The following is a 554,189-nucleotide window of genomic DNA, read 5'->3' as shown; positions in this document are numbered from 1 at the left end:
CTTCAGGTCCAACTTGAGACAGATTGAATTGAGCATTAGTTAGGTTGGGTCTTACAGTAGTACATTGCTACAAATTATACCTTTATTCATGCCTAAATGGCCTTAATGAAGTCTTTAATGTTATTTAAATGCAAATGTAGAATTCCGTCATTCTTCTCTTAAATGGACATGTTTCGGTCCTTAATGTAGAGTGCATAGGTTTCGGCGCTGTTCTCTTGTCCTAGATTATGCAGGTCATCAGGCTAGCGAGACCCTGAATCCAGGGGGTACAGAGAGGAAAAGGTGGGTGAAGAGTGTGGTACTTGCCTTGCATGGGGTGGAGTCACTGTTTTATTTCTCGCGTTGTGGCTCTCGCAGCCATACTGTGCTGTCACAGACCTTTTCTTTAATAGTGGTGAGTGGCAAAGCCAACATTGGAAGGTGTCTTAGACATTTTTAATTGTGAACGCTATAGCCAGAAAGGAAAACAAAGAAAAAAAAAGAGGTGCTAGAAACTCTGGGAGGTTCATTAGGCTACAATTCGTTTCCCCTGATAATGGTTAATAACTTCCTATGATGTTAGTGAAGAAATTGCATATATCACTTCAAGTGGAATGTGTTCCCTCTGTCTACATGACTTATTTTATTTTCTTTATTATTAATTAATATTGGTTGAAAAAATAAAGTTTTGATTACTACTATCTTAGTTTTTTTTTCTTTAGGAAGAGTGGTAGCAAGGTAAAATCAGGCTGTTAAAAACACAATTAGAAAGCAAAGTATCCACCATATCCTGCCTGGATTCTGTAGGCAGAGGTTGGCCCTAGGGCTTTTCTATGACTGCTGCCTCTAGGAACTCTTTATGAAGTTGCTGAACTGCTTGAATAGATAGCATGCTTTGGCCAGGCTTGTTTGACATTTCCTCCTGGCTATGCTTGGGCATGAGGGTGAGATCTGAAGTTCAGACAAGTTTATAACTATTCATAGTGCCTGCAGTGCCACCATGCAGGGGCCAGAGGAGATCCTGGAACAGGGCCTCGTATTTGTGATAGACTTCTTTTGGTAGCTGGAGACATTGCGCGCTTGGTGATCCCTGTAGTCAACAATTTTGATTAAAATTATGTCGGTCTCTTTTGGAACAGGAAACTACAGGCATCAAGAGTTTTAGGAATGCTGATGTGGGAAAAGTGCCCTAATTCACTAGCTCTCCTGCCTTCTGGGAAAAACAGCTGGCCATAGCCTCCAGAAGAGGTAGCCAGAGCTTTTTTGCCTTCTTCCCCCATCATTTTGGGAGTCTTGTGATGCTTGTGGGAAGAGAGCAGCTGATACTATAAGAGATAAGAGGTTCCAGATCTGTAAGAGAGACTCAATAGCATGGGAAAACTCTGCTTTTTCTTTCTCTTTTATGAAAGACAGACTTGCTCTTTTTCAACTTCTTATCCAGTATAAGTCCTCCAGGCTTCGTTGAATTATCCATTTACTTTGTCCTGCGAAGAACTGTACCTTTAAAGAAGCTGAGATATATACAAGTTATCAATACAGAGAAGCTAATTGTTAAAAAGTGCTGCTCAATTAGATTTTGGATAGTGAATGAAGGAGGAGACTATCAGAGTCTTGGCTCCAGATGACTACTACAAAACACAGGGCCAAAGGAAGAGGAAAGAAAATAGTACATGGAAAGCAAAAGCATCCTGGAAGGTTGTGTGGCTACAGTGGTTTGGGAGGCTGGAATAGATGTGAAGGCTTTGAAAGCCATAAAACTAGTGCTGGCCATGTAAATCTCAAATCTAAAGTTATATCATTCACTGTAAACTTGCAATGCTATCACACATACATTGGATATGTTTCCATAGTGAGAATTAGGAGAGAGCTCAAAATCAGTACTTCAAAATATCCTGTTTTTTTAAGCCCGTTGGGTGTAATTTGAATCCTGATTGACAAAGCCAGAATCTTCCATCACACTGTTTCATGTGTGATTTTTCTGGGGTGGGGAAGTCTTGAAAATTGCATCATCGTAACTGGCAGTAACCACTTTCTATACTGTTAGTAGTGATTTCATCTATTAAATAATACCAACTTACAGAAAAGCCTTTGTAAGGCTTTGAAGGCCATAGGACTATACATGTGCATTTCTCTATAGTGGGGTGGTGACTAAGTCCAGCACAATGCCAGCCAGCGCAGGCTGTGAATGGCAAGGAAAGTAATTTTTTTAGGAGGGTGCTATGTTCCTAGTTGAAATCCCTAGACAGACCTTATTCTTAGTTGAAGATTATCTGAAGTAATGAATCCCTTTTCTTCAAAACTACCATACTGTCTTTGTCTTTCTCTCTTATTTCTTTTGATGCATAAAAATTTACATTACAGAGTGAAAGTGCCATCTGTGAGATATTTTCAAAAACATCTACAGAATGTCCCTTCATGTTCACACCTTTCTCTCATTTTGATCACATATCTTATGTAGCGCACTGCACAACATAAATACACAGCCTTTTCCAGAAATGCACATGTACACCATATTAATATAATGCCATATTGCACTTCTTAATTGTGTTAGTTAGAATTTAGCCTATTTAATGAATTAATGTGTTGCTTAATTTCTCAGCGCTTCTTGACAAGCACGTTTACAAGGTAACTCTTGTGATAAGAAATTCTGCAGAGGATGTTTCTGAGACACCATTGCGGTGTAAGTAAAGGGTTAGGGTTTCTTTAGATCTATCACAATATCCCTAAAATAAGGGGGAAGAGGTCAATTCATCTAGAATCCACTGTCATTGTGAAGTGACTGCTTATTGTCAGAAGTCCAACATATGTTAATCCTATACATATGTCTGTGTAAAGTAGCATTGTCATACTGTATCCTTTCATGCATGTTTATATGAAACACAACAAAGAGTCTATGAAGGAGCTTCATAACAGTGTGTGAATATTTCTCAAGTTCATGACTAAAGACCCCATGCCACTTGAGACTTAATGATTTGTACTGGGTTTAGCCAAGCATGGAAATAATTATTAACTGCCCATTTGGCAAGTCTCACTCTTAAACATGGCGAAGTGAACTTTAATATCTCCAGAGCAGGAGCTGAATCAATGGGATGGGTTAAATGTAGTAATAAGGAGGGAGCTGAACCTGAGTAACTGATGAAGGGTTGGTCTGAACCGTAAAATAAAGAAGGGGCGCTTGGTGCTGGATTTCCTTTCATGAAGGCTAGCTAATGATGTTGACGGTGCATGAGAAGCAGGGTCCAACGGCCAGGCAGAATGAGCCAGTATTAGCTAAATTTGCAGGAGAAAAAGCTGCCAACAACAGGTGGATGTGCAGGTGTTACTGGTCATTTCTGTTGAGCTCTCTTTTTGTAAACCTTTGTGAACTGTGCCATTTACTTTGTATTCAAAGGCTTCCACGAGGAAAGGGGGGTCTTTGCTTAAGCCCTGTGGGTCAGTTGGCATTGGTGACATAAAGGAACAGTGGATGATACTTCTGGGGGGACCTTGGGTAGACAGCACAATGGGGAGCGCACCTAAACACACCAAGTACAGAGAAAACTTTTGAGAGGTGAGAGAACCTTGTTAAAAAAAACGCCACCATCCATATCTCCTTAGATACAATATGTAATTTGTGTGGATGGAGCCTCTGATAAATGAAACTCCACCATCAACAGCTGCCGAGGTAGAGGACACAAGACAGATTCTTCTGTTCTCCTTGCAGCTAAATTTTTTTGTTGTGGGGGACAAGGCTGCCACAGGGAACTATAACACGTATCTCCCTGTTCCTGTGTCAGCAAGGTGGCTTCTCGGCCTCCTGTCACGGCTCAGGACTGCATCTTTTCTCTGGATGTTCACTGTGCAACTGTGCCACGGGTTTGAGTGTAGCAGGTCACAGGCAACAGCCTCCGGGGTGCCAACAGCTGCTAGAGTGATTAGAAACCTCTTCTTTGGAATGGAGCCGTAACACCAGTGGGATTGATTTTGGCCATTCCTGTCCTTGAATAAGACACAGGAAATACGCTCTACATTCTCTGGACTGCCTTTGTTCAGCTGCGGGGAAAATAATTATAGCTTGCAATTTATGCAAGGCATCCGGGGACAATTTCAACTAACAGCAGAAAAACTGTTAAGAACAAATGTCATGTTGTATACAGCGAGTTTGTGGTAAAAATGTCTGTGTATGGCACCTATGGACACTATGAAGATTTTGAGCCCAATTCTCAATTATTCCTATCATACGTTTAGCGTGTAACAAAATGAAAAGATGAATAGTGCTCTCTTTTGCCTTTTTTGTGGTATGTGGCAAACTTAGCTTGGCTATTTAGACGTTGTCAGGATACAGTACCATAACATTTACAATGACATTAAAGAATGAACAGTTTTGAAATATGTGACTTAAAAAAACCTTAAAATGTAAAAATCCTATTACTTTAATCAAGAAGCAATATTAATATTGATTTCATTAAACTTATTAATCATATCATTCTACATTATATATATAATATAATGCAATGTCATTATTAATTATAGCTATCATTAGTACTGACATTTAATATCTTAATATTTATTAACTGAAATAATACCAGTTTAAATATTATAAAAAATCAAATATTTAATCCAGCTCGATGCCACATTTTTTTTCTTATTGTTCTTATGTTGTGCACGAAACAACCATTAATCCAGGATTTGATTTCCTCAGATTCAAACAGATATGCGAGGATAAGGCACGCTAACATGCACTGCAAAAGGGAGCAGAGTGGGATAGTTGCAGGTTTTCAAACCTTGTACATGCTGACGGGTTGCTGAAAGCTGGTACCAGAAAAAGTGTCTATTTTTATTTTAGAGAGGAAATTAAAAAAAGTGACTCCGCATTACACTTTGGCACTCTGCCTGTCTCAGCATTGATGGAGCGGCAGGCACCCTGCAGTCTTCCTGAAGCAGCAGCAGGGCTCCAAAGTGGGGGACATGAACCTACATGGAAAAGAGCTGCTGCAATTCTGCTGGGGCTTGTTTTAGTCTTACTCCCTCCTCTCCCTATCCCATCCAGAATGGGAGTTTTGTGTCAGAATGAAAAAAAAAATTGTTTCGGGAGGTGCTGATTGGACACCCCAAATGGCTGGCTGTGAGGCCTGGGCTCTGTACTCCTAGCTTCCTTCCAGCATCGATTATCTCATCTTCTTTGAATTGTCGACTTACTGGTGCAGGTCTGTCCACCTCAGCTCTTGAGGTTATACGGTGCACCACTTAGGGTTGTCAGAGGACAAAACCTAGGGATTGTATTGTAACATAATATGCCATATAATAGCATTTTATCTTAATCACTCTGTTACTCCAATGAAAGAACAGGGTTAAGTGTGCACATCATTGCCCCAGTTGCTTCTTAATTGACTGAAAGAATTGATTTCCATTCGTCACATGACATTTCTTTTTTACACCTCATTGATTATATCATGCGCAGCATTTTGATCTCTTTCTGTTTTAAAATGACGTATTTTACTTGGTGCTTTGTAGCTTCAGCAATATGGTTATTTACAAGTAATGTAACTGGTACTCTGACTTACGCCCAGGTCTAAGAATAGAGCTTACAAAACCTTGTGCTTTGTTAACTCAGTGCTCTATGCTGTATTCAGGTAGCGTATGTTCATCTTCAGTATATTGCCATTCTGTCACTCTCTGATATGGTATGTTAAAAAATAGCAATTATGCTGAAGCAAACTATGTGAGTGCGTGAGACCCAGCAAGAAACGTTCAGCCTGGCTGACTACAGAATCTACTAGATACACATGCAAAATTTAGAATCCGCATTTAAAATTACGTGATTAGCTGATTTTTTTTTTTTTTTTTTGGTTATGGATTAGCCAGTTTAGTTTGAGTTTCATTTCATGCTCACATAAATCCAACATCAGTTTCCTGACGACAGTCTTCTGCGTAGGCTAGTTACAAGGCTGTGAGAGTTTCTTGGTAATACCCATGTGATTTAAAAGTAGTCTTTGACTTCCACCATCTGCCTTGAGAGACTTCAACAATGTGATGGAGGATGTAAGCAGCAAAAGAGTGGGAAACTAAGCAGGAAGAATATTGGAGGAGTGGACTGGGAGCTGTTATTATTAAAGAACAAGTGGGGAGAAGTAATTACATAGATGTATTGTGCCTAGTGGTATCACTCAAGCAACAGGATTAAACTGTACTCCCAAATAAAAGTCATCGTGTACTTATTCGCTGGATCAACTTCATCCATCCAAATCGTCAATATTAATATGCCATGAATGTTACATGTCTTTGAGGGTGCCCAAATATAGAGAAGGTAAAAAAAAGATCTCAGTACACTTGCAGTAAAAGCACATTCAACCTTTTCCCTTTGTGGATTTAGGAAAAATATTTGGTATTGGACTGTAGGTGAGTTACTAGATTTTTTAATTATGAAAGTGACCACAAGTCAACTTTACATTATATTTTGAATGCGTATGAGAATGCCCCAGTTTTTAGAGTTGATAAAAACATTCAGATTTCTCCCACGTATTACGAATATAAAATGGTATCTAACTCTGTATCTGGGTTTGGGCTGATACTTCAGGTGCAAAACATTTTGATCCTAATTTTCCTGCTTACACGGATGAAAATACATCAGTAACTACATCAACTGAAATTATCAGAGATACAGAAGGTTTAAAACAATTGAGATCAAAACTGGAGAAACCTACAGTCGCTAGCTAAATTAAAATGCACACAAGTAGGATGATCAAGTTTTATTAAAAATAGCCCAACAACATTCAGTTGATGGCTACATCAGCTTCTTCTTAGAAGAAAGCCAATGACTTTCTTTGATTCATCGAATTTTCTCTCTTGTAACTTGCCTCAGCAGTCTAGTTAATCTAGAGAAACCTTAGTATTTTTCTTTTTTATTCCCAGTGTTAAAAGAGATAAGGTCCCTTTCTTAGGAAGTTTGCAGACAAGTTTTCTGGCATCTATAGGAAGAAAGTGGGAAAAAAGTGATCATGAAATTTGACATTTAATAGCAATAATAATAATAATGATGATGATGATGATGATGATTACTCCAGCAACATATTTTTTTATTATTTCAAAATATTTATGGTCAATTTTTTGTGAAATGACACTTGATATTGGGGACTTTGGGCTCAGCACGATTTTTTCATGTGGGACACCAAAAGAGGCAAGAAATCAAGATTTCTCTTATAAATGATAGCATAGCTTTAGCTATCATTATCCAATATAAAAATATTACTTCCAAAATAGTCAGCCCTTTCTGTTACTCTCGTGAAATCGCAAAAAGCTTCATGAATATTTTTCTTTTCATGTTCAAATAACACCTTTGTGGTTCCGATTGTTGTTTCTCCAATATCTTTACATAGGTCATTTGCTAATGGACCTTAGAGATATATAGAAAAATGTAGGGAGAGAAACCATTTTCTGTGCAATTGGTCTCTGAAGACAGAGAATATCTTTGATCTGGAAAGGGAATAAAGGTTTATGAGAAAGAAATTTTGTTTTAAACTTCTGAGTGGGAAATTTAAAAAATGGGAAACAAGTACTAAGAAATAACTACTCCAAGTATTTGTTAGCAAAACAGTAAGGTAAAAAGGCGTTGGTTCACCTTACCGTGTTGGTAAGCCAAAAACCCCAGAAACTCCTGAATTGGAAAGTTACATGTCTTGGCCCTTTTATAGCAGAAGGTGGCAATGTTGGCCTTAGAAAGAGAACTTTTCTCTTGCCTGTCCATCTGACTAAATGACGAATGCCATACCTAATGCTAGAAGCAACGCTGAATTCATAGAGAGCAAAGAATTGCTATTTCATAGAGCTTCTTCACAGGAGAGGTGACTTCTGATCAATTTACCTAACTAAAGTTGTGAGACTATCAGATGGTGTATAATGAATTTTTGATGCTGATTCCAACCCAGGGAAATTTCTTATTTTCGATACAAATGTCATAGCTTCTATAAACTTCACAATCATATTAGAAATATGAAGTGGTCTAGGAAGAGATTTTTGAGCTTTATAGCAGCTATTGGGTCACACTTTTTATGTGTTATAGTTTATATTTCAATCCAGGATTCAATGCGATATAAACGTTTCCTCCATGCATTGCTAGCGTTCCTGCTAAGAAACAACAACAGCAACAACACCACCTTCATTTTTTCCTTTTTTTCCACACTGTTATGCATGTATAGCAGACATTTGGACCAAATCAATACAACCATTTCATATAAAACCCCCTATATTTGACTATATTCAAAGACTGCCACGCCAGCTCTCAAGAAACATGTTATTTCCATGATTTGGATGGACTCAAATCAACATAGTGGTACCAAGCTGATAGAAAATAGATGAGAAAATAAAAATGTGAAAATAAATAAAATATAATAATACATAAATAAAAAATAAAGAATAAAACTAAATAGCAGAGAAAAAAAAATTGTGTTTGTTATACTTATTTTGCACTACAAAAATTACAAAAAAGAGGCAGGGCTTACCAAAACCTACTGAGATTAATAGACAAAAATATTTTTCTCTTTTCTTATTACTTAATGTGTGTTAAGCTAAGGATGCTATCCTGTAGCAGTGCACGTTATTAAAACAAAGCTTGATTGGTGAGTAGAAATAAGTTTTATGTTGTAATTATAATTTCAAAAATGGAAGTATACTCTTGTACTTCAGCTATGAGAATTTTTAGTCTGACAATATTCTGAATAATGTGTAAAAAATTCACTGCTGTGAAAATAATGACTACCGTAGATGAGCAGTTAATGGAATTATTTTCTGCAATAGAAGTATGGTATCCTCCACATGTAATGAAAAAGATTTATTCAATTATCTAATTTCTGGATTAATTTGACATATTCATACATACTTCCTGAAAACAGAGAGAGATGGAGTGTCATTGCTGTATCATTGGGAACATTCAATACTGTTTTAAAATCAAATGCTTTGTTTTTCTTAAAGTTTCATTGATTGAATAAGTCTTATTTATTAAATGATTTGAAAACCTCGACAGCCCCTCAGCCAGTTTTACAGCTGCGTGCTCTGTGCCAGTGACTCACACAGAGCAAAGAAAAGGAAGAGGAGGGAGAAGTAGTCGTGCCTTCCTCTAGCTCTTGGCACTGGCCCAACATAAAAGCTGCTAAAAACCGATTCTCTTGAAAGAGGAGATGATACAAAAATTCAGTGAGACAGTGCATGGGTGTGAGGAATCCAAAGGGAACTAATCCCAAGAGGAACCCCCAGTGCTGTGTAGAGAGGGTGAAGGAGGTTGCCAGTTCACCTGTGGAGGAAAGAAAACTCGGGAAGAGGGAGCGCAGAGGGGTCAGCATTAGGAAGGGCTGGTAGGGAAGCAAGATAAAAGAAAGGAATAAGCGGAATTACAGGAAATGGAAAACTGAGCTTATTTGATTGATTTTTTTATTGTTAAGCTGCACTGTTGACAGTGAGATCTGGATGTTCTCTCAATGTGGTATCCTGTTGAGATCCTCATGTGGTATAATATTATGAGGACAGGGAAGGAACCATCTGTGATTTTTGTCATTTACTGTGAGCAGAAAACCTCAATGTTAGCCTAATATGTTTTGAAGCTTCTGTTTTATAATATTACTATAAAAAGAACCCAGAATATACCAAGGTGAAGACAAATCACCGTGAGGCATGGTGGTCCTCTTCCCTAGAAAACTATAAACTCCTTTTTTTTTTCTTTTTTTCAGTCCTCGAGTTTGCTGCCTCCTCCTTTCCCTTGAAGAAAGGGCTGCCACCTCAGCTCTTTGGAAGTGCTGGGAGGGTGATTCATGCGGCCGGCAGCTGTCTTCTCTTTGAGCCCACCACAGCTCTGCAGTGAGCAGCGTGCTGCCGTGGGAGGTGCTGTGTGTGGGAAGATGTATTAAAACCAAGGTCTCACAACTTCTGACAAACAATTCCATGGCTCTTTTCATGGCACTGGGTAATAACTCCATAAACTGGCCAAATACATATTTGAATAATTATACTCTGCCTTCTGCAGAACACGTTCCAGGTAGTTTGAATTGGAAAATATTTTTCTGTTTTGTTTTATTCAATTGTGGTTTCTAAAACAGCCTTGTAAAAAATGATTGTAAAAAATCTGTTCTAGCTCAGTTCCATTCACATTTCAGTGATGGGTAAATGACCAGTCTCAGCTCTCTTTTATACCATTATTGGAATGCTTTTGATGAAAATGTGTTTAATTCTAGTTTTCCTTATGCTCCTCAAATGTGTCACATCAGAAATTCCTAAATTATAGTTTCTGGGCGATATTGAATCGGTCAAAATCAAAGCTAGAAAATGCAATTAACATTAAAAATGCATTCAAATATATAATCTGCAAGAAAACTGAGAACAAGTCAATTTTTATATTATAAAATTACTGTACCACAACACATAAGGGAAGCCGGTGGAAATTTTGCTTGAGCAGAGGCTTCAGGATTCGACCTCTTTTTAGTATTTTCAACAGCATTGTCAAGGTATCTTGCACTTTTCATACAAAAAAATATGTCTTTGTCTCTTGGAGCTAAACCAATTTTATTTTAACATGACCACTATTATATCTCAGGATATGCCTGAAATAAGTTATAGTAATTTCTGGAAACAAAATACCACCTACATAAGCCTCTCAGGGTTTTCTAGTTCTAAAACAATTTGCAAATTGTGTCCACATGTTCTTTGAATGGAGATAACATTTTAAAAAGGTGTGTGTAATAGAGTAAGGTTAAGTCTGCAGTGTCTTTTGATGGCATATTTAAGGCTGAGGACAAGGCTTATAAAAAAACCAATCTGCAGACTATCTGTACTACTTATCTGTTGGGGTATCTCTTAGCAAGCCGGGTAGTTCGCTTAGGGGAAAAGTCTCCAGCACATCTGCACTTCGCTTGGGCTAGATTCCTTGCAGTCTGGATGAGCTCTGGCTTTCCACGCCTGGTGAGCTGTTGTCTTGTGTGGCTTTGCGCTGGTGTCTGACAGCACTAGAAGACTGACATCAGGTAGACAAGCGGTCCAGCACCGTTTCTTGAAGGGCCGTAGTGTTGTCTTCAGGGAGGAAAATAGACACCCTGCGAGCAGATTGAGCCAGGCTGGCTACAGGGCAAATAAGAACTTCGGAGCAGGGTTTTGGGAATGCTGCTTTTTAGGTCCCTCCTGGCAGCTACCAGAGTAAGTTGAGTATAGATGTAGACTGGGAAGTTTTAATGCAGCTTTCACAAGAACTAGGATTTTTGCCCACACTTTGAAGATTTTTCTCACTGTACCACAGAAGTCTCTTGGGAAGTAATGCATTTAATACTGTTTTCTATTTCCACTTGTCATTCTCTTAAACACTGGAAAATATACAGCATTTGCTTGTTGATGCAGTGGTGGTTTGACTTTCAAATAAATAAACAGTTACAGCCAGCTCAGAAGGCATTGTCTAGTCTAGCTTTTTGCATGTTACAGCTTCTGGGAATTTAGTCACAGTTGTTTTTGTAATCTTCCCAAAAATATGACTAGACCACTTCCTCAGTCCCTTAAACTTGAACTTTTAGAAGCTGGGTGAGCCTCAGAAAGTCTAATAAAAAATGACTTTATGTTGCCCTTTAAAAATATAATTTTAGCCATTGTATGGTCTACACCTGTGCATATCTGCTAACGAAATCCTGAATTACTTTTTGGCAATATGTACATGCTCTCTTCTAAAAGGATTGGCTTCTTCAACTGAAAGTAATTAGTAAAATAGTAAAACTGAAATTTTACTTTTAAAAAAATATTATTTTTGCTTAAAACATGCATGGGACAAAATTGCATCATGCCCTTACTGCTTAACAAAGAACAAAAAGGAGAAAGATATTAAATTAAGAAGAATTTTAGGAAATTAGTTTGAATGTGAAGTCTAAATAATTGGCATGGTTTGTCAGAAACATGGGACAGTTATAAAAATATTTTATAAATGTACGTGATTAATTTGCATATTTAAATACAAGAATTCCCTTTAGCAGGAGGATTTAAAATTGATATTCAGGTCTGCTATGCCTACCTGTCAAGGACTGTTCTTTTATTATGTGCCAGTGTACAAATGGCAGCTGATTTGAGGCTTCAGTTGATGGTCAGTAGTGCATAAAACTAGTCATGCAACTCCTGGTAGCTGTGGCAAAAAGAAATAGGGATAGAGTTGATAGGTGCTATAATAGAGAGGATAGTACATCAGCAGGTATCTGAGATGGCATATTTAAGTGGGTGTGTATTGGGTTTACAATTGGGTTAGCCAAGGCATGTTTTGGACCACAGCAGCCCCAGTTTTTGGAAGCAGCAGTCCTCCCTGGTGAATGGAGGAGGATGCGGTAGTCTCTGAAGCTAGTCTCCTCACTTCAATCTCTGCGCAGCAGCCGGAGGCACACCAGTCCCCGAGAGCTGCGGGCAGGAGTCACACAGGAGGGGATGGGTAGCACCTGGCATCTCTGCTCTCATTTGAAACAGGATAGGTGCCAGGGATGTAACTGCTGTTTGCAACTTAATTCCCAAGCATAGGTATCCTATGCTTATGAACGGGTCTTCAAAATCTTGTGAGCCTTGTATTTTTCTTGCTCTGTAACTTCACCTGTGTAACACACTCTGACATTGTGAGTTTTTGTGAAAAACAAAGGCCCTCCATTTGAGGAACGTTAATAAGTCCTTATCTCTTTCTTGCCCTCTGTCAATACACTATGCTATACTCAGGAGAAGGTGTATTATCACCCGAAGCTTCCCCCCGCTCCCAGCCTGTTGAAAACAACTTTTGCCAAGCAATCTTTTGTGGGCAACGCTATCACAACCATGGGTTAAAGGGCTAAGAAATAAGCTTTATATTATTTCTTTTTAGCTCCTTGTACATGCACAGCACAAGTGGCCTGCAGATGTGTAGTAAATCTGATGCTCCAGCGATGTGTTAGACTTAGCGTTCATGCTCAGGCAGCGTGAGTGCAGTAAGCCCAGTGCTTCCAAGAGAGTGCGCGGTGTGCAGTTATGTTGTAACTCTGAGGTTTCCTGAACAAATTGCATTTATGGAGTCTGTGCAGTATAACACCAGGCATGCCAGAATGTATGGTAACAGGTAGGAGTTACTGGGCTTACCTACTGATCCGATTAGGCTATGACATGTAAGGAAGTCCTTGACAAATGCAGAAAACATTAAGAACCTCCTAGATAAAATTTACGAGGTTCCATTCAAGAAAATAACCCAAGAAAATCCCCTGCAAAGACTATGCTGAGAATCATCATGGATCTTTTAGTACTTTCTGTTTCATGCTCAAAACATTTTGCAATTAACAAAACCTAAGATATCATACACTGATTAAAAGAAATCCACCCTAGTTATTTGTTTTGGAATAAGAAAAGGAAAGTAACATGAACTTCCTTGTCGTGTCCCGTGTTGCGCTTTTGGAAGGAGCACTGCTATAACTGTCATAGGTGTCGGATGTGAGATGGAGTAGAGCACAAGTCTACTTAGCAAAGAGTTGAAACATTGCATTCATGCATGTGTATGCATTAATGAGGATGTAAAATAACCTTGAAAATCGTAGTATGAAACAGGAGGAGAGGATATGCAAAGATTTTTTTTTTTATTCTGATGTAACTCTGGTCTTGCTTGCCTTTTTGGGAGCTCTGAATCTCTGCAAAGCCATCACGGTTTGCATGGACTTAGTTCTAAACAAAGCTCCTTCCCAGCAGCTGAGAGAAGGAAGAAGGTCCTTTCCTTCAAATTCCATTTTAGGATGTATTTCTTCCATCAGCACTCTTTATCTGTTTCTGCACTTCCTTCCTCAGCTGCAGCTGTCTTGAAACAAGCTTTGTATTAACTCATGATTTGAAAAGTACCAAAGGAGGCCCTTTGTTTACTACCAAGGCACGTGTGAATCTGTATGCTGACAGTCTTTTATGCAGAGACTCAAAAGGGTGTCCCACAGGCAGATTTTGAACTTGACTCTCTCCTTCTTTGCCACTAACTGATATGTCACATGCAAAATGTACAGGTTATGATGATTTATTTGGCATTTATATTGCAGTTGTACCAAGGGTCATTGATTAGATCAAGAGTCACTAGTGTAGTACAAAGATGCAATGAAAGATAGTTATGTCCCCAAAAAGCATGTACGGGCACTAAAATAATCCCAAGTTGTTCCTGAGGAAGCATGGCAACCCTTTATTTTAGCAAATGGACTTAGCTGGATTCTGGGAGCACGCATGTGTGTTATACATGCTTAATGCATAACTTAATGCACCTCTGGTGTGTGAGCATTTCTTCTCTCTCTGTGCCCAGTGGGACAGTGTTTTGCAGCACTGTGTTGAAATAGTTTCAAATGCATCATTGTCACTGGTCTTCTTTCCATTTTGCTTTTTTTCCATAAGTTTTTTGAGCTTATTATCCTTAAATCCATTACTGCCACCAGAGGAGTGGGACTTGGCAGTGCTGAAGCATGCAGTGCCAATTGAAATTCGCCAGCGTGATATAGGAGGATGACAAACTGGCTCAGCAAACGCAAGTGCTCTGCCTGCATGTCAAAAGCCAATATCCACTAGACACAAAACCATTAAGTTGGTTAGGAAATATTGTCAAACTGAATAGTTTCTGGGTTTGCTTTAACCCTGATTGCTTTAACATTGCCTGTGGAATCTTTTGCAGTCTACTGAGGTTGTCTCAAACTAGTTGAAGAGGAAGTTTTAACCACATTGCTTTAATTTCTTTTACTTTGACTTTTTAGGCTAACATTTGCAAATGTGCTTTTGGAATCTTCACACATACACTTGGGAGATCACGTTTCCTAGGAAAATCTTTAGGGTCAAATGAATTTTCCGTATGGGGATTCTAGCCACTAGAACCATCCCAAGAAATAAGAACTATCAAGTTAAAGAGGCTGTGGACATTTAAAATAATCTTTTTCTCACTTAAGTAGTGAACAAGTGCTACTTCCCAACAGTGTCTTGCATGTTGAAGATATTATGCTGTGTTTGTCGTTAATTCTGTTAAATTAAATCAGTTGAGCAGTTTCTGGTACAGAAAGGTTTGGTTTCAAGCTTCCTTGAAGTTGGTGATAAAGTTTGCTATAAAAGTCATGATAAAATCTTAGCTGTAGTGACAAAGACAGTATGTCTGGAACTGCAGCAAGAAAAACCAATTTCTGAGATTTGTGGAAGCCAGCCCTCAGTCACTTGTTTTCAGCTTTCTCTTACACCCCAACACAGAAGTGGCACAATGTACTTCCAAGTTCAATATTATCTTAATGGGTAAAATGACAATAATATGTACTCTTTTCCAACGGTAAAAGTGGATACACTGATAAAAGATGGAAACAGACCCCATATAAGGAAGTACTTTTGTCTCTATTTAGCTTTCCTGAATTTTGGTGTGGTGTCCTGAGAACGGTGAGACAGACAGAAAGAGGGAAAGACAGACAGGCAGAAAGTCCTCCCATTTCAGTCCTTAGATCCTTGCAGTGCTGGCTGTGTATCGAATGTACATTTCTATGCTCTAGACAACATCTGATCTACTTGCCTGGACTCTTTGCAAACAAAAGAAAGGTATAATAGTTTCGAGGGGGACAATTGTCTTACACAAACACTCAAACTAACCAGATAAATCTTGTTCTAGAATTTCGTATTTCTCTTCATTGACGATGAAACTAGACAACTAGTTGAGAAGGAAGTGTTTATACTACAGATGTTTAAAGTTAGGTGCAATGAAGTCTCATTCTAGGAATTGCAGTAGGATTATAGGAATTAATATACTAACAAACACTGACGTTTTCTGGTAAACATGTAAACATTATCAAGGCAGGGACTGCAAAACTATAATATAGACGTAAGTTTTGGTGGTGACCATAACAGAATTTGTTTTTTGCTTTTCCTCATTTGTCCTACCAGAAGATTTCTAAAAAAGTAATTATTTTGATGAAAAGAACCTACTAGTCTTTATTTTAAATATTTTCATGGATGGTTTATTATCCACTTTCTCTTGGACCAAACTGTTCTTTGTCATAATACCTTCTCCCTTGTATTTAACATCCTTCCCACAAGCTTTGTCTTTTTCTGTTTACTGTCAGCCTTCATTTTTACAGACTAAATGAACTAGACTCTTTTTGTAGTTGCTGTTCTGGTATACTGCAATCCCTAATTTCCCTAATGAGCCTTTCTGCATTCAAACAGCTATCCTGAGGTTCGATACTGAGTGGATCCAGTGGATCTTCCTTTACTGTGTTTTTTCCAGGCGATGAGATCTTCTTTCATAACACAAATGTTTGTAGTTTTTTACTAAATTTTGTTGGATTTCTATAACTTGATTTCTCAGACCTGTATTTTTCTCTCATTTTGCAGTCCTGCCCTATGTTTTCACTGAATCTTAACTTTCTCATGAGTGAATTTAACTAGCTATTTTATATTTGTGGGCCAGAATGATTACTGCAAATGTGAAATAGCCAGCTCAAGAAGGCCATTGGTAATGTCCTCCCATTTTAATAGGTTTTGCTTTCAGCAGAGTTCATTACTCTTTTCCCTTGAATTAGTTTCAAATGCATCCCAAGTGCTATTAACTCTTACCTTTTCTATTGGTTGCTAGCTGTCCATGTAGAACCAAATTTTCTCTGCCTTAATAAGTACAGTTATCACACTAGTTTTACAGCTATAGTTCACTCTATTTTCCTTTTTTTCTTATTTTTATTGCATTTCTCTTCTGTATACATATTATGTCCCACTAGCAGGCCTGCAGTTGGAATGATACCATCGTTCCTTTTTTTCTCAGCAGAGACAGTACATTTACGTGAATATTTTAATTCCTTCTTGAGACCTTCGTGGTTCTTAGGAGGATGATAGCTTGTAGCATTATCATGAGATTACTAACCTGCAAAGATGGAAAATTAAGGGAGAGAAGCAAAAGATTACTTGTGAAGCTGCTTGTTGATCAGGGTCAATGAATCAGCTCCTTGAAAAACCCATTTGTATGAAAAGAAACTCTTTCGTTAGTGTGTTTGTATTCCAGTTTCTTTCAATTATTTGTCAGAAAGCTCTCCAAGACAGGTTCATACCATGAATGTATGGAGGGATTTTTTTTTTAAATGGGTATGATTGTTTGGGTTTACTATCTAGTTAAAGCTGTTGTTCATCCATCTTGGAGGCTGTGCCATTATCTAATATACAAAAATGTCATTTTTACTATCGATGAAAGCACCTGGTGTGGTGTAAAGTGGTGCGAGACTGTTAAATGCAGCTTTACAACATAGTGTCGTATTTATGAACAAGCCAAATTATTCTCCACAGAATTTTACTGCAGAACAATTATATTTATACGGTATAAAAATATGTATCACTGCAGCCTGGCTTTTGCTTCCAATTCTCAAAAATGAAATTGCATCATATGTCGGAAAGAGCTAGACTTTTTTCTTTCTGCCTTCAGTCACTTTCTCCAATGAGTTGGATGAGTACCCTGTAACTGGAATCTTTTGGCTTCTTTTACTACTGAACTAAAGCCAGATCTATGAATTAATTCAGCTTTTGCCTCTTTTAAAATGGATGAAATCCCAATGAAAGTCCCTTAGCATAAAATTATTTCATAAATAGCAGATTTAGAGGCAATATAAATACAATTATTTGGATGATTACATCTCTTCTTGGTAAAGGAAAAGAAAATACTTTAAAAAGTGAATCACTAGCTGCCCTTTACAGTTTTCTGTGTAGAGACCATTGTTAATAGTCAGTGACCCTTGGAAAGACAGCAGAGTTGGATAAAAATCATAGCAATAAAATATAAAAGCTATTTGAGTAGACTTGTCATTCATCGGTTAAAACCAATTAGAAAACAACAAAAATACCTGCCAGTAATAATGCTTGACCTAATCATTAATGTGGTAGTCTTTGATTAACAAAACCCATGCAATAAGACCATTCATGAGATTCACATATGTACTTAAAATACAATGGAATAAAGTAGATTGGAATGGAATAAATTTTTAAATTGCTTTCAAGGACTGGCGCCCTCACAATTAAAGCTATTTGGAAGATATACTAAACCAAAGGATATGGTGCATATAACTCCTTCATTAACTTGTGAGCATGTGGAGATACAAACAGATGAATGAAGCAGCTCTACCTACATCACTTTGATACTTTATGTAATTCAGATGAAATTTGCTTGTAGTGCCATAACTTATTCATTCTGCACTGGAGTACTGTATCACCTATGATCTGATCACTATGTTTTTGGTTTTGTTTTTTTTTTTTTTTTTGAATGGAGGGCAACTAAGCATGAAAACTAATGTAAAAACAAGTTCACTGTAACTTGACTTACCACTCAGGATGTAATTAGTTGTATTCTGACTTGTTCTGTAGTCAGCATTGGAGCCTTGCTGAGTCGCTGTGATGAATTTTAGCTAACACTGTTTTCGCTGCTATTGTTTCATACTGAGTGTTGGATTGTTATTTGAATAGTCAATTCACTGATAGTGATTTCAAAAATAATATGTGTATTTTTTAGGAAGGACGCTTGGCTTCAAGCTAGCATTGGAAGTTATTTAAAAGCCCATCAGCCATAGCCATAAGGGCTTAATTTAAAACTTCCAGTAGGTAGGTACCTGATAAAAATACAAATATAGACCCCCTTTTTTTTTTTTCAATCTAATTAAACAATAAGTTAAACAAATGATGTTATGCTGCTGAAAGTGATAGCTGCAGGGTACTGCTTAACCATTGATACACTTCTCAGCACAGTGTTTTCAAAATCTTACTGAAAAAGATGTTTCATACTAATTTAAATTTCTGTCTAGACCAATAAGAACAATGTGCATGGCCCAGAAAGGAAGGGATAGTCTACCCACAGTCCTTGGTCTAGTAATGGGTGCTTCAGTCTGCAGTCCTAGAGCATCAGGCAGGGAAGGTGTTAAATCTGCCTCCTGAAGTTCTTTTCTTCCATGTGCGCTGCCTTCTGCTACCCTGGACATGGCTTTCCTAGCCTGCAGATAGTCTTCCTATGCCGAGACTACTCAGACAGGATACGAAGTTGATGTCTCAGCCCTCTCCTCAGTAGCTACTGTTTCCTTGATGCTGCAAGGTTGTTCTCTTCATTTCAACTGCTTTGTCCAGGACAAATTTAGAAGTTCAGTGGATAGGATGCCAGTGTTGCCCTTGGGGGGCTGTTTCACACCTTTGGACAGCTTGTCAAGAGATTGACCCCAGTTTTTCTCCATCCTGATTTCTAATCATTCTTATACCTCACAGAATAAATTATTCTCCTTGAAGACAGTCATTATTCTTTTTACATCTTAGTAATTTACACTTAGATGACCTAATTGCATCTTTTTTCATTTCCTTGCTCTTTTTTAGTCATACTACATAAATTTTTCTACTTGATTTTTTTTCATATGTTAAACAACTCTATCCTTCCATCACCTTTTCAAAATTTCTCTAATTCTGCCCAATTTTCTAGTGTTTTTCTAGTTAAGAGCCATTTAAATCTGAAAATTATTTACCAGAGTCAGAGAGAGAGTGAGAGAGAGGCACAAAGAGTAAATGTGTAGATCACAAGAAGCCTCTATACAGAACAGGCTGAACTAATTTTCTGTTACCTTATTTCATCACAAATTCGTGTCTAATTTACTAATTTGTTGACTCTTCTAAAATTGTTTTGTAGATTTTTTTAATTTTCTTTTTTTCATTGAATACCTTTGTTTCAGGTAAGATTATTTTTCCCTGAAAATGTTACATATATATATATATATACACACACACACATACACTTGTTTGCATGTTAAAATTTTTCTTTGCTTGTTCCACCCCCACGCCTGCAAAATTTATATGGACTCCACGTCTCTTATGTACTTCAAGGAAACAAAGACCAGAAAGTTCTAACTATAAGCCAATGGTAACTCCTTAAAACACGCACGAGAAGACAGAAAGACCTCTGGTTCTGTTTAAAATGAGGCGGAGATAATCTGGATCTCAAACAGGAACAGTCTCCAGTCGGAGGGTCACCAAAATGAAAACCTGGTTACTGGCCAACTTAAACACAAAGGAGGGTTTCATAAGACATAAGTAGCACAAACAACTTCTAGCAGGACATAAAAAAGGAAATTTAAGGAGTTTTTCCATTGATTTGAGTTCAAACAGGATTAAGTCCTCAAATTATTGTGTCTCATTTCAGGTCCTTCCTTTGCCGTTTGCTGTTTTGTGAGTTGGGAACTACTTAAATGGTGCTATACTGGACTTGAAAGTTCATATAGTCTTTCCTTTGTTGGCCCCATCTTGTACTGTCCTAGGTGAAATCACTCATGTTTCACACAAAACCAGCAATTTTTGTTCCCTCTTCAGAAGAGAGGGAATATTTCACAAAATAGTTGATCCATACAGGGCAAAAATGCATTTTCTTTATAATGTCATTTTAAGTTTGACTTATCCCTGCAGCAATGAGAGGGTTCATTTTACATGCATATTGGCTTTGAGAAACTATGTAATTTGGATCCCATTCATTCTGAATATATTTTTTAACTGGTTGTAGAGCTTTGGGTTTGGGATTTAGAGTGGACTGAGCCTCAATTGGATGATATAACTTTAATAAAGAGAAATACAGCCAAGCTACATGAGAGCATCATTAACACATCCATTATGTTCCTGAGACTTGAAAAAGAACACCCAGGAGACTTCACAAGTTAGGAACATAGCTAACTTATTTAAAAGTTCCTTGCCTGTTTAACTATCCTTGCTTAACTATAGTATTGAGATCTGGACTGTGTGAAAAGAGTGTTTTTTGTCCTTGTAAGTCTAAAAATAACAGTAAGCCTAAAAATAACAGTAAGTATGAGTGAAAAGTTAGCTTTCTTTAAAGCTTCTTTCTTTAGTCATCAATAAACCTAATTCCCTTTCCTCCCTCTTCCAGGCTGAGCAATGAAGAAAGTTATTATCTCTTGGGCTAGTGAGATTTACATGAAGTAAAATATCATGGAGAGTGGCTTGGCAGCTACCTCAGCCAATTCCCTCAGGACTCTGGGATGCATCTTGTCAGGTCCCATAGACTTATGTATGTTCAGGTTCCTCAGGTGGTCACGAACCTCATCTTCTCTTACAGTGGGAGGGACTTTGCGCCCCCAGTCCCTGTCTTCTGGTCCATCTGCTCGAGAGGTGTGGGAAGAAAGGTTGCCAGTGAAGACTAACGCAAAAAAAGTTGTTGAGTACCTCCGCCTTCTCCTCATCCATTGTTACCAGTTTGCCAGTCATGTTCACCTGGGGGGTATGCTTTCTTTGACCTTCCTTTTCTGGCTGACATACCTGTAGAAGCCCTTCTTATTATTCTTTGCATCCCTTGCCAAGTTCAGCTCCAGCTGTGCCTTGGCCTTCCTGACCCCATCCCTACGCAACTGGGCAGCTTCCTGATACTCTTCCCAGGATACCTGTCCCTGCTTCCACTGCCTGTGCATTTCCTTCTTGCCCTTTAGTTTGACAAGCAGGTCTCAACTCAGCCATGCCAGTCTCTTCCCTTCCTTTCCTGATTTCTTACACCTGGGGATTGAGAGCTCTTGCATTCTATGGAAAGCGTCCTTAAAGATCTGCCAGCTCTGTTCTGCTCCCTTGTCCCTGAGGGCAGTTTCCCAGGAGGTCCTATTGACTAACTCTTTGAAGAGCTGGAATTTTGCTTTCCTAAAATTCAGGGTCCTGACTTTACTCTTTGCCTGACCCATATCCCTCAGGACTGCAAACTCCACCAGTACATGATCAGCGCAGCCCAGGCTGCCTTCAATCTTGGCGTCACTGATTAACTCACTTGTGTTGGTGACCAACAGGTCCAGTATCACATCCCCTCTGGTAGGGCTATCTATTACCTGGCTTAAGAAGTTATCCTCAATGCACACCAGGAGTCTCTGTGCTACTTTTCCAGCAGATGTCAGGGTGGTTGAAGTCCCCCTGCAGGACGAGAGCCTGTGAGTGCGATGCGTCCTGTAGCTGGCGTAAAAAGGCTTTGTCAATAGGCTTCCCTGTTCTGGTGGCCTGTAGTAGACACCAGCCACAAGGTTCCCTTTGTTGGCTCTGTCTCTAATTCTTACCCATTAGCTTTCAACTTGCTCGTGGCTATTCTTCAGAGGCAGCTCTTCACACTCTGTCCATTTCTTGATGTAGAGGGCAATGTTGCCGCCCCTCCTTCCTTGCTTGTTTCTTCTGAACAGCTTGTAGCCATCGATAGCTGCACTCCAGTCATGGGATTCATCCCACCAAGTTTCAATAATGGCAACTAGGTCATAGCTTTCTAGCAACATGGAGGCTTCCAACTCCTCCTGTTTGTTGCCCATGCTGTGTGCACTGGTATAGAGGCACTTCAGCTGATCTGTTGGCCGTGTCACCTTCTTTGAGGAACACCCCTTAATTCCTTTGAGGTATTTCACTGGTGTTTCCCTGTTGGCTTCCTCAGGAGCCCCTGGCTCATCTCTGTAAGATGTCAGGGAGTGTAGTGATAGGACAAGGGGTAATGACTTTAAACTGAAAGAGGGTAGATTTAGATTAGATATTAGGAAGAAATTTTTCACTGTGAGGGTGGTGAGGCACTGGAACAGGTTGCCCAGAGAAGTTGTGGATGCCCCCTCCCTGAAAGTGTTCAAGGCCAGGCTGGATGAGGCTTTGAGCAACTTGGTCTAGTGGAAGATATCTCTGCCCATGGCAGGGGGGTTAGAACCAGATGATCTTTAAGGTCCCTTCCAACCCAGACCATTCTGTGATTCTATGATTCTATGAACTCACTGGATAACCTCTCCTGTTCCCTTTCAAGCTCAATTTTCTATGATTCTTAAATTTTATTACTATCTGGATGTTTTTATGCTTTTTAGAACAATTATACAGATTTTCAGTTGTTCTTGATTCAGCTTATTTTATGAAATACCTCTCTAGTTCCACCAAAAATTTGCTTCCAGATGACATTCCTCTTTCCTATAACTAAATCTTTTGGTCTCAGAATGCATCTTCAAAAGTCTTTAAACTTGAATAACTATAAAATAAATTATTGCCTCATCTTTCTTGCTGTGGATATTAATCTCTTCCCAGAAGATGTGGTGTAAGTTAAACATTCATGGATAAGCAGTTCCCCCAATACATTTTAGATTGCTTTAAATACTCTTACAGTGCAAAATTATTATGGAATGATTTTATATAGGCCTGCACTTCAATATATCAACATCTTGAAGGAGGCTTCAGCCATTTTGGAAATTTGTAGCGTAAAAGTACTTAGGAAGAGAGTCTTTATAAAGTAGATAATTTTAAAAAGGACAGCTTCAGAATAAGTTATGGGGTATAAAATGAAAGATTTTCCCTTGAAATGGTAAATGACAAGGATCACTTATGACTTGGTGAATGTCCTAGAATCTCAGTGAATGCTAACATCCTAACATCACCGTTTTGTAATACATAGTCTAATTAATAGACAATATCTTTGTATTATTCTGCATAAATTGAACTCTTTCTAAAATGTAAAACAAATGTCTTACATTTTTTCCTTGTGAAAAAATTTCTTGTCTCATGCAAGCTGAAGGATCTTTCATCTCTGACATCATGATTTGTTGTTTTTTCCTCTTTTGACTAAATGGATTTTGTCACATATACGTGTAGCTTATCCCTTATTAGTCATTTAGTAATTTAACAAGCTCCGACTAAAGGCTTGTATCAGACATTCTGTGTGAAGCACAAAAACCAGTTACTAATGTTTTGCATATATCTGTATATCTTGTTCAAAAGCACAATACAAAACAAAACAGAGTAGAATGCTAAAATTAAATTAAAAAAAAGCTTAAAAGTTTAATCACAGAATATGAATAAAATCTCCTAAAGCAGTGAAAATATTTTTATTGTTAAGTAGATGAACTCCTCTTCCATAACTAAGATCTCTAATGGACTTATCAAATCAGAGATTTCCTGGTAGCTTTTTTCAGTTCGGATTAATTTTTCCTGTAATTTGATATAAAATACATAAATATGTGAACAATAATATTATTTTTCTTTTTTTTCCCCTCCAAATGATGAATACAAATTCAAGGCTTTAAAATATAAATTAGATGGAATTTTTATGTATGAAGACTGATCAGCTTCCTGGGCCCATGCTTACTCTTCTGTAGAACCTGCAACTAAAGCAGCAGCAATCACTGATGGGGCTTGTTCAAACAGGGAGTTTATTTTTCTCCTGTAAACTATGGTTCGCAAATGATTTCTAACCAGATGCAAATGCCATAATGGACCAGGTTCTATGAAGTAATAGCCTACTCATGTCCATGGAACAATAAAGTACTTCCATTTTATGCTACAAGCCTGGTTCAGTGCTTTGGGAAGAACTTGAAGGATGATTTCAATCTTTCTCTTCTGGAGAAAAGAGACTGAAAAAAAATATGTTGTATTCCATAAACCTATATATTATTCATATATATTATGTAGATATATTTTTAATATCATTTGGATAGTATTTTACTACTGTATAATTTCACAGACGTTATTTAGATAAACGCAGACCTTAACGATCTCTGAGAAATTTCAAGGGGGATTAGCCAGTTGCCTCGAGTCATGCTCTCCTTGCTGCTATTAAACAACAACATCTGCTGTGAGGTTTGTTTCTTGTGAGTCCTTTCAGAGCACCTTTGGGAAAACAGTGGGGCAAGTGAGTTTGCCATCTTTTAGTGTTAAACTTATTTTTTTACTGAGCTCATGAGAAAAGAATCCATCTATAAAATTTCTGAGATCTTGATTTGTTAGAGCTGGCAGCCAAAGATGATCAAAATTGTTTGTTCTTGCTCAGTATTTCTTTACATTAAGCTTCTAATGAATGGAACAGTCAGCTATCAGAAAGTATATTATTTATTAACTATACTCAACACATTGGGAAACCAAAATAAAAAGATCTTTTTGTACTTTATGGCATAGTGGAGCACATTATGCTACTATGCAGTTCAAATCTGAAGAAATACCTCATAGCTATTTGCACTCGTATTATAAATGTGAAATCAACCTCTCTACTGTCTTTGGAGAGCAACAGAGCAGAGGAAACCAATGTCTCTACCAAGAATCTTAATGTATAGCCAAATGTAAAATAGCTTTGCAATTTGAACATTTTCACCAACAGTGGCAGTGTCTCCTAAACAAAGCTGAATCAATGCCTGCCAGGCAACCCGGAGACCAATACTGCGCTGTTGCTCATTCTGTACCTGTTCTAGCAATAACATGGGAATTTACTTCCCAAATGTATCAGCTAGTACCGCATTAACTAGTCAGCAAATAAAGACAAAGACTGAGACAAATTCAATCTGTAGGAGCTATGTTATGTTTTTAACTGTTTCCACGATAATTCAAGAAGAATAATAAAAATCATTGCTTATTTGGTAACAGATGTTTTGTACCAGCTTCTCATCTAGTTATTGCTTGATTTGGATTATTCCCTTTTTCTGTGTTTTGAGGCCTCGTGACTTCAAAAGAAGTCATGTTTGTCTCTTTTCTAAGACAATTCTTACATAGATACATCAGACTTCAGTGGGGAGATTATAGAGGACCCTCGATTGTATCACAGCTACCTAGCAACTGGCTTCAGCATATATTTCTTGGCTAAAGATAGGATGTTAAATATCTTCCATACCATGGAATCAAGCAAAAAGACTAGTAGTTTTCCTAAGCTTTCCAGAATACCATGTATGTGTTAAGGCTAACCAAAGGCAACCTACCTAACTGTAAATCTGCCTATTTTTCTGCTGATGGTATATTTTTAGATATTTAAATATTAATGTCCTTTGGCAAGTGCATTAGGACTCAAGTGATAAATCTAAAACATATAGTTGCTTATCTCAAACATTAAAGTTAGGCTGATGGTCTCCTGAGTATTGGGGATTGACCATATATACATTATTCATCCAAGATGGTTACATGTCATTAAGCCCAGACTCATTTTCATTTTACTTCCTCATGTGCTGTAGGCAGCAAGACTAGGTATATATTGACATTTGCAAAGTATATTGCAGATCAATGTGATACACTTTAAGGTAATTGTCCATATAGAAAGTAGTCACAAACTTGTGAGAAAAAGCTACCTTTCATGAAGTAGGAGGTTAGTTTTAGCATTTTACCTACATATATACTCTGAATTCTGCCCTTTCTGTTGTAAAATAAGCTACTCTCATTGCAAGGCTGTCTGTTCTGAAAGAACGGATGAAACACTGTTTCTTTATTTCTCAAATGTTTCCTTTGCTGTGCATGGTAGCCCCTGTGGGCTTTCTGAAAGTGCTTTGCTTACAGAAATCAGATTGTGCTTCTTTGGTGCAACTCACCAGTTTGTTATGGCATCAGTCTGCATATCTATTGCATGCTCCACCAACTGCACCTGCTGGAGCAGGAGGAGATCAGGGTGTGCTTTGCATTCACTTTCTGGTTCTAGTCTTTAATGTAACATTTAGCACTAAGTTCAGTGTGGTGCCTTCTGTAAGAGGAGCAAATAAACACAGCTGCTACCTCTCTCATGTAATGCAACCCACACAAGAACATTGATCTCATCTTTGGGTGTGACTGCATTGAACGGAAGGTTGCTGGGGTGCAGTACGTGATTATCGGGGACATTGCCTCAGAGCCTCACGTGTCTCGAATGACTGGCTACAATACTACTGAAAGAGACTACAATGCTAAGAACTACAACTACTACAATATTAAGACCAGAATGACTGTTCTTGCTGCACGGTTATACTAAATGCAAAGCAGATGTCACATCACCTGTTTGACTCTTCCTTTCTTATTTTGAGGTGGAGGACAGAAGAATCAGAAAGTACTACATGAACAAAATTTTGCAAGAATGCATCAGGTGTTTTAGGTTTCGCTGTGTCATTGACCTGCCATAAAGGGAACCTGCCAGGCTAGAAAGTCTGGCACAGAATGGTTCATAAAGTTCCTTGGCTTATATCCCGGTGCTTTCACGTCCTTGTTTTCTTTAGAAAATGACTGCACACTGGGTGTCTCAGAGCATGTAAACATACTTTACCTGCAGCTGAAACAGAAAGGAAACCTAAGCTTATTTATATGCTTGCATGTTTGAACTATGACTAAGGACTACAAAGTTATGTTTCTTTGCATTTCAGATATTTTTTAAAACTATGTATTTTTTTAAGCTGATACAAGAAAAATTGCCATCATATATGATATGAAAATTCTGCCAGGCAATTCCTCCCTCCTTGGAAACTAGGGATCCCTTATGTGACTACAACGATCATATGCAGCATGTCGTGATCTTAGCATTTTGTCTGTAAAAGAAATACAGGACCTAGATCTGCTCTCAGAGAAGTTAGCAGGTGATAGACTTGCTATCAACATGTGGGGGAGGAGGACTGGGTTGAAATTCTCATAACAGAAAATATATAAGATCTCCTCCTTTGTATTTCTGGCAGGTATTCAAGACATACATTTTTTGGTGTGTTAGATACAGAATGCTTTTATTTATAAGATTAGCAATGCCAAGACCATTTCCTAGCAAAATGTTCTGATTTTATTATTTATGATTTGCCTTATAGTTTCTGCTGGAAGCCTATATAAAGATCTGGAGCCATGAATCCATATTAACAGTTCCAGCTCCACAGAATTAAAAATCTAATTAGACAACACAGATGGTGGATGTAGAGAACCAAACAGTGAGAGATTAAGGTGTTTTTTCACTGCAGTCTTCCACTTGATTAATAATGGTGGGGATGGAACCCAAAAGTCCAGTCCTGCCACCTTGGAGCAGCAGAACCCCAGCGAATCCTGCCACTGGTCCCTCTCAGAGTCTTGATTCATTCAGTTCAAATGCCCGAACTTTACAGGAACCATTTTTGTTTCTGTGCTAACAGCCCTTCAAGAGAAAGGCTATCTGTATTGATTACTTCTGCAGAACAAGTTCTGGCTCTCCCTACCGGGGAGTTCACCCATGTGGCAAAGGTTCTTACCTGTAGCACATCTTTGTAAGAGTCATCCAAGTGCCAAAGTGCAGGGGATAATGAAGGAATTGTTTTAGAAATAGTTTTTTTTAAAAAAAAAAAAAACACAAATTTTCTAATTTTCTTCCAGTTATAACTCACGCTATGTTACTGAAGAGCCTCAGCTGAAAAATGTGTAGCAGTTACATTCATAGAAAAAGCTCCATGATTTTTTGACTATTTTTATTTAGAACTAGTGGAAAAACAGACTGCCTGGCTTTAGCAGGAGGCTTTTAGAATGGACCCCTGAAGATATGTCCTATATCGAAGTCAGTTAGTTTGCCCAGTCTTCAAAGGGAAATGATGAATAAGTATGATTTAATAATCATAACAACATTAGGTGGGACACTCATGAACACTGATAAATAAATGCGTAGGGGACAGAATTAGATGACTGAACATGTAATGAGCATCTCAGATCTCTAAGTTCTTCTGATTATATCATATTGAGATTATGCACTAGGCTATGGACCATTTTGGGGGGTAAAAGGTTCATTGGCCTTCAGGCCATAAGCTATGACTGCTTCTTCTAAGCAGCTACAGTCCATTATGTCGTAATATGCATGGGACTCTTATCATGTGAATAATATTGTAGTTAAATATAATATAAATCATTTTTTTAAAAGTCCCTGAACACCAATTTACATGACATATTGTAAAGGCTCCAAAAGAGCCTCTTTCTGAATCGTTACAGTCAATTGGACTCTTAACTGGTGTAGTAAGGAGTTGAGAATCTGAGAATTAAACTGCTCCCAATTAGGCTGTAAAAGTATTTTATACATGAGAAACACGCTAGTGATTTGAAGCCAACTTAGAAACAAAGCACTACTGTTTCATGTACAGGACTGACATGGGAGGATAAAGGGCAATTTCAAGAACAGCAGCTTTATACTTTGTATGCTTCTATGTCCAAATAAGCCATTATGTTATTTAAAATAGACTATAATGATTGTATTTCAATAGGGTAGGACCATGACAACCCACTTCGTCTGCAAATGACCAAATAAACCCAGCACGTGGCTTCTTACTGAAAAACTACATCCAAACTTTGCCTTTCTCAGGGCCGCCCTCTTATTTCCATCTCTAGTGATGCAGCTGACCCTCTGGCTCAGAGCTGATGACTGGGTCCATGGCGACAAACAAAGCATGGAAAAGATACAGCTTAACTAAAATAAGATTATGTCCTGTGGCCTGCCCTTCACTTAGCAGCGGGAATGCATTTTCTGTGCTCCTGAATGCGTCTTCCTGCTTAGTTTTAGCCTAAAAGAAACTATTTTGTGTGCTCCAGGATGGGCCTGTAACATGATCCAAGGGTTTGTCTTCTTTTGAAAACTTCTTTCCCCATCATGTCTTGTTGTCACTGATCATTTACTTGATAGAGCCAAGAAACTCCTGACCCAGCATTATGCTTTGTTACAGGGCTCCTACGTACTTAACACTACAGATGATAAATGGTCTTATTCAGAAAAATAAACAAAATAAGAGCTGCAGAAATGTTTACATCTCCATAAAAAAATTAAAAGATCTGCAATTTCCTGTACTGCATATTAAACAGCGTAGATATCTGAAAACTTTCCTTCTGTCTTCTACTACCTTTGACATTCTGTATTACCACTTAAATATTCATAACCTCATTCTAGCAGCAGATAGGCATATTACCATCTTACTGATGCTCTTGTCCAGGTTGAACCATTTCTTCGGCCCTTGCGATGGATTTAATTTCTCTGTGTTCAAGGCCAAACTGGGGCCAAACATCTATTTACAAGGACTGTCTCTTGCAGCAGCCACCATGAAATGCATTATCCGGACTCTTATTTCTGACTGAAGATGTTCTGCATCTTCTGTTTGTGTTTCCTGAGTGCTTCAGGAGAATGAGAAGTCGTTGGCTTTGATAGTCTCAGCCCTACTCTATAGCTCCTATCCATGTGAACTCTCACAAGCAGTACAGCTTCCTACAATGGCCAGTGCTGCAGGTCTTGGGATGTTCTCAAACTGAGAGCCAGGAGGTCACAGAGGAAATAGGCACCAGCTGGAACTAAAGGGCATATGAGGATACTTCATTTGCCTTCATAGTGCTTTTGGACAGTTTTATGACCCAGAGTATCACATTGAAAAGTACAGTTAACAAGATGGTCACTTAAGTGTGGCTACAGCAAAGGTGTGCTAGAAATTATGAGCGTTAGCGTAGTTCCCCTGCCCTCTGAAATTTGGAAATTGCTGACCTCCATAACTGTGACCAGATTTAAGACTAATTTTCAATGTTACAGAGATGTTTTCCTTGAGTCTGTTCTTTAATGCTTGATGTGGTTTGAGATCAGCTATGACCAAGTACTTCTCAAATGTCTACAATTTAAAATGAAGCAATCATTATTATCTGCTTTCGGCATCTATGGCTTATTTTCATTTATTAACGATAGTGTGCAAAGATCATAAAACCACATCACCAGAAAACACGGGTGACTATGGATGAGGACTTAAAAAATACTTGCATTCTTAGCTGGAAAAAATTAAAATGTGGATATTGGCAGAGTTGCCTACTGGCATAATACAATTTAATGGTTATCATTTTCAATATTTTTTAAATAGAGTGGCTGTTTTCAATTTTTAAATTATTACAGATTTACACAGGCAAAATTTTTAATAAGGTGTCTGTGTCTGATTTCTTTTACTTTTGAAAATTGGGGCTGAGAAATATTTTTTCCAGCAGCAGTAGAGATGGTTATTATTTATTAAAATATTCAAATAATGAATAAACCTGTTTTTTTTCGCATTGAGCTTGGGAATACTGCTAAGAAGAATAGAAACTGAAAATAAAAAGGCTGAATTTTCTACAGAACTTTGAAAAACACAACAGGTTCCCAGATTTGGAGTAGTGGAAAACAGAATTTCCCAAAACATTAATACTTTTCTGTTTTACAGTACAGTAGATTAGATTCTGATTAGGCTGTAGCGATTTAAGCAATTTAGATCATAAATACAAATGCTTTGCTGCCACAGAGAGAGGTGCATTAGTAATACCTCTTTATAACTCTGTTGGTTCAGTAGCAGTCTCTGGACTATTGACATCTTGTTGGCAAGACCAGTGCTAATGCAATATATTGCAAAACCCAAACCTTTTTCTGACTCTTCTGCGTCAAAGGCAAGCTGAAAGAGGTACCTGTTCACAATAGAGGAAATATAAGGACACGTAATGACCTTGACATCATTTTCAAGTCTTCTGGTGGAACCAGCCACTTTATGGAGGTTTGCCTAGAAATTGTGTGCTTAAAACTGGCTCTGTGGCCCCGCAGGAAAGTCCGTGGTGACATGTGTCCACCAGTGCGACTGTCTACCTTAACAGCAACTTCTTGTTCCCTAAGAGCGGGTTGGGGTGAATCAAGGGGACAGAAAAGACCATTGTGCTGCCACCGTTTTAGCTCTTTCTAGTCTGTGGCCATTAGAGGACGACAGCCTCGTGTTAGTGCAGAGTCTTTCACTGGCATAGCACAAAATGCAATCAATTCTGAATGTTTACATTAAATACATCTAGACGTTCTCTTGCAGAGAATGTAGAAATCAGTTTGGGGTATGATAGTCACATGTGAAAGGTTGTGGCTCTTTGGGGAGTTACACATGAAATGTTCAACCAGTAATATAACCAGTCAAAAGAAATATCAATACTTTTCAGCTAATAGAAATATTTATTAAACTCTTGCCTGCATACAGCTATCGTAATAAGAGAGCACACTGAGTGTGAATCAAAGTGCATTCTGCAGTGAAAGCATTAACCAAATTATGTTCTTATTTTCTTGCATTTGTTGACCAGAGAATTCCCTACGCTGGAAATCTTTTTTTCTGCGTTGGGGGAACTCTGTGATTCTCTGTCTGAAGTGATCACACTGTACAAACCTAAGGAGAAGAGACTAAACTGATGTTTTGCAACCATCCCGCTATCTGATCTGGGGCATAGATGAATTGCCTCCTGCTCAAGGGTTTAGTGCAACTCAAGAGCTGCTCTATGTTAAGCAAGAAGAATGGGCCCTGGGAGGCAACCTACCAGCCAAAGCTGTGAGATGGCACTGCTCTCTGACTGGCTTTTGGGGTTTTGTCTTCTCATTGGGACGATGAACTTTTTGAAACTAAATTCAAACAAGCTTTTCTCTAACCCCAAATGCAGGTAAACTGAGGAAAGAAATCTTAATTTCTTCCCCCCAAATGGGAACAAGTCTTGGAGGACAAGAGTCTTCATTTCACTAAACTTTGAGATTAATCTGAAGTGACCTTTCAGTTTCTCTGTCCAACTGAATAAATTAGTTATTCACACAACTTTACTTAAAAGATTAAATTTGTGGGCCTAGAACATTTTTGCTCTTTTTTCTGTTTTGTTTTCCTCTTACTTCAAATTTCCAAAACTACATTCTATTTACATATAAATGCACTACACGTGTATATATGGGTGTGCGTATATATGTATATATATAGCAATGAGTATGTATAAAAACAATTGAGCTTTACTTCTAAATATTTTCTTTTAAAAGAAACCTATTTCTGAATCATACACAGTGGTTTTTATGGTGCTGTACTTGGGATCTACTTGGATGTAAAATATTTACTCATGAATCCAGTTGAAAGTGATTGGCAATCTATATGAGCTGCCATTTACAAAAAGACTCTGCTTCTACTGAATTTGTCACTGGCTTACAGCAATGCGCTAATACCCCAAGAAGGACTCAGACATTTCTGTTAAACAAAAAGATGAGGCGGGTGCTTTTGACCCCACTGTTTTTTTTTTTATTTTTTCAGCTGGTCTAAGATTTGTCCCAGAAATTGTGCAGGAAATACTTGAGGGCATCTTTTTATATAGGCCTTACTACTATAGATTATGATCCATAACAGAAATGTTTCACTTGGAGCAGGGAGAATTTTCTGGGACATTATCCCTGTGGTTTCTCCTACTTTCTCTGTGGCATTTTTTTTAAAGTTGAACCTCTAGTTATGACAACTGAATGATTAAAACTACCCTAACTAAGAAAACATAAACCCTAACTGATACAACAGAATTGTACCACTTAGCTTTTCATTATAAGTTAATTTGCATTTTATCTATGAATTGAAATAGCTGAAAGTATACTAAGTTAACTGAAAGTAATAAGATTAACATAAAATCCTTATGATAAAATAGAATAATGGAAATATTTTTTTAAAATTATTATTTATTAAAAGACAAATAACAATGTTAGAAACTGTTATTGAAATAATCTTTTTCCATATCTTTGAAATCAGATGTTATTATTTCCATATTAGACATTCGATATTTTGTTTCCTTTTGACTTTAAAATAAAGGCACACTTCAAATAAAAGTAGTTTTAAATGGAGATGTATTAGAAAAGCATATGTTAAATTTCATTTATTGATCCATTTCCTTAAAATTTGTTGTTTGTCTGTCTAGCCAGTCAGTGTATGACAGCTAAAGATAAGGATGAGGATCAGATAAATCTATTTAATAACTGTTGAGCTTTTCACTGAAATGTTTTTTGTGATTATGAAAATGGATTTTTCACTCTAAAACATTTGGGAGTGAGAAGGAGTATCGGTTAAGATTAAATCTTTCAAAAAGATGCCTCTCCATCATTTTATGGAAACACCTTGTCTCTCAGCAGACCTAACCAGTAGCTATTTCAAAGCTGCTTGAGCTCATCAGCAGGCACCTTCATTGCTTTTCCCAGGGCCCCGCGGGCTGGGCTGGGCTGGGCTCCAAACATCTGTCCAGCTGAGGAGCTGGGCAGGGGGATGCCTGGGGGAGCAGGATCGCCTGCGGGGCCCCTGCTGAGCACCACAAGAGGGTGCGAGTGCCCTGCGCGGCCACGCCACCGCGAGGAACATTTGTTTTTGTGAATGACGCTAGCAGAGAAAGACTTTTCTGTAATATCGACGAGAGCAGAGTGACCGCAGAGGTCCAAGGAAATGAATGAAATCAGCGGGTCAAAGCCTCAGCTCGTTCCCCTGCTGTTGATGAGGCGAGGTCGGTCAGCAACAGCCGCGGGCTGTTCCTGCATGGGTGAATGGGTCCCCAAGGGAGAAGGTCTATTTCTGGATTTTGTAACCCTGCCCATTATAAGGAGGCAGCGGGAAAACCACTGAAGCTTTGCAAGTCCCTGGGAATAGGAAAAATGAACTGAATCCCTTTCTAGGACACTCTCATACTGGAGGAAGTACCTAGCGGGTGTGTAAACACATCTAGGAAGCAAATTTCGCAGTAGAAAAGGAGAGCTATCCTAGAGCCAAACAGCTAAAGGTAACGCTGATGGGAACAGTATTTCCTACTCAAGAGTTCAACAGTATCTCAGTTATTCCTCAGTTGTTTCTCAGTTTCTTGATTATTTCACAGCAGTAGTTAGAAGTTGCATCCAAGCCGAGAGGCGTTATTTAAACATAACTGCGTGCTCTGCAGCTGCTTGCTCTTCAGGGCAGCCGCCTTTAGGGGCTACTGCAGTACTTGCCACACAGTGGGAAATTCAGATCTGCTTTTCTGATGTTACAGGAAACTAACACAGAAATATATTTTATACACTCCTCATTTTTTAAGTATTTGGGGTTTTTGTGTTTGGTGTTTAATTTTTTTTTTTTTTTTTAAATTGGGGATAGTTTTTCTACTTTATAAGCACTTTGCTTTCTCATGCCACCTTTCAGTTCTAATTTTTTTATGAGGTAAATTTCAAAGTTTGTGTTCCTGTTGGTTTTAGGGTTGATAAAGCCAGGAGTAAATCAAGCTGGAAGTCTCAAATTAACTTCAGGAATAGGCAGGGATTAACTATGAGCTAGGGAACAATATCTAACCTAGGCAATAGCTCTCATGTGCCACATTCTCAAAGCCTCTTCTCCTGAAAAGGAGAGCCAATATTCCTTCCCAGATTTTAATACATCATATTTATTTACACATTTATACAGATGTCACAGAGAAGTTGCTTCATATCTGGTGTGTGGAAAGGGTTTTTCTCTATCCATTCTTAAATACCCTGGGAAAATGTTTTGTAAAAGTTTCTGGAATTTAGTAATTCAATATTGGAATCTGATTATTTAAATTATTTTCTGTAAAAATAGCATAACTCATAAAATATGATGATGAATGAAGAGCAAAACCAAAATAAATACAAAAGTCCTCTGAAGTACTGATAAATCAGTAAGTGAGAAATGTAGCTCTAATGAAATATTGTTAGTCTGTGAATCTGAAACCCATAGTATTTGCAAGCACTTAATGTGGCATGCTTGGGAGGTACAAATTTTAATCCAGGCAGAAAACCAACTATTTAAGTGCTCTGATTTTAGTTAGAGTGGAGTGATTAAAATGTTTCTGAAGAGAACAAAAGGAGAAGTTAATAATTTCTAGAGCTTTGGGAAGTGTCTGAAGATGGCTACAGCGGTTCTACCTGCAGCTGACATTTTATCTGATGAGAAATCCTGCTGCTTAGTTTAGTCAGTAAATACACGGAAGGAAGGATTTTCCTTGTTGCTGCAAGAAAAACAAAGAAACTATAATGCAGATTCAGAAACTGGTAGTATTTCCTTTTAAACAAACTGAACAGTTAATTTCAGTGTTGAAGTTTCTACATTAAACAAATATTGAATCCGTTAAAGACTTGATCGTGGTCACTTGACTAGCCACAAAAACAGAAACATTACAACTATTGTGGCAAAATTCCATCCTGATCATCATAATGCTGTTACATACCTTCCATGGGCATTTTCATGTGACTGTAATATTATCAATTTTCGGTTTTTTTTTGAGCTAAGAAGATCCCACAAAACAAAATGTTACCTAAAGCCAAGGCCTGTGTGTAAGTAGATGAGCAATCAGTTTTTCAGAATTCGGAGGTTTTATAAATAACTGTAAATATACTTTTAAAAATTTCAGGCATCTTTTGTCCCAAACATTGCATTTGCATCACTTTTAGTGCATATCTACCAGCACTAGCTGTTGATTTTTTATATGATACTTTGCTTGGATTACTTTGATTGAGACTTTATTTTATTAATAGACCCTTTGTGATACTCTAGAATACCCTCAGGGCTTGCAAAGTGATGAGATTCTCCATATTGACAAATGCAGACCTCACTATATGCTTTCCATTAAATTACTCATAATATTAAACATCTGGAAAATATTTACTGGTTGAAGAAGTGTGGGGTAAGACTACACGCATAACCACCAAAAATGCACTGTGTGGAAATAAAGACAATGATGATATAGTTCCTTTTCCAAACATATTTTAGGTATATGGCATAATTTTACTGCCCATTAAAAGACAAAAAATTATATGACATAATGACTGCTTATTCAGAATTCTCTAAAGAAATAATTATATTCACCACAGAGGTTTTACTTAGTTGAAGTCAGTCAGACCTCTCACGTAGTCCAGTCTTGGATGAATGTGTGGCTGTGTATATGTACACCGAAGTATTGAACATGCATGTACTTTACTGCTTCATCTTGTCATTACACTATCGACAGAAGAAAAAGGCTATTTTGGGATGCATTTGGAAAAGTTAAGCATCTATGCAGATTCATAGCAAACCTGTGCATAGATATGTAATGTGTAGTTGGATGAATTTTCAGTCCTTCTGTGTATCCTGGCTATATGTGTACACTAGCATCAAACCACACATCTGCATCTAAGTTGTTTAACATCTGTAGGAATATGGTAACTTCATGCACCTGTGTAGTTATATCCTTCATTTCCATTTATCTGAGAATGTAACTTCCTAACATATGTTCTTCCTCCTTTTAACATGCTCTTCCTCCTTGTAACTTGGCTTGTCTGTCACTTTGGGATAATTTCTCCAATTGTTTTAAGATATGCTTCTGTTCTTCTTTTTAACATTTTCCAGCTTTTTTACTTCCTTCTTCTAGGTGACTCAATGCTTTTGTCTTATTTTTATTAGTGCTCTACCACTCTCCACCCCTATCATTTATAGCCTAAATTTCCAATAATGCTTTTTTAAAGCCATTGAAACAGTGGGAAGTTAAAAGCAGCCGCCACTTTGTGAAAAGAAAGATCTATTATAAAGATGTTTATAAATCAGTTACTTTTCTGTTAACATTTCAAAATGCACATGAATTGGCACATTCCTGTTTTACGTACCAGGAATCCTGGTGGATTATTTTTTAATTCTGTGACATCCTTGTCCTGATGGGAATTTGTATACTGGGAGAAAATACTCTGGCAACCAGGCATACAATTTCTTACCGATAAACTTGAAAAAAATAAAAGAAAGGCTGAGAGTGGAAGAGAAATCACTTGGATCACAGAATTTAGAGAAGTCAGACATCTAGAAAGAGGATTTCTGGCTTATGTACAGACAGAAATGGAAGAAAGATGGAAGTGGTGGTAAGAGCGGGACCAAAAAAATGGGGCTTGTGGTGAGTAATCGGCTTCTGGAGCACTGCAGTGGAGAAAGGATTAATGTAGTCTTTCTTTAGAAGCATAGGCAGGTAAATAAGGTACCAGTCGGGAAACTTACATTTGGCTTTTACCATAGCATAACTGGCATTCCGTCTCCGGTTTTGATATCCACATTCAAAGAAGGCCATTGGTAAATAAGGAAAACCGTAAGAATTATTAAAGAACTGGAAAACATGCTTTATAATACCAAGTATAAGATGAGTCTTACTATCAAGCTGTTCTTTCTTACTGAAAGAAAAAAAATTAAAAAGGACAGATATAAAGGGAAGATTTTGGAAGGTATATGGGGAATAGGAATTTAACCACGGTCTCTTCAGTCTAGCAGGCCAAACTGCAACAAGATCCAGCAGCTTGAAGATGGAAATAAATCTTATACATACAGAATAGTTAAAACCACTTGAAGTGCCCCACACTTTGGTTGCTTGTACAAGGCAAAATTTTATAGTCAGTATACCACCAACGTATTCAACAGTACTACAGTTTTCTACAGGGCCCCAGAGTTTTGAAGAGCACTGGGGCATGCCCAGAATACTCCTAGAAGCTCACTCCACTGCCCCTTGAACTGGTGGTGACTGCAGTTGCTTATGGTCCTTTGGAGCAGCCGGTGTTTGGCAATCTTCCCTTATTCCAACTTCATTCGTATCAGTGAAGTTGACAGCTTCTCAGAGGTGGCCACTCTGAGATGACAGCTTGATAAAATTATTAAGAAAGACCTGCCTCCTGTTTTAAAATTAACACGTGCTCTCTCTCTGTTTCTTTGGACTTCATTTACTAGCTTTGTAATTTCTCAGGCTTTCTGAAAAGTAAAAATACTTTATTCAAGAAATGATTAATTTGGAAAAGGAAATAAACTCGCAGACATTTTCCATGTAATTCAGAACATTTGCTAAAATTTAAAACCTGCTTTGAATGAAATAAGGACTTTATACTAGCTCCTCAACAGTTATTTGGCACAGAGATACAGCTCAGGAGACAGTTCATATATGTGTTATGATTGAGAGAATAAGCTTTTGGGAGTCTCAAAAGGCAGAAACAGGCTGATTAAACAAGTGGAAATCGAATTCAGAAATAAGCAAACAAAAAATGAAGAAATGCATCATGAAAAATTTTACTTTCTGATCTCCTATGTAAAAAAACCCCTAAAATCTGTACCCTGCAGTCTGATCTGTATGGGCATGACTTCACCCAGTATTTAAATGGCTATAGATGACAGCCCCCATTTTATGTAATTTTGCACAATGAAATGGCAAGATCCACAAAAGTTAAATTCTTCTCTGTCTAGCTATGACAAAACCATGGATGAAAGCAGTGGCAGTTTCATAGGAGCAAGGCAAATAATTTAGGTTCTGAAAAGCTTCAGGACTTTTAATTTAGGGATTGTTCTCAAAAGACTCCAGCCTCCATTGAGGCTTATAAGAACTTAGAGCACTTATCAATTTGTTGTAGGTTCTCCGCAGTAGGCAAATCACTACAGTGCTTTACACAGCAAGAAATACTAAGTTTTTTTTGAGAACAGTGAAATAAAACACCATCTTCTGAAATCTTTCAAAATTTTAACAGACAAGTGCGGTATGAGAGAATGTGGTACAATTCACTGTGAAATACTATTGTCCTACCTTTAAGGAAGGATAGTAACAAAGCATGCAAAAAAGACCTACGTTATACATACTTGTTGGTATTCTTTGCATTTAGTACATTTGAACATTCACTGAGGATATTCAATATTTTGACCATGAGGATGCTTCCTTAGGAAACATCTGGTGCTAACTACAACTGGAAACAGCTTTCTAGAACAGATGGATCAGTGGTCTAGTACAATGATGTCTTTGTTCTCAGTGAGTAAATTTAGGCAGATGAAGAGGAAGGAAAGAGTACACACAGAGTGAGGTCAGAAAGCAGCATGTCTCAGAAAAGCGTCCACTCGATGAACAGAAAATTGCTGTTGCAAGATATGAATCAAAGATAAATGAAAAGAAGTAGAGGAGAAACAGCGTCCAGTTTTGTACTAACATATGTGTGAACAAAAGGATTCCCATGCTGTTTTTGTGGATCCCCATCATCTGCTTTGCAGGGGATGATGCAAAGTTCTGTCCTTAGTTCTCTTCCCGACACAAAATCTAGTCCCATCTGCAACCACATGTGCAACTACCATCTCTTTGTGGAAAACCTTTGGCCTCACCTCTGTGCTGCAGCCTTGTCATCGTCAATCTTGATGTATTTCTCCACCGTTTCCATTGGTAGTTTGGCTGTCAGTCTGAGATCAGCATGACTAAAGTAGGGCTCTCAGTCTTACCCTAGACATATCTAATACACTTGTAAGGTCCTTGTCATCTCAGTTGCGGTCACGGTTTCATCCTGTCAGGCCTTGGCTAAGGAATTGTGCAGCATTCTTTCTTACTCATTTGTGGTATTGCAGCCTTAGACAGATCTTGAGCTTTATGTCAACTTGGGCAGGCTATCAGTCTGGGCCAACTTACAGCTTATGGGGAGATTCAGGGAGCTGTTTTAGGCATTGGAACAGGCTGCCCAGGGAAGTGGTATGACCACAGTCCCTGGAAGTATTCAAAAAACATGTGGATGTGGTGCTTAGGGACATGGTGTAGAGCTGGACCAGGCAGTTAGGTTAACAGGTTGGACTCGATGATCTCAGAGGTCCTTTCCAATCGTAATGATTCTATGATTCTATGATTCCATAAAACAGAATCTACTGTGAACCCGTTCAATTTGCTTTTAACAAAAATGTATGTATGTAATTCTTGAAGAGTTTTGAAAGGTGTTGCAGGTTGAAAAATTGTTGATTGAACTGTGTTCTGCTGTCAAAGGGGGTTCAAAAGACAGTTGTGAGACATGCCTATTTTTTTCTGGAGCCTCTGCTATAAACAGTGTTCTTAGGTAGTGACTAATGAAAAATCTAGATCTGAGCTTAGAGCTACTAGAGACCTTTAGTATATTAACATACTGAGTAAGCATCAGAGAAAAGAGCTTCTACAAGAGGAGAGAGGCCGTTGTATTTAAATGCATGTGCTAGTCTGAGCTTGTGTTCAGCATGTCTAAGATTTCCACTTTCAAAAGGCCAATTCCTGTTGCTTTACGTTTTCTTTTTGAAAAGTGCAATATTGCAATATTTCTCACTCAGTCTCCTTTATCACTTGGATCTCAAAATACCTTCAGGGCTTACTCTCTACACTGTTCTCCTTGGTCTTTTCTCTCCTGCTGTCTAATCCACTGGCTCATCTGTGGCTTGCCTTTTTTCTGACGTTTTAGGCAAAGAAAAAAGACACATATCTTTTTCATTCTTTTGTGGGAGAGGTTGCTGTGCCTCCCACTCTGTGTACTAAACTGCGTTTCTTTAATTTAAGGAGCAAGGAACAACTTCATAAGAAATTATCACTTTTGGGGGCCAATCTGCAATGATATAGATGTAGTTTATATGGAAAAACTTTAGCTCAAGTGATTTTTTTCTTACAATGTATGTTCTATTCAATCATTTCTTATAAAAAGGGATTTGGGAAAAATTTTCGATACTTCTGTTTTTATCACCAGTGACCATATAATCAAATAGTCTCATTCTAAGATTTACACTAAACATTTTAGAAAAAATAGTGCAGTGACAAAGATCTTGATTTCTTAGCTGTTTAACTGTCCATTCAGCAGTTTAGCACCAACCTGAGCCTGCATATTCAGCAACTGTATTCTCTAATAATTCTGCTGCTAGTTAGTGAGAATAATAATTCAGAACCTGTTTGTAATTTTCCCAGCATATAGACGTGGAATTTATGCCATAGTTGGACCAAAGATCTGACACAGATAGATTACATTATAAAATCTTCTGTTTGGCATTTTCTGTTTCTTTGAGCATATTTATGTGTACAATATCTTGCTCTGATCTTTGTTCTACCTGTGTGGGTTTCTGTCCTTATACAAAATACACTCAGTGACATTTAAGGCGGGATTCAGTTCTGCTAACATTATACTGTACATGTCTAGCTCTGAGACTGTCCTCTAGATTTCCAAGATTAAATGGAAGAAATGGTCTTAATTCATGTAACCATTTAAAATATCTACTTTAAGACAAGGTAGTATGTCTAGAAGTACCTGTATTTTGAGATGCCTACTTTTGAGCAGATTAATCTTACACTGAATGTCAGACATTTTCAGCAGCAGAAAAGGTATTTTGTGAAACAACTACATACCTTATATTTTGGGGGATTTTTTCTTTACATTCAACTTGTGAGGAGGAACAATTTCTTCACTATATGCTTTGAGTTTTACCTGGCTATATTCAACTAGATATTTCTTCAAACTTGCTATTGTATCTTCAAGTGTCACATAGATCATGCATAAGTGACCAACTTCTGGGTTATTTTTGTTCAAGCTAATATTCCAGTCACTGGATGTAGCTGTCACTGTGTAGTGCCTGTGAATAATAAAATCTTCTTAGTGTTTGATCATCTGTGTGCAAAGTGCTGTATAGTAATTTTCATTGTACAGAACGCCTATCTTTTTCCCCCCTTTTAAGTACAACCTGTTTTTTTCTGCAGGTTTTTGCAGAAAGATTTTGCACTGTTGAAGTATAGTAGCTGTGTCCCAAGTCAGGACACTGCTTGTACTTTCATGAGTGTAAAACCCTCCAGTGCTGGTTCCTCCTAGGTTTTGTTTACAGAATACTCTATAGAGCTTTCAGTTTTATCTGTTCCCGCATCTGTACTTTTTTGTCCTAAGTGCATAAAAAAGTATTTTATTTTGCCTCGAAATACTTCAGACTGATGTAGTTATGTTCTAAAGTCTGGCAATTTTTAGTCATGTTTCTTAAATGTGAATTATTGTCTCTTTAAGCATTTATTTCTTCAGCAAAGGTTTTCTGATGTCCATTACAATCTTGTCTTGAATGACAGATTCTAAAGTTCCTCCAAAACTGCATGTCACACTCAGCAGTCTCAGATCTGTTATAATCATCTCAAAAGTATCTCCTTGCTGGATGCTCATATAAAATTGACATGGCTCAGAAGTATCACTCTTTCTAACTGTGCAATATTCCTGATACTTTTTGGCCCATTAATGTAACCTGCTTTTCTTTTTCACTTAGCCATACATTAGTAAACAAATATGGTAGTGCCGTATTAAAAAGCCTCACTCCTGTTCCTTGTTTTGTTCAGAAGAGCTCTGCTTACTCTGCAAATAAATCAGGTAGATAGATTGGTTTTGGAACATTTTGCATTTCTCTGGTACTTATCTAGAGAGTTCTAGTTGCAGCAGTAGCCTTAGCTGTATTTCACTCTTTGCATTTTCTTGGTTCTTGGTTTCTGTACACATTTATTTTTTTTGGTTTTTTTCCACTGACTTCTCGCTCATGTAGGATTCCCTGATGCCAACTAATGAGAAATCTCACATGTTACTTCTGAGAATATAGAGCCTTAATATTCTACCAGGTAGGCTAACAAACAGAGACAAGAACTTGAGAAGGAGCGGTAGTGATCTTTCCTGTGTAATGATACTAAATGGAACAATAACTGGTTTGAACCAGAGTATTTCAGCAGGTGACACATTTCACCCTGGTAGGTACTGGCTACCCAGCCAGTAGCTTTTAGAAGTGATACAATGTCCTTCAAGGGACAGACTGTGAAAAAACATTTTAAAATGCCCCTAAAAGATGTAATGGACATTTGGAACAGAATTGGGGGACATTGAGATTTTGATACATAACTAGGCTCCAGCTCAGCCGCTGCATTCCAATGGGTCCCGGTACTCTCCTGCTTAGGCAGTATTTAGGTGCCTAGATACATTTGGAAAACTGACCCACTGCCACTAAATTCTCACCTGCAGAAAGATCTGAGTGGGCGAAACCTGAAATTTCATAGGGGAGATAGATAGGTAGGAGAGCCTGTGCTGCCACAGGGCAGTACAGCTATTTGTCTGGTCTAATTTGCGATTTTAATGGTAATTTCTAATTCTGTCAAATCCTCTGCAAATTCAAGAGGCTACAGGATGGCATCACAACTGGAGTGGGAAACAGAGAGGTCAGAACTTCTTCACAGTCCTTTACATAGCAAGACTTATTTTCATTCCATTGCCAGGAATTGAAGCTGGGAGAAAGAAAGGAAGGCAAGTGTTACAGTAATGGGAAAAAATAGACACTGGTATTATAAATGAAGAGAAAAGAGTGTTCCTAAATCTTTTATACTTCTGTACATACAAAGGAAAAGTCTTCAGCAACAAAACATCCTTTTGCAAATAATTTTAATGTAGATATTTTAACAATCATCTTGCATAGTTTTGCAAAGAACATCACCATTTTCTAGTGACTGTCATTGGCTTTCATGCCATGAAATTCAGACCGATTACTCAAAAATGGTAGTACAATACATCAGAAACAAGTGTATCATCGTTTGAATATATGGAGTACAAAATCTTCAGGAGCCATTGCGTGCTTGGGTGATACAGCCTTGCGAAGGGCCTGCCAGAGCTGAGGAGCCTACTGATGAATAGTGACGATTGCCTGGGAAGGGGCCTCCACTGTGTTTCTTGCATCAGGCCCCTTTTCAACCATTGTTCACGAAAGTGCTGCAGATAATGTTCTGTCTTCACACTGGAACTTCATAAATATTTAAAGGAAAATTTAAATGTCATTGTGTAAGGTTACTCTTTGTTGGTGACAAGAAGCTTTCAACTGATATTTAATCAATTGTCGGACTCCCAGATTTCAGGTACTACGTGAAACTCGTTTTGCAGGAGTTATTCCGAGTATTGCATTGCTGAAGTCACTGTGAGTTGCAGTTTCTTGTGCAAGAGTTAAGTTTGGACTTTCTGTCATCTTATATTTGTAACGTTTTTCATTTACTCGTGTTATTTTTATGTATATTATCAGATTACCTAAGAAATAATGCACATTCCAATACCAGTCCCAGAATTACATGGTCTAATTTTGAAGCCATAAAATTTACTGTCTGAGTGATTCCATTAGGCACAGCTGCCATTAAGGAATGAAGACTCATCATGCCAAAATTTGTTTAAATGAACATAAATGCTAGTGATAATAAATAACTTGTCCTGAAAGTCACTCTGTTCACCAGCCATATTCCCTTCTTGCCACAACAAACTGGAGTAGATCAGAGCACTTGATCTTTAATAATGCTGAGCAAGACGGAGTTACCGTTACAGTGTTCAATAAGACGGGAAATATGTTCAGTATTTTGTTACTGTTATCACCTTTTCTGATCTATTATATTGCATACCTTGATTAGATCATATTGGCATTTTTAGCTCACATAATCTTATTATTAGAGGTATGGAAATGATGGTCTATTGATGATCTTGCATTTTAGAAGGCACTTTGTTGCTATCAAAACAATCCAGGAAAGAGTTTATATAGTAAACTTTAAATGTAGCAGAGGAAGGAAAGATTAAAACATAAGGATGGTTACCAGTCCCACATATCTGTTAATAATTTGCTTCTTAATTAGCTGTTAATATAAAACATAAGGATGGTTACCAATCTCACATATCCATTAATAATTTGCTTCTTAATTAGCTGCTAATATCAAGATACTTTTCTGTTTATGCTTTTAACTTGTGGGATTTCCTCCATTCCCAGGATGGTTGCTGACTTCTGCACGATATATGGAAGGCAGCTGTGAGTCTTTGGCTATGCTGTGTCTTTCCAACTAAGTATATTTCTTAGACTAAGAAAACTTCCCATGGTAGTCAAAGAAAGACCTCTGGTTAGACCATGACTGAAAATCAGGTTTCTTCCTAGAGTAGATAGCGTGCAATTTAGTAACCTTGCAGGATGTCAGAACCACTGCTTTTACCTTGACTGTATATTGTGTGTTAAAGAATTGGAAAATACCCAGGTACATCTCTTTAACACACTTTTATCTATCTATCTTTTACGTTCCTGTTGTGCAGGTTAACTCATGGAGTTTACATTATGCATATGTAGTTCTCAACTTCCAGCTTCATCAGATGCCTAATAGTACCTGAACTCAAGGCTTCATGGTGATTAGCAGCGTTGATTAGTATAGCTCCTATAAAACCAGAGGTCTTTGGACAAGATGCAAGACTCTCAAAACGAGCTTAGCTGTTCCAAGGGCGCAGTCAGCAGAACATGATTTTTAGATTTCACATGCATGATATTCAAAGCTAAAGCGAAGGAAATTGTGTACTAAAAATAGCTCCATGGCTAATATTGCAGCTGTATTAGTGCTGCGCTGTCTGACAAACCTGATCTACTATTTCAAGAAATTCCCTATTACATGGCTTTTGCAGGCAGGAATAGGAAAGAAAGAAATATGTTCACTGAAGTGGGAATTAATATAGGGTATCTTTTCTTGTTAGTTTTATTAGATGTATTATTGAAAAAACCTCTAGGGGTCACCTGAAGTGGAATTTTCAGTTCCTTAATATCCTGCTGCAGGGTCCCTGGGCTCTGGCAGGAAAAGGCTTGTCATAGGAGGGACATGTTCATTAGAATTTCATATTTTATTGTACTGAAGGAGCTGGAGACTTTTTTCCCTTTAAGCAAGATCCCTTCATTGCTTCATTGTTATGGGGACCAATACTACTTAATATCTTCATTAACGACATAGACAGTGGGATTGAGTGCACCCTCAGCAAGTTTGCAGATAATACCAAAGGGAGAGGTGCTGTTGATTCACTTGAGGGAAGGGATGATATCCAGAGGGATCTTGAAAGACTTGAGGAGTGGGCCCATGCGAACCTCATGAAGTTCAACAAGGCCAAGTGCAAGGTCCAGCACTTGGGTTGGGGCAATCCCCAATATCAATGCAGACTGGGGGATGAGTGGATTGAGAGCAGCCCTGCGGAGAAGGACTTGGGGGTACTGGTGGGTGAAAAACTGGACATGAGCTGGCAATGTGTGCTCACAGCCCAGAAAGCCAGTTGCATCCTGGGCTGCTGGCCACGCTTCTTTTGATGCAGCCCAGAGGTGGATGCAGTACTCCTGGTGGGGTCTATCCAGAGCAGAGTAGAGGGGCAGCTCTGGGGACCCCCAGCTCTGGGGTCCTCAGCATAAGAAAGACATGGACCTGTTAGAGCAGGTGCACAGGAGGGCCACAAATATGGTCAGAGGGCTGGAACACCTCTCCTGTGAAGAAAGGCTGAGAGAATTGGGGTTGTTCAGCCTAGAGAAGAGAAGGCTCCATGGACACCTTATTGCAGCCTTTCAGTGTATAAAGGGGGATTATAAGAAAGACAGAGAAAGACTCTTTACCAGGACCTGTAGTGAGAGGACAAGGAGCAATGATTTTAAACTGCAAGAGGGTAGATTTAGACTGGACATAAGAAAGAATTTTTTACATTGAGGGTGGTGAACAGGTTGCCCAGAGAAGTTGTGGCTGCTCCCTCCCTGGAAGTGCCCAAGGCCAGGTTGCATGGGGCTTTGAGCAACCTGGTCTAATGGAAGATGTCCCTGCCCATGGCAGGGGGGTTGGACTAGGTGACCTTTAAAGGTCCCTTCCAACCCAAACCATTCCGTGATTCTGTGATTCTATGATCAAGGCAGGTGACCATCAGCTTCCACTCTAATTTTCTGTATAATCAGAATGAATGGGTTAGAAGAAGTCTAAGGACAAATCCTGCATGAACACAAGAACAGATGAGAGACAAAGATAGCAATGTCCTTTTCTGTGAATGGCAATGCAAAACGCTTTTTGCTCTTATACTTCTTGTTTCCTTCACCTTCTCAGCACTGAGTGCTCCTGCCTGTGGGAATGGGTCTGGCTATCCAAAGAAAAGTTTTTGGGCTTCTATGGAGGGGAAACATGTAGATGGGCATGTTTGGAGAGTAGAAGCTAGGAACAATGAATGCCTCCCACCTTTCTTGTGTCCACAGTCAAGTTCTCTTTACCTGTTTCCTTTCTGCATTCCCTTTGTGGAGTGTTGACATCTTGCTTCTGCACAAGAACAGAGCAGAGCTCTTAAAGGGCTTGAAGAGCTCAACCTTCTTCACCTGTTTTTTCAGCTTACTTTATCTTCTTCTTGGGGATTTGACAAATTTCCGGACCTCTCTGTCCCCAGCATCCTCATGCTCCTCTGCTAATGCCTCCTCTCATCCCATCAGCTCAGCCAACAATAGCAAAGAAACAAGGAGCAGAGAAAGTGAGGAATAAGCTTAAACTCATGGCACAAGAACAGGAACCAGTGCCACACAGAGGAAAGCTGCTTGTGAAGCTTGTAAAGTAGGGAAGAACTACTGAATTGCCTAGGTAATGGGGAAGGGCAAAATAATTACTTGGTATTTATTTGTTGAATTTTTAGATACATTCACAAATATTTAGGCATAGCTAGCAAAGAGAATTGAGGAGGGAAGGAAATAGAAACGAAAGGTAATAATTTTTTCCTTCTTCCTCCATTCCTTTAATGTATCTCCCCTAAACCTGCTTGATATTTGCGAAAATTTTTATCCTTCACTCACTTCTTCCCTGCCCTGATCAATCTCCTTTTTTTGTGCGGTAGGTTATACGGCAGAGCAGTGTCTTTCAAATGTTTGAAAAGAAGTTCTTTTCCTTAAGTCTTGCTGCCAGTATCTTGAGTATGAGACCCCTGGACTTAAATCCACACTGCACATGTTTCTTTTTTAAAACTTCTCTGCAATTAAAAAAAATGTTGATTTACAATTAGTAACTTTACTGTTAGCATGCAGCTTGAATTCCCATTCTCCATCTAAAAAAGTCAATTAAGCTGTCAGTTACCACTTCTCAGACAAAATGGCAGCAGTTCAATTTCTTCAGGTCTGGGGAATATGCAATAGCTGTAATTACTGTCTACAAGTGTTTACATCAGCCAAAGAACTATTAGCCTCCTTTAATTGCTGGTAGCAACTCAGTTTCCCCATCTCAGACAATTAATACAGTCTGTTCTCACCCCACAGCAGTCTGTGATGACCCGCTTTGAACTTTTTCATGGGCCCTTAGGGGCCATGTTTGTGAAACGCAGAGACTGAAAGAAGTCAAAGTGGTATTATGGAACAGAAAAGAAAACGGCTCTACAGTGTGCTCTGTCAAGGAAAGAGGTATCCCAAACTGCTGCAACACTTGCCTCGTTTTCACTAACTAGAATTAGGACAGTCCAAATAAGAGCTTCAAAATCTTCGCCTTAGGTGTGGGTAGAGGACCCAGGACCATGTGTGATGTGCCAGAACTTCTTTTTTCTCAGGTCTCACCTAACACCACCAAAGGCTGTATTTTTATGATATTCTGTGGTGAAATACATCGCTGCTTCTTTTTTTTTTAATCTTTCTTCTTTTTTTCTTTTCTTGACTATGTTGTCTTTATATTATAAGTCATTATAATTCACAAGCTTTAAGAAAACTTTAATTATGGAAGTTTTAATTTCAGGATGAGGAAGGACCTGCTTTGCAAATTGTGATGTAATTCAATAATGAATGGGTAGCCAGTGGTGACAGGATGATGCAAGTGAAAGTTTTGGTCTCATCAACACATATTTGACTTGTGTGAATATGCTGGCAGAGGGAGGGTGAAATCAAACTGGCTTTAATGTTGTTTTCTTCAGTCAGTTAGCTGCTGTCTGTCAATATGCTGTCCTCTGTAACACCTCGGCATCAGCAACATGCTAAGCTCCACCTCTTCTCTTCCAAACTATGAAGTACTTTTGTTCAGACTATATGGATGGCATTTCTATCTGGAGTAGGGCACAAACTAAAATTTTTCATTTACGATCCATTTGTTCTAAGAGCTGATATTGTACTGTGATTATTTCTTGCTCTTTGATGCCATTTTGGGGGGCAATGGAGGTAATGGGAATATACCGCGGGGTATTTTAATGGCAGTTTGGTGAATAGCTTCTAATTCCCAGTCCCTTTTTGAATTAGCTTTACTTTGCTGGGGCCTGTTTAAAAGTAATGGATATAAATGTAAAACAACAATATCCATGTTCCTCTGTATCTTATCCTCTCAGAGGCAGAAATCAATCTCTGCTCCTTAGTTCAAATGTTTGATAGTAATGCAAGATAGACATAAAAGTGGCTTGATCTCTTATTGCTTTCCTGTCTCTGTCTAGCTTTCCATCTGGAAAAATATTTAATAATCAATTTTCAAAACAGTTGTTGAAAGGCTCCCTTGATTCCCTTCTACAGGTGAGAGAACATAGAGATGACCTTGTCAGACTGAAGTATCCTGGTGCTGCCATCAAAAAAACTCATCTGATGCAGCAAAGTGCCAAAGTGTTTTGGCTATGCATAGGGAGAAGCTTTTGTTTTTCTTATGACTGTATAAGGGATTATTGGCCCAGGCTTGAGAACCTGGCAGGGAGAATTTCTATATTCTGGATAAATGTCAAAATATAAGCAAATCCCCACACAACATACTGTAGATTCCTGGTTACTGTTGCTGGCTGCTACTGAAGTTCATTTTATTTCACTATGACCTAGAAATGATTCCAGCAATAATCTGATACCGCCTCCCCCACCACACATATCCACCCTGGAACTCAAAGCAAACTATTTGCTTTCTACGACAGTACATAAAGACCATTTCCCATAGGCTTGAACTGTTATATACCCTTTTATGTAATGGTCTATGGTACATGAATCAGATTCTGACTGGGAGAAATCTCCAATGCGAATGAATTTCAAAATGAACATTTATATTCAGTTGTGAAATTCCTGCTTAATGTTTATGTACTGGAGTTGCTGTATTGTGATTTAGTTGCAGAAATACACTCAAACTTCTGAGGAAAAACTCATGATATAGCTAGTGCTGCCATGGATGGATCTTTTGTGAACTTTCCCATCCCTCTTGTTGAAGTAGAAGGAAGTAACCAGACTTTTCTCTTCCAGGGCAGGTCCTTCCTCATCCTGAAATTAAAACTTCCATAATCAAAGTTTTCTTAAAGCTTGTGAATTATAATGACTTATAAGATTCTTTGCTGCTTTGAAATCAAAAAATCTATGTATGTGATGAACAAAAAAGCCTTCCTTTAATTCCAAAGTTTATATTCAATTTTATGGACCCTTGCTTTTTCCAAAAAAGCAACCAAGACTTATCAGAGGAATGAAAACTCTTCTGAGACACTTAGAGGATGGGCAATGGTGGGATGGAAGGCGGAATCGGGGCAACAGCAACATACTGGTGGGGTTCCTGGGAACCGCTCAGCCTCCAGTTTGGGCACCAGGATATTGTTCTGAGCATTAATTTAAAGGCTATAAGGCCAAGATATTGAGCACTGTGGAAGCTTTCAAGTAGCAACAGTGAGGTGGAAATGGGTATAATGCTTTATCATGTGGAATGGGAAAGATCAGCTAAGTTTTTAGAAGTTTCCCCATATAAAAGCCTGCAAAGAAATAAAGCATCTCTTAGGATACTAAGAGGCTAGAAGCATTTTCTCCAGCCTTAAACTGCCAGTCATGAAAGCACAGCACAGTTCAAACATAAACCCTGAACTAAAACTAAAAAGCTCATGAGTAACACTGAGCTGGGTTTCAAGACCCTACACGTGTTGCCCAGTAGTGTTGCTGCTAGTAACAGTCTACAGGCTTAATAGTAATTGTGCAAAGACCCCCTCCTGGCCTGTTGCGTTCATTATCAACTTCTTACATGGACTTGCTCTGTGAGCCAGAGCTTGATACTAACTGTCTGTCATTATGATGTGGTGTATAAATGTGGGATAATAGTAAAGGTCTAGAAAATATGAGCTGAGGTTGGAAACGGGTCTCAGGAGTACAAGCAACTCACTGGTACTCAAGTACTGGACACTGAAGAGTATCATTAAGAGCTACGAGAAACTGCTTTAGGGATAACAAAGAAAATAAGCAGCAGTGAAGCAAGAAAACATAGCTGAGCAATAGGATAAGGCACCTAATGCAGCCTGGGAAGGCAACACCCTCAAGCATCAGGCAGCACATAGATGAGGGATGGAAGTGCCTAGAAGCTCAAACGCCTTATGAAGGGACAAGACATCAAATGTGGGTGGGAGGTGGGGGAAATGACTCTGCTTAGACTGTCTAGAGCTGTCGATGGGGTGGGCTGCCTACTCTCTCTGCCTGCTTCTAGGGCCCTGGGTCTCCTTCTGTCTGCCTGCCCACCACAAGAACCCTGACTCTTCAAGGACCATTTTGACTTGCCAGCTGATCATTTGGGACTGTGTACAATCGCATGATGGTACATCTGCATGTGTGTTGTTTCTCACAGATTCTGCTCTGTAATGCTCTAACCCCTCAATAGAGCATTACTGCATATAAACTTTATTTTGCTAGTTACTATTAACTATGGTTTGGGACTGAACATTAAGTTCATACAAGGGAAATGACAATGGTGGTAGTATGTGTATAGTATTGTTCAAAGATATACATACTGTACATTTTCTCCTTTTGTTTTAATAAACCCCGAGGGTGAGTCTGCCACTATGAAAGTGGGAAATTTAAGAGGTTGGTTCTTTCTTACTCACCCAGTCTATGCCAGCAGGTCTGCAAGCTTTACCCTGAACATTCATTTGGTTAGGAGTCTGAAAAAGATCAGCATTGACAAGAAAGACAGTACTACTGAACATATTTACCCAAAGCTTGTCTAATTTTCAGTAGGGATACTCGGGTTTTCTTCTTTTGTCTTCACTCCCTTTTGATATGTTGTGTAGAAAAATGCAGGACCTACTTATATTAGACTACTTTAGATGTCTCCATATGAATATTTGGAACGCAAATTGAAAATAATTTGAGCCATCTTTTCTGGGCATACTACTCACTTATATTTTTGATTCATTTTTTAATACTGTGAAAGATCATTGCTCATTTTTGCTTGGTGTTTTTTGTTTTTTGCTTTTTTGTGTGTGTGCGTGTGTGTTTTGTTTTACTTGTGCCACTACCCAGCAGTATCTAATAAAAACCAATGCTTACATAGGAAAAGTATCTCTGATTCCCCTAAAAGGAATTCTGTGTTCTGAGACACCAGACAGTTTTGGAACCACAAGTTTTTATGCAAAATGAGATTTGAAAATAAGTCATTTTTACAAATGAGACAAAACCTTCAAGTTTGAGAAATCAGTTTCATAAGAAAGCGTTTTAGAATAAATTGTTAAAACTAATACATTCTTCCAAAACTTTCGTAAAAATGGAAACAGTGTGGATGGCTGCAATGCAAATAATTAAGATTAATATCTGACTACTTCTTCAGTGGCTGTGAACAGTGGACATTTTTCCAGGTGGACAATATAGCAGATTTGGCATGTTTCTAATAAAAGGAAGTAATGAATAAATCTGAACAGCAGTTGTGGTACAAGTCTAAAGAGCAGGAAGGATAAGTTTATTAATAGTTTCAGTGCACAGTTAAAAACCTTTGTAAATTGGACAAAGGATTTGCTTTCCAATAATGTCCTATGTGCTAACGGTGATCATCTCTGTTCATATTTAAAAAAAAAAATGCCAAGAGGAAAGAGGAACTTCAAAGTTATTGCACACCTTTTTGTCAGTAACAGGTTCTATTATTTTATTAGAAAAAAAGACTTCTTTACCTCCCTTAGGCTCCTGTCTGGATAAGATTTGGATCAGACAGATGAGTAATCCTGATTTGTAGCAGTCTTGGTGTTGTGATTATAAAGGCATAACTAAAAGTGCTCCACCATTCAATAGCAGACAAAAAAATGATTTATGTAGATCTTCTAGTTCTGTAATGTGTCAGTTCAAAAGGGAATCTATTGTTCCGTTCCTGCTGGAAAACCTTTATGTAGGTGATAACACTACATAAAGAAATTGGGTTTAGCTTCCAGAGTTAGTTCCTTGGCTGCTAATGAAAGACACATGTAAATAATGAAGATTATTTTTTGCTTTAAGAAGTTAACATGACATTTGTGTCATATATAATATGCTTTGTACCTAATTGTTTTGAATTTCATTCAGCCATTCTCATGCTATGTGGCTTGTTGGCAGAGAGCTTAAGCAATGTGGTAAAACAATCATGTTCAATACCTAGGTACCAAAATTGGAGAAGTGCAGTCCAAATTTCTTATGTTCAAAGATGGAAAAATTGTGTGGCATTATATACTAGGGTGTCTTCTAGCAAGATTGTGGTTTGGCTTCTACTTTCTCTCTGTTGCTGGCTCAGTCTTCTGATTTTAAGATTTTATTTAAAAATAGTTTTTACTATATTTTAATTAGGTTGTTTAAAGATGTTTTTACTTTGTGCTTGAACTTTTAGGTGGGCTTGTTTTATAATAATTTTACATTTTAGTTTCTTAGTATTTATTTTAGCTTGCGTACTATTAAGAACGCCAGTTTCCAGCAGCCAGGCCAAGTTTCCAGAAGTGTTCAATAGTTTCATGTGACACAATTTTTGGGTGACCTATCTGAGATACTTTGTTCTCAGAAACATCTAGACCCTTAGCTGCTATTGAAACCAAGTATTAAGGAAGTGTGTTAGACGCAAGTGTGTCAGCTCACTCTGGATGTCAGAGGGGTTCCTTTAATCTGTTGCTGAACACTAACCTACCCCAATTCCTGCTCCTGACTGGGTGAAATTGATTCCAAAATCATGATAATATTTGACTACTTATGCAGCTCCCAAGGGTTTGGTCATGCGTCAATAGATCATATCAGCAAATACAGAAGACTCACTGGTTTGTTCCTCATCCTTTTATTTTTTTTGTTTCATGTGGGCACATACTCACACCTGCATGCATATCTATTAGAGATCAGTAGACACTGGACTATTAACTGTTACTTAGATTATGGAACAGTCACTTGCTTTTAAAATTCATTGCCAGTAGAAGTAAGGAATGTGCCAACATTGGGGACTTTTAAATCTAAATTTAGAAGCTACTTATTTCATTCACCATTTTTAAAATATTTGTTTTGGGTCTAGCCTGTGGCTTGGCAGTTGTACGTGGCATGCTTCGGTGTGAGGAAATCAACTTTCAGAAAGACTAAAATTTACTGGGTCTCCAGAATTCAGTTTGAGAACTGAACTTGGGTTCTAATTTAGGATCCCCAGCTTGCTCTTTTCTTGGATTGCATTGAGCCCATGCAAGCCTGGTGTCTGGGGACAGCCCCAGAGCGTGGGTTCTCTAGGGAGAACCTTTCTCCCCTAAAGTAAGCAGTGCATTTCCAGAGTGTGCTAATCTTCACCTGTGGTCATTTTTTTTAATAGCACATTGAATATGCAGCTTGCTCTTGGGTAACTTGGATTGAATATGCAAAAGAAGGGGGAGGGAGAAGGAAAAAAAACCCTACCTTTTAGCTAGTTCAGAAACAACTGAACCTTCATACATCAACCAACCAGCCTTTATTGTCAGCAGCTGCTCTGTTAGGAAAAGTGATGTGGAAAAGGGACACTGTAAAACTAAATACGAAGGCTATGTTAATAAGCTATTAGAGGACACACAATTATGATCACAAAAAGGCAAGATATTTAATAGTTAAATGTTTTTGAGTAACACTAAACCAGCAGTACTCAACCTCCTGCCTATTTATTTATATATACTTAATGCTATAAATAGTAATATGTATGTATGTAACTTTAAAGCCGGGTAACATGCAATGTTTCTGAATTATTATTACTATTAAATATTGAAATTTTAATACAATCCTAACTGGCATAGTCTCTGTTCTTCTTCCACTGACTTTCCTTTTAATCTCTTTCTCTCCTAGCCTTTTAGAAGTCGGTTCAATATACTGGGTTATATGCCCTGTCTGAGGCTTTCCTGAGCAGTTGCAATAAGGTGGTGTGATAGCTCTTTGAATGCCATCGTCAGTCCCTAGTATATTTAGCTGTCTACTGAAGATAAGTTAGCGATCATGGGTGAGTAGCACAATGGTGTCCCTATGTCATGGCAGAAGCCAAAATAGCCTGACAAATAGCAGAACCTTTCAGAGTTTCAAAATGGGCAGCTTTTGTAATGTTTAGCATGTGTTCTGTGATCGGCTGCATCCACATCAGAGTGTGTCATTGGCTAGGAGGAAGCATGGGCTTGTTTTCATTAGGCTTTGAAATGGTTTATTACCAGTATACTGTCAGGTTTTAATACAATGAAAAAGTAGTAGTCAGCTCTCCTGAGACACACTGATCTCGGGTGAAAACAGGACATCTGGAGGGAGAATATCTGAGCAAGTGGCAGGTGCTATTTAGCTGATGCAGCAAGATTTTGCTAGTCAATATTAGCCTTGACACGCTTCCCTCCTGGGCTGTTGGGCTACAGCCTTGCTGCCGGATACCACCAGATAACATCACTCTTGGCTCTAGCTGGAGATAAGAGTAAGAAATCTGTCTGATAAAATCCAGGAGGAACTGGGTGCATGAGGGGGAGGGGAAGTTATGACCAACCAGGTTACATTAACAACAATCCTTTAAAAAGAAAAAAAAAAAGATCTTTGTGGAGGAAAGCACGATTAACACTTGCTTAGATTCACAGTGTGTGAATCTATAATATTCAAAGGCATGGAATTAATTGCTTGATATTTTTCACTGAGGACATGTTCGTGTACTCCTGGAATTACGATTATTATTTTTCTTTTAAAAACCCCACTCTTTAATAGCTGTGGTTTTCTAAAGAGAGTCATATTGAAAATTGAATTGACAGGTCTTCATTCTCTTCCTGAAGTCATCACCCATATTCCAGAGGGAATTTCTACAGTTTGGCCAAACATTAGACATTAAATATTTAATGCAGAAGAGAAGCAATTCAGAAATACTTGGAAACAGTCTTGTACCTTATAGCAATTACGATCTCCCTGAGCTACCCTTAAACAAAGAGCTTTGTTCTTTTAAAGCAATTACCAGAAGTTTTTAAAAAAACAAAACCAAGAGAAAAAACAATGCAACACACAGAGCAAACCTTCTAATGCCAGTAAACTTTAAAAGGGCACACTTTCCTCCAGAAAGTGGTTTCTGTCATAGGCACTATACGAATAGCTGGTTATCCTACATGTGATTCACATTACAAAAGGAATAGCCCTTACTCAAGCAGTTTTCTTGAACTTACAAAAAATATTTCAGTCTTGCATTTGCAGTAGTAACACAGGAAAAATAAAACAATACTCATGCATCATTTGTTTGCTCTGAAATGGAAAACATTTTAGGTGTTGTCCACTGGATGCATATCCTGTACCTTGTTTAAATGCTGTGACTTGAACAGTGTTTGTTATGTCCACATATGCAAAAAGCTGAGACAGTTTTACAGACACGGACAGCTTAGGTTTTCTTTCTTATTTTCTGTTCCTCCTATTCCGTGTGCTATAGACTAAATTTTTGAGCCTGTAGATTTTTAGAGTTTGACAACATTGACCAGAATAAACGTACTTTAGTCTCAAGCCTTTCTTTAAATGCCAATAACTTTCAAGGATAGATAAGCGCTAAGGCATGCGATTAACTCCCTACGAGTTTCTTTACACTCCAAAGTTAACACAGAAGAAGGTTCTGTGCTGAGTTGGCTGCAGTTTAGTAGGGCGTTGGCCGTAAGGCAGTTGCAGGCAGTATATCTAGTTAGTCGGTGTAGTCGTCCCATGAAGCTGAATGGTAGTGTACTCCTGGGCATTCGTATAACGTATTTCCTCAAGCTAGGACAAGCATCAGGCACCCTACTGAAGTATGAGCTGTTCAACCATATGGAATGTCAGGCTCATAGGCCTATGATTGTAGACAAATTGGGTTATCGCCTGCTGCTCTACAGATATTTAGACTCATTTTCTCGTCAGGTAATAACTTCACCAATGCTCTCTCAGGTGGACCATGATCTTAATTTCCGAATGACACAAACACTGCTGGTTATTTTTTAAAGCACTAATTTTCTTTGCATGTTAAAATGTTTAGTGCTCATATTCTGCCAGCACATATCACCCTTTGGATCTGTCTTTGTTTCCCAGGAACTTGTTTCTCACCTCTTGTTTTGGAATCTTCTGGGAGAAATCTAGGAGTGTCAAGTATCCCCTGCATCCAGTCATGAATACCATCTTGACTTCTCTCTTGACACCCATTTCTTCAAGAAGGAACATACGTTCGTGCTGTTCTGTCAGCTCCATTCTCAGCTTTCTTCCCTTTGGCGCTGATTTCATCTGTCACTCAAAAACCCTGTGTGCCTTCTACCCTTGTTACACAAGGAAATCAGCACACAAGTTTGCTAGACCTTCAGAATATACAGGGCAAGCTTAGACTTTTTCCCACTATCAGTGGATCCAGGAGGCCAGGCCACGTCCAGGGCAGGAAACTGTTCTTCATGTACGTACTGTGCAATATAGAACAAAAATAGAAGCCTGGCCTGAAACATTTACGAGCTAAGACTAAAGTAAGAGTCACCTGATGTTTAGAGACATGGAAAGGTGGAAAGAGGGAGCACAGAATAAGCCAGCCACAAGATACTACTAATCACTCTGAACAGCAGTGGTAGCAACAGACGTGTTTTGTGCCCCTTTACAAAGTGTTGACAGCATTGCAGGGAGAGACAGCTTTTGGGAGGAACATCTTTAGGGAGAGACCTGAAAGGCAATTAGTGAATGTTTATATGGTGTTCCCCTGACATGAAGGTGATAGCTCTGAAAAACAGCTCCATGGACAGTTATCTACTTTTGGTACTGAATGAGAGATGAAGAAGGAACAGGCTGTAAATCTACCTAGGGTGAAATCACCGACAGCCAAAGCAGCAGAAAAGGAGTGTGTCAGTGGAGAGAAGCAACAGGAGAGCTGAAACAGCTAATGCTAAGAAAGCGATCATTGCAGCTGTCGTCTGAATAGCCATGAGGTTTTGCATTTGGTCAGGAAAGACGGAGCTGAAGAAGGGATCTGGGAGTCAAGTACAGTTAAATCTCTACTTGAATGTGTGGATGTAAATCTTTGCAAGATCAGGACCTTAACGGTTTCTATATGAAACAGATGATTGTTAATCTTGCTCAAATTACACATCTGATCACTGAAGTTCCATTGGAAAATTAAAATTATTCCATTTGGCTAATGTTGTTAGACTTAGGGGTATATATTTTTTTTATCCAAACCTTGATGTTTCTAAAGTTATGTTCTAGCAACATTTCATATTTGTCCAAAATGTGTTATTGGGAAGTAAAAAGATCAGCTCTACTTTTTGCAGGGGTGGGTGGGTTATTATTCAGGTTTACTAAATAGTCTTCTTCACTCTGTTTCCATGGTATATAAGTTATTTGTTTTTGAATGTTTTGGATCATGTTTGTCTGTATAATCAAGCATAATTCATTATGTAGAAGCATTAACTTTTCCAGTGTCGACAGTGCAACTCTGAATTCACACCTTACATGGCAACATCATCTCCATGTTATTAGCATTCTCTCATGTTTTCTAACCTGCTTAGCACTCCCTCTCATTTATTTGAAGATGAGGTAGCTATCCTACAATTAAAGTTAGATGTCAGGCATGCTGATAGGAGATATGCAGAATCATATAGAGAATAGAAGAAAAAACACGGACAGGAGTGAGGGAAAGCCAGTGATAAAATGAAGGAAATTTTGTGAGACCATGCAACTGATTGCAGGGGAAACCTGTCTTGTCCTTTACCATTATGACCTCTTGGCCTGGATTTTGTAGAATGGCTCAGTGGACTAAATCTAAACTGACTTTTCTTCTTTGAGAGCAGGGAAGAAAATTTGACTGGAGCAGTGGCCTTTACCTGCGGGATAGACTCGGCTCCCTTCTGGGGATTTAGTAAAGGGATACTGTATTGATTATGACATTTACAGTCAGAACTCGGTAAGGCTTTAACACTGACAGTTTACCTGTAAGTGGCTACCAAAGTATGATCAGCTTAAAATCGCCAGGAGGACAGCAGTAGTATTACTGAGCATACCTCCCTCCATCAGAACCAAGGGCTCACCTTATCATTGCAAGGTGAGCTGGAGACAGACTGTGAACTTCAAAAGTAATAGGTATTCCTGAGCAATACCCTTTTTAGATGAACCCCATGAAATATTACACTATTCATGTTGCAAAAAAATGTGGTAACTTTTGTTATGTTAAAACATAAAATGTGGAACAGCCAAGCTGCGGCAAAATTGCTCTCGCACTAATTAAATGTGGGACTATACAAGTTGTGTATGAACCCAAAAGGGAGACAGTCAATCCAAATTAAGAAAACAGCAACAAATCAACAGTTTTGCAGCAAGCATTTCAGTGATATTCACAGAGAACTTTTCCCAGAAATGCTGGCTTGTAAATCACTGCTGTGAAGGAACAATAGTAACTTCCAATAGCACGTTGCTGGCACAGCTTTAATATATCCTGATCTTGTAATGATATGTACAGTACCTTACATCTTCATTTTGAAAACCCATTATGCCCGCTGGGGGAGGGGGTCAGGAGACTAGCGAAGAATGAGATATTAGTGATTTTTCCATTGTACCTGTAGGTATGCTTTGAAACAAAGTACTTGAAAACTTTCATCGCTTTCTTGTAATAAAAATAAAAACATTTCTACTTTAAACTTGCCAGAAAAAATGTGGAGAGCAAGTGCTCTCGTCAGTACCAAAACCTGAAGTGTCTACATTTGTGACATGCCTCAGTGCTAGTGGCAAGAAATGTGGGACCGAGGCACTGACCTATAAAAGCAATAGTTAACTTTCTCAGGTAGAAGAGAATGGATTTCCTGAAGTGGGTAAGGTTAACAACTAGAAAGGTACTTGTTCTGGGTCTGACTGGGATGGAGAACGTTTTCTTCATAGCAGCACATATGGTGCTGTGTTTTGGATCTGTGGCCAAAACAGCGTTGATAACACACCAGTGTTTTGGCTATTGCTGAGCATTACACAGCGTCACGGCTTTTTCTTTTTCCCACTCTGCTCCTCTAGGGAGTAGGCTGGGGGTGGGAAAGAAGTTGGGTGAGGACGCAGCGGGGACAGCTGACCCGAACTGACCGAAGGGCTATTCCATGCCATGTAACATCGTGCTCAGCAATAAAAACTCAGGGGGGGAGGCTTTGGGGGAGGTAGCCATTGCTTTGAGACTGGCTGAACATTGGTCTGCTTGTGGGAGGCGGTGAGTGATTGCCTTTGCACCATTTTTTCCCTTTCTTTTTCTTTCACTTATTAAACTGCCCTTATCTCGTCTCATGAGTTTCCTTGCTTTGCTGTGGCTATTCTCTCCCCCTGCCTGCTGGGTAACTGAACTATTGCCTAAAAGCAGCTGTGCTACCTATATGATCTTAAATGTCCTGAGTGCAAAAAGGAGCCTTCCAGGAGACAACACTACCCCTTGTAGCATTTTTGTCTTTATGCAAAACATGAAATTTGTCAGGATCATCATATACCTGAACTGCCAGTTACTGAACTGAGTAAGACCTTCCAGGTATGGGTAGGCCGTATGCCTTCCAGAAATGAGTTTTAACAGGTAGTTTCCCTACTACCTTGCTAGTTCTCACTTGCAAATTTAAACTTGTCCAACTGTGTTCAAGACACATTCCATTTACACATGCTCTGGAGCCCTCTTTGTAACTGGGATATCAGCACAGATTCCCAGGGTGGGTTACTGAATGCCCGTCATGTGTTTTTAATGGTCTCACTTTCCCACAGGCCAGAAGTGGGTGCAGCACAGTGCTTTGTTTTGCCACGCGTAAAATGTCAGCATACTTCAGGATATAGGCCATGCCCAGCTCTGTACTCGCTTCGCATACACTCAGTATATTATTCAGATTGTCCAAATGCCTAAGACAATGAGCTGTAGGAAAAGCCTGTCTCAAATAAACCAGGGGAGGCAATGTTATATGAATTATTGTAAAAGTCATATGCAACCTGTTAAGATTCTGTTCTGCTGGCTTATTTTCGAACTAAAGCCAATTAAATCAAATTTTTTTTAATGTGGAGTTACTGGACCTGTCATGACAACTTTAACCCTGAATTTGTTAATGCTTTATGGTTAAATTCTCAGCATTAGATTTAATTTCTTTATGACTTTAACATCACATCTAATCACAGTTCTGTCATGTTTTGGACCACTGAACCTCGGGCTTCTGATTCTGTTCTATTGCAAACTGCGCAGGCAATCCTCACTACACTACTGTTTTTTCAAAAAAAAAGACTTTTAACACAGCCATTAAAAAAGTGAACTACTTTTATGGAAAAAGCTATCAAACAGTTTATATGTTATAAAGAAACAGAAATATTACATGGTGCCTGCATGTTCCATATGTAATAATCCGGCTCTTTAAAAAAAAACCACACAGGCACCAAATTTTTTTATGTTTAAATTACTATGTCCTGTGAATACTAGAAATAATACGTTTTCTAATAACCTTTTTACTACTACATTTTGACCCAGCCATGGTGAGCTTTAATACTTTCGCTATATCTTAGAATCAGAAAATCAAACAAAAACCTTATTTAAATTGCATTTTGTCACCAGGTCCCAATTCTGGCAAGCACATTAACTTACATTCTGCTCCATGCCTGTCATCAGAGTACTTATCTTTTGTCTGTTAACTCAGTTCTAGTCACAAGGTTTTTGTAGATTATCTTATCAATACAAGATAACAGAATCCTTGAAAATAATTACTTGGGTATGGAACTGAATGAATGGATTTTGTACAGAAGGAAAAACAAATGCAATAAAAATAAACATAAAGTAATAATTTGTTGTCCAATGTTTGAGGCATTCTGGGAACATTAATACTATTTCATATTTGCAAAGTGCAAATATAATTCAGCAGGCCAGCAGAGTGCCCAGGATGTCAGAGTTCTTCATTCACCCCTTGATACGGTATGTAGCAGTAAGACAATTACAGCCTCAAAACCAGAAATGAACTTGGGTTTGAGCTTCAAATTCTAATTTTCCAGTCTTCAGTGTGATTTTGGATAGAAAGCTACATGCTGACTGACAGAACCTTCTCCTCTATGAAAACAGGTGGCTGAGGTGCAGCTATGCCTCCTCCTATCACACCCTGCTCCTCCCCGAGGAGCTGTCATGACTAGCCTTGATCAATGCGTCTAACGCTCCCCGATGCAACAGGCTAGAAACAAACTTTCACTGTAGTGCTTTCTCTTTGCACACTTCCCATGGCAAAATGTCAATCCTGTCCTGAAACAAATCTTATCCTTTTGAACATTCTTCAGTGAGATTTTCTTTTCTATTTACACCTGAAGGCTACCAGACAATGACATGCCTTGCCTTCTTCTGCATTATATCTAGGAATGGTCAGTTAGTCTTTGGCCAAGAACTATTCCAAGTAGTTCATGTTCCACCACAAACTCTGGAGCTATGCTTTTGGTCTTCAAATTTAATGTTCTTCAATTTAACACAAAAGTAGTATTGTATTAACATATTCTTTATGAGGTCTGCCTCTGAAATGGCTGCTGTCTGTGGGAAAAGCCCAGTTGCTCAACATGTTGCCCCGGTCCTTTCAGCAGCATGACTGAAATTGATTTTTTTCTACTCTTGTAGAGCCTCAGAAACAAGATGTGTTACTCTGAGAACATTCAGTAACATCCAGTTTCCTCTTGTGCCTGTGACTCTGTACCTTGTGACAAAGGCCTGTTTCTGCATTCTGAATAGTTTCAAAACTTAAATATAAATATTCTTTGTTAGGAAGAAATTAAGGTCATGATAGTCTAAATAGTGCAAGCAATATGTGAAGATAATTATAGTGAATGTCTGCATGTATAAAATATACACCAACAATGTAAACATCTCCTGAATTCATACAAAAATTTGTTCCTTTTTTCTAACATTAGGATTTCAGTCCTCTTATTTTTAGCAAATTTAATGTCCATTTGTCCTTTGAAAGAACTTCCTTTAACATCCTTTAAAACTGTCCATTATTTAACATTTGAATCCAAACTAAGCTTTGTGATTGTGCTCGTTGCTTTGCTTATGGAACCTCAACAGGTAGAATTTCAAGACCTTGGCAAGGATAAGGAGAATGGTGGGTGTTAGTACAAAAAGCTAGCTCTCCTTGAAGCCGATGGTAGAACAGGAGATGCCAATCAAGACAACTGAGTTATGGGAAACAAGTTTGGAAGGATCTCTTTGACTGACTGAGACAGTTTATATGCTTGTGTTAATACGCACTGGTGAGAAGAACTTGCAAGTCTATTCGCCCTGTCATATTTTATATGGGCTCATATTATGTTGGAACATCCCTTAATCTTAGTTTAGTGAAATGGTTTTCCTGTGATAATTGTGCCTCATGATCATGCTAACCAGTCATGCTTGATGAGCTTTGAAGAATTTTAAGGATTCAGCATTGTCCACCTATCAGGGGCTGGAAGCATTTTCTGGAGCAGCAGAATTTTTACAGAAATATTTCATATAATCCTTAGTCATCTTTTTTCAAAGCTGAAGTCCTCATCTCATTTTGGGTGAAAGCTGTCCTATTCACATCATTCTTCACCAAACTTTCTCTCTATTTCTATTATCCATTATGTGCTTCCTTAGAGCAATTGTGACTGGTATTCAAGAAGTGGGTACACTTGTTTTCTTAGTGGCATAAAGAGGTTTTCTGTTTCCTTTTCTAATAGTTTCTTAAATGTTCTTGACCACTGCTGAGCAGGCAGATGCAGTTTTCAGTTTACTCCAAAGTTTCTATTCCTGAGTCATAGTACTAATTTAGAACCCATCATCTTTATCTATTTAGAAATACTTTTCTCGTGTGCAATACTTTTCACTTGTCAACACTGAATTCCACCTGCCTTTTTATCTCCAGGCCACTCAGTACAATAAGAGCCTCTGCAACTCCTTGCAGTCAGTTTTTGACTATCCTGAATAAGTTTGTATCAATCAGCAGGAAACCGTGTCACTTTTCTATTAATCTTCTTGTTCAGGGCATTCAGCAAAACTGAATCCTCAATATAGGAAAACGCACTTAGTAATTGAACACTGAACTATTTTTGGTCAAGAGCATTTACTGTTGAATCTACAACTTATTGGAAGTCAGCCGTTTTTGGAATACAGAGATACAGTAAGTATCACGGAGTATACTCAGATCCTTTCCCTTCCTGGATCTTTTGGACTATGGGAGCAGAACTGGAACAGACTATGTCTGCTGATCGGGAAATGCACTGAGATTTCTCTTACAGGCTTAGATTTTAATTTCATTTCTAATTTGGAATGGCTCCCAGTGCTCTGCAAGGCCTGTCTAAATGACCAGAAGGTAAGTCTTTAAAATAATAAACCAAATTAGAGATTTAATAGTCTAAGATGTTAACTTTGAAATGACAGCTATGATTTTTCCTTAGAGGCATTGCATGGAATATTGTCTGCATCACAGTGAAAAGGAAATTGCTAAGGTAACTCACTGCATTCCTGGAAGCTTTAATGAATACTTAGCCAATTTTACCTTCAAAGTGTGGACCAAAGCAGTCTTTGCAGCAGCCCCTTGACCCAGATAATAATGATTTGTGGCTGTGGTTGGAATAGACTGAATACGTTTCATAGCTGAGGAAGGCCACAAAGGTGTCTGTTCTCAGATGGGGATTTTTTTGTTCCCGCAGCATCCTGATCCCAGGCAAGTGGCTTTTTTTTTTTTTTCCTCCTGTAGGCAAGTCTCCTCTTTCCCTAAGGGATAATTTGCATGCCAAGCAAGCCCAAGTCTGATGGTGTGTTCAAGCCAATCTGCATAATCATGTATGCTGTAGGTAAGCATGCCCTCCTGATCTGAATCTGTCCCACGGACGGATCAATGATGCCTCAGCGATCAGAACTCCCAAGTTCCCAGCTCTCAGCCGCATGCTTGCATTGCTCAGCCAGTCATCAAATTGTACAAGAAGATCAGGAACTCAATGTTTTCTGTATGACACGGTGATGAATTTGTGAGTCAGAAAGGGGATCTACATTAGGACTTTTGTAGGATAAGCGTGGTTTTGAGGCAAAGAGCAAGACTGGCCCCTTTACGATGTTACGGTTTGCACTGTGGAGTGATCTCAAAGCAACCAGCTGGATTGCTTTTGAATGAAGCTAAACTAGAAGGTATGTTTCAGGAGTGAATTTAATGTCTTCCAGCTCTTAATAATTGTTTAGTTGTTTAGAGCTAGTCTGATGTAAAATCCCTGAATTATGTATAGAGTAGATGTTGGGTACCTATCACCAGCTATTTCAGCTTACAGATCTGCTTCTGTTACGCTGCACTACTTGCTCATATAGACATACTCCTACTGCTCAAAAGTTTAAAGGAGCTGTTATGTAACTGGTCTATTGTACAAGTCCCCTTCTGGGTTTTGGAGTAGTTGTGAAGAGAACAGAGAGAAGTTAGGTCTGACTTTAACACAAATGAATCATCTAGATAGACTGCTTTCTCAACGAAAGGGACTGCTTCTAGATACTTACTATAAATATGTGCTAAAAACCCTCTTCAGAGTACATAAGGACACTGCAGCTACTATTCAAAATGTCAATGAGTTAAGTTTGGAATATAATGGAAGGTCAGTGAAAATCACCTCTCTGGTCAGTGACACCCTGTATTGTATCTCTTTCCTGCTTTCCTCCCACTTTCTTCTTATTTACTTTTTGAAATACATTCAAAACCTATTTTCCAATTTAGCTTGGAAGGACTGTGAGATATGAGTTTGGTAGTTGGCTCAGCCAGGTGTTTCCTCTGTGATTTGGTCATTCATCTGTGAAATGAGAATGTTACTTTATAAAGGTGTCATGAAGATAAATTTAGTTAATTTATTGTGAAGCTCTCAGATGTAGAGCTCCTGGCTAGGTTGTTCCACTCATCTTCTACTTCTCCGCTAGCAGATTCACTTCTTCTGTTGTTTTCCCCTCTACTAATATTAGACAGCTACCTTTTCTGTTTCTAATAATGTAGCTTACCCTAAATCAAATAATGTAAAATATTGTTTATTTGTTTATCTTGTTTATTCCTTTGTCAGATGGCCTTGTTTGTCTTGTACCATTTCATTCTATGTGGATATTGCTTTAATAAGTTTCTGTTGTATCTGCCGTCTGCCTGAATTGCTTTTACAAAATGACATATCTGACATACCTGATGCATTGTCCTTGACTGATCAATGAATTTGAGGACTAGAGATCATTATATAGTGTGTTAAGAACTGCATTTTCAAGCTGAGGTCCTCACTTCGCATCCAAGTTTTTTTTCTGAACGCTTCACGTACTTTAAACTACACAGGTACAGACTTTTCCTAGTCTTGCTTTTTACTGGGCTCACTGATCTGGTTAGAGTCTACTTTGCAGATAGCTGAACCAGCAAAACTGGAAGTGCAGCACACTGCATAGATCTTGAGCTAGTTTTGCCACCAGAGAAATCATAAAGTGCTATTGTGTCTCCTGTCAGATTGGTAGTTTTAAATCTGCATTCAGACTATTTTAGGGCTCACACTGGTGTGTATGCTAGCTTGCCTCCCTTCAACAGTCCAAAAGAAACTGCAGATTGTCTTTGTGTAAAACAAAAGCAAGAAAATACCATAAGCTGTTTCTGTAGGAAGATTCTGTGTAACCAATAGAAAAGTGACAGTCAAAGGGCAAGGTAGAGTGTAAAGCAATTTCAAACAGATAACTTAGCACCCTTATTGGGGTACCTGCCCTGCTGTATCAGGACACTGTGTCAAAGGAGAAGTCTGTGGGGATTGAGCATAGAATAAAACCACCTCCTTCCCTCTCAAATGAGAAGCAGAAACAAAACCAATACTTCCTGTATTTCATGTTTAAGGCCTCTCTCAATGTTTATTTGGTGACTTAATTTTATTTTTCACACCTATTTTTAACACCTATTAAGTCCCACTTAATCCCTTGGCATTAACAAGGTATGTTGCAAATAAGCAAGATGTTTACTAATAGGATTCCAAATTGATCATTGTGTTTGTTAAGTCTCACATTTTCATACTAAGTTAAATACTCCAATGAAGAAAATGAATTTTTTTTAGTCTCTAAAACTAAGAACTTTTTTAAAGAAAAAAAATCTTAAATGGAAGAGATACTTACATAGTTGAAAATATTTCGTATATTTAGAGCCATATATATTTGCAGAGTTCTAACTCTACACTTCTCTCATAGCTTTTTTGGAACATTTTATGGTTGCATATCTGCCTCCTACAATAGATGTTTGGGACTTCAGTTGTCCTCTAGAATGACTTATGCAAGCATTTATGCAACAGCTTCCCTTGATGTGCGGTGGATAGTACAACAATGAATCACTCAACAGTGTATACTTCAGCAGTCTGAAGGCTCAAAACCATAAATCAGATCCTAGAAGCTCTGAGGTTGGCCCAGATTTTTTAAAAGAAAGATTATACTGTACTCTGTTGTCTTTTCAGTGACTTCTGTCTCTCAAACTTTATGTGTCTGAGCACAGAGCTGTATTTTACTGCTGGGATTGCCCTGTTGCCTACTGGGGTTGCTGTATTTTTTCTGATATCCTGAAAATGAAAAGCCTCATTTTCCAGGTGCGCCCTCTGTCAGCCTGGGACATCTTGCAGAGCATTGGTGGCTGCTGGCAGGGTCCCAGTTCTCCAAGAGGGGACCACATTCTGGGCTGATAAAGCCAAGAACATACATTAGAGCATAACAAGAGGGAGTCTTGCAGTGAATGTCACCCTCCTCATTGTTTCTGTCTTTTTTTCGTGTCTCTGGTAAACTGTGCCCTATGTGTGTGTTAGGATTGTCTCCTAGTTGCTTCAATAAATGTAGTTCTCCTACATTTACATTTTCCCTGTCAACCTTCCAGTTAGCCAGCCGTGACCTGTTATGTGAGCTCTCAGACCACGCCTCAGTCCAATTTCTTGTATTTTTGGAATATGGTCTACAAGGGTTTAGAGGAATGAAGCAGCCCTATGGGATCCTGCCTCCTAATCTAGGCTGGGATAAACCTGCCCAGAAGCTCCTATTTTGGAGGCAGGCTGGATGTTAAAGGAAGAACTCCAGACTTATCTAATTCCTAAAAGAAAAGGAGAGGCCAAGGAGGGAGAGAAGCTTCCCATAACTGCTTGTCTCTTTCTGTGCCTCATTTACTGAAGAAGTGTGGGGATGCTCAGATGTGAAGGTGGGGGAGCTCATGACTTCTTCTGGTGGCCCTGGCTTTTTGGTTTCTTTCTCTCTCAGATGTGAGTGAGCATGACAGGTATTTGGGGGGGGCGGATTTTGTAAGAGGCTGTTGCAAATCTGGCTCCAGATCTAACCAAACTTGGGTCACATTCCAGCAGAGATCTCAAGAGCTGGCAACACTCAACATACGTTAAGCCTTTGGCAGAGGTTTTCAGAAAAAGGACTGCCTCTCCTGCTGCTGGGAAGGCAAACTATGTTCTGATAAATAAATGTCACAAAAGATAAGCATCTGCAAGCAAGGGGGTTTTATCCTTCATCTTCTAAAGGGAAATAAAGTCTTACAGAAGATAAATCATCGCTATATCAAAATCTTCTCACAGCACACTCATAATTTTCATTTGTGTGAGGGTACAGACATGTCTTCCAGTTGTGTACCTCCCTCTTCTGTGTTTTAACAGGTTCAGAAAAATACTTGGTGGCTACTGGGACTGTGGAAAAATGGTGGCCTGAAGTAAAAATCTCTATATGGCAGGGAATTGAAACTGTGAGATGATAAGACTCCATTTGTGATGGCCAGCTAGACCGACTCAGAGTATGGAGCTTTGCTTGTATAAATTAAATGGGAAAGAACACCTATGGCGTTTCATAACAAACAGGGTTATGTTAAAAGTATATTTAAGTTCTGTAGTCTGACATGCAAACATCACAAAACGCTAACTGCAAAGTGCTATTCAAAAACTTAGCTCTATTGTGTGGTATTTTTTTTATTTCAGTTAATCACGCTGTAACAAGAGTAAGCTTTACTTCCAGAAGACTGTAGTAGAGAGGATCTCTGAAACAGAATATCCTATGTCTAGTAAAATTGCAGTTTGTTGTAACTCTCATGTAATACTAGTGACTGAGAATATGCCCATGGTAAGAGAACTTGGCTGCAATAATTCACTTTGTATATTCTGAAGTGGCTTGTGCTTTTCTGGTATTAAATCAGAAATTTCAAATAGATTTTTTAATGATACGAAAGCGTAAAAAAGTTGCTGGGCTAGCCAGGAAGAAGCTGTATTCTCAGAGCATGCTTAGCTTTCTATATAGGACAAATCTCTATTTATCTTGTCCTCTAGAATGTGAGATATGATGAGTTTTCCCAAAGAGATAGAAAGGTAGAAATAGAAGAAGGGAATAAAGCAAAGAATATTGTGCATTGATTACTTTGTGTTTACTTCTGTTTTCAGCCATGCTCAGACAGCGTTGACTGTAAAAGTCATAAACAGATACTTGAAAAATCCCACTGTTACATATGAAAACAAAACAAAGAGCTCTTTCACTTATAGTGTTTTCAAATGCATTTTAAAAGCAATAGGGCTTTTCAGTATCGACGTTATGAGTTTTGTTTTCAAAGCAGAGTCCCAAAAGAATTGTGAAACTCTCACAGTAGCTTACCTTCCATAAAGCTTTAAATGTTTTTTTCTCAGGCGTATACTTTCTACTGGCAAGTTCTCGTGGTTTAGCAGAGGCATAGTCAGGCCTGTGAAGTTTTTTGGTTTTTCTTAGCCATGCTTTTAAAGACATAGAGAATTTACTCTATTCCACTGCTCACACTTCTGCTCTATGAAGGAACCATCCCTCTGAAACACAGTAATGTCTACTGTCATCTCCTTCATCTCATTGTTCCCTAAGAGAAAGATGACATCCATCATGAACACATTTTAGCTTTAATAATGGATACTTCAGATCCACAAAGATTCTGTACTAAAACACTGGTTTACATGAAACAGTAAATTGAGTATAATCCCTAGAGCGAAGATATGTGAAGATGCACATAAAAGTGTTAGGACTTAAAGGGTTTTGTGTGTTAATAAAATATTCAGTGGTTAATATTTTCCTCTTAGTACATGGGAAGTTTTTTCAAAGCATATCTTCTATTTCTTCTCAGCTCTTTTCATTCCTAGTTTCTCCAGTGATGGACTGGTATTTCAGCAGGACCAAAGAGGTTATGCACTGGGAAAATTTAGTGATGTACATATGCAAATAGTTTTACATAATCTTTGTTGAAGTCCTTTGTTTCCAGCTTTTAAAGCCATTTTATTTTCAGAATAAGACAAAACCTCATCCACTTAAAAATTTCCTTAAAACCTACCAGAGTTTTGGACAACAATGATAATGGTTGTTTCTGCTACAATTTCAGCTGGGATTAACTGAGCTCCCTCATTATTCCCTGCCCAGTATGTGTAGGCATTATTCTTGGTTGTCATCTAAAAACTATGTAATATTGCTGATATACAATTCTGTTTTGTATACTCACACATTATTTCCTGTTGGATCAGATAACACACATAAAAGTGGATGGTTGCATTACAGATATTTGCTGTAAGCAAAATCTTTTTTTAGAATCAGAGTTGGGAAGAATTACCTTCTCTTTCCTCACCAGTTACTCAGTTTCACCTTTACGTACTTTAGGCAGAAAATGTGTGTAAAAACAGGAATTAAGAAATTTTGTATGTGCTCAAGGAAACCCAACACAAAATATATTCCATTCTAGAGACAGCTAATTTTCTACAATGAGGAAGTTAATGCTGTACAGCATTACAGTGTAAAACAGCTCTCAGGCCAACTGTACAGTTAATGCCGTACAGCAGGGTACCCTTTCAGGTAAGACATGCTGCATGAATATTTAATGCAGAATAAACAATGCAGGAAGAATGGAGCGTGTTTACTCACTCCTGATTGTGGAAGGCACAACAAATTCCATTAAAATAAATAGAGAAGAGATTATTGGATTATTTGGAGTCCTGAGGGTTACTGTAGAGAGATAATATTTAAAGTGTATTTTCATAGCTGATTATCCTGTCTATATGTTTCCTTTCCAAGATACTTGAACTCCTACTGACATAGGAATTTCTAGTATCATTAATTTTTGTGGAGAGGGCTCAAGAAGTAGTATTCAAGAAGCAGAATATAAAATCAATAGGAAATAACAGCAGGATTGCATGGTTCACAGATCACATAGCTATGATAAATACCTGAAGGTTTTTGTTATTATTTACTAAAGTTTAAATTCTGCAACCTAGCATTTGTATTCCTATACTCTCAACAACTTCCATGAAGGCAAATCACCCATAGAGCTGTATCAAAACTTTGTGTTTTGTGAAGCCACAACACTCTTCGACCATGGCTGGCAGGTTAGATATCTTTGCTCCTCTCTAGTCCCCATTAATTACCCATCTTGCAGTTCTTAAGCCTTGTGTCTACAACTGTCTAGACAACAGGCTTATTCTGTGGAGGGGCGAAGTTTTTGGTTACAAGGTGAAATTAATTTTTATTAATACTTTCTGGTTTGGGTATCTGAATAAGACTATTTCAAATCTTCTTGGGGAAAACAAAAAAAAAATTTTTTTTTTTTCCAGTTTTATGATTTCAGCTGACATGAAAATTTTGCTTGGGAATGCTGGATATGTTCAAAAGAAATTTGGGCCGTTCTAGAGTGAACAGTGGAAATATAATAGTTTAAAAAAAAGGTTTGAAAAAAGAGCTAGGAAGCATTTCAATCTTTCTGCAAATAACCTCATCACCTCAATTTTCTTGGTTAAATAGTTGCTGCATTCAATCTACACTTGTAAACAAAGCCACTCCAGCAAATTTGCACTTTGAAATGCATGAAGAATCAAGAGACAAAAATCCTTTGCCCCTCATTTACCTTTGCACTTCCTTTATACCAATCACTGTTGTCCTTTAACTTTCAGGAGCTGTCCTTTAACTTCTAGGAGTAACTGCAGTGCTGCAAGAGGCTGTCTGGTCAAAGCGTTCTTTAATTTTAATGGAAACAGAGCGGTTTGTAGGAGGAGGATTTTTTAAAACTGTTAAATGTTTACAAGTCAGTAGCCCTTCAACTGTATGGGAGCCATGTGTGTCTTTGGTGGATGTCAGTCTCATTCCCACTAAGCATTTATTTGACGTCTGTCATTGCCTCTGGCAGAAAGTGTCATCTTAACTGAATACAGTCTCTTTTTCTGTTTTTCCCGATGTTGGCTAAATAATTAAATGGTACACGCTCCTAGGCTGAAAGCTTGTAATGTGGTGTGTGTTCATTATTCACAGCTGCAGCATTTTCTTCTACCTTCATTCAAATGTTTCTTCAGAGTTATCTTTTCTAAAATCATTGTCTTCCAAACTTACCCTACAGGCTTAACCGTAAAACTAATATGAGTAGTAAATGTTCAAGCTGCTGAGACTGAAGAAGGTAAAACAAGCTTAAACCCCATCTCCAGATTGTGTTCTGAGTTATAGCCCCACAAACAGCTGCAGGCCTGCGCAGGGTGTTCATTTCTGTAGCATTTGGCAGTCTTGCTGTGAAAAAACACACTTTGTTATCACTCCCCATTTCAGACTTTTCAACACTGAACAGTGAATGATTTTACATTATTTTTGCAGTGTATTGGAGATTAGACTGAATAATTAATGAATCTCATATTGCATGCTGCTGGGCTGATGAGACTAGCTTGAGCTCTGTGATTTATGATTTGATTTGCACAATTCATGCTCACACTTTATATTGTATTGGTAAAACAAACATTTGTTTCTTCTACATTACCATTATGCACTTAAATATCGAGGCATTATTGAATGCTTTCAGGTTTCCCCTCAGTGGCCCGGCAAATCGAAAGTCTGATAGCGTAATGATTCAAAACATTTGTATATACCTCTTAATGCAGTTTAAAATGTCCATGGTAAAATACAATGAAAGGAATTATATTTTTAAACCCTTTTGGGCCCCAGGGCGTACGGCTGGGCCATGCAGGCCCACTGGCAGTGGCAGCCATGTAGCTGCGCTCTGCAGCTGGTGTCCTTCCACCGGGTCACTCTCCCTAGCCCAGAGCTTTCACCCACAGCTTACGCTCAAGGATTTTTCAGATTTTTTCCCGCTTTCTTAGTTTCTAATTGCACAATTAGATGTGCACATACAAGGTGCGGTGTGTAAAATATCCACTAACCATTTCAAAGAACTGTAAGGAGAGAGCAGTAAATGAAGGGGTGAGCTCTGACTGTCCCCCGCCCCGGCCGCAGGGGAGTCTGCTCGGGTGCCAGGAGCACCTCGTCTCCCTCCTCCTCCTCTGCCCTTGGTGTCTGAAGGGCTGTTTCTCACACTTTTTTCCCTTATTCATCACTCCCAGGCAGTGTTTTGCCCTTTCTTTAAGTGTGTTTTCCAGAGGCCACCATCTTGGCTGAGGGGCTCAGCTGTGGCCCGCAGTGGGTCCATTGGAACCAGCTGGAGCCGGCTGGAACCGGCACAGGGCAGCCCCGGCCTCTCCTCACAGAGGCTGCCCCTGCAGCGCCCTGCTGCCAACACCTGTGCACCTGTGCCCAGTTTAAAAAAGGACAATAAACTGGTGAACAAAGATGCCACCACTGTGACCTGTAAGTGATATGACAGAAAAATTGTGTTGCTGAGCTGTCCTGACAGCCTGAGCAGGCGGGAGGGACTGACCCCAGTGATCTTCTGTGGTCTCACTGGCAGTGGGTTCACTCTGACAGTTGGGTGCCACTGATATTAATGAACCAACAGTCTCGTTAGCTTCAATGAGAAAGAAAAAATAAGTTTGCTCCATTTGAGTTAACAGACCCTGGGTTTTTTTTGGTACTGTTGTTTTGTTCAGCATCATGATTAAAAAAAACCCCGAAACTGAAGTATGTGGTTTTAGCAGTAAAAGCTCTACAGTAAATGTGCTTTACAATGATAAAGGCCCTTTAAAACACTGCAAGATTTCCCCTTCCTGTACAGGAATGAATACTGTCTTTTTATACTGATGGGTCTTGTACATCCAAAACCAGGACCTTGCACAAAACTATTAGTTTGCTTTTGTCTGGAATGAGGCCTGAACCGTACTGGTACAGGGGATAGTGACATGTTCTCTGCTGGAATATAGGGTTGGTTTTTTTGCCAACATTGGTATCTGACTATTTAGCAGACCCTGTTTAGCTTGTTCCTCCAGCAGGTCAGGAACAAGGACAGCAAATGGACAGCATGTCCAGGTAGTCTACAATGATAAGCTTAAAAAGAACTAGGAAAAGGTGAAATGTTATTACTATAACTATGCCCAAAATATTCACGTATTGTGCTCATTGGTGCAGAAATGATTGCAAGAAATGTGGAATGCGCTCAACAGTGGCTGGCACTGTTATATCATTCCTGTAATTTTAAATCATCATTCCTGATGCTGTAATATTTAGGGATGGTTGAGCTGGTTAAGACCACATAAGCATCTAACCTAAACATTTGAGGTTTGAAATCGTTTGATTAGCTTCCCAGCTCCACTCCCAGTTTTCATATGCTCCAGCACTTCCCTGTTGGGATAAATCCAGAAGGGGAAATATCAAAATACCATGAGAGAGGCTGTTCTCTGAAAGTTGGTGGCTCCATGCCAGTGACCTGTTAACCTAGCAGCCAGATGAGCTATGGTCATAGGTAATGCATCGGCACAATCCACAATGCACACCTTGTTTTATGGCTCTGCCTGGTTTTTCTACAGTGTGCAACTGTTGGGACTTAGAAATGGGGTTTTACTTAGAAAATATTCCTGAAAACTCAAATAGCAAAATGTGTACTTTAAAGTAATAGGTGTGATATTGATTATTACAGAAAAATCCAGAGTTGAAAACTAGAGAGAATGAAAGTTATCACTCAGAAAGCAAATACGTCTATGTCAGAGGCATATACTTGATGTACCAAGGCATTCTTCAAAATGAATCACTTTTTATTAAAGACACATGAAAATTCAAGCATTTTCTTAGCTGCTTTGGGGAGCAGGACCACAGATAGAACAAACCAAGATGAATTAGAGACCTTTGTCTAATAATTCCTGATAAAATAAATTAATAAATTAGCATTGGAACAAAGAGCATTCTCAGAAGAATAGTTTATTTTATAGGTTAAAAAGCAGAATTTAGAAAAAGTAAGTTAGAATAAACAGTATTCATAACTGAGTACTTTCTCACAAGTCATCTATATATTTGTGTCTCTATCTCTGTATACATACTTACATGGAAACATGGAGAACATCAGCTGCTCAGGAAAATTTTATATGATTAAAGAACAAGTGGTGAACTTATCACAGCTTTGGTTCTCTTGGGACATCAGGTAGTGCTTTGTTGCTGCTTTGCTTTTTTTTTTTTTCTCTTTTTTTAATAGACATCATTTCCCACTGTGTAGTAAAAGGTTGTTCCACTGAAATCTTGCCTAAGGACAGATCTGATCTTAAACCCAATGAATTCCTTTGCTGTTGTCTTCAGGACTGTGAAAGTTTTGGGTGTTTTTCTCAGTAGAAAGTCTCTAGATCTTCTGGTAAACCTATGCATCTTTGCATGCCTGATTTTGTGTGTGATATTGCTGTTAATCAATTAGGTTGGGTATAAAAAAAGGTCTGGGTAACTCTTGTAACATCCACATCTCAAAGCAACATCTCCAATTTCCTAACAGAGATGAAGGTGAGAAACTGTAGGATCTTATACGACCCTCATTAACTAAGAGCTGGAGAAGTTCCCACAGCACTTAAGAGACGTGACTCACACTTGTCACTTGTGGTAGTTATTTCTCTCATTCATGTCTCTAGGCTTGTTTGTTTTGTTAGAACTTCTCTTTTATTTGTTCTAAAATGTATGCATTGCTTTGCTAGAGAAGGCATATGTTTATTAAGATCATACCTTGCATGTGGATGAAAGGTTTGTGATGATCCTCAGTTCGGTAATCAAAATACTAGTAGCTATTGCTGCTCTATAGCAATGCAGGATCATCAATGATCGCACCTCAGTTCTCCAGGGAATAGGGTAGGAGCTGGGAGCAGAGTGTGACTCCACATGGAGTGATGAATGGGAGAGGAAAAATGGAGAAGATGACGAATGCACTGTAGACAAGCACCCTTGTCTTCAGTATACCTCAGGGCAGAAAAGAGTGCTTTTTAAATGTCAGAGGCTTAAAAACTGAAAAGCATTCTGGTGTTTTCATTGAATATACAAAGCAGAACTGAGAAATCCTGATGCTATTTATCATATGGTCCAAGGCTGGTATTTTCTAACCACACATGCCTAAAATTAAGCATCTAAATGCATGAATAAGTAACAGATTTAAATTGAAGCTGGAAGTACTCGTCACTTGCAAAAGTCAGTCCTTTTGGAAAGAACATAAACGGAAGATGTAGATACTCAGTGTGTAGAAAAAAAGTGATTCTGAACAGGTCTAACTTGGGTCCAAATTCCGTCCTTGTTTTTTCACCCTGTCCTCACAAGAAAGTCTGGTATCCTAGAGGTGGGGATGGTTGTGATTACTTTCTACGTTTTTCTGAATCTTCTTTCATAACTAAGAACTCATTATGTCTGGACACTTCTGTTTATACTTTCTTGTCTCTCTGAAACTAAATAACCAACTGGAGGTGAAAGCCAAAACGCAAACTGTCTTAATACTTGTTTATGTTTTCTTTTCCTTTTATCTGTTCCCTCTGCCTCCATCTACTGAACTGAAGTTTACAAATCCTTCTATGAGGTCATCTGTCAATTGTTATCCTTGTTCCCATTCTATAGGCCTCACGTTTGATCTAAAGTCATTGCTCAGTTCATGAAAAACCTTGTTGTTTGCTGTGAGAAAAAATAAATATTGAGGCTGTGGTTATAGGATTTTCATTACTTTCCGGGGGTGCATATTGGGAACAGATGTGAATGGGCAGTCAGCCAGGTCTTGTCATCTGAGACATGGCACATGGGCACCTTTTGGTATAAACTCTTTTAAATGTAAAATCACCCTGGCAGCAAACCAGATTGACCCATGTTACAAAATGACTTTTTAAAAAGACTCTTGTCCATTACAAAACTATACCATTGTTGTGGGTTAATCCCGGTAGGCAGCTAAGCACCACACAGCCACTTACTCGTTTCCCTCCTCCTCCCAGTAGGGTGAGGGAAGAGGAAAGGCAGAGCAAAAGCAAGAAAACTCATGGGTTGAGATAAAAATTGTTTAATAAGCAAGGGAGAAGTGGAAGAAGAGAGAAAGAAAACAAAACAAGGGATACAAAGGCAATCACCCACCAACTCCCACGCATAGACTGTTGCCCAGCCAGTTCCCGTACAAAAGATGGCTAACCTACCTAAATCGCACTCCGCTCCATTTTATTGCTGAGCATGATGTCATCAGTTTGGGTCAGCTCTCCCAGCTGTGTTCCCCCCCCAGCCTCTTGGGCATCCCCAGCCTGCTTGCTGATGCGGCAGTGTGAGAAACAGAGAAGGCCTTGGCACTGTCCAGAAACAGCCAAAACACTGGTGTGTTATCAACAAAGTTTTGATCACAAATCCAAAGGACAGCACCCTATTAGCTACTATGAAGCAAATTAACTCCATCCCAGCAAGACCCAGGACAGTTGTTTTGCACATCCCTATCATTAGACCTACAAGTATTTTCTTTGCTATTTACCTGAGAAACATGGAGTATGGAGCCATTTCAAGCCACTGCCCTTTTAATAGCATTTATAACCTTTACTGATTTTAAAAGCTGGTATTTTCATTTTTCTGCCCCTGGGTAAAATTGTATGTGGTTTATAAATGTCTTGCTTATTTGCTGACTTTTTTTTTCAGAAAAGTGCTATGCTTCTACCGAAATAAAAAGATTCACCGTATTATAATGTCTAACATACTTTGCATTGTTAATAAGGGTTAAAAGATCTCTCTCAGGCAGTGGTGTGCAACCAATGTTTAATAATGGGTTCCCATAGTGAATATATCATTAATTGAGGCAGGATGTCTATGTACTAGTGATTTATGTGCCACAGGGAAGGTGGATGATAGATTTTAAAAAAAAAAAAGCTGTTGATTTTCTTTACAGCTTTCCCAATGTTTTCTCTTAATTTTGATAAAAATATAGGGGACTTTTATCTGGTTTCCTCAGCGTAAATGAATTCTTTATACTTGATAAAAGAGAATTTTGAAAAACATATCTTGCTGGAAACTATAATTCTTCATTTCCAAAATGTCCGACCCTCTGACTTCTTGTTCAAAACCCAGTTCAATATACAACTTCTCTTGTTACAGAATAATAGGGGATAGCCCAAAATGGGATATTGAAATATATCTCAAGACTGCTTTGGAATGATGGGTTCCTGTTCTTTATATTCCAGTATTCACTTATATATGGTATTTTCTTTCTTAAATACTGTCAGTAGAATTTACTTCACAAAAATCCCCCCAAAATAAGGACCCCTCAAAAACCCTGCAAAATCTTTTTGTGCTTTAAACTTCATCTCTTTTTTATTTAAGATATTGTAAGCTGTAGTCCTGTATATTTGGTTATTATATGCCAAAATATGTGTCAGCAGTACTGCTTTATTTCAATATTGTTGTCCTTAACATTCAGTTTGTAGTACTAGACATTTTAACATATGTATGTTTTACCTTCCGTTCATTTTTGTGAGCACTTACTTATATTATCTTATTTTCCAATGCCAATGTGTAATTTAGAATTTTTTCAGTTATCCATATTTTCTCTTTATTGCACTGTAACATAAAATGAACAAGGAATCTGATTTTTAAAAATTGATTTTGTGCATCTGCACAGGTACATTTCACAGAGATAGAGATAGATTTGAAAGATTTTTGTTGATTCCACATTTGGTCTCAATTTAGATTTTGTTTTGTTTTTTAAAAAAAACATAAAATCCAACAAAAAACTCCTATGGTAAAATCATAAGACTGACAGAAGTATTTACATTCCTTGGTATAAGAATTCCAATAAAGAGGGTTTTGCTAAGTAAACATGGCAGTGCTGAGAGCTCTGCCAGGCAGTATGGACAGCCAGGAAGTAAAACCGAGTGCATACTAAGGGGAACATTTTCATTATTCAAATTTTGGGAAACGTCAAGAGTAAGCAAACAATAGAAGAAATTGTAAGTATACTGAAAGTTTAAGCCTGGACTTTTAAGTTCCCTTAACTCTCTTTCATTAGCTAAACAGATAGGACATTAATTGTTTTGATGACTGTGTGTATTAGTGAGCCCCCATCTTCCTATATGATTGTACTCGCAGTGTATAAAGAAACTCAGTCCTGAGACCTTTAAGTTTCTTTAATTTTGAATATTTTTAAGTAAGACTTTCAAGAATGCAATTTCCAATTATTCATTAAGCTAATTTACTGGGAACATTCTCAATATTTTCATTTAAATTCTTCCGTCAGCTCATAAGCCTCCTACAGTACATTTGCTGGAGTTTTATCTATCTATCTAACCTACTTTTCTCATCCAAAAGGAGGAGACTGACTCTCCAATTAATTCACCCTCATTCAACCACACTTTTCTTTTTAATCATACCTTCTCATCGTGCCTTTGTGTCTGCTTAATAATTGTACTACTCTGTTTCCTTGGTATTGCATTGCTTCTTTTCTTAAACAAGTCATGAAAAGGGAGGTATCTTCAGTATTTTCTTCTTTCTTTTTGTACCCTTACCTGTTGCACCCGTCAAAATCACTGTTCACAGTTCATGATGTAGTTGTCTTCACTGTTCACCACCAGATCTTAACTTTTTATATTTTCATAGCACTAAACTATTTTTCCTTCTACTCCCACCCTTCCTTGAGGTACATGTTCTTGAACATCTAAACAGAGATATGTCTTCCTCTCTTTTTCCTCACATTTGTATGGGACTTAGCCCATCTGCCATTAATTGCAATGGGGATTGCGTGACTGAAAGTGCTGTAGAAATGCTGGGGTTAAATGGCAATTGGGCTATGAGAAGATGCCTCTAGCCAAGCATGACATTACAAAAGTCCAAGTTCCCCTTATGTAGCATTGTGAATAAGTGTTAACACAAACCAAACTTGTTTAAATCAGTTTAGCAACTGGAAAAACTTAGCACTTGGCAAATCAGCAGTGTTTGTCTCAGCACTCCAGTGCCAGGGCACTTGCACGCCCGGGCCCCTCCCTACTCAGATGGCAGGCAACCCCCCACCTAATCTTGGGGACCTCGTCTCCCTTCAGTGTGGTCCTGTTGGCACCAAGGGCCTGCAGAGATTAATGAGAGTGGATCTGTTCAGCTAGAAGAGACTAGAACCCTCTGACTTTGCCCTTTCCTGGTTGTATTTTTTTTTTCTTTGCCTTTTTCATGGTAGTCTGCAGCCTGGATGCCAGCCAACTTGTACTTTAAATAAAAAGTTGACTTAAAAGTGCTGCCTGCCATAAATGCTATAGAGGTTTGCTGAAAACAACAAAGAAAAATAAACACAAGGGCCTACTGCATTACCTAATTCACAGTAAATACCAATTTGTATGCAAGTTTATGTGGAAGAAGACATAACTTATAGTATGAGGTTATAAGGCATTTTGCCTTAAAATTAGAAAAGAAGGAGGCATGATCTTGCTAACTGCTTGACTAAAGATATTTTCCTTAAAAGTACAATTCCTTAATTAATAGTATTTAAATGCCATTGTGATGTAGGGTTGTACAGGCTTGTAGACCAAACAAAACCTTGATGATCAACTCAACTAAATTTTAGATGTCATATGGTGAAGTGATAGTTTGCTCCGCGCGATGATAATGCTGCTGCTGCTGCCAAGATTTATGGTACATACGACTATATTAGAATATCTGTTTTTGTCATACAAATTAAATAGGAGATAAAATGAGTGCTAAATTTTGGCAATAAAAACAAAACATTCATAGCACAGGAAAGCTTTCATTTGACTGGACCAGAGGCAATGGGCACACACTGGAAACACAAGAGGTTCCATCTGAACATCAGGAAACACTTCTTCACTCTGAGGGTGACCGAGCACTGGCACGGATTGTCCAGGGAGGCTGTGGAGTCTCCATCCTTGGAGATATTCAAAAGCTGTCTGGACATGGCCCTGGGCCACCAGCTGTGGGTGGCCCTGCTTGAGAAGGGGGGGCTGGACAGGATGACCTCCGGAGGTCCCTTCCAACCTTGACCATTCTGTGGTCTTGTGATAAGGAATACATAGCTAATGGCAGCAGCACAGCCTACTATGCATCTGGTACATATAGTCCTGGTGTGGTATATTGATGCATCCTTATTGCAAAGCATGACCTCTTCTTTTGCTGAGCAATAAAGAATTATTTAATCACATAGAGCAAATGCTAGTTTATCTTTTAGACAAGATATCCACACTGGTTTTATGTATCTATTTCTGAATACATTTTCATTTTTGGAAGCCTTTTCAGCTTTTCATATATTTTAGTGGAGAGTAACTATGTGATGGTTCAAGAGAAGAAATGCTTGAGAGACTAAAATTTAACACAGAATGCCATTGAGATATTCAGTTCATTATTGTGTAAATTAGATGTAACACTGGAATTTGGATCCCCCTTGTATTACCCTTGTCATGGTGACCTTTACTGCTAACACCGTAGTACCTTACACCACAGGACGCTCCACTTGTCCTGTGCTTGTTGTGGATTATTATGACCTTTGAGAGTGTCACAGGATCAAGGACTGTTTGGCTTCTCCCCTGAATTGGAAAGCACAAGATCTGCTGAGTTAAGTGACACGGATATTTTGTGTCTGAATTCGCATTTTCTGCTGCTGTTATAGTTTTTGCCTACACTTAAACAGACATTGCAGGCACTGGGCAGGACACTGTGGATATGCTAGTTATTTAAAAATACTTAAAGAGTTAGCACACTGTTACAAAGTCATTGATGTTATCTGGCTTCTGTCCTTCCACTAATTGCTTTGCACACAGATGTCTGACTGAGTTCAAAGGATCAGTTATCCTTTGTGGAAGGGGACAGTATGGATGGCAAACAGCAAACTTTCTTCATAATTGTTGGAGTATTAACATTCATGGTCATATTCATGAAAATGGTCATTTTCAGTTCTTTCAGAATAGGTCATTAAAATGTACTCAGTATGGATTTTGGGGCACAGATTAGACAGTTCATGAAGCAGCCAGTGAGTAGTGGTCAGGTCAAAAACCAGATTCAAGGCAGAATAGGAAATACTGTTTATAAACAGGAAGCAGAGAAAGTTCACGAGTTTGCTATTCTCAGAAGAGTGACCCCACTCTAGAGTCGCCTCCAGAGGTTGGTTAAGAGGAGAAGCCCAGTCTGTATGCTTTAAGTCAGCCTTTGGAAGAGCTTCTCTTTGCCAATGGATTACAGGAGAAATCCAGGGAAAAAAACACCCTGTGCCATTACACTGTAAGTTGTAGTGTAGCACCTGACACCAATGTACTTTACATTTAGTCTTTATAAGGTATTTCCTGTAGGACATGTCATTATTTTATTTTACTTTTTTCTGAAGGATTAATTTAAATGCAGAGAATAATGCTGCCATTTTGCTCCCACACAGGCAACAAAGACCCTGGACTTTGAATTAAAATCTAATATTGTGTCATGTCCCAGATACGCATTAGGAAAAGTATTTTGGTATTTATCACACTTGCTAATCCCCTTGTCTTATTCTGTGTGCTACTATAGAGGATGTTTAACTAACAGAATTCCTGGTTTGAGCATTTATCTACTTTCTATTCATTTTGTAGAAATGCTAAATCAGTGTTTGAGTATGCCTTAGTCAGAGACCTAACAGTCCTGCCAGGGTAAATATGATGTCAGTATCATTTTGAGTCGATGTGCAGGAGAAAGGGGCTTAGATGGGTTAGTGTAAATCTAGACTATTTCAAATACCCTCATTGCTGACCTGCCAGTAATCTTTTTGTTTGTTTGCATTGTGCTATAGCACTTTCTAAAGCAATCTAATTGCCAAATTCCCTCTCGCTTTCCTTTAGTGACTCCACCAGGGTGTGCAGGTTGCTTATTCCTGACTTCATTATCACTGGCTATTTGAACTCTGTCAGCAATCCAGTCGTCTGCTAATTAGAGGATCTAGAGTTTCAGTTGCAACAAACATAAGGTATTTTCATTTATTAGGTACTCGCAAATCACATTACAACTCAACGTATACAGTGGATTCCCTTCAGTCTGTGTCTGGATGAAAAAATGCTTGAACTTGTGAGACCACCTAGAATAGAAAATGGCTCTGTCAGCTGGTCGTCACATATGCAATGTAAACACACACAGTGAGGCAGATTCCTTCATAAAATGTAAGAGTTATCAAGCTCTGCCTAGACACCAGCCAGACTATGACCAAAGTTTAAAGCAATACATCTTTTATCGTTCTTTTGGGTGAAGTATTTCAGCAGGTTTGTGCCCCAAGCCAAAAAAGATTTTGTAGGGTAGTCCCACCTGCTATTCACTGGGAAAACTTATTTTTAAACTGTTTCCATGAAGTATGCCTGGTATGGGATCAGACTTTACAAGCTGAATGAGGGTTCTGCTGGATACATATGCAGTACAGTGCCTCAGTGTATGCACCGGAAAAGGTTCAATGCTGGACTCTCTCCCTCCACACCTCATTTTTAAACTGTTAACTATAAGCTCTCATGGTAGCAATGCTACATCTGTACCTCAGGGGCCACTTTCAGGTGCCAGTAACCTCCTAAAAAGTACCCTTTGTGTACGTTCCTCATACAGAAGTTCTCAGGCCAGAAGTGAAATGTCATGGAAGGTTCTTGATACTGTTCTTCTAGATTGCCTGCACTATGAAAGTGTTAAAAATATCATGGGGACATTTTATAGAAAGTAAAATCCTTCTTTTTTGCGATCAGATTGCTTAACAGCGATGTTTTAAAGATTTCCAACTTGTCTCTGACTTATTTGTCAATAAAGATAAGTGTCTTTTGACTTGACAAATTGATGTAGTTTAAAAATCTACTACAACACAGCATGTGATCCTTTACAGAGAACAGGCTTTCTAAATTATGAACTGAATCAGAAAAGAATTGTGAAAAGAACATATATTTTTATTCTTGGAAAAATACTTATTTATAGGGTGTCAGTGTGATTTGCATAAAGGTTTCACCAATGGTTTCAGAAAAGTAAACATCCCTGCTATCTTTCTACTTGTTTGACACCTTCACAATAAGGTGATGGACTAAAAAACGAAATGTATAAATGGATCTTACATTTTTATCTTTGGTAACATTATTTCCACTATTTTTTGCTGCTGCAGTTCTGTACTGTTCGGTAGAAAATAAACTTTTCCTGATACAAATAAGCTATTTTGCAGAACGGTAGGGAATCTTCCCTGTATTCTGTTTATTTTACACTCCTTTTTTGCCTTTGATTTTCAGGGTGTGTTCCATGCCACTATTTACATGTTTCATATTGGGAAAATAATATGCTAAGTGAATAAATATGTGAAATAATCTCTAGAACTGTAATCTAAATTGTGTAGGGTTCTTGTCTGCACTTTATAGAAAACAGCACACCCCTTTCTTTTTTTACAGTTTTATTAAGCAGTTTTGTATTTGCAGTTTGTATTGTGGCTATTAATGCTATAGCCCACATCTCAAAGAGTACAGTAATGCTAATGGTGTCTGAAAAGCAGGCTATGAAGTGAATGGTGTGGTTTATGTTTTCAAGTTTATTGCTTTATGCTTTTAATGTCTTTTGCATTTTTGTTAATGAGAGCTGCTACTTAATGCTGGGGGCTGTGAAATCTATCCTACTGTGACTGGACTTACAGAAGAAATTAATTTTTTTTTGTTTAAAAATCAGCAGAAATTTTCAGTCCAGTGCATTTCTGTATGTATCACTGGCAGTTTTTTTAACATTCCTTCATTATTATGCCTGCAAGCAGACATTGCCTGTTTGCAAAAAATATGAATTTCTTCTGGAGCTGCTATTTTTTAGTATAGTTTGAAGTTATTGTAAGCTCTAAAACTTCACAGTTATATCATACTGCTGAAAGAATGGTATTATTCAAGTGCTGAACCTGTAGCTTAAATTCGTACAGTCTGAAAGCCTCCTCTCATTCCAGGCAAAACATGGAGGTGGTATCACAGCAGTTCAAACTTGGGTGGCCCTTAGGATTTCAGATTGTATTGTTTGGGCAAGTGCTCAGTGTACTGGGGCATATTCCAGAGGGCTCTGTGGCATAAAATTCTAAGTGTTATAAAAATGTAATGGAAAATTGTAATGTAATAAGGTGCTCATATGTATATCTGGAGTTCTGCATGTATACATCTGGAACTCTGCTCTCTGGAATAAACACAGCTGCATTTATTTGAATGTGTGAAACAGATTTATATACACAGGGGAATAAATCTTGTATTGCACACTCAAATACACTAGGGTACAAAATTTTATTTGGCTGTGTATCACTGTCGTGAACTTTCTGTTTTTCTGTCTTGTTTTTTAGCTGCATGAGAATTACTTCAAAATTTGTCCTCTGATTTCAAGTTCAGAATTTAAACAATCAAAATCCAGGTAATTTAGCTATATACCTCTCCAAACAATTGTTCCAGGCCACAGTGAACAGCGCAGTCTTTATAAGATCCCAGCGGCTAATGACACTTATTCATAGGTTTAGCCACTGCTGTGTATGTGAGGGAAAATATTGCAATGAGAAGGATCAACTTGGGATCTAGATTTAAATAAACATAATGTTGTCAATTTGCTGTGGTATGAATTTTAATCTTATATGATTAGAACTGAGTTGCAGATGATATATCTGCCTCTGTGCCCTCCTTACTCATCTTACAACTGTATTTCCAAGTATAAACATTTGTCTGTTTGCTGTTACTTTTGAAAGAAGAGTGCAGTGGCAGGATTAGTTCTGATTAGGAGTGAGTATTAGATGCCGTGGATGAGTTTTATCTGCACTTCCTCCAGCTCGGAACTCTTTGTTCTGAGGTCAGCCAGGAAGGCAAAGGACGGGTGCCCCTCTTTCCTCCCAGAGAGAAACATGGAGACAGGATGAGTATCCCCACAGGGACAGAGTGCAGATGTGGGTCTGCTGTCACTGCAGAGGAAGTAGCTGGTGACAGTAGTTCTGTCAAGAACTACTTAACAAGAAGAAGCAGTTCTTGTTAAAACTCTTTGAAAACATTTCATTTAACGAGGCACATGGAGAGGGAATGCAAAGCAAAGACACCAGAGAACCCAAACTACCCATTGATTTTCTAGGAGACAAACAGCCTGAATCACGACATTTCTTAAGTGTGGCTGTGGATCCACAATAAAAGACGAATAAATCAACGTCGTCCTTTAAATAGATGATTAACACTTCCTATACAAAACCCCATGCTGTGTCCTGCCTGAAAAGAGACGCACGTGCATTAGAACAGCGTATCACTGACTTGTGTAGCGGATATAACAGAAGTATACTTTTTTCCCAAGACCACTTCCTTTCCTTTCTTGGACAATTCATTTTCAATGTAACAGCCCATATGCAGGAAGGTGACTAAAAAAAGCCTGTCTGTGCCCAGGTAGACCTGCCTTCCATGAGAGGGCAGAAAATCACGGATCTTTCTGAGACAACCCAGCAATGTTTCCCAGCTTTCCACTCTGCTGGTGTTTTTTCTCACAACACTGGGAAAGTGCATTATATGTTCCAGCCCTCCCTTATTTCACTGGCTTCTAGGCAGCCCCTAAGATATTGCTCCACAGCCTCCTACACTAGAGTAAACCTTTCTTCTGAAAGAGAGGAGAGCTACCTTTCTCAGTGACTCTGCTATTCCACACATCATTTTTAAGTTACTCTTGCTTCAGACTCCCCAAAAGGCTCCCCAAAAGGCATGCCAGTTGCCTTTAGTATCCCCTATCCAAAGCAGCCTCAGACACCTCGTTGCAGATCCAGGAGGCTTGTTAGCACTGCCACTTTATGCAAGTCTGCAGGCGTCCAGCTCTCACAGGCCCAGGCAGTCAGAGGATACAGCTACTACTGATGCCACACATTTATAGTAGTTATGAAGTGGTGGAGCCTAGCCGTACCTAGACTGACTCACTCGCTTTGAGATGAGTCAGTCAGATATCGAGGTCAGACAATAACCTGAAGAGCACCTTGCATACATCCGCGTGATTTCAGCTTCAGTAGAAAATTACAGATGTAGGCGTGATGTTAGCAGAAGCAATCCATCTTAAGGCTGCTCTAGAGAAAATGTTATGGGAAAATGGAAATGCAGGATGCTGCCCAACACTAGCAGGGGTACTCTGCTCAGGCTAGTGGATGAAAGGCCCAAGTAATACAGTTACAGTAACTGTAGTCCACAGTGGACAGATAGATAAACATATAATTTGGTATGAGGATTCAGAATTTGTTTATAACTGAACTGCAAGGATCCGAAAAACTCCAGCTCAGAACTGATGTTTCTAGGTAGCAACATAAGTGATTTGCTCAAAGGTAGCCTGTTTAATCTGAGGGAAGGGAAAGAACTGGGAAAAAAAATTTTGGTATCAAGCGTGCATTTTATTAAAAAAAATGTATATGAGTGTGGTAGCTTGACTCTTTTGCTCAGGAGCTGTTCCTTTCCCACATTAAAAGAAATGGGATATATATGTACATCTGTGCGACAGAAATAGGAGGGGAGGTAAAATGCTCCAAAGAACTGAAACTTCTGAAGTAAGGAGAGAGACCATTCACAGAAAGAAGTAAGGTGGAGTTTTTGGCTTTAAAGAACAACATAATGTTTTCTCTTGGACAGGCTGTCCTCCCATAAAGCTAGTATTAGCTCTCTGGGACTTATTGGAAGCGCTCAGATACCTTATGTGCCATCAGGTCTGAGTTAATAGGGAGGAGATTCTGCAGCAGAGCATACAGAACCAGTGAGCAACATGTTTACTGGATCATGACTAATTGAAAAAAAAAAAAAAAAAGTCAGATGTTCCAAATCCATATTTATTGCAATTACTGGATGACTAAACTGGTATTCCACAGTCCATAGAGAAGGAAATTCCTCCATCCATTAGGGAGTGTCTGTGTCTTATCCAGCCTCATTTTTTTCTGGTCCAAACATCTTTATGTGACTGGAATAAAACCACTTCCTTGCTGTACTTGTCAGAGCAAAGCACTTCAGCTTCTCAGGCTTCTCTTTTAGAGAAGTAGTTTGTAAGCTGCTGAGATGATGATCCCTAGTTTTTTAGGCTGCCCAGACTCTTACAGACCAGCTCGTAAATGACTGTAGCAAAAATCTAAAAGACCTTTCTAATATTCATTTACTCATTGCTGTCATGCTGAGGTAGACTTTTCCTGGGGAGCCCCTGTGTTGTTCTGCTGCCTGTGAGCAATAGTCTGTGCTAGTGGAGTTCTGAAGCTACTCAGTAATTAAAATCACATCTGCCAATCTATTTCTCCCGTACTTATGGTGCCATATTATCATGGTATTTGAGGATGTCTAAGAACAGATTTTCAGCAGAATGTCTGATATAAACGAAGTGAAAAGATGATTATATTAGAATCTCTAAAAACCATCGTTGACTAGGTCTGGAATTAATTATTAGAGCACTTTTTTTTTTTTTTTTTTTTAAATTTGTTTTCCTCTTTTCCCATCAGGGATACCTATAGCACTACAAATTTTTCTGCATATGTTGATTTAGAAATAAAGTTTGCTTTTTTGTGTACTTGCGTCTCTCTTGGACTTGCTACTTCAGGAAGTTCTGGAGAACGGGTAGTTGGCAGGAAAGCTGCCACCTCAGATTACTTTATTGTGCCCTGTTACTGTTAATTTAAGCTGTATACTCAAAATGTAGTCTGCTGGTTTCAACAACAAGAAAGAAATCTATAAACTATCTTAGTACTAGTCACATTTATGTTCCAGTTATAAATGATGGCAAATGAGCCAAAATATCTGTGTTTAGGGCACCATTTTGCCTCATATATGCACCAGAATGAACAAATAATCTCTCTCCTCCCCATTAACAACCGGCATTTCCTGGCTTTATAGACAATATCTTTTTTGCTCCTTTGGTTATGTTCTTCTGTGGCCCACAGTCTGGGAAAGAACAGATTAGCCACAGCTTTTTTCATGCTCAGTGGGCAAGATCTATGGCTGATTTTAATTAGTGACATATACATTTTCATTCCTGAATATCTGGCCCATTGTGTGATGCTCAGGAAAAAAAAAAAATCTTCTTGGAGGCATTAGGGGAGGTTTCTTAGCTGGAAATATAGGAAATGTTGCAGAAAGATCAGTCTTGTCAGTTCATATGCTATCATAGAATCATAGAATGGTCTGGGTTGGAAGGGACCTTAAAGATCATCTGGTTCCAATCCCCCTGCGTTGGGCAGGGACATCTTCCACTAGACCAGGTTGCCCAAAGCCCCATCCAACCTGGCCTTGGGCACTTCCAGGCAGGGGACATCCACAACTTCTCTGGGCAACCTGTTCCAGTGCCTCACCACCCTCACAATAAAGAATTTCTTCCTAATATCTAATCTAAACCTACGATCTTTCAGTTTACAACTGTTACCCCTTGTCCTATCACTACACTCCCTGATAAAGAATCCCTCCCCATCTTTCCTGTAGGCCCCCTTTAAGTACTGGAAGGCCACTATAAGGTCTCCCTGCAGCCTTCTCTTCTCTAGGCTAAACAATCCTCTCTCTCTCAGCCTGTCCTCATAAGGGAGGTGCTCCAGCCCCATGATCAACTTTGTGGCCCTCCTCTGGACCCACTCGAGCAGGTCCATGTCCTTCTTATGCTGAGGACCCCCGAGCTAGATGCAGTACTCCTGGTGGGGTCTCACAAGACCCAAGTAGAGCGGCGGAGTCACCTCCCTTGACCTGCTGGCCACGCTTCTTTTGGTGCAGCCCAGGATGCGATTGGCTTTCTGGGCTGCGAGCACACCTTGCTGGCTCATGTCCAGCTTTTCATCCACCAGTATCCCCAAGTCCTTCTCCGCAGGGCTGCTCTCAATCCACTCATTGCCCAGCCTGTATCCATGTTTGGGATTGCCCTGACCCAGGTGCAGGACCTTGCACTTGGCCTTGTTGAACTTCATGAGGTTTGCATGGGCCCACTCCTCAAGCTTCTCAAGGTCCTTCTGGATGGCATCCCTTCCCTCTAGAGTATCAGCCATACCACTCAGCTTGGTGTCATCCACAGTCTTGCTGCACTCAATCCCACTGTCCATGTCCCTGACAAAGATGTTAAATAATACTGGTCCCAATACAGACCCCTTAGAGATACCACTTGTCACTGGTCTCCACCCAGACATTGAGCCATTGACTGCAACTCTTTGAGTGCAACCAATGCTAGTTGTAAAGCTGCTCCAAATGAAGATATCTTCTATCCTTTCTAGTTTGAATTTGTAGGACACACAAAACCTGCATGTGTTTATCACTCCTTGATCCTTAAGGTGATAAAGAAAATGAGTTTCATGATGATGGACAGAGAAATGTAGTATAATTGATGAGATGCTTTACAGTGCTCAGTGAGAGCAAGAGTAGGTCTTACGTATTTGGTTGTTGTGCAGGCTGGAAAGGTTGAAAGGTCTAACCACTATTTTTCCTGTGCTTTTTCAGTCTCTCCACCTGACAAAACAGAGGAATGTATAATGCTGTGAGTCCCCAGGGGTGCAAAATGCATTGGCAGTGGATGAAGGCTGTATAGGTCGGCTAGGTGTATGGAAGCAAGCACTTTGCAATTTCTCAGGGGATGGTGGAAAGCATCCCAGTCCATCAGACAGCTTGACACAAGTGTGTACAACCTCCCCTCAAGCTCTTTTTACAATAGCATAACTGTATGCTGCTTCTTACGTGCTGCATGCAGCAATTTAGATCTAAAAACATTATATAGCAAATCAACACCACAAATTTTAGAGTACGTGAAAGCCATCAAACCATTTTAACTAGGTCCTCTTTTTGTAATAGACTAAATGGTGTGCTGATAAATTTCAACTGCTTTGTCTGTAGGTAGCACTATCTACCGATGTATTGCTAATGTTATTTCCTAGATACCAGAAGTAGCTTAATACAAGATTATCATGTATAATAAAGCTAACTCTGGCACTTGATGACACTTCACATTTAATAATAAAACATGATGAAAGACAAAAGATATTGAAAAAATCACCTGTTGAATTTTTGTATTTGTTTTGACAGGTGTTTTTTGGGTGAGAAGCTATTTATGACTGTCAAAACAATACGCTTTGCATATGAACAGCAAGTAGCTGGTCCTCATGCGCTCTGAGTAGCTTCTTAGTTCTCCACAATATTTAATGATAACATGCTCTCTAGAAGTCTTAAAAATAGGAATTTAAAAATTTGAATTTGGCTTCTGTTACTGAACTTACATTGACAAACAGGGCAAATAATAAGATTTCCTTTGACTCATGAATTAACTGAAGTTTACAGTGTTTTGATTTGAATAATTTGTAATACCTTGATTTTTTGCTTGTAATGAAAAATATAATTTGTTGGAGTGGATTTTTTTTTAATGACTAAACTGACCTGGTAAATGCATTTTTGTGTTAATAGTTCTTTGAAACAGCAAGAGCCACAGGTATTCAAGTATAGCAGTCATACAAAGCATTGCAACTTTGAAGAGAATGCAGAGATTGCAAATGATTACTCTCCTGGTTAGTTAGGCCTTTATAATCTAGGTTTTATTTGAACAAATTACTTACTCTATGGTAATTTTTTTCTTTTTTAATACCAAAAGCAGTTTTTATTAGAGAATAAGCAATATTCCTCAAAGGCATTTCTTAGATGCGTAAAGAAAATGCCAGTTTTAAAAAAAAGTTCTCATTTGCTTTGCATTGTTCCTATAAACTATTTTATTAATCTGAAGCAATAGAAACAAGTGTATTTTGTATCTATGCATGCACTAGGAAAGCAGATCTGAGTGTTGAAAATTTTAGAATATATAAAAATTGTCTAAAAGTTCAATTAGAAAAATATTTCAAACTTCATTGTTTGAATATCAATAATATCACAAACTTGATTCTCTCAAAGTATGATTTTAAATTCATACCATAGGTGGATACAAGAGACTCCTTTTATCAACAAGCTGTGTTTTCTAAAAATAGCTAGCACTTTATAATTAATAAATGATATACAAGCCTCGTCCAAAAGATGGAACAGTATGGCCTCTCTCGTCCAAAACATGCTATTATTTTGCCTCAAAACCTGGCTGATTTCCTTGTGTGACTGCATCGGAGGAAAATAAGTGAGCTTTCTACCACAGCCTTGTTCACGGCTTTTTAAGTATCTGAAATTAACATGACTGGAAGACTGATGAATGTGAGTAATGAGGAGAACAGAAGAGGTGAACAGGAGAATAGCCTAGCAGACTCAACCATAAGTATGTTAGGCATGGAAAGTTACTTTACCTTATGATTAATGTTGTGTATACGTGTTTACATGGTACGTGAAATGGGAGAGGGAACTTTCACTGCCACCTTGATAGTCTGACATAAACCAGTGAACATATATCTGAGCTAAAGAGGCAAGAATTACCTATGGGACTCAAAACTGTACTGCATACAGAGCTGAAGGGAAGCTGATGGCAGTGGCAGTGAAGTGCCTGTAGATACAGAAATTTACCTATTGGTAAAACGTGTTCTAGGTTGTGAGTCCTTTCTGTCCTCTTTCCATCAGGTGGAGAGTAAAGGGGCTGGCTGGAGGAAGACTGTATAAATGAAGGAACTTTCCCTGTGTTTTTTATACAAAGAAAATAAGACTGGACAGTGTGCATTACAGCAGAGCTTCACGTAGCTTAACAGCTCCAGAGCTTTAAAATATTTTAATACCTGAAGACTATTTTTAAAGACTATTTCTTAAGACTGTGTTTGCAGTGTTAGTTAGGGTGCATTTCTCCTTGCAACACAGCTTATCAAACCCTGTTATTCTCTCTGTTCATTTTGCCCTATTGGGCACATAATGTCATGTCATGGCTTCTTGAAAGTGAGAAGCTTGACAGTTGTTTTAAATCTGTATTAAGGAAATGAGGTGTAATTCTGATTCTTACTTTTTAATCAAAATGGGTTATCAGCTTTTCAGATCTCTTGAGTTTTAGGGATGCCAGGCAGTGGAAGATTCAAAGTGCTCCAAACATGAACATAGCTCCAGATAAGTGGGAGGCAGGGTAGGAAGAAGGAGGAGAGGGGAGGTTATTTCAGCTAAAAAGCTCTGTTCTTTAAATGACTTACCCAAAGACATGCTAGAAATCAGCAGCAGATCTAGAAACAGAGTACAGTTATATTGCTTTCCAGTCTGAATGCTGTCCTTACTCCAGTCACTTGAAAACATGTAAATGGTTGCGTTCATACAATGGAGTAATTTTGCTTTTGCAATGTTATTTCTGTTCTATTTGGTATTTTGAATGTAGGCTATTTCGATCACATTTTATCCAAATCTTAGTTGTTCATAGTGTGGTGTGATTCTGAATAGGATTAGAATAAATGATATTTTATCAATGCACACATTTTTGTAGCATGAATTGTGAGATAAACAGAGAATAATTACTCTGCCTTGGCTATGTCTCTGTTTAAAATGATGAGAGAGAAAAAAACAGTCATTTTCTACCCCATTTCCTTTCCCTTTTTCTATCCTGCTGAACCTGTTCCACTTATTAACATTGGCAATATGCAGACATTTTGTGCATATAACTGGAAACTGGTAGCTATTATACATTGGCTAATGCTGTTACAAAACTGTATTGAGAGCAACAGCTTAACAGGAATCTGTGAATCCACCCCAGAAAAGGAATGATTAGTGACAGCTGGTGAACTCAGTTAGCCAACATAGTTGCATTTGGAGGAAGGCAACTAATTTAACAGACCCACCTGCTGGAAGAGCTCAGCTGAGCTACAAGTCTGACTAGAAAAAGCATGTGTAGGTCAGCAACCTAGGTCTAATAGGATTAAAGCCAGGACTTCTTTTTACTCTGTTACAAGAAAAAACAGAATTATGAAAGGAGAAGAAAGTTATGCCCACAAAAAGTTCAAGTTGAATTTTCATATTTTTCTGACTGCGTGGAGAAGGCTCCTGTGGAGAAATCCTTGGTCACGGGGCACTGAAAGAAGAAATATCTTGGCAGAGAGGTTCAGATGTCACACTGAGAAACAACGCTTAGCATGGTAGTGTTTTAGACTGTGTGGTTTGGCCTCTGGTGAACAATTCTCACTGTAAAATGGGAAGTGCTAAATGAGTTGTGCGCAGGGCGCTGGCTTGCAGAAGAGCTGGACTGAAGCTGACAGCAGCACTCGTTGATGTCAGCCCTCTGTTGTCCTGCTCTTAACCCAAGGAACCGTACCACTGAGGCAGCTGTTATGGACGTGCTTTGTGTTCCATGGCCAGCCTCTGTAGACTAATGGCATATATAACAATAGTTATGGGTTAAGAGTATAAGCCAGGTTGTAGATAACGGTATAGAGCTGGAAGAAACTTATTTTTGGGGATGGTCTTCCAATATTGTGTCCTGTGGAGTTTGTTACTGCTTTCTCTCAAATGTCTGGTACAGGTCATAGCTGGAGGGCAGTACTGGAGCAGGCTATTGTTCTGATCCAGTTTAGTGGTTCTCTAGTCCTACTGACAATAAGCTGATGCACTATGAGCAACTTACTTACTCTAATGTAGTTTTTATATTATTCTTAACTTCATAACATAATCCATTGCACTTTAAACACTGATCTTTCTAGTACCACTGTTCAAATAAAGCCCAACTAAAAATATACAGGGGCTCAACAGCATTATGAACAGAGCCTGTCATATATTAGGGAGTTCAGTCAGATTCTTAAATTCTTAAACTGTATTGATTGACTTTATGGCATGTATTAATCCTCTGTGCTCCTGAAAACTAACTCTGTCTGGAAAGGAAGTTCTGTGTAGTGATAGGAATTCTTCAATACTGCAGCATAATTAGCACTGTTTCTACTGTAATACCTTTCCGACTTCCCAAAACAGATTTGTCTCTTCAAATGATGCAACCTTTTCTTGATGGCTATGCATGCATCTCTCTTCTGCTGATGGCCCATTTTTCTGTTGTCCCTCGTGCTGCCGTCACATTGGTTATCATCTAACCCCATGCATTTGCGCTCTATTCTGGCTCCAGGTTTTTTCCAGCCTTAGCTGTTACGTCAAAACCCAGGAACTGGCATGGAGGTCTTGTGGGAATTGCAAACTAAGGATTAAGGAGTATATTCCACTTCTGAAAAGGTTTTTAGGGTAGTGAATATCACCCCTTTGTAGCTGGAAGTTCCAGTATTCACCTGTTGGTTGGGCCTAAAGGCCTCCAAGTCTGTTCTGCATGCGGTTGGGGAGACTAGGGGGGTTGAGGTGAGGGAGAGAAGAGAGAGACAGTGCAGGTTTCTTTCTGAATCTCAGTAAGAAAGGCCCCAAACCAAATGTCTTAATAACAGCTTTAATGAGACAGAATAAGAAAAGGAATATAGATAGCAAGTAAATCTTACATCCCTTCAGATTTTGGGAACTCCGTGTTTGCGTGGCATCAGATGGAGCCCAGATGGATTTTCCCCTGGTGCGTTGCACAGAGCAGATCTGACCCTGTCTGTGGAGAGAACCTCTCCCCTTTGGTCCTTTGAGCTAATATGTAATTTCCTTACAAGAAAACAACTCTATTCCTAAAGGATGTTATCATGAGAACTTCTTGCCGCACTTTCAGAGAAGGCAAGGCCACCCAGGTAGTGTAATTGCTGGTATCGAGTGGGAGCTACCTGCAGGTTCCCCTGTTACAATTAGCTGGGTGAGTTTATCCTGAGCCAAGGAATTTCTGCAGCGCAGCACAGACCCGACAGCCACGCTGTACGTGCAGCACAGCATAGTCCTACACCCACTCAGGTTAACTGTTCTGTGGATTGCTAACTCCTAAACGTGCAACAGTTTCTCAGTCAGGGTCAATACAAAGACCAAGAGTGAGAATCAAAGAAAGAGACGTTACATCATGAATTCTGCTTTTTGGTTGCTCAGTTGCTCAATACTGAGCACATCACTTCTCTGTGACAGCTCCCATATCAGTAAATTATCAGCGCCAGCTTGTGTGCTGAAACTGGCAGGTGAGAGCACTGATGCCCAGTCTTTCACAGGCCGAGACCCTCAGGTGACTTTCCTGTCTCTGGGCTGCAATGTCATCTCCACAATTTCTGAGTATCCCATACTTCTGTCTTCTGATAACTGTGCAGGAGGATTTGTCTCTGTTGCTCCCCTTTCAGTTTTCCCTGTATTTCCTTTCCTGGTGCTTCAGGAGGCTCTGAGCAGATTCTTACCTTTATCTCAGTCTTAAAATTTCTGTGGAAAACCACTGCAGGGGAAGCTCTTTGTTTCAATGTCTTGTTCCATGTTTCAAGGAACCAAGACTTTTCTCAACAGACCAAGAAAATCATGGTCAAACATATTCCTTGGAACATCATGGCAACAGGCTTGTCACACCAGGAATCTGATATTGCCTGTACCTGCCAAGAGTGTGTAATGGGTCGAGAGGGAGTGCACAGACATCTCAGATGTATCTGCCTCTCCTGCTGTCCTATGCCTCAGTTCTGGTGGAGTCACTTCTGCCAAATGGTTACCACTTGTTTGCTAAAAACAAGCAGGGAGAAATATGGGTCAAACTGGGAGTTCTCAGTGTGTACCTGGAAGGGTAACCATGGAGGAGTAACTTTACTTGTAAGTGAATGCGGAACGTGAGGTTACATCAACTGAGAGTAATCTTTAAGACTGCTCCTTTCCAGACAGTTAAGTTTAGTTCCTGAAAGCACAGGGTGACAGAAAGGGCCCAGCTTTATTTGTAGATGAAGAAAAGGGTATCTGCAAGCATTTTGGATAAGGCGAGATCACTTATTTTCAGTAACTCGGATAAGTTCAGGACTATCAAAGTATCATTCTGCCTGGCAAGGGCTACACATTCTTATATTATTGAAGAGACAGTCATGTGACTGCGTCTTATGAGTCTTGACTGAAAATGCCTTTAAATAGCAAATATGTCTGTGTTTAATGTGGTTTTGCATTGTTCGATTCGACATACAAACAATGAAATGAGAGGAGTGTTAAATATAACTCAGTATTTGGAATGCCATGCTTATGCAAGAAACCACACCAAACTGTGAAGGAAACAAGGAGAAAAAAAAAAAAAATCACAAGTATTAGTGGGAAACAAATGTGCTTTGGGGTTGCCAGCCAAAGCATACAGGGGTAATAAAACAGAAGGGATTTTGGAGAGGGAAAAAAGGCAGAGCTGAAACTAGGAGTCTATTCTCTTGTTTCCCTCACCTCTCATTGTAGGTGTAGAACAATGTAACATTCACGTCTGAAATGCCTCACAGATGTTCTGCTGGTGGAATGGGACGGGCATGTGTCAAGAGCAAAGTCCACATCCTGTTTATGCTCTGACTGCTGTCTGTTTTAAAGGCTTTCTGGGGGCCTTAAGACAGCAACAAGACTCAACTCCAAGTTGAGTTCTTTCTAAAATGCCTGTATTAGCACATTGATGCTTAATTAGGAGTGGAAGTGCCCTAAATGTGCTGGTTTCACTACAGCATGTACAACCCATCACAAATGTTTACCAATGTATTGGGTATTTTAAGAAGATCTCTTTCTATCTCTTCCCTCTGCTGTGTACTTAGAAGTTGTAACTTTCCCTTTTTATAGAAAATGTGGTGATACTCTAGGTTTCGTCATCCTGAGTTTTCACCTCTGCAATTAAGGTCCTTCTAAACAGGGGCAGCCCTTTCCCTGGGAATAATGGGAACCACTCACACCAGGGATCTATAAGCCATGATAAAATGTTATTGAAAGTCATTTCCCTCTTGTGCTACACAAAGCCTACCACCATGACACACAGAAAACACAGGAAAAGGCAGTATGCTGTACCTGTGCAGTAGCCCTCAGTGGGTATTTTCCCAGCTGTTCCCAAAGCTGTGGAGCTGCACAAGGATAAGTGTGAGAAGTGACACATGGGAGAAGGTTACATAGTCCTAGCTGTCCTGGATTTTGTTCAAGTGGTGATAATTTATTGTATAGTCCTGTGTTTCAGTCTTCCATTTTAAAATGATGTTGAGCAAAGATGTTCTTGCATTACAGAGTCCTCATGCATTTGTATATTGGCACAGAAAAGTTCAGTGGACTTTCACGGGCTACATGCAGCAACTCAGGCAAAGGGTGAAAGGGGACAAGGGGACACGCAGGAGAAAGATGCAAAGTAATGGCCATTTATCCTGTTTTCCACTACGTAAACAGCTAGTATTCCTGCCTCATTAGTACTATCATCTTGATAATGAATAACCTATACCCTTCTGGCTTTAAGGTGTTTTTCTCAAATTTCCATTGTTTTGTATGTGTGCAGACAGGAACACACATGTACTGTAAAGTTTTTGAGGAGATATCCACCAGCTGCAAAGCATTATAGCCACCACTGCTTTTAACTATTTATTTGGCAGCATTTAATTGGTAGAAAACAATTTCTCTGATTGCACTTAACAATAATGAAACACTTACTGGATTCCATCTAATAACATTCTAAGTAAGGAAAAAACACTGCCCACACATCTTCTAGTAAGGAACATTCACTGAGTTTAATTAAATCACATAAATGAGAGTCCTATTGTTATCCTACACAGCCTCTGCCTTCTTAAGCACCAGGAGAAGAGCTCAGTTTTAAAGAATCTCTTGCAAATTAATAGATCCAGGCTGTGATGAGTGGGAGTCAAGAAAAGTGTCAGAGACTTTCAGAGAAACTGTCCTGACAGTAAATTCTTTTCCTTAGATTCAAGTGGCTGCATAACATGATGCATGATGAACTCATTTGGCTGCAGTCAATGAATGGTGCCAGAAGCAGCCACAAATAATATTGAGGGTGAAGGTTGTTTTGTCTTTTTATTTCATTCCATTTGTTTTACATTATGCTGTGACTTCTGAGGAGGGGGGATGTAATACCCCCTCTGTCCCCTGCCACAGATGGGGTATGGAGAAATTCATGAAGGAAACAGCTAGACTGCCATTGCACATGGGTAGTGGGAATCTGTTTTATTTTTTTCCCATGCTTCTGTAATGTTGGGAGAGAAATAATAAGGAATTTGTTTCCTTTGAGTGGTATGTATTGGAGAGAAGGTGAAATGACATATGAGGTTTTAATGGTTTCTGGAAGGCAACTGCTATGTGAAGAAGAATAAAAGGGTTAGAGACACCCCCAGGATATGAAGTACTACTCCAGAGCTTCACTTTTGTGCCTTTGCAGACATGGAATAGATTATTTTCCAGAAAAGGGGGCACAGTTAGATCCTTATTTTTAGGTATCACGTGTTCTGGTTGAGGCCTATCCTTTCTGGCAGAATTTAGAGACATCTTTCCCTCTGTGACCTTTTATCTGCGCTGAGTGGGAGCCATGGCCATGCACTGATGGATGCTAGTTGGGAGAGAAATTTTGCCATTGGTCTTCGTATTTTTCCTTTTCTATGAGTTCTCCTGTTTTTTACTCATGAGTTTAACTTTCTGAGCCAAGTAATGATCTATGCAGCTCTGTTACTAAAGAAATGTCCAAAGCAGACCTTACCGTGTAAGGTACATAAAGTATGCAGAGCTGACAGGTATGCACACAATTTTAGTGCTTCTCTACTATGACCAGAAATGGTAAGCACCTGTACCTTGAGATAATAAAATATTACTTTTCTTCCAATTTCATCCTTGTAAAGAAGAATTTTTGGGGATGGAAGAAACACATCTAGTGCAACACACCTGCTCCAATTAGAGTAGGTTGCTTGGGGCCTTCTCCGGTTGTGTTTTGATTATCTCCAAGGATGGAAGCTCTATAACCTCTCTAGGTAACCCATTCCAGTCATCAACCACCCTTGCTGTAAAAAATGTTCTTTCATGTTTAAGTATAATTTCCTGGATTTCAATTTGTGCCCATTGCCTCTTGTCCTGTTACTGGGCCCCACGGAGAAGAGTCTAGCTCTGTCTTCTTTACTCTCTCCCATCAGGTATTTAGACACATTCATAAGATCCCCCCTGAGCCTTCTGCTTTCCAGGCTAAGCAGTATGTCAGACCCTCCAAGTCCCTTAACCACCTTCATGACCCTTTGCTGGACTTACTCCAGTATGCTCATCTCTCTCTCTTGTACTGGGGAGCCCAGAACTGGACCCAGCACTCCAGATGCGGTCTCACCAAGGGCTAAGTAGAGGGAGAGGATCACCTCGCTCAGCCTTCTGGTAATGCTCTTCCTAATGCAGCCCAGGATGCCATTGGGCTTCTTTGCTGCAACAGGGCACTTTGCAGGCTTGTTGGCCACCAGGACTCACAGGTCCTTTTCTGCAAAGCTGGTCTCCATCCAGTCAGCCCCCAGCTTGTACTGGTGCATGGTGTTATATCTCCGAAGGTGCAGGACTTCTTTGTACTTTGTGGAACTTCAAGAGATTCCTGTTGGCCCATTTGTCCAGCCTGTCAAGGACCCTCTGAATGGCAGCACAGCCTTCTAATGTATCAGACACTCCTCCCAGTATTGTATCATCTGCAAATTTGCTGAGAATGCACTCTGTCCCATTGTCTAAGACATTAATGAAGAGGTTAAACAGTACTGGCCCCAGTACTGATCCCTGGGGTGCACCACTTGTGACTGGACTCCTGCTGGACCTCATGTTACCAGTCACAACCCTGTAAGTCTGGCAGTTCAGCCAGTTTTCAGTCCATGTCACTGTCCACTTATCAGTTTATCTATCTATGAAGATGTTATGGGAGACTGTCAAAAGTCTTTCTAAAGTCAAGGTAAGAAACGTCCACTGCTCTCCCCTCATCTACGAAACTACTCATCACATTGTAGAAGACTATCAGTTTGCTCAAGCATGATTTACCTTTCATAAATCCATGCTGACTAGTCTCAATTGCCTTCTTGTCCTTAGCATATTTTGAAGTTGTTTCCAGGATTACTTGTTCCATCAGCTTTCTGGGCACTGAGGTGAGGCTGGCCAGCCTATAGCTCCTCACATCCTGCTGCTTGCCATTCTTGAACGTAGCAATGATGGTTGCTTTCTGCCAGTCCTCAGGAACCTTCCCCAGTTGCCATGACCTTCCAAAGATAATCGAGAGTGGTCTTGATAAGGCAGGAAGTATGAAAATTAATCTAGCTGCTATGGTTATGTGTAGTCTATCATCTGCCTGCTTGCCTTGAACTTAAGTCAGCCATTTCAAACATAATCACTTAGATTTTAAAGAGATACAGCTTTTGTATGCAGTTTTCAAGATATGTTATTCACTTGTGCTAAAAAGTGAAGTGGTAGAATTTGACTCTGCCTCTAAGACCAGATTCTCGCTGGTGCTGATCAGTATTGTCTTCAATGGCATTATACAAATGAGAACATGATATAGGGGACAGCATTTATGTGATTATAACTGTTCACTGTAGATGTTTTTGATTCTCTGGCAACATGCAAAACCAATCATCTGTTTCTTTCTGTGCAGTTACATCAACACTGAACATCTTGACCATTCTTTGTGAGAAGAGTGATGTCATGAAAATACCCATCTGTGGTATTGATGCTCAGCAGCTGTGATCTTTTTGTGCATAAATAAAAATTCATGTGCCCATCCATGATTTCTGTGATATTTCTGATACCTGGTTCTTTCAATAAGACTGTATCATGGGAATCTATTTAAGAAACTCAGTTGCTGCCCAGCCTCAACAAGACATTATATTTACAACTTTAAATGACTGCTATTTTCCCTTAACAACCCTGCCTCCTCCCGTCTGGGCAGTTAAATAATTAAAAAAGAATGCACAAGAGTTCTGTATTTAGTTCTCATATAAGCTTTTAAGCCTATTATACTTAAATACAAACTTATAAATTGCTTTTGAGAGTGTTAAGCATCTACAACTTCAGATAACATTGAGATGAACATGCCTTTAAATTAGGCCTGAATATCTCTGATTTGATAGCAAGCTGAAATATTTTAAATTAGTGGTCTTTCAGCAGCTTTTTATTTAAACTTTATTGTGTCTCAGTTCCTAAGCTGTGGACTTCACCTAGCAATGCTTTATTCATTAAGAAGTATCTTGCAGACCTTCAGAAAGGTCAGTTTACAAGGTGAAGCAAACGGCTAGTGTCTAAGTATCAAACAGCAGAAAAGGAGATTGTTTTCTGGAAAGAGAAAATTTGTCTTTTTCTACCTTAATAGTCTCTACAATATTATCCCTTTTGAAGATTAATTTGTATTTATATAAAAAGCATGAAGAAATTCATATGATATGTTGCATTTGTTTTCTCTAGGACTAGGTTACATGACTGGTTGATGTGAGCAGGGATAACAAGTTGTTTCTGAAAGAGCAAAGTTTAATTAAAAAAATGCCTGAGGTTTTATATACAATGCATATATTTGGTGTAAATATATATTTATATAGTCAGTATAGAGTTTGATACTGCATCAGGATGGTAGTCTTAGATTAGTCAGAACTGATTGAAATCACTGATGAAACTTAATAAAATTTAATCAAAAAGTGCTTAATGCTTGAGAGGAAATTAACGTCTATATTAATAGCACCACCAATGTTAATGGTGAGGTAATAAAAACAACAGAAACAGGCAATAAGCCTCCCCCTCTTTTGCATTAAAGATCATAAACCAACATTTTTTCATAAGTTCTATCCATGCTGTAGGAGGTATCATGATTAACTGCATGAATGGGCACCTTTGATCCTTATGGAAAAGGGATTGACTGAAAAGCTAAATATAATTTCTACAAACTTAAATTGGTTGTTTGACTACATAATCAACAGTAGACAGAAGGACCCAGGTAGAAAGTTACTTAGGTATTTCAGTCTTTTAATTCTACTCTCGCAAATGGTGCAACAATTTCAGAAGGAGATATTGGCCTAGTTGACCAATGAGAAAGCGATACAGTGATGCATACATCCTCTGTGTGGTAGATTAAGTAAGTGACAGTAATTCACCTTTCTATAGGCAGAAAATCGTGGAACCAGAAGCACATTACTGTGTTGATAAGGTGAATCGGACTTTATGATTCTAAAACTGCAGTAGAGATTGAATTTTGGGTGGTTTTAAAAGCAGTGGCAGTTAGAGTAGACAGGGTAATAGCTCTGTTTTCTGATGATTCTTTAGTAATGTTGTTCTTAGTTTGACAGTTATAATTTTTCAGGATCTTGAGGTTTTGCTTTTGTGGCAGTTTAACCCGTCAGGCAGCTAAACACCACACAGCCATTCGCTCGCTCCCCGCAGTGGGATGGGAGAATCGGAAAAAAGGTAAAACTCGTGGGTTGAGATAAAGACAATTTAATAGGACAGAAAATGAAGGGAAAATAATAATAATGATAAAAGAATATACAAAACAAGTGATGTGCTCACCACCTGCTGACTGATGCCCAGCCGGTTCCTGAGTAGTGGCCGTGCCCCCGCCCCAGGCCAACGCCCCCCATTTTTTTGTCCAGCATGATGTCATATGGTATGGAATAGCCCTTTGGCCAGTTTGGGTCAACTGTCCTGGCTGTGTCCCCTCCCAGCTTCTTGTGTGCCTCCTGCCTCCTCACTGGCAGGGCAGTATGAGAAGCTGAAAAGTCCAGTGTAAGCACTGCTCAGCAACAACTAAAACATCAGTGTGTTACATTATTCTCATCCTAAATCCAAAACACAGCACTATACCAGCTACTAGGAAGAAAATTAACTCTATCCCAGCCGAAACCAGGGCAGCTTTGTAGTCCTCAGAAAGAAGCTGTATGCAACACACTTGTTGTCACGTGCCCAGTCTCTTCGGAAGAAGTATGTATGTTGGATGTCACAACATTTAAAGTAAATCTCAACAGCAATAAAATTTCCCAACCTCAGACCCCATGCTTTAGCTGTCTGTGTTTTGCAAAATTACTTCTCTATCTCTCAACTACCATTAAAATCTGAACATGCTGCTCACTTTCCACTTTGGCCAAAATATTTTTTTTCCTCATCATTTTGTACAAAGGACAGCTATGGGGTATACTGCTGTGTCTTGGATCAAACATAAAAAATATTTGCATAACTTTTCTTGATTTCAGTTGTCTCATATCCCTTAGAGTTATCTTTTGGATTTTTTTTTTTTATTTGAATTTCTGTAAACAACCAAGCTAAAGAAAGAATCCTTCTACCTGCTGTCCTTCTCTACCACCAAACCCAACCCTCTCAGAATCAGTTCCAAACCAATCTGAAGAGGCTTAAGGGTTTCAAATTAATTACATTTTTACAAATTTCACTAAAAGTGGATATCTAGATGAACAGCACAGATTTTTATCAATGTTCCTACAGAGGGAGAAGCTGCAGCAGGTTCATGCTATTTATTGACTGTCAGAGTGTCCAGAAAGAAGAAAGACTTCTGGAGTTTTCTAACCACCAGACAACGTCATTTGGACTGCTCATTTGTTTGGATGTCAAAGTCAGCTTCAGAAAACCAAATTCTTTTGTTCTGGTTTTATTTTTTAGCTTTTTAAGAAGAACAATTATATATTAGTTTCCTATTGTGGGTATTTATCTGGAGGTTTTATTAGAGCTTCTGGTATCATCCAGTATGAGGCTTTTCAGAAAATTCATCAAGTTATTTTCTGAGTCCAAACAGTGATATGAATATCTTAAAAATGGTTCATACTGTGAAAACTCTAAATTACAGTAGGTGGGATTTCTTTTATGCACAGGCTTTTAGCTATTAGGCTTTGAACCTGCTCCAATATATATTTTCAAGGAGCTGTAGTTTCAAGTGTTTGAATCACCTTTGAACATAAGCAAATATTCACAAACATTTTTGTCAAACACATGTTGCCTGCATAGTGGTCAGGCTGGTCAAGCTCTGCTAACGGTCAAATGAATATAATCAAATGAAATAAACTTTTAGCTGCCTCCTGAGATCTCATGTGCAAGTAAGGTACATTCAAGACATGAACTACTGAAGCAAAGTGATGAACCATGGGGTATACAAACCTGAAGTTTAAGCCGAAGCTGTAGTCTGGATGATCGGGTTTTGCCAAATCTTCTGGACTTGCTACAGCAAAGAAGAATGGATGGATGAATTTGAGGATAACAATAAAGTAACTGCATTAGTGGGATGAAAACTATGAGGAGCAAGCTAGAAGAAAGCATAAGGACCTGTTTAAGTAAAATGAATATGAAGGATGCTGGAGTCATGGTCTAGGCAGTTGGAGGTTTGTTGATTTAGGATGGAGTGTGGTAGGTAGGGAGCCAATAAACTGCCTCTGGTAGCATGCAGTGAGGAAAGCCAGAATGTGTGTTGCCAGCTGCCTATTTCCCTTCTTTGTCAGACTGGTTCAAAAACTGGTGACTTGTTGCAAAGGGCGGGGTTTTGTTTTTTGTTATTTGTACACTTCTTGATGAATACAAGTGAGGCATTTGGCCCTGCTTGAGCAGGGTGGGGGGTGTGGACAAGACAAGCTCCAGAGGTCCCTTCCAACCTAAACCATCCTGTGGTTCTGTGAACAATGGATTTTGCAAGGTCGGAAAAAAAGATGTTGCAGTAAGAACTCCAAATGTGAGTCTACTGAAGGATTACAGCTTTACCTGGGTGCAAAATTGCATTTTCAGATGCGGTGTGGGAAAAAGTGTCTATGATGTCTCAAAAATTGTATCCACATGTCTCCAAGATGACACCACAGTTAATGACCACCAGTTAGTGGCAAGATGGCGGTGCTTCTCTTTCTCAGTCAAAATAGATGTGACAGAGACAGGAACTGATGGTATAGCAACACTGTGCAGAAAGTACTGAGACTAAGTGGTTAATGTGTTGTTGGTAAACTATCTAGGATAATGCTCAGGGCATCAGATTACATTATTAATGCTACACTGAAAGGGATATCAAGGGGCTTTTGTGGTTTATGAAGTAAACTGTTTTCGCTTGGTAGTAAGTACAAGACGATGATGCAGGCAAATAGTAATCATGAAACCACAGCGAAGAAGCTTTAAAAATGCCAATGCATACACAATGAAATTAGAGGGAAAATTACTCATTTTCAGAATCCTTTATTTTCTTTTTCATACAAAATAAAGCTTTGATCGGAGGTGTGTCTGGCTATGAGATAAGTAGACTATTGCCCCAAACTCTCAGTCACTTGTGGCTTTCTGTATTGGGAGAACCAACCCTTTCAGAATGATGTCACTTGCAGAAATGAATAGGTAAATTGCAGCTGTTTTAGTCTCTGCCCACATGGGACAAAGGGCATACTTTTCCCCAGGAAATGAGACCTAGCACTTACTCCTTATGATAGCTAATCAAAACCCTTTTAAGCAAAGAAAAGGAGCATAAAACAAAGACACATACATTTTCTATCCTGCTCCTGTGGTCTAGGTAAGAACTTGATAGTACTCCAAATGCTTTCTGTGAGAAGGATTTGATGATAGAAGTTCATCTGCTCTGATTTTCTATTTCCATGTTGGAAGATTCAAAAGAAAACTGCTTTTCCTGGTTTCGTAAGACTTTTTTTCTAGAAATAAAAAGCAATTACCTTCGTAGTAGAGAGATCTATCCTTTTATCCCTAAACCCTTGGTGCTGGCGTTTGCATGTATTGAAGTCAAAGGATTTCTTGGAACACATTCAGACTTGCTCCTTGTAGTGTCTTTGGTGTCCTATGCACAATTTTTTTCCTCTCAAGTGATAGGATCATCTTGATTTGGGAGGAAACCACTTTAAAGTTGACCATGTCTTTACCATTCTGCTAATTTTTTTAAAAAAGTCAAAAATTATAAAAAATATTAAGAATAATAAACTCCTTGACTTCATTCAACCTTGAAACTCAAAACTTGACTAAAAAGACAAACTATCATCACTTTGCTTACCTTGGAGGCCATTCCTGCAAGATACTTTTATTTGTTAGGGAAAAACCTGATACTTCGACTCTGCAGCTCTGGAAGCTTCCACATTTTGCTACTTAATGTCTAAACTTCTGAATGAGGTTTCTAAGATGTATAAAAACTTTGGAATGCACTTTAAGAATGAGTCATGGGAAGTTTTTAAAATATGCTTATCATTTAGATTAAGTGACTAACTTGTAAGAATCATTCCTTACTAAGGTGTTATGCTTTTCCATGTATTTTATGTAGACCATATATGTTACATACTTTCTCTGATTAGTCACAGCGATCTCTTAGTTTCTTCTCGTATTTTTTTCCCATGTTAACTCAAAATCCTCATCTTTCTTGCTGCAGAAATGATAGCCAGTTCATAGGTCTTGTTTTACTTGAAAGTATTCCAGAACAAGCTTTTAGAATGATATTCCTGTGGATACACAAAGTTCTGCAGCTCACTGGACTAGACAGCCTTTGACATTCTCCCTGCCACTCCACACAGCACAGCTCTTCATTTGTATCAAGCTGCCAATCTTCCTTATGCACCTACTATCCTAGGATCACCTTGTCTGCATACTTATTCAAAAGCTCTCAACTACTCATACACCATTTTGTATCTCTCTTTGTACCACATTCTGGGTATGCTAGTTATTAGCTCCATTCAGTGCTGTTTGTGAGTCTAGTCATATGGCACGTCTTGGATTTTTTTGCCCTGCGGGAAGGTAGTCCTTCCTGCACAGCAGTTAAGACCTATGAACAACTATCATAGCAAATAGTAGCAGAATGTGAGTTAGAGCAAAACCGAAGCTCTTCAGTCAAGTTATAGTTGGGTAACTACAAGCAGTGCTCCTGCTGTATGTACTGAGAAAAGGTGACTCTAACTCTGCAAGAGATGGTGCCACCCAGTTCTGTCACAGAGGTTTGCACTGATGGCGGCAGGACCTTGAATCAATTAACTTGCCTTCCTCTGCCAGTGCCTGCCTTCTGAGAAGGCACAGATCTACTGGACATCAGACTCTTGTCTGGCACATTACACCTCGAAGGAGGGACCCATGTTTTCTAGGTTCTAGAAATCCAGGTACAGACTGCTGTGCAGCAGTCCTGCTGGAAGATGTAAGAGAAACTGCAATAAAATCCAGCAGGTGCATTTAATAAGCTAGTTCCAAATGATGGCCAAACACTTCTCTTTCTGGTGTGTTCATCTATATGCCTCTTTATGCGCATAGTTTCTTACCAATGCCAAATGCTTAATGTTTTCTTATTAAAACTAGAAAATCAACTTATGTAACTGACCAAGTATGCTGCTCATTCCTCTTCTTGTTGGAAGGCTTAATTTTCTCTGTTTGGCTGACTGCTTACCCCCCGATGGAGGTAACCATCAGTATTAGATGCAATGAATGGCATTGTTGCTTGATTTCTAGAACTGCTTTTACAACAGACAAGAAAGCAAGGGAGGAAAAGTACTTTGGTACTCAGTTTGATCAATGTTTTTAGCTCTGAGTTATACTGTATGCTTAATTTTGGCAGTTTGCCTTGAGACTGTGAATAAAACTCTCTGCATCTTGAAAGGTAAAAATAGCCATTAATTTTGTTTAATAAACAAGAGTCCTATGATAAAAAGATAAGGCAAGATGTCCAGTACCTCTTGTCTGCTTCCCTTTTTGTCTACTATTCTCACTTTCCTATTGGGTGTGGTCACACAGAGTGAGGGTAAAGCAACTTGTGGCATAGCTGTTTCTTCTGATTAACAGCTACATGATATTTCTTACTGTCCAAGTACTCGTGACCCTTGGGCATGCTGGTGTAACAGCAAAACAGCTGATTTTTATATATTTGGAAACTTTGTTCCATTGGAAGAATAGTGTTTTCTTAGGTTAAAAGAATGGTGAGAGATCTTCCCTTATCCTGAAACAGCCAACAGTCCAGAGGACTTGCCTTGTACCCAGAGCAGAGTGGCCCAAGGTGGTACCTTTTACACCAGGTATGCCCTTTAACAATGGACTCTTCTATGACGAGGGGACTGTTTCTGGATTTTCATGACGCTTCACAACATCTCAGATTTCTCCTGATAGAGTGGGGGAAAGAGAAAAAGGCAAAATAACGTCTTGTTAGATTAAACTTGTTCTCTCTCTAATTTATAAGCTCTGGGTGGCAGCTTAATTTTATAATTAAGCAAAAGAACAAACTTTTATTAGAGCATTTTGTCAGTGTGCTCAGAAAGCAGAAGAAGGGGTAGAAGAAGGGCTCCTGGAAAAGGCAGAGAGCTTTCAGGAGAGGGATGGTAATTTGAACTGACATGGAATGCAGCAACTCTGCTTGTGAACCCTGAGATACTATTTACGTGTTCTCCATAGCACATGAGGAGATATAATACCAGCTGTCCCTTTTTCCCCCTCTCCTGAATGGTTAGCTGATCCTGCTGTAAAATGCCTCCTCTGGAACAGGAAGAGTCTCCTAAGGCTTTCTCAATACACTGTTTGTGAACACAGTGACTTGGGTACGTCACTGTCATGTGCTAAGTACATATGTGTACTCAGCTTGTTGGCCTTCTTCAGTTTCATGTGTTTAAAGTCTGTCCTGTGGTGTTGAATCTGAGGTTCAGCTCATCCACACAAGAGCCCAAACCAGCAATGACTAATAAATATTTACACAAATACAGTTAATTTCCTTCTTTGCAAAATGCTTTCTGTCTTCTTACAGCCAGCATTTAGAGTGGGAGAACACCTTCTCATCAGTTTGGGAGACTTTCAGATGCATCATTTTAATGTGACTGGTATGTCTATAAAGCTTCTTTCTTTCCTGGTTGTTGGAGAAGCTTTTTCACTCACTCGTAAAGAGTTTGTGCAAAGTGGAACCTATGCTTCTTCAAGCAGGTACTGGCTTTCTCTAGTGGGAGCTCCACATTCCCTCCTGAACCCACAGGTCAATTTTCAGCTAGTTTGGTTAGGTTTTGGATAAACTTGCCTTTCTTATCTGTCATCTAGGAAAACGCAGAGTATGCTAAGCCTCTTGGAATGACAGAAGTACCTCCACCATCCTTACTGAACACTGTGGATGTGGGAGCAAAATGCTCTTCCATTGCCATCAAGCAGTCCTGTCATTATTCATTACACTTACCATTCAGGAACTATTAATTATGCTTACTATTCAGGAACTTTCCACAGCTGTGGGCCTTAAAACAACCAGAAACACCCTGTAGGATTTGTGACTTGGTGCAAGAGAAAGATTAGGTGCTAGATGCATCAGATATTTTGTTTAAATGTAATTCCGATAATCAAAGTTCAGAGACTGAGTTCCCTATACAGTTCATGGAGAGAGGTAAGTCTCTGAAAAAGAAGGGAAGCAATTCTGAACTCCTTTAATGTATACCTGAAGCAGACAGTCTGAGTAGTACTGCTAATGCAGCTTAGTATCACTACGTGCTGCCTGCCTCCAGGAGAATAGCTTGAAGGTTGTTCTAGCACACTAAATTGGCTAGCTGTCAATTAGTGGAGGCTGTGATAGTGAACTTCCAAATTGTAATGGCCACTTTCTTCACCCTGCTAAGGAAACTGTTGATGTTTGTCTTCAGCTTCTGTTGCTCAGAGTGAGTTTGCACTGGTTTCTAGAAAAATGACTTTGTCATCACATCATTGCCTGCATGTCATGCCAGGTCTGCATTGCTATTGTGTCCAAGCTGAAACCAGATGTGGTGTTCTGCTGAACAACGCTGCTCTGAAAACAAGTTATGTGGATTTTGCTTCGTCTTATCTTTCTCTGCTCTCTCACTTTTGAAGTCTCCCAACTCATCTGCAGTCAGCTGGACTCATGGCTCCTAAGACCTATAAAACTGCTGGTGGTAATGAATGACAGGATTGTAACATCTAATAGCATCTTCCACATGTTCCTTTACTGCTATTTAAGAACTGGACTGCATTGTTGAAGCAGATGACTTATGGGATACTGGAAAACTGAAGTGAGAGAATTGTTTCCTTTATCCCTTTTTAAGTCCTAGAATCCAATTAGACCTTGTACAGTGGGCTGCAAAATAATTACAGAGTGCATACTGTTCACTGGAATACTTCGCATCATGCAATTTTTCCCCCAAAATGCCATGCAGCTGTTCTAAAAGAGCAATGAGTTGTGTGGGAACATGGAGATTAGCTTATGCCAAAACACAGCCAGACATATGTGGACACAGCTGTAGTAGAGAAAGATGTGCTTAAAAGTAAGATACTTAACAGAGCTAGGTTACCTTTTGCTTTGCTTTCATTACTGAGACATTTCAACATGTAAATAACTGTTGAGGGCTTTGGTCAAAGTTAACTGCAAATTAATTCATTAACTTCTAAATGTTTCTGTAAAAAATAAAAGGAACATGAAGAAATTAAAACCCCAAGCTTGAAGTTTAATGCAATCCTGCACATATATAGCAGCAGTTCCTGGAAAGCACAATGGAGCCAAAATATAGCCAGTGCTGTAACTGTTGAAAAGGTATCTGTCTCTTAAACCACATAAACTGCACACAGAACTGAGTATATTTGTCCTTCTGTCTTCTGGTCTGGCCAGTGGTTTGCAAACCATGCCTCTGCAGTCAGAGCAAACGTGGCAGTAGAGTCGTGACCCAGCAAATCTTGCTCTCTTGTTGTTTTCCATGCTTTGTAACACGGAAGCAGAGGATTGGGCCCTGGAAGAAGTGTTGCAAAGCTTGGCCCATATGCCGAGAGAAGAAACACTGAAGCTGTTGGGTGAACAGTATTGGATTTTTCACTCTTATTGACAATCCTATTGTATTCCTTGTAAACCAATTGGATCAGATGGAGGGTGGGAAGAATTGTTTTTTCAGGGAAGAGAAAATTCTCAAGACTCCTCAACAGTGGTGTCAGGCAGAGAAGTCCAGAGAGGACTCCTGGGAGGAGCAGGGAATAGACAGCCACATCTTGGAGTTCATAAAGTTTCTTAGTGACAAAAGGAGTGGAGGTTGCTGCAACTAAGATAATCCCTGATTCTAAGCCTGGGAGCTAAGACAGGACTAAAAAGATACAATGGCAGGGGAAAAGTTGTGTTTCAATATTTCTTGGGTTTTGGTGTCTGTCGTCCATGCCCCCCCCCCCCCCCCCCCCCCAATTCTTTAGTTACATTTTACATTTAAAAGTCTATTAGTTTTCTTTGAGGAAGTCACTGAGAGAGATCAATGCAAACCTACCTCTCTGCTCTGGCTGACTTGTAACCTCATTGCAGATGTCTGGCAGGAATGGAAGGCATTATACCTTCTGAGGATACTGTTTTTCAAGCCAGGAATCAACTTCAAACAGTTTTGCTTACATGGAGTGTTTTTATTTTATAACCTTCTTCTTGCGCTATTGTGAGTTGTTTACTTCTGGCATGCATAAGAGCCAATGGTAGCTCTGCTTCTCTTGATCCTGTCCTGTGATGAGACCTAACCTCCAAGAAGATGACTTCTGGTGAATTGGAGCATCCCAAAGCCCAGGGTTGAGCTGGCATTTCGCACAGCATGCTGATAGACGTGCTTTTGATGCAGCTGTGCCTGCCCTTGAAGTATAGATGAGGAGTTCTTTACATAGAGAATCATGTTGTGATTCAGATTCTATATCAAGTAAATAAACCAAAAAAGATTAAAATATAACAGTCCAGCAGAAACAGATATGTTTCATTTTTCTCAGTCTTGCACTTTGGTCTCCTTGCAGTAACATTAGTTAGGTTGTTTTAGGTTGAGTGTCTTTTCCAATAATTATCTCATCTGAACAGTGATTAAAAAGAATTTTGGTAGTCATTCCAGTTAAGCAAAAAGTACGTGAAAGAACTGATACATTCATCTGAAAACACTTGAGTTTCCCAGTGTGGTCTTTTTTCATGTGGTTTTTCTGGTACTTTCTGCTGTGGAGTATTCTCCTTGGGAAATAATTCCATGCTCTCTGAAAAACATGTTCCAGCTTCCACTTTTAACCAGAAGACTATGTATGTGAAACCAGATCCTTATTCTTTTTATTCAATTATTCTAATTATGCTAGAAAAGCTTTTTATAATGCCCTCTGGGAAATATGTGTTATATGAACAAGACATTTCCTGATACGGACTGAACATTACACTTCTATATGTCAAACATTAAGAAAAGTTATTCTATGGTGTCCCATTTCTCCTGAAAAATAAATAATACCCAGAAAATATTTCTCGTAGATGAATCTGAACTGACAAGTGATTAAAATCCAAGTAATTTGCTCAGGGCTATCACTTTCTTCCTTTCCTTCCCTCTCCCTGTGAAAAGCAGTCCTCAAGGATCTGTCTGAGAAAAGACTAATTTCTGGTGCTATGCAGAGAGCTGCTTAAACTGACAACAATCTTAGCATCATGCTCTGAAGAAGTTGTTATGCTCCTCACTCGTCTCTTGTTTGTGTTCCCTTGATGGTTATTGAGTCATTATATTAATTATATCCAGTGGAGGGGAATAATCACCTGAGATATAGGTGACTCAATTTCCCTTTGTGTGTCTGATCCATAGGAAGCATCTATTGAAAGGGCTTGCTCAGAAACTGATTTTCTGTAGAAAAATGCCATTAGATTATTATTTTTCCTCAAAATGCCTTTAGACATCCAGAATAGAGAATAGCAACTCAGAAGAATGTGCTCTCTTTCCTCTCCACCCAGACATCCTATAATCAAAGTTCTTATCTGATGGTATGCCATGTGTGGACAATATTCTTGGTGCTGCAAGGTTCAGAGCACTTGTAAATCTGTCATTTTAATTCATAGCTGATCTAATCCATCAGGTTATTTTTAAGGAAAATGAGTTATCAAATGGACTGGACATTTGTTAATGTCACTGTATTCTTTGCTGACCTATATCTATAGCAAATATGTTCAAAATGATAAACATATACACATCGACAAGAAGACAGCTTCCAGGGTTCTGGCTTTTGAGATGACTGCAGCTCAACAGATGCTTGATTCTCCATCTTTCCCAGTTATTTATTTATTTGTAGGGAGTGAGTTTCTTTATTTTCAGAACTCCTCTCAAAGAGGAGGACTGGAGTGTTGGTGCTGAATGGGAATGGCCCCTTTGCTTTCATTCATAAAATTCAACCCCCTCTACAGCAGTTTAGTTAATACCAAATCATGAAACACTTTTCTTCCATTTTCTTTGCATTGTGCATTGTGTGACTGGGAAATCAGCCCTTCATAGGATAATGATTTCTTAGAACTCTCCTTCTTCAGAGGAAATAAAGTGTGCTGTTCCCAGCTGTAGCATCATTAGCATGGTAGCATGGTTACAGCTTGATGCTTCCTCCTGGGAAATCTCCCCTCTGATTTCTGAAGGATCCTGTTGGGGATCTGTAAAATTTTCCTTGGAGACATGGTGTGAGACCTCCACAAGGTTTCGGGAAGGTCAAATAGAGGTCCGTCAGGGCCTGAACCTGTTCTGAATGCTGCTTACTGATGTGATATAATATAATACGGTATAATAATATCTGCGCTTTTTTTGCTTTGTAAGCCTGTTTAGATGAGTCTCCCATTTCTGCATCAGAGTATCGTATTTTTCAGCATTGATGAAACTAAATATTGCACCTTCACCCCCCTCAGTCCTCATTTTATGTCCTAATGTGTTCACAGAAAGAAAAAAAAAAACCTCATGGGCAAGAATATTGCATTTTCTCTTATAGATAAAAGACATTCGATGAGAACTCAAGAAAAAACCCCTCTATTTTGCTACTTACTTTGCTGTCATTCTCCACCTCTTTCTTCCCATGCCTTCCCAACTACTTTTTCTGTGTTGTATTCTGAAGTCTCTGGTGCAGTGCAGACGTTGTCTCCAGCAAATTATTTTATCCAACCTAAATGAAATGTTACAGCACTGTTTTTTAAATCTCTCAGTGCCTAGAGTGAAAGCATTTGCAGATTTCTTCATGGATTATTGAAAAGGAAAACCTTTATGGGAATGATTGGTAAGGTCATGCTCCCACAGGATAATCTAGAAGATTTTGATGTCCATCTACATATTACATCATTTTTACAGGATTGGCCACCAAATCAGGAAATGAAATTTTTAGAGAGGTTTTCAGGAGCATTTTTAAGCTATAAAACATGCTGATAAGAGACACTGACATGCAAAGTAGACAGTTTGCAGATGAAACTTCAAATTCTTCCTTTCCTTTGAAATTGCTGTAATTATAGCCAGAGGGATTTTTTGTATGTGTGCATTTGTAAATTTCTTTCAAAAATGGTTGTAATGTTAAAATTCTAAGTTGATCAGAAGCAGAATTACATAGGTCCAAAACTCATTACCAAAAGTTTTACTAAAACCAGCTGTTGTAATATTGATATGAGACAGAACAGAATGGCTTGTTCATAGCAGGCAAAGTTTCACTGCTTAATAACGACTACTTTGGATTCAGTCCAGTGAATAGTTTAACTCTATAAATAATGCAATCTTGCTACAATTTCCTCTCTCAAGATTCGGTCTCCTTAATGATTTCAAACCTGCCCTGTCCCATGGTATTATTATATTGCTTTAAATGGCTGTGAATTGCTGACTCTTGGTAGCTACGTGGACTTTTTTTCTGCTCGCTCTTTCAAATTGACCCTTCAGTTAAAAGTAAATTATCAAAAAAGAAAAGAAAAACAGGTCATGCTGTTCCTGTGTGGCTTATTCTACTGGAGACAACCACAAAATGAGACTTCTTTTCAGTTGCGGTACTACTTTATTCATTTCACTTGGGAATTGCTTATTTAACTTTGGTAACTTATTTAATTTCAGTATCTTTGAAAGCCAGGGGAATGAGCATTTCTTTTTCATGCAACTAAGAGAGTGGAGAAGGTAGGGAAATGACTGGCTGCACATCTCTACTAGTTGAAGGAACACAGATTCTGGATGTGCACCTTCATGCCAGGTATTGCCCATAAGAATATCTCTCTACCCTATGAAGTTTTTGGACATTCTGCTGTAAAAAGTGGATGCCTTTTTCTGTGGTCATACTTGGTCTTCACTGTTCAAAACACTCACCATAACCTCAGAGCATATGGTTACAAATCAGGAGTCATAGCCTTCCGGCTTCTTAGGTTTTAAAAAAAATGATGGCCCTACGTTTTGGGTTGGAATCTGTGTAGTTTTTCTGGCCTTGTTTCAAATTTTTCTATGCGATTGTGGTGACAGCTTTCATTAGCAAAGAAAGATCAGCATCTGTGCAAGTACATTTATAAACTAGAGTAGAGACACTGCAGCACCTGCCAGTGCCCTGGATCCCACTTCGGCCCCTTTCCAGTTAAATATATGATTCCGGAAGGGCTGTGGGAAGGATGAAAGGGGAATAAATGCAGGGAGCTGAAGTTTCACCGAGGGATGAGTCATCTCAGAGTTCACATTTGTGTGTGTGCGTGCATTTGTGTATGTTTGGTTTTTGGCTTTGTTACTTTCATTAACTTATAGATGGCTAAGCAGGAATCGGATGTCAGCTTCTTCTGACTCCTTTTAAATCCACCATAACCATGTGTCTTGAGTCTTACATTTTCTGTGCGTTTTGAATTCATTCTGCATCATTTCTGTACACTTGTATATAAGTAAGGTTGCTAACAAGTATTATAATTTCTTAAAGCATTGAAAGGGGTGAAGGGAGACTTAGTGGCTGTGGCAGACTGCACCATCTGTCATTCACTGAACCTAGAGACAGATTTTGAAAACTTGAGGCAGTTTCAAAAGTGCTGGAAAGTTACTTGCTGCAGCAACCTCCATCTGGAATTAGTAGTGAGGGTAGGGATCTAAGTTGTTCAGGAGGACAGACAATGGGCAGTGGGTTTATTCTGTATCATTGCCAGCTCTGTGGACATTTGAGTAGAAAATATAGTGGAAATAGTGGCTGTATCAGGTCTGCCAGCTTTCCTGATTTTATTGCAAGGCTCACTGCTGTTTTCCTTACTCTGTCCCAACAATTGTAGTCATATGATTGCACAATAATTTTGGCCTCGGTTTATTGAGAAAAAATTTCTAAACCCCAGGTTGGGGAGGGAAGGCATGAAAAAGTGAGACTACAAATGTGCATGAGATAGATAGATCTAAATACAAATGAAATTTAAATTCAATCTTTTCGTAACTTCATTGTTTTTTTGCTGCTACTCATTAATTTTTGGAAGCTTCCTCAAGATTTTTTCCATGTTTGAGGTTGGCAGGAATGGTGTATTTCCTTTTCAAGGCATATCCTCCACAATGCAAACAGCTGGAAGAGGCTCCTACAGGAAGCAAGTTCTCTCCAAAGTGGGACGATTTGGAAGGACCCAGCAAAGTGTCTCTCTCTTTGTCTTTTTAGATTTTGTGATGTATGAAAGCAAGTCCACAGTTCAGCAAAAGCCTCAAAAACAATATGTTTGCTGTCTGACTACTACTGTAGTAACCATCTTAGGTAAAAGCAAACATGAGCTAGCAGGAATTCTGTGAATTAGTTTAAGGGGAATAGACACAATGGCATTTTTTCTGGAGTAACTTTCTCACAAGAATATCTTCTAAGCTATTTCTCAGAGGAGAAAAAAAAGTTTTTTTCCAGAACAGGTAAATAAATTTGTAATGATTTTTAGGTGTATTACCTGTATCTGAAGTTCCTGTAGTATCCAGGCTCATCTTACAGCCATCTCTTCACTTAAATGGCCAGTAAATGCTGCTATAGCAAGATGTCATACAGTCATCATGCAAGCAAGGAACTTTGAGTTTATGCTGTGTGAAAATACTGTGTAATTAGACATAATACCATGTATTATGACAAGAAAGAGTAGAAATGAAAGAACACCATAAAGAAGATAACAGAGGTGATGTTAAATATGCTAAATCCACGCATACAGTAAACAGAAAAAATCTATAATTAAAGAAGGATTTTTTCCCCATTTTCCTTCCCTAACTTGGTTGCAAAACTCACTTAAAGTGTAAAGCCAATTTTAAAATTACACGTTTTCCTGTAGTTCCTACCTGTATTCATAACTGATTGTAACATAGATTCTATCATCTAGCTAACAAATTTAATTTAAAAGTCTCTAATCTGCTTTACTCTCTAGATAGGATATAAGAAAATTAAGATTCAGTGATTTTATTTTTTCCCCAACTATCCTAATTAAAATTACTTACCAACCACGTACATTGTCTGCCTTCTATCATGCTCTGCCTTGCTGCTGAGATATAGAATCAAGTTTAATTATAAAGGAACTCTCTGTATTTTTTCCTCTCTGTAGAATCCACAATAGAGATGACAGGGAATAAGAATTTTACTGAAATTACAAAGTCAAAACAAGAAGTTTTACTGTTTGTTTGAGTCTCAACAGTACAAAGTGTGAGAAAAAAAATAACTAAACCACCATGGAAGAACTCTCTCCTTTTTGTAGCTTCATTGCTTCTCTATGATTTACGTTCTTCAGATGCTGAATTCAGAAATATAAATTGTTAAGCACAGCTTTTTATCTTGAATACCAACAGAAATATTTTCCCTGGCTTTGTAGAGTAAATCTTTCATTTTATAGATGCATAGATAGCTGTTTCATGTCAAAGCAACAATTTCACATCTATATTTAATTTGTAAAGTTTTTTTATGCTTGTGATCTATTTGCTGAAAAATGCAACATTATTTTACAGCCAGTGCTTCTTTTTTTGCACCATCCCTTCCCATCCCAACACATCCCAGCCTATCTCATCCCATCCCTAAATGAAACATCATTTCTTTTCAAAAAGCAGAAAACATTCTAAAGCTGAAATCCAGCACTTTAAGTTTTCCAGTTCTAATAAGTGTTATATAAAATTTGTTGGAAAAAGTTATTGACTTGAAATGATCTTTTTTAATCCATTCCACAAAAAAAATGTTTGCAGCTTTTAACATTTGTTTCTTCCCGTATTAACTTTTATCTTGTATATTATTTCTCAAATGCGCACACATGATTCTTGTAATGGTTTATTCATTTGCAGAAAACTACAGAAGTCTATAATCACCCCTATTCGGGCCCGACATTCCTAAGGCAATTGTCTTAGGCATATCCTGAACACCCAGTATAAAAAAACACACTCAATCTGTAAGTGATTACTAGAGATCACTGCAAGCAATACAAAGATTATTTTTACATATCTTCATATTCTCATTTCTGTCTCTCTGACACAGTCATAATTATGCCAGTAATTCTCTGAGGAGGAAGAGTGCAATTGGCCAATAGCACTTTTGGGAAGACCATCCCTGTAGTTTGCTCGGTCAGGTGGATAACCAGCAGCTACTGATATTGCAGAGCACAGAGGAATACAGGTTATAATTATAAACAAGCTCTCACTGTGTCTTCTCAGACCTAGTGATGTTAGAAAGAAGAGCTACAGAGCTGGCCAGAAGTCTGATAGCACCCATCAGTCCTGCGGGGTTTGGATGGGGATTGCAATTCAGTGCTCCAGAGAGGACTCCGTTTATACGTACCTGTTTCAGTGCTCTCTGGAAGGGAGTGATAGGCTTATTTGCTTTGAGACAGTCGGCAGATGAGCACTCAGAAGTATTAGCTTTCTTTTTCTGGTGGTTTCATTGACATCTAGCAGATGGCCCTGGTGCATTGTATTCAGTAATAGTTTCACATGTATTCACTGGCATCTCATAGTGTCTCAAACTTATGCAATGATTAAATGCAATTTATCAATATTGTTTTGTATCCATTTTGTGTCCTACAGATACTGCTACTTGCGGTGTGGCAGTTGTTTTAGAAAGAAAGAATTTTTTATGTACTTCTAACCATTGGTCATGCTTTCCACATTTTCTTATACTTTTCTCCTGTATCTTATGGTAGAATCTTGGATATTGAAAGAAGGCGGCAGATTGTCCATTGTCCATGGACAGATGTGTGTATGATTCTTAAAGTAGAGAAATTTTGTAGTTCAGGATAGATGTGTGTTGAAGAAACTCTAGAGTAGTCATGGTGAGTTGATTCTTAGCCAGATATTGGTGTAGTTTGTGGCTAAAAATATGACTAGCATTTAGGAAAACTGAAGAAGTGTAAATGAAATTAGCAGGCTGATCTTAACTGGCTATTCTCACCTCTGCAGCCGTCTGTTACTCCTGATTCATCTGCTTTTTGTAAAAAAAAAACAAAAAAAACCCCACTTTGATAGGAAAGTGGGATGTTTACCACAGCTGCAAATTTTGGGTGGGATTCTTTAAATAAGAGTAACAGGAGAAGGAAAGACATGATCTATATGTAATTTGAAAGAAATACCTGCCTAGGATTTTTGAAATCTGAAAACTGTTAAGGGAAGAAGTCTGGATTAATGTCTTAGATGGAACAAATAACAACATAAAAATTCATTTTTACTGGGAGTAAAATAGGATAATTGAGTCCTGGTTTCATAAACAGAGAGCAAGCAGAAGTAGTGACAGGGAAAGCAGCAACATCTACATGTTTATGTTCATCTTACCCAGCTGCTGCCTTCTTATTCTGTTTAAAAGTGAATGCATGAAAATATCTATATATGGATATATAATATTTATGGGTATAAACATATATTTACATACACATATAAATGTATATATATTCTTTGTGTGCATTTGTAAGTAGGAATCATACAAAACAATACTGCATATAATAGCTTTCACTGGTCGGATTTTCCAAACAACCACCTAAGTACGATTTGATTTTAAGAGATTAGATTGTGGGACTTGGATGCAATATGTTGCAATATTGTTTGCAACATTCAGCCTAGGAGAAATGAGGGGAAAAAAGATAATTTAACAAGTTATATCCCTTATCAGTTTAATATACAACAACATCAGGGTCACTGAATGAAAAGAAACTTCATTCACTTTTGCCAATTCAGTTATGATGTACTATTGCACTATGAATATGTTTAGATGAAATCTGAAAGCAGTTACAACAGTATTTATCAAAATAATTCCTACAACAAGTTTAGAGGACTATTTTTAATTACCCATACTTTGTCTGCTTCAGAGGTGATTAGTAAACTGGATAAAACTTTCAACTTTTTCATCTATGTTCAACTTTGACTCAAAATTAGAATAAATAACGAATGTAAATCTCTGGAGATTCAAAAATAGTTTGCTAAGTTCTCTCTTTAGTTTTTGCATCTTTATAATTCCCGAGTCTAGAATCAATAGACTTCTGGGAAAGGTTATTCTAATTGTTCTTTGTCAGACACAAATGGAAAGCAGGGCGTATAAAAGTATTACTTGGTGAGACTCCATTCATCTAAAATTTCCAGGTCAGTTTTTCAGCATTAGGAGTTTGGATTCTACAGATAAGAAAGCAACAGTGGTGAAGAAAATTGTCCACAGCTTGTTTCAGAAGACCGGCAGCTGTTACTCTGGTTACTTTCATGAAACTTCAGGAAGATAAAACCAATCTCACTTCATTTAAAAAAGGTGTTGCACTGCTGTCCTTAGTATAAGCTTCATTGATTCCTATACCATTCAAATATGAAATAAGAATGTTAAGTTATTCCTTAGAGGACATGAGGGACTTTGTAATATATTAGCATTTTGACACAGGCATTATTTTAAAACTTGTGCAGTGTTTTCTTTGTCCTTGTCCCTGGTTGCAGTAATTGTCTGGGTATGTTTGTAAGGCACAAGCAGCAAAAGCTGTTATCTGAATTTTAGCCCTTGCACAGTGATGATAAGGGGGGCTAACAAGGCTTGGAAATGTGGACTTCCCGTCCTGGTGCAGGGCTGGAGCTTGTTGCCAGCACACCACTGCAGGTTCTCTCCAATTCTGCTGAGCGTGAGATTCAGGTGGGAACTTGTAGCCCTGTGCAGAAACCCTGCCGTGTGACATGAGGCAGAGCTATGCCTGTGCTGTACCGTGTGTGGAAGTAAAGTGGGGAGAAACGTGTCCACACCCAGCCATTGACATAAGGTCTGCTTGTTTGGTCATACTATTCCTAAAGAAAGCAAAACCATTTCTGAGCAGGGTTTGAAGGAACTGGAAGTTTGCTGCAGTTTACCCACTTGGCTCAGTGGACTGGAAACCAGGTATGATTTTAGCTCTCTCTGGAACTCACCCATTTTATAATTCATGTGTAGGAGAAAATGTCATGTGAATACTGAGAGCTTTCTGCAGGCTCCCACACCTAAGCAGCAGATAAAATCTTTTGCAGATGAAGTAATTGCCTGGGAAATAATCTTAAGGAGTATTGAAACAAATAATTCTGGCTGTGTGTCCAGACACCCACAGACAAGTGCAGAAACAACCCAGGAAAATAATGCCTTTGAAAGCACTCTGCCAGGCTATGCTAATCTACTTGTAAAGATCCCAGGATCATTTGTCCTGGTTAACAGTTTGTATGCAGGCATAACCAGAGGATGGCTTAGGAACATTGCAATAGGCACAGACTTAATCCCTATGCTACTGAAAAGAGCAGTGGTATCACAGCAGTAGTTAGAGCAGAAAAAGCTGATATGGTTTTGTTTTCCTCATCTCCTTGCAAATTATAGCAACACATGTCCAACAAAAATGGTTATTAAAGTAGGATTGAACTCCTGCCCTGCAAGCTATTTCAAAGAAACGCTGTTTTGTAACTTGCTCACCTTTGTATTTTTCTCAGAACTTCATGGGAGACATGACAAGCTGTGTTAAAACTAAAACACAACAAAAATTTAAAACAATAATGACTATTCAAGCTAATAGAAGAATTTAGAGGGTGCATAAAAAGTTTTTAGATTAACAGCCTGAATTATGTTTAGATTACCAATGAGTGGAGAAAGTGTTTCAAGGGTTTCCATTTGTATTTGAGTGACTAAATCCAGGGACAGTCACTTACCAGCACTGGGGATATGGTTTGGGGATTTAAAATGTGCCTTTTCGGTGTTAGGAAGGCAGGAGGGAAGACGGGGTCTGCATTGATGCACCACTGTCAGAAAAGGTATTTATCCGGGTGTTATCCAGGGTTGATCTAGCCTTAAAAGTTGCTCCTATCTGGAGACTGTGCACCATGCACTGGGTGCCATTAGACTCTAATGCATCATGTACTTTATCTGTTACTGCAGTGCTTTCAGCACCACTTAAGATTGCACTTCCCCTTAAGATTGCACTTAGAAACCAGACTACAAAGACCCCAGAAAAATTAACTATTCCCATCAGTGCATGTCCTCTTCAAATATTTCCCAACATACATGAAGTAAGAGTTTGCTTCCTTTCAGTAGCTTTTTTTTCAAGCAATAACCATCATCCTAATTGGCTGTAATTTGTACCCTTATTATTAGGAAATCCAGGGAATGAAAGCTAACAGACCACCACAAGATCTGCTGAATCTGGGTCCCACATGGGGTAATGGTGGATAAATGCTTGCACATACCTGCAGAGCAGTGCTTGCACGCTCGGCCTCCCTGCTGTAGACCTAAGGATTTGGCTTTAAAAGAGCTAAGTCTGGGACCAGCAGGTGCATTGCAGAAGCATTCATAATGCCTACTCCACGGCACCACAATAATACTTGTGATGACAAAAATGCCCTTCTGATGAATATGCTCTGCCTCAAAAAGAAAATAGCATAAGAGTTGCCAAAATACAACTCCCTTTCATGGAGAACATGTTTTGAGGAGTTTTCCAGAAATGGTAAACAGTTTGAAGGTAAGCTTGTCACTGGAAAAAAGATAACTACACAAATACTAAGAAGAAGCAATTTCTGGCCACTGCTGCTCCAAGAGAACTCTGAATTATCCTGAAAGAAGCTCATAAGAAAGTGTATGGAAAGTATTTTTAAAATGTCAGAAAATGAGAAAAAATATGTAAAGATGGTATGAGGACAAAGAAATCAATGAGAGAGATATGAGAGAAGATTTGGTCAGAAGAATGACATTTTTAGTAATATATCTGAAAAATTTACAATTATTGTAGGTAATCTGCAGGCTGACAGTGGGTGTTTACATGTGTATGCATACAGAAAAATGATAAAGTTTAGTCAAAATGTGACACTTTAGCCTTTTGGGATTGTAGCCAAGAACATTCTTGATTTCGAGGACCAGATCTCAGTTAAATGTAAACTGGAGGAGCATGACCGGCTTCCAAGGAGATCCATGGGTTTGTACCACTGACAATCTGTTGCACACATCGTGGGGTGAAAAAGGACCATCTGCATTTTTTTCTTCTTGCTAGTATCCTGTTTACATTGCTTAGAAGCAATGATTTTTGACTTGCTCTTTAGGCATTTCCACTTCATGATTTGCTTTCCTTTCCCATACCTCACTGATATTTAAGCTATTAAGAAAAAATTTTGACCATGATTATGAGCCATTAACTTCCCATGATGAAGATGTATATATGAGAATGCATTATCTTATTAGGTATAAGAATTATCAGGCACTGCACAAATTTTCCTTCAATTAGCAGGTTACATCTAGAGTGCCCTGAACTTCTTGCCCTGATGTTCAGTCAGCAGGCAGCTCTTAGTTTGTTCACAGTCATAATGCTGCTGTTTTCTGAGGAGTTTGACATTGGCAAGAGAGTCTGTAGAACTATTTGGAATTTACAATAAAGGTCCTTAATAACGAGAGATGCTTAGGGATACTTCTAGATTTTTAAAAAAAGTACATAAATTTAAAACACCGGTGCAGTTGTAAGCTAGCTGTGTAGTTGTGTCGCTCTTGTCTGCATTTCAGGCTGTTGTTGGCCACCATGATTTTACAAGATGTGGGTGTAGGATTTTGCCTCTGAGCCAAGGGTAGGAGCCTGCTTAACAAACATGTATCCTTGATGCTGACTGTAACTATGGAGACTGGGAAAGGAAAGAGCTATCTTCAAGGGCTTCTGAGCAGGAGAAGGGTCATAGCTGGAGAAAAAGGCCAAGCAACTCTGCACTCAATAAACTGAAGCAGGAAACCGCAGCATGACTCATTTCTCATGCGTAATGTATCATCAGAGCTCTCCTGTTACAGTTCACTGGTGGAAATGAAGTTCATCTTTCTCTGACTTTCAGGAAACTGCTGAGAGAAAGTTCCTTTAGGGAAGCCACAGCTCCAGTGCTGGGCGTTTTGCAAGCAGAAAGGCAACACGGATACCTGACTGCTGTTAGACACAAACTGATACTTTGCATAATCTTACCCCCAGCTGAAGTATCAGGTTCTCTTCAGAACACCTTTGCTTAGTGAGAACTTCAGTAGCCTGGTATCTGCAGTCTGAATGAGGGAGCACTAGCATTGTAGGCTGGGTGGATCAACTTCTTCTTATGCTCTTGCTGCTACTTTTTATGTCTTAACAGTGATGTGAACAGGAAGCAAACTAACTCTGATAATGAAAATCAGCTAAAACAATGAAGTTTGTTATTAACCCTAAGTTAAACCAAGTCTTGAATGGGAACAAAATTAGATTCTGTTCATATTCTGATTTAATAACTATTTTTAAGGGACTGTGATATGGGACTCTTACTGAACTTCACAACAAAAACAAGATTCTGTTTCCAAGTTTCCTGCAGAATTTTAGGTCAGGGAAAAAAAGCACCAAGGATGTACTGACAATGCCCAGTGATTTGGGAAGATAAAGAAGGGTGTAGAGACACAGACATAGGCAATGATGACCTAGAGCCCTCTTGTTTGTTTGTTCTGAACTAAAATGTCCATAACAGACGATTCCCATCCTGAAATATTAAACCATGGCCCCATGAGCTACAGGCTGTATTTTAAATCTGTTTTTGTTTTCACAAAAAGCTACATTAATAATATCTTGGCATGGTACTGAGCACCATCAATTGTGTAAAATTCTGTTGCCTGCTGTGCTCTTCTATCATTAATAATACATCCGAAGATGGGAGTGAGAACAGAGTCTTGCAATGCTAGCTGATAAGGTAGCTGAAAATGCTTCTTTCATTCCAACTAGGATGATAAAAATAAGAAGGAATCTTTCATACCATAGATGACAGATTCAAAGTTGAACTGAGAGCATCTAACCCCACCGAAAGTCATGGAACTTCACTTCCTTGGAAGAAACCAAGACTGAAATGAGAATTAAAAAAGGAAAAAAATCCTGGAGTCAGTTATATTCCCCAAGCACTGAGTCTAGCCTTGAAAATATCAGCATGATTTTCTTTATGCTCTGATGATCCATCAGTGTCCCATAAATTAAGACTGTGCAATTGAAAAAAATATTTTTTTTGACCTGCTTCCTTTTTTTCCCCAGTTTTTGAAGGCTTTTTTCTTCCTGTCTCCCTAAAATGTTGTCTTTAACCTCATCTGAAAGTTTTATAAAATTGTTCCTAGAAATGTTATTGTTCTTCCAGACGTGTTGTTTTTGAGAGTAATGTCTATTAAAACAATGGTGATGAGCTGGTTTTTTGGAGGTTGGTCAAGAACTCTGAACTTGAGCCCACAAACAAGACCCCAAACTTCATGGTTTCCAAATCAATCATCTTGGAAACCTGTTTTTCGTCCAAATGAATCTTGTGTAGATGTAGCATTAGACTTTGGTTCTATTTTGCTGGAGTGAAAACACTGGTGGTTTTTGCTAATGATGAAATTTATTGTTTGCTTACTCTTACTCTGCTTTTCTCTTGCAGAGGAGAGTTCACATAGATCTGGGAGGACTGGTGTGCGATTTTTCATGTTGTGGTAACAGAGAAGAGGCGGTTGCCTTCATTTCAAATGAAGTCCTGGATCTGTCCCTTGCATGTCCCTTTATAGCTAGGGAGGCCAGCAAGCTACTTTGAAAGTAAATAAAGATATGTTGTTTCAACTCTTTAACCTGGAGAGTAATTTGGCACAAGAAAAACATCTGGACAGGTCATGAACAAAAGAATGCAAGAAATTTGGAAAGGGCTTCCAGCCACAGAAACACTGCGGTTCTGAAACAGCCTTCCTATACAACCAGTTAGATTTGCCGGGGGTTTCTTTTGCATTATCTTGTTTTCATATTGTACTTTGATAATTCTGAATGGGATTATACAGTGTGGTTGCCTGCTTCTGCAGACAAGCAGAATTATTTACTTTGATACCTATTCCTAACATTTGGTAACCTATATTTCAAAAGAGGGGAAAATAGATTCTTTCTCTGATGCTGTTTTGTGTTGTTTAGTCCAGAAAATTGCTTGCTGAAGCATTAATAGACAGAAATTATTTTTTCTTGGTAACCAAATACTTTTCATGAACTCTTTGATGCTAACAACTAATACTACGGAACCAAATGTAACTTATGAAACGAGGATTTGAAGGGGATTTTTGCACAGTAGTTTGCTGCTATGCCTAGAAAACCTTTTGATTTATGCATTGGTGTCAAACAGATCTGCTTATATGGCAGAAGTCAAAAAGTTACTGAAACTTCTTGTCACAGTATGCAGTAAAATAAAGAACCCCTTCTTCTAGGAAAGAAAAATGGTTAATAAGAATGAGGGTGTGGGTTCCCAAGCAATATGTGAGCCAATCTAAATGCAGGTTACCACCCCAAAGGGGCCTTCCTGTTCTTCCTGGGACTTTTTTCCCACCTTCTCCCTCGTGTTTGAACTCCTATATTAGTATTTTTTAAGTGAGGTTGAATTGGGAATTTAAGGTAAAACTTGGTATTGTAAGACAAGAAGAATCTTTGAAACTGTAGCAGAGACCCTGAGACAGAGACTACTTTCTTGTTTTCTGATAGATTATTAAGTGCCAATATTAGCTGTAAACTGAATGTAGTAGTAGCTGTGCCTGCAGGGGCCACACCCAGCTCCCGCAGTGCACAGGCAGAGAGTGCGGTGGGAAGCATTCCTCCCCGTCAGGCAACAAGGGGAGCACTTGCTGTAGTGACACATCTATTTCCATTTGATTTCCCAGCCGTACTTTGTCCTCCTTGGCAGAATAAGCACTACTGACTGAGAACATGACATGGTATAACCTCTTACACTCCATTCTGACTGTTGCTGTGTTCAGATAAAAACTGGGCAGAATGCCCTCTCTCCTCCTTCATCTGCTAATCCATAATCCCACAGGTTTGATTTTTCCAGGCAGAGGGGAAGAGGATGACACTGGGAAAGAGATCAGAATGATGCCTTGTGTTGTTTTTCCAAGGTGACTGCTACACCAGTATAAAATGAAGTGAAACAGAGCGTATTGCAACTCTAATCAAAGCTTCCTTCCTGATCTCTTCAAGCTGCCATTTTCAGGACTTGTCTGGATTCCAGTGGAGTCCCAACGTTGTATGCAGCAAAGGTTCCTCTCTGTGTTTCTGCGGGTCCTGTTCCCAGCATTTGTCTTCTTCCTGAGACAGTGCCGCTTCCCTCAGCTCCTCTTGTTTCATCAGCTCCTACATTTTAGGGACATTTTCAACTTCTCTGAAAAGCTCAACTGTAAATCAAACGTACCCAGACTTCATATGGCAGAAGATTTCCTGGATAAATCTTCTTCCTTTTAAGAATAAAAGCACCCAATGATCTACTAAATATGTTTCTTCAATGCCCTTGGCCATTCTTTGGGAATTTATCCTTGTCTCTACAGATTTTTCCAGATTTGGAAAATGAACACCCCAGTTCAATTTCTCTCTGATCATTGAATTCCGCTCTTTAGTTTTGGCTGATGCTACAGTAAACCCCCATTACTGGCATCCTTAAGTGTTTATCCCTTTTTCACTCTTATCTGCATCCCACTGCTTTTTAAAAATGTCTCTTTCTATCCTTCAGACTCTTTCTGCTACACTGTGAGGTGTTTTACAAGGGGGAAATTTTCTGTGACAAGTTCACAAAGCCCCAGTCTTATATGGAGTGTCTTGACTGGTGGATAAATTTGCTGAGTCATTACATATTTCTATTATTACTCATGCTGTTAGAAACACCAAACTACACACCAATAGATCATCTCTTCTATATGTTTTAACATGGGACTTCTTATTTTAAAGTTTTGGAGAGTTCTGTTTCAACAAGATTCAACATGCGGGTATTTACATATCCTGTTGAATATGGCCCTAAACCACTAAACCTACTTAGCATTTTACTTTCTTCTTCCTGTGCTTGTGAGTATTCACTAGGGAAGCCTGAAAACATTTTCACAGAAGATGCAAAAAGGAAAAGAAAATTATGTACATCCTGGGCAATGCAATCAGTAGGTTCTGGCTGTATTAGAAGACTATCTAGAAGTCTTAGTTTCAACTATTACGAACTTTCTCAGTCTACAGCTATTGTAGTGGCTCTTCAACTTGCTAACATAATTCTGGAAGTATGAATTGATATCAGCTGGGTGTTTTTATGCCATTATTTGCCAGCATACTCCATGTTGATGACCTAGTAGGTTCCCTATCTGCTGTTTCCCCAGATTTTGTATAATTTGAAAATTTTATTTGCAACAATTTCATATCTTTCAGTTTGTTATGCTAAAAATCTTGTTTATGGGAAAAGGGGAAGCACACCTTGTACATTAATAAAGCCAAGAATTTATTGTTAGTATAATTGAAATCTTAAGAGTCAAATCATTATGAGTGCAGATCTAATTGTTACAGGAAAAGAAGGAATAATAATGCAGTTAAAATTGGTGTACCCACACTTCTTGGTTTCTGTTTCTTTTACCAGTCTCATGTTCACCCTTCCACTGCTCCTCTGGATCCTAAAGTCAACAGTTTCACTCTGGTGTTGTCATTGAGGGAGTGTTACAGACAGTTGTCAGCATCTGAAGTCCTTTGTCAGAAGGAATGTGATCTCCATGTTGGTGGTTTCTTCTTTCCCCCTGTGTGATGTACTGGAGTCATTTTTATATGTTTGATAAAGTGCATTCACAACGTTCTCTTTCTTCATTGGTCTGCAGCTTCATGTTACACCTGAATTTATGATATCTGGTGCTCTTTACATGTTAGATATTATTTCTTTGTTCTCTTTGTTACCTGTAAAACCAATTTTGTCCAGTTTCAGGTATACATTTTTTTAACCGACCATTAGTGAGAGGTTTACAGCCATGGGGTCTCCAATGTCAAGCCTGTGCCCCATCTCTCATCTTGCCTGTACACCTCTACATTGCACCCTTGTCTCCCTTTCCCAAGGCCTCTGTTTTTGTACCAGACCTATATTTCTCTACGCTGCATCTTTGATGTAGTCATAAAATATCTCATGCTACATGGAATAACTGTTTGCTACTGCTATCTATATAAAACTGTGGTTGTACCACACAAAGTTAAACAAAAGTAAACCAAATTAATCAGTTAAACCTGGTTGATTAGGAAAATGGCTGTCACAGCTAAACCAAGTAAAACAAAGCAACAGGTAGGCCAAGAAAATTTCAGACAGCACAAGCCTGAAGAGCCTCAGTCCAGAGGACTTGCAAATTGAAAGCTTATAGCCTGTTACTAGCAGTGGTGGCACATATTAAGGGACTACATGATAGGTTCCATTTGAAACATATCTGCTTGGTAACTCTCATCCACAGTTCTTAGGACAGCAAGTCCAATGGTATTACCTTCATCACCTGAACTTGCAATTTCATCTCAAAATTATGTCAGTTTAGTTTGTCAAGATTTGCTTTACATAAATTAATAAGACTACTCTTGTGTGGTTTGCTCTCGAGGTCCATATCAGCCATTTTTGCTGCTTTTGTCCATAATCAGTGCCTTGCTTACAAGCTTATTGTTACTTGAATTATATCTGAAATATCCTTTTAAAACACTCCAGCTTCCTTTCAGTTCTTCAAAACTCCCCCAGTTTTAAAAAGCTTATTAAAAATCAATCATTTTCTCTGTTCAGAGAACTCTTTAGGTGAATAATTTTAAAATCTTGGATTCAAAACATCCAGATCTGGTTTTGACACGTCTGATTTTAGTAGAGGAGAGATGGACGTCATCTACCAGATACTATATGTTCATTTTGTTTATAACATCACTCTCGGGGAAAAAAAAAAAAGATTTGCAGCTGACACTACAAACTTCCATGGTGGCATGGGCAAATCTGGAAACTGATACCCATGAAAAGGCCAAAACCTTATCATTGGCGAGTTTAGTTATTCATGGGATAAGCTAACCATTCTGAGTCCAAAGGAAAAGATAGATGACTCTTTAAAGTGGTTTGTTAGTAGGCTGCATAGTTAGAGATTTCTCATGAAGTTAGCCTGGGAAAGTGACAAGAATGATAAAGAAGAATGAACCTGTGAGGGGAGAAAGCGGAGTGTAGAAACGGAGCTTAGGAGATCATTAGATGTGACCTATTTGACAATGTTAAACCCTATAGGAAGCTATGCAAACACCCGCTCCCCTTTCAGAGCTTGATTTTTTTGGAAGTGTGTAGAGTGAATCTGTATTTTGTTTTTCAGTTGTACAGAGCCCCTAGAAAATCCATGCCAAGTGAGCAAATATTTAAGAGACTGTGAGGCTGAAATTGAAATTTATTCTGGTCAAGTTCAGAGATATGAATAACCATAAAAGCCAATGCAGCTAAATAGAAGAAGCTTTCTCGTAGGCAGGGAGCTTTCAGAAGGGATAAATATTATTAAAAGCAAAACATGAAAACCTAGAATCGTGGACATAAAAAACAGGACTGAATATTTTGATCAAACCAAAAAATCGTTTCTTCACTTCACAGTAAGCTTCTTTATACAGCAATTAGAATCTCTTGTTCTGCTTCCTAAATGAGAGAGCAGTTCTTAGTAGCATATTTTTATCCTGTATGAATATGCATAATTAACTTTTTAAAACTGGAATTTGAGAATATGTTATTCTCTTCTGTGATTTGCATTACACTGCCATGGATTATTAGTGGCTTTGAAGTGTTAGTTTCAAGCTTTCAATTGGTGGTTTTATGTTTTCTAAGATGGAATCCGTCCATTTGTTTGATTTGGTCTCGTCAATTGTTTCTTTATTTTTTGCCTCTGGATAGACTTTTACCAACTCGTGTTATTTGACTCTTTCATATAATTATGCTTGTTGAATACCTCTTTGATATATTTTCCAGAGATTGTGTTATGTTTTAGTTCTCAATATTTCAATGAATTAGCAAGGGAACTAAGTTCATGAAAGTCTATCCAGAGCCTTTCATCTAGGACCAGCTAGTTGTTGATATGAAATAGCGTGTCCAACTTTTGCTCTTGTTTATATTTGTGCAACTTTGCTAAAGTTTATATGGTTGTGCCAGTATAATTAAGGAGAACATTTGCACAAAGAACATTTCTAAAAGCAGATCAGTGATTTGACCTGTAAAAGCTGCTTTTTGATCTTATCATGAAAAAATTACCTGTGAAGGTAACTTCTATGTCAAAAATGGCTGAAGATAAACTGATAACCCAGACTCCTGTACTGAAGTGGTTGCCAGTGTCTGTAGAGCCTGGGGGAATGGCAACTTTCAGTCTTGCATATAAACGGGTAAATCCAGGCTCCCAATACACTTGTTAATCTACGCTGGAATGCTGCAGGAGGCTACAATCTGGTGCAAAATTATGAACTTTCTGACTTGATTGTGTATCATGGAAGTAATGTAGGCCTAAAACTCACTATCGTTCCCATTTATGAGTTGGAATCTGTACAGTGTGGGCCAGGAAAATTATATACTTCATTATGTTGGGGACCTAGCTCCCAATTGCATCATGCGTCACGTTCTGGTTGGTTGACTATTTTATTACGAGTGCTCCCAGTTTTTGTCATGCGATCTTAAAATTACACATTGCCTGGAAAAAAGAAGGGGCTTTCTTACACTTCAAAGCAGACATTTGTGCCAATGACTGGCATTCCTCTTGCATTGACATGCATAAATCAAATTGGTTTATAATTTGGCTCTGACTTCAGCTTTTAGCAGTCGACAAAGTTCCCTTTCACAAAGGCTGAGGTTATCTTCTTGCACTTGTCCCTGCCATACTGTAGAGCTGGAATAAGCAATCTTTCTGCTGTTAATGGGGGCTTATAATGCTACATTCAGATCTATGACAAATGCGACTTTAACTGAATATACTCTTGCAGTTAATGGATTTACTACCACTTAGAGCAGATCTGAATGTGGCTTCTATGTAAGGAACGATATTTCAAGCCTATTGGTGCAGTTGGTTTTTACCTTTATTGTGCCAACAAGCGTCAGGGATGGTTTTTTTCCTGTTTCACTGCAAGACCTGAAACCATTGTTTAACTTGTTGAAGAGTGACCTTGTAGTTGTTGTTGCTTCAAATGACCATCTTTCCCCTGAATAAAAAAAGTATTAAATGAGGATTCTGTTTATTTATCTATTTATTCAGATTGATTCATTCAAGGTAGTTACCTTGGTAAGTACTAAATCTCTGACTGGAACTCAGTTCCTAATTTGCTAAGGAAAACCCTGAAGGCACATTATACCCTTTCCAAAGGTGAGTGCTGTTCAGGTATCAGAAAAAGTTTAAAATGTTCTTGCAAAAGTTGCTTCTTAAGAATTGTATTCAGTAAATTTTACTTTGTTGTAATTGCTCCATCCTTTCCCGGTATCAGTCCCCCAGAATGCTAATGTTTTGTTCCAACATGCTCTGTAAAAGCACCAAAAGTGTTGACATTTTTCAGGGGGAAGCTACAGTTCTGATAAAGTCACATAAAGGGGAATTAGGTGAGAGAAAGAAACTGGAAGCTTTGGAAAGTGGATGTATTCAATGAGCGATTGCTGTAGCAATCTAGAAGCAAAGGTAGAAAGAAAAATAATCCTTCACTGGTGTATCACATGATGTTGGAAAAAACTATGGCATATATTGCTATCCCCTCCGTAATACTACCTTTTACAGGAGTTATATAGATGGAGGAGTACCTGGCAGTGCTATCAATCGTTAATACCTCTGTCATTGCCATATAGCTTGCTTTACTCAGTTTATGCCTGCTGATCAGGAGACAGGTTTCCTCTTGCAGAAGCAGGAAATGCCATTGCCAAATACACCTGTGCTCACTCCTGGAAGTCCTTGGTTCCCATTAACTACAGAAGGAATTCTAGACGCAAGAACTTGCTAGACAAAGCCTAAAATCTTGCCATAAACATGCTGGAACAATATTTTAAAACTTTATGCAACATTTTATGTCTTATGGTAGTTTTTGTATTCAGCTTAGGAAGTGGATGGATGCGTGGGATTTCCCATGATCCTCTTGGCAATGTGCTTTTTTTTTAATTAAAAAAAAAAAAAAAAGACTTCTTGGGTAGCAAAAGGATACATTTGACTAATGCATAAATTGCCTGAGATATAGTCACTATAGCTGGGAGTTTTGCTTCTGTTAAACAGCCCTATTGTTTGTGATTCCAAAAGCTAGTGCAATTAACCGTTTTGCAAAATGTCTCATCCTTTTACATGTTCTTTATTTTTTTATGACTTATTCCCTTTTCATTTAAACTGAAATGAGTCTGTTTATGAGTTGAAAGTAAGTTTTAATGGCAGCATAACGACAGCCCCTGGCGTGTTAGCCAGAGTGGGCACTCCCTTCCTTCCCATAAATAGGAACCATTTTATAAATGGAAACCCTTTTGCCTACTGCTTGAACAGTGCCTTTGAAAGCATTTACTTCTAAGACATTTATATGGACCAAGTGTTCCTGAAATCACTGACATTTTTTTCCTTTAAAGGTTCTGATGATTTTTTTTTTCAAATGGCACTTTCTCTTGTAAGCTGGGAATAACACGGTATTTCAGTTCAAGAGAATAACACGGTTTTTGTGTTGTGCCATTAACCAGTTGTGAAAGAAATTCAAGAAATTCTTTCAGTTTCTGATGTCAGGCCTGTTGATGTGTGAATTTCTAGGCAATTTACATACTGACTATATGAAAAGGAAAACAAAAACTGTGCTGGGGTGTGAGATGTCACAGTATAAGCTGTCCTAACTCCATAGGTTGAAGAAAATATCCATTGATAAAAATCTTTCATTTTGATATGAATCTTTTGACATGAAGACTTCATAGTGAAGTGAATGGACTGCAGTTAAGATTCGTCGCTGACTTCAGAGTTCTCAGGGACCTAAAAAGTGAACATGTGTTCTGTATTAAATATTCACAGACGTATGTGCTCCAATAAAATGAAACTTTAAGCCATCTAGTGAAAAAATGAAAATCTGAATGAGGAAATTAGGAAAATAAGGTGAAAGAGTTTGAATGTGTGATATCAACTACTCTGAGCCACAAGAATTTTAATCACTGTAAAAACATAAAGAGTTGTTAGCTGGAAAGCACGTAACAGAAGATTTACTTAGCTATGTTTACCTGAGGTAGTTCTGCAATTAAAATTGGCATGTACAATAGCAGGAACCAAGGATTTTTAAATGAATGTTTTTTTTGCTCAATGGCTGAATTCTTCTCCCCTTTAAACTGATGGGAATTTTCCCATTGGCTCAAAGCAGAAATAAGAGTTGATTTTTGGACTTCAGATATCTGCTTGTTTTTTTGTTGTTGAGGAATCAGTTTATGGCTTATTTAGGCATGACTCTTGCATCTCAAACATAAAAATGCACCAATAATTAAAGGTCAAAAAAATCTGACATTTGACTGGCCTCTTCCTAACTTGTCTGTTATTGACTGTCATATGCACCGGTGTTGGGAGGATATAGAATTTTTATGCCTATCAGAAAAGAAGTGTTGATCAAACCAGCTGCGAGTTATGTTTTGTTCTTGACCTTTAATCAGGAACTTAATTCTAGAGAAGTATTACAACTGTCCTTTCTCCTTGGAAAAATCACTTACTTTTTCTAATGAATACTTTAATTCATAGAAATTAATAATACATGTTTAATGATTGGTGTCACCTTTAATTTTTATAGTGTGGATTCTTCTTGGTGCTTTTTCTGGAGGGCTAATATGTGTAGGAGGAAATGCCTTGTGTCAGAAGGATTCAAATTGTGGTTAATGTGCCACATGTGGCCCATTAAACCAGTTTATTCAGCTTATTCCCAGAAGCATCCTGCAAGCCAAATGAGTTGTTCTAATGGGGACAGCAGCAGCAACCTGCTTCCAGTCCCCGTCTTTGTTGGCTGTTTGGTGGCTATTCATGCCTAGTTCTGCTGCTCTGCATTGGCTTGCTGTACAACATGATACCATACTTGGCGGCAGGTACTAAGCAGCTGCCCTTTGTCTCCCTCCAGTTCCCTATTTTTCAGTTTGTGACCCTCTGACTCTCATATCTGCCTCTTGTTTTCATTTTTTGTGTCCCGAAACTATACGGCTTACCCCAGGTTTCCTTCTGTGTTTCATATTCTTCTATTTTAGGATTAAGGGTGGGATTTAGTTTGGTAAGGAATAGGCTGATGCCTGTTCTTGATAGGGAAAACCAGCTGCAACTATGAGTGGCTCTAGAGACAATAAGCTCAGGCACTTCAAGCTGAAGGCAAGAGGAAGCCCCTCTGTAAGGAGAAGGAGGTGCTGGAGTCACACCTGCCAACATCAAGAGTGGCCAACATCTCTGTATCACGCAGGGGGAGCTTATGATCATAACAAGAAATACTATGCTAGCTAATGGAGTACTGGTAACTTTTTCTTGATCATCTGAATATCTCACCTGTGACAACACAATCACTAATGTGGTCTACAGTGTTTTCAATAATGACTTAATACAGACTCCCTGGTACAGCACTCCAAATTTCTCATTGCCAGCAGAATCATATGGGGGAACGGTACACCAACACCCACTCCCTTGGATGCAGAGTGCTAACCTGATCCCTGAAGAGATGGAAGTCCTGAATGAGAGACATTCAAAGAAGATCCAGAAAAAATAACAGCAAAAAAAGAACTCCAAAGCAAGCAGAATCAGTTCTCACAGGGAAAGTTGCTTCTAGTATTGTCTGCAGACCCCAACAAATGTGTCTGAGCAGGTGACTATATTCTGTAAAGCAAGAAGTTTTAAGGACCATCTTAGGATGATAAAAGACCAGGAAAAGCAAATAAATAGTTTGCTAGAAGACTGAATGTATTTTAAGAGCTCTGTCTGATAGAAACCATTTCATGTCCCCCTGTAGTATGTAGGGGTGACTCCCTAGAAGATAACTCCAAACTCCAACAGTTATAGATTCAGGGACTTCTGTAGTCTGAGGAGATGTCTGTCTTTCCCTCTCAAATTCAACAGGTAATGTTGAATCCAGGTGAACTTGTATCTTCCACAAAATGCTGTGGCAAGGAATTCCACAGCTTCTATATGCAATGTTGAATAAAAAAAAGAAAAAAAACAAAAGTTTTTTTCTCTTGAATTGCTTCCTCCTGGTTTCATTTGCATCTCCTAATGAAGCATACTGTACATTGCTTACATGAGATATACTGTATTAGTACAGATAAAAAATCAGTTATCAAAAGTGCGGTAATAGGGGGGATAAATCGTTGGGGAAACTCATGTACTTACATCAATAAAATATATTCGCGTTTGTAATATCAGAATGCTGATGCTGGTATGAAGCCAGCTATACAATTGGCTTGTTACAAGACATGGCTATATTCATAGTGAGAAGATAATGAGGGGTTGTGTGAGTATGCACAAGTATCTAATATGTAACTTTTTGTCATTTATCTAGTAAGGTTTCTTTGTTATGTAGGTTACAAATACATTGAAGAAATAAGTAATTGAACACTTTTCCACTCATATATACCTTGTCTGAAATTTTTATCTCTGTCCACTATTCATGAACTGTGTCTCTTTGTCCTTACCATAAGCAAACAAATTTCATGGTTCATGACTTTCATAACTAAGATCATGCATATCAATTATATTTCCTTATTTCTTGGATATTAAGGAAATTAAAGTTGAGTCCATAGTTTGCACAATGTTATTATATCTGTGTTTTACTGATGTACATGGGAATTTAGACGACAATTTAATCTTTCACATGCAAAGCTTACTTTAAGCAAAAAAACTTTAATGTATTATTCAGCATGGAAATGCTACTAACAGTTCTTGTCGTTTCTATAGTCCTGGCTAGCTACAACTAACAAAAATTACTGTACTTCAGTCCAAAATATTGTATAAAGTGTCTTCCTGTAGGCATGAAAGGGCAAACATTTTAATTATGGGATTCTGGAATTCCATAATAACAAAATTTATTGGTTTTTTGATCCGCAAATAAATACATTATTAGTGAAAGTCTCAGAACTTCATAGAATCCTTGCAGCATCTTTGGAGACTGAAAACACTTGTCACTTACTGGGGAAAAATAATCCTCTGCATGAGTCTATGATGGATTGGATTTAGTAATGGAAAAGCATAACCCTCTCTGAACTCTTATTATGGAACAGAGGGATATAATAAAAAAAAAATAATTAAGTAATGCCATTTGCCTAATTAAAACCTTATTCTGCAACTGGATTAAATTACTTTAATTTTTTCTTCAAATCCTTTACTTGAAAATGAATTCTACAGAAGATGGAAAATCAGGTTTTATTTCTCGTTGACCCTTTATTTTGTGTACTATGATTTGAATGCTGTCACTGATGGAAGAAATTGGAACATAACCAGCAGTCTAAAATCTGAACATATATAGTAAACCCCTTATTTTATCATGCCATTTCACTTTCCCATGGCCATTCCAACTGAAATTCCATTCTTATATACTTCTGAACAGGTTTTTTTTAGCTGTTTAAGAAAATGTGTATTCTCTAAACAATATCACATAAAATCTCTGTGGTATTTTCAGCATTTCCTATTCTTCTGCCACAACCGTTTTTCAAGCTGAATTTCATGTGGAGTGCACACAATAAGCAAGCGTCTCAGCTTATAAAAGATGCAGTAATAGGGAAAGTCCAGACTGTTGATATAAGAAGAAATTTTTATTTAACAAAATCTCTACAAGCTACAGAATTTAATGTTTTTAAATATCATTGATGAAACAGTGATTGATGCATCTTATATAGCTTGATAAACAGCCACTACCATATTTGCTTCTATCTTACTCTGTGACTTCTGTATAGAAATTTCTACAGTTGAAGATGACAGAATACACTTTTTTAATATAATGCACTAACTGTGTTTTAAAAGCATGGTCAGAGTAGCCATTTTCTAGTAATTTCTGAACAGTGCTGAATTTTGGAAATATGACTGTCTTAGACTTGTATCACAAGTGTATTTTTTGTTCTTTCATCATTATGCCATCTGGTCCCTGTGTCATCAAAGAGTGACGAATACATGAACATCTTGGAATGCTCTTACCGAAAGGCTAGTAGATAAAACAGAGGCAAAAAGGCCAGATAAAGAAAATGTATTCCCTGGGGGCCAGTGGGGAGATCCATGAGTCAGCTGTTGCTTTAGAGAAAAGTAGACAAAGAAGTCCAAGATCCAGCAGTCAGCTATATCCATAAGAATTAAAGAAACAATACCATAGTTTTCCCTCGCAACTCTAACATAAAGCTGTTCCTGTCTGACCTGTAAGCTGTGGTGGTGCTGGTGCTGTTTGGCTGGTAAAGAGAAAGGCTGAGGCACACGTATAATTCTCTCCTGTTTTTGTGCTAGTCCTGACTTCGTTGTTTGATATGGTTATTGCCAAGCTGTTCACTTAAAGTTTCTTCAAACTTGTGTACTCCTATGTGTTTGGCAACCCCCACGCACTCTTCCTCCAAAACTTGGGTAGAACTGCAGTTGTTTTTAATTAGGAATTATTGAATACTCGGATTAAAATTGTTCTAAGAAATTGTGTTACTTCTAAATCTCACAACGAGACAGTAGGAATTCGCCTACTCTGATTCCAAGCTGTCCCTCTCACCATGTTCAGCATGGAATAATATTGCCATTGACATCAGAGGTCTAATTGGTCCCGCATTGTTTGTTACTGCGGTACTTCTGGCTATTCGCTAATGTCACAATTCACACCTACTCTTACAGTTTCTTGTCTATCTATTATTTTCAGCAGGAGCGGAAACCCAAAAGAATTTATTTCTGACAACAGAACACAATCTCTCCCTAAAACAGGCAGTTTTCAAAAAGGAAGAAGCATCTTGCGCAGAAAACTACCATAAGACTCATGCCAGTGGAGGCACTGGCTATTCATATTAACAATATTTGTGATCTTTTTCTACTTCTTCTATGGACTTCTTACATGCTTGGGAGAAGAATACCTACAGACCTGAATGCAGCTGATCTACTCAAATCTGAAAAAGCAGCACAATGTGGGGAATAGCACAAATGCAGAACATGCACAGATCAATTTAACAGCACTTGCAATTTGAAATGGCTCTCTAGTGGAAGTACCAAAACCTGTTATCCTAGAAAAAGGAACACCGGAGCGCTTATTTTCCCCCAAAATGGTTGAAAGTATGAGGAAGGGAAAAGAACATTAAGTACAGGTGAATTGTTTCATGGTCACACTTCATCCTTCTTTTTGTTCTGAAAAGATGCCCATCTTTGCAAATGATCTGTCCCTAACAGTTTGGGTTTCATCTGCTGGTGCAAGATACAGACCAAGAGCTGGTCTGTTCAGCGCTGTATGAGGCTGGTTGCTTGCACGGATTACAGACTGTGCTATGTAAGCTCTGAAACAGCTTACAGTTTAGTAAGGGGTGTTCTGCCTAAGGTCACAGGTTGAGTAACTGCTGAGTACTAATAGGGCAGAAAAATATTGTTTCACTGTTACTAATTCATTAAGGACTGCGTTCCTTCTAAGAAGTGAGGATATGTGGTACTGTAATAATTGTGGGCTGCACAGGACTCCATTTGGATGTGCTGAGAGAGAGGGAAAAGTAAGTACCCCCTATGTACATGCTGCTCGTCTTCTGTGCTTGGTTCTGAACTCATCCTACCTTGCTGCAGTCTTTGACATGCAGTTCTTTCATATTTGCTGGAGAAAATTTAAGACCCAGACTTGGCCACAAGACACAAATGTCTCTTTCTCAGATGACACCTCAAGACAAGTCTGCAAAACTAAGAATTGTGGCATTATAAATAGTATTTACTCCTTTATTTGTATCAGGAATTGTGTTTGTATCCTGAGATGAGATTTCAAAGGTTTTAACTAAAAAGTTATTGCAATATTTGTAATCTTAGCTTGGGTCAATATCTTCTAATTCTATTTTGAACAACTTCACAAAATTATTAAATAATGTTGATCAGTTAGGAGTAGTCAGTTGATGACAAACTGGTGAACGCTGAAGACATTAAAGCATATAGATTTTCCCACTTTTCTTTCTTTAACGTTGTTTTATGAATGCTCATTCTAAAATGTGCCATAATAAATCTCAATTCCCTCTTGAACTCTGTCATACTTAAAAATCTCTTGCTCCAGAATCGTGAAAAGTCTGAGACACCTGTCTGTATTGCCAGAGGAAATCTAACAAAACCCCAACTTTATTTGAGAAAAATATTATTTAAACATTGATTTTATAGGTCTTCTAAGGTCCTTATTAAAAGTAGACATATTAGGACTATAGGAAGGCAGAATGCATGCTTTGAAATATGTCACCATTCAGGGACTTAAAGAAGAAGTGTCCACTTAAACAATTGTTTGGAGTACTGGAGTGAGATTAACTTAAAGTGCACTATGCAAAGCTTTATAATCTAGAAAACTGTTTAAATTTAAACATAGTTTAGATATTGTCAGGACTGGATTTCAAGTTAGGGAATAAAATTATTCTCTACCACATTCAGAGTTTATAATACATTCAGCTAAAATTGCATCGTCCGGTACAGTGTAGTATCCATCATCTATGATAAACTGTAGCTTCAATTTCTGCAAGAATGAAACAATTTAAACAAATAATCTCCAGACTTCCCAATGGATACCACCTTTCTAGATTTGTCTGTTTTGATTCCAGTCTTCTCAATATGAGGACAATATTTATTTTCATATATTGTGTACTAGCCAAGCACACCATTGCCAGTAAACAAATGATCCCCTCAGGTAAAAAAATGGTATCCTTTCCAGTGCATTTGGCTCAATGCATGTGGAGTGAATGGATCCAATTTATCAGTCACAAAATGAAAACTGTTTACTGGAAACTGTTGGTTTCATGGCAAATGCTAACTCAGAAGCTCTATATGAAAGCAGAATTTTCTTGTTATGGATTTAAATTCATAATCTCATTGGTATCAGTGGACAGATGACCTATATACATCAGACACCGCTTATCATACTAATCTGTATTATTCTCATTCCATGGTAAAAGTGGGGATAGGAACCATCTCTTTGCTCTGCGTTGGAGCAACATAAGACACGGTAGCAGCTTGACTGGTGTCTGACGCTGGTGGGCAATCCTGTAAGACAAATAAAAAGAAATTGGCTGGTTGCACAGAATGCACTAAGAGTCTTTGCAAAAAGAAAGAGTGAGCGCTGTGAATACCATTTAAAATCTGACTCTTTAGGACCTCTTGTAGTTAAACTTCCTATGGCAGGTTTGGAATTTCTCATTCTAAATATAGGGAATAGCAGGAATACCTTGGTAAAGGTAAATACAAGTTTTCAGTAAAAGTCCATTTTATGAGGATTTTTACATGTGAGCTTTCTTCCAAATCTGTAAGAGTACCAATCTGTATATAGTGTCACACATACCTTAGTTATGGGAAAACTGTAATCTGCCCGTAGAATGCCAAGCGGATTGCTGAAAAATAGACAAGCTTGCAAATTGACCTTTTTGCTCCTATCTAAACATCTTTGATGGAGAGCAAGATGATATTCCAGAACATGTAAAACAGGAAAAAGGATAAAAACCCCATTTAATCAATTAAAGAATGAATAAAAGGTGACTAATAAAAGTAGCTCAGGTAGTACAATATGATTAAGAATGCTGTTACAAGAATTACAAGAGTAACACCTATAAACTGTTGACACAGTAATAAAGACCATTTTCCCAGTGCAAGCTGTTATTCCTTAAATCTCTTTTTCTGAGCATTTTTCTACTTGGCAAACATATTTAAATAAGTTGAAGTTTCCATTTTCTTACTGCTACCCTGATTTTCAGGTTAAAACTAATAAGCCATTTTGGGGGGTGGGAGTGGAGATTATCCTGTATTGGTGAACTTTACTTACCACATTACTACATGTTTCCTTTTAAAGCTAAAATGATTTACAGCAGCGCTTCCCCTTGAACCTGGGCTTGATGCACTTTACAAAGTGTGACATCATTGGCTCCTCTTGTTACTTAGAATTGAAACACAAGGAGGGGAAAGACAAGTAATTAACAGCACGTTGAAACTGTGGGTTCTCGAGAGGTATCAGGGTTGCCGTGGCTCTTCTTGGACACTGTCAACCTTTCTGAGTCTGCACAAACCCTATCATTTGTTGCTGGAAGGAGAGGAGCCTTGTCTCCATGTGCATGCACTTCAAGATAGTCCCATCCGTTTTGTTTCCTTCAGTTTTGAGGAGACCATACATAATCTCTGGACCGGACACATGCTCTTCAAACTGTTTATTAATTAGGCAGTCATTTACAGCATGCTGTGAACCATGCTTTAGCCGGCTGAGCTAGTGGCTTTTTTACAAAGCAGCTTGTTACCTGCTCCATGCTAGCTAATGTTCTCAGCTGCACATGTCTAACTCGCACTGAATGGGAGATCTCAAATGTTTAAATGCTGGAGTTCCTTCAGATCTTTGTGTGCTTTCTTGGTTGCTAGGACAATTTTGAGCTAACATCCGTATCAGCTGACAGTGAATGGGTCAGCCAACTGTGAAACCTATAAAACTGGGTCAAGAATAGTTCTGCCCAGCCCAGCAAGAGTGAGGCCTGAGCCAAAGGAAATAACCTTTTCCCTCGGCTATTCATTTTCTTATAAATGTAGAGCTTATTGTACCAGATTCATGAAAGGTAAAATCAAAGCATGTATGAGCAAATATAATGATTATTAAACCATGAAAATATTATTGATACTGGAACAGCCTTTGCTGCTTTTTGGGTAAGAGCTGAACTGATCTTGAAGTTATCTGGCAGTGTGTGAAAGCTGATCCACTTATTTGTATTCAAGCCCTAGGTACAATCATAAGAACATTTTTTGACAGATACAGTGGAAAATATTACAGCTATTTTGAAACTACTTCAGCTCACATATGTTCTGAGATATTAACTTGGCATGTTCCCTCCTGATCGCTTTGTAAAATATGTCCCTCTTCTTATGACTGTCTCTACATTGGTGCATAAGGGCATTTGTACTATTGACATGCAAGGCTAATTTCTTATTTTGTGTACAAGCTCATCAGGGCAGTACTTTATGTTGGCCTATGTCTGTGCAGTATGTACCACAATGAGTCTCTGTTCTTGGTTTGTTCACAGAGATACTGAAATAAAAATGACTAATAGAAGTATAATGGGAGTGAAGGTGTAAACATGACTGAAGGTGTATTCTTAGAGGAGAGGTAGATGGATTTTTTTGTGCAAAAGCAATGGCCAGCAAGTGAAGATAGGTGGTTTGAATTGAAGTGAGAGTGTGTATTATTACTGTTCATTAATAAATGCTGTAGATTTCCATAACATCAAAAATACTTTACCTCCTTTTAAAGAAGATTTAATTTTTTTCGATGCTGTTCTAATCCTGAGTAAAAGGAGTACTTTTGCTTTGTGTTCATGTGTCTGGGGAGGGCATATCTTCAGCCCTGCCAATCAAGGTACTTGGTTTTGTTATTCTTAAGTATCAAGATTCTTAAGTATTGTGTATAAATACTTGTTTCTGGTTGACTTCATACAGTCATCCCATTTCATACTAGTTAACTGCCGCCAGAGCAGAAGTGCTTTTAATTTTTACCTTGCAAATATTAATAAGCTATAATATTACTTGTGTGAATATTGCCATAAAAACGTATGGGACTATTCTAATGATTGGAAGTTTACAGGACTAGTGTTTCTCTACTTCTCTCATGAGTTTCAGTCATGCTACGGGTACAAAGTCTATAACAACACTTTTGGAGGTGTTCCGTTACTTAGTGTGTGACTGTAAAATATTACTCTCTAGCTGATGACTCTTCAGTAATTATTGTATAGCCATTGTGATGTCCTGACTGCCTCCACAGAGATACCTTCATTTATTATAGCTAATATTAAGTTTGTATTTTGATGCTTGAATTTAGCACTGATAAAATCACCTACTTTTAATATATGCAATGTATTGGCTGTTAGATGCATAAAGGATTTTTATGGCACGTCTGTTACAATTTATTGGCGTTGCTGATCCTTCTGGCTGTTTCACTGAAGAATGGTAACTGAATTTGCAAGCTGAAAGATTGCTTTGCTTTGGAGAAGTATGCTGTTTTTGTAGCTTGCCATGAACTTGTTGCTGATGGGTGGGTTTCCAATTTTTATGTGTTTGGGAAGAGAAAAGAGAGAAAATATGAAAAAGAGGCTGAGGGCACCAGTTGGAGAATTACATCTGAGAATTTCCTGCCTTCCCTATCTTCTCCAAAATGTAAGAAAATAGACACCTACATCCAGTTTTAATCTAAATACTGTGTTGTTAGAGAATGGTCTACATTCTGGATGGCAAAAGGTGGCACTGAAAAAAAGTCAGAAGTTGTTTGGTGTCCTTGCTGCTGAATGTGAATGTGCACACCAGGTGCTAGCTATAGCGCTGCAGAGTGAACAGGACTCTGGCACGGTGGAAAATCAGTCCCTGGTGTCTAACATGCTATCTCAACCCTTATAATATGAATGTGAATCATCTAATGCACTTATTATTGCCAATGGGGTGCCTTTTGCGTAGAGGGTAGTTTCTTTCCTTTCTTAAGGAATGTATTTTCTGGATCTGCAATCTGCCATCATCTATCACAGGTACCCCACAATTCCTTGCTTTAGTCCACAAATCTTTCTTTTCATTTCATTTTCACTATAAATAAGAGACTTACCCATTCTACAGCAAAGTCTGAAGATTTTTTTATAAAAGCTGGCAGAAAGAACACCTTACAGCATCTACAGTCACGCCTAACTAGCATGAGCAGTCACAGGCGGGTGCCTCAGGGAGTGATGCAAAAGAGGGCTGCATAGTGCTCCACTTGCAAGATTAAGAATGGAGCATTGTGCAGCCCTTCCGAGTTTGCAGCCAAATACCACAAGCAGTTATGTGGATCTGGCTGTGTCCCCAAACCAGCTGGCTACATTTCTCCAAGGGCAGGGTGCACTGCTGGGCCTCTTAACTAGCCCCTGTGCAGGAGAGCTCCAGTCACTCAGTAGGGCAGGATGCAGTTGTTTATTTCCAGTTGTTCTTGGTACATCATTTGCTCACTGCTGCAGCCAGAATGTCTTTTTGAGTTTTGGCACTAACGAATGTGAAATAGGTTTCATATTGTTGCAGAAACAAGATTTGTTTTGTTGTGACCAGTAAAGGGCAAAATCTTTTTTTTTTTTTTTTTTTTTCATTTCAGCACGGTCCTTAAAGCTCCTCTTATTCCCTACTGTGAGTTACATATCTGATGTTGCTTGGTGAATGCTAGTCCCCAAGTCAATAAATGTGGTTTTGGAGGCATTTCCTCTCTGAAATGAGTATATGCCTGTCTTGAAAAGGATGAATTATTCACACCATCAAGTAAGCAACAGTAAATCTTCATCTGAACACCTTCAGAAATTGATATGTTTAAACAAACTGCCTTTATAAATAACCTTTTACCCAAAGGTGGAATTGTTTTACATCTCAACGGGTGTAGGAACCTAAATGTCATAAATAATATGGATAACCTTTCCTCTTTGGTACTTCTGGAAACCTCTTCTCTTCCTCCAAATAATAGAAGGTTTATAAAATACTGCTAGCAATAGACTAATTAAGGTAGGATCTGGCTATGTTATCTAATCCACTTCTTGTGTCATATCTGGCCCAAACCTGCTCTGAGAACTTTGGTGTATCAGCACACAATGGTCCAGCATTTACTCCTTTGGGAAAGAATTTTCTAGGTCTGAGTTTGCTGAGTATGCGGTCGTCTAACACTTGGTTATTCAGGGAAGCTACATTTTTCCATGATGCCCTCAACCATGCATATTGTGGAGACATGAAGGAGAGTACATATATTTTTAACACAACTTTATAAATCTCTAGTTCACACACTTCTGGAGACAGAGTATGCCTAGGAAACATAACTACAGGGTTTGGTCAAAGCCACGCTCTCCTGACAAAAGCAAGAAGTAAAACTAAAGTGAAACACACCCCTGAATTTAAGGCTACCACATGTCTGAATAGCTGTATATTGTCCTCCTGTTTTTTTTTTTTTTTTTTTTTTTTTTTTTAATCTCCCAGAAATTTTGTCTGAGTGGAGAAAGAGAACTTTGGGCACCTACTTAGGGCTAATAGATGTCTTGCAGCTACTTGCAGAAGCAGTAGCCGCAGCAATATCTGTGAAATGACTGGAAGTCTGCCACATCCCCTGTGCCCAAGCTAGTAAATATTACAAGCATTTTTGTCACATGCATAATGTGGTCAGACTGCATGCACACTGGTTTGCAGGTCATTAGTACAGTACTAATATTTCTGTCTGGGAAATCCTCTAAAGAAACTGGGGAGCCCTCCTGGGGAGGCCAAAAGACGGAATAATCAAAGCATTAGACTGTGAGTCAGGAGATCCAGTTGGCTTTGGTGCCAGCTCTGGGATGCTGGAAAGGTCACTTTACTAACAGATGTATTAGCTTCCCTACTTTGATAACAGGGATAACGATAGTGACTTTTTTTCCCCAACCGTTTCTGATCTATGAATAAAGCAACTCTGTTAGAGCTAAATATGCCTGCTGAGTTTAGCATAGTTTTCACTCCAAAATAACTGTACTCCCATTAGAACCAGAAAGCAGCATTGACTAAGCTACAGTTGTGGCATAAAGGAGGAAATAATAGCCAGGATGGTGAACACAATTTAAAAGAGTTTTGATTGATGCATATTGCAAAACTGAAGTAAACCTGCTGATATCTATAGAGTTAGTCAAGGCTAAGGCATGCGCTGCTGAGAACACTACCTAGCATGGAAGTTCTTATTTTAATTGCAGAAAATGAATGGAGGACTGGTCCATTTAAAGAAAAAGGAATCAGATTGGCCTTTAATTGATGGTTGAAGGAACTTTCAGCCAGAGGCACAAGACAAGAGATATGTTTTTTTCATTAGTCGCTAATGTTGTCAGTTGCTCTGGGATGTTAAGAAAGCAAAGTTACGCTGTGTTAATTTCTGTTTCTGTGAGTGCTTGCGTTTAGTGAATGCAAACACACTGCTTGCCAGGCTGGAATGTCAGGACATTGGAGAGATATGGATTTGATGGATGGTCAATGGTTCAATGTCTGGATGGAGATCAATGTCTGGATGGAGATCAGTGACAAGCAGTGTCCCTCAGGGGTCCGTACTGGGACCAGTACTGTTTAACATCTTCATCAATAACATGGACAGTGGGATTGAGTGCACCCTCAGCAAGTTTGCAGATGACACCAAGCTGATGGGTGCAGTTGGTTTGCTTGAAGGAAGGGATGCCATCCGGAGGTACCTTGACAGGCTTGAAGGGTGGGCCTATGCAAACCTCATGAAGTTCAACAAGGCCAAGTGTAAGGTCTGGCACCTGGGTCACGGCAATCCCCAATATCAGTACAGACTGGGGGATGAGTGCATTGAGAGCAGCCCTGTGGAGAAGGACTTGGGGGTACTGGTGGATGGAAAGCTGGACATGAGCCGGCAATGTGTGCTCACAGCCCAGAAGGCCAACTGTATCCTGGCCTGCATCAAAAGCAGCGTGGCCAGCAGGTCGAGGGAGGTGATTCTGCCCCTCTACTCTGCTCTGGTGAGACCCCACCTGGAGTGCTGTGTCCAGCTCTGGGGTCCTCAGTACAAGAAGGACATGGACCTGTTGGAGCGGGTCCAGAGGAGGGCCACAAAAATGGTGAGAGGGACAGAACATCTCTCCTTTGAGGAAAGGCTGAGAGAGTTGGGGTTGTTCAGCCTGGAGAAGAGGAGGCTCCAGGGAGACCTTATTGTGGCCTTTCAGTATATAAAGGGGGCTTATAAGAAAGATGGGGACAGACTTTTTAGCAGGGCCTGTTGCAACAGGAAAAAGGGTGATGGTTTTAAACTAAAAGAGGGTAGATTCAGACTGGGTATAAGGAAGAAATTTTTTACAGTGAGGGTAGCGAAACACTAGAACAGGTTTCCCAGAGAGGTGGTAGATGCCCCATCCCTGGAAACATTCAATGTTAGGTTGGACGGGGCTCTGAGCAACCTGATCTAGTTGAAGATGTCCCTGCCCATTGCAGGGGGGTTGGACTAGATGACCTTTGAAGGTCCCTTCCAACCCAAACCATTCTGTGATTCTATGATTCTATGACAGAAGGAAGTTTGTCACTGACTGAATTTCCTGTGTCTCCTGCTTCATGACGATCCCAGGATCAGCTTTAGCTGGCTGCTAGAATCCACGCTGCATGGTATGTCCTAAGAGTAGGAAGACATATAACAGGTCAAGTAAGGGGGCAGGTTGATTGTTGTCTGTGATACAAGGTGAACCAGGAGACTCTGGCAGAGATGAAGGGTTGGTCAGGTACCAGCATTTGGGTTTTTGAGAACTGAAACGATATACTTCCAAGCATGACTCCTTTCTGCTTCTTCTCCCTTCCCTGACAGCAGATGCAGTGAGGTGAGATGATAACGTATTTTTATGGAAACTGAGTTGTCTATGGCTCATCTGTTTATGAAAATAAAATAAAATAAAATAAAATAAAATAAAAACAAAATCACGGCAAACCTACCCTCACACATTAATCATGTCATTGTTTCTACTTACCATGCAGAAATTTGCATTCAGAGGCTTAGATGTTGTGTATTGAGGGATAATTTCTTTTTTAATGGTTTCACAGAGTAGTATAAAGCAATACATAAGAAAAGAAGGCAAATGAGGGAAACAGCGAGACTGTAAATAGTACCAAAAAAGCAGGACTGTTCTTGGGCTCCAAGACTGTGCTTCATCCTCCCCTGTAAGGAAAGATCTGCAGCCAAAGAGGATGAAGAACTTGGCTTTCTGGATATAAAATTACAGCAATATCTGTCCACAACCAAGAAAATCACTCTTTACTGGAAAGCAAAGCACAATTTACATTAAGGCAATAAAAGTAGGAAATGAAAACAGACATGCAACATCTGGGAAGGAGTAGGGAACTCTTTAGGTTTCAATGGTAAAAGTCTGCCAACCTCCCAGGTGTGGCATTTTTATGTTTATAGTATGTGTTTCCCGAGCATGCCATTCATTATGATTGGCTGTATTCTAGGTTCAGAGGAGTAGGTTTCAGTATGCCTGGACCTGTTGCAATACAAAAGGTGTGATTTATAATATGTCATGGCCGCAGCATGAATGCCCCACACTGGGCCAAATTGGCACTGGTATCATATATTTAATTCTGCATCTCACCAAAGGAATTAAACTGCTCTTTTTTAAGCACATCATATTTTTTTATCTTGCTGTAACAGGGATTTCTGCTGTAGGCACCTGCTTACGTATCATTTTTGGGTAGGTAAGGTAAAACTTAGCACAGGTGATCGGACAAGGGAGAGGTGTCAAGACATGGATGTCCTGTTTCTTGCAGTTCCGCTGTCCTTCAGTATTGTCAGTATAAAACTGCTTTCAGTATATCACAATGTTGGAGAAGATGGGACACTGTAACACTCAAAGTGCGAATTTTCAGTTGCTGCAAAAAGTTCCCACACTGAATATGTCCACTGATGCGAAGACCAGTGGCTGTACACTGGTGCATGTACATATTTCACATATTCTTAATTGTTGAGCTTAAAAACTCATAGAGAAAACATAACATAAAGCAAAAATGAAAGCTGATAATATGTAAATATTTAGATGTATTTTTGCCAAATGAGGAGACTGTCCAGGCAGCACATGGGTCAGGATGTTCCTGGGAGCTGGGAGCGATGGGGGCTCCCCTGGGGTGGCAAGGCAGGGCCTGGCAGCCAGGGCCCGTCCCACTGCCCCAGCCAGGAGCAGGGCAGCTGAGGGGGCACCAGAGCAGCCCCAGGCATCGGGCAGCTCCCTGGGGATGGGGTCAAGCTGAGGCCGGGCTGGGATGTGGTCCTGCTGGTGTACCTGGCTTGGCAAAGCCTGTGGCTGGGCAGGGCAGGGCTGTGGGGAACTGGAGACCGGCGCTGCTGCGGCGTCGCTGGGGCAGGGACTGGTGGTTCTGGGCAACTGAAATGGGGTCCTGGGCCATAGGCAGGGTGGGGGGAGCCCAAGAGGCTGGGCAGAGGCAGGCAGGGCTGGCAGTGCCTCAGTGCCATGGCAGAGAGAATATGAATTCTTCTATGTTCTTTTTAATTTTTTGAAAATATTGCAAGAGGGAACCAAAGCAATAATTCTGTGTGTATTTACCAATGATCTTATTTGTATCGAATTTTTTCAGAAATCTTATGCGGGTACTTGTTTTGAATGTTAAATTGTTTAATTATTAATTGTTAGTCTTGAACTTTTTTGCAAAGCCCATGCTTGATTTTTTATGTGACCAAAGACAGTAAAAAATCACATCGTTGTTTCTTTACCAAAATTTGAAACGAGACTGCAAAATATTTTTATTTGCGGTGAATCCACATCTGGCTTTCCTGCTTTTTATTATTATTTGCAAATGTTTTTGTAGTTATTATATTGTAATTGTATATTGTAGAAGATATTACGTGTAATACAGATAGATTAATTGTATGGCTTACAACCAGGCTGTCTTGCATCATCAGACTTTATAAGCTCAGGATTATTAAGTGCTACCAGAATTTTAAGTTCCAGCATCTCCAAGAACTGGCTGCAATATATGGAGATGATTTGGGAAATGTCATCTTTCCCTCAGTACGCACACTCAGCTAATACATGATTCGGAAAAGCTCACATAGCTAAAAGTTTAGACTGAAGCATGGAAGGACGAACAAGCAGTAGCTATATCAGTTAGTTACACTTCTGTTACAAATACTGTTTAGTCAAGTTCTGACACAGATGACTATTTTATTTAAAGCTTGTTTCACAGGTTCAGCTAGTTATAATGCATTTTTCTTAGCAGAATTGCAAAGAATGCACATAGACACTGTGTTCCTACCTTGGTACTCTTGTGCAATATTCCACTTACCAGCTTCTCCCCTTCTGCAGCAAGCCAGTTTATTTTGCTGAGTCAGGCAGAATAAGGGGTTTATAGAAGTCTGTCATAAATAGTGTGCCAATACTTGGAAAAGTGCATTGTTATGAGTCTAGTATCTGGAGAGCTCGTTTTTTTGGATAGCTTGCTTCTAGACCTTTAAAAAGCTTTGGTAGGTATATCAAATCATATTGAAGATGTAAAGAAGCCTTTGTAGACAGCCAGTAACTCCATAAACTTGGAGTTTCATCAACATTTGAAGAGCCATCTTTTAAAACATAAGGAGAGGAACTGACCTCTGGAGTTTGTGTGATTTAATAGTGCTAACATTTCAACTTTGTTCTGCTGTAGCTAGAGCTCCCCTGGTTTTAAATCTCTTCACACTAAAGGTTTCTAGATTTGACATTGCCTGGTTTTGGTTGTATCTGAGAAGCCTTACACACGTGTCAAATAGGAAATAATAGGAAATAATTTGAATGAGCTGCTGTTTGAATGTACTTCTAGCACGTGACTCTTGAATACATTTGGTATACAGATTTTGGTCTATGTTTTGTTGATCCCATCACAGTGTTTGAATCAAATACAAAGGTCAGTAAAAAGAAAGTAAGATAAAAATGAGCTTTCCATTGTTCAAGAGTGCTGAACTTGACTGTTAAGTTATTTTCGTACAGACTTTCAAAACATCTTAAAAACTGAAGAAAAGGAGGGGTTAGCTACATTGGCAAGTGGGCACAGAGATCCATGTGTTTCTGTCTGCTTAAAAAGGATGTGAGCATGCGATACAACTCTAAACCTTTTTTTCCCATTTAATTGAATGGAAAAGAATAAAAAGAGCTAACAAAGCTCAGCAAAATCTGCAGTCATTTCTCAGGGGATGTACTGTCTAGTTGCTCTGGAACGTCTCCAGGACTGAGGAATTCAGACAGCAACTCCCCAGAGATGGAACATAAAGGAAAATCAGAGAGGATGCTTGGATTAGCTTCTTCGCCTCCCACTCTGTTTCCACAGCACAACGGCGGGTCATTCCTCTGAACACACAGAAAACTGGTTCAACCTCCAGTGCACTAAGTGGAGTCAAGGTCAAGAATAATGTTTCATCCATGCAAAATGAGAGGAACACACATAATACAGTACTCATGCCTGCACATGACAGCTGGGTTTCTTTTTGTAAGGGTTGCCCTTTGTTATTGGCTTCCTCTGCCTTTTGAAAACAACGGCACTTAGGCTTGTCAGATGTCCACAAGGATCTTCGAGTCTCAAGTAGAATTCATTTTCCTAGTGACTGACTGCTTTAGGACACCTAAAGCTTAAGTCCATGTCTTAGTTCAAATATGGAATGGAGAGACAGAGAGTCATTAAAAGAAAATGTATGCAATGTCATAAAGAAAATAGGCATTAAAAACAGTTTTAAGAGAGAAGAAATAAATCATACAGATTTTAGAGATAAATTCAGTGGCCAGTTAAAATGTGTTTGAATCAGATTATCTGCTTGTGCTACAAAGTAGATGTTTCTTAAAATTTGAAGGCATTACTTTCATCCAGTACTGGATATTTATCACTCCCATTTTCTGCCTGCCTCTGTTCTTATACTGAACTAGTTAGTGTACAACATAGCCCAGTTTCACTCCTGCGTCTCAGCTTGTAGTTCAGTGTTTCCAGTGGTTTTTTTCTGCTTGATGTGCTCTGACTGTATGCAAGCTTTTGACTTGGTCTTCATCTTTTCTTCTTTAAAATATCTGTCAGCAACAAATGAATGTGATGCATTTCAAGGTCATTTAGCTGAATCCTACAGAAGTAATGTGGATTTTTACCAAAGATTAGACATATTTGAGGGAATGGCAAAAGTGATAGAAGAGTTCAGTCTCTCTGCCTACTGAAGCTCTGATCTGAAGTCCAGAAAAATAAGTAGAAATACTCCACCTGACTTTTTTTCAGTTTTCATCAGGTGTTTGAGCCAGTCACCCATTAATAGATAGCAACAGAAAGGAAAGGAAAGAACAGATTTTCCAGTCTGCTGCACATAGGTTAAGAAAAACTCATCTTGAATTTTTATCCAAGGACATTTAGGCTAGACATGCCTGTCAGTCATTACAGCCTAACTGATTAATTTAACACTGATTGCTTACAATCCATTTTCCTCTTTCCATTTTTGAGAGATCTGATCTTCTGTTGACTGGCTTTTAGTAACCGCTATAGCCAATTAATCTCTTTATCTCCATTACTGTAAATGGGTCTTTTCTAGCAGGCAAGGTTTTCTATCACATTAATATGTTCTCATTTTCTTTTAAAAGATACTCCTAAATAGTCAATTATTAAATTGCGTAGATACAGTGGATTTTTGTAACTCAGAAGTTTTGGGCTTCTTTGAGCAATGCATAACATACAGAAATCGTGTTTGTTTAATAACACAGCTGTGCATGAATTACTACTGTTCATTGTTTTACAGTATAATACGATATTTATGCCGCAACAATGACGAGGACTGCAATGTTAAACTCATAGAAAGCAAGCCACAGAAAAATGAGGGCTAAAATGCTGACTTGTGTTTAAGAAAGAAGAATCAAAAAGCTTTTCATGTCTAAAGGCTTGAAAAGAACACTGAATTTGGGAATGTGCTATAACAGAAACCTGGATTAAAAGACAAAGCAAATCCCTTATGAATTCCTGTATGAGATAATGATATTCACAGTGCTCCTCAGTACGTGTATACTTTTGTTCATGTTATTTTCTTTTATCTTTTGCAAGCAGGGAATGTCATCTCCATGAATGACATGGATGTAGGACTTAACATCTCCAGACTTTTTTGGATTGAAGAACAAAGGGTTACAAAAATTAAACTTCTGTTTTCAATTTTGATTCTCAGCGTATTGTTTTTGTGGAACATTATATTGTCATAATGTGTCAGACCAGTGGTATCTCTAGTCCACTGTCTTTTGTTTACACTATTTCTATACACTTCTTCCTGACCACATCCAGGAAATCTTTCTCCCCTCCCCCCTGCCTTTTTTTTTTATTCTTTAATGCTAAGTATTTTTAAAGACTTCTGTTACTTTCAAACTGACTGAATGGCTTGATTGTACAGGAGTATGGATGTACCGGATGATTAGTCTCTGATACAACAGAAAAGCATAGAAAAGCAGAGAAGACTTTGAACTGTGTTTGGTCTTTGCCTTGGAACCCTGAAAGGGAGTTGTTATATCTAGAATATCTTTTCTGCTGTAGCATAGTTGTTCTTCCAAATGAGGAAAGCTGAAGTTTTTAGGGGGAATCCTGACAAATAAAAGATATAGGAAAGCTAGGTGATAGAGGAACTGGTTTTCCATGTAGCAATAAATCATAGAATCATAGAATCATTTAGCTTGGAAAAGACCTATAAGACCATTGAGTCCAACCAGAAACCTAACACTGCCAAGTCCACCACTAAACCATGCCCCTAAGCACCACATCTACACGGCTTTTAAATACCTCCAGGGATGGGGACTTAATCACTTCCCTGGACAGTCTGTTCCAATGCTTGACAACCCTTTCAGTGAAGAAGTTTTTCCTAATATGCAGTCTAAACTTCGCCTGGTGCAACTTGAGGCCATTTCCTCTCGTCCTATCGCTTGTTACTAGGGAGAAGAGACCGACCCCCACCTCGCTACAACCTCCTTTCAGGTAGTTGTAGAGAGCAATAAAGTCTCCCCTCAGCCTCCTTTTCTCCAGCCTAAAAAACCCAGCTCCCTCAGCTGCTCCTCATAAGACTTGTGCTCCAGACCCTTCACCAACTTTGTTGCCCTTCTTTGGACACGCTCCAGCACCTCGATGTCCTTCTTGGAGTGAGGGGCCCAAAACTGAACACAGTACTCGAGGTGTGGCCTCACCAGTGCTGGAGTACAGGGGGACGATCACTTCCCTAGTCCTGTAGAATCAGTCAACAGAACTGTTCTGAATTGATTGAATACTGAAAAATATCCCCAGATATTACATATGTAGTGATTATTTCTATTATACTTTGACTTTGCTGGCTTTCTTTTTTTTTTTTTAATGAGTAGTTTAATGAGTTACAGTGAATTTCATGCACACATCTAATCAAGGTTTAAGATATTTATATTATTATGTACATGGGCATAATTTCCAGAAACTTCAGTCAAGACCTGTTGTGCTAATGCTTATCCTTATGAGGTTTCAATATTTGCATAGGAAATATGGTTTTTGTCAGTCATAATTCACAAAGGGTTCTGGATGCACAATTCATAATATAAACCATTCAGCTTGGTAGTATTTTGCTGCTGAGAATGTGCTATGATGCAAACTGCCTTTAGAAAGGATCTTGCTTTTTGGAGATCTAGCTTTGATGTGAATGGGAAGTTAACAATGTCCAGGAAACACTTGGATAGCTTTCCTTAACTAAACTTGTGGAAAGGCAGTTTTAGCCAGCTGTGTTAAATGTATGGATTGGTAAATAAACATTAATATGTGTGTTAAGAAAGAATGAGCCCAAGATGCAAAGTTGTCCTCTGAAATTACACTGAATTTAGCAGAAATTTAGACCCAGTTGTCTCTTTCAGGCTCATCTCTGCTTTGAAATAGCATATGCTCTGTTTGCATTCAGGACTCATATCCAAAGCAAAGTCACTGTTTTATCTATAGGTTGCATGGGTTATGAAAGTTCCTTAAAAATGGTGCTGGCTAGCATTCAAAATATACACGCATGTTTCATAGCTGGCTTCACCTCAGCAATCTTTAGTTGTAGTGATTAGTCAACTGCTTTTCTCTATTAAAAAAAGGTTGGAAATGTAGTTCTCATCCCATTCATGTCAATGGCAAAATTCTGCAAATATAATTCTTTCTACTGAGGGAGAAAACAGCGTAACCTCAGCAGTATTTGTGGTTTACTTCCAGCTCCCAAAGCTAAGATAGGCTGGAGCCAAAGGCCCCATTCCTTGCCTCAAAGCAAACGCTCCTCTATTGAGTTACTCAACCGGTAGCTCTGGCAGTTTCCCAGCCAGGCTGAATTCACACAGTGGAGAAAGAAAGTGTGTGAAGGGGGAATTTACACACAGAGGCTTTTGTTTTGCACAGCAAGCTGTCTCAGGCACAGAGGCTGGATCTAGGTGTAGTCTGTGTTACTGACCAAAGAAAGTCCTTCTTCTGCCAGCTCCACTTACTAATGGCTTCCTCACTGCATCTTTCAGGAAACAGGCAATGTAAAAAAGGAGCAAATCCGCCTGCTTCCACCGTCCTGCTGTTAGGGCAGAAAGGGGGAAAAAAAAGTCTACTCTGATTTCTGTATTCAGGCCTCTTGATGGATACAGGTTTTCAAGGCTGTAGAAGTGCCCACTAATAAAAAAGAATAGCCTATGGCTATTGGACTAAGAACTACTGTAGAAATCCGGACATAGAAAGTCAGTGAATGAGAAATTTTAAAGTAGTTAATTTGAAGAACCTTCACTTTTCAGAAAGCAGGTTTCACATCTCCATCATGCGATGTTCACAGTAGAAAATACTTTCCTCATTCCATATGTTTTCTGCAAAAATCCGTACTGCTGTATGCATATATAGAATAGAATCATAAAATGGTTTAGGCTGGAAAAGACCTTTAAGGTCATTGAGTCCAACCAGAAACCTAACACTGCCAAGTCCACCACTAAACCATGCCCCTAAGCACCACATCTACACGGCTTTTAAATACCTCCAGGGATGGGGACTTAATCACTTCCCTGGACAGTCTGTTCCAATGCTTGACCACCCTTTCTGTGAAGAAGTTTTTCCTAATATGTAGTCTAAACTTCGCCTGGTGCAACTTGAGGCCATTTCCTCTCATCCTATTGCTTGTTACTAGGGAGAAGAGACCGACCCCCACCTCGCTACAACCTCCTTTCAGGTAGTTGTAGAGAGCAATAAGGTCTCCCCTCAGCCTCCTCTTCTCCAGGCTAAACAACCCCAGCTCCCTCAGCTGCTCCTCGTAAGACTTGTGCTCCAGACCCTTCACCAGCTTCGTTGCCCTTCTCTGGACATGCTCCAGCACCTCGATGTCCTTCTTGGTGTGAGGGGCCCAAAACTGAACACAGTACTCGAGGTGTGGCCTCACCAGTGCTGGAGTACAGGGGGACGATCACTTCCCTAGTCCTGCTGGCCACGCTATTCCTGACACAAGCCAGGATGCCATTGGCCTTCTTGGCCACCTGAGCACACTGCTGGCTCATGTTCAGGTGGCTGTCAACCAACACCCCCAGGTCCTTTTCCACCAGGCAATTTTCCAGCCACTCTTCCCCAAGCCTGTAGCGTTGCATGGCATTGTTGTGACCCAAGTGCAGGACCCAGCACTGAGCCTTGTTGAACCTCATACAGCTGGCCTTGGTCCACCAATCCAGCCTATCCAGATCCCTCTGTAGGGCCTTCCTACCCTCCAACACTCCCACCCAACTTGGTGTTGTCTGCAAACTTACTGAGTGTGCACTCGATCCCCTCGTCCAGATCATTGATAAAGATATTAAACAGGACTGGCCCCAACACTGAGCCCTGGGGAACACCACTTGTGACCGCCACCAACTGGATTTGACTCCATTCATCACAACTCTTTGGGCCTGGCCATCCAGCCAGTTTTTAACCCAGCAAAGAGTATGCCCGTCCAAGCCATGAGCAGCCAGTTTCTTGAGGAGAATGCTGTGGGAAATGGTGTCAGATGCTTTACTAAAGTCCAGGTAGACAACATCCACAGTCTTTCCCTCATCCACTAAGCGGGTCACCTTGTCACAGAAGGAGATCAGGTTAGTCAAGCAGGACTTGCCTTTCATAAAACCATGCTGACTGGGCCTGATCACCTGGTTGTCCTGTATATGCCATGTGATGGCACTCAAGATGATCTGCTCCATAGCCTTCCCTGGCAACGAAGTCAGGCTGACAGGCCTGTAGTTGTCTGGATCCTCCTTCCAGCCCTTCTTGTAGCTGGGCGTCACATATACTAACCTCCAGTCAACTGGGACCCTGCCCTGGTTAGCCAGGACTGCTGACAGATGATGGAAAGTGGCTTAGTGAGCACTTCCACCAGCTCCCTCAGTACCCTTGGGTGGATTCCATCTAGCCCTATGGACTCATGTGTGTCTAAGTGGTGCAGCAGGTCCCTAACCATTTCCCCTTGGATTATGGGGGTTTCATTCTACTCCCCATCCCTGTCTTCCAGCTCAGGGGTCTAGGTACCCCAAGAACAACTGGTTTTACTGTTAAAGACTGAGGCAAAGAAGGCATTAAGTACCTCAGCGTTTTCCTCATCCTTTGTCACTATGTTTCCCCCTGCATCCAGGAAAGGATGGAGATTCTCCTTAGCTCTCCTTTTTTTGCTAATGTATTTATAGACACATTTTTTATTGTTTTTAACGGCAGTAGCCAGGTTAAGTTCCAGTTGGGCTTTGGCACTTCTAATTTTCTCCCTGCATAACCTCATGACATCTTTGTAGTCCTCCTGAGTTGCCTGCCCCTTCTTCCAAAGGTCATAAACTAACTCTCCCGTTTTTTCCTGAGTTCCATCCAAAGCTCTTTGTTCAGCCAGGCTGGTCTTCTTCCCCTCTGGCTCATCTTTTGGCACATGGGGACAGCCTGCTCCTGTGCCTTTAAGGTTTCCTTCTTGAAGACTGTCCAGCCTTCCTGGACTCCTTTGCCCTTCAGGACTGCCTCCCAAGGGACTCTACCAAACAGTCTCCTAAACAGGCCAAAGTCTGCCCTCCGCAAGTCCAAGGCAGTTCTGCTGACCCTCCTCCTTTATTTCTCTAAGAATCGAAAACTCTATCATTTCATGATTGCTATGCCCAAGATGGCCTCTAACCATCACATCACCCACAAGTCCTTCTCTGTTTGCAAACAACAGAGTCCCACATATAAAGAATATATGAATTCTCATCTGAACTTTTTGCTCTGGTACCAATACCATATTTCCAGAAGTGGTCGATTTGTATGCTTTAATGGAATCTGTAGAGATAATGTAAATGTATTTTTGCATTCAACATGCCCATGAATTGTTTGTTAACTGGAAATAAGCTCTTTTCTTATTCAATTTAACCATTGCTGAATATGGCCTTCAGCCCAAAGAAGTCAACAGAAGTCTTTCCATGGACTAAAATAGGCTTTGAATCAGGCCTTGTGTTTTTATAATTAGATTTCTTCACAGAAAGCTCTCTAATTGGTACAGTATGTTCCTTTAACACAACAGGGAAAGTGAAATTTCATTTAGTAGCAGATAGTCATAGATTAGAAGGATGGAACTTTTTTCTTATTTATGTCTCACAAGAGATTAGAACTGCGTAATTGGAAAAGGAATTGGGCAATATGGTATAACAGACAAGACAAATATAAAAACCAATGAATGATAAAGTAAATAGGTAACTTATTTTCTTTTTGGTGTAAAGAGCAAGAAGTTTCCTTCAGTCAGGGATAAGAATAGGTGTAACTGTCTTGGTGTTTATATATTTCTAGGAGCTGAAAGGTAAGATGATACATGCTTTTGTAGTTTTATATGCTTAGACAGGCCAAGGAGGTAAATGATGCAATTAAAGTAATTCTTCCTCAGGTGAAAAAAACTATCATTTACCAAGTAGTACCAATCCAAACATTTAGAAACTGTAGCTGTAGTTAAAAAAACATGCCAGAAAAACACAATTTTACCCTTACCTCATCTAATAAATGAAACCATGTTGAAGGCTGTGTAAATTAATGAGATTTTAAGAAATACTTCACTTTCATTTATTTAAGAAATCTTCTTATAGATTGAGCCGTTATGGTACACACTTATAAGCCTTTCTCTGTAGACCTCCATGCTAGAGTCTTCTTAAGAAAATAAATAGATGAAGATTGATATGCCCAGGTAACTATTACTGTAGGAGCTGGGATTTAAAAAAAAAAAAAAAAAAAAAAAGAAGAATATTGTGTGACTTGCAATAAAGTCACGTACATGAAAAGAAAACTTTCCAATGTTCCCAAAATGTGGAGTTGTCCTGTATTCTCTGGAAGTTTGTTATGTAGCTGCCAATAAGTCATTTCAGTTCAGAAGCTTCAAATCTTACTTGTTTTGTTCGGATTTTGTGATGTTACATGGCCATGGTTAAGTAGGACTGGGTTTGTAGCGGAGATGTGCAAGCTATATTCTAGAAAATGATCTGTGAAATACTTTGGAGAGCAAAGCCTAGAACTTAGGGTGGATTTGGGCAGTGTGTCTGCAGCATCTAAAAGTTTCTTGCCCAAGCTAGGAGCTTAGAACAAACGTTCCACCTTATCAGTGATGACCACTGTTTCATTTCAACACATGGGAAATGGGTATCAGCTCTCATATAACATAAATCAGCTGCTAATTTTGTTGCCGGGTGGGAGAAACCTCCCTGATGGCGTGTTATTCCACATTTCTTTACTATTGCACTATTCTCAGAAGTGTCTAACATATAAACCCATCCTACTAAAGGGGATGCAGCGCTCCATGGACCATTAGACTAATTCAGCATGGAAGGTCCTATGTTTCTCAGAGAAAAGCATGATGTGAGCTAAGAAAAACTAAAAATATCCATGTGCTTCTGACGGGAGCAGATCCTTTTGGTTAACTACATGCCCAAGAAATTTCACAAGATTGTGCTACTAACTTCTTTATGAATCTACATGCCATATAAGATATAGTAAGAGTGGGTAAAAAGTAAATTAATCTGAATTTGATGGCACGTAGAGATAGGCTTACCTTTGGTTGCTACAGTTAGGCGATTACTCATCTGTTCACTGATTTAAAGAGGACTGAGGATTTGTTATTCCTTCCTGTAGGAAAGAGAGAACCCAACGTCTGGGATTGCTTTGGGCGACGACTGATGAATTGCTAAAATTTGTGCTGTGACTAATTGCTAGAATCTGATCACCCTGCACTAGATTCTAGTCCAAGCCTGCTCTACTGGGACTTCTGGTGTGAAAATGTAGCAGGTTCATACAGTATGGCTCCTCTTAAAAAGTAGTTCCGAGCACACTGTGTGAAAGGTGGTAAATAAGAGCAGCACGTGCCGAGTTTCTTTATAAAAGAATCTCACTGGGGAATAGTTTTCTGTGAATCTTCTTCCCGTGAGCTCTAATTGCTGTGTGAAAGCCCTCTGAAGAGGAGCATGAAGACCATTTTCTGGGCAAAGAGGAGGGGGCAGCAAAGGTCAAGAAGAAAACCGGGTACTTACGGATAAGAGAGAACATGTCTGGAGAAGTAATGAAGAGAAAAGTTGGCAGCAATGTAAAGCCATTTTTTGTTAGATAACAGTGAAGCTACCAAAACAAATAGTTTCTCATAAGTAAACACTACAAAGTGGTAGGTTTAAAAGAATAATAATAATAAATGGTCAGGAAATACATGACACTTTGATGTTGAAGAGTTTCTCAGTTTACCCACTCTTCATTGTGCTTTAAATTAATGGATAATCCTAATTCTTTTCTTTTAGTTTATAATGTAGAACAAATGTGCAATGTTAACCCACTGCCCCATCCATCTTAAGTAGAGCCAAGGGCAGTCACAGTGGCATAACAACAAGGCCTGGCAAAAGGCCTGGTATTGCTCAGACATTGCTTAGTAGGTGGACTGGCTGGCATCTCTAAACATCTGTAGCCTGTCCAAAGTTGTCTGATGTCAACTCAGGCATGGGCAACACTTTAAAATGAAAAGCAAAAAATTGTCTTTGAAACCCATAAACTAAAGAAAAAGAAATTACCAGCCAAACTGGCAAAAGAAGAAACAACATGCACCATATACTCTTGACATTACAAAATAAATTAGAAAGTATGTTATAGTTATTGGCACAGACACTGAGCTCTTCCATCCACAGTGTGGGCAAAGCTACTTTAATCCATACAGCTTGAATACTGGTCTCCCACATCCCAGTTGAGTGCTCTGACTGTGGGCCATAAAATTCAGTTACTCTCCCTTGCTGCCTCTACCCACTCTGAATTAATGCCTAAATATATATAAAAAAGAAAAGGTCCAAAGGGGACCTGAAGGGGAAGCTGCTGAATTCTGGCTGCTATATTTGTCAGGGAGGTGGGAGACCACTGATGATACCTACATTCAAACTGGGGCAGAGTAGGCTTGCACGTCAGCGATCAACATTTGAGTATGTATGTGCATTGCCAGCTGCTCTGCTGTGGGGCTGGGACTGCTGCTGAGGACAGAGGTCCTGCACCTGTGAAACCATTTCAACAGAAGTGTAACTGGAATGGAGCCAACTCTGCAAAACATCTTCTCATTTTATAAAAAGCAAAATAAAAAGAGTCTCAGGCAACCCTTGTTGTAGAGTACCTAAAAACTTGCTGGAAGATGCTTGGAAAGTCGAAACTGAAATGCTTACATTAGAGAAACTCAGGAACCAATTATTGACAATGAATCCAGGCAAGAGGATGGGAGATCTGTAACACGAACAGCTACAAATTTCTAACATTTCTGTCCACTCAGCAGAGTCCAATGAGATAAGACTCTTATTAAGCAGAGAAAACAAATTGTGGGAGTGTTGGATATAAGAACTGGCATTAGAAATCAGCAGTGACTCAACTGGAAGCTTTCCAACATTTCCCCACACCCCAGGCAAAGCCTCACAAGCAGTGCAACATCTGAGACTAAAATTTAACTGAAATTAAAAGATCAGTTACTTGAACTAACTCTGGTCTTGTCACATAATTCGGTTTCTGCAGGTCTAGGAAGATGGGACTTAGATGTATTAACAAACTAAGAAATAACCCCTGATGCTTTCTAAGCAAACAAATCTGTGCAAAGAACATGGAATTGCAAAGCACATTACATTTTTTATTTACCTTTTTGCTATGTGGTTTGTCGCACATTTGTAGTTCAAATTGAACCAAAATCTGTAAGAATCTTGCTTTGTGGACCTGGTACACAGAAAGACAGATTCTCATGTAATCAGCTTAGAAATTTTAATGATACTGGAAACATAATTTGATATGACACCCAAACTCATTTATAGTCACTATTTTTAAAAACAGTCCTTTACATTAAGTTGCAACAGGGGGAGTAAATGGGGGAAACAAACTTTTTTTGGACTTTACAGGGAGCAGTATCTGTTCCCATATTAATTCACAGTATCATTACTCTTGTCTGTTAAGTGTACAGCTTTCTCGCCATTAACATCATCGTGAACATACACATAATTAACCTTGCCAACTTGGATCTAAGACTTTTTTATTAAATACAAACCACTCTGCTGCTATAGCTGATGTAGATGTAGAAATTGGTAGTTATAGACAGTTTTCATTAAATCATTCTTAGCTGCAGGCCCCAATACAAATGAGTTGTAAACCAAGAATTTGATTCTTTGTAAATTTACAAAACCTCACTTTCTGTATTTTCTCTGTGTATATATTTGTGTGTCTATTTATAAGTAGCAACGAAACAGCAACAAGAAGAAAAGAGCAGATAAGAAGGCAAAAACAGAGAGAAAAGGCAGAATCTCTCTGACTTGCTGCCCAGTCTATTTTCAAAGGACAACTGTCCTTACAAAGTAGGTCTTTTAGAGGATGAATGCAAAAAAGAATTTGTGATGATGTGGAAATAAATAGAAAGTGTGTGTTGGGGTTATAAGAGGGTGGTGAAAACCATTTGAGAATGAGTAGGGGAGCAAAAGACAGCATAGGAGGCAAACAAACTGGAAGGCAGTCAAAGAAATATGAGAGACAAAGACAGAAGAGGCACAAGAAGAACAATTGCGAGAAAACCAGATTAGATTGAAGATTAATTAATTTTTGTGAGACCATTCTTTTCGAATATTGTTGTTTCTAGCACAGATCTAGCCCTTTGGCTGTGGTTTGCATTTTGTCTAGAGACTGGGATTGGTATTTTGCTCTAACATTTATTTAAGCTATCGCTAGTGAAGTCTGAGACTGAGTTATATAAGTGTTTGGGGTGAAATTAATTTTTTCTAGCATAGTTTTGCAACTCCATACTTCCCAGATATTTGGAGCATAAGCAGTAAGCTTCCTTGGAAACCATGAACTATTTGTGTCAGAAGTCCCTGTTCTGAAACTGGAATGACAGTCAGTGTGTCTGCTGAAGGACTGGGCTTGCACTTACTTGGAAACATAGCCCGTCAGTCTGATCAAAAATACAAAATACAAAAGAACGACATCTACCCAGTGCAGAGACTAATTGCTAGACAGTAATGTTAGATTGTCTGCTGAAGTCCTGGCTTCTGAAACAGTTTGGGATAGAGTCCTGAAAGTTACTGAAAGCATTGCATGTTTCCGAATCATCTAAAAGACAAACAAACCTTCTTTTGGAAAAGTCTCAAGAGAACTCTTATAACAAAGTTCTACATTCACTTTTAAAGTGAATTCAGTGTTACACTTTCATTTTTCCACTCTGAGTAATGCTGCACCAGTATAACTGCACTGCAGGGCTCACCAATCCCATGAGTGAGAAATTTCTGTAAGCTAGAAACCTGCAAATTTTGAAAATGCTGAGTTGAAATCTCAGCTTTCAAAAAGGACAAATAAATTTCTTTTCATTCCCTTCCTGAAAGTACAGCACATTTGGTGGATATGAAAGTTAATTACTGTTTTTGTAGATATTAATCTTTCATCCCATAACCTGTACAATTGTAAATAGTCTTATGGCTCTTGGCTTTTAGTTCTTATACACTAAGCCAGTTCCTACAAACTAAGCCAGTGACATCTCTGCCTCTTATTCATATCCAAGTGCCTGACTGTAGCCAGAACTACCAAAAAAATGAGATATATAGCATCTGCCCTGGGTAGGTGGAAGGTTTTTGAGCATTTGTAGTGCACATTATGATTCTGCATCTAAAATGGATTCCCTGCCTGGGTACAGACACTTAATCTTCCTGTCATCATTTGTCTATTAATAAATTTGCCAATGATGCTTCAGGTGATAGTCGTACATTGCAATAATTTCATTTGTGAGACCATCCTCCAAAACACCTCAAAGGCAGGATTTAACTGTCAGACAGCTCCTCTTATGGAGGCAATTGTCCCATACAAAACTTATTTACATGTAGTCAATTAAGAACTGAGCTCTCCCGAGGAAACAGCCTCTACTGGTGGCGGGAAGATAGTGGTCACCTAGAAGTTCACTTCCCCATATTCTACATGTACACAAATTATAACTTTTCCCTGTTTAGACCTATTTCTGTTTCAACATAATAAAACAGATGATGTTTGAGGGGAATTCCATAAAGGAGTGTTACTCAGCCTCCTTGAAACACTTGAGCTGCCCATGATTTGGGCATGAAAATGTGAAGAGCTCCAGTTAAACTGTATGGCCTTTTCCACGCAACTCAAGCACAGACTCACTAGTGTGATCATTCATTATGCAAATAGGACTGTCCTCACCTTAATAAGTAGGTTGAGTTGTGAGAAAGCAGGTGGGCTTTAATAGCTTTTAAATTGGACGGTGTAGAAACCATTAGACATAGTTTACCTGGGGGTGATGCCAAATAATTCACAAGTGAAAGAGTTGTATTCGCCAAATTCATCCAGGAGAAGGGTTTCTGATATACCACAGAGAAGGTTAAGTTCTATCTTTATTATATACCTGTTAGTTTGGGACATTCCTGAAATAACAGAAACTGTAATTACTGAGCTTGAATGAAAGATTTGTGGTTGTTTGAAAAATCTATAATGTAATCTGTAACCTGCAATATAAGCTTAAAAGCTGCCTCCGATCTGCGACTTTCATGTCTTGTTTTCCAACTAAGCATTTCTTATTTCACTGACCAACTGGTTTATATTGTAGACTAATTCTCATACTCGTCTACCTTAATGTCATGTGCCAGCTAGAATACAGGTTGCTGTTGTCACCACATGTGATGTTAGATACAGGGTTCATTTATTCACATAGTGCTGTTGGTGTTCGCTTACTTGTAAATGATCATTATTAACACATTAAAGGTGATGTATTACGTCATATGAAGATGTACCTGTGTAGAGCACTGCACTACTATACAGAAAACATATGGTCATAAGAGTGGTGGTAGACATTGGATATACCTGAAGAAATACCTCTTGAATATGTGAATTTTGAACACTACAAAATTCAAAATTCTTTCGTGATATAATTAAGAATGTTTAAGGGCTGTGTACCGACTTGACCTGATGTTTTTCCGTGGTATATGCTTATGATAAAAAACATTAATCAATCTTATCTCCTGATCTCAATCCAAAAACTGTGTAGCCATCCAGTATATCATTTGATATCCTACTTCCCAAAAACGCTTCCACCTTTCACTTGGATTGATTTTAACTGGATGCTTCTGTAGGACTTCCATCAGCAGCTTATTCCATTAACTTAAATGGGTTTCTCTGAGTTACTGATAGGATGATCTCCTCCTTCAGTTGAACCTGTCATGACTTTGAATCACTGAGTAGCCTGTGTATATACTTGCATTTACAGTTCTGTCCTTACACACTTTTCTTTTTCTAAATGATGCATTCCAGGCCACGCTGAGCCAAGCTCCTTACTATTTATTTTTTCATTGACCTGAGATCAGCCAGGCTGCCTTCTGAAACGTGTTTCTGCATCAAGAGAACATAAGGCCTGCCATACCCAAGCAGACCTACAGCTCTTCTAGCCCAGTGTCCTGCCTCTGACAAGGGCTACTAGATGAATGTTTAAAGTACAACAGGAATAAAATGGCCCTTCCCCTGGTAAACCCTCCCAGCTTCTGGCCGTCAGAAGCTTAGGGACTTCCTGAACTGGAGGTTGCATCTGGTGTGTTAATAGCCCCTGATGGACCTATCTGCCACATATTTACAGTTTTGGCATTTACAGTGTCCTGTGGCAAGGGAGTCCACAGCATAGTTATACATTATATTGAGAAGTACTTCCTTCCGCTTGCTTAAAATCTGGCACCCAGTGGTTTCACTGAATGTTCCTTAGTTCTTGTCTTACGCAAAATAATCACCCCCTCTTCACCCTCCTCATTTTGTTTATGGTGTTCTTGCCATTCTTTTTGTTTCAATTACATTGAAAGAACTGTGTTTTAAATGTTTTCTTACTATGACTGGGCTTGGTGTCAGAGTTAAGAAAATACTTTCTCAGCACAATAGGACACCAACAATTAATTGTTCTAAAATATTTATATTATAATATAAAACTGTCTGTGTTTAATGGGCTGAAACTTCACAGAGCCTATTGGTGTTTTGTTCTCCACAAATGACATGGATCTCCCTATTTAAATAACAGTTATAACTCAGTATGTTTACATATACTTTGAAAGAGGTCAGTTTTGACCCAAAAAGTGTTTTTATTACCCATGCTTTTCATGGCACATTTCCCTTGTTCATTCTCTCAGGACACAAACTATAATACTTCAGCTTCTCTTATGTTTCTATGGATTCGCTGACCATTATAAAAGAGCATGTAAGACACACATTTCTTGGTAGGTCCAAGCCGTTTAGAAGCTGCTTTAACGTAGTTAGCACAAAGGCCCTTTACATCAGTTTGGACAAACCTCTGATTTTGGCATATAAATAATTTTATGTCATTTATAAAACAGATGCAGAAACAGTCGTGGCTAGCAGTATCCCCTCAGACTTCTCCTTCAAGAAGAAGACTTGTCCCAGCCACAGAAACTGAGAAAAAAGGAGGGAAAATGTGTTATAAAATTTGGATTCTGCTGCTCACTAGGTTTGATGGTGTGTGATCAGCTCATCTAGAACTGACTGGAATTCACGTCACGTGTGGGGATGGATTTTATGCAGAATTCCCCTGATTATGGCCAGAACAGAAGTAGGCCAGAACTGAGTTCAGGTTTCTGGTTTCCCTGTCTTCTAAGGGGGCTATCAGGACTCGGCAAAGTGCTGCTCAGAGGATTAGAGCAGCAGGGCTCAGGACTTTTCACACTTGCTTCAAATCTTCCTTCTGTTCACCTCTGCTTTGCTCTCTTTCTTTTTCCCTCTGGTCATCCACCTCCTCTCCATGCTCTACACTCAACAGTTTAGCAGTGGGACTGGAAATAATTATCCCATGTTAGTGATAAAGTAGGTATCTGATACTCACATGACTTGCCCAGCTTCTTTTGATTAAGGTGGGAAGAGTGTTCAGATCTTCTGATTCCTAATCCATTGATTATCAAGCTAGTTTCTGTTTCTTTAAGAGGACATGATCTTAATTTCATGCACTGAAATTCACAACTGCTCTCCCCAAATCCTTGTCTTTACAGAGCTCAACAGCCATCCCTTTTCCTAATAACCTTTACTTTACCATGATCTGATAAGCTACCTTAGATTGATGTTATTGCTTTCTACATTATTTCTTTAGTTATAACTTCCATACCTATTACTAAGACTGGCATGCTTTTGCTCCTCTTTAGTGGTTGCACATATTGAATTATAAAGCTATCACTACCAGATACAAATGCATACCATCAGCTTTATTTCCTTTGTCTACTACAATATAATCTATGTACAGCTAAGCGAAGCTTCCATTTACCACCACTTTGGCCTCTGCACAATTTTCTCCTTTTAACCATGCTGTTATTCTTTCTGATCGGCTGGCCAAAGACCCACTTTATCAACTGAATCTCGAAAAAGCTTTAGCAATAATCTAGGGAGTTCACACAGGTACTGTTTTCCTCATATGCTTTGCATACCCCTTAGTAAAGGGAAACACAATTAGAGTGTTTGTTTTTATTCTTTTTTCTAGAAAATCAACATTCATTATTGTTGCTAAAAGATTTGTCTCCTTACTTAAATAAAAAACTTTCAAAAGTAAAATAATATTAAAGGGGTAGATGTCATTTGGTGATTGTCTTTTTTTAACAACTTGGTAGATAAGAAATTTTCACAGATGATTGCATACTACACTGAATTTCTGTCACCTGAAGTTTTTACTGTCAAAGGTACAGAGGGCAATGGTTTTGGTAGCACTGGTTCAGCTTAGTCGATAATGCAGTTCTTGGTGACTTGGAGACAGAAGTTTCAAAAGCAAATAATATTTGAGGAAGTCATGATCTATAGGGAAGAAACAGCAGGAAAAATACCAAACCCAGCATCACCACATAAATTTAAACGACCTAAAAACCCCTGGAGATTTAATTTCCAAGTTTATTTGCTTTTTCATTCTCCCATATTGCTCTGGCACTCTAAAACTCTAAAAAATTACGACAATACTATTCTAGACAACAAATCAAAAATGCTTTTTTAAATTATTAAAGATATATATCTAGAGGTTTAGAACACAGATACCCCTTTATAAGAAATTTTAATATTTTTATCAACTTGGTCTTTGAATAGTGTTGTTTGTTAGAAAATTTTTAGAATGATGGAGCATAACATCTACTAAGACTAATACCTTCCTCAAAGCTTCTTGAATTTGAGAGCAATAGTGTCTGGATTCATATATGGTGTCTGGAATACTTCGGATTTTTTCTGTAAAACTGAATGCTTCTTATATTTAGGGACTGTGGGAGGACAGCATTATTGGTATTCCTATTTCCATATTTATTTTTTCTTTTTAACTGACTGTAATGGCTGGCTAATATTTCTTGGGAAAGTAATAATTTACACATATTTTAATGCTGAAAATTGCCAACCATGCGAAAGATGAGAAGATGACACAAGGCATAAAGAAAATGTGGACAAAATTCCAGGTTCCATGCTGTGGGATTGTGAAATGCCTATTTCTTGATCAAGCAAAGGATTTTTAAAATATGTATGGGCAGTAGCTTTAAATTCTGTAGATAAGCACAAATACAAAAGATTTGATAAATGCATGATTTAAAGAAATATACAAAACAGTATGGCTCATGAAATGGATTTTTCCTCCTTTTTCTGTCATGTATGTGTTTAAGATGTAGTTAAGGTGTGTTTGGCAAATCTTTAGACAGAATCACATACCCAGTTTGTTTTCCCTCTTTCTTTCTCCACTGCTTTCCTTTTTTTTTTTTTGTTACCTGATTTGTTTATATATCTGACAGCTAACAAAACCTCATTTTGGCTAATGTGTGGCTTTTTGTTTCATTTATCAGATGCTTTGCTCGTGCTCTGAATGTAGATGTTATGGTACTAGAGGAAATCTCCTGTATATATACCTGTTTACTTGGCAGAAAAATAAAAAAACCCACTGTTCATGATGGCAGCTTTGAACTTTCCTTTCAGGAATTGAAACAACAGTTAAGTGCTTGATGACCTGAAATAAGCTCATGCATACCCATGTCCTGTATATCATTTATTCACTGTGGAAATATTTTCTCTACTGTCTAGCCATGCACTGGCTATGCAGCACAATCATTTTCCTGTTATGGCAATTAATATTCAAGACAAATATAAAGAATTCATAGATCACATGGTATTAAATCTTTACTGTTACAGTAAGCAAAGACATGAAAACATCATTGCCCTTTAGTAGGTGAATTGGTGGTTTCAGGCCAGTTGGAGATGCCAGCAGCTCTAAAGCACTAATTGATGTTTTCTGGTAGTTTTAGCAGAAAGGTAAAAAATTCTGTGTGAAGAGAGCTTAAACTAACTTCCAAGCTTTATAGATGGTCCCTTCATAGTTGTTTTGAGTCATGTTGGCAGGGTGGCTTCAGAAAGCTTTTGCTCCCTTTCTCACTCAATAGCTATTTCATCCTGTGGCACGAGCCCAGACTTTGAAGTGCTAGAAGCTAGTCAAAGAGTAGATTTTGTGCTTACAGGAACAATTTCCAGAGAGACCTCAATAAAAATGCTCTGCCTCTGAGCAACTCTGAACACAGAGAATGTTCTGGTCCAAATCTGTGCTTTCTGGTTTTGCCTAGAGCTCTCCAAAGGTATTACCTTAACTATGCCCCTTATCCTAACAGTACATGTGCCAAAATATTACTTTTGTTTGTAAAAAAAAAAAATATTTTTACTAACTGAATTTAAATCATGGCAATATACATGTGAGTTAGATGGCTACAGTGGGAAGATACTCTGCTGATGAAAGTATCAAAATACTCATATATTAAATTCCTAAATTTAAAAAAACAAGTTTTTTTGATACTTGAATATGTATTTGGTTTTATAATATTTTTTCAGTTTACTGGTTTGTTTTGCTGAGATAGATTATTTGGTACAGTTAGTTATTAGATAGAGTTGTATTTACTGAATCCAATTAAAAAAGAGTTAATCTCAATCATAGAACAAGAGTTAGGCCTTTCAGCATACAGTTCCTGCTCAGTTCCAAGCTGACAAAGATGAACTTACGAAATACCTATAAATCCAGGACTGTGCATATGCCGTATGTGTTTCATCTTCTATTTCAAAATTCTAAGGTCTGTACCTGAGAAAAAAGTTTATAACTGAAAGTCCAGAGAGTAAAAGAGAAAAACTCTGGAGCAAAAATTGTTACTTTATGTTGATACATAAAGGAGGTTGGAAAATAAAAAGTTACCTTTATTAAGCTGTGTACACTCAGTTTGGGTCTGAGGGAGCTCACTCCAGTTACTGGAGCTTTAGGGAAGGTGAAGCACCAGCTGGCTAAGCCCAGGTGCCATGTCAGCCCAACTCCACAGCAAAATAATGCTCTCAACTGCACCCTCTCCCTCCAGTGTCTTAACTTTTGTGGGACTAAAGACCCATGGAAGCCTCCTGTCAAGTCCCTGATTTGGATGCCTGTGGATGGTGTGACGTGCTGTGGGGACACTTCTGCCTGCTGCCTATGCGTGGTCTGCGTCATCTGCCGAGGGAGGGGTATAAAGGGGAACGGGTAGAACCAAGAACTCATCGTGTGCTGTCGTGCTCAAGACTTGACAAAGAAAATCGTAACTCCTGGCACATACTATGTCCCAGGGCCTACAGGTGGTTCTGCAACAGTAAAACTCCATTGCTGAGACCCACACTAGAGAATATTTTTTGTCATGGCTGGATATTAAAATTACTTTGTGCGGTTTTGTTTAGCTTTGCCGAGATAACCAGGGATCACCCTGGCTGGAATCTCTTCACCACATAACATGGATATGAACAAATTTTCTTTTATGAACAAATGGAAGAGGATTTTGTTTGTTTTGGAACCTGAACAGACAAAGAGGGGTGATGAGGAAGCCATACGTAGATGTAACGTGAGATGTCTGGGGCATGACTTTGCACTGCTCCATGTATTAAAACGATCCTAGAAACTGGAGGAAAAAAAAAAAAAGAAATTACTATTGCTGATTGATTTTTCTCACTCTTTTCATGACGCTAGTGTGTGGGATATAAATACTCCTGCAAAGGATCTCCTTTGCTTCTGCTTTCAGTGAGCCTTAATCAATAAGCCAAAGAGCTGCCTATACAAGAGGTGGGTGCACCCATCCCCACTGCTCTCAGGTTTCTTCTCTTGCTAATTGTACACTGTGATTTTCTTTCTGCCTTTGAGTGGCAGGCGAATGAAGTTGTTTCGCAGAGGAATTGCCACAAAGGCATGAGGCAGGAATTAAAAGCCAGTGAGCGAGAAATGTCAGTTCTTGGTGCAGAGCACCACTGCTAACCGTTGCAATGATCAACAGTGCTAAGCTGCCAAGTGCTTGCCATCACACATGAGGAATTCACTGAATTTGGAGCATGGTTCAATGAGCCTATACCTTTGTGCAATGCGGAAATCATATGTAATTTCCAATGTCATTTTGTTGGCATTAGACAAACACACACACACACACACACACATAAATTAGTGCTGTTTAGAAATTAGATGGGTAGGCTTTGAACTGTTGGGGTGGGGGGTATTTCAACCATTTTCTGGTTTTTGTTTCTTCAGGATATGAGCCCTGTTACTGGCTTCACTTTCTGCCTTCTTCCCCTTTTCAAGGTCACAGCTTTAAAGGGACATGATGGATACTTAAAACCGGAGGGGCAGAAGCAGGACAGTTTTATTAATATTCTAAAAATATGGAGTTTTATTTATGAAGTGTGTGAAGTATTTTAAAAGACAGTCTCAACACTTTAATTTTTATTGCTGCTTGTCTCCAGTCTCTGCCAAAAAGTTTCGACGCTATACAAAGGTGCCTTTGTGGTCTAATGCTGTCCATACCTAAACTTCAGATTCTAGCCGTTAAATCCAGTTATACAAGACCTGTGTAAATTTTCATTATATCCATTATAACTGATTTCACACAAATGACCACATTCTCCATCTTTCAGATGAAATAAAAAAGGAAGGTCCAGAGCAAGTCTAACTATTAAAAGAAAATCCTACGGCACATTTCACAAGAGTAAGCGTGTTACTTGGCATCACTGACTGTATTCCGTCTTGTGTAATTAGCTTTTGCCTACCTGAAATTCCCCCTGTAGTTCTAACAGGATATGTTTATTTTTCACTTCCTGCATGAAAGCATGTACTAATTTAGATTAGCTGAGTTCTACTCTAGAAGTGGCAAAGTTTCATGTTAGATGACACTGTTCTATTCATAAAAACCATTCGAGCATGTAAAATGTTTCTCGCAGGCTTTTGGGGTTCCCTAAATGAAGGAAATTCCATCTCTCCTGCTTTAAATTCCTAGCCATGACACTATGGCCATCAGCATTGAGATATGGACTCCGCCTGATTGCTGTGTGAGATGTCAAAAATTCAAAAGCTATCTCACCCTAACTAATTCCTTTGAATTCAATGTAATGGTGTAATAGGGGCGTTGCCTCCCTGGATCAGAATAGCAGCCCATTTCGCCTGGTGTGCTATTTCTACCAGTTGCTCGAGCACTGCAGATAGCTGCAGTACTTGCTTGTAGGGAAAGGTTTTTCCTAAGCTCATCAGCTAATAGTTGATGATGCCCTGAAGTCTTGAGGTTTTGTATCGCTAATTGATTTTTCTTTTTCTTCTAACTATGGTGGTTTTGTGGCTGATTTAAGTATGTATCAGCTCTGTGGTGTTCATCTCTAATTCACTTTGAATTAATTGAGGTCATCATTAAATACTTCTGTTAGACAAAAAAGATTTTGCGTGGTGCTTGACACTGCCACACTGGTAAAATCTTTAAATGTACAGGCAAAGGCAGTAGTATGGGCTTTTCAAATTCATTTTAAGCAGTAAAGAATTTGGGATTGTGCCTGTCTTTCATAGCTCCGTCACTTGTAATTGCATACCTCCCTGACGGCAGGCTCTGTTCTAATCTTCTGGTCTCATGTAGGGGCAGTGGCTTAGTAGCTTTTAGTTTTGGTTTTGTTTATTTTTAAAATATATTATGGACACATATCCCCCTTTTTTCTTGTGGAGCCAAGTAAGTTATATTCTTCAGGATTATGTGAAGTACAGTGCACAGAGGCATGTCTTGCCACAGCAGCTGGAGACATTTTATTCCCTGCTGCTGTCTTTCAATGTGGTTTCCTCATCAGTTCAAACTAAGAGCATGTGGCACTGCACTGAGCAAATCCATGAAGAAATTTCACCCAATACCTATTGCAAAAAAACCCACCACCACTGAAAAAAACCCATATCCACCCCCACCTGCCCCATCTTGCAAAGTAAAACTTTCCAAAGAATGATTATACTGTCCTCAGCATCTTGCATTTTGTCCTAATAAACTTATTTCTTTATTTTAATAGTGTCTGTTTTGGAGTTAGAGCTCTCTCTGCAGAGCTCTATTGTACTTTTATCCTGTGCATTGTGCTTTGCTCAGGGCACCCTGAGCACTTTATCTGCATAGTGTTCTGTCTCACAGCTGGTTGAAATCAGAAGGAGTGCTAGCTTTGGTAATGAATAAGTGGGAATTCATTCAGAGCTGAACATGAATAAAGGATGCATCCATATCTCTAACAAATAAAGGGTGCATTTATTCAAAAGAGGAGCTGTGTCTAAGGAATATGTGTCTTCCACAATCAGCCCACGTATTTTTAGAAAAAAAATTGGAGGGCTATGCATCATCACTTCCATTGTGATAAATAATGGTGAGAGAAAGATAAGATATAGGCCTGGAACTTGGGGCGACCTATTATTTCTTTAGGTATTTTCAAATGCATTAACCAAGTATATGAATTTCCACATAGATACTAACAAAACTTATTCATAACTTTTATCTTCCATCCACCTGGTTTTGGTCAACTACTTGTTAGATATGCACTACCTTTATCCATGCTCGAATAATAGTAATCCTGCATTTTAAAACCTGCTTGAGCCCAATGCAAGGCTGTTTGTTTTCTTCCACTTAAGGTTCTCCTAGATAACTTTTTCTTCCAGGATGCTAATAATGAGGAATTCTGTCTTTTACCTAGGATTTAATGTCAGGATGCTTGCACTATTAGAAATGCTGTCAGTGGGATCTCTTACTCAGTGGCATCCCCCGTGATTTGGCTTAATAGAACCACCATAGACTCAGCAGGAATGTGATTTATTTTGAGTGTTTCTCCAGAATATAGTTATTTTTGTATGGTTCCCCTACTCACATAGGAAAAGTTCTTGCTTTTATAAAGGGGGAAAAGCTAAATGGCAACTCAGACCACTACAATTTATGTTATTAATGAGTGCAGCATAATTCACCCCTGAAAATGAAATTCTGCCACAGATTTCCATGGGACCCTGAACAATTTATTTAACTTTTATTTGCCTCAGTTTCTAAATTTCAAAGGTAGACATCTACAAACAATGTATTACTTATTTAAAACATGTTTTAAAAAATGGACTGGGGAAAATTTCAGGAAACAAAATTATTGTAATGTCTCTCCAAGCAGTCATTACTTGTACGAAGCAAGCACTGTAATACTAGACATGTCATGCCTGAATTCTAAAGAGATTTAACCAGTCCCAGGTTTTAGCTTTCAGTACGACTTGCATAGAGACTAGCTTTTAAAGTCCCTTGGTTTCAGTACCTTTCAAGAATTTCCTACAAGTAGCTCTTTCCATATTTTTGTGCAGTTTTTTTATTTCCATTTTGTATGATGGGCGAAACACGTTCATTGTTAAAAATACTAAATCACAGACTGCCACCTCTGCTAGCAACAGGAAAGTCTGAGGTTGTTCATCTTGCATCCTGTGCACAAAGATTAGAAATATGCAAACCAAAATTGGACCCAAAGATAATTAGGGCAGAGAGAACTGGGCGTATCTTCGTTAGTATTTGAGTCTGCATCAGGGGTGTGCTGCTGAAGCAAAATTTCCTGATTTTCCCTGCTTTGGTTGCAAAACAGTCCCAGAGTGCTTGGACCAGACTCCGTTTAGATGAAAGCAAATCAGCAAATGTACTCTGGGAGCACAATTCGTGTACTCCACCTGCTCATAAGGGCTCAGTCCATGGGACTGGAGTCAACCTAGTCTGCAGTAATACTCCCAAAGTGAGTGGAGGATCAAAATTGTGTCCTCAGCACCAGCCCCTTGACTCCACTGACCCGTTGCCATTGGGCCTCACTGGTTGTCCTCCAGGGCTTCTCCACCCTGCCCATGGTCCAGGACCCCATTTCAGCTCCCCAGGGCCACCAGTCCCTGCCTCAGCAATGCCACAGCAGGGCTGGTCTCCAGCTCCCCACAGCCTTGCCCTGCCCAGCCACGGGCCCTGCCGAGCCGAACCCACCCGCAGACCCATGGCCCGGCCCGGCCTTGGCCCATGCCTGTCCCCAGGGAGGTGCCCGATGCCCAGGGCTGGGGCTGACCCAGTGCCCCGGTTGCCCTGCTCCTGGCTGGGGTGGTGGGATGGGCCGCGGCTGCCAGGCCCTGCCCTGCTGCCCCTTGGGGTCCCATGGGGTGCTTTCAGGTCACTTGGATGAGTGTCTGGTGTGCAATCCTGCCAGGTAGTATCTTTATTCTTGGGATTTCTTTTGTTTGTCTATGGTCACAATTTAAAGCTCCCACGTTTCAACCAGTCTGTGTGGGGGCCTGTGTCATGAGTGCACACTATGTTAGGTGAGTAATATAGATCCTGCAGGAGCTTGCATGCAGACCCAGCCATCTCCAACATATTCAAAATATTCAGTGGATTCTTGTCACGATTGCTGTTTGCTGTTTATTTAGTGTCTAAAACAGAGGCATGTAGATCAAAATCAAGAGCAGCATTTCTAAAGGAAAGAGAGGTACCACAGGTGTCATTGGATATATATTCATGTAGACATGCATGACAGGATAATACAAGATTGCATTAATATCATGTTTTAAATTCATTAAGGACACCTTCCTCTGGTTAAACTGTACCTCAGTTGTTGCTGCTATGCTCTTTTAGCTCAGTTTCATGAGCTAAAGTACTGTGAGGCTCGTATATGCCAAAAGCAGGTCAGATTAACCTATTCCCTAAAGTTCGCTGCCTGTGTTGTACAGGTGGGAGCCACGATAACCATTATCAAGTATGTGAGGTCTGCATCTGAAGTTCGGGGTGGAGCTAGTGGCCTAGTCCTGCCTGACAAGTTGGTGGAGGAGAAGCTTTACCGTACGGATATAGTACATTGATTTACAGGGTGAAAACGAAATGGGATCACATAGGAACTAACCACATGTACACGTGGCCACATTCATTTTGTCATGTAGACGCTTTTGTAAGAGGCCTGTACTGACCTTAGTGACCCCTGCTTGTGTAGTGCTGGTTGTGAATACTACTAGGTACCCTTTAAAAATCATTAGCTGATTATTATTAAATACTGGAGCTGCTGCGACACAGCTGGGTAGCCTGCCCTGCTGGTACAGGCATGTCATTACACGGAGAGGGCATGAAATGTCTGTAGGAGCAACATACTCAGGAATGAGCACCTGAAATGTCTGTCCTTTGGGTCTTTCCTTGCAGTTTTGCTTTCCATATATAGAAAACGAGAGAGTTGAGAAGCTGTCAGGGCAAGATATTCTGTTCTGCATTCCTCTGAAGAGGAAAGCATGAACTCACCAGAGCTCAGCACTGGCAGTGGCTTCCGGAGCTGTTACTGCCCCAGACTTTGGGGCAGGCAGGATGGAGAGAAATGGAGTAGTGAGACGGGGTGAGGGCAGTGCAGTGCTCCTGTAGCTGTGCTGCCACTTCCCACGTTTGATGTGCTCTCCTCAGAGCAGCACAAACCTTTCCCTGTCTCTAGATGAGCTCAGACTGCTCCTAATGCCTACTAAAATAAAATGAATTAAAAATTACTAATTGTAGAGGTGTATTTGGAAACTGGTATCTGATGACATATCCCTCTCCATATACGAGTGCTGCTTTTTAACCGGCTTCCTCCCCAGTTCTCTGCTTATATGTTGACACAGCAAGGTGTGAATATTTTGGAGCAGTGAGATAGATTGCTTTCTACACATTATGAATGATTTTTTGTATAAAAAATAACATGATATTGAAGACATAAGGCATACGAAATGGATTGTAAGAGGTGGATTAGAACAGAAAAGGTGTTGTAGGGTGGTTGCATACACTGTGGTGTCTCTGAAGCTGCATCATGATACAAGAAGTCTCAGTGTGCGATTGCTTGACTGAATCACAGAGAGAAGGGAAAACCCACATGTTTAACCTCTGTGTTAAGAGGCACGTTCTTCTTTAAATGTTGAATGCTTTTTACCTTTGTTGCTTCCCTAAAATGATTTATTTTTAACCTTTCTGAATGATGGATACTTTTTGTAGGCCTCTAAATTCAAATCTAAAGTAGCATTTTTTCTAAAATCTTAGACTTTGGTTAACGGTTGGACTCGATGATCTTAAGGGTCTTTTCCAACCTCAACGATTCTATGATTCTATGATTCTATGACTGTAAACACCTACAGAATATTTATTTACTCATTTTGTTTGAAATTCATTGATTTGATATAATACCTTGCCCAATCTACTGCGCTGTCACAATCATCCTTGGGTTTGCTGCTAGGAGCAGGGGAATATTTCTCAAGGACTGTGACTACATTAAGAGAAAAGTAAACTTCATTGCCTCAGGGGTTTGCCTGGTGTTGAGTATGTATGAAATAGAATAAAGACCCTTCTTTAAAGCTTGATTTCTTTTCCAGAAAAGACTTGAATTGTATGCCTTGCAACTACAGCCACTGCTTGATTCCTTCTTAAGGTTCTAGATATGCTTGTTTTTTATTTCACCTTTAATCTGAATTTCTGACAACAGCTGGAGCACCCTGAAATAGAGACTTGCATTATGATGATTCACCTTAACAAGGAAAATGGATCTTCTGATTATTGTTCTAGTTCACAATGCCTTTTCTAGCAATGTGTCCTCTAATCCTTCATAAAGTTGTTTCAGCTGATGTATTTATAGTTTATTTGAAATAATTGTCCTATTTTTAAAGTATACAATTTATGCTAATCTCTAAGATATTTCAGGAAAAAAGAGGTGATACAGACAGAGCATGAGTTTGAACTGTTGCATTTAGATATGAACTTTCACAAAAATGAAAATTGCCAAGTAAAACATCTTGTGCCTCCCTAGGCAGGATTCAGTCAGGGTGTGCATTCTTCAACAGCTGACATAACTCAGGTCAGGATTGCCGCAATGCCCTGCACAGCAAGAAAGGAGACCACCTGAAAGGCTGCCTTTTTTCATCTAGTGTGTAGACAGCTATGTCTACTATGTCCAACTTTAAAAAACCCTGCTCTGTTAAAAAAACCAGTGAAATATTTATGAGCAAAAGGATAAAAGGGGACGATCATGGAGTGCTAGGTATATACCGACATGTGAAAAAGAAAGAAGCAGTAGTTAGTGCTAAGCTTGCTTACTGTTGTGTGTCTGCTTTGGTGCAGCAGTTCAACCTCTCCATTCTAGCATTTCAGCTGGACTCCTGCTCTGAGAAAAGCCCTGTAATAAAGCCAACATTAAGAGTGTGGTGCTGTACTACACCTCTCCAGCAAAACATGTGTCAGTGTCTCTTCAAAGTTATGACTTGGGAACTGTGCAGAGCACTTCCACATGCAGCAATGGATGAAGGAATGCAATGATTTTAGCTCCTTGCTCTCAGCTGCTATCTGTTGTGTTTGAATTTGAATTTGGATTAACTCCTTTGGAGCAGCTTTGGCTAATAACCTTTGGCAGTAATATAAAAAGACCGGTGCACATCTGGCTATCTTTTATGTTGTTTGTACTATATACTCGAAAAGTCAGAATATATCCACCTACGTATACAGGAACAAATACTTACTTTTGTCCAAGAGAAGTACTTATTTCTTTTGGTCTATAATATAAGGACATATTCTACCTATTTCTAAATTATTTTCAGAAATAACATTTAATCTTTGAGTCACAGCAAGACAATGTCAGACATCAGGCATGACATCAGAGCTCTTGTGCCTGATTGATAGTGCCAGGATAGTGCCTTCAATGCAAAATTATTTTTTTCTACCTGGTGACCTGAAAGGTAACAGGACTGTGGTGCTGGGGGAATCCTCGAAAGTCCAGAATAAATGCAACTCCTGACAGTGAGCACCAGATGACAGTGAGCACCAGTACTCTTTGCTGGATAAAAAACTGGCTGGATGGCCATGCCCAAAGAGTTGTGGTGAATGGAGTTAAATCCAGTTGGTGGCCAGTCACAAGCAGTGCTCCCCAGGGCTCAGTACTGTGGGCAGTTCTGTTTAATGCTTTTATGTATGATCCGGCTGAGGGGATTGAGTACACCCTCAGTAAATTTGCAGACGACACCAAGTTGGGCGAGAGTGTTGATCTGCTGGAGGGTAGGAAGGCTCTACAGAGGGATCTGGACAGGCTGGATCAATGGGCAAAGGCCAACTGTATGAGGTTCAACAAGGCTCAGTGCCGGGTCCTGCACTTGGGTCACAACAACGCCATGCAATGCTACAGGCTGGGGGAAGAGTGGCTGGAAAGCTGCCTGATGGAAAAGGACCTGGGGGTGTTGGTTGACAGCCGCCTGAATATGAGCTGGCCAGGTGGTCAAGGCGGCCAATGGCATCCTAGGTTGCATCAGAAATCGTGTGGCCAGCAGGACCAGGGAAGTGATTTTCCCCCTGTACTCGGCACTGGTGAGGCTGCACCTCGAATATTGTGTTCAGTTTTGGGCCCTTCACTACAAGAAGGACATTGAGGTGCTGGAGAGGGGTGTGTGTCCAAAGAAGGGTAGTGAAGCTGATGAAGGGTCTCAAGCACAAGTCTTATGCAGAGCGGCTGAGGGAGCTGGGGTTGTTTAGTTTGGAGAAGAGGAGGCTGAGGGGAGACATTATCGCTCTCTACAGCTACCTGAAAGGAGGCTGTAGTGAGGTGGGGGTCGGTCTCTTCTCCCAAGTAACAAGAGACAGGACGAGAGGAAATGGCCTCAAGTTGCACCAGGGGAGGTTTAGACTGGATATTATTATAGAATCATAAAATCATAGAATACCTGGTTGGAAGGGACCTCAAAGATCATATGGTCCAACCTTTCTAGCACAATCTAGACAAGATGGCCCAGCACCATGTCCAGCTGAGTCTTAAACGTGTTCAGTGTAGTGGAGTCAACCACTTCCCTGGGAAGATTACTCCAATGATTGACTGTTCTCATTGTGAAACATTTACCTCTCGTGTCCCATCGGAATCTCCCTGGGAGTGACTTGTACCTGTTACCCCTTGTCCTCACCATGTGACTCCTTGTAAAAAGGGAGTCTCCATCTTCTTTGTAGCTCCCCTTTAAGTACTGCTACACGGTGATGAGATCACCTCTAAGCCTCCTTTTCTCAAGGCTGAACAAGCCCAGTTCTCTCAGCCTATCCTCAAATAGCAGGCTTCCCAGACCCTTGATCATCTTGGTGGCCCTTCTCTGGACCCCCTCCAGCCTGTCCACATCTTTTTTGTATAGTGGGGACCAGAACTGTACACAGTATTCCAGGTGTGGCCTGACAAGTGCCGAGTAGAGTGGGATAATGACTTCTTTATCTCTGCTGGTGATGCCCTTTTTGATGCAACCCAGCCTCCTATTGGCCTTCTTGGCCGCAGCAGCACGCTGTTCACTCATATTGAGCTTCCTGTCCACAGGGACCCCCAGGTCCCTTTCCACGGAGCTGCTCTCTAGCCATGTGGATCCCAGTCTGAGCTGCACTCCTGGATTATGTTTTCCCAGGTGCAAGACTTACACTTGTCCCTGTTAAACTTCCTAAGGTTCTTGTTAGCCCACTCTTCCAGCCTATCCAGATCTTCCTGCAGGGTGGCTCTCCCTTCTGAAGTGTCTACTTCCCCACTCAATTTGGTATCATCAGCAAACTTCATCAGTGTACGTTTGATCCCATCATCCAGATCACTTATGAAGATATTGAATAGCGTTGGGCCCAATATCGATCCCTGGGGGACCCCACTTGTGACGGGTTGCCAGTTTGAAAAGGAGCTATTTACCACCACCCTTTGGGTGCGGCCTGTAGGCCAGTTCCTCACCCACTGCACAGACCACTTGTCCAGGCCGTAACGCAACAGTTTCTCCAGGAGGAGGCCATGGGGAACCATATCAAAAGCCTTGGAGAAGTCCAAGTAGACAATGTCAACCGCTCGCCCCATGTCAACCGAGCAGCTCACTTTATCATAGAAGGCCACCAGATTTGTCAGGCACAATCTGCCCTTGGTGAAGCCGTGTTGGCTTTTCCCAATCGCGTCCTTCATTTGGCTCGTGATGGCCCCCGGGAAGATCCGTTCCATGACTTTCCCGGGGATTGAAGTAAGACTGATGGGCTTATAACTACCTGGATCCTCCCTTGAGCCCTTCTTGTAGACAGGGGTAACATTTGCCTTCCTCCAGTCCTCTGGGACATCCCCCGATCTCCACGACTTCTCGAAGATTATAGAGAGTGGCCCCACAATGACATCAGCCAGCTCTCTCAACACCCTCAGGTGGATGGCGTCAGGGCCCATCGATTTGTAGGGGTCAAGCTCCTGTAATAATTCACGTATTAACTCCTTTAGCACTGATGGTGGGTCTGTGTTTGGATCCTCCTGGATTTTCGTTCCCAACACCTGGGATCCCAACAGTGTTGGTAAAGACAGAGGTGAAGAAGGTGTTGAGAACCTCTGCCTTTTCAGCATTGTTGGTGACTGATTCACCCCTACAGTTTAACAGTGGGCCAATGTTTTCCTTCTGTTTCTGCTTGCAACTTACATACCTGAGGAACCCTTTCTTGTTATTTTTGATGTCTCTGGCTAGTTCCAATTCAAGCTGAGCTTTTGCCTTTCTAACTGCATCTCTGCACACTCTGGCAATGCCCTTGTAGTTCTCAGTGGACAATCTTCCACTTCTCCATCTCTGGTATGCATCTCTTTTGGTTTTAAGCAGACTCAGGAGCTCATGGTTGAGCCAAGGGGGCCTCTTGCTCTGCTTACTTCCCTTTCTTTATAGGGGATAAACTGGTTTTGTGCTTCGAAGAGAGCATTCTTGAAGAACTCCCAGCACTCACTGGCTCCTTTATCCTCCATGGAAGCTTCCCACAGAATCCCTCCCAACTGAGCTCTGAGTGAGCTGAAGTTTGCTCTTCTAAAATCTAGAACCCTTGTCTTGGTGCGAACCTTCAGCATGCTCAGCCGGATCCCGAACTCCACAATATTGTGATCACTGCAGCCAAGGTTGTTACTGACCAAGATATTACAAAGCAGGTTTTCTTGGTTTGTGAATAGCAGGTCCAGTAGTGCCTCCTTCCTGGTTGGCACATCTAACATTTGTAAGAGGAAACAGTCCTCTACGCATTCCAGGAACTTGATGGATGACATGCGAGCTGCTGTATTGTTCTTCCAGTAAATGTCTGGGTAGTTGAAGTCACCCATGAGAACCAGGTTCTGTTGACCAGAAGCTTGCTTAAGTGACCCAAATATTGCTTCATTGGCTTTATCGTCGTGGTTTGGAGGTTGGTAGCAGATGCCCACTGTAAGGTCCTGCTTGGAGATGACCCCTCTGATTTTAACCCAGAGGCATTCAATAGAGCACTCACAATCACGGTAGTTGACTTCAATACATTCAAGGTTTTCCTTAATATAGAGTGTGACTCCTCCACCTCTTTTTCCCTGCTTGTCTTTGCGAAACAGCCTATAACTGTCCATTGCGATTCCCCAGTCATGTGAGTTTTCCCACCATGTCTCAGTTACTCCTATGATACCATAACCTTCTGACTGGGCATGGAGCTCCGGTTCTTCCTGTTTGTTTCCCAGACTGTGTGCATTTGTATACATACACTTGAGGTGGTTGCTCCTCTGGTACACATCTTGGGAGACAGCTAAGGAACACCCGTCACCTCTCTGGTTGGCCTGACTTACTCCCCAGTTGGATGTGGTGGCATGAACATTTCTGTTTTGGACCCCACCCCCTGACTCCTTCAGTTTAAAGCCTGCCTCACCAAGTTAGCCAGCCTGTTGCTAAAGATTCCCTTGCCCTTTCTAGACAGGTGGATTCCATCCCTCCCTAGCATGTTACAGTCATCGAAGAATGCCTCGTTGTCATAAAAGCCCAAACCCTCACGACGGCACCAGCCACATAGCCAGGAGTTGATATGTGTTAGGTACCTATTTCTGGCTACCCCCTTCCCTCAAACTGTCAAGATGGAGGAAAAGATAACCTGGGCACCAATGTTTTTCACTTGCACCCCCAGGGCTTGAAAGTCTTCCTTGATTTTGTCCAGGTTTCGGCTTTCAGTGTCGCTCATGCCTACATGAAATAGTAACAACGGATAGTAACCAGTTTTCTTGATGAGTTGTGGCACCCTCTCGGCCACGTCTTGAACCTTAGCTCCTGGAAGGCAGCATACCTCTCGTGACTCCCTGTCAGGTCAGCAGATGGGTGCCTCAGTACCATTAGGAAAAATCTCTTCACTGAAAGGGTTGTCAGGCACTGGAGCAGGCTGCCCAGGGAAGTGATTAAGTCCCCATCCCTGGAAGTATTTAAAAGCCGTGCAGATGTGGTGCTTAGGGACAAGGTCTAGTGGTGGACTTGGCAGTGTTGTTAGGTTTATGGTTGGACTCAATGATCTTAAAGGTCTTTTCCAACCTAAATGATTCTATGAATGGATGAATTTTGATGAATACATCAAAAATCAAAATTCATTCCAGAGACACCTTTTCAGTATAACATTGAGAAAACAGTGAAAAGAACATGACAAAAAAGAAAAATGAAGTAGAAGGAAGACTGCAAATTATGTTGGAGAGTACAAGATTATAGAAAATCAGAAAGTTCAGTTATAGGTGAGATGCACAGTTTCTGTTTAAATAAGCTATATAGTAGCATAAGATTGCCTCTTTCCATTTTACTAGGAGCAGGTAGACCTAGTAAAGAAAAGGATTCCTGCAGTTAAGAGGCCTCGATAACATGCCGTCCCTAGCTTGTGTTAATGACAGAAACACATTTTAAGTACGAGAGGTGTACGGAAGTTTGTATTGCAGTCTTGCTTTGCACTTTTAGAATGTATCTATGCTTTATAATGATTAATGACATAAGCTTCAGAACATACTTAAGAAGGAAATGATGTGTTTCTCTGTGCACCTGACTGGAATATTTGTAGCAGATTGTTTTGACAAGTCAGTATTTTTCTACAGAAATGCATCCTTTTTGAAAAGTTCACCAGGTAGGATTAGCATGGGATGTTTCAGGGATAGAGAGATGCCTTGCTCTGAAGAGATTCTCCCCCTGGATTGGACAGCCACATCTTTGTCTGGGCACTGCCCTGCTTTCCTAATCTGAACCATATGCTTTGGACTCTCATATCACAGGACGGTATGCTCACCACAAGGCTTTTAGGATGCAGATGTCTCTCAGACTTTCCTTTTTTTTTGAGCTATTCCTATTCTTCGGAGCAGAGACTTGACAGAATCACAGAACGCCTGAGGCATTGTGTTGAGAGACACCTCTGGAGATCATCCATACAAATCTCCTCTTTCAAAGTAGGGCCATCTAGGGCGGGTTGCTCTGGGCTGTGCCCAGTTGGGTTTTGAATATATCCAAGGATGGAGACTCCACAACCTCCCTGTCTAGAGAAGGAGGCATTCTGTTCCAGAGTTCAATCACCCTTATGTTTAAGTGGAATTGCTTGTATTTTAGTCTGTGCCCATTGCCTTTTGTTCTGTCACTGAGCACCACTGAGGAGAGTCTGACTCCATCTTCTTTATTCCCTCCCATCAGGTATTGTGCACATTTATAAGATCCCCCTGAGCCCTTCCTTCTCCAAGATGAAGAGTCCTAGCTCTCTCAATCCTCTCCTTGTATGACATGCTCCAAACCCTTAATCGTCTTTGTGGCCTTTTGCTGGACTTGCTTCAGTATGTCCATGTCTCTCATGTACTGGGGAGCCCAAAACTAGACACAGAACTCCAGGTGTGCCTCACCAGAGCCGAGTAGAGGGGAAGGTTCACCTCACTTGGCTTGCTGGCAACGCTTACCCTAACGCAGCCTCGGAGACTGTTGGCCTTCTTAGCCGCAAGGGCACATAGCTGGCTCATGGTCACCTTACTGTTCACTGGGATCCCCAGGTCTTTTCTGCAAAGCTGCTTTCCAGCCAGTAATCCCCAGTCTGTGCTGGTGTATGGGGTGATTACTTCCAGGGTGCAGGACTTCACACTTGCCTTTGTTGAACTTCATGAGGCAAACTTCTTGTTTGCCCATTTTTCCAGCCTGTCAAGGTCTCTCCCAGTGGCAGCACAACTCTAGTGTATCAGCCGCTCCTCCCAGCTTCTGTCTGTTGTGCCACACACCTTATTCCCTGGGAGCAGGCAGCCAGGCTCTCTTCTGCAAAGAGCTCCAGCTGGAGAGGCCACGAGGCTTGTCCTGGTGGGGGTAAGGTTCTAAGAAGTTCTGCAGTACCTGCAAAGAGATGCTTGATTACTATAAGGATACTGTTGCTTTTCTTATTGAAATAACATTTTTTTGTGTCTGAAGGTGCAAGGAAATATTGCCATTCATTTTCATTTTAGAGAATGGTAACAGGGAAAGAATTAAATAAAACAATTGAAGGCTCTTTAAACTGAACTGTTTTAACCTAGACCAGAATTTTTTTTTTTCAAGAAATGGTTTGTATTGTATTCAATTTGCTAAAAAAGGTCTGGAGGGTTATTGTTATTTCTAGCACAAAGAGTATCTCAATTAACCCAAACATCAAGAGCCCTAAGTAGGTAGACAGAAAACTTTTACTAGCTGGAGAGGTAAATGAGGAAGCAAAGGAGCCATCATGTTAAAGGTCATAAAGCAGAAAGGTAATTTTGACAGCAGCATTTTGAATGGATTTGGGGAAGCCAGCTTAATACTGGGAAACAAGGCTAACACCTGGAAGACAAAACAGTTAGGACGTGAGGTGAGTAGTGACTGGATAAATCTCAACAGGGAGAACAGACTGTATTTGGAGATAATTCAAAGGGAAACTAGCGAGACTTTAAAACAGCCCAGATGTGAGAGACTTTGGAGAAAGTGAAGTCCAAAAATCATCTAGGAGAAAAACCAGGTGTTTTCTGATTTTACTGCCTGCACTCTATCAGCAAAAGGTTTGCATTAATACTGTGAAAAAAGTGGTTTTAAGATTTTGCTTGGAAATGGCCTTATAACCTCAACATCAATAGTTAAGGGAAAGGTTCTTAACAGTGAGTTTGGGTTGGTTTTTTTTTTTTTACTTTCAAGCTCTTACAGTGATATTTTACACTTGAGTTTTTGAAGTCAATTATATTGGGTTATAACTTATACGAAATGACATGGCTGTGGTTGCTACTTCCAAAGAATGACTAAGTCATAACATAGTTCAACCAGAGGTGCACAAGTGAAATGGATTTTGAAATCAAAATACGCTGTTAAATGAATAGCTCAGATCTTAACTACTCTAAATCATTGCCGTTCCATGGCAGTCAGTATATTTACATAGATTTATTCTTGTGGAGGATTTGTCCTGTGTTTGAGTTGCTAAAATTTAATGTAGGGCCAAAATCTTCTTTTAGGCTCAGTGGGGCTTACAGACATCCATCCTCCTGTGTTGGCAGCTGTCCAGCTATGCCAAGTTATGCCAGAGTCCTGAGAGAACGCCTCCTGGGAGCTACTTGGTGTACAAAGACACAGCTGTGGTTGATGCCCTTTCACAGATTGTAATTTATTAATTGGATGACTGCTGTTTAGGAAGACTTGGACAGGTTTCATTCTTCCTCCTCCCCTTCCCTCCCACACCATCTCTTGGGTGTACATCCCCGTAAGACCACAGTTAATGAACGTTAGAAGGATGCTGTATAAAAAAGACATGCACGTACCTCTGAACATAGTTAATAAGTAATATGTTGTGGTAAGTAACACTCTAGGAAACTTAGCACCATTCCTAAGTTTTGTAAAACAAATCATGCTGTATGAAAAAAAAGATCTTTCAGTGTGCAGCTTTTTCCAAATTGCATGGATTATTGTTCATAGCTTGCTCTGGCATCAGCTTTGCAAAAAGGAGTCGTGAAGAAGGAGGGAAGGGAATTTCTTATCCTTTCCTCTGTGTGATGAAAAACTTCATCTGTAAGTTTCATAAAGTCCTCATTCATGTAAATTTTCTGTTGGATTTAATCTGCTGTCGCCATCGACTTTTATGAGAAATTTTCGATGAGCCAAGAACTTCTAGGTTTAGACCCTAGAGAGATTCGGTTTTGTTTCTGAAGACAAGAGAGAATTTGTCAGGGTATGGCTGACTCTCTAGATTTATGTTGCTAACAGATAATTCAGTTTATAAAATATGTTTATGGAAGAACATCATTACTGATGCAATCCATTGTGAATTAGACTTTTCCAAATTTCGGAGTAAGCAAATACACACAATGTAAGTGCAAAAATCAGCTAATATATTTTGTGCATTGATTTTGACAATTACAGACCTGTTTTAATTATTTATGATCCTTCATGTATTAATAAATGATCTGTGGTGTATTTTATAAATAAAATGAAATCTCAGTATTATGTCAGCTCACCACAGACTCCTGTATTAAATCTTTGCTGAAATGTGGGGAAAGATGTTCAATGTTTATACAGATCCTACAGTATAGCCACCATATTCCACAGTATTAATTTGCCCACTTTCAGTCTGAATTGATTTCTTACACAGTCTGGAGTATCTGGAGGTGCCACAGCAGTTCTCTTGCCTGCATATTAAATGTGCAACTTCATTTCCTCTTGAATTGGCAACACAAGCATTTTTTTTCTTCTCTAGGGTTTGACCCTTTATAGAGATATTTCATTTAAAAGTGCTTTTGGCATAATTACAATTGCCAGGGAGTGGTAAGGGCAGGCTGTTGCACAAAGGAGGATGAGCTGGGAGCAAAGGGCAACCCAGATGCAGGGGATCTCACCAAGATGGCACAATCCTACAGCATCAGAGCAAGGCCATGTTGGTGACAGTGACAGGTCCTGTGGACGGTCAGCAATCATCAGACAAGATGAGGTGATGAACCTGGGACGGGGTTTATCCAGGGAGAGCAGTAAGTAACAGCAGGAGACAGAGCTAGAGACAGAGCTTGGGACTGGCACTGCTGTGGTGTAGCTCAGGCAGGGACCAGCTGCCCAGGGCTAAGCTGAAACCGGGCTCCTGGACCAAGAGGCAGCAGGTATGTGCGTAGGCGTCCCAGGTTAGGCTGGCCTGGGCCATTAAGGCGCATTGGTGCATGCAAGGCCTTGACACAAATATTGGGACTGACCTATTTTATACAAAAATGAGGTCCAAGGAAAATTTGAACTAGGTGGGTTTTTTTCAGCCTGTTTTTAAATAGTTGTATGAACGCTCCCAATGAGCATGACTTCATCAGTCCATATGTACATACACCCATATGATAAACTGCGCTTTCTGGGCCCGATCCAAGACCCATGGAGAGGCAACAGAAAGCCCTCTATTTGTTTCTATGATCTTTTGATAAGACCTCCATTGACCACACCAGTTATTTCAGGACTAAGGGACTGGTGCCACGTGATGTCAGTTGGATGGCTGGCTGTCTTGCAGATTCAGGAAGGAGTTTGGTAGTGCTGTGCTGTGTGAGTTTTTATACATGCTGGTAAAAAAGGCCTTTCCCTGTATCAGGCTGTGCCTCTGTTATTTTGTCTGAAGATCACAGAATCCCACATTGCTCTTTCCTTCTGGCACTGCCTTGCGCACTGGTGTGCAGCATCTTCATCCTCCTCCTGTGCTATTTTTGTTGTGCTAGCCAGCCTCTTCCTGCCCAGTTTCCCTCTAGCCTGCTGCCAGGCTGCTGCCAGGCTTCTGGACAAAGCTTCATGCGGGAAAAATGTCAAAATTGTGCTTCCTCCTCTTGGCTGTGTCAACAAACTGGTTTTATGCCAGTAATTTTTTTCAGTTCTTTCTGATCCGACATGGTCGGAAGTGTGTCAGCTGAGCACGGGCAGCTCTTCGTAATGTCTCCTTATGCAGGTCTTCACAGTTCAGCCTTTTCCAGGTTTGTGTCATCACTGTTTAAAAGCAGGACTGTGAGTAGACACATTTTGAGCAGGACCTCTGTGTCCAGAGAACAAAGATTAAGTTGTTGATGGATGTCTCTTCATCTTGAAAAGTTTGGCACTCGGATACCTGCTTATTCTGTTCCATTAAAACTGAAAAATGCTGGGAGGTAGATGATTGCTATTTGTGCTGCTGAAACTGGGTAGCGCAGGTTTCCTATGACCAGTGCTGAAGATTTTTACCTCTCATCGTTTTTTTTTTTAGCAGTCTTAGTCTTTAGCAATTAGTCTAACAGCCACTGGTAGATTATTTTTTTTATTACCTTCTCTACCTTTGATGAATATAAGTCCAACTTCTCCTGTCTTTCAACAGAATCCTTTCTTCCCTTTTCCTCCTTAAGTACATTTTCATCACTTTTGGGCCAACATTGTCTCTGTTATTATAAGACGACGATTCTTAGAAATATATTTCACACTATTCATTGATTACTGAGTAGCAGATGTTAATTTTAGAAACATAATGTACCCTCAAAGTCAATGGAGCATCAAAATATTGTACACTTAGTGCTAGACTTGCCCTTCAGATGAGCAACTTTGATATCTTAATGGCACACACAGATTGATTTCACAGGTTGCATATGTAGCTGGTCTAGGTATGCAGTATCCATTGATGGCTAATCTAAGAAGTCAATTTTATACCACACCACCTGCCGAGGTATTCTGATATAAATGAATGACAAAGGGATCTTGGGCAGCTCTGTACATTTTGTGTTCTTATTCATCGGGGCAATTCTGGTTTTGTTTTTTTTATTTTTTAGTTACTATGATCCATTTCTCCAGCCCTCCATGAACTCTCAGTGCTTCTCTATTTTGAAATCTTTTGTTTATAAACATTTTTTCCAATAATTTCGATTACTCATGTTTACCCAACACGGTATGGATTTTTAGTCTCCTTTATGGTCAAACTGTAAAAGCACTCAGTGCTTTTAGCTAGCTCACTTACTCAGAAGTGTTTTAAGTTATGAGATATTATCTTGTCTCTTTTATATCACAAGGGACAGAGAACACTTGTCCTCTGGTCACTGGAACCTGTGTACGCTGGACATAGTGCCAAGTTCTCAAGGTTTTGAATCAGGATGCAAGCACAGGGATCTTTTCTTTGTATGTTACCTCATGTGCTAACAAATGTTTAAAAGCTGAGCTCAGTAGGTTTTCCTTAATTAAAACGGGTTTAGGAGCTTATTAAGCTACCTAACTTTGTCACTATGTTTCCATTCTTATGGTCATTGGGATGCCACAGAGGAAAACTTATGCTTTCCAGATGGATAAAACTAACAATGCTGCAATAAGAACATGCTTGCTTCCCCACCCCCCCCCCCCCCCGTATTACAGAAAACTAGTGAGAATTAAAAGTGAAGTCAATCTATTTTACAGACAAAAATTCACGTCTCCAGGGAAGACTATATGCAAGTAGCATATGGAGAAAAAGAGCTTTAAGAAGTAAGAAGTATAAAGTTCTCCTTCTCTTTTGTGACAATATACTGCCTATTTTTGTGTGTGTGTCCAGAAATGTAATATGAGAGGCACTTTGTTATATCTTTTGCAACAATATCTTCAGTACAGTGTAGAGGAGGATGGAGATATTTGCACTTACTTATCTATTTTTGATATCTATTTGATCTGAATGTCCGTAAGAACATTGCCTTAAATCTTTCTAAACAGGGAGCACTTGAACTCATCCATCTCCCCTCCTTCTTTCCTCCTGATTGGCTTTCCCACCCCTAGAAAAAAAGAAAGCAAGTCTGTAGGGATCCCAGGCATAGCAGGTCAGCACTGTGTAAGACACGTTCCATAAGCTACGACCTGTCTTAGTGGTAGATGACACAGAACCTGATGAGAACAAGTTGAGGGAAAAACTATTTCATTACGATTGCAAAGAATTTTTATTCTGATCATATCTATACTTGATCCTTTTCCAGTACATAGAAGTAGACAAGATGATTTCTTGAGGACTTTTTTCTAGACCTACTCTCCTAAGGTCCTATACATTTACAATAGGGCTTGATGGAAACATTCAGATGAAAAACACGACCAACAAACATTTCACTGAACACAGTTTTCACAAGATATAAATGTTTTTGTATGGTATTTTGGATATTTCCTGTCTTCAGTGTCATTTAAATGGAATTGGCCTAAGCTGAAACATTTTAGTTCCTTGATATGGCTTAATTTTTTTTGTTTTGAGTTATTTATTTCAACATCATCTATCCAGAGACAAAACAAAATAAGAATCTCTTTGCTGGAAAAATTGCCTGTAATCTTGGTACTGAAGCAGAGGGGATTTTCCCTTTCTCTCATCATCTTCCAAACTGAATTCCAGGCAAGCTTCTGCAGTCTGTTTTTCTCTGTCACGAACTCATAGAAATTCATGTGTAACACACAGTAAGAAAATGCCACATACATACAGTTTCTTTGAGGCGGGAGATAGATAGACAACATGAAGCAAATGTGACCCTTGCTCAGTAGGATTCAGACTATCTATGGGTGAGTATCTAGGTCACACAAGGTAACTCAGGCTGCCTGAGGTAGGCAGGGAATCACAGAATCATAGAATCGTACAATGGTTTGGGTTGGAAGGGACCTTCAGTGGTCATCTAGTCCAACCCCCCTGCAATGAGCAGGGGCATCTTCAACTGGATCAGGTTGCTCAGAGCCCTGTCCAACCTGACCTTGAATGTTTCCAGGGATGGGGCATCTACCACCTCTCTGGGAAACCTGTTCCATTGTTTCACTACCCTCATTGTAAAAAATTTCTTCTTTATATCTAGTCTAAATCTACTGTCTTTTAGTTTAAAACCATTACCTCTTGTCTTATCGCAGTAAGGTCTTCCCGCAGCCTTCCCTTCTCCAGGCTGAACAACCCCAACACTCTCAGCCTTTCCTCATAGCAGAGGTGCTCCATCCCTCTGATCATTTTTGTGGCCCTCCTCTGGACCCTCTCCAACAGGTCCATGTCCTTCTTGTACTGAGGACCCCAGAGCTGGACGCAGCACTCCAGGTGGGGTCTCACCAGAGCAGAGTAGAGGGGCAGAATCACCTCCCTCGACCTGCTGGCGTAAGAAGTAAAGAGAGAGTTTTATGTGCCTCTTAAAGATGATACAGAGCAGCCTTGTGCTGGGCATAAGGGATGCTAGTCACTTAAGTGTGTCTCTGGAGGTCAGACATCAGACTCAGGGCTGCTCATTAGCTACTGCCACTTCCTTGGGATGCCAAACCCTGAAGAGCTGTGTCAACTCCTTGCAAAGAGGCCTCTTGACTGAGGAATTCAGCTACTCTTTTCAGATAGATGGCATTCAAAGCCACAGCTAAAAATTGCCTTCCTGATGTCTGATTAAAATCCTGAGATAAATCTATCACCACTGTTTATTTACTGACTTTAGTAAGTCTAGCTGGTGTCCGCAATTGTCTCTTTACAAAATCAGAGGCCACAACAAACTATGCTGGATAGGATTCAGTTTGGGATTAAGGCCTTCAAATTTAAATGCCTTCCTGGACGTACCCATGTGTGTGCCATGGTGTCTAGGCTGCCCTAACTAAAGGAAGGTCTATTTATACAGTCAGGAAGCCTGGAAACAGAGATTTTTCATGTCCTACACCTCTGGCTGTCCAGGTCAGTCACCCTTGGGCTCAGGGAAATTTAAATTTCAACCTTACTTCTGAGGCTCACAGTTTCTAACTTAGAAAAAATAGAAAAATTTACTGTAGCCTTATGCTATTAAACTCCTCAGATATTAACAGCATCTGTAACCCCTACCTACACAAAAGATTGGTATAACATGCATTTAACAATACTGTTAATGAGTGTTTGAATTTAGCATGATTATTCTGAAAGTGAAAGAACACCAGATGTGTGATTGCTCCACTACAAGAGATTTTTATGTTAAATTAGAAATTACTGTACAGTTTGATGCAGAAAATGCCGTTCCCTAAGAATGACATTGTACTGACAGAAAGTGGCATGAAATCATCTTTTCTCTTAGAGAATAGGTTCTTTGGGTCTACCAGACAATACCTGTGAACTGAATATTCTGGATTTTAACCCATGTATGTGAAATTGATTGAATATGTAAATAAATAAACCACACTATTTGAAAATCAAATAATGCTACGAGAAACCTGTTGTTTGGGAGTGCTGGTGAAGTTTTTTTTTTTTGTCCTGTTTTATGCAAAGAGCTTAAATATCTTCAGGATAGCACACTCAATGTTACAAAATTATAAATAATGTGTTCATTGTTTCTTTCAGTCAGCCACTGATACATTTTGTTACTAAGATGGGTTGATATTAATAAAATACAGCACTTACTTACTTACAACTAAGTGAGGTACATAGAGTTCTGTGCATCTGTGCTTATATAGCTTAAGTGATAAAAAATTGTCACCTTCATTGGATCACCTAAATGTAATTGTATGAGATTATGAGACATGACATTATCAACCACAATGAAGATGGAAACATTTTCTGCAAAAACCTTCATCTAGTTAAAATAGATTTGCATCCTTTTAAAATCTGCAGTTGTGGCATATTGGTTGGCTGTCACAACATGAGCTTTATTTCCTAGCCATTAGGGAGAACCAACACTCTCTTACATGATTTAAATTAGTTGCTCAGAGAGAGAATGACTTGCTTATCCCTTCCATTCATGTTCACTCTAGGCTGTACATTTACATTGACACGGCCTTTGAGATGGTAAAATGAAACAGAGAATATGTTTTCCTTAATGGAAAAAAATCTGAAAAATGTTTTTGTTGTTTCTGCTAAAATTGGTCCAAGGTAAATAATGCTAGTTTTTAATCATTGTAAATAAAGGCATATTTTTTTCATTGATACTTGGAAGTTTTCCTGATGAAGAATTGTTGTTGAAGAAAGAATAAGCTTTCTGGAAAAATTCAATTTCTAAGTTAGTGTTAGCCTAGGGCAAAGTCTAAAGGAATTAGCAGGACTCCTAAAACTCCATCACTTGCTTTGAGACAAATTAAAGATATTTTTTGTTTATTCTCAGCGAGTGATGGCCGTGCAGAAAATGGCGAAGTAAAATAGAAGTTGCTTTCCATGTGAATTCTGCAGTGGTACTTTCATCTGCAAAACACGCTAAGCTCTTGCAGTACAATTCAAAGAACATTCTGGGGTGATTTGAGAAAGTCAGAAAACATCACGATGACATCACTCAACCTAGAGAATTTTGTTATGAGTTTAGAATAAAACTTCAAAAGAAGTCTTAGTAACAAAAATACATCTGGGGTTCCTTTTAGTTTCTTCTTATTCCTGTAGAGACAAATAGATATGGAGGAGAGACTTGTCATATAAAAGTTTTTTGTTGTCAGCATAGTTGTTTAACATACTCTGTAATTGCTGATCTGATCTATTACACTTTCGTGCACCCACTGGAATGGATCTTTATTTCCTGTAAAAAATACACATGCATACCTGTGGAATGCACTCAAGAACTCTCAGGGTTTTTGTTTCCTTTGACAGGTCTGGAATCTATAACTTTAGCTATAACATGGTGCGCTTTCTAGCAGTCACTGAGGTACCATAATTCAATTTCATTTTTAGTCACTTTTTGGAGCTGACCTGTACTTTTCAGTTAAGAGCTAATTTTAATCAAATTCGTTTTTCACTTTGCAGAAACATTTCCAATATTACCTAGCTTGACTGCACTTTAATCCCATTATGTCACATTTCCAATTTTTATATTAGCTCCTCTGTACGGATGTAGACAATAAAGTACCAAAAGAACTATACTCCAGAGTGCAGTTTCATTTAATATCTTTTTATTTGCAGTAAAATATGCAATATTTAGGAAATTCAAATAATCAGTTAAACTGTACTGAGTTTTCACCATTTCAAAGACTGTCTGGGAGATAACTGTGTATTTTCCTTGGAATAAAATGTTGAGCAAGAAGACTTCATATTTTTGCATTGGTGCACAAAAGCACAACGAGATTATTTTGAAAAGAACTGGAAAGTAGGTAACGTTCTTCTGAAAAGGCTGCACATGTACTTCAGGAGTTGGAAAATACTAGAATATTCAGTAAAGAATGTTCATCACCTAGCGTATCTCAAGATACTAGATGTGAGGAGGAGATATACAGATAGATAAATGCAATGGCATTTCAGTTCTAGAAGCTAGGATTACAGCTTTGCTTAGGCCCAAAGACAACTCTTCATTACGCCTTTGATCACAGCTTTGCAGTCATACCGGCAGATCATTTACATGTGACGGTGAGAAATAGAAGATTTGGCATGTGGAATGTCAGTAGTTAAGTGAAGCACCATGTATAAATCAAACACTAATGATATCTGCTTAACATTAACTGACTTTTAAAGCACTGGATTTTAAAGACCTGGATTGTCTCTGGGTTTTTTTTTAATGTCATAATGAAGGTCTTCATAGACTTTCACTGGAGCTGCTCTGCCATCACAATTGCATCATCATACAGGCAAGGCTTGCACTGAGTTACAGTGCTACCGTGATATCATATTGCAATGGTATATTCTCATGTTCACTTTAGTTTAGCATGAGATCATTCCTCTAGCATAAAAACGGGTTTAAACTAAATAAAATATCCCATTAGTATATACCAGTAGGGAAGTTGTGTGTTATAAATCCTAAGTAAATAAATTTTAAACACTTTATCAACTTGTCTATCTTAAAAGTTAGTCAGAAGCACTTACTGAAATATGATCTGTTAGCAGAAACACTGTAATTTAAAAAACAATATGCAATCTTCAGAATTTTGCCAAAACATTATTTTGTGCTAGATGAGATATTAGAAAAAGGTTATAAATAAAGCATTTGCCCAGCATTGCTGCCACAGAGAACAGAATCACCAAAATATCGACAGATACTTCAGGACCCCATTCCCTTTTTAAAATGTTTTGATCAGGACGTGGGTCATGCCTGTGGCACATACTGAAATAATGTGCATAATGCAGAGCGGATAATTCATAATATTTCCAATTACATTTTAAAATGCCTTTTTTTTTTTGAATCCCAGAATCCCCTTTTACTCAATATCTCATGGCTTTGCTTTGACATGTTGCACAAATGGGCCAGGACCCAAATACTGGATCCAAACATGTGGAAATTTTGGACCCAGAACTACTGCATAGTTACACATAGGCCCTTCTTTCCCTCATACACTGAAATGAAGCAGCTGTCAAGAAACCCTGAGCTTTGAGGGATAAAATAGAGATGTTTGTGATTTAATTGAATTGGAATCTGTATCTAGCCTGTATTTAAACTCTAATTGATCTAATGTCAATAAACATCCACATACATAAAACCATTTTTTGAACTCTTCTCTTGAGTTAATGCCACTGCAAAATGTATGGTACATTTTCAATTTTCCATTTGAAACTTATCTTAGCATGCAATGATACTTAACAGTGTCACAGATACTTGATAGTGATGTCTAATTAAAGCTGCAAAACAAAAGTAGCACTGAATTTTCATTTTGAAAATTGAGGTCTTTCAAGTCCTTTCTGTATTGATGTTATTTTGACATTACCATAAGAATTTATGATTGTTACCATATAGAAGCAGTTAGTCAAACTCCTACTACTTCACATGGTTTCATGAATATTTGCTTGGCATAGGACTAACTGTTTAGTGTATATATTTTCATCTTATATGGAGGATTTGTGATGTGATTGCAACCAATTCTGCTAGTTTTAGTAAGAATTTTATGCACTGCATGCATAGCATAAAGCTCTCTTGCCCTAGTAATTAAAGCTCGTTTAGCTATCTAGTTTTATTATTTGAAGTTTTGACATTTTGGACATTTACCACAATACTTCAGCTTTTTAAATTTTTTTTCCTTAAGGTTTTAGGTTGGCAGATAATATCATATTTCCAAAATAATTTTCAGCGTAAAACTGAGCAAATAGACTGTAAACAATGTGTTGCTGCTAGACCAGAGACCAGCTAAGGAAGCTGTAGTTTGAGCTGGAGATCTCTTTTAAGGTTTAAATTTGAAGCAGGGATAGATACAGATTCTCATGAAATGTGACAAGTATATAATTGTTTATGAGCACAGCATTTGTTTTGCTTCTTAGATTATAACAGCAAAAAGAAACTTATCTTTTTCTAATACACGAAGAATTTCCTCTCAGAAGCCTAGAGGTGTAAATATTTGTTCTTTTGGGGGAAAAAGGAAAAAAAAACTTTTGTAAAAAAATCTGGAAAAAGTAAGAAAGCTGTGTCTGTAATTTTTCTTTTTGCTTTTTACATATTTTGTTCTGATATGAATGGCAGTTTCAAATGAGTGAAGCTTACCTTTCTGCCTTGGTCTTCTGTTTCAGATGCCAACATGCAATCAAGACATGGAATGTATTTTCTTTCTGAGTCAGAGACCTGTGAAACTTGAATAAAATTCTTCAGAAGTATCATCCTGAGTAAATATTCACAAAATACTCTTGAAGAAACTATAGTCCCTTCTTCAGGAGTTTCACCACTATGAGAAGGTAGATATTTGAAAAGTGTGCTCATGGTCATACAATTTCTTATTATTCCTTGGAATTAAACTCTACTCTTCTCATGTTTTAATATATTGATTCTTTTTTAAAATAATGCAAATCAATGAGAAAGGGGGTTCTCTTTTTGCAGGAGATGATAGTTGTGGTTGTCAGAGTACCCATCAACCAATGAAAAGAAAGAAAAATGTCAGATAATTATTTTTTGTGAAGTATGCAGGAACATATACATCAGGTCTGGGTATTTCTTGATGAATACTGGTGAAAATGCAATTTAAACAGTACTCTAATTTTTGCTCTCCTAGGCAATTTATAATGAAATATATTTACAATTTATGAAGTGAATACAACATTCTCTAAAAGTAATTTCCAGTCTGACATTGATAAAAAGCTTGAAGGAGTTGGGCTGGTTTTTTTTCCCCTTTTTTACTTGATTAAATTGTAAAAGTAATGGAGCGATGTGAGGTCAGAGATGCAAGAAAAGATCTGTGTTCGTGGCATCCATTAAAATAATAAGTGCATAGAAACGGTGGCTGATATTCTAACCACAAGCTCACAGCTTATACAGAAGCAGTAGTAAAGAAACTAAATCCATGTAGACTGTACCAGGTAACAACACATCTGAAGATTTTAAAAGATTAACTTAACTATCAGCAGTAATTTAGTGCCTGAATTTAAGACAAATTTGTTTGCAAAAGAGAGAAGAAAACAGATCTTCAGCATTTTCCTGCACTTTGATGAAAACGTAGCTTTTTTTAGGAGTTTGGGATTTCTAATGCAGACAACATGTGTCTCCTAGCTGGATAGAAATGAACGCAGCATAGATGGCTTCAGTCTTTCACTAATGTAAAATATTACTAAACACACCCAAAAAGCAAATAAACAAAATTTAGTGTAGTCCTCAGGGCAAAATTTGATTCATAGTGACGAGATTATGAAAAATGCCTTTGTTTTTGCATGCTGTCCCTTGGTTAACTGCACCATTTGGCTCCAATAGCTGGTCTCAAAGTGCCTAATATACGGGAATTGCTTTCTGTTTAGTCACTGCCATACCATAGCTGGCAAAAGAGAACTGAACTGTAACAGAGAGTTGCAATCACCTTAACACTGATCCATTGTTCAAACTATAATGCTTTATTATCGCCAGACCATGTTAGAAAATTATGCCTATGTTTTATTAGCACAATTGCATATGTCGTGTTATCTGTGGAAATATGAATCATAGAATTTAGATGGGGTGTATTAATAGGCCATTCCACCACCAGTGGAGAACTGTTTCACACACAGTTTTAAATGAGTCTTTAATTTGGTCTTTAATTTGTTGACAAATGTTACAGAATAGTCATACCTGGCAAGAACTGGTAGGCATATGTAGGATCAAAATGCTTCTACGTTCCTCCCCACAACACCAGCTCTAGCTTCCTACTTGCTGTTTCTGAGAGGTCTGGGTTTTGGTTTTGCTGTATTTCTCATTAGGACATCGTATTTTTTGTGATACATGATGTAATGAGGGTCAGCTGCTTGTTAAAATCCATCATTTAATAGCAAGATGATAATTTCACCTAGCCTTTAACCTACAGAGTTGACTTCCCATACACTGGCTCACTTTACACAACTAATTGCCAAAGAACTTCACGTGTATCTAGTCTTCTCAAGACTCATCCTGGACTGGATGTGCTTTGGTGTACTGGCATGTATAGGAAAGAAGTGAGCTAAGATTCTGTTTGCAAAATATCTGGCTGCTATCGGTGCTCATTCATTTGTTATTAGTACCAGATTCACCCACAGATTTAAACATAAAACAATTTTCATCACATTAGATTACAGTAAGTATTTATGAAATGTACCAAGATACCGTAGGCATAGATGGTAGCAAAAAGCCATTAACCTACTGGAAAGAGTTCAGCAGAGGGCCACCAGGATGGCGGGGGGCTGGAGCACTTGATGTAGGAAATGCTGCCGAGAGACCTGTTTTTTTCAGTCTGAGGAAGGTAAGGCCGAGGGAGGACCTTATTGCTGCCTTCAGTTACCTAATGTCTGGTTATAAGGAAGATGAAGCCATACACTTTTTGGAGGCGCACAGTGAAAGGACAAGAGGCAATGGACAAAAGCTGCAACAACAGAAATTCCAGCTGGATATTAGGATTTTTTTTTTTTTTTATAATGAGAGTCATCAAATAGTGGAGCAGGCTGCACAGAGACTGTGCAACTTCCATCCTTGCAGACAGTAAAATCTTGACTGGAGACAGTTCTGGGAAACTTGGTCTAACTTTGAGGCTGGTCTTGCTTTAAGCTGGGGATTGGAGGTCCCTCCGTGCTTAAATTATTCTGTGATCCTATGCAAATCAATGTATGGATTTTAAGCAAGATGGAAAGCTGATTTTGAGTAAAATTATTTTGTTGTTTTCACTGTTGTGCTTGCAACAGAATAGACGAAGTGGACAAATTATTTACACTTGCTGTGTAAATTTTCAGGACCGTGGGCTGGTATCCAAACTGAAAGGAAAAAATTATTCAGCAACAAGTCTGAACCTTTGGCAACTGTTCTATAATCCATTTGTTGGCTGTTTGTTTTTCTATAGATGTAGATTAGTGTGCGTGAGCCAAAGATCTTAGAAATTAATGTGTAAATATGTGTTTTAACCTGGTTGCCAGTAAAAGTAACAAAGTAAAATGAAATCAATGCATCAGGAAGAGGTTCATTGATGTGAGTGGCCTCATCTTCAAAACAGCCAGGAAACAGCAGAAATAGCCATAATGTGTTTTAATAGAGCAAAAGAGGTATAAATTATGGTCTGTTTCTCTCTATTAGATCTGATTTTTCTGTGATATTTTTTCATAGTCTTACTCTAGAAGGTTTCTTGTGTACATACAATATAGCAGATGAACCTGAAATGAGACCCACAGAACAGCACAGTCTACCTTCCTGTATGCTTTTACTAGTTTTCAGCTACTTCCCTTTTCCGCTTCCGTGTGTAGAATCTAACAGCAGGAAAATGTTGTTTTCCCAGAAAAATACTTGATGTTGATCAAGAAAGAAAACATCAGCCTCACCAATTGAACACCTGTTAATGGTATCTCTGCATCTTGTGTGTTTTTTCAAGTACTCTGGAGAGTTAAGCCTGTCAGACACAGATGTGCATGGAAGCAGCTTGGCGAGATGATTGTGGGGAGATACTAACAGCTGCAGAGTTCAGAAGTGCAAACAGCTTTGGAAGGGTGTAGTAGACACCTGGCTCTGTCTGAAGTCAGTGGGTCAAGGTCTCTCCTCTTTTACATTGCTATCTTTTGTCCAAGTGCTTGGAATGGAGGTGACGTGTATGCATTAATTCTTCATCCATTTTTTAAAAAACACCAGACCATCGCCTCCCTGTGCATGCAATTACTGAATACCACACATTAAGAAACTGGGCAATTAGCATGGGATTGTTTTTCCCAGTGTAAAAGATGCTGGATCTTATATGTATCTTTATGGATATATGAGGATTCACAAACTAAAGGAAGACAGAAGAGGAAATTCACTTGTCTCTATTCAGACACATATTAAGGTTAACACTGAACCAGACAGGGAGGTAATTTGAGGCTGAAAAACAGGCAAAGCAGTGGAAATGCATCCTGAGAACGTGGCTGTGGATGCTCTGTGCTCATGGATCAGCTGGGGAGTTAACAGGAGCATCCTAGAGGGATCTGGGGCTTCTGAGGTGGGAACACTGGAAGAAACTAGCCCTGCCTGTCACTTCCATATGCATTTCAGTAGGACGGAAGATCCATCTCCTTTTCCTTTGACTCTTGATGATGCACACAGCAATAACAAAGGCTCCTGAGGTCTCTGTGGCATTCTTCTCCTCTCATCCGGGGGGGGCTGATCAGTGCAGAGACATGGATACCCCCAGTCTTCCTTCAGCTTCTGTATGGCAGAATAATACCTCAAGTGATACGGAGAAAGGTTATGTCAAAGATGCCCGGGAAAGAGTGCCTTTTGCACTGTCAAAACACAGACCTTTGGTGACCTTGATCATTTTTTCAGCAGTATAAACTGGGTCTATAGCCCTCAAAAGAATCTCTGGAAATACTTCCAGCACTGGATTGAAAAGCTCAAGATTAAAGAACCTTTCACATCTGTTCCCTGTCACCAGCTTAAATTTAACCTATGACAGTAATGAATGAAAGTCCACGTGCTGTTTGGCCTGTATAAAGACTTTGTAGTCATTTGTGTACATCACAAATGGTGTTAATTGGCAGCTGTGTCAACAGTCTCTTTGAAGGAATTGGGAGTTCATTACGCACGTGGACAGAGCTGGTCTTTCCCTGGTAAAAAAATACCCCTTTCATATGAGGCACTTAAGATGGAGTAGCATGGGGAAGCTTGCCAAGACCCTGCCTGGTTTCTAGCCACGACAGTAGTCGCATTGCTAAGGACCACTCTCATTCAGCGGCGGTCCTGCGGTTCCCTTGCCTCCGATGCACAGAGGAGTGACAAGAAGTCGGGGCTGTGCTCCCTCGTCTGGGGCAGGCGCTTGCAGAACTGAGCTCTCCTTTCACCTATCTCTGGGCAAAAGCAGAACTGCCTGCCTGAAACCAAGAGAGGAAATCTTTAAATCCTTCAAAGCTGTTACTGCAAGGCATTTTCTTGTTCCCTGTCCTTGTTTCTGCCACCTTTTTATTGTTGCAAACTTACTTTGTGAAAACAGACTGAAGTCCCTGAAAAAGCTCTCATGTAATATACATGAACTAATTTCAATGAACAGTTCTGTACTTAAAGTTTCTTTCTGTCTCCTTTTTTATATTAGAGGCACTTGCCCATGGGCTCTTCATTAAATGATTGCATATAAAAATGCACTGGTGAGAGGCATCTCTTTATCTCTTTGCTTCCCCCTTCTAGATCCTGTACTTCACAAATGCATTTTTTTCAGTCATTCAGTGTAAAAGTACCTACACTATTTCTGTGCTACAGAACTAGATCTTACTGAAAAGTGTGTTTATTGAAAGTTTTGGCATACTGAAGCTGAGTATGTCAGCCCTGTTTCCCATCCCCCCTCACTGATGACTATATAGAGGTATTCTAGAAAATCCCTCAGTACCCCTGTAAAACATTGAAGTCTTATGCAGATTTTTTTAAAAAAGATTGATGATTCCACCTGTATTCGTGAATCACCACATTCCTAAGTTGTTTATGGAATACCATAATCAAAGGTTTTGCTAAGGGAGAAGGAAGACAATAGCTGTACTGAAAGACACAATGGACAACTGTTAGTGTAACAGCAGGAGGGTTCTGCATAAATTGAGGAATTTTTCCATCTCATTCCGTTGCATTTCTCTGGGTTCTCAAGAAAATTGCTTTCATTTCTATGCCTACGTCCTGGCCCATCTATTTCCTTGCTGCACCCTCTCTGCCACTCCAGCAAGGGGAAATGGGCTCCTGTGAGCTATACAAGACAAATGGGATTGCTGCATGAGGGAGAGTTGGCGTACCGAAGAGCCAGGTCACAGACAGCAGAAGAATGCTTAAAATCAGCACAATTACCTGCAGATACAAGGAAGGAGAGAAAGGCCAAAGAGAGAGGACTTAGTTTTTTATTTAGCATGGATACATTATATGGCATAACAGTGAAATCTCTTTTGTTTTGTGCCTTGTGTCTCGAAATGAACAATACCTATTATTGCGTTAGCATTGTACATGAGATTCAGTCTGAAAACTTCAAATCATTGCCTTACATTTTTTCAAAAACTCTTACCTTCCTCTCCACCCTGTTGCAGTGAATGGCGGTTCTAGTGTTAACGTCTGACCTGATAATCTAGATCAGATTTGGCCCTGGTCCTGGGGGTTGGACTAGATGGTCTCTACAAGTTCCTTCCAACCTAAATGATTCTGTGATCTATGGACAGTAAGAGATTTGCCACTGTGAGAAATAAAGATCCATAAATTATTTGTCCCAGCTATGAAGCATCTTGTAGATTAGTGAAAGCGTGTCTCTGTTGCCTCATAAAAAAATGACTTTATTGCAGACACATAAAAGCAGGAGAGAAAGCTATCAAACCACTGTTTTAATGTGGAATCACTTTAGCAGTCTGATCTTCTGTACATTACACCTACAATTATATTTCAACAAAAGGATAGTTCGATTCATTTGCTTAAACCACAGGAATAATTTTTTTAACCTTTTCCATTAACCACAAATGAAAAAACAAAGCTGTGACACTGTGTAGTTCCCTGTCTGATTTCTGTAAGTTTGTATGTTATTTTGATTTATATTTCCTTTAAGCAAACACTATTCTTGAGACTAACAGTCCTAGGAGCACAAATTGGACAGGATAGTACTGGCCACTGTATCTCAGCAACTGATCCAAAATTTGAGTTCTTGGAGAAAAACAAGTAACTTTTTAATAAGAATTCACTGTAATCAGCTAAGAACAAAATATCTTGGTTTCCTGGGAGCTTGTACGTGGGAATGAGTTAGGTCTAAGGAAGTCCAAAGGTTACACAGTGGCCACTGGAATTCGTTTATGATTTTTTCTTTCTTTTCCCAACTCAAACTAAAATTTCAGCCAAGAACTTTAAAAGTGATGCATGAGTCTTAATTTCCCAGTGTCCGGCTTCTTCTATCTTGAAGAATCTTGGTTTTAGAAAATGAATAGCACATTTTCTAACAATGAAAACCCTTATGCCTGAATAGTGATAAATGACCCAAATTAGGGCATTCAGAGTCACTACTCATTTCAGAAAACCCTGAGAATAAAGTATTGTTTTCTACTAACTTTTTTCCCATGACCTACTAAGGCGATTGTGCAGTTACTACCTCCTTATCTATATTATTTTTAGTAAAGTCAATGCCCAGAGGAGATAATGTATTGGATTAATTATATGTGAAATTGTTGTGGTTTAACCCTAGCCGGCAACTAAGCACCACGCAGCCGCTTGCTCATTCCCCACCACTGGGAGCGGGGAGAGAATCAGAAGGGTAAAAGTGAGAAAACTTGTGCGTTGAGCTAAGAACCATTTAATAATTTAAATATAACAATAATAACAATAACAACAATAATAATAATAACAGCAGCAACAACAGCAATAATGAAAAGGAAAACAACACGAGAGAGAGAGAGAAACAAAACCCAGGAAAAACAAGTGATGCAACCACTCATCACCTGACTGACACCCAGCCCGTCCCCAAGCAGCGATCGCTGTCCCCCCGGCCAACTCCCCCCAGTTTATATACTGAGCATGACGTCATACGGTACGGAATAGCCCTGTGGCCAGTCTGGGTCAGCCCTCCTGGCTGTGCCCCTTCCCAGCTTCTTGTGCACCTCCTCACTGGCAGAGCATGGGAAGCTGAAGAGTCCTTGACTTAGTGTAAGCACTGCTCAGCAACAACTAAAACATCAGTGTGTTATCACATTATTCCCATGCTAAATCCAAAACACAGCACTATGCCAGCTACTTGGAAGAAAATTAACTCTATCATCTCAGCTGAAACCAGGACAGAAATATATATTGGGATTTTATTATTTTCTTTGGAACTATAATGTCTTCCTATGATTATTAATACAGAAATGCTCTAAAAAAAGTCCCCAGAATGAAAAAACAAGGCTTAAACTTTCTTTCTTGTCTCATGCCAAAGCCTGTAGAATCAGAAAACATGGGGATACCACTTTTTCGACTGCTTTAGAGACTTAGTGGCCTGCATTTCCTCAATTTTCAGCAGAACTTAAACTTCCAAATTACATGATGTTTGTGGTCTTTTACATTGTGTTACTAAGTCAGGATCTATGAACACTTGTGGTTAGTTTCATGAAGTTCATTTGTTAGCCAGTATGAAGTGCAGTACAATTAGGTTATGTTAGCTAAATAAAAAAGGCAAAATTGTATTCAAGTATTTTTTAATAAAAAAACTGCCAGACTATTCCCTCTCCAGAGTTCATTCATGCAAAGAAAACAGCTAATATTTTAGACCCATACCTAATAGGGAAAAAATAATAGTTTCTAAATCTGGAATAAGACAAACGTGGATACAATCCTTTGGGGCTTTGTTCCTGTTTCCTGTATAGAAGCTGTAGTTTCTGTAGTATCCTTCCACTTCTTATTGCTTGTGTCTAGACATAAATTGACCATAAAACAATATTAATATTGTATATTGCCCTGGTTAAGCATTTTTGTTTGGCATCAGGGTAGAACTTTGAACATTTTAATGGTACTTTCTGTAGCACAGTAGTCGTGAATGAGTTTATTTTAATGTAGGAATAAATTGGTTACTGAAGGTATTTTTATTATGCATCTCCTTGTAATTTCTGCCAAATAAACAAAATATTCCTCAGATAATTGGCCTATTAGACTGTCACTTTTTAACTATTTTTTCTATGCTGAATTAAAGGGCCCATAAATCCTAAATTCTTTATTAGCGTGCTGACTTTGCAGAGTTTGATGGTAAATAAACCGGCACAGCATTAAAAGCTCCTTATTGAAGGAAGACAATATGTCTTTTTGTATCGACTTCTGCATGATTCAATTTTCACTAAGTATCACCATGACCTTTATAACAGCACCATGAACTTTAAAAGCCATTTTGCATGTGGTGGTTAACTTTCCCTTGTATAATGTGGTTTTAAAAATGATGACCTAGCCTTTCTAGACTTGATAAATGTGCAGCTGATAGTCCAATAATGAAAATAAAAGGTCTTCAAAAATGCTGGGAGCAATAATTAAACATTTTGAGAAGTGGTAAATTTATGGGATTAATTGCATGTAAATGATTTTCCAGTTTCCTCTGCAAATTATTTCGTTTTTTTTTTTAACTGAATGATGTTTCTTCTGTTTATATAAAAAGAGGTTTTGAGCCTTTAAGCATAACTTTGAAGTTATAAAGTATGGTAACTAAATCGAACATAAGATATCTATTTCTATTATCCTAAATGTTGCTTTTGACTCTTACATTGAACTAATTTCTGTGGCCTCTGAGGGCTCATCTTCTGCTTCTTCCTCGTGCAAATGGTAATGATACATCAGAATGCTGCAATGCTGAGAGGACTGACTTTACTCCTGCAGACGTTAAGTGTCAGGACTGACATTTGTACAAAAAGGCAAATCAGTACTGAGTGGACCTGAATTTGGGATCTAGGTGTTCAAAGACACGAGGTGCAAATCTCTTTCCTGTGATTTCCACTTTCCCCCAGAAACTATTGTGTAGTATGGACAAAAAATGGTACCACCATCAATGTACTAAGTGGATGGTGGCTCACAATCATGTGCAGACCATTTCCACTTCAATTTCACTCTTTATAATGCTGGATGTTTTTCCGGAGGTCAAAATTTGATAAAGAAAGCTTAATAATTAGGGCAATAATGCCAAACGCAAACACATTTTCAACTTTGCATGCTTTTTTTTTTAAACACAGGATGTTTTGGTTTGATTTTAGGTTTAGTTTTTGTTTTATTTACGTTACTACTAAGACAAATGACTAAACTGCGTCTGCACAGAAAATCTACAAATGAGAGCCAAACTTCATGAGAGAATGTTTCCCTCTCACGTGCTTTGTAAATCCAAACATACATGCAAAATACATGGAGATACTATTTCTGGCTGCGATTGGCAGAGAGTGCAGGACGGATGTGTAAGCAGAAGAAATTTCTGTCTGTATGGCAAATTCTCTCTGCTGTAAGTCTCACATAGTTTGTCAAGGTTTACTTCTTTAAACAGCCCCAGTGCCTGAGGTTTAGTGGTGATGTACAGAGTTTTCTTGACTACTGTGCTTACGACAATTATACTGACTAATGTGCACAGCATTTGTTAAACTTTCATTGAATTCAGAACAAACTTCTCTTCCTCAGAAGTAAAGTTTCAGAAGGTGATTTTCTTTTCATTCTGCTTCCCTCTTATTTCCCATGAATATATAGGATTAAAACCAACCCTGTCTGTGAAATAATAAGGGTCTCTACAGTAGGACTGTGTGATTTATGCCAGGCAATTAAAATCAATTCCTAACCTACACGAGGCACTAAAAACTGAATTGCTCAACACACTGGGCTGTTGAGCACTGTGTGGTAGATTTTATTATACCATAAGTGCTTTACTATACTGTAAAAAGGAGAACGTAATTGCTATATGCAACTAATATATTCAATTAGGTAAGGATAATGTTTAATAGAGCTTTTTGTTGGTTTCAGTTACAACTTGTGAGTTCAAAAGAGAAGCTGGAGTTGGGGAATTTCAGGATGCAGAGTGCTCTAAGTATGACATACGCTTTAACAACATAGCACCAAATCTATCCTGCAAGGACATGGTTAGTGTGTGCTTCTGCATTGACTGAAGTGGGATGGCAGTCCATAATTCATATTGATTCATTCTGATAACTGGGATAGCTGGAGGCAGTTACAACTTGTTGAAAGAGTGCTTATTTTTCCCAGCATGCGGCTCCTTAGACACGATCACGTCAGACTGTCTGTATCCTAAGAGCAGATATAGGAAAGCTTCTAATTTTTAAGATAACATGTGAGAACAGCCAAATATGATCACAATTGTTCCAGCGACTGCATCGCACAGGCCTTAAGTATTATTTTGTTATACCCCTGTGCAGCTTAGTGAAGACAGATTTCCCTACTTGGCTATTCTTTGCACAGAGTTATGTAGTGCTATAGCAATAGGACTGTGATAGGTGCCCCGAACGTAACCTGGGTGTCTCCATGCATGTTAAGATGACAGATTTGCCAAGGTAAGCATCTGCCAAATCTTTGCCTGGAAGGACCGCTGAGAACTGGGAACTGGAGTGCCCAGAAGACCTCTTTTTGAGAATTATTTATTCAGTGCTGGCTAAAAACTGCACAGAACAGCCCCGAGGACAGATGAATATCCTTTTCTTGCCTCTCTCTGTTTCTGTTTTATCTCCTTTCTAGCCACCAGTCTCGACAGGCCAGTTGGACTCCCCAGCTTCTTCCTTAACCCAGCATCTTTCATGCTAAACTTTCACCGTTGCAAAGAGCTAGGGTTTTTTTTTAGGAGCCACAGCAGGCAGGGGTATTGCCCAGCTAACGCCCACTCAGTTTGGTCCTTTAGGACCTTTTGCTTTTCTCATTTCTGGCTTTCACCTTACTGCCTAAGGATTTAATCCTAGTGGATTTGATAATAATGAAGAAAAAAAATGAAGAACATCATATTATACATTCACAGCAAAGTAGTGCATGAAATAAACCCATTCTTCTCTTTAGGACCCAGTTTTCAATGGGCACTGATAGCATGCTTACATAGTCACATGTGCAATTTATAGCATTTCCTCTGAAAAGATCCAGATACAATAAGACATGAGGCCAGCTTCCTTTTTTTCTTTTTTTTTGTTCTAAAAATTTACCTGTTATTTGGGTTTTATTGTTCACTTGAGGATATAAAAAATGCAAAAAGGAGAGTAGCAGTCTCAAAGTTGTTTCTGCGTGCATATGTTTTTTACATAATATCAAATTATGACAGCTAAGTCCCCGGTGTGGCTGATTTATTTTTAAAATCTGCTTTCAGATGCGGATTCAGCATAAAGGAATTAATAGATTCATTTTCAATATTCCTCAAATTAAGAACTTTTGCACACCACGGAAATTCATATGTGTCACAGCAGCAAGGTGTTAGGCTATTTTATCTCCTTGCCTACTGACAATCCAAAGACGTCCCAGTGATGCTGATGGGGAGCAGTGCCTCTGTTCTAAAAATGGACTCAAGTAGCAGAAGGTGTCTTGTGGCCTTTTTAACCTGGGAATGCCAGACTACGAGCTGGATGGCCCTCAAGCTGCCTGACAGCAAAGGCATTTCATTCCTGACCACGCAGTGAGGACTGTGCAGTCAAAGTATTCAGCGGAGGGGGAGAATCAAGCGCTGAGCATGAGCTACTCTCTCTGCCTCCTACAAGGTTCTTCTTACCGAGCCAGTTGGTTTCCAAGATATTTTTATTCACCGCCATTCTCCTCCTCCACCAAAAGACTGGGGCTAAAGCCAAAAATTCAGTGAATTCTCTGTGCTCTGCTCCAATGGGCACAACAATAACCTAGTTAATAATGTACTCAATGGCAGCAGTGCTGCCTGCCTGTGGTGTTTATGGCAGATACCTGTGCCCTTGGAGAAGACAGGGAGATTTAAAGAAGGGTGGGTTTTTCATCTTGAAGAGATTTCTTCTGTGCCACTCTGTCAGTGGTTTCAGGCTTGTCCCTGAACTAGGATCATTGATGTCACCCATGTGACATTTGAGGCAATAGTATTAGTATCATATTAGTAGCTATGGCCCTGCTCCTTGCAATCACGGCTACGCTGGTTTCTGCTCTCCCACTGTTGTCAATGCCAGAAAGCCCCCTTGCAGGTGAGTCCATAGCTGCTGTATCTCAACTTCTGGGAAAGGATGTGGTGAGTGCTCAGGCTTCCCACTGCTTCTGCACAGTCCCCTCCAGCCACTCCACCAAGCCCCATTTTCCACAGGAGCTGTGGGTAGAAAACTGCCTTGTGGGAGCACAGACATCCTGGCTAGGGCTGGTAACGCCAGCAGCAGCACGATGAAGACCTCTACAGCGGGCCAGGGAAGCCAAGTGCACATCTCTTGCATACATTTTGATAATATTTTGGCAATACATGACCTGTATCATCTAATGGGTTCATTTTGACTTGAGCAAAGTGTCCCTGATCTCACAAATCCTTTTTCTTACCCAAGTGAAGGCTTTTGAATGCCACTGCAAGCAGTCTGTGTTTGTCTGTCTCTTAGCTCTGTTCTGCAAAGGCTTTGAAAGGTGCAGCAGGGTTGAGGCTGAGGACGGAGCTCCACACATCCACTGCAGAGGGATTGCTTGTTCCAGGCTGGAGTGGGACAGGGAGAAGGCCACGCACGGACCACTTGCTCATAACAACAAGCTGAAATGGGATTCAGAATCATGGTGAGGCAACTCCTCCAGGCAGCTGTAGACAGGGAGACCAAAGCAGACTCGCAAATCATTACAAAAAAGCAATTGCAGTCCCTATATCTGCTTCTGCCCGGCCTCTCTTGGTTTTGGAGAGTGGTGTGCAGGGACAGGCACACCGGGGAAGTAGGGAGAGGGGAGGCTGGTGCTTTCAGCCTCCATTGCCTCCTGCTTTTAGCCAAAAGCAGTATATTGTTGGGTACAGGCACGAGTGCTGGCAGGAAGGTAGGAGCAAGATCTGTCTAAGAGTTGGACTTTGAAAGTGAGCTTCTGGAATGGGGAAGTGCCCTTGGCTCTGTACCTGAACTACCTCTCCTGGAGAATGAAGGCAGGGAGGGAAGGGGAGAGAGAGAGGGAGGCACCGCGAAATAGTCTGAATCTGAATGCAGTCATAATATAGTCGGCTTATCCACTGCTGGCAGCAGTAAGCTCTCATTTCATTAGGTGAACTTAAAAATCTCTGGAGAGGTCATCACTTTCTCAGACTATTACTATATACGTATATACATACAGGAGAAATATATATTTCAATAGAATACATATATTCTCAGGGTTTTACAAGAAGGTTACATATTCTTCTCAAAAGGAGAAATGCTGTTCTTTCACGCTGCTGGAAAATATGTCACATTTCTCACTCTCCAAGCCTTTGCTAGCACACAAAACGTTATTCTTCTCTCAGTGGCCAGGTTGTCTGTGTGAGTTGATGACAGTGAACCTCTGGCTATCTTCATTTGGTAATTACTTCTCTCCACTATTTTGCTTTGTTTTCATGGGAAAGGGCTCAGGAAAGTGAATTTACAAGTGTAGTAGCCCAGGGTTTTCTGTGTATATGCCTGAAGAAGGAAGCCAGGATCCCAGGTCTCCATGGGTAAGAGTGGAACAGCCAGGGATGAGTCTCTGGCAGGATACTAGGTCCAAGGAGAAGAGGTAGTTTCAGGGAACGGTAAGCACAGAGGGAGTAATCCAAAACTGGATGGTACGAATGAAAATATGCTTGCACATGCATCTAGAAAAGAGCTACTATTTGATCTTCCCTGTATCAGAGCCATTATGCTTACAAATAAGGAGTTCATTTCTTATTTAGCACAGAAGCTGTCTTTGTACTCATTTATGTCAGTTGACTCCACGCCCTGTGTTTAAAATGCTCCAAGGCTAGAATAGCTGTTTTCCTGGAGTCATATAGCAATACACATTTCAGCACCAATTCAACTTAGCTCAAAAAAATAAAGTAATGCTAGTCTGGAAGCTAATATACTAAATTGTATTTTCCCTCTGTAGTCAGAGTTTGGTCTGTGGAGTATCAACTGTTTAAACTTAGTGACATTTTAAGTCCACTTGGAAAGTAAGAAATGTATTTTCTACTTCTGTGAAAGTCATCCGACAAGGAACCCAAGCATTTGGTTCTCTGATGTGAAAGCTACAATATTTTGCACAGCTGGAAGGTAATGCCAAATATCTTCCTCTTCTGGACCACTTCTCAGGTCTATAGAAATATCAGGTCTTCTACACAAAGGGAAAAAATTGACAGTCTCGTAAAATGCGTCTTGCAAAAATTGTTTCGGAGTTTCTGCAGGGAAAGGGTCGTACTCTTTTCTATTGGTACATTCAGATACAAACTGAAAAATGCTAAGTATAAGGGAAGAGGGTTAAAAATAAATTTGAAGTACAAAAAAAACCTAATAAATTGGGTGAATACAGAAAAATTCTGACAGACTACATAATTAAAAAGGTTTATTTACCTTCTTCTCTGTGACCAGGAGTATAGAAAGCCCAAAGGGGGGAGAAGTGGAATGAAAAACAATATTCTGTTAATAACCCAGCTGGTACAGACAAAGGAAGTGTCTGTGAGAGAGAACAGAGGGGATGTGGGAGAACACTGCCTGCTGTCTCTGCGTTTCCTAGTGAAAACTTAGCAGAATATTATGCCTGTATCCCCCCTAACTCCACATTCTGGGGAGATGCTGTCAGCACCTTTCATGACCCAATGCACTTGGTATCTCAGCCCCAGTAGGTCGCTGGTCACAATACGCTTTTGGTGAATGTTTTATCTCCTGGGGCAAGCACAGAACTTGAGTCTTTCATTCCTTTCTTTCATCTCTTTGAGCCATAACCTGTTCCCTGAAGTCATTGTTGTCATGGGATTTCCTTTTGGTGACCACAAACTGCATTACCAAATTGCACATGTTTTGCCACCATAAGCAATTCTTACAGTTTTCTGCAGCCATTGGAAAGTACATTACTAACGAAGAGCATGAATGGGTCAAATAATTTCCTCTTGCTGCTTTTGCAGCCTAGAAGATTTGAAAATGCGAAGGCAGCTCCTTATTCTCAGAAGCACGTTTGTGTAGTCTGTTGGTATCAGGTCAGGATTAACCTGGCATGCTGATATAAGTTCTTTCAAGGAAATTTAGATCTAGAACTAAATTCTGATATTGTTTGATCACCCTATGTTTACATCTGGGCAGCAGCTTCATCCAGAAGACATGAGGTAGAGGCAGAACTAAGCCACCTGCTAATAGGAATCTATTATGTCATGCCAATGTCCTCAGCATCTTCCTTTTTTTTTTTTTCCTCATGGTGAGTGTGTGTGGCTTGAACACTACCCATCTGTATGGACCTGATGGTGGTCAGGATGTGGGGTGGCTATGGGAAAATCTGAGGAAAAGCAGCAAACTGGAAGGCAGCGAGCATGGTTTCACAGACTGTGTTGATTTAAACAAACATGTCCATGGCACGAAGCTGCTTTAATGCTCAGTGCTTTCAGAGGGTAAGACGAGGGCGTGGAAAGGGGGCATAATATGAACGTCCTCTTCCTTTGATGTTCATCTTACAGTCTCTTTAAAATGGACACCAAAGTTTGATGGCATTTTCAGCATTCATTTAAATAGATTGAAATGACTCTGAGCCACTCTACTGTAAAATCTCTGCCGTTTTGAAAGGCATGGGGCAGCCCTGCTGAAAGTCAGAAAAAAAGAGAGAACAAAGAACAGCCACAATAAATAATAACTCTGTGAAAAAAAAAAACACCAGAAAGACTGAGAGCCTGCCACCATAAACATTATTTTACAGGAAATGACAGTTCCTTAAAAATATTGGGAATAATTCTCTAAGGGAGGGAGAAAAACAACAAACCCTTTTCAATTTTAGAATTGCCAGTGATGTCAAGGCTAAATCATTCCTGTCTTGTGATCTTGACTAGATGGTCTCTGAGTACAAGTGCTGCAAGAATATAATGTGACTCTTCCTGTAAGACTGGATCCGGCAGCCCTGGTCCGAGCATGGCCTGTACAGTGGCTGCTGATCACGTTAGCAGCTTTTGTGCCTTATTACAGCAGCTCATCATGGAGAGGCACAGCTGCAAAGAGCTGTTTGCTTAGGATTTGAACTCTGTTTTAAAGACACCGCTCCTTCAAACATGCTTTTGAAAACATTGCGTGTCCAGAGAAGGGCAACAAAGTTGGTGAAGGGTCTGGAGCACAAGTCTTATGAGGAGCAGCTGAGGGAACTGGGGTTATTTAGTCTAGAGAAGAGGAGGCTGAGAGGTGACCTTATTGCTCTGTACAACTACCTGAAAGGAGGTTGTAGCAAGGTAGGTGTTGGTCACTTCTCCCCAGTAACAAGTGATAGGACGAGAGGAAACAGCCTCAAGCTGTGCCAGGGGAAGTTTAGGTTGGATATTAGGAAAAACTTCTTCACTGAAAGGGTGGTCAAGCATTGGAAGAGGCTGCCCAGGGAAGTGGTTGAGTCTCCATCCCTGGAGGTATTTAAAAGACAGGTAGATGTGGTGCTCGAGGACTTGGTATAGTGATGGACTTGGCAGTGCTAGGTTAACGGTTGGACTCGATGATCTTAAAGGTCTTTTCCAACCTTAACGATTCTATGGTTCTATGATTCTATGCTACCTGCATGCCTTAATGGTTGGCACCTGCATTTTGGATGGGTGTTAGTTGCAGGTCTGTGACTGGGTGCATGAGGCGAGTAGGAAGGGGAGAAGAGAGGAGACTCAGAGTAATGCCTGATGTAAATCCTGTCCTCTCCATATGAACAAGCCACATTCCTGCAGAGGTGATGGATGGCGTGCACCCGTCCTAGATATGCAATGCCTCCGAGGTGATACGTATTTCACACAGACATACAAAAGGACTGCAACGATTTCTGTCCCTGCAGCTTGGGCAGTTTGTTCATTAGACAACAATTTGCCTCTAAAAATTGGGCCTAAGCCTTGAGTATGCTGCTCGTGACTTTCTTACGTTCAGGTAACAGTCAACACTGGCACCTAGAAGCTCTGCACTAATTTAGAAGCATGTGTTTCACTAAATACTCCAGCCTGTATGCAGGGAAAGTGCAAACCAAACATCGTTTATAGCGAATTCACTTCCTATTTTTAGACTGCTTTACAAGTATATTTTTAAGTAAGAGAACTGATGTTTCCCCCACAATAGTGGTTTAATAACTATACCAGCCATGAATTTTATATTGATAATAGCTGTTTTATTATTAAAAGATGCTTTTGAGGCATTTCACAGCTTTTTGTGCCATTATAAGTTTTGCACTGAGCCATTTGATTACGGTCTTTGTAAAAGCTTTTCTTGCAAGGAGGAAGCTTCGAAACAAAGCAAAGATGGGAGAATAAGGGAAAACATTTCTCTAAATAGAAACTGAAGCTCATTCCTCTTATCTAGTGTGTTTTCATCTGCAAAGAGACATGCACCATATGTTTAATAAAAAATCTGATCCCAAACAAAGAGTTCCTATCCTCCTCCATGGGTTTTAGTTCTGTACTCTGTTTGCAAATAAACAGAAGCCACTTTGATATGGGTATGGAAAATAGTGAGAGGAGAACGGCCTGGAACATAACTACTGCAAAGCTATTTGTAGGTATTTTGCAAATACATAGAAGAGATTGGAAGAGGAGGAAAGACTTTTCCCTTCCCATGCATCCCCTTCCCTTCCCTTCGTAAATGCAAGGGACAGGAGGAGTTAAGGGAAGGGCAAGGAGTAGATCTTCCTGCCTTGTCCCTAGAACAATAAAGCTCAGCTCTGCCTCCAATTTGTGTGATATTTGAAGCAACTCATTCTCACTCTGTGCTCAGAGTGGTTGAGCCAGATATCTCGCTGTAGTTATGGAGGCACCAGTCCCAGGTCTAGGCGAAATCCTGCATCCAGCCTATTTGTCTTGGTTACCACATTTAGTTACTTGTGCTTTGGTGTCCAAGGGGGCTAGTGACAGTGTTTAGACTAGGTTACTCTTTTGTGTCCCTTAACTACAAAAGCCAACATGTTTGTATCACCTTGGATAAGGTGATCGAGTGTAAGGTTTAGTCATGTTCAACTATGTCCCCTCCTTATGGAAACAAAAATATACCACACAATGACAGTAGCAACATTTTACTTTTTATAGGCATTCCTCCCTCTGTCTTTTCTGTTTTGTCTTTCTAGTCCCTGTATTACAGCAAGAAGAACTTTTTTTTAATTGCTTTTGCCTCTCTTCTGAAGGAAACTTGTAGGAAAGGGACAGAATATTACAACTGATCTTCAGTTAAAATGTCACAGTGCTTTTCGTAATTGTTCAGGATTTTTCTGAGCATGCAGAAGAAGTGAATGCAAATTGCATGATGAGATTCATCAGTGGGACGTCAAGCATTTGCCATTTGCAGAAAGTCCATGCAGTGTTTTGCAAAAAAAATATAGTCATCAACTTGGTTGCCCAGGTGAAATACACACTTGGATAGCGCTATGCCACTGAGCTTAATTTCCTTTATAAGACTGTTTGCTCTAAATTCAGGAATTCCCTTAATGTCCAAACTAAACTCTGGGCTGAGCAAAAACTGTTGCCCTCCACTGTTGCATTTTTGATGGCAGATGTGCTGATTTCTCTTTCCAGCTGAGCTGAGTTTACCAAGAACAGGCAAGGATGCAAAGGACGTGTTTGCACAGCCTAACATCAGGTATCTAGGGCTCTAGGCTAATGATGGAAAACCTCACAGCCCAGGATGCTACTATGCATGGGAGCTGGGGAGTCTTGGCAGCCTGCTGCCCTACTGGCCATAAGGGCTTGTAATGGGCGTGTAACCAAAGAAGGGCACTCACTGTCATCCCTCTAGTCTTGCTAAGGAGTCAGTGGAGGGAGAGATGAGCATCTTCAGTGAAAAATCCAGCACTCTCCGAACAGCTCAGCTGCCATGTAATTTTATGCTCTGGATTGCCCTCTGGAGGTGCCTGCAGCTTTCTGTTAACTTTATTGGAAGATTGAGCTCCCAAGTTGAGTGGTGAAAATATCCATAGGGCATTCATATGTAAAACTTATCCCAGATCTAATCTTTACATGTGCCCACTTCAATAATAAAAAAATCACCATGTGAGCAGAGGTTTGTGCAGCAGCACAAGCACCTGGGAAGGTGCAGTGGTGCAGATCCTTTGGCCTCACTGCTCATGCTACGTGCGTGTTTTGGGGCTGAGAACCACCTACACAAGCCCTGTAGGAGTAGGACAGATGCAACAACTTGTGCCTGCATTGTTGCTGTTCATGCCACTTGCAGGCAGATGCCTCATGGATCTGTCACACATGCATTGCCTGGATCCCAGCACACCTCTCTACAGAAGAAAAAAAGAACAAACACCTGAGCAATTGGTTTATAAAACCCATAATGTCAGAGGGCTGCACAGCAACATTTGAATCTGATACTGTGGAGCCCCTTGTGCTCAAGATGGACTTGACCCTGCTGTGAATGATAACGAACCGTACTCACAAATTGTATCCACTTGACATATTAAAACCCGCATTTCCATTTCTACTGGGCAGCTCCAACAGTGTCTTCAGTTACTGTTGTCTTCTTTTCAGACAGATTTTAGTACTGTTGAGTACAGAAATATAACTGGAAAAGAAAAATACAGAGTTAATGGGATAACATAATAAGAACTACCAGGGTAGGTACAAGCCCTCAATACTTAGCTTAAAGGATCTATTCCCAGAATGGATTCCAGAGCTTTTTGTTTATGCTCTCTCTATAACGCAAATGGAAAATTTTACATCTTTGGATAATGATCCAAAAGACTCAGAAGCAGTGAAAGGAACCTTCACTAGCTGCCATTGCAAAACACTAAAAATAAGGCTGCATCTAGAATTCTGGGTGGGTTTTTTTTGTTTGTTTGGTTGTTTTTTTTTTTTTTAATTTAATGAAACCAGTATGGGGATGCCTATGCAGGATCCAAAATATTTTCCCTGGTCACATGCCTGCATCGATTGCACATCTAAATCTCAGTTTGTGTCCCAGACCATAGGAACATATAGAATCATAGAATCATTTAGGTTGGAAAAGACCCTTAAGATCATCAAGTCCAACTGTAAACCTAACACTGCCAAGTCCACCACTAAACCATGTCCCTAAGTGCCATCTCTACAAGTCTTTAAATACCTCCAGAGATGGGGACTCAACCACTTCCCCAGGCAGCCTGTTCCAGTGCTTGACAACCCTTTCAATGAAGAAGTTTTTCCTAATATCCAACCTAAACCTCCCCTGGTGCAACTTGAGGCCATTTCCTTTCATCCTAGAGAGAGGACAATATTTAGATTCTTTGCATTTTTGTTTTTTAGTCTATAATGCAATGCTGAATCAAACGGTGTCTGAATGAAGAGTTAGAATTGAGCTTGTTTTAAACAAAAATATTAATTAGGATTCCATCCTGTGCACTCCAGTCACGTGCTGCATAAATTTTGTATTCCTTTTCCAGTGGTGTTCTTCCTCTTATGAATGAACACAGTGTTTTTCTAAGACAACCTTATCCTCTTGTGCCATGAAACAGATGTGTTACAAGCAGTGGCATTACAGGTTTTCTTACACTGGCCAATGTCCTTGCCCTTTGCCAGCTTTGACTCCTTGGCTTGGAGCAGAGTTTGCAGTCCATGCCTGTTGTCCAGGCCATCAAGGATGTGAGCAGGGGCCAGCTGTCCAGCCCTTGGCGTAACAGGATTTTTGAGAGCTCAGCTTGAAGCTTTCTCCTTAGTTCAGCGATAATTCTTTGGAGTTGCTGGATATTCTCTACTAAAGAAATGTCTGTCTGACCGACTGCAGAAACAATCCCTGTAAATGAATTAACAACAGAGTGATTTTTTTTTCTTTAGCTGTCAGGCAGCATGCATGACTTCCCTGTTTCACCTCAAAGTGGACTAAATTTCTAACATTATTATCTAATTGTAGCACTGGTCATTGGATTGGAGAAGTATTGTTACCTGTTTTTCCATTGTTGGTGGCTCTGGGGACAGATACCCCTATCCAAATGTGTTAGTTTTAAAAATTATTTTTAAACGTACGCTACTATACAGAGCGACCCTGCCAGGTATTCCCTCTTTTGCCTGGAGCTATTCATCAGCTGACTTCCTCTCCTACTTCTTCTTGGCTCCCCCTTTCCTACCCAAGACAGAGACGAAACACACACGTGTGCGCACACAAAACCATTTCCTTCCCTTCTCTTCCTCATTTTGCCCTTCTCCTCCCAGCCCTCTTTCTCCTTTAGTTGCTAAGGGCTTCTCTCAAGGAGCTTTGTTCAGTAGGGACAGAAAAATAAGAAAGGGAGAGAGGGGAAGGGCTGTGTGTCTGCTCACCCATTAGGCGACGGGGACGGGGCACGCCAGAGCACTAAGGAGGGGCAGCAGCTTTCCTAGCAGAGCCCTGCTGGAGCCATTTCCCTTTCCAACCCGAAATTCCCGTCTGCTTCCTTACGTTGCGGAGCCACTTGAGGCTGCCTATGGTGTGGTAATGACACAAATGGGATTCGGAAGGACTTTTTTAGTGTCCGTTTAAAGGGAAGAAAAGGGAGAGGATGTTTCTTCTCCAGTCCTTTTGGAGAGATGGTGTTGCGATAGTAGGCTCTGCAGAAAGGCAAGGAGGGATGAGGTGGAAGAGATGTGGGGAAACTGAAAACAGACGGTCAGGCTGGAGGCATTTCATTGTCTCACTAAAAGGGAGTGCTCCCTGCCCGCGAGTCCCGAGTGAGCGAGGAAGAGTGTTTTGGGGACATGCCTGCCCACCGTCCAGCTGTCAGGGACGATGCATTTCAGTCACAGTCAGCCTAAACTGGATCCGAACTAAGGACCTGGAGGAGTTAGTGGTTTCCTTGATTGCGTAGGCTCAGCTGGAGGAAGGAGTTCTGGCTGAAACACAGGTGTGTGCAGCGATGTCTGCTCTTTCACTTGGGTAATAAATCTATTATTTTACTGTTATACCGCTCCAGGGAGAATTCTGGTTTTGGTCCAGTGTGCTTTGGGATCTGCTCAGCCTCATTTCTCGTTGCTCTGAGCTGATGCCGCCAGCAGAAGTGTAAATTGCGACGGTGCTTCTGTGATGCAAAGGCCTGGCTCTCCGCTGGCTACTAAACCAAATGTAACTCATATCACCACCGCAGCAGAGCAAAGTTGACAGCCATTACCAAAGGAGTCCAGAGCAATGTTTTATGTTTTTATTCCAGCTAGCTCAGATCTGTTGCATAGCTGTGTGTTTACAACGATCTGCGTAGGACTGTCTTGGAACCGCTTCATTTCATCGCGCACTTTATGATCACTTTGTAATTAGCCAGAGTCAAGCCAATAATCTCACTTACAGAGCATAACCAAGAATAATTGTACTTTATGTCATTCTTCCAGACTTGTTTTAAAATTGTCTTAAAACTACACTTGAAATGCAAATGTATTTAACAAATACGCTACATGGTTAATTTTTAGTCAGTGACGAGCAGGAAGTTTATTACTTGTGTTTTTTTCAGATTGAAAATTAATCTTCATAAGCTATGCTCTTATAACAGACAGTTATAATTATGTGACATGCCTGTTTGTTATTTGAGAGTCTGCTCATGCTTGGACACTAAACATGCAGGGGAAACTTCATAGTTCATTATTTATTGAACGATCCTTTCCAACTGTTGGACAATCTTTTTCAAAATTCTTTCAATATGTAAAATGTGATTACACGCAGGCAGGTAACCATGCACGCTGAATTAGAATTATTTTCCCTACTTTTTTTTTTCACTACTGAGGAGTGGTGCTTAAAACTCCCTGGCATAATTTGCCCCAGAAATCTTAAAATACTAATAATCTAATTAGAAATTATTAATAGTACTAATAATCCTTCACTGTGCTATCACTTGCAAGGAAACAAAACAGTGGCTCATCTGCTGAAATGTATTTGATTTGAAAAGAGCAAACATAATTAATGTATAATTTCTAAAATTTGCTCCTGATATGAGTAAATCCACAGGTATATAGTGTCACAGCTTCATGAGAAGATCCCACTTTCACCTTGGCTAGCCTCTCTTGTTAATGGATCTCGGAGAGCTTTCCTGTATTATTGATTCAGCCGCACGATGCATGCAGGAGGAGCTCGGGGATGTGCTTCCATCAGTTCAGTCAGCAGCTCTGTTTTGTTAGTCCTCTGCACTGACCACTAGACATTTCCATTTTTCTAATCACTCATTATGAATACTGCTCCTAACAGTTAATTTCTGATATATGTGGAAGTGTTCAGTAGTCAAGAACAGATTTCCTTTCTAATTGCAGCTAAAGTTAATGACACCTTGAGATATCATTTGGATTCTGCCAGCTTCGATGTCCTACAAAATGTGACTAAACTAGAACTGCTTAAGTATGTGACAGCTCTCTCCTATTGTGTTTTACCTTATTCTCAGGTAAAGATAATTATGTTTTGATGCTTCCTAATTGATCAGATTGTAAAACCCAGCAGAACAAGATAGCAATCAACAAGGGTTTCTATAAATAGCTACTTACTGTGCAAGACAAAAATTCTAGACAGACCCTGTGACATGAATGGTGAAGATTAACAAAGGCTAGGAGGGGAAAAAAAAAATCAGACCTTTCGTAATGCATCTGATTTTAGAAAGTTTTCTGCAAACCCTGTGCCCAGTTCTAAGTCAGCTGAAATGAGTGGTGAAATTATGGATTAATGAATGGAAGATAAATGAAGCATGGGGGAAATTGGAGGCTCCTAGGAAAACTTGCCTGCTCTGCTGGGGCAGCCGAACGTTTCCAAGGATGCCTACTCAGCATACATTTGAGTGGAATGAATTTCCTTATTGTAAGGCAAGACAAGCTCATCATTTAAGAGGATAAAATAGTTACTGACTACTGCTGGTACTGGGGAGTTAAACTGACTCTGAACCAAAAGTCAGTTTGAACTGTTTTTTTTAAAACATTTCTTGAACCAGAACTGAACTTGAATGTTAATTTGAAGTTTAGCTGACTTCATGCTGGAAGTGAACAATAACAGCTTCAGTCAGAGCTGAATGTGAACTAAGCCGAAAAACTGAATTGCTTGACTCCTGGTGGGCCACTGCAGGCTGTTCCCCCAGCTGCTGACAGGGCTGAGCAGGAGGAGGACTTCCAGAAGAGGTAAGAGGAGCAGGATGTTTTCACGTAGTCTTAGGGAGCATGGATCAAGAGCCATAACACACTAGTTAATCATCACTGTAAATGTTAAAGCCATTTCCTTCCCCACAAGTCCCCAAAGCAGGACTCTCATATTGTAAAAATAACAAATATAAACCAGCTTTGTACAGCAGTGATTGCCCTGAAAAGGCTTCAGTAACTTCTCCTGCCTCGCAATGGGACCTAATGCCTTGCCGCTTCTTTGTATAGGGGAGTTGTGTTTCTTCAGCTAGTTTAGCACTCATTTATGGAGCTCACCAACTGCATGGGTTGTATAAGCGTGTATATATACACATACATATGTGTGTGTGTATATATATTTACCCATACACAAGCCCTTGTTTATGTTATCCCAAGTCTGTGGTTGTTAAAACAATGCCATGAGTTCATGATTCAAACAGACAAACAAATAGGATAGCTGAGGCAATTAGAAGATGTTTCTGAACAGCACTATTTTGGACAGTCAGTCAGCTCAACACGGTTAATATCAATCAGCAATTCCAGCTGATTGTGTTCTACCTAATAGAATCAGTGACACAATATATTCTGGACTTCTTTTCCCCAGTAACTCTCTTGGCCTCTGAACTATATTAACTGCATCTGATTTTGCATATTGGATGAAGCAGGGGCAGCTTTTTTCCAAAATTCCCCCAAGTTATTGCTACAGGAAAGGCGAGAAGGTGAGCTGGAGCAAACTTCTTTATGGCTGAAGTTTGTTCTTTTATTCTTCTTCCCTCTCTTCATTAAGACCTCTTCAACCTCCCTGGTGCTAAAATGTTTTCACCTAAGGTGGGTGTTACACACCTGGCGATAGGGGTCTGAAATCCCAGTGGTTGAAAAGAAGGTAAAGAAATGCTGGTACGTGGTGAGGTCGCTGTGTCCGCTGCTAGCACAGTTACTGTACGCTGTAGGACTCGCACAGCCTGGCTGTTTCCTCTGGTTTGCAGAGGGAAAGAGAAAAACTGTGTGGCCCACAGAGTGATCTCACTAAGCTGTATGTCCTTAGGGAAGAAGCAGCCCTCCTGCTTTATATTCAAGTTGCTTTTTATGTCCCTTGCAAAACTGGTATCAGCTAAATAAACTCCTGGCTATTGTCTAGATATTGTTCTCTATTATGTGCACTTAATTCAACAGACAATTTCCCCATTAATTCAGTTTCTCTTTCTGCATTACCTATTTTAGTCAGAGTCCTGTGTTTTATTGTTTCCATGCTGGCTAATAGCACATCTCCAATTTTCAGGTTAACGCGTTTACTGTTCCTGTCAACAGCTGAACTACAGCAGGCGTACACGATTCTTGGTAAGGCTTCACATCTTTTTTTATACTTCTTACCGCTACAGAGGTATGGTTGGACGATGGATGTCTCGTTGGTCTCTCAAAATTATGTGTATGCAAACAGTTAACTCCCGGCAGCTGTGGGGAAGAAATGTTGTCATTTACACGAAAGACGTTTTAGCCAAAAGGTGGCACTGCGGCTGCACAGATTTTGCAGCAGATGAGAAGTCCGGCGGAAGGTAACGAGCCACTTAACGCATGTATTTTAACTCTGCTTTTCATACCTTGCGAACGGTAAGTCTTGAAAACGGGCTAATTATTTCCCAACCATTAGAACCAAATCAGTGCTTCAGGAAGCAAGCAATTTGGTAACTGTACTGTAAAAGTAATAAATACTTTATCCTCGCTTTAGCAAAGCTGAAAGAGTGAATAAGAAGACACGATCAATATCTGAAAATGTGCTCCCAAAGTGTATGTACAGAATATTTCAGCTATTCACGTAGCCCACGCATGCAGACTGCTCCTACTAACCGCTTGCTTCGTAGCCTCTGAGGCAAGGAGAGCTTCCCTAGTAACTTTGAGTTTTTGAGACAGATCCTGTGGTCCTAAAGCAATGCTGGGGTTGACTTTCCCATGGGCTGATCAGATACTTCATTAGCAGGTTAAGTAGTACTCGATCCTAGTGTTTTACCATCTACAGACATGATCGCTAGGCATATTCACAAAGATCGATGTGTACAGAAACCTACGCCAGAAGACTGAGAATCAAATACCCGGGCTTGGTTCACCGTGGAGCTGTCTGGGTGAGCCGCGCTGGGCCCGCGTGCGGGAGGGGAAGGAGCCAGCTCCCCAGGCTGTGCCCCGCCGCCGAGTTACGGTGTCACATTCACCCTGCTGGGACGGGGCTTCGCTACAGTCTCCGTTAACGCAGACTGATGTTACCTTTAAACTCCACGCACACGCTCGTGTCTGAGTGTGAAATGACCGTAGGTACCTCTTCAGAGGAGGCTTAGGCTCTTTGTGAGATGGGTCTTTTTAATAGACTCGTTAGGCACATTGAATTAGTGTCTGTAGTTGATTTTCCTTAGCTTTCCTGAGCATTTTCATACACGTAAGTCTGGAGTTCTTTACTTTCCAAAAGTTCTAGTATCAGAGCCAGTTAGCCTGTTATATCATATTTGAGTATTTCAATAATTGCAGTTATTCTTAGAACAAAAATCAGATGTTTGCATGGCTCAACACATATCATTTGAACCCCCAAAACACAAAGTTTTTCTTTTTTCTCTAAAAGATCCTTTGTATTTTCCTGTGTCACACTCAAATTTGCACACATTTTCTCTGCAACAGGGATATGAAAATATTTTTTCTTGAAAAGCACAAGAAAGAAAAAGATGCTTGAGTAATTGTAATAGTCAAAAAGCCGGGACTTCAAGAGCAGATCTAAGACTACTTAGGTTTGAAGTAAGACTGGAAGAGGTCCTTCACCAGGGAGAAGCACTGAGAATTTATGTTAAGGACCACAGGGTCGCCGCTCCCGCTTTCCCCTACTCGCCATCTCGCACGAGAGCAAAGAGCTACCTCCAGCGCTGCCCCCGCGAAGAAGATGTTCTGTCTAAACTTGCCTCGGTTCAGCGGGATGGATTGCAGTACATTGCCAGAGACTCAATGGACTTTTACTTGTGTTAATAACAATGCGAATAACTTTCTATTTTACGGCATGGCTATTTCAACCCGAATTATTAAGTTTATTCAGCAGACGCACAGGGACGCCCCAGCTGAGCCTTGAAACTGCCCCTTTAAACCCACAGCGCTTCCCAACTAGCGCCGTATTTTAAAGGGTAAAAAGCTTTCCAGAAAAGTCAAACACATTCCAGCAGCCGCAGATTTTTTTTTCTTTTTTTTTTTCTGTTTCTTTCCAGGCGACAATTTTCTCGTGGACCTAAAACGCGCTGCTGAAACCTGGGCCGGGAAATGAGCAAACGACTGAAAACCGCTCCCCTACTCAAGAAAAAAAGAAAAGAAGAAAAATTTAAGTGGGGAAAAAAAAAATCAAGTAAAAAAAAAAATACTCCGGGGGGGGGGGGAGGAGGAACCAGAACGCAACACAAAGTGAGGCGTTGAGGCAAACCGCGAAGTTCCCGGGACCGGGGGGGGGGGCGGGGGGGCGCTGGGGGGCGGCGGGGCGCAGGGGCGCGCAGGCAGCGGGGCGGGGGCGGGGCGGGGCGGGGGCGGGGCAGGCGGCGCGCGGCCGGCCCCCTGGCGGCGCGGGCCGGCCCCGGCGGGGCGGGGCGCGGGGAAGTTTCATCGCGCGGGGCGCGGGGTGGCGGCGGCTGGGCCCGCGCCGTCGGGGCGGCGGGCGGGGGGGGGGGCCGCTCCGCGCTGCCGCGCTGCCGGCGGGGGCCGGGGGGGGAGCCCCGAGGGGGCGGGCGTGTGCGTGGCCCGGGCCCGGGGGGGCGCGGCGCGGCGCTGGTTGCAGGGGCTGCCGCCGGGATGCGGCGGGAGGCGTGAGGCGGCGCGGCTGAGGCGAGGCGAGGCGAGGCGAGGAGGGGACGGGCGATGCTCCGCCGCCGCGGCGGCTCCGCGCACGGGCGGACCTAGGAGCGGCGGTGGCGCGCAGAGAGGGACGGCTCTCCGGCCGGCCGGCCGCGACCCCCGCCCCGCCGCGATGGCCACCGAGGTGGTGTGCGGGCTCACCTTCCGGCTGCTCCTGCCCGTGTGCCTGACTGCCGGTACGTCCCTCCCTCCCTCCCTCCCTCCGTCCCTCCCGCGGTGGGTCGCCGGGCGGGTGCGCCTCCCGGGGCCGCGGCACCGTCCTCGCCGCCCGCCGGGCCGGCGGCTCGGGGGATGCTCCGCGCTCCGTCCTCGCCGCTGCTCCCGCGTTCCGCCGTTTTCCCAAGAAACTTCAAACTCCGTGGCTCACCCCTTACTTCTTAGATATTTCTTGTTGCTGCGGCCGTTATTATTGTTCATTTTTCGTTGTGGTGCGGGGCCGCGCGGCTCTTCGCTGGGGAAGACTGCCGCCCGCCCCGCGCCGCCCCGCATCCCCGGGGAAGGCGTGAGAGAGGGCAGGGCTCAGCGCTCGCCCTCCGGCCCTCCGGGCCCTCCTGCCTCCTCAGGGCGCTTTGTAAAAGCGGGCAGCGGGCGTTTTCCAGAACGAGCAAGTCTCTAATTGACGGAGGTTTTCAGGAGGGAGATTTTTCTTATTTTGAGAGAGAGAAATTCCGGTTTGTTAAATCGCGTTACTTAACAGGCAGCCGTTCAAGAAACGAATTATTTTTGGATGGAGAACTGCGGTGTCCAGCCGTGGGTGAATATGTTAACACTAATCCATGCCCTCCGCACCATTTGAAAATAAAACTCGGACTAAGCAGCGATGACTCGTTAGGTCGGCAGGACGACGAAAGCCGCGGTGGCGGAGGGCGGCTCGGCCGGGGCCGGGGCCGGGGCGGTGCGGGGCTGCGGGGCGGCAGGAGGGAGAGCGGGGCCGGGGGTGGTGCCCGCCCGCCGCACGGCGCGGAGGGGAAGCCCTCGGCGGGCAGCCCCGCGCCGCGCATCCTCCGCGGGCGGCGGAGCGGGGCCGGCCGTACCTTGCGCCGCCGCCGCGGGGCTCCCGGGCCGGTCCCGGCCGGCAGCGCCTTCCCGGCCGGGGGCTGCGGCGGCCGGCTCCCACCCGCGGGGGTGCAGCTCTCCGGGGACAGGGCTGCCCAGCGGCCCCCCGAAGGGCGCAGCCTGCCCGGGGCTTTGCCCTTGACGAGCCCCGTGGTGGCCCGGGCAGCGCCTCTCGCTGCACCGCCTTCTCGCCGCCCTGCCCGGCGGCGCCCCGCGCTCCCGCCCCAGCCGCCTGCCGGTGCCCCCGGCTTCTCCTCCGGGGAGGAGGGCGCGGGCCCCATCTTCAGCCCCGCCAGAGGCGTGCGGGACCCGAGCGGCTCCCTGCTGCCTCGCGGTGTGCGGCCCCTCTGGCTTTCCTGGACCGGGAGTGAAAATGCACTTTTTTTCCCCATCGCTTTGCTTGAGGCGATGCTGTTAGCGGGGTTGTACGGAGGGTGAGATGGAGGCAGCTTTCCAGCCCGCCACCAGCACCTGCACCCGCTTTCTGCCCGTGGCTTCCCTGCAGGTGCCTGGCCCTGTGCTTGGTGGCCACCGCTGGGGCTGGGGAGGCCACAGTTCCCCAGGCCCACGGCAGCAAGTGAGCCTCTGCCTGCTTTGGGGCCATCCACGCATGGCTGGGTGTCAGTGCCTTGCTGGCCGGCGTGCAGGAGCGCTGTGTGCGGAGGAGCTGGGGGGTGGTGGATGGGGCAGGCAGCGGGGCTGCCCTCAAGGCCAAGGGGTGGTGGTACCAGGCAGGTCTTTCAGTGCCAGGGTTGGGCATAGGGCACCCCCGTTTGAAACCTGTTGGGCCCCGTCCATGTTTTCTTTAATCTTCTGAAAGATGGTCGGATTATGGATGAGGATGAATTTACTGGAAAGACACGTGGGGAGAAGGAAAGATTCTAGAAGATGAGTTGTGTTCAGGTGGAATTTGTTTATACTGCTCCTAATAACATAATATCTAGCTGTGATATTAAAATAGTGGAGGTATTGTTCTTTCAGGTGCTCACTCTGATTCTTGCCAAACTCCTTCTGTATCAAAACAAGTTCAGATAAAATTGTTTTGCTGTCCTGATTCCTGGTATTTAGTAATGCAGAGGTACTTTCGCATTGCAGTAATACCTCCACAGATGAGAACTGATGTTGTCATGAATTGCTTATGGTCATAAATCTTATTCATCTGAAGATTAATCGAAATATAAAACCCGAAGGAGGGGCTTCCTGTCTTGCGTATGAAAAAGAAATCCCTCTGCGGAGCTTTTGGGTTTGGACCTAGTGATCTTGTTCAGTTGGCTTTGAGAGGAATCAGTAAATGGACAAACAGCTTTTCTCTTACCTTAATTTACCGTGTCTGTAGGTGTTATTCTTTTCCCCTTTACAAGCTGTTGGCAGAGTCCTCACTAGTGTGAAACCTAGTTCAGCCCGCTTCACTTCTCCACTTTTCTTGCGTCTGCACCTGAGTTATCCCTGAGCCAGTGCTCTCCTCCTTTCCAGAGCATCAAGGCAACCTTTCGTGGGCTTCTGGAAAAAGGCTTTTTAGAGTTCATATATCAGAGTGATGTTTTTTTGTATGACTTACGGTGAGGTTACATTCGCAGCTGAAAAGCTGCCACGAGGACTCGCTGCGCAGAGTGCTGCCTTCTGTCTCCTGCCCCTGTCTGGGCAGTAACTGTGTCAGGCTGTGCCAAAAGGGTGGAAATACAGAGTTGTTCTTTTGGTTCGGAGTCTGTGCGTGTGTGATTTTAAAACGACACATTACTGTAGTTTCTTATCGTGGCATAATTTCCTTCTCTGTTTCTAAGAGTAGAAAGTAACAAGGTTGGAAAGCCCCGACGAGGTGTGTGGAAGGCAGTGGCAGCTGTGGCAAACTCGTTAAAAATAACACGTCTGCTAAGCCAAAAAATGATTCTTTAAATACTTTTAAAATGGTTAAGGCTTTAAATCCTTAATACTTTAAATACTTCCTTTTAAAAGTAAACAAAATTAAATACTAATACTAGTTATCTCTGCTGGTATGAAATACTTTCCAAGCAATACCGTGTAGTTGAGAAAACACAATTCATTATAAGAATTTTCTAGGATCAGATCTGTAGCACTAAAGAGTGTAATCTTGTGCAGGTAGGACTAGATGTATCCATTTCAAGCTCAGGAATGACGTGTCTTGAGTGTCTGCTGAAGACAGGAAATTTAACATGTGCAAAATGAAAGACTTGGGAGATTGAAAAGCTGATTGTAGGCTTATGACTTCACAGCTGATCCACCATCGTGTTATTTTCACGATAAAATCTTATGTTCAGTCTGATGCGAACCTAGAGCTTAAACGATAACGCACAGTAATGTGAAACTTCCTTGCAAATAAAGTACTGTGTTCTGTAATAAGACAGAGAAAGTTGGATCTGCTGTTGGGTTTTTTTTGGTGAGATTAGTGCAATGTGATATTTTCCTGTGTTGTAGTAGTACAATGCTGGAAAAACAAATAATAAAATGGGGGAGAGGGAGCTTTTGGCACTGGTGGTGGGCAGTGGGCTTATTGTGTTTTGTTTTTTAAAGCTTGAGCCTGGGCACAAACCTGTCTTTTTTTGTTACTCATATGATCTTGAAACATGCAAAATGTGATTTGTCTCTCTCTGAAGTCAAGCATCAGAAGAATCTTTTGCTAATTGCTTTCTTTGGTTTATAAAGACTTGAACCACAAAATTGCAGTTTACATCACTTGATAACAATATTTAATTATTCTGCTTCCAATTGTTTTACTTCACCCACAAGTCATTAGTTTTCTTTTAAGCATAATATTATTATTTTCAAATAGGGTGCTGGGAACAGAATGCTTAGAGAGAACAGCTTTCTCTAATTTTTGACTGATGCTGCTGGATTGCGTGTTATCAGTGAATTGGCTTCGGTGAGCTAGCTGCCTGGCCCAAGCACTTCGCAGCAGTTACACTTGCTTTCTGAACTTTTGAATTTTGACCCAGATGAAGTAAGAATTGTAGGAGCTTCTAAAAAGTTGGGTTTTTTTGAGGAGGTGAGCACAGGTATCTGTGTTTGGTAAGTGATGGCAGGTAAAAAGAAAATACTTCACAGTTTTTGTAGGCAGCAGAGTTCAGATATTAGTTGGAAGTTTTCACTCATTTCTTCAAGCCAAATCTTTGAACTCCTGGTAAATAGCGGAGTTCCAAAAAGCGGAACTCCTGCTTTTATTTCTCCCTTCAGTGACCGTGATTCATCAGAATGATATCGAATGAATCAGAATGATCATCTCTTCAGGACATAAATGATGTGTTGCAGAGACTATTTTTTAAAGCGTACACAGTATTTTTAAAAACACGTATATTCAGTTGTTGGAAGCACCTCAGCAGGACTGAGGTCCTTGTTCTGCCTTGGAAGGAAGAGGTAGATTCCAGCATGCCTGGGTGCTCTTTGACTTTTATCCCCAAATTAACAACTACTGATGAAAACTTTGGAAATATTTGCATTGCTACATTAGCAGGTACTAAAATACTGTTAAAATTATGTGTTTTAGAGAGTATTTCAGAATCCAATACCTCCGTATATGTTTTGATGCTTTGAATTATTACTATCCACATTTTCTATAGATAGAATAAGTTGGACAACTCTGTAATATTAAGGCAAGTCTGTGGAGCCAGGGAACCATGCCATCCTTGGGTTATTATTTTTTGGGTGCTTGTCGTTGATTTCACTGGAGGTGGCTGTTTAAAAATGATGGTACAATATGACATTGTGTTGCAATTTTCAGGAGACTGAATGATTTTTATGTGCCAATCTGTACAGGTCATGTTACATCAAAGTGATGACAAAGCAATTTGTGATGCAGGACCATTCAGACTAGAGGGTAATTTGTGTAGTGACATATGAGACAGTATATAAAATACAAATATGTGTGTATACATACATATGTAAAAATGCTGATATATTTCTTCAAGTTGAAGTAAACTTCACGTAGTTAGTGAGAGTGCTGCTTGTTATGCTTTAAAATTGGCCAGTTACTGAAAAACAAAACGACAAAGAATGATCAAACTGATTTGTTTTTTTTGTCATTACAGTGGCACTGGGGAATATTTATTATGATGGACTGAGAAGAATGATAGGGAACAGCATGAGAGAGATTCACATAGACTTCCCGTTACATTTTAAAACCCTGTCGATGTCCCAGAACACTCATAAAAATGTTAGTCACAGCAACAAAAAAGTCTAGGAACCCCTTCATGGGTAGCATGCTAAAAAAAAAAAAAACCCAAACTTAGATGCCAGTTTGCACAAGAGATCCTAAAATGGCTGTTAGGTTTCCTTCCCCTCTTCAAATGTTTTAGAAATTTATCTGGCTTCTTTTATTAAAGGAAGTTTTGCTATTTGCCTTATTCAATGGGAGCAGGTGAAAGGTGTCAAGGGGAAGAAATACATACAGTCTTGCAGGAGCAACATTTTCCAGGCTGGTAGGCACGGAGTTAGATTTTCTTGTGCACAAAAAGCAAATGTAATTTAAATCTCTGTGGCTTCCATTTTAGGTCAATTAAGATCCAGAGAAAAGTGTTTTGGGGAGAGCGGGGAGGCAGCAGTTGCCCGCAAGCACAGTGCTCTTTCTCTCTTCTCTAACAGCAGTCTCAGGTTGACTGTGTCTGCTTCCCCCTAGCACGCGGACTGGGAAATTCTATTTAAAGATGCATCCCACAAAAAATGGGAATAAAACGTCTCTCCTTAAGTTCTTATCACCTCTACTTATTTATCCTAACCGTTCTGTTAAGTGGTTTGAATCCACTTAATGGTTAAGATGAGATAAAACCAGAATCTATAAATTTGCAAGGCTTAGGGCTTGCCTAGTGGGTAACTTGTTCTACAGACAGTATTGAACTTGGGAATGGAAATCAGTGGGAGGCAGCTGATTTGGAGAGAGTTACTTGGAGAAAGTGGACAACTTGCCTCGCTACTTGTAGGAACTGGAAAGCATTTGAATCCTTTATTGGTAGCGATGGAGCTCACAGGTATCAGTTGCAAATCGTGTCATGTGTGGAATTCCCTCTGTCTTTTAAACTGCAGGTACAACACTGAGCCATATTCCGTTTTTTTAATCAGAGCAGTCAGATCATAGAATGAAATGACAGAACAGTATGTATTTTGGGAACAGATGAGTTGTTTTGGGGATGTTTCTGAGGGAGGTCAAGGAAGAGAATGGTACTGTTATTGCACTTGTACATGTGTAGCCATGGTGCTCTTCCATTTCAGGTAATTCGCTAAAAGTCCAAAAGTGTGGGAGACAAAAATTGTAAGACAGCAGGCTGGGGGGATGCAGTGCAACAATTTTAACCACTGAAGGACTAAAATAATTTTGTGGTGCAGCTTTACCAGCATGTTTGTTGGAGTAGTGGAGTTGCAAAGGCTGGCAAAAGCAGACCAACTTCAGAACGGCTGGTGCTGCTAAAAAGACTCTTGGAAGGGAATATTGTTAAATGGATCGTATCTGAGAGGGACTTCAAATGATGCACTCCTTCATAACAGTAAAACCTTTTTCACATGCATGTAAAGCTGCTGGATGTTTACTCTCCAGCTTCACTTCTGTCCATCTCTTTTCTCTTTCTCTTTTCGCATTGAAATGATAGCCTTTGTGAGGGTGGAGCATCTTATTTCGAGGATAACCTTTCACTTGAAGAACATCAGTAACTACTTTCTCCTCTTGGACTGCAGCACTCTAAGAAACAGGCTGTTTGAAACGGGCTGTTTGCTTTCTATCTTGAAGAATGATGTTAGCAAGTGCTAATCAGTGAAAAAGTCTGTGTAGTCAAGTAGATTGTACAAGCCTTTGTAATATCTTTACACGCTTTTAAAGATACTGTGAGTATGACTTGCTAAGCTAGTAAAATGCTTTGGTTTTGTTTTTTTGTCCCCCGTGCTGTAGCAGATCGGTCAATATTTGTTACTAAATCAATCCAGATTTGTTTTCTAGGGCAAAAGTTTTCTGTAACATTACTTTTCTGGTGATCGCAGGTCTTCATGCTGTCATCTGGACAGATCTCTGAAGCTAAGCAGGTCAGAAGCTGGCAGCATGCAGATAAGAAGTGTTCAGAAAAAGCGCAGGTGTTGCTGGCAGGAATATGAGTGACGGAGTCCTCTGATTCTTGTACTGAGAGAAACTGGTATACTGGGGGTTATTTTGTCAGACAAACCAGCTTAAGATTTTTAATATTAAAAAAAAAGTCCACAAGTTGAATTATATAATATCTTTATTTTGGTGCATTTGTTAGAAGCGTATCCTTCGATGCCTTAAGTTCAGGATGTGGTTGAATTAATGTCCTTCTCCTCCGCTCCTGAGAGTCTTACCTGTCCGTTTCCCATCTCGACTAGGCAGTTGTAAAACCGGAATGTCACATTAAGGTTGCTATTCTGTATCTTAATCTCTTTTATATCTTTAATTCCGAGCTGCGGTGTTAGCTTTGATAATATCCTGTAGCAATGAATTCCGTGGGTGAACTCCGCCATGAATAAAAAGGAGTACTCTTTAATTCGTTTTCAGTTTGTTGTCTTAGTAAATAATCCTTTGGATGGGAAAAAGTATGTATAATCACTTAAATCAACAACAGTCTAGTGTTCTATTTACTCTAACACTTTAGAATAACATTTGCAAGGCATAAAATCAACCGTTAAGATTAACTGTAGAAATTAACAGCTCTGAGTTTCCTATCAATTGTCCAGTTCTGAAGAGAAAGGGATGAGGATTATGTAAATCTGCTATCCCCTCGTAAATACAGAGCTTTAGGACGCTATACTTTCACAATTTGAATCATTAGAGAGTGCAGCATAACACTTCTTCTCTGGGCTTGTGCATGTAGTCTTCAGTTTGGAAGCTCTTTTGGAAATGAAGTAAACTTAAAGAAGTGAGTCTGTGTGTTTGTGAGTGATACACTAATCACTCCCTTTTTGGCACAATATTATGAAGCACAGGATTGCAGACATTACATACTCTGTCTACTGTTTCCAAGACACTAATTTGTTAATGTAGCTTGACAGAAACATAACTTAAAACTCAAGTATTTAAGTGGTATTAGAGTGAGGGTCAATTCTGCCTCTTGTTCAGAAGTTGCATGGGAGACTGAAAATTATTTCCTTAAGAGATAAGGGGGTCTGTTCTGGCTTCTCACTGTGCTGAAGGATACGCAAACGCTGCGTGGGTAAAGAGTTGCTAAACAAGTGCTGTCTTTTCCCTAGTCATGCTAATATCATTCAATAAACTGTGTGCTTATGGTTTTTTGGTAAAAGACGTGCTATTAGAGAAATTAGCTTTTCAGTAATTTGAGGAATTTTGTAACACCTCTTGCTAGCAGTCATGTATTCCAAGTTGCAAGTATTTGTTTAGCCTTTAACTTTAGTTTAGCTTTTGTTAAATGCAGATTGAGGTTGCAAAGGCTCAGAAAGGAATGATCGGTAAAACATACTGGATAGTCAGAGTACCCCCTCCTTGTAATCTGGAAGTAAGCCTTTCTCCAGATTGATAAATCTTCAACTGTAAAACATGATGCCAATTACAGGATTACGTATCACTGATATTGTTGATTGCTTGTGTAGGAAATCACCTGCTAACCTCTAGCAAGCCAGTACAGTGACATTTACTCTGAATTTTATTTTAATACATGCTCATATATTGGAAAATGTCTGGAACATGCAAAATGCTTGCATAGTGGCTGCACCTGTTGGTGTTGTGTTTTTCTTCCCTTGTTATACTTTGGCTTTTTACGACATCTTTCAGAAGAGCAGTTTGCTGGTCACTGAGGATAGATTAATTCGTAAGCCAAAGGCAAGCGAGGGAAATTTGTCTCCACAAATCCTGATTTATGTAGAAAACTTTTACTGCCATAAATAAATATTAGCTCATGTTGTCATTTTGTTGGCCTACTTCTATGAGAGCATTGTTAGACAGTATTCATAGCTGTAACGGGATTGCTAAAATGTGTTTCAATTCGTTGGTCCTTCGCTCAGTACATAGAATTTTAAAGACCTGTCCTATTACATTCCTTAATAATGCTGCATTTTTTTGACAAAGATACATACTTACATCCACTTCTACAAGATGAAAAGAAACTACGTGTTTTAACCTTCTGAAACTTTGTCAGAGACCAGATTACTTTCTAGGACATGTGTATTGCAGGGCATCTTTTTAGGAGCGCACTTTCAGTTGCAAGCATAGAATTATAATTATTTTCTACGTTTTTGCATGAGTCGTTGATAACATCAACGTTTTCTTCGATGACAATAATTGTATGTTTCTGTGTAGAAGTTCATAGAGAAATATTTATACTTTGTCTAAGTGCTAGATGATTATAAAATTGCTTTCTTCAGCTTGTAGTGCTGTGGGCCAAAGAAATTCTGTTGTGATACATGTGCTACCAGCCAGAGAAGCTGCATGATCTGAACATGAGCCAGCAGTGTGCTCAGGTGGCCAAGAGGGCCAATGGCATCCTGGCTTGTATCAGGGATAGTGTGGCCAGCAGGACCAGGGAGGTGATAGTGCCCCTGTACTCGGCACTGGTGAGGCCGCACCTTGAGTACTGTGTTCAGTTTTGGGCCCCTCACTCCAAGAAGGACATCGAGGTGCTGGAGTGTGTCCAGAGGAGGGCAACGAAGCTGGTGAAGAGTCTGGAGCACGAGTCTCATGAGGAGCGGCTGAGGGAGCTGGGGTTGTTTAGTCTGGAGGAGAGGATGCTGAGGGGAGACCTTATTGCTCTCTACAACTACCTGAAAGGAGGTTGTAGTGAGGTGGGGGTCAGTCTCTTCTCCCCAGTAACAAGCGATAGGAGGAGAGGAAACGGCCTCAAGCTGTGCCAGGGGAGGTTTAGGCTGGATATTAGGAAAAACTTCTTCACTGAAAGGGTAGTCAGGCATTGGAACAGGCTGCCCAGGGAAGTGGTTGAGTCCCCATCCCTGGAGGTATTTAAAAGACGGGTAGACGTGGTGCTTGAGGACATGGTTTAGTGGTGGATTTGGCAGTGCTACGTTAACAGTTGGACTCGATGAACTTAAGGGTCCTTTCTAACCTTAACGATTCTATGATTCTATGATTCTGTCTTTTGATTCTTCCTCTTCCTTCTCTAGACATTTAACACGTCAAATGACTGTTTAATTTGAAGAACAAAGATCTGTGAAGCGTGACCCATGTCTCTTATTTGTTAGCTAAATGCTAGGCATGTATATTTGCACTATAGTGCTATGTAAATAATAAATACCATTTCCATAGCTTATTTTCTCTAAATTGAAAGGAAATCAATAAATAGTTTTTTTTAGAAAAAGCTTTGGGTAAAATGCCATTACTCTGTTCTTAAAAACAAAGCTTCTGGTAAAGATAATCAAGTTTAGCACTTTCTTCCATCAGTTCAGTGTATAATTGAGCAAAAAAACCCCCGGTGTGGTACTATGCCTATTTGTCTCTTTGTGAAAATATGTTTCAATTGGAAAGACTGTAATCTCCATAGTTTGTTCTTTTCACCATGTTTCTTTTTGTAATCCTGTCTATAGACTTTGATGTCACATTTTCTCTGACCTTGTTGGTTTCTTCTGAAGTCTGATCAGGTCTCTTCTTCAAACAGAACAGAAAAAAAGCCTCTCCTATGGTTTTAAAGATGTTTTATTAACCATTTAAATACATTTGCTGATTAGGAGAACTCTTTGTGATTTACTTCTATGATAAATGAGCTTCTCCTTCTTGCCTAATGTGACACATCTTTCTTTTCCTAAGCTTTCATGCAGTTCTTGCCATATGGTACATTGGTCAGGACCTTTGATCTTTGTTGAGCAAAAATGTACGTGTCCATATTACTATAAAAATGCATTTCCCTTCTGGCTCCCGAGGAGGGGCCTGTCATTTCCATGGGGTGGAGTTGGGTTTGAAAGTCTTTCTTATGTGAGCCTACTGCTGTGCTTGTTAGCAGGGCAGATGAAATGACCTTCATATTCCCTAAGATACAGCACAGAAAACACAATGGATGGAGGGGAAAAACCTAGCTGGCCACACAAGTCATATTTACTCTGTACCACACAAGCCTTAAGTTTACCCCCAGCTCCTTTCAAAATAGATACAATAATTGACTTCATCCCCTTGTGTAATGGCTGGTTGCTCTTAACGGTGGGCCCTGTAATGTTTAGAAGGGTTAGTATTCAGTGATGTTTATTTTCCATCACTCTTCTTCAAGTGATGCCTTTGTCATGAGAGAAGTCCTGAGTCTGAGAAAATTGACCCTATTTTACGCTTCCTTGGCCAGCACAACTTTCCTCCCAAAGTTCAAATCTTTTGATTTGTTTGACCTTGAAACACAATGTCAATGTGTATACTCTCAGGCAAAATACAATACAAGAAATACTGTGTATATATAAAATTGTATTGATATACTGTATCTTAAAATACTTTTTTTTAGTGTTTAACCTGTCAGTCATTTGTTCTTACTGAACTGAGTCAACAAACTCAATCATCATGCCCATTAGTGTACATAAACATCAAAACCTGTTTCTCGCAGCTTTTCATTGTCATCTGCAAATACAGCATCCCAGTTGCTCAAAGACCTTTACAAATGTGGGGTTTTTGTTAATTTGCTGAAAGCAAAGGTAAACATACTCTTATGTGTGTTTTTAGCAGATCCTTGCAGTTTACTACATCACTGTGATTTTAAACCAAAATTGGTTTTAGATACAATAAACTTGTATGAAATAAGGCACTGTCAGCTTCTGGCAGCAGCCTCAGTAAGCCATTCCTGATACCTACGTTTTTTTCGTAGCATGCAGATATACTGAGGGGCGTAAGAAAATGCCACTGTGTCATTTTCAGGGTCTAGAGATGAGGGTTGACCTAATCATTGAACAGTTTACCTCTTCCTGTAGAGGCTACATTAAAATGTTGAAGAGAGATAATACACACATTTTGTTTCCTACAACTTGGCTGCTCGGTGATGAGCTACGCTGGCAATAGTAAGGAAATGGCAGAAGGTCCCAAATGATCATAGTGTGCTCCAGAGGATGAAGCAGTTGGAATTGCTAGAATTTCAGAAGAGGATATCAGGTTATTTCCTGCCTGTATTTCCTGTTACTGTATTTGAGGGAATTCCATTTTTTTCTTTCCCCTGCAGAGGAAGCTGTTTTCCTGTTGCTCTTGAAATGGAAAAGTAGCACAATTGTTCCAATGCTACACAATATTGCAAACTGGAAGGAACAAGAAAGTCTCGTTACCAGAGTATCCTGCCTGCATCATTAATGCATGTTCGTTGTTGTTGAAATACACTGAAATAAGAATGTGGCAGTTTTTTAAAAAAAAAACAAAAAACAAAAAGGATGAGATAGCTAAGTCACTGAAACCAGCATCTCTTTTGAGGAGAAGGAATAATGTTCTTCTGTGGGGTGAGTAATTCCACAGTTACTCAGTTTGGGTTTCTCACACATTCTTTTGAAGCAGTTGAGGTTGGCCGCTCCCCTGCAAGGTTTCTGGGGTGATTACAGGATGGGCTCTGGTCCATCTCTGCGTTTCCCTCTTCATAGCATCCCAGGCTGGAAGGCACCTCAGGAGGTCTCTTCTCCAGTCTCCTGCTCAACGCAACACTGAATTTAAACGTGATTGCTCAGGGCTTTTTCCTGTTGGATTTTGAAAGTCTTTGAGAGTGAAAGTCTACAACCTCTTCCAGTGCTTAGTTAGCCTCACAGTGATTGGTTTCTTTTTTCTTTCCCCCCTTATCCTCCTGACTTCAGTTTGTGGCCATTGTCTCTCAGAGTGCACCTTTGTAAAGAGCCTGGCTCTGTCTTTTCTATAACCTCCCCTTAGGTGTCAGGGGGCTACTGTGAGGTGACCCCAAAGCTGTCTCATCTTGGGGCTGAATGAACCCTGGTCTGGCAGCCTCTCATCATGGGGCTTCAAGCTGCAGCTCCAACTGTCTTGGGGGCCCTCCTCTGGGCTTGTTAAAGTTTATCAACATATTTCTTGTCCAAAATTGCATGTGGTGCTCCAGATGTGGTTTAATGAGTGCTGAGTAAAGGGGAATAATCAGTTCCCTTGGCTATGCTGCTGTTGGTACAGCCCCGTAGCTTACATTGAATGCCACAAGGGAGATCCAATCGAAAACTTTTTCACCTTGTTTGAGTGTGAGAAACAGAAAGTAGACATGGACCATTTTCATTGTTTCTTAAAAGAAAAAAAAAAAACAAACAAACCCAGAACATATAAACTGTGATCAAAAGATCATAAGTAAAAATAAATTGATGTTGGATATTATAGCTGAACAGTCAGCATTGGTACCCAGGCAGAACTTGTAGGAATTTTTCTGTCTCATTTTTGATTTAAGGACCAAAATAGTCTTTACAGTAAATCCTACACTCTCTCTCCTCACATGAAAGTAGATGCCTAACTATGTTCTTCAAGATGTCCTGATTATGGCTTTTGGGTTTTGGTTCTAAACCGCAGTGGGTCTTGGAAATCCTGCTGTAAGGAATTGTTTCTTCTATCTTTCTCTAAATTCACTGATACCTCGAATCTCAGAGAGTCCAAATTTCCATTCTTGGTTTTAAAAATAAAGTAAAAAAAGACAGATAGCCACAGGCAGTATCTGTAGGGCATGCTGTGGTTTGCTGTGTCTTAACACATACAATATGCATCCAGTGGCTCAAAAAGGTCGATCTTGCGTTTCTCAGCTGGAAGTGCTGATTATTAATGAATGTTATTCTGTAACATTGGCACAGTCATCTGTGAATGGAATGATGAATTAATACAAGACCTACACCATTTCTTCTTAGTTTCAAGAACTGTCCAATGCTGGCATTCTCTAAGGGGCTAACTAGCCAGTAAATTATTGGCGTTATTTTCCCAGCAATCATGCTCACATACTTGAATATTTTTAATTAGTCAGTATTTCTTGCTATTCTCCAAATCACTGACAGCTAATTTGTTTTAAAACCACAGGAAAAAATCAGTTCTGAATGTTTCTGTATTGCGTTCTTTTCTCCTAGAAGGTCTTCATCTCATGTAGTATTGACAAATTACTTTTAGCAATAGTTATTTTACTGTTGGGTTGCAATTTTGAAACAAGTATTTGAAAAGCTGGCTTGTATTTTGGATATATGAAACACTTGGTGCTAGTCATTCACAGAATCTGTTGTACTGGGTTTTATAGATCCAGCAGAATGAATTGTTTACAAATTTTTGTCTGAAAATGGCAAGATTTATTTATTTCTTTGACTGTAATGTTTAGTTAACTGTGCTGCCCTTAGAGGGTCAGCCCACTGTATATTGGAAATTCTCTTTCATTCTACAAGAAGCACGGGAGAAGTTGCAGTTTAACCATATGAAAAGTTGAACTGTTCATTGCATGTAGTATAGGTAGCCTTCATTTGATAAAAGGCAAGTTATTGATATCGGAAGTTACACGCGACTACTGTTTTTCCTCCTGTTCTGTACACATCTGCCCTTAGGTAACAGATGATTTCAGCATGGAAAACAATAACTGACGTAGTATACTTGTACCTGCCCAGATGACTTTTCTGTGGGCTATTTATGCTGTTAACTGTCGTAATTGTGGGAAACGTCCTCACTTTTTCCTGTGGCTTAGCACTTGCATTTTTCACTGTCTGCATCTGTTGCTCCTTCCCTTCTTTGAAAGATTAAGACCACTCCCCATGCAACACTACAAATAAGATATGTACTATGTCATCTGAGGATATCATTGCAGCAGCATCACACTCAATTGTTCTTTTTGTTTGATTGCCTAATTTGGCAACCTGTTTCATTCGTGGCTCAAACTGGTGTTTTATTGTGAGACCACCTTCTTTTCTAAATAGAAAACATTTAAAAGGTATATTTGTACGTACAGGGAAATATCAAGATAGTGTGCATTTTAAAAAGTGGTCTAGAAATATTGGTAATTTTAGCTTTAGAGTTTCATAAAAATTGTATGTTCAAATATTTCTGATATTCTAACAAGTAGTGTGTGTACCTCTCCTAGCATGTGGGAGTAGAAAAAGAGCTAAAGAAGATGCGCCTGACTCTCAGAATTGCCAGACTCCATGTAATTTACTGAATCATGCTTGCCTGGGGACACCCATCCTTTTTGCAAATCAGACCTGACAAATTTCCTGCTTGCATCCCGTGTCTGTGTGTAAGGAGTGAGCACATCTTGCATAGGTGGGGGGAAGGAGCATGCTGCAGAACGGCATTCTACTTTACATTTACCTTACTAAAGGTGGTAAGGTAAATCAAGGTAAATATATGATATTTTCACATATAACACTTTTTTTTTTTTTCCTTGAGGTGGTGCATTTAAAATGTACTCAGGTAATTAATTCTGTTAGTAACATTTTTTTACTAGAATTGATACAGTTTTATTCTTTGACATGTTGATGTTGGTAGCCAGGATTGGTGCACATTGGTTGCTTAATTGATTTTAAAACGTCTCTTTTCAGGTCAGCAGATTCTTTAATGCATGATACAAATGGATTTTTTTAATTCTTTCTTTAAAAAAAAAAAAAAGTAATGATTCCTTAGGCAATTGTCCAAGAACAAGTGCTGCCAGTGCCAGAAGGTTACTCAGAAAGGCCAGCGTCTTCATTCCATGAATTAAATAACATATAACATGCCATCTCATCTCAACAAAGTTGAGTAAATCAGGGGAAGATGTAAAACAAGATTAAAAAGAAACGGCCGTTGTTGCTGTGTTATGTAATTTCAGGTAACTAATCATCAGCTTGTCGTTCCCTTCATTCCCGAGGTATGTTTGCATCTAGTTAGGTTGTTCCTTATACTTAAAGTAAGAAATATCTGAGATTCAGCCTCGAAGTCAGCAGTAGCAGTCTGTGGTTCGTGTAAGACCACAAATGATGCCAGTAAATTAATGATGTCATGGGTATGCACAAAGAGCAGAGAAAGAGACATGAGGAATGCAGTCTTGGGCACAAGAGAAGGAAAGTGTCTTCCATGAAGTGGTTAATCAAAACTACAGGAGAAGATACTATCAGTGTTGTTCCAAGAGCTGTTGTTAGCACATTAGAGTGAAGTTGTTTGTTTGATGTTGTTTTTTATCAAAATCCTGGTAGAAAACATTGCCCTTCAAGGACCACTGCCACAGGCTGTAACATCATCGTCTTTCCTCATGAACATGGAAAAAAGATTCCTTAGACTGGAAGAGTAACCTTTGCTGCTAGCCTTTTTTTCTTCTTTTTTTTTTCTTTTAAACTGTTCCTGTCTGGTTGTATCCAGAATAACAGATTCAGGGCCCTCAGGGATGTTGAGTGTTCTGAACAAGAACACAAGCAAATTGCCTCCATCATTTAATATCCTCCTTTGCACTTTCCTTTATGTGTTTTTGTTAGTAACTGTGCAAAGATAGCATCTTTCATTGCAGTTCGCCCCAGCTCCCTGTCTGTCAGTTTTGTATTATAGTATAATAAAGCTCATTACATATTTAGATCTCTTCTAAAAGATCAATTACTAATAAGGTAGAGGTAACATAATAAAAAATGTTATGATGGCCTTGACCTTGTAGTATTTGAATCTTTGTATCTTGCATTGATTTCTTGTGAGTTTTGAGTAGTCAGCATCCCGCAGTAGCCATCTGTCTTCTTTTTTTGGAAATAATGTTAGTCAAATATAGAGTGGGTAGTGCTACCTGAACTGCCTTATAATTTAAAAATAATTATAGCAAAAATGTGATAGGCTGGTTTCTTTGAGTCAGAATTACTGAAAGTGGTAATAGCAAACAATTACATCCTAATAATTTAAATGATGCTCCTGTAAGAGAAATCACAACCCTTTGTAATGATTTAACAGGCAGGGGAAAAAGTCAAGCTTAGTCCCAAATGCGTTTCTTAGGTACGTGATGGAGTTCTGGTAACTTGGAAGTAGTTACTTTTAATACACCCTGAAAAATCTGAAATTGGAGTTAGGACCAAAAGAAAAATCATCTGAGAAAACTTAATTGTATGAATTAGGTGTGAGTATGAAACATGATATAAAGTTAACAATTTAATTAAGGTACGCTATTCAGTAGATACCTGTAAGGCACACAACTGAGACTGAGTACTATGATATATGCATCACAGTTTTTGCTGGCATCCTAGGAAGGCGAAATGGAAGGATTTAACATTCAGAGGGTCTCTGTGCATGGATGTGTTAGCAAATCCAAAGTCCCTGTGAAAGAGCTAGCTGGCTACATTGAGATGAAACAGGCTAATAAAAATTATAAAGAGAATAAATACGTTCACAATGACGTGAGAGAGAGAAATTTGCTGTGGTGAAATCTGCAAAGGTGTGAAGGCAGTTTGCATGGTTCAGAACATGACCAGCACTGTCGAAAACGTCCGCTGGGTTGAGGGTCAAAGACAGCATAGCACATGCAGAAAATAACCATGCGCTTGGTCAGATGCCTACTTCATCTTTCACTGGTGCTCGGTGTCCACAGGTGTAGCATCTGCCTGGTCTTCCAGTGTCTGCTAAAAACATACATGGGGATTAATGTGAAGAGTGTATTTCTGTCCAAAGATCTCTCTCTTATCAACTTGTGAATGATTTTGTCTGTTAAAATATTTCGGAAGGGTTTTTGATTTGTTTTTCTTACAGTGGTTGTGGAAACATCATCAGATAAACTGTCTAGTTTATTGGCTGGGATGATGACTGCACTGTTTCTTTTATAAAGAGCAAAACTTTGCAGAGGGAAGTCCAGTTACATCTATTGTGCAGTAATAATGGAATATCTTGCTGATTATGTTGTCTTTGTGGCTTTACTGAATTCCTTAACGTGAAGTAAACTGGCTTTCAAAAATGTGAAGTGTAGATGTACATATTATTCGCCTAGTTTTAATACATGAAGCGATCTTATTTCCGTTTGTGGCAAATGCTATGAATCTGTAGCAGAAGTAAAAAGAAATGTTTGCTCCATTTCTAGAATTGGTAGGTGGAAGAGTTTTACCCTGCGTTGTCCTCCCGTGTGGTATTAGAGAGAAAGGGTGCAGAAATCCTGTCTCTGAAACAAGAGTGGGAGAGCAGAATATTAAAAATTCAGGTCTAGTGGTGGGAGTGAATTTCTTGTTTACATAACCAGAGGGTATATGAACATACACAGGAGGCATTTGAAAGGATATTTAAAATACCTGGTGGGTGAAATTAGACTCCTTTGGCTAAAGATAAACATATTTCCTTAGTCTACAGTAAAATACTGGATTATTTTGTTCAGTTGCATGGGGATATGGATATTTTCTGTCCTTCTAGTGTTATTGTGCACTGTCTGATCCTTGTGTTTATGCTACAAAATTTATTTAATCATTTGGGTAACAATGAGGAAACATAATTTCTCAACTTTGCCCGAAGTGATTGACTGAGCAGGACAAGTGCCTACTGCTAGGCAGTTCTGTGGTGGATGTTAGTGTACATGTTGATAAACAGTGACGTGTCCAGTACTTAGGTAAGTATTATGCATGATTTTCCTTGCTATTAATGTATACAGAAGTTCATGTGTTGGGGGGTGTAACATTTTTTCTGTGTGAGGCTCTTGTGAAGAACCGAGATGGATCAAAGTACCAAGATGAACCAAGATGGATGACTGTTGTTTTGGACAGATTTCCAAAGAATAAATATTCATCTGAAGCTGTAACTCCGTTGGTGTTTTGCCTTTCTCCTTTAGAAACCACATGTCTTCGTGCGGGAGCTCATCTGCTTCTGAACTTGCCATTTTTCTGGAAGAGCGAGCCGTGGGTTATAGTGATTGTATTGATGTGACTCCAGAAAAACAGTCACCTTCATTGGAAGCAAATTCAGTTACATTTGAAGAAATACAAATGGAGTGTAATTTACTGACCTGCTGAAGATAATTATATAATAATGTGATTGTAATGAGATTGTGTGTTTAAGCCCGTTTTATGAAGGATATGAAGGCAGGCAGATAAGGGCAGTTAAGCGAAGAACAGGAAAGAAGGCAAATGGAGTATGAAAGGTGACAGTACAGAGAATGAGAATAAGGAAGATGTTAGTAGAGTAAGAGATGGGGTAGGAGGTGTTTTTAGAAAAGAGCGAAGAAATCACTGGCTGTTTTTCTGAGAAAATGAGTAGACGCGTTCAAAGAGATGAATGATCTTTGGAAGCAGGCTGGGAAGATGAAGAAGACAGCCAACTAGGCCAGCTGGGAGAACAATAATAAAAACAGCAAATAACACTGTCAGTAGAAAGTATGTTAGTCATGGTGTCCAGCAAGAATGTGTGAATCCTAAAAATGACAGGGAAGGAAGTGACAGGACTTCCATACAAGACTGAATGTAGCGGAAGGGATGCAGAAACAGAGAATCAAAAATCGCATCAAAACTAACAGGCAGTGAAAACAGAAATGGAAATGTCTCTCTTAGACAAAGGTTAGACTTACTGTGTTTCAAAGAGCCTCAATTTGAGAAGATAATCAGGCACGCAAGAAGAGACATCAAAAGAGACAAATGTAAGGTGATGCTGAAAGGAGGGAGTGGGGAAGTGTATGTATCTGGAAATTGTTGAGGATGGAATTTGGTATTTTGGGCTTGTTTTTTGATTTCAGGGGCTGAAGGGTGTTACTGTGGAGATGGTGATCTGGTTTTGTGACTTACATCAGCCTCTAGTGTTGTTCAGAGTAATGTGCTTTTCCCAGAGATGACTGAAGTTGTGGAAAGATCTGTGGTGAATATTCTTACCTGTTGCAACTTGACTGAGGTACAGACCCACCTACTTTGGGAATCAACTGATTTTGGCTTGCATTTAAAAAACAAAAAAATGAAAAAAACCCAACCAACCAACCAAACCAAAAAAGGTGTCTATCGTGTTAGTGTATTTTTTGTTTCATCCTAAAAGTTATTCCTAAATACGGTTTCCTTCTCTGTTCCTGTTCCTGCTCTTCTCTCCATCATGTGTCCTTCTGTGGGCTTTGTGGTCCATGGAGGTCTCTGGGATGCTCAGTGGTCTGCATTCCTGCTGCTGTCCTTCCTCCTTACCCCCCCTTGCTATGGGACGTCTCCACGATGAACAGTAGAGAACAAAGTAATGACTATGACAGTTTAGGACTGGCTTCTCAAAATTTGATCCAAGTAGTGACATGAGTTGCTATGGGAGGGGTGACTTTAAAAAGCAAAGTAGAGCAACTGCCTGACTCGGACCACCTTGTGCTTCCCATGTCGGGCTGGATGTGGTCCCTGAGACATGGTCCCAGCGTTGCGTGCGGTGGGGTGGCTGTGGGCTGGGGTTCTGTCGCCAGCAAGGGTGGTGGTCCCTCAGCAGGTGCAGGGTCTTGGTGCCCTGGGGCTGAGCACTTGTGGAGATGATGCACATGGCCATCAGCTCAGTAGAGATGGGGGCTTGCTGTCCCAGTACAGAGGGGGCAGCTCTGGCTTGCTGTCCCAGCCCGAGCTGTGGGGTCCTTGGGGCTGCTAGTGCGTGGCTCAGGGAGGCTGCCCTCCTGCTGATCCTGGGGGTGCGCTCGATGTCACAGGTGTGACAACCCCTGCCGCATCCTCAGTGGAGAGAGATCCTGGCTTCTCCGCCTCCCTGTTCCTCTGTCATCACTCACGCATGGTGGCCGTTTGAGTTATCCCAGTGTGCCGCGTAGGGCAGTGATCTGTCCTGTTCTTCCATCTTAACCGTATTTCAGAGTGAACCCAAGGTTGCTGGGTGCAGCGAGCTCTGAATTAGGCAGTCAGCCAGTGTCAAATACATTCTTGTTTTATGAGTCAGTGCCTCTCTGGTTCATTAAAATCATGGTCAGTCTTATCAGCTGCAGTGAGCCAGTAGTGGGGTTCGGTGGTTGACTTGCCCAGGGAAGAGTCTGCTCCGTTTTGTCTTATGTCTCTGAAATGTATTTTATTTTTTTGCTTTAAGAGAAGTATGCTTGCTCTTATGGTTTGTAACAACTTTAAAAAGAAAAACCATGTCATGACCACATGGAGATACTTGTTGTGAATTAACTACATTCTTGTATTTTTCAGGAAATTTGTTTTTTCTTGGGAACATTATTTTAGTCATCTCATGTCTCACTGGGTTGTGACCTTATTGTACTAGTGCAGCAATTAGGTCTTTAAGTTTCTTCTTCCAGGGTATGTAAAAATAATTAAGCGGTGCTGTCATACACCAACTGAAAGGATTCATACAAGCATGTTTGTTCTGTGTTTCATATTATATCACTGGATCAATTTAAATTTAATAAAACACTGTACATGCCTGAAACTTTCTTATAGAATTTTTCAAAATTTGGAAATTAATTTATTGACATTTACTTTTTTTTGTTCAGAGAGAGAAAAGTTGCTTGTTTCTCGGGTCTTCTGTTTCACTTACTGTCTGTATGTTTTATTAAAAGGATTCTTTAATAATATTTCAAAATAGTAACTTTGCCTTCTCGTTTCTAGTTTTTTTTTTAAATATGAACATTTTAAGGCAAAACTTGAAGGTGGATTTATTTCAGTATCTTGGGGAGGGAGAAAACCTGCAGAATTTTTAAATGCTTATTTGCTTTGAGAGTCTTGCATGTTACTGTTTTTGAAAAATGTAACGTGTTTATCTGGACAGTTGTGAAGTACTGAAATGAGATAAACCATTGCAGCTATGACCACAATGCTCTTGGGACTCCTTAGCCTTGTCTCTACTGGGAAGCTAAGTCTTTGCTAGAAATTGTTGGGTTTTTTTCCTCCTTTCTTTGTAGCTCTTCTCTTAGAAGAGCTTTGAATGCTAGCGTAGGCTGATTAGAACCGTTTTCTGTAAACATGTTGCTTTGATTTCATACGTGCAAAACCTCAAACGGAATTTACATTTAAGCCAAACACAGCTGAGCAGTGAAAAAGGTATCACCTTAATTTTTAGAAAGTACTAAAATCATGTGTCTTATGCATCCTGATTTGATCAAGGGTATCTGACAGTAGTTTTACTAGCTGGTATTCTATTTTTCTGGTGGAGAAGGCCACAGCCTGAGAAAGGAAGAATTTTGCCCTTCTGTGATGACCTGAAAAGTACATAGTCACGGACCAGATGTATGTGGAGGAAAAGGTAAATTTATACTGAAGTTGAGAGGGAGAACATGAAGGTGAGTATATGGGGGGGAGTCACTAAGTGGGGCAGAGGCCATTTATTGATTTGGCAGGAAGAAGGAACAAAGCTTTGAAAGGGAAGGATTTATGTGAACGGAGTAATGCATCTTCAGATTTGCTTGTTAAGAGTGCCCCATAATAAACTGTCTGTAGGGTCAGGGTGCCTCCTTCACTGCTATATCAGTTTTTTGGATTCTTGGTTCTGAAAATATCAGTTTTTTATAGGCAAAACAATAATTCTCAAGCCAGATACCAAGTTATGCATGCAGATCGGCATTTGCTTGTGTATAATAACTGATTTTGCTCATAGAAACATAGTGTTAACATGTTTTAATGGATGTGCATAGAACTGCTTGTATGTTTGTGCGCACAAGTAAGTAAGGAAATCTGCTTTTAAAAACCCTTATGGTTATCAGTGGCTCAGTGACTAGGCACTGAAAGTTGTATTTACATCTGTTCTTTTAGGATGCTGTTAAGTTGTCATGTTTCTTTCACCACAAGTAAGTTGTAGGCCTGTAAGACTTACAGAAGGTGCTGTTCTTGTTACTTGTTTTGTCGTTAAAATAGAGTTGCAAAATGCTAGTAACAACTAAGTGCCCTTTTTGTTGGCACTCCAAGGAATCCAGTATATATTAACAAGAAACAGCTATGAAAAATTCATGAAGTGCCAGGAACTACTGCAAACAGGGGTACTGTAAACAAAGCCATGATAACCTGGTTCCCTTAGAGAGAGACTCTTTCTGTGGTAAAGCATCAGCCCATCTTATTGCCAAAAAAGGAAAAGAAAACAAAAAGAAAACTCATTTTCTCTTCTACATGTGTTCCCTAAAGTCTGTCATCTGTTGTTTTATGTTAGCTTGCATATCAGCACTGCACTTAAGATGTACTTTGTGATAGCCCATCTTTGTGCGTTCATAGGTAAGTTTGAACTAGACCAGGCATAAAGCTGGTTTCTTTAGGGACCTTCTGATTCAGAAGTGTGTTCTGCTGGCACAGACTGAGGCAACATATGGTCTCCACACAAACATATCAAGCTACACTTTAAAATCAAACTTTTGTTTGCCCTTCTCTCAAGTTCCTTGGGAATGCTTTTCCAGGCCTTCCATCACTCTTGCAAGGGTAAAACCCTGTTAACTCCCAATGAAAATGTCTGTAGCCAACCTGTGCCTTTTTTATTGCGGTGCAAAAAATATTTCTTTAGCATAAATAGCTTTTGTTCCCTGTTCACGCATGGCTTCACTCTCCTGCCTGTTACGTACCTGGTATTTTCTCTGTCTTTTGTTTGACTAAACAATTTGGACTCTTTTATTGTTCCCTAAGTCTTCTAACAATCATCTGCCTTCCTTTGGGTTGAAGGAGGATAACTGAAACTTATACACGCCTGTCTAGATGAGGTTTTACCAGTGATTGGTATAATTGCATACCTATTTCCTGTACTAGTGAAGTTGTCTTTTACTACACACTCTCTTCCAGTATAGCTATGTCATACTCGTTTTGTTTGATCTTCTAATAGAGCAACACTGTTGCTTATAGCCACCCAGGCACATTTACACCAGCTCGTTTTGTTGGTTTTAAGTATGTAGTCATTCTTTTTTGTTGTTACTAAATGTAATCCCATTCCCGTTCTTTCAGTCCTCAGGATCATGCAGTTCTTCTGGGAGGCTGTTTTTTCTTTGTATGGACTGTACGTCTCAGCTCTGTCTCATTAGCAAGCTTCGTTATCACTCATATTTTAATTACCAAGTCAACTAAAAAAATAGTAAGGCACATGCCAAGATCTGTCCTTGAGGAACTCTGCTAATGACTTTTCTGCAGCTGGAAAGTACTTCCACCATTACTCAGATCACTTCTTTCTTAGCTACTTCCATTTTATACTTTTAATCCTTGTTTTAATTCATTTCCCATGTAATATATTATCAGCCACTTCAGTGAAGCTGAAAGAGGAACAAAGACTTACTGCAATTGTCTAGACTGGTTAAGAACCATATTATGTGGCTCTGGTTTTGGTAAACCTGCACTTGAGTTTTACACCTTTCTATGTCTGTTTTTCTTCCCTTTGGAGCTGTTTGTAAGAAAGATTTCACGTAGAATCCAAAAGAGGCTGACACTGTTCTCCTTTTTTTTCTTTTCCCTATATATTTGCTGCTCTTTTCTTATGCTACCTCTACTGATTGATGAGCTGATTAGTAGCTTTTCCTGCTAGGTGAGCTTTATACATTAATTCTTCCAGTATCAGGGATAGACATTATTTGATCTTCTGGTTTGAACAGGTTAAACATCTTAAATTTCCCCACCCCCCATGCACATGATTTTATTGATCTTAATTTTGTTGTCTTTTGTGCCCCAAATTAAAAGAGGAGGAAGATTCTCATTGGAGATCTCCACCCAGAGTTTTTTTTCCAGCTGGTGATGCTATTTTTTAAAATTGTATGTAGCCAATGAGTTGAGCTAATTCAGCCCTGTCTCCTCTTTTTGTCCAGAGGAGCTTTTCACCAGGCTTAAATTATCATGCTGGCAATAAAAGTACCAATAAAATATATTGCTGCAGAGAGGCTGAATAATGGCAACACATCACTAGTAGAGCTGTCGGATGCATGGCTCTTACATTATGCAGGCTATTTACTCGCTGCCATTGCTAACCTGCTGCATTGTGTGGCTGGCATGTTCCCATTTCCTCCAGGGGTAACCAAAACAAAGGTGGCATCAACAGCTGCGCACCTCGACGTGCTAACAGCTTGCCCTACCATTTAAAAGTGGTAGAAGGTGCTGGCAGATGGCATGAATGAATTACCTTAGAAAACCACCTGAAAAGAAAACCTTCTTGCCACATTAACAATTAAAGAAATAGATGAGAAAAATGGTCATCCAGACAAATTATTTCTCTTTTGTGCGGAGCAGGCAGGGTTTCCCTCCTGCAGTGAAGGACTGAGAGGTCCTATATATGCTTATGTATTTCTCTGTGGAGTTCGTCTGCTTGCTTCAAAGTCAACCACAAAGGCTGCTAGGGAGAACAGGTGAAAATATTTGCTCCCCCCCCTCCCCCCTTCTGCTTGGGCAAGCATGGTGCCTTTTACAGCATTTCCAGCCCTCAAGAGCACAAGGTAATAGCTGACCACCAAACTTTGGTTCTGCTTGGCTCTAGCTTCAGTTTATTGATTATCATTCAGGAGCAGAAAACAGAATTTGACTTGGAAAGTTGAGTAGCCTTCTGAATTTTCCTGCTTATAGATACTGCAAAGCCATGTCATGGGTGGTGGGAAAGCTCCATCCATTCTACTTTGGTGAGGAGTTTTAAAGTAGAGCAAATGCTAATGAATCATGTTAACTATTCTCAAATATTTTTTCCTAAGTGTTCCCAGTATTAATGATGTTTTTCTCTAATTTGTTTTCTTTGGGGGAGAATGAATAAACAGAAAGGATTTTGTTTTTTCTTGTTTCAGATTTTTAGTGTTATTTCTGTCCAGTGTATTTGTTTATCTGGGGTTGGGTACCTATGTAGGAGTTAAGTCTTTATGACATTAATATAATTTTAATATATTTATTTCATGGAAGAAAGAAAACAAAAGGAAGGAGGTTGGAGATTCATTTGGAAGAAAATGTTATAAACCCAAAACTTTTTTCTTTCCTTTTTTTTTTTCCCAAGACTTGAAATTCTTACTCAAGAGGTGGTCTGTCCTATTATATTTGTAAAGAAGAGCTGTCCTTATATAAGACTTCCTAAATTCATTTTTCTTTGATTCAAACCTCCTGAATGCAGACACTCTTAGCCAGTGCTTCACTGGAATTTACGTTAGTTTGGTCCCTGTCCTGCACTGTGCCCATGTAGGCACATTATTGCCAGCTCTCATAATTTTGTTTAGAAACATGATAATATTTTGTAGTATTTTTAAACTCCAAGGGATCAGTGTTACGTGCAAATCTTCCTCACTCTTCCTCCCCAAGAGAAGAACTTCTGTATGTGAGTGTATAAATTTAATAAGTAAATACTTTTGATTAACAAGTCTGATATATCTCTTTATATATATATATATATATTTACTCGTAATTTTTGAGTTTGGGGCTGACATCGTGAAATATCTGTTGGAGGTAGATTTCACTGTAGTTTCAGAGCTGTATCTTTCAATGTTGTGAACCTGAAGTTTATGAGTTAAAACCACCTATGTAAGCAGCAAAATGAAAGTGCTCTGTCAGTCAGCCATTAAATGGCCACTTCTACTTCAGCAAATTTGATTTCAACAGGTATGAAAAATGAATGCCGTTAAAGTGTAGAACAGCTGACCTCAGCCATATATTGGAGGATGTAACAGTGTTTATAAGTTGCTTTTAATGATAGCTTTGTTTCCACCTTGAATCTTTCTGAATAATTTGCTCTTCAGGGTACAATGGCCTCAGCTCTCCCTTTGTGCAAATGAAACTAGTTTTGCCCCTGTTCAGAACACGAAGTAAACGCAGTCTGTGGCGTCACAGCAGTTATAGCAAGGCCAGTGGGTGGATGTAACAAAACTAACATTCCCGTCGCTGGTTTTAATACAGTAAAGAATGATTCAGTGGTAGCGTGGAGCCCTTTGTGGCCCTCGGCACATCTTCTAGATTTTTACTTGAACCACATCAATGTGTTACCGCAGTTGCTTCACTGGGTTTCAGTTAAAAATTAAATCTTTACAGTTCAATCATGTATATACTGCTATATGATGTGAACACAGTCTTTTTCAGCCTGTCCTTTACTTAGACATGTATAGTTTATCACAGTCATTCAAATTTGTGAGGTACAATGTATTTGATATATACTTTGATAAAAGCCTGCAGAAATTTTTTTGTAAAATTTTGGGACATAGTTCTGAGAAGCAGTTGAGAATCCATGTTGTGGAGCTCTGCTGGAATTTGCATGGAGACTAATGATTTTTTTTTTTTTTTAATAAAAAAATCCAGCTTTTCTGTGGGTATTTTAAGACCATGTAAACTTGACATTTGCGTGGAGCACTTAAACATATCTTCCAATCTTGGAGAAAATTTCCCATTATTTTCAGCTGTATACTTGGGAACATACAATGAATACATTACCTGAATATTTTTAGGGGGTGGGGGAGGGAGGGAGGCTGCAGTGCAAAGCTGAATTGCCATCTGTTTATTTTCAGTGCATAATTTGCAGGTGTAGGTCATCTAGTGACTTTTCCAAACATGTTCCCCCTGTTTACATAGTTCTCTGTGGGCCTATGACTGTCATCCTTATACTGCATGATGCAATGATGACAGTTTAAAAGGAAAGGAAAAAAAAAAAAGTAAAAAGACAAGCAATGAAATGTTCACTTTTCTTTAAAGCATGAAGATGTAGCATGTCTTTCAAGGTAAAGCTCTTCCAAATTAATTGGATAATGCTGATTTTCAGCTGTCTTTCATTTGCAAAATAGATTTTTCATAGTTCCTGATGTATATAATTTTATTAGCAATTACAGTGGACTGTTATGTCCTGTTTATTTAATTTTAGGAGTAGGGCAAGGGTATGGAGAATAATGTTCTGTGACCTATGAGTTTTGTTACTCTCCTAGCTTTTTATAAATCTTTTGCTTATTTTAAAAAGTCTTTATTGCTCCTGAGTTAGTACTTTGTCCGTTCTTCTTGTGATGTCTTCGATTCTTTAACAGTATTTGTGCATCACAGGCTGATTGCCTAAGTTGTCTTTGTTGTGGTTGTCTTTTCTCATTTTACCTAGCTTCTAACCATCCTACCAAAAAAGCCCCAAATACAAAATAGAATTAAAGCTTGGCCCTTAAGCATACCTGCAGATGTCCTTTGGCAAACTTGTATAAAGGAAGATGTTCATCAGAGAAATCCTGCTATCAGAAAGGAATATAAAATTTGTGAAAATCCACACAGAATGTTTCTTATCCCCTTTCATCTCACCTATTTGTAATAATGTGCTAATGTGCAATAGGGTACAAAACCAATATATATGTTTTTGACAATTTGAATTTACTTGCTTTTTATGAGCACTGGAGGTCAGGAAATGCAACTTGTGAAGACTAAAGGAAGCATGCAATATTTCTATTAGAAATAGGGCAACTGATAAAGATTAACAAGTAAGGTGAACTTCTAGCTTTGTATCATTTGATAAACTTAAAAATAAAAATCCCAGGGCAAAAATTAATTTCCAAAGCACAGGAGGCCTAAGGTTATACTTAAGATTAGTCAACATTGACTTGCCTAATGCCAAAGCACAGGTCAAAGAACGTCCTTATGGATAAGAGATTAAATGCAAAAAGCTTGCATGTATTAGGAGTTGAATAAATGGATTAAGTATCAACAGATGTTAGTTTAATTACAAGCAGGCTCCACTTGTGACTGAAATTATGTGTTTGGTGCATTACAGAACAAGACAACGGCCTGGGCTTCAGCTGTCTTACAGTATATCAATAACACATTCCTAACAGGCAGTAATAATTTGATAACAAAGGCTCCTCCCCTCCTTGTGGACCTTCTTTGGTTCGCAGGCTCCTTCTTCCCAAAATGGCTCACCATCCCTTCTTCAGGCAGTGAGAGGGTGTTGAGCAAGGGGAAAGCCCATGCCTGTCACCTGCAGTAATTCCTGGGTCTCTTGCATTAGTACAGCGCAGACAGAAGAGGCTTTATGGTCTGCCCGTTGACTCCAAGTTTAGCAGTGAACTTTGCAAAGCAAAATTGTCCTCTTCCCTCTCCCCCCTTCCTTTTTTATCTTCATTGAATCTCCAAATTAATTCTTCTGTAAAACTTTGATTTGATATTAAAAGGGTTATTTTTTCAGTGCAACTCAATTAGAGGATCAGGTTTAATTTCTTCTAAAGGAGGCTTTTCCACTGTTTCATTTTGCAGTTAGTTTCTAACTGAATTAATTCCAGTGTTAAGCTATCCAAAAGAAAATGAAAAAGAGTTTCAAATAAAACATGACTAACTCTAGGAATTAGGTAGAATATCACTTGTTTAACTTGGGAAGAGTGGGGCAAAGCAGTTGCAATATTTAGCATGCACATCATCTGTAATATTAAACTATAAGCATAATACATAGTTTTGTGAGCAGGTGAAAATAAAGTGCTTTCATCTGTAGTCTTGAATATCAAATAGAATAGATCCTTATGGAAGTGTTTCTTTGTGTCAAGGTATTTATAAAACTGAGGTACAGTATCTCTGGCATTATTGAACGAAAGTTGTCTATACCATGTTTACAAAAGTATTCAAATCTGAAACAAGATTTTTATGAGTCAAAATTACATGTTGATGACATTTATAATTCATCATCTACATTCTTTCCTTGGGTTACTTTTTATTTATTACATTGTCTACCAGTAAGTCTCCTGTGCTATATCAGTATAGTATATCAGTAGTTACTGATGTCATGATCATCAAACCTCACTAAGCTTCCATAGATGGTATACTTATTTCGAGCTTCTTTTCATTTGAGACACGAACATAATATTGTAGAAATTTCACAAATCCCTCCACTTCATGCAGATCTGTAAAATTAATCAGAACATATTTATATTCACAAGAGTCACCAAAAAGAAACCTTGTAATTGAAATAACATTCATTTTAAAAAACAGCTGTCCTGGAGGTGGCTGACGGTAAATATCTGTTACAGTATTTTCTGTGAAAACTATCCAATATCTTTTTCAAAAAATCCACCAGAGCAAAACACCACAATGAATTTTGTTAATGGCTAATATTAAAAAGGTAGATTTTGGATGGAGAAAGAGTTATACATTGGCATTTGCAAACCTTTTGAAGTGTCAGCATGGGAAATCATATGAGATTTTAAACGTAGCTCTGATTCTTTTAATATCCTTTTAAAATCTGTTTTACATCATATTCGTTTTTACATTTGGCTATATTAGTGCAGCTGAAGATTTTAAGTCATAATGGTGAGCCTTTTCTTTTTAACTCAAGTTACAGATTAAGAAAAATACGATTAATGCCTGTGTCTAGATTTTTGTCTTTCATCCATCTGACATTACCCAGAGTATAATTTATTAGTAGTAAAGGCTTGTCTCCATTAAACTCTAGGTTTCTGTTATAATATGTTTTCAGATCCGGTTTCCCAGAGTTTATTTAAATATTCATTAAAAAATGCTAATGCAGAATAATATTTGAACTCTTTTAATGGTGGGCATCTAATTCTGAGCATGGTATTTGTAATACAGGAAGCCACAAATGAACTGCGCAGATATGAAAGATGCAGGCTGTTTGCAGCATGTGCACCCATTTCAGTACTGATACTGGTTGAGGAGCTTAGATTTTGGGGTCAGAGAGCTGTGGTAGTTTACCACAACCTGACCTAAGCTGATGTATTCTGTTATGAGAATTCAGATTTTTTTCCTTTCCCTGTGTCTCAGTAGGGGCCATGTGGCTATACCCCACTTCTTCTGCCTCACTGGGTAGAATTAGCAGTTTTTGTTGGCTGGTGCAAAAGAAGAGTAGTGAGAGCAGCGTGAGCAGCGACGGTATTTGGGGGAGGCAGAGACAAGCTGGTGGGGGTGAGCAAAGGTGAACAAGAGGCGGGAGGAAGAACTCAAGCTAGTCGGATTGCAGTTTGGACTTTGGATCCTGTCTGTGGGCTGTAGGTTCCCAATGTCTGAGAAAATATCTTTTCCATGTAAAAATGCAAGCAAAACGTAGCTTCAGGGAAGCTTGTAAGCCTCCTGTTCTATGAATGTAAAGATAGCTTCTGTAGATTACTTTTTTGAGGGCATTTACGGTTGTCTTTGCTAGCTTTCTGAAATTTTAAAGCAGTCCTAGCTATTAATTTGTTGGGTTTCAGGTCTGTTCTTCAAGTCCAAAGTACTGCAGAGAAAAAAAATAAATCTTTTCTCATGGAGACAATGTTCTTCATACTGCTGCAGAACAGGAAGAATGTAGGAAGGCCTTTTTACTGTGTAGCTTTCAAACTGCCACTATCCATGGGAAATTATAATTTTCAGAACATTTGGGAACTCCCTGAGCTTCATAAAGGCTACAAACTCTTTTCCAGTTTGTATTAATTTTGGTTTAGGAGACTTGTGTTCAGAAGGGTTTATGCAAATAATGCCATCATGATGATCTTTTCTTAAAGGCGCTCTTCTTCTAGTTATCATTTAATCTTCATCCATACTGCAGAAATAGGAGGAAGTGGCAGGGGTATCAGTCATAGCTCTTCCAAGTGAGTCATGAAGAGATGGATCAGCTGTAACTTTCCCACAGATAATGGCTTTAATTCTTACCACAGTTGAAGCCACCTGGCCTTTGCATGGCCTCCCAAATTCCGCTTCCTTCCCAGGGTGCCTGGGGGTGATGGATACCAGTAAAGTTGGAGTAGACAAGGGTTGTATCTGAGGAGGGGGGAGCAGGCAGAAGGAGGGAGAGGAGCATTATTTGAAGAGGGGGATTGGTTTAGATTTGACTTTAAATGTGCCAAGTGAGAAGACAGTGTTTGAAGTCTCGTATAGTTCAGAAATCTATCTTTGTTCTTTGTAAAATACTGCACTAAGGTCATCCAGATTAACAGAGGTTATTCTTAACTCACGTGATAAGTATTTCATGATTCAGGTTTTGAATGAAGTACATCCCAGTCCTAAACTGTTTTGGCTCATGTATTACTTGTTAGTGTTTCAGTCTGTTTTCAGATCTCCTGTATGCAGGCACAAGTGACATAAACTCAAACAGTACAATATAAATATTTGCAGATGGATGTGGCATAAGGACAAATGTTCCCGGTGGGCATTTTCTGAACCTATGCTCAATTTACGTTTGTCAGAGAAGAACACAAAGATGCTTGTCTTTTCTATTTCTCATCTCACCCACCCACGCTGTGATAAAGACGTTGTTTCTTTTCTATTTCTTTTTGTGAGCTCTGGTGAAGGGCAAGAAAATGTCTGTCTAGCACTTAACTGTTTAGCGAGGTCCCACTGTTACCAGTGGGTCTGGTGAGAGTGCAATTTGATGGTTCATGAAGAGGTCTGGTGTAGGTCCAAAAGGATGCAGGTACTTGTACCATAGTGATACCAAAACTAGCTAGAGATTTTCTGGATAGCTTGTTCTTACTAGCGAGCGGGTTTTTTCCAGTATTCTTTGTTTAAATGTTGGCTAGACCTTCTGTCACCTTCCAGCAGCTAAAAACTTGGGACTGGGTGCTTGCTGGGGAAATTGGTGTGGTCTGAATGTCACATTCAGCAAATGTGCTGGAATGGGGAAGTAGTTGGGCAAATATGAAGAACAACTTGGTTAGACTTACTTGGCCTGACAGTGAGGGCGTGATGAGGAAGGGGACTATGATTAAGACCTAGTGATGGGAAAGAGGATAGCAATTTTTTTTGTTAGGGACGTTGGTGTTAAGGAACAATTATTATTTGTAGGGTGAAAACCTGAGACACATAGCAAAGAGGAGGAGGTGGGGAGGTGACGGATTCCTGGGCAACTAGAAGGCGTTGTAGGTGGGGAGTGGAGAAGGAAGCAGAGTGGGGTGGATGAGGAGCCTAGGGTGAGAAAGCTTTAGTTTGGGAGGAACATGGCCTTAGGCAGCCTGCAAGGAGAGGAAGACTCAACTCATGCAAAAAAGGGGTAAGTAAGGGCTTAATTCTGGTGGCTTTGAATTTCTGAGTGCTTGACTTTACAGCCCTAGTATTCATCTACAGACTGACTTGGAACATACAAAGTAGCTTTTTGTTGTTGTTTTTCTGTCTTCTCAATTGATTAGGTTCATGGGAGTTGGAAAATGTCTGAATTTGACAAATCATTCATCAGAAATTAAAGCATTAACATTCCCAGAAGTCTCTAGTCTTGGAGGGTAGGCCGCAGAGATGTGCAAGATCCCACACTAGCTCACTGACTACCAGAAATGTCTCTTGCTAGCTTGTTCTGTATAGCTCTATAGGACACAGTAGCTCACTGAAACCATTATGGCTAATATGAGTATCATCTTTTGGGTAGCATTGATAGCATTAGGGAATCTTGTTTCGCTGTAAACAGCCAACTTTTAAAGAGTTGAACTGATGTTTTATGGGGATCATGGTTTTCTCTATGAGGTGAGAATACTTGCAAAAAAATTTCTTCATGACATTTTATTTTGATCGATGTTCTACCAATTTTCTGTTTGTCTTAGCAAAATTAACATGACGGATTGAGATTGTGTTAAGCACGAATTTTCTGTTTGCCTTTTTAGCATTTGCCATCTTCTCTAATTTTCAGAACACAGATCTTGTCTTGGGGAATATGAAGAATTAGATTTGTCAGATTAGGCTGTAGTAAATATCTTTCAATTACCTAGCTGATGCTTTTGCAAGCTTTAATAGAACAGTTGTCTGTTTCACTGCAACTCTTACTCAAAAATAGTCCTTAATACTTTGTCACAGCTGTACTGATCACTGTGTGAAATAAATTCACTTGCATGTATGCCTATTTCAGAGACAAAGGCAAGTAAATTATAGTCAGCATTAAGACTCTCTTAACTTCTCCCAGTCAAAATACATTTTATTCTCATAATGTGATATCACCTGTGTGATAATGTCTTCTTTGAGATGGGATAGTCCTGGAAGGTTTCCTGTCAAGATGGCTGTGATATGGAAAGAGGTCTGGAGATCTTTATATTCTTTCTCTGGGTCTTATCTTACCTCTCGCTTCCAAATATGGCTAAATTCTGGTGCTACAGGATCCAATTAAATTAATTTGTGCTGTTTTCTGTATTCTTGCAAATTCTGTTTCACATTAGCTTGCTTGTGGATGATGGTCGACATTCTTGGTATTTCCTGTCTTGCTTGTGATCAGCCTTTTAGGCTGTTTGTGAAGCAAATTGGAAATCTCTTAAATAAGTACATAATCGGTAGTGTTTCATTTTTGTGATGTCCTAATCACACTTTTTTCCCTGCCTGATATTCCACAGTACTATTCTGGAATAAAATTCGTAGCAAGTCTGTTCAAGTCTTTCTTTTAGCCATGTTGAACTCTGGATGAACAGAGGAAAAAGATTACTCTTCTTTTTTTTTTTTTCTTCCCCTTTTTTTTCCCATTCCTAAAGAAAATCCTGCATTTCAGAACACCTTGAAAATCAATTAATGAAGAAACAAGGTATTTGTGAAGCTGTTAAGAATGAATCTTGACTTTTTTTTTAACCAAGTGTGTGAAGACAGTGGATGGTTTCATGATTTCACTGTAAATGAGTATGCAATCTAGAATGAATTTGAAGTTTGGGTTGGATAAAAATGATTGTCATTTATATAAATGAAGGAAATTGTGATAATTTATTGATATCTTGTATATATTTGTTTTGAGTGTTAGAATGATAGAGAACTGGTGTATTTTATTTGAAGAGTTAAATTGTTAACTTCCAAAGACATGAACAAAACTCCCTTGTGTTTTTCTGTTTAAAACACCTTTAAAAAATTCTTGCTTTTGTGTAGAGAGTGATTAAGTCTGTGCTGTCCCTGTACAACATGTAAAAATTTGTTGCTCACTCATGGTTAGCCAGCAGACATGTGGCTTGTTACCAGAATTTTGATTTAGCTGAGAGCCAATAAAGCCCACTTCTTGAACAGTTAATTGGGAAGGGCCAGGCAGGGCTAGTGTGCTCCTGGAAGGTGCCAGTGGCTTCCCAGTGACAGTGGCACTGTGCCTGCATCCCAAGGTCGCTGAGCTCCTGCAGGTTCATTATTTCTTCCTGCCAGTTGTATTACGTAGCTCCAGCCATGGAGCTGCCCTTGAGCTACTCAGGAGACGTGTAAGCTAATGAAGCCACAGGTTGGCTACTACTAACCTTTTGTGTGGAAAATGGGTAGTGAAGGAGGTTACAAGGAAAAGATGAGAATGTTTGTAGTTCGTGAGGCAGCTGAAATCATGGTTGTATGAAGTAAATGGTAGGTGGTTTTCCTTGTTTGCTTGTGTTTGTTTTTTTCTGAAATCTTCCCCCCAAATTTGAATTCACTAATCATGTCTTCTCTGTGATTTTGATTTACGCTGATGTAGAGAAAGGACTAAGAGCTGGGGTAGTGGAGGATGCTGTGAAACTGATGAATGAAAAGGGAAAGCTGAAAAGTTGCCTAGAGAGAAGTTGTCAAATTCATAGACAGGGCATTTCCATTAGATTTTGCAGGTGAAACTGGCTGAAGACCTGCCACTCGTTGGTTCAAAATGTAATGAAGGAAAACTTTATAGAGATATGAGGAAGTAGAAAATACAGAAAATACAGTAAAAGAATAATAGTAATAGAAGAGAGTAATATTAAGGCATGAACCTGACAGTGTACTTAGAACTGCAGAAATATGACTTGTATTTTCATTAAAAAAAGCTATGAACCTATACTAGCCAATAGGTTTAAATACTGCTTCTGTCAACGACAGAATGTGATATTAAATTCTAATAAGCAGCTACAGATTGTTGTTTATTTTAATGTCCACAGATGGATCCAGATATTGATCTAAAGACAAACTCCTCATTAGTATTCTCTCTGAGCAGCGTTCAGTAAACCAAATCCCAGATGACTATTGATGCATATATTCATTGCACTAATCATACAAATTAGAGATGAGCCCAAACAGAAACTGTATCTGAGAAATGTGTCTCTGTGCATAGTGGTGTTTGGGGACTGGAACTTGTGATTTGCTGTATCTTTCTAATGGCTTAACTCAAATCCAGGATTTCAGAGAATTCAATGTCTTTATGCTCACTTTGAAGAGTTAGCTCTAATTCTAACCTAGAATTCTAATGAAATAAATATATTTCTTTTTTTGAAAATATGTATTCTTAAGGGGAGTTGAAATTTGCAGCCTGTCAGGAAGGAGGATTGTTCGCATGCAAGGCAGAGTGAGGAGGTGATGTTTTACTTTAGGAGAGCATCACTACAGAGTTCATGCAAATTTTAAGGCAATAATAGCTATTGCTTGTTTCTAAAATAATTTAAAATGTTTTACATTGAGTTGGAATTTTTTGTGTGCCTTTTTCTTTTCTTTCTTTCTTTCTTTCTTTCTTTCTTTCTTTCTTTCTTTCTTTCTTTCTTTCTTTCTTTCTTTCTTCTTTTCTTTCTTTCTTTCTTTCTTTCTTTTTTCTTTCTTTCTTTCTTTCTTCTTTTCTTTCTTTCTTTCTTTCTCTTTTCTTTTCTTTCTTTCTCTTTTCTTTTCTTTCTTTCTTTCTCTTTTCTTTTCTTTCTTTCTTTCTCTTTTCTTTTCTTTCTTTCTTTCTCTTTTCTTTTCTTTCTTTCTTTCTCTTTTCTTTTCTTTCTTTCTTTCTCTTTTCTTTTCTTTCTTTCTTTCTCTTTTCTTTTCTTTCTTTCTTTCTCTTTTCTTTTCTTTCTTTCTTTCTCTTTTCTTTTCTTTCTTTCTTTCTCTTTTCTTTTCTTTCTTTCTTTCTCTTTTCTTTTCTTTCTTTTTTTCTCTTTTCTTTTCTTTCTTTTTTTCTCTTTTCTTTTCTTTCTTTTTTTCTCTTTTCTTTTCTTTCTTTTCTCTTTTCTTTCTTTCTTTCTCTTTTCTTTTCTTTCTTTCTTTCTCTTTTCTTTTCTTTCTTTCTTTCTCTTTTCTTTTCTTTCTTTCTCTTTTCTTTTCTTTTCTTTTCTTTTCTTTTCTTTTCTTTTCTTTTCTTTTCTTTTCTTTTCTTTTCTTTTCTTTTCTTTTGAGGCCAAACTAGAGGACATAGGAGCTGATTGCATAATATGTATGACTTCATGCTATTTGTTATTTTGCCATTGAGATTTCATGCCCTGTAGGGATTAGCCTATCTGTCATTATGTGACATCTTACATTCCTCACTATGAATTAGTGTAACTTGCTATATCTTTGCTTTTTTAGTTAGTCACAGAATTAGAAGTTGGAGAAACCCCTTTGGATCACCCTGGCAAATACAGAGTTTTTCTCCTCAGCTGAGCTAGTCAGGAAATTTTCTAAACGAAACTTCTTCGTTGGGAGTTGCCAGTTAGTTAAAACAGATACTACTTCCACCAACTGACCTTCATTTCTGTGAGCTTCTAATGAAGTTCAGGGACATGAACAAACCTGAAAGCAAACCTGCTTTTCAGTTAGCTTACCAGTCTACCACTAATGTGTTAATTGAGCAACTGTGTTTTGCAGCCTACTCTGGGTAAAAGACCTTTGGGTTCTTTACTCAGCTTTAGTTTCTCACTCCTTGTCAGTCTGGACATTGATTTGGGTGCTATAGCTAAAGCCGGTGCCCAGGTTGCGCTCCCAAGCTTGATTTAGTTTTGAGGCTTTCTATAGCAATTGATTTTGTTTGAAAGTAGACCTTCTTTTCCCCACTCCTGTAGAATTTTATACAAAATGGGAAGTATTGCCACAGAATTTCTACTAATCTGCTCAAATGTCATTTCTAGCTTCCTGAACAGTGGTAAGTCCATCAGTAGCGCACCTCATATTGGTTTTGGGGCTGGGGTTACTGATGAAGAGAAAAAAAATTACTATTTCTTCAATTCAGATAAGGTTAATTCACTTAGTAATCCAGTATGTAATGCATGCGCACCCTTTTCCTGCTTGGTGTGCTCTGCCCTTCAGATATCTTTTTATAGAATCTTCTGCTTTGCCTTAGTCAAACAATTAATCTCTATTAATCTTGACAGAGATAGTTAACTTCACTCCCCAGTAGTATACTCTGTGGACTACCTCCAATGTTTTGTTAGTATTTTAGCCGTCCAAAACTAAATGGTTATACCCAGACTCAATGGCACAAGAGATATATACACAGGGCTATTGGAGTCTCTTTAATTGAATGCCAACTTACATAAAGCATGATTTAAATGTAAATAATATGATGGAAAAAGATTACACAGACCATGTCACAAGTTTGTATTGTGGAGTACTGATGAATAAACAGTATAAATATGTCAAAAGAATTCCTGTGGGGTTTTTGGGGGGTTTGGGGGTTTTGGAATGCTTATAAAGGTTTATGTTCTCGCACTGTGAGATCATGACACTTTGCTTGGTATTTCTGTGAAGAGAAAACCCAGTGGTTTGAGGTCACTTTCTAGAGAACAAACTGACAGGAATAATAACTGTGATTGCTTTGGAACTACAGTAGTTTGTGTAAGATTAAAGTACAACAAGATGATTAGCAATGCAGATAACTTGTTTGCTGCCCAAAATGTGCAGTGTTAATGTGTAATCGTGTTGCAGTGACTAGAACTTTTGCAAGGTGGAGGGAGGAAGCCAACCTGCTGTTGGAAGGATAAAGTCAACCATCACTCTTAACATGCTAAATGACAACTTTTGATCTCCAGATATTGAGATAACCAACATTTACCATAGGGATAAGATATGCTTGAAATATTGTATAATTCCAGCTACTCTTAATTATTGATTCAGCCTGGTCGCTATTTACATGAGACATCCAGGCGTATTGTCAGACTACTTAAAATATATTGATGCAAGGGTATGGCTGGTTTAGCCTGGGGTGTGTGCAAGCACATGTACATGTATCAGTATGTTCTTTTTGTCTTTTTTTTAGAGGGATGCTCTTCGGGTTTTGTTTCTTTGGTGGTGCTGCTAGTTGTGTTTCAAGAACAAATAGGAAAAAAAAAAAGGGTTCCAGGAATAGCTTAAGTGCAGCATGCAGAATTGATTTCTGCTTATTATAACCTTGATGCTCTCCATCTGAACATCACTCTCCCCCCTCCAAAAAAATACCCTATATTTTTGTTCTAGTTTCTTCATAAAGTAGTCCTATGCTTCTCCAGAGTCCCCTGAGATATATCAGTACAAACTCTGGGATCCTTGAATCTTCCTTCAGCTATATGGATGCATACTGTAAAACTACCCACTCTTGCCAGTGCGTATTTACACCTAGCTGAGTTTGCGTGATGGTGTTTGTGGTGAGGTGTTTTGTGCCCCCATGCCTGAGGGCAGAGTCTGCCTTGGGTGTGGAGGAGAGAAGTGTGCACTTCTCATCTGCATCCAAAAGAGTAAAAATAGAACCAGAGACGTTGTTGCTTTCTGCTGACCAGGATTTTAAGATGGATGACTTTGTGTTTTCATAGAGAATTAGGTCGCATGGAAACATGTCAAGAGTAGTACTTAAAGGATCTTTTCAGCTATCATCTTGTCTCTGTTAGTACTCCAAAGAATAATCTTTGTCCTTTTGTTGTTGTTCCTAAGTGGACTAATAATAGGGACAAACAGGCTAGTTCACCAAAATTATGGCAGGGTTGTAGTGCTAATTAAATGCCTTGATTTTCTTGTTTTGGTGCGGTACTCTTACCAGCCCTGATGCTGTTCAGATAATCCTGGGCTACAGTTTTACTCTTTCTCCATTTGCACCAGCAGATGGTCTTAACTTTCAGATGGGCATATCTGAATTCAAGAAATGTGGTTGAATCTGCTTAAATCTGTATAAACCTAACAAAGAGAGAAGAATTTAACTTTTTGTTGTACTTTGGTGAATGGAAGTTTGCCCAGGTTAAGGGCTTTAGGATTTCGCTCAATGTTTATTTTAAATCCTCATTTCCCAGACATAAACTGTTCTAATAGAAGCATCCAGATATTTGAGAATATGCTGCAATTGTATTTTTGTGTGCTCCGGATGTGCTTTGACTAAAAAGAAATAGCAGATGTTTGAACCACGAAGTGTATTTTTCCTGAGGCAAACCTTTCCCGTCTTGCAGTAGCACAGTATGACTACCTGGTGGATGTGGTTTTTATTGTTTTGAGGGGGATTTTTGCCTTCCCCTCCCACCTCATCTCAGTCTGAGTAGAGTGATAAAACATTAGAGATATAGGCTGCGTCTTTTTGCACTATTCTGAAGCTAAATTTGGTAATCAAATAAAAAAATGTAGGATTGGAAGGGGTCAGGAATAACTCTTTTGATACTGAATTAAGGGAAAACTGACTTAAAACTACGGATGTATTTTCACTATTGTGTCTGAGATGATCTGCCATTTTTAGTACCATGTGTAGCTTCTACAGTCTTGGTTGTGGTTTTTTTTTGGTTTTTTTTTCAGTGAATTAAGAAGTGCAGGTGGCTGAGGTGGAATGTTTGGGTGCCAGTAGCGCCCCAGTTTTACCAAGATTAAGGCTTTCTTTGAGTCCAGAAGTTTTGATCTTGAAAGAAGCATTGATTTAGAGCTCAACTGTTAATTCTTGGCCTATAATTTTTTTTAAAATAAGCATAAAAATGCAAAAAACCTTTTAGATGTTGAATTTGGAGGGAAGTGATGTTTCCTCACTCACAGCATCTGAAGCTAATTTGAAATCTACTGATTCTGCTGCCTGCAAATAAACTGAAAGTCTGATTCAACATCTGGGCAGGGTATTATTTTTGGAAATCCTGTGGACCACTGAAAAAAAATGGTGTGGAGGACCCACTTTTCTTTACTCCTCTGCACAGGGTTGTTGAAGGAGAATGGAAGCTTTCTTCTGAAATGTCAGATTTATTATGCAGAGATCGCACAAAATAGGGTGGGGGTCAGATTCAGATTGCCAACTTTTCCTAACCACAAAACAGGATGTGCTCCCCTCTCCCCACCCCAGGACTCCATGTAATAATCAAACCATTCATAGTCGTTTCAATCAGCATTTTAATACTTGCCTTTTTTAAGCTCTTCAAATATTTCTTCGCTAAAAGCTGATAAATGGCTTTTGGCATACTGGGTTGACATTCATCTTCAGGAAAATGATTGCATCTTTGGCAGGATGGATGAGCTAAATTAACAAAAATGTATAAATTTAATTAGGAGTCTGTCTTATGCATAATCACAAATATGTTGTGTACTTTCCTAAATCTGGAGTTAAAACTATAACTTTGTATGGGCAAGCACATCAGCCACTTTGCTATCCATGTTCTGTATCAACGTCAACAAAGGCAGCCTGGTTAGGCTGTACAATGCAGGATGCAGTTCACGCAGTGCTTCAGAGATTAGAAATATTTTTATCAAGCTAGATTCAAATTGTCTTCCAGACACAAAAATAACATTTCTTCTTTGGGGTATGTTGGGCTGCTGCTCCCATTTTGGGATGAAACCATTCTGTATTTGGCTCCTTTTAGAATTGCTTTTTTTATTCCATGCACTTTTGGCTAAAAGAAACAAATTTACCAGTTGATTTTCTGCTGACTGAGAGTGTGAGAGCATGGCATGCATGCCGTTGTCTTGCCATGCCAACAAATGAAGCTGAACTAAAAATCTGTTTGCTTTATAAAAATTATACCCACAAACAAAACAGTATTCCCAGGCGTTTTGAGATGGTCGTGTTTTAGATCTAATATTGTTGGTTCAGGGTCACTTAGCATAGTGCAAAAATATTTCTAAAGGACAGGTTTCTAGTCGGTTGTTCCTGTTTTCAGGAATAGTTTGGTATGAAGGATTTTGAGTCACTGTGGTTGATCAGGTTACGGTGGTTTATGAATAAGCAATGTATTTTGTCTAATGCAGAAGCAAGTTTAGCTACTAGATTGTGGATACTGTTAAAGTTTATGAATTCATCTGCCCTTACTGGAACAATCCTGGGAAAGAGGACAGAAATGCTTGAGTAAGGAGTGCAGGATCCAGGGTATTACTGTGCTCATTTGCGTCAGCTCCTTGGGGTTCCTGTTGTTTCCTTGTAGTTCAGGTAAGCCAAGCATCAGATTTTGTATGACTAACCAGTGAAGGCAGTGATTAGCTTGTTTCAGATCATTGCATAATGTTTATAGGATTTTTGTTCTTTAAATCTGAACTGTGATTTTTCTGGATTTGCTGTGAATTTGGGGGAAGAGAGTAAGATGAAGCGAAGGGAAAGAGAGACCTCAGCAACTCTGCTAATTTAGAGGAAGAAGAAAAGCACCTAACAGTTTGGGATAAAGTATGAATTTACTTCTGCTATCTCTGTAAAACCTAATCTTCCCTTAAAGGTTGATATAGTAGTTTAGTGATACCAACACTTCTAATTTAAACCAACCTGTTGGCTTAAAATGCAAGAAAACCAGGAAAGTAAATGCACCCTTTTCTCAGATGGGTATCATCTTGTACATTTGTTTTTGAGTGCTGAAAATTGGTGAGTTTAATCATAAATGCAGAAATAAACATAGGTTTTAGACAAGATATGGTTGAGAATTCTGAGGCGTTAATATTAGATTTATGGTTTCCTGTAGTGCAGTCTACTGTTAACAAACATGTTCTCACAAATATTTTTCTATTTGAATGTATCCACGGCTACAAGGCCATCTCCTCGTAAGATCCTGCGTAAGGCTGCTAATGAATGCATTTCGAGGCAGGTGAGGAGTGTTAACTCTGTCATCTTGGAGGGTGGAAATGCTGTTGTCCTCCTGCGCTGGGGCTGCATCCCTGGACTGCTGCTTGTCCCTTTACCACCTCCGTTGTCTCAAAAGGCATGGCTGTATTTGGCACATGTGTGTCTTTTCCTGAAAGGTGTTCAGATGCTGCAGTTGGTCGGCACAGTATAAGAATGTAAATATAGTGAGAACTAGTGACTCACTCCATGATGTTTTCATGTAGAAAATGACGCAAATAGTAAGGGGAAAAAAATTGGAAAAATGGTGCAAATATGACTAGGAGAGTCATGTTGCCACTTCAGGATTCCCTCTTGCTTTGTGTGATTAAAAAAATGCTTGATTTTGGAGTAAACTCTTGCTTGTATGTACATCTGCCACCACTTTGGAAGGGAGGCAAGTATATCTTTGTGGAGAGGTTGTGCTCCTGGAACTGCAGGTTTAGGTTAGGAACTTGGGGTCATTTTGCTACAAGGCTCTCATGTAAACGTGGTAAAGTCAAATAATTTTCTGTGGTTTGGTTTCTTATTTATATAAACCAGGTAAGTATATTTCCCTTTTTCCAGCTCTAAATAGTCTTGTCTACTGAAGTTGTTTGCTCTTTAATGTGTTTGAGTACCATAACAAGGTAATAATCTTGTTTGGAATTTTTTTTTTTTTGCTGGAAAGATTTCCATACACTTTTTTCTGTGCGATGGGCTTTTAGAAAGATAATCCTGCATGTGTCTGGTTGATAATTATAATGAAATCCTTTTCTTTAGAATACTTCAGAGAAGGTTTTGGATTTTCCACATTTTACCCTTTCCCTTTTCATCTTTAAAGTTTCTCCTTCTGAGAAATCTGTGTGAAGGTGGGGAGGAAGCAACAAATTAAAAGAAAGATATGAAAATAAATGTAAAATGTCTTTTTGCTTTTACTATGAGTAGAGTTGACATTGGTGCTTTTCCTGAAGACCTAAAGGTTATGTTACATTCCCAATGAATTCACAATTCATCTGCCAGTGAAAGTTTCTCTCCTCTCCGCCTTCTCAGCAGTGGTGTGCCATGATGTGGTCATGATGGTGATGAGCCAAGGTGCCTTTTAAAAGCTGCAAATAGTTTATTTCTACGTTTTAAGCACATAGTTGCACTGTTTTCTCCAGTAGGGAGTTTCTCAAGTTCCCGGTCACCCCTTCTCCCCCCTTTCTGCAGGATGCCCCCTGCTTCAGTTGTGCCAGCACTGAGCGCCACGAGCAGCTATGCTGGCATGACTGCGGCGATGGCTCTGGAGTCACAGGGGACACTTGGCAAAAGAATTCCTTAAGGTTTGCTGCCAAGGGAAACACATGGCCCTAAATACGACGGCATAGGCTAACGTGCTCCATTGCTTTGTTTGCGCATCACGTATTTTGCCTTCAGAAAACAGTGCTGCTGTTTCCATGCCAGCAAACCATCTTAGCTGTTAAATAATCTTGTGGCAGCCGCTGAAGAGGAGAAATATTGGTGCCAGGAGCCCCATGCACCGTGCTACTAGGGATTTGCTCAGTGTGGAGGCAGCAGTGTCTGGGAGCTGACGCCTTCACAAACAGCTCTTGGCTGGGGCACAGCAAAGGGCTGCTTTAGTGGCTGGTAAAGTTCAGCAGGCCCCAAGGTGGGACGATGACTCCACAACGGTCAAGTCCAAGTGGGGTACAAATTTGTCTTGTGCTGTTGATGGCAAAGCACGCCTGTGTAGCTGGGGGCTGGGTATTCATCCTTCAACTTCGATTGTACGACATCAAGATAGTGGCTGTCAGTCACAGCTGCTCTGCTTCTCCTCTTTGTTTCAAGTTGGAGATGATTAAATGGAAATTGAAGCATTTTCCAGTGGACTGTGGCCAGGCACTGTACTGTCCTAATAAACCCTCAGTCACTGATAAACTGGATTGTAAAGGGAAAAGTCTTTGAGACTGGATACCAAACTTGCATCACACTCACTTAACAGCGGACAGATTTTATGTCCTTTACTGACTTGGTGTCTTCCGGCGTGTTGTCAGTCTCTCCCTTTTTTCTCATCTTGAACGGTTCCTCTACATGTGTTACCCCTGAAATTCACTTTCAGAGTGTTTGTCAGTGTCTAGTCATTTGGGTTTTTCAGAGCAATGGGAAGATGTGTTTCCTCAGGTATATAAGATACTAATTTCATTTCGGCTTAACTGTTGAAGCGAAAATATCCTCACACCTCCTTGTCTTCTAGCGCAAAACAAGACTTTTTTTCCTGATATGATAGATAACATATAGACACTATGGAAATGGATGCATGTGCATCCAACATAATACAGAATATTTTCCCACTTTCTACAGGTACAAAAATACAAGCTGAAAATGGGTGAGCATGTTTTCTGGGTGGTTTGTAGCAGTCATCTTAAAATCCTTACCACAGAGCATTTACTGGGGAATGAAGTCAGATGGGATTTTCCTAGAACTGTTCCAAAATTGGAATCCTGAGCATCTTCTGAGTTGGTAGAACTCTGGGGGCAGTGATGGCATACTCTGTTATTTATAGAAGAGCGGTATTTTTATGAGTAGATCATGATGCCCTAAACAAAGGATAAATGCTTGTAGTTACGCTGACAATCTCTTGCAGGTTATGAAATCACACTAACTCTAGCTTTCTTTAATGTATGTTAGTGTCAGAGTCCTAAATTATTTTATGCTAGCAGCTGATATGATGGAGAGTTATGTGAATTTTGCTGCTGGTATGCTTTTATTCTAATCAAAGAGCTGAGAAGGCACTTGTACTTTTTTTTTTTTTTTTATGGGTGTATTTTCTTGTAGCTACAATGAAATAACTTGGGAGTTTTAGATTCAAAACAATTTAGTTCTCGAAATTGTGTAGTGGCAAAACCCAAGAAAATTATGTGGGAACACTGAATATTCAAAATGAACTATAATGCCCCCTTGAAGTGCTTTATAAGTGGATAGTTAATTACGGTGAGGGGGAATCTCATATGAATGGATAAAGCAGGAAAAAGTTCCACAGCTGCAGCTTCCACACAATAAGTATTTCAGGCATTTTCCCCTTTTCAAACTGAAAAATAGTTTTCATTTTTTTTGGTTTAGAAAAACCTCAACAACTAATTTATTTCAATGAATCCTTTTAATAATTATTATTACTACTACTTCTACTTATTGGAAGAACCTTCTCTTGCCTCTGCAGTAAATAATCTTTCCTCTTTTGACCCAATAACACATTAGTAGAACAACAAGCTCGTAAGTGGCTGCTGTTTTTCTTTCTGCAGCTTCATCTTCCCACTTCCATCACTTAATGCAGTGTGGTAAAGCATGAAGTTAGTTATTTTTCTGGAGTGACAAATAAAAATACTCTTGACAAACTGGCTGTTGTACATTGATCTAGCTGTTAATGAAGGGAATCCGCTGTGAACAACCCCCAACATTTTACTTATTCTGGTACATTTCTTTGCTGGAGCTACAAACTTCATTCAAGACTAATTCTGGTCAGTTTACTCATAAAGATCACTTTGAAATCCATGGTTTATGTTCTCAGCTGGTATAAATTTTGTCAGTTTACTGACAAAAATACTTTCTTGACCAGATAAAAACTTACACTAATGGAAGTGCTCATAAATAAAGTTATAAGCATTATGTAAGTCTTTACTACTGTAAAGACAATATCTTCACTGTATATGGAACCCTTATCAGTGAGGGATCATTGGCTTTGCTGCAGAGATGGTGAAGAAAACCACTTTTTTTTTTTTTTTTTCTTGAAAGACAGCTTGGTGTTTGTATCTTTCTTAAATTTTCAGGATATGTTTAAATCAAATTTAATGTGTCCTTCACTTAGTTTTAATCCTCCAGGATGTATACTTTGGCTCTTTCTCAAGAAGCGGATCTTTTGAGATTCTCAGTGGACTCATTTCTCCAAATTTGAGATCTTGCCCAATTAAAGAGATGCTGGGGTTTTTATTTGGTTGGTTTTTGTTTTGTTTGGGGCTTTTTTTAAGTGAGAAATGTGCACTATTGCATTTTGAGAATGAAGATTCACGTTATGACCCTTGACTTTATTTGTACCAGTCTTTATGTGTTTAGAACGTACCTAATGATGAAAAGTTTTTGTTACCTCTTTCTTCCCCTGCAACAAACAATCCTTTACTTTGTGACTGGCTGCATTGAGAGCACTAGAAGTTATGTGATGGTGAACCCAGAACCCTAATTTCCTTGGTGGGATGTGACTGCTTTACTTTTTATGCTGATGGGATACTGCATAATATCATTGGGTATCTTCAGGACAGTGGCTTGACTCCAAAGAAATACGTAGTCAGACTTTATATTGAGCCTAGATATAAACAGATTAGAATTACTAACTGCGTGGGAAGTTTTCTTCAAGTTAAACTTCTTCTTAACTTCCCACATTCAAATATTCTTGGACAAGGACACAATGGTTTGTTATATAAACATGAAAGAGGTACTAAATCATTTTGAATTTCCAGCCTTGCTCTTAAAGTTTGCCTGGGAGCTTATCAAAGGTCTGGGGGAAGAAAATATTGCTACAGATGCCGTGTAATAGAAAATCGATATGTGAAAGAAGGCCTCCCACAAATACCAGAGGTTTGGCAACCTGAACTGAGTACCATAGACTGCAGCACTTTGGGGACAGAGAAAGTGTCTTGAATGACGTGCATAGAAACAGATGCAGTGTTAACATATGTGCCTTGTTCTTTCTGGGGAATATTTCTACTCAGAATAAATGCACAATGAAGATGTTCTTTTATCTTTTCTTAAATGACTATATGCACTCTATCTTTCTGTTTGAAAACTGTACAAGGCCATGGTCCTGTTTCAGTGGTACGACTTCTGATTGATAGATGTTTTTTACTCAATGCTAGGTAAGCGTTGCATTTGAAACCCATAGTAAAATACATCTGTCACAGAAGGACTCTGGCTTGCAGAGACTGTGGTCACGTGCATGTGCAATTTCAGTGAGAGTCAGATGGATTTAAGTACTACTTCTCCAGAAAACGCAATCTTACTGATCAAACCAGATTTGCAGTTGCAAAGTCTCCCAACATCTCCCTGGATTCTGCGATTCTTTGTGTTCTCCAGGATCCTTTCCTGGTTCTTAGTTGTGAGAAATTGTTTGCAAGGCAATTCGTGGCATTCCTGAGTAGATTCCTATAGTAGATTGAAACTTAACTTCTTCACAATAAGAGAAAATTACTTAGCATATTTTAAGGAGAGAAAGAAATGCACAATTCTTCTTCAAACAAAACATGATTTATCATTTTGTACAAGAAACATCAGTTTGGAATAGTGACACTGCAAGAATGAGGGGCTTGCATCTGCTTTACGCAATTGACAGATATCCTGGAGATAACTATTTTTAAAATTCTGTTTCCTTTGGTAAACACTGCGGCTTTGTAGCACTGTCTGAAGTGCTCCTTCATCACCCAGATTTATAGCTTGCAGTTGCAACCCTCTGAGCCCTTTTTTCAGTGATGGACCAAGAAAGGAAGTTTATCTATCCTTTCCTCTACTGGAATAAATAATGGCAGCGTTTTAAACACTGCATTCATATTTGTAACTTCACTAATGATGCTCATATTTCTTAGTGTTAACACCTCTCTGATGTTTAGTCATGTTTATATTCCTCAGAGGCATTTGTCTGGGGTAGTGTTTTTTTGCCGCGTCCTTCATCTGACTCAGGGTTTTTTAGGACTGGTGTCAGTGTAAGCAACAGCTGGCAAAAAAAAATCACTTGGTTCTTTCTGCATCTTATGTCAACTGATTTATGGTGATTTATGTGTTTTAAAAGACGATGAGTGTGGGATTGGTAACATATGCCAAAATTTTCACTTCTAATTGCTGGAGGAATTTGGCTGAGTAGCTGTTCTTGGTGTCTGATAGCTTCTTAGTGGCTGTAAATGAAGGTCTTGGTCCCGTTCTGCTTCTGGAGATCTCTGTGTCACAGAAGTGTCTCCACATCTGTCCTTGGTTGATGTTGTGTTTAGCAGTAGTGTTGTGTGACGTTTGGTCATCATCTGTGTTCTGCGTTTGCTGTTATTTTTAGTTTAAGTCTTGACAGGGTTATGCAACTGTAACAGCACAACCGGACTGCTCTCTCCGGATGTCCAGGGGGCAAGGAACACGCTTTTCTCATCCCATGAAAATGAATGAGGAGCAGAGTGATTTCTTTAGCTCCCATTTACTTTCCTAGAGAGAGGATGGGAAGCTTTGAGACAGAAGATAAGCTCGTGATTTTTGACATTATAAAAGGCAGCGGATAAAATGCCTGAGCTGTTTCTGGAGCAGGGATGAGAACGCGGAGTCTCCCTTCCACAGGCAGCTGCCTTGGCGGAGGAATACAACGATGTCTTCTTCCTCTTCCCACGCCAATGAACAAATATCTGCATAGTGCAAAGTGCTGTAACTTCAGTGAAACGAGCTCAGGAAGTTGAGTGCTCACTATTTTGGTGGCTGGCATGCTGTTCTGATCATAAAGCCTGAGGACAACACAGATCCCAGATTTGCCATCTATTTTTCTTATGTAAAAAAGGGAGACTCATTGCAAACTGCATATTTTTTTTTTTTTTTTTTTTTTTTTTTCTTTTTCTGGACAGAGGTTAGGACCACTGTTTTCTGAGTAGAGCTTACTTTGGCATGTGTTAATTGTATGAGATGAGTGAGAGATGGGAAAGAGTGTGCCTGCAATGAATTTTAATCACTGTGAGAGAGGAGACTGGAACTGAAAGGTATATATGTAAAGAAGTGTCAAAACATCATAAATCAACTCCCCCAACCAAAAAAAACCCAACCTTGTCTCAAATTGATTAGTAAGTAAGGGATTACCAACACAATGTAAAATGTCAAAACCTGAAGGCAATGTAAGAGACAGTAGAAAGCCTTACTTTAGTTCCAATCTGCCACTGAGCTTGAAATAAGTTAAATGTTAAGTAAGTTTTCTAATGGGAAAACTTACTGATGATGATGCCCATCATGTTTTTTAGTTTGAAAATACTTGTATACTTAGTCATGTCAATAAAGCATATTGACATTGGATTTGCTTGTGAGAGTAGATGTTCCTTTAAAATACATTATTCCGAGTACAGTGATGATTGTGGTATGTTCACACCTGAGGTCTTTTGTTCATTTTCTTCATGCCAAAGACAGTTGGGAAGCATAGCTTCTGTACCTAAGAGCTGAACGAGGCGAACAAGGTGTTTTGCTTTCTCCTCTCTCTGCAGTCAATTCCCAGACAATATTTGCCACAAAGCTAAAATTGGTTCCAGATGGTTTCTGGTGGAGAGAAAGCTTACTGACACTTCTGCTCTGAGAAAGAGAGGAAAGGGGGGAAACAGTCAAAGCAAAAAAAAAAAAAAAAAAAACCAACCCCAAAAACCCTTTGAAAAGTGTTCACTATCCAGCAATCATCTCTGCTGATGAGCATTGACCAGTGAAAAAATGTCATTGTAGAAGTGCTGACATGAACCAAATGCATAGTATTTATCTGTTTATCAAAGCGTTCATGATCTTTTTCCAAAAGAAAAAAAGGTTTCTGTCTGGGTGTAGCCCACGCTAGATACGTGATGCTGCACAAAGCAGCACCATGTTGAAATGTTGGCTCAAGGCGGGGTGGGGAGTGGTGTACATTGGCACAGCATTATCGCCAGAGCTGTTTAATGTGGAAGGAAGGAATGTTGGTTGATGCAGGAGGTAACTTGTCCTGAGCTAACACAGTTCTGTGTGGTTCTGTGCTGCACGCCCTAGGCTATAACCATTAATTTGCTCTAAAAGGATGATAAGATTACATGCATTTCACTTAACTGTCTTGAACAGCAGTGTATAATTCCAACCTCATCTGTCATGAACATTATTTTAAGTGGAATTACTCAGAAGTGAGTGAGAGCAAAACTGTGCCAGGGTTTAACCCCTTCTTCCAAATCTCAGTAAGAAAAAATAAAGTTCACATATAGCTAAAGTTTGCTGGGCATTATGCCTATCAGATACTTGTCATTATTAGAAGGTACAGTTCTTGAAGAGGGAGATTTTTGGTCACTTTTAGAGTTTTATTCTTAAAAAACAGGTTGTTTACAGCATATCTGATTTTGCAGCGAGTGGCAGTTGTTTCCTTGTCATTGTAAAGAATCTTGGAGGAAAAATTTCTGAAACAAATTTTGTATTTCTGAAACAGAAATTTGAAATGTGAGGAAGTGTTAGACGATATAAAAAAATAGCAATTTGTAGAAGTAATACAACTTTCCTTTCTTCTTCAGAAACTGGTAACACACATTTCTTATCACAACAAACTTAATTTTTAATCTACTTGTTTTATTATTTTTCCTGCATTTGATCAGTGATGGCCATGTCAGGCAAAAGTGGGAAGTTGACAGACGCTTAGTAAGATTTGCACTTGTGTCTCTAAGCTGAAAAGGAGATGTGAGGTTTGCTCCCCCTTGTACCTGAACAGTTGTTGGCTCATAACGTTATAGAGGAGACAAGAGTAACTGCTCCATAATCTTTCTGAGAGATTCTGTTCTGGGACTATTTAATACTGGATTGTTTTATCCAGCCAACAGTGAATGAGCTTAACTTTTTACTACATTAGGTCGTTGTCCTGGTTTCAGCTGAGAGTTAATTTTCTTCTTAGTAGCTGGTGTAGTGCTGTGTTTTGGATTTAGGATGAGAATAATGCTGATGACACACTGATGTTTTGGTTCTTGCTGAGTAGAGTTTACACTAGTCAAGGACTTTTCAGCTTCCCATGCTCTGCCAGGTGCACAAGAACCTGGGAGGGGGCACAGCCAGGACAGCTGATCCAGACTGGCCAAAGGGCTATGCCATGCCATATGACGTCATGCTCAGTATATAAACTGGGGGAAGAAGAAGGAAGGGGGGGACGTTCGGAGTGATGGTGATTGTCTTCCCAAGTAACCGTCACGCATGATGGAGCCCTGCTTTCCTGGAGATGGCTGAATACCTGCCTGCCCATGGGAAGTAGTGAATGAATTCCTTGCTTTGCTTTGCTTCTGCGCGCGGCTTTTGCTTTCCCTATTAAACGGTCTTTATCTCAACCCACGAGTTTTCTCACTTTTACTCTTCTGATTCTCTCCCCCATCCCGCTGGGGGGGAGTGAGTGAGTGGCTGCGTGGTGCTTAGTTGCCGGCTGGGGTTAAACCACGACAGTCGTAAACAATGCTCATCAGACAACAGAGCAAGCAGTGTACAGCCTTTTGGGTTTTCCAGTTTCAATGTGAGGTTAGGTGGGCTTTCTCCTCAAGCACACCCCTGCCTCCAGGGGCAAAGGCACCAGGAACTGTAAGGAAATACTGCAGGGCAGTTTGCTAATATTTTGCATGAATGCGTGTGTGTGTGTTTTGGTTAAAGAACGCTGAATGCATGAACCCTTAGAAAAAGGAGGAAAATTCTGTTTTCATTTCTTCTTACATTTGCTGGTTGATATTAAGAGAGACTATTACTAGAAATTAAAAAGCTTTAAACATAAAACCTTTATGCAGATACAAATAGCATTAAAACAGACTTTTCTCAGTCTTGATGTCTACTTTCCGTATCACGTTATTGGAAATACTGGCTAATGGGAGGTGGGTTTTTTTGGTTTTTAACCCTTTTTCTTGAAAAATCTTTTATTCACATTAGTTCTTATTCTGTAAATTTTAAATTGCCTTACCTCTTTTAACATTTACATGTGTTCCTTACTGAGCTCTTGTATAGTCCATATAGTCCTCTTTACCACAGTTTAAAATATTGTTCAGAACTTCTGAATTGTTATTGCTTTGTCAGCGAGGAAAGCTGTGTTTATGTTTGCAACTGTGAGATGGATTGCCTTGGCATATGGGAATGTATATACATAAGGAGAAACTGCAGTGGCTTATGTTTTTGCATCTCTTGAGCTGGTTGCACTGGACAATGAAAAGAAAGGTCTTCTGGAGGTTTTGCGGTCGAGTGCCACTACAAGGCAATATTTTTTAAGTTAGAGGTGAAGTGTGTATTTTGCGGGAGGGGGGAGGGGATATTCCCTTTATTGCTGTGGGTGGGTTAGCTCCTGCTCTGTCACTGATTCTGGAATGCCTTTGCCTGTATGGGAGGGTAACTGAATTTAGTACTAATGCTTTTAGAAACACCACTGATTGATTGATAGTTTCTTGTGTACTTTTGTTCTTATTGACTGACTTTCTAGTGCAAATCTAGTCCTGTGAAGGGTGAGTCTATATGGCCTAATGCAGGACCTACTTGCCTTGGTTGGGCAGCTTTTGGTGTCCAGTAAAAAAATAAGGAATACAAAAAAAAAAAAATTCCCCAATTTTGAATATTCTAAAGAATGTGGGAACTGGCTGATAAACGTCTTACCGGAGGGCAGCACAAGTGGAAAGGCCTAATAATCATGTCATTAGGACAGTGCCTTATTAATAAGAGGAATCTTAACTGTATATCGTCCTGGAAGAGTTGACCATTCATGGTGCACATTCATGGATGGTCTTGTAGAGCACTTTGGTTTGGAGGAGGAGGTCTGTTTGGTTTAGGAGTTGTTTTACTCTGACTTCTGAGACTGGTCTTTTGTGCCAGAAGCTTTTCATCTTGGTGCATACCAATGTCTCATTCAGATGTTACCTAGTAGCGAAGGCTGTCTCTTGTAGCCTGTTTTAGTCATCTGAATTAGGTGTTAATTGGGTGTTTTCAGAATTCTGAGGATGTAACTGGTAGAAAATTTGATATTAACCATGGGATAACCATGAAAAATTATAGCATTAGAGACCGGAATCTGGTGTTGAGTTCTCCTAGCTTTAAGAGCTGGACACTTGGTCTCCTGGAGACCAAGTAGTTTCACAGATCAGTCAGCTACTGATTCCCTTTCTCTTTTGTTTTTTGGTCGTTTGCTTTCAGAGATTTATTTCAGATCAGCTGGGTATAAGAATGTATGAACAGCATCAGCTCTGTCTTTCAGCCAACAACCCTTGCCTGCTCACGTTTAGACATTATTTCAGCAGCACTTTTTCCAATGAATATTTTCACTGAATGGTTTTTTTTTTGTCACTGGAAAAATAAGCATGAATGTTAAAGCAAATTTTAGTCCAAAGATAGCAATCTTGAAGAATATCCTTGCATAGCTTTCTTAATAATCTTGCAGCTGTAAAGTTGTTAAAACAAGATGCAAACACTATGCAATATCATGATGAAGGTAGAAGACGCATGACTTCATTGTAGTTGGCTGAATCAATTCCTTCTCATGCTAATGCACACATTAGCGTGAACACATTAGTCTGGAGAGGATAACGCTAAGAATGATGTATAATATTCTCAAACCTACAGTAGAAATGTGTGGAAAAAACTGTTTTTACATAGTTCTTGAACAGAAAAGGGTATAACAAACGATACATTATTCTGTTAACATTAATGACAGTGCCTTTTTAGTAAAATAAATTCAGAAATAATGGATGGCTAATTCCATCTTCACCTGTCCTTCATATTTTCTGTTGTCATGGCTTTTGACATAATTCTAGCTTACAAATGAGAAGTCAGTACAAATGGGAAGTCAGTAGCATCAGTAGCATACTATGCCTGCACTCTTAAAGGCTGATTTTTTTTTTTGAGCAGGTAGTTTCCACTTCTGAATTAAATACCTTTTAATTTTTTTGTAGAATATAACTAAACGTATCTTTTTTGAGGCTATTTTTTTCCTCTCCTTTCCAAGATCAAGCTCAGTGCAAATTCCTCTATTGCCACCCACTTTGCCCTCCAATATTTCTTATTCAACAGGTAAAATGCAAATTATCCTCTTTAAGTAGAAGAAAGGAAAGAACTGTTAGTATAAAGGTGAAATAATAACATGTAGCATCTGTTAGGATTCTGATGTTGGAAAAACCCAGTATCTGCATGTAGAAGCTTGGTGGTGAGTCTAAGAAGCAGTAGTAGATTTCTTCGAAGAAGTTCAAAAGTATTCTTCTTGGCTATCATATAATAATGAAAAATAAAATCCAGAAGGACAAGGTTACATGATGTCATGTGATTTAAGATTTTCTGGGTTTTTTAAGATTCCTTTTTAATTTTGTGTGGTGCGTACTGTACATATCTATCTTAAGAATGAATTAAATTTTTCAACTGTATTGTAATAAAAACTTGAAAAATTATTTTTTTTCTAATTCTGAATTAAAGATATGGTTCAAACTAAAATAGTTTGAGCAAGCATCGTCTGTGTTCCTTAACAAGCCTTAAATTGTGGACTGTCAGGGAGTTCCTTTTTTTTTTGAATGCATATGTGCAGAGCATGTATATACCGCAGTCTGGGGCATTTAAGAGTGTATTGTCTACTTAAGGAAAAGGAAATATAATTTTGAAAGGTATCTCACTTAAGAGTATGTCCTTTTCACAGAATTTTAGACAATGACTTTGTGAAATCTCAGTGAAATGCACATTTCAAATTTTTTTTTAATTTAAAAAAAAAAGCAACATACAATAATGAATGTCCTCTTTTAGTGCTGAAATAGTGACTGTTTTTATTGACTATGCTAAGAAATGCACAAGCAGCCCTTAAAATATTAGCAATCTATAAGTTCCCAGGTGTAATGTCAATTCTTCTTAATTTCAAGAAGAGAAGAAAAGAACTCAGTTCTTCTATAAGGCTGTCTAAGGAGTTTTTCTTAAACCTAACATATTCTGATACTTTTCTCTAATAGAAATTGTTGGTCGTTATGTTAATAATACTACTCAGAATTGGGGACTTTTTTTAAGACTTTGTACACAACTATTTGCTCTAGTGATTGTACCATAATAGGAAAGATTTTGCATTATAATAAAATGAATCCTCTTACCTGAGCAGTTTTACCTGTATGAGGTAGTCATTACACTCACTTCCTAACAAATTTTGTAAAAATATTTTAAAATGGGTTCTTCATTGCAAGATTTAAGCGTTCAGAGCTGATTTTTGTTCTCTATTAGTCCCAGAGTCAGCAGAGCAGGCTCTTTTTTTCTTTGTGCATATTTTTTTCTTTGTGCATATTTTTTTTTTAAGATATGTATTACATGTAGCAGGATTAGTGAATTATGAATACATTTACAGACATGGTGAAAGAGAAAAACATCAGTTATCTGTGACTGTAATTTTTCATTTGTTTGAACAAATGACTGGATGCCAGAAAGATGAAATATTCTACAGCTATCATTTTTTGCTACAAATAACTTGCATAGAATCATAGAATCATTAGGGTTGGAAAAGACCCTTAAGATCATCGAGTCCAACCGTTAACCTAGCACTGCCAAGGCCACCACTAAACCATGTCCTCAAGCACCACGTCTACCCTTCTTTTAAATACCTCCAGGGATGGAGACTCAACCACTTCCCCGGGCAGCCTGTTCCAATGCCTGACTACCCTTTCAGTGAAGAAGTTTTTCCTAATATCCAACCTAAACCTCCCCTGGTGCAGCTTGAGGCCATTTCCTCTCATCCTACCACTTATTACTAGGGAGAAGAGACCGACCCCCACCTCACTACAGCCTCCTTTCAGGCAGTTGTAGAGAGCAATAAGGTCTCCCCTCAGCCTCCTCTGCTCCAAACTAAACAACCCCAGCTCCCTCAGCCTCTCCTCGTAAGACTTGTGCTCCAGACCCTTCACCAGCTTCGCTGCCCTTTGGACACGCTCCAGCACCTCGATGTCCTTCTTGGAGCGAGGGGTCCAAAACTGAGCACTCGAGGTGCGGCCTCCACCAGTGCCAAGTACAGGGGCACTATCACCTCCCCATGCCAGTCTTTTGTGAAAATTTTATACATCTGCATGTTACTTTTTTCACTGTATGTTTCTTTCTGCCTGGTATGGCATAAAGATCTATGAAATTATCATAACTTTGTCTTAGATGACATTCTGATCCTGTCTTTAAAGATAGTATTTTTTTTAGCACTCTATGCATTAAAACAGAAATATTTCAAATAATTACTCATGAATGGAGAAGTCAATCTTATATGTTATAAAGTGCTCTTTCCTTGCCACCCAAGGGAAGGTGCACTAAAATACTTCAGCTGATTATAAAAAAAACCCTAAGTTGGCTTCTAATATACTAATATAGAATCATAGAATCGTTAAGGTTGGAAAAGACCCTTAAGATCATCGAGTTGCTGTATATCAATAGCTCTGTTTCTTGTGTCTTTTCACAATTGCGTATTAATGCTATAATTGGACTCTGAACAGTAGCAGAACTTCAGAGATAAAAATCACATTTCTGAAGTTTTGTTACTCGAGGCTGTTAGAAAACATGGTGAGAAATGCGGTTTAAAAAGACTGAAGAGAAGAAAGTGTATATGGACTTTGCATGTGTGGTATATTTACCTATTTGAGCTTTTTGTTCAGTGTTCGTTTTAGGCAAACACATGCTTCTGATACTAAGAAACTGAAGGGTTTCCTGGATACTAGTAAAATTAACATTTTCAGCTTAGTAGATATTTCTTTTTACCAAATGTCTTAAAAATATTTTTATATTTCTGCAGGGCGCTTTATGTGAAAGAAATATATAAGGGAAGGTTTGTAGGGAGAAGTAATCTCTGTTAATAGTCCAGTTTATGTAGTTGCAGAGAAAAAAAGCTTTTGAGAACACAGTCTCCTCAGGTCTAGAAATAGAAAGCAGTAAATTCTGTGGTAAATATAGTTCAAGAATTATTCCTCTGAAATTAATTTCGCTAATCGATTAGACAATTTCAAGAAGAGGTAACAAGCCTAAAATGCTAAAATTACATTAATTTTGATACAGAATTGATAGTGCAAACTGACGGGCATAACCCAAATATCCAGAAATTTCTATGCCATCTGGATTGCCAAGAAATTAATTTGTGTAGGTGCTTTTTCTGTTGATGGAATTTCATTGACCTCAAACGGGACTTTCCACTGTGATGGACATCTGCGTACAGCTGCCTTTGCAAAAGGAGACCTTTGTGAATGCCAGAGGGAGTGCAGAGGATGGGTTTGTTTGCTTTTTTGGATCATCCTTTGTTGTCTCAGTGACAAACTGAAGCTGATTTTATGCCCAGCAACTTGTTCTAGGTAGTTTTGAGTATCAGAACTTAGGAATACATATATTTGACAAATAATGTTGCAGTGTAAATATGCACATACAGCGCGGCTGCTGTTTTCTAATCTTTTATCTTGCTAAAAATGTGTTCAATCATAGCTCTTTGCTCTGGCACATTAGCTTGGAAAGGCACTGATCTCTTCAGCAAAATGTACTAGATGAATGGAGATAAAGAAACACGATACAGAAATAGTGAATGGACTGAACCTAAAAATGTTGCATCTAAGTTTTGGGGGTTTTAATTTATTAATTCTGAGAAATGTATTGCTGGTGCTCTTGCAACTGCTTAAACAAATGTAGGTTTTCCAGGCAATGTCTAGCCAAGGATACTAGTTTGCTGGAGGACACTTCAATATAAATAGACGTTCTAAATATTTGACATGGAGTTGTTAGCAAGGCATTCATTGACATACGGCTAATAAAGGAGGGTATCTGAAGCGTGCAGTTGCTGTTTTCTATCTTTGTACTGAGAAAACTGAGTGCTAGGTGATCTACAAGAAGTGTAGCAAGTTCAATTCTGAAGAAAGAAGAAAATGTGTATAATATTACACTGAAATTAAGTAAGCTGTTTAACATGATTAAAAGCTGATTGACACAGTCCCTGTAATAACTGGATAATAGTATTATCTGCTAATGCTATTATTCTGCTACCGGAATGACTGAGAACATTGATCCTTCTCCTTGAATACCCGTGGAAAAGCCTTCAGGCTTTAGATCAACCTTGAACTACTATCATACCTTTTTCTATGAATGCAAAAGAACTTCTTTCCACCCCAAATTAAAGTTGCAAAAAGGTTGATTTATGGATTTGTCCTGATCTCAGGAGTGTCCTCTTTGCCATTCATACCAAGAAGGCCACTAATGGCCATAGCACATCCTGTGCTCCTCTGCAGAGCACCCTGAGAGTAGGCGCATAATAGCGGGGCTGACTCCCTCTTCTCAAGTGCATTCACTTTAAAGCTCTAATAATTGCTTACAAAATTCCCAGTGGGATAGGTCCTACTTGCTTTATCTGGCAGTTTTTCTTAGTTACAAGTGTAGGTGTAAGTCTTCGGGCGGCCTTTAAAGGCTGTAGATATAAAGGGAGCTTAAGTAGTCAGTAACAGGAGCAATCAGAGTTTAAATTCTTACAGGTGAATGAGAAGCCGCTCTTAAGCATTCTGGATTTCACTCTGAAAAACCTTCTATCATCAAGCTTTGATGGATTTTGTAGTCCTTGACAGTCAATTTTTTTGAAGGCTGGTGGCAGAACCATGTCAGTTTAGAAGTAGAGCATAGATGCTTCTTGTCCTTCTTTCTTGCCAGACTTACCTATCAAGTTCACACATTCCTTGGCTAAGCTGCAGACATTGAGCATAAATCCGGAGTCTTTCTATCAGGGCTATTAAGGAAATTGAGTTTGTTGTCCAAAACATTGGTTAGTTTGGAAAACAAAAATTGTAGCTATTGTATGGATTTGTTTGTTAATAGAGAGACTTCTCAGTTTTGTATTTTTAACTAAAATGGACAGATGTGATGAGGATGAGGACCAATTAGTGCTTAAATTGTTAACTCATTCCCAGTGTAGTCTCCATGAAATTTCATGAAGTGGTGACTAGAGAAACTTGTTTTCTTTTGGAATACATGTTTCTGCAGGACTAAGGCTGCATCTGTCCTCCAAAACCAAGTTGTTTTGGATATAGCTGAGAAGACTTAATTGATACTAGTTATGTTCCATGAGTAAATAAACGTAGAGGTTGATTCATCTCCTGACTCCTCTGCAGTTGGCTTATCTCATGGGAATGGTTGAATGTGGTAGGTCTCATAATATTTCAACATCTGCGGCACAATGGAATTACAGATTACTTTCCCCCTTTTTTTTTTTTTGTTTTTTTTTTTTTTTTTATCCTTTCTGTATGGAAGTCCATATAGTCTTCTTTCAGCACAGAATATACATGACATTCTTTGAAAAGATGTGCCTTGGTTGTAGCAATATTGCTGCTTGTTGTAATGGCCTGCTGACCTGGATACTTTCAGGAAAATACATATACACTAAATTTTTAAAATAGAAAAGGAAATATTAGACAAAGTTAGCAGAGTAGTTCCATTTTTTAGAAAAACTTGTATAACATCAGTTGTAAGTTGCTGTGAAGCCCTTTTTCATTTGTAGTTCACAGTCTTTCACTAGAACAACTTTGTAAGAGCAAACAGATGGGTGATAGTAAAATTCAAAGACCTTGGTAATGATTTAAAGACATTGCTATTTTAAGGTTAACTTGTGATTTTCAGGCATGCTGTCATTTGGAATCTGAATATACTTCATAATTTTTCTTCATTATTTACTGATAATCCTTAACTGTAATACAAGGAACTTGTATGTAACTTCTTAAAGAGAGCCCATTAATATCGATTTATGCATCCCTATATATTTTAGTGGGGAATGGTTTAATGAGTTTATGAAGGAAGTAAAAAGTTTAGAGAACAACTAACTTGTCCATTATTCTGGACAAAGTCTTTGTAGCTTGGATGCATCTTTTGTGCTACACTTAAATTATATATTACTGTGAAAATACTTCAGAAGTGTATTTAATTTTATTATTTATTTTAGGCATAAACTTGAATACTTGCGTGGAAATGGTTTAAATAAATGGTGAAAAGTTGGTAAGGTGAATAGTAAACTCAAATGGGAAATGTTTGTGCTATTGAATTTGATTATCCCAGGCTGATTAAACAATATGTTCATTTCCTTTTCTCTCATTGCAGCCTGTGCTTTCCGTTACAATGGGCTCTCCTTTGTCTACCTCATCTACCTCCTGCTCATTCCTCTGTTTTCAGAACCCACGAAAACAACAATGCAAGGTAAGAAGTTCATTGCTTCATTCTTCAGAATGAGTAGTGGACACAGTACATGCAAAAGCCTTTGTGTAGTAGAAGGTGAAGTCCTGAGCATTTTCCCCTCATTATGTGAGCTAACTTGTAATACATACTGTAAATTCCCTGATGCTGTAGTTTCACTATATGCTGGCTTTGGTGCTGAAGGACTTCCAACCATGATACCATTCTTGCCCCAAGGTGCAGCAGGGCTGTCTGATAATGGTACCTGGGGGATCCTTTTTATGGCATTATTTTACCTAGAATACTGACGTGGTCCGGGTGAAAAATGAGCTTTCAGAACCCAATGAAAGCCATCCTATCACAGACTGTGCCCCAGGTCTGGATTTGTAGTTACTTTTGAGAATTAAATGTGGTCTCAGATTTTTCATCCAACTGTATTTTAGGCACTTACTTATTTAAACATTACTGTCATCCTGATTTTATACAATTGCCTTAGTAAAAATAACTAGAGAGGCTTACTGGTAGAGATGACAAATAACTATCTACATCAGGCATTCAAGCATCTATGTATCACATACCAATCAAACTTTTACAATTTAAAATATGAAAACAATTGTGCGGACCTGTAAAGAGAGAAAGCATTTCAGAAGTATTACATTCTTGCTGTATGTAAGGGGCCTGTTGTCTGTGTAAAGGAGTAGTTTCTTGAAAGTAAACAGAAATGGCTGTATAACAATATCAAAACTTAAGGGTTTGTGATCTGTTGGTGGAATTTGCAGGGAGGATGCAATCACAGAATATTATCTACTGGTGTGCTTTGTCACCTAGTAGCCTGTTGCATGAGGTTGCCGATGACTGCATTTCAAAGCACTAAGGCTACTTGAATTGTTCTTGTTCCTGCTTACCTGATTCTCCTTCAGACCAGTATAAAAAATAGTATCACACAATGCTAAAGTCAAATGGACTCATCTCTCATCTTTTCTGATGGAAATAATGTGAAGATTATCGTTTAGAAAGTAAGCTGGTTCCATGACACCACTAACAAAAAGGAGGCATTTAAAGAGGTCCTGAAGTTATACTGCCTTAGTTGATACTGACTTTGGCATAATTCTTTTATTCACAAATCCATTGTCATGCCTGATGGAAATTCAGACTATTTTAATCAACATAGTTCCCTAAAGAAAAGAATTGGAAAATCTAGACTCTGACTATAGTGACATCTGAGTTTACAGGGCCTCTATGAAGTTCTTACCCGAAGATTTTGGCACTTTTTGTGGTTTCCTGGGCAACCTTAATCTTGACATTATTCTGCCAGGGTAGTTTCTTGGCAGTTTGGATTTACCCCTCAATTCACATATTTTCCTGTTTCCTTAGAAGAGTTTGTAGATATTCCAGGCTCTTCTTCAATTCCATGTCTGTCTTCTAAACACTGGTCAACAGAAACTGATACTCTTCCTTACCTGAGGAACTCACTATGATTTGACTGAGCAACAGGTTGACACCAAACATGTAGTTTTAAGTGCATTAGCTGAAGAACGACATATTTTCGAATGGTTTATAGACAAGTCTCCTTCTAAACATCCATTTCTGTGTCCTGCCTATAGTTATGGCCATTGGTCCACTTCCCCTGAGAAAAGAAATGTATGAAACTTTTCTTGAATTCTCTGAGAAGGGTTCTTGGAGAGTCTCAGGTTCTGGTTTAGAGTGACTGCTCAAGCTGTCATCCTTTTTTCTCTTCACTGAGAAGATGAAGAGAGGAAGCAGGAGTTTCAGACTTGTCTGATGAACTATTCATTACTGCATGGCACATAGTGACAGTACCAATCAGTTCTTACAAGTGGAAGTACAACTTCTGTTGTACCAGTTTTTACTAGTGTTTTCCATTAACCATTAGTTTGAGGAGGGGAGGAGACAAAACTAAAGAAAACCCTCTTGTTTCATCCATGTGTGCATATGGTTTCTGTTGATGCAGATTTTCAGCCAGTCCGCGTATAGGGGAAGCTGTATAAGGAAAAGAACTTTCTCCTCCAGCAGGGAGAAGCAAAGCAGAGTTACATTTGTGTTGTGGAAAGCGTATCCTGACCTATCCTAATTACGATGACTCACTGCTTTGCTTTTATTTTAGCTAGGGTAGATACTGATCCCTTTTTAAAATCTTTGAAGGACTTACCAAAATTATATCCTGCTACAGTGCATTTCACAGGCTTGGTTCATTTAAAAGAGAATCTGCATTGAGTTTATCCATTTTGCATTCTTTTTTGGTTTTACTTTATAATTATTTGGTGTGATTATAGCAGTATCGACTGACAGAGGTACCCGCGGTGCTACATAGTCTCGACACCTAAGCGAAAGGAAAAGAAGTGCAAAGGATTGTACAAGGGTAGTATTATTGCTAAATGTTATTCATAAATGGGATATGAGTTATAAATAGATCAAAGTCAAATTTCCAAAAATTACTTAGAGTGGGATAGATTTGAATTATACCAAATTTGGAGTCTTTGTGAATTGCAACTGAAGTATCTTGACAGAGCTATGAAAACCAGACAAGGAATCAGGTGAGAATTAGGGTGCTTTTGATATCTGGTCTGTTAGCTATAGAGTTCAAATGTCTCACCCCTTGGTGAAGAAGCCATCTTCATGAAGTATTACAGTACAGAAGTGGAAAAGGTCTGATTAGCATTTGTATTTCATGCCTTAATTCCTACATTTATATCATGTCTGTACATGCTCTTTTACTTCCCCACACCATTTTTCACCCAGTTTCTACCAGTCAATCTAAGAAACTAGCATGTTGTCTTTTGGCAGGGACCCATACCAACTGGGTGGGCTCAGTTTATGTTGACTGTGTAAGTATCTAGTGGAGCCAGCAAAAACAGGGCTGAAAAATAAATAAAGTAAGCATAAAAGGTAGGAAATCCCACTCTAGGTAAGGCTGTCAGTCATTTTTATAGGGGAAAGTTACCAGGACAGTCTGAGAATGGAACATCAGTAAATGCCCAGCTGTGAGTTAAAGTTTCTCTTAAAAGTGCTGAAGGTGGCAGTTGAGAGGGAAGCACTCATTGGGGAATTTGGGTGCAGCTTCCCAGATAATACGCAATTACTGTGTTGGTTTTATGTGTTTTGCTGCCCCTTCTGTGCCAGGAGAAGTGATTGACAGGATAAACAGAGCCATTAGATGCCAAGAGTGGCAGTGGAGAGACATCCTAACTCTCTCCTTTTAGAGTCTAAAGAAGTCTATTTCATTAAAACTAATTCCTGTGTGATTTGATAGACACTAGATCATCTAGTTTGCGTCACTGATGGCAGCAATCTTTCTTCAGAGGAAAATGCTTTCTTAGGACTTTGGATAGTTTCCCCATATTGTGTGTCATACTGCATTACACTTCTCCTGAATTTCATGTTATGATATGTTCATGAGAATTAATTTCTTACATAAATTCAGTATTTCTGAGTGTAACCATTTTGGCCCACTATCCTTAGCACCTTTTAAAATTATAGAATCATAGAATCGTTAAGGTTGGAAAAGACCCTTAAGATCATCGACTCCAACTGTTAACCTAGCACTGCCAAGTCCACCACTAAACCATGTCCTTAAGCACCACGTCTACCCATTTTTTAAATGCCTCTAGGGATGGAGACTCAACCACTTCCCTGGGCAGCCTGTTCCAATGCCTGTCTACCCTTTCGGTGAAGAAGTTTTTCCTAATATCCAACCTAAACCTCCCCTGGTGCAGCTTGAGGCTGTTTCCTAGATGCCTAGATGCGTTTTATATGCGCATGTGTGTAGGTGTATCTTTCTAGAAAATGTTGAGGGATTTTTTTCATGTCCAGAGGATGGAAAAGAAAGGGGAGATCTGTAGCTATTTTAGCTAAAACCAACCAAACCTCCAGTAAATCAAAGAGTCAAAAGTTAAATAAAACAAACTATTAAAAAACAAACAACCAAACAACAAAACCCACTACGTGGCTATATATTTTACTTGTCTTTTTTTTTCCATTCATTTCTGTCACTTAAAGAGTATTTTTGAGTCTTCTCTTCTCTTTCTGTTTTGTTCAAGTCATCGTTTTTTCCTGAAACCTTTGCTTCCTTTGATTAAGCCTTTTTATTCTTTTGAGTTTCCTGGTGTCCTTCCACTAAGCTTTTCCTTCCTTGTCGCCTCCTGGCTCACTCAACTCCCCAGTCACAATCTCTGACCAACATTCCTACGTCTTGCACTTCCATCTGTTTTCCCAGTTAATCACCTTGCACTTTTCGGTTATTGAGCTTTTTCAACTTCTCTCCATCAAGTTTAGGGTTTTTCTAGGCTACAGAATTAGAAATTAGCCTGCAGTGGACAATGTTGGTCTAGATTAATTTTAATTTTGACAGAAATGTAAAAAGTTAGAAACACTGGGGAAAAATATTATACTCGCTGAAATAGTTCAGATGGTGTTTAAAGCTTAATGAATAAAGTTCCCCCCCGCCTTAAATATTTAATCTTCTTTAAAAATGTAATTACTAAGATAATGTAATAGTAATCATTAATCATGGAGATAAGGCACAGTCTCCTATCTTTGCATATGTTCAGTATATTTGTTTTAAGATACTACCTGCCAGGTGAAAATACCAACCTCTTCTAAAGTACAGGAGACATCTCCTTTAGTTAGAGCTGAAACGCTGAGTTATTTAAGATTTAGCTGAGTGTGTTGTTTGCAGACATATTACTTAGTTGTCCACGAAGCTGGCTGAATAAAGGAAAATGTATTCATGAGCATTTACGTGCAGCTGAAAATGTATTTGGTTAACTTTCGTGTTCAGCTCTGTCTATTATTTATAATCCTTGAAATCAGTGATTACAAAGCTGATTAAACAGCAAAATGTACTACTCTGCATTAAACAACTAAGGAAAAAAGTTTCATTGTAAATAACATTTCTTGTCTACAGGAGTAATTTAAAACTTGACTAGACCAATTTTTCAAGGGTTGCTGATGGGAACTGCTTTTGTGGCAGATACCTCTTTGCACGTGTTGTAAAGCCATGTGATTTTGGCAGTGATTTTCTATATGAATTATCTCTAAAATCAGCAACTGATTGGTTACCTAGTTCTCTGGAGATGACAAATAGGCAGTAAACTGTGCAATAGCCTAGTTCCTAACTTCTTTGATTGTGAGATTATTATATTAGTGATCTTTTTTCTTTGTGTGTAAAGTCTACTGTGATGATGTCCTTAACAAAGGCTTGTACATGCTTTTGCGGTAGAAATAATAAAGCATGACTATATGCATTCACCCTGTCTTGGGCCAATAGCTCATTTGGCAGTACTAAATAATGGGTTTATGTGGCTTTTTTTCCTGTAACAGAGGTGAGTTTGCTTTTAGTTAGTTTTGTTAACTTTCCTTTATTTCATTTCATAATTTCTGATTAATAAGACTGTGTAGCCAGTCACCGTGTAAATAAAAAAAGAAATCAGTTAATTTCATGTATGGACTGGATTTTGCTGACTCTGCTTATGTTAATGGCAAAAAGAATGGGATTGCTTATGAATTAAGATACTGCTCAGCATGACAAAACTTCTCTCTCTTCTGTATTGAAAAAAATAATTTGACATAGCAGCCAGATCAGTAAAAATGATGTTTTAAAAATGCATAGATTGATAAATTGATGAACAATATCCAAATCATAATAGTTGTTAATTGAACATTATTTTGAATATTGCTGAAACCATGGTAAAGAAATGGAACGGCAGAGTTTGTTTTGCAGATATGAAAGGGCTTGTGATTTGGAATAATTGTCACAGAACTGCAAGATGCAGAAGGGTTGCAGTGACAAATTTGGATCACCAAATATAGCTGAAGAGGCTTCAGGGGAGTATTGATCCAAATGAATATGGCAAAAATTTTTATACGAACATTATTTTGATTTTCCTATGTGAGCGATGCCCCTATGTGTATGCATCAGTTCTATAATGCATCTGTATTGTTAGCAATCTTTTTATGTTCAGCTGCACTAGTTTTCTGGAGTTTCACACTGTCTGACTTTAGACATCTAACTTAAATGTTCAAGTTATGATTTGGGTCATACATTCAGTGAATAGAAATAGGGTCCTCATGATGGTGCTCTGAGTTGGCCATTTGAGCCTCCACTGAGTCCAAAAATCTTAAATTAGACGCTTAATTTTATACCTGATCTACATTGCATGGTATTAATACTTCTGAACAAAATAAGGAGCTTAAGTGAATATTGTCATGTGATACTCATGAAACAGAAAATAGATTATTAACCTCTTAATTGTAAATTCTTGCACTGAAATCTTCATGGTTGAGTAGTTTGTAGTTAAAAATAAAGTACTTTCTGTCTTCGAGGACGTTCTGCTCTGAAACAGCTTCAGTTTTTAGCTTTTCAAGATTTTCTGAACGTTGCTTGCGAGTGAACTGCTGCCCAAAGTGTATATACAGAAATCACTTGAAAATAACTTCAAAAAAACCCAAACAAAACTAAACCACTGATTTTGAGCTATATGTTTAAAAAAAGGTTTAACAAAGTTCCTTTCCCTCATTAGTCCTATTGAAACCATGTCCTACTGATGGCAAGTACCATACTTAAAACTGTAATACAGGACCATCCACAAAGAATGAAACATTTAAAGAATATAACCTCCTAATGTATTCACTAATAGATACCTTGGAGTGGTCTTTCATATCTGCTACTATGGAATGGTGAAGTTTGCAACCTTACATGCCTTTCTCTGTATCAAAAATTTGAAAAAGATCCTTAAACTCTTTGGTCTTTTAAGCCAGTTCTAATAATTTTCACAGCAGCATTATTAATAGGATTTGATGGAAAACACAAGTATTGTAGCTAATTTGGATGCTTTCAAGCATTCTGGTTTTCTTAAATTATATGCCTAAAAAATGAGTTTGTAGATTGGAAATACAGACTCTGATTTTGAAAAGACTTGCTCGCATGGTTTCTGTTGCCTGCTTTGAACAGAAATTCAATCAAGTGTGCTTCTTAAGGCTTATAAGTCTGTCACTGCTTCAGTCTAAGGAGACGTTTTTAGTTCAAGCGGTTGGAGTTTATGACTGTTTTTAGTTTGATCTCATAACAATTATATCACCTACTGTTAGTATATTATTTTGGGGGCTTTGTAGTTGGACTGCTTCGAATAGAGGATAACAACCCACCTGGTTTCACCATCTGAAAGTGCAGCCAAAGTAGAAGTACCCATTTGGGGCATCTGAGGTGTATGACTGAAATCCTGCAAGGGGTAAAAGCTGTATCCATTTACTGGATTTTGCAATAATTTTGTCAATTTTGCACAACTGACAAATTGTGCGCTGCACTTCTGTTCTTCAAAACAGTTTTCTGTCGTGTCTGCCAGAATGGACATCGACAGGCCATAGACCTGGTCATGTTGTAATCTTGTTATAAATTAAAATGTATGAATTGGCTACACTTGGAAGGGATATGTTTTAAAACATGTTTAAAACATAAAATATGTTTCAGTGAAAAATCTTCATGTTTTTGGGTGGTACAACTTGAATTTTGACCTTTTTCTCTTTAGATTTATTATATGTTTATATGCTTTTGAGAAGGGTTTCATCCACGTTTTACCTGCGTGACCACAAAAATGATTTGGTCCTTTTTTTGAAAATGATTTATTACCTGTTATTCTTAAGTGCTCTATAGAAAGCACTCTGGGCAATAATGGAGATGCTGATTAAAGGGGGTTGGAGAACTCTTTAAGATGTCTTTTGAACTACTGAGTTTCTGTGTACAAGCCCAAAGCATTAGTATGAAGATGTATTTATAACTCAGAAAATGCTTTTCAAGCAATTAAAAATGGGATTTCTACTGGATTGGTCATGCGTTTTCCTATGGAGGCATGCCAGGCTGCTACATAAACACCCTTTGGCTCAACATACTGCATCTCTGCTAGGTTTCTCCACTTCCAACATAGTAAGTATTCTCTTGGGAGTGAACAATGGAGCGTGTTATTTATAATCGGTGGTCCAAATCCTGAGGTACTTATTCATGGAAGTTTTAGCAATGCATGAGTGAAAATGAAGCGATACCTTTACATTAACCAACCTCAGAAATCCTCTTGCATCTTATGAGCCAGAGAACATTTCTGTTAATGATACTGTGTGCTTTCTCACTATTTATTATCAAAACATTTTCTTAAGAAATAAATTAAAAATCTCTCCAACTAAGTGAAAGTACGCACAAGAAGCATTGCCCTGACAGCGTTGGGTACAGAAATCTTGTATCTGTCTTATGCTGTTGCGTATGATAAATAATACCTGTGCCTTTCTCACTGCCTTGTAATGCTGTTCCCAAATGGGATATTCCACTCTGAGAAGGTAGACTCCAGTTCCTAGGCTGTTTTACTTTTTGGCTTCCACAGAAGAAATTGTAAGCAGGGATTCCCATTCAGTGGCTGATTAGATGATGTGTTACCCATTTTCATTATCATTTATTATAGGAGTGCTGGCGATGTTTTTGGACCCAGGTATGGCAGAAACTCAGCAGCATGTTTACTGAAGCCTTGCAAACAAAGCAAAGCCAACAGAGCTGGGGCTATGAATGAAGAAGCCAGGAAGAGACGATAACTAGAAATTTATTTTAACTTGCAATTAAATAATTGATATGGGCTTTTTTGTGTGGTTATCAATGACTGTAGGTCTTTGGAAAAATTCAAATGAAAAGAGGGGTAGTGCTCTTGGTACAGAGGGCAGGAATTCTTCAGAGGGCTTTGAAATAAGGTGCTTGCAATTAGATTGGTGTGACTTTTGGGGGATGGTGGTGGAAATACTAAATTAAATGGAAAATAAGCCGTTTTAAAGGGAGTTGATACTGTCACAAGTTTAAATTCAGCAAACTGCTTTCATTGTAAAACTGAGCACATTTATAGCCGCATTACTTTTTGTATTATTTAATTTATTTTAAAGCAATATTTGTCTTTAGATATTGAATACCTTTTGTTTTAGGGGAAAAAAAAAATCAGTTTAGGTTGATCTGGAAGTGATTTCTTTATTTTAATATTTCAAGTTGATCCCAAGCCTATCCCCTGCCCTGGTGATAGTCAGCTTCAGACTGAATATGTCATTATTTCATATAACTCTACCAGTGAATAAAGACCTAGTGCCAAAACAAAGCTTCCTTTTCACCCCAAGGTATAAGTAAATGCAAATTTATTTAATGGAGAAATAATTCAGAGGCACAGGTAAGACCTCTCAGAAATTTTTGTTCTTGGCAGTAACTCTGAAAACATTATTTTTTTTTTTTTTCCAATTCATTAAGCTACATCCAACACCTAAATAATATCAATTTTACTTTCTACAGCTTGTGAAGGTTACTTTTCTAGCCTCTTTTGTGTTCCTCTTTGTTAAAGTAATTGAAAATTAGTCAATTTTCTTCCTTTTGAGAAAGAATGCGCAAAATAAAACTTTTATTATTGTTATAAGCAAGAGAGAGCGAGACAAGGTCAGAAAGTGTGCTGTAGACCCAGCTGTAAAGTTGAGCACTGACAAGAGTGCTGTCCTGAACGTGCATACTTTCTCAGATTCGGGATCTGATATAGGCTTACTGTGGCTATGAAAAGATTTTAAACTCGGAATGACCTTGTGACGTGTTTTTAAATTGAATTAAATAATGAAATTATGACAGTGAATTTTACAAAATAATATAAAAATAGCAGCATCTTAAGCTGTAGAATATGATTGAATATGTGTCATGTAGTCCTGTAATCCTAATACTTATCAGTCAGCCCACAGATTTTGATGGAAGCAGGATGGTGCTGAGTATGCGAGAAAAGGCAAACTTTAGGAGTTTGTTCTCTCCTTTTTGTCCTGAAGCATGAATATCTCTGAGTTAAATTGCTCATTTTTTTAGCATGTTGGATATGTAAGTGATTGAAAAGTCTCACAGTTCTTTCTGTGTTGGTTTTGACCAGCAGGGATGTATAAAATTTTTTTGTTCATTGGCATAATTTTTTGTGCATTATTTGTGTACATCTCAGCTAGGATCCACATGTTTGAAATACAGCTCTGAATGCAGAGGAGTCTTGGTGGCAAAGGCTTGTACTGCAAGTCGATTCTTGGTTGTAAATATTATAGCTTATTTTTTCGGGCAATATATTGGAAGCAGGCTCAGGTTTTAGACATCGACAAAGGAGGCAGTTTCCTTGAGCACCTTTCTGCTGTCCACTGTAGCTGTGATGGTGTTTCGGAGAGCCAGGCTGGCTGCTTAGGAGTATGGCAGTGTGAGGTGCAATACTCACCTCTCTGCTGCTGCCCAGCCTGCCCAGCCCAGCAGCAAGCATGAGCCTCTGTCCCAGTAATGCCCCTTTCTCATGCCCTGTCCTCCCCGTAGCAGGAATCAACCAGCCCTTGGGATAGCAAAGTTTCATTGTGCCAATTCTGCTGAGATATCTTGATTGAGGTCTGTCAAAAGCTGTGTGATATAGAGATAAAATGGAAGTAAAAATTATTAGTGGTATGGTTTCTTAGCTCTGTATATCAGTAAGCAGACTGTGGAGAAATAGGAGGGATATTATTGAATCTACATCTACAGTAGAATCATTTAGAAGTCAAAATTACATTGCAGGAGGAAGGTAAGAGGTTGATAAGATCTGGCTGGATTCAGATAATACTAGAGGAGAAAATCAACATGGAATTGTTATGGGATACTCTAAATTAGAGGATGAGTGATCCTAATAACCATACAGCCAAATCTTTCCCTAATGCAAACAACTTCTCAAACAATTATTGACTTGTGAAGAACCAGTGTTATTTTAAAATTGGGTTTGGAGGAACTAAGGACGTCAGAGAGAGCTGGTCATCACTATTCTTATGATCCAAAGTTAACAAAAAACAGTCTGTAAGGTTTTCTTAACCTTAAGTGCAAAATAAGTTTAGGGAAACTAGATAGTGACTGAAGAGCTCAAGCATTTGAATGTGGTGACATTTTCTAGTTAAAAATGCAACAACCTTTCTAGAACTCCCATCTTAAGCACTGGTGGCTTTTAGGGGTGAACTCCAGACCTAACTTGCTGACCAGCCACTCCCACAAAGAACATTAAGAATAAACAGAGAGTTTGCAAGGAATGAGTAAGAGGGGAATAATCTGTAAAGAAACTGTCTTAGAGGTCAAGAAGTGTTCAGATGAAGTAGAATTTGCCAGAAATCAAGCTGAGTTAAACTCTGCAAAGGAAACTGAAACAAGGAATAAAAATGTGTTTAGCCATATGAATATAAAATAATAAAAAGCGTGGCTGGTAATACAATAGGGATGAAGTAGGAATTAAATATCATCTGGGTATGGCCAAAACTTTAAACAGGAGTGTGCTTCAGTTTTGAATAAGGGCGGTACTGTTAAACACAGAGACAAAGGCAAAAGTGCCTTCTGGGAAGGAGGCTGGAAAAAGGAAAACTACTGTATGCGAGGGAGAAGTAAGACCCAAGGACTTCAAATGCTTAAGTTTTAAGGCTGAATAATCTCCCTCCAAAAAGTGAGTGTGATACTCTAGATTGAAGAATGAAAATACTAGCTCAAACGCTAAAAAAAAGGGGGAACGATCTTGCATATGAACTCCTGTGAACTCGTACTTCCCAAATTTTGGAATACATTTGAAAGAGAAGAATAAATAAATATCTTGAAGCAAGTGGAAAAAAGAGATGAAATGAAAATGGCTTTTCTAAAACTGGGTTGTGTGAAACAACCGAGATCATGTTTTGATAAGGTGAATTCAGACTAAGTGCTGAGAAGGGCTGTGTGGCAACTGAAGCAAAGATGTTCATGTACAAGAGTGAGAAAGAAATAGGACATCTCATAGATCTTAAAATAACTTTTCTACTTTTTCAGTCTGCACAGGGATATTGTTTTAGATTTGGATCAGGGGATATTTGAGAAGGAGAGAGGTTTTTTGGTTAAATGAGGATGCTGGCACACCATCTAGAGGCTGTGTGTACATGGTGGACCATAGATTAGGAGTTTCCTAGGTGTCAGCTTCTAATAAAAACAGTCAGCATAAAGACCCATCTCATTTTAAAGTGGAATATGATCCTTTTATGAACCAGAATATATTCTTTGGTCACCTGTGATGGTGGGAAGTAGAATTGGTGACCCACCTGATGCCTCTAAACCCACGTTACCCACCTCATTTGCTCAATGTCTCCAGCAAACTTGTGTATAAACGGTAATAGGCAGATGATTTGCAGAGGTTTCCTGTCCATGTGCTGAGTGGTTTGGGGAGGGTTGGTGGGTTGTGTTACATTAGGTGCTATTAACAGTTGCAGGCTTGAAACGTTCCGGTGATTTGGTTAAGGTGATGGGCAGTGTTGGAAGACTTTGGAGCATTATTGCGGTCATCAGTACTGTGTTCAAGGGTTCAAAAGTCAGAAGAACTATAAGCTCATTTTCGCTAGAGGAGGGGTTGTCTTAGAGGATTATGTTTAAGTTTGGAAAATAAAAGAGTAGGAAGAATATAAAACACATTTGGGCCTCCCTATTCTCATTTCTAATACCACTGTATGTTAAAGAACTGTGTTTCATTATGGTGTCATAAAGGAAGAGGAGAAAAAGCCAGTAAACTATTAGGTATGCGGTTTTATTATTATGACCAACCTGTAGGTAAGAGGAATTCCAATAAAAGCACTGTGCAGTTTTTTAAAGGCAGTGCAGCTGTTCCCATTTACTCTGCTGTTGTTGCTGTTGCCTTGTTTGAAGGCAGTCACACTGCAGTAAGGCATGTCCTGAATCTACCCCACAGTATTTCAGTCAACTAGATGATGTCTGAAGAAGCATTAAGAAGCGAGCCCTGGACTGTATTAGCCAGCAAGATGGGTGATGGCATTAGCATCACTTCTCATTGCAGTGCCTTGGCACCAGCTTTTTACTATGAATTACTCTCTGGTAATACCAGAAATTTGTCCAGTGAGGTAAACATAATTTCTTTTAAATTCATACATAATTTATTTTTCTTTTCTGTTTTCCCTTCTCATCCTGCCTCATTTTATTTCAGATAGGTTCTGATCAGCAAGAGAGGGACCTACTGCATTCCTCAAATTGAGTGCTGAGCATGGATTTTTTTTTTTTTTTTCCATTCTGTGTTTCTTCCTCACACATGGAAGAGTGTGTATGTCTTTTGACAGGAGAGTATTATGACAGAAAATAATACTGGCTCTAGAGCACAGTAATTGGTAGATGTTAGGACCTCTTTTACCAGACTTCAGAGCTGAGCCTAACTTCTTGTGGATGATCGTGTGTCTATAATGGATTTGAATCCAGAGTCTGAATCCCTAGAAATTTGGAAAGCCTCAGGCAGAGATCTAGATTGGTGTTACTTCTTTGTAGATCAACACTGTACTTCTGTGTCATGGTGATCCTCAAAGACAGTCTCCACTGTAAGAGTACTTGGCCTTGTGTGTTGGGTTGACCCTGGCTGGAGGCCAGGTGCCCACTAAAGCCCCTCTATCACTCCTCTCCTCAACTGGACAGGGAAGAGAAAATATAACGAAAGGCTCATGGGTCAAGATAAGGACAGGGAGAGATCATTCACCAATTACCATCATGGGCAAAACCAGACTCAACTTGGGGAAAGGTTAATTTAATTTATTGCCAATCAAATCAGAGTAGGGTAATGAGAAAATACACCCAAATCTTAGCAACACCTCTTCGCCCACCCCTCCTGTCTTCCCGGGCTTAACTTCACTCCTGATTTCTTTACCTTCTCCCTACCAGCGGTGCAGGGGGTTGGGGAATGCAGGTTGTGGTCAGTTCATCACATGTTATCTCTGCTGCTCCTCCCTCCTCAGGGGGACAACTCCTCACACTCTTCCCCTGCTCCAGCATGGGGTCCCTCCCATGGGAGACAGTCCCCCACAAACTTCTCCAACGTGAGTCCTTCCCACAGGCTGCAGTTCTTCATGAACTGCTCCAGTGTGGGTCCCTTCCATGGGGTGCAGTCCTTCAGGAACAGACTGCTCCAGTGTGGGTTCCCTGCGGGGTCACAAGCCCTGCCAGCAAACCTGCTCCAGTGTGGGCTCCTCTCTCCATGGGTCCACAGGTCCTGCCATGAGCCTGCTCCAGCACGGGCTTCCCACAGGGTCACAGCCTCCTTTGGGCACATCCACCTGCTCTGGCGTGGGGTCCTCCATGGGCTGCAGGTGGAGATCTGCTCCACCATTAACCCCCATGGGCTGCAGGGGGACAGCCTGCCTCACCATGGTCTTCACCACGGGCTGCAGGGGAATCTCTGCTCTGGTGCCTGGAGCACCTCCTCCCTCTCCTCCTTCACTGACCTTGGTGTCTGCAGAGTTGTTCCTCTCACATGTTCTCACTCCTCTCTCAGGCTGCAATTGCTGTTGCGCAGCAACTTTTTCCCCTTCTTAAATGTGTTATCATAGAGGCACTACCACCGTCACTGATGGGCTTGGCCTTGGCCAGCAGCAGGTTTGTCTTGGAGCTGGCCAGCATTGGCTCTGTTGGACATGGGGGAGGCTTCTAGCAGCTTCTCACAGAAGCCACCCCTGTCGATACCCTGCCACCAAAACCTTGCCATACAAACCCAATACACCTTGTCTTTTTCTTTTCTTCTCTTGAAGTGGTCTGCCTTCCTTTCTCCTTGTTAGTTGTGTGTTTTAACATGTTTGTTTCTTGATCACCTAGTGCAGTGATTTGTGCTCCCACTGCTTTGTTCCTTTCCTGAGCACAGAACTACCCTCAAATTACCCCTTGGTGCTAAGTGGATGAATAAGAAGCCAGGAGGGCATGGCACATAGATAGTATTTATGAACTGCTTTTTTTGCAAAGCTTTTGAGAGTAAATGGAGAATTAGGTAGCAACTTCTTGACTGTTTACCAATTGTACTTCTGATTGTTCTAAGAAATCATTTAGTACTGCAGTGATACAGGCCCTGGCATCTTCAACTCTATCTAGACTTCAGCTCTATCTAGATTTGTGTAGGTTGTATAGATCTGGTATCCCACTCAGCCTGAGGACCTGTCTGGCCATTATGGGCAAAGAGTGAGTGCTGGATTTGGACCTCATGCCTGAAAACAGAAATACAGAGCTGGTCTTGGTTCTTAGCGTCTCGCTCCTCTAGGGCACCTTTTCATCTATCCAGCTTCTGAGCTGAAGGTGCTTCTCTTAATGTCTTTGGTTTCTACAGTACTAACTGCAGGTCTCTATCAAAGGTGCGGTTGACAAGGATGGTTTTCAAATCATTGGGAACATGTAGGTGGAAGAGGAATGTCCGCGCCTCCTGCTATCGCCATTTTCTGAAACGTAGGCAAGCTGCCTGGAGTTGAAATCGCAGGGACCGAGTTTACAGCAAGAAAACTGCTTGTTTTCAAGCACTTGCAAAGCTTGGATTAAATTATTCATGATAATGCTTTTTGTCACTACTGTTTATATTCCAGTGGCAGTTAATGTGACTTGGACTTGTTAGTAAAATGAATAAATGACATTCAGCAGGCTGCTCAGGGCCGGGGGCGGGGTGTGAGCATGTATGTGTAGAACGGGAGGCAGCAACAAGGTGCTGATTCATTTGTCTTTACATGCCAAGAGCAGCACCTGACTCTGTCATTAAGCAAGAGGTTGTCCATCAAATATTTATCATGCGGGTGTTCCAAAAGGCTTTTAAGGGTCCACGTGAACACCACTGATCAGCAGGAGGACAGAAGTTTTTGGAGTGTTTTCTTTTTTCTTTCTAATGATATTTGTGTGAAGGCTTAGGCTGCTATTTCAGTTGTAGCTCATTGATATTATGGTGCGAGTGAGACACCAGACATGCTTTAAATTGAGTGGGCTTTTTTGTCAACACAGAAGAATAAATTGCGCCCTCATAGAAAGAACCCCTTTTTCAGTCCAAGGATGTTTAGCTGGTCAGATTTTGCTTGCTGCTTTGATTTCTGCTACTTCCGTGGATCTGGTTTATTGCATCTGTCTTAACAACTAAAGAAATGTTTTCTGGGAAATAAATAGTTCCATGACAAAGATGTATTGTAGCGAGCAGCTGTTTCACTGTAATGGGAGCCTTAATTGAAAGGATTATTGCAGCAAAACGTTTCCTAGTTGTTTGTGTTGGATGATGTGGCTGAGAAGGATACAATATAGTAGCAAATTTTAAACAAGAATGATATCTGTTTTGCTTTCTGCTAGATCTTCAGGGTAGCTAAGCCTGAAGATCATTTCACTCCCTTGGGACCAAATCTGCTGACCTTACTTAGGGAAAACTCCCACTAGCAGTGGGAAATTTACTTCTGTAAGCAGCGCAGGAAGTGCCCTGTAATATATTAAGAAACCAAGTAAACCCATAAGAAACCAAACAAAAGGCATTTAAAAGCATTCCCATTACTTACGGAGAGAAGGAAGCAGAAAATTAATATGCACATGCTCCATAATTAACATTTAAACTCTGTTCTTAATGTGATTTAGAGGGAGCTGTGAACTCTTGAAAATGAAGCTGTTGGTGCAGATGCGGAGCTAGGTGTGCGGTTTCTCATTACTCAAATGTTTCTGTTCTGCCTCCGGATGAAGCGGGGAACTTTAAAACACATCTCCCCCCGCCCCGGCAAGCAGATTTGTTAACATCCTGTTCTAATTCAGAGCAGAGACCTGAATCTGGTTCTCCTGTATCCCAAGTGTGCTCGGCTAACAGCGTCTTTTTGCTGTCCCTCCTCTTCTCCAAGTCCCTCTCTAAATATATGATTATTCTTGCAAAATGGAGCCACTCCGGTACCCGATGCCCTCCTAGCATCCAAGTCGTCACTGCACTCATCAGAGGAAGTATGAGAATATCAAGATGCTGAAGGTCTGCTCGTGTTGAGTTACATGACAGTGTCATGTAATGGGCTTGTGAATCATGTAAAATAGTAGCAGCAGCTACATACGCACGTAGTCAATTCCCAATCCACTCTCCCATACCCTAACTTTCCATCTTGCCTCATGAAGTGTTTATCATCATCATCATCATCATCATAAAAGTCAGTACAAAGACAGTGTCTGAATACGTGCCTATTCAATAGATAAATTTTGGGTTGAAGAAATCAAGAAACATTTTCATTTAGGTGCAGAACACCAGGTTGAATGTTCTTGTGCTGTTTTAGAGAGCATGTATGCCCACAAAGCTGCTGCTTTTTTTCTTTTTTTTCCTTGTTTTAGCATGTAACATGAATGACTCAGTTTGGTGCTGATTGTTATTGTAAGGAAAACCTAAGTGATATATTTAGCGGTTTTCTTATTTAAATAATGTTTGGAATAATCATAACAGGGCTTAGTAGATCTTCAGAAATTCTCACTTTTTCAGACCATTTCCGTATAATCTTGTTTCACTTAACTTGGCCAGGAAAGTAAGTTAAATCTTCTCTTCTAAGAGCTCTCAGTGAATAAGAGCTTTTTGCAGAACAAAACCTAGAAAGGCAGGGAATGAGGTTTTCATCACTGTTGTGCAGTGCTTGTCTGGATTATATTCTATAAACCTGCACAGAAGAACAACATGAATGACTAAAACTGATCAGATTAGGTAAGTTTGTGTAAAACCTTTTCAGAACTGAGAAAAAAGTTTTCAACATTTTATTGTGATTTTCATTCAGTTTTTGAAAAAAAAATCCGTGGTGGAAAGCAGGAAAGGGGATAACACTTCCAGATTTCATTGTGTTAACTTAGGGGAAAAAAAGCTTGAAAATTAATGGAGACAAGGGAAATCATAGGATTTTATGGCCAAAATAACATTTTATCTATCTTTGTACTAAAAGTTGTTAGGACCATTTTAATAATGATTATTAAAAAAAAAAAAAAAAGAGGAATGCTGTACTATTCATTCTGATAATATGATGTGACGTTTGTTCAAGAATCCAAAGGAATTTACTCCTACTCTGATTTTTTTTCCCTTTTTATTGAGAGAGATATAAAAGAAGATAGAGCCAAAAATAATGGAGCAATTCAAGTCACACACATAATGGTCACATGTAAATGAAGCTGTAACATAAGCAGTAGCCACAACACACAATCCTTCACTTTTTACTTCATTTTAAAACCTCACTCCTTTGGAAAAACAATGAAAGGGTCTGCAAGGAAACACAAGATTAGTTTAACTTACCTTTTAAATCCTTTCTTTGTTCATTCATAAAATTCTGTGGCAAAGCTGCTGAGGTCATTGCCTTCCCCCGTCTCACACAGGGCTCTAACAAATTTTGAGCCTGTTCTTTAATTGATCTTTCTGGGTGCCCCATGATTAAATTCTGGGAAATTACTAAACTATGAGTCACGTCATAAAAACCAATTAGTGGTTGGTTGACAGTTTGTCTCCCAGCTGAAGCCTCCAAATTTCTGTTAATACCACATCAATATATATTTTATTGCTGGCAAATGGCTTGAGTTTATTTTGTAGAAGAATGTTGCGCAAAGTCACAAAGTTTATGTTGGATGCTGCTAACACTAAACCAGTTTTGTTTGAATGGGGCATACTGTCCCTTTTGGCTTCAATTGACTGGTCCTAATGCATACTGAAGTGTTGGGATGAGTGGGGAAAATCAGCTTTTGAAAAGAAACCTTTTTTAAAAAAATCATCTGCTATTGAGGTTTGGTTGGTTTGTTGTTGTTTTTTTTTTTTTTTTCCTTTGATACAGCTTTTTCCTTCAGCAATAGCTTTTTGCACGATCAGAAGCTTTGTACAGAAGTTACTTCTGCAAGGTGGCACTGTTGTGTCTTCTCCTCCCTAGCTGCTGTTGTGAGTGGCGTGTAGTTGCAGGGTTTCAGGGTGTTCCCTTTTTCATCCTTCTCTCCGTGAGGACGAAGGACGGGAAATAAACTGCAGCGCTCCTTCGGGGTCACTGCGTTCTGGCACACAGCAAGGGGATCTCCAAGCCGGGGAAAGAGGACTCTTGTCCCGGATGGATCTGTGCACTACTTTGACTTTTAGGATAAAGATACTGTGATCCAATAGCTCTGAATATAGCCTGGCTTTGATAACGTAGGTGGTATACAGCTATTAGTTCTCTGGTGGGGTGACCTTGCTGTGTTAACTGCGTGTATCTTTCAACAGTGAAATTGGGCTGAAGAGGTCTACGGTATGAAACACTTTTAAAAGTGAAGAAATAGCAAAGAAAAGTGATAATGAACATTTTGAGGGCGGTGTTGAAGGCTTCTTTTCTTTTTTTTTTTTTTCTTTTACCCAGAAAGTTGGTGCTATACTTGTATTTACATAATTATTAGTAGAATATTCTTGAGCACAGTACCTTTCCTTACCAAAATCAAAGCATAAAATGGGCAAGTGGAACATTTTAAGAAATTCCTTTAGGAAAAAAAATTAAAATGCCAAAAAAATATGGATTTGAGGATTACGTATAAACATAACAATATAATTTATACATAAATTAATACTGTAGAGATAGTTTTTACGATAAAATTGGAGAATCCTCAGTTTATGGGCAGTGCTGTAAAAACCAGCGTGTTCTGACTGAATTGGTCCATTACTGTTACTAGAGCAAGTCCAGTTCACAAACATGATGGGCTGTGATGACAGAGAGTTATGTAAATATAAAGCTGATCATACACCACTTAATGCCTCCTATTATGTACATTTGTAACACAGAACCAAATCTTCTGAAAAGTGCTTTGGTTTGGAATAGATGTGCTAAATGTTATTTTTCACATTAGCCATGAGAAAGTTATGTGACTGTCTTTGCATTTAGTTTAGCTTTGTTGCTTTCTGTTTACAGCTAGCAGTCTGCTTCAGTATAATCAGAGAGAAAGTGATGAACAGAAGCTTTCAGTAAGAAGTTTAGTCCATAATAGAAATATTTGCTTTTAAGTGGAAACCAGAGTTTATTAACTTTTTTCTTTTTTTCGGATGCAGATACTGGCATCTGAAAAAAATTTGAGTTGCATGCATATACCAGCAAGCAGAAAATTCACCTCTTGTTCAGTTTTCTCAGACCTTGGCTATTTTCTTTTATAATTTTAAGTCTTGCAAGCTGTAGTATTATGCTATCAGAGCACTGAATTAGTACAGACTGAGCTGCACTGAAGTGTAAAGGTATGTTAAGCAGTTAAATGGTTAGCTTGGCTCCTGAAGCCAGTCTGGCTCCAGGCAAAACGCACTGTGGGTCACTACTACACTCTCTGTTGCTGCCACTTTTACTGCTCCCATCTGAAATTTAGCTTAAATGTCTTTACGCTGTGCTGTCCTCTGCAGTACAGACACTCTCCAACGCAGAGGAGGGTTGCAGTTTGCCACACGTTGCACGGGAGCCAAGGGGAAAACCATGCACTAAAGCTGGGAGAGCAGAGGATCTCTCAATGGAGTGAATCCCCTGTATACTCACTACAGTCAATTACTTTGTACTTGTAGAAATGTTATCGTTACGATATGCACTCCAGCTCCTCGTCTTAAGCAGGCCTTAATAGTGTTTTGTTTTGCTGTGGCTGTTTCATATGCTCTTATACAAAATACGTTGTATGTGTTAGACGATTCTAGAGCGTGTAGTGCAGCCGTCACCACCACCATGACAATTATACTTGCACTTAGCCCTATGTTTTTGTCTGGGTTTGTCATATATATTTTAAGTTGGAAAAAAACTCTAAGCTATTGTAGCTAAATATTATTTATAATAGAGTTATGACAAAAATGTGCAAGGTGCTGTGTGGTCTCATAGGCCAATATACTTTCTGCCACAGACAGTTTACTAACTAGAAATTGATGAGATGACAAAATTCATCACTTACTTAGAAGGGATGCTTTTTGTTGCTTAGATGATTCCAACTGGATATTTATAGATGATGTATGTTTGTGCTTTTATGTTGTGTGCATGTTGTGCCTGTAGAAAGGCACAAGACGTCTTTATTGGTACATCTGCCTGGTTGCAGTATGTCAGTAGTGCCTTAATATACCCAGAAGTGGTTGTCATGTAGATAGATATGTAGACATTTTCCTGTAACTTCAGTTTCTGTATCCCTTGTATAAATGTAGAAAACAATAGGCATATTATTACATATGGTATTTGTGTAAATGAAGTTTGCAGTAACTAGTTGTTCTGTTACATTAGGAGAACATGAACAGGTCCCCAGCAGTTAAGATCCACATGAGGAAGAACTTTGCTGCATGCTTGGACAACGCTGCTTGCTCTCTGACAAAGATTGTCCTTGTCCTGACTGCACAGCAGGACTGCAGATGAGCTAATTTAGCATGGCCAGGGAATCAAGGAGTCTGATTTCAGATGGTCCTTCTGAAATGAAGCCACTAAGACAGTGTTTCATTGTGTGCAGATGCTTTGCTGAACAAACTATCAATCTTTGTCTAAAAGGAAGATTGCGTGGGTTTGAGGTTCTCCTACCAGGAGAACTTCACTTATCATGTGTTTGTGTGATTCCCCGCCCCCCCCCCCCAATAAACTAATTCCTGAGAATAATCCACATTCTTTTTCTTTCCAAATTCTTCAAGATACATGGATTTTCCCTAAAGTCATCCCACTCTGAAAAGTTCTTCCACTTAAAATTGCAGATGTGCAGCCACATGTAAGAGAAGAGAATACAGAAAGTGCGTTGAATTTCTCTTGCAGGGGCTGTTTTTGTTCCTTGGGTTGTGTAGCTTTGCATTTTTTACAGTGGATCTTCTAATTGGGAGGTTTGTGTTGGTCAGTTTTACTCTCTTATTCTAGGTAAAAAATATAATAGAATCAAGCTGAAGTCCTGTGCAAATACTTTGAGACCAGTAGCAAAAGTTAGGGTTTCTTGCAGTCCACTGATGTTTATAATATGTGTTTTTGCTGGTCACAAACCAAGCCTCACATGTTTGTCTTGGTTCACAAGATGCTCCTGTTTAAAAAAAAAAAAAAAAAAAAAAAAAAAAAAAGGAAAATAAAAACTAGTCTCAGTAGGAGATTCAGATTTGTTTTTAATATTAACAGCTTCTCTGCTTAGAAAAAAAGAAACAATTTGCCTCTGTTTGCAAGGTAAACTTAAAGGAAGTGCTGAATAAAACAACAAATGCCCTCAGAGCCTCTTTCACAGCAACATTCATCACAAAAGTATTTCTTGTGACGTGGGTTAGGCAAGTAACTTCAAGCAGAGTGCTTTGTGTTACGAAGCCTGGGTATTTTTTTGAAGCACTGGTGTCCAGAGAGAGCAGGGCTTCTCAGTAGGGGAGAACAGGTCATGTCCGTTGCTTTGTGGTCCACTGTCCATGCGGTGCATGATCTGAGAAGATCTCTGTGCTGCAGCCTAGGGAGGGAGAGAGCCTGTAGGGCTGCGATGGAAGAAGGGTAGCAAGGTGGTAAGAAAATGGTCTTAGGACATCAGGTATTCCCCTATTGCTCCCTGCTAGAAACCAGTTACCTTTAGGTGGGCACAGCTTCTGCGATTTTGCCTTGGCCTTTGATGCCTCTGGTGCTGCAGTAATTGTTACTGCAGTAATAATTGCGGAGTCATTTAATGGTAATTTGTCTCACCCAGCTCCACAGCCTTTTGTGTGCTGTGGGGCAGATCATCAGGTTACAGAAACCTTCCATGGACACGTGGTGGTCTGTGGCAAAAGGCAGTGGGGTCACAGAGCTTTCTTCCTCTTCTGGTTTACTAATTACCGCAAGCAAAATATCTGGTTTGAAGAGATTTTTATGTGAACACCTTCTTTTTTTTTTTTGATTGTAAAAATTTCCTCAGGCTATAAAAGCACCATGAAAGTATTTCATTATGGGAATTTGGTGTCTGTGTCTTCTGTGGTGTATAATTTGGGACTGAGTCTGGTTTCAGTAAATTATACTTATTTTGACATTTGGGTTGATACAAATAAAGTAATATAAACACCGGTGTTGACCTCCATGAGTCAGATATTTGTTGTGGACTGCTCCTAACAAGCAAGTGCAGCCATGTTGTCAAAAACTGTAGCATAGTAACAATTTGTCCCACAGATAAACATAGTGATATATAGCTGCCAACATTCACTAACATAAACACGACCCTGGGAGTTTACCCAAACACTTTTGTATTTGTAGGTGATTGGTCAGGAAACATCGGAAATTTTCTTATTTATATGCATTCTTTACTATATCCCTGCTACTGGGGAGTCAATAAATAGTCTCCTCCATCCTATATTTTGAAACTATCTGTAATTTCATGTGCTCTTTCATGATGACAAATTGTAACATGCTGGGGATGAAGGTTAGCTTGTTGGTATTGCCTTGAATTTAATCACTCTCATAGCCCTGAAGAATGAAAGTAGGGAAGACTGACTACTTCAGACTCATGAGTTGGTTTCCATAGAAGAAATAGTTCTGACATTTTAAAGCTCTCTTCTGGAACTTCAAAGATTTTTAATTTTTTTTTTTTTTTTAAATCTATAAATCTGTTTTATTAACTGTTTTTCCTGACCTCCAAGAACAATCAGAAAAGGCTGAAAAGATTCCTAAGAAGTGTTCAGAGGCTCGATATGTTTTTTCAAATTCAGTGAAAGCATTGCCATAGCCTTCAGTTAGTACAGAATCAGGCACACGATAAATATCAAGTTGAAATAGAAACGCCTGAAAAAAATGCACTTTACGATAACAAAACGGGGGAATTTTTGGTAAGGCATTATGGCCCAAACAGTTTTGTTGATTTATACTTGTAGAGGCTCTGACCCTGTATCACGCGGTACCATCTCCTAGGTTCTTCACTTTGTTTGTCTGTGGAATGCTTCAATGCTGGTGATATTTCTTTGTCATTTCATTTAATCAGAAATTCTCTGTACTCTGGCTTGGGTCTAGATCAAGAAAACACAGAAGCTGCTGTAATTTCTTTCCAGACTCATAGAAAGGGATAGAAACTTGCAGTTCCTGGGGAAAGGAGTAGGCTTAGCTAGTCTGCAGCTAACATTAATGCCACATTTGTTTTGTCCATGAGGCAGTAGCAGACGGTGTGGTAAAGCCTTTCTAAAACGAGAAGCAAGGACCTCAGAATTGTGCTCACTCCTAAATAAAGTCACTATTATGTATATCTTCATTAATGACATAGCCCCCAATTCAGTGAAGCAGGTGATTTTTTAAAAAGGCATCTAAGGCTTAGAAACCATGGGATTTGCATGCCAAGTCATGATTGTATGTATTTCTTTAATACACCAGAATTAGATGTCGTGGTTAGAGCCGTTTCATGTGCACACATTCACGTAGAACTGTAGGCAGGGAGTTTGGTGCTTGGGGCAATTCCCTTCTCTGTTTTCTCCCTTACTCTCCATACTCCTCTTATTTTTGTACAGCATCAGACAATGCAGAGGCAAGGATAGACCATTACCTCTGTTCATATATCAGAAATTCACCTTTCCTAGTGCATTAGAGGGGCTGCTAACAACACTGCAAAGGGATGTGTTGTTGACTTATTGTGGAAGGAACTGTGAGAGACTCCCTAATGCAGTGCTCAGGCTCTGTCTCTGCCTCTGTCTTTATTGTAGTTTCTGTTGTTTGAAGGACTGTGGGTTTCAGTCAGGATGTTCAAAACTGGTTTGCTCAGTAGCTTGTTCACATCCTCATTCAGTTTCTTGACTTGAATATTGTGGGCCCTACTTATTGACATCTCTTAAATAAAACCCTTAGGGGTAGTTTTAAGTATATCATTAGGAATTTAATAACCTTCAGGGTAGAGTTTTTATACCAAAAAAACCTTATAAGTGGTATTAAACTTAGCTATTAAGTTAATCCTTGAGGACAGGAAGGATGCTACACAACTTTATGAGAGACCACTGAATCCATTCCATCTTCCTAACTGAGTAATTATGTTTTTGAGCATTTTGAATTCCACCACTAATCGTCTCGTTTTACTATCTACTTGTTTTGTATGTTGACCGACAGTGACTCTCTTTTGTCTGCTACATTGAGATAACTTACTTTTCAAGTGAGTTCTTATCTCGCTGCTGACCTGAGTAGTTTTTTGTTTGGTTGTTTTTTTTTCTCAAATTATTTCAGTGGCGAATTTCTTTATAGTGAAATGAAATAAAATATTTAAGTGGAAGTTAGGTTTTTAGTGAAATTCATAGTATATATTTTGCAGCTGTTTGGCACTTGCTTCACTGTTTGACATAAGCCACATTTATCCTCTTTAACCAAAATATATTCTGCTACTGTAAATAACCTGGAACCACGATCATTTTGTTTCTGGTGTGTTGATGGTGAGTAAGGAATGAATTTTGGGTACAGGGCTAGAAGTTTCCCTTAGTCTTGGCCTATACTGTGCTCATGGGAAAGGCATTTGTGCTGTGTGTCCAGCTTCTTCACCTGTGAGCTTATAATTCTTATCTACTTGATAAATGTTATTGGGAAATTTAATTTCATATAGCCACGTTCAGACCTGCTAATTTAGGTGCCTAAGTTTAGAGACTGGTCTCACACCACTAACCACTGTCTGGGTTTCATCTGTGTGTGAATGTGGTCCTGACGTCAGGAAGCCAAAGAAGGATCAGAGCAGGTGAGCATAAAGTCGACTGGGTGTAAACAGGCAGTCTCTCTAAAATTATTTGGTTATTTCCACTGGCTCTCCTCATAAAAAATAACAAACAGTGAAAAAAAAAATCAGTTCACTGGAGAGCTTGCAGACTCTGACACTATGGGAGAGGGATGATTTTTTTTTTTCCCCCCTTCCATAGGCTGAGGCTGCATGTGCTTGGAGTCTAAGCCACAAGAAAAAATAATTGCCATTTTGCAAATCTAGATGTGAAAAATGATGTTCTTTGTCAAGGGCTGTTAATTAACACGGATCTCTCTTATACAGGTCTAGATGGATTTTACATATCGTCTCTCCGGAAAAATCTGTCTGTTAAATGGGGCAGTTTGATGTTCCAAGGTTTTATTCCATGATATATGTTTTTTCTCAGACAATATGCCAGGTGTTGCAGCTCAGGAAAGTGCTCTGGGATTAGGGACTATGTAGTAAAAATGAGGGCCTGGTGCACAAACACTACCCTTTGCTATACAGCAGTGGATTATCTGACAAAACAAGTGAAGTTGAGCATCTAGATGATTCTCTAGTTGCTTATTTAAAAATGTTAGGCCTGATGTCCATCAAATGCTTCTGCATCTGTTGAACGTGGCATATAAAGTACTGCTCTTAGGAGACTATTAGGGCACAACAAATTTCACTGAACTGACAAAACTGGTGAACAAATCTATTGATTGCTTCAGTGTCTGCTAAATAATTATTTACGTGCATGCATGACATCTCTTTTATGGAGTGTTCCTAACATTACCCTGATCAGAGTAGTCTTTGTAGAAAACCTGTCATTTTGTGATAAAAAGCAGTACATAGAAAACTTGTCAGGTTTCTATTACCAAAGTTTTTAGTAAGGCTTTAACTTTTTTGGCCAAAAAGTGAGGATTTGACATTCAGGGTGAAAACAATGGGATTTTGGCTTTCCAGTGAAAAATGTCCTAAAGAAAGCCGACACTTTCCATGAAAAGTTTTCATCTCCGTATGAAAGATTTATTGGAGAACAGGCACAGGCAGAAATACTTTAACCAGCACTGCTACTCTAGCGGAGCTCTGCATAGATGGATCAATGTTGGCCTTATATTATGTGTAGACTGTGGTGTACATTTCTTCTATATATTTTTAGTTCCTGTCCCTGTGCTTGACGGAAGAAAGCTTACTTTGTGTCTCACAGGTGAAATGAAAGTTGATGTAATTTATGAGAAAAGCAGTGTAAGCACGTGTGCTTGATGAGGATCAATATCTAGAAGAGCTGAAATCTGTCTTACGTCAAGATGGACACTGGTTGTGTCTGCACTGTGGGAAAATAGATTTCATGATGTACCCTTCCAGCCTCAGCCCCAGTCATCCAGCCTGAGAAATCTGTTAGAGCCCATCACAGCTCCTTCCTCCTCTCCCGTCCTCACATGCTGTGGGTTTTTTTCCAAAGGAAATCTGTGGAGAGCGACAAGGACGGCACCTGCCTTGCACTGCAGACACAGCTACTGGAGCATGAGAGAGTAAAGGGCCGTTAGGAGGCTTAATCTGTCTGTACAGTTTACCATGGGCAGAATTGTGTAAACAGAGAGATAGTAGAAGGGAATCCACTCTGTCCTCCCCACAGGATCCCAAAGGGATAGAGGATGAAGTGCGTAATGTGGGAATGGAGTTGCAAATGTGCAAATGTTGCATAGATGTTTGTAGCTAGTCTCCTGGAGCTTGAGTCTGGCTCCTCTGGGCCAGCTGGCGAGTGGTACGTTAAGGATAACCAGTGTGTACAGCATAAATATACCTCCAGGGTACGCTCAGTCTGGTGAGTGAAATGACTGTAATCCAATAATTCAGGTTAATTTACCTTCCATTGTTAAACGTGTGTCTGTTAGCACTGCAAAGTGCTATTTATAAACCTTAAATTGACTTGTCTTTATTATTATTCTGTGCAATTAATCCCATGAGTCTTGTTCAAAGGAAAAAAAGATGATACTTAAAATGATGACTGAGACTATGGTGCTCAGTGCTCTTGGTGGGCAGCTCTCCACCCTGGAGAGCTCTCCACTTGGACCATGTGGCGGTCATTGATTGGTTGAGGGTGGGGGGTGATCCCTTTTTTTAAAACTCTTCCCAATATTATGATTCTTTTCCATATTATTCATCTGTTCCTTTTCTCACCATGATACTCTGGGCTGATGAACTTTCAGAAATACACAAAAGGGTCTCATTTGTCTCACCCACCTTTTCTTTCAGAATTTGAATATTGTCAGCGTAGAAAATACAATTAACCTCACTGGTTTTTTTTTTTTTTTTTTTTTTGTTAATCAGGTGTTTTAATAGACTGCATTGCTTGCATACATCTGCATTTATCACTTGTGAACACTGGCATGGAGAGAGATCCTGATGAATCAGTACACTTCCTTCTCTTTCTCTGTGACAGCCAGTTTGAACACTCTGAGGTGCATGGTGCAATCTAGCATGAAAAGCAGACTGATGAAATGTGTCTGATTTAACCCTGTATGTGGACTAGTAAGAATGAGCACTTACTGACATACATACAAACAGGCATCAACCTTGACTGCAAGTGTGGGAATGCTCAGTGCACCCTAATGTTGCTAGGATAGAAACAGATACAGTAACCACAACAGAACGGAATCGCTTTCTGGCTTAATTTTGGAGAGTTTACTCCAAGTCTTGACCTGGTGGTTTGAACATATGCATTTTGTAAAGTCAAGCTGTGTGCAGTACATATTGCTGGCACCTTCAGGCATTTTGTATGCATGTGGTGCAGTGTTACAGGTCCTGGCCTATTTTTCAGAGCCAAATTCTATATACTCAGCTGGCAATGAACAAAAAAATGTGCTTTGGCTGAATGGATTTTGGCATAGGCATTCTGGAGCCCCAGAATTTCAATTCTTGGAGTTGTAACAAAAACTGTTTAATTAAACTGGCAGCTTAGACCAATAAATGTTTAAATTAATTTTAAAAGGAAAACTTAATTGCCATGTAGAAGAGATACAGATCTTACATGTCTGTTCCTTGCTGAAGGAGTGCAGTTGTTTTCACAGCAGTCTTTGCTTGGAAGCAGTGGTCTGGACCTGGAGATCAAAGGGGCAGAAAAGCTGAGTGGTGGATAGGTCAGAGATACTGTGCTTCAGCTGCTGCACGTCTTACAATGTTATCTCAGGATCATTTTGAAATATGATTTTTTTTGTGTGTGGGCTGGAAATAGAAGAGTGGAGAGAAAGTTAGAGGCCAGTTAGTTTTAAAGGCAAAATTTGGGTCTATCGACTTGTCTTCCATGGTACTTGAACAGTACCTTAGTAAGGAGGCAAATTTAGAATAAAAAAGTTACACTGGGTTCCTAACATTATTGAAAATCCGTGGGCAATTCTCTTGTAAGTACAGCCATTAGCCCTTTTTCCCCTAATTAAATGTATTGGCCAGATTTCAAGTTTGATAATTACAACTAAAATCTTGCGAAGAGCTGCAAAGAGGAAGCCACAAGGTCTCAAGAACAAGAGGTCTGAGCAATCTGTTGATACATAGCATTTGTTTTTGAATGTTACCTATTGGCAACTTATCAATTAATAGAATATTTACATGTTCTTAAACTTATCACTTATAGAGCACTCTAGATATGTTTATATTTACTTTATTGGCTGTAGAGTTTCCTCAGTGAGGTTCAGTTGATCTGGCATTCTCTAACTCTGACATAAACCGCTGTGTAGTGTTGCTTTGATTTGCAAGATAACTGTTATATCCCGGCCTGGAGGCAATTGCATTTCAGCTGGGGGAAACTTAGCTCAGCATCAGGAGGCTTTGTAAGATCTTCATAAAAGTTTGAGATACTGAGCAAGCTAGCATGCACAGCACTGGGATTTGTATTAATAAGATGGTTTCACTTACATTAAGAAGACCTTTCTCCTGATTGCCTTTAATAATGCATTAGTTTAGTTTATGATATTTAGTTTTACAAAAAACTCACCAGAGATGAGTCCAACCCCTTAGACTCTCAACTATGAAGTCACTGACTTGAATCCCTACATCAACCTCCAAACTGTAGCTTGGCTCCAAAGCAACTCCAAAACAAAGATCTTGTTTTGTGATTTAAATCTGTAAATCCCCATGTGAACACTCTGATTTCATATCTGAGAGGTTTATTTTGGATTGCTCTGAACGGATTGGGAACTCTTTTCTGCTAAGCTGCAACAAGACATTTTCAAATTAGTTAACCGTGCCCGTACAGAAGTTATAGGTGCTATAACTCTTTTGATTTTAGTTTGTTTTTTTTTTTTTTTTTTTTTTCCCCAGCTTTTCTGGGTAGATAGAGCTCTTACGAGTATTTGCACATCATTGAGGAAGACAGTGAACCCTTTGTGGAGCAAGTAAAATATTCAGAGTGACAGAATATTCACTTGCTGTTCAAATGGACAGGCTCTGAAAATATACCTAGGAATCTTTTAAAAGGTCAGAAGAGACTGCTTAAAATGTAAAAATGTGTGATTTTTTTTTTTTTTTTTTTTTTTTTTTTTGTGCATAGTCTTTATTCTAACCTATGTTTAAAGGTGGGTGAAAGCAGTGAAAGCTTGTAGTTTTGGCAGTTTCAAGAGTTTTTTTAAAAATTATTGGCCAACATGGACAACTTTGCATTCCTTTGTGCTATCCCCTGGCCACCCCCTGCCTTCACCTCTGCAGTGGGAAGAGTACACTCTACCAAAACCAGAATTTCAGTTCATCTGATTTGTCTGTAAAATGTGCAAATCAGCTGCTAATTTTGAGTGTTAGATTGACTTGGTGATAAGAAGTAATTATGCTAAAGGACTAGATCAGGGTAAGCCAAATAGAAATGTTATTACTGGAAGTAGTTTTGGGAAGACTGTTGCATCAGCAAAGGAACTGTAACCTGATAATGGCAGTCTATGTTTTAAACCATTAACTGTAGAACAGTTACAAGGTCAAGGCAAAGTATTGAAATCCACATTTAAAATATATCTAATATCATAAAAGACTGATTGGGATATAGGACAAGCCAAAGACTGACGGATTTATTACTGTCTTTGGCTTTTGTGTTTTTTTCACTTGCCAGATCCTGACTTTAATGCAATAATAATCTTCTGAAAACAAGTAATTCCTGGTGGAAACCTCACATTAATAAAATGAACCAGACAGTAAATAGCTGGAAGCATCAGCGAGACTTTAAAATGCTGTTTTATCATTCCTAAAACTGTATCCCTTTCCCTTTTTCTTTTCTTTCTGATTTTTGTTTTTTTTTGGGGGGGTGCAGAGGGGTGGTGTTTAGTTTTGCTTGACTGCTGAAATAAAGTTTAATTAGATGGATAGGAAATTCAGAATTACTGATATTGAACAGTGGACAGGTAATTTTCATTCCTGTGTGGCAGTGGTGTAAGCCATGGTCGCTTGCAACTATCTAAAATACTTGTTCTTTTCAGAAATACCTTACTACCAGTAGTATCTTGGTGAACGTTTTCATCAATTTCTTTACGCCTGTGTTTCCTAAACATCTCTGCAGTTATATGACGTCTGACCCGGGCAGCAATTAAGCAGTTTGGGCAGTTCATGGGTAGGAGGTTGACGATAATCGCTCCTCATACATTCACATAAAAGCTAGGAGTTAAGGTTGTTCCATTTCCTTTTATTGAGAGCATCAGAAGGTCTCATTCCGTAAGGTCTTTCATTGTACTGCCTGGAAAATACTTGGCTTGACTGTTCATAAGCAAGCTATCTCTGCATTCAGATACATAACCAAGAGAATTTAGAATATGATATATTCCTAAAAGCAAAATCTCCATTTTGCAAGGATGGGATCAGTTTTGGCTAGATCTTTTCCTGTAGTAGGTCAGCCAAGCTGTAATTGGCCTCCACTGATAGTCAGAAACAGCAACGATCTGGACCTGAAACCAAGTGGTGTGCAACACGATTTGAAATTGTTTGCTTTCTTTGGGAACTTTGAAAACAGTCATTAAGATTATCAAATGTACAACCTTTTCCTTACAATTGAATGCCCCTAATGCTTAGCCTAAATCTTGAACCAACTACATAACCATCAGTGGGCACCAGGGAAGCCGCTTCTTACTACATACAGCCGTACGCTTGACTGTCGCAGGAAGATAATGATTGGAAAGAATAGTCTCTAAAACGGAGTCCATTTTTTGTACTACTACTGGTACTCATCAGCATCATAAGCACTTTGTATGCCATATGGGGTAATTTATGGTACTGTGCACTTAAATCAACAGGAGATATATAGAGGTTCATTATGCACAAAAGCTGGTTTGAGGTTTTGCTGCTTTCTTTGCTTCTCCTGACAGACTAAGAGTTTATATACGGGAGAAATACTATGTAGGCAGTACAAATATGCTTTATCCGCTATTAAGATGATCTATTGTGTCCTAAACTTGAAGTTTTTTTCTGCGAGCCTTTAGTTTCGTTTCAGCACAAAAATATGACTGTTTAGAGAAATCCACTTTTAACCTCAGCTTCTTTATTTGGTGGTTTAACCTTTTCCAAATCTGCAAAACAGAAATGACTGATATATGGTTGGAGACAATGTCCTGATTATGAAAGGAGAACTTGGGCAAGGTTTGGCAGCCAATTCCAGGATGTGCAGGCTTTAGTGACCTTTGGGGATTTTTTTTCTTGGGCATGTGGGAAGGAGTCAGGTACTGGAATGTGACTTAAAATCAGAAAGGCACTTTAATACAATATTGAAAATCTTCTTACATATGGTTGCATAGAAACTTGTCTGAACATTACTGCTGTGAAAATATTCGGATGGCTAGCGAGTACTTGCTCATGCTGTTGTATATCTAGACAAAGAAATTAATAACAGAAATAAATAACATAATTCTGGAAGCTAGATACCATTATGATAGATGCAGGGAAATCCAGAGATAAGCCAGGTTCAGGATTTACCACGGGAAAGCACTCATTTGTGATTCAATACCCACAATTTACATTTCCACTAAAACCCTCCTGTGTATGTCAGACTACTTGAAAAGCGCTTCAGTGTTTATTTGTATAGCTAAACGTTAGACCACTTTACATTACTAAAATGATGTAAAAGTCCCGCACAGCCTTACAAAGTAATAAAGTTTAAAAATTTACTGACTTCGTCCTCTACCCAGCAAAAGACATTGCTTTTCATTAAGACATATCTTCAAGAAGGGTATTAGATTTGGAAGGTGCAAAATGGATTTAGGCCCTGTCTTTGTCTAGTTGCTTCTAGGTACTTAGCTCTCGCTTAAGTGAAATAACTAGATGTGTGAGGGATAATGATAATTGAGATTCAGCAATAAAACTCATTATGATGCTAGAGAAAATCTTTTGTGGATGCTCTGATGGAAGTAATATACTATGTAAGGATTAGGAAAATGTATGGGGTTTTTTTCCTCATGTTATTTGTTTATTTAGGATGGATGTATGTATATGGCTTTTTTTTTTTCTGAAAGGTGGCATTATTAAAATTCTTGTAACTCATGATGGTTTGGAATGCTTACCGCCACTTCTTGCTTTCTAAAATAGATGGTAGTTTTTTAAAAGTATTTTTCCACATGCACACACATCCTATCCATTAAGTGTTGTGAGTAGATACTTTGTTTGTCCTAAAGATCAATAAGAGCCTGCTCAAAGAAACCAAATTGGATATTAACAGCAATGTGACGGTACACATTTTGCACGTGCTCAGAGAACACTTTCTTCCCAAGTTATGTTATCACCATTATAGGTATTCACTGACTGTATGCATTGCATGTGAAGATGCGTCTGTCACTTAGCATGTGGCAGAAGGGGATGCAGTCACTTGTTTCATGATGATGAAAATCTTTCCTAAAGATTCCCTGTGGGAGGTGTCTGCTGACAGTGCCTTTGCAGAAGCATCTCTAGGCCTTCCAAACCTGTGGTAAAGTGATGTTTGAGAAACTGTAGCCTGCAAGACTGATATTCATGGGGCACTGAATATCATGAGGTTCACCAGTTTTTGCATTAGATGCGAGTTGGTGCCCAAGGCATATTTTGAGGTTCTCTCTCTCATATACTCCTTTTCTGAATGCTTCATCTCTCTTGCATCAACCATGCTGGCTTAGTCTCATCCTGAGCCCTTTGTACTTGTGAAAGAGGCAAATTTCATGTTTTCTCCCGTATTTAGAGGAGAAATCTGTGTATCGTTAATTTCTCTTGTTCTTCCAATTCTCCTGGAATTATCTTGTATCGTCTCTTCTGTGGGACTCCTCTTGCTCATAAGTTATCACTATTGTAAATGAAGTTAGTTTGGATAGACTGTTTCAAGATAAATACTAGAGCTTCTGCAGAACACAGTGTCACATTATTCTGTTTGTGACAGAGATACCTTTAGGTCTGGTGTGTATTAATACCACTCTTTTGACACATCCCCCTATTTCACTCCATTCTTTTGAACTTCCACGGGGAGCGAGGAGACCAGAAGACAGGAAGGTAATGGAAAACATTTTCAGCCCCTCTCAGTACTGCTTAAATGGCAGATCTGCTCAAGGAGAAGATTAAGAATATGGCCCTTAGTGAGCTCAGATAATACTTACAGTTAGAACTTGTCAAATATGAAAACCGAAGTGGTAAAACTTCATCTGAGTACAGCTGTAGGCTATACTTCATTGTAGGCTTGTATTCTACTTTAAGCTGGAAAATTTGAAACAGAATTAAAAAAAAAAGAGGGAAAGCTCTTGAGAAATTCTGAAATAATAACAGCACTATCATTTGCTTTATCTGTCACACTCTCTTTTTAAGTTCTTTTTCTGGAAGCACAATAAAATCTTTTGTGTGCACACATACCGCACATACCAATGGCGTACATATGCAAAAAAAGAAATTTTGAGGAAAGATTTAGATGCAGTGTCATTTAAAAACAAGCATAAATTTTCAGTGCAGTGCTGTACAATAAAATTACATTTTATGTGAGACTTCAGTAACAGTTGAATTTTTAGAATATCTTGGGCTTACTTTAAAATACAGATTGGGTTCCTTAAAATGTCATTAAGTTCATTTTGAAACGTCAACCCATTTCAAGGATGGTGATTTTCAGATGACTCACATTTAAAACAGTCTTACTTATACATGGGAGATAGTCTCTCTTTAGTTAAAGTGTTGCCAGGATTCATTATAAACTCTACTTTAAGCCAAATATAATTGAGTAAAAAAATTGACCTGGCCTGAAAATTGCCGTGTTTGCTCAAGTTTACAGGAAGTGTGTGAACCAGGAATGTTTTTTGGATGTTATCTATCATCTCCAAGTTAATACACTTAAAAAACCCAAACAAATTAAAAAAACCCAGCCACAACCTGTCCCCCAAAAGAACTATTTAAATAACCCTAATATTTTTCTTGTAAAAATTTTACCTTAAAGAGAATACTGTCTATTATTTCATGTTGGAGAAAGTACAGATAGACTCTGTAATTCTAATTATGTTCCTAATGTCTTAAGTGCAAGCTACGCAATGTTTGAAATCAGTTATTTACTGTATACAGCAGAACCGTGCCAATGCATTTCTCAAATTTGGGATTATGAATGCCAAACTGCTGGGAGAACTGCAATCAGTGTGCCCCTTGTCAGGTACTGCAGAACACAACCAAGCAGTACAAAGAAGTACTAAACCAGATCTAATTCTTTCCCTGCTCCTTGCAACATTATTTTGTGATGACGTGTAATTTTAGCTCAGTAAGTCATCTCCCCTTTCACTTCCCGTGCAACCACAGCAAGTGAATTTCTTTTTGTGGTGGTTACCTAGTGTTGCGCTGTAGTTCAAGAAGCACCTAAAAAGGTGTGATGGCAATATAGCAATATGTGATGGCAACACAGGATAGAGGAATTTGTTTTGTTTTGTTTTGTTTTTTAAATTATTTTTATTTTTAATTTTTTTTATGAAGGGGAAACTCCAGCAAGAGCACATGCATGCAGATGAAGATGAATCCATCATTCCTGTAGCAACGGCTTTAATAGTTTATGACCATATGGCCAGCAACTTTTTTGTGCCTCTCTTCCCCTGTCTTTCCTTTGCCTGTTTAGATTAAAAACTCCTTTAGTCCAGGCCTGTCTTAATGTGAGCAGGGACTTTGCTGCTGAGGTCTGTATCTTTCCTTACAATCTATATACCTTACCAAGATACTACTACCGATAAAAAAATAAACATATTGAACAAGGCAGAGAGAAACACGGTCACAAGGCAGTAATTATTTTTCAGAAATTGAGAGAGAATGAGGATACTTAACTCTATGGAGACTCTGGCTCTCAGGGTATGAGTCACACTTCTACCACATTATAGCCAAGTCAAACAAATGATGTCCAACAGATGACAAAAACGAAAATGAGTCTCTCGTCCAGAGACCAAACCCATGATTATTATTCATAAATTAACCAGGCCTGACCAATTAATCTACTTTTAAGTACTCTAAGATACTTGTGTTTTAGTAGTACAGGAAATAACAGTAGTGTCTGAAAAAGTATTTCATGGATTTTAAGCAGAGGAAAATCCTCACAGTAAATTCTATGAGGCAGTTGGTGCTTTAAGAGATATATAAAAGTGGTTATGGAGGGTAGACACCAAACTGACTGAAGGCAATTCTAGTCCAGACCTGACAGACAGATGATACAGCACCCTATAACCCAGACAGTTACTTCAGCCCTTTTGCAAACAATACCTCAGCTAATTCTGTGATAGTTTTCTTGAAAACTTTGCACAGGTTTAGGCTCTATCACCCTTCCTCCTCCCTTTTTTTTCTCCTTTAGGGAAAAGTAGAGCAAAATCAAACCAGCACTGCAAGTGTTCAGCGTGACTATTTTTTCTGAAGACACTTCAGTGTCGTTCTCTGTGTTTGTTGTGAGACCAACAACTCCTGGGTTTGAATGCTGACTGTGCAGTGACACCCATCCTAGGATAGAAACTTAAAGCCAAAGCCCACCTTGATTTCACAATGTTATATTCTGCCACAGGGTTTGTTGTTTCTTTTTTTGTGTGTGTCTGAGGATGAAATCACTCCTAATGGTAGAACAGCACAGTGCATTTTCAACTTACTCTTATTCACAGTATAGTGCCTTGAAACCTCAGCTCAAACTGATGCTGCTTCCTGACATGAGGAGCCTACACACACAAAGGCATATTCAAAGCTCCAACCTGCTTACTTTCAAATAGGAGGGCGGGAGAGTGGGATAGGAAGCAGAAGGACAAACACTGTGTCAGAAGTCAGTGACCTGGTCAGATGTGTGTGCTGTACCTAGGTGACTCTCAGCAATACCAAGTCTAAGTTTGTCTCTAGTTAGGGAAATGGTTAAAACTGTTTTGGCTCACAAGGGAGGCAATGAATAAGAAAGAACCTGGTAGTTACTTTACTGTGATGACCATTACAGAAAATGTGAAAGGGAAGCTTGTAAACACACACGCAGGCAGCCAAGGGTAAAGGCACATCTAATGAAAAAGAAGGAGGGTTGCTAAATATCTGGGAACAATACTACTTTAAAAATGTGTACCCACTTTGGTTTTGTCCTCACATGTGTTTTGTCCTCACTTTCAGCTAGTCGCAAAGGGCACATCTTCAGAGGTGCCATGCCTAAGCTCTTGGGAAGACGGGGTTAATTGAGAGCAACTGCCAGCTCTCACCAGCAGCACACGCTTGAGTTATCCTTTCTCCTCCCCTCCTGCCCTGCCCTGGGATTAGGTTGTTCCAGGGTGCTCTCCGGTCTGCCATAGTCATGACGTGGATCAGAGATGCAGAGTCCAGCTTCCTGCACTGCTCTCCTGCTGCTTGTGTTTGCAGGACTTTGTACGTTTTGTTTAATGGTGTAAGCAGTTATTGCATGACAGTAAAATAAGATATTTATAGATTTTATATTTTTTTATTTAGTAGATTTGCTGGTAGAAGCTAGATCATTTGTGCTCCTGGACACGTTAGTTATTTTGTCAAGACTGGACCCGTGCAGTTCAAAACCCGACCCTCAGGTGATGTTTTGTTGACAGATAATGGGGACCATTCCTCGTTCCCAAACTGTTCATGGTGGGAGCAGGTGCTTTGCTTTTCTTCTAACCAGTGGGAATATGAACCTCCTTTAGGGCTCAGTGCAAGGTTGTTAGGACTCTGAAAGGAAAGACATTGTTGAAGTTACAAATCTGGTATTTGCTTTTAAAACTATTTTCCTAGTTAGTTTCTTGCTTATCTGAATGCCCTGGAGTTTAAAGACAGGCTGACTGAAACACTTCTCTGCAAATAAAACCAAACAAACTCTTAAAAATAGGGTTTTTTTAATGAAAGTTTTCCCCTTGTTTTTTTAATCCAATTGAATTCAGAGCAAATGAGCATACAGAGTGGCAATGAGACAGGCATAAAATAGGGCATTCCATCTCCATTACAGAATTCATCCATCTTTCCTGAGTCCATCTGGTAGCTAAAGATAAATCAGTTTTGTCAGTAGAAAAGCAACAATATTTTTAAGCCCACGTTGGATGTTTGCAGAAGGCTTCCTTCTGCCAAATGTTGCCTTCATGTTACCAACAGAAAGTTATACAGAGCCATTTCATTTATACTGTTGAATTGTAGGTGAGAAATGCAATCTGACTGGCATGTAAAAATTCAGCAGAGAATTGGGAATGTTTGCCTAATACTTGTTTATGTTAAACAGAGCATTGATCCTCAGCCTCTTTGAACAGCGTAGTTCAGTTGACTTCAGTGGAGCAATGTTGATTCACACCAGCTCAAGCATTCACCCTTCACGTTAGCTCGCAGTTCTTTTTTGGAAGAGCTGTTCCCGTTAAATCTCAAATTAATATATTCAGGTGCTTCAGTGTAGATTGACTGGCTGGTTTCCTAGCCCAGTGCCTTATGTTTCATTTACAATATTCAGATTTTACAGAGTCTGGAGGTTTTCTCTTTCAGAAAAATCATAGATTTCAGTAACAGAAAAAACATTCGAGTTGTAGAAAATAAGGTAGTGTTATGTCTCAGTTTTTTGGTATGGTTAAGCAAGCAACACTGGATGATGACTCAGAGTTTCCCTTAATTGTCTGTCATCTCTTCAAAGTAATTTTGGATGGCAGACAGCACCTGTTCTGGTTTTTAGGCCTTTTAAGCATATTTCAAATTCCAGAATGTTTCCCTTCTCCTGTGTTCAGTAGCCTGTAATTTCCAGGTATAAAAAGGGTCCTTTTAATTTACCATGCCATTTCTTCTGCATGGCACAGATCTGTTTTTACCTTCTTTTTTTTTTTTTTTCTTTAAATACTGTGTTTTTATTCAGTACTTGTTTCTAGTACTTTATTCACCTATCTAACTCATTTTATGAGTCCTCACCTGCTGTTTGATTATTCCTTCTTCCTTGTACATGAATTCTGCTGGAATTTGGGGGGTGGAGGAGATAAGCACACATACACGTGCGTGGCAGTTTTTCCTCCTTGTCTTTGCAATCCTTGAGCCTGAAATACACTTCTGAAATGAATTGCTGCATTCCTTGAATCTTTTCACCGTCTGCTTCTGTACTGACCTCTTTAAACTGTTAACGTTAGTAACTTTTAACAGCACCATGTCAGGTTACTTCATGTACCCTCTTACACGTCTGGTAGTACATTTGCACCAGCCAGAGTCTTTGCTAAGTCTCTTCTGTGCTTCTGTAGGCTGTCAGGCTTGGGATCCCTTCTGAATCCAGTAAGTCCTACAGTTATGGTAACACATCAGTTACTATACTGACTGTGATACAGTAGGAATGTTCATGGTATCTATAAAAATCCATTCAAGAGATACAGAGGTTATTAAAGGAAGAATAATGGTTTTTAAGCTTTCAATAATGCAGAATCTAAATGCTTCATAGAGTAATCGTCTGGGACCTTTCCTGATTACTGGAGTCTTGTATGTATTTATTCTAGAGACTTGTGAGGACCTAGACGTGTTTTCCTAAACATGTTTTTATTTGGAAAAGGAGCAGTGATAGCATCAGTAAATGTCCTTGAAAGCTGCTGATAATTTTCAGAATTCAGAATTTGGCTTTGTGGCTTGTCACTCATTATTTACTTTGAGGCTCTTTTGAATGGTTATGGTAATCACGTGGAGCTGCCTCTGTTCCCTGACTGGCCTTAGTAAGTCTTTAAGAAATATTTAGGGGACTGGGATTGATTGAGAGACAGGTGGTAGATAAAGATTACTGAATATTTTTCAAAATATGGAATAACTTCCTTCTTACCCCCCTTCCTTTGTCCAGATACCAGCTCTAGAAATTTCTAAGCTACCACAGGACTCATTGATTCACAGAAGAGTTTGTGTATTGGAGCTATACCCATAGATAAGTGTAGCTGTGAGAGGAACTGTGTGAAAGGTCACTCTTGGGTCAAGGCATTTCTGAAGGAGTTTGGGGTGCGAAGGTAGAATTGCAGGAGCAATTAGATGCTTAGTGCTGCCTAAGCTCCATTTTAGATGTCCAGATAAAAACACTGGCTCCTCAAAATCTCTGATCAGCTGCCATCTAACCTTGAGTATCTCAAATTCATAATATGTGAGCTGTCTTTAGCAACATTCCCCGATTTGGCTTGACGAGGCTGAATTGACTGGTATCGGTGTCATAGCCATTGAAAGGCACAGGTTAATGTCCCTTAGCCTGTGCTCCCAAGGAGAAAAGCTGGCAGGTTCAAAGGCAATGACAGGATGCGGTACTTGGGTTAGTGGTTATGGCATGGGAAAGTGAGGAGAGCCGGGATCGAGGACTGTGCAGTTGATCTGACCGTTGTGTAATGCTTGTTGGAGCTGAGCAGATCCCGAGGTTTGGGCGGGCTCAGCCAGCAGCCTCTGGTGGTGGCACACTGGGCGGTGGGGTCCGAATCCCCTTAAGTGAGGGAGGGAGGTGAGGCTGAGTTGCCATTCAACATGAGCGCGTTACCACCAGAGAGGTGGATGCTCTGGCATCCCAGAGGAGGCACCTGAGCACTGGCAGTGGGTGGGATGCCTTACCTGGCTGCCCTGCTGGGGGTTAGGCATCCTCTCGTCAGGCACCCTGTGAGCCTCTTTGTCCCCAAAGTGATGTGCTCTCTTTTTGCATGTCCTTTGACACCACTGTCTTACTATCAGTAGTAGTGGAAGAAAGCTTAGAATTGTTTGACAATATCCTGGCAAGTAAATGTGATCACTGAAACACTCACAGAAAATATTTTGGAAGATTGAAGTGACGAAACGAGACTGGTATTGTCAGTGCAATTCTTCCAGTTCTTTTTTCAGTCTCCACCTATGCTTTCTTAAAGGTCCTGTAGAGCTTGCAGTGTTTTGTAGAGGATTGCCGGTCGAGGTGCATCGCCACTGTAACATCTTGCAACACATCTGTAATTCTTGTCAGTATTCTCTGGAAAAGTCTCTGTAGAGATTTTTTTGTGTCTAAAAATGTCATCTTCAGAATACTGCAAATGGGAACTTTTTACTTTTAACTGAATCTGTTATCCTCCCTGTGTTAGTAATTAGGTATTATCTTGGTCTAAGAAACAAATGTTAGTCAAACTGATTTCTTCTTTTTCTAGATTGGTTTTTGTTTTACCTAAACAAGAGATGAGGGTAGTGTGAAGGTTGAGCCAGAGTTGTAATATTTATGTAAACCTCAGAAACATGAGTTTAATCTTGAACTTTAAAGGACGCTCCTTTTACTTCAAGACAGAGAAATGTTAGGCCAAATGTTAATCATACCTAATGGAGATTGACTCAGCTGTAATTAAAATAACTAATGTACTTTAATCTGTGCCAAAGTTCGCCGTAATGACTTAAATATGTGGGATCATGTCTTGCTGATATGTTCACAATAATTTCATTACAAGATGGCTAGGATATGCTACCATGAGGTGGCTACATAGAAATGTGTTCACATCTGAGCAGACAAGGCTGTAAATAAAAATGTTAATTCCTTCTGGGAGTTTCTTTAAAATGCTTTAAAAAAAACAAATAAAATTTACTCCTTTTCTGAAGATTCATTACACTTGTCTGGAAAGAGTACAGTTCTCTGTAACTAAGGAACAGTTGACATACACAAGGAAACGTGGTATAATAATAAAGGAGAATACTGCTTCTCCCTGTGTCTGAGGAGAGCAGAAACCCAGAGAGCTGTTCAACTACTGTCATGGCAGGCTGTCACGCTCCCAATATTTGTGTTGGGCGTCAGCGGAGGGCCAGGGAGTGAAATATCCGTATTGCACTGCTGGAAACTCAGCTTGTGTCGACGGCGGAGCAGAGCCCAGCTGTCAGGGGAGGGCGTGCGTGCCCCTCGTGGGATGCCGAGGCAGACCAGGCTGGTCTGGTCCCTCTGCCCCAGTGCTGGGCAATGAGGGCAGCAGGCAGGGGTTGTGCATCTCCCTGCCAGAGTGCTTGGTGCAGTGTTTCTGCAGTGGGGCCAAGTTGGAGTTTTATTTAGTTTTTAATGCCCCAGCTTTTAGGTGTGGGACAGCATGAACTTAAAGTAATGCTAATGTAACTGTGCACGCATGAGTGTGCTCAGACATACGTTACGGAGAGAGCTATCTATTACATAGAGAGATCAAATGTTGCCGTGGTGGTGTATAAACACAAACATGGCTATATTAGCTTGGGTTTGCAAGGCTGCATCACTTACATGTGGCAAAAAGCCCTGAATGTGCTCCAGAGGTTATCCCCAGCAAATGGCCCTGCAGCCTTTGTAGCAGCCCTTGCTGTCATCTATTACACAAACCCCATGCTTGTATGAAAACAGCCAATTTAGTGCTGCTTTCAAGTGTCACTGACACTTCAGAGGATGCTTGCTAATGCTGTGTGTTGTTGCTGTTCTTTCTGTTTCCGTGATTTCATAACTTTCTATGAAAAATTCCTAGTGAGCTGTTATTAATTTGGATGTCCTTTTAAAGGAGGAATATGTGCTGCAACACAATTAGGCTTTTTTTTTGTGAGGAGATGTTGGTATTTGCCGAAGTGGAAAGTCTTCACTTTGCTATGTTGAAAAAAATACAAAGAAAATACCTAAGCTTTGGTAAGTTCAAACTAAATTGTATTTTTGATTTCTTGAGCTGAACAGTGGCATTTCATCCCTCTTGCCAAGTGTTGTAAAAGTTACTTTAGCAACTTGAATTTCAGCCTGAATTATTAAACGTTGGCAATCAAAAATAGAATCAGACTTCCACTTTTGTGAGCTTGGTGAACATCGCTTCATATTAAATATTTTTAGTATGTTGTAGGCTAAGAAAAGGTCTGAATTTGTATGACTGGAAAACAGCTTAGGCTACTGACTCTGTACTGAACACAGATGTGTTTTATACCAGGAGTATATATTTGCAAGACATATGGCTATTTTCTGTTTTAACGTTGGACTCCAGTGTTGTACTTAGGGTGCTGGAGTATAACATCAAATACGCATTTTCCCCTTCATTATTGCACTTCATAGTTAAATGCTTTTTTGAATTGTAATAATCCTACAAAATTCACAGAAGTATGATTTTTTTTTTTTTTGACACTTCACTCTATTATACACTCAGTAACACACCATGTTGGAATCTGAATTGCTTCTTTGTAAATTACACAGTTCTACTTTAGTCTTACAGGCAAGTAGAAAAGTATTATGTACGAGAACATGGAAAACAGCAAATTATTTTAAAATAAAACCGAATTTTAAAGTGGTTTTATGTTACGTAAATTAACATGAAGCATAGACAGATGACATTTACATCTGCTTCTGGTTTTGGTACAGAGATAATGCAAAATCTTTCCTTTCCCAATGTCCACCATATGCCATGCTGGAACTGTTGAACCAGAAGTGTTTTATTATAATGCTGAATCTAGATGACAAAATAGATTTTGCGTATTGTTGCCTCTCAGCATACAAGTGAGCTATTAACTCTGCTGTGAGCTGCGAAAAGATTGTCTGCTTAGCATATATTTCTGTGGCCAGTATGTGTTGTGTACTCTGTATGTACACAACATGTATGTATATACACACATACTGCTAAACTGAAGTATGTCCATTCTTGTCTCCGTAATGATTTCAAAAGCCCACTTTGTTTCTTATTTCATAGCAATATTTTTGAGGTTACCCAAAAGTAAAGGCCAATCTATATGCAAGTGAACGTGTTGTATGCTTCAATTTCTTTCATATTAGAAATGTACTTGTTCTCTCCTAATCATAAAAATCTTGTATTAATATCTTTCAGGCAAATTTTTATTGAATTTTTCCAGAATAGTCATAACGATAGTCATGATAATGAGTTATGCTAACTGCAGATTAGGCACTACTCTAGTTCAATGATGTCAGTGACTTAGAGGACATTCAGAGGTCATATAGTCAAACAAGAGTTTTCTTCTTGTCTTCCACACTTGAATCTCCAGGTGTGACAGATACAAATTAATTCTTCTTCGATTGCTTGTCTTTTTAGAATTGCAGAGATAGGAGAGAGGTGTATTCTGTGCACCCCAGCTCACGCTCTCAGGGACTTTTGAAGATTGTGCCTGAAACCTTTAGTGTCCTTTGACATTCAACAAAAGGCACAATGTACAGGATCGCAAGGCTCTTTTGCGCGCTTTGGGGGCTTTGAGCTGGTATTTTACAGTGTCGAAGTCTCTTTGACTGTTGTGTAGCCTTCTGCGTGATTAAAAACACCTAAGTAGTCTTTAAAGGTATACTTTGCTTCTCTTCCTGCATAGTCTCTGAGAATGGTAGAGGTAAGTTTTCTGGTCCTTTCTCCAGATTGAGACTTGTAGCTCACAATCCATGGTAAAGAACTGAGATACTACTTTTATTAGTTGTGAAGAGCACAGGAATATCTTCATCCTTCATACCCTCCATAATCTCCACACTTCATGCCTCTCAAAATTCCCTTTGTTGTTTTGTTTTGTTTTGTTTTTATCTGCAAAGGCAACATCAGTAATAATTTAAAAATCCAGGCCGTGAAAACATCGAGCGATCCTGTTGCACTTCCTTGCTTTGCAGAATGTTAAAACCATACCCTGCGAAACATGGTAGTACATATGTTCCAGTCCATCATCTTACATACATCTCCTACCATAGGGAAAAGTATTTACAAGTGCTTAAGCAGCAAACCTTTGCAATAAGCATCCACAAGAAGAGGTGTAAATAGTGCAGTCCTCTATTCCAGTCCCTAGTGCTTCTTGCGAGAGTTTTCTGAGGTTGTTGTCCCACCGGCCCTACTGTTGTCCAGGGGATGATTCCAAATCCTTCTACCAGAAAGACAGATGTGTGAGAAACCCCAGCTGAATCGCAGCGATGTCTCATATACCACTCCAGAGGCCTCTTGGATCCTGAAACGCTGCTTGGACAACAATTGGACTACATGTGTGCAGAGCATAAATGCCAAATTCAGCTTCAGTGTTGAAGCAGTTTTACTACATTTGGCTGCAGGATCCCCATAATTTTTGCTGTACGTGAAAGAATGAAACTACTGATCCTTTCATGTCTACCCCAGAGGACAAAATGCCAGATACATTAGATCTGGTTGGACACGAGCATTACTCGGCCAATGTCTTGCAGTGAATGCTTGGTAATTGGTTATTCTTAATGGAGAAACAGAACTATTTTGAAAAACCTTGATAAAATCCCACAGGGCTACAGAAAAGAACTCAAGTATTTATCTTTGAAGACTGCACGTACTTTCCTTCAGGTAGTTTTTGATGTGTGGATGAAATAAGTTGGTCTATGACAAACTTGATTCAGTGTTAGGCAATCTTCCTTACTATAGGTTCCAGGTGCTAGAATGGATAAATTGTGTTTTGAGACAATCTATTTATTCAGAAGCAAACAGATAAAACTTATGGTCTTTGAAAGTGTCTGATGTGACAAGAGAATTTTGAAGGGTATTTCCCGCAGTGGAGATCGGTGGAATTTCCAAATAAATATCACATGTTTAAAAGGGCATCCATCTGGTAACCTTTATGCATGCAGCTGCATCTCTGAGGCAAAAAAGATCATCCCTTCAGCCAGTGAATGCACTGGTTTCCTTTTACCCCACTTGTGTTCTTGTGGGACAAATGTATATAAAGGTTAAGTTTAAAAAAAATATTCACGCATAAAACAGTGGTCACTGAGCTGACATTGTCCCTTAGGAATGCAGTCCAGGGCTTGTGATACATAAATTCATGACAACATCAGTTCAGAGTCTCAGAAGAGACTGAAAAAAATGTGAACGTAAAGGAATAAAACAGAGAATGAAACGGAACAACATTGTATTGCTGTATAAAGCCATGCTATGCCTGTATTTTGTAGTGGCAGTGGCACCCTACCCTAAAGAGAATGTAGTAGAACTGGTAAGGAGTTCAGAGATGGTTGATGGGGGTGACTAAAGTATATGCAGCAGTGTCTGAGGAACAGATAGGTATGCTAGGGCTCTGTCTGGGAGAAGATGCAAGTGAAAGCTGTACGATTGAGAGATACGGAATCATGAGTGATGGGGAAAGGATGGATAGTGACCAGTTGTTCTCTTTTTCTCATAATGTGAGAACCGGGAACAAGCAAAAGGGTATTTTTCAGACAGTGAGCAGTTGACCTGTGGCAATTCCTGCTGCAGGGTATTGTGTATGCTGAAAATTTGCATGGCTGAGAGTGAGGCTGGGAAAGTTCATGGAGGAAAAATTTAACAAACAGATCTGGTTCAAGCAATCTGAAAAAGGTTAGAGGCTTGGAGGGAGTATTAATCTTCTCGTATGCTTCCCTAGACATCTGCTTATGGCTGCTACTGATTACTGGTGAGAATGGACTTTCGGTTTGTACCAATGTAGATACAGACGTTCTTAGCTTCTTCAATGTTTGCAGATTCTAATATTTTAACAGTGGACTGTAGGATGATGGACATTCCAGATTACTAGTCAGTTCTACTGTTGGGTTTTTTTTTACCTTGACATCTCACTCTTTTAGTTTCCTTTTCATGAGTTTTCTTTTAATCAGAAATTTAATTTCTTCCAGCTGCTTAAAAATAATTCTGAAAATTCAGGGAGGAATTTTCCCCCTTCTGATCTTGGACTTGTTAAATACGGATCTCTGTTCATAGCCTTTACATTAAGGGGATAATTAAAAACAGTCGTAAATTTCTTCCTCCCAGATTTGTGTACTAATATGCAACTCTTGACCTTTCTTTACCTGTGTTCATAGTATCAACCATTCATGTTGTTCACAGAAGCAATTTAAGATTTCAGAGAGTCGATACCTGGTATGGATTCTGTCTTTTAGCCTGTAAGTATTTGGACTGCTGCCACCAAATGCCTGGCCCATGGTAGCAACCATCCTAGGAAGGAAAGGCATCACTGTTCATTCATTACTCAACTATACACTTATCTGAAAGACACCTTACTTGCAAAGACTTGACTTACTATAATGCCGGCCACCTTTTTCCACTATGCAAAACACAGGATGCATGTAATTGGGTGAAAATTAACTGCTTCTCTCGGCAGTTATCATCCAAAAAAGGTAACAGGTATCTTCATATGGAAATGTGATGGCTCATTGATTGTATTGACCTGTAGGCTTATCAAGGAAACTTCATAGTAAACATTTTGGAGTTGAAAGTAATGAATTATTTGTGCAAAATTCCTTTTTCTGATCTACCTAGAACATGATAGACAATATTACAGCTATGTTTTTACATACAGAGAGATTAAGAGGGGAGAACAATTGTGTATGCATACATAGAATTGATATAATAGTGATAATACAGATCTAGTTGTTGTTTGCTGCTTGGTTTGCAGGAGGTTCCAATGAATAGCTTTTGCATACCATTTGCAAGAAAACACGAGTGGTGGTGTTAGGATCTCAGCATTTCACCGAGCTCCACTCTTCCTTAGCATAAGCCTTTTCTGCAATATTAAGAAATGTTGTGATTTCTTCTCCTGAAGAAATTGGGTGCTTCTGCAAGCATAGATGAGTTCCATGATGTCCAGATTTCATGTATATTTATAGTCTACTGTTGCGGTTTAACCCCAGTAGGTGGCTAAGCACCACTCAGCCACTCGCTCACTTCCCCCTAGTGGGATGGAGGAGAAAATCAGAAGGGTAAATGCAAAAACTTATGGGTTCAAATAAAGCCAGTTTAATAGCTAAAGCAAAAGCCACATGCACAAGCAAAGCAAATCAAAGAATTCATTCACTACTTCCCGTTGGCAGGCAGGTGTTCAGCCATCCCCAGGAATGCAGGGCTCCATCACGCGTAACGGTTACTTGGGAAGAAACACCATAGCTCCGAACGTCCACCCCTTCTTCCCTCTTTCCCCAGCTTTTATTTCTGAGTGTGACATCATATTGTTTGGGCTATCCCTTTGGTCACTTGGGGTCAGCTGTCCCGGCTGTGTCCCCTCCCAGCTTCTTGTGCACCCCCAGCCTACTTGCTGGTGGGACGGTGTGAGAAGCAGAAAAGGCCTTGATGCTGTGTAAGCACTGCTCAGCAGTAACTAAAACATCAGTGTGTTATCAACACTGTTTTCCTCACAAATCCAAAACATAGCCCCATACAAGCTACTATGAAGAAATATAAGTCTATCCCAGCCAAAAGCAGTACATCTACACCCATTTAATTCCATGCATAGTATGAGTGCTAGGCAGAGTGTAGCAAATAAGATGAATTCTGTCATTAATATGGAAAAAAAAAATATTTTGTTCTGAACCTGTTGCAACTGGACTGGGAGATAACTCAAAAGTTACCATCAGAGAGAACTGGGCTTGTATGTCCCAAGATGACATTTCCTCCATTCCCATGACAGATCATTTCCTGTAAAAGCCTTTGACAGAAGTTTGTTCTTCTGAAATACTTGCCAGAAGTTTATTGAAAACTAAGTTTGCTATGTCATCTAAAATATCCTTGTACACATATTCTGTGGTTTCCATGAAGTTTTCTAAGATCTGCTAGGCATGACCACCTTGTATGGTAACTACCTGGACTCCTTCTCAGGGTATGGTCCTTACCTGTCTGTCTGATTCTCAGCTGTGTTATAGTTTTCACCAGTTTGCCCAGTGTGCAAGTCAGATTTATTGGTCTATGGTTCTCTGACTTCCTGTAATCTGTTTCTCTACAGAATTTTACAGAATATACAATATAGTCTCTTGGGAAGTTTGTATTTTAATTTCTTTAGAAAACCACCTGATTTCAGTGAAAGGATACTACTAATGTTTATAGGAAGCTATCTGGTGCTCTTCCATTTGCCCATTGGAATAGTTTTTTTGAAAGTAATAATATTTTTTGCAGAAAGAAGAAAGTTTCATGGCCGTGTGGCATACTAGCATCACAGTATGTTCTTCAAACACCTGGAAATTTTTAGAACCCAATTTCTTCCATAAATAATTTGCTTTTCCATCTTGTCTTTCTTCTTCCCTAAGCACCTCTGATAAAGAGGGAATTAAACTATGTCCTTGCATAGGACATGTCTCTATGTAGACAGGGGGGCTTAGCAGTTCAAATCATTTGCATTTTTGAAATGCAAAGATGAAGTTGAAACACCAATGCATTTCAGCTCAGGGGCTCTTCAACTGGGTCATGAGCTGCATTATGTTGTGCTAGAGATACTAATACAAACTCTTCAGAAAGATGGTAAACTCCGCAAGACTTCTGCCTGAGCTGAGGCAGCCTCTAGAGCTTCTTGGGAAAGTTTTGCCAAGGGTAGAAATTCATAGCACAGCTTCCACTGAGAGTTCAGTACACATCCTTATGCGCACCTACTCCCTTGTGAAAACATCATGGTATAGGGTTCAGTTTGCCATCACTGTATTAATTGTATTTACATAGCCTTCTAGTCTTCCCTTCTCACTCTACCTTGCATCAAATTTATTTGCCGCTTTTGAACATATGCGGGTAGGTATTCAATGGAGAAAGTTATTTACCTCCTAGTAAGTAAAGATTTTTTAAAAATGTGTTTCAGCTCTGTAGCACATGACCTGCTGTCATCTCCTGTTACTTGGGGGTTGTTTGGACTCTCTGTTATTGAAGGAGCTGAGTACTGGGTGGAGTTCCCTGCCCTTTAGGACCATGACAGAGGAATGAGGAAAGTAAGTTGCAAGCACTGCTTCTAACAGATAATAATGGCTGAATTAATTTGAATTCAAAATAAATATTATCTGTTGGTAGCAAACATGGGGAGTCTGATTTCTCAAGGGAAGTAACTGGAACTCTGTATTAAAAGCCTTAAATCCTCTTGTGAAAGAACAGCTCTGGCTTAAAATTGCTCAGTGTTCGTATGCACTAGTATCTGAGATTATATTTATTTCCTGTATTTAGCTTGGTACGGTCACCTGTCAAATTAAGAAGCAGACATCAATAGCTGTTGTTTGCTTTGAAAGCTTATGAGTATCATCTGGAAAAAAACCGAATGGTTAAGTTCTGAGTCTTGTCTGACAAAATATTTTGTTAATAAAATGGGTAAATTGCCTGTGTAAACTTGCGAGTCAGAGATTATGACTAGCTTGAACGATGATATTGTCTATTGATGCAGAGGATACAGCTCAGTTCTAGTTAGTATTCTGGGCACGAAAACTTCTAGGAAAAACAGGAAATCCTGCAAGAAGCTAGCCTAAGTAGGCATTTATTATCCTATGCAGCGCTTTTTATGTTTTCATTTCTAAATCAGTTTGTTGTTTTTTTTTTTTTTAATTACACATAACATTTTTGACTGTGTTTACCCAAGTCTGGTTGGCATTCCTGTAATATAAGTGTCTATCTCTAAACTGACTTTTTCCCCTTCTTAGAGCTCTGTAGTATTTTAAAAAGAGAGAGAAACGGAAATAGAAAGGTAAGGAAATACATTATATGACCGAATATAAAAGAACCTGCATTTTATGTGCAGATACATAGCCTGGAACAATATGTCTTATTTTGCTTTAAAAAGTAATGTAAAATTTGTAGATAATTACATATTTTGTGGTAAACTGTTATGAATTCTTTTGTTTGTATGATCTAAGAAATAATATAATTTGAAATGCAAAGGAATACATTATAGTACAAGAAGTTGCTTGAAATTAAGGAATCATGCCTTTATTGTAAATTCATTAGAAAATTTTTCTATTGGGCACAGTTGTAGATTGCAACATTTGGCTACATATGGGAAAAATCAGCATGTTCAGGAAAGCATGGACAAAACTGTTCAAATATTGGGAAACTTCTGCTGGTAATTCTGAATCTGAAATCTTGTACTTCTCTGGTCTGGATTTCACTGTGGCTGCCTGAGCACATAGCTTTAAACATAGCTAAAAATACTAGCATCAAATTTTGAGCTGTTGTTTGTGGATACACATATTAAGGCTTGGGCCTGGGCAGGTACAGAATGGATCATGGCATTACTTAATTGCCCTCTGTTTTTGCCTTGCTGCTGGAAATCCAGCCAGTGAACCAAGTGGTTTTGTATTTTTGCAGTGGTGATGTCTGCCCACTGTTGAAGGCTCTAGTAAGCTCAGACCCTCTGGGTAGAAGATGATGTTGAAATGTAAGATACTCTTTGGGAAAAAAAAAAAATTAATGCATTTTCTATTAAGCTAAATATAGCTGAACTGATAACTATGCTTCCTGTGCAGTGGAAGGATGGCAGCACTTTCAAGAAAGGAGGAAGTAAGTTTTGTTTTTATTTTGGGTAGAAAATGATAACACTTTTTTAACCATTAAAATAATTCCTGGCAGCTCCAGGATGATATAAGCGTTATCTTTTTTGAGTCTACTTAAGAAGTACATGTAAGACTTAGTGAATAGGAGCCGATATGCAGTTACTTTACTTGGTGGATCAGTGGCTTGCCATTGCACAATATACAATGTACAGTGTACATTTGATAAGGTACAAGTGTAGAGGTACAGGTGTAGAGGTATCTAAAAGGGTTTGACTTCCACTGGCTTGCAAGCTGTGTGCTTTAAGGCTGAGTCACATCGAGTATCAATACCATAGCAGTGAAGCAGTCTTATTTTATGAACCTTTTATGCAACATTGAGAGCCGTTCAGTCCCTGTTCATGTGCTCGAAGATATGCATGAATGTGCTTAAGTGCTTTCTTGGACAGGGCTAAATTGCTTTGTGCCTTGCAAGTTTAACCCTGTAGCGATCCTTAAAAATCTCAACTGAATTTAGAACTCGTATTTGAACGCTGTCTTTGTCTTCCATGGTCATTGGGTGGTGTCCTGCTGTGTTAAGCGTCCTTTAGTGTACAGTAGTATTGATGAATTCAGGAAAGGGTACTGGCCCATATTCTTCAGTGTTGCTGACTGCCTATACTGAAATAAAATGTTTTCCTGTCAAATGGAAGATGGATATATCAGTGCTTATTTCATGCTTATAAACTTTCATCTGTGTATACATTTAAATGTGTGAATCTATGTTTGACACTTGTGGCCAAAGTGGCAGATGTTCGTGCTGGACTCAGTGATAACATTTTTCTGATGATTAGCTGGATCCAACTCTTATCTTTTATCACCTCTGAAACTTTGGCAGAAGCCAACTTCAAATCAGAACTCTTTTCTTGCATTTATCTCAGTAAGTTAGTTGTGATATCTTGAGGCACTTAAAACAGAGCTGACCAAAGGTGGGATTTCTTTTATTTCGGAAATTATGATGTTTTGATTTTTTTTTTCTTGCAGATCATATGACCCCTAAACTTCCAGATTTTTCCAAAGGACAGATGTTTTGAATTAAATATTTTCTTAACTTCCCACCCCCAGCTGCCCCAATCTACAGTATAGAAGATGTTGACAGACTCCTATTTGGAATCATGGAGCAGGAGATTAAGGTCTCGGGACCCTGGTTCCAGCTAGGCTCTGAGGTGATGATAGGTTTCCTAATGGAAAATAAAGAAGTTAAGATTTTAAGACTTCTAGCTGAAACAAATTCTGTGGGACTGACCCTGCCTGTGCTGCAGAAGTTTACTGCAATTAAGCCTTGTCCCCAGAGCTCTTTAGTTTTATGTTTGTCACTTAATGATTAAGAGGTTTATTAAAAAATAAATCCTGAATGGCTGTAATAAAGTATCGTTATTAACTGAAGTGTCACTAGTTCAGGAGATAAATGCACATTAATATTTATCTCTCACTGCATGCTATCAAAGATTTTGTGAAAAATGACCTGTGCTTTGGTATTTCATCTGCTGTGATCTTAATAAAAATTGTTGTCTACAAAAATTCCCAAGCAAAACCGTTGAAGTAGAATTGAAAGTGTTGCAGCAGTTTGGGTTACAATGTATGGCTAAAGAGATGTTAGAATTATCCCAAACCTGACTGACCTCAGAAAATGCAACACTAAGGTTACAGTTAAAAAAAAAAATCCAAGTGCAAAGTAATAAAAGCTTCAAACAAGACACCCAAACACTCTTAAATCTACTCTTTAGGTGAAACCATGCAGCATAGGTATGGTCATAATGGAGGAATTACACTGTTGGAATAGTAAACAGTCTTAAATTAATTTTTAGAATCTGTTATTTTCCTCCTCTGTTTTCCTTTTCCTGATATCATTATGGCATGCAGAATGGATACTGACCCTTTGAACTGATCACCTTCTGCATATAGAAGATTACTTAGTACTTAGCACTACTTATTAAAAAAATCAGGATAAATTGTTAGCAGTATTATTAACTTCGTTAGAGACTCAACCAATTTTCTGTTGTGCCCCATCCAATAGATCAGAAAGAGAAAAAAATTGTGTGGAATGAAAATGCACCTTGAAAGCAACTGGAAGTATGACATGATGATATAATATGATATAGAATCATAGAATACCAGGTTGGAAGGGACCTCAAGGATCATATGGTCCAACCTTTCTAGCACAATCTAGACAAGATGGCCCAGCACCATGTCCAGCTGAGTCTTAAACGTGTTCAGTGTAGTGGAGTCAACCACTTCCCTGGGGAGATTACTCCAATGATTGACTGTTCTCATTGTGAAACATTTACCTCGGAATCTCCCTGGGAGTAACTTGTACCCGTTACCCCTTGTCCTCACCATGTGACTCCTTGTAAAAAGGGAGTCTCCATCTTCTTTGTAGCTCCCCTTTAAGTACTGCTACACGGTGATGAGATCACGTCTAAGCCTCCTTTTCTCAAGGCTGAACAAGCCCAGTTCTCTCAGCCTATCCTCATACGGCAGGCTTCCCAGACCCTTGATCATCTTGGTGGCCCTTCTCTGGACCCCCTCCAGCCTGTTTGCATCTTTTTTGTATAACGGGGACCAGAACTGTACACAGTATTCCAGGTGTGGCCTGACAAGCGCCGAGTAGAGTGGGATAATGACTTCTTTATCTCTGCTGGTGATGCCCTTTTTGATGCAACCCAGCATCTATATGATATGATATGATATGATATGATATGATATGATATGATATGATATGATATGATATGATATGCTCGGCTCTTCGCAGTAGCCTAAGGCTCTTGGTCAGATTATATTGTAAAAGCTAATATATGTGATTTTAAAGCAGGTCTCAGTGGCCATTCAGTTATTCAATGTCCTATTAGCACACCCTTTTGGAAGAAGCTCTTATGAAGTTCCAGGCATACAAAAAAATTGAATTCTGTCATACTCTGCTGTTTTAGGGAAAGGGGTAGCAGAAAAGATCACGGGACTGCCTGTCTAAACATGTAATGTTTATTATGTACTAAATGTACTGTTTTTCTGTGTTGGAAATGATGTGAGCAGCAGGCTCCATCTTTGCATACGATCATGATGTAGGCAAAGTCAAAGAGGTGCATGTGTTTGTTGAAGGCAGCAGTCGTAGTTGGACACATTCAAGCAGTTAGTTGTACTGAGGTTACATGCCTGTGGCTGGGGGGGACATGCCATCACTAATCCAGCTCTTGGCTGGATTACCTTTGAAAAATAAGAAATGTATTCCTCTGCCATATGTGAAAAGCTTTTGGCCCTCTTGAGTCTAGTTTAGTGTTGCAGCTGGGCTGGAGAGAAAGAGGGTAATGAAGCCTTTGCATCCTGACTGGCTTCCTGCAGGCTTGATTGGAGGGGAAAAGCCCTTTCCCAGGAGCCTTCTGGAGGGACAAGGAGGCTGGAGGAACCTCCCTGTGTGTTTCCGAGATACACCAGCATACGTTTCTAAAGCCACATGCTAGGTTTTGATTCCACTGGGTGCCATTAGGAATGACACGCTGCACCTGAAAGCAAACTCACTTTTCTTAGTCTTTCAGTCCAGTTCTGAGGCAAATCTACTCTCTCCTTTCCACCCACCGCAGTTTGCTGAAGCTGGTGGCACCACGCTGGTGTGAGTAAAATCAGAACCCAGCACTCAAGCTACAAACCCAGGTGTTTTGCCAGAAGATTCTTCTTATTTTAGTCCTGAGGACATACACGAGTCTATAAGACAAAAATGAAGGAATAAGTGTTGTGATTTATGATGTGGGCTGGGGCAATGTTCTCTTGCATGTCTGTTCTGTCCTCACAGCTCTCTGGTCAATGTGTATTTCCTTCTCTGGTGGACACTCAGCTTCCATTCATGTCCCCAGGGACTTTCACGTTAGGGCAACTGAACAGTTAAGGTATATTTTTTGCAAAAGGATTGTAACTGTGAGTGAATTAGAATAAATAAAAATTAAAGAAGGATGACAAAAGTCTTTCTTCCTCATCGGAAGCAGCTCTGTTTTATTTCAGGAGTTTAATTTCAGTTGTCTCTTTTCTCACCATCTCAGTTCTGTACACATACAGTTAATTTTTTCTTTGTGTAATTTAGAGCTAAGTTTCCAGTATAAAGAAAAAAAAAGTAAGTAAAAATACAGTCAAATGGGTTTATCCAAACCCCACTATAAATTGAAACGCATCCCTTATCCAAATCTGTCACTTCTTCCTTGGCATAAATTATGTATCCAGTAATTCACTGATTTTTTAGCACTCCCATTTCTCCCAAGCTGTTGACTCTCTCCAAAACTTTTGAAATCAGGGGCATAGTATTTCTTGCTCTTCTCCAAATTCATCTTGTGTCTAGTTTCTGCTGGCACAGCTGATAGCAGTGCAGGCAAAGGGCTCCAGCTTAGTACGATCTGATGGTGGTCCTGTCCAACTGATGGCCATGAAGAGAGCAGCTCTTGAGGAATGCAGTAACCTGCACTGAACATGTCTAGCTGCCTTCCAGCTGTGTATTTCCCCAGCCATATTTACCAGTACACTGAGACACTATTTCTTGTCACGGGTGTTAATAATCCTTTAAAATTTTCCCTAGCCTCATGCAGAAGGAGATCTTTTTTCAACATTTCAGCATTTCAAGAAATATATTTTCAACATTTTCTACAGTTCTTAAAAGGGTTGCAAAAGTTAAGACTTTGTTAAAGAAATGCTTTGTTCAATCTACAATTCAAATATGTTTGTTTTCAGGCTTTATAAAATGAAGTCTAAAACTGAGATTTATTTTGGAGAGCTATGGCAATTGAAATACTGAAAGATGGACCCAAGATTTTTAATAGGTTTATTTCTTTATGTTCGGTTTGGGAAATGAATGTGCCTTGGCTAATTGTACTGCGTTTTTTTTCCTGTGGAGGCTGACTGAAACAATTCTATCAAAAAACCCTCCAAATCCAGTTCTATATGAAAAATTCAGTGCTTGATATGTATTGAATTATTAACTAACTCGTGAGCACTCAGGAGAGTTTGTGACTCAAAACTTCAGAAATCATCAGACTGTCTTTAAAATCTGTACATTTTAACACAGCTGTTAAGTCCATGGAGTTTGTGTTGTCAAACTGTTTGTCTCCAGCTTTGAGATACGTAATTTTTTAGTATATTCTGAACATGCAGCTTTCGTAATACCATGAGCATGGGATCTGGTAATGCGGGAACAAACCGTCTAATATTGAAACTTGCCAAAAAATTGTAAAAGCTAGTAGTCCTTGGATTACATTACCTATAACATCACATTTAACAAATGATTTAATAACATGTAGCTTGTCATATATTCATTCTTCTAATGATTTTGAAAACGTGAGTTATTTTGTTATTTATGCTTTTACAGTGCTTAGAAGTTGTTGTCCTAAGCCAGGACACCAGGCCAGCTTCTGTAGAAGAGGAACAAAAAATGACGTCTGATCCAAAGAACTTAAAATCTAGTCTTTTATTTGTAATGCTCTGCAGCCCGAGTTGTCTGCTTTCTCTGTGAACTCTGGTGTCCTACCAGTAAAGACTAGTGAATAGGTCATACAAAGCATGCATCTAGTGAATGTATCTTCCTTTTCAAATCACAGAAATTCATACGTAGGCTCGCTCTTGCCATTTTTCATTTTGTTTGAATTGTTTAATGTCTTTATTTTAAAAAAAAAATAGGGATGTTCATTACAGGCATTTGGTATTCAAAATCTGCAGTCAAGATAGTGATCATATAACAAAAATTTTAAGTCTGATGGAGTGAGATAGTCTATAACTTTTTCTAAAATTGTTGAATCATGTCTATCTGATTCTTTGCTTTATAAACTACTGTTCGGGCCATTGTTGGCATGCTTGAACTATAACAAATATAAAGCAAAAAGGTGATTTACTGGCTAGATACAGAATATGAACAGTTGCCTTCTTTCTAGTAGTTGGTCATAACAGATGCATGCAGAATAAATACGAACGAAACAGGCTGCATGTAGAGTGAACATTTCCCAGGTATACTCTCCTAGTTCTGCCCTCCATAGCCTTGGCTTTTATTTGTAACCATGGGTAAGAATTCCAGCAGTGCTATTTTTTAATCTAAATAAAAAAATGACCCTTAAATGCATGAAGCAGGTGGTGTAAAATCTAGGTATAAAATACTTTGGAAATAGAATTTTACTGCAGATAGATCAGGTAGGGTGATATTTAATGTTGTCTTTTATCAGCAGTACAACTTAGTCTTGAAGATGCGTATTTTCTGAAATACTAATGGTTTACTTTATTCATACCTTGCAAGTTTGGCTGCCTGTGATTAAGCTGAGTATTTCCTAGAGGATTTATAAGGCATTTTCTAAGTCTTTGTCAAACATTTTCTATTGGCTTTTGGCTATAGATATCCAATAAATCATAGAGGAACTATGACCAAGTGTATCCGTCACAGGATTCTTCAGTATGTACTGAAAATTATTTTCAGAAACTTCTAAAGGAAGAGAAAGAGGGCAGTCTGCACAAAGCAAAGCATTCATTTGAAAGTATATCTATGCTCTTGAGCCAAACTGAGGTTTTTGTGTTGTTGTCCCTCCTCCCACCTAATTTGTTTTGAAAAGAGTAACTAGATTAACAGGTTTTTATTTTCTCAAGATTGGAAGTATCATCTATATTTTGTGTTTGTACCAGGCAACGTGGTGATAAGCATTGTGATGTTATTATTGATGTAAAATTGCTATCTGGAGACTTGAGAAACTTTTTTTTTTTTTTAATCCAAAAATTTAAAGCAAATATCAGTAATAACAATCATTGGACTTTGTGATTAGAGAGTACTCAAAGACACTATGATTCAAGTATGTTTTTTGCTATAATGTTGACCCTTAAGCGGCAATCATGAGTAATATGGAACTGACTTGTAGAAATATCCTTGATCGGGGTATTTTAACTCATTTTATACTCAAAACCTTTAAGCAATGTTTAGAAATTCACCAACTGTATGTATGTATATTTTGTCTTTTAGGGCATACAGGACGATTATTAAAATCTCTGTGTTTCACCAGTCTATCATTTCTGCTGCTGCACATCATCTTTCAGATTACAATAAACAGTCTTGAAGCTGGAAAAACTATTGAACCTGGTTTTAACTGTGAGTAAAACCTTTCAGTTTTTATTATCATTTTAAGCATCCAAATGGTTCAGTGGTTTGAAAGGTGAAGCGTTCAGGAGAAGGCACTTAGCATTGTACTCCTGTGGGTTTGCAGCTTGCTTCTGTTTCCCAGCTTGTTGCCTTAAGAATTACTTTTAGTAGGGCAAGAAGACTAGATGGGTTTAAGAAATGAGAGAAGTGTGTTAACTATTTTGTTGAGATGCATTTTCTTTGGGTTTAGCACTGACTATTGTATGTCTTCATCTTTTAGGCTTTCTCAAAATTCCCTCAGAACCTGAGGTGGCTACACATTTGTGTTATTAGATCATAATTCAATGTATTAAGAATAAAATGAGATATAGTAATGAAAACCCCTCTACCCATGTATTATGTCGCTGTTTGATGAACTCTCTTGTTTGTTTAATTTAACTTTAAATCTTGACCCCAAGTTTTATGTTTCTAAACAGTATTTGTCTCTTTCTTGCCTGTGTTGTATTGGAAGAAGGATTTTCAATTTTTAATTATATGTAAACACTACTTAAAAATATATTGCATGACATTTTTTATCTTCCTCTCTCAGGAAATGTTCTTCAATAATTCATAAGCAAACATTCTTTATTGTGCAGAAGTTAATTAAAATATCTATCCAGTGATTTAGATGTGTAACCTCCAGGTAGAAACTATTTGTACTTGTCTTACAATGCTTACATTTAACATTTAAATCTGTCAGCCTACCTTTGATAAACGACCATTTAATTTATCACAGAGTATGCTGCTGCCACTTGAGTAAACAGTTGTACTACAATTCAACATAAGAAACCTTATATGAAGTAAAGCATTTGACTTAAAGTAACAAAATCCTAAGGAAATTTAGAGCGAGCATTGCTGTTTCACCTTTAACTCAAACCATTTCTTAAAGTAAAAGGCATAATTGTGTTTATGAAATATCAGTTTTAACTGGAATGTCTTGAGCTTTGTTGGTTCAAATCAGACCTGCAGACTCTAAAAACGTATTTTCTTTTTTTCAGAAATGTATATTATTGATTGAGTGAACTGGATTAGTTGCTTTCCTATATCTGTTTGACATTCTTATGACTAAAAAGACATGATTTTTACTTAGATTAGAGTAATTGCATCAGCTAGACACTGTATGAGTAGAGAGTTCCTAACTGTCCAAGACAGAGATGAAACCACTGGCTTTTTCTTCCTCCTGTGGTGGGAACTGCGGTCTACGGTGGGAACTGATTAAAAGAATTACTTTATCCTAAAGAGTCCACTCCTGAAGAAACAGAGAGAACGTACCATTTCTGTCTGTTTATTAACAGTTGCTGAGTGCAACAGGTTCTATTCTAGCTGCTGTTAATAATGATTTCCTTACTTGGGGCTTCACAGGACAATGGGTATGGCCGTAGTAGTACATTAAATGTGCCTCAGATTGCTCTCTGACACCGAGGCCAGTTGATGCGAGATGACCCACGTCCTCACCATTAAGCTCTCTCTGCCTCCTGGGCCCAGAGGGTGGGTTGAAATTGCCTGTTGGGAACGCTATTTGTCCCACAGGAACTCCCAAACTGTGCCTGAGTTGTTTGGGAGAGAAGGAGTTGGCTGACCAAAACTGTTCGAAGATTGTTTTAACTGTTTAGTAATACGAAAAATCCAGCTGTTGAATTTCAGTGCCTGAATATGTTTGCAGGGCAAACTGGCTCCATTTAGTTTACTGGTGTGACTATAGTCAGTGAGCTTCAGGTGAAGCTAATGAAGAGGAGAATATAATACTGGCATTATGGACGCTGGACCCCCAGGGTGCTGAAGGAGAAGTTAAAGAAGGTATAAAGACCGTTGTGAATGAAGGGGACAGAAAAGGCCAAGGCATTTGCTAGATCAGGCAATAAAATCAATTATTGTCATTAAGTGGCACCAGAGCATACACGGTACTGTGTCGGTAAGAAGACAGAATTCCCGTTTCAGAAAGTACCTTGGTAGTACTTCTGCTTGTAATTATTTGGTGGCACAGCCCTACTTTATTTCTGTTCCCTGGCTGTATGAATAATGCTTTGCAAAATTGACTACAGCAGTGTGCTAAGGCAAAGCTGGAGAAACGACAGCACTGTGCCCATAGCGTCTGCACAGCGTTATGATCGCTGCATTTGAGAGTTAGCTGTTAATGTTTATTCAACTCTTTTCACTGAATAACAAGTACAGAAGTGTAGACTGGAAGACTGGAGTTTTCTGTTTCCCTATCCAGACCCGGATCAACTATTAATAAAACATTTGTTTACAGCTGTTTGTCTTATTCTTGAGCCCTATGTGCCCCACTGGAAATATTGTACAGTCTCTTCTGATGCTTATCATTAGGAAGTTTTTGTCCCATTAGTCACAATGTCCTGTCTTCCTCCTTCAGCCTGATGTGGAAATGGAGAAAATCTTTCCATTAGTCTTTATGGTTATCTGTTACGTATTTGAAGGCTGCAGTCCTGTCTGTCATATGTACTCTTTTCTCTCATTCTCTTCACACAACTTCAGTCCCTCCAAACTTTCTTCATGAGTCATGTTTTCTAGGAAGGAGATTAGTCTTATCATTGTTGGTCTACTTCTGTTTTCTCCCAGGGTTCCAGATATTTCATGAAGTTCAATGCCCAAAGCTAGGTGGTATTTCAGCTAAGAATTTACTAGCACATGCTGAAGTACGATTACCCAAGTGTCTGCAAGTGACACTCCCTGTTTATGTATTACTATATGGTACTTTTTACAACGGTAGCATTGTCTCTCACTTTATTTGTGATTCACTGTAACCCACAAATCCTTTTCTGCAGAACAGACCATTTTTTCTAATCCCATATTTATGTAGGTGAGTATTCTTGCATTATAATGGAAATTTATGTTTGCCCATTTTTTTCCAAAATGGTTTTATTTATCAAGACTGTTCTGAATTCTAACTCCCAGTTTGCTTGTGGCCCCTCTTGTAGGGGCTGTCTGCAAATACCACTTTTAAGGGGTTTTGGATATACTAAAATGTTTGTTTTTTCCTTTAAATTTAGTCTTTGTTTTGATTGTGCTGGAATTGTAATATCTCCCTGAGTTTAAATAAATTGAACCATAGAGTACTGAACGAACTAGCGGATGTTATGGCAGGACCCCTTTTGATCGTATACCAAAGGTCTTGGCAGTCTGGGGAGGTCCCTGGTGACTGTAAGCTAGCCAACGTTATTCCAATTTGCAAAAAGGGTGTGAGGGAAGACCCAGGGAACTACAGACCTGCTAGTCTAACCTCAGTTCCTGGAAAAATTATGGAGAAGATGATACTGGGTACTATTGAAAGGCATTTAAAGAATAATGCAATCATCAGGCACAACATGGGTTCACCAAGGGAAAGTCCTGTTTAACTAATTTGATATCCTTCTATGATAAGGTGACCCACCTAGTGGATAAAGGGAAGGTGGTGGATGTAGTTTTTCTGGATTTTAGTAAGGCTTTTGATACTGTCCCTCACAGCATCCTTCTGGACAAGTGGTCCAGCTGTGGGATGAGCAGGTTCACAGTGCACTGGGTAAAGAACTGGCTGAACAGCAGGGCTCAAAGGCTTTGTAGTCAATGGGACTACACCTGGCTGGTGACTGGTCCCCAGCATTGTTCCTCAGGGTTCAATTCTAGGGCTGGTCCTGTTCAATATATTTATCAACGATCTGGATGCAGAAGTTGAATGTATCATTAGCAAGTTTGCTGACGATGCCAATCTGGGTGGTGCTGTTGCCTCTCTTGAGAGACAAGATGCCTTGCAGAGGGATCTAGACACATTGAAGCATTGGGCAATGATTAATGGGATGAAATTTGACAAGTCCAAATGCCGGATTCTGCTTCTAGGATGGAGTAACACTGGGCACAAGTATAAATTGGGAGAGGAGTGGCTGGAGAGCAGCCCTGCAGAAAGGGATCTGGTGGTGCTGGTTGACAGCAGGGTCAATATGAGTCAGCAGTGTGCCCTGGCAGCCCAGAGGGCAACCCGCAACCTGGGGTGCATTAAAAACAGCATAACCAGCTGGTCAAAAGAGGTGATTATCCCGCTGTATTCAGCATTGGTGCAGCCTCAGCTTGAGTACTGTGTGCAGTTCTGGGCCCCACAATTTAAGAAGGATGTGAAGGTCCTTGAATGCGTCCAGAGGAGGGCAACACAGCTAGTGAAAGGGCTGGAAGGCATGTCCTGTGAGGAGCGGCTAGGGATGTTGGGTTTGTCTAGTTTGGAGAAAAATAGGCTGAGGGGCGACCTCATGGCTCTCTGCAGCTTCCTGAGGAGGGGAAGTGGAGAGGGAGGTGCTGATGTCTTCTCCCTGGTATCCAGTGATAGGACGCATGGGAATGGTTCAAAGCTGCACCAGAGGAGGTTAAGACTGGACATTAGGAAATGTTTCTTTACCAAGAGGGTGGTGAAACACTGGAACAGGCTTCCTAGAGAGGTGGTCGATGCCCCAAGCCTGTCAGTGTTGGAGAGGCATTTGGACAATGCCCTTAACACCATGCTTTAACTTTTTTGTTCAGCCCTGAAGTGGTCAGGCAGTTGGACTAGATGATTGTTGTACTGAAATACAACTGAAATATTCTATTCTATTCTACTCTACTCTACTCTACTCTATTCTATATATTGCCTTCAGGTGAAGGAGGTAAGTACTGTAACTGTGCACTTTTGGTGCACTACTTTCTAGGCTGAGTAAAAAGACAATACGAGGAGGAAAGGAAAAATGTGTAAGAGCAGAAAGGAGAAAAAAACCTTGTGATTATTTTGGTTTATGTTTAATTGCTTGTTTTTACTTTGATAAAGTATGTGAAATTTTCATGTGTTCCTGCAGTGATTGTTCCCTCTCTTGCTTTCATTCTGCAGGGAAATTAAAGCTGATTCTACAACTCCATAATTTTCACCTCAGAAATGAATGAATAAATGTTTCAACTTAATTCTGTATTTTTTGGAATTTATTGCCTTCCTAGTTAATAATCTAACTCCTGACAGTTTTAGAAATGATTGAGAGGGGGATATACCTTTGTCTTCAAATTCTGTAGGTTAGTTTGTCTCAGTATGTTCAAATGCCAACTTCTGAATCAAAAGATCATTTTCTGGTTCTAGTTTTTCTTTTCACACTGCCGTATTAAAGCCTCTGAAAATATTTTCATTTTGGTAATAGAAACACTTGAAAAATGTTTAAATTAGAGGTGTGATACAGACTATCGCCTCTTAAACCTCATACAGTTATAGTTTCATTTTGGAAATGAAGAACAACCATCCCTTTATCTTTTACATCTAGAAGCAGTTTAATTTGGGCCATCTGCAAGACCAAAGCAGACACGTAGAATTTCAGGCTTATTTTAAAGTATTCTGCCCTTATCCTGGACTTATGTTATTCAAAATCAACTGATAGATAGTGTTTAGGATAAGTAAGTCCTGGAATGTTTAACTTCTTCAGTTTGTTACTTTTTTCATCCCCTTCCTCTTTTAGAGCTCATATACCTTCTCTTTCAGAATGGCTACAAAATGCTACAGCATTCTCTAAATTATATAGGAGATGTATGTTGGTGGGTTGAGATGATTAAAAATGTTTAGCCAACAGGGGGTTCTTGTTCCTTCAGAGCCTTGTGAGTATTGCCTAGCGCTAATAAAATTTTGTTGCTAGAACTCCTTATTTAGCTTAATGAAAGATTTCTAGTTAGCCACAGCTGCATTGTATGGAACTAACATTGAATACCTCTCAGATAGTTTCTTTTTTAAATCAGAGTTCATATAGGAAAGGAAAAGAATAAATACAGAAAGGGTGAGCTGGGCTAATCTTAAGCCATCAAGAACTAGGTAATCAATCAGTCTTGTTTCACTGATGATACCTCCATATAACATAGAATCTGATTTTGAGATGTAGTAGTATTCATGCAGTAATACAATTTCAGTATTAAATTTGTACTTCTGATGGAATAAAATTCTGATTATTAGATTAGGTAACATCTTTTGAGTATAGAATCTGTGATACAGGCAACTGAAAATTAGAGCACAAGGTAATATAGAGTCTCATTCTTCAGTATGCACACTATAGTTCTTTCCTAGGACTAATTTTCAGCATCTTTAAAAATGGCATTTCCACCAGCAGAAATGTTTTCCACGTTGTTCATTTTAAACTTTACTTCCAACAAATTAGTGCAATTATTCCTCATCATACTACTCCTCTGTCAGTGTGTCCTCTTCTTATGTTTAGTCAGTCTGTAAAAATACTTCAATTCCTTTTTCTCTTAGTTGTAGTGGTGTACATCCATTTTTTAATTTGTTCTGACCCTACCATCTCTTGGTCTTGAATTCTGCAAAAATGGATCTACTGAAATGCTTATTCTTTCAGAACAGTATTTTAGTCCATGAGAAATGCAACTAAGAATAGTTCAACTATTCACTAATTAAGTTTGTATTCAATGTTTGTTAGAATACCAAAAGGGACATTTACGGTATTTCTGGATATTTTTCTTATACATCAAATAATAGACCTGATGGAGCTGAAATAGATACCTCAAAATCCTTCTAAAGACTTTCTGTGAATCTGTGTGTATAGTTTGAGTGCTTTATTTGCAAAATGGTTATGTGTAGAAAAAGGGAGAATAGGCTTAAAGCACCAAGTTGCCTAGATAGCTTCTCTGTTAGATCATGGGAACTAAATTCAGATATTTCTCTGTCCCCAGTATGCCGTGGTGAATGTCAAACAAATGCATGCCACCATTGTGGAATCATAATAACTTTCTGCTTTAGATAAATTTTGAAATGATTTCTTGGCTAAAAGACCATCCTGTGTTTGCATTACTACCAGCATGTCCCTGAGGTTTTGGGTTATATTAGGAAGCAGCAATACCCAGTACAAATAAATTAAGTTTCACCATTTATTGAAAGCTCAGACTCAGGACTGCAGCTGACCTTTCATAGGATTGAATAATTACTTTTTCTATATACCTGGTGAGATTTCATGTCTTTTATACCCTCCTGAATATGCTCTTAAGGTTGTGCTGGTTTTGAAAAGTACTGCATCTGTAAAGGCTATTGTATTTCTAGTTAGCTTTTTTAACCCATTGGAAATAAAGATGCTGTTTTTACTTATAAAGGGGCAAAAGATTAAGAGTTTTCATACAGAGTTTCATATTTCTATTTCAAAGGCAGTTGCATGCGGGTCTTTCAAATACCATGACTTACTGGCCCAACTCCTGCCTGGAGTCTGAGCATATCTCATGGGCTCTTGTCAGCTGTTTGGACACATCATTTCAAGAGAGGCTGCCTTGAAAACAAATATTTTGAAAATATTGAAAATTTGAAATACTATTTCATGAAACAAATATTCTAATAATTTCCTGACCATGAATTGTCTTGGTAATTTTGACAATTTTAATTTAAAAGATGTTACTTCATATGAAATGAAATTAATCCAAATGGCACTAACAAAACTAGTAAGTTTATGTAAGAAGCTTCTGCTTCTGAGCAGAAATCATAGCAAAGTAAACATTTTAATACTGAAAAAGTCACTATGTCCTCTGGAATGGTTTTGCTTACCAAAATCGAAGGTAACAGTTAACCCACATTAAACACTGCTCAAGCACTTGCATCCCAGGCAAACCAGCTCATTCTTCCCAAACGCACACATCCATTTCTCACTGACCAGGCAGATGCTCAAGGCACCTTCCAAAGAACCGGTTTAGCTGCAAAGTTGTGAGATCTTCAGTCGCCTCCATCACATGCGTAACATACTCTTCCTTTTTTGTTTAATGAAATCTTCATTTCAACATTCAAGGGTCTACCTCAAACCGGAGCCCTTCTTTTGACCTCATGCCTGCATTTTCTCACATTTCTTTATTCTGAGATGTGTAGAGACTGAAGTGTTTAGTCTCTAGCAATTGCCGTGGGCTGTTGTAGTTGAAACTAAAGTGGATCTCATCTGTAAGCTTATCTCAGTTTGAAAATGTATGTTTAAAAGCAAACCATTTTTATTGTATTAAGAGTGGGCATTATCTTGCAAGCATCTGCATTTTAATCATATTTTTGTGTGTCATCTCAAAGATTATAATCTTGGCCAAAGTCTAAGTAAAAAAAAATGCCTTTAAATGTTTCAGAAACAGTTCTTTCTGTTATCACAGAAGTTGTCAGATTGTGCTTGTGTGGTGTCTGTACTACTGGCAAGAGGAGAAGGTTGAGAAATTAACTCGTGTTTCAGGAACAACTGTGGAATATCCAGTACAGCAAAGTTTTTGTAGGATGAAACAACCAGCTGTAGTACTGCAGAAGAGTCAGAATAACCTTTCATTGAGAGGATATATGTGTTGAACTTGACATTGTCTAAGCCTGTGATGTCTACTACAGCAAATACCGTACAAATTTACAGTGTTAGATGTTTAACTAGACCAGTTCCAGAGTGGTGAGTGGTGGTTCAGTGGGAAAAAAAATTATATGCCAATATTTTAATAGAAGAGATTGTACAGATTCTGCATGCTCTCCAACTGACAATACTAAGTCCCATAATAGAAAAGTCTAGTTTTAATGGAATTCAGATACCTACACATTTTTGAAGTTCTGAGCTACAGTCTTTATTGATTATCAAATCAGTACAGACAGCTGGTTACCTGGAAAGACTTTTTGTTCAGTTTTTATGAGAGATCAGTTGCTTCCTGTGTTTTGGCTTTGTGGTATGTCCTCACCAAGCTATCTGAAGCTTTGTTGCTTGTTTTATTAGCCAGATACTAAAGGCTGAGCATATGAGAAGCTGAAAATGTTTCCAGAATGCAGGTTAATATAGCTTTATAAAAATGAAAGGGAACTGTGAAAACTACTGTTCTTTATTCAAAGTCAATATATGGATTTTGTCCTTGTTCTAGAGCAGTAAGACTGTCTCTTTGTGGTGCATCCATCTACCCAGTGCCATGTGGACTGGAAAAAACCCTGCCTTGACTTAGCTTGTAAACTCCTCTGAGAAGGGGCTTTTCCTCTTCTGTGGTTTGTACTGTATGACCTGCAGCAGGAGTCAGCTGTATAGCTTGGGGCTTATGGAGATACCATAGCTTAAAGAATAATGAGAATAGGATTTCTTCAGAGCTTCCCTCTTATCAGTGACTATCCCTGAAGAATAATGAACTTAAAAGCAATGAATAACCATTTATCCAAATCTCCACTGAGAGAGGGAAAATTCTGCAGAGACTAGCAGAAGTAGAGCATTCATAGCTGCAGCTCCTGTCATACTACTTCACATGGCAAGCACCTCTGAAAACCTAACAAATGACGGAAAGGCAGGAGATATGATGTTAAGAAAAAAAAAGTTAATGTAGTTCCTATCGTTCTCTGGTTTCATAGTGTGCTGTTTCTTGCATAGGTGATACGCAGTGTCTGAGTCATGAAATATGTGAAAAGGAATTTCTCTGTGGAGTCAAGGAGAACTTGGGACTAAAAAGAATGCTTAGCTGTAAAAAATGCTGTGAGATCAGGTTTTGGTGGCACAAATATGGTCGTTATACAAGGTCCTAGAAAGGTGTGTGCTTGTACAGTATTACCAATGACCATTTCTGACGGTCACTTCAGTGTTTCCAAGAGTCAAGAATGTACAGCATGTGGAACAAATCCTGTGATAAACTTTTAATCAGTCTAAAGTGTTAGCATACTTTTTTTTGCCTCACCAGAAACTTGCAACAATAGTTTATTCTGCACATGGAAGTTGACTTTCCTTTAATTCAGTACACATTGATTGTCAACATTTCTTCAACACTTTCAGTGCAACATTATGCAGCCAGGAAATTTATGACTAGGGAAACAGAAGCTTCTGTAATTGCTTCTTAGGCGTGTGTGATAAGTCCTGCTTAATTTCCTGCTGGGTGTTACTGCCTAGCAGTCCGGAAAGTTGGTGTTCATTGTAGTTACGGAGTTTTTATTTCTGGACTCAACATGCTGCCATGTGAAAATTGAGCAATATTCTAAATACTCATTTTCAGCCCTTATATATAACAGCTTCTGTATAATGTATATAATTATGCTGTAACGATGTTAGCATACTCATTTGTGTTCCTCCATTTAAGAGAACCTGATGTAGGAGGTGATCCTTCTCACTGCCACTCACAGTTTGTGGTTTTGACAGTCAGATTTGCATTGGAGAGAAGAGCTGGGAAACCACTGGGTGGCCCATGGGGTGTACAGCTTATTTCTGCAGGTGGTGGACTTCCAAAGGTATTCTTACGTTGCACCTGAGGAAACACCCAGCACGCCTGTTGATGCCATGATGCAGACTTGGGCAGTTTTCTTTTTTGTGTCCCAGTTGTAGCTAGGATGAGTACACCTGACTGCGGGGTAGTAGAAAAGAAGGGTGACCATCCCCATCACCTTGTTTTGGGGGCTGTTGGTAGGAGGGATCAAGTAGCTGTTGTCTGTCTCCCTCTGCCCTCTTAAGGGTAGGAGCTGACGTAGCAAATGTAAGGGAGAAATCAAGGCCAGCTGCGAAGGAGAAGGCACTTGGTAAAACTTGAATAGCAGAGAGGAGAGCAGAATGTATGTGTGGAGGAAATGAAAGCAGAAGAGAGTAACTGTTTTGTTGATTTATACTCTTGGTTAGTGCTCTTACTAAATTAAGAAGCAAACATGCCGAGAGGAGTCTTCTACATTTTTGTAAGTAGCCACTCCCCGACTTGTCCCCTAGTTATATGCTTAACCTTCCTATGAAAATCTTATCAGACAGTATGGGATGCTAACTGCTTTTAAGTCTCAAGTTACTAGAAAGCCTGTTTTCCATATTGTGAAAAGTTTTTTAAGACCAGCGAAGTCAGAAACAGGCTGCTGACACAGTTACAGTGACAAAACTTGTCTACAGGGTTAGACCTTCACACTGACACCAGCCCTACTGTTACAGTGGTTATCTTGGCTCATTGGCAGTGTTTTGGTGTAGCAGTACGGGGTATGTAAGGACCAACACCACAGTGCTTTAGCAACCAGCATCTCTGGGCTGGTATAGAGCAACATGTTGAAATGTTCCTTTGTTGATCATTCAAATCACTGTAACATAAATATTTTACTGGGGAGTCTTACTGTAGAATTATGTTCAGGAATAGGAAACTATATATTTGTGTGTTGGACACTGTTTAGACAAATGCTTTCCACTGAGAATAAATATTTCACTTTATTTCTGAGGATTTGTCTCTTCTGTTTGGCTGTTTACATCTTTATGTATTGCTCTTCATCACATAATCATTTTGAGTATTTCTAGAAAACCTGATTCGTTAGTGTGATACAGTGAGCCTTTGCATGTGCCTGTGCCTACACTGTAAGTTTGAGGAGGTTTTGGTCCCTGCGTCTGAGTCCTTGGGCTTGAGCCTGCTGTGTCTCTTCATGCTTTACATCGGCAGCATGACCTGGGTCTCAGCTGGGAAGCAAACAGCAAATTTGAGTTGAGGTGATGACAGCTGCTCACCAGAGCCATTCTGACACTAGTTGAGCATCTTGGCTGCGAGCACAGGCGAGGTGGTGTGCCTGGGGGTGGCAGCTACGAGGGGCCATCCCTGGCAGTGCAGAACCCCCGGTGGGTGGGCTCCCCTGGCCAGTGTGGGCTGGAGGCTGCTCAGGACAAAAGCCAGGTCGTGACTCAAGGTTAACCTCGAAATGAAAGGACTGGGTTTACTGAGCTGTTCTGTGGAATCTGTGACGTAAAAAAAATCGCCCCGTGAAACAAAGCAAAAGGCATTGCTTGCATAAATATGGCTTGGAGCCATCGGGAAAAAAATGTTTTCTCCATGGACTTGGACTTGAAATGCTTTTGTGGGCTCTCCTGCGTCAGTGTGTTAGAACATAGTCCTAAACCTGGGTCAAATGCAATGTGAACTCACATGCTTCAAGTTTAATTCCAAATGGAAAATCTGTCTTAAAATTCCCTTCAATTTCTGCCAGATATACAAGTCTGAATCAATAACCACACAGGGTGCCTTACACCTTTTGCATAAACAATGTGCAGCACATCTGTCATGCTTATGTGTAACAGAGCAAAATAAATAAGAAAAATTCCTTAACACTCACAAAAGAAGAAAAAAATACCCTTCACATCTTTGGAAGGAAGAGAACTCATTAGATGAGCTTAGAAGGGTAGACTTGATTTCTGAAGTCTTAAACATCCCTCTTTTGTTTCATTACAACTCTAGCATTTTCCTGATATCTAGATCTGGAGCATTGCACCATTTCCATCCATATATACTATGTTTACTGCTGAATTTTATCATATCACATTCCTTTAGGAATTTGTTTAAAGGAATCAATAATCTGAACTGCAGAAATGTTATAGTCATCATCTAGACTAAGACCAGACAGATTTTCAACAGCATCAGTGAAAGCTGTAGTAAATGAAAAATATTTCATGACAAAATTGTAATCCTATTTTTATGTCTAGAAATAAGGAGAGTACCATATACTGTCTTTCAAAGTCCAGTGACCAGAGAATGAACTTGATTTCCAGATATCATCAGTGATGCCAAATGCCTATTTTAAAACTGAAAACAATTTTAACACTGTTTTCACACTGAAATAGTGTGAAACACTGAAAAGCATTAATGATGCACTCCAGCCAGGGGGCTGATAAGACTTTTCTAAAGCTTTTTGGGGTGTATTATCCTCAATTTATTACCATACTCTGTAGAAGAGAGAAAGGTCATTCTCAATAAAAACAGAACTTCAGTCCTTTCCTGAGGGGAACTGGGAGTAATATAATTCAGAGTACATTACTTAATAAAAGCTCCTACTAGTATTTTTCTGTTATGTATACAGTTATACATTTCAAAAGAAGACAGCCAGCCCCCAATCCAAAGGACACAGTGATAAGAACTGATAATATTTTATGCATTTTTGGTTCAGGTAATACCTTACTTACAAAGTCATTCTGGCCAAGAAATGTCGTATAACAAATTCTTTGTCAGGGTCTTTTTGGCACACAAGTTTAGAACATTGAAATGCAAAAGGATGATTTTTAACTTGTCCTTTAGAGCCAGCAGAGTTTGACCTCGTCGTGGATTGTGTCGCTGTAGTTTTTTGGCGATGCCACAGATGGCTACATAGTGGGTTCCAGGAAATTCCTGATTTTTCTAGACCCCACAGGTTTGTCTGTGAATAATGTAATGTTTCATGAGAGAACTCATGTTCTTACCTCCACTGTACAAATGTCAAAGGACTCGAATTACACCCAGAACAGGCTCCATTGTAGAATCTAGCAACTTACTATCATTCTTAGAAATACAGTCCTTAGTTTAGGTGCCGAGCTGGATTTTAATGGTCCTAAAAATCTTACATCCACCTGGAGGGTGTGGTGGTCTACTGCTAATTAAACAGAGCTGCAATATAAAACTTGTGGAATTACAAAACATACTGATGAGAGTCTTATTTATGTCTGGACTTTTTTTTTTCCCGCTCTTTTTTAACAGAAAGGAGATAATTTTTTTCTTTTTGTGGCTAACTTTTCTGTATACATGCAGATGTGAGGTGAGGACTCCCAAACTGCAACTGATATCCCAGACAAACATTGCAAGAGTAAAAAAATAATTGAAGCTGATGTTGTGGTGGCAATAGTTCCAACTTTGTAACACTTCTGGTTTCCCAGTTCCCATTATTTCATACGTATCCTTTACCTTATTCTTGCCTATCTGATGTATTATGTTTGTCTAAGAGTAAAGTACAAGACTAGCAGAAACACTAACAATCAGTGCTGTGTGAAGGGGGCAAGGGATGCCTTTTAAACTGCTATCGGATTGTGCTTAATTTATTTCTGTTTATATAAACACACACGCACATTTTCATCTTCAGGGGCCTCATTCATTATAGCGGGAGCTTTCTGTGATTATTAAGTTTTAGTACTGCACAGCAACCTGTGCAATTTCAGGAATCAGGCTGATTGAATTACCCAATTAGGCAACCTTGCTAAGTAAAGGGGAGACATTTCAGCACTGTTTTTTCAATAATAAAATTGAATTTCATGAAATTGCCCGAAGTTTAATAAACTGTAAGTACCAGTGAGGAAGAAAGGTCCTCTGTAGTGGACAATGGCTCAAGCTTTGACTCCAAGTATGGGTGCTTCCAAAAATGTGCAGAGAGGTATAAAACAGGCAAGATTACAGGGGATGCAATCCTTTGAGATCTAACAGAAAAAAAGAAGTCAGTGATTTTATTATCAAACCGGAAATAATTCTAGTATTGTTATCTTCAGTGTATATATTTGTCACACAGTAAATCACTGTGACCTGAAGAAGATATTGAACAGCAATTATTTGTTGAACTTGTACTTCTCCTTGGTCAGATGCTCAGTAGCCATGAAATGTGTAGGAGGAGGGGATGAATGAAAGCGGGGGTCAAAGTCAGCAGATATACATGCATATTGTCCACCAATCTCTACTTAAGCAGCTCAGAGTCCATGGTGGACTTGCTTTTCTGCAATCCTTGAGGATAGTACTCATGCAGCTGTTGCCTCAACAAGATTTGGGGGAGGGAATCGACATATAGAAATAATTTTTAATCACGGCACTGATTCAAATAAACCTTCACTTTCCAGTCCCATCTCAAAGTGTCATTAAGAATTTTATGCAGTTTGTAAATGAAAACTTTTGGGGCTTGGCTGAGATCAGATTTGTCTTGTTGGCACATAGGTGCGAGCCATGGTTCTGCCCAATGTAGTAGTTCTACAGCCACGCAGGGCTGGACCTATCTTCTGCTGCTGTACTCTCATAGTATCATATTTTTATGAGGACTTTTAACCAAAATAAATTTCAGCTTGTGAAATTGCATTGCCTTGAGAGTGAAATACCACCTGTTCATTACCATCCCGTTCTTTCAACAGCCTTTCCACAAGTTAGATTACACAACACCTATGATACATGAATTTTGAAATTATTTTTATGACTTTTCATGTCCTCATTGAAACATTGTCAAAATTCTCTCATCTATGATAAAAAAGAAATTCCTGAGCAAGGAAGTTCACAGAATACACATCCACATAAAACAAAGCTGGAATGCTGATACAGTTCCACAGACATCTGGAAAAAGTCAAAGATGGGTTTCCACATCTATCCTATGTCATTCTGGATAACAATAAGAAAATAATATCACATTTCCTCTTCAGAGCTCACAGTTGTTCCTGTCACCTTTTTTTTTTTTTTTAGCTATAGCAAAGAGTGAAAGATTCTACAACATATTGTATTGAATTGGCAGGTGATGTATTTAGTCAAAAGGTTAAAATTAACATTTGTGTTTTGCTACATAATTTTCTCAGAGAAGAGCAAAAAATTTTACTTTTTAGGTAGTGGCAGCTCTTGATTTCAAAGACTTCTCAGAAGTTGGTCAAAGTTTCAGTTTTGTTGTTTTGGAAATATTGAGCGTCAACTACATCATGGAATTCAGTTATTTTATTCCATTTTCCAAGAGTTACATTTTGTTGTACAGTAATACAGTTATTGTAAACACTATGAAGTGTTTACACTTTATTAGGATATTAATTTATGTAAAGGATATTTAATTTTAAATGGATGTCTCATTAGCAGTGATTGACATGACCTGAAGGTCATAAAAGCAGTCCTGCAGATATCACTGCTGGTGGTACAGCTAAGCCATTGCATACACTGCAATGATGTACCACTGGTGCTGAGTTAGTGAGAGGACTGCCTACAGTTGGTAGCTCACTGTTTCCTAAATGTACTAGATTTCTTTTTTGCTCTCTAAAGCTTTGATGTATAATAACAGCAGTACTCTATTACATGAGCAGGTAGAACGTGCATTGTTAGGCTGTTTCATGGAGGCAGAACACAAGGCTTAGCTGGATATCTGCCCACGTTGTGCAAGGAGTATTGAGCAAAAGCAGTCACAGAACCTTGCTTTCTGTTCAAAAAGGTATGATATGTAACTCTGAGAATGAATAAAGGTTAAATGTCAGACTTACATGACCTTATTCTAGGTCTCCTAAGGTTTGCTAATAGGGTTTTGATATTTTAGAGATGAGAAAACCCCACCAGATTATGGAAAATGGGAAAAATATTTCTCATTTGCTCTGCTTGCCTTCCCTCACTGCCTCCTACATGTTACACAGTGACTGCATTCATCTCTGAAACCTTCACTGTCATGTTCTCTTCTCTGAGTTAGGACCCATGCCAAAATGATCCCATGTTTATAGAGGGTTTTTTGGTTTATGTTACTGTTTGTGGTACAAATACCTACTTTCACCTTGGAGTTGTACCTTTTTTTGGATATATTTAATTCTGAGGTAGTATCCTCTATATTTAGGTCAGTGCTCACAAAGTTTGGCTTCTATAATTTTCTGTTAATAAAAGCCATCCCCCTAGCATATGGGATGCAGGAGACACTGCAAAGCAAGCTATTATAAAGTCCGAAAAGGTTTATGAGCTGAAAAATTTGAGTTTGAGTTTGGAGAGGGGAATATAGACTTTTGCAATTTCCAAATACTGATGCTAAATCCATTCAGATCTAAATCAAACCCATCAGGAGCATGCTGCTCTTTAGATACTTTATCCCAACATGGTTTTGTTCATTATTCCTTCCTCAGTTGGAGGTTGTATATGAAAGCTGTTAAAATGAAATAAATAACATATTCCTATGAAAATGATTAGTGTATTTTGGAACTCAGAAATGGTAGAAAAGTTGGGTAATATTTCAGCATAAATATGAATGTGAGTGGCTTTTTTTTGTTTTGAAATTCTTAGTCCAGGATGTGGATAGTTAGGTCATAATCTCTCTGGATATTTCCCAGTGTTTGGCTAGGCTTTGAATGATGATCTCTGTTACTGGAAATCTTGTGCATCTTTATGTAGGGTAGAGTCAAATAATAGAGGCTTTGAAATGAACAGCGTTCACATATATTTTCATACATTCACATACATTTTGTATGTTTTTATAAGTTCACATCCATTTCACCTGGACATTGGTTTTAATTGGTGTGACAATATCTCACTTGATGCTTCTGTTTTAAACTTCATTAAATTTGTTGCACACTAAAAATATCTTATGTTAGAAGCATTTGTGTGACTCCATCTGCCCCCTGTGCTATTTTGGGAGACCTCTGTGACTGGTCTGTCTCTGCTGTTGCTCTGTCTTGGGAATTGGATGTCACTTTCCTGTTTAAACATTGGCATTCAGTCAAGATATACCCATTTGTAGTTGTTGTTCTTGGAGTTTGTGACAATTTGACTTCCTTGCTATCAAGTCTTTATTGATATCTCCAAGAACTGTATGGAAGTCCCCAGTCACTGCATCCTCTGTGGAAAGGTGAAGATGAGGATCTTATCAAATAAATCTTATCAAATAAATTTTGGAAGCCGTTATTAGAAGATTTCTTTCAACAGAGTGACAACTAAGGTTGTGTTCAACATATATCAAAAACAAAGGTCTGAGATCCTCTTATACAAATGGCATAAACAAGGACCAGGATCAGGTGTGGTCCCTGGTCTTATGTCATTACCCCAGCTCATAATAAGTTAGACTGGATCTTGTCAGCAAATATCCAGGTGACGGAAGAACACATTTAATTCAGGATTGGTGTGCTTTGACCATGGAGAGTTAATGCTCCTTGGTGCACAAGAGATTGACCAGTTGCTGGGAGACAAAGAAGATTTTCAAGTTTCCCTGCATAGACAGCTTTTTTATATAGCCATCCACCAACCACCTAGCCTTGAGCATACCTTGTCTGCCAGTCCTTGGGAGGAAACTTTTCTGCATGTGAGTATTTATTTCTTACTATAACAAAATTAATGAGCCAGCGATCCACTTTCTAATCTCTTTGTTTACCCTGATGCTTCTATTGGTACTTGCAAGAGCAGATTTCGTAGAGCTATCTCAGGGGTCTTCCTGCAGACCTCCCCTTCAATTTATCATGTTCTAGTTTTCTCTCTTGCTCAGTGTTTTTTCCTGGTAGGAAGTATACTATTTCATCAGTGCAAAAAACTAATAGGATTTTTCCCTAGAAAAGACTTACTGTGATACATAAAAGTCAAGCAGTAAGGTACCAAAAATGTAAACATTTAATGTGCTAAATAATCATTATGGAATTTCACCTGAAATGTGTATCTGTCTGCAGAGGTGCTCGGCTATGGATCTAATATGCTGCTGGCAGAGATGCTGATCGTTCCTAAATAGGAACTTCATCTTTCTAGTTGTGCAGGGCATCCTGTGAGACCTTCACGTTGAAGAGCATCAGTGGGGAGCTCCTGCTGGCTTTCCTTTCTATCTCCTTCCTTCAGGGTTCACCTGCTGATGGCTGCCAGCATGCCAGGAACCACAGCTGGCCCAGTGAGATGCAGCTCCCTATGCATCAGACACAGTAATAATTTCTCCAGGGTCTGTTTCCAGTCCCTCAATCAGGTGACTAATTGGCCTTTTTCAGCTTGTTTAACTTTTACCAGGTACAAATCTTGATACTGGAGTGTTATCCTCATTCGTGTTCGTTCACTGTAGGGCAGTGTAGTGACAAGTGTAACAGGATGTACAGAGTACAGCAGGGTCCAATTGCTCAGCAGCCTGAATCCACAGAAACCAGGCTATGGTTTCCTCTTGTATCTGTAAAATCAGTTCCTTTTGAGTGAATTGTACCATGATTACTTCTTGTCATCTAATGTAATTTTCCTAATTGGCTAATTGCTTTATCCATATGCCAAGCATAAGTCAACCTCCATGGAAGTGTCATTCATTAGCTGCATCTATGTTCATTTAGCCCAACATATCTTTACATGCTATATTTCTTCTGTGGTGCGTTTCCTCTTGCAGTACCACATATGTCCTGTGCAGGCCCTCCCTAGTCTTTTGGCTACAGCTGTCTGGCTTGTTACAATAAATGGACACCTTATTTTTCAGTCGTGCTGAACTCTCCTTTTGCTTACATTTCTAAGTACGCTTCCTGGTTCCTGCTTCCTGAGATCAGCAGGAGGTCTCCCAACATTAACACTTCTTGCAGATGTGCAAATGCCATTGCTGACTAGTTTGTCACGTAAGCATTTGACCTGAGTATTTGTGTGGTCCCTCTCTGTTGACACTGAAAGAATCTCTTGAAAATAAAACAGAAAATGAAAAATCTCTTTTGGTAGTAATTTGAGTCTCATAATCCTGATATCATTGCTTGGCAAATCCACTTTTTCAGGCACGTACACCAACAGCTCACTCCAAAAGCTCTTAGGACGTTTCCAACAGCCAGGAGCTCTGGTACGTTTTAGGTGTACACAGAGGTTCCACTTGTCAGGGTTTGAGGCACTTGGAAACAGTGGTGAAACACCTTTTCTTCAGTGACGTCCAGTACTAACGGTGCAAATAGGATGGAGAGAGGGAGAGGTGTGATATACACTAAATCAAGAAGTCACTATTTATTGATTTTCTTACTTTATGCAGGATTTGCATGCGAGCAGAGGAGATCTTCCAGGACACAGCCATCATACACAGCCATTCTGTTAGGCCAATTTCAAAGAGGAAAGAACAAGGGAGAGTATTTGAGGAATGTATGGATTAGTTGGGCCCAATACAAGAGGAGATGGACAGTGTCTCTGTCACTTGAGAGCTACCTAAAGAGAAACTTCCAGCTATCTGAGGAAAGATGAGAAGCTGCAGAAACATGTTATTGAACATCGTGATTCAGTATTGTGCCCCAGCTCAATACAGCCTAAAGCCTCCTTTTCTCTCAGCCTTTCCTAGTATACTGGATCTTAACAATTCCTTCAGCTTTTGTGTCCTGTCTGGATTGCAGATTTTTCAAGGCAAGCACTGTCTGTGCACTTCTGTGTTTTTACAGCCCCCAGCCCAGCTGGATCCCACTGTTGCCTGGCCCTTAGACAGTGCTGATGCCAGCAAATCCACCAGAAAGATATTTTCCTTGAATTTAGAAAGTGAGTTTAGAGAATTGAGTTCCTGGCATAGGAATGCATAAAATGCAAGACATCTTAAAAAAAGTCATTTAGATCCCTGATGAGTTTGTGCATAAATCAAAGTGCAGAATTTATTTCTTGGTTTCCCTTTGATATGTGTGTTGGAAACATACTAAAATGACTCTTTATTTTCCTTTCTATAATTCCAATTCTTCACTGTTTCCTGTGCAATTCAGTATTTGTGTCCATTTGCGTTCTGACAAGTTTTAATGCATACTTTTCAGCGTACAATATAATAGAAAGTTATGTTCATCTCTGAAAGCTGAGAGCTAATTCTGCCCACAGCACCCACATCACTCCATGAAAACTGCTGAAGAACAGCTGCAGAAGAGAGAAAGCCCTGAATTATTTAATAGGTTTCAAAAAAAAGCTCTGCTGTAAGTCCTTCTCCTTTTCACTGCCAACAGTGAGTTAGTAGGACGTAGGGGTGTCTAGCATCTTTCAGGGTCCATAGTTCATATATGAAAACCTGTCAACCAAAAGCTGCTTGTTTGTGCCTGTTTTTTTATCTCTCTTCAGATAAGTATGGAGTATAAGGTATTATTTTTGACATAGTGTGCGTATTTTTTTGTTCACTGTGGTATAGAAAAGAAGCTATTAGTTATTTCTGTTAGAGGTTTGACCCCTTCAGCTGAATCACTTGAGCTAGCTTGTTGCATTTGTTCTCATTTTGCAGTTCACACCCTCACCCTTTAACTTTTCGCGGATGTGGGCCAGCTGTTGCACCTGTACAAATCCCGCTGGGTGCTCTGCTCTCAGGATTGGTGCCGTGATGCAGGGAAGCCATATTCAGCAGGGTCATATTAGCATTAGGAGTTAGGATACTATTTGTCCCACTGGCTTTGGCATGACTCACATTCAGTAGATAATTAAAACCTCATGCCAAACTTTCACTATTCATGTTCTAAAATGGAGCAGTAATTTTTTTATACGTATTAACTATAATTGCTTACTGGGATTGACAAATGTATTACTAATTCAACAATTACTTCGTTATGAGGCACTAATAGGGAAAAATTTACTTGAAGTCTAAAATCTCTCTCGTGAATTAATCCTTAATTCTGTACATAATTTTGCCTTGAGCAGATATTTACTTAAAGCTAGAAATTGCTTTAAAATCTCAAGTAACGTGTAACTAATGCCATATGAGAAAATAAGTTGGATTAATAATGAATAACCTACAGGGCTGCGTCTTCTCCTTTTCTTGTACATAAGGAGTTTTGAAGAGGGTTTTTTTTGTTGTGGTGTTTTTTTTTTTTTTTCTTTTCTTAAACTAGAGTGGCCAGTTTTTACCTCTTGAGACAGAAGGAAAATTCTTGAGCAATTTGAATACAGCTCCTCTTCCACAGCTGCAGTGAATACTGGGTGGTGGGGCTGACCTAGTGCAGGGACTTTGACCTAGTCAGCATCTTTGTCCTTGGAAGGAGGTGGAGAACAGGGATGTAGAAAATGAACAACGTCTCCCGTATCTCTCTACCTGCACATCCAGCCTTAATGGCATGAGGGATTTCCTTTGAGGGGGTTCCTCCATGTTTTTCCTCTGAAAGGTTGGCCTTGCTTGTCTCAAGACTTTTGGCTCTTTGGAGTTTTTGGCATGAAGAGTGTTTCAAGCCAGGGTCATGAAGAGTCAAAATTTTTCCTCCCACTATGGGGAGGAATATTAAGGTGGGCTGAGCAACACTGGAGGAGGAGGAGGAGGAGGAGGAGGAGAAGGAAGAGAAGGAGTGCAGTTTGCTCTTCTGTGGGTTGAAGAGGTGGCCACTAACATTTCATTATTTTTCTATAAAGGGCAAGTAACAGTAGCAGTAAGGACTTGCCTCTTTTATTACCAATGTGATTCACTCAAATTCTAGAAGATGTAAGGTCAATTTGACTAAATTTTTTAGAGTGACCGGTTTCCCCTTTGAAAAACGCCAAATGTTCAGATCATAAAATTGGGTCCCATTAAGTTGGACAGTGACATCTGCTGCTTTTTTGGGTGCCGTTTCTGGTGTACACAGTGGGTAGTAAAACTGACATTTAAAAAAATGCAGCAGCAGGCTGAAAGTGTTTCACAGAGGCCTCCAAATATCTGTCAAGTAGTAATTGCTTTTGGTCACAACTTTTCTAGTCTGACCAGTAGCTTGCAAGCTTTGCTATATTGAATATTTGTTAAGGCATCCACTGACGCCCTTATTGTATGTTGCTGTTTTGTTAAGGATGAGTAAAATTATTATAAATTGACACTTTAAAAAAAAAATCTATGCAGATTTTTGAAGGTTGGTCCATATGAGATTACATATTTCTGACTCCTCTGAAGAGATCACATGTTCCAGATCTACTTTGCTCCATGTAGTTCCTGTAGTTTCAATTTTCTAAGTTCTTGGGCTGGTGATACAATTCTCTGTTCTGTCAATGAGGATACTCCCCTTAACTGTGTCTGTGGGACTAGTTTTCATGTCTGATTTACATTGCAACAGTGGACAATGCATAGACTACATAAAAGCTGATGCTCAGATGTATCCCAGGCTGTCACCAGCCAAAATCCCTGCTGAAGTACTGTAAATCTCATCAGTTCTCAACTGCTTAGAAATAAAGTATATTTTTTCACATTAGCATATCTACAATAAACCTTTAAACAAGGGTCATGGAGACATGCGTTATTAAATGTGCATAAACGAAACCAGGGAGATTAATAACAGATAGCTGTAGTCAATTTTTATCTATGAATTTTGGCATTTTGTACTATGCTTAGCTGATGTCTTTTATTTTGTGGTGCGGACCGGTTGTGTACCTGCCGGGGAGAACTGGCCTTCCCATCACAGCTGCCCAATTCAGACTGTGGGCAGCTGTGTTGGCAACAGGGAGCAGTCTCCATAAGTCACGTATCCTCCCGCCGGACCTCTGCGTAGGGAGGAATGGAAAGTGCTTGCAGTCTGGAGCTGCTCATCAGCAAACCTCCACTGATGTGCCAGTGGGTGCGTACCTGGCTATGTATAGATGTGACTAACATTACAGCTTGGTTTAATCTGAGCTGGAGTGAGGGGTGAGATCCTGACTGTGATTCAGTATCATCTACTTTGCAGCCTGATTTTGGAGGCCAGATGTTTTAGCACAAACATCTGTGAGCACAAACAATTGCAGCATCCTTTTGAAGTGAGTCCCTCTTGCATCTTCATGTGCTTAGTTATTAGTACATGGACCCCTGTGCCCTTTTCTCTAGAGCCCTCTTCCTCCATAAGCAGGACCAGTTAGGCATCATTTTGTCCTTCTGTCCCACGCAGATATGGTGATGATGTCGAAGGTGTAAAAACTCCAGGAAATCCACCCTAGCAAATACAGTTTTTAAAGCTGGATGAAATATTACTGAGAGCTGCAATGAAGTCTTATTACTATACATCAACTGACTTTAAAAAAGAAATGTACTAAAGTGTTGATATGAAATACAAGCATGGATTAGTGAGATAGAAAAAAAATTGTTATTATTTCTGCCACTAAACCTGCTTTCCAGAATAGTAATTAGAAGAGATGATGTGCAGGTTTTACACTATGAGTTAATCTTTTTTCATACAAAATGTCTTTAAAGAAGTCAATCCAGATAAGAGGTGATTAAATTAAGTTTAGATTAATTTAGATCTAAATTAAATTTAGATTCAGTGCAGAGTTTGGCATTTACATCTCATTCCAATAAAATCAATGTTTTTATGTATTACTTGTTCTTTGTTAGAAATTGATCCCTTTTATACTTTTCAGCCACTTTTCCTATTGAATATATTTTTCTCTCCTCCACCTCTTTGCTTCTCTTTCAGCCTGTAGTGGGTACAATGTCCACCATGGCTGTGAATAGCTCACATTTGCAACCACGTAAAATATACTCAATGCATTCCAGCTGGCAAAGACAAGAAATTTTGTCAGGCTTTATGCCTTGCAGAAAATGTTGCCAAGATGCCCTGATTTCTATATTCAGTACAAGTAGTTTTCTAAAATTGATGCAGAGAAAAATTTGGGATGAGACAAATGGTTTTAGAAATTAGGCCAATATCCTTCATACAGAGTCGTCTTGAACTGCAGCATTTTTGGTGTGTCTTATTTTGAGCACAAGGATGTTTCCAATATGTTTTTTAATGCACCCATGAAATGAGTTTATAAACTGCTTATTCTTTAAGGGCATTGATTGCACCTATGCTCAATCACCTGATTGCACTGTGGGACCTTCCAGTTCTTCAGATCCACTTGGACTGGGAGAACTCGCCAACTGGTGCTAGCTTTGAAGCGTTGCTGTTGTTGGCCATGTATCTTTGAAAGGAAGCAGACAATACAGTGTGCTGTTTGTCCCTTTTCTATTAGGCCTGATGTAATATCACTTCTAAAGGCAACAAAGCAGCACGTGAATAAATAAAATACCTGATTTAAAAATGCATTTGAGAGTCACACATCTAAATTGCCCATGATTTCTGCAACATGAAAATCCCTGCTGAGTAGGAAATTATTACCGCTCATCATCCTCTTCAGTATTTACTCAAAAGGTATGACTCTGTTAATACCCTAATGAAGCACTTAAATAAAACACATTCCAGTGAGGACAAAATAAGCACACTTTAAGTAAGTGTGAGAATACTCTTGTCATCTTGTAACTTATGAGAATAGCAAAAGTTTCGGTGCTTTTACTGTTTTTTTGGCTTAGATTTAGCCAAACAAACTAAATGGGGAGAAATTACTCCTAATACTCTTAATTAAGCATGTAACTGTAGAAAGAGCAAACTACTTGTAAACTATTAGAAGCATGTAAGACAGAAAGCACGGAGTGGTTTTGAAAATGGGAATGATTAGGCAATCCATTGATTTCTTTCATTTGTTGATAGTGCTCATCCTATTTGTGGCATCCTAATGAAAAACTAATTAAGTGTTGTGAAATGATCTGCTAGTACACTGGATGCAATCCTGCAGCCTATTGTAGACAAAACTGAATGCAACCACATAGCGTTGTGAAATCTGTCTGGGCACCTCCAGTGGCTCAACCGTGGCTATTTCACGGGTCATGAGCAGAGCACAGATCAGTAATGCTTACCTGTGGCTCCTTTCTCCTGCCAGGGGCAGTGAAGTCCATCAGATGTTCCAGGTGTGCAGGGGAACAAGTTGCCTGTGATGCTGGTCTCTCCTGGCTTTGCAGAGGATGCCAAAATTTGTGTGAGTCAGGAGGGAGAGGTGGGGGCGAGTGGGGAGTCTCTCTGCTGTTGGTGCATCTCCCTTGTGCCCCTTTGGGGCCTCGGTCAGACTCCAGCTGCCCAAACTCCTCCTTGCAACCCCCTTGTCCATGTGGGCTCCTCACCCAGGGAGTGGCAGCAGTGGCAGCAGTGTTTTAGAATGTCTAGAAGTGAAAGGTTGGGTTGAGTCTGAGACTGGCCCCTCACCACCTTCTCTTTTCTCCAGTTCTTTTGCCTGTTCTGTTTTCCCCTGGCAGCTTAATGGCTACGCAGTTGGCTGTCTCTTGACTGAGAGGAATGGGAGCTGGAAGGAGCAAGAGCTTTGCCTTTTCAATTCTAAAAGACTAGAGCTTTGGGAAAATTTGAGTGAAATCACAGAATTGTAAGCTCTGCAAAGACTAAGAAAATGAAAACAAAAGAAACCCTTTGTTCAGTGCATATATGTTTATACTTGTCAGCTGAACTAGATAAGGCATCTTTATATTTGCTAGGAAGGAAAAATAACATCTGTTGGAAGCGTTTCCCTCTCCCCGATTGTTTGAGTCTGTGTGCCCACGTCACACTACTGCCCAGAGGAGCACGTCCTTCTGGATCCAGGTTTCTCTTCTGAAGTGATCTCTGGGAGTGAGTCAGCTTTCATGCCCCAAATATCTTGCTGCCTGGTGCAGTCACTGCTGCCTTCTCTTAATGGCGTGCAAACGGAAGGAGAGTTTGAAAGTGTTATTTCCTGCTTTTGTGGAAGGTGGTGTGCTAAGGTTGTACACATCTCAAGACAGTTTTCTGAAGTTTATTCTGGATATCATCCTTCACACGTCACTTCAGGTCTTTGTATCTAGTGTCATTGTAGCCACTGAAACAATTTGTTTGGTTTTTTTCTGAAAAATTTGAGTATGGGCAGATCCTCATCATCAGGCCTACCAACAATGAGCTGCTGTCTTTGTCTTACTATGCGAGTGTTTCTTTAATCTGTGAGGGAAATAATGTGAATGAAATGGTTCTTTATTATCTTTAGAAAAAGATATGTAAAAAAAAAAAAAACAAACCAATTTCAGAGAAAAGGCATGCATTACAAAATGTTAGTGGAGTCAAATATACCACCACTGGAATGCTGGTTTTCTGTCATCTTAATCTTCCTCCTCTTTCTGTGCAAGATTTCCTAGTTTCCTATCCTTATTTCTCTCATCCATAATTTCTTGTATATGGATGTGCTACTGAAGACGTACCTGTTATTTATCTCCCCCTTCCCATACATCTATGCTGCAGAATTCAGGAAGAAACGTTTGCCCACCTCTCCTTCTGATGAGACAAAAAGAGAAAACGAGACAATGAAAAGCAAATTCCTTGCGCTGGCACACTGCACGCATTCATCACTGCAGGAAACTAGGTCGACATTATTATTCATAACAGTATATTATATTACAATAAAACTAAGCAGAGAGTAGCTCTAGAAATTGGAAGGATGCCCGTCAATTACGCTCTGAAGTGAAAACCTTACCTCTAAGATACTATTTAGCAGACAGAGCAGTGTTGGTTGGGGTGGGAGAGGAGAGAATTTCTCTGCCAACAAAAATGGAGAAAAATCTCATTTTCTTCAGTTTTATGAAAAATAAAACTTACTATAAGTTTTCTTTAAGTTCTTTTGCTTTTACTTTGAAAACCAAAGCAAAGCCAGTCTTCCATATTTGAAAAAGAGCCCATTTAGTTATTATTTGGCCTCCTTTCAGAAGGTCTGGAGCAGAACTTTGACTCTCTGACTTGAGGTTGACATCACCCATGGCAATGGCAGGAAATGTCACCTTCATCCGAGGCTGCTCCTCAGAGCCCTGGCACCCTTTTCCGCTCTAAAAAAGAATAAGAGATCGGTTACATCTGTGGACTGCCTGATTCTTTCCCACTTTATTCCTGCAGTGTGATTCTGTGCTGGTGACCTACAAAGTTCTGCTTTGCAAAGTATGCAAAGTCCTTTTCCTCATCCTTTTTTGCGGTGGTCTACTGTCATGGGGAAAGGGGAGCAGGTCTATTTAAAAAACGAAAGTAAAAGATGCCAGAATGGATTCAAATCTCCAGTATCCTTGGAAATTTGTGTTAAAAACCACCAACCAACCATTACAGCAAACAAATAGATAAATAATAGATTAAACAACAACAACAACAAAGTTTTCCATTAACCAGCTATCTCAGGTTTCATCTGAAACACATTCCCCAAGGATTTTCTAGTGCTGTGGGTTTTGCTGTTTTGCTGCCTTGTTCAGGAAGCAAATTTGAAATGAAATGAGGTTAAAATAAGGGTGGTTTTAAGCACATGTGTGTTGCAGGGGAAGATTGCCTATAAGTGTTTTTGATATACCTAAGCAGACAAAACAAGTCATTATTCTTATAAAAACTATGGAACCTATCATCCTTGTGAAAAAGCTGATTTAAAAAAAAAGGTGAAGCAATTCAGACAATTTAAATTGTCTTGATTACCTGCGTATCATTTTAAACAAATCTGGCATGGAAGAACAATGTAGAAAGTACTTTCCCAAATTTTCTTTTTCCAAGTTATTATTTCTTCTACACATCTCTTAACTTGCTGCTTAATTAGTGAGTCATCGTCATGTGTAAAATGGTGTGTGTGATTCTCATATAAAAATACGTAAACTTCACACTTAAAACAAGCTGTGTCCTCTCTAATGTTTTACATTCTGAATTTTTTCTTCCTCTGCTCCCATTCTCCCCGAACGAATTATCCACAGAACACTGCACCTCAGTAGTTTACTACTGGGGTAGAAATAATAGCTGTTGTTTATGTTACTGAAAAACAGATTATTTTTTTACTATTCCTTATTGCTATTTGTTTCCATTTCAGACCAACTATCAAAGCCCATTAACTCAATGCAAGTCCTTCCAGTTATTTCTACAGACTTTGGATCAGGCTCAGAGACACTGGTCTTACCATCATACAAAGTGAACTGGGATCTGTCCCTGCCTCCATTTGGCATGGTCTGACCAGCGAGCCACAAGATGCTGGATCGCTTATGTCCCAGGTGAACCAGGGAGTATTTCACATCGTGTTATCTACCTTAAGTTAAATGATCAATTTTAAAAAGAATCCTCCCCCAGCCCTCCAATTCTGGTGCTCATCAAGATCAAAACAAAGAATATGGATTAGGCCTGTGGAGCAGCTCCTTTTACAGTCCCCACTTATCTGTGGGAGCTTTGCTGACCCTTCTGGACTCCCAGAGCTCCCAGGGAAGCCACAGACTGGAAGAGGTGACTACCAGATACATCCGTTAATCGCTTTACCATAGCTGTTGTCTTCTTAATACTCATTTTAAAGCAATATGCATCTCTTTGCATACACACAAACATAGTGTCAGTACTATTGCACTTTGCTCTATATTCCTAGTCTGCTCATTTTATTAGTAAAAGTTCCCACTCATTAAAATCTCCTTAGAGGAGTAGTGTTTTTGATGATGATTATTTTTCCGGTTAACATGGAATGAGTCAAGATTTCTTTTTTAATAGGAAAGCAATTTTTGTATCTCACGATAAGAATTTAATATTTTCCTCACAGGAGAAAATACACAATAAATCTTTCCCATGACATTATCGTGTAGGGATCAAATTTGTACTCTTTATTCAGTCAAAAATTTGTTGAAAGCTGGTATGAGTGGAAGGCAAGTAAAGACTTGCAATATCTGGTCTTTGTTCTTGGTATGACCTCTTCCTTGATATGTATTCAGTAATCACTTTCTCCATCTAGCCAGAATCCTAGACCACTCGCCCTCCACTTCTGTTTTACTGGTGGTTTTAGTCTCTTCAGTATGCACAGCACACCGTAACAGCCCAGATTTTCCCTTATTCCTTCTCCTTGAGAAGTTGCTTTAAAAATGAAATAATATGCTGTTGTGCCTCGCAGAACTGGCTCCCTGGGGTGATGTGGGGACTGTGGCTGTCCTGAGCATCCAGACCAGCCCTCCTTGTACATCAGGGCAGTAGAAAGGCTCCTGCTCACTGTAGCAGATGGGATACAGCCCAGAAAACAATCCTAAGGGTGAGCACCCTGACCTGACCCTTCATCCCTCGAGGTGACTGTAACTGGAAAGCTTTTCTGGGGCCACTCGAGGATGGGGACTAGGAGTCGTGGGGTGAGCTGCGTCTGCCGTAGCAAGCAGCACAGCGTGATAGGAGTGAAGCAGTTAGTGCAGAGTCCCTGGCTGCCACACGATACATGTTTTGAGTGGGATTTACTGTGGATTAGCTCTGGTCTGGTCATGCGGACCAAATGCCCATTAGTGGTTGAAACACAGCAGTTGTGTCCTTGGGGTGCGGTTTAGTTTCATGTGAAAGGAATCCAGTTCATGCACTCAGAGATCACTCTGTCATGCAAACCAAAGCATGGTAAGAGACTTGCTCAAGAAATACTCTCCTGATCTGAATTAAAACACCAGCATGGACACAGCAGAGTAGTAATATGCCATATTAAGAGACCTCATTTTAAAAGAAAGTCATGTCATTATCCCAGCTGATATACTGTGGTGATCAAATTACAAAGTGATGAGTGCAGGATGCAGCCTAGGTAGTTTGAATCAAAGGAAGAGGAAGTGTAAGAGAGATTTATTTCTCAAAATGGACAGATCGATGCTAAATGCCAAGGTAGCATTGTCTGATGCCACTTCACATGAGATAAATGATCATTTCTGTAAGAAGCACGTTGTATGTAACTACCTATTGGATCGCCAATATACAGGTAAGTAAATGCTAATAATCTCTCTATGGTACTCTGGAGCAAGTAAGAAAAAGTTCTTTCCTATGCCATATGCATTTCTGTAGCCAAAACTACTAGTCTGTTTCATAAAACCTGTGGTTCTATATTGATTAAAAAGCAAAAAAGTAGGATTTCTGAGAAAACATTATTTATTTAATTAGTTTATTTGGAAGAAGATAGAAGTTTGCCACTGGGAACAAGCAACTGGAAAGACTGTTAATAATATATGAAGCTGCTGAAACCAATGTGCTCCAAACATGGCAGTTTTTATCAATTGCAGTTGTGTACATTTCAGCTAGTTAGTGGTACTAGTTAGTAACTGGTTAGTAAGTACTAAGGTGATAAAAGAGAATATACAGCAGAGCAAGGTTCCCCAATCCACTGAAAATAGACTCCAAAACGTCAAATGGTTTATATGGTACATGTGTCTCTACTGAAAGAGAAGCTCTAGCAGGACAAGCCAGTGTGTTCATCCAGTTTGTTTAGAGTTTTTAGGTGTGGATTCAGATACTCAGGTCCCCTACTAGTCCAGCTGGGCTAGACTCTGTGAACTTCTGCCCTGTTCTCGACTTAGTTGTTTGAGAAACAGAGTTGAGAAGTGGCATCTGCAATGGAAAGGTTTAGCAAAGTGTTTCTTTCCATTTCTGGATTGTTCTATATCACTGTTGTGTATCTCTTGAATATGTGAAAGTTTGGGGCTGTTGGTTTCTTTTTTTTTTTTTTTTCTGGTTTGGAGAATACTAGTAAGTGTCACAGGCTTTAGATCAAAATTTTGAAATTGGTAGGAATATTCTGACCAGTACAAAATCAGCAGTTCCTCTTGAACTCTTTTCCTGCAAAATGTTAGAGAAAAGATCAATGCAGTTACTATTCCAAGAATACCTACCTGTTTCAAATGTATCATAACAGGGTTATGTAGGTCACACCTGCATGTAACTTTCATGAGCTAAGTGTGACTGTGCTATGTCTGGTACCTTGCTTGTTCCTTCAGAGAGCCGGCGTGACTCTCTGTGATACCCCATTGATGGGCTCCAAAATTTTTTTTTTACCTTTGAGTTGATGTAATCTATACATATTTTGCCCTATTCCAATCATTGAAGGTCTTCTTACTATTCCCATTTTATACTTGAATTCTGACAGGCTCGCCTAATGCTTATTGAAAAATGTCAAACAATGCCTTTTGGTTCAATTAAGTCGTATTTTTCCCTCTGGTCCTTATGTCAGAACACAGTGAGAAAAGAATGCAAGAATTATTGTTCTTACTGTTAGAAAGCCTCAAGAGCAGAGCCAGACACGGGCATGTAGTTCCTAAAGTAGCCACTAACTCTGGAGAAGTGAGATGGTAGCAGGGCTGTGGGTAATTACTGCACACAGTCACAGGGACCACAGGATCCATAGGGACCTTCATGCATACCTGAATGGGGATTGTATAGGAGGCATGTGTTTTTGCTGTGTGTTTACAGTGCATGCCAGACTTCTCCCTGAAAAGCTACAGACCTCTGCTGTACTGCCAGATAGGGCGTGATATGGCTCAAAGTGAATAGTTGTGCAACCTCCATGAATGGCTGAAAATCACTTATCCAATATTTTTCCCAACATTGGACACTTTTTAAGATTCAGCTGGACAGGGTGCTGGACCATCTTGTCTAGACTATGCTTTTGCCAAGAAAGGTTGGACCAGATGATACCTGAGGTCCCTTCCAACCTGGTATTCTATGATTCTATGAATATGTTATTCTGTGTTTTTCCTAAGCCTACCATTGCACTTCAGCAGCTAGGCAACTTCATGGTTTGTAAAAGTGGGCAGCCTAGCAGTGGATTATGAGTCCTCTCATTCACAGTAAGTTCATAGTAAGCAGAGAGTTGTAACCAAACCAAACCAAATACAGAAACTGCCATATAAATGAAAGCCTACCTGTCAAAGAAGACAACTTTTCATTTCAGAAAAATGTTTTTCATTTTATCTTATTAAATCTCATATTCTTATACTCTCATTCTTATGCTAGGATTTCATTGAGTGCATATGTGAGCATGATGTGCATTTTACCATTGTTCCTATTAAATGTGAGCAGTAATTCTGGAAGTACATTATGCTTCGTCTTTTTGAAGAATTTTAAAGCTAGCGCTGTTAATGTGAAACAGAGTCTTTGGAACAGATGGGAATGGTCAGGCACTCTGCAGCAAATATTTGGAACAAAAGCTTAATTACATGGGTACCAAATTAAGGCATTCTTATAAACAGTTTTTGTATTTTTGACATGGTGGTAAAAAACAGAAAGCAAAGAGAAGCCAAGTTAACTTAGCAACTGAAGTGTAGCAGTGGATTGATTCTGAAAGTCAGCAGGTGAATGTTTTCCACAGTCTCTCCCAGCAGAAAGAAAGACTGAACTGAATAGCCAAATTCCTATTGATTTCTTTGGGAGCAGGATCAAGTCTTTAATTTGGGAAAAACTCCTGTTTTGATTTTAATGAGGGTTATGTGACTTAATTCTTGTTTAATGTGTTGGAGGCACCGGGCAAGGTTTAAATCAAATAATAAGTTTTCTAGACTTCTAATAGCGTTATTCTTCTTAGTGCTGCTGTTACCTCAGGGTGTTTACTTTTGGCTGTTAGTGCAGTGTAGAAGTTGATACTATTGAGGCTGGAATTGGCAAATCTTAAAACAGAATGTTTAGATCATAAACATTTTAAAATAAGACTCCATAAAAAAGATGTATATTTTTTTAATATGAAATGTTAGTTGTGTTCTTGGCAGGCTTTGCTTCAGAGGAGCCACATGCATTTCAAAGTGTTCTGCTAGCCAGCTGCAGCCAAAAGATTATTTCAAACCAGTGGAGACCCAATTCCCTTTTCTCTTTTGCTCCCCCCCTCCCCCTTCTGTAGGACTCCCTATATATCATACAACTGAAGTGTAGCCAATCATGGGGTGAAAAATTCATACAACTAGTATACACAACAGTGGAAAGCACAGAAACACTGGCTAAAGAAGCCAGTACTAGTCTGTGCTTTAAGAAGTACTGTTGAGATTTCTTCAACACTCTTCAAATCTTCAAACTTCAAAAATTGTTGAATACTCTTTCAGAGCCAGCGGGATTGCATAAACTATGTGGAGAATTGCTTGTGTCTGCCCTGCACTTACCTGTGGAGTGGCACAGCCATCTTTTTAGCAATGACTTGAGTCATCAGTGCTACATGAAACCAGATATACTCCAGGGGCATGCAGAAGGTGGTGGGTTTGAGGGATGACTCATAATAGATGTTAATGGAGTGGTTCTTTATTTATCTCAATGAAATGTTGACAGTTTATTCTGCTATACAAGATTTTTGGTTTTGATGTTTATTTGAAATAAACCTGTGTGAGAATGTTTGTTGTCCAGCTTTAAAGATCTCTTTAGAGGACTTCTTTTTATAAAATATGAACTTAGTATTGGTGAAAGGTATTGTATGTAGGTAGTTGTGCAGACTTGAAGTTAAGAAGTTAAATGAAGAAGGAGTTCCAGGAGAATATAATGTGGTATACTGACCACGTTTGGAACCAGCCGTGAACCTACCCATTAGCCAACCCAAATCCTTCTTGTATGGAGTGAAATGTCAGACTTTGGTTGATTTTAGGAGCATATACTTTAATGTAGTTTCTTTTCCTCTTTCTAAAAAAACAGAGGTTAATACAAGGAATTTATTTTCCACAGGCCTATGTTAACTTCATTCTTTGTCCAGTTAGGAGCTGTGAAGGAAGCCTTGCGTGACATAGGCCTATAAGGAAATTAACTTTTGGGGTTTTATTAATTTCAGTTTTTATTTGCTCAGTCTGTGATTTGCAAACCAGACAGATACTAGCTAATATTGTACAGAAAAATCTTATCATTACTTTAGAAATTTACTACATTCTCCTTGGGCTAAACTGGAAAGTTTAGTCAATTGAGTAGAAAGAATTCTGTTGCTAGGTTTAAAAAAACAAAGCAGAAAACCAAACCCTCAAACCCAAAACTTCTTAGAAATTGAGTTTTTAGATTCTTATCTAGATCGGCAGTAAGTGTCCCAAATTCAAAGATGAAAAGCATCTACTAGGTCTTATTCAAATATTTAACATGTTGCAGATTAGAGATAAATACCACACTACAAACATGACAGGTCATTGATTTCTGAGCTGATACCTTTAACAGAATGGAAAGGTAATGATGGTAAGAGACACATCTGCAGAGGTTTTTCTGACTGATAATATTATGTCACCACTTTTCCCATGCTAATTTGGCATGTTGGACTTGGATTGTCAGTGGAAAGAATCCATTATTTTGTTATAGTATTTGTATGGGCATTTGCTGCAAAATATGCATTTAATCCTGAAATTCTCCAGATTTAAATCAAAGTCGCTTTCCTTCATGTCTTCCCACTCTTTCTCAATACTTCTCGGCAGCATAGCTGCTTTTCTCTAAGTTTCTCTGGTGCTACTAAATGTCACTCACAGGGAATCTGTTCCTAATTTATATTTCCATTTAGGATGGACTGTATCAGCAACAGGAGTTATTGTCACTTCTCTGATTTCAGTTTAAGTACAATGAAGCATTCAAAAAGAACTAGTTGCTTCCATTGCATGCAGTCCTGTTACGTTTCCCACAGGAGTGTAAAAAGACAGAAAGCAAACTATGACCCAGCTTCATGTCCTCCTACATATTTGCCTTGCAGACCTGCATGACTTGAGATATTTGTGCTCTTAGTAGCCTGTATTTATAATGACCACATTATGGTTGCAAGACAGATACTGGCAATAAGCAAAAAACTACGAAGAGCTGAAAACTGATCACCTAATGCTTGCAGTGTATGTGGGGGGGTATTTTTGAGAAAATCTAGCTAAAGGTTGTATTAAGTGCATCCGAAGTATTGAGAGGAATTCTTCGGATGAGTCTGCCCGTTGGAGTAGCTTGTGGGGTTGAGTCCTTGATCGTTTTGAGAAAGAGTCCTTTGCAGCTGTTTGTATGAGTACGAAGGGTTAAACAATAAAGCAGAAATACATCTTCATGCTTTCGCTTAAAAGTAAAAAGGCTGGATTTCAGAAGGAGCTGTAAAGCTTTCAGCAAGAATCAGATGAACACTACAGTAAAATGAAAAGCTGAAATGTGAAGAGTGTGTGATGTGAGATGCCAGCTCAGCGCTTTCAGGAGTCATGTACAGATCATGTTGCTGTAGGAGAGGAGACCACCCTTGGAATCGCAGTGAACTGTAGCAGTGACCGGCTGCTTTGCAATGTAAAGGATACCCCTCCACACAGTTATGTCACCCAGTGGTAGCCTCTCTAAACAGTTCTTCACTCTGGGGAAAACAGATGTTATTTAAAAGTACTTCTGTAAGGGTGGAAAAAATCACCTTACTATACAGATCCCAGCTGCACAAGGAAAGGAGAAGAGTAAAAGTGTTCTTACAATAACAGTTCTTTACTGAGGGTGTTTGTTTTTTCTCCTCTTTGTATAGGTTCAACATGGGAGAAAACATTACGGCAGATTGGTTTTGAAAGGTAAGTCATAAATTTGTTTCCTTACCAGTGCAAAAAGAAAAGGAAGAAAAACTGCATGGGCAAGTTTGCAGAATTATTTATTTTAGCTGATCGAATGTATCTATGACCTCAAATTTAGAGAGGAAGTTATGCAGTGTCATGCACATATATGTTCAGCTTTTCTGTTTATGTCCTCTTCTCTTTCCCCAGTTGATCTGAAGCAACTTATTCACCATATGAACTTAGCTCATAATGCTTTTTGCTGGCGACTGTATAGCATGCTAGTATTAAAAAAGGTGACACACTATTTGGACAGAAGTCTTACTTATGAATGAAAATATTGCTCTCGCTCATATGACTTTTTCCATGAAACTTCTAACCTGTGACATACTAGTTGACAAAAGTCAATGAAATTGAAAGAGGACCAAAGCTGGCAGAGAGCTATTTAGCATCAGAGCAAAATTGAGAATTCAGCATTCCTCAAGAGCAAGGACTTCTTGCAGCCAAACTTAACCACAAGGTCATCACACCAGAAACATATGTCTCTCTTGGAAATTAAACTAGGCCAAGCCCAGTAAAGAGTGGTCTGATGTTGAGGTTCAGATGCTCAATCTCATGTTTATTCTTCTACAAATGGTAAGCAGAAGAATCTGCTCTCCACTTGAATAAAGTTTTGCTGTTTTCTTTTAGTAGAGTGGCTTGCAGTTGTACACCAATGTGCTTGGGCTGCTCTTGACCCGGCAAGAAGGGATTTCTCTTCTTCAAGTTGCAAGAGTGCAAACTGTGCATACTGCCTGGGGCATCTCAGCAAACCCTTCAGACAATCAGACCTTTCTGAAGTCAATAAATAGCCATACAAATCATATGAAACAGAAAATTAATTATTTGTTTCCTTCCTCACAAACAGAAATCAAGCTGCATTTTTCTTCTGACCTTTACCTTGCATAAGGTTTTTTTTACAACAAGACTGATACTTAAGTTTAATTACCCTAATTCCTACCTGTAATTAAGATTCTCAGATCTTGGCAGCAATATATGAAAAGTTTTTTTCTATATCATCATTTTATAGGAGGAGTCTGCTTAATTAACACCACTCAAAATATATTTATAAATACTTGACTTTCTCTGATCTCCATCTAGAAATGTGGCACCTGGGGGGAAGGATTAAGGCTATCTCTAAATAGCTTTCAGGTCTTCAGGAGTTGTACCACAGACCTGTGGTCTCTGAAAGGTGGTCACCCATCTCTCTATAAGAATATCTGTTCAAAGCATCTAAGGAGATGCTAGTGTGCTAGTGACTAGTAATTATCTTTCTTTAGAAGGTGATTTTGAAAGCATCTATGTTATGATCCTGAGTGAGTATGCACAGGGTCAGCCTGGTTTACTGGATCAGCTAAATATATTAGATTTCCATGTTAGACATTACATTTGCAAAAATTGAAGGACAGTGCTCTTTTCAACGTAGTAGACACAGAAGTGCATGGAATGATTATATTTTGTTGTTATTCTCACAGCCATAAATATTACATCAATACATATTAATTTGGTTCTTCAAAGGAAATGTAGAAAAGCAAATAACTTTTGAATGTGACAAAGATCTGTCGTGGTGAAATTTATCTTTTCATTGGTACAGAGCTATCTTTGTGGCTTTACAGGCTTGGGTTACTTTAAAAGTAAAATATTACCGAACAATAAAACCACTTATCCTCCACCAAATAATGTATAGAGGTCAAATTCATTTCTGTTGTATATCTCTTGATACCAGTAGAGCCATTCCTGTAAAGACTTTGTCCAAACATTTTTAAACAAACAAACAAACAAACAAACAAACAAACAAAACCCATTTTGTTGCCATATGTTTTTATCACAACTTGAAAATCCAGACTGATATGGAATACTTACCATTTTGTAGCTGAGGAAACATGGGCATTTTCATTTCATAGCTTCCCACCAGTCAGAAATATTTTTTAATATCAGCAATTTTTAGAAGTTTTTAAAAATAATTTTAACAAACATAAAGTGGTAGATTACATAACCTGTAGTTTCTGTTAAACCTGCATGTAGATAGCATAAGGCACAGTACTGATTGAAAGGAAAACTGTGATTCCATTTTGTTACAGCATCAGGGTAGGGGCTGTGGTTCATAGACATCAACTTGAGAAGACGCAATGCCAAATCAAGAATCAGACTAGAAGTTCCTTAATTGTGACACCTTACTGGATGTTGTCTCTTTAGAGATAGAGTGTTTTTAACGACACTGCAAAAAAAGTTGGATATTAGTGAAAATTACACACACTCAGTTGCTACGTTTTGATGTCATTGAGGGGTTCTTTTTAATAGGTTGTGCTTTTTTCTCAAGTTACATCCAATTTTGTTTCTTGGTGAGCATTTCATTCAGCATGATATCATACATGTCTGAAGGGCACTACAGTAAAATATTCATTCTTTCATCGCCCTGTTCTTCTTCTAAGATAACAAATTAGCACCAGCTGGTGCTGTTTTTTTCTCCATCAGAATGGAAAAAAAAAGTAGTTTTGAGGACTGCTAGAATGAATTGATGCCTTGGGTCTATGGTTTGAAACTGCCAATGGAAAATGGTCAATTTTTTTAAGCTGAGTTCATTAGAAGTTCTATTTGTGGCCATTTCCAACTTGTGAGATATTTCAAAACAGCAAGGAGAACCCACACTAGCTGTGTATGTGCAATGTATATGCCACACGATACATGGAGAATTCTTAATAGACTGAGTTACAACTGAGAAGCCTGCCTGAGAGGAGGCAAATATGTAGAAGAGGTTACTGTGCAGATCCTGTTATTGCCATTCTAGTTTGAAAAGAAGAAAGGCTTTCGGATTACACTTCTGCACCCTGAGAGATTGATTGTCATCCTGGAGTAACTCTAATTGAAGCAGCACATTAGTTAGTATGGATGGGGTGAAGATTTGAATGTACTTGGCTTGCCATAATCATAGAAGTAAACGAGTTCTCATATCAGCTTTTTCAGAGAACAGGCAAAGAGAAAACAAGAAAAATGAAGTCCTTTAAACAGGTAGAACATTTAAGGTTTGGGTTATTTTTAATAATAATATTCATCTTGTTACCTGTATTTTTAACACAAGCATTTGTATGCTGTGAATATATCAGCAATAACAAGTTGGTTGACTAAAAGATCCATGAGTAACATATAAAGTCCAGTGTTAACTCCTTTATAGCAATATTTGCTTAATATCATATTGTATGTGATTGCTTAAGATCAGTATGTCTTATGCCTTAAGGAATAGTTTCCAAAGTAAACAAAGGGATACACGTTGCTATATGTAATACTTCCATGCAGGGAGTGCACTTAACTTGCAGTCAGGGAAGTGGAAATCCCAAGTCTGCAGATCTCTCAAACCTAAGAGATTAATCTGGGGGTGCATCACTACGTGCTTTCCCTAGTCTTATTCTCTTCAGTAGGCATCCCATTATGGCCACCAAGAGAGACAGGATAGTGGGCAACATCTGTATTGGGTCTGATCCCATACAGCTGTTCTTGTGTTATGTATATCAGCACTAAGAAAAGAAGCAGCAGCAGCACTTGTTTTGCTATTTAAAAACATATTCTCTGCAAGCTGTTGACGTAGGCACACCTGAGTCAGCTGTGAAATATCAATAGCATTTAAATGTGTTGTTTGAGCAAGGACATTTTTATTCAGGAGGAAGCAAGATTTTTAGATACACAAAAGGAAAGACATTCAAAGTAATGACCTAAGAAGGAATATTTCTTTGCTTAAAAACTGGAAAATCCGTATAAAATGTTCCTCTTCACAGGCTGTTTTAGAGTGGACTGAGGAACAGGAGATGCGGACACTCAGTTTACATTGCAGAAAATTAAGCCCAGATAATATACAGGTTGTGTCATCACCGCTGCTTTGTGGTTACATGATGTTTATTCTGCAATAGTGAAGTGTTTACATTGCTGTTGTCTTCATATCCTGAAAAACATAAGAGGCACCAAGAGACCTGACTGTGAGGCTTTTATGTAAGCATTACTTGTGAGCTGAGGATGATGCTTTTCAGTGCAAGAGAAATTAAAAATGCTGGAGCTTGGGTAAAGTAGCTTTATATCCAGGAAATGACTGGAGTTAAGAGCTTTTCAATTAAATGGAGTATATGGGGGTTTGATAGATTTAAATGAAGGTCTTTATGTTATTGATTGTTTTTTGAGACATTACAAATAAGCTAATTGTAACATACTATAGTGGTCATCACCTTTGTACAAGATGATCTTGACTGCAGTCCCCGACTGCATTTTCTGCAGAACATTTTGGAGAAATTTGGAGAATTATGAAAAATGTTAGCTTGTATTATGCTGTCCTACAAGAAACATGGTTTAAAATGCTGAGCCTGTGTGTTACTTGCATATCAAGCAAACTGTCACCTTACATGGTTTCTTTAATAATCTTTAATAAGCCAAAGCAAGTAGATTTGTGGATAAATAGCATGACTTTTTTTGCCACTGTTAACCTGGGGATTACTGTTCGTTATTGGTGTGTGTTTAGATGACACCCACATATTCATGTCAGCTCTGTTCTGCTTTGTTCTATATATGACTAAAAATATATTTCAGAAGGCATTGTTCATCTCACTGGCTTAAGATTTTTTCAGTCAGATGCAGGACCCGGTGGAAATGGCTCACTCAGTCTCTCAAATGAAATAGTTACGAACAATTTACAGTGGCTGTGCTTATTTCCTGGCTACTCTGGCAGTTAAAAAGAGAGCGTAATGCACAAAGCCTGTTAAAATTCAAAAGGGAAGAGGATCAGGACAGTCACGGAGCTGGTCCTCTCCTGTAACGCAGTCCGTGGGGTCTTTCCAGCTCACAGCTGGGATGAGGCTTGCAGCGCAGAGCCTGGAAAGACCCACGGCCAGTGTTGGGGAAACTGCTGCTTCCACACTGCAGAAAATTAAAACCAAAAGAAGGACTTATTTAAAAATCTAAATTTCTCTAATTTGAGCTACCAGATGATGGAGCTTATGTCCTTGGCTAGTAGATTCAATAGTGGTTACAGAAATGTCTTCTGTTATTATATATATGTTGACCTAGGAATGATGTAATAGTTTTAAAACTTTAAATGAAAGGTGTTGGGCCTCTTAAAACTCACTGTCCTGCAGGGTTTCCAGACTTCCAGCCTTCATCTTAGTACTCTTCTTTGAGTTGTAATTTCTAATGTGACTAGTAACTACTCAGCTACTAACAACGCAACTATTCCCTTTTTGCATTTGTTCCCATGGTATTTCTCTCATGTGTAATGCTTTACATTACGGTTCCACAAAACAGACTTAAGAATGATTTAATAACTGTTATTATATGTTAAGTAAATACCAACTGTTTTTAAAAATATATATTTGAAGAATAACAGATGTGTGGTTATTACACTTTTGGCAACATTCAATAAGTATGTTTTTCATAATAAATAGCTGTTTCAGTGACACAGATAAAGGAACTTTTGAGCACCAATTTCATAGTAAAATGTAATTATCTGTATAAAACCCTGAGTTTTCCATATTGAAGATACAACTTCTGTTTGGTTGATAGCTTCAAACTGATTCTGAAATTATTGTTATTTTTGTGGCATGCAAAAATTTCTTATTAATTTGAAGTTACATGTTTATATATACAAACGTATGTGACTTCTGCTCTACACAATGCTAGTATGACATGTCTGCACCATTTGTACAGCAGCAACATCTATGTAGAAAGTGCAACATGCAGCATCCCAGATTCTGGCTAAAGTGATGCTGAGGGTGATCGGCAGTGAAAGCTGCTTCTGTTAGTAAAGTACTGTGTATTGACTTGTGGGCTTGTCATGCTTTTTTTAAAATCCTTTTACTGTTTCTGAAGAATGAAATGGTAGTTGAGGATTGATAGCTCTCACGACTCAAGGAAAGGAAAGGGAAAGGAGGTAGGAGCAGGGAAGGGAATAAGACTGTCAAGGAAAGAGGAAAAGGCCAAGATTGCTATGTCAAGGCTAGACCCCAGATAAGAAGACTGGCTCCTATTAAGATATATTCCAGATCTTCTATGTATTTCAGTAGCTCCTTCAACTACTCTTCTAATTGCAAGGTGATAAGGAGGACAGTCTGCATTGTTTTTGTCTGAAGCAAAATAAACACAACAGCCCCACGTGCCACAGGTAGGGAGACGCAGCTTTCCCAGTAGATGCCAGGAGCATGTTAGCTGTCGTCACCGAGAGATGCGTTATTGTTCCTATGTTGGTCTCTGAGAGCAGACGGATGTCTGCTTTTGCAGCTGCTCCACACATGCCCCTGCTCAGTCTAGCCAAAAAGATTGTGTGTATCTTCCCTACCCCTTGCAGAGACTGAGGACTCAATTTCCGAAATCACTTGTGACGTGCGGTGAGCGCTGGAATCCAGATGCATCAGAGCCCCTTCCCAAGCACCTCCTTCCAGGTCTAGGTTGCTAATTACCTAGAGCCTATTGGCAATCTGTTTTCCCTCTTTCCTCCATGCTTAGATTGCTTGTAACTTGCTGGGATATTTGATTGGTGCTTGGCCAGAGTTTCTCTGGGTGACATGTAAAGAATAAACAGAAAGAACAGAATACCACTGGATTCTATAAATATTTATTATACACAATTCTGGCTTGGAAATCCAAGTACCATATGGTTTTCTGCAGTGGCATCCTCCACTCCTCCCCACGCTCTTCGGTGATTTAGTAAAAACAATAAATATATGTTTGAAATATAAAGTATTATCCTGATAGCATGTTCCATAATTTCAAGCCCTTTCTTCACATACAGCTGAATCCTATAGCCCTTTCTTGGGCAAGGTTCCCATTGACATCATTTTGGGAGCATTGCCTCAGCCAGGGGCTGCAAGAGGCTGCAGGGTCTGATCCTTGAGAGGTTATTTTAAAAGAAACAGTGCAGTCTGAATGTTCAATGGTTTTTCTGTTTGGTGTTTTTTTTTTTTTTTTTTTTTTCAAATATTGAATAATTTGAGTGTGGGAAGACAAGGAAAAATGAGTGCAGTGATGCAATTGGAGGGATGTGGGGAGAGCCCTGCCAGGCACCTCTTTCACCATTTTGGAAAGAAATAGCCATAGTAGCCTATGTGACTGTTTTGGTCTCCTGTCCCACGAAGCTCTTAAGCAAGCACTTAAGTTCTGAGTACCCAGGCGCTTCCCCCTGACTTCAGCAGGGTTCTCTTTTACAGTGTACTGTCCTTTAATTGCTTCATATCAGATAAATTAGATTAACTGATGTTTTGTTTATACTTTCTATTGCTGTGCCCACTCAGGCCTCACATATGACAAGGGTTAGTTTATAGCCTTCCTCAGCATTCTTGGCACATCTTTGTCTAATATATGATGCCCATTGTACTTCTGTAGGAGTTAGTGAATGTGAATTTATTCTGCAGTGAGTACAATTACGTATGTACTTTGAATAATACGGCAGATAAATGTAATGTAGGGAGCTGAGGAGATGGAACCAATTCTCCACCTTCCCTTGGGAAGCTGTGAATAAAAGAGCAGCTTATCACTTATGACAGAATTGTTGTCTTCCGGGTGATATCTCCGTGTAGTCGTTTGTCTGTCTGGCTGCTACCTAATTGATAGGTAGGAACCTGGGGGCAGAGGACCACACCAGAAGGGCTTATTCATGTCCTTCCAGCTGCAAAGCTGCACTTTTCTCAAGGGGCAATGGACAGTGAGTGAGGGGGGCTTCCCACTCATGTGCACTTGTCTCCAGGCGAAGGGCAGCACAGGATGCCGAGTCCTGGGAAGACAGGGGGACTGAGGTTGCTTTAATTTAATTTTCAGAGCTTCCCTCGTTTTGTTACTTCGTGGTGGCCGGGACTGTGGAATTTGTGCATGTGTGTGCTGAAGTATTCGTGTTGTTTATAGTGTGGGAAATGGGGAAGAAATGTGTTTTTGGTTTCATGTGATATATACTGCATGCCTGAGGTTCTATCTTAAATTGAGTTTTCTTCGCTGCTCTGACAAAAAGTGAGACTTGGAAATAAAAGTCTGAGTTACAGAGAAAGCCAGAATAAAAATTGGATTATATTTGCAAAGAACAAAAACATTGTTTAAAAAGATATGAAGAAAACTGAAGGGTTTTTAATACTGTATCAGCTGAAATCTTTTAGTCAGTATTAAATACTCAAATAAAAACACATTAAATCCAGTTTTAAACCAGTTTAACTTTGTGGATTTTATTCCAATGTCCACTTTTATAACAAAGTTGGTGAAAGCAGTGTGTAGTCAGTCCAGTGGGCTCAGGCAGAAGTTACTGTGAGTAAAGCTTGTTCTGGTTGCCTGTTAACAAACAATACCCTGTATTGGACATGCCGTAGTAGCCTGTGAAGTAACCTAATCCTGTTGCTCCCACTGAGAAGGAAATAATTTCAGGACAGTTGCCCTCGCCCCTACAGCGAACATAATCTGAAATAAAATCAGAACTAATAAATGCCCCATTTTGGACTATTATCCCATTTACCACTTGTGTTTCATGGTGCCCTAAGAGCTGTGGCCGATGAAGAATTTCTGCTTTTAACTCCATCCCTGGGCTGTATGCGTAAAGCTGGGCAGCTGTTCCCGTTTCAGGGTGGTTTGGTTGTCAGCATGGAAGGACTTTCAGGGAGGCTCCATCTATCCTAAAGTCGCTCTTTTTGCTGTGTTTGGTTTATTGTTCCCCAGCAGTGTAGGGACGTTTGGACCAGCACTTTCTGTGTTGGGTGAGCAAGTACGTTACTCTCCAGGGGCAAATACAGCATCTGTCACAGTTAACTCCCAAGACTTCTGCTTAGAATTTGATTAATCTTCTGCTTATTTCAAGGTATGGATTCTATTCTGTTATTTGCACTGCCGAAAGGGATCTGGGGGTGCTGGTCGGCCGCAGGGTCAATGTGAGTCAGCAGCGTGCCCTGGCAGCCCAGAGGGCAAACCGCATCCTGGGGTGCATCAAACACAACATCACCAGCTGGTCAAAAGAGGTGATTATCCCCCTGTATTTAGTGTTGGTGCGGCCTCAGCTTGAGTACTGTGTGCAGTTCTGGGCCCCACAATTTAAGAAGGATGTGAAGGTCCTTGAATGCATCCAGAGGAGGGCAGTAAAACTGGTGAAAGGGCTGGAAGGCATCTCCTGTGAGGAGCGACTAAGGACTGTGGGTTTGTCTAGCTTGGAGAAAAGGAGGCTGAGGGGTGACCTCATGGCTCCCTACAGCTTCCTGAGGAGGGGAAGTGGAGAGGGAGGTGCTGGTCTCTTCTCCCTGGTATCCAGTGATAGGACGCATGGGAATGGTTCAAAGCTGCGCCAGGGGAGGTTCAGACTGGACATTAGGGAGCATTTCTTTACCGAGAGGGTGGTCAAACACTGGGACAGGCTTCCTAGAGAGGTGGTCAATGCCCCAAGCCTGTCAGTGTTGGAGAGGCATTTGGACAACGCCCTTAACAACATGCTTTAACTTTTGGTCAGCCCTGAAGTGGTCAGGCAGTTGGACTAGATGATTGTTGTAGGTCCCTTCCAACTGAACTATTCTATTCTATTCTATTCTGTTCTGTTCTGTTCTTTCCTCTACCAATGGTCCTTTTAGTGTGCTTTTTAAACTTCAGCTAGTTATAAGAAAAGCTAACTTTTGAGAGATGTCATTTGCATAAATTTTGCAATATACTGTTCTACCTTTTGCAAACTAAACATATTTCTTCTTAACAAACATGTCATAGAACAGTTTTTAATATATTGCTAGTGATGGTTTTGTAGCCTTTGTGCTGCACACCTGTGAGACAGTAAAGAGAGATTCACCAAGTGGGAGTTTTTTATAGAAGCTTTTCAGGAGATGATCACCATATGGCTAAAAACACTTAGGCTAGTAATTGCTTCCTTCCTTACTGGATTTTCTCAAAGCTGTCCTTATTAAAAAAGTGATAAAACTATCTATCATGAAATATGTAAACATTCATTAAAATAACTTAATTTGTTTTGAGCAGATTTAAGAGATTTTTCTATATTTTAATCCCTGTTTTTCTGTTTAAGCAATTATCTTACTGGTAACATAAACAATCTCTACCTAAAATAATTATAGTAATCATGGCTATTCTCTAGAGTACATCACTGTAATATGCCAAGAAAGGTATTTCGTCTGGGTTGATGGCAGCTACTTTGACACCTTCATTTTAAACAACATTGAAAGCAGCAATGTGAGTTTTCTAGATGTCTGAACACACAGTCCTTAGTTATATAAGCAGCTGTGTTGACTTCAAGGGTATATCTCATGAGAGTAAACATTATGGAACCAAGGCGAAAATTGATTGTTAGTGGCATAAATAAATAAACTAGATTTTAGAGAATATAGTCGATTCCCTAGAATTTAGAGAATCCTAAATTTGACAACTTAGAGAGAATTCAAAGTCCAAGGTGGACATCACACCAGGTAGTCTAGAGGAAAATCACGTTGTTTGTTATACAAACAAAGCACAGTTGTGCGATCACTGTGTTTTAATCCTCTGCATGGATAGGCTAAAGGACAAGAAGCCGCTTAGCTGCGGGGAGCATGACAGTCCTGCTTCCTGTGCCGCCTCCTGTGCACCCACCACAAGAGCTGGTGTGCAAACATCCTGGAGGCAGAGCTCTTGCAGCTCATCAATCTCTTAATCGTGTGACATGCTTATGATAAATCTCAAGTTCAACTGTGTGTAGATGAGAAACACATCAGCGTTATTAATTACAAAATGCTTTATGAATAGGCAGGTTCCCTACTTTTTTCTTTTCTTCGTTTATTTATTTTTTTTGTTAAGTTAGGGTTTTTTGGGCCTGAGGGATCAAATTGGATTTATCCCTAGATCTAATAGGGGACCGGCAGTGTCAGTATACATTTCCCAGTGGTCCTGCTTCCTCACTAGAGACTCTGTCTTACAGAGACTTGCAGTGATATCAAGACTGCTTGATCCTAGGCTTAGTTTGGCCAATTTGCTGAGTTTGGCAAAAGGGTTGTGAAGAGTCTCTTTTCTTTTAAAAAGGGGGACTGTTGGATTCTGGGAACATTAAAAATCAAACAATTTAACATTATGAACTGTTTAAAAGCATCAAAATAACATCTTTCAAGTGCCTGAGTCACTTTGGGAGTTGGGTTTGTAACTCAAGAATCCTTATGACTCTTGAACATTTTATCTGTAATCTTTCTGTTGCAAGTGGTGGGAACTTAGCTGAATCAACGCTGCACTTCTGAATTTCTAAATGAAAGTGCTGCCCAAGTCTATTTCTACTGCAATATTTCAAAAGCCAAAAATCCACTAATCCTTTTCCTTGCTCTTCTTTTTTTTTTTTTTTTTTGACAAAAAAGATCCACTTTTGCTGAAAATAGTCTTGTCTTAGTCCTATACTTCCTAATATGCCTGATCCTAATATAATAACAATTTTACTACATTAAGCATTCTTCCTTCATGCTTGCATAAAATTTTAAATAGAAAACAATACTGGGGAGAAATCCATGTAAAACTTCTCTTGAGCTGTACTGTAGTTAAGCATTATGAAAACTTTATAGTTGTTGCTTTTTCTTAAACCACACCCTGGGGAGCTGACCTTTTACATGGCTTCGTGTTGTAGCTTTCATACCTGTTTTATCTCTTGTTCTTTAAGAAAAGTCAGCTTCGAAATATACCCTACTTGGAGAAGTCTTTCAAACAAACCTGAAACTTACTTATTTATCAGCATGGGTGAAGGTTGCTCACATACATCATAGTGTTTCTCTAACAGTAGAGCAAAGGTGTATTTAGAAGCCAAGCCAAACACTTCTATAAAGTTATTTTCCAATGCTTCCAACCCTGTGGATAGCTTTTGGGAAATGGAATAATTTAATAGCCCAGGACAAAACAGGAATTAATATGGGCTTGTGCCATGCTTCCAGTCTTAAAAATAGGTCTACTAGAGCAATTTGGAACAAAAGAGAAATTCAAATTTTGCATCTTAGGACCATACCTCTAATTCTATCTTGCACCATATCTCTAATTATAGTGACTTTGTAATTCTGCATGTTAAATTAAGGACAGACCTCACATACAGAAGTCAGTTTAGGGGTGGGAAGTGTTGGGTTTTTAGCATGGAAATATAAATCCATAATTCTGGGGCCAGTGAAAATTTTGATTTCCAGGCAGAATATCAGTATGTATAATTTCTGAAAAGTTGGCCACTTACTTGTGGCCTGTTTGAAAAATGTGAATATTTTCCAATATGCCTTTATTTTTCCTGCCTGTAAAGAGGTGTATGGTACTAGATACACTCAGATGAAGAGACCAAAGATCCATGTGTTTCAGTATGTAATGTTGTTTAGCAAGAAACTGAAAATAATTTTCCTTTTCCTTGCTACATTGATCACTTCTTTTGCAGATATAAAGATACACTCCCTGAAGTATTTTCATGGCTTTTCTGCTATTGTCAAACTTAAAGTAATAAATAAATAAAAATTGGATATCAAAAATAATAACGAATAGCTTCACAGTGGAATGATTTAATATTAATGTTATTTTTTCTCCTGGTTTCTAACCTTTAAGAGTGAAGTTGCTTCACATTTCACAGCTTTTCTTCATAGCTCTGAGGGCTGAAAATGGATATGTGTATTCTTTGTAAGGAAAAGTTGGTGACTCTCCCAGTTACATGGCTGCAGAAGGTGAAACTTTAGGAAAACATAGGAATCCCAGTAGAGCTTTGGCAACTATCACAGTAATGTTTAAGCTGTGAAAGACTCTTTTGCGACACTAATCGTGTAACTACATCTCAGTCTTAAAAGGGGAATGATTTTAAGCTACCTTGTCTCCAGTATGCTAGCCTGATTTGTGCGCTATGAGAATGAATTGAGCAACTGTTAGATATCTGATTCTGTAAACTGCAGCTAACCAAACTGCCAGGGTGGAAACGGTAGTACAGTTTTTATATTTGTTCCATATTGCAGCAAACAGCAGCATATCTATCTTCTTCTGTGTCTGTCATCTCTTCTTCCCTCCCCTCCCACTGTCACTGCAGTGTCATAAAATTTCTTTCTTCTGCTTCAGCATGTAAAAAACTACTTTGATTACTTTTTATTTATTTGCTGTTTTCCTGTAGCTTAAGTGTATGTGTGTGTTTGCCATCAGACTGCATCCCCCTGCTATGTGATGACATTGGCAAGTGATTGCACAACCGAAAGATTCATTGCTATAGCAGATGCAGTTGTGAATGAACAGTCAAATCAGCTGTAACTTTTAAATTAAAAACTCGTCAGTGAAGAGAATAAAGCACATGAATGCAAAAAACAAGGACAAGAAGTTGCACAGTGATATAAAAATAAAGCCTGGTATAATTCAAAGATGAAAGAATATATTTGTGGATTCTGTAATAGTATTCTTTCACATTCACTTAATAATTTTCTTCCAGCTAATGAAGTTTTTTTAAGTAAAAACCTGATTTTTTAAAGTAAAAAACTGATTAACTCTGTATCTAAAGCATGTTCATCATGATACAGTAGTTGCAACAACCTCACTGTGCACAAGTCCTAAAATACCTTTGAAGTGTGGTCAAATACTCCTCTTTTTGAGAGCTCTGGAAATGCTCAGAGTGACTAGAAAACTAAGAGAAATAAAATCAGGTACATGAAGGCCTTTTCCATATGCAAAAAAGAAAGTAGCCAAATGAACAGAAAATTTTAATAGATTTCATCTGTATTAAAAAGGAAGATTATTAATAAATGTTCAGGGCAAATGGTGAGCTAATGTGAGAGAGTAGTGTAAATTGGTGAATAATTAATCAGTAAAAAAAATGAGTGAGGTTTCTTTATTTCAGAAAATAACATTTGTGTTGAAAAAGTAATCCAAACCTGGAAGAGAGCTCCATAGTATAGGGTTTTTCCCATTTTTTTGACATGAGTAAATGTTCTGTACTGACTCTTCCAAGCAGCCAGTAAATATTCTTTTCCATATGTATATGATGAGAAAAATGGAGCGGAGGTTAACACCCCCAGTTCACTAGGGACTCGTGGCCTCTGCACACTGTCAGAACACAAAGGAATATATACTGTTATTGTGAAATCTGGATGAATTATGGGAACTTACTGAGAAGCCAAGATTTCCCTTCATGGGCTACCATTCAGAGGAGAAAAATACATGTGGGAGGAAAGAAGAGATGCAGGAGTTGATGCTCACATCTGCTCCAGTTCAGTACTGCTAGAAATCAGATCAGTCTGCCCCCATATTTCATTTCCTTCTGTAATCTTGACCAATAATTTATAATTGGTATCAGCTGATCATCTGGCTCTCTCTTTCCATGGCAAAATGAGTGAGCAAAGAACTTTATCCTCCTACTCTTTACTGTCCAAGAGATGATAAAACATTGAAAGACAAAGATCTCTATTAATTTTTAATGAAGTCTCTGAAACATCCTCCTAGTCAATCTCTTTTCATTATTTCTGGTATGCCTTGTTTTTTTGGGGAAACAGTGCTTTAGGAATCCATGTGAGCTGAGATACAGCTTTGTTAATCGCAGGCAGCATCATTATGATTTTTTACCTGGTGTATCAGCTTTCTTCAAGTCTGTATTGTAGGTGAAGGTGCTCGGAGAGGACCTCTGGAGAGCAGTTTCTGAGTCAGAAATAACACATATGCTGCCACATCCTAAGCAAAATCATGCTTATAGACCCGACCCTCGGCTCCAGCTGCTCCTTCAGTCCTGTGTCCGCTCTGGGACTTGCTCTGGCAATGCTGACCTTTTGCAGAAGTGACCGGTACAATTCCAATGGAAGGAGTCAGGGAGGCTTTTTATGCCATTCCCAATCCTCTCTCATTAGGAATGGTACAGGCTCTGACTTAGCAGCTCTTCATGGCACACGCTTCAGTTTTGTGCATGTTTGCAAAACATTGATTGCCCATTCAGTTTAATATGGAATATTAATAATATGACCATGTGAGGCCAGTTTCAAATAGTGAGCAGAAAGAGGGTGATTCCTCTTGTTACTATGTTCAGTGAGAAGTCTGAAGCCCAATAGGTCAAAACTGGATTACTTTTAAGGTAGACAGCATTGTAGTCTTTGGCAGGAAGATGACAATAATTAAAATCAGTGTTTTCAGAAAAAAAGTAAGAAACTGTGGTGCACCTAGTATTTCCTGCTGTATTTAGTGTTGGTGTGGCCTCAGCTTGAGTACTGTGTGCAGTTCTGGGCCCCACAATTTAAGAAGGATGTGAAGGTCCTTGAATGCATCCAGAGGAGGGCAGTAAAACTGGTGAAAGCATTGGAAGGCATGTCCTGTGAGGAGCGACTAAGGACTGTGGGTTTGTCTAGCTTGGAGAAAAGGAGGCTGAGGGGCGACCTCATGGCTCTCTGCAGCTTCCTGAGGAGGGGAAGTGGAGAGGGAGGTGCTGGTCTCTTCTCCCTGGTATCCAGTGATAGGACGCGTGGAAATGGTTCAAAGCTGTGCCAAGGGAGGTTCAGACTGGACATTAGGGAGCATTTCTTTACCGAGAGGGTGGTCAAACACTGGGACAGGCTTCCTAGAGAGGTGGTCGATGCCCCAAGCCTGTCAGTGTTGGAGAGGCATTTGGACAACGCCCTTAACAACATGCTTTAACTTTTGGTCAGCCCTGAAGTGGTCAGGCAGTTGGACTAGATGATCGTTGTAGATCCCTTCCAACTGAACTATTCTGTTCTATTCTGTTCTATTCTAGTAGGAGACTTAGATTTTCAAGAGAGGGAGCTGTGGAAGGGCGTCATTCAATCTAGCAAATGTTAGCATAGCACAGTACTCCTGTTTTCATCCTGATACTTCTCTGCCAGCCCTCTCCACAAGAGTGTTTTACTCGCTATGTATTTATGGCAGGAGAATTCCCAAATCCCACGGTGGCAGCTTTTAGTCTTTTTTATGTGACACCAGTGGTTAAAAAAACAAAAAGACTTAATAATGCTCACAGGTGGACCTTAGATAAAACCAGGGAGACAAATAAGAGATCATGAGGCACAGGGATGTAAATCAAATAGGTAAATTTACTTTTTGCTAACAACTGCAGCACACATGCAGTCAGCAACCCAATGAGATTAAAGGGGAATGAAGCTTAGAGTTGAACAAGGATATTTTTAATAACTTAATGAGAAAATAATCCATTTCTGCCACACTGAAACCAAAAGCTGAAAACTGGATGGTTATTACTCTATATAATTTCTAAAAGCATGCTACAGTAGTCTAGGTACTTTGCAAAAAGAAGAGCAACCTCACTTAGGTACCTACAGACTAATAGATGCTATGACAAGTAAAGGAGTATCATGAAATTGAAGGAAGTAAGTGATGGCAGAGCAATCTCTAACTGAGGCTTCATAGGTCCTAAGTGTTATATTTTATACCTCAGACATGTTCTTCTTGCAAGTGAGGGGAAATTTTCTCTGCACTTGGACAATTGTACAATTTCTTTGTAGAATTCTTGCGCCTCTGAAGCATGTCATTGCGTCATGTTGATCTGATGGTCTGGGCTGCCTCAGCAATGGTGCAAGGTCCTGTCAGAAGTCGTCTCTATTCAGTAGGAATCTTATTTATCCAACTGTTTGCATTAGGTTTTTAGGTTGCTCGTTTCCTGCCACCCCTTTTGCTTATTTTCTTTTCAGCTAAATTAATTTCGGCTAACTTTTCTCATGCCATTTAACCTAGGGATTCAAAGGAAACGAACATCTGATAGAAGGTATTTTATAGCCTGCGTTGTTTGAGCACTTGAGTTGTGAGACTGTTGTCAGTGTTTTTCTTGGCACAGCCCAGCCTTCTGCAGTACAGTGGTAGCTGGGAGCAACACAGCGGTAAACCCACCAGCAGCAGAATGTGAGCCAGTCTTTGTTTTAATCTGGAGAGCAATCAGCATTGCAATTAGTATCCAAAAACTCTCTAGGACACAGCTTAACGGTTTGGCTTTGTGTTTTATTTTGTTTTTGTTGGTTTTTGTTCATGAATAAATCATGTGAGATCTCCAAATAGCAACTGGCACGTGAAACACAAGGAAGCCTGTGGCCAATGGAGTACTAATGTACCATGTGCAGGGGCTGACCAGCCTGCTACAGTGTGCTGACAAAGGGCGCCCAGCTTGGAGGTAAAAGTGGGAGCTCTCGACTTCAGTTCCTTTTTGCCCCATTTGTCCTTTTCAATGCTCAGCCAAGGTAAGAGTCTCCCGCACTGGCAGAGCACTACCGCAGTTGCCTCCCACACCTGAGAGACGTCTTTAGTGGCCACACATCCCAGCCATTGAGCAGATAACCTCAAGCAGTGCAGCGAACTAGTCCTCTCCTCTCCCACACGTACATGGGGTGTTTGCCACCCAGGAATTGTATCATATGCTCCATTTACAGAAAAATAAGAAGTGACATCTCAGGGCATTGGGTCATTTAGTTTGCCGCTGATTTCTACCACTCTTCTTTTTTGACTTGATGCTGTAGAATTGAACAAAGTGCACCAAGGGTAAATCAGGATGTTTCCTTTGGCCAGTTTTAATGGAAATCAGATGGGGGATGAGGGGAGATGTTGCACACATGCCCCTGATGGCTGGAGCCTGCTTCCTGCAATGTCCATGTGCTTTTGCCTCTAAGCCACTGGGATTTTCAGGCAGGTGACGGTGGGGAAGGTTAGACCTTGCCTTCTGTCCTGTCCCACTTGACGTTGCGAAGAGAAAAATGGGCATGTCCAGAGCAGGCAGGGTAGAATGGGAGCTGTTTCATGTGGAAGAATGGGGGGTCTTGGTGAATGGTCCCATTGCTGTAAATGTGGCACTTGGATAGTTTTGAATTAGGAATGGGGCTGAGGGGTGGAGGGGTCCCCCATGCACTTACCAAAGCAGAGGGGGCACTCCAGCTTGAACCGTGGCCTTTCTCTGTATCAAGGGTAATCTGGCTTTGTAAAATGACAGTAATTTACAATGTCGCTTGCTGTAATTGGGGGAAATATTATTCCATCCTCATCTGCAGCTGACTGGAAAATCTAGATGTGTCTTTTACTTTCTGTGATTATATTATATGCTGGCTTTAGAATGAAATAAAAAGTAGTTTGAAATTATGATCTGTTCATGCTCCAACCAGTGAAAGTTGCAGAGAGAGGGAGCAAATATGTTTTGAAATAATCACTGAATGTCAGCCTCCTTCAGCCTTTTCAGCACTTTCTTTCAGTCAGGAATATTGTGGAACATATGGATATCTGTATGCCTTTATGTAAACACTCTGCTGTCAGTCACCAAGTATTTATGAACATTATGGGCCGATTTAACTGTGAATGTTTTGCAGTGATCAATGAATACTAAATTAGTGCTTTAGCCAAATCCCTATACAATGTGTGCATAAGTGAGAAGCGTACATACTCGCAATGGAAAGTCTCTTTGAAGATTTCAGACCAAAATGCACCTACAGCTGAGGTGTCCTCAGGTCTCTTCTGCTCGCTTTGGCTCTGCCTCCGTCTGGGATTGCATTTCCATTTTGATCTGAAATAATTTGTGCTGCGGATGGGCCTGTCATTTCCACAGCGCTGTGGGGGCTGGCGCGCGCATCGCCGTGGGTGTGGAGGGGAATGGGCTCACTTCCCCTTGGCTGTGCAACATCAGTCCTGCTCCACATTTGGAGCTGTGGGACACGGGCAAAGCGAGCTGGATGTTGTACTGTCACGAGTCTGGCAGTAGCACAGCTGAGCGCTTTGCGTGATAGCTGCTAAATCCCAGCTAAATTTTATGTCTTCTGCATGCCGCCCTGGGCAAGCAGGAGTTTGCCCTTTATTAGAAGATCAATGAACAACAAGAAACAGTGGGTGCTTTAAAAAAGAAAAATTGGCATGAACCAATGTTTTACATATTGCACATATCCATAATTTCTTAATGTTGAATGTTTTATGCAAGCAATGAGGCACCAAAAACTTGGCAACGTGCATTTAGTTTCAAATAGCTGCTCTCTCTCTGCATAGCAGTGTTTGGAAAGCAAATGTTTGGTTAATACGTGGTTAAGCACTTTTGCAATACAGAAAGTGTTCTTCATTGCAAGGTATCTGTCCTGAGAAAGTGAAGTGTACTTTTGGTTTTTGAATCCATGCAGACATAGTTTGTAAGCAGTGATTAAGATTTTACAAATACTTCAGGAGCCCTTTGAACTTGTATGTTGGGTAGGTCAGTGCATGCTAAATATTTTTATAAGTAGTTTTCTATGCATTTTTCCTTCCCTCTTCCTCCCACTCTTTTACTTTGCATGACCAAAATTCTCTCAAAGTGCAACTTCAGGTATTTTGGGTAAAACACATGGTGTGCTCTGCATAAACTGAGAAGACAGTCACATTAAGGCAGTGCAGGATTAAGAGTGATCATGCACAGCCCTGTGGATATTAATATTTGTAAGTTTGTATTTTATTTTTGTAACATAATTTATTTTCAGTCTGTGGGTGAGTATGAGGTAAGGAAAGGACTAAAGGCAGACCTACCAGTGCTCGGCAACTCGCATACTTTACTGACAGTGGAGGTTTGCCCTGAGGGTCATATCAAGGTTGCCATGTGAACCAACGTCATATCTAACTTGTCTTTTGAACAAGCAGGGACAAGTCAAGCCAGCACGAATATAGACTGTAAGCATCCTATGTTCACTGAAGTGCTGGTTGTGGCTCAGACTGCATCCACAGTCCTCAGACCCAGATAAGTTAAGCGTGAGTTTCCCAGCAAAGTACAGAGGCAGACATTTCATCCTTAGTTCAAACTGAGAGAGAACAAGGGGCCTTTTTAACTTCTTTCCAGCTGCAGCCATCCCCAAGACCCACTTCCAACAGCAAGAATCAGCAAGCACATCTCTAAGGCAGTCTGGTTTCTAGCATTTGGTACCCTCAAAGCTTCCACTATTTTTGGATCACAGAGAGGATACCAGTGAAAAACAAATTAATCATTCACTGTACCACATAGCACCTGTGTGATACTGCCAGTCCACGTTTCCAGGGGACCATGCTTATGATTCCTGGGTCTGATTTGCCTCCAATCCAAGTGATTACAGTTGCAGATGAAGCCCATGGGAACTGTGCTGTAAACATCTACAGTGATGCATAAATTACTCTGAAATATTAGATCCACTTGGAAATATCAGATGTCTCACAGTGACCAAACAAGATGAATGGAAAATATTAGCATCTATGCATCTCTCCCTTAGTTTATCACCTGTAAACTGTTAATACAGTGTACCTAATTGCAGTTATATTAAATCAATTAATTAGAAAGTAAACAGGTGCTATAGAAAACCCATGAGGGGAGAAAAGAAAAGATAATATAGTATGCCGTGAATAAGGCTTTTGAGAAATTTTTAAAACCATGATAAAAAATAAAGTTTAAAATACTTTGTTTACCCAGTATTCAAGCTTTTTACAGGGCTTTAATCTGGAGGCATTATTTGATTTATCGTTTAACATAAGCTTAACATTGTGAGATATTGCTGATGCTGAATTAATTTGAGTTCTACTTAAGAAAGACTGGTCGTTCTTTTTTTCCCCATTTTTTTTCTATTTGTTTGTTTGCAGCAAAATACTAAGTATTTAGAGTTTGAAGACTATTGTTCTTCATTCTGTATGTGGAGTATTTTATATATTATTATGCATGTTGCTTTACATGTGTGTTACTATATATTTTACTTTTTTTCTGTTGAAGCCATTGCAATTTGAATTCTAACAGCTCTGCTGCTTTTCTGGTTTTATTCCGTAAACCTGAAATAAAGAGGAAGGTAATGTGTCTGCCATTCTAAAGAAATTAAATCAGTCCAAGAAAGGCAGTATTAACACTTTACTGTTCACCAAAGCTTTGTGCATTCAGTAGAAGACAAATAATTCTAATTTGTGAGAAACGGTTATTCTAGAAAGGAAAAAAATGGAAATTTTATTTTCAGAAAACTCAAATGCTGATTTCTAGAGTACCAAGCAAGAATGTAATGTTTAAATTATGCTGGCTTCACTTCTTCAAGGCATTTGTTTTTGTTTGACTGCTAGTGAGTGTACATGAAGTACGAGAGCAGTTTTAACCTGTATGTCCACAGCTAACTCTATTCTTAATGCAGGTAAACTGTGAAATTTTGCCTCGTAATTTCTTTAGCACCAATGAACTTCAGAAATGGACCAGGGTCACACAGTCCTAGAAGAATTCTGTATAAACACAGAAAATGAAGATGATCTCTCTCTAAAGTAGTTTAAATTTCAAGTGTACAGCTGAAAACAACAGGGGAACACAGATTGACTGATGAGGAAACTGCTGTATTAGGGGTCTGTTGATATGATAAAACAGTTTCACAAATTGATGCAAAAGTCATAAAATCCCTTTTGTCCCACAAAATTTATTTTTGTCACAGAGGAACTCTTTCAACCCTAACTGCAGTAGTCCCTTGTCTTAAAAACTGTGTGCAACATGATTTATTTGGTTAAGGGAAGGTAGAAAAACATTTCAAACCCCTAACTTTTTTTTGGGGGGTGGGGGGTGGGAGGGTGTCCTGTTTTCTTTTGCATCCTGTAAGAAAGACCAAAAAAAGGGGGAAGATCATCCTAAAGCTGCCGTTTACTGTAATTACATTTCAAAACATGTTTCTGCGTGAGTTATAAGCTTCAGTCAGAGGTATCTATTACAATTAAAGGTGCCCTGTAGGTAAATTATTTAGTTTAGGTGAATAAGTGATGCTGTACTAGTTGTAGATCAAGGGCTATGACCAATTCATTGCACACTATGATTCTTGCAGGTATTAAAAAAAAGCTGTTTCTCTAGGAGATCTCCTGAATAGGTTTCCTGTGCTTCTGTTTTAACTTCATCGTTAGAGAGCCTCTTTTGGAGCAAGGAGCACAATGCATAGACTGTTATCAAATGCAAAATATGACCATGTGTGAATGCGCAAATAAAGTGAGAAATGTGTGTGGAATGATTGCAGTATTTACCATTCTTTTTTGTACTGCCAGAGATAACAAGTGGGAATAACTGATTTTTGTTTTAGCTGTTGCTGTGAAAAACTGGGGAGCAAATTGTTTGGGGTCGAATGAAGCAGTTTATTATTCCAGTTTACAGAAGAATATACATCTCTGTATTTTCAAGTGATCTTTTGTTTCCTTTTTAATTATCACACTGAGGTCAATTTGTTTTCCTTTTCACGGAGAGACAGGGACAGCATACATTTGTGACCGGTTTTGGTGAATAAACTATTCATGTGCAGAATTTTTCCCTGCTCTGTGGTTAAGTATCACTGATCAGGCTCTCTATCGCTAGCCTGAACTGTACATGACATCTTTCACAACAACATGCTAAATGATTTATTTTGAAAGATCAGAAGCACTTGGTTTGTGTTAGTGGAAAGAAACATGAGCCACGACAGAGGCAGTGCCTCCCGCAGGGGTCTCCCCTTGTTCTGGGGAATGGGGTATGCGAAGGAAGACCCAGCGTGGCTCCACGGGAGTACAATGTGAGGAAGGAGAACCTGGTGCGACTAAGAAGCGCTGGTATTTGAAGGCTACCACCTTTTAATTTCTTTGTGTGTGAGTGGTTGAATCGGATGGACTTGTGCTTTAAGTTCAGAAGTGATGTAAAACTAATTTTAGATGGGACACCATACCGGTGTACAGAAAAACGCTCACTTGCAGAAGTATTACATAGAAGTAATCTGATCCATTTTTCAATATGAGACTAGCAAATTTATGCTGGTCTTACACTAACTAATACCGGACTCGCGTTTTTTTTCAACTCTTTCTAAAAAAAATGCGTGAGTGAGACTTTCATAATCAAGAATTCAGATTTTGTTGCCACTTATTTGGTAAAACTGCTCTAATAGGCAGGTTTCAGCATAACAATCAGGATGAGTGAAACAAATTCATTATTGTTATTGTGAATCCTGAGTGCGCTGTTGTTGGGAATTAGGTTCATTAAACATGTACTTTTTACTGCTTTCTGCCAAAGGAGAAAGTGCAGACCCAGTGCCTTGACTAGCTAATCTTCAGTGATAGTAAGAGCTACAGTACTGCAAAATGAACTGACACATGTCAAACCTGTATTTTCTGTAACGTTAAACAGATCAGCTATGCTGTCATATGCCTGTCAACTCTACAGCATGCTTTGCTTGAAGCAGCAGCACAAGACACATGCAAGCAATCCAGCAAGGACTTTGTCATCTAACTCTTTTACAAGCTTTTCAATTACTTATTTCTGCTTCAGTACAACGCGAAGACATTAGCAAAACGTTTTCAAGCTACTTAGCTGCCATATAGCGTGTGACCATTCAGGGTTAATCTATAACAGCAAAAAGCATCAGAGGAGGAAGTTTTCTGGTTACGTGATTGCAATTTCTTTCTTTTCCTTTTACAAGAAGCTGCAATTTCATATCTTAAGTTGTTTTCCTTAGGCAGCACCTTGTCAGTTTATTCTGTGTCTATGTCTGAGCATGGGAAGAAGAACTAGAGCTTGAATTTTCCCTCTTCTGTTTTGAACCAATTCAGTAGTACTTCTGGGTCCAGTTCATAATTGTGCTACAGGACAGTATCCCACAGACCTGCGCATTGCTCACTGCTTCTCGTGATACACTCATTTGTACCTGTTGAAACAAATATTAAAGCTAGCTTTCCAGTCACTTACCTTATTCTCTCTTTGGGCATATGTTATTTTGCACGATATACAGCAGTGGAAAAGCTGGGTCAGCAGCAGTGATGGAAATGTGGGATTTGATCTTGGATATATGAGCAGGCCAACAAGATTCCTGATGGTTGTATCATAATCACATTAGAGACTTTTTAGATGCTCTAGTGCAGCAGTTGCAGGTAACTCCTTCACAAATAGCTTTGTTAGGCTTCAAAGCTGCTAGTCTTATGATAAAGAAAGGCCAGAGGTGATCTCTTTTGCATCTATAAAACAACCTATCAAGGTTTTCTACCAGTTCAGGCTATGAAGAGCTAGTCTACCACACTCACCTATGTCCAAGGAGCTATACAGGTGCCTCACCTGCCCTCAGAACTGATTATGGGCATAAAGCCCTATAAAAATTAAATTAAAATTAAAATTGGAGTTGCATATTCAGAATGTGTTACCTTCAAGATTGGCAGGTATATGCTGTACACTTTCAAATAATTAAGATTATATCCTCTCATTAATAGTTAAAAGTTCAGTAAGTCCATGCAGCAGCTTAATAAAGTGTTCGTTGTGCCACTAAATCTGGATCCAAGCTCTCCATTTTAACAGTGAACCAAATTCAGACACCACATCCAAACCCATAAAGTCATATTTCCCAGCCTAAACAATTAAATTTGCACAATGGAGCAGTGCAGTTTTTTTTCTACATAAAATTCATCCAGCCTTACAAATCTTTCAGAAGTGAAGAAAGGTTTTCTTGGAGGGGACCTAACATTTAATTAGTATTTAAATATTTGTGCTTAAATATTGGTACTTAAATACCCAAAAAGGTATTTAAGAGGTCTGGTTGAATAAAACGTATTAACAGTTAACATAATAAAACATATTAAAATATTACAGACTTTCTGGTTATTCCTCTGTGTGCCAGGAATGATTAGAGCACGCTTAGGGGTGACATGAATGCTATCTTGTCTTTGCTTGACCTCATTGGTGGAGCTGCATGCTGTTGTCTTTGCAAAGGATGCCAGTAAAGGGACTGTGATTTATACACATGCATTTTCTAGGAACTCAGCTGAAATCTTTCTTGTTGAATTTGAAGGTCATTCCTGTGTTGCTCTCCACCAAATGGATTCAGAATTGGGTTAAGCAAAATTTTAAGCATCACTAAAATATGAGTATGTGACCTCCCAGTGAATAATCACTTATTCTGTACTACTGGAGAGCAAAAATATCTGTCTGTCTAGAGTTCCTTGATAATTTTCGTATTCATATGTATTCATATATACTTCATATATGTTCATATATCTTCTATATATATATATTCAATATTTCATATTAGTTCATATTCAGTAATACACTGGGTTTTGGGGTTTTTTTCTTTGGCTTGAGTTAACTTTCTGTTCCAGTTGAAAATGTCATTAGGCATTAACAAATGTTTCTTTGGTTTTTTTTCATCCCATACAGTGTGAAAGGAGCAGATGCTGGCAACGTGATCAGACTATTTGTACCAGACATTGGGATGTTCATTGCTAGTCTGACAATATGGCTCATCTGCCGCAACATGTTTCTGAAGCCAGTAACCGAGGATGCAGCACAGTGCAACATGCAATTTGAAAATGAGGAAATGGTATCAAATACACATTTCTATCTGTATGGCTTTTAGCTAATAGTGAGCTTTGGCATTCCTGTCTGAGATGTATTCTGAAATGGTTTCATGAGCACGGGGTATGTTAAGAAGTGAACTTACTTTCAGGAAGCTAAACAATTGTTTTTAAAGTGGAAAAGCTACAGTTGTTACTATCTTGAGAAAACAAAGCAGAATATGAAAAGAAGTAGATATGCTACTGAATCTTTCAAATCGTTTTGAGTTAAGAAATTATCATGACAGTCGATCACAAGTTGCTTCTTCACCAGAGCTGCTGGTTAAGTCTGACAGGGTTGTTTTGCTACATATGTTGCTCAGTTTCTTAGATAGCACCCATATTTCCAAACTTGTTATCCAAGAATAACAGCAGCATCTGAGTGTTTATCAGAAATGATTCTTAGGAGAAGGGAAGAGAGACTGTGTATTAAGTTCATGGAAGGAGTTATCTAAAACTGTGGTCTTACTGAGTGAGCTTGAGGATAATTTTGGGGAATGGCTTAGCTGGCAGTTTTGATGTGTTTGCTCTGTATTTTACTAGTGGGAAGAAGAATGGCAGAGCTACCGAATGCAGAAAAATCCATAGAAAGAGGGGAACAATTTTATGATATAAAAAGCTGCAGTGGGAATTTAGGCCAGGACACAGAGAAATTCCTACTACTAATCTTAACATGTTTCTTATCAGACTGTCTAGCGTGCCTTGGGTCTCATTTTCTGTCTTGCTTTACGTATGGGTGGAATGTTTTTTTCTTTACTCTCAAAACTCCGTTTTTAGGGGAGACAGTTGCAACTTGCTCATTTCTAATAGAAATTGCATTTTTAAGTGGGTAAAGTATTTAGGAGGATCAGCTGCCCATTTTGGTGCCGCTATAGAGAGGAAAAAAAGCCGCTCTGCATGTTGCCGTGTTGTCTGGATTGTGGTATTGCCAGAAGCTGGTCAAGTTTCTAGCACATGAGAGATCAGTATCAGGACTGTGCTTTACTCTCAGTTGCTTGTAATTCTTATGGGCTCTCCTGGCAGCTGAGGATTGCCTGAAGATTGCAGCTTTTAACTACACATTGGAGGATACCTAGGCCTCAGTCTGATGAGCGTACGCAAGGTTTTGCTCTGTCTCCTGGAAGCCTGTTTTATCAGCTTTAAATCTGCTTTATCATTGGAGCTCTGCAAAATGGATTTAGCAGCAGGCTAGAATCTGGGGCTATACCCATAAGGGGACATGTTTGAAGTATTAAGAAGTGTGGCTAATTGGCATGTTTTGTGTTCAGCCCGTCTCTCTTAAAAGACTTGCATTTTACCAAAGTGGGCTCTAACAGACTTCTTTGAAGCACACGCTGTAGCTTTAAATTGGCTTGGTCCTAGACTGGCTACCTCAAGGCAATCCACCAATGCAACTAAATGGGCCAGAATATTCCACAAAGGAAAAGTGTGGGGGAGAAGAAAGAGAAAATTTTGACTGCAAAGAAATATTGATACTGGACAAATGGAAATCTGCGTAAATATATTTTACTTCTTCACATCAAAACCCAGCAAATATTATTTATGTTCTGTAAATGGTGTGTGTTATAGATTATCTAGTGAAATCAGCAGCTGTGTTTAGATTTAGTGACACCCAAAACTCACAGATAGATAGTTTTTTTAAAAAGGGATAATAGTTACTGTCATGTGAGGTGAACCCCAATGCTTTAAGGAATTGTGATCTTCACAGCTGAAATGATGAATTTGCATCAGAATAATCTGCTTGTTTTTTAAAGATGGAGTGAAATGGAGAGTGGAAAATTAAATACCTATTAAACATATTTTTCCAACTTCAGCTCTCTCTTTGTAGGTGTCTGCACATAACATCCTGGAATCATTTCTGCTAGTTAGGAGGAGGCTGCAGAAGCAGCTGAATCTGCTAGGAATATGTATTTGGCAGGACTGACTCTAAGGAACCTAATGCATATGCAGAGCATGCAGCTGAGTGTCTGAATTTGGGAGAATATTGGCATGATCTAAAATGAGTCCAAACTGTGGGTTTCACATGATAGTTTCCATTTCTTCCTTGGTAGAGTCCACTGGAAAAGGGAAAACTAAGTAAGGATCAGTTCTTTGAATTCTGCGTTAGCTGACTGATGCCTGTGGCTGTGTGTTGGTGCGGCTCTCTGCTGATGCTGTAACTCCTTTGAATTAGAAAATACAAAATGAGTTGCAGCAATAACTGTCCTACAAACAAATGCTTCAGGAGAAGTGTTGAGCTTGGTGCTGTGCCTCCAGGGGAAATAGTCCTGGGTTTGTTAGACTAGCCCCGTAGGCCGTTCCAGAGTTGAAGATCTTTTGCTGAGAGTCCCTGCCACCAGTCATCAGAGATTCGTGGTACAAGATTTTGTTAAGAATGCATCAGCTGATGCAAACAGGCTCAACAGAGCCATAAGAGAGGTGACTTCACATTGCTAGATGCCTAGCCACAGGTGGCTCTATAAATCAATAAATCAGCACTGTGACTTCCAGGCAAAAGCAGAGAGTTTGTTTTCCACCTTTACCTTTTTGCATGAAATTACTTACATTGGGTGATTCTCAGACCTCTTTGCCTTGGGGGAGAGTGAAATACTGTGGAAACAGGCTTAATTAAAAAAGAAAGGTTAATCTATCTACTTCTTCCAAAATTTATGTATAAGAAAACCTGCTAAATAATTGTTTTAATACTTCTAAAAGTGACCTTTTCAAAGCTCTGTGTGAATCCATCGCATTTCAGTTGTTATATGGGCATGCTGAGAAAATGCCTGGAGTTGAGTAGCAGTTTGTGATACTCAATTTTGTGCTGTACTTTGTTATGGCAGTAGCCTCCAGAAACCAACTGTAGAGTACAATGGATCAGATTGCCCATGGATTGAGTTGCAATTCAAAATAAGAAAAAGTATCAGAATCCAAATTAAGGACAACAAGGATTCATTGAAAAATGAATGTCCTTGTTCATAACACTGCATCCAACTTTAAGGCAAACAGTTCTCTGTCAGAAAAGTGTATTCTACAGAACAGAACTGGGGGAGGAAGCTATAAGGCAGTGAGAGACTCTCAATTATTTGTAAGTAACGCTATCCCAGGAATAAGCAAAGAGTGTGGTTTTAATTAACAGTGAGTCATGAAGTAGGAAGGTCTGCCAGATACCAGGCTGCAGTCCAACTCATTACCACCCCTAAATGGTTGCACACTTGGAGCAAACGTGTCTGCAGGCCTTTTTTATTAGGGCTCAGAAAATTTAAAGCAGGTGAATTCAGCTGGAGACAGGCCCAGATTGCAAATGCTGAAAAGCACAATGCCAGTCACAAGGTGTAAAAGGTGGAAGAAAATAAGAATGAACAGTTAACTCCCAGCTGCAGCTGAAAGTACAGCATTTTTGATTTGGTGCAGATGGTTTATATGCCAAAATGCAGATACAGTATATACAGTCTGATAGGTATTAGAAAGGAAGTAGCTTTTTCTGGAGACTGTGGGTGAATTGCCTAATATTGTAAGTGATGGCTGGGGGGGAGGAAAATCCTTCTGAGACTGCACAACCTAAACTTTAGAAGAGGTGTTGATCTTAATTGAAATACACAGTTGTAGTCTTCAGTGCAACTTCCTCCCACGGCACTCGCTGCCTTGCCCATTCAAGCTTATTTCTCATCCACGTTCTTCTAGAAAGCAAATGGGATCACTGGGTCTGTACTTTGTCTCATAATCTGAGGCAAGCTTGATCCCAGAGCCTCCACCCCTCCTCGTTTCTGCGGAAGGCAGAGATTTGTTTGGGATCTTAAAAAGTAAAAAAAAAGAAAGAGAAAGAGGAAATTGTTTTAAAATAAACTAACGTTTGGGAAGAATGTGAGAAGAGTTTGGCTTGGAGTCAAGATATCGGACTGGAGTCAGGAGGACCAGCATGGTTCTCACTTTGGTCACAAACTTGGTTTGTGTCCTCGAGCCTATTACTTCATCTGTCTCTCAGCTTCTGTGTCCTTTGGCAAATAGGAACAGGCATAATGCTCCGTTTCCTAGCTTTGTCTTTCTAAACAGTGACAGGGCTGTTTGTCCTACACCTACATTGGGCACATAGTACATTGAGAGCTCTCTTTTGGTCCAGATGTCCAAGGGTGACTGCAAAGCATACAGGACAGAGTAGATAGGCTCTGAGAGCTACACGTGTGTTGTGCCTTGTCCAAAGACTTTCTAGTCTAGAAATTGCCCATTTAGACAAGTATCCTCATCCTAAAAGTAGCTGGTACCTGCTGGATAAGGACAATAAGCAAGTAAGGGAATACCCTTTTTCCTCATCTCCGATATTGCAATTTATCCTGATCTCTCCTAGTGAGAGACTGGCTTTAATCCTAAAACATGTGGTTTCAAATCCCTTCCAAAAAATGTTGTTGTTAATTATAGCTACTCTGAATAATCTTGTTAAACATATAATTATCCAGACCCTTTTAAAACCTCATTAATTTCTTGGCTTCGTGGCGTCATGAAGCAAGGACTTCCACAATTTAATAAGTGCTCTCTGATTTTATTTTAAATTTAACACCCTTTAATTTTATGGAAGGTCCCTTGTATTACATGTTATAAAACCGAGCGAGATGGTATGAGGGAAATCAAATGTATTTATTATCTTGCATAATTGTCTTTTTAAAGGCAAGCAATCCCTCTTCTTTTTTCCATTTCTTTTGTTTCCATTATTTTTTTCTGAACCAGCTATAGTTCTGCAATATTCTCTTGAGCTACAGGGAATATCCATGCCTCAACATTTCAGGCAAGGTCTTATTGTTGATTTGAATGACGGTTTTTGAATGACATTCATTGTTAGATTCAGAGATTGTTGGCTTGGGCAATTCTACTAGCATATCACCTGCCTGGACGTCCTGTAAAATATGGATAATTAGTTCAGCATAGACTGCAGCTCTGAGAAAGGTGATGTCCCATTCCTTGTAGTTGCTAATACCTTGCCAATTTTCTTGCCTTCAGATGCAGAGGTCTCCTTTGAGCTGTTTACAGTGCTGCCCATGACCCTGTCTAGATGGCCACCCCATTTTTCTTAAAGCCTTGAATGGGTATATTTCTCCTGAAATTATTCATTGTTTTGTGTTTATCTTCATTTAATTTTCTTTTACCAGTATCAAACATTCACCTGGCTTCATTAGCTCTCACTGATGTGGGACCCTGCTCCTTCAGTGTTTGCTTCTCTTCAGAGATAGCAAATGATGGCTATTGTGGAAAACATCGTGGAAAATACTACAAGTGATAAAGAGGGAAAAAGAACTTCTTAGAGAGGGTTGGAACTTCTTGGCTTCATTTAGCTTCTTGATGACACCTCTTTTTTTCCTCTTTTTTCCTTTCATTGCCATCTCTACTTAGTACAGCATTTGCTTAAGTTTTCTAATTGGTTATAAGTATTTCTTTGGTTTTGACCTCTAGAGAACTGGTCCAGACCCAGTTGGTCTTAGTGTGCTTTAAACGTGGTGTAAGTGGGATTTAATACCTTATTTCTGTGGTTTAAAGAGAGTAGGTGAGGCTCCCTTATCGCTTTCCTTGCAATGCTTGTAGTGGTGAAGCTTGCCAGACCTTACCCAGCTGCCTCTCTCAGTAACAATTCTAATGCATCTCATCCTAACAAGGGTCAAAAGTTTACAGGTTACATTAGCTTCTTGGTTTGATGCACATGTCTTTGGATAAGTCTTAACAGAAATATGTAATTATACTACAACAGTGCCTCAGCTACATAATGTTACATTGTGCAATGCATTATGTATTACCAAGTGCTGTTGACCTGTTCAGCGTGAAACTTTAGCAGGCACCTCTCCTGTTTTGGTTAGAAACATGGCAGTTGTATGGTGAAATTCTTACGGCAGCTCTTCACTGGGCTTACTGGTTTGCTCGTCTAACAGTCCTCAATTCCAGATTTTGAGATACAGAGGTGATAACCAGGAGATCAAAATACTGGAATGTTATTGCCTTCGGACAGCCGAAGTGATGAATAACACAGTACAAGAAGGAATCTCTTGGGTCATGGAATTCAGTCTGCTGCTGCTGCAGGCAGCTGTATCACGCAATTCCCTCTGGAAGGTAGGAAGCACCATCCTGAAAACAGGGCAATTTTTCTTTATCCCATTGCTCCTCACAGGACCCTGTTCTGTAATTTGGCTTTTCTGGTGGTTAGGAAACCTCTAATTTAGATTCTACATGTATTCACAACTGCATTATAACCCTTTTAGTTCTTCTGCTCTTCTGATTGAATATACTGATTCCTTCCCGAGCATTTATTTCTCTGATATTTTGGGAGAAAACCCCCATATTTATTCAAAATCTGTTCTGCAAGACAAAAGAAGTCAAGTAATTTTGGATCGTCTTGTCGATTAGATTTCCCATTCTCCTGTTGATCCCAGTAATCTGTGGCTCTTCAGGGTGATACTGGAGAAGTACCCAAGCCACTTCTGTATGAGCTGAGGCAACACTGCAAATAACCACAGCACTCCAGTTGGGCTATTTATTGGGCTTCTTAGCAAGATGGATAATGGTACAATAGGTATATTTCTTGGTCCAGGAATTACTCCATATGGGTGCTGTGCTGCTTCACATACCTGCACTAGCTCATTTAGAGTTTGTACAGAATTGTGCCTTGTAGTCATAGCCCAAGCCTTCCTATTTCCTTTTCACTAAAAAAACGTGTTTAATCATCTCTGGCCAAACCACCGAACTCTGCCTGTGAGTTCCCCTCTCTTTTGCACTTGGCTTATATGCCTGACAGCTTTTTGAAGTCAAGATGTGAAACTGTATTTCCATATTAGCCAAGTGAGTCTTTTGCTGAAATCACTTGGTGTTTGCTCAGGTGCTGTAGGTACATTGGAAAGTGAAATAATCTTTGGCCCTCTCAGTGCAATATCTATTGTATACAGGATTTAATGAGTTGCCTTCCTGTTATCCTGATTCAGAACTGTGCTTGTCTTTATTCATTTTTTATTTTTCATTTCCTCTCAATCGCTAAATGCCTCTGTCCCTATGTGCTTCCAGTAAATAGCTGATCCTTTTTTGTAACGAGTGACTCTTTCCCACAGGAGATTTCACTGTGGAAGTGTATGTCATTCATTACTATCAAACACTGTAAACACACTGAATGTTATTTCCGAATTTAGCTAATACTGTGTAGGCTTTTAACCCAAACTTTAGCACACTTTAGATCTACCAGTGATAAAATTTTTCATTAAGATCTATAGGACTTAAAGTTAATTTAGGATTTTTCTTTTCAGTGGTTCAGTTGTGTAGTATAAATTTTAGTATACTGTTTAAATTCCAAAATGCCTCTATCTCATTAATTTCACACCTACCAAAATGTTCATTGCAATTGTCTCCCACTGGATGAGTTCAGCTCATTTAGCAGGGTCTTCCCCTAAGCCACCCAGTACGAGTATAGAGTGCTGAGCTCTGAGAGTGGTTTTATTTTTTTAAGGCTGGCTTCCAGTCTGCAGCCCTCCCTCCATGCGCACCCCTGTGTGTGTGTAGAGTGGTGTTCCCCTTTGGCTTGCTGCAGACCCGCCTGAGCTCCCTTTGAGCACCACATGTATCTGGCGCAAGGTGACCTTAAAGAAGATACTTTTGCTAGGCAGCCCCATTTCTACAGAGCTGAAATAGAATGACATGTGGGAATTGTTGGTGTGGAAGTTTTTGTATCTGTTCTGTGTCAGAAGAAGCAGGGAAATCCACTCCTCACATGCTGACACTTTCAGAAGAACTGTGGAGTTCTTCAATTTCTTGCAAAATTGGAAATTCAATAAATGATTACCTTAACGTGGTTTAGTATTGACTGCAGGTTAAAACTAGTGTCATTTATATCCCATTAAGGTCTTGCAGTTCCTTTGATGGTAAAACAAGTAGCAGTTAAATTTCTTTTCCAGCTTTTGTACTCACAGCTGGGTCTGTCTAAAGAATATTGTGTTATTTTGATTAATTTTTCTATATGCATTTTTATGGTATGTGCTGCTTCTAAAGGCAGGTAGGTAATGAATTCTTCCTACTCCTGTAACTGTCTCATTTCTAAAGATAAAGGTTAAAGACTTTTTTTGGGGGGGGAAAAAAGGCTTTTTAAGTAAGCTTGAAAATAGGTACTCAGTCATCTTATGATATGTTCCATCTAGATTGAATGCACCAGCTTAGGCACTATGGAGGAAATTGAAATAAAACAGTGTGATAGTAGAGAGAGAGTCTATTTCTATAGTTCTGCTGGCACTAATGCAGTTGAATCAAATACCTTGTCTCAGATGATTCCTAAACCCAGCTGTTCAATGTAAGCATTAAGGTTTTTAAAATGAAAAGAAAGTCCAGAGATTTGGACATAGTAATGGCTTGAACAGACTTAATAAAGATGTCTAATAAATTGCATCTGTGCTACTGTAGCACAGGTATGGAATAAAAATATGATCTCTAATTAAAGATAAATAAATAGTTACAGGAAGTGATTTCTTCATTCTCTGCCAGAAAGAAAATCATGGTTTTACAGTAACAGTGTCAGCAAGAGGCCATGAGTGTGTGCCTTAGGGCATGCAAGCTGCAGGGCAGCATGAAGACAATCCAGCCCTCTTCAGGTAAACTGGTGTGGCTATGAAGAGCAAGGGAGTCTGTGCTGAGCTCTGGGATGCTACGGCTAGAGCGAATCCTGCAGGGCTTGATTAAAATTGCCAGAAGGACGTCAAACTATGCGGTCTGCGTTGTGGCTTGCTCGCTCTCATCTCCTGATGAAGTGGGAACACCCATCTTTTCTACAAGCCAAACCAAGCACCTTCAAGCTAACCTGGATCTTGAAAGCACTTCTCTGGTATCACCAGCAATAAACAGCAGGGTCTGCCGCAGTGTACAGCTCTGCCCTTGTGCCGAACCTGTGTACCTGTAGCTGTTTGGGTAAGGCTGCTGCAGGGGGGTCCCAGGAAGAAGCAGGCTCTGGGAAGTGGCTGGGTGCTGAGGTGAGCCCTGCAGCCCCACTGGCAATTCAGATTCAAGAACAATGTGTTTCAATCAGTGAACTCACGCACTGTTCCGCAGGAGGTTGTTTCAGACTCTCCTTCACAGAGGTACTTTGCAGAGCGTAACCACAAGACAAGCGGAGTGCCTTGGGAGCATGGCAGTGCTGCCATGCAATCTAATTGCAGGTTGCATCTCTGCCACCTGCAATACAGACCCTTGGAAAACACAGAGTGTCATCTTGACATTAAGTTTGATAACGAGGCTCATGACTGCATCTCTATAACTTTTTAAATGCCCACATAATACAAGATAAATTGATAAATTGAGCTGACACAGCAGGATCCATTTAACCTTTGTTAAAAATTCTAGAAGCAACATGTTAAAAACAGTTGGTGAACTTCACGTAACTGTATGTTTTTCTCAGGCTTATTTTTGATTTTCTCACTCCTCTCTGTTTGTTTCCTGGTTCTGGCTGGAAGGAAATGTCAAAATACTGCAAAAGAGGCTATTTGTACAGCATTTATGAGCCATCTGGAAGGGAGAAGCACCTGAACTCTCATGAGAACTTATTCCTGTGAGCTTAGCTGTGCACGCTTGAGAGGTCCCGATAATTAATGTAAGGCATTCACAGGGATGGGAGTTGTGCCCATTCTGAGACTTATATATCCTTAGTTGTAACAATTCTGGTTAGTTAAATTTTGTTGCCCTCATTATTTGAATTTTTGAAGGGTTTCATTCATGTCCTCTTTAGAATCAAAAAGTCAATGAATGAGAAAATTTGTGTTTACAGACACAATACCGTTAAACGCAGGTACAAAGCAAGGAGTGTTCTGAAGCAAGAATGGGTTTTAGGTTGGAGTTAAGGCTTCCTGTTAGTAAATACATCTCTGGGACTAGAGGATATCTTTGTGCAGTAGTGTTTACACTGTACCAGATGAAACATTTAAAAGTTCGATGTTAATAAAGCAGCCCCCAAAGTAGCTAATGGACATTCTGGCCCTGGCCACAATAGTAGCTGCCATAGCTGCCACAGAGGCTGTACTGTTTCCTTGCCTGTTCTCTATCTCAGTTTGGCAGTTTAAAAAAGTGTTGTACAATAAATACTCCCGGGACTTCCACATGATTGCTTAAAAACCTAAACTGCATTTAGTTTGTTTATAAAAAGTCCTGGGGCCCTGCTCTGCAGAGCAAAGGTCATGGAAACACATGTTTATGGCTTCACAAATGCTCTGTACTCCTTGAATGGAGAAGTTTATTTGATTTAATCAGCATCCACAGGGATCCTGTAATTGCATAATAAGTAATTTATTATGGAAGTAAAAGTATTTTTCTAACTGTAGCCTATGTAGCATGGGTTTGTAGCTTTACACTAATCCACATAGTAAAAAGAGCTTTGCAAAACAGTCTGACTGGAGTAATGGTGTTCTGCGATGAGCGTGTACTTGCATGGCTATTTAATCATCAGAAAGTGTTAAAACAACAGGCACATTATCACCATGTTGGATGTAAAAACTGTTCACTGTTTGCCTGCCTTCAGCAATTTGAAGTGCTCAATGTGAGAAACTGGAAAGCCATCCCAGATAATCCAGTTGGTGGGCGGTAAATATGAGAGTGGGGGAATCCAAAGTTTGTCTTTTTGACATACACTGGAACATGGCCTTCTTCAGGAAGGACTGCTTCAGGAAAGGAATATGGTCTTTCAGCTACTTGACTTCACCTTGGATACTAAATTACAAATAGATATGTTTGTATACAAAAAAATATCAAACCTATAGTTGCTTAGCTGTCATACTCTTTCCACTGAAATAATCATCAGCTGGGTCATGAATGACACCACTGGGAGGTAGACAGAATAAGGCTAAGGACTAAGGTATCATCCTTAAAAGACTTGCAGATAGGGAAGAAAGAGATGTGGAAGCTAACCCGCCTCTTCCAGGGAGCATGGTGGTGCAAAGCCCAGGCCTCGGAAACCAGGCAATCCTTGCACAGCCATATCATCACTGATAATTCAGGCTGTGCTGAGAAGTTGCAAAACAGTATGCATCTGTTCTGGAAAAGCTTCCGGAACTGCAGATTATAGTTGTTGTTGATGATCAGGTTTTCCCATTTGCTGGTTTTAAACTGAGGAGAGTGGTTGAAGAACCCAACTCTAAAATTGTAGTTTTAGAAGGAAAACTTGGGAAATCAGTTTGGTATTTGCTGAGGTTCAGAAAGCTGAAGTTTTTTTTTTTTTCAACAAAAACATTGAAAAAGTTTTCATAAGTTTGCTTTCCAACAGCCAATGACCTCAGTAACACCAGAAGCAGGTTGTTCTGTATTTTCTGTGAGTGTTTGTGAGGTCCTAACTTTTTTGTAGAACTTGGAATTCATATTTTCATATCTAAATAAAAGTGGAAATACAAGGAAAATTAACTTCTTTGGTAACTCATCAGCGTGCAAGCTTTTAGCTCTGCTTAAAGTGTGTATGCCTCAGTCCATGGAAATTTTGGACCATCATCATCTCAGCTGTATCCTGGTCCAGTGAAATATCCTCTTTCCTAGTGCTTCTCCCTGTGCATGCTGTGTCATATGTGTCAGTATTAGATTATTAATACTGAACTCTTAAGACAAAATGTAGCCTAAAGGTCCTTCAGATCAATGAAGCAAGAATGGTTAGCCCGGTCAAGTTAAAAAATTAAGGACATAGTTATGATAGAAAAATCCAAAGATCTATTTTGAGGAGATCAAGGTTTGAAATTGGGCATTTGGCACTTGAGGTGAGGGAGGCAGGTAGGGGGAAGAGACAGAAAAGGATTTCAAGTCCCACCTTTCACTGGGCTCTTTTTATGTGGTTTTCTTACTTCTGTGTCCTCTTTTTTTATTTTGTTGTTTGAAGGTATTGTGTATTTTACTCCAATTTATACTTAAAAATATTTTCATTTTGTTCATTTTCCCTCAAGAACATGTTCTGCTTCTGCATGGATAACATTTTATTGTTTTCTTTTGTGACTCTTCAGCCTTTTATTTCCTGTTCCTGCATATGTATAATTAAGTGTTATCTCAGCAATTTAGACAGAACTCCCATTCAGCTGTAATAAATTTATGAATCCTGTCTTCATGTTCAACGTAGATTCATGGTATTTATAGAGATACGAGTCCGGATGGTCTCCCATGGAATAACTTATTTATTTTGAAATTATTCCTATACATTTTTTGTAAGTAATTCCACATTTTAATGCATATTGTCTTCAGCAAATTGAAAGCACTAGCTGAAGAAACAAGGGTCTCCTTCACACAGACCCACGTATAGTAGGCGTGCTATTTCATAACCTTTAAACGTCCAGCAGTCTCACTCATTCTCTTTTGTTTGGGTTATGAACACTATTGAAGGTTTCACTGTTCACTGGTCGTATTAAGCTCAAGGCACAGAGCACGAGAGCCAGTCCAGGAGGAGCAGGATTGGGCCCAAAAGGACTAGATGAGCAGCAGGTTCATCTAGTAATTACAGTACAAGCAGAAGTGATCATAACTTTTGCCCTTCGTATGGCTTTCTCCCTGAAGCAGCTGTGGCAGAAGTTAGAGCATAATGTATCATTCAGCCTACTGTCAGCATTGTTTCTGAATATTTAAGTAGCTCCTGTTTAGGTAGAAGCTCAGATATGAGCAGCAGTGATGAACAGACAGAATGCCTCTTTGTGCTGCATGGCCCAAAATGTGATGACTGCATGTTTGGGCTGCCATCTCCTCTCCATTGTTTTGCATCAGAATCTGATAATGCATATGTTGAGAGTTCTGTAAGTGAATGGTGACAATAGCAAAGCAATTGAGATGCTAGTATACTCCATTTATAATGGGTGTAGCTAGTGAAATAGCCAGATATGTCCAAGAGAAAGGTTGATTTCTCAGATCAGCCTTACTGTATTTAATACGTATTTCATTGTCTGTAATATATATACTCTTGAGAATAAGCAGGTTTTTTCTGGGTATTCACAATGTTGTTAATGCTCCAGAGTAAGAGGAGAAAGTTGGCACCAAGCTTAGAGGTGAAATGAAGGAGCCCACAGGGAATTTTGTTCCCTTTGGGAATCCATATAACGAAATGGTACTGAAGAATTTGGTTAAGTAGGCTGAGAGTTCAGCTGTTCCTACTGCAATCTTATCTGTCGGTGTGGAATTTTTTGCTGCCAAAGGTCACCAATAAATATAATACTGCCATTCAGATGAAAAATACCAATAGTCTCTCTTTCTCACTTTCACACACAGATATACTGCTTGGCCAGAACGTTAGCTAATACAAGTTCAGATTAGTGCCAAAGAAGCTATGCCTTATTACATATTACACCAAGTGAGAAACTGGCTCAAAACTATTACTTTTTTGTTTTCTTTTTTTTTGTTTAAATATGCCCCTACATGTCTGTGAATGACTAATTTTTCCATAAATTGTATCTCTGGGTGGGCCTCCTGCTAATCCTGCAGATTCTCACCGTGGGTTGATGATTTAGTCTGCATCACTCAATAGCTGTGTATGTCTTCTGGTCTCCAAGATACGATGGAGACTTGATGGTGAAGGCCACTGCCAAATCCTAACAAACTGCTCAAGTATGAGGGGCCCTTACACGTTTCCTTCTTTTCCTTTTTCCATTGTGTAGTTCTAAGCCACTGGTCTCATTTCCCCTGCTAATTGTTGCAGATCACTCAAGCTTTCACTACTTCTCTCTTGCTCACTTTTTCTCCTTTTCTTTCACCATCAGCCAATCTCACCATTTCTCATTCTCTTCCTGAGCCTTTGCTTAGTGTATTTTTTCTCTCCCAAACTGCCCTTCAGTCACCAATGAGCTATCTGTCCATTTATTTCAGTGCTTCTTGCCCTGTCTCAGTTCACTCATACTCGCCCCAATCTAGGTTTTGCATTTAAAGTCCGAGAAAGGGTTCATGGGGAAGGGTTTGAAAAGTGAGGTTTGTTGAGGAACATCAACCAGGAAGGCACTAGTCCTTAGTGGCTGGAGCTTATAGCTGAAGCCATTGAGCCAAAGAGGAGTTTAACAGATAATAGGTAGCAAGATGGAAAGAATGCTGAGCAAACCAAACCAAATTTCATACAAAAATGAACAAGCAGCGTGTTGTGCACATGTAGGAGGACTGCAGTCTTTCTCAGAGACAGCCTTTAACATCCTTTTTTCTTGAGATGGAGCTGAAGTGAGAGCCATCAATGTACAACTCTAGCTTTAGTACATTTTTTGTAACTTTCTTGTTACTTGCACATAGTCAAAGATTATAAGAAGACTTCATTGTTAAATAATTTATGTGTGGTTTTTAATTTCAAATTCCTTTGTCTCTCTCTCTTTTGCATTTTCTTTTTCTTTCCCCTCTCCTCCTTTAGGCTGTCAGAGAAAAGTTAGAGCCAGATGATGCTTTGATGTATGAAGAAGATCTGGATGACGAAGACTGTGGTGAAGCAGAATTTGAGGAAACCATGAAGTTAAAACTGCTGCGTAGAATCGCCTCCCTAGCATCCAAACTGAGGGAGTTTATTGGCAACATGATAATCACCACTGGAAAAGTTGTTGTTACAATTTTACTTGGTTCAGCAGGTTGGTGCATTTGAAAAATTTCCTCCAGAGCCCATAAGATTATGCATTTAACAAATGAGTTTTCAGCGCTTTGGCACCTGCGGGAATAACAATGGAAATTTTTAAGGGAAAAGAAATTGCTGCTGATTTTATTTAAATTTACTTTTTGGCAGGCACTGGAATATGCTGAGTTGCTTAATTTTTTGTACTAATGCTGTGTGGCCCTATCATTCCATCTATGACTTTTACAGCTACTGTTATAACCAAGTGGTGAAGTGACTATAATGTGAAGTCATAGATTTGGTTCCATCACTTCCAAGTATAAAAAGGAACTGTATTTGCATAGCCTTAAAAAAAAAAAAATATTAATAGGTCGACTATGTGGTGTGTAAAAATAGTGATAAGCAGACTTCATATTGGTTTTTGATGTGACTTTTATGTTGGTTGGTAGAAGCAGCTGTTTAGATATGATATGACCAACCTCTTATAAGACATTTGATTTAGTACCATATAATCAGCTACAGACAGAATGGAAGTGTACAAAATCACTGTAGGTTGTAATGAATGAATTTAAAATGGGATCATGCAATTGTAAATTAGCATTTATCTGCCTACTGACATGTTTGAATGGAGTCCTGACATATAAAGTATAAGTGTATACTTAACATATAAGTGTGCTAGTATATGAAGTATAAAACAGTAGTACGAAAAAATGCTTGGTATTGAATGACGAGGATTGATCAGGTGTGGCTCTTTGAGTAAGGCAGTCTCTTTTAGTAAGGTAAGTTTATCTGACAGCCTTACATGTAGCCAAATGCAAAGTAATAACTCTAAAAAGGGAAAAAAAATAGGTTATGTGGATCACCATGGTGCCTGACATCAGGCAAGAGAGATGCTGTAAAAAAATAAGCGTGATAAGTATAGGCAAATAAGCATGGTTGCAGTGCCATTCTGAAGTTTCATGGGTGAACATCACCCAGAGAGGATGAAGCAAAAGGATCATGCAGCAGTGGCAGTGGCAGTTTCTTCTGAGTGGCGTTGGGCAGCTTGTCTGCGGGACTCCAACAGACGCCGAGAGCCAGGAGGTGTTTGCAGGAGAGTTACAAAAAGGACTTGGGGTCTGGGAAGCCTGTATTCCAGAGAGAAACCTCGAGCTTAATTAGTTAAATACTTCCTTACTTACCGTGCCAAGAAAAAAACGGATGGTGATTTGACTGCAGCCTTAAAGTACTGACAAAGGTACAAAATGCCTACATTTTTTTTACATACATCTCATCTAGTAGAAGTTATAATATGAACCAATCATTAAGTGGTAAACCTAGGCAATTTCAGACCAGAAATAAATTCTGAATTTTTCACAGCCTGAGTAATTGGCCATAATAAACAACTTTTTAATGGGTATAGTGTATTCTCCGTCTCCTAAAGTGTCTAAATAAAGACAAAGTATCTCTTTGAAAGAAGAAAGGAAATAGTTACAGCCTTGAGGCACAAATTGCTGGGTGAAGTTTTACAGCCTCCATCATGAAGGCAGTCAGAATAGATGATCCCTGTGGTCCTGTCATGCTTTTAAGTCTGTGAGCCTGTGGAAACACCAGCAGGTTATACGCTGGAGCAGAGACAAAGCACTCTAGTCTAAAGACTTGGTCTAAAGTATGATGTGAAAGGATGTGATGATGAAGCTCAGGCAAAATGACCATGGAGAAGAGTCCTTACAGTACACATATTTTGCCCAGCATTACATGGTTGTGACCACCCTGGCTTTTGACAATTTCTGCCAATAAAATCCAGCATGAAGCCCCCTATCTCCCAAGACCCTCCCTCTCTCCTTCCCCCTTGCAAGGACTCTGCTCTGCAAAGGTTGTGGGTGGAAATGTGCAGGGCCACCATTCAGGCATGTCCCAATGGGCATGGCCTGGACTCAGTCCAACCGGGGACTGACCCCCAGAGCACTGCCCCCAAAAAACATGGCAAGCCGGCACTTGGCAAGGTGCGAGTCCTCCTGCCGGAATGGCCGGCCCAGCTGCAGGGCCAGTGGGCATACTGGAGCCACAGGCCACCAGGAGCCTGAAGATCTGTCCTGAAGGAAGGTAGCTCTTAGACATGCACTAGTGAGAAACTTTAAAATAAATTGAGGCAGGCATCCCTATTAGCTTCAGTACTGTTACTTTAGAGACACCACTGGACTGCTATGCTGGATGTAAGCTCTCTTATGTCATTTTCTCTTGGTTTTCACTGTTAGAAATGTATGTCTTTCCTGCTTCCTCACTTATTTTTGTAGGCTATCCACAGAGCACTGGCTCTCCTTCACCACAAGTGAAATACTCTGCTACATGTGCAAGAGCAAAACCAATATGCATATGTAAGACGGAAGAGTCTTTTTCATATGCAAATTACAAGTGTCTATGAGTTAAAAATTCAGAAAAAATCAAACATTTACTGAATATCCTCTAGCTACTTTCTATTTTCAGTATATGCATCATGTTTTCTTCATCTTTAATAACTCAATATATCTCAAGATTTATATGAGAAGGCTTTTCACTGTTCATCCATCATGCCATTTTAGCATCTTGTACTTAAGATTCATTTTAAAATCTAATACATCAGCGCTCTCAGGCACAGTGTCTCTGTTGGCTGGCCTTGCAGCCACATTTCTGGTTTTCTCCACGCTCTGTGAAACATCTTTACAAAGAGAAGATTTCATCTCGGAGGAAGGTCTGGAGAGTGGTTGTGTGCTAAGTACTAAGGTATGGCATACGTGAATTGAACAAAAAAAAAAAAGGAGGATCCTTTCCTTCTAGTCTCAAAGCTAATAGCAGTCTTAAGAACTAAGTGTAATAATTAGCATAAACACAATTTAGATTAAATTGTTTAATACATTTCTTGTCAGGCTTAAGGTTTAAGAAATGCTGATATTCCCAGACCTTTTGAACCCTCCATGTTTTTATTTTCACAGGTATGATGGTGCCATCTTTGACCTCAGCTGTGTATTTCTTTGTATTTTTGGGCCTGTGCACATGGTGGTCCTGTTGCCAAGCATTTGATCCGCTGATATTCAGCTGTCTGTGTGTATTAATGGCTATATTCAGTGCGGGGCACTTGATTGGACTTTATCTGTACCAACTACAGTTCTTTCAGGAGGTTGTTCCACCAAAAGATTTCTATGCCAGGTGAGAGAAATTCCTTTCCTGTTTAATTGTGGGCATATGATGCAATGATTTGTTATCACATGTTGATGCAAATGGTCTTCCACATTATGCTTTGACAAATTTTATGCATAGCTTCATGTTCAGTCTTGGAAGAGTCAAAGCATTTCAGACTGAATGGTTTTGGACGATAGAGAGAAGTCCTGTCTGGGCAATTGTATACAGAGAGCTAGGGCAGGTTAGAAGGGGAAGGTGATTTTTGTTTTGTTCAGAGTGATCCTCAGATGTGAGTGAGAATGATTTGGCTGAGACAGGAGGTAAAGGAAATCAGCGGCAGCATTGAGGCAAAGGCAGTGTACACATGCATATTTTTGGTAGAGGAAAAGAAATGTTCTGAGGTCTAAAGTCAGAGTGTCCTAACTGGAGCAAAATGCATGTGTGGTGCCATCCTTGTGTGCAGAGACTGAGGGCTGCTGTGGTACTTCACCCGCTGTGCGTAACACTAGTCTGTTAACATAAAAATCCTCTGTGGTCATGCAGAACATGCCAGTCTTACGTTCATACTGACAGCTACATCACTTAAGTCAAAAAGCAGCATTTCTAGTTACTGCTGCAGTAAATATTGATTGGATGTGATGTCACTGACCCTTTAATTTTTTTACATGCTTTTATACTGTGGTCTGACATAAGACAAAGTAGTGGATGTATTTTACTCACTACTACTTTTTTTCCTGCTGGATTATGATCGCAAATTGGTTTTATGGTATATATTTTTAGTGTTGTAGTAATCTTTACATTAAACTAAATGTAAACGTTAGCTTTACTTTCTAGTAAGCCTACTGTTCCTTTTCAGTATTATAAGTTGAAAGTGAAAGGATATTAGGTGTACTGGGGAGAATCAATTAATGATTTATACCTCAATGCACCATTAAAAGCAGTAAAAAATGAGCTGCCTAGCTATAGTAGCTGGTACTTTAACACTTGTTTTGACATTTTGTTTAGTACAGGTTAATAGATGTGTGTTTTGTGATGTTGGAGTTGCTAACGTGAGGAGGCTGACTGGGAGGGCATAACATTACCTGAAAAATCGGAAAAGATCTCTTAGTTTAGGTTCTTTTGTGCCACCTAGAGGTCAAGGTAGGAGAAGGGATGATTTCGAGTACCAGGTGGCTAAAATGCTCATAACTTTTCTAAAACCTTTATATTACTTTCTCTGTGTATTAAGAAAAGAAAGAAAACATGGCTTCAAAGTTCTCACCTATTTGGCTATGAGGATATAATCTCACAATGTTTTACTACCAGACAGCAATAACATTTTCTCAGGGAGAGGAAGTATGTGTTTCATAATATTTTGCTAGAATATGTGAAACTATCTTCATACGCATCATTTGTAAAAGTCCCTTTTTTCGTTTTAATATTTTTATTATTATTTTTCATTACTTTAATTTTCATTTACTTTGATTTTTGATTAATTTAGTCTCAAACTTATTTCCTGCATTGTTATTTTTTGGTAAATAGCATAATTCTGCGTTTTATGATAAAATTTCATTCAGTACAAATATGCCACTTTAACTTCGTCACTAATTTTTGAAATGAAAAAAATCTGATTGTAAGTAAGTTGCCTCTGTCTCATTGTAGAAAGAAAAAGCACCTTCAGAGTTTGGACTAAAAAAAGTACCAGTGCTGGACTTTAGAGTATGTACTGACCTTTTTGTAAGCAGAAAATGATGTTATCTTCTTGCAGACTTTCTCTTGAACTGATACTGTTGGGTACTCTGGCTTGTACAAATGATATCATGTGAGGGACTGATGTTCTCAATTACGTAGGAAATTATGTTCGAATATACAAAACACCGATGACAATTCAACAGAAGGTGCAGTAAATATATCTTCCTTGTTTCTTTCATCGCAGTTCTTTCTGCTGTGGATTTACTTTGATCTGCTTTCAGGGAGATGTGTTTGAAGAGCATCAAGACAGGTGGTTTTGGTGCTTGGAAGTGCAAATGTGAGTGTGAGGAAAAGCCACTAATATGATTTTTAATGATTGGAGTAGGACTGGTGTATAAGCAGTGGCTAGAGGAGGAAAATGAGAGACACGTGTACTGGAATGGCGCAGAAAAAATTTTTTAGTATTTTTCATCGTAGAAGAAATTTGATACCTTGCTATTTTATGTACCATCTTGGTTTGAAGCAGAGTTCCCATTAATACGAGTGGGTGGCTTGGATGGGTAAATTATAGACTGAGAAAAGAATCAGATTCCCCAAATTCTTCTCTGCTATTGTCACCCAGAATACGCTGTTTAATGTCTTTTTACAAGAGGAGAAGAGCAGATCGTTCTCATACTTAGTCAGTTGTATGAACTCCCCTTACTTAATTGCAATAAACTCACTGTATGAAAAAAAAAACTACAGCAGGTACATGTATTTGTCTGTGTTAGCTTTAGTGCCATTACAAACAGACCTTTATCCATATATGAAGGGGAGCTGAAACATAAGGAAGAAGGGCTTTTATTTCTCTGTAAAGTTTTGAGGGCTCGATCCCCAGGTTAAGCTCTCCTTAGATGCAAGGGCAGATGTGAAAACTACTCTGGTTGGGCTGCTGGTAGATATTATTTCTCCCTGCAGAGCCTAACATTGGTATTTCTGAGTTTGAGTTCTCAAGTTGGCAAGAAATGTACGAGTTGTTTCTGATCAACAAAAAACGTGTTGTCGCTGAATAGTAATGCATTCAGTTTGCCACTGTATTGATTGATTTCAGATTGAATGAAGTTAAACTATACCCAAACCAGCTGGAAAGTTCTCAAGTTAAGATTTGTATCATCCTCGTGCTGCTCCTTCCTTTTAAGAACGCTTCAACTCAAAATTCAGCACTTATGATTGTAAGAAGTGGCTGAACAGTGTCACCAGAAGAAAGCAGTTTTCTTGAAAGGGAAATCTTGTGAATTTACATATTTTGCCCTGAAACCTCATGGCATCCTGCAAGCAAAGTACTTCCCCCCAAAACAGGATACTGTGATAACATAGCCCTGGGTATTTGCCGTAGTGCTATTAGCAATCATGAAGGCACCGATCTCCTACAAAGTTTCAGATCTACTGTTGTGGCTTTCTGGTTCCGCGATGTGCAGATAGAAGTGGCACAAATGCAAACACCCACCTAAATGCCATCCAGTGTGCACTAGGATCTGCAGGTTGAAAAATGTATAGGGCACTGAAAAGTCTGAAGTATAGTTGATGTGCCAAGGGTAGGCACGCTAGTGGCAGAGCTTGCATGAAGCTGCCTCTGCCACTAACAGCTTTTCTTCTCTAGACCAGCCCACAGTGGAGAAGTGAGCAGCAGTCGTTCAAGGCAGTGCTCTAGCTGCCTTGGAAAGCGTGGACCTAAATGGTGCAGGAGGACCAGCGTAAATAAGGCTAAATCTACCCTTCAGTTAGAAGTTACCTAGTTGCATAAATTAATATTGCTTAATTACCAACTGATCTCTGTCAAATAAAATGTCCACACTCATTTATAACTTCATTTAAAATAGGTATCTTCTATGTTGACTTGCTGCTGTATTGCAAAATTGGTGATTTACAGAGATGGGAAAACAATAGCAAGAAGTATCCATTTAAAGCAAAATTCAGAAAATATCATATTTCTGCCGTAAAATTCTTTTCACCTGAGTTAACAAAAACAAGTCAATGAGCTAAAATGATTTTAGAAATTATGTACGCAGTGCCACAGCCTGAAAAAATATTCAATAATATGTTTGCCATTTTTCAGATTGCTGCCTCCTTTCTTCCTGATGCTGTTTATTTTGGCAAAAGGATGTAATTGGGGCAATGATAAGGCCTTGCCAACATGAAGAAATAGGATCAGTGCAGTGGTATGAAGTTTATCCTGAGTCAGTAAAGTTATTCCTGTCCAAAACTGTGCTTATAAGCTTATTCATTTAAAGATCCAGTAATCTGATGTAAATGAAAGCCTATGTGCTTTCCTAGAGTTTTAGGTCTGTCTTGTATTGCTTATAGTTTTCAGGCAAGTAATGTTCAAAATAGTTTAAATACAAATGGTTTCATCTATGGGAAGGCATCACCCTTATACAGTGAGGCAAACCTAGGAGTCCAGGGAGTGTCATCCACTTCACAGTGGTACGTTATTTCACACCTTCTTTAAGTGAATGGGAATTTGGAATTACACAGCTGATTGCTTTGTTGCAATCTGACTGGGGAAATCTAATCTAGGGTTGTCTTTTCAACAGGAAATTTTCATCTGAAAGATGCCTATAAATCTCTTCAATCAGGACTTTTTAAATAGGTTTTACAGTGGCTAGTAATAAGCTTGTTTAAATCACTCTCTTATTTTTGGAGGGAGTGTTATATTGATATTTGCTACAGATGGTAGATTCAGAATATCCAGTTTGTTTTCAGATCTGAGATGAGCCCAGTCCAAACCCCTTCATTTGAACTTTCCTGAAAGCTTTGATCTAGATTCAGAATTTGTAGCCCAAATGCTCTGTTTATCCAGGGTAATAAATGAATACATGCTTAAGCACGGTCTCAAAAATATTCCTGGAGTTGTCAGATCAGGGTGGGGCATCCAGCTATAGTTTGTTTGGTTTTTTTTTTTTCTAAATTAGAGGCAAAGTGTGCTAATAAAATCTCAGCAGGAGAGCAGATATTACCAAAATAGCAAGATGTAGTTGATCGATTACCTTGTTGGCAGTGTCTTGCCTCTCTCCAGGGCAAAGCACTGATCTCCTGCTGCTGTTGTAGCTCCACTGGAACCAAGAGCTGGGCAACGTGTTTCACCTGAGCTGCAGCCACTGTTAGTCCTTGCTGCAGACCGTCTTTGGCACCTATCTCAAAGGTGGCTCACTTCTGAAGAGGCAGAATATTCTTACCCCCGTATGAATTTCTGAGGTTTTTGGAGTCGCCTTGTAACCTGGTCAGAAGTCAGTGTTTGACAAGATGGAGTATTTGAAATTCATTTATGTATCCTATATTGAGCTGCCCTTTGGCTGCAACAGCTTTCATGCCTTCTGCCTGTATTTTTTAGCCACTTACCACCATGGTACTGCAGCACCCGCTGCCAGGGCAGAGACCCCTGGATACATGCCATGTAAAGACACGGCACTGCCCTTCTGTTTCCATCATCCCCTGTCAGCAAAAGCACACTTTGTAGTCGCAGAGCATGCTCCAAACCATGCTGGACTAGCCACCACATTTGTCATGATGATCAGATTAGGTTTGAGAGCCAGGATTTCTCTCTTGCAGAGGAAGAGAAGTTAGCTAATTGTCCTTATTCTTACGGAAGTTTTGCAGCTGAGCTGTAGAATGTACCACATCTTAGAAGACTATTAATTCTACTTATAAGGCTTTAGCCTATGTGCTTTTGTAGAACTTTATCTTCGGCTTCATTATCTTTTTTTAAATTATTTTGCAAAGGAAATGAATTATTCTATTAACAGCTCCCATTGACAAAAGACAGTAATCATCCTTGCTATTATCATAATCTCTTTCTAAACTATGAGGTAGCCCAGGGTAGGTGGGCTCACCTGGGCTCCCTTTCCCATGAAAGGCTGGACAAGATGATCTTTTGAGGACCCTTCCAACCTGGGCTGTTCTATGATTCTGTCATTCTAAGTGCTCTTCTCAATTGTATGAATCTGCAAAGGATGTTTTGCCCCAGGATTTTGTGCACCATACAAAGTGAGTTTCTCAATGTTATGCTAGGAAATGTTTCTTTACTACACTGTAAACGGTACATTTGCTATCAGCTGAACCATCAGAGTCTGTACAGTCTTCATTTTTTATTAACTACCCAATAATGTATATCTGGTGTCCAAAAAGATTCACACCTATAGCTGTGACTGGTGAGCAGACAGTTACCAGAATTCATGACAGCATGGCAGAAGAGTTGAAAATATAGGTGAACCAAGGAATACTGGAAAACTCATAGTAAATCTTCTAACCTTCTCCATTACATTTGTTTCTCCTTCCTAAGAGGAAGGTCTACTGGTTCTTAACAAACCTTGCATATTCTTTAGTTCATTTTTAGTGTCTTACTTCACTGGAACAAGCTGGTGTGTTTTATATCAGAAACTGCTCAAGATGACTGACGAAGGAGGAGTCCTATATAGTGAACCCCACTCAGAATTTCATTACAAATTGAAGTTTTTACAAGACTGAAAAAGATTAATATAGTTTTTTACTGTTTTGAGTTTTGCACTTTTAACCATTCTGACAGCACTGTCTGGAATATGCGATAGGAGAACCAGTGGTGGAGTTCCCAGTCAGTTGTAGCAAGAAAGGCTTGGAAACGTTGCAAAACTACTCGCTATTGCGAGATTTCCAGCTTAGTGTCTGCCACACGGGCATTTGGAGATTCATCCAAACCGAATTCACCTCTTTCAACGCTTATTCAGAGGGATTCCTTGGAGATTCACTCATCAGCGGGCATGTAATAAATGTCCATTCTCTGCTCACTTTATAGGAGAGTTGTACTCACCATTGGTTTAAAATGGTTAGCTCAGGTTTTGGTGGAAGTCCAGTGGTGACAAGAGGGAAGTCAGTGCAAACTTACCCAGCTTTACTAGGGAGAATTTGTAGCCTTTGCTGGTCTTTACATGGTTATTGATACTCTTTTTGCTACATACTGCAGTTCTTTAAAATCAGCAAAGTCTTGTTTGTGCCAGGATTTACAGCAAGTTTGAAACTTTCTGAAAAAAGCAACAGATGAACTAGTAAGTAAAGTGCAGCAATTTCTCTGGCAGAGCAGGCCTTCCCAGCCTCCCTGGCAGCCTGCGCGGTGGTGGCTCTCCATCCCCACGGCCAAGCCGTCGGCATTCACCATAACTGCCGCCCTGCGCAAAGTGCCAAATTTAGCCTTGGCAGAAGCAGGCGCAACTTTATTCGTGTTACTGGTGTTGCACCACAGGTGATTTACATCCCTCTATCTTTCCCTGGACTTGAAAGGGATGTAAGCTGAGAGACATGCTAAGACCTTTTAAAAACAACGAGTTTCCAAGCTGTGTTTTGCTGCAGCAGCGAGCCTGTGACCGGTGAGCTCTCTGGCAGCCTGGCAGGGGCTGGCCCTGGCCACAGGTGGTTCTCGTTAGCGGGGAGAGGGGAGCCTTGGCGCTCCCAACAACGTGTATGCTGTATCCGGAATCTGAGCGTAAGCTGCAAACATAAAAATCAGTCACCATCGCATGACATAATGTTGGTGAATTGCCACTTCCTTGCTGTCTGCTGCCCCCAAATAGCCGTGTGTTACCGTAAGAACAGCCAAAGGTGCCTCTTTCTTGGGATGCGTTGAAATGTCAGGATGAGAGGGACAGAGGGAAATGACAAAGATTTTACAAGTGCAGCTGTATCCTGATAAACTTCCTGCTGATTCTGGTGTGAAATGGGTGCACAATTGCTCTCATAACAGAGCCTTCCCACTTTTGCGTCCACCAACCCATCTGACTGGCGTGCAACCCGCCCACCTCTCTGCTCACAGAAGCTCTGCTCATGGTCAGGGAGAGCTGGATCTCTCCACTCTCCCATACACACCGTGCGTCTCCTTATGTGTGCCTGATTCCCACAGTGGCACTTGAATACAGACTCCCTGCCTTTCACAGGCTGTCCTGTGTGGACATGCAGAGGATGACTGTGAAGAAGTGACCCTTTAATTTTCTTTTCGTATTGTTCAAAGAACACAGATCTGCACGCTATGATCATTGAGCAAGTGTCTGAAAAAAAGGACAGAGAAGGGATGGACAGACATCAACCCTCTCCTCCTACCAGATTCGGATAGTTATTGCTTTTTGGTATTAGGAGATGTGGATTATAATTAGCAAAGTTCTCTTGGCATTACAAGCTTGTCTTTACTGTTTTCCTGAGGTCTACTTGCCAGTCCTTATTTTCACACTCTGGCATGCCCAGAAATTGTGATGATAAATATTTAGCTCTTTGTGTTTTTAGCTCAATATGTAAAAATTGACAACTGAATCATCCCACATTCCTCGGAGGTAGTACAAAAGGCAGTCCTGACTAACCTCAGTTGAGCACACACCAGGGAGCTAGTCCTTGTCTGCATGAGAGGCAGTCTCCATCAGTTTCTCTAAACACTCAGAATGGATATTCTTAATCTCTTGTTCATGCTCATTTAGCCAAAGTTGGGAACTTACTGATAAAAACTGAGCCATTCAGCTACAGGTTATAACCGATTTGAAATCAGCTATGTTATACAGCTTTGGTTTTGAACTTAGTTAATTAGGAATTTTCCGCACATTTTCCAAGCCTTAATGTTCATTATCCCATTATTTTCTTTCCCATATGTTGGTATTGTATTTTCTTTTTCTGTTTAAAAAAAATGGGAATCATAGCTTGCATTTCTGCCTTGGTGCATTCTTTACTAGAAAAGAATATCTTCTTTGCTCATATTTTCTGCTGCAGAATCTCTTAATTGAGGTATCAATCACTCTTGCTTTTTTTTCAATCATCTGTTTCACCGCCAACTGAGTAAGTGGAAAATCTCTTTATCCTCTGCATGCATCACTGAACCTAGCAGACTGTCCCAGTGCGACTGAAAAGTATCATCATTCCCTTTCAGAGGTGGAAAAATTCCCTAGGAGAAAAGTTAGATGAATTGCATAACCCCTCCAGATAGCCAGAGCTTGGAATGAAACCTAAAGTTTTTGGCTGTAGTCTGTGTCCTTAGGTTCCTAGATCACAAGTTACCTCAAAGTTAAAATGAGTATGAAGCTACACTTTAAAACAATTTATGTTCTTCTGCATCTGTTATTCTATGCGGTAACAGTAGATCTCTTAAGCTGGCAGGCAGTTGCATGGCTGGTTGTTGTATGGGTCACTTGCATGTTCTGGTCACGTAGCAGCACCCTACTAAATGCTGATGCTCAGAGGGGTTGTTTGAGCACGGTCTCCTTTTCCTAAATAATTTCTGCTGAAGCTTTACACTCAATAGACTAGCTGTGTAAACACATCCATCCTTCTCCTAGCACCTGAGCTTAGGACAAGAAGGCCATCTGTGGGCTGCACTACCTGTTTGAGTTTTGGGAGCAGGCTGTCATCCCTTCACATCCCCTGCTCTGCCTGTGTGAGACTTTCTGAGGTGGGATTGTTGGCTCCTTTCCTTTCAGCAGCTCTGCCAACTCACTTTGAAGAACCAATAACCTCAGTTACTCATTGGCACAGAAAGACGTCGTTAAGCCTGCCTCCTGCTGTGTGCTGAGGTGTCCAAGGTCACCCTCTGGCAAGGGGAAGCCTTTGTGGCCATGGATGTTTCTGAACATGCCTTCAGTTTTCCCTCTCCTGCTTTCCGCATGGCTCCTTAGAAACCTGGACCTGTTTTCTCATTACTTTCATCTCTGAGTAGAAAATGCAACTAAACATTAAAAATTTTTAATTTTGTTGGCATGATTTGGGTGGCACCCTTCCCCAGGCAATGCTGTTCTGTATAAGTTGCTTTTCCTTCCCACGTATGGTTGCAGGGAACGTGCGTGTACATGAGGAAGGGGAGTGGGTGGCAAACCACTGCACCTGGTGCCAACCAGCCGCCTCTGATGGGGTGGCTTTTCTTTCTCCATCTTCTCATCCCAGCAGCGCTGCCTCAGCTCCTGCAGCCTCTGTGCTCCTTGAGTTACCTCAGATTTGTAGCTGAAACTGTTTGAAAAAACAAAACTGCTGCATTTACAGTAGGTTTATTTTAGTGACAGAACAAACAACTATCTACTTAACTCTCTATGTAGCACGTGAGCCAGGCTGCTGCTGTCAAAGCAGAGACACCGCTGGTCCTGGTCAGGAAGGATCATGTTGAAGGAGACACTCTAGGCGGGGGCCCTAACGCAATTTCTTCTGCAGCTTTATCCCCATTTCACCTTCTTGCTGTCCTGTCTGGTGGTCTTCCCTCTACCAGATGCTCAGCTCTCTGATTGGGATGAAAAGATACTGGAGTCACTGCATCAGCATGTTTCTTCATCAGATGATCACCTCTGGCAGTCCCAGCAAAGGTTCCCAAAGGCTACAGCAATATCACTGCTTTTCTAGCTCACTGATGTGCTGAAAAGAGCAACATCAATATCAATGCTCACCAGAAATTCAGAGCACAGCTGAGCAGTGTAATGGGTAATGAAACAGTTTGGGGATCCAGAGAGGAAACCCACTGACAGGATAAATCTTCTTCATGCCAGGCTTTTGAAGATAGATAGTTTTTTTCTCAGTAAACAAGGGATTAATAGACCCACATCTACTGTTAGTGATAACAGTGGGGAATTACTGCCTCTAAGGCAATGAAAGCATACTATGAGCTTTTGGAATAGAAAGTCAGTACAAAGCTCAATTATTGGATGAAATGTGGTATATATCTCACAAATCTTTATGTTCAGACTTAAATTCCCCTCAGGGCAGCTGCTTTATTTCAAATATATGAAGTATTTGAATGTCTGAAGTTTGGTCATTTTTAATGGATGCCCAATCCTTAACAGCTTCCAGTCACATAACCTCAGAGAAAATTCCATTATCTGGTTACTTTAAAAAAACAGGTTACATAGCAGATAGTATTTAACATCCTGTTTTAAAGTTGTTAATTCACTTGAGAGCAAAGTGATTTTATTGTGGCTGCTTATATGGTTGTTTTGTTCTCCCTGAATTAAGATTTGTGTTGTATTTACAGTTTTCACAAGCTTTTCTATAATTCACAAGCCTTAAAGCTATCCTTTCTCCTCCACATCTTCCTGGATTAATGGTTCATAATTTCTCTCTGTCCTCATTATATGGATGATATTAGCACACAAGTTTCAAATTACTTATTTTTTCATGAGGTTTCTCATGCAATAGATGTGCATTTGAAATTAGTTTTCCTTTAAAAGAAAAGTCACTGATGTTCAGAAGAGGGTGGGAGATATACCAGGGCTGGTTTTGTCATTGCCAGAAAAGCTTTGATCCAATAGAAGCTATGGAAACCAAGATTTGGTAGAAAAAAAAAAGTACATAGACATCTGCTAAAGAGCTATAGAAATATGATGACATTAAAACAAAAGTTAGAATGATCTACTTACCCACCAAGCCTATATTCACTGTGTATATGCCTGTATTATAGCGTTGTGATAGCAACACTCTGAAGGAAAACACTTCCAGTCTTAATCTGCGTTTTCAGATATTTCCAAAAAAGTTATTAACTGTTAAGCTGAAATTTATCATAATACTTCTCAACCCAAACAATCAAATTTTTGTGTTATTGTTAATATGGCACAGTTCCACTTAGCCAGTTCTGAATTATCCAAGTCTGAACCAAAGCAGAGTCTGGGGCTTTTAGGGGCTAAAAATACTTGCAATGCTTTTTAAAGCTTGTATCACTCTGAAATGGATAAATTTAATAACTTTAGTCCAGCTGTGGACTGAGGTTTGTGTCTGTAGTATCTGCCTACACAGTTGTCCTGCTGAGCTGAGGAGAAGGCATGAAGGATCAGCTCCTTCTCTGTGGAATCTTATAAATAACGTGATTTGGAAAGACAAATGCCAATTTTCCCGTTCATTCTTTTTTTCCCTTAAAAAGCCGTGTGAAACCAAATGCCTCCTGCTCATCTTGACTCTAATTCTTTGGGATGCTTAATGCATTTCAGCCAACTTTCCCACCTCTTTCCTCCCTGTGTTCTGCTATTTCTGTAAAAATGTTGTGTCAGTTCAGCATACCCTGGAGCATTAGCCCCAGTGTGGTCTGAATTCCCAGCCTATAGCCTAGAGAGTAACAACCTGCTGGAAGGCAAGGATGGGCCTGGAGCTACCATGGACTGTCTGAGTCCTTTCCAACGGCACCATTTTTTCATTTTTCACCATTTCTGGGGATTTACTGTTGTTAAATTTCTCTTTTTGTAAATAACCCCTGTTGTTCCTTTTTCTGCTCTTGCCTCTCCTCCTCTTCTTCTCCTCTCCTCCTTCCCTTTTCTTTTCCTCTCTCTTTTGTCCACTTTTAGCATCTCCATTTAAGGCTCAGCCATTCAAATGTCAGTCAATCTTGATAATCTCCTACCCCAGACATGTAGGCACCACTCCTCTCCCCTTCCGTGTGAGGAAAGTGAAATAAGTATGCAATAGAAGATATCCAGATGACATAAAGATTCAGACAGTTCGTAAAATCCACCAGAAATTCAGAAGTTCTACAAAGATGAATTCCCCAAATCCAACCCAGTACAGCACAAGTCTCTGATGCTATTGCTGTGAATAACTGTGCAATATGTACTGGCCCCAGCAAAAAAAATCCTGTAATCATACAGACTAAATCAGGAAATGCAGCTCCTGAAGTGGCTTGATGCAGACATTTCTTCAAACTGTAATCTTCATTGCCCTGTTCTGGATTTAATTTCCAGCCTGCTACCATGTCAAAGAGTTGCAGACTTGCATCATTGTTTTATTTCATTTTATTAGTCTATGGTAAATCTTTTCCTGAAACAGGAAGCAAGTCCTGTGAAATAATCTTTCCTGCTTAAATCAGTCAGTATTTGTAATGTACACCCAGCTTGTTGTGGATAAAGAGCAAATGTTACATGCAATAACAGGAATATTTGGATGAAGAAGGCTTGAAATAGCTGTAAAAAAGTCTTGGAAATTATAAGGTATCATCTGTGATTTGATAATTTTCCACAAAACTCTGTGTGTGTTAGTGTTCTAAGTACATTATTAAAACCATAGTTTATTTTGAGTTCTCCATTCCCACAGTCCATCTTGATTTTGTATTATGGTACAACATAGATCTTACATTGCAGTATGCATAACTCATGGTGCAGTATACATACTCGTAGTAGCAGCTATGTGTGAGAAAGTTAAAAAAAGGATTACTCTTCCGTACTGGCAGGTCTCCACACCTTTCTGTTGCCCATTGTCATAGCAACTGTGGAGGTGAGACTAAGTATCTTGCAAGTATTCTCAGTGTTGTAATTGCCCATTAAAATCAGTGGTGTAGTACTGCTACAATATGAGATCTGCAGTTTCCAAATCAATGCCACCTAAACACACCCCAACCTCTACAACTAACTTTAGTAACCTTAGAGAAATTGGCATGGTTGTCTTTAAAAAGAGATAAGCATTATCACACACATTACACTCATGCCTAAAATCTCCAGATTGTTTCTCCTGTTATGGATATATTTTATTTCTAATTAAACCAAATACACAATCCTCAATAAAGATGCACATGGTTATTGCTTCCCTTGATAAAAGATAGCATGATCACATTTGGTCTGGGATTTCAAACATCCTGCCTTTATATCCTATGGAAACAGTAGCTTCTGTCTTCTAACAAATGATGTAGCATCACATGGAATAGCTGTACAGCTTTCCTTTCTTTGCTTTTTCACCCAGTAAACTGGTTTCACTCTGCTTTTTGGCCCTATCACCTTGAAAAATGATGTTTAAGGATATAAACTGGAAAATTTAGTGTATTAGGAGAACTGTTGCTTCCTTTCTTTCTTATCTCCAGAATTTTACTATTTCTTAAGGTATCTGAAATTCTGTTTCTTTTCCTTATTTTTGATAAATGAAGAGCATTTAAAGCTATGTCATGATATTAACACATGCAGTTATTTTATTGACATAGTCTTATACCTCTGACCAGAAGGATTTGTAGTAAGTTGTGTTCAGGAGAATATTTGACAAATCTGTATGCAGTTTTAAGCTTTTATATGTTGCCAATGAAGGAAAACCAGACAATTTAATTCACCGTACATTCATATTTGACTAGAATATATGAGAATACAACAAAGCAGCATGCAAACTCATGAGCATTTGTAATTAGCCGGATGAGGTTGTGCAAACTGAGACTGAAAATCCACTGCACTCTCAGATCCTTCAGAGGAAATGTAATCAATAGGACATGATAACAGACGTTTTCCTGCCACTGTGAATCACTTCACGTCCTCTTTGATCGAAAGCACTGAATGAATTTTTTATGTGTGGTTTGCACATTGTCAGGAGTGTAGGTCAGACTCATGAGAAAAGCTGTTGTATGTCTTTTGCTTCCGCTTAGTGAGTCAGAAGTGAGTCTGTAAAACATTGTAAGCCATTACCTTGGAGGCTTTCTGCAGAAAACATGAATGTTTTTGTTATATTAATGTATTTTGATGCATATTCATAAGTGCTGTATGCAAGGCAATTGCTTCTGTCACTAGAGTGGCACTATTTATATATTTTTTGTTTCCAGTCCTTAAACAAATGAAACAGCTCTCAAAATCAGTCAGAATTTCAGCACAGCCTCACCCCAAGTTCTTTCAGACAAGTTAAAGAAAAATCCCAAGATATTAAGTTCACTTCCATTCAAACAGGATTTTCTAATTCTCCAAATAGTTTTGGTGAACATTGGTAATTATGAATTCAGGATTTTTCTCTCTGCCTCCAAAGCCAGTCATATAGTGGGATGCTTTTCTCCTCTCTCCATCTCCACCTCTACCTCCATCTCCACCTCTACCTCCATCTCCATCTCCATCTCCATCTCCATCTCCTCCTCTTACCAGTCAGACATTTTCAGGTAGCTTGGAGGAATTTAGTGCCATTTTTTACCTCATGCTCCTCTGCTGATGTTTTTTGGAACTGGCCAGAATGCTCACTCAATGCTGGGAAGACAAGAGATGAAACAGTTCCTTAGGAAGACAAGGTAGCAGGTATTACTTGGGAGAAAAAAAAAAGGAAGCTTAATTGTCCTTTTGAATTTTTTTTTCTTTGTGTATTAGTGCATCAAGATTTTCCACTGACCAGTTTAGAAATTGCAGGTCTAATACTGTAGCAATAAAACAGCTCTCACCTATTTCCTAACTGATGTTAAACTGTCCGAAGCAGCCCAAACGTATTTGGATAAACACTGGATATTTTGGGTGATGTCCAAGTGTGACCCCTGGGCTGTACAAAGAGGGGAATGCTGTGCAGTGCGATGGAGGTGAACTGTAGATGCTTGTTCTGGATCATTGGATGGGGTTGCTATAAATTGTGAAGCTCAGAGAAGATATAGGAAAATGACCCCTGCTCTGTTGTGAAAAGTAGTATGTAAAGGAGTACACAGAGTTGTAGGAAGATGCAGCAACTGGAAATCTCATCTAGACAAAACTATTATAGAAACTAAATGCGGTAAAAAATAATAAGGCAGTAGAAGATTTGCTATCATTTGAAATCAAGATTGGATGCCTTTCTAAACTATAAACTGTAATTCAACCACAAATTATTTGTTCAATACAAGAATTATTGTGTGTCCTACATTGTGCAGGGAGTCAGAATTATTACTTCCCTTCCTGGCCTTGGAAATTATGAGGCAAATCCTGGTCTGAAATCAACTCCTAAAACATCAGTACATGCAGGATCTGAACTGAGAAATATATCTTTACAGAGAAAAATGTTCCAGATCATTTTTACTGGAGGCAAAATTCACAGACCTAACAGATCTGTAATTACTGTATTTGATAATTCTGTATATGATACATATATTTAATTTTTTTGTTTATGTAACCATTTTTGTTCATACTTAATACCGTGACTAATTACTAACACCAATTCTTATACTATAATTAATGTAATAATTAAATAATGTATGCTGGAGAAGTTTTAGCAATGTACATAATGCAGTAATAAAACATGGTACTTCAGCAGCTCCTTAGGTCAAATATCTGTGGGTGAAAAAGGAATTTGTTTTTCTGTTTTCAATTAAAAATTAAATTGCTTTTCTGATTTTCAATGCTAGACATATAAAAAGTTGGGGATTTTTTATGGTCACAGCTTACAGCTTTGTCAGGGAGTCACAAAAGATGAAAGTGCATCTGCCAGAAGGATGATTCACAGATTTTGTAGGAAGCTTTGCTGGGAAAACAAGCTTATAGAGTAGGAACTGGGCAAAAAGATATCACCTTTATTTTAAGAACTGTTTTTCATTGTGTTATTTCAGCGCATTCCTCAGTCAGACATTCAAGTTCCTCTTGGCCCTTTATTATTTCTAAAATTTTCCAAATCATTTCTACTATACTTTTTTTTTTTTAATAAAATGCATTTTTCAGAATACTGATGAGGAATTTGAAAAACACAATTTTTGCTTCTTTGCAAGAATAGAAAGATCAATCTATTACATCTTACAAACCTCCAGTTGTTTTTGGCATTACATGCAGTCTTTTGAAAAGCAAAGTATTTCCATTAGTAAATGGTCACTCAGTATTTGTTTTGTCTTCTGTATCCAGACATGCATATGCCTGTCTTGTTTGGCATCTGGTTTCCCCCACTTAGGACTCCTTCTGACTTTACTGGTAGTATGCATGTATGTTATCTAAGACAAAGTCACACTAAGATCAGAGTTGGGCACAAATATAGCTAATTGTGATCAATACTGAATGTAAAGACATCTTTGTGGAATGAAGTATGGAGAACTGAATAATACCCTAATATATGTTGCTTACTGTAAATGTTTATATGTTTTATGGCAGTCATTCCTGTGTATTTAAAAGCTTTGAATAAGAGAAGATGTCTCTATGTCTCTGAAAAATGTTTTGCGCCAGCTGTTCTCATTGAAGATAATGATGAAGCATAAATATTGAATGAATAGCAGCTTGTAGCCTTATTGGAGGCCAGAACAGACAGAATGAGCATTCCCAAGATGTCAGTGCATTTTGAATTTGATAGACGGGGAATGTTGTGTTGAGTACCTTTGTGACTAACAAGTCTCAAAAACGAAGGAGAATTCGGAAATGAGGAGCAGTTCCTCTAGATTCATGGTTTATGAGACAAAGGGAAATGGGTTAAATAAATACATGGCTGGCAACAAAGAGGGAAGAGATACATTGTAACTTATGTATATTTGGTGAATGCAGGACCAGAAGGGAGCTCAATTAAATCCAATAGCATAATGTATGGATAATTTGAAGCAAGCAAATGAAACTAACAGAATGAGGATTTAACTGAAACATAATAAAATTTCCTAACTGGTAGGATTATGTGGACTGTTTCTTCAGTGGAGATAAAACACAAGTTTTTGACACTTTATAGTTACAGTACATAATGCTATGTACTATAGGGATGGAATATGTGATACGAAGATCATGTCTGCTTGGCAGAAGGGTCCAAGAACCTTCAGAAACTGGTCTTTCCCTCATTTCTGTAGGAAATATTCATCACTCACCATTAATGGAAAGACTTCTTACTTCAGTAAGAACTGAATTTCACTCTGATTCTGATACGTTTGTGAAACAGTAATAGGACGATTCATACTATGCTTGCATAAAAAAGCTTAAAATGAACCAAAGATGGAGGGATATGCTGTGAAAGAGGTAGAAGATTAAACTAATAGGAGCTCAACAACCCTGATCAGGCAAAAATTACAAGTCAGTTGGCAGAGAGGAAAGCAGACAAACCAAGATGTTCCCTTACACTGATAGAAATATGAACAGAATACAATCCAGCATGAATTTCAGTCAGATGGAGCCAAACCGTAACACCAGCCCTGAATATGCTTGGATGCTACGGAAGTTTGAGTCTGGGTCAACTCCAAACACAGCTCTGTCAGCTCCTTTAAGTTACAATTTATTTTGTACGCAGGATCTTTTTTTTTTTTTCTTTCCAACCTTGGATCCACCCAAAAGCTCTGAGAAGTCTTAAAGTTTATAGCCTTTGGCTCATGTTGACAATCAGAATGAGAAGTGAGTGCTGATAAATTGTTTAATAAAATGCTATAGAGCTCTAGTTCTGGCAGTTAATGGTATTATACCCATGCCACAAACCTCCAGTGAACGAACAGGTATAACCTCTCCTTTTTCATATTCTTTTCACTCTATAGCAGCCAAAGGGCAGATTTCAGGCAGTACATCTCTGTTGAATATCATTCTTTGTATTCATTCACCCTTTCATGTTGGATCTTACTAGGTAAAGGAAGAAGTAATCTCTTAGACATTTACTATATACAACTAAATCTCCGAGCAGAAAAAGGTTTTTTTAAATGTTATTGGTTTACTCTTTCAGAGTAACAAGAGTTTGTGGCTTTTTTTCTATCAAGAAACACTTCTTAACCTTCTCTTAGAATCAAATCTATTTCTTGTAAAAACTGAAAACTTTCATACACACTGTAAGAAAAAGGTTTGTCAATAAAACAAAACTGTTTCTAATGAATAGTGACATGCTACTAGTAACTCTATGCAGTATCTTTGGAACTCTGGAAAATATTGTACACTGAAAGAACCAGATTAATTTTGACTTCCTACTAGTTTTGTTTCAGCATCTAACACATCTGCAAAGCATCTAAGATCTTGTCTTAAATTTAAAATGTTGGGGATTTTTTTTTCATTCTTAAGTTTTTTTTTCCAACATGTTTCTTACTTGATAGAATATTGTGAGATCCCAGTTTTTCCAGAAATAGTCAAATATCTCATATCATTGATATTAATGCTGCAACTACATTAATACTCATTATGGAATTAATTTTTCTTCTTTTTTTTTCCATAATGATTTGATCGTCCAGAACAATTGCATTTCTGAGTGTTTTCCTTTTCTGTTCACAACAGCTGTGAATTCAGTGGCGCTCTGTATATTTATAAGTATTTGCATAATTAGATAGCAAATTATTAATAGTATTAGCTTTTAAAAAAAAAAAAATCAGTAAGCTCTTCAGTGTGCCGAGGAGATGTACTTTACAGCTCTGTCCTGGCAGAGTGAGTGGAATGGTGTTGTATGTCAGTTTACTAAATCTGAAATGCCATGTTGCTGTGATTTGCCAAATGGCCTTGCAGTCAGATTTTCTCTCCCCTTTTTCTATAGCTCTGGACCTACAGGGCGCAAGTCATTTAAGTTTTCACATTGGACATGGTAGATGTAACAATATTATACTCCCATGTTTTATGTTGAAAAGAAAGTGCAAAACCCATTCCTTTTCACTAAATATTGTGGAATAAAAATATTCACTGCATTTTAGATGAGATGGCAAATACTGTTTTTGAACAGAGCAATCAGTATTATAGGTAAGCAAAAATTACTCAAAAAAATTTTAAACATTGTAAGATTTGGTGTTTATTCTCTAACTATGTTGGTTTTTTATATCCGCAGGTTGTTTGGTGTGACTTCTCTTACTCAGACAAACTGCTCAAGCACTTGGATGATTATCAAAAATCAAGAGTTACATTGGTATCACCATGCTAATCCAATCTTACTGCTGGTGATGTACTACACCCTCGCAACTCTTATCCGTCTTTGGCTACAAGAGCCCATTGTAAGGGTAACTTCCTTCTTTTTTTTAGTGCTAATGACTGTGAGACTGACCAGTGCAGATACTTGCTAACAGAGGTGCAAACATTCAAGAACGTTAAGCGAAATAGACAGCAAGTGCAAGCTGGTACCTTGAATTCGGTCTTTTCGATAAGTGTCTTCAAGAGTCTGATCTTGCAGCAGTTACATGGGTATTCTTCTTAAAGTCAGCAGGACTATTTCTGTAGGGACTACAATGGCAGAGCATTAACACTTACCCCGATTTGGAAAGCCAGTATTGATATGAAGTAGTGTAGGTGCTATCGAATAAAAGGCAAACACCCAGGGCTTGTCTAGCAGGACTGAAGTAGGATACAGGCTGGCACAGGATACTGTGAGGCAAGAGAGAGATTTGCTATTTTATCAGAGATAGAGAAAAATTTTCTCAAAACATTTCCTCCTGAGTCTGTGCACCTGAGTGAAAATCCCAGCATTCATTTAAGAGCAAGAGAAAAAGGAGACAAAAAGTAAATTTTTAATTCTTCCAGTTTCAGAGGAAAAAGGGAATATAAGAACCCAAAGGTATCTTAAAAGCTTAGAAACTGGAAGTATAAAGAGAATGATCCTAAGCATTATTTATTTTAATCTCCTGATCATCTGAGGCTTGACATGAGTTTTAGAGTTCAAGTATAGCAGTGCTGTAAACCACAATGAAAATACTCATGACTGAGCTGTGAATTAGTGGAGTTTGTAGTAGCAAGTAAAAATGTTGAAGGTTTTCTTATTTTAAGGGTGTTTCTTCATATAATGAATAATGTAACAGTTTAACATTTAAAAAGTCAGACAAAATACATCACCTCTGAATTGAGATGTCTGATGTTTGTGGTTTACATATATTAGGCTTCATAATAAAAGGTGAATGGTGCCAGAACTGTCAGCTTGAGTTATTAAAAAATTGTGTCTTAAGTTTCCAGAAATCTTAAGACTGGCTTTTTTAAAGTCACAAGGTTTTAAAAGATTGTGGTCCAGTGCCCTCTGGCATTAGGTTCTTCTAGGGTTTTTTCCCTATTATTTTTTTCTGCAGCTGCAGCAGCTGGAAACTTGCTTTTTTTTTTTTTTTTCCCTTAAGTGAAAACTGAGATTTCCAAATAATAGTATGATTTTAGCCTTGGGGCTGTAACTAAAACTTCACATCTCACAAACTGCGTAGTAAAATCATGAGAACTACTCACAGAGGAGTAACCACATGTGAAATGTAGTTAGTGGGAGCTGTGTGATCTCAGCATCTCTGGGAATGCATTTACAGTACCCGGGTTGTTTTCATCCAACTTTCACCATCTTACAGTTTGATGCTGGGTCTAAGTTAGTTACTGTGCTTTTTCAGTGGAGAGAAATGGGCCTGTCTGTCTCAGGACAGAGTGAGTCCTGCAAGTTCCTCCAGGGACTAGAGAGGAACTATAGTGGACTTGCCTGCACTTCTTTCTTTTAGACAACTTGTGTTGTCTGAGATGGATATTCCCATAAGACACTAAAATCAGTCTCTGAGAACTGGAAACAAGTCAAATTAGAGATGCTTTCTAAGCAATTGAGCTAGAGCAAGTATTAAAAGAGATTAGTTTAAGAAAAGTTGATGTCTCTCAAACCCATGGCTACATGAGCGGCAATACAAAGTCATGGCACTCCCATGGGAACTTGAAATGCCAGGGGAATGATGCTTCCCTCCGAAGAGAAATGGACACTTAAAAAAGAGAACATTATAAAGAAAATGTTACCCATGCATTAATGCTTATTTTTGATGCACAGGATGTAGTGATGCAAGTGTTTGTCATTAGAAGGAGATGCTGAGATTTGCAAAATTTTCTGTCTTTTACACATTTTCTCCTTATGACCTTTTTTTTGCCTATATGCATTTTGTTTTTCCTTTAGTGGTGCCATAGATCAGGAATTAATCTTTCTCTTACTAGCTTTCTCCTGGTAGACTCTGTTCTCAATTATTTAAATCCAGAAACAATTGTATTCCAGGTTTCACTGAAATGTTTTTTGACTTGTGAATTTGTGGTGCACTTGATTTATTATGGAACTAAGTATATAACCTGCCTTTACAATCCCCAGTGATTTCAAAGTTATGCTGTATTTAGGATCTCACCACTAACCTACCTATAGTTGGATGGGTGGCAAAGACAACATGCTATGTGCCGTTTAGTGTAAAGCAGTTGTTCTCTGCATACTGCTGTCACATACAGTAAAAAGTGGCTCATCATAGAAATTTTATGCAAAATAATCTCTTGAACAAAACCTGATTTGAAGAAAATGGGTATTATATGTTTTTATATGCATTTTATACATATATATATATATATTATACGTGATTATGCTTAAGGAAATATTCAGTCTAAAAAGACGTACATAAGCTAAATATAATACTGATGTAGCAGATTGATAAAAGAGTAAGACATGTAGACCTGGTGTTTTTTCCTTCTTGTGTGAATTGCATCTTGGGGTCCTCCTGTAGACAAAATATCTGTTGGATTGCAGCAGGAGTTGTCTCTGAGACAGATGCTCTTGAGACTGTCTCTGAATACTGCAGCTGATGAACAATTTTACAAGAACAATGCCCGCTTCAAATCTTGAGTTTCAGGATGAAGTTTTTTGTGTGTGCTCCACAGTCTGTCAAAGTACAGCATGTATGAGATTTCAGTGTATGGTCTCTGTGTGGGATTCTGTATGGATCTTACTCATTCAAAAACGCCCTTGGCAGTCAGTGGAAGTTTTCCTTTTCTTATGCCGGCTATTTTGGATCCTGATTTGTTCTAACATTGACTCTTCTGAAATTCTACCTCTGCAAATAAGAAGAGGCAATCTGCCTCTGGAGATTTCAGCTCATAGTTGTAACTGCTAGTACTGAATATATGAATAGGGCCCATTCATTCTGTCCAGTGAGTGGTAACAAAGTCAACAGTTACTGCAATTTAATGTAGAGTCCTCTTATAGAATGTTTAGAATATTTTGAATTAAGAGGCATTTGAGAGTTGCTCAGATAGTGGAAGAACTGGAAGAATTAGGCAAGTCAAAGGACTCTCACAAGTTGTAATCATATGGCTAGTACTGTGCTTTCTGACTTTTCTTCCTCGTCTGAGAAAGAGAAAACAAGATTTCCCATCCTTCCCTATAGTCTCTTAGGCTAAAAATATGTTAATAAAATCATTGTCTACATCCTAGGTCTTTTGGTATTGTTTTGGTCGCCCTGGTGCCAAACCAAATGCTGTTGATAAACAGTTCTTTATGGTCCACATTTATATTAAAGTTTCAAATGGCAGTGACAAGTATTTTAAGCACAGAATCAGTTTATTTCATCTTACAGTTTGGCTAGGAATGCCCTTTTACAATCAAATATAACTACACAATCGTATGTGAAATGAGCTACCATTGCCTCTCAGAAGTAAAACTAAATTAATAACCATTGTTTATCTAAGTCAAGATTTAAAAAATAGGACCTTACTGTTAGGATTGGAATGGAGAGAGTTTCAAAAGCAGCTAGGGTGTTTGGATGTCCTGTTCCCATGGGTAGCTTTCCAGACCTCTGCCCAGCATCCTGATTTATTCGTATTCTATTGCATCAGCTGATTTTGCATAAGCAATGAGAAAACTTCCCACTAGCTGGTTCCCATTAAAAGCCTAATTTGGGACCCTGCCTTTGAAACACCTCCTGTTCAGACAAAAGCTAGCTTTTACACCATGAGGTATCTCTTTGTTGACAGTAGATAGAGTTTAAGTAAAACAGCAAGTACGAGGGCAGATGGATATTTCTGTTGCAAACCAAAAGTAAACTTAGTCAGACTTCATTTGAAGCAGAAATACAAGTATTTGCTAAGTAGAAAGGACAAAATAGGCAAGAGAAAAATCTTAAGTCCTTACAAACAGACCATTCAGGTTGAAATAAAATATGACAATTAGTTGCCTTGGCCAGTTGTTTTGTAGTTAATAACAGGGCAAGTTCAGAATAATGCTACTAAAGCTGGTGTATAATCTATATTTTGGCTGCAGCTTAGCAAAGTTCCTGAACCTCCACTTAAGTCCTACTGAAGTCAGTAAGACCTTGCCCCAGGTTCCAGGTTCCACAAGCATTTGTGTACTTTGCTGAATAGGGGTGGTTTTATGAAGCAAGACCTTACAGCTGTACAAATGAGGATTTGGCTTAATACCTAAACAACCAATAGCAGCGGAGATTGTGATGAGAGGAAGTAGAGTTTTGGTAATTCTTTGAATTTGGTGATTCAAAGTTGGTTGAGCTTTGGTAAGTTCCTAGAGCAATGTAGAACCCTACTCGAGCACTTTTAATTTCTTATTAGAATCATGTGTGTATATTTAGTACTACAACACTTTTTCACATAGGAAAAGAGGTTTTTTACAGCAGTATTTCGAAGCATTAGTAAGTCTACCTTTCAATCCTCACCATAAGGTCTTGCACCTGGGAAAACATAATCCAGGAGTGCAGCTCAGACTGGGATCCACACGGCTAGAGAGCAGCTCCGTGGAAAGGGACCTGGGGGTCCCTGTGGACAGGAAGCTCAATATGAGTGAACAGTGTGCTGCTGTGGCCAAGAAGGCCAATAGGAGGCTGGGTTACATCAAAAAGGGCATCACCAGCAGAGATAAAGAAGTCATTATCCCACTCTACTCGGCACTTGTCAGGCCACACCTGGAATACTGTGTACCGTTCTGGTCCCCGCTATACAAAAAAGATGTGGACAGGCTGGAGGGGGTCCAGAGAAGGGCCACCAAGATGATCAAGGGTCTGGGAAGCCTGCCGTATGAGGATAGGCTGAGAGAACTGGGCTTGTTCAGCCTTGAGAAAAGGAGGCTTAGAGGTGATCTCATCACCGTGTAGCAGTACTTAAAGGGGAGCTACAAAGAAGATGGAGACTCCCTTTTTACAAGGAGTCACATGGTGAGGACAAGGGGTAACGGCTACAAGTTACTCCCAGGGAGATTCCGATGGGACACGAGAGGTAAATGTTTCACAATGAGAACAGTCAATCATTGGAGTAATCTTCCCAGGGAAGTGGTTGACTCCACTACACTGAACACGTTTAAGACTGAGCTGGACATGGTGCTGGGCCATCTTGTCTAGATTGTGCTAGAAAGGTTGGACCATATGATCCTTGAGGTCCCTTCCAACCTGGTATTCTATGATTCTATGATTCCTACTAGTTTGGAGATAAACATCCAGGCATTAATGGATGGCAGAGTGGAATAGCCACTGCTATTATTATTCCATAATATTCACTTTATGTTCTTGCATACCTTCCTCTGAAATTTTGAATACTTATTATTTCCATCATAGCCAAAAATCTAAAAACCACATGAAGTCTTGGGAGGAGAGGAGAAACCAGAAAACTAAGGAATTAGGGAGGGCAAATAGTAATGAAAATAAGAAGTAGGGTCAAGGTCTGAGGTTCAAAATGAGAAATTGGGCAAAGGCAGAGGGCAGAGTAACTTCAGTAGTGGCAGCTTCTCTCTGATGGTATCCTGGAGCCAGTGAGCCCTGCAGAGCAACACTGTGCTGGAGATGCTCACAGCTTTCACATGCAGCCCGCTGGCTCCAGAGCACCCCCTTCCTCCCTTTAGCACCACATGGTTGAGGTTCCTCCTCTCACCAGTATGAACATCAAGGTTCTGCTGCTTTGTGACAGCTCAGCTGGGAAGCTGAAGATTGCAGGAGAAAGAGGGACAGTTCAGGAAGATGTCTGGAGGAGCCCAAAGAGGAGCTGTAACCTAGCATGGTTTATATACACGTACCCAGGCCTCCCACTTGTCACTGTGCTATAATAACATCCATGTTCAGCCTATTTGAGAGGCCTCATACCCCTGCTGGGCCATGGAATTAAGATGGAGTTAAGACCACTGCATTAGCAATCCTCTGCAATTTAGTGGTAATAGTTCCTGTCACAGATGAAGAAACGGAGCATGTGGATCATAGACAATCATGGAGTCACAGAACAGTCCAGGCTGGAAGGGACCTCTGGAGACTACCTGATCCAACTTCTTGTGAGAGCAAGGCCTCAGATTAGGTTGTCCAGGGCCAAGTCTTGGATGTTTCCAACAAAGGCAGCCAATGCCCGTGATTAATTGTTCTCATGGTGAAATATCTTTTTTTCATATCCAGAAGGCATTTCCCTAAAGCAAATTATGCCCTTAGCCTCTTGTCCTATAACCACGCCTCACTGTGAGAAGAGTACTTCTGTCTTCTCTAAAACTACAATTTAGGTATTAGAAGGCTGAAAAAAACCCAATTCCTGCATCCTTCAGCTTCTCCAACCCTCTAATCATCTTGGCAATTTTCTGGTGGACTCTCTCCAGATTTTCTATGTCTCTCTTGAACTGGGGGATGCCAGAACTGAATTGCAGGTATGGCCTGACACTTGCCAGGTACAGTGGAATAATCACATCCCTTGATCTGCTGGCAGTACTCTTGCTGATGCAGCCCAGGATGTGTTTGCCTTCATTGCTGCCGGAGTTCGCTGCTGGCTCATGTTCAGCTTGCTGTGCACCAGGACCCCCTGGGCCTATTCCACAGAGCTGCTCCCCACACAGTCGGTCCACAGCCTTTACTGTTATGTGGGTTTATTCCAGATGCAGGCATTTATATTGATCTTTGTAAACCCTGTACCTTTTTTGTTGGGCCATCTCTAGCCTATCTCTCTATGGTGGCTCTTCCTTCTGGCCCATCTACCTCACCTCCTACTTCAGTGTCAACCACAACCTTTGTGTGGGTGCATTCCATCCAGATATTTTTGAAGATACTGAATAGTACCAGACCTACTGTCAGTCCCTGAGGAACTCCACTCATGACCGACCACCATTTTGACTTTGAGCCATTTCCCCACTTTGAGTAAGACAGTCTAGCCAGTTCTCCACCCATCTTGTGGTCCATCTGTCAAGCTCATATCTTACCAGCTTGTCAGCAAAGATGTTGTGGGACACTGTCAAACACCTTGCTAAAATCAAGGTAGCTGACATCCACAGCTCTCTCTTCATCCACTGAGCCAGTTTCAGTATAAATAGCAATCAGATTACCCTTGGTAAATCCATATTGGCTTTTTCCAATCATCTTGTCCTACATACGAGCATGAGCGCACGCAGGTATTTTTATGGCTTGACTCAGAAGCTAGACTAGATGAGCCTAGATGGATGACCACCACTGACTACTTTGTTACATACTGAGGCATGGACTGGTGAGTTAGGTTAGCCTTTAATGGTAGATATGTATGCTCAAAAGGTTTTGATCTTTTTAGTTCTTCAGTTGTTTAGTAAAGCAGAATTGGCTTTTCACATATACAGGCAGATGAGAAGAGTGAATTTTCTTCCAATACACTACCTTGAAAATTAAACATCCGTATACTAGCTTACAGTATGACTATGTAGTAAGGTAAGATGTGGAGATCTGTGTAATTCTGGTGTCTTGTAACTATCAGGAAACATCTTGGCATTGACAGACTAGCAGTTATGGAAAAGCTCTGTCATCATTTCTGAAAATGTCATCTCAATAAAAGTCTTCTGTCATAGATCGAGTGCATTAGACACTAAAAGTTGTTTCAAAGACATACTTTGGAGAGGGCACATCAATTAGGAGAAAATTTAAATTCCTCTGGTAAAATTGTTATTTACAGAGTTATAACTAGTCTTGTCATTTGTATTGTTTAGCAGATGCCTGACGAAGAGAAATCTGTTAGCAGGGAAGATGACAAAGAAATAGCCTGCAGCCCAGTTCCAATGACAGCGGAAAGAAGACGCAGTCTGTGGTATGCAAGCCACTATACAACTGATGAGAGAAAAGTAAGGCTGGAGGGGGAAGGGTCTCTGCATTAAATCTATTTCAATCAGTCAGTTAATTTTATCTCAGTTAATTTGAAATTAAGGGAAGCAGCATTATATAGGTTAAAAGTAAGAAGATCTTCACATGTCATATAAATCAGATATAATATCAAGGCTGTGTGGCAGAGTAGGAATATATTTTGTGAAAATTAATAAAACAAAACCAAGAACCAGGGTAAGGAAGTAAAAGAAGAGCATGCTCTGTGTTTTTGGCTTCCACATTTAAGAAGTTTAGGGACAGCCTTTTGGCATGAGGCCGTTATGTTTGTGCAAAACAGCTAGAAGGTCTGTCAGGGAGCTAAATCCTGATGTAAAGATCTGATCTGCCTTGTAACTAATGACTGCACTGTCATTGGTAGGGGGGGACTGCCAGCTTATCTTCCTCCAAGCATACTGGTGCCCTTGTTGGATATTTATAGCAGGGCAGGTAAGGCAGTTGGTGTAAAAGCTCCTGGAAAGGTCCAGCTTCTACCATCAGTCCTCACCAGCTGCAGTGCAAAATTTCATTTGACAAGCTACAGTCAAATTTGGGATATGCAAACACTCTTAAGCCACATATACTCAAGCCCCAAGAACTCTGCCATAATAATACTAATGGTAAATGAGCTGGCAAATGAATGAAGTGTCCCATTTTATATTAATATAAACATTTCATTGGAAGTATTTTTATAATTACAGTAATTCTAATGATCATTTAAAAACTCAGTTTTTAAGCATTGGATCATTAGAAAGACATTAGAAAGCAGTTAATCAGTATAATGCCATACTGATTAATTCTTTGATAGTATCTATATTTCAATGCAACATTCTCGGTTTTGGTCTAGAATTCACAGGAACATACAGTAATGTTATGTCAATGCTATGGCACACTAAATATCACTTTATGGAGCATAGTGTACAATTCTGCTGGCTTTTTAAGAATTCTTTCTGAATTTCTTAGTGCAAATCTGCAAAAGTCAGCAAATATGCATGCATGTATTCAAAAAGTTAGACTTATTAATGCTTGAGCTGTGCTTCTTTAATAATTTGTCCTTGCATTGCTTTTTGCAGCTTCTGTCAATGACCCAAGATGAATACAAGCCATCGGATGTTAGTATACTACTAGTCTTTGTAATTTTTTTTACACTGATATGTACAGATAAAAGCTTAGATGACATTTTTAACACTTCTTTATTTTGGTTAGCCTGCCATTCGCCCTATAACCTTGATTATCCTAAATATAATTGTCTTTTGCTTCCTTAATAATTGCACTGTAAAACCACCGATTAGCCCTAAAATTGATCATTTGAAATTAAACTGCTTGTAGTAGTACCAACTGGCAAACGATCTTTGCTATTTCATTGGGTTAAATAAGATATCAAAATATGCTTTCTAATGCAAGCCATCTTTAAACTTGATTTAGCTTCTTTGCTGTGTTTTTTTCTTGCATTTGTGTTGAAATGCTGAGGCCCTTAAAGCATGACTGACAACACATATGAGTTCAATTTGCAGATTACAGAAAATCCAAGTCTTTCTTTGAACAGACAGCAAGTGATCCATTTATCTTGACTGCTATAGACCCTAGCAGACTCTGGAAGCAGAAACATCACCTCTGTTCAGCATGCACGGAAGAATGGAAATGCAGATGAACTTTGGGAGCGGCTATAACCAAATCTAAATGTGCTCCACAGCCTATGCTTGGTGTAGCTGCTGAATATAACTGAACATAACCCAGATACTATTCTGAAACAGTCCACACTTGCCCGTGCATGGTTTCAACAGGCAAAATATGCTATCTCACAGCCTAATCAGAAATCAGTCTTCAGCATGTACTACCATCAGTAACCCATTGCATGCAAATTTCTGCCAATACGAGATATATTTATGATTGTGGTTGCTGGAGCCCTAATCCAAACAAACACAAGGGCTGAAATTTAATTCAAAAAAATAGAACAATGAAAGAGAATGTTGAATTAGTACTGCGAATTGGCATAAATGTGGCATCAATAACAATAATCACCACAACTGGTTTTACTAACGGTAGCAAATGTAGATCTCACAGTAATAATTTTAAATTGAAAGCAATTTATAATCATTATTTTCATAACTACTGGAAATAATTAGATGTGAATTAAAGTCTGAATATCTCGACATATTAGTTTGCCTAAGAAGGAGTATGAATTTTTGGTTACAGCTTTAATTTAAACACAGGAGATATATAATAATACTTTCCTAGCTTGGCTGTAAAAAGCCAATTTAACCTGGGAAAGGCAGGATGTCTGAAGATGGGCTCACTGAGTTACCGTTTGTGCTCTGAGCCGTGCGGTCAACCTTAGCCTTCCCCAGCTGTGGATGTGTTTACTTAGTCCACCTTTACACTGGTTTTTCTTTCCATTTCATTTCATAGGTAGGATAGGCCAAGAGCATGCAAACAGTCATTTACCATGGCTCAGCTGACTGCAGTAACTTAATTGCTTTTTCTTGTGTATCCACACTTTTATTCCTTTTCAGACTGCTTGTGTGTAAGTTGAAGTGTTACCTAATGCAGTGTGACATTCTGGGAATTTGAAAAAAAAAAAAACTTGAGCTCTTCTAAGGGAAATACTTATAGAAGTTCAAAGATGCAGCAGTATTTTACTGTTTGCTAAAGAACTTCACTGAACAAATTTGTAATTCTATCGATATTGCATAAAAAGCTAACAACAATTAATTTTGGAAGCTGTTATGTGCTACTTTTGCATGCAACATGACTATAACATATCAATTTCTTTGGAAAGAAGTAACTGCAGTTATGTGTTAAGCTCCTTTAACATTGGCAATCCAACACTAGTGAAGCACAGAAGTAGGACTCTCATTCTCATAAGAGCCACCCTAAATGCAATGCCTTTCTCTGTTGTCCTGGCAGGTGCTGCTGGTAACAGTGAATGGGAACCCTACCGACTATCACACCATCCACCCCACACTGCCATTAGAAAATGGTCCAGCCAAAGCAGACATGTACTCAACACCACAGTACAAATGGGAGCCTTCGGATAATGTGTCAGGTAGTGAATTGCCTGGGGATTACCCTTAGGTCCATATTTTTTCTTATTCTGTGTCTCCGTTCACTGCCTCTAGCTTTTATTTTCATCTTGGTAAGCTCTTTGGCCTGTTGAAGTTAAATAATTGCTGTCACCTTACAATGATGGCTGACCACACGGCAATTTTGTAAACGGGGCTGTAGGCATACACTATGCAAAATACTTTGCCTACCAACACAGTGCATTGCTTTACTGTGCTCAAATGTAATTTTTCTTTGGCTCCCATCTTGAGCTTGTTGATTGTAGCCATCAGAGTGATTACGAGTGGAAACCATTCCAGGAGAGAGTGCATATACTACTTTTAGATCAGCATGAATTGCAAATCAGAATTTCTTTTTCTACTTAGAAAAGGAAGAGGAGGAGGAGGAGGAGGAAGAGGAAGAGGAAGTCGCTCAGGAGGAAAAAGAAAATGTTAAATTACATGCCCTGGTCTCTGTGTTCCAATTTATCATGAAACAAAGTTACATTTGTGCTCTGATAGCTATGATGGTAAGTACTGGCAACAAAAACAATAATGCTGTTAATTTTACAAATAAATGTGTCTTCTCAATGTTTTCCTGAAAGTAATCTCATCGGTTGGTTTTCAGTAAGTGTTTGCATCAGGGTTAGAAAATATCAATATGGTGTCTGCATCATTTTGGGTACATTTTAGGTTATTAATGCATAATTCCTAGGCCTGTTATAGACCTATAAATAGGGCAACACGCGGGGTTCTGGGTAAAGCATCACATTTCCAGGACTGGGAGCCCTGGGTTTTGTTGTCTGTTGAATGTTAGAAAACCACTGGGCCTCAGTTTTCTATTGATTCCAAAGCTTCTGCATAAGCAGGCTTGCTGTGCTTTTGCTCCACTCAGAAGTTTGCCTACAAAATTAAAGCATTTCATAGTGATATAGTAAATTTAAAAAATATAGATCCTATTTCAGGTTGAAGCATTCGTCCAGTTACTCTCTGAGAAGAAAAGATCTGTAAAGTCTGATTTCCTATATTGACACAGAAAGATCTCAAGGAAAATACTTCGTGCCAAGCAAGATTTTGCTATTGTTTTATTTACTGCCCTTATTTGTCTTTCTCATGTTGTTGCTTGCTTTTAAGCCCACTTGATGCAAATACCTTGAGCTGCACTGTAGCAAGTTTTCAGCATAATGGTTAGGTCTCTCTCTCTCTCTATATTCCCAATGCAAGCTTTGGTTTTACTGTTTTGGAAAGGTTTCAACTGTGATAAAATTAACCATAAAGCTTCTTGGCCCAATTTTGCATTAAAAATGGTAAAACAAATTAGCTTGGCTGCTTCTTGTTTGCATAAAGTTTCAAACTTTATTTGCTGTCCTTCAACAGGAAAAGTTTCTCAACTAAATAAAGCAGACTCCTTGTGCAGAATCTGGATCTGGCTTGATGCATGCTGAGACATTAGCAAGTAGTTGTTTTCATATTGACACAATGCCTCTTTTTCCTATTTTTTAAACTCACATCCTTCATATGATCTGCATTTCCTTTTTAATTCATTTCTAAGGTCATATCTCTCAAAATCAAAGGAGAAGATATATTGGAACAGCTTTCCTGTAGTTTAATATTGAGACACTACTAGCTTTTTTCTTAGTGATATATCCCTATTTTATATGACTCAAATTCATTTATTTATTTATGGTATGAGCTGATGCAAGTTCCACTTACACCATAGCCAAAGATAGCTCAGTGGAAGTTATTTCTTATATGGGGACAGAGAAGTAGCATATTAGTGTTGTTCACATACTCTTAAAAGACATAATTTCCGAGGGGGCTGAGCGAAACTGATTGGAATGTTCTTAATGTTTCATACTTTTCTATTTGAATTGTAAAGGAATCTAAAATGTTTTATTGACAGTTATTCCACAGTTATACCAGCATATATATAACTGAATTTGGTCCTAAATCAATACCATAATGTTAATAACAAACACTTAAACCCCCAATCCTTTTCCCCATGTGTTTAATAGAGCAGTTTTCAGTAACCGATTTCTGCAAGCTATAGAAAACATTCTGTAGTTGTGAGTATTTCAGGTAATGTAACGTGGTTAGTGTGGACTAAATGTTTTTCAGGTTAGATGTGTGCAGTGTGTGCATACCGTAGCTTTCCATTTTAAATTGATTCCACAAAAGCTAGAACAGTATGGAGTTAGCGTAGTTTTGTAAGTCTGTCAAAGGCCTTGAATGCAGTAGCTATTGAATATGTTTTGCTGTTCCTACTCTGAATTCTCTGCTGCTAGTTTTGCAAGAAGATCTTATGTGCCCAGAAGTTTGTACTTTCCACCTCTTTTTGGTGTAACGAGAAGCAATGAATCTGCTTACAAACCTTACCAAGATACAATTAACGCACAAAGCAGGGTTCACCCTCAGCTGTGGACTTCTTAAGAATCCACTTTCTGCACGTTCTCCAAGGGGTTTGTTCTAGCTGGCCCAGTAGCTGATTAATATGGGTGAGAGTCTCATGACAACGAAAATGTGTGTTAAGTAAAGAAGCGTAAGTTAAGTGTAACTGGCAATATGCATCAATGTTGTTCCTGAATGTATCTGTGAACATTTTTTCCTCTCTTTCCTCCTTCCACAAGGCGTGGAGTATCACGTATCACAGCTGGCTGACTTTTGTGTTACTGATATGGTCTTGCACATTGTGGATGATTCGGGACCGAAGGAAATACGCCATGATCAGTTCACCATTCATGGTTTTCTATGGAAATTTACTGCTAACATTGCAGTATATATGGAGTATTGAGCTCAAGAATGATGAGCTTCCTCAAGTATCCGGTTTTTTAGAAAGAAAGGAACCTGGGGAGTTGGCATCAAAGGTAGGTGTTACAAACAGCTGAGATTTATTTATGAAACCACAAAATATATTGTGATAAAAAAATGTGGATCTCTTGGCATTTCTTTAATAGTGAATCCTCAGTATTCAGTATAACCATGTTCAGTAGCAGTTCTACAATAAAGGATAAGTCATTAAAAATAGTCTTCAGAAAACTGCTTCTTGCTTGTTAATACCAAAACAAATGTTTCAGACATCTTTGTAGATTTTCATGATAATTCTGTAGAAAATTCTTAGTGGATGGAAATTACTCACTTGTTTGGTTTTATAAACTGGATACAAAACTAGATGTGATTTGATTTGTTAGATTAATATCCATGGGATGTCAGGTCTGTCTCTGAATTTGATGGCAACTGGAACTGTGGTGTCACTGCAATTACCAATACTACTCACTCGCTTATGATTTGGCACAAGAAGCAGTATGTAGCTGTGACTGAGCTTTAATTCTTTATCCTTACACCTGAAACAGCATGAGTTGGAATCCATTTCGGGTCAGAAACAAGAGAGTTTGTTGACCTCAGTACGTGATAGATTTTTTTCTTTGATGTCTTGAAGGCGCTACAAAATGCATTTTGTTTGGCAGGTTTGCTTCTGGGGAAGGGAATGAGTGTAAATAGGAAGTTGTTTCCTAGAGCACCCAAGAGGGGCATCTCAGAGCGTGCATCTAGTTGGCACTGCTCCCCTTGTGCTAAGTGAATCACTTCCCTTGTGAATCCTAATTACCATTTAAGGTGATTCTGTAAGTGATTTTCCTTGTTGGCAGCGCCCTTTGGACAACCATTTCTGGGTCTTTAATGCATTTGAAAATTAGTGAGTGCTGTATTATTTCTCAGGTAAAGGTAGAACTAGTTTAGTAAGAGAGCTAAAGTTCAAGGAGTTCTGCAAGAGAAGTTCTACAGTTTCTCTCAATGACTTTGTAAATCTCTAAGGAGTTTTAACTGTCTTAATACGTCAGCCCCTTTGACATTGGTTCTTATTAGCTATATCATCAAATATCTTATCTAAAACTAGCTGGTGTCAAGAAAGGAAACTGTTGTGTATATATGATGATTTGGCCACACACATACAACTAATAGAAGAGGTCTAGTGGTTTTTTTTAGGCTGAATATAACGCACTCTGTAAATTTCACAGAATCACAGAATGGTCGAAGTTGAAAGAGATTTCTGGAGGTCATATGGGCCAACTCCCCTACTCAAGCAGGGCCATCTAGAGCTGATTGCCCAGGACCATGCCCAGATGGCTTTTGAATATCCCTAAGAATGAAGACTCCACAACCTCCCTGGGCAACCTGTGCCACTGCTCAGTCACCCTCACAGTAAAAAAGTGTTTCCTGATGTTCAGAGGGAACTTCCTGTGTTTCAGTTTGTGCCCATTGCCTCTTGCTCCATCACTGGGCACCACTGAAAAGAGCCTGGCTCCATCCTCTTTCCACCCTCCCTTCAGGTATTTATAGACATTGAATGAGATTCCCTCCGACCTTTCTCTTCTCCAGGCTGAACAGTCCCAACTCTATCAGCCTTTCGCTATAGGAGAAATGCTGCGGTCCCTTCATCTTCGTGGCCATTCAACTGGACTCTCTCCAGTACATCCATTTCTCTCTTGTACTGGGGCACCAGAATGGAACACAGGACTCGAATTGTGGCCTCACCAGTGCTGAATAGAGGGAAAGTGTCACCTCCCTTGACCTGCTGGCAACACTCTCATAATGCATCCCAGGATACCATAGGCTTTCTTTGCTGTAAGGGCACATTGCTGGCTCATGTTCAACTTGGTGTCCACCAGGACCTGCAGGCCTTTTCTGCCAAACTATTCTTCAGCTGGTCGGCCCTCAACATATAATGGTGCATGAACTAGTTGTTCCTCCCCAGGTGCAGGACTTTGCACTTCCCCTTGTTGAACTCCATGATGTTCCTGTCAGCCCGTTTCTCCAGCCTGTCAAGGTCACTCTGGATGGCAGCACAACCTTCCGGTGCATCAGCCACTCCTCCCAGTTTTGCATCATCAACAAACTTGCTGAGGGTACACTCTGCCCCATCATCCAGATCATTAATGAAGATGTTGAACTGGACTGGATCAAGTATTGACCCCTGGGGTACATTGCTAGTCACTGACCTCCAACTAGACTTTATGCCACTGATCACCACCCTCTGAGCTCAGCTGTTGAGCCCATTTTCACTCCACCTCACTGTCTGCTCATCCGGCCCATACTTCAGCAGCTTGTCTATGAGGATCTTGTGGGAGACAGTATCAAAAGCCTTCCTGAAGCCTAGACAGACAATATTCACTGCTCTCCCCTCATCTACCAAGCCAGTCATTTCATCATAGAAGTTTACCAGGTTGGTCAAGCATGACTTCCCCTTGGTGAATCCATGTTGACTATTCCTGATGATTTTCTTGTCCTTCATGTGCCTGGAAGTGGTTTCCAGGATTAGCTGCTCCATCACCTTAGAATCATAGGATCATAGAATGGTTTGAGTCAGAAGGGGCTTTTAAAGATCATCTAGTCCAACCCCCCTGCCATAGGCAGGGACATCTTTCACTAGATCTGGTTGCTCAGAGCCCCATCCAACCTGACCTTGGACACTTCCAATGAGGGGGCATCCACAGCTTCTCTAGGCAACCTTTTCCAGTGTCCCACTCCCTCACCTTCCCAGGGATTGAGGTCGTGGCCCTGCACAGAGGTCTCTGATTCCTTGTGTTTATTGCCCATGCTGCATGCATTAGTGTACAGGTACTTCAGAGAGGCACCTGACGTTGGTTTCCCAGAAGGAATCTGGAAAGTTTCCCTGTAATGGTGCCTTGAAGGCATTTCCTTGCTTACATACAAATGCTTGAGGTGACCCCACATAAGCCCTGTTTTGCTGATTATGTGTTTCCTTTCATTCACATCACCCCAGGCGCCCTTTGCTTGTCAGCCCTGTCCATCACTCCCACTCAAGGCTGCTAGTAACCCTGTCCCTCCCCGTTATTCGTAGTTTAAAGCTTTTTCTTTGAATAAAGGTTGAATTTAAATAAAGATTGGATACTGTATTCTGCGAAGAGAGGAAAATAGAAAGAAATGTACTGTAATTCTTTCTGCATAATTTTCTGCATGCTATGTGTGTGTTTCCTGATCTGAAAAGGAAATAAAATGGATACTGTAAAAGGTGGACTAAAAGCATTTCTTTAATCTGCAACAGTTTAAGACTTTTCTTAGAGCCAGCTCTGGCTCTGGAAATGCCAAAGAGAACAAGGAGTAAACGCAACGGGGAGACGGAGCTAATCACTGCAGAATGAATCTGTGTTTTACAATATCAATGGTTTGTGTTGCAAAAGCCAGAGCTCCAGGAGGTATCTGGAGAACCTGTGACAATTCACACAGGCTGACAGTCTTCTGCTGCAGCTCAGTGTTAGCCACAGAGTCACCGAAAACAGCTATCACTAGCCTAGGACCTCTCCTTCCCCCACGTAGTACCTGCACGTTAGCTGAAAAACAGGAAGGTTCTTTACATTGTATTACTGGCCTTGTCATTCTATTGTATGCAAAATACTTGGCTCTTACGTGTTTCCTATTTTTTACTTCTAGCTTATAAAGTAGTGATATAACCCTTGTTCTGCGCCGCTGAAATCAATGGAAACTTTGAAAAATGTAAACATAAAATCAAGTGTGTGATGAATAGGCATCATGCTCTTTTCTGAATTCTGGTCATCTATCAGTTTTGCAAGCTGTTGAATTTAGCTTTTTGCAAAACACAGAAATGCAGTCTTCATTAAAGAGATTTATTTATTTCTAAGGTATCCTGCTGCTATGGAATTATCATCTCTTAAAGCTCTTCAAAGAATTAAGAGCCATCTTAAATCTTGTAACTGCTCCAAATGCAAGGCATATTCAGCTGTGTCTTTTGTAACTTAAAGACATACAAAGAATTTTTTTATTTTTAAATTAATTATGTTTAAGCACCTGAAGTACCAAACCTCCAAAATCAAAAGACTTAGGATATATACCAAACCCTAATAATCACAATACACTCACTTGCCTGTGCTTCTTACATGAAAAAAGGAAAAAATGAACAAAAATGGACAGATGGAAATTATACCAATCAATATATAATGAGAAGATCCTTAAACTTATAAGACAAGAGTTAAAAACTTAATAGAATGGGGGAGAATAGAACAGTATAGGTAAATACCTTTAAGAAAAGATGCGGATCAAATTACCCAATGGAAAAGTGCAAATGAAATAAAGTTGTTTTCAATACAGAACATTTCCTAAATAACTTCCACAATGATGCACTTTGACACTGATGCCATCGTTACTGTTTTCTGATGGACAGAGAAAACAAAGGCATGCAAAATTTATGAAAGCATATGTTTGTATTAGCACGATATAGGATATATAAATAGTCTGTTCTTTTTGTTTTGATTTTTGTTTGCAGATTCTATTCACAATTACTTTCTGGCTACTGCTTAGGCAACACCTCACTGAACAGAAAGCACTTCAGCTAAAAGAAGCTACTTTATCTGAGGTCAAAGTTGGAAGTGAAGAAAATGAAGAAAAAGGTAAAGCCACCTCCAATTAGCCCATCAGTCGTGATAGAAGTTCCAGTTACTGCATTTCTGTAATGCTGAAAGCAATTAGCAAGATGCCTGTTATTAGCTAAGAAAGATACTACAAAATCTACGTGCAGCTCTCTCTTGGGATATAAAAATAAAACACCTTTAAACTTCAGAAATTCAAATAAAATGAGAATTCTCTTTACTGGAAGGTAATTGAAATGACTCATTTGAGAAATGTCATGGAATTTTCAAATAATCAGTTTACTCCTGTGTCCCAGACTCAAACCAGCAGATTAATTTCCTTAGGAGTTTAACCACAGGAGAAGAAGAGTTTACATAGGAAAAGTCAGTTTCTAAATACCTTGGAAGTTGTGTTTGTACATAAACACTTGTACAAAACCAGAAGTTAAACTCCTAAGTTCAATGGGAAAATAAACATGTATATTTTTCAGTGCAGGGGCTCATGCTATCAGAAGCATACCTCAGAGCAAAGTTTACTGCTACAGTTTCAGCTCATCTAACAGCTCCGTGGCCTGGTCTCTCTTTTGCTACTGGGCACATGTTCCCCCAAACCTTGCTTGCCCTTTTCTGTCTCTCTGGATGCTGATCTGAACAAGTTCAACTCATTGAAATGGTAGATAGCCAGCCCGCGAAGCAGTGATGAAGCTTCCTTTTTGATTAATTACAATATTTGTCTAAGTAGAACATTTGATCAGTGTCAGAGCTGGACACCGCAAGGATTTGCAAGGCAAGAGCAAGGAAAGAGTCTGAGGAGAGGGATGATGAGCAGGACAAAAGGAGTGGGTGAGCCTTGTGATGGGGAAGTCTCGATATTGTTCTCAATGTGAAGAAAAACATTACAGCTACGTGCTGTGAGGTTGACCAGTCCTGTTATCTGGGTACTTGCTTATGTGTACTTGCTATTGGGGGGACAGTTACCCTGCCCTCCACAAGCTTCATAAGGTTAATAACTGGGGAATCCTGACCTCTTCATAGGGCAAAAGCAGCTTGTCTTTTCTGCAATGGCTCAGGTACAGCATAAGAAGCTGGAAAAGTGGTAGTTTCTTTGAAAACGAGCAGTGTTAGTGCAGCATTTATGTTTTTTGCACTTGTTTGAGTTTATGTTAATGTTTTCTCTTGCTTGTGGTTTTTGGAGGTAACCACAATATTCTCTAGAGGGCAAAGCTCAAGATGAGAGGTTCAAACTCAAGAGGAGAGTTTAAACTTTAAACTCGAGATGAGAGGTTTCTGGTGGTGCTGGTGGTTTCTTTGTTTTCCAGTTTAAAAGGTTTCTTGCCTGGGAGTATAGGTATTGCCATGGAAAGTGTTTTGACTGTTATCCATTATACAACCCTTAGGCTCTAATTTTCCGCTACAGCTGCCTGCATTTCAGACAAAGTGAAGACGGGTGTCTGGTAAGGATGTATAGCTATGCACTGTATGGCTTCAGGAGCAGGTTGAACCTCATATGAAGTTAAAACTCTTTCCCCTGCTCTGGAGGCATGTATAACTCAGAAATACAGTCTCTTGTGAATATTGTGTTTTAAGTTTCTGTGTTGTGTGCAGAGATTTTACTTTCCACCCATTTCAATTCTTACTAAAAGTCCCCAAAACAGACAGAGGCCAAATGAGACTCTGTATTTGCAGAAGAGGAGTTGCAAGAGGGAGAAGTAGCAGAAGAACAGGAGGAAGAAAAGGAGGAGGAGGAGGAGGAAGAGGATGATGAGGATGAACAGGATATTATGAAAGTCCTGGGGAAGCTGGTGATGGCTATGTTCATCAAGTACTGGATTTACGTCTGTGGGGGCATGTTCTTCTTTGTCAGCTTTGAGGGTAGAATTGTCATGTACAAAATCATCTATATGGTACTGTTCCTCTTCTGTGTGGCCCTCTATCAGGTAAGTGAGAACTGTGTTAACTAAATTTTTTCCTTGAATACAATGGTTCATACCTTTAAGTTGGTAATAAACTAACTCTAAACAGAATTTATAAACAGTGTGTTTGTTTTTTAGTTAGATACAACATAATAAGACCATTTGAAAGGCTTAAAACTAATTTTCCTTTGGCTTTTGATTATAGCGACAGGCAAAATGCGCCTAAACTAGATGCATACAATACACACCGCTGCGCTGGCACTCTGTGTGGGAAAATTCTGGGCCTGTGCACATCCTACATAGCCACCAGTTTTTGTGGCAGCTGGTCCACACAGCTTCCACACCCCAGTGAGCATGGAGTCCCTCTTCTCCTGGACTTTTATCCCCTAATGGTGATGAAACTGAGTGACTGAAGCTGTCCCTGGCCCTCGTGTCTCTGGTCATGTCCCAACAGACCTTTTTACACAGAAGTCTGTACTTGGGGGCATGTGCATCAAGAGTAAAAACTGTGTCTCAAACAACTGTGGCTGCTGTTGGGTAAGCATTGCTTACTTCAGGCCAGCTAGGAAAAATACTATGCTTAGTCTTTGTTTGCCAGTGCAGTGTTGTCAGTATTTTCATCAGTGTCTTTGCCTTCAGCTTGTTTCAACATCTTTAGTGTGTGATTTTCAGGTGCACTATGAATGGTGGAGAAGGATTTTAAAATACTTTTGGATGTCAGTGGTTGTTTACACAATGTTGGTACTTATCTTCATCTATACATATCAGTTTGAGTCGTTCCCTGGATTGTGGAAAAACATGACAGGCCTGGATGAAAACAAGTAAGTGTTTTCGATTAATTTTATTTTTTCTTTGGACTTTTGAGTTCAGTGTGGTGGAATGCTCTGAGAGCAGTCTTCCTTCTTGTGTGGGAAGAACATCATGAGACCATCCCCAGGCTCAGCTCTGAAGCGATAAGTTTTTTGGTGTTACAATAGAGATGAGCAAGGGCATGAGGGGGGCTCAAAGAGTCATATTTCATCTTCTGCCAAGGCCTGGGCACTGCTCCTGTTCCCAGTACAGTGCCAATACCCCTCTCTACCTCTGACCATAGGAGCAAGATCTGGGAAGAGATTAAGGGTAGATTTGCAGGACGTCTGGAGCTGATGAAGGTGGACATGCCTTCCTGCTAATAAGGAGGGCTGCGTTTCTTCGTCCTCATGATGTGTTGGGCATTTCTGAACAGGCGCTTACATGAGAAAGTACATGCAATATGAGTGGATCTCCAGTGCAGGACTTTCAATTAGAGCCAACTCATCTGGTTGAAGAGATCTATCTTATTTCCTATTGCAAATGATTTGTAATAATGTCTACTGGCAAGAAAAAGATTTTGGTGTGAAAACGTGGCTAGGTGGCTTGGTGGCTTAGTGGCTTACTTTTTTTTTCCAGACTAGCAGACCTTGGCTTAAAACGGTTTTCTGTGGCTGAGCTGTTCACACGCATCTTTATCCCCACCTCCTTCCTACTGGCATGTATCTTACACCTCCACTATTTCCATGACCGTTTTCTCCAGCTCACTGATTTAAAAGCTGTAACCAGCAAACAGGACAACACTATTTACAGGTAAAAAAACAAAATAAATGAAGCTATTGGTTATCTGTATGAAAAAGATGTTTCTGACTGTCTTGTAATGCTCACTTTCCATTAGATGTTATTTGCCTTTGCTATTACTACCTGGCTTAAAAATAACACTGAAGTTTTTCATTTTGGGGTACATTTTCAAAGGTACTAATGGTATTTATGTATTTATCTCATTGACTTTGACCTTTAATGGGAGTTAGATGCTTAATTGCTATGTGTGCCTTTTTGTAAGTCCTGTCAATAATAGGAAATATGGCTTTTAATTTGGGTCAATTCTGTTTTTCAATGTCCATTTTAAGGCCCAAATGAAGATTGGGAGATCTTTGGCAAATACTGCATTTACATTGGACAATTAGGCCTTTTTGTAAAGTTGAACTTCAGAAATGGAAAAATCCCAAACCTGTGGTCACCCTTTAAAGTACTGACCCTTGGCTACGCTAGCTCTTTGAGACATTCAGCAATCTCATCAAGAAGTTCATTAGCATTTTTTCATGATTCTGGGACCTCACTTTTCCTGTGTTTAACTCTTTCATATTCTCCTGCATAAAAACATATCTGGCCTAGAATCCTGCTCCAGGAGTATAAGAGAGAGAAATGGTTTCATAGTACATAGTTTCATATTATGCAATATTTACTCTAATTCTTTGAAGAAACCAATTCATTTAGACGCTATTTTTAGAGTGTTTACCTGTCCAATGATAAGTGTAACTCAGCTGCACGTCTGTGAATGGGGACTAGCTGCATAACATCACGTACACCACAGTGTATTGTGGAATAATGACAGTTGCTAGATTTACAGAAGCATTTCAGATATTTTTCATGCATTCAAATGAATATGAAGCAACTTACAGTGTATGGTGCAAGTATGTTTGTGTTCCCTATCAGCAGTGCATGTGAATAAGCTCTACTTTTATAGAATGCTTCTGGTTTTCATATTTAAATAAATTGCCAAAACCAGAACAAATCAAACTTGATAAAATTTCCTAACAATGTTGTATTTTTTTTTTTTATCTTACCTTTTTAAATGACTGTTTGCATAGTACTTTTTCCCTTTCCTTTTCTTGAATTGCTAAATCTGATGGTAGATTCAAGGGCCCTTTGAAATGGCCTGTGAGCAAACTTTCTTTGCCCGTAGCAGACTCTTTATGCAGCAGCGGGTACATGTTGACATCTCCGAAGTGGGCAACCAAGCCCTGAAACCAGAGCCCAGACAGGTGTCTGAGCTGAAACAGGGGTTGTTCCTGGGCTGAGGCATTTGGGGGAATGCACTACAGTTTGCAGTAACTGCGCAAGCTCTTTTGTAGCCCAAACATTTTGCACTTTTGCTGAGTAACGTAGAAAGAGCTTCCACCTTGCTCCTAGTGTGATCCAGTAGGCACAAAATGGAAAAGACAAAGTGTGGCATTCCCAGGATTTAGGTGGGTTCATGGTACAGCACTCTCTGCCTGTGAAACCACTGCTTGGAAATCTTTCTGTTACACATGAAAGATACCAAAATATGAGCTATAGCTCTCCAAATGCTGGCATGAAGAGAATCACTGTGACTAAAGTCACGTCATTCTCAGAGGATGGAACCACTGAAACTAAAGACACAAAATGTTTTCAGTGTCCTGTTGAGAGCAAAAAAAATTGAAGACTAGTATCAGAAGAGACAGGATGTAGATTTTATTGGTAGTCAGTGACATTTTTGCCAGGAGTAAGTAGTCCTGAGATAGGGTGCTGAAAGCAGACATTTGTTGTCACACCAGGCTTTTTACTGAAGTGGCAGGTGAAGAGGATCATGTGATATCATTAGCTTTTTTGCCTTGCTACTATATTGCTCTTTTTTTAAATCTAAATGGGTACTAGATTGTATCGAGCTGTCAGATAAGTAGCTAGATATTTTTAACTCTTAATTGTGGTGTATGTGCTACATTTGCCATTTTGCAGTATTTCAAAATCACAGTTATCATGTATATTGTTTGTTCCTCCTCAGAAAATTTCACAAGTGTGTCTAATACCCAAATCAGAACACTTTTTCTGGTTTGTATTGCCACAAACAATGCCTGACGTATGAAGATCCAACTGTTTTCTTCCCTCTTGATGTGATAAATTAGTACTGAGCATCAGCCGACTTTATAGTTCAGAGCTCCAGGATGAGAGCTCAGCTGACATTTGTATTGATGATGCACAAAGCTGGATAAGAACTAGCACAACAACCAGCTCCAGCTTAACAGTAATGCTAGCAATAGAAATAAGTTGCATGTACAATTAAAACACAGATTAAAGACTCATATGTATATGTGCAATTTTCTTACAAAGCCACCAAAACTTCACTTTCCCTTTTGCTTTGAAAACACTAGCATTCACTCAACAGTTAGTTTGCCTTTCAAAACTGCTTTTATGCTGCTGCTCTTGCAACAAACAAAAGATTTTAAATAAAGAAACTGAACCTTAATTTTGAGTAAGCAGACAGAACTCAATCCCTTTAATAGCAAACTTGTTCAAACAACCACAGCAGGTGAGAGCTAGTCATGAAAGTAATAGGGAAAGCAGCTCCAGTTCCTCCATCTGTCCCTGAACTACTATTTATGATTATGGTATTATGTTTGTGTCTAACTGAAAAGTCCTGTTAAAATTGCTGAGACTGTTCATATATTAAGATGCTGCTTCACATGAGCAAAGTTGCAGAGTGAGTTCAAGAGTAAGGCTCTGCCAGCTGCAAATAGAGGGGACAGAAACTGGCACACTAGAACTGCCAAAGTGAGGCACTTCTCACTATTTATAAAGATGATTTATAAAGGTCAATTTTACGTCTGCAAGAGAGAGAAAACCCCTCTGATTAGGACTTCCCAAGCCCATTTCCTTGCTGCCCCATGAATTACACTATGGCAGAGATAAAGGCTGTGAGGCAGATAATTTCTATGGTATAATGCTCCATTATAACCACCTTTAAATAAAAAAAGAAGCAAAGTAGCTATTTTTAAAAATATGCAGAATATTCTGTGGCTTACTTGAGCTAAAGCAGTAGAGGCTGTTCTCACATTTTGGGGTCTCTGAAAAGAACCTGCAGTTCTAACTGAAGTTGCATATGGTCTAAACATCAAAGAAGTATTGCATTTATAAGCTTCCTAGACTTTTCACTGCATGGTGTATGTTAAGTTTTCAGATTGTGCTTTGTTACGACAATGTGTCTCTCTTGGTAGACAGGAAAGTGCATTTGTTCCTATTTAATGGTTTCCTTTTCTCTTTCTCTATTTCCCATTTTCATCTCATGCATTCTTGTGCTTTCATCTCCCACCTCATAGCCATGCCAAAGTCAATGGCCGTGTTTATCTAATAATTAATAGGTGGGTACTTCATTTCTTCCTTTCCTTTAAAACAAATATACCTTAACTTTTTTTGTTACTTCTTAATTGCCTTAAAACAAAGTATGTTCTTGCTGCACAGTACTGTGGAGTAAGTAGGGAGAGAATGTTGTTCAGATATTGTAGTCTCCTAAAGCTCGTGAAGCAGTTAATACATCTCTCCTGCATATGTGTATGTTGTGAGTTCATCTCCCGGACGGGAATTCTTCTCTTAAACTTTGCCCATGCCTCAATACAGGAACAATTGGTGCTATTTATAATTGGCTGCAGACAACAGACTTGGTTGAGGAGGCTCGTTTATCTACCCTTTGTTTGTGCATGGAAAGATGCATGCTTGCATGTGCACACATACACATACACACAGACTCACATCCCAGTCTTCCTCACAAGCACCTAAGAAAGGGAATTTGAGGGCCAGGACAATTAAATGTGCAGTAGGTATTATGAGTTTGTACAGACTGAGATTTCCCGATTCAGCGACAGAAATGGAACATGCAGTACACGGAAACCAATGCATGCAAAGGATGCTAATTCATAGGCTGAGTTGGGTGCTGCAGTATCCAAACTGATATCTTGAAAACAATTCCACAAAGTAGATTTCTTTCAAGATATTTGACTGGAGTAAATGTGGGCTTTTGTTTAATCAGCTCCAAGAACAGGACTTCTGAGTTGGTTGTCGCTACTGAATATAAACAGAAAAGCCGAGAAAATCCCTTGTTTAGATATTTGTGACTACCTACTCTAACAAGAAGTTAATTTATGAGTCATGTTCACGTTCCTTCTTCAAATGTCATCATATAGTTTAGGCCAGCATTCTTAAAAGTTCTTATAAGAGCTGGAATCCTGGTCTGTAGGAAGCCCGTGTGTCAGAGAGCAGCAAGGGCAGGCAGCTCGGCGAGGACAGGAAAGCCAGGAGCTGAGGGGCATGGCCAGGAGGCAAGGCTGGGCTCTCTCCCATGGGGAGTCAGGAACAGGAACCAGCAATTGAGGGTGATGATCAGGTCCGGAGATGGTAACAAGGGTCAGCCACAGTCTGGGGAGATCCCAGCAAGTCCATAGAGATGAGCCAGATTGGAGGGGAAGGCAGGGAGTCAGTCTGTGTGTCAGGCTTAGGGTGAGGGAGGCATGGGAGCAGGCGCAGGCACAGCTGCGATGCAGCCAAAATGTAGAGGCAAGGGCCTCAGCATGAAAGCAGCTCCCAAGGGAAGGAGAGGGACCCCCTGCCCTGAGGCTTCCTGGCTTGCACACACCCCAACACATACCAGCCAGCTGGCCTTGGATGCAGGCAGCAAAACCCCCTGCAAGGGCAGGGAAAGCACTCAGGGTCCTGCCAGTAGAGGTATGGCACTGTGTGCTCAGTTTGAATCTTGCCTGCCGAATAATCAGGAGATGGGTCACTAATGTTCTGCAGAGCAGAAAGCTTTATGTTATTAAAGCTGTGCATGACAAATACTTGAGAAATTGTTTTGGGACAGAAAGTTTCAAGCAATTCATAAATTGATTAAAAAAAATTATCAAAGGCAAAAGATGCTTCATAATGCATCCAGTAAGTTGTTATTAATCAATCTTCTGCTCTAGCAAATTACAAATAGATGAAAGGACTAGTCCAGCATGGACCTGGGGCATGTGCCTGATTTTAGTGCCTCTGAAATTACTTTGATGCATAAAACTAGATCTACTAGTATACTTCTTATTAGTGATACCCTATTTAATGAATTTGAGGGTAAGAAATGCTCTCAGTTAAAACCATTAGTGGCTGTACCTTCAAGGCTTGTTGTCTGCATTATTATTTAGTTATTTCTCTTGCTAAGTGTCAGACACAATACCTTTGTGCTATTTGGCATCATTTCCCACCAGTATGTGGTTTCCAACCTGAAGTTACATCTAATTAGCTGTGAAGCCTGTACAGGTAGCTTGCCTTAGATATTCTGAACTAGCACAGTTTTTATATCCTAATACCTCAGTGTTGTCTGCTTCATGATATCATGTGATCTTGTAGTGGAAAAAAAAATTTAAAAAAGAGGAACAACAACCCTAGCAAAAAATGAGTCTGGGAAGAAAGATTCCAAGTAGACTAACTTTCTGAATAGCGGGCAGGGGTTTTTATCTAGCCTTGGATCTCCTGAGCACGCGGTCCCATGCTCAAGCCAATGTCAATAGAACTAAGCGCTGACATACTGAAAACTAAGCTCATACTGAGGCTTTGTCAGGTGTATATATATGCATGTACCCATCTTTATAACGCCATCACCTTCTGGGTCTCCTGGATATGAATGGGAGTTATATGAATAAGAGAAAGATGAGTCCTCTCATACAAAATCCTATAGGGTTACTGTGTTTCTGTCCGGTTTACACTGAGGTAAGTCATTAAGTCCTTGATTTACACCAGTGTGAATGTAGATTTTTGCATTATAAAAGTCAGTTGGGGAGATACCTCATTAAAATCAATGCAATTGCACCTGTGCAAAACCTGTCTGATTGTATGGATACTTTCATTTCATGGGGCATTGCCTTTTAAATGGGCTCTGATGATTTATAGTACCCAGGGATCTCCATAACGTTTGAACTGAACTGAAAATTCATTCTCTCTTCTTTACACATGACCCTCCTGTTGGTACTTTATTACAGTTTTAGGTAGGTATGCAAAGTTAGATTATGTCATTTTAGGGAATATTATTGTTTAGTCATTTTATAGAGATTTGAATATCCTTTTAGTATATACACTATCTTAAATATGAAAATAAATTATATTGGGCAAAAAGCCCTATTTTCAGTAGCCAAAGATACTGAGTATATTGTTGAGTATAAGAGATTTTCAGATTATTGGACACTCAGGTTCATCACCCAATCCATGATGAGGGATTTTAGTAATCATTGTCATGAATGTATTTGTTCAGTGAGATTATTTAGTGCTTGCTGTCTTGTTAAACTTCTACTTTTAAACCACCTGTTCTGCTTTTTGGTAATTGCTATGGTATTTCTACTTCAGAATTGTTATAGTCAAATTTCTGTAGTTCTTCCCTCATTTGAGCCACCAAAGTTTCCATCTTGAAGAAACTGCAACTCCCAAATATTTGAAAAATAATTCTACTTGTTTGACTTTCTCATTAACTGCTTAGCCTATGCTCTTATTTTTTAATGATCAGATGGTTAAATCTAGATTTTTAGTTTCTTGAACTGTAAAAATCATACTTAAAATTGGCAGAATTTCCTGTCTAAATGGTAATATGCCAGAATTTCACATAATGAAAAATAAATCCCTGAGATGGTACTGTAGCATATTAAAGTTACTTGCATTAGTCCAGGAACAGTCTAACAGGTGCTCGAAAGTATGCCGAGTGTGGTAATTTCAATAGCATAACTAAACATTTAGTGACCTGATCACATAGATATGCACTTGCCAAAGGGAGACTTTATTGCAAGAAGCCGTATTCATGGCAGTAAGCGCTGTGCTCAGCAAAGCACATAAGATCGGGGAATTAGGAAAAGTGGGTTTTCTGCAAATATGGGAGGTGAGTCCCAACAGCACAGCTGGGCAGAAAAAAAGAAAATATCTGAAGCCATAAAAGAATGTCTCTTTTCTCAGTAAAGATAAGATATATACTGAATAAATCTCAGAAAAATTGGCACCATGGCAATAGAGAAATACCATTTCCATGTTAAATCAGTTTTGGTAGTCTGAAAATTACTAATAGATTTAGTATGAGACAGTTAGAAATTTAAGAAAAATCTCTGTGAGATGTAGAAAAGAGAGAGAGAATGAATGGCACTATCAAAGACAGATATGATAAACTGTAGTGAAGCCACAGCCATGGACTTTTTGCTTTCGTTTGTTCCCAAACCCATAGCTGGAAGAAAACTTGCAAATTCCTTGGCTTCCCAGCTTCATCTTTCAATTGGAAGAAGGTGGAAATGCATTTACAGTAATCAGTCAGATACTTGTGATGATTCAGCTGCATTACTGACAGCATGGTACAGCATTGACCATGTTTAGCACTGGTGTAAATAGGTTGCCCCCTTTCCATCTGTGCTGCAATTCCACGTTTCTTTATAGAAGCACCCTGTGAATGTCATGATGGCATGCTCTTGGCATCAGAAGGCTTCTGCAGATGGAGTAGGAGAATGCTTTATGACTTGTGATGTAGCATGACGTATTTGTCGATGACCTTCTTCTGTAACCCCTCTGTTCTCATCTCCCTTTTTCTTCCTGTTCCAATTACTTTGAGCAGCCTCAAGAAAAAAATACCAAACCACCAAAATGAGTAAGTCCCCTATGAAGTCATGAAATGTTTCCTCTTAAACAATGTCATTTCATGCTTCTACATCTTAAACTCTGACCATTTTCTCCAGTGGGGAAAATGTCAAGTTTAAGTGTCAATACCACTCATTACTAACTAACCATTAGTATCTGAGTGAGAAGTAGTTACTAATACATTCCAACTCAATTTGCAGTGTGTGTTTGGAGAAAGTACCAGAATCATTAACTTTTCCGCTTCTAAGGCATTTTCCATGAACGGTTTATTTTTTCTAATTATACATCTTGAAAAAGACGATGATGTCATTACTGCTCAGTTTGCTGACATGCTACTATTTACCAACAGACTGGTGCACCAAGATGGAAGCCTGCCTGACATAACTATGATGAATTTAACAGCCAGCAGAGAAAAGGAAGAGGATAAAATGCTGGAAGAGGCTGGTGAGAAAAGAATGGAAGAGCCAGAGGGGGAGGGAGGGAAAGGGAGGGTCGAAAAAGGAAAAGAAGAAGAAAAGGAAGATGAGGACAAGGAAGATGATGATGATGAAGACAATGAAACAGAGGAAGAAGAAGCTACAGGTAAGCTCTGCAGATTGCAAATTTTGCGTTCCTCAGCCTTAGCTAACAGTGGCAACAGATGGTTCATTCTTGGTCATCCCTGCTCACTTCAATCATCAAGTTTTCGTTCTAATTTTACGTGCAGTTTTTGCCAAAAGAGCCTGAACTGAGCAGATGGCTACTTGTCAATTATTCAACAGGCTACAGTCTCTTCTAGGGAAAAATCATACTGTTTCTGTAGGATGCTGAGAAGATGAAAACAAAAAAAACCCAACTCTTTCTTCAGGAGGGAACTCTTCTAGGTGGTCTGAGTTGGATTAATAGGAGGTTACCCCAAATACTAAGAACTCCTTTAGAGTGAAATCTCTTTATAATAAAGAAAATACACATGCATATTTAATCTCTGATACTGCATGCTTTCAAGGCACTCCACTCCAGAAGTCCCAATGGCTTTGCTTCATTATTCATGTGCACGTTAGTGTCATGTTTTTCACTTCTGAATATGGAATGTGTAATTGATGCCAGATGAACATAAAAATGCTTAAGGGCAGACATGGGTAAGGCTGATGTTGTCATCCTTGATATTGCTAGGATGAACTCTAACATGAATTATTTCTGTAACTCAGTTTGGAATATGAACCATGACTGAAAACCAGGGAAGGGCATTTAACATCCAAGGAAGCTGTATTTTCTGGAAATGGCCTTACCACAGATTTAGTTGCTTGTGCCAATATTCAAAGGAGTATGACACATAAATAGGGACAGAGTCTTTGTCAAGGCAAAATGGCAGTGCATCTGGCTTAGCTGCTGCAGGCAAGCTGAGCTGAAACTATTTACCTTTCCTGGCTGGGACATCTTCCCTCACAGAGGTGTTCATGGGCCATGGAAACCTTTCTTGGCCAGCTCTCATGCAGTCTATGATGAGTGATGAGTTTGTTGCACTCTGGCCATCCCTACATGCTGGAAGGGCTTGGGGACAGAGGCCAGCTGTTGGAGGTTACCCTGTGCAGCGACACATGCAAGCAGGGAAGTGGGGAGCTGCAACCTCCTCCCTGGGGCCCTCTCTGTGCCTCAGGGAGTGGGGCTTGGCAACAGCACAAGGTGCTGCTTGCCATGTGTGATCCATCTTTAAGTTGTACCTGCATTTCTTTCTACCAAAGAGATATCATTTTCATTTAGCCACGTGGCTGGAGTTTTAACATTATTTTAACATGTTCACGTGTGCAGACTTTATTACATAGTGATGTACAATTTTTCAATGGATGTAGCCAGGCCTATATATTATCCCCTGTGCATGTAGTGCCTGGACTTGCTAGACAGAGCTTTCTGCAGTACCTTATCTGCCTGCTCCACTTAACTGGCACTGTCTGGATATACCTTGCATGGTGGCAACACTGGAAATTAAAATAAATGCAATGAAAGAACAAGTGAGAACATCTAATTCTATAAATAAAGACTTTCCTTAAATTCACTCATTGAACCTATAAAAGCACACATGTAGGATTAGAGTTCTATAGATTGATTAGTTTGTCAAATTTAATTATGTACTCATGGAATTTACATCAGTCGGCACTTTTATTAGGATTTTCTAAGTTGTGGTTGGAGAAAAAGGGCAGAAGAGAAAAAAAAATCTAATTTGATTGTCAGGTATTCCAAAAGTCTGCTTTTTCACACAAGTGTGCATGTGTTCTTCACAACAATATGCGCAGAATAACTATCTTGGCTTCTTTTATATATAAAATAACCAGATAAATTGAAATAATTACATACAGAAGCTGGTAACTCCTTTGCATTTTTACAGCTTAGACAGTGACGTGTTCTGGTGTCACTTGCAAATGTTTCTGTCTCTGATGTTAACTGTAAGAATGTTCTCACAGCATGCAAAATCCTTCCTAATCTCCAAAATGCTTCTGAAACCCCTAATACAACATGAAGACTTTGTACAAATATAGATGAGCCTGGTGCAACAGTTTTATAGCCAGCCCACAAGCAAAGCCAACACTCAGAGAGCACTGTTCAGCATACGTTTTGTCATGTTGAGCATATGTTTTGTCATATATACTCATATGTAATAGATGTTGCCACATGCTTGCTCATTGACGTATTATTTGGGAGGATGGCTTTTTTAGCAAAATAATGTCTGTGAAGGGATATGTTCAACCAGCTTCAGGATCTTAACTTGCTAAAGCTCCCTTTTCAACTGAGAGAAATATTCAACTGGACTGCAGTTTGCCTTGCCTGTTTCAGATGTCTGTCTTTGGATGGCACAAATCACACTCTAGGGGTGTGTGCTGTTTGCAAGGCAGCTTAGATAACTCTGACATATGAAGACATCTATAGTATAGCTGTCTAAACCCATATGAGAAGAATCCTACTCCTAGTGTGCATGGATCTCTTCCAGGTTGGCTGAAAAGCTTTCTGAATAGTAGTAGTCTGTGCTTTCTGAAAACAGACTGGGTCCATATCTTCCAAACATCAAACAAAACCCTGTTCTTTCTGAGCTGGATAAGGGCCAGGGCTGGAGCTTCTCAGATCTAGTTCCTGTGTGGGATCCCTAAGCTTAGGTCCAAACATATTGGAGGAAAATGGAGCCCCAGAAAGGCTCTGCTAGAGGAGAACAAAAACAGAATTGGCAAGGGAAGCCATCACCACTACTTTTGAAGTGGGGAATCCTTTCAATGAAAGTGAGTCAGAAGGGAGAGCACCACAGCTGAGTGGGCCTCAACCCCGTTTTGTCTTAGTTAACCACTGAGCCATATCTTTAACCTCCTTCATGTCTTACTCTAAGGCCTAGAAGAAAAGAAGTAGAAAGCTCATTGTTGTCTAGTGGAGCATTCCTTTTTACAGAGACCTTCTGTTTTTCTCCTCCCAATGGTTCTGCTTGAACATCTCTGCAGACTTAAGGAACAAGTGGCATCTGGTGATTGACCGCCTTACAGTGCTGTTTTTGAAATTCCTGGAGTATTTTCATAAGATGCAAGTCTTTGTGTGGTGGCTGTTGGAGCTGCACATCATCAAAATTGTTTCCTCTTACATCATCTGGGTCACAGTGAAAGAGGCAAGTAAACACCCACTATCAAAGTCTTACCCATGGTGGAGGCTTGTCAGCATCTGTTGCGCAGTGGCACACCCAAGTGTAGGGAGATACCTTCCTTATGTCAGACCTCACTGAAATTGTGGGATCCAGCTGGGCTTGTCAGCTGCTGGGGACCTGCCTTGACATCTTCTTCCACAGTGATACTCTATCTGCCTAGATATTCTCAGCCCTCCCCTTTTCTCCAGATATTAAGGTTTTGTTAGTCTAATTCTTTGGACTGAAGATACATAATCCCTCCCCTGCTCAAGCAGGCTGTGGGCATCATCCAGGGATGGGGGGTGTACAAAAGGATTGGGAAGGAACGTCTAGGAAAATTATTTAAACTGGATCTGGTGCTGAAGAAACAGGAACGTGGAACTACACCTAAAGAAAACAGGAGAAACACCTTTAGCTGTGCCTTTGGTGTGGGCAATGTGAGTTCTTTACCTGACATAGGCATTCCTCGAACAGGGTAGTGGGACAAGATTTGCTAAAAAGCAAAATAAAAAAATCCTTTTTCTCACATCTTTGGGGGAAAAAAGGTCAACAGGATGAAGGTGGGTTCCACAGACACACAGATCTGTATCATCTCTTCTTTGTTTCATGTGTACTAAAGCAGCAGAACCAACATGTGGTCCCTCTTATTTCACGTCTGTTATTTGTAGGGTGGGTATGCAGTTTTGTGGGTCTAATAGTATTAATATTATGTAGGAGATAACATTCTTCCTAAACCGACTGTTAAGTTCTCCCTTCTTCACTTGCCACTTTGTGTCTGTGTTGCTGTGAATATTGTTGTAAATGTGGTTTTTTTTTTCCCCAGTATTTTTCTCACAGTTTCTCTATGTCCCTTTCTTTAGAATGATTTTTTTTAATTATTATGGAAAAGGTCAGACTTTCTCAGTTCTCTTGATTCTTCATGTAATTTCCATCCTGTTTTTGTGTTTTCAGGTGTCTCTGTTTAACTTTGTGTTTTTAATTGCCTGGGCTCTTGCTTTGCCATATGCTCAGTTTCGCCCATTGGCATCAAGTATCTGCACTGTTTGGACATGTGTGATTATTGTCTGCAAAATGTTGTACCAGCTCACATCTATTGATCCCAGCACTTTTTCCAGTAACTGTACGTTGGTGAGTACAAGTGCATATCAGAAAGGTTTGACTGCTGCCTTCTTCAATGAAGAACAGCAAAAGGAAGCATATCAAGTACTGAAAACTACTGTTCACCTGATGTATTATTGTTGATTATCATTCCCTCCCCAAGCAGCCTGAAACTCATTTTTTATAAAATGTTGCATTTTCTTTTTAGCCAGGAGAGAATGAAACTAAGGTCAATTTAGAAGAACTCAAAACCTCAGTCCTCTACAGTGGGCCGGTTGATCCTGCAGAGTGGGTTGGATTGAGGAAGTCTTATCCCCTGCTTGTGTACTTAAGGGTAACTTCTTTAATTATCTGTATTGAGAGATTTTCTTATTTGTGAGGAAATTAGCAACGTCTTTGAAATAAATCATCTGCTACACAAAAAGTATAATGCAAGCCATTGATAATAGGGAAGTACAGAGGGGAAGAGACAGCAGAAAGCCACATCTGTTACACAGGACATTTCCAGAAGGAATTCAGTACCAATTAAGATAATTTGCAGGTAGAAGTATGGCTTTCTGACTCTAGCATCTGTTAAAAGCACTCTAAGAAATGTGATATTTAAGAACTCTAAGTAATTAAGAGGTACCTAGCTTTCAGGTACCAAAGGACTGATGGGTCTAACTGGAGTAATTGCCTTGAATGACAGTATATGCCATAAGCAGTTAATTTTTTTAAGTGCTTATTCCTTAGCCACAGCTTAGAAAATATAATGAGCTAAGGGAATAATTCATTCAGACACTAGTAAATATATGTCATTGTTTCTCTATTTTTTGGTTGATGCCTGTGAGCGATATTTTATTATTTCTGTCTTGAGTAAAAAACCCTACTTAGAATAAAAATGCACAAACTCCCAGGGGAAACCTTGCATGTCTCTTCTTAATTTAAAGAATCTCCAAGATTTTGTATACAGAGTTTAAGGTTGTCATAAAATTGCTGATTGAACAACAGCAAGTTTTGATCTAACTAGATGTATTCCTCATTTCTTCCCTGAGAGCTTACCTCTGTGTGCTTTGTTTGTGTAAGGAAGACCTGCCAAGCTCTGGTGGTCAACATATCAGGCCCTGGTAGTGCCTCTGCCTCTCACTCCCTTAGCCATGCATCTCCCACAGTTCGGAATATATGTGGGGAAGAGCAATTACTGACCCAAGAGTTCTGCATGGAGAGTGAAGTTGCCTACTGGTGTCTGGCTTGATGCTAGGAGCTTTACAGCTATAAATAGATAATACTTTGGGATCAGAAATTATTATAGGAGGGTTTTCATTGAGTTAGCAAATAAAATGTCTCCTCTACATAGAGAAATTCAGTTCAGTGCTAGACCTGAAGGTCCCGAGCTTCAAGTCTTGGTGTGTTTCTGTTATGCCCCTTTAATAACAGACATTCAAAACGTCTGCAGTGTTGAAGTGAGGAGCCTATCTATGATGGATTATGTAAAACTCTCCCCAACAAGAATAGGAAGCCCAGGGACAGCAAGCAAAAATAACTTCTTGTCAAGAAAAAAACAAAACCCAAACCAAAACAACCCAGTGGCACCTGTCTCAGGACATTCTTGTCCCAAATATTTCTCAGTGAACAGAGATCTAGAGATTGCCTCTTCAGCTTCAGTTATGGCTTCCTTGAGGGACTTTCTTTGAGTTGGTCTTTTTAACCAACTTTTGGAGTTGGTTAATACCTCTCTTCCATTGAGCACAGGGCAGATCTCCCTCCTCAGAGACAAAAACTCACTTCAGAGCTGCTCAAGACTGCATCCCAGTCAATCTGACTTTGGGGCAGAAGGAGCTGTGCCTGAGTGAAGACTGGCAGATAGACTGTTCATTTAAAAGAGTATCCAGGATATATTTGCACTACCCAGCACCCTTGCAGTTTTAGGAAGTTTAGTGCTTGCCAGCTGAACCCCTGCAGATGGCTTTGTGTATGCTTGTATCCTCTGTCTCCTGCAAAGCAAAGCACGATGTCTTAAGAGAAGCTATGAAACATGGGAGGGCACATGGATGGGTCAATGCGTTTTCCCTCCCCTTCCTTTCCACAACTAGTGTTCATTATAATATTTTTTAACGAATGTCTTTAAATGTATCTTTTGCATGTCAGTATGTCTCATCAAAACCCAAGAAGTGGTAGGAACCTTACTTTGTTTCAATGATAGTAGCTGGGAATAGGTGCCAGTGCATCCTGGAGTGCGGAAGCTCTAAGTGGCAACATCCTTTTGAGTATTCATGGATTTAAGCTCATCAGCTTTTTGTGGGTTTGATTTTTATTTAATATTCTTCTGATTGTGTCTCCCATAGAATAACTTACTGATGCTGGCTATTCTGGCTTTTGAAGTTACAATCTACCGTCATCAAGAGTACTACAGATGTCGAAATAACCTTACCACTCCCGTGACTAAAACCATTTTCCATGATATTACAAGAGCACATCTGGATGACGGACTGGTAAACTGTGTCAAGTATTTCATAAACTATTTCTTCTACAAGTTTGGTCTGGAGGTAAATCACTATATGTTAATTTTCTTTAGACTATCATTCAAAACCTTTTGATTGTGTTATTTTTGAATACTAGCTTGGACTATGTTTGACAGCTGGATGCTTCTTAGTCGTCACTCATGTTAGACCTTGCCACAGCGGCTATCTATCTACTAGTAGTGGTTCTCCTCTTGCTTTTCTTTGTATGTCTTATTTATAACTCAACAAAAGGGATAACAGATGGAACAAGGGACAGAATTGAGGCATACTGTCTCATGTACACACACACACAGAGGGAACCAGGGACTGCAGGAGCAGAAGAAGAAAGCAGGGGCTAGCAGGCCATTGTCTCTATTTAAACATTTCTAAGCTTCTTTTGCCTCTGGCTGCACAAACGCATCCTTCTTTTTTATACTTGTTACTATAGCTGTTAGCAATCTGCAGAAGCAAGAGCTCCAGAGAATGTTATTGCTGCTTTGTGCCACTACTGTAAGACAAAGTTTTTTCTCCAAAGACCTTTTGAGTAGACAAGAAACACACAGAGAATTAGGAGAGGCAGGTACAAAGGAGTGAAGGGTTTTTTCTGAAGATCCATGATGTATCCTAAATATCTGGTAGGTGTCCGATTTAGTAGATATGCTTGTCTGTTTGCCAGCAACAGTGGCCCAGACTGCTGGGGCTTATGCTCAGCTAATGTATTCCTTCTATCTGTTTCACCCAATCCAGCAGCAAAACATCAGAACTGAACCTGCCTTGAAGACAAGTTGTTCCTGAATGAGTACCACAAAAAAAAAAAAGGCTTCATCTCTGTTCCCTTACCTCGTCTGTTTGTTCACAGACACATGAAATGTATTTTCAAAAATGCTTGTAGAAATAGTGATTTTTCACAAATTTCTATGATTATCTGCAGAAGGCAAGTCCCAGGCTAATGCATCCCAAATCTAATCATAATGATCCTCTTGATGTATCTACTAAACACTACCACCCTTGCAACTGATAAACACAGTAAACTGTTCACAGGCAGTCTGAGGATTAAGAATGAGTGAAAATTAAAATTAATCAGCAAGCTCTTTCCTTCAGGAAATAAATTTAACCTTATCCTAATCTGAGGAGAGAGAAAATCAAAATAGTGAAGTGGCCTGAATAAACAATTCACTAGGAATTATTCACTGAGTTTGAAAACATGCTTCATGGCACTGAGTGAAGGGACTACTTTAAGTGGAGCCAGAGAACAGAAATGCTCTGGGATGCAGAGCCTTTAGACGAATGGAAAACTAAAACTGCCTTACAGCAATTGACTGGATTTGTCTATAGCCAATAGAAGTTATACCATCTAAATCCCTTTTCTTTTTGTCTGGTTCCCACATGAGGATACACTTCAGTTGTTGTTATTCTTAATAGTTCCTCTTCTTTTTCACATCTGTAAGTGCTATCAAAATATATGGCTGTGTAATATGTGCTTTGCTTGGCAACAATTAAACATTTCACGTATAGGCTACTGTGACAATGCTCTTTCCATTCTGTATCTTTAGATACCACATAATGGAAACCTGCTTTAGTGCTGTATTCATGTAGTTGACACTCATAGAAATGAGTATCGAAAATTTGGGGGATTGGGGTTGGGGAGATTGCTGCTGGAAAGATACAAACTGGTTTAGTGTGTTGGTTTGCACAGGGTTCCTGCAGTCAGCCCCAGCACATGTTCAAGCATTCTGTCAGAATCCAGAATAGTTTATCATTGCTGCATTAACTAGCCATCAGGTTGCAAATGTTGCTTATGTTTCTTTTGCTTCTTTCCCAGACTTGTTTTCTTCTATCAGTGAATGTAATTGGTCAACGAATGGATTTTTATGCCATGATTCATGCCTTCTGGCTGATTGCTGTATTGTATCGACGTAGAAGAAAAGCTATTGCAGAGATCTGGCCAAAATACTGCTGTTTTCTGGCATGCATCATTACCTTCCAGTACTTCCTTTGCATTGGCATCCCACCTGCTCCTTGTAAAGGTGAGGACACTTACCCTTTATGGGCAATTACTGCTGTTTGCTTTCACAGAAAAGTGCTGGAAAATTGATAAGTATTCAGAAGAAAAGGATGAAGTAATTGTTATAAAGTACTGATTGCATTTTTGCGTGCTTCTGTCATACAGACTATCCATGGAGAAGTGGTAATGCCAACTTCAACTCCAACATCATAAAGTGGTTATACTTTCCAGACTTCATTGTGAGACCTAACCCTGTCTTCCTTGTCTGTAAGTGTTTTAGCACATAGTTGTGAAGTGTACATCTGTACAGTGTAATTTGAAGCCAGCCTTTTATTTGCTCTTCAGTAGCAAGCTGACATATTCTGTGGCAGACTGAATACTAAGTGTGGCTTTGTATGCAGTAGAAAAATTCAAAGAATTAGTAATTTCTGCATGTTTTCTCCGTATCCCATTTTTAATGAAGCAGCATCAAAAAGTATTAATTTTTTCCCCTTTTCTAATTTATTTCTCAATAAAAATCATAGAAGATGACAGGTAAAAAAACCTAAATACATCAATAAATTTCAAATCAGTGTTGAAAATAGCACAGTCTTGGAGGTTCAAAGTGTGGGGAAAACAGTCTGGTAGCTACATTATAATATATCGCCACCACTCCCTACACCTAAGTTAATGACTGAATTTTTTCTTGCAACCACTGCTTTCTCCTAGATGATTTCATGTTGCTGCTGTGTGCATCCTTACAAAGGCAGACATTTGAGGATGAAAATAAAGCTGCAGTACGAATCATAGCTGGAGACAACGTGGAAATTTGCATGAATCTTGATGCAGCATCTTTTAGCCAGCATAATCCTGTTCCTGACTTCATTCACTGCCGGTAAGAATCATAGAATCATAGAATCTTAAGAACTGAATCTTAAACACTTGGAAAATACAGCACCTCCTTTTTGTAAAGTTCTCTAGCATGAAAGTAACCCTTACAGCTTCCAGTTTTACTTGGAATTTATATTCATGTATGTTCCCATCTCATAATGTACCTTTTACTGCTGTATGAGACAGCAGATAGTTAGCTTCTGGGTAATCAGCTTCTGGTTTAGAAAAGGGCAGATGAAAACAAGTCTTCCTAATACTGCTGATTGTTTTAAGTGCTCCCCAGGGGGATGTTCAGTGATAAATTTGCCTGGAAGTATATATTCCCTCCATGAATGGCCTGTAAGGCAGTGTTTATGGTGGCCTTCAGCACTCTGGTGGCTTCCCCCAAAGCACAGGCATGTTAGCAAGAATCCATTGTAGTCTGAATTTGCCCATGTATGTGTTTAATCCCACAAAGTCGTCAGTCATGTCCTGCTGAGTGGTTGTCCCAGTACAATCAAAATAATACTCTAATGTAAGAAACTGCCCTTTGTGATATTTCACCTATGCATAAGAACATTAAAATTGTCTTGGAAGGACAACTGGCATGTTTTCCTGTTTCTCAACATTCATGTAAGGTTGTTTAAGAAGGTGAATAATATAAAAAGGGGGCGGAGCCTGAGACATTGTGTTCTGGATGGTCTTCAAACAATGGAGCCATTCCGATGTGATCATTTCAGCAAACATGGATTAGCTCAGCTCTTCTGAGTTGTGCTGGGCATACTCTTAATTGAAGTTGTCTCCGAGTTTGATGCAGTATTACAAGAGTAAATGGGAAGAATAAGATTTCTTAGCTGTTGTGTTTTGTCAGACTAGGTGTTTGTTTTGTGAATGCATGTTACCAACAGATGTCTGAGTGTGAAAGGAATTTAAAAAAAAATGAACTAGCGTATAGCAAAATCTCCCTTTTGCTGATAAACTTCTATTTCTTTTACCAGAAGAGTGCTATCACCAGAACCCTTCTCAAGATCTTTAGGCTGATCCTGCTGTTTCTGTTAGAAATGGTGGCCAAATCTATCTTTAAATAGCTTGAAGAGGAGACCATTGAAACACGTTCAGTTGACTCATTTGTCCAGAGATTTATACTTACTCCTGGGCAAAGGGTGAATGGTTCTCCCCCTTGAATACTTCCAGTCTACACAGTGGATCCAGTGCTCTAGATCCAGGAACACAAGCAGAAAGAAAGAAGTCATAATCTCTCTTCAAAATGCTCCATCAAGTGGGGATGCTTTCCAAAAGACATCTGCCATATAGGGCTTGGTTGAAAGGAATGTGTAGGGGGGATTGCCTGAATTTTTTTCTTGCCACTGTGGTGGTGTTTGTCTTAGCAAAAGCTAAGTTGGATCAGGCACACTGATGTGATTGATCACTAGCAAGGGCCATCACTGGTGACATGGTTACTGGCAGAAAGAAAAGATGGAATTTTCCCCCTTTAGTCCAGAAAAAAAATCATCATGAAAAAAACTCATTAATGATGGGAATGTGTTTTAAGGCTATCTTCAGAAGGGAAAAAGAGGCAAGAAAATCGCTGCTTTTTAAACAGCCTTTTTTGGCATCTTTTCAAAGTTCCCTGGAATCTGGTAGGTATTTCTGGTCATCTGTAGAAGATATTCCCAAATGGCCAAGCATTAAAAGTTTGAAGCACAGAGGATGTTCTCTGAAGATTTTGGATGGGAATCAACGTCAGGTTTATAATGGAAAGCAAAGTCCAAGCTGAGCTGGCCTGCTGCCTGTCCACAGTCCTTTGGGTTAAGTTTTGTGTTTTGATTCGTATGCATGGTATGCATCAGCTTGAAGTCATTGGTGGCATTGCATCCATTCAAACACACTGCTTGGCATGTGCTGACAAAATAGACCTGTGTATAGATGATTAACGATATGCAATCATTTAATTGGGAGTTTACAACTTATATTAAGCAGTAAGTAATATTGCTGGTGGAGAGTACAAAAAAACAGAAAATCAAAGAATCTCGTTAGTAGTGGTGAGCTGAACAAATAAACCATGATGACTTTATAGTTGTTCCAGCTAAATACAGGAATCTGTGCAACTGTTTCATGTGATAGTTTTATGTTGTGTGAATAAGAAGTAGAATGAAAAGAACAAGGCAGAGAAAGAAACAGAACAGGGACATTTTTGTTTGAAAAATCCATCAAATGAACAGAAAACCCATTAATTTCGGGAACAGAGGAAATTCCTGTTTATGATATCCTTTCTTGTAGATGCTTGGGCAGGTAAGCTGTAGCTTCTCTTTTTTTTTGGTTTATAGTGTTAGCTTCCTGAATCTGTAATGGGAACATACTTGTAGAACGGTGTATATAGGTATAAACAGACCGTCCTTTAGTATGAACTGTGTAATAGAGCTTATGTTCTTGATGGTGTCTTTCTTTGAGCCCTTAAGTATCTCCTTCAGTGGTTTCACTACAATGCAGATTTTCCCAGGTTTTAGATGATGTTATATTGCACATATGCAATCTTAAATGCCTAATTTGCTTCAAAGAAGCACCAGAGGATGGCTGGACAGTCTCTTAAAGTAACTGAATCTTTTATTAGGGATTATAAATCTTTAAAAAGAAGGACTCTCAAGCTCTGGAGAATCCACCAAAGATATACCTCAGAAGAAAATGTGTGTATCTGGCCTCCATCCAAGACAATTTGGAACTGAAAGGACTTTGTCTAAAAAAATTTCTTGCATTTTGCCATAGAAGTTTCAGAATGGTCTAAATAGTTAGTAACATGGACAACAATTTGGTTCAAAGCTTATCCAAGCAAGTGAAATGATAAATGGCATTTCTCCAGAAGTCAGTCAGAAAGAGCCAAACAAATAAGTGAAGACAACCTGGTTATGAATAAATTACAAAGCATAAAAAAAAGAGTGCTTAGTATTCATGTGTTTTCTTAGAAGCCCGATGTGTATTTACTGCCATGTAAAAGAAGTGGCAGTTGCAGAGTGAAGCACCCTTTCTGATGTGTCTCTTCCCTTGAGAAGATGCCAGTTGGTCACTGTTCTAGTAAGCATGAATAAAAACCTTTTAACTGCAATATAAACAGTGGCAGAAAAAGAACATATTTCCAAATGCTTAGTTTCCTTCTCTCTGGAGAAATACTTGAGCTCAACAATGATAAATACAGTCTAAGGAAGAGATATCCTGAAATTTTCTTGTCTTTCCACCCCCAGATTTCTCAGGGGATATGTGCTTGACCCCAAGGGAGAGCACAACCAAGGCCTTTGAAACAGAAATAAAAACGAAGAACAGAAGTAGGAGCTTTTAAAATGAAACAGGATTTAAAGTGACTTCACTGAGGATAATCCTTTCCCACAGTCTCTAATGCTGGAAAATCCTCATTTCGGTTCCCAAGCAGTTTTCAGATGTTCTCCTAGACACTAACAGGGAAAAAATTTGGGATTGTAATCTACTTTTTTCCTCTTAAGAGCAGAAACAGTATTAACAGCTAGTCATTGAATTGTCCCCTTTAATACCTGCACCCTGGGAAGCATGATCAGGTGAGTCAGGTGGAGTCTCTCAAAGGCAGCTGTAATGTCTTTCTTGGAACTACACTTCTAACTTAGGGTAGTGAGAGAGGATCTGCAAATCATCATTACAGGCTTCTCGTCATATTTGTTGTATAAAACAGATAAACATTTTCTTGCTAATAAAATGAGCCTCAACAAATAACACAACTTTGGATTTGGGAATTTTTAAAGTGGATAGAAGCATGAAGGAAGATGCCCACTCGTAAGACAGTGAAAGTAAGAGAACATCAGTCCCAGGAGAGGTCCTGATGAAAATAGAAGGGACTAAGACACTAGGATCCACGACACTAAATTTGAAGAAGTCCATTGAAATAAAGCAGATAATTTTCAGAAGCTTCGATGTAGCTATTGACAAAGGGAAAATCAATGAAGCTGCCTTCTGAAGGCTGAAATAGAGTTACAGGGAAAGGCTTGGCTTGGTGAGAAATTAGCAATGTCAGGATTAGAAGGGGAAATGGAGTGTGATGCAGGGTCACACAGGCTGCTAAGAATGTAAGGAACAGGAGATAGGGAAGAGCGGAAAGGAAGAAGAAATTTGGGGAGTAGAGGTAGCTTGCAGAATGCATATATATAGGGATAATATGCCTGGAGGAGAGGGAGAGGGTGGGCATCGGAAGAGGGCTGCAGGAAGAGCCCTGATGTTATATGGAGATGGCGAGCCACAGTCAGAGCAACACAGGTGGCTGATAAGGGAAGGCAATGAAGCTACATCACAGCAGCTCCTCCAGCATGAAGAAGCATTGAGCTGTATCAGTCAGTGCAACAGCACAATACTCTCTCATCAGTGTGTAAGCAGAAGTGTGTTCTTTCCCTAAACTTCAAAGCGCTCGCTGAGGACAAACACCTTTCCTCAAAGGGATTGTCAGCTGCAGCATCAGCACCTCTTGGTGCCTGCAGGCAGAGGTCGGGACACTAGACTGGCCACAGCCAAACACACCATTAAGCATGCTGGGAACACAACTACACCTAGAGCAATCTTTTTGCAACAGGCTGGATTGTATTACAGTTAAAAATTAATTCCTGTGGAAATAAAATATTGAAGCAATCATGATAAGACTAATAAAGCTTTAATAAAGAAAAGCAGATCATCTGATATAGAGAGCCATCTGAGGTTACAATAGCGTTGATGGATGGGTGGAATGAACTTCAGACTTTGTCTTCCTTGGTTTTGAGCAAAGTGATATGGTAAATTTTTCCAAAATGCTATCCAGAGGATCAGTGGGTTCTGCTAATGACACAGTTGGCAAATCAGCATGTTTTATTTTTCATTCGTCTTTCAGGTTTCTTCTGTGTAATTTCTCATTCAGAGGTTATCATGCTACCAAAAGCCGTAGTTTGATGCTCTTGGTACACTGGTGTAGTGGCTAATCTTCCTCAGATGTGTGGCTGTATTCCTGGCCCCCAGCTGCACACTCCCGCCTTTGCATTCATCACACCAGCAGTGAGTTGGTTCATAGGCTGAATGGGCAGAAAAGTATCCCTTCCTTCTGTCCTCTCCCCAAAATAAATACACTTTTGCAAATTTGCTTCTTGAAACCAATTCAAAGAGCCAAAGCCAAAGAAGGGGCTGGAACACAGAGCTGAGGGGATGAAGGGGAGTGGGACTGTCCCCTTGGGAAGCAGCTGCTCAGATTTCCTAGGTGTATTGTCAAATCCCACATCCTGAGGGTGGCCTCTCATCTCTGTGACTGGATGTGGATTTAAAGACCACTTAGAAGATGAGGTTTGGAAGGTTTACATGGCATTAAACTAATGATCTGTGTGGTCTGCAGTGAAAGCATAAAATTATGGTATATGCTGTCCAAGACTAAGCATTTTCTGCTGTCTATGAAGAAGTTTTCAAACAGAGAGTAAGCACCCTTACTGAAGTCCTGTGTTTGTGTAGAGTCTTTTTAACTGTGGGGGTGGCTTTGTGGTTCAGCCTCCCACTGTTGCATTATAATCTCCAGAGCAAGGAACTGAAACACCTCACTTCCTAACTTTCTGGAGTTTGAGGCAGAATTTAAAGATTTTCATCTGAGAATGTGTCAAGTGATTTGAGAGGCAATGTGTTGAGGACTGCCCCCCCAACACAAGTCTTCGTTCCTGCTCTTAAAGCACTTGACCTACCTATATCATTATAAACAATTAATGAATATTAGGGGGATGTGTGACTCCACACTGTAACAGACAAGGAGTTTTTGCATATTGCAAATGAAAGAAGTGTGGTTTCAGGAATAGTTTACCTACCTGAGACTGCTCAGGTGTATTTCTGTCCATTGTGTTCAGTGTGGCGTTGTTCTTGGGCCAGCGCAGAGGTACCTGGGATGGCTGGTGATATTCATTGCTCACATGTGTCCTGGATGACTTGTTCAAATACCATTTGGTAAGATGTCCACTTCAAGGTGAATTCTTGGGAGCCATTTTTATGATTGAGCTTGCTTGTAATTGCATAGTTTTAAAAATCAGAAAGATTTCCATTTCTAAGAACTACATCATTTGTCACCTGACACAGTTGTATTGCCTCCTGCCTTTTGAGAAGCTTTTCTTTACATCCTGTTTTGTTGTTTGTTTTAGAGATGTCCAATGCTATTATATTTAATGTATATTTTGAGAAGGAAAACAGCTGTATTTAGTATTTTAGATGACTGCTAAAATGTAGCAAATGTTTAACATTATAGTGAAAAAAATAGCTAAATTATTCTCTTCCTTTTTATATTCTCTCTAATTTCTGGAAGTTTTAATCTGAGAGTGATATCTGCTGTTGGACTGTGACTCAACCAAATGCCATGTGTATATGTTGGAAAGTTTGGATCCAGCCAGGTCCAGTTGTCTTTAAGAGTCAGAGTCCATTTTTATTGAAGAGTATTAAGATACTCTTGTTTGTTTGATCAATTCAGTTCCATTTTGGGCTTTTCTCAAAAGATGCTGATGCATTTTGTTGGTAGCAGAGGACAAGATTTTTGAAATACTGCAATTGTTAGAGCAGTATCAGGAAGGTGATCTCTTCCTAGCCATCCCACACATCAATAGTTATTAAAGGAACATGGTTATTATGGTTGTTTCTTCTGGAGATACAGTGAGAACACCATTTCCAGTGCATATTAAGTTAGTGAAGACCTGTTCAACTGATGTCTTCAGCTTCTTCATTTTGCCAGTGTGTATAGATTCTTTTTTAATGTTTTATCACCCAAAACCCAGTAGGATCTCTAAAGTCATGACATTTTTAGATTTGGCAGGCAGTAGTCCACAAATTTCTTAATTGTTTGTGGGAAATAAACATAAAGGGGCTTTCTCATTACCTTTCATCAAATGCCTCTCTGGTTGGCTTCGGCAAGTGAAATGTATAATACAAGCCTATAAATGTAGGACTATAAATACATAGTCCTAGAAAGTTCTGAGCCTGAGAACATCAAGCAGCAGGAGCCTTTTTATGTGGCTTCAAACAGTGCATTTAGTTCATTTACTCCTTACATGGTTTGGCTTAGGTAAATGTGTACTCCTATAGTGCTGTCCCTCTGCCTGTTTTCCTGACAAATCTAGTTTCACAGCCTGACTGAACAGACCCTGAAAACACAGTTACATCTGGAATCAAAACACTAAACAGGGGGAAATTAAGAATTAGTTGGTTTTGCAGTGTTTAGCTATATGTAGTATTCGGTATTGCCTTTGGCAGATACTCTTATTTGAAAGCTCACTGAGTCAATATTAAGTCAAGATTTTAAGGAATCTGAAAATACCAAATTGTTTCTCACTCTTTCCCACTGTGGGCCAGGCTGATTTCAGATAGCTCGGTCTCGTAGCTTCCTGGCAAACGTTTCACTAAATTCTATCAGATTTACATTCTGTAGAAACCTTTTACCCCTCAAAACTTTTACAGTTGATCTCCACTGGAGAAAGAAATTTTTAGCAGTTGCCTTTGAAAACTAGGCTTTTAACCAGACTGAATTCCCTAGTAGTCATCAATAAATACAGAATTGTTTGCAGTGGAGTACTGTAGCTGGCTTTTGAAGACAGATTTGCTATAGTATTGCTCAGACGTCTTAAAAGATGATCTCAGATAGCTTTTAAATTGCATATGTGGCATTGCCAGATAATATCACTCTATCATGAACTTTGGTGAGAGCGTGTTTTTTCCCCCTTTCATGTTGATGCAAAGCTTGATCCCACGTGATGCAAAGTGCCCTGACAGGGTGTACCAGGGTGCTTATGCACTTGCAAATGAGCTAGAAGTGAGCACATGAGCCAGGCAGACCCACTGACCTTGGTGTTACACTTAAGCAGGTGACCGAATGCTGAAGTGGGATGAGAACACTCAGTAGACCTTAGGCGTAAGTGTTGGCTAGCAGCACAGGTAGAGGAAAGGTAGCATTGCCCTCAGAAAATGGTAACTTTTTCTCCTTCTCTTAATTCCAGGTCCTACTTAGACATGTATAAGGTGATAATATTTAGTTACCTCTTCTGGTTTGTGCTTACTATCATCTTCATAACGGGAACCACAAGGATCAGCATATTCTGCATGGGCTACTTGGTAGCCTGCTTTTATTTCCTTCTCTTTGGTGGAGATCTGTTGCTGAAGCCCATCAGGAGCATTCTGCGTTACTGGGACTGGCTGATTGCATACAACATCTTTGTGATCACAATGAAGAATATCCTCTCGGTAGGTTGCTGCTACCTTTCCTCTGCCGTGAGCACCTCTGTGGTTTCATTGGACGTGTGCACAGTGCGTTGAGTGGTCATTAAAAATACTTTTTCAGGACCACAGCCTTCTGCAAGCACAAAGCAGGCTCCCTTTTAATTCAGAAACTGCAAGTGCATATCCAGGGAATGGTAATGCATATACATTATAGGAAAATGTGCACACTTGTATTCAGTTGAGCTCTGTGAAAGCTCACAAGCTGTTTTCAAAGGGCCAGGTTCTGGTTTCTTTGCCTAGTAAAGTCTCTCCTTAGAAGTCTTGTGAAAATCTCAGTGGAGTGAGAAACGAGTAAGAAGAGCAAGATTAGTCATATCATCAATAAATAGTGCACATTTAATTAAACCTTTTATTTAAAGCTAGCATTTTCAAGCCTAGTACTAGATGCAGTTGTTGTGTGATGTGATGTAATTAGTGAAGTTGACTACAAGATTGCAAACTGCATTCCCATTTCCTTTAGAGCTAGTGTGAAATTCAGGTGAAAACAGATCTATTTGATAATTAAATGTCAAATTCTTCTGCAAAATATTAAAGGTTTTCTTACATTAGTTAACTCTTTAGAGTGGATTCTTGCAGTGGCACTGAGAGATGATTGAGACAAGCCAGTAATTTAAATCTTTTTGAAAGATAAATTTAGATTTATTCCTGGCAATTGCTTTTTAGCTTTGAACATTTTTAGTGCTGGACTGAAAAGAGCAGACATTTTTCTTTTTACATTTATATAAGTCACTGTACTGAAATAAAATTGAATTATGGGTGGTTTGAATTTGCTAATGTTCTAAATGCTTACATATGTGCTTCATTTTATGCTTGGGAATTCAGTGGAGCTACGCGTGTGTTAAGCTTGTCCATGTATGTTTGCAAGATTAAGTCAGTGATTCATAAAAGTTGCTCTAGCTGTCGCATTGCATCACATGCCAGATGTATCACTTTCTCTGCAAAAGCACAAACAAACCCCACATACCTCCTATCTCATTGATAATTGAAAGAACAAATTCTTGCTATTTAAAAGTGATGGGTGTCACTGGTAAAGACACTCTTTCTTCTAATCTCTGTTTTACTAATGAGATATAGTACAGCCAATGGCAGCCACAATGTTCTCATGTAATGTAAAGAGGTGCAATATTTTGCTTATCTTTATTTCAGCTATGTTTTGTTATATGAAACTGTTCTTTTATTTTCCAGCTAGGAGCATGTGGCTACATTGAATCATTAATTAAGAACAGTTGCTGGTTGATTCAGGCATTTAGCCTAGCTTGTACAGTTAAAGGCTACCGTATTCGTAAGTATAGCTCATTTTTCTTTGTAATTTTCTATAATGAATCACCTTCAAAATCTTCTATCATAATTAAGTTGTGCCCCCTCCTGAAATACTACCTTGTGGAAATATCATACCTGCAATTTCAGTTGATACAGCTTGGTCCTATATTGACTAGCAAGAAAGAACATTGAAACTATTTCATAGAACCGAAGGAGAGACACGTACTGAAAGAACTATCAACACCCCTGTGCACATACCCACAACCAGCGTTTGCTGTAAATGAACAATTTGGTGATACCAGCGCTTAGCACAGTTCCCCTGTATATGCAGGTGATGTGATACTTGAGGGTATGGTTTTACTGTACAACTTGAGCTAAAATGTCAGCTCACCATCACTGCAAGGAGAACACACCTTTTCCCAGCTGCAGACTCCCGCTCCTCCCTGTGTGGCAGGCCTTACGTTCAGTTGCTCAAAGGGTAAACCAGTTCAGCTCACTGAAATGGCAAGAGGCCAAGCCAGCATGAGTGGTAATTTTTTACAGGCATAGTGAGTTTAGGCAATTTATTTGTTTGCCATTATTTGCATGCTTGTGATGATAACAGGGAGGGAGTGGGTAGTATATATAGATGGAGGTAAGAGAAGGGAGGAATGAAGTATGGAGAGCAAGACAGTTCACCTCTCAGCAAGCTATTACTTTGGCTCCACTTTCTCCTGACACCCTGGATTGATGGTTTGAAAACACCTGATTTTTTTTCAGTGTTTTTTGCTGAATTTAAAGAACTGTGTCATCCTAGTGAGTCTGCAGCAAAAAAATTCTGTCTTTGTGTCTGATCCTAATAGATAAGTGTGAAGTAGGGGAAAAGAAAGGATGAAGACACAAATTCACAAGATAAATGGTGCCCAGTGGTTCCAAAACTTTTTTAGCAGCAACAGAAACTTTGACACAGGTTTCTGACTCCCCAGAGGACGGTCACAGCAGGCTTTGAAGCTCTTGGAGCTTGACCTTCCAGACCCATTAGCCTGGCTTGCTTGATTGTAAAGCCAGCTTCGAGCCAGAGTTTGTCCCTTGAGTCCTTCTACTCCCTTCTATAGGACAGCATAGGCCATTTAGTTTATAGTCTAGCTCCACAAAACCCAGTTTTAATTTTTTAATATCCCCAAGAGAACTGTCTTTTAGAGAATAAAGAAAGACAGAAAGGAAGAAATAGCCCAAGCCAAAATCTAGAGGTAGGAGGAATGGGATTTCCTCTCTGCCTGTGTCCTCCTACCCCAAAGGAAGTAGTTTTGTGGTTTCAAATATTTTTTCTCTTATGCAATGGAAAGAAACATTGAACTGAGTTCTGGAGAGGAAAAATAAAAATCATAGGTGGTGGCAGTCAAAAAATTATTTTGACAAAAATAAAACACTTCTTTCTCGTGTTGATTGTGTTCTTAATAGAAAAATGAGACAAAAAGTCACTTTGAAATGAAAAAAAAATTGAAACATGCCATTTCAGAAAATACTGAAATCAAATATTTCAGGCTAACAAAAAATACTTTTTCCCAATCTTTGTTTTAAAGTTCTTATTAGGATAGGGTGAATTTGTTTGCAAATGGTTCACTTTTGGTGAATTGTCAGTTTTCATGGAATATCACATTGTTGGAAGCTTTGTAGTTTGATGTAAAAGAAAATATGTTGTACTTCAAATGGAAATGCATGTCAGTTTTCTTAAGAAACATCTAATTAAAAGACCTCAATTCAAATAATTTTAAAGGCTAAGATTATTTAATTGATTAAACATTATAAAAGAATACTTAATACAACAGTCCTGATGGTGTATTTTTCCAGCAACCAACAATCTAGATTGTAAACTGCCCAGTGGCGAAGCAGGAATCATCTGGGACAGTATATGTTTTGCTTTCCTACTGCTGCAAAGAAGAGTCTTCATGAGTTACTACTTCCTGCATGTGGTTGCAGATATAAAAGCTTCTCAGATCCTAGCATCAAGGTAACATAAAGTTTTAAAAAATGAAATGAAACAGCTCAAGTCTCTCATGGCTACAATACTTATTTGTTTATGATAGGTGGTACCAAAAGACGCCTCGTATTTAACATTGGTTTAAACAATACATGCTGAATTCATAATTGCAAATCCCAACTCTGACAAAGCATGCATGAAGAAACAAATTAATTGAGAATTTGACAGAAATTAAGCCATCTTTTCTACCAAACACCGTCTGCTGCTCTCATAGCCTTTATTAAAAGCTGTGAAAGTTGACATGTGCTGCAGAATTCTCTCAACATCAATATGTGTGAGAGTGAATGCCAGAGTTTCTAAGCTTTGGAAAGAAAACACGCTGCTATCAGAGCCTGTTTGAGGCAAAGGGCCTTAGAAGTCATGACTCCAAAAATGTCGCATGAGGAAAAATACAGGAAAGTTATGACATCTGGCTCGGGAAGACCATCGGGAAGACACTTGGGAAGTGTCACATCACTGAACACTGAGTAGGTGTGGCAAGGAAGTATCACCCTCTTTGGCCCTGTTACTTATACTTTTCCACAAGCATCCACTCATAGCTATCACTAGTGCAACGATTTTTCTGATTTTTAATAAGAAGGCAGGTCAGGAATGAAATTCTGGTTTTAATTTCAGTAAGATTTCTAAGGAATCATTTTTGTCAATATTGGATTAAATATATTGTGGCATTTTTTTTTCCATGTAAAACATATGGACATTGATTTCTGTCTGTGTTTGAGGGCAAAATTTGGCTTGTGTGTCCTGAAAAGAAGTATTTTTTATCTTCCTCTTCTTCCACCTCCAGGGATTACTTTAAAAAGGGGACATATTTAGCTGCCCGTACTGAACAAAATCCACCACTGTAAACAGGGCTACCAAAAGATCTGTACCTCCAACCCATATTGCCTCTCTCAGACTTTTGCTCTGGAGTGGATTTCACTGCTGCTGCCCAAGATTGCTGGATTCTGCCTTTTTGTAGCTTTTTTGTACGCTGTGTTCAGAGTGAAAATAGCACAAAGCAAAATCATCAGTATCAAAATGCCTCCTAAATTGGAAAGTTTGCATCCAGAAGGAAAGAGCAGGCTCATGTAAATGGCACTGGGCTGGGTTGCAAGAAACATGTTTGGTTCCTGCTTCCAGCTTTGTGTCTTTTGGTAAGTTACTGAACCTACCCAGGCTTGAGTTCCCTGGCAGCAGAAGTCGAGACATACTGGCCTGTGTCAGGAGCTTTTTAAAGATAAATGTATTAATGACCAGGTAGTGCTCAGATATTACAGGAAGGAGGGTAATATAAATATAGTGATGTAATTCTTTTTTTTAGCTAGCTGCTTGCCTTGCTAAAATCCAAGTTTTGAAATTACATGGACAATGGAGAAGGTCAGGTTTGGATTCAGACAGCATGGTCTGAGCCTGTCTTCTAGTTAAAGTTAATATTAACTCACCTAAATAAGATTAAATTGTGATTCAAACAACAGCAATGAGGATTCAGCGACAGTTTTCAATAGGCCATAAGAATTTAGGAGTGATCAAGTTGTTAAGTAGAACATGTCCTTCTTTGTTGTATTTTGCCACACTTTGGGACAGTAATTATTACCAGTCTTGATTTTATTCCTTTGGAAAAATGTGGTTGTAGTTGTCTGTGTATTACATGGAAGAATCATTAATCTCACAGAAAACATGGTTGAAAAATTGATTAGAAGTAGACTTCTTAAACTATAGCTGTTCTTACCAAATTTCTGACAAAAGAAAGGCTTTAAATCTATGCTATGTCTTTGAGAGAGACTTTCAGACTCTTTGAGAGTCTTCAAGAGTTGATGAGCGAATAATGAAGAATGGCTAAGACGTGATCTGGACATCCAAATCAATGAGTCAGTTACATTTCTAATGAGATGGAGTTAGAAGCCATATTCTTTTGGCACACCAGAAACTTGCTCAAGGATTTGTGTCATCAGATTGAAAGCACTGCAGTGTTCAGAGGGTAAAAGTGAAGCTGAAGCTATGCTCATCATGGCCCTAGATAAAGCTGGACTTTGCTCACCACTTCCAGGGGGCTGAGGTGGAGGGACAAGGTGATTATGACACTGAAATGACTATAAAGACCAAATCCTGGAGGTGTGCAAGAAGTCCTAGCTCGGCCTTGAACCCACCCGTGTTCTGTGTTCTTGAGGACTGGAAACTGAATTCCTTGAACAGCTGCTAGAGGAACTTACAGGCTGAGTAGGGATCACAACGTTGGGCCCCAAATCTTGAAATGATTGACGGTAAACAGATTAGTATTCTGGAGTAATTGATTGTTTCTTTCAGAACTCGGATTAGTTTTGTTTTATGCAGATGAGGTTGTGTACAGAGGGAACAGAGAGTTCTCTGTGATTAGCTGGCATAAGGGAAACTTTGAAACATTTAATGTTTCCTCTCCTTTTTTCCTTTCTTCTGCCCCCATTTCTGCTGTAGGGGTGCTGAGCTTTTCCAGGCTACAATTGTCAAGGCTGTAAAGGCAAGAATTGAAGAGGAAAAAAAATCAATGGATCAACTGAAAAGACAGTATGTATTTAATATATTTTTATATACATATATATACACATACATATGCATGTATTTCACTGATTGTTGGTATTTATCTAACACCTTCTTTTATAAAAATGCTGATTAGATTTTGAAGTATGATTTTGCAATTACAAGAATTGCTCTTTGGGCATTCAGAGATCTTGGGTATTCCAATATTATGTAGTTTTAGAGTCATCTTTTCCAAAAAGACTACATACGGCAGAATCTAACCTTTCATTTAAACATAGAATTACATTTCTGGGACCAAAGGTTGTGAGGTTAACATGAAGAATCAGTGGAATGTACTGGCTTACCTGCTCCTTGGTGAGCCTGAAATTGTAATGGAAACAGATGTTTCCTATAAATCAAGAGAGAAGATGTGAACCCTTCTGCTTATTCTGAAGGTTCTTCTAAACCTTAGAAATCCAATGATGACAGGTTAAGAAAATCAGCTTTTAACCATTCCATACCTGAGTATCATAGCAACATGACCATGCAGTCTTCTCTTTAAGAGATGATCTGTATCTGTGCTATATTTTTTCTCTGTTAGAGGTCCAGCTCAATTGTAGTTTTGGGTTATCCTATTTCGTGTAGTATGAATGCATGCAATGCTGATGAAATAGGGGGAAAAAAATCTTTTTTCTCCTCTTTCTTTCCTTCCACTAATTACCCTGCTGTTCTCTTAATTTGTCTCTCCCCATCTCTCAGAAGAGTATGGCAGTCAAATGCAAATCCCCTATGAAACTCATGGTAGGCAGATTACTTATCAGAAGTGCCACATTAACCCTGTCTCACTTGAAGGTCCAAGCCTAGATGGTTAGAAAATAGGAGACTGAGACACAGGAACTGGGTTTAAAAAAAAAAATAACAGAAATTGCAACAGGAAGGGGCCTGGTTAGGGAAGCTGCAGTTAAAAGCCACCTAAATAGCCTGAAACCACTATGGGCTAAGGAACCTGAGTAACATCCTGGCCCTGCTGCAATGCTTGACAATATTCGCATTGACTTTACCATTATTAGGATTTTGTTCTGTTTATCTGTATTCCTGGTAAAATTTGTTGGATGCCTGTTGCTTCCATTTCATTTGTGATTCCTCCTCTAGTGTTTGAGTGCAAAATATGTTTACCTTCACTGAAAATATTTGCATTCAGCTTAACTGGCCTGGAGATCCTTCCTCTTTATACAGCCAGTAAGCCACTCTGCTTTCTGTTAGGTGCAGCCAGCATGCTTCTTTTATAACTGCAAAAAGCTTTCAAAGCTCTGCCACCACCATGCATGAAAAGCCATAACTGCTTCCTAACCAGGTGTCAAAGCCCGCTCCTGACAGCATCTTCCACACCTGCATGACTGAAGAAACATCAGAAGGCTGCAGGGACCATGCTCCCTGCCTGCATGCCTGGGGTTTCCCACCAGATGATGTATTGGGCTGTTGCTGGCACTGCCCTGCGTTTGAATCAATCTTATCCCAATTGATAGGACGTGGCTGTCCTGGATGTCATTCTTTTCTGCTAATTCTGCAGAGTTTAAGGTCAAGGAGATGATACTGCTTGCAAAAATGCCAAAGCTAATCTATGTTTCTCTAAAAATTACTGGTTTATATTTGCAGGATGTCTGACTTCAACAACAGAGGGTGCTTGTTTTATTCCATTCAATAATGTGCATCAGTACTTCATGCAGTTTAGGCTGGTTAGGATGAAGAGAACCGTCAGCACGGCCAGAAGTTTTGAACAACCAAGTTGTCCTGACTGACATAGCATAACTTCAGCAGCAGATGAATGATAGGGAAAGAAATGTAACCGTCTGCTGAATAATAGCAACTAGCTGAGATGAAAGAGTTTTTCCCTCTCTAGTGCGTGGTTCTTCCCTAAGAAATGGACAGATTAATAAAAGTATTTAACTGTATTTTGATCACTGAAATTAGTGAAATATTTGCTTCTAATCCAGTTGTATCGAAAGAACTTACTCCTGTTGATTTAATTTTTTTTTTTTACTACCTTTCTTCAAACTGTGAAAATGTAGGTCTTAAAAGACCAGATTGTGCTAACTTTACAGGATTGCAAGAAGAATCGAAGGCTTGCCTACATCTGGACAAAGCTGAACCTGTTCAAGTCTTCTGTATTTCCAGATATGGGGAACAAATGAGAGTTTAAGGGATGAAGATGTAGCACAAATAGCGCAGGAACAGCCACATTCCTCGTGCAGAGTGGGAAGTTTCAGGAAAACCACTGCATTAGGCAGAAGTCCTTTTTTCTCAGAGCTTCATTTGCTGTGTTGTAGCCCCTGACAGCAACTCTTTAAGTTTCAAATGATAATAAGATAGTTGAGGGGAAGTAGGTAAAACAGTCATGTGATAGCAGGCAACCCATCTCTCACTGACCAGTGAGCAAACATCTAAGCTTGACCCTTCCAGCCAGCCCCTTCAGAGCCATTTAATTCCATGTGTTTAAGGGCAGGATTGACAAAGGGGAATGGATATTTCATTTAGAAATGTTGGACTGTTTGTGTATGTGTGAATGGATGTGTTTAACACTTGTTTTTCAGGGTGGGTCAAAAAGGGTGAAGATGTGAATCTAATAAGATTCTTCCTTTTGCTAGAATGGATCGCATCAAAGCCAGGCAGCAAAAATACAAAAAGGGTAAAGAGAGGATGCTGAGCATGACCCAGGAGTCCACAGAGGGGCCGGAGATTCGGAAGGTTTCTGAAGAAGATGATGAAGGTACCATTAGCTATCGTTGTTCCGTAATTGCAGTTGAGCACTAAGGACCTAATAGACCTAATAGTTGGACAAGTGATAAATTGTTCTTCAAAACTGTCAGCATGTAACAAGATTGTTAGCTGAGTATCAGTTTGGAGCTTGATTCAGCCAAAAAAATCTGGGATTTTGTACTGCAAGAAGGTTTAGAGAAAATGGTTTTCTTCAAGGTTACTTTTGGTTAACTTTAGGCTGTTGGCAAAGAGCTGAATAGCAGCAGAGGTTTGTTTTGAACAAAGTCTATCTATAAACCACAGTGTTACAAATAAGTAGCATCCACATTTTTCCAGCAATGTTTTCTGGATGCTGTGAGGCTTTTTCAGTCACTGAAATGTTTGTATACTTTTAAATGTTGTTTAAAACATGGGAACAGATAAACTGATACCTATCTAGTGCCACATTTCTAGCACTGACTTGGGATCAGCACTTACTGAATTTAAAATTTTTGGAGCCTGAAACATAAGGGGATTTGAGAGGAGGGAAAGCATTTTCTTCTTGAAATTACGGTCAACTGTGACTGTATGTTTTCAAACACAAAACTGAACTTTTTAGCTTTAGTTTTTGAGTAGAATGCTGTTTTAACTGCTGCATAAACCAGAGTATTTCTGCTTAGTCATGCTTCTGAATGATTTTAATATTGAATGTATTCAGTAGATCTGACATCTGATGTGCTCATGAAATTTTAGCTCTTTTGAGAGAAATTAAAAATTATTAATCAGTGTAAGAAACATGTTTCTCATTTTGTAAAATTAATATTTGGACATATTTTATTTTAGGAGAAGCAGACAAAGAGAAAGCCAAGGGCAAAAAAAAGCTGTGGTGGCGGCCTTGGGTTGATCATGCTTCCAGTAGGTTTTCTCAATCATCTTACAAATATGTGGATTTAACCCTTATATCCTTGACCAGAATGAAGGCATTCCCATGACCTGTTTGTTTTATGCCTGATTTTATGATTGTGACTTGATAGAAGGCTTGTTTTCTTCAACAAATGATTTCTACTTCCAAATCTTCAAGGAGTGAGTTTACCATATTTTGAACTTCTGTGTGTTAAAAGCATAGCTAGCTCTTGATACTTTGGGCATTCTTAGAAAAGTATCAAATCAGATAAGCATGTGCCAAAAAGAATCTATTTTGGCCTCAAAAGTCTCAACTCCCCACTGCTGCAAAGCACAGTGTATTTAAAAATGTGAAGGTGAAGGTTTGCCAATGCATTCTAAGATTAGTCATAATTTCTTTTTCATATACACACATCATACATCTTTTTTAACGGTTCATCAGTCATTCTACTGTCAGCTGTAGAAATCTGAGTACCGCAGTAAGGCAGCAAGACTATTCCCAGGACTAGGCTGTGTAGAGCTAAGCTGAATATCTCTGATCACACATTAATGTACTGCTGATGCCAGTTGTTTTGTTATTTCCATTTTTTTTTGTGTTTATCTGAGAGCAAAAATATGCTCAGCCTTGTGCACAAGAAATTGTTATCCTGTATGACTCATATCATTGTTGCATTATGATATTTTAATTTGTTTGTAGCCCAGTCCAGGCATATGATAGAGTTCTTCCCTACATTATGGATTGGGTAAAACAAGAAAACCGAGTAGACTGCAATCTCAAACCAGATATCCTCCTATTGGATATTTGTAGAAGGAAATCAGACATTAACTATTTAGTAAACTCTGAAGATTTAAAAAATATTCAAGTGTATAGTGCTGATCAGTGTTAAATATGAATGTCTATATTGCACCTGGTCATTTAGTTTAAAAGAGTTACCCCAAGTAATACTTCTACACATCTACATACTGCTTCATTTAGCTATGTGTTTTTATTTATAACTCCAGCATATATATTTGCCAACAGCATTTAACAGAATGTCATATGCTTATTTCTATCAAGTCACAAGTAAACTGTGCCTCTATTTTTATTTTTCTAAAGGGCACACTGCCACTTTAGAGAGACCTATCCCTTTTCAAAAGTCTTATGAAAATAAACTTCTTCCCATGTAGTTTCATTAAGAACAATAACAAAACAGATCAAAACTATAATTTGTGAGTTTCTTACGGTAGAATTTCAAGCTACAGTGATTTTGAAGGAATGGGATATGGTCTCTTGTTTATTCACCACTGGTTTTGTAATAAGAAGAACTGCTCAAAGAGAGACATTGACTTTGGCTTTTACTTATTTCACCCTCATTATTCAATGTTCTTAGGTGGAACTTGCATTTTGGTATTTAAACAGTGAGCATTCTTGAAATTATTTACTGCAATAATGCAAAACCTTGTGGGAAACATCACAAACTCTGATCCTGCAAACAGTGGTTGCCTGCCATGTGGCTTGCATCCACACTCACTGAACCATGGCACTTACAGTAGGTGTTCACAGGCATACAAACTGGAAATAGACTGATATTCCCCATCTATTCTTTTTGAAACACTGTGCTGTAACTCTGCAGCATTCTGTTGCACGTGGCTGTTTCTCTCCGTAAATGGGTTTGTGGCTGTGGCTGTATATATGTATATATTGAGGTCGCTGAAGCTGAAAGTTTTATGCCGATTCTGATGCTTAATTTAGATTTTTATTGTTATTTTTATACAACTTGTTATAATTTTATTCTACAGAAAAATACCTCATTTTGCATATCATAGGAATTAAAACACAGTCATGAATTTGGGTCTGAGTAGAACAGATCAGAAACATCAGTGAGGATTTCCTCATTGACGCTCACTCATGCTCTCCCTTGCAGGGAGGTGTGGTTCCTCCTGCGCTTGTGTATTACATATGGAGGCCCACAAAGATCAGCAGGAGTTAGGGCCACATGCTTTGAGGCCCTCAGCTTCTCCTGGGGCGTTAGGGCCACATGCTTTGAGGCCCTCAGCTTCTCCTGGGGCACAGAGTTATATCTGATGGAGTGCAAAAGACGGTGCTCACAGCTGTCCTGGGAACCTCTTTCCCTCTGGGCACAAGCAGATGATGGCTTCTCCATCTCATTCCACAAGGATAGCCTGCAAGTCCCTTTTCTCAGTAGGAGAAAGTCACATTTTGTAGTAAGAGGGGCCCCCTAAGTCCAGTCTGGCCATGAATTATCTTACTAGTAAAATCTGGTCTCTTTACTAATCCTTGTAGGTGACTAACACACTTCTCATTCCATTTTGATGTGTGCAAGAATGCATTATTGCTTTTCAATCATACCTCCCTCTTTTCAGTTGTAAAAGAGACGTAACTGCTACATTATAGTGTCCCCTCAGATATACTTTAACCTAAAAATTTTGGAGGGAGATCACTGTAGATTTGTTTTCTGCCAGCTCAGGTGTTCCAAGTCTGACTGGGTGATACTCTGAGCCTTTAAGGAACTGCACTGCAGTAGAAATTTCCCCTAGATGTCAGACCTTATCCTGCTCATTTTCTATGATGTGGACAATTTCTGTTGCTGATCATAAGATACGTTTTTTATGAAAGAGAACTGCAGACTACTGGCTCTTAAAATACGTTCATCTCTAATGCATTTTAAATGGGCATTCTTAGAAGGCCCTGTACCAAATAATTAATTTGCTTGATCCAAGAAATTCCCAAACTTTCTTTTCACCTCAGTTGAGCAATTAGAACTGCTGAAGGGGACTCTCTGTCCCTCTGCAGGGTGTTCATTGATGTTAACAGTCATAACTAGGCACATGAGGCACAAAATTCCCTCTGTGAGGGAGTTTTAGATGCTGAAGTTATGATCCAATAGAGTTCTGGCAAATTTCACAGTGTGCTTACCCTGAGGTTTCTACAGTGGTTACGTGTGGTCATCTGTGCACAGAGGATCTGTGTAGAATTCAAGGTATGATTGAATTAAAGCAATTGTTACTTTTCCAGAAACCTATAATGAGGGTTAAATATAATTTTCACTATAAATATGTATTGCTCTATATATCCAGGTTGTGTGACATTTCATCTAACTAACTGTTACTAAATATTTCAGCTTAAATGTGGAAATTATTTACCAGTTTTCACTGCTGAATGTAATGCTGTGATTTTGATTTTTCTCTTGCTCATTACCTTATTTTTCATTTCTTTTGTTTCCCTTGTTCATTCATGTAGGCCTGTTACCATCTGAGAAATAAAAACATTGCTTCTGTTCAAGGATATAAGGCCTAGCTTATTCACTGTGCATCTTTACTGTATCAAGGTTTCAGAATCTTTCTGAATCCATGGGCAAAAAATTGAAACTCATTTGCAATCACGTTAATAGAATCCAAGTGATTTGTTTTAAACAAACCAAGGTTTTCCATTAACTCATCAAAGCTTAAATGTTTGAAGAAAGCATTAACTAATACCATCCCATTCCATAGTTTAAAGGATGCCTCAGCATTTTAAAGAGAAGTTCTGTATTTTTTGTCCAGTGGTACTGTTCACGTAAATTCCTTTACTTACCTGATGGGCTTTTTTTACTCCCTCAAATAACCATCAGTTCCCAATTAATTTAGACTTAACTGCCATTTTTTTCTAAAAAATGTAACCTACTAACTTGATATACTTCAAGCTTTTTCTTTACATTTTCTTCTCATGGTGATGTTTTCCTTAGTTCTTATATAGTTCTCATTCATGCCCAAAGTATCGCAGACTAACATCCAATAAATTGCCTGAGACGTTTTCATCTCTTGCTTCTTCTCTGTTTTCACCTCTCCTGGTTATGAATTTTTAAATGACTGGCTGGCTATTCATAGGTCTTGGGGCAGTTGAGAATAGAACTTTTCAGAAAAATAAGAAAATATTTTGTTTCACTTAGTGGTCAGAAGTGGAAATTATTACTTGTTTGAGACGGATAGTGAAGAGGAAGAGGAAGAGGAGAAAAAAGAAGAGGAAGAGCCTCGGAAAAAATCTGCATTTCAGGTACTTTATGATAATTTGCTTTATAGTTGACATATGGAAAAAAAATGTAGGCTTCTTATAACACAGGCACATATGTTAAAGCAGCCAGTGCATCTAAAGTAGATCTGAAAAGTATTGGAAAAGAAATTTCTTGCCAATTTAAAATGCAAGTTTGCCTGTTTTAAGCATTGCCAAATTCCTACAGGAACTATAGTGAAACCATATCTTCATTCACTTACGCCTGAGGAAAACAAAAATACAAAAACAAAGGTTAAGAATCTGAGCTTTATTTTTATTGCATTGCAATAAAGACAAGTGAGGAAGCTGACTTTCCTCTGGCACTGCTGTACAATGCTTCAGTGGTTTTCTGGTTTTGAGTAGATGTTATCATTCCATGAAGAAATGATCCCAAAAATAAGTGACATTTCATGGAAAGGAATACATACTTAAAAAAAAAAAAATATTATTATTGATCCTGGTGAACCAGAGAAAGATATCCTTGGGTTATAAAGAACTTAACATTTAAAATTACAAAAGGAGACCACATCACTTTCTCTCCTTTCTTTTTCAGGGTAATGTTAATTAATATGTTTGCATTTTAAGTGACAGACTGTATTGAAGTAAGAGGATATTGTCATCTTAAAAAGACAGCTGAAGTTTCCTAACTGGGTTCCTACACATAGACTGGTTGATGTTAGACAGTACCAGGTATTGAATCCACTGGCTTAAATGAAGAACTTGGGTGAAGAAGCTAGTGAAATACTCATGCGTATAGAATTGCTTTAATCTTCATAAGATTGAAGTTTTACTTGTTGAAGAATTTTCAGAAATACCACAGAGCTTTTTCAGGTCTGTAACTTTGAAAGCTTAAGCAAACGGGTAGCTTTTTGCGGATGAGCATTCCCATCCAGACACAAGCTCATATCACTGCAGAACTGGTGCATTACTGAAAGCCCAGCCCAAGCAGGAGCAAGAAACTGCCTCCATGCTCTTCTATTCCTTATGCCAATAGCTTTCAAAGCAAGCTTCCCAGACAACATTACTGAATTACAAGAAGAAATATTTTATTGAATTAATTGATACAACGTGCCTTCAGTTTATATACTTACATTACATTACCAACTGATTACATTCGTTAAACTGTCTGCATAATAATGACGTGGAAAGATTTTTTTCCTGACCTTAAAAAAGGCAAAACAAATCTGGATGAAAAATAATGTGATGAGTAAGTTTTATTTTCTACTGTTTACACTATTTTTTTTTTATACTTTGCATGTAAATCACCCTGGACCATAAAAATGGCTTATGAATTTCTAGGTCATTTTTCTTTCTGGTTTTCATGCAGGTATAGAGGAAAGTTTGCATTGTTGTTTCTGCTGATTTTTTAAAAAATTCGTGACAACATTTTGTTCAGATGTGCTGGTGCCAAGCACTGAGATTTTAAAGAGTTCTAAACTCGAGGTCAGAAGCTAATAAGATTCTTTCATTTACTCTGGGTTTTGGGTTTTTTGTTCATATGGTCTTATTTTTTAAAGCTCAGTCCTGAAACTATTAATCTGAGGATGGAAGATCTGGTCTTTATTTCAAGATTCTGGTTAGACGTTCTGTATAGGTGGCCAGTTCTGCAATATTTGCAACATGAAGATGTTGGATGGCTTTATGTAGGAGGAGAGTTGCATAGAACAGAAAATTGGTTTTGTTTATGAAAAGCTTGTTCATCATTTGGTCACCATGCCTTATTCGCCTTCCATCACCATGCACATGGTCTTAATAAAAATACTAACAAAGGGAACTGGTTTGTTGTAGAGCCTGCTAAAAAATTATTTTTAATTGTTGATTTTCTTTTAGCATACATTGTGAGCAATAGTCACTTCAAGGGTTAGCTTGGAGATGTTATTTAGTAGAGAATGCAGGCAGTTAAGAATCATCATATTGAAATTTTATTGTGAACATCACAAATGGTCTTTTTTCATATTGGAGTCTATGAATGTAAATTCATTCTTAATAATCTAGATGCAATCATTCAGTAGATACTTTTTATTAATATTTTCTTGTTTTCTACTAATTGCTCTTGCTTTGTCCTTCTTTATAGAGAGCTATTGGGAAATTTGCTTCAGCCATTTTAGCCTTGCCAAAGTCTGTCATTAAACTACCCAAAACTATTCTTCAGTATTTAATCAAAGCAGCAAAGGTACTTGACATTTTGCGAGTGCTCAGTATGTGACCTATCCCATAGTTCCTGATGTAATGTATACCTCTGTCCTTGTCTGCATTTTTCCTCTTATATGAATGATTAAAAAAAATAATGACAGCCAAAGCTTCATTCCTAGTAACTGCAATACATTTCATACTTTTGGAGTGGTCAAGCCGCAAGAAAAGTGGTCTATCTTCTTTTAAGTGCAACCCCAGAGAGAAAATGCAGACCCAAATTCTCATTTCCTTCTGATACTGCTATACAAGATGGTCACGTCAAGTTGCATGTATCTTACGGACACCGTGGTAATTGATCTCAGAAAGCTGGTAAAAGGTTTGTGGAACACACATTCTGCTCCAAACCCCTTTTTACGTCTCTACTTTTCTGGCATTCATCATCATAAAAAAGATTTGTGCATCTTCTTTCTTGTACTCCTTGAATACATTTAGCATTTCCTACCTTTGAGCACTGTGTATCATTTTACGTTACATATATGTAACATGATATTTGTAAGGAGTGAGCGTTACACATTGAACGTAACAGCTCAAAAGCCTAAAAGATACTGCATTTAAAATTTGTCCAGTGGTAAAAATGTAAAGTAATACATATGTATGCACCCAGTCAGCTCTTAAAATACCCACTGCTTAGCATAAGTAGTTACATTAAATTTATTAATCAAACGCCCTTTCTTCATTTTAATGTTCTACCCTCTTCCAAGTCTGCCTTTTACCTCTAATTTCTTTTATTCACACTATGACGGTGGCTAGTTAACGGTTCAATAGCAGATGTTGACAGTTTCTGACTTTCAGTAACTAATACGGTATTAGTTCACTTAAGTATCACCATTCCCCCAGATCACCTTCATTAGAAAACACCTATTACAAAGCAAAGAGAAACCAGTGCTTTTGATCCCAAACATTTTCTCATGTGGTGCTTGTTTTGAACAAGCCAGACATTTAAAATAAATAAACAGAGCTTGAGAGATTTGGAAGAGGACCTTCTTATCAACAGTACCAAAATAATTTCCTCTCCATTGTTGTATACATTCACAGAACAGAACAAAATCTTTTTTCCTTTTAAATTCTTTTAAAGTCAGTTTGACCATTTCAAAAAATCACTTTTAATGTTCCAAAGCAATTTGTGTATGTAAATTTTAAAAATATAAGTAAACCAAATAGAAATTTTGCCATTCCATCCTATGAGGGGCAGTTCCAGCTTCACTGAGATACACGTGTGTAGTTGTGATTGTCTGCATGTTTGTCTTGTGAATTAATAGAGCTGTTTTGTTACTGTGCTTTATTTTCACCCTCATGCCTGCATCTGTGTGCTTCCCTGCCCTGTCTCTGTTACCAGCCTGTGTTGCTTAGAAATAGAAGACAGTGCAGTGCCAATTGAAGATGATTACCATTTTTCAATGAAAACCATAAAAGGAACAAAAGAACATCTTTTCTCCTAAAGAGTTGTGGAGAAGTTTCAGTTACTTTAGTTTCTGTTATTCACATTTTATGTCATGTCATATAGGGGAAAAAAGATGAGTGTTACTGCTTTTTTTCTGTAACCTTCCTTCACAGCTTGAGCAGAACTATTCAAAAAGTTACTTTTGGATAACTTTTTTTTTACTTTTGTTTTTTCACTGCTATAGCATTTATAAATATTTTGGGCCAATTCCATGCTTCATGTAGTCATACAGGTCAACACACTGTTGATCTGAGTGAGTGCTGTGAGCAGGATTTGGCCCCATGAAATCCCCTTTACATATAGGTAAGTATTACTGTCTTCGTTTTACAACTGGAAAAGCAGTAGCAGAAGGATTCATAAGTGACTTATCTGAAGCAACAAAGGGAGCCATTGCCAAAATCAGGATGAAATTTGAGGAATTCCTGACTGCCAGGTTTGGGACTGTGCATAGATAGCAAAGGTGTAAATGTTCCACTGGGATCTGCAGAGGGGAAAAAAATACCTAAAATGTGAAAAATGTACAAGCACAAATGCCTGCACTGAGATATCACTACATCTTTTGATGCTTTAGCTAGTTGATTGCAGAACTTTCTCTTAAAGTTTCCATTACTCTGCATCTTGCCTGTAAAATGATAATGTAGAAATACAGAATTAAATGGAGAGATTCAAGTGAAGTAGGCCATATGCACAACAGGGTATTAATTCCCAAAGTTCAGGGCATGGATTTTTGTGGGTTCTAATGAAACTTGGTTCACCTACAAGTGTTTTCACATTTGGTTTTATGCTCGCAAAAATAGCACATGAAAACTCAGCAGATCTGCAGGGGAGGTGTTTGATTTGGGATTCAAAATATTTCCTTACCCCTGCAGATCTGAATGCGTTTACTCAAACTATGTAGTCCTGCTTGTGGCTTATTCTATGGCTTACTCTCAAAACATGAAGAACCTTGGAATAAATCAGTTTGTTCCTTCCAGTTTGTTTATCAGGCCTGGATTACGGACCCTAAAACAGCACTACGACAGAGGCGCAAAGACAAGAAAAGTTTTGGGAAGGAGGAGAAGCGAAGGCGAAAAGGATCTGGGGATGGTAGGTAGACTTCTGTAATTTAAAAAAATGAAGTGTTAACTAGACTGCCTGTTGTTCCTGGTAGTGAAAGGCAACTGAGTTTTAGAGGGCAAGTGCTCTCGGTTCTGGCTAGGAACTGGAAAAATAAGTGTGCCTTTGGCTGGCTGTGTCTCCCCGCCCCAGCCCATGACAAGGCCAGCCATAGCTGTGTCCTTTCGTTCTACACAATGCACGTTGGGGCAGATAAAGGAAAAGAGGGGATATGTGTGTTTTCCATGCTGTTGCAAGACACAGTCCCGGAACTTTTGCCAAATAGGAAGACTCAACACATTGCAGAAAACATCAGCTATATGAAAATATTTGTGGAAGTAGAGTACTTGAAAGAGAAAGCCACAACCCTGGAAAGGTGTAACTTTATAAAGCCAATAACCCGGTAGTTAACAGCATGTCTCCAGAATATGGGTGTGTAAATGCCAGGTGTTTGGCCAAAATCAGGCAGAGCAAGGACATTACCCTTCCACTCCCTCACTTCATAAAAAGGTTTATCTTACTCTCCAGGTTTTTCTAGGGTTTCCTAAAGTCTCTCATTTTGATGATAAATTCATGTGTATTCCCAGGGAAAGTTTTGCATGTGACAGACATGTTTTGTGTTGAAGAACTATTTCATGAGAAAGTTCCTGAAGAGCTGTAGTTCAAGTGGAGCTGTAAGAAAAATTCAATTAAATGGCTACATATTATTTCTTTTTGCCGCATTTCCTATATTGTTCCCTAAAGAAGCTTGAGTTGATACATGGGGAAGAATATCAAGAAATGTTTTTCACTTTCCGTGCTGTACTCACTGAGGAACCCAATTATCCATGAACCCCTAAATTCACAGTGAATTCAGCAGGTAGCAAAAGGAAAACATACAAATGTTAACAGGGTTTTAGGGGCACTGTAAAATCATTCATGCCTCTGAAAACGATCAGTTTATAAGTGGTTCATATCTCTTCATCTTTTGCTCCTTTTTCAAACAAGAAAAGAAAATAGACATTCAGAAGCTTTTCTGGTCAGCATAGATGGGGAAAAGGGGTGCCCATTCAGGCTGAATCAGCTGAACTTTTCCTCCATTTGGCATCTTCACCCGTCAAAAAGAGGGAGCTTTTTAATTTGACTGCTGCCACTGAAGCTGTAGCTGCAGTTATTGGATATTAGATAGAAGGAGAGTCATTTGTCTGTCCTTCAGTTCTGCCTGCGACTCTACGTCACTCTTCTGCTACAGGCCTAAATAAAAGCACGTGGTAGTTTCAAACCAACTCTGCTGCTTCCTTTCAACCCGAAGGTCCCACTCAATTCATTCGGGTTTGCTGGGTCAGAGGCAGGAGAAGATCAGAGCACTGATCAGGTTGCTCTTTGCAGAAGCTGAAGAAATGAGCTCAAGTGTGGATCAGCGGATGGTGAGGCTGCTGAGGGTGGAAGCGGTGTGACTCGGAAATTGCCTGGGTTTACACTAACAGATGATCTTGCTCAGCAGCCTGTCTAGTAAGAAAATGCCACTGCAAATTACAAGAGAGGGGTGGTCATCCATGAACACCTGCACTGACAGGGTTGTCCCCTTCACTTGAGTCCTGTAGAAATGGAAATGTGCTTTCTGTTATAGCGGTAGGTGAGGAACCAGTCACTACTGCTTAGTAACTGTAGCATTTTCTAGCTTGAACGGCATTTACATCTGCACTTCTATAGGTGTAACACTCACTGTTTTGCTCATCGTTTTCAATAGGTGGTACTGATGCGGACTGTGAAGACAGTGAAGAGGAACCTGTCAAGAAGAAATCTGATGGACCAGGTATGAAGGCAGAAAGAGGCTTTCTCAGCTGTTACAATGCAGTTAGGACTGGTGGCGTAAGCAGCATATCACAGAGAGAGCGTTGCAGTGGTCCCAGGCTTGTGTAAAAGCCACAAAATCCACTCTAACCTGTGCAGTGAGAACTTCCTAAATACTTTCAGGTTTTCAATTGCCAGATTTAAAAGTCCTGAGCATAGGAACTTCTACTCCTGGACTATTAGCTACTGTACTCATTCTCTATGCACTTTAGTAAATGTATCTGCAGGCTCAGACTTGATCACTTGTATATTTTACTTATAGAACAACTTACACCTAAGCTTAGCTTCCACGCCTGATTGCATACAGCCCTGTGGTAAAATCTCCATTGATTTTGGATGTCTGAAATGTTATTATTAGCACAAAGACCTTGTGTTTTTTCAGTGTGTTTTAGCAAGGTTAATATAATGCTTTTGTCTGGTACTCACCCATTGAGCAAGCTGCAATAATCGCCTCCAAAAAAATGGGGTTTTCCTAGTCTTACCCCTTCTCATTCATAATCAGACTTAAGGATGCTGTGCACAACAGAAGAAAAGCCAGCAGTTTGCAAGATTTTGCCCATATTGAAAGTTTTCCTACAAAGAAGTGTAATAGATCATAAATCTAAGCTTCGCTTTTTGTTTCTAACTGGACAAAAAGAAGAAAACAGACTCTTAAGTAAGTCTTCCTCATGGCTTACCTTGAGTGAGACTTCAAAAGCTATTTTTCTTCTCTATTTAAAATTGATTCCCACAGTTCCAGTTAGACTTGTATCCCTAAGTGAGCCACAGGGTAGAACATGTTACAAGGATGTGAGAGATGTCATTCCTTTCTCACAAGAGCAGTGGTCTCAAATAAACAAGTTTCATTGTTATAGGGGTTTTTTGGTGGGGTTTTGGGGGCTTTTTTATTTGTTACTTACTGGCGATGAAGTTCCCTGTGTTAAAACACTGAAGTGAATCACTCAAACGCATCCCTAGGGAAATACTGTTGGTGCTACATGGAGTTAGGGAAAGAGAAGGAGGCTTATAATTAATTTATATTGGAAATAGTCAATTTAAGGTGCTTTATATTTTATTTAAATACTTTGACCATTCCTAGGTAAAATTTGCTGAAGAAGATGGTTGGAAAAATTAGGCAGTAATTGTTAATGAAGCATTAGTATCATTATTAAGCTTAGATCAAATCCTGTCTCACACTCTCAGGTAGAGAGAAGCTTTCTCTGCATTTGACCCTTTAAGTTAGAATAACAGTATCTGCAGAAAATAAGTATTTGTTTCCCCTTTTGAAGATGTTTAGATGTAATCGATCCCCAAAAGATTATTTTTAAAAAGTTTTGGAGAACAGCAAAGCTGCAGAACAGCTACAGCATCATTAAAAATGTATACTAAATCACCTCCATCCCAGAGAGAAAAATGACCTTTCAGATTAGACTGGAAGTGCTTGGCAAAGCACTGTGGTGAGACTATGGCATGCCAGTAGTGGTCAATAATAAAGATAATTTTAACCTGAGAGCTGCGATTCTCCTGAAGCCAGTAGCAGAAATTATATATTAGAGAGGAAGAGCATGGATTAAAAAAGAACATTTATATGTTGTATATTTTTGTGTATGAGTGCTACATTTTCTTTTAACGTATTCATAATGTTATCTGGAATTCAAAGGAAACGAATGCTCCTTGAAGTAGAAACAGCCTTAGATTTAATTTCCAATGGCAAGATTTCCTTAGCTTCAAGACCTGCACGTTGAAATATGAGTGAATAAAATTTAAGTAGATAAATCATAAAATATCTCTAATTCTAAATGACATAGAAAAAGCCTGAAAAAAGGGCAAAATATTATTGAAATAAGTATATGACCAAGTGAAGGGGACTAAATGCTCTTACGTTCAGAGATACCAGAACAGTTCCATGGCATTGCTCAGGTAAATGGTACATACTGCCATTTCAGCATCCACCTTACAGGAATGTACCACTAACGGGTTTTTTCCTTAGTTTCTTTCAACATGTATGTGCATACAACCCTGCCTGCACACCCAGAGACATGTGCGTGTTGCTCCATAGGAAATCTTTTGCTTTATTATAGCTTCACCTTTGCATCCTTTGTAAGGAGCGAATGTGCAGTCCACAAAGTTTTGCATGCCATCTTGTGGTACAGCTAAGAAGTGAGGTTGTTAAATGCATCATGCTTTAATGCATATTGGCTCCTTAGTATGTACTTCAAATATTTTGTCCCTGCATGGCAGGTTACTGGCAGTTTTCTATTAATTCTTAGGCTGGTTACTCTAAAACTTATCTTTATAGCTAGTGCTCTGGGATTCGCAACCTAGCAGGAACAACTAGCTCTGGAACTGGCTAGTCAGAAAGAAATTTCTTAGCATTTGTGCAACACTATATAAGAACTGTAGTGTGGTGTGTATGTTTGGGAGTGGAAGAAAAATAAGCTGAAAGTGCTGCTTTTTGGGTGAGAAATGCAGTTGCTAATGCTAAAGGAACTACAGAAATGAGAAATTAACTTGAGACAGCTGCATTGAGCAAAATAAAGCTACTATTGTTGGTATAAATCCATAAACCTTACTCATGGGAGAGTGTACTGCTTTGGCAAAATGCTGCAAGAGTAATGTTTTATAAATTATTTATATGATTTGTTGGGCTAGTTGACCTGAGATCACTGATGACGTAGTGTAGCCTATTTAAAAAAAGAGGTTTGGGAAACAGTAAATGCAAAGAGGTGTGTTTAGGTGGTTGGAAAACTGGGAGAGATTCAAAGACTGTTTAGGCAGGTTAGACTTTCAAACTCAGCTAAGCAAGATTCAAGTACCAAAGGCAAACTCTGTGCAGAGAGAAGCATGCACAAGTAAATAGACAGGCAAGAGGCTCAGCTCAACGTGCTGGCTGAGCGGCTGTTGAGGTCACTGGATGGAGCTGGGGATGTTGAATAGCTCTCAAGAGATGCCCAAATCTTTGAGTTTCATTTTGCAGACCTGTGCATACAGCGTCTCTCTAAAATCAGGGACTGTTTATATGACTAGTGATTGCAACACCAGGGAGTTATGGGGTGGAAAAGGGATTCCAGATGACAAGCCTAGACATACAGGCAGGAAAATGGCCCAGACAGCCAAAAGGCCTCCAGCCATCTTCAAAGATTCCTTCCTATGACAGGGTCTTGCAGCCTGGATTATTATTATTAGACAATAAAGGAAAAATGAATCAAACTCCAAGCAGAAATAACAATGAAAGATATTTGTGTTCTCTGTTGCTTTTCCTCTCTGTTGCTTTTCCTCTCCCTTAGATAACATCATCAAGAGGATATTCAATATCTTGAAGTTCACTTGGGTTCTTTTCCTGGCAACACTAGACAGTTTTACAGCTTGGCTTAATTCCATCTCAAGAGAACACATCGATATCTCCACTGTGCTAAGAATCGAGCGCTGTATGCTGACAAGGGAGATTAAGAAGGTAACGCCTTCGGTCTTTTTTTGTCTGCTAATGCCATTTCCAGCTCAGTGAAAAATGAAAGGTTGTCTTTTCAGATCACTGTGTTAAGGAGAAAAATTATAAAAATCTCACTTATACATGCATTTTAAAAATAGGTCTGGATTCTTTTACTGCTTGCTCTTTTATAAGTATATAAATAATAAATTACTTGATTTATTATCTGGACACAAAGCAAATTATTGGAAGAATAATTCTTTGAGAAGTTGATACAAGGATTTCGCTGAAACTCTCCTGTGATAAAGTGTGGTTTTGAGGAGACAGGATAAATTCAAATAGAGAGGAGAAGGCATGGCATTTTAAACAGCTCCAAAACTACCTCAGTCTGCATATTTCAGTCTGTTTGTAGACCAACTTGCCTTGGAAATGACTGACAACATACAGGCATAATTTTCTTCACTTGCAATGAAGCCATATGGTCCTCCACAAACTAATTGTATATTAGTAAAACCCATTATGTTAAAGATTAATGTTGATAGTGTAACTAGAAATGTATTTGGATCATCAAAATGCAAGTAGGTGATACGTTGAAGTTGGATAAAGGTCTGATTTTAAGCACAGGTATTTTTACATATGTCACTAGCTACCCAACTGTTACTGGAAACTTGGCATAGAAGCCTCATTTTTAGTTCTTTACAGTTTTTGTTAAAAGCTGCAGACTGTCTCAGAGATGAATAGGTCAAAAAGGTCAACACACTGATAGTCTTGAGCTTAATAAAGCCCCATAATGCCCGGACACTGTCAACGTCTGCCAGCACAATAAGCAGACTGCCCGTGACCCCAGGAGGTTCGAGAGGCAGGCTTTCCTCGTCAGAGGGAATCTGTACCCAGTCTGGCCAGGAGGCACTGAGCATGAAGAGAGGGATGCTTCAGCGTTAGTGTTTAGTTACTGTTATCTTCCCCAAGGTATCCAATAGTAAGGGGATAGTAATAATAATAGTAGCAAATAAATAAATAAGTAAATAAATAAACAAACAACACAGAGCAAAAGGAACGTGGCATATTCAGAGTAAATCCTTCTTTTGAATATGTGCCAGCTTGTGGCAATGGATGGTTTAGGGCACCCTAAACCAGAAATTGCATCTGGGTCATTATGTTTAATAGTACCAAGGAATCTATATTCTTGGAGTTTGGCTAGTTCCTTTTTAATCTCTTTTTAATGTTGGCTTCCAGAAGGGCGTCCTGTAGATCAGAGAGGTATTCCATTTTCCGCTGCTGTTCCTGATTGTATAAATCTGCATAGAGTCTTCTCCTCAGTCATTCTCTTACAAGTTAAAAAGTCTCTTTCTTTTTAGCCTCTCTTCACATGGAATACATCCAGTGCCTCTGATCATCTTTATTGTCCTCCTTCACACAATTTCCTATTCTAATATGGCCTTATTAAGACTGGATGACCAGAACTACACACTGTTTTTGAGGTGTGGCTAAATCACAGATTTATACAGGAGTACAATGTGCTTTCTTTTGGTTTCCTAGTAAGTTCTAACAGTCGAGCTCCTTTGACTTTTAGTGAATGCTGCCTATTTTCAGGGGACTATACACTCTGAGTCCAAGACCTTTAAGGCTAACAAAAGCTGACATAAAGCCTGACATTGTATATATACAGTTTAGGTTATTTTTCCCATTGCATTTCTTGCCATTGTCTCCAGTCTTTTAATGGAGGATAAGTACAAGAGATGTAGTCTGCTTTATTTCATGACCACTTAATTTCTTACAAGGGTCACTCAAGATCACTCCTGAAATCATGTTTAAAGGTTGGTGTTACCTTCTCTTCCCCTGGCACTGTTTCATCCATTGATTTCTGCAGAGCTCTTGGGTGAGCACCTTCCACTCAGTGCTCAGTTTATTGTTTTGTTCTCAGACTTGTGTTTTATAAAATAATTACTCCAGTCATTCCATGGGATTCAAGTTATTCCTTTGGGAACGTCGGTGACTTTTTCTGCAGCAAAGAGGGATGCAAAAAATTCTGTCTTTTCTTCTCCTGTTGCCATAACTCCCTTACGTCTCTTTATGCCTTGATCACCTGTTGATACCCTGGATTTCTGGCAGCTGATTCTTATGATATTCTTGAAAATGGTTTTGTGATCAGATTTTTTTTATTTAGCAAGTCATTCCTCACCATCTCTTTTGGTCTAATTTGCTAAGTTTTACGTTTAACTCTAGAAGTTCATTCTTGTTTGTTTTTCCTTATGACTTTCACTTCTTGAAGGATGTCTTATTGCTTCTTTCTCATGGTCTTTTCCATTCTGGTGACTTGAGTGTGTGTGTGTGCAGGCTCTTTCATGATGTTTTCCTATTCTACATGAGTACATTTGAAAATAAACTTGAGTTATTGTACATTATTATTCTGATGGCACCTTCTGTAATCTTCATTAATATTTAACAGGCACTAGTGCACTCCTGGTTTGATGGTCAAAAATTGAGCCTTCATACTATACTTTTTCAATAGTAATTGGTTGAAGTCTACTCACAGAGACTCTGTGGTAATCCTGGCACAGTGAATTTACTTAATTTGTTAGACTTTATGCTTTTTGACCCATACCACCTCTTTATCAAGCTATCTTCCATTCCATCCTTGCTATAAAATTTGTACTGTGATAGTACAGCATTGTAGTGATGCTCTTTTTCACCCCAGGTCTCAGAAGTCCCTGCTGTTTCAGCATCCTCACTGAAAATCACATGATTCTTTCTCACTGCCTCTGAGTTTTTAGAATTTTAACATTTATGCAGAAGCCAGGCTAATTGACTTTTTATGGACGTTACATATTTGGGACCCTATTTGGTCATTCTTTGCTACTTCTCACCTCAACTTTATTGAGTTTTTCCTATCCTTTGTTCCCAATACATGTATATATTTATTTATTTATTTCAATTTCATATTGCCAGCAGCCTGGTGCTATTCTGATTACAACAGAGCCCATACATCCTTGTATAGGCTGGTATATCCTGCTTCAGTCCTAAATCTTCTTGTACTAGGGGCCTTTCAAAGAATTTCCCCCCACTCAGTAGCTTTAAACTTCAGGTTTTTTTCTAGGATCTTTCTCTTCTCTTCTGTGAAATATTGGTACCCATGAACATCAGAATCATCAATTCCTGCATAGCATCCCCAAGTCTCTGTAACAGCCCCTTGCCTGTCATTGCTGCCCAAGAAAGGAGGCTCTTGCTGCAGCCATCATGGTGACATGTTTCTTTGTCCAATGTGGAGCTGGGGACAGTTAACCTGATGTATAAAGTTCCTTTGGGCTGTCTTCCAGCTACAGAAGAACCTGAAATTGAGTCCTCCATCAGTTGTGAGGCACTTTTGCTGTCACAGCTCTTGTCCTTTATCCCAAGCCTTCAGTCAAGCTAGAATGTAGCATGTGCTGTAATTTCAGAGGCAGGCTGTCATAATGGCACAAATATTTATTACTGCAGAAGCAACACAGCTTGTATACAAACAAACCTAATTAAAAAACTGAGTTTCAGATTTTGTTCTTCAGATTTTTTTTGACAAAACTTCAGATTTTGAAAGTTTTAGATTTGGGACAGTGTAGAGGACCAGAGTTGAAATATTAGTCACTAATAATATTAGTAAAGGGAATACAGGCAGTATTTTAGAGTACTTTTATTATTTTAGCTGGAAAAAGTCCTTGCATAAGGCTTCATTATAAGTCAGAAGAATGACTGTTCAAGAATAGCAATCTTCTCTCTCAGTGTATCTTCTGAAGTCAACACAACTGCTAGTGGAATGAGTTGGATGTGTTTCTGCCTAAGAACAGGCTATAAAATTCTCAGGTTTATTCTTATGACACGCCTTTAGAATTCTGATTGCAATATCATAGCCAGAAAGACTTGATTCTGTGCCCAGATCTGGGCTGACAGTTAATAAAACCATCCTTTCATGAACTTGCTTGATCTTGAAGTCACAGAGAAAGAGTAAAGGTCTTCAGTGTGTTTTGCATGGTTTTCCAACTGTATCCGTACTTCATAAATAAACTCTTATTTTGGGACACTCATGAAAATCTAGATCAGTTTGTACATGACTTGTTACTTTTTTTTTTTTCTGTTTAAAAAAAACGCTACTGACTACTAATAAGATGTATGATTGTTCTTAGAGTCAGTGAAGCTATCTAAAAGAGGTATCTCAAAAGTTGCTGGAGTACAGGTTGAGTCATGGTCCCAGCCCACACCCCATTTTCATGCTGAATGATCTGCAGTCCACCCAACAGAGTTTTGTTGGCTATATATAGCCTGAAACCGCTTGCATTGCTCCAGTTTTCCTTGAAAACCCAACACTTTGTGCCATGGTAACTTAAGTCAGAATCTGACTTGCATTCTGAAAAGGAACTACTAGTGGAAGGTTATTATTTACTAGGAAGCTGTTTGCACAGTCCTTAATCTGTTCCTTGCCAAGTGACAGAAGAAACCAGTTCCTCGAAGAATACACCTCCCCCCTGCCATGTACCTCTACCTCTACTCTCTTTCACAGGGAAACGTTCCAACGCGGGAAAGCATCCATATGTATTACCAGAACCACATGATGAAACTTTCTAAGGAGTCAGGACTGGATTCAATTGATAAAAATCCTGGTCAAGCTTCTGGTTTGCAAGCATCTGAGAGAATGGATAGTTTAGATTCAGCAGCTTCTCGTGACAGTATCTCCAGGTATTGATTTAATTTTATTTTGTGAAAGATAGAGCGATCATGCAGAAGACGTAATTTTTAGATAATGTCTAAATACTGATGAACTTTCTAATCAATGTTGAATCCTCTTTTTGATTTTTCCATGCCATTTTAATAGTGAAAACTCTGCTATATGTTACTATTCCTTTATAGGGGTGGACTCAGTTGTTGGCTTAACTCCTTTTCCACTGCATGACTACCCCACTGCTTTCTGTTTTCCCTAGAATTAGGAGTCATTGACAGGGGTTCTGATCTTGTAAAAAGTAATGGAAAATAAGAGCCTGCTGAGGATGCTTATGGGATACTGTTTTAGGAATCCAGGCATGAAGTTTGGGGAATGTTCATTCATTGTGAATATTTTGTCTTTATAAAATAAATTGTCTATTGCCCACAAATCAAAAAAGGCTTTGCATTAAGAGATATTCTGGATTTGAGAGAACAAAATCCTTCTCGTACACACAGGGCAAAGATGATCTGAAGAGCCTGATTTCCTAACTGCTATGATTACAGTCCAGCAGAGCTGCACAGTTTGTGGATCAAATACCCATGCTAGTTCAGGAAAACCACCTTCCTCATTCTTTTCTGAAGACAGACGCCATCAAGTCCCTTGCCAAATCTACAGCATGCTCCTGCTGCTCCGTGCACACAGAGGCACACACATTCACTTCCTTTTCTTACAGAGGCAGCCTGATCCCACCGTGTCCCTGATGTTCTTGACTTTTAAGATACTGCAGAAATTGTCCAACATGAGGGGGAGGAGGGCGGGCTTTGGAAATCCAGCTGTTTCATAATCCGTTGTGTTCTGACGTCTTCTGTTCTTCTCTGAAGTGTGGCAGTATCATATTGTGTTTGATACTCCCAGCAAACTTAGTAGCTTCTGTGTACAGTAAATTATGCTTAGCTTTTACTAATGACATATGGGTAGATGTTAGCAGACTGAAAATAACAAGGGCTTCTCTTTCTTTCTAATGTTATTGAAAAGCAAGTGTAAGAGAGTGCCTGTGAGTACTGTGCTTCAACAAAATATTCACAAATTGCTCCCTAGGGTGAGCACTGGCCTTTGAGAGGTTCACTCCAGTAAAAACACCAAATCCAAGCAAATCTTTCTTGGTAGCTAGCTACCCAACTAAGCAACACCTTTGTGTTTTGTCTCAAAGTTTTACAGGAGTCAGATGACGTGAGAAAAATGTAAAGCCAAATTCTATTACCAGCTCATTTGGAGCCACTTGGATATCTGCAGGGCAGAATTTAACTCCGCAAAGTTCAGTCTCACCTAAAGAAAGAATAGTAATATCAGTCCTGCTTTCATTAAATAGTTTTTGGTCACACTGTTTACTGTAGATACAAGAAGTTATTATTATACAGCCATATTAGCAAGAACTTTAACTACAAGCAAAGGGAACCCAATTGCAAAATGAATTATAAAAAAGAAAGACAAATCTTGTAACGTTCATGTGTAAATTCTGCCTCTTCGATGAGATGGTATCCAGTGTTGAGCTCCACTTATGTCTTTATTTTCAGAATAACCACCCATTTATCACCCTGCTTTGAGCATACTTATACATTTAAAATCTCTTTTCAAACTCAGAGAATTCAGTGATTCTGTGGAGCTGCTTTGCAACAGAAAAAGTTAAATCTTTCACATGTGTTACTGTCATCTCCGTTTCCTCAGATGTCACAGGACCTATCAACAAAGGAATAGCAAAGGCAGTATTATGACTGATTTCTCTAATCTCAAATTCTCTTTCTCGTAATGAACAATCAAATATTCTTGCACTGAGAGTATTTACAAATTGTGCACATCTGCTATAATAATAATAACCTGTAATTAGAGGAAGCAAGAATGAGTCTGTTGATTGAATGATAATGCCATCTGTTTATTGGGGCACCCTTGCATGTCTCTTCCTGGGATTACAAAAGTGTTTATGAGCTTTTTTAGAAATGTGAAATGTTTTAAACTTCATGTGAGTTTATTGAGTGATTTTTTTGAATTGCTCAAACAAGAGAAGGTGGCATTTTACATTTCAAAGTAATGATTTCCAGTAAATGTAAAAGCAACTAATTAAATCTAAAGCATCTCTGTGATCATGGATCTAGGATTGTAATGGAAAACTTTTGGGAAGGGGCAGAGGGTTTCTAACCAGCGTTCTGATTATCCTTCTTTGGTTGCCCTACACAAAATTCTGTAGTGGACATTAGGTCCATGAGTAAGATGGGCATGTCTGGAAGTATACAGGGCTGCGGAAGCACAGAAGCTATTCCATTATAATAATACATATTCCTCAGTACTCAGGACAGGAATTACTGTAGGTATCTGCTCAGTGCTCTAAACACTGGATTTCCAGAGAGAACAAACCTCCTGATAAATTGCAGGAACTGTAAATTTCTTGTGAAGTTCAGGGCTGACCCTTGTAAGTCTTATCGAGGGATGTTGTTCTTACCCTAGATAAAACTCTAAAAGGAGTTTCACAGATCATCCTTTGTGGGATTTTCTCTTTTAATAGGGCTGTCATTTTTCTATACAGTAACTAGAGGCATAATGAGGTATTCATAATGTGATTGTTTGGTTTCTCTTTATGTATAAATACTCTCATGTATTCAAAAAGCAAAGTGCAAAAGTTCATATGGGCCAGGAGGAGAAGAGACTGATGTTGATCCTTAAGCTCTTTGAGGAGCACCACCAGAAGGGATCAGGAGCTAGCATGGTAGAGCATTCACTGCTGTTTGTTTCCATTGACTGATGAACTGCTTATTAGGTTAAACACCTTGTGAAATTCAATAACATGTTTGGGAACGTACTAAAACTAGTTGGCTGCCTTTATGGGACTTTGCCTACAATTATGAAATAGCAGCTAGACGCAGCTCCTAAGTCACATTTCAGGGTATCCAAGGTTTTGTATCCAGTTCAGTTTGTATTAATTTTTGTCCATCACAAATCACGTATTCAGTTCCCAACTCTACCTCTGTGTAGGCTTTTATAGGAGCTGCAGGTGGGAACACCTGACCCTCCTGTAAGAGTGAACATACAAGTGCAGTCAGAGTGTTTACAGACACCACTTTTCGTCTCTGCTTCCCTCACCAGATGGGATAATAGGGCTTGAGGCAGGGAGTACTGGAGAAGTAACATTTGCCTTGGAAGGCAGGAGAATGAATGACAGGAAATGTCTGGGATCTTTGCTTGCAGGTGTGGAGAGTGTAGTAGTTCATAAAGGTAATGCCAGTCAGTAACTAGCCCATGGACAGAAAAAAAAAAAAAAAAACAGAAAAATTGTAAGTCACCCCTTAAACTAAAAAACTCCCTGGTAAGGGTAAATTTCTTTAGCAAAAAGGAAGTCATAAAATAAGAAATTTCCCGCTCATCAAGGATAAAAACATCTCTGCTATATATATATCCCCATTTGAAATGGATACCCAATCAACTTTCCATAAAATGCTTGAACTCGGGGCTTTTAATGAACATTCATTTTAAAATACCTAGTCCTTGAATGATTTCAAGAAGCTAATGCTTTTCAAGGTCTCCAAGGACACAAATTTGAAAAGTCACTCAGGAAGATACGCTTGGATTAAATTTATGTGATAGTCAATGACTGAGTCAACATCAGCTTTGCCAAGTGTAAATCCCTCCACTCTATTGGTGTTCTCCTTTCCTCCATGTTCGGAAGCATGTTCCTAAAGTATGTAAAGAATACACAGACTGTGCTACAGGTGGTGTCTCATACACATCTCCTGACTTTCAAGGATACAGAGCAGCTGCTCAGTCAATAATTCTTCTGATGATTCATCCTTCATTTAAAACAGCTTTAAACCAAATTATTGCAGGGACTCTGGGCAAATGTTTTTATCTATTGGGATTAATAGATGTATTTCCTTTGATTTTTCTGGGACCCAGGTCAGAACTTACATGTTTTGGAGGGCAGCTGGCATATGTTTCTTCCATTGAAAATAAATGAACAGGCATGTGCTACTTTGATTTCAACAGCTGTTCTGCTTAAGGCCCTTGGAAGGTTCCCTTTGAACTATGTCTGCATTTAAAATACTTCAACACTTTAGTAAGAGGTGTTGCTCTTGAAAAGCATAAACTCAGCCCTTGAGATGTAAAATAACGTGGATAACATTGTAGCACACAGACAGAAAGGTAATCTGCAAAAATAGATTGTCTTCTTGCTGCCATCTCCCTATATTTTAGCACCAAAACCTCACTGATAGTACAACCACCTGGCTATACTCCATAGGTGTATGTGCAAAGGGAAACCTCCCTCCCTCACGACCCCCTGGAGTCAGTAAAACAGAGCTCCGACCAATTTCCATGCTGCTGAATCAGGCCTCTAGGGTGGATCTCCTGTTCCTATAGGAAGCAGCATTTGCTGCTTCATCAAAACCCTGCACTGTGGAGACAGCCCTGCAGGTTTTGTCTGGAGGATGCTTGTGTGCCTTTGCGCACACACAGAAATAATGAAGTGCCTTGTAAAGGGTCTTGGCCAAATGAACTGGCAGGACAGACGTGCCCCTGCCATTAATACTGCTTTTAAGGAAAGTATTTCACAATACCTTTGGCATCTTGGTGATACTTTTCTTCTATTCAAAGACCAAAGTAAGCTTTTAGCCTCGGCCTATTCTATCAAAAAAGACCATCAGTGACTGTAGGCCTAAGAATAACTGCTTCTTCATTCCACCTATTTTGCTGTTTTCCTCCCCATTTTCCTTAAGGCAATAATCGCAAACTGTCACTTCATGCCAGCAGATTTTTCTCCTCACTTCAAGCTAGCAAGACCAAGTAACACAGAAAACACCACTGCACTTCCCTTCTGACCTCTTTCCCAATTCTCCGTGCCCCTGGACAAACATAATGCTTGCCAAGGAAGCAAATCCCCTGCTGCCGCTGCTCAGGTGTAACACAGATGGACTCGAAAGAAGAAAAGTAGAGTGTAAATCCTGCATTTTGGGGGTCCTTTCTTCTGTTATTCTGAGAGACTCAGGCAGGTCACTGCCTGTGTTAAAACACCAGGTCCCTCAACTTATTTCATAGACATCAGTGTTATTCAAAGATTTTTACAGGAGAAATAATTCTTTTACCTGCCATATGTCATTAATATATTTGCTTGTTTCCTGTTGCTATGTTGTATGCTTGTATTTAATTATGTACTTTCTTTCTCATAACTCATCCAGTTCTTCTTTTCTCCAGTAACACATAAATGCTCAATGTATGGTGTATGTCTTTGGTGTCCTGTTATATTTGATAAGTGAAAGAAGATAAGGGTTTATTATATCTATTCTTTCTTTCAAGATGTTCATGTTACCAATTTTGAAATAGTTTTTAAGCTGTGATTGAAATAAATTAAATCTTCTGGAAAGAATCATCACGGCTTACTACTAAATATCAAAATAAAAGGCATCTCATGCAGAGCAGGTTATATTTGGCATGCATGTACTGGCTAAGTATCATATCCGATTTGGCTCTTTGGTTCGGAAAGAGGATTAGCCAATGTCTGACAGCTATTTTTCTATTTGTGGAATATGATCTTACTCAGTTTTAAGGGCTCTTTTAGGAAATTGGCTTGTACCTGTGTACAAAGGTTCAGCATAGTGTATTCTTAATAAAATAGAATTTGTACAGAGCAGGTCACTTCCCAAAACATTTTTGTGGAATTTGGAAATTTCAGGGGGAAACAAAATAAAACCTCCTCACATATGTAAGTTGGTGCCCCTGGAAAGCATGTAGAGCATTGTGTTGGTTTCATATCTCTTTGAATAGTGAATAGGTGGTTGTTAGGCTTCTATAGCCCTTATATGAATATGACCATGAGCAATCTGTGTGTTGAAGTGTGTTTACATGGTAACTCTAAACAAATCCTTATCTTCTCTCTGAACCTTTTTTCTCTGTGTCAGTGTTTTGCTGCATGGCGAGCATATTTGTTTACTGAACTATGTGTATAGTAATATCATTTGTATTTAACACTGTCTTTATAACTGTTTGCGCTGCTAGCTGCTACACTGAAGCAACCATGCTGTTCTCAAGGCAGTCAACCCTTGATGATTTAGATGGACCAGACACTGTTCCTAAAACAAGTGAGCGCGCTCGACCTAGGCTTCGTAAAATGCAGAGCATGGATATGTCCTCCTCATCAGCTGACAGTGGCAGTATAGTGTCAAGGTGCTTAACTCATGCATGCTTTGTTCACTCATTTACCCATACCCTTATACTTACGGCAGTGTACATAAATTTGCGTTTGCAGATATGTGGTGTACAGAGTGGTTTGCATGGTTAATGGAAGCTTTACTCCCTTCGGTGTTGTGGCACAATTCTGAGGTTCGAAATCAGGGTCATAATCTAGGACTCATTTGCTGTTTCACTTCTTAGTCTGTTTTGGTTTGGTTTGGTTTGGTTTGGTTTGCATCCTTAATTCATGTATTTTTAAAAGTTGTTCCATTACATTACACTGGCTGTCTAAAACCAGGCTAAAGTCTGTATTTATTCAGCTAAAAAAGAGTCTGATTTTCAGAGTTACTGAGCTGATGGTTGTTCTTATTAAAATTGGAAACTGGAAGTGAAGTTTCTCAGCTAATCAGTTATCCTAAATATGGACTTAAATGTCTAATTTTAGAAACTAAGATAGGCAAATGTTGGCCCTGCTCTTTCAATTTTTAGTTTTCCCCATATAGGAAAGATTGCTAAGTATGTTTTGATTACTTTACCATTGATTTACAGTCTGTGAGGTGTTGGAATTAAGAAAGGGAAAATAGCTATGAAAAGATAGTGAATAATATTAATATCCAGTGCAAGAGAGAACTGTTCAGAGCCATTCACTCACTTTTTAGCAGGTAAAAACCAGGGGTTTATATGACATTGGGAAACAGTGTTTCAACTAGTATTACAAATATTATAAATACCAAATTTTATGGCATATTAGATCATTCTTTTTCAGTGTTTAAAGTGTTTTACAAATTTTTGGTGTCAATCAGTTTTGAAATGATGGGATTTTATGGTTTTGTGCATTTTAACCAGGAGGAGTGCTACCGTGAATCATCAAAACACTCATCCTAATAATAGTGTTACACGTTCTAATTAAAGTCTGCTAGAAATAAAGTGATCTGACATAGCCACGATAAGTTTGGAAGCAGTGTAAAAGAAAAAGAGATAGATAGAACTTAATTTTTAATTTTGGCAGGAGATGGTAGTGCCAGCTGGCTTTGCCAGTGGCAGTTTTCTTTAAAAGTTTGTATTTTAGGTGAAAACATGGCCCCATTCATTTCATAGGAGCTATGTGAAACCTGGTTTTGTCTCTGTTGGGATACAAGAACATGCAGCCAACAAAAGACACTGAGTTGATGCCTATTGTCTAACCTATGGAGAAGGACTGGAATGGAGACTAAAAAGAGAAAGAGTGGTGTTCAAGGGGATAGGTGAAAAAAATACTTGTGAGGGATGAAAAGGGTGAAAGCAAAGCCAAGAAAGTATTTTTAAAATTATAGTGTCATCAAGCTGCATGAATTTACATCAGCTGAGACTGTTTCAGAGCATAGAGCATTAAGAGAGAAAGTGATTATGGACGTGCAAAGCCGAGAAAAAGCAAGATGAACAAGCAGAGAACTGAACAGAGTCAGTAAGAACAGTTGAAAAAGAAAATAGGTACATACAGAAGAAAAGCAGGCAGGTAAGGTAAAAATGAAGACTGTATTGAAGAACATAGGGCAATCTAAAGGTAAGCAAGATACCCTGTTACTGGAACAGTTTTGTAATCTGGATTGTATTTCTCCATGTTAGCAATTTACTTGTTCTTTTATTTGGAATCAGAATTGATGTGTGTGTTCAGCTCATGTTCCAGTTGTATACAGCACCCGTATGGTGGTTGTTAAAAGCACCATGTTTAGAAGGAACCCCATGGCTGCCTATCATGAATGCCTATAATGGAGCATGCTTTAAATAGATGTAACAGCAAGTCCCAATTCTAGTCAGAAAGTGTTTGAACTACTTTCAGAAAGTTAGTGTAGTTTCTCTTGATGATGATATTAATTTGCCCTTTGCTGGTGTGAAAAGACAGTGAATCACTGTGAGTTCACTGGGATGTCGTTCAGGGGGCAGATGGACTCAGATCGTCCATCTGTGTTAAGAGGAGATCATGATGATATATTTTCTACCAGATTATATGAACTTTGAAGGCCTGGGAATGCAATGGGGTTGCTCAGCTGTCTACATAGAGGTGCAATTAACAAACTGCTTGGTGGTGAGCCTTGTAAGCCTCAACTCTCTCTCTTCATGCGTCCCCAACAGTGAACCTACACAGGTCACCATGCTCTATTCTCGTCAGGGGACGACAGAAACCATTGAGGAGGTAGAAGGGGAGCATGAAGAGGAAGGAGCTCATTCTGCATCAAGGCCGGAGGAAGAGGAGGTAGAAGATTATAGCCTGGGTTCAGAAGGAGCTGCATATACTCCTGATACCGATGTGCCATTGTACTCCACTGTGGATAGCAATGCAGAAGCTCCACCTTCCTATAGCAAAGCTGTCAGCTTTGAACACCTTCCCTTTGGCTCCCCAGATGACTCAGCTGGTAAGAGCCTCATGATGGTGAGCCCAGACGACAGTCGGACGGACAAACTTAATGATACAATTCTCCCTCCATTGACGCACGAGCTAACGGCTAGTGAGCTGCTTCTGAACAAGTAAGGACCTTCGTCAGGGAAAACTGTTGGTCCCAGTCTGTAAAGTTTTGTCATTACTTTGTTTTTTTGTCTCAGAACTAGCCTACAGTTTCTGATACAGACCTTGCGCTAAGTTTGGCTTTAAGGAAGAAGCTCATTTCCTGTTCAGTTGTTCTAATTACAGATTTCTAAAGTGACTCAAATTCATGTTGGAAAGAATCTCTGCTTTCTCCCCAGATACCATAGCTAATTGTTCCAATTAGCATTGGATTTCTGTGCTGCGATTGTCATGGGGTCAAGGGCTTTTCTAAATATTCCTTGTGGAGAGCACTTCTCTTCTCCAGGCAGCTGTGGTTTCAAATAAATTTCCTCCAGGGCTATCTGGGAAAATGTTTCTCCTTTAATTATTTTGGATTACTGTAAGGGAACTCTGACCTTTGGCAGAGTTTTTGTTTAAGCCAGTAGGAGCTGAGGACTATGTAGAGAGACCACCTTGCTAAGTACTTTCATAAGGGATAGGATGCTCCCCGCTTTGCCCCTCAGACACTGTGCTCAGTAGCACAACCAGCATTGAGGTGGGGATGGTGCCGCTGCTCTTCTTCCTCTGCTTTCCAGCCTGACTCAGCTAGGGGAGAGCTTCCCCAAATGCAAGGACAAAATCTTAAAACACAGAAATGCCTTTCAGTCTGACTGCATCTGGAGAGAGAGGCTGTGTAGATCTGACTTTGTAGATGCAGTGTCTTTTCTTCTGGTTTTTCATAGTCATTTTTGCTTTTCAGTGAGATCTCTTCTCAGGCCAGGGCACTCTTTATGAAAAGCAAAGAGAATTGTGAATGTATGTGAAAGTCATATCGTGAGTTCTTGCTGCCTTTTATATTTATGTGAGTTAGGTAAGGGGGAGAAGATTGGACACATCTTATGCTCAAGGGCATTTACTGTATTCTAATCTTATGTCACAGGACTATTCATAACACACCTCCTGATGGACCTCTGGAGTTTCTCCAAATTCCCATCTGTGTTGATAAATCAGATATGAATCCAGACAGGGCCACACCAGTATGGTGTGATTTACATGAGATATGTTGGTTGGGCAGCTGTAGGAAAGCGGTGCTTGTAGAAGTTCTTGGGCCAGGCCAACTCTCTGGGTAAATTAAAAACCAGCATAACAGTGCTTCTAGTTATTTTGCCTGAAATTCTTCTTTTCTGAGCTTAGAATCAGGCTATTTGATTATAATAGCAAATCCCGTCTTTTTTTTTTTTTTCCCATTGAACTCGGCAGCAGAATTTTATACTTTTTCAAAAGGAAAAATATTAGCAATTTAAAAAGCAGCTCTTGTGAAATTAATTTTCATTTCATTTATGGTACTCTGCTCCTCACAGGATGTTTCATGATGACGAGCTGGAGGAGTCAGAGAAGTTCTATGTTGGTCAGCCTCGAGTCTTGCTTCTTATTTATGCCCTGTACAATACGCTGGTGGCCCGGTCAGAAATGGTGTGCTATTTTGTGATCATCCTTAACCACATGATCTCTGCCTCCATGATAACCCTGGTGCTTCCCATCCTTATATTCCTTTGGGCCATGCTGTCGGTTCCTCGGCCAAGCAAACGTTTCTGGATGACAGCCATTGTCTACACTGAGGTATGCCACTGTTTTTGCAACCCCGTGTCTAATACAGAAAAGTTAAGTTGTAAGCTTTGCATGGTCTCTTTTCTGTTTTTGATCCCTAGGATCATATTAATTCATATTAATGTAAATATTTGCTGAAGTCCTCAGCAATTTCTGTGGTATGAAAAGGTCTTGTCTGTGTTTTTCTTCATTGCAATGAGCAATATCCTTCCTGGCATGTAAAGCAGTTATGACAAGAACAGGCCATTTGCAAACAGCTACTATATAACTGGCAATGAAGAGACAGTATACACTGCTTGTGCTATCTCAGGTACCACTGAGCATCATCTGTTGGTAAATGTTGATTGACTTTATTACTGAGGAAATGTGAACTGGTTTTCCTCTGTAGCAATGAATATGCTTGTTCATCTTCTCATAAAACTGACAAAGTAGTCCTATTTCTCCCCCCTTAATGTCACGAGGCTATTATATCTGCCATGCTTATGAAACACCCCAAGTGTGTTGTGTTTCTGAACAGGTGGCCATTGTCATCAAGTACTTCTTCCAGTTTGGTTTCTTTCCTTGGAATAAATATGTGGATTACACAAAAGATAAACCTTACCATCCACCCAATATTATTGGTATTGAGAAGAAAGAGGGTTACGTGCACTATGATCTTGTTCAGCTCCTTGCTTTATTCTTCCACAGATCCATTCTAAAGGTAATCTGAGTTCAAGTAGTTTCTTATTTTATATTTAATTTTTAAGGTTGTTTTTTTTTAGTGACTCGTGATATAGGAAAGTCACTCATTTGGATATTAGGAAAAACTTCTTCACAGAAAGGGTTGTCAAGCATTGGAACAGGCTGCCCAGGGAAGTGGTTGAGTCCCCATCCCTAGAAGTATATAAGACATGTAGATGTTGTGGTTAGGGACATGGTTTAGTGGTGGACTTGGCAGTGTTAGGCTTATGGTTGGACTTGATGATCTTAAAGGTCTTTTCCATCCTAAGTGATTCTATGAGTCTGTGATATCCCAACACAATGGATTTGTCTTTCCCCTTGTGAGCACATGACTGAGCTTAGCAATGCCTGAGATAAATACTGTGACAGAAATACAAGGTTGAAATGCTCTCTTCTTTTTCCACTAGTGCCATGGATTATGGGATGAAGATGAGAAAGGGGACAGCTCCAGTAATAAAGAGGATACTGATGATGAGCTCTCTCTGACAGGAGGCAGGAGAGACTCTTCTGCCTCTTTGAAATCTGTCAATCTTGCGGCATCGGTGGAGTCCATCCATGTCCACTTCCCCGAGCAGCAGACTGCCATCAGGAGGAAGAGCTCTAGCAGCATATCACAGCTTTCGCACAGGTCCAGTTTCTCCTCACACAGATCTAAGAGAGGTAAATGTCATGGCATTTCTGGGACTTGAAGAGCAAACATTCATTTCCCATAGGATCATCCTGCTGAAACCTTGTGCCAGTTGCTGTGGATATCCCAGAGGCTACTGAATGCTGCTGCTTCCCAGTGAGGAAATAGGATATGAACCAAAGTATCTTCATGTTTGAAAACACTCCAAGCCTTCTTAAAGTTCAAATGGAGAGCCATACTTCGTGATTCACTATGTTTTTAAAATTACATTATCCAAAAGCTGGGAAAGGAATGCTCAGTGTGGCCCAGATCCAGAATTTCTGGTTCAGCGTAATCTCCAGCTAGAGGCAATGCAAAGCATATGTATTTTTCATATCTACATTTGATGATATTTGAAGTGAGGAAAAGTTTTGATTAGGTATATTGAAGCAGATTACCTGTCCCATCTTGTAAAAAGGATGGGCTTACTCTAGCCTGAACGTATGTATTACCAATTGAGATGATTGAGTCAGATCAATCAAATACTTGCCTTTATCGCTAGTCTTCTGTTTTTATAGTTATTAATCAGGTTTTGATCTGCCAGTGATTAAACCTTTACTGGATGCTCTCAAGATTTTATCATATTAGAAAAAAACATAAGAATTAATTTCAAAGCTTCTTTCAAATGTGGGAGTCATATACGGGATGGAAGTCTCGAGATATGTTACTTTTCAGTTTTTGTATTTAAACTTTGATTTTGAATTAACTTCTCTTTGCTTCCCTTTTTTTTTTCAGGAAGTACCAGTACACGAAACAGCAGTCAGAAAGGAAGCAGTGTGTTAAGCATCAAGCAAAAATCTAGAAAAGAGCTTCTTATGGAAAAGTTTCGAGAACAAATGATCAAAGCTAAGGCCTTTACAATTAAAAAGTGAGCAATGTGAGGAGTTATGTGGGTTTGGGGGGAGGTTCCAAACAGTAAAGCAGTAAAACAGCATTTTAAAGACAGCAGGTTACTACTTCTGTTAATTCAAGGGGATGAATGGGTACATTTACACTTCATTGTATGTGAGTGCTTTAACGCTAAGTGCCACCAGCTGAACATCAGACAAATCAGCAGTTGTTCAAATAGCATCTGCCTGATAAAAAAGCTAAATATCGCGTGTGAACTTGGTTGGCTGTGTATATTTCTACTGAACAAATGCTAATACAGTGCTTTAGAAGCAATCAGAACAAGGGCGTGGTCTCTGTGAAGCCCTGTGAAGGCTGTCAGAGTACATCTTAGATATCTTTAGAAACATTAATGATATGACACCCAGCCATTCTTTTCTTCAGTGCAAGTTACGGTGTTGTTAAATCACATTGTGGTCTATGTTATTCTAGGACTCTCCAGGTGTATGTGCCCATCAGACAGTTTTTCTACAATCTTATTCATCCAGACTACAGTGCGGTGACTGATGTGTATGTGCTGATGTTCCTCGCAGATACAGTGGACTTCATCATCATTGTGTTTGGATTTTGGGCTTTTGGGGTACGTCACAGAGGCATCTATCTGTCAGTCCTCAGTAGGATTTACATGCTGTAGATGCTAAGTATCATGTGAGTGTCCTCGTTCCTTGACCACTCTGTTATATTTTCCTTTTCAGAAACACTCTGCAGCAGCAGATATCACCTCTTCATTATCAGAGGACCAGGTCCCGGAGGCATTTTTGGTGATGGTGCTCATTCAGTTTGGTACCATGGTGGTAGATAGAGCACTGTACCTCAAAAAGACTGTCATGGGAAAGGTCATCTTCCAGGTCATCCTTGTTTTTGGAATACATTTCTGGATGTTCTTTATCTTGCCTGGAGTGACAGAAAGGTATAACCGTTATAATCAGACAATACGGGTTGAATACTGATGCTCTACCAAGTTGTTTGTATTTAAATTTGAAATGGTTATAGCTAAGCTTCGGAATCATGAAGAGGTTTCTTCTTGGTCTCATTTCTCTAAGCAGAATGTTGGAGTGCATTTCCACAGCAATAACTGTGGCCAACATAAGCATGAGGAAGAATTAATTATATAAGTATGTACAGAAATATAGGCCAAAATGCAAGCAGGTGAAAGAGAACTTGCCTGTAAGTGAGTGATGAGAGCCCTCACCTGAGACAATTGTTGGCTTCTGATTCCGTTCCCTACTCCCAAGACTGTTGCACGCTGGTTTAGAAGAATGAGTAGAGAATGTTTCTTTCAGGGTACCTTATAATTTAGCACTTACCTGGAATATGTGAACTGTGGATTTAAATCTCCTTAGACTGAGGAATGTCTAAAGCCTGTGTCTTTTCTGAAGACCAAAAGGTCTCCTCCCCTGCTCCTGCCACGTGGCTCTGAAGGCCATGTGGAGGTGATCACCTGCTGCGTGAAATCTTGTATCACATGCCTGGCAAGGTTCACACCCAAATCTAACATTTCTCATTGCATGGCTCAAGGCAGTTATCACCTCAGTCTGCACTGCAGAGGTGTTAAGGTTCCATCTCTAGTGCTTGGCTAACTGCCCTCTTACTTCAGACTTTATATTGCCTTGAAGTATTTACCTGAGTCCGTTGACTATACAGGGAAATTGAGTATGTCACCTGGGCACATCACACTTCATTAACAGTCAAGTTATTTTACTGGGAAAAAACAAAATAAGTGCATAGTGTAAAGACAGACTGAAAGGTCTTATTTCCTCTCAAAAACAAATGTTTTATTTTTCCTCAGTGCAGCAGTAATTGTGCCCCAACTTGAAAAAAAAATGCATTTTTCAAGTGGATCTCCTATCTGCTGCGCATTGAGAATTGATATGAAACTTTTGGCTTGATTTGGTCACTTGAAAGGCAATAAAATCGTTTTCACTTTTTCTGTGCTTTTATGAAATTTATATCAAGTTGTTAATCCCAAATCTGCATCTGAAACCTCCTGTATTCCTTCTAAGTCAGGCTTATTCTTAGAAGCTCCTGCAAATTTCTTAATGAAAATATTTTGCAGGATGTAATTGAGAATACTGGATCATGTCATGATGAGGGTGGTGAAACACTGGAACAGGTTGCCCAGAGAGGTGGTAGATGCCCCATCCTTGGAAACATTCAAGGCCAGGCTGGATGGGGCACTGAGCAACCTGATCTAGTTGAAGATGTCCCTGCCAATTGCAGGGGGGTTGGATTAGATGACCTTTAAAGGTCCCTTCCATCCCAAAGCTTTCTATGATTCTATGTCTGGCTCACAAATCCTGTCCATCATGAGGCATCTCCTGCAGTTCCCCCATGCTATTGAACTGCAGTCAGGACTGGCACATGTTCACCAAGATGGTCAGGGGGGTGGAGCACGGGACATGTGAGGAGAGGTTGAGGGAACAGGGTTAGTTCAGTCTGGAGAAAAGGAAGTGAAGAGCTGTCTTCAGCTACCTATTAAGAGGGCATTGAGAAGGAGCTAAGCTGTTTTCAGATAGGACAAGAGGCCACAAGTTGGAAAAAAGGGAAATTCCAGATAGATATGATGAAAAATCTTTTCACCATGCCAGTAGTCGAACACTGGAGCAGGTTGCCTAGGCAGGTTGTGGGATCTTCATCTTCAGAGATATTCAAAACTCAACTGGGCAGGTCCCCGAACAATTTGGTGTAATTAGACCCGGTTCAAGCAAGGGAGGGTGAAAAAGATGATCTTCAGAGGTCACTCTAACTTAAATTCCTGTATGAGTTCATGACCTTGGAGGTGCCCCTGTGAACACAAATACCCATTAAAGCTGCCTAGATTCAGTCCAGATGTCAGCCCTCTGAAAAGCCAAGAGAAGCAGCGTCTACCCAGACCTCACAGAGGAATGTGCCATCGTCGGGGCTGAGGGCAGACTGGCCTGTGTTGGGCAGCAAGGCACCTCTAGCATCTGGAGGGAGAGGGCACTGCCCCAGAGCCCTCACTCTTCGGGAAGCCTATTCCCAGTCTCTCCCCTGTGACCCTGAGGTGACTACAGATGCTGTTTATAGACTTTCTCATCCAGCATCTTTCAAATACTGTTTTAACCCTGCAGTGGGGTCAGAAACCAAGGGCTTTTCACAGGATCTCAGGAAAGGGAAACTGCCAGGAGCACAAAACATTTCAAGCTAATTTGGTCATACGCAGATACAAAGCTCATAATTTTCCTTTATCTCTCTTTTCCATTACAGGAAATTTAGCCAGAACACAGTTGCCCAGCTCTGGTATTTTGTGAAATGTGTTTATTTTGGCTTATCAGCATATCAGATACGCTGCGGATATCCAACTCGTGTTCTTGGCAACTTCCTCACAAAAAGTTATAACTATGTCAACCTGTTCTTATTTCAAGGGTAAGTCTAGACCTACTGCCCTCCTCCTTTCTTTTGTGAAATAAGGATCTGTTATCATGAGATGCTGGGGTTATTCATGACTTCTCTTCACAGGCTGCTGGAAATGAGACAGTAAATTTTGCACAGCACGTTGTGGACTACAAGGCATATGTCCCTTGTAGTCCACAAAAAAATCAATTTCAGGAATGTAAATTTCAGAAAAATCAGTCTCCCACTCTGAATCCAGAAGCCTGACATACCAGTCAGCCATTCAGGCCCCTATGGAAGAGACATTTTTAACACTTCTAAGAAATCACTTCTGTGAACAGAGATAGGGGCTACACATTGTGCTAGAAAACAGGTAATGTTATTTTCTCTGCAGTCCTAAAAAGCAGTAAGACATCAAATCCCACAGAGATCTTTGGAGCAGGTCGACAGGCTCTACCTTAGCAGGTGAGAAGAATAAAGTGAAAGACAATACACCGGAGAAATAAGAGCTATGTATCAAAAATGTTTCCTTTGTGTATCTTTTGAGAAGTGCTGCACATCTGAAACTCTTCAGGAGTTAGGAGTGTTAGTGCAAGTAACAGGCACAGCGTCACCTCAGAGTGACATGTGGTGTTAAGGAGGCATACTCCACCCTCCACTTATGCTGTTACCATGGTGTTGCGATTAAGCCAGTTCAAAGCATATACGTATTTCACAGAAAAGCTGGAATAATTTCAGCCTTTTCCCAATATTTTCATTATGGGCTTGTAGCATTCCAGTAGGAAAAGTTACAGAAGAAAGCTTTCTTCACATGAAACAGTCTTTGTGACCTGGCCAAGCAGAAAAGTGTGGGACTAGTAAAGGGAATGATGCACTTGGAACAGCTGCTATATGCATGTTGGTTTCCTGTTAGCCCACCTTCTTCTGCTGCTTAATCCTGAGTCATAACGCCCAATTCTATATGCAGCTGAGGACCGCCCACCTACTGCAAAAAAGCTGTGCACCACTTGGTGTAAGGAGGTATAAAGCAAATTCCCACCATCCTGTGGAAAGGATGTTCCTCTGCTCCTCTCCCAAGTCAGAGGACTTTGGGGATACAAGAAAGTCTCTCTTGTACCATTCCATCAGTGGTTCAATAGGAATTGCTGGGCATAATGATGCAAAAGCGTGTTTATGGCATGACAAGGAGATCTAGAGGAACGTGAGCCGTGGCAGAAGATACCACCCCCAAAACATCAGTACTAGCTGTGCAATCTCAGTATATGATTGCATTTGTGTTTGCAAAATCTCCCATTAAACTGTCTTTTAACATTGGTTTAATTCTCCCTCTTGTCATATATATACTTACTGTTCTCATTTACTGTGATCCCCCCAATTCCTGACAAGTTATCTGCTGTGGTCTCCCTTCAGGTTCCGCCTGGTTCCATTTTTGACTGAGCTGAGAGCAGTAATGGACTGGGTTTGGACTGATACCACTCTCAGTCTTTCCAGCTGGATCTGTGTTGAAGATATCTATGCTCATATATTCATCCTGAAGTGTTGGCGAGAGTCAGAAAAAGTAAGGAAGCCCCATATGAGTGATCCAGGCCTCCTCTCCTCCATGCAGAAATGAAGAGAAATAATCATGAGTCCCTAAATAATTGGGAAATCCACCATAAAGACAGTTTGTTAGAAGATATACCTGGTGTTTGTGTTCAGAAATATTCAGACTATTGGGTACTTTATGTTAGTTGGCACTCACTGCAAGTGAAATTTAAAATGGCTTCTCTTTTGTGCCTAGCTGATTTTTCCACCATTAATGTGAACTCCACAAGCATGTGCCTGCCAGCTTAATTGCATGCCTGAGTTTCAAGGCCAGGGTTGAAAGTCCTGGTATTCACACAGGCTTACTTTGTCCATAACAGCTAAATGAGTAACCTGCAGTAGCAAGGAAACCATAGCTGAAGAGAAAGGTCAGTAGAAGGAAGAGCTCGTGCCTCCGTGGTGTAGGTCCCAGGGACACCTGGTTCATGTAACCGCAGAGGGAACTCAGCTGGCTCCTTTATCTCGGGAGAGTCCCTGCACATCCAGAACTGAACTGCAGGCCAGATAAACCCACCATTTGTCTGACTGAAATTTCAGCCTCTTTAAATCATTTAAGCTTCAGTTCAAATTAAACTTGCAAATTCTGGATTCCTTATAACCGCTATAAAGATTGCAACCATATGCTTGCTGATTTTGCCAATTTGAAAAAGAAATTAAGCATTCTTTCAAGAGTGACCCAACCAGTCAGAAATTGTACATCTGCAATGAAACGCCTGTATTTTTAAGTGTTAGTGACGTATTTCTACTTTTATTATAATCCTGTGTCTTAATGGCAATTACTTTCCACGTATGTCACTTAGATTAACTCAGAGCTGAAGTGCACGCAAATCTTGTATATAGGCTTTTTCTGTATGACTTCCATTTCTGTCATGAATGGAGTGTCATCAGAGGCTTCAGGAGTCAGACAAATAATTATCCAGTTCTACTGTGGCTGTCCCATCTCATTGCATTTTTTTATGCTGCAACAGGATCACTCTGCATTATATGCAGCATAGATCTGACATGGGAAGATTTCCACGTCTAAGCTAGCATGTGTGTGCTAATGCCATGTAGCAAAACAACTACCCATGACTTTATGAGTGTTGTTCAAGGTACTTTAATTCTCTCTGTCTCTCTTGTCTCTCTCACATCGAGTGCTATGCCTAAGTACTTTGACTGCTAGAGGCTCTCTGAGCTGTTCTGTAACATCATTAAAGGTGCCCGAACTAATCTTATACAGACAAGTAATATACCCCTGGTGATCTTGATATGATATTTTAATGAAAACAGTATTCTGTAGTGCAAGACAAATGACTGCTTTGAAAAGTAACTAATTTGTTTTAAATATAGCATTGTATTACAAATTTAATATTCTCCTAGGGCTTTATGGATTCATGTTGTAAAGCAAGAACAATTTCCTGAAATCCAGTTTCCTGGCATGTGTTTAAGGTGGAGTGCAATACAATGCATCTTTATTTTGCACATGCAGTATGCAGTGCATGAAAGACAGGATCCCAAAACACTATGCGGAGTTAAATCCTATAAGAGAATACACCAAAATAAATTACAGTGATGGTAAGGCATTTTACAGGATGGTGAAGCTATTAAAGTATCCAGTCATGAGGCCAATAACAGAGGGCAGGAATTATGGACAAGACAGAACAGACATGCCATGCGATCTGCTTTGAAAAGAGAAGGATAAAAGTAGTCACTTTTGGTCTTAGAAGCTAAGAAAGGGAAGGGTGTTACATCAGCAGTGTCAAGACTTTAGGAACAGCAACAAAACTGTTTATTTAAATACAGTTGGTGTGGGGTTCACTAGAAACAGATTGGATCAAGCTTGTGAACAACTGTTAGAAATACTGTATGTGAGGTGTGAAATGAATGTGGAGGTAGTGCAATATCAGACAGTCCCACTGATTGTGCATGTCAGTTGCTGGCAAACTTTTTTTTTTCTCCCTGAAATACAGTTTGCAGCATTTCAAGCTCTATGAGAGGAATTCTGCTTTAAGGAGCTTTGAGATAAAACTTTTTGGAAGGACAAATACAAGAAAATGGGACACTCCCAGTAACAGTTTTTTGAACAAATTGTTGTATCACGGTTGCTGCTATTATTTTATGTTTGGTTCCTGTGAGTTCATGCTTGCGCTCATTCAGACAAAAAATTCAAATTACCCTACCCAATTTTTCCCTTCTTTACGGTTGTGAAGAATCAAAACCACAGAGTTTTACAATATTTTTCACACCAGACACACACTTGACATTGGCAGTTTTCTCTGTTGTCACCAGAAATCCAGGGTCTGTGCAGGTTTGGCTAAAAAAATCTCAAAATAACTGGCCTGACAATGGGTAGCAAATTGCCACAGAAGATGGGAAGCCTTAAGATCACTATATATTCCCCCATCAAATCATACCAAGTGTACCTCTGATAGAAGAGACATTACCATGTTGCTGTTTGCTTTTGCAGAGATATCCCCAACCAAGAGGCCAGAAGAAAAAGAAAGTTGTGAAGTATGGAATGGGTGGCATGATTATCGTCTTGCTGATTTGTATTGTCTGGTTCCCACTGCTCTTCATGTCTTTAATCAAATCTGTTGCAGGCATCACCAACAAGCCTCTAGATGTATCAATCACAATAACTCTAGGAGGTTATCAGGTAAAAAAGAAGAAAGGCTAAAAGCAAGCTCTGTTTTTGCACTGTATTTCCTTGTGCTATTTCTTATTCCTTTCATTGAATTGAACTCTCCTGCCTTATGCAAGAGATCAAGCAAGCTCCCACAAATGATGCCTTTTGGGTTTAAAAACATGTTAGTTTATCACTGATGTAAAATATTATCTTCATTTGCAAGTGAAAACTAGAACCTACTGGCAGTGGAATCTGAATAAATTATCCTGCATCAGGTACACTCAGATAACTGCCTACAGGACCACATGGTAAATATAAGATAATTGGCGGTAGCTTGCTTCTCAGTGGAATAAGATGATAACCTTCTCCTGTTGAATTGAGTGCCATAGTTGTCTTGGACTGTGATGCGCAGGATGCTGTACTGTGTATGTAGCAGCTGATATGAAGTAAATGTGACAAGTGTGTGTTCTTTTGTTTCCCAGCCTATTTTTACAATGAGTGCTCAACAGAGTCAGCTCAAGGATTTGAATCAGACTGGTTTCAGTGCGTTTCTTGGAAGCTATAGGGGTAACACTGTAAGTGAAATGTAGAATACCTCGTTACTTAAAAATGTGTGCAAGTTGCCATGGAGGCCTTTTGTGAGTTTTGTTTGTGTAGTTACAAGTGGTCAGCAGTGCTGCCATCATTTGGAAGATGTTTCCATAAAGAGAGTTTGCATGAGTAAAGGTTCAGACAGATCATTTGTCAGGACACAGCTGGGTTATGGTGAGATAAGTTATTAATTATTAATTGGTTATTAATCGAGACATCTTTGCACAAAATTATGGAAGAAAGAAACCCTAGCTCTCCTGTCACCTGAATAAAAACCTCCCCTCTAAATGACACAAATCTTCAGGAGACATGATGCTGTTGGTGTACTGCCAAAACATACGTGCTGTGGGGACACAACAGTGTTGGCGCTTTTAAGCCCCATGCTCCTTCCTGTAGCACACACAGCTTTCACCTCCCAGTGAGGAGATGTGGTGCTGTCAGAAGAAGGTGTGTATGGCCTAGAAAAGTTTTGACATTAAAATGTCAAAACATAAACATTTAAACGTAATCTCACTATTTCATGGTGCAACGTGCACAAAGTTATCACAAGTTTCTACAGGAAAAAGACTGTGCGTGCTTCTAGCCCATTCAAGAATTAACATTTTTTGCTATTAGATCCTACCAAATAGCCCCTGTATTATAGCAGTAATACTGTAATCTTAATCCACTTTGGAAGTTACCAGTTTCAAGTTGCCTTATCCTTTGCAGACATCTTTCTATGCAGAAAGATGCTTAAGAAAGGCAGAGTAAAATTTTAACTGAAGTTTAAATAGACACCACAGAGTTTACCTGATGAACTTTCAGACTCACTTTGGCCTACGTGGCCACCATTCTTGAAACAGCAGGGCCATTTTTGTTTTGCCATCTTAGCTCGGCTATACTTTGTTTATTCCCCTTCCCATCTAAAGCCCCAGTTGGTACCTGAGGAAAACCACCTGTGCAAACCACTGCACTTACAATTAATCAAACATTTACAATTCTGCCTGATGGGGAAATGTGGCTCTGTGTCTTGTGAATATCACCACACTGAAATTTTCTTTTCCTCTCCTGCACCTACAGGCTGCTTTGCAGTTTCTAGAGGGCTATGGAAGAGAAGATATAACTCTAGCAGATCTAGAGGGAAATTCAAACTCTTTATGGACCATCAGCCCTCCCAGTAGAGAGAAAATGATACAGGGACTGCTGGATTTTTCAGCTGAGTTCACTGTAGTTCTTTCATGGAGCATTCAAAGGTAATTAACATGGCTCTTACGAGGTTGATGGATCATTTGCCAAGCGTTCTCTCGGCAGAACAGTTCCACGCTGCATTTTTGGTTTAGTTTTTCAGCAAATTCTATTGTGGTGCAAAGCAAAAAAACCTGAAAGCAGGAGGGAGAGAGACAGAGAGAAGTGACCTTTGTTACCCAGGAAAACATTTGTTGCCTGCAGTGCTCAAAAAATAAAAAGAGAAGTAGAGCCACTTCCAAGTATATTATTTAAAAAGGCAGGGTGGAGTTTTCAGTGAGAGTTTGGAGCTTTCAACGGGACTTGAGGGGAAAGAGGGAAAAGTAAGAAAATTTTAGCTAGTTTCAGATGGAGATGTTCAGATAAACTGCCCCAAACAACAACCTTGTTAGCATTTATGGGAACTGAATACTTAGACCTAGTTAAGGCAGAAAAACTATGAGGAAATACAGAGGTGCTTGGTCCTCTTATTAAGGGAGTCTGGAACTGACACAAACTATTTTTTAAATACATATATACTCAGAGACTTTGTTGTGCAAATAGCATAATAATGGCACAGATCCATTTTGTCGAGACCTTTGCCTCTTTACTTGTGGTTCCTTTGGCCTCAGTGAACTATTACTTTACAATGAAGTTTTTGCAAGAGGCAGCCTAGAATATAAAGTAGATCCATGCAGGCTAGAGCACACCCAGTCACCGAGGTGGTTTGTTGGCTACTGTCTGCCAGCTGGGATTCCTGTAGACCGCTGGATTAAATTGGAGTTAAGTCATCACTCCATGGAAATTAAGTACCTCTGCAGCCCCAGTATCTACCTGTTTTGTTGGAAGTAGACACTGGATTGTTACAGCAATTCTCAGCAAAAGGCTGCACAAGAAGCAGGTCAGCTGAATCACTGTGGGAGCTCTGAACATGCTAGGTCAGTCCTTCCACAGTCAAAAATAGGCTTGTAAAGAATCTGCACCCTTAATTCAACTTTATTTGACCCCCCCTTATTTTCCTGGAAGCATACAGTATTAGCTAGTGAATTACATCACTCCATCATTTCTGAACCTTCTATTAATTTTTAATGCTGCTATTCAGTTTGCCCATGTGCTTGCATAACTACAAACATTCATACACTAGTTGAAAGAGACCTTTTTCACCCTCAAATTATATCCTGTGGATTACACTGTGACCGTGAATGACTGAAAGTGGTAAAGACTTACCACAGTGACCTTCCACTTTTTCTCCATAAAGGGAAGCTGCTGTCTTTCATCTAGGCCAGGAAACCACAAGCAGCTGTAAGATGAGCCTTTTGTGTCACTCAGGCAGCATACACGCTTTCTGCCTTTGCACATCATCTGCCAGGGATGTTTCTCTGCAGCCCCCAGCAGCCCAGGAGCTGCCTCACCCAGCTGCTGCATCCCGGCCGCAGGGCATGGCACAAGGCGTTGCGTGAAAGCTGATCCTGCCCCAGCTGTGTCCTGCAGCTGGCGTGAAGACTGAAGGGAGGCATGGGGGTCCTATCAGCCTGTTAGCTACACATTTCTGCTGGGCTGAGGTGGGGTTTTGGGAAGCTGTAGCTGACTGCAGCATCCCTAGCTGCCCTGGCACAGAACGTGTAGTAACGCAGACAGTCCTGTTGCCTAAAGTCAGAGGAGGCATGCTCCCTTTCCCATTCTGTTTTGACTGATGTAATGAGCAAAATTATATTAATCTGTCATCATTGTCCTGTAATACATACAAAGGCATAGTCAGTTAGAAAAATACACCTTTAAGGCTGCTACATATCCTCTGTGGGAGGACACACCATCTCAGGTACAGGTAGCATAATGCTTGCTTTAGCAAAGACTGAGATAGCTAGAGCCAGTGCAGTTAGACTAGTTAGACAGCTAGCATTCAGCAAACAAGTGTTGAGATTATGCTCTCATTGTAGGTTGACAATGTGTCTTCCCTTTTCCTTACAACAGAAATCTCACCCTTGGTGCCAAAGCCGAAATAGCATCAGATAAACTTACCTTTGTCCTACCAGAGAAGACCAGAAGAGATATTGCTACAATGATGTCTGGACAGAAACTGGAAAAGGTGTAAGTTATTATCTTTGCCTATTTACATGCAAACCTTCCCTTTTTAAACCTAATTTCCTAAAGAGGTCAGGCTTGTGCAACTCTATCATTTGTGCAACTCATCATTTGTCTACCCATCTGTCCCCCTCTAATAACTTTGGAGCCTTGTTCACAGAGGCCAACAGCATTGAAGTCACATAATAGTAACATTAAAGGTAAAAGCTTACTTCCTATTCTAAATGTAGGCTGAGAAGACCATGAACACTGGAACACCACCAACAAGCATGGTGAAGCTATTAATTACTTTGATTTATTGGATAAGCACAAGTTCATTACAGTATATTCACAGTTAAACTCTCCTTTGAATTAATTCAGTTCAACTTGATCTGAGGATGTTGTATTGATGACTTTTTTTTTCTAAATAACCATCCAGACTGCATTTCTCATTGTTATTCTTGAATAGTATTAGATTGGCAAGGAAGTGTTAAATCACTGTGGTCAAAGGGTAACATCTGCAGTCATTTCTGACATCAGATCTTTTCCTGTAATGGAAATTCGCAAGGCAGAAAGAGCATGCTCTTCATACGAATATCAAACATTATTCTATGGATATAGCCTTATAGCATTAACAGCAGTGGTGCCTCCTGTCAGATTTGAAAGGAGTCTGGCTCTTCCTCTTCCGCCTGCTCACTGGCGATTACTTTACAGCAGTAGTCTCTAAATACTGCTAAGCCAACACGTCATCCTTGAAGGCCACCTGATCTGATTTGTGGCCACAAGAGTTGAAAAGTTAAAGCTGAGGCCAACTGGGACAGTGAAAACCCTGAGAGGTTCATATCTGTTAGTAGGTGGAAATGAGATTTGTCTTTTCTGTGCACAGCTATTTTTCTGCACCCATGCATGCTCATACATCCAGACTGCTGTTGCACATCTGATCACTGCATTTAAAAAATATTTTACGCCTCTTTTACTTTTCTGCTGTGTGAGGATACGGAAGTATTGCCTAAGGTCATGTAGTGCCAAGTAGGGTAGATTTTGCTCTTTTGTGGGAAGAGGTAATTCATTTGTAATTCACTCTTTGTAGGAGGCAAGCAGTAACATAGAAGATATACCTGCATTTGCCTATGTTGCAATAATATTGTTGATTTAAGCTTCTTTTACTTTGTCATAAAGGAAAAATGGTGGTCGCAGCTAGTAGCTGTTCAACTACTTCAGCAGGGAGCTTTCTGCCACCACCTCTGCTGGGACACCTCAGCTGCTGAGCTCTTACCTATCTTTTGGGCCTGCTGGAGTGATCAGGAGGGATTTTAAACTGGTCACCTGTGTTCTTCCTCAGCCTGGTGTATGCAATGTAGCAAAGTGTCACAGGACTTCCCTGAGAGCTCCCCTTCCCTAGAATTTTTCAGTCATTTGAGGAAAAAGTTAGGACAGTATCTCTGCTTTTAATAAAATGTCTCTCTCTCTGGATGCTGGTAATTTATTCCCACTTAAGGTGATTTGATTTTGAGTCCAATGGAAGAACTTTTACAAACATCTTTCTTTTTAAGTGTGAAATCCTCCTACAAACTGTGAAAATATTTCCCAATGAAAGATTCTGGCAAAAATTCTCACTCTTTCCAGGTGTTATTATCGAAACATCTTGCAATTCTGAAGTAATAACTGTTTTCACCACATTTTTTTCTAGCTACGTATTTTTCTAGCTTGTTTACTACTGGTGATGTCTTGCCTTTCTTTGTGCTGCTTATATAGCTGACTATAAAAGCATCTTTGTTAAAAAGAGGAACAAAATATAAAGTCTACATTCCTTGCAAACACACGTGCCCCAGGTGTGTGGGATTCATAGCGTGTGAATGGCGACATTATGGATGGAGCTCCCTGCTGAAGTACTGACAGAACATAGTTAATAAATCCAGCTAACTTTCAGATGTGACATCTGAACACTATAAAATCATAGCTTAAGCCAAGAATTACTGGGAACTGTGTATAGCCCTGTTAGGTATTTCTAAATTATTTTAGAGGTATAAAAATATGAAATATTTGCTTTCTCATTTTTTCCAGAACATTAGAGACAGTGTACCCATACTACATCAAGGCTCCTAGTGATTCTCTGGCAAAACCCATAAAGCAGCTATTGACAGGTATGTGTCCAGACCATGGAAAACAGAGTATGGTTGAAAGAAGTGCAGCACAGCACTCACACTTGCACATTCACTGAGCTGTTACTGGGCACCTCAGGCTGAAATGCACTTACAATGGTCTCTACCTGGTGCCTGCAAGCTTGGGGAGAGATTAGGTAAGACAGTATAAGGCAGAAAATGCATCTGGATATATTTTAGCTTTGTATTTAACAGTAAGGACTCTAAGGATGAAGTCCGGCTCCTTTCCTTCAAGTCTGCTTTCAGAAACTGCTTTCCCTTGTTTTCTGAGCAAGTGATGACAAGTTTCACTTCTCCACATCTCCCTGCTGCCTTACCACAAACAGTCAGTAGCGCTGCATGTCTGCAGCTGTAGCTCCTCAGCTTAAATAAGGACACTGAATGATTTTTTTTTTTTTAGCTATTCCTTCCTTATTTGCTAAAAAGAATCTAGTTTAGACAAATTATGGAATTTCAGAGTGCTATTACCCAATCAGAATGCATACAGGTATTCACAGACATACAGAATACATGCACACATGTGCACATACGCACATGTGAAAAACCTGTTGGGTTGGAACAAGTCTTTATCTAAGAACACTTTGCTCGACAGAGGTTAAATTTGGCACTCAGGCGTAGTAGTAGTACCATGTAGCACATTACTGTACTGTGAAGTATATTACTGTTCAAGGTTCAGTGAGCATGATTAGATTAATTGGGAAAAATAATTCTTGAGGCTGAACCTAGCTCTATAAGTAGCAATAAGTTACGAGTGCTTCATGGTCGTTAGTCAGGTCCTGTCCTAAAGAACTCTTAATTTGAGATTCTTCAAAAGGGCTTTAATGTATACACTGCTAATGTATGTTCCCCAGAAATCAGGAGGGCCAGAGTTCACCTCCTGTCTCTGTGATCAGTATGCATAATAGCATAGTATGCTTTTCTTGAGAAAGAGAATAGCATCTGTTTTACCGAGACATAAATGATTTACAGTGATAGTTTCACTTTGACATATAGAAGCTGACCACTATCCCTCCAGGTTAGACGTGTTTCTTTAGGCCTGAAATGCAGACATGCTGACTGTCCTTGATACTTTGGCCTGAAAATATTGAAATGATTTGACAGTTGTACAGAAGAAAATGTAGGTGATATGAAACATTTTATTTATTTAATGCACGTTCAGATGAGATTTGCAGAAGGAAAACCACAGAAGTCTAGATGTTATACTTCTGTACAGAAATAATGTAGAATGGGTCTTAGGAGAATTGTAACGAACCTTTATTCCTACATTGCTCAGTCATTTTATCATGCAGATGTTTGAAATATGTGACTCAAAACAGTTTGACTTTTGCAATTCTTGGTATATATATTAACATTTCTTTTTTTCAATAGACTGCAGATGGGAAAACATTACAGTTTCCCTGGTCAAAAATGTGTCTGAGGAGGGAGTTCGTGAGTGGTGGGTTTTGAATCAGATTGGAAAAAGATTCAAAACGTCTGAAGAGAGTCTTGAACTCTTCATATTCAGTGATAAAGTCAGTCCACCAAGCCTTGGATTCTTGGCTGGTTATGGGTAAGGAGGAATCTTTACATAAAATTAAAATAATGTAGATAAGACAGAAGTAGAGGTAACTTTATTTGCTGGTTTGGGGGTTTTCTTTCTTTTTTGTTGTTGTAGTGTTTGAACATTACAACATTTTGAAAACAGGTTTTGTGAGATTTTCAAATTCATGTCTATTAATGTTATCTATAGAAGGCTTCATATTTGTAAGGAATAGTATTACCCTTGATACTTGCTCTCCAGTGGGAAAAAAGGCAGAATCACCCTTTGCACCAATTTCCTATTGAAGTAAAATCATTCAAAAGATGTTAGTTTAGCTACAGGTCAAGTTCTGCCCAAACTCTGCCCAGTTTTGGCGGGCTTCCCAGTCTCGTAGCCAGGACCCTGGGTGTGAAACAGTCATGAAATACATCTCCACAGACAGAGGAAGGCAGCGGACTGCGCCTTCCCGGGAGATATGCCCTTCTGGCATGATTTTGGAGAACTCCTCGTAGGAGGACTATCAGGGGAGGACAGGTAAACGTTAGTCTGTTACCAGTTACACATACTTCAATAAAAAATATTAGATATGAAACCTGACAGATCATTTGCCTTTAGCAGCCAGCAGTTGTCAGATTTCCCATTGTGACTTCCAAGCTGTAGCAGGCAGGACGTGAGACCATCAGCGACTAGGGTTAAACCATTTAAGTCAGCAGCCTCAGCTGTTTATGTTCCTAGATTGCTCTAGTGTTTGAAGAGACCATCCTGCAGCACAGCAGAAACAAGATCCTAATTAGAAATTAATGTTCACTCAGCTGACAGACTACACTTAGCCGTGTAGATGAGCTCCCTCACACTTGGCTGACCCTTTTTCAAGGCATGATTTGAACTCTTTCCTTTCTTTCTTTTCAGCATCATGGGACTATATGCCTCAGTTGTCCTGGTGATAGGGAAGTTCGTCCGTGAATTTTTCAGTGGGATCTCTCACTCCATCATGTTTGAGGAGCTACCCAACGTAGACCGAATCTTGAAGTTGTGTACTGACATTTTCCTAGTGCGAGAGACTGGAGAACTGGAACTAGAAGAAGACCTGTATGCCAAACTAATATTCCTGTATCGCTCACCAGAGACTATGATCAAGTGGACTAGGGAAAAAACTAATTGATCTCTTTGGTGACACACTGCGAATCAAGTTGATTTCATCTGAATTTTAAAGGGAAAAAAAAGCACAATATTCTCTTAAGAGCTAAGCCTTTTATAGTTGGGTAGCAATGATTTTTCACTGAAGGAGTCCTGGAAGCTACGGCCTTAGGAATCCATGCTGCCTTTCAAATTAAGGATCAACAGTGAAGAAGGTTGGATGATTTGTTGTTTTTAATGTGCCACTCCTCTACAATCTGGGGACTGCTTTGTAATTTAATCAACAAAAAGTTTGCATCTTTGTCTGGCTAATTTAATTTTCCAGGCGATCATTACAACTTAAAGAGAAAAGAAAGGAGTAAACCCACAGATGACTCCAGTGTACCTTCTTAACCCTTTCTGGAGCCATACGGATTGGATTGTGCAATATGCTGTTGTACATCACTGACTTTCAAGCTACAGTAATGGGACGCTGACTAGCCTTCAGGACACCCAAGACCCAGGGCCGCAGTGGGAACTGAAGACATTCTAGCCATACCCATTTGTAGAAAAGCAGAGGTTTTGATGTACAAAGGACACTGTGGACAAGCCTCTGTTAGCAAAAAGAAAACAAGTAACAATCTCTTTAAATGCCTTATTTTATTTGTACAGTCACAGAAGACATTTCCACCAAACATCAATGACTTTTCTCAGGAAAAAAAAAAAAAGCAACTGAAACTTGACACTTCGTCAAGGTTAACTAATGGCTAGAATAATTATGGTGAATTATTGGGGTGTTCTGCTGGGCCATTCTCTTCAAAGTTACTGCTTTCCATTAGATGAGAAAAGAAAGTAAATTCAATGACCTAAGGAGCTACTTCATTTCTTATAACCCTTCAAAGACTGAATAGTGTGTGCTTCTCTCTGCTCCCCATGACATGCTTTTTCCCATTTCGATGATTTAAGGCAACCGTTGTTTTGCTGTTAGCTGATATTCTTCTTCCAGTGTTTCAGGTATACGAAAATGTTTACATATTCCAAGTCACATTTTTACATCCAAGACGGGTTTGGTTTTTTTTTTTAGGTTCCCAAATATAGACGTACATACGAGCTTGAAAAATGGCCTTTTTCTTAAATTACTATTATTAGTGACACAAATGGCTCATTAGAGAACATTGTAGCATGAAAATTTACAATTGCAATGTAGGTTTCATTCCATGTTAAAAAAATTATTGAGAAAAAAAATCATTGAGTGGGTAGGGTATGTTAAAAGGGTATACTGTGTAGTTTTGATTCAGTAATGACTTAAAATAAAGCACATGTTGCAAAGTCATTTTAGAAGTATTTTTTCCTCTGCCTTTTTACATGAAATGGGAAAAGTTGGACATTCTTCTAACTCTGTGACAAATAAATCTCTTTCTTGTAGTTAACTGCTATTTATTATATGAATGATTAGTTAATCACCAGAAAGAAACTAATACAACATAATTTGCTGGCACATTTTACTACAGAACTTCATAAAACAGCACAACTAAATGAAGTTGCAACATACTCTGCTGAGTGCTTCCATGACAAATGCTGTCACATCCATTCTATACTGTGAAAACTAACATTTTGAGCACCATGAAGTGCACAAAATAAAAATCGCTTCATCATATTGTAACAATAAAATCATTTGGTGACTGGAACTCACTGGAAGACAACCTGATTTCCTCTGAAGTGTGATGGAAAGGTGGCTGCTCATACAGCAGGCAGCATTCCCCAGTGGAGAGTTTTGCTCCATTTTTTCCATAGGACCTGTGAATTGAAATCAAAATATACAGGGCAGCCCTGACGTAGGATCCAACAGGGATGCTGAGATGTCCTTTGTGCTTAAATGGACCCTCACCTGGGCGTTCAGTGATTTTAAGGAGAGCAACACTGGAAGGAGAAGTGTGAAGGGTGTAATGTGTTCCTAAAGGTACTAGCCAGCAGAACCATGTTGGCCACAGTTGGTCCTGGCTCCCTTCCTGGTTCCTTCTCTTTAACAGGCACTTCCTTTCTGGTGAGAAAAATCTATCTGCAGAATGAGCTGTACAGTTATTTGGGCTTTGCAGAAATGTACTGCTCTTTCTTTCATGGATTGATCAAACTTTGAAAATAAAAGGATTCTTCTGTTGGTTTTTTATTTTTTTTTTTTAAACAACCTATAGTCAAATTGGTGACATGAACTGCATAGCTAACCAGAACAGGTGAAAAGTGTATGGCTGATGACCATCATTTGAGCCCACCCATCCAGATAAAGCCGAACTGGCATCCAGTTTCTAGTGGCATTCTTTAGGGAATCATTATTGGGGCCAGTACCGTCTAATGTCTTTATTAACAACCTGGAGGACAGGACTTGGACAGGTCCAAGTTTGTGGACCACACCAAACCTGGGTCTGGGGAGGTTTGTGATAACGTGTGTCATCTGCCCTCCTGGGGCATGGGGTGGGCAATTGTTGCAGGGCGGGCAGGACTGCCTTTCAAGGCAGACCTCAAGATGCTGGAGAAATCTGCTGTCAGGTACTTCATGAAGTTCAACTAGGACAAATGCAGAGTCCTGCATCTGAGGCAGACTAACCCCATGCAGCAATTCAGACTAGGTAAGTGGGTAGGGAACAGCTTTACAATAAAAGGAGCCAGGACCGGTGTGGGGAGTTGCATACCTAGCAGCAGCATGCCCGTGAGGCAAAGAAAACCAACAGCATACTGGGCTGCACTTACAAAAGCACAGCTGAAAGTCAAGGGAATTTATTAGTCCCCTCTATTCAGCACTTGTGAGACCACATCTGGAGAACTGCATGCAGGTTTGGGGTCTCCAGTGCAAGAAGGACACTGACATACTGGAATAAGTCTGGCAGAGGGCTGGAGGACATGACGTGTGAGGAGGGGCTGAGGCAGCTGAGCTTGTTCAGCCTTAAAAGAAGTCCAAGGGGAGAGCTTATTGGTGTCTGCAGCTACCTAATGGCAAGGTACAGAAAAGGTGGAGCCAAACTCTACAGAGTCACACAATGATAGATCAAGAGGCAACAGACACAAGTTGGAACAAGGGAGAGTGATTAAATAGAAGGAAAATTGTTTTCACCATGAGGGTACTCTAACACTGAAGCAAGTGCCTAGAGAAGCTGTGGGATCTTCAGCCTTGGAGGTTTTCTAAACTTGACTGGACAGGCCCGGAGCAACCTGTTATACCTGGCCATGCTTTGTGTGGGAGGTTTGACCTGAAGCCTCCTGAGGTCCTTTACAACTGGAATTATGCCATGATTTTAGGATCCTGCCAGAGATGCTGTAGCTTACCAAAGATAGTGTACTGGCTGTTGTAACCACCACCTCCAAAATGTCAGAATAAAGTCATCAGGTCCAAAGCAACAGTGTAGTTATACAGAAATACTTGTACCTATAGACATGACATACCTTAGTAAGCCCGTGTCCAATTTTTCAGAGCTGAGCATTGCCAGGGAAAGGCCTTGTTTTCCCTCTTCCACCCTTGTAAACGAGAAACTATGGCTCACAAGATGATAACATAAGTCCTTACCTATACAAATGGACTGAATTGGATGGATAGGATTAAATGGCCTTTTAGAAAGTTACCAGGTCAGACTTAAATGAAACAGATCCTTCTGGTTATTTTCCCAGGTTTTAGGACTCCTTCTTGTTTTGTTCAATACAGGAGCAGCTCTTCAATGGAATAAGCCTCAGTAAGAAAAGAAGAAAGAGCCTTAAAATTGATTTTGTTTTATGAGCATCAGTGTTTTAACTTTCCTTACAAGACTTGATATTTTAGTGTTTCCAAAGAAGCTGCAGGTTCAAAGCTGCGCCAGAGGAGGTTTAGGCTGGACATTAGGAAACATTTCTTTACCAAGAGGGTGGTCAAACACTGGAACAGGCTTCATAGAGAGGTGGTTGATGCCTCAAGCCTGTCAGTGTTGAAAAGGCATTTGGACAATGCCTTTAACAACATGCTTTAACTTTTGGTCAGCCCTGAAGTGGTCAGGCAGTTGGACTAGATGATCATTGTAGGTCCCTTCCAACTGAAATTAGACTATACTATTCTATTCTATTCTATTCTATTCTATTATTACTCAGTGTCAGCAATAACAAATTTCATGTCTGTGGTATTGTCACAAAAGGCATTCTTCCAACCTAGCCCACAGCTTTTGTGAAAAGAAATTGCAAAATTGTTTCTTTATGCAGCTGAACTATGCTGATAGTCCACAAAACCCACCCTTGCACTATGGAGACTCAGAGTGCTGAAGCTACGCTTTTCTACCCATTTGTACTGTTAGAGAAGGACAAACTTCAACATAAGATCATAGTACTCAGGGACTTGTCCAGTTGTGGTCTGGCAGTCTCCAGAGATGGCAATGTCACAACCCCTCCAGTCTGTCCCAGTGCTTAACCACCCTCAAGGTGAACAGAGATTTTCCCCATATCCATTTGAATTTCCTTCTCACAGCTTTGCAGCATGGCAACTTTAAGTGTGTAACTTTTAAGTGTCCAGCAAGCAGAGTCTGCAGCCTCTCAGCTCTGCTGCCCTCATCAGAGGACCACTCTGGAAGTGGCCTGGCCACCAGACACTTCTTTGGATGCCCCGGACCTTGGCCCAGCAAGCTAGCTAGCAGGTAACCACGGCTGGGAGGCCAAACTAAAGGAGAAATTTGCAAAACACAGATCACCTTATGGTTAGCACATATTAACAGCATTGTGATTGAAACAACCAGCCTGATGCATGTATTTACCAGAGAGTACAGTTCCTCTGTTTAGCTGGCAGGAACATTTCTTTCCAGGTGCTGGCAGAGGACATGCTGATTCTGCCGTGCTTCTTCAAGAAACGGTGGCATGGCCTGTTTCAAGGTCCAAGATGGAGAACCAGGCATGGAGGAAGGAGGCCAAGTCTGATGAGATCTAATGCTGGTACCCTTACTTTGAGTTCTTAAAAAATTTGATGAATATTCAGTCCAAGAAGTGTTTGGAGCATTTCCTGAGCACTTGTCCATCACCTTTATGCAGGAACTTCACTTTACATGAGAGCCAGGAGACTGTGAAGGGATTTTATTTGATTCCTGCAGTGCTCTCTCCAAAATGCTTGAGCTCCCAGGGGAGCTGCTGCTGCCTGGAAAGCACCCAGTGGTGCGTTTCAGTAAATGTCACTGAGGTGCTGCATCAGGACAACAGCAACCACCCAACTGTGCTGCTCCTGAGCACATCAGTCTGCTCTCTTACATGAAATAAGGTGCCAAAGAGGGGGATTGTCCCGGGGGTCTGCTCCAAGTGAGTGCTTGCAGGTTCCACGCACCTTTGCCATACACCACGCATTTGTGGCTGCTCTCTTTATACCCCATTTTTGATTCTTCTATACAGCAGCCAGTGTCAGAAGACAAAAATGCCGCAATGCTTTGTGAATTATTACCACGCCAAGGTGTCCCCAATTACCATTCATTCTCTCCTGCAATTAAATAAATAAATGCTAACTACGCTACCTGAAAATGGACCCCTCTGCAGTTTCTGCCTTAGCTTCCCTCCTGCGTAGGAAAAGAGCACACAGCTGAGTGGCCAGGGGAGAAGCCCGAGACCCGGAGCTGAACACTGCTTTCTGTTTCCTCCCCTTCCCACAAACTCACCTTTTAAACTGAAGCAGCTGCTCTTTTTTTTTTTTACCAAATTTTCTGGTGAGGTAAAAGGTGAGGTGATGATTTGCCTCTGTGAGAGGTAGCACTCATTAGCCAGAGGGGTAAAAGGCCATCGTGGTTGTCAGCGCCACATCATTGACAGAAAACACATCATTGCCCTTCTCTTAGCAAATCCAGGTGGTTCCTGCAGCATCAAGCACTAAATTGATGATCCAGTTTTCTGTAGCCTCAGGTTTGGCAGCCCTGACTCACTCACAGTGCTGAGCTTTCATTTTTCTACTACATGGTGGAAATTGTGTTTCGGCTACAACAGTTCTTACAGCAGCCACGTGGTAGTGGCAAGCATCACCCTGCATTTCCCTCAATGATCCCTGTTGTTGAACACGGGGTCCAGGCCATTTATTCCCATCCAGCCGACCTGTGCAATGCTGCACTAATAGGCAAGGCAGAGCAGGGTCACCCGTGTGAAGCCTGTGGGCATTTTACCACCTGATGGTAAGGTAACACCTGACTGCAAATTCAATAAAGATTTTCTGCTATATCAAATAGACTGTTTTTTCAGAGATGAGGAAAACGGCATGGCCAAGGAGGTGATGTTGTATTTATTGAAGTTTCAGTCATATCCCATTTCCAGCAGTTATCTGGTAACATTGTTTAAAGAGATATCACTTAAAATCAAAGTGCTTACCTTTCAGCAGGCTGCAAATGCTGAGGATGCAGGACAGGCTTCCCAAGGCCCACGGCAGGGACCCACCACTTGCGGCCACAGCCACAAGCCCACTGGGACTTCAACTCCAAGAGGTGCCTCAATAGCAGCTTATGTTCACAGTAAAAGCCAAGAAGGTCACCAA

The 554,189-nt window shown here is 39.4% G+C and overlaps 1 protein-coding gene across 1 annotated transcript; it reads left to right on the top strand.

Annotated features, from left to right (window-relative positions):
* Positions 1-227,617: 227,617 nt before the first annotated feature.
* PIEZO2 (piezo type mechanosensitive ion channel component 2) lies at positions 227,618-547,733 on the top strand (the record flags this gene model as incomplete). Its single annotated transcript, XM_082329045.1, has 55 exons — positions 227,618-227,681; positions 287,567-287,662; positions 345,590-345,715; positions 381,026-381,068; positions 406,096-406,258; positions 420,586-420,796; positions 423,729-423,942; positions 442,960-443,122; positions 450,805-450,933; positions 452,023-452,061; positions 453,857-453,998; positions 454,378-454,520; positions 456,618-456,854; positions 461,288-461,411; positions 463,056-463,306; positions 463,955-464,103; positions 464,711-464,884; positions 468,190-468,231; positions 472,851-472,945; positions 475,960-476,120; positions 477,087-477,263; positions 477,442-477,567; positions 479,558-479,758; positions 481,536-481,740; positions 481,884-481,985; positions 482,427-482,592; positions 490,556-490,799; positions 492,021-492,117; positions 493,926-494,085; positions 496,546-496,635; positions 499,233-499,354; positions 500,167-500,238; positions 504,156-504,259; positions 506,331-506,429; positions 508,865-508,976; positions 510,715-510,780; positions 514,085-514,251; positions 518,756-518,931; positions 524,933-525,100; positions 527,219-527,611; positions 528,971-529,229; positions 529,735-529,917; positions 530,345-530,597; positions 531,340-531,472; positions 531,925-532,072; positions 532,188-532,402; positions 534,721-534,879; positions 536,257-536,404; positions 538,877-539,065; positions 539,518-539,610; positions 540,686-540,858; positions 542,801-542,917; positions 544,955-545,034; positions 546,421-546,601; positions 547,481-547,733. The coding sequence occupies 55 exons, from the start codon at positions 227,618-227,620 to the stop codon at positions 547,731-547,733; spliced, it is 8,397 nt and encodes a 2,798-aa protein (XP_082185171.1).
* Between the last annotated feature and the right edge of the window lie 6,456 nt (positions 547,734-554,189).

Source organism: Platalea leucorodia (genome assembly GCF_965183815.1).
Source record: "Platalea leucorodia genome assembly, chromosome: 1".
Taxonomy (NCBI): Eukaryota; Metazoa; Chordata; class Aves; order Pelecaniformes; family Threskiornithidae; genus Platalea; species Platalea leucorodia.
This window is presented reverse-complemented; position numbering and strand designations above follow the sequence as displayed.